Here is a 546,830-nt window from a genome sequence, read left to right as displayed (position 1 = left end):
GGAACCATCAAAGCAGGAAGTCAGTAAGGGAAAAAGGAAATGAAGCTGGACGACTGTTTGGTCAAAGTTAGATCACAGTGATTTTTCTGATTAGCCTATTCTCATCTCATCCTCTAAGCTGAGACACTACGGGCAAAAACATTTTTTTTATGCACTTGTCAATTTTAAGAGTTTGAGATATTTTGCTTCCATAACATGTCGTTATTCAGACTAGTGGAAAGAAAACGTCCAAAATACACACAAGGTATTCATTTTACTACACTTTGTGTATTTGCATCTGTAGATTTCTGTTGAATTCACGAAAAGTTAGAATTAGATAATGCATAATTTTCATATTTAAATATAACCTATCAGAAAACCAAGCATCCGTCTTACTGGCTGTGTGGTCGGCGATCATCTCAAAGTCTGCTGCACATAATCTAATCACCACGCTTCCTTCTCTGATGTTGATAAGCGTATCTCTGTCATATGCCATATGTGCTAATAAGAAGACGATAAGAGACAAAAAGACAACAATTAAAATAAAATATAGTGAAGTTCTGGGAGCTAACCGGCCGCTGCATCTACATGCGCCATCAGCATTAATAAGACATTGGCTCAAATGGTTATTTAAACATAACATTTCAGAAAACGAGTAATACAAAACATAATTGTCTTAATGTAAATAATCAACTGGGGATGTTTGATGGTGATATTGATTTGTTAAAATATTTACCCTATTCACCTGTAGTGTCTCCCCTTAAACATTTCATCCTATTGCAGGTTCAGTAACTGAAACTTAAAACCTCAAAATCTGAATTTGTTTTAATGGTGTCACCTTTTTGTTAACGTAATTGCATTAAAAATAATTGATTTCCTATTGTAACATATAAGGTGATACATTCTCATCCAGTTGAATCCGTTCTTGTCTGACCCACATGAGAGCTGAGATGGATTGTTGTCATCTCTTACATAACTGACCCACGCTCAGTTTCCAAAAATCTATTTAATCCTAAAATCATCATTGTCGCCTGGCCCACAAAAGAACAAAGACAATCTTGGAGCTGTATTAAGAAGCTTTTCGGGAAACTTGGCCTTGGATAAATGGCATCCTGTTTGTCCCGCAGAACGGTTAGCTGGGTCAGCACGCACAGAACAACAACAACGATCTCGGTCTGATGCTCTGATCTCTGTTGCAACTACAACTCTGCTACATTATGTGCTGCCTGTAACTCTTCGCTCACTTTAAAGTTATTTTACAAAGATTCAGGACAGTTAACCTAAATTGAAACTTTACTGTTTCTCCAATGGGAATCTTGTATGGTGGCTCGGATCCATTTAAAAAATACTGTATAAAACAAGTATCACTGTATAAAACAATTAACAGAGCTCGTAAAAAAATAGAAGGAAAAATGATGGGTTCACATCTGACTTTCTGCAAATGAGGGAAGTTTTATCATTCAAGATGTTTGCCAACTTGCTTCTGTTGTGTAAGTTCTGTATAAGTTGCATAGAAGTGCAGCATGCAGTCATGATACTGCATGAGAGATGTCCTGTACTGGTTCATATATAGATATACATACTATGAGGTTATGCATGGCACAAATAACTATGTATTATGTGGTACTTTATGAGATGTCAGAGTCATGGATGTGTTTTCTCAACGAGACAGGCCTTACAATTTAACACTGAAATTGCTGTTTTATTCAGACAATGAAACGGTGATGTGTCTTCATATGTGAGACGAGCCTCCTGACTGGCTCTGTAGAGCGGCTCGTTGATCAGAGGGCCACATTTACACCTGTACAGTCTGTAAAGCACACTGAGACAAATGTATAATTTGTGATATTGGGCTATACAAATAAATTTGATTTGATTTGATTTGATTTAACAAAATGTTATAGCTGCACACAAACACTTTGATTATGTATCAGTTACCAGGCCGAACTGGGCCACATTCACTCAACATGTTTGTTTTGTCATTGGTTTTAGAGCAAGATTTCTCAACGACTTAAATTAATGTGTGTGTACTAGTGTATATACATACTGTATATATATATCTTTTTTTTTGTATAGCACCTTTAAACAATGTGAGGTATCAAACTGGCGGGCATGAGGAGTTACAGGTTTTTAAAAAAGGGTTTTATTTACCCCAAAACTAAGCAACAAATTCAAACAAAAAAACTCAACATAAACTGACTTTACAAAGTATAATATATAATAGTACAATATCTGAACTTACAGTGTCACGGGGTGGTACAGGGGAGGACGCGTTCCACCCACTATTAGACCTTTATTCAGATAAAGCTTAAAATACAACAAAACAAGGTACAAAGTACTACTGACTTTGGTGATCACCTGAGATTGATCACTTGAAATGTTTTGGACAATTACTGGATTCATTCATTGAGCCATTTTATAATATAATATTTGGACATATACTGTGTGTATATATATATATATATATATATATATGTATGTATGTATATGTGTATATATATATATATATATATATATATATATATGTATATATATGTATATGTATATGTATATATATACATATATATATACATATATATATATATATATGTATATATATGTATATGTATATATATATATATATATATATGTATATATATATGTATATATATGTATATGTATATATATATGTATATATATGTATATGTATATATATGTATATATATGTATATGTATATATATATATGTATATATATGTATATGTATATACATATACATATATATATATTATATGTATTATATGTATACGTAATATATATATGTTATATATATGTATATGTATATACATATACATATATATATATATTATATATTATATGTATATACATATATATATATATAGATATATAATATATATGTATATAGATATGTATATGTATATACATATACAATATATATATATGTATATATGTATATGATATACATATACATAATATACATATATATATACATATACATAATATACATATATATATACATTATAGATATATGTATATGATATGTATATATATGTATATATAATGATATATATACATATACATATATATATATATATATATATGTATATATATGTATATGTATATAATCATATATATACAATACATATATATATATATGTATATGTATATATATATGTATATATATGTATAATATATATGTATGTATGTATATATATATATAATGTATATTTAGTATATGTATATATATGTATATGTATATATATGTATATGTATATATATATATATATATATATACATATACATATACATATATATACATATACATATATATACATATATATATATATATGTATATATATGTATATGTATATATATGTATATGTATATACATATATATATATATATATATATATATATATGTATATATATATATGTATATGTATATACATATATATGTATATATATGTATATGTATATATATATGTATACAGATGTGTGTATATGTGTATATATATATGTATGAATTGTGATCCTTTTGGTCATACCTTAACTTTTCATGCCAAAATTTTAATTTGTTCAATAGTTTGGTTTCTGACCAAATACCTGCAAATGATTGACATTTCCACCAGCTTCAGTTGTACTTGTGGGTAGTGCTACTCAGTAAATGTTGGCAAGCTTACACTCTAGTCAACATGGTCTAAAGTTCATAATGATTAAATTATTGTCTCATCAAGCGTCTTTGAGTTTCTAGAACAGCGCTATTCAAATCTAATATATTATTATTATTATTATTATTATTATTATTATTATTATTATTATCATCCAGACTTTTTCCATGTGTTTTGTGTGTTAATATAATGTAAATCTTCACTTTCTTCATTTATAAAAAAACATGCTTTTCTATATATTTAATTTTCCTAAATGTGTGCCGTTTTCCTTTAAGGCCCTGTCAAACATATCCGTATGACAGAAATGTATGCCGGCGCATGCGAAAATGTGTCAGAGTCCAAATACGTCCAACTTTTCATCGGATCGGAAAAGTGAACATATACAGATACGCATGTCTAACCTACTGTGTTACGCTGTGGTGCGTTGTTGAATGTTGATGTTTTGAGCATGTTCAAAATTACTGGACGTACCCAACGTGGTCGTCATAAGATATGCAGACGTTACGTTACGTTAGATATACGTGAATACGGAATACGTAGGTGAATATTTACCTACATACATACAGTACTACGTAAATATAGTACGTGAATACCTACGTGAATACCTACGTGACTACGTTAGAGGTACGTTAGATAGGCTACGTCGGCTGACGGTGAATCCTACAGCCAATGTATTGATAACGAGTGGATACCCTATTCCTATCCTATGTTAACATTATGCCTGACGACGGAGTAACTTATTAAATGTGTTTCTACAGTACAGCTAGCGTTCAGCATTCTAGCCGTTCTCCAGCATCAGAATGACGTGAACCAGATGGCACTTTTCCAGCTCCGTTGGCCAGACGCTCTGATACGTTTTAAATAGGTAATTGATAAACTATCAATGTTTGACATACGTATAATAATTTGTTATGTATGCGTCAGCTACAACACCGCTGTGGAAAAGTTGGACGTATTTGGACTCTGACACAGTTTTAGCTAATTTTCATATACGCCTGCATACGTTTCTGTCATACGGAACTGTGTGACAGGGCCTTTAGTCCATTGCTTATTCTTCACTGAGGTTATCCTAGCATGTTTATCACTGACGTTGACCACAGCCTTCATCTTCCCACAACTTCCACTGACCTTCCAGTAACAACTGAAGCTTTGGCTAGACAGCATTTTCTTTTCTTTTTCTTATCTGAGAGCTTAATCTGGGAGAAAAGCTCAAGAAGGAAAACACAAGTGGTTTAGGAAGGGAATGTAGTCGGTAAAGACAAAGGACAGAGGATGAGGGGGGAGACGAGGAAAGAGAGGGTAGCTTTCTTTCTCACCAAGCCATTATCATTCCAGCATCTACTAATAGTGGGGTGTTAACATCATAACATGAATCATTTCACTGAGACTCCCTCAGATCTTGTGGACCCCTGAAGCGTTGTCTCTGACGACTTGGGACTAAAGTCCAGCACTAACTGGACCAGTTGTTTCTGAAGGCTGCTGTGAAATGTGTAATAAAATACAATCATTTAGATTTTTTTTGTATTTATTCAAGAACAAAGGGACGTATTCTTCGGAAGTCTTTTTAGAAATTATGATTTCTGATTTTTCCTGAGGCCACACAAACTAATCTGATGATTGCTAACTGGTAGCATTCTGCCTTCAATTTCATTTCTGCCCACTGGAACACATTTATGATAGCATTATTATTGATCTGCAGGTAGCCACTGACAGTCAGGAACAATTCATTTGAGTCTTCAGGTCTTATATAAACGGTATGTTTTTAGGTGATTGTAATTTTTTTCAAGAAACTCCCTGAAGATTTTAATTCTAATTCTAATTCCAATTTTAAACCAAATACCAGAAATAGACTAATGGGTTACATTGTTCAACATCAGTGTTTATGGTCAGTATGGCAGTATCAGGGTGTGACTATAATGGTCTGGAAATATTTTGTTGTCTGACTGATTAAAGTGCTGAAAACAGGGGGCAACCAGACAACAATTGGTGATGCATAAATTACATGTCTGAGTCAAAACCTATCAGGAGCAAATGGTATTTGCGTAGGACATGAATCATTTATTTGAGTTTACTTCTAATGTGAAGGCAACAAGCAATAGAAATTCTTTGAATGGTTTTTCAGCTCGCTGTCTTGTGCTTTTGAACAAGGCACTTATTATAAAAACCTTGTATCTCTAAATATTGACTAAATGTGGACAAAAAAAAATCGTTATCCGCCAAGGCAGGCTGGATTCCTAACAAGGCAAAGCGGGCAGCTGCCTCACAGCCACAGATACAAAATATGTATTAAGGTGGGTCCTGCATTACCTGATGTGGCCAAGCGGCATCTCAGTCTGAAAAGTGTCTTGAACCTGCATCCTCTGTAATATGCAGCAGGGGGCGACTCTACTGGATGCAAAAAAATGTCCAATTGTATAGAAGTCTATGAGAAAATGACCCTACTTCTAACTTGATTTGTTACCTCAGTAAAATAAATCCTAATGTGTTTATGGTATCAATCGCTAGTTTAAAGTTTTCTTCAATACAACATGATGTTCATTTATTAAATTATGGTCCCATTGAGAGTAAAATAGACAATAAAGTAGGGTATGCTTTAGGGTGGGGCTACATGATTGATTTAGTGATTGACTCCACTAAAACACACTGATGGAGGAGACCACGAGAGAGCGTTCACATGTAAGAAAACGCCTAACATTACAATAATGAATGGAAACAACCAACATGACATGCAGGCCATGCAATCATTTCATGTATGCTTATTATCCAGCGGGCACAGATTTTCTTTTTTTTGTCAGATCATTTTATTTGGTGTTTGTTATCGTGATGTAAAGACAATTTCAGAAAATTTACCAAAAAATGCTTCTAAGTTAAATTGCCAACCCTAGCTTTAACACAATCTTTCTCTTACAAATGAAAAGTTTAAAAACACCTTTGCTCAGTAAACTTCAAACAGATATTGCATGTTTAAGTATGACTCTAATTTGATGTTACACTATGTTTCAGTCTGTTCTGCACACCCAGCATCTATTGCATGTCTGTCTGTCCTTAAAAAGGGATTCCTCCTGTTCCTTTGTAGGTTTTTTCCATTTTTCACCATTAAAAGTTTTTGGGAGGGGAAACCTTTTCTTAATGAATGTTGTATGCTTTACAGATTTTAAAGCGTCTATATTTTTGTTCAAATTATACCATAAATTAACTGACACACAGAAAACCTGGGACCAGGTAGTTTCACTCCACCACAGGTTGTACAGATTGTTTTCTAGTTCTCGGGGTATATAATGAAGCTGCCGTGTGTAATTTCCTGTTTACACCATACCTAATGGGAATTTAGAGGATATACACAGGGTGCATACATAATACACAGAAGGTGAGAACTGGGGTGTCAATAGCTCCAACAGCAAATCTTTGCACCAAGGCTATCTTACAGTCTAATTCTAAACTGTAATGTAATTTGCTATATTAGCTATACATCCCTATTTTTTAATGTATTTAAATCATTGATGAACATGTGTTTTTGGAATATTTATACTCAGTCTAATATAAAATACACTTCTAATGAAATAAAACAGTCTGGATAGAGTTGGAAAGGCATTAACATTTTTAAGATGGATCATCATATTATCTTGAGTGAAAAGAACTTGACTAAAGCAGCAAGTTAGGAGAGAGGGTCCACTGAGTGAGTAAGGGGGTAGTTTTTTTTCCTTCAAGGGAGTCAAATTTCCCAACTCTGTGGGTCTGAGAGTCACTCAGCTCAGAACTGAGAAAGCCTTTGTACAGAGAGAGAGAGAGAGAGAGAGAGAGAGAGAGAGAGAGAGAGAGAGAGAGAGAGAGAGAGAGAGAGAGAGAGAGAGAGAGAGAGAGAGAGAGAGAGAGAGAGAGAGAGAGAGAGAGAGAGAGAGAGAGAGAGAAGCAGCATTAGTGTGGCTTCAGGTCTGCACAGTGAAGCAGAGGGACCACAGAGTTTGCCGGAATTCCATCACACACATGCACTTGGAGTTCACTTCCAAACCTGGATTTTTATTCCTCTACTCGCAAAAATGTTTCAAGGGTAAGGCAATTAAATATTACTTCAACCTTTGTATGCGTGTAAATAAATCATCCTTTTCATATCTTCTCTTCAGTTACACTTCAGACCTGTGATGTAGAAACTTGCACAGCTTCACACATTTCACTCTTAACATAAGCTATTTTAAATTAATGTTATGACCGTTTAAAAACCTTTTTTTGTTTTCAAGTCTGCCTAAAACGCAACTTCATTATGTGACTACTGTGTCTCCTCAGGTGGTCTCTTGCCCTGCATCTCGTCCTGCTGTGCTGGCTGGCCACTGCCCTGCAGGTTATAGAAGGTAAAATTCATGCTGCTGCAGCACTTTCTCAACACTGTAACTGTAAAGACATATACAACTGTGGTGGATTCTTGCACCTTTTACAATGTGTTTTAAATTGTGTGTCACAAGGTTAGATTCCTTTGGGAAATTTGCTTGAATGCTATTTTAAGTCCAGATGTAAATTTTTCTTTAATGTTTACCAACCAACTCATGAAGCTAATGTTAGCGTGATTAGCTCGCTAGTCACAGTGGATAAAATCTGCTCGCACTGTTTCAGCGAACGGAGAAATAAGAATCCGGGTTTTGTTTACCTCTGCCTGAAATCTTGGACAAGTTTTTTCGATAATGTATTCAATGCAGTCTTGAACTCTTCTTGGTCTTTAAAACAAATAGAGAGTCATAGTGACAATCTCTTTTTGGTCGTATTTTGATACATTTGACTTAGTGGACTCAGATGACTACATGCATGTATAATGTGGAACTTAACTAAATTCATCTTGAATTATACAAAATGTTTTAGCACTAAAATCAAAATAAATGATCAGGTTTGAGGATAGACTGCTGAGCAGACCTTCAGCATGACATTTTTATGGGTGAATGGCCAAAGAGCTGCTCAGTATGGGCCGTGATACCTGGCCAAGTTTTAGAAGATCGACCAAAAGGATGCAGTGAAATACAACAAATAGCTAAGGTAAAAAGTTATCCAATTAACATTCTTTTATGACAATGGCTAGAGTCATCAGTCATCCACTCCTCGTTCACAGACCCATCACGAGACCCATAATATGGGGTCAGTCCCCTTCCATTTACATTTTCACACCTCTGTCTGCTGCTGTGGTTTTCATTTAGTTACTCCCTGCTGTGAGGCTCCTCTTATTCAGCTCTGTAGGAGAGGAATAGTTTGTTTGTTTGTCAACAAACCATGCTTCCTCTGCCCTCTTTATCCTGAAAGTGTGTGTTTGTGTGTGTACAAAGAGGTAGCTGGAAGTGGCAGACGAGTCAAACGCTGCACCAGGGTGAGAAATGAAGTGTTTAGTTTGTATGTTAATGGTGTTAGGGGTTTCATCTGTACTGCAGTTGCTGTGTGTGTGCTTGAGAACATCAGCGAGGACGGCGTGGGTTGGTTCACACAGAGCTCTGAAATGGGATGTTGAGCACACGCTTGTCCCTGGGCCAGATTAGTCAGCACATGGATGACAAAAAATTATTTTCTATTTCGAACGTTTACAGAAAGTCAAAAATAAAATCCATGATCCAGTGTTTCTGCAGGATTTAGAAGAACTATTATAATATAGACCTAACACAGATCATCACATTGTGGACTGCCACAGGCTTACCAGATAGAAAGATCATCTTGTGATTAGAAAATCATATGTTTCCCCAAACCAGCTTGGAATATCATGTTCCAAGTGTACCCTTTAGCAAAACACAATGTTATCTCTATGACTCCAACTATATCCATTTACATTGGCTGTTGGTGCTTGTTAGTTCAAACTATCTGTTTAGGCTTTGCATAAATCTAATCATTCAGTGCCAGTGCAGGAAGTAGTGTGTCCTATATGTAGCGATATAAAAATATGGGTGGAGTTTTGCTAAAAAAAACAAGTAATTGCTACAACTCAGCGTGTGACCACATTGGAAGTCAAAAGTGTTTCTAGATAATCATTCAAATATGGGCATAGCATCGTAAACTTCAAGACAAGCTTGAAGGCATTCACAGTGTTACACTACTTTGTATACTCTAAAAGTGTATTGTATTGTATTGTGTGGCATTATTTAGTTACCAAAGGTGTGGAGGCAGGGGGTTTCTGGCGCTTTTCGACCATCCGACAATAGTTTGTCTGAAGCATACTGATGGCTTAATCGAGTTAGTGATGGTGGATAGGCATGTTAGCAGAACACGTTTCATGCAGGAGACCTGAGCTGCTTCCTATAATGTTTGCCTTTGCAATAAGTAAATCACAATCTTTACCTAAACTTGAAAAAGTATTTTAGTTGCCTAACCCAACCACACCGTAACCATATTTTATTTGCCATTTCCACAATCTTTCCCTTACCTAAACCATACCATATGACATGTTAGGACATTGTATGATGTAAATAAATGTCACTACTTTAGAATTATCCAATATCGACTTTCTCATGTTGTGATAGGGTTGGTTTTAGTAGATAACTATCGGGGCTATTCTGGAAAAACGGTTGCTCTGAGCCCAGATGCAGAGTGACCCTCAGACTAAGTCCACTTTCTCTTTCGGTGCTCTATCCACATTAAGTCAGTGTTTTCAACACCTTTTCGGATATTAATCCGAAATCTCTGTCCTTGCATTTAACCATTTCCCCATTGTCTGAAATCTGAAAACACGCATAATTGTCACACATTTCAAACATATTTTTTAGATTCAGTTGCTTTAGTGTTTTCATTTTCAGAGAGCATAATTTGTTATTGTCTGCATTTCCAGACATGCAGAACAAATTTTATCATACTGTTTTCCACACTCCAGTCCAGACTTCACCCTGTCCCCCCAAAAACAGTCTTATTCCTGTTTTCAGGAACCTTCACTTTCCATTTACCATTGGTTGAGTTGCTCTGAAAGGATTCCATGTTTAGCCAATATAAATGATTGTGAGCTGAGCCCAGTAGGAGTCTGTTTTGGACGAGGACCACCTCCATACAGTAAAACTAGCTCACATTATTTTACTGTTGAGATCCACAATATAAGCCATATTTTGGTTCCTTCAGAATGTTTGCTCCACTAACCATATCCACCAATAGGAAACAAGTTTTCTGCTGTCAAAAACATACCCCCCCCCAAACACCCCACCTATAATCCCTTTGCTAGGTCCACTCTTGACCTTATTTGGTCTTTGATGTTACTGGAATACAACTCCCACCAAGCTCCATTTAGTGTTTTATGAGTCTTAAAGCCTGGCAAGGCAGAATGTCATAGAGCTGTATGAAAGAACCTCTACCTAAATGTCTTCAGTATATTAGAGAACTGAACGCCCTCACTGCAGCGGCGTCCTGTCTGGAATGTGCTCATTCAGCCAGAGTGACTTTGATTTGAACACAGTTGGGCACAATGGGCCAACTGTAAAAGGTGTCATTGCCGTATGTGTGTAAGGGTCAGCTCTATGGGATGGGAAAACATCAGTCACTGGAAACTTGAAAATAAGAATGGGTGTTTCTTTTAGGGTCTTATGACTTTCCTTAGGAAATGGTCTTGTGTTTTCCATGATGCGATGCTCACTCAGATGATGTAACTATTTAACATCGCTTCCCATTACCCTATAGAGGAAAATATGGTTTCAAAATGAGGAGAGAAAAAGCTGTTGTGTTTTTACAGAGGAAGTTAAACTAATAGAAGCATGTATTAGATTGACTTGATGATTTTTGATAAAGATTTTTGATGAAGATAAAAACTCTGATTTACAGCTCTTACTTTAATGGTTTTCAGAAAGGAGACTGTTGTTGTTGTTTGGGTAAACCGTTTCCTTAGTTACTGATGAAAAAGTGGACCATGAATCTATATCATTGTTCTCCGCTATCGATGCTTTGGGGCAAGAAACATACAAAGACAGTCTTTTTACTAAGCAAGAGAATCTAAGAAGTAATTTACTTCAGAAGAGTTAACTTTCTGTTGCACACTTTATGGCTGTTGTTTGAGACATTTACAGAACATTGCTACTTAGTAAAACTTGGTACATTTTAGGAATACATATGCGCTGTCAAATCAAATGAAACATTTGCGTGTTCCATCTAGGACCGCAACTAATTATTGTTTTAGTTCATAATCAGTTAATTTGTCGATTATTTTATCGATTAATGTCAGAATATAGTGAAAAATGCCAATCCCAGAGCCCAAGGTAATGCCTTTAAATGGCTTGTTTAGTCACAAAACCAAAGTTATTCAGCATATGTTTTAGATAAGACCAAGACTAGCAGCAAATCCTTCCATTTGAGAAACAAAATCCAGAAAATATTTGGTATTTTTGCTTGAAAGAAATCTAGAATTGAAATTGTTGTCAATCAATTTTCTGGCGATCAGTTAATCCGTTAATTAACCAACTGTTTCAACTCTACTCCAGGGGAGAGGTGTTATCGAAGGAAAGTTGAGTGTTGCTTATGTTGATGAATTTTGAAAAGTTAAATGTTTTATGCAGCCTGAAAATAACAAAGACCGCTTTTTTTCTGGTGCAAAATAGTATTTTTTACAACTTTTCTTGACTGCATAAAAAGTGTGTGTCTCTCACGAACACGTTTTATAAAATCCTTCTGACACACACATCTATACATATCATCAATGGTGACCTGTTACTTCTGCTGTCTGTCATGTGAGACTATTCACTCCTCAGTACACAACCATTAACATCATCTAGACTCTGTCAAAAGTAATAGTACATGAGCGCAGAAGGCCTCTGTACAGAGATGAAAGTGAGTTTAGCGAGCTAATGAGATGCTATCAGCCAGTAATTAGTTGGCTGACCGACAATAATAACCTGACATGCAATTAGTTTCATATTATGTAAGACAGTTATTTTACCTTTTTCGCTTTGTTCCCCTAATGTTTTCCTACCGGTCTAACTTACATATAGTCATAAAACAGAGCCAGGTTCTGAAAGAAACTGGATTTTGAGACCTTAATCTGTGAGTGGAAAAAGTCACAAATTCCCACAAAGACTATACCGTCTTTTATAAGTTTGTCATGCTGGTTACTTTAGTCACAATGTGACACGAGAACTGTATACCATCATGTTCACATTTTCAGGTATCTTTCAATAACTGGTTTTAAGAGAGAGGTTGAAAGTACACAGTCTTTCTGTGTGTGTTTATGTTCAGGTATGATTTTGCATATCTGGGTCTGTGGCTACTAAAATGCAGGCCTTTTTGCTGCTTGCAGATGGAGAGTGCTACACAAACACACACACCAACACTCTAGTACAAATCTATCTGTCACCACATTTCATCATATTGAATGTTGTGGCCTTTGCTTTGTCTTCTTTGTGAAGTTTAATGAAATTATACGTCAACACGCCATACATATTCTCAAATCCTGTGTAATCCAATTGGAGAATCAATTGGAAAAATTGTATTTGGCCGAACCGTGAACTTCTTAAGTTATTATTCGAATTCATAGAGAGGAGAACCTCAAGAACCTAATTAAAGCTGTCCTATAATGTTTTCCTGTAAACAAACAAAAGTTTGTGTTTATTTAAATAGAACACTGGAAGCTGGAAGACCGTTGAACCCATAATTGGGACACCTGCGCATGTGCGTTCTCGTACGTGTGCATGAGACAAACCTAATGGGGACCAACTCGTAAGAAAAACGGATCCATTGTGCAACTAAAGGTTTAAAAACTCTGCAGGGAACCTTTCAGTAGAAATTTAAGTGGAAGTGAAACTACTACACTACAATACTGAATAACGTGAAGTTAAGATTCATTTAATCTTAATTAAAATATTTTTGCAGTGACCCACCTCTTGCATGACTGAAGGGGGTTTAAATGGTTTACTGTATCATCATTTTTCCACAAACAAAAATCCTAAACTCCTTTTGTGATTGTATATAACAATTTTCCTTTCTCGAAAACTGATATGTTTTGATTTGGTTATATTTGATAAGCCCTCCACAGATTCTGTGTCTTGCCCTTTTATTATTTACCCTTGGATTAGACACGGCAGCTCCAATCCGTCTTCTTCACTTCCTTCCCTGAGGCTGTGTGGATGAGTTTATTCTTGTCAGTGCTCCTAACCAGCTACAGTATGTCTCAGCTGAGTCAGCTAAGCAAGAAAGATATTCAATAAAGATATTCAACAAAAGTCTCAGTGAAGTTCATGTATAACATTGAAAGTTTGAATCTAAAGCTTTTTACACAGGCTTCAAAATAAATGACCATTTACAACAATCCTAAACCTAGACTACTCACAAAGACTTGATCTCTGGTGCACACCACTTCTGTCTGTGGACTTTTACTTCTATATCTTTGAAGAAATGTGTTATTTTATATAAAACTATATTCCTTTGCTAAGTTTGAGGATTCTGTATATGTAACATTCCTAAGGGACTCCTTGTAGGGTAGGACAGTTCTGCAGCTTAAGAAAGTCACTGAAACATTTTTATCTTATGATTAAAAGAGGACAGAACGTGCTCAGGAAATTTAGGACTAATTTACCGCTTGATACAGTTCCCAGATCCCTTTTAAGGATTAGAGGGGAAATCTAAATTTGGAGCAGTTGTAAAAACTAAACTTTCATCCAGCAACATGTAAATGAATGACCTGACCCAGTGCCTGAACATGAATGATCAGGGGTTTTTCTGAAAGTTTACAAGAGGAGGGGATGATCTGAGTTGCTGTGCACCAGTACAATCACCTGCACTGGCCTTTAGGAAATTCCAAACAGAGACGCACATGGAAAAATGATCCCACTGCACAGCATTTTACTTCTTCAGCTCCAAACAATACTGAATGGTGTGTTGCGACTTCAGTGGGTGGATGTCAATAGATGGTACTCTGCCAGAGGGGCTGTGGAGCAAACATGAGATAATATTTTCCTGTCACATTTCTCTAAAAGTTGTCTTTCATTCCAAGCAGTTCACATCAAATGTGTGAAAGAATTCCCCCATTACTGTGCCTCCCATGTGTTTCATTAGCATTCGTATTGGAGGAGGAGATGAGTCCATGCGAGAAGCTCTGTGAGCTTGTTTGCTCTGAGAACAACACTTGCAGCTGAGCAAACACCCCCAACACCCCACATCCACAACACATACACACACACACACACACACACACACACACACACACACACACACACACACACACACACACACACACACACACACACACACACACTGAGGGTCTCACATTCAATGCCCTGTGTCCCATACATGCATAATCAGGTCATAAGCGGATGTAAATAGTCCCGCAACTTGTATCTATGATACCATATATTTGGAGAAATGGATTGACTGTCAAATGTCTGCCCTCAGTGTGAGAAAGCATGAATAGAAATTACTGTAATCACAAAGATTATTTTATAATACATGTAACAAGTATTAAAGTAGGCTTGTTTAAAGCCATTGGATGTATTGAACAAACTTCTCTGGAAATGTTTTTTTAATTGTAATGCAACTATCGACCAGAGTTTGTGAAAGCATCACAACTGTATCCCAGTGCTTCAAATACAATTACAATATTCTAAATATGGTGTTAATATTATAATAACCATAGCAAGTTTAAATACAATATGTCTTGATACAACAAATCTGTTTTGTTGTCATGTAAAAGACATTTGTTGTAGCTGGAAGAATCTGTCTCCAGTTTGTTTATGGCAACTTGAATTGAATTGAATATGGTATCAGTTTATTACCACAAAAGCAAAAGCATGATTAACAAAAGCAAATATTTATCAGAGGTTTGGAGCAAAATTAGATGAGGATTAAACAAAACAAAAACATTTAATGCTAAAACTAACACAAATGACAAAGAGAAAAGGGGTTTAGAGAGGGGACTGAGCACCAAATCAGACCAAATGTTGCCGCTTATTCTTCAATCTACCTGTCTAGCTCATCGCACTGTCCAGCTGCATCTCAGCAGGCACTAGCTCTTGGCGGAAAAAAACCCCATTGTTGAGCTGCACACTGGATGACCTTTTTCGTTTCGTCTATGATTGTGTATTTCACGGACTGAAGTGGGAGGATGGCAGGGGGTTGGGGGAGAGGGGGCAGGATGGGGTGAAAGCCAGGACACTTGATGTAATGGAAACTTTCCCTCTGCAGATGTCCAACTCTGATCTCCTGATGACTCCAAACAATACATTCTTTTATCTCAAACATGTTGTAGGCCGTACAGTGTGGCATTGAGCGAACTTGTGCGTGTCTGTAATGTATGTGCATGTGTGTGTCCAAAGTCAGAAGTTCATCTGTATCCGAGTCAAATGGTTATTGTCTTAATTACCTGTGGAACGGCAGGCAGCCTGTAAGCCATTAAACCAATCAGCTCCCATGTTGCAGAGCCCGTCCTGCAATCAAATCAATCAATTAAAAAGTAAACAGCCACCAAACCACTAACAGTTGACAGGATACTTTAATTGACCCTAAAGCTGCACTACTCTATATTACTATATTAAGAATGGATTCAATGACTACAGAAAAATACTGCTTCCAGCAGCAGCATGCTGTTTTCAGTGTAAAGGTTTCAATACACCTGTATACTATATGCTGCCTGACAAAGTTAGCAACAAGCTATTGAACACAACGGAGCATTTAGCTAGATATTTTGGCAGATGTTTTACCCAGGAGATGGTGGAGACCAAAACAGAGCTAATAGGCAAGTGGATATTGGACTATCATTTGCCAGATGGCCAGAAACACAACACAACAAATGTTGCTACATGTGTAAAGCAGGTGTTTGCAAGTAGCTGCTATCAATGCAGAGAGGATAATAGTGAAATGTTCTCTGAAATTGGATCTCCGGGGGATATGCACCACAAAGGAGACAAAGCAAGTGGGGTGCGTGTTGACTTTTATTCCACATGTGAGTCAAGCTGTAAACACAACATTAGCATATTACCACCCTGTAACGCTTTTATCTGAGAAGAGATATCTGTCTCATTAGCTCCTAAAATACTTCACAGAGTTCACCAGCTAGTTGCTAACTTTGTAAGTCTGCTGTTGTCTGCTGCTAATGTGTCAGGCCGAGTTGGGTGATAATTCTCTTTTGGTTTGTCACCATGAGCAATTCCTTGCTTTAAAGCTTGTCTGTGAATTTGATTCAATAATATGTTGATGTTATAGTGGCATAACATGACAATGTGCATGTATAATGAGGCCTGTGAAGAACCAAGTGCAATATTCTCTTTTTATAACTTTTGCAATAACACTTTCATGTGCAACTGTACTTATACTACTGCTACTGTATTTTATTCTATTTAATTGTGTACTCTCTTTGCTGTAACAATGTAAATTTCCCCGTCATGGGACAATTAAAGGATTTCTGATTCTGATTCTGAACCTTCTTCAAAGGGAGGTCAGAGGTCACATACTGGACAACACAGTTAGCTTGCAGGGATTTTTGCTAAAGGACACTTAAGCAGGGTAGATAGTTGACAACACAATGTAATGTTTGAGTCGTCTGTCCAATCAGTAACATTTAGACAATCTGTCAAAACATGTTAAGATAATGAGAGTTAGATAAACTGAATTTAGACCACATTCCTGACTTCTCTAGTTCGCTGTGTTTCTCTCTGAGGCTGTGTGACGCCCCATGACTTACCTAATGCAATTGGCTGATTTTAATTTGTTTACTTGATACGATCAAGCCAGCATACAGTACAACATGATTTGTCATTCAGCACAATGCAATCTAAATTCTACTTACACATGCTCCGTTGGCTTTAAATGAGTGCTCTGACTGACAGTGACTCACACACGTTTACGAATGTGTGGATAAGATTCGCGCACACACATTTGTATCCACACGACAAGATCCTGTTTAGAGAGAGTTTTGGTTTGCAGCATTAGTGTCTTTGGTTACTTTCTTTGTGTCTCGGTGTGTGTGGGTGTGTGTGTGTGTGTGTGAGTGTGTGGGTGTGTGTGGGCAGGTCAAATTGGGTTAATCCTACCCTCAGGTCAATCTCTCCTTCCGATAACCTCTTTGACTCCTAGTGTTCTCCTTTTATCTTCCTCTTATCTTTCCTCTTTTCTTTTCTTGTCATAAAGAAGTCCCGCTCGGCTTCTTTTTTCTCATGCTGTCCCTCCCTTCCTCTGCACATCCTCCCCCTCTCTTCCCATGCTTAAGGTTCATTTCCCACTCGGGCTGTCACAATATGAGATTTTGACTATCCTGGCCAAAATAATTCACAATAGCGATAGTATCCCAATATCTATAGAAAATGTGTAAAGAAAAATGCTGTCAAATTAATCTTTAACTTTGTTTATTGTGCGTTTTTGTCTTTTTTTTAGTGTAGTGAAGTAGAGAGAGAGTCTGTACAAAAGGGTATAACAAGAAAGAAACGGAAAGAATTCATCTTAACTAATTACATGATATTATCATATGGGTTTTATTAACATGATATCATTATTTCCCTTTTAATATATTACGGTAATTATCAATAGTGGTATATCGCAACCCCTAGTAGGCCTATTTAAAACTATGTGCCAGGGCTACAACTATTATTAATAAAATGACAGGGATGATAATGATGATGATTAACACTGCTCCTATTTCTCCTACTATTACCCCCACTGATTCTACTACGGATACTTAGTCAGCAGAGAACTAATGGAGACTGATAGATTGTAACTCACTCCCAGGCCGCACCGCCCCTTTGCCTGCAGGTCGTCCCTTTGTCTTCACTGAAGGTTGGAGGTTGAGCTAGAGGTTCAAAGAGTGTGTGACTGTGTGTGTGACTGTGTGTGTATATGTCTAACATCATCTCTGACATTCCAGGCATTCTTTTGTCTCCCACCTGCCGTCCTGGACACAAAAGGGGATTCGATCAGACAGACAGGTCCAGTCCCACTTATGCAATTACCACTGAACCTTAACTATGTGCAGAGCCGCAGCTAGAAAGTGCTGCCTCTCAGGGATGTAGCTGTAAAATACAAGCTACTATATGAACAAACCTTTATGTGACAATATCAAACATCAGATCTACTTTCATGAAAGTTATTCTGTAATTTGTTTTCCTAAGGCAACTTAGATAAGTCATAAGATATTTGACAATGAGTTAATTCATGAAATGGCCTCGATGATTTGTGTCAGTGTAAAGAGAACACTGTCCACTATATTCATGCTCGCCATTTTAGTTGTTGATGTCTTCCTTTTACCTTCTGTTTTTTTTTCATTAATTCCTTTCAACATCAGTCACAGATCACATCCATGTCACAGCCTGGTATTTGCTGTATTTTCCTGAAGCAGTTTGGTTAAAAAAAGCAACCGCCTCTAAAATGACTAAATGACTATATTCTGGTTTTGGCCGATATTTATTAGTCGTGTTATTGATGCACATCAGTGGACTCTTTGGCTGAATTTGACTAAATAATAATAATGACTCACCTCTCCACATGATGATAGTGTTTTATTTTAGTGGCTGAACAGCCTTTCTTGTCAGGCCTGTCCAATAAAAGCTTATAAATGCACTCTAACATTTCCTAACTGAACATGAATGGCCTAGAAATATGAAATGAAAACAAATCGTAGGAGGAGCGGAAGAGGGGGGAGAGGAAGGGAGGTAGGGGGGAGGGTGCAACACAGGCTTCATTGACTGCTTGCCTAGTGGCTACAGTGTGCATGTGCGTGAGTGTCTGAAAATGTGCATGTGTGGTATACCGTTACCTGAGAACAGGTCCTCTCTGTTGACCTGCGCAGCCCGCCCACCCACATTTCTGCTTCAGGGTTGGTTACGAGGATGTGTCAATCAAACTTACTGGAGAATAGTAAAATATATTACACAGTCACACAGAAAAACAACATATATAGCCCCTTCAATAGGTAGAAATTGTCTAAATATGTAGTCCAATTTACGAGCTTAGCTGAATATGATTAATTAGTTATTAAGAGTTAAAACTTTGCTCGCATCTGTGGTGCCAAATAAATGAGTTCCTGTGTTGTTCTGGCACAAAAACACTGGCCAGTGAGCTAGAACCTCTTTCGCTCTAATTGGCAGAATTTGTACACTCAAACACACACGTAGGACTTGTAAACACACAAAAACAGGAATGAACTAATTTTTACGCGACAGCTTTGACCATCATGAACATCTCAGCTAGTCAGACTGTTACAGAAATACTTTCTTGCAGATCTCCACCATTCATTTGGCACAGATGCCTTGAATGGGTCATTTTAACAAGTAAGTTTCAGGCTGTGGTTTCCAGTTTTTTGTCTGATGTTTCCCCACAGCCCTATGTTCATTTGAATGTATTTGAATGTATTTTTCGATTCCCACTATTACTTAACCTTGTTTTTAGAGTACAAAAATGTCTTAAAACTAATAACTAACTACATAGTTCTTAATTTTTAGAATTGTACTCAATGTCAATGTTGTCAAATACCATTTTCAATAGGTTTGGTCATCTATCCATCTTGAAAAGTTATATCATGTGCTGATAAGGTAAAGTTTTTTGTTACAATAATATACTAAAGAATAGCCTCACACCAATTTGTAATCCTATATTAGACTTCCTTTAAAGGGAATTAATTAGTTGCATAATTTCAACCAAATTTTGTTCAACATAAATGTTGAATTGAAAGCAATTATTCTGGCAAGATGTGCTGATCGTGTCTTTTAACTTACTTTGATTTTGTTGTTTTTTATTAAGGTAATATGACTGATATGGCATTTGGCTTAACTCAAGTCTGCATGTATTACTGTTTATGACCAGTAGGTGTTGCCAGAGTGCCAGTATGTGTCAAAAATGATGTGTCAAACTCATTTCAGTTCAGGGGCCACATGCAGCACAATTTGATCTTAAGTGGGCCGGACCAGTAAAATCAGAGCATAATAACCTATAAATAATAACAACTTCAAATTTTTCCCTTTGTTTTAGTGCCTCAGTTTATCATTTCCACATGTGCATTACAACCTACAGATCACAGTGTATCTACATTTTGTCACCGGTATCTGGAACAGTATTTTACTTTATGATTAAAATAACAAATTTTTACACTTTGCAAAGTCATCCCGCGGGCCAGAGTGGACCCTCTAGCGGGCCGGTTTTGGCCCACGGGCCGCATGTTTGACACCCCTGCCTTACAGGTTCTCTGTCCACTTCATTGTATCTCCTCTGTTTTGAAGTTACTGACAACATTAAGCTAATATGCAATTATATTTCTGAGTAAAGATCCTCACAATCATTATTGTACAACAGTATGACATCCATTGTAAGGGCTTAAAGTTACCATTAAGCCTGACTGTAGGACATATTTCTGATAATATATGTGATGTATTACATGGCCAAAGTATCTAACAACGGATAAGAATGATTAAGAATGCAGCATCTGCTGGTCCATGGGATTTCTTGTGTCTCCTGAAGGCCCTTAAATGTTTATTTATGTGAATAAATTCATAGGATCTCCGTGATTGGCTGTGACAGTAAACCAATTAGAGTTTATTGTTGGGGCAGTTGCTAGGTAGAGCGGGAACTGAGAGGGAGAGAGAGAGAGAGAGAGAGAGAGAGAGAGAGAGAGAGAGAGAGAGAGAGAGAGAGAGAGAGAGAGAGAGAGAGAGAGAGAGAGAGAGAGAGAGAGAGAGGTGAAGGGTGAGGGGTTACTCTTCCTGGAATCCAGAGGCCCTAAATTGGGTCACAATGTATAGAAAAAAAAGGGTCTGAAAATACTCACAAGAATGTGGCACCAGTTATGAAAGTGGATACTTTCTTTTTGTTATTTGTTGACGATCCCACATCCTTTCATTTATAAATGATTTACTTAAGGAAGCTGGTTAAAGCTGCAATAATCACAATGTTTATATTAACAATAGAACAAATAACTATGTGTAATGTGAAAGGGGTTCCTCATAGTGACCAACCCACATACAATTTGAACCTGCCTCTGCAGTTTCATTCAGTTCTACAGTTCGTTTTAGGGTTTTTTAGTTCATTGTTTTGCCAACTTTTCCATTTGCTTCACTATCACCACTCTCTGTCCAGCTGCACCAGGAACTGTTTAAAAAACAATGATAATGTTGCGCCATGTCAGGTGTGTTAGCAGGCAACTGTGTGCTAACAAACTTTATAAGGTTGTAATATGTTAATGTTATTATTACAGCTTGAACGCCGCCCCCAAGTAGTCAAAAAATGTATTGATTCTGCTTTAGATAGATATTTTGTCCTAAAAATAATCATGCGACGACCGCCGGGTCTGAAAAGTGAAGCCAATGTGAAAGCGCCTAAAACTTGTATTCTTTCAAATTGCCAGCAGAGGGCGCCTCCACTGGTTTCAGAAAGAAGTCAGATTGTAGAAAATGACCCTACTTCTCACTTTATTGTTTAGCTTAGTAAACATTGCCCTAATGAGTCTTAATCGCTAGTTTGAATATATATCATTTAGTAAAATTGGGTCACAGTCAGATAAAATGGGCAATTAAGCAGAGTATGCTGTAGGCCGTGGAAGCCATGTTATTGACAGGTCTCTGACACAGTGTTGTCCGGTCTGGGTATTGTGTTTGTTTTCGTTTTAGAACTTTAACCCTTTCACAGTGTACACAGCTGTACTTTGCAACACCCTCTTGACAAAAAACCAAGATGGCGATGCAACAGCCAAAATGCCAAGCTCAAGGCTTTAAAACAGTGAACCAATGGGTGATGTCACAGTGACTTTGTCCACTTCCTATGTATGGTTAAAATATGTCAATGCTAGGATTACATGTTTGTAATGCTGCCCCCAAGTGTACAAAAACATTGATTCTGCTATAAAGACATATTTCGTCTTTGGATATAACCTGTATAACCGCCAACCATTATAGTCAGAAAAGACCCCCTCAGAACACCTCATCTTAATAGGTTTAAGGTAACCCTAACCCCAGAGCAGGCCCCACCCCCCGTTTCTTCCTGACCCCCTCTAACCCATCCTCTCCCCATCTCATTCCACATCACCTTAACCCTGGCTAATCCATGACTAATCAAGCATCTCCCCCTGGGGGGTCTCCTCCCTCACCCTCTCTTTAAATCTTAAACCTATCATGTGCTCCGTTAGAGACCACCTCACCCGTTTCCTGTTTATGTATCAGTGTGTTCTGACAATCATGGCTTCCAGGGTCTCATCAAATTTATCAAGATAACACCTACAACTAACAACCCCCAGGTAAGGCTGATGAGAGAGGGAACAATGGGGTCGATGGTGATGTCACAGGGGTAAGGGTTAGTGTCAAACACACAAAAAAGTACATCAAACTATGTTTCCCACCCTAAAGAGCCTACATGTGTCACATGCACTGGTTATAAGCATCTCTGATATCCTTGATATGCCAAGATTTAATTCATGCAATTTGCAGTTATCATAGATTATGAACAACACACTCAACAAGTCCTGGTAATTCTCCATAGAGCTGAGCGACCAGCAAAACAAAAACAATGTGCAGTCAACAAGCTTTCAGCTGAGAAAAGTGGGCCATGACTGATCTTTTTGTTTTCAACAGCCAATCAGATTTCCTATTGCACACACTCTAAAAAATACCAACCCAATGACCAAGTTAATCGCAGTGTGAATAGTGTTATTATACATTCATTGCTCTGACTGCATCTCTGTGGTGGTTTTCTTTTGCTACAAGGGATTTGAAACAGTCAATCATTTTTGATGCTGTGTGGAATCGGCTGTCATGTTTAATTTTATTGAGTGACACGAACAATTAGCATTAATTTAAAGAAATGTTATCCATTAAGCATAGAGATTGATATATCCAATCTACCCAAACATTTGTTATCTATTATTTTCGTTAGTCTTTCAAATTTAATTTGTATAAAAATACAAACTTTGATGGCTAGATTTAGTTTCTTGTTCATCAATCGGGAAAAGGAAAACATTGGCAGTAAACGCTTTAACTGTCAGACATTAGCAATGATTGCCTGGTTGTTAAGAAGGTGGGCGAATTTACCTGAAAATACCTACAAACGACATTCCCAAAGTAAATTAAAAGCTGCTCTTCAACCATTTGCACCAGCTGCATGATTTTGTGCTCATTCAAAAGATAACTCTCTTATTGTTCTTGCAAAACAGTGAAGAATCACTCCAAGTGCTTCTGGCACTGAGTAATAGTGGTCTGAATATACTGAATTTGAAGAAAATACACTCCGCCAGAATTTCTTTGTTCAAAAAGATGTCTGAAGATGGGTATAGCTGGTAGTCCCTGAGCTGAAATACACAATAGAAACATAGAACAAAGTGTTATCAAGTTCACCACCAAACTTCAGATAAAAAGGATAAAAACTTAATTTATTAGACAGGTTTGTCTAAGAGTAACACCAGGCGTAACGCCAACTGTGCAATATGTACATGTACTGTACATATTATAATATTTATTAATAAATAGTAATATTATTACTATTATATACCCATATTCCCTGTTAGTAGTAATCACACAGAGTAAGTGAAGTATAAAGAATTTTTTTTCTAATATTTTTATGTTTTTTTTTGTATTTCTTTTCTGTACAATAAATAATAAATATTATTTTGGAAATACATTTTATTTTGAAAAAACAAACCAAGGGAAGCGACGCATCTAACGAAAGAGGCGCTCGTTTTCTATACGATGCGCACGCCACCAGGGCTGGTCCAGGGTCAGTCTGTAACAAAAGAAGTGGGTGGGCACTTTCTTATCAAGTTGACACTCATTGGCTCATGAAGGTTGTAAAAAACCCATCGAAGCTCCGATTAGCTCAAATGAAGTGTCAATCTAATGCTGAGAGCCCGCGCTAAAACCAGGACGTGTCTGAACCATGATGAGCGCACGAGATATTAAGTTATGACTGTTTATGATCACACAATGTAAAAATCGATCAGCTGATTTCACAGATTGCAACACCTGTTCATGGACTTTTATCAATGTGACGATGTTCACAGTGGATATCTTTTTACCGGAAACGAACGTGTGGACCTCTGGCAATGCCTTAGGAGCGTCTTTTTCAAAATATTGCTGAAAAGAGGATATTTATGAGGCTTTATAGGTGAGTGGGCTCAAATTTTTTATTTTGAGTGTACTTGCTAGTTTGAGGAGCTGATTGTACCGCTGTTGTGATTTTCATCTCCATATTAAAATAGACGAGATTCTAAGCTTTCCAAAAATATATATATATTTTTTTTTTTGCATAATTCAAAAATGTACTTGTACAGGCGCAATAAAACACCTGCTGGGCCCGCCGGCGGGCCCGCACACGGTAAGAGGTTTTAAGATCTAAATAGGAATACATATACTTGCTGTGCCAGACAGTGTGTTACCCAGTCGGAAGGGTTTAGGTTTTATATATATAAATATAATATATATTTTTAGATTTGCTCACTTCCCCAGCTAATCATTATTTTAATGTGGTTTGAAGTGAGCTTGTTTTAAGATGCATTTATCAATGTTGGCCACTAGGCGACAAACAAACAAACAAACAAAAAACAGAATTATTTACAGCCACCTTCCACCATATCCCTAACTTAAAAGTTGTTATGGCTAACACGTTAGCAATAAGTTCCCCGTGTACACATCGAGCAGACGCAAAGCAACATTCTTTCATTTGGATTCGTACTTCAAGTCACATGATGAATGTAAGTCCAGTAATACCCCTCTCCTGCTGTTTGCTACTGGGCATGTTGTCTACAAAAATATAATTACTGACTCTGAAGGACAATAAATCAGCAATGGCCAGGTTTCAATTAACATGTAACCAAATCTTAAAGTCATTTCCAGAAATCGGGTAAAAGAAAATGTGTATTAATGTTTTCATTCGTTAATCTACCATTATGTAAATAAAGAGGTACTAATGGTGGTAGCCTATTACGGTTGTGCTTGAAATAGCACCCTGACGTATTGCGTATTACATACTCCTGCCTACTAAAACGATGAAGTATGCCACTATCAGCTGACTGTTCACACTGAAGTGAACTCATGCAATATGTCTTCTCTGCTTCACATGACTGTATCAATCAGGACATTACTGGTCCGAGCTACCATTGAATGAAAACTGTTTATCCCAAATGAAAATCACATTATCGTATTTTACAGTATTATTTTTAATGGGACACAACTGGAGAAAAAACTTTTTATATTAAGTATGACTTAAAATTGAATATGATTGTACGTTCCACCTGCATAGTGTGTGGATTTTTTTTAACCCCAAACAGACTCATTGCTTCTTGCCACCGGATATCTCCTCAAGAAGTGTAGTATTAAAATGAAGTCCACCAAAACATGCTTAGTGTGACTACGCCCCTCAGCAGCCTGAACAAACACCTCCACCCAATGAGCCTCAGAAGCACTCCATCTCTCATCCTGGAGCTCACTAAACATTTAGAGAAGCACAATACGACAGAACAGGCATCTCTTTGTCATCACCAACATGGGGCCTCTCGCCCTCTGTAATTGATCAGTGAGCTGCAGCAGAGACAAAGTCCACACTTTATAAATGCTTCCATTCAACCGTTTGTATTTATTTTCATTTTTGATTTTAGTCAGGTGACTTTTGAATGTTAACCGTTAAGCCATTTTCTTTTATGCATCTTCCTTCAACAAGGTTAGGGGTTTAAGCGTTTCAATATAGATGTGTTCTAACTAAACAAATCTCCCGTTATAAATCCCTTTAATGCAGTAAAATACAGTTGAATTTGATTCATTTCAACCATCAGAGATTCGTTGTCAGACATCAAGCATTGTTGATAAAGTTTTTAGTCCATCCTTATTAATTAACATTGGTCAACATCATCAAACCCCAGTTTAACCATAATCACATTGATTTTAGAGATAGTTACTGTGGCTGTCAGTTGTTATCGTCACCATTTCTTAAGTACAGTGATTACTGATTGGCTTCTGTGTGAGTTGGTGAGAGTTGGAGGACAGTCATCCTCTTTCACACATAGATCCCGGAATAAACTTTCAGGCACCACTAGAGATTTTCACTACAGAAAGGAAAATTTTCCGCCTTTTCACAAATGCCATGGCATTGCCCAAATAAATGTGGCAAGGGAGAGTCCAGCAGGTAATGCAACACTTATGGATCCCAACCGCCCTGAAACTCAACAAAATGGGGCAAGGCCGGATGTACGCGTACACGCCCAAAGACGTCTCTTATTATTTTTTAAGGGACAAGCCGTTCGAGGAGCTGTTTTTGTCCGATGCAAATGTTTATATAATGTATTTAGTATTCAGCAAGTTTGCGTGACAAGTTCAATCACCCGCGAAAGAATTGGTGTAAATGCTAAGCCGTAAACAAGTCCCGGATTTAGGTACATCATCAGTGGAGTCTTGTGATTTGTTTGCTCGCTCCATGTAAAAGCATATTTACATTTAGCGTGCTTTTCCCTGCAACATTACTGCTGTCGTTCAATCCCAACACAGCTGTACTGGCATTTTTCTTAAAATATTCCTAGGTCTTGAGGTGGGAAATTGGCGGTACAGATTTCACTGAATATCGATCCCTATTCCCATTCACACACTTTCTTAACATTAAACTGCATGTGTGAAAGGGTCTCCAGTCGCTTCTTTAAACTGACAGAATAATAAAGGAAAGCTGCATACATAAACCTTTGTTTTTTAAAGAATGGATAGAGGCTTAGAAATTGTGAGAAATATAAATGCACAATTATGCATGATACTGTACATGTCAATCAGAGATAACCATGCAAACAAAAGTATTGATAGTATTGATATCAAAATCACGGAGAAGTAAATTATTTGGTTAAGACAAATGACTGACTTTCAAGTCTTTCTTAGTGTTTAATGTTATTTCTCTCCCACACGATTCTGAAAGCTCGGGAGGAATGCTTTGTGGTATGTGGTATCTTGTTATCTCGTCACAAGCCATATCGTTAATAGAGATGTCAAGATGTTGGCTCTTTTTAAATGAATCATGGTGTTTTCCTCAAGGTGCTTTAATTTTGACATTTCTGTTGTATTAGCTGTTATAGCAGCATTTGTGATTGATGCACCTTACCCTAAATCTTTGCGTCTATTAGACTTGACACGCTGTACATGTGGCCTGAGAGGTAGGCCGAGATACCACAAGTATGACCTAGAGAACACACACACACACACAGATGGGAAAGGAGGAGGAGGAGGAGGAGGAGGAGGAGGAGGAGGAGGAGGAGGAGGAGGAGGAAGAGGAGGAGGAGGGTGAACTAACTAACTCTCTAATCTGCCTGTCTGAGAGAAAAGCGGAGAGAAAATCAAGTCTGCTGTGTTGTGGAGTGCCAGAGGAGGGGGAGTTGGTAATTACACAGAGGGAGAGAGGAGGGGAGGGAGAGGGGGAAAAAGAGAGAGATGTCAGGGAGTTACAAACGGAGTAAGAGACAGAGACGGACGGAGAAAGGGAAGACAAAACGAGAGAATAAAAGGAGAGGGAGCACAGAGGATAGTAAGAAGCTGAAAGGTCGTTCCTTGAAAAGTTCTTGCACCACTGAACCTGCTGGACTGCTGAGCTTTACTTTTCCACACTACTGTGCATCCTCTCAAAGCTGGAAACTTAGCACTGTCTTGCCTGTATGCTTGTTTGCACGTGTGTAGCATTTCGTAGCTGCAGTTAACAGGACCGGCGTGTTTGTACATTCATGCAAGACGTAGTCAGAGGATGGGAGCCCTTCGCTTCTCTCTTGCTCTCTTCTTCCTCTTCTCCTCTCCCGCACAAGCCCAGTGGTGGACATTCATCTGGGCAAAGCCTAAAACCAGCACCAACTCTACTCCTACCTCAGTTCCTCCCTTCATCACCTTCTCCATCCATCACCTCCCTGGGCCCTTCTGACACCCCAGGGACGACAGGGTGGATGGTAAAGGGGGACAGGGTGACAGAGAACGCTCCGGAGGACAGCACTCTGACAGAGGGGTCTGTGCTGGCCCCCACACCCAGCCCAGTGTCAATCTTTGACCACAGCACTGAAGAACAAGGGACGTCACCTCCGGAGGATAACGCAGGTGGAGGCAGCAAACACAGAGTCCAATACAAACCACTAAAACACTGGAAGAGTGGTGAGTGTTACTGGGACATTGGAGAGAAGAGGCATTTAAAACCTAATAGTTTTCTTTCCCAAGCTCTCCCATTGGCAGAATTCTAGCCCAGAGTGGCTTTATATGTCGTATTAAAGATTAGAGACGTTACATTTCCATAGTGGTCAAACCAGTAGTTCCAAACTTTCTAGGCTTGTGTGACCCTTTAAAGAGAAGCAATGTCTACATGCCAACCTTACATGAAGCATGGCATGTAGATATTGCTTCTCTTTTCCCTTGATTTGCGCTCTTTAGCGATTAAATGTTCAACGTCCGGTTGCTAACATTGTGTCTGTCTGTCATTTGGTGCTGGGCAGGTAGTGCACAATGGGTTTAATTTAACTTTTTAATTAAAAACAACTGTCGGTTGCTGCTGGATACAAGGCTGATGAGAGTGAACTTAAACAGAAAAGTTGCAGGTCTTTAAAACATTGAACTATAAGACGCTCAAATGCTCTATAGAGCTGAGGGGAACTGTCAGGTGATCATTTCTAAATTGCTTTGTCACTACAACTTACCCCTTGAACAGTACATTTAGTGATTTAAATGACCAGTGTGGAGAATTTAGTGGCATCTAGCGGTGAGGTTGCAGATTGCATCAACTGAATACCCCCCTGCTCACCTCTGTTATTGTACACACAGTTGTAAGCTGATGTGCTCGTGTTGAATCTTTTAGAAATCTAGAGAGAAAGTGAGCCAAGCAAGCAGGGAGTTTTTGTGTGTGGGTTTAAAAGGTTGTACGTGGTAACGCAAGGGGGGTTGCTAATATTGGTTTTATAAGCTGATCAAGCATCCATGTGGCCAACATGGCGAGGATTAGGTTCATGATGAGAGAGTTAGAGTGGGAAAATGTGATGCAAAATGACTGAGAGGTAGACTGTTTTAATTTGATGACTGAAGACATGAATGGACTTAATGACGCCTGACCGACCACTTAACTGTCTTATTGGTAAAGAATAAGTCAATGAATAAAATATATACAGGCTGAGTGTTTGCACCTGTTCACAGGAGTTTCGAAACAATTTAATAATTAATTAATCATCAAAATATATAATCCGAAAGACATGTTCTGAAAAGACATTTCTGGGAAATCTTTTTTTATTACAATATAAATTATGTTGAAGTATCTGCTCTGAAATCCATATCACATGATGGTATTACGATGAGATTTGACCACTGGCCTTCCTGGTGTTACTCATTGGAATAGGTGTGTGTGTGTGTGTGTGTGTGTGTGTGTGTGTGTGTGTGTGTGTGTGTGTGTGTGTGTGTGTGTGTGTGTGTGTGTGTGTGTGTACCTGAAATTATGCATTTTAACATCTGTTGGTATTTACTTTACTTAAAGCTGCATCGCTCGATTTTTTGGCCACTATGGGGCAGTTGAACAAGCTGAAAATGCTACATTGTTGACACCATATAGTTGATACAGACTGTTAGCACGGACAAACATTAGCATGGTAGTATTAGCTTTGCTGGGAAAAGTAGGCCTACAATGGTTCCCTGAGCTGCTTAGTATTTGTTTTAACATGTAAATGTTCTTTATGCCAAGCAAATATTGCAAAGTTCTGCAGTGACTGAGTTTGGGTAAGGCCACAAGTATAGCATATAATATAGCACACGCATATTGTCTCCAAAATGGTGCTAAGAGATTCCTAGTTAATCTGCCCTTTCTCTCTCACAAACCTATATTTGACCCCCTTTTTTTTTGGCCAAAGTGGACCTTGAAAACTCTTCACAGGAGTAACAATGTGAAATGGCTGCCATCCAAGTCATGACTGGTAATCATCACCAGGTTGCTGCTGCCAAGTCAGTCTCTGACCAGATTCCAACAGTTATATTTCAGGAGGAATTTCAAATGTGTGTCTCACAGTCGGGAATGAAAAGTTAAACCTATGCAGGCATTGGCCACCGGACATCACGCTGGTTGTAACATGAGCTCTCTCAGAGCAGTCTGTTCCTTTCAGTCATTACAGGGCACTAATGACTTCACATCTGGACTGGAGGTGTGATGGCTTTGGTGTGTTTGTGTGTATTTTGTTTGCACATCTTGAATGCCCACCTGTTTGCAACAATAAACGTGTACATTTGCAGAGCTCTACTTGTAGTGGTGTGAGTGATGCACAGAAGCACGCTCACACACGCACACAGACACATACACACGCTTCTAAAACCCTCTAATCAGGTATGTTTCCAGTTGGTCAGCCTGATGAATTAGAGACCCCCAAATGTTGGCCTGTCTGGTCTGTGTGTGTGTGCGTATGTTCACGTGGGTGATATGTGTGTTTGATGTGTACACAATGTATGCAAATTAACTTATATCTGTGTTTATGTGTCTGTGTCTACCTATATATATATATATATATATATATATATAGATAGCAGGGGTGATCTCTGCTGGAATGCTGAGGTGAGAGTTAATCGCCACGGGAGACAGACTCCTTAGTGAGGGGCATCAAGGGAATGTGAAGCCATCTCTTCACATACACACTAAATACTCTAATTGCCATTCACTCTGTGTGCATTTCTGTTTCGGAGGATTATGTCCAGGCTGAGCAGTGAGGCGTGGGCAGAGTCTGGATCAAATTAAATCAAATTAAAGCCATGTCAAGATGATTTTGGGAGCTCTCTTCTTTCCTCCTAATGTGTTGCATGAACTAGTAACATACACAGACAAAGAAGACCAGTTTGAACTGGGGCTGAGACATCTGCCTGCATGTGCATCTCCTTCGTAAGGTTCTCTTATAGGTGGACGTTTCAGCCAAGTGATCGAACTGTCAAGAAAATACAAGATGACACCTGTTACTCCTTTGTTTCCACTTAAACATCTATACATTATCTCCTTATCTGTCAGAGCGAGGCTCAGGAGATCATCTGGACCTGACGGAGTTAATCGGGGTCCCCCTCCCTCCCTTCGTCTCCTTCACTCCTGGTCATGAGAGCTTTCCAGCCTACAACTTCGGGCCCGATGCCAACATCGGCCGGCTCACCAAGACTTTCGTGCCAGGCTCATTCTACAGGGACTTTGCCATCATCGTCACGGTAACACTAGAGAATGGAAGCCTTTCAACCTTTTAAACACCGGCGTCATTCAGTGGTCAAGAGACACCATCACATAGTACTGTTTACTATATAATACTGTAAAATACATACATTGCATGACTTTTATTCTATGCTAAAGAACAATCTTTATTGTCAGTAAAGTCATGTTATGTTGCCACCTTGTGGCTGTTTGATAATAAAGCAAGACTTCATGTCCGGGTGCTTTATTTTCTCTATCCTCAAGATTCTTTTCTTTTTCTTTCCTTTTCTTGCATGATAAAATACTATTAATGCTTTAGATCTGTAAATATATTCTATGACACCCATTCCATTTGTACTGGAACTTCTGTCGCTTTCAGTATTGTATATTTCTGTATTTATATGTCGTAAGGTTTGATTGTATTATTCATATGATGGGGGCAAGATGCCAAAGCAATAAGCTTTATTGACCCTATGTATTCTGCCTTGTGCTTACTTCAGGTCCGTCCAGCCACTCAGAGAGGAGGCGTGCTGTTTGCCATCACAGATGCTCTTCAGAAGGTGGTGGAGTTGGGTTTGGCCCTCACTCCAGTGCGTGGGGGCCTCCAGAGCATCTTACTGTACTACACTGACCGAGAGCAAGCTTCACACAGCCACAAAGCTGCTTCCTTTAGTGTCCCAGATATGACCGAGCAGTGGACACGATTCACGGTGAGCATCATGTGGTGTACAGTATGTTATATGACAAATGATAGTATCAGAGAGATGTATTGAGCTGAGGCCGACTTTAAATAAAGATGTTTATGCTCCATCTTGGCACCAAAACAGTAACAATTGCAATGAATGTATTTTTATTTTCATTTTATTGACAACAATGACAAATTCCTTGACGTAACACTCCATTAAATGGGTGTATTTGATTTGTCTATCAGCTGGTGGTGGAGCACGATGAGGTGCGTCTCTACATGGACTGTGGAGAAGCAGAGAGGACTACTTTCCATCGGAGTGCGGAAAGACTTAACTTCTCGCACAATTCAGGCATTTTCGTAGCTAATGCAGGAGGCACGGGGCTGGACAAGTTTGTGGTAAGTGAAGAAATCCTCTAAATGTAGGTGTGTCGGTGAGAGAGGACGAGGAATTCTTCTCTGCGACAAAGAGAAGGAGCGAAAAATGACAAAGAGAAGGAGAAAGAATGAGACAGGCAGTCTGTGTCAATATCAGTGTCTGTGTTGGCCTCAGAATTACGTGTGTGTGTGTGTGTGTGTGTGTGTGTGTGTGTGTGTGTGTGTGTGTGTGTGTAGGTGTGTGCTCTGGCCTTTCATTACTATGTAAAAGAGCTGAAATGTCAGGCTGTCACATCTGGAAGATTACCAGCACTCAACCTACTGAAACAATTTATGTTTCAACTTAATGCTTGCACAGGATATAGACTATTTTTGCTTTTTCCCTTAGTATCTTGTGTATGCGACATGCCAAAAAGAAGAATAAACCCTGTCCCTATTTGCAAGAACATGCTATTTAGGCCTTTAAACCAGGATTGACAGAGCTGTGGTTACTGAAATGCCGGAAGTACTGTACATTTACAGAAATTAATGATACATCAAAAATGTAATGATAAAATCACCCTAAAAACATTCGGAAATGGTCATGGACATTACTTTTGTTATCTCAATAAGCGGAAAGACATAACCTTTACAGACTAGACTAGGATGTCAATGTGGCAATGATGTAATTTAAGGCCAAACACACCTAGCTCATGACTTTGGTGGAAATAAAGGCACCACATATATATTCCTCTTCTTATACTTTCGTTTCCCTATTTTATTGACAGTGGAAAGGTTGACATAGTGCAAATAAACAGACAATCAGTTGAGTTTGGCACCTGAAGGCCGGACTAATCTGCAAACTATAGGGAGTGGTTTATCCTAATGATGATGGTGACATCTAAAATGCCTCACCTTGTCAAAGTAGATTCGAAATTAAACATGATTCTGCAACTGATGTACTATTTTAATCTCATATTTACACAGTTTAAGAAAAAACCATTGGTAACACTTTATATGGTGGCCATGTCTATAATGCATTATAAACATATCATTTGTTACAATCAGTTAAAATCACTAATACATATTCATAATGCTTTATAACAATAATCATTATAAAGCGTTTTACTGAGAACTGACAGAGCATGAGTGCGCTAAATGAAATTTGATAATCCATATCCAACTCAGTCTCCATCAGGACACAGCCCAGTGAACCGGGTCAAAATGTCATGACCACATCGAGGACTACTTCCTAAACTGTTGCATATTTTACTGGATAAAACTATGAAGATTACAGAGAGAGAGAGAGAGAGAGAGAGAGAGAGAGAGAGAGAGAGAGAGAGAGAGAGAGAGAGAGAGAGAGAGAGAGAGAGAGAGAGAGAGAGAGAGACAGACAGACAGACAGACAGACAGACAGACACAGACAGACAGACACAGACAGACAGACAGACACAGACACAGACAGACAGACAGACACAGACAGACAGACAGACACAGACAGACAGACAGACACAGACAGACAGACACAGACAGACAGACACAGACAGACACAGACAGACAGACACAGACAGACACAGACAGACAGACACAGACAGACACAGACAGACAGACACAGACACAGACAGACAGACACAGACAGACACAGACAGACAGACACAGACAGACAGACACAGACAGACAGACAGACACAGACAGACAGACACAGACAGACAGACACAGACAGACAGACAGACACAGACAGACACAGACAGACAGACACAGACAGACACAGACAGACACAGACAGACAGACAGACACAGACAGACAGACACAGACAGACACAGACAGACACAGACAGACAGACACAGACAGACAGACACAGACAGACAGACACAGACAGACACAGACAGACAGACACAGACAGACACAGACAGACAGACACAGACAGACACAGACAGACACAGACAGACAGACAGACAGACAGACAGACAGAGAGACAGAGAGGAAGTAAGAAGGGAGGAAAGAAAAGAGATGTTAAAGAAGGAAGGGAGATGGGTGAGTTACGGATGGGAGGAGAGGACGGGGGAGTAAGTCGATGGAAGATGAGGAAGTCGGAGACGTCAACAAGGCTTAGTTGTGGTCAGATCAAGGGCTTGACTCGGGCCTTTGAGTCTGCTGCCATGTCAAGTGTGGCGGTGTAGTAAGGTTAAACTTAAAGTCCTTTTTCCAGATAGTAAAAACTAAAAATGTGTTTTGAAAGTCTCCCAGTCAATAGGAATGACAACATGCTGTATATTAGAAACAGAGTAAAGACTCGGCCACTCTGACATTGTAATCGCTGTCTGACGCTCACAAAAGATGAACTCGAGCTGCTAGTCATTTGTTGCCATGGTGAGTGGACCGATTTATTCTGCTTTTGTTCAGTGTAGCCTGACTTATTGAACGGGTTATCTGAAGCATGACGACAAGATATGTGCGTGCTCAGCATCGGTCATAACCAATCGGAAATATCTGGGTCACTCTGTGTGTGTGTGTGTGTGTGTGTGTGTGTGTGTGTGTGAGAGTATTTGTCTTTCGTTTGTTGTTTTGGGCTTCAAAAGAGGTGGTGTCATGGCATGAGGCCGTTTAATTAGCATGTTTTTGTGTGTGTGAATGTTGTAAATGTCGGAATTGGCCAATCTCTCTCCATGTTCCCAAACCACCAACATTCTTCGCCCTGGTCATCCACTCTCTTAAATATAGTGTAGATTTAAACAGAGAAAGCCATTACTAAAGATAAAAACGTATCCTGGAGTATCCTTGTTATGTGTTTGCACATGTACACACCATATCCTGGTTTCAGAAACCTGTCATTGGGATAACCACGGGTAGAAAAAATCCAGGTTTCCACTAGTGAAAGAAGTATTCAGATCGTTTCTTTAAAGTAACAGTACAACAGTGTGGAAACACTTCATTACAAGTAAACGTCCGGCATCCAAAATCATAATCAAGTGAAAGTATTATCAGCAAAATGTAAAGTATCAAAAGTAAAAGTATTTACTATGCAAAACATTGGCCCCTTTTGTTAAAGATTAAATATCATAATACTATTAATCAATGTATTTATATATATATTTTGTGTGGTTTAATTTGTAATAATGCATCATATGTTATATACTGATCATACAGCTCATCATAGGGATCATCAGGGATCATAGATAAAGAAAAGTAACCTTAGACATCAAATAAGTATAGTGAAGATAAGTATTATGTAGCATAAAATGGAAATATTCTTTAAGTAAAGTACATATTATTATACAGTAAACATATTACTTAAGTTACACTTTCTGATCATTCTCTGCCATGTGTGGCAAAGATACAACTCAGTTATGTAGAAGTTAGTCAGTTAAACAAAAAATATGATAAAATGAAGACTGACATTCTGAAATAAAAGTTAATGTCTGACTTATGTAATGTAGATCATGAATTGTATTGGCGCTCTTGTTTTCTGGGACTGAGTTATTATACCTGTATAACTGAGTGAAGGTGTTTAGATGACAGTTTGACAGAGCGTTCCTAATCCTCTATCTCTCTCCAGGGATCCCTTCAGCAGCTGGTGATAAAAGATGATCCCAGAGCAGCTGAGGAGCAGTGTGAAGACGATGACCCTTATGTGAGAAGCCCACACACAAACACAGTAGAGGTGGTTGACACACAGGAGCTCACTGTTTTAATAGGACACAAACAGGAGTTTCTTGTTGTAATAGTTTAAAATGCTGTACAAATATCCTACACATGAATCAACATTACCCTCTAGTGGTCAAAGGACGTCACTGAAGAAAACAAAAGTTAGGTTCGTACCTAACTGAATGATTACATGAGTAAACCTTTGCTTTAATGGGACAACTTTTAGCTTTTTCCTGCCCTCTGTAAGTGCCATAGGAAGTATTGTGTACATTATATAATTAATCTAATTCCAACAGGATTTAAACAAAACTTTACACCATAAAAAGCAACTGGATCTTCAGAAGAGAAATGTTTTCAGTTGAATCTCCTTTCGTTCTTCTTGCCCTCCTTTGTTAGTTAAATCCTAAAATGTGAGACACTGCATCATCATTGGTTGATATATGTTATTGCTATGAGCTTGTTTCCCCAAACCAACACATTATGTGATGTTTCATAAAGGCCTCGGGGTACACCAGCGGAGATGATGCTCTGGATGACAGAGAGACAGAGGAGGAAATAATGAAGAACACACATGAGAGAAAGCATGGCACAGCACAGGTAGGTTTATTAGATGGAGTGCTGGATAGCAAGTACCTGAAAACATCTGGCAAGAGGTGCTGAAAGATGGTGTCGTGTTTTGTTTGGCTGCACCAGGAAGGGCTCAAAATGCAGGAATGGCCGTTGAATAAAAATGCTGATAGTGTTAGGGTTTGTGTGTGTGTGTGTGTGTGTGTGTGTGTGTGTGTGTGTGTGTGTGTGTGTGTGTGTGTGTGTGTGTGTTTGTGTTTGTGTGTGTGTGTGTGTGTGTGTGTGTGTGTGTGTGTTTCTTCTCTGTTCGGGTACCAACTTTCTATCCCCCCACAACCAGGAAGTCAGTCTGACCCCAAACATCCCATAATCAACATTGACTTTGAAGCTTCAAAAGGAAACTGTCCTTCAGTAGCTGAACAACTGTGACCAGATATTAAATGCCTTGTAGATGACATGATACAGACCTTCATCAGCAACACACAAATAGCACAGAATGTCACATAATTTGATTTGATTTGATTAGATCCTGTTCAATTAATTCAGCATTTTCAGTTTCACATGTGCAGTATGTGCTCCTTAACTATGTGGTGAAAACTAGTTCTAATTCAGAGTGTGCATACTGCAAGGAAGAACCTCTTTTTTTTGGTGACCTACTGATCTTCTTGATTTCTCTGAGGAGGAGGACAGTGTTCCAGTCAGAGCTCCACCCACTGAAGCTCCGGAGGTGGAGCTGGATGAGTATTCGGGTCACCAGACATCAACAGAGGCCACTGAAGAGATAAGAGGTCAGAATGGAATTCATCGTACTTTTTTTACTTTTTCCTGTCTGTATTTTACGAAAGCCCTGAGAAGCAAGTGAGAAAAAATAAAAAACACAGGAGTATGTAGTAGTTAATTTAACCATTAAGATTGTATCGATCTGGTCTACCTTTATAGTTAAAGTCCCTAGTGACTAATTTTACATTGTTTTAACAGTTTAACATTGTTTTTTCTTGGCTGTGTCCATTTCTGTAACATTTGATATTTCAGTAGGATTTTATACTTCATGATTAACATCAATGCAAAGAACAATACAGAAGATCTGTATCTAATATATCCATATTAGATACAGATTATATTATATACATTAGCTCTCCTTCTTTGCCTCTTCTGAGCAAGGCACATAACAGCTCCCATCTTCTCCAGCAATGCTACTAAAAGACCATTGCACTTTAGTATGTGTGAGGGAGGCTTAGCGTACATTAGTTAGATGAAGATAAAAGAACAGGGGCCTACAGTTGTAATTGTATCCATAATTTATTCTGATAGGACCAGATGAGAAAATGTGTTAAAGCAGCAAGACATGCAGCAAAATAAGCATGTAGATAAATATGTGGCAAGCTACAGTATGGGCAGTTTTACCTCGTAATAATCTGATTGGTCAAACCTGTTGATGATGTCATATGCTGTGTACAGGGCCACACATGACAGAGGAGCCAGGGGAGAGATCAGGAGATGTAAGTTCAGACGTGGACTTTCTCACCTCTCTTTCATTTTCTTATTACGCTGTCAATGACGACACATTTGTTTTTGTTTTTTATCTGCACAACAGCATCTTTTTTATTACAGTCTGTGCTCTTATTTGAATTCCCAGGGCCATGTCAGACATGGGTTAAAAGGAGAGCGTGGAGGTCCTGGACCCAGAGGCCCACCTGGCCCACCTGGTCACCCAGGCCCCACCCCTCTCCCCGGGCAAGCTCAGCCTGGACCGAGAGGGACTCAAGGGACTCCTGGAGCCTCTGGTTCCCCAGGACTGGCAGGGAGGGATGGACAGCAGGTGTGTGTGCCAACGAGATAGGGAGTGTGTGTGTGTGTGTGTGTGTGTGTGTGTGTGTGTGTGTGTGTGTGTGTGTGTGTGTGTGTGTGCGCCAACGAGATAGGGAGTTGCCATCATTTCATTCATTTCGAGATCGTAAGATTTCATACTGATCCTAAATCTTTCTCTCTCTTCACAGGGAAACAAGGGTGATAAAGGAGATGCAGTAAGTTATTTATCTCTTCAGTTCATCTTCTGTCTTATATGCTGTGCTGTATATCACATGTATTAACTCCACTGTGTTCTGACGTCCAGGGTCAGAGAGGATCTCAGGGATTTCCAGGTTTAGCTGGAGAAGCTGGAACTAAAGGAGAGAAGGTATGACTAAAGCACATTAGTTAATAACTTATTATGACTCTTAATTCAAAATCACTTTTACTGTATGTCAACAAATATACTGTAAAACAGTGTTTCTCAAATAGGGGCACTTTAGGAGTACTGCAGGGGATACTTCAATAAAAAATGTAAATAATAACAATAATAATAATAATAATAATAATAATAATAATAATAATAATAATAATAATAATAATAATAATAATAATAATAATAAATTGTATTTATAAAGCGCCTTTCAAAGCTAAAAGCAATCTCAAGGCACTAAAAAATAAAAAATTAATGTCCTATATAATTGTATTTCCAATGCAGTGGTTTACTGCTGTAAGAAGTTTGTCACAACAAACGCAATCTGTTTCTCCATTACAATTGTTTAATGTGACCGGGAAGCCAGTTTCAATTTGAATGACAGATGAAAATCAAGAAAATGCATTAGCAGTTGAAAAGTAGCAGCCATACAGCTGAAAGCACGGTGAAAGAAGTGTAAAAGAAGCCTACGTTCCTAATTAAATTGTAAGTGCAACTTATCAAAAAGACGCAGTTCAATGCAGCTACAATGCCGTGTTAGTGTTTCTGCGTGATGACAAAAAGATTTGCCATGAATTTAGTTATGGATTCTAAACATTTGAAATGTAGCATTTAAGTTTTTTCAGTTACACGTTTGTTGTTGTTTAGTAAATAAGACACTGATGGCGCAGCGCTCTACTGTACGTCTTTATAAAGGCTTTTCTTTTGTTCGGGGGTACTTGGCTGAAAATTATTTAAACGGGAGTGCATTATTGAAAAGAAGTTTGAGCAACACTGCTGTAAAAGACAGATCTGTTCCTACTATCCTCTTGCCTTTCCCTCCCTACAGGGAGACCAAGCAGTTGGTGTACCAGGCCCCCCCGGCCTCCCTGGGCCTCCTGGACCCCCCAGATCACGCAGTGTACCGGTGAGTATGACAGTTCATTGTTTTACTCTGTGTCTTTTTGTTTGTACACATAACACACATGCATTTATTTGTGGTGAGGGTCAAGCCTATAACCAACCTGAGTGAAGGACAAGATGTTTGTAGCGTTGTGTGTCAGACTCTGTGTTTCTCTGTGTTATAGTACGGAGCAGATGCCCTAGGTTCTGGCTTTGAAGATCTGGACAGCGACACTGAACTCATCAGGGTAAGAGAAAGAGATTGATGGTATAGTCTGATAGTTTAATTTGCTCAGTGAAAACAATACATTCTCTTTCCACCAGGGTCATCCTGGTCTACCAGGGCCTCCAGGACCCCCTGGTCCCCCTGGACCCCTGTCTGACTCAGATGAAGACCTCTCTACAGCTGGAGCACCTGGTACCCCTGGCAAAGACGGGCTCACAGGCAAACCTGGAATACCAGTAAGTTACATAGATACCGTATTCTAGTTAAATCTTGTTACAGATAAAAGTAAGAACTGCAGAGTATATTTTCGTTGAAAATAATTAGCCATGTCACAGTCCCAAAGTATTGTGTTATGAATTCATTCTTTATATAGAGCCATGCAGAGGCCGCTTGTAGGACATACAGACACATGTTTAATTCGTCAGAGTTTAAAGGTTTTCCAATGTTTTGTGTCTAAGTACAAACATTTTTCAAAAATGTCTTTACCTTTCTCTTGATCCAGCAGTCTGTTTGTTATTGTGTCTAACCAAGTCTCGCTGAAGGAGAGGTCTCGTTCTGAAATCAGCTATATTTTTGAAAACACTAAACTATGCTTTCTGTACCTTGTGTACCGGCAACAAGTCATATAGCACAATGACAAACAGGCCGTGTCAAGAGAAAGGTAAAGAGTTGTCAGACAGTTATTTGAGCATCTGTCAGTTGTCATGTTTCACTATTTACTAAACACTGAATTGACCTCACTAGGTCAAACATATATTGCACATTTTCCCAAATGTAAGAGCACCAAACCCTTCATGTCTAATCAGGCTGAATGAGACCATAAGAATTCAACACTATGCTACGATTACAATACAGATTGAAGACATGGAAAGCCATTGATCCATAAATAGAAGCTGTTTGAGTTGCATTTAGCATTGAATACTGTAAAATATGTTGCTGCATGCTTTGTAAGATTTGCTATCTCATCAATTACATTTTTAATATGCAAATGCTTTGCCTTTCCCTTTATGTTTTACTTGTGTTGTTGCAGTATTTCTGTCTGTATTATCATTGTGAATTGTCTGTCTTCCTTCTTAATATGTGTGTGTGTCTTGTTGTGTCTGTCTTTTATCCTCCCTCTCCCTTTATCTCCCTGTAATTATTCTCACCCTCCATTTCTTCTTCTTTCATCTCCACACCAATCTTTATTCCTCATTCTTCTTCTCCACCTTCTACTCCACTCCTGCAACCTCTTCCTCCTTTCCACTCTTGTTTCAGATGTTTGAGGATTGGTTTAGTGGCTCTGGGTCTGATGGTTCAGGTCTGAGCTCAGAGTTGTCCTCTGACCTCGGCTCTGGGTTCAGTTCTGGGTTCAGTTCTGGGTTCAGTTCTGGGTTCAGTTCTGGGTTCAGTTCTGAGCCCAGCTTTGCCTCGGGTTCTGGGCTTGACTTTGGGTCTGCTTGGGTTTCAGGCGAGGTATATTTTCCTGGTTTGCTGAGCAAACAATAAAAGGCAGAATTACAGTCAAAAGCCTGAGTATTGAGGAAGCATGAAGCATATACAATATGACTGCAAACTAATTTAAATGCCAATCTGAGGCAACCATCGTGCTTTATTTATATCAAGTGTGTTTTTACCCTGATAAAACAATGACATCCATGATACACACCGACTTTACCAGACTGCCTCAATGCTCAGGCCCAAGACTGTACATTATCTCCAACCATGTTGTGTTTATTGCTGGCTATACGGAAATTGTTTTCACCCAGCTGGCTGAAGTGCTCTGTGTGTGTGTGTGTGTGTGTGTGTGTGTGTGTGTGTGTGTGTGTGTGTGTGTGTGTGTGTGTGTGTGTGTGTGTGTGTGTGTGTGTGTGTGTGAGTGTGTGCGTGCGTGTGTGGGTGTGTGTGTGTTGCTTTTCCTTGCCCATTGATAATCTCCCTGGCAGCCACCACTTACACACTGTATGACCTGCTTGGGATTTTGTCAATTAGCTTCAGTTCATTTACTTTCAGTTCAAATGTTGTCATTACCACATGAAACATTTCAGCATTAAGTTTCTAGTGTCATGGTGAATGAACTGAAGGGAACTGACTTGCTGTACAACCTTCGCTTGAGCTGCCATTTGTTTTTCTTCCACCATGGTACAGGAGTAAATCTGCCTTTTCACTGATCTGTTTTGTTTTCTCTTTTTGTATATTGCTGTCTATTGGCTTTTCTCAGTCAATGCAAAGTACCAAGGTACACTGATGTGCTCAGATTTAGCTCAAAAAGTACTGTAGTTATCAAGATATGCTACATTGGAGGCAGACGGACCAATATCACCATTAGCCCCCACCAGTAGCTTGGTATAAGTATAGACTTTTAGTAGCCTGTAATCTAATGAGCCATGCATCAGCTGTCAATAAATCAGTGTGCCTTGGAATTTGGTGTTTTCCTGAAAAAGCCTGAGGCCTCTGGTACACTATGTTGTCAGTTTGTACACAAAAATGTACAGAAACATTGCTGTACTTTGGTCTGATGCTGCTTAGTTAACTGGAATACATTGAATTTCTAATCATTTCAACTTTCCTGTTAAGTGATGATCATCCTTGTCTCTAAAGTTACTGACTCCACTGCTTTCATTTGGTAACATAACATTTTAATAAAATAATATATGATACAACAGTAGAGTTGGTCTTACTTGACTGTGACGCTAGTAAATCAACAATCACTTAACACTGTCTGTACTACAGTGTGAGTATGATGTATTGAACCCTGTCTCCTAAAAATAAGTTCCCAAACAATTAAACTACTTTCTCAATTTCGTTTCGAGGGAAACGTATTTTCTCCCAGATTATCGTTGCAGTTTTAAACACGTGGTTAACGTTTTAAATTGAAACAAAACAACAGAAAAACACGACAAAACTACTTGGTTAGGTTTAAGAAAAGATTATGGTTTGGATTAAAATTAGATTTATTTAAATCAAAGTTGACTTTTGCTTTCAAAAGAGACAGGAACTGAAGTCTCTCGAAATGTAATTGACAAAGCAGTTACGTTTTACAGGAACGTACATTTTAGAAGATCAGGCTGATTGAGGTTGACAATCTTGTGGTGACTCAGAGTGAGACAAATGTTGGCTTGGATGATCTTATCGCTTAAGGAAACTGACCCAGTATTCCTTTAGACTGACAGACTGTCAGCTTTGGATTTGGTGTTGGTCCCTTTTGGAATGGCTAAAGGGTCAATGAACAGCTCCGCATCAAACTGCTCTTTTTTTTCTATACTAGCATACTTTCTGTGACTTATCACTGTTTTGTTTTTGTCTACCTCTACTTGTGTCTGTCTGTCTGTGTTTCTATGTTCCAGGGTCCAGCAGGAAAAGATGGGGGTCCAGGTCTACCAGGGGTTGTGGGAGAGAAGGTATGATCCTCAAGAGGAATTTTGTCCTGGGAGCTCAGTGGGCTATATCAAAGCCACGCAGTCGTCGTCTTCCCTTTCTTTTTCTTGTCATGGTTGAGTGCAGAGGGGATGCTGATATCCATAGCATAGAAAGAGAAACTAATTTACAACATTTGTGCACTACTGGACTAAGTCAAATAACCATGGTTTTGAGATTGAATAATGAAGCGGAAAATCTGTGATATAGAAGATGTACAATGAAGAGACAAGCAGTTGTCTGATAATATGCTATACTATTCACTCATCTAATCTCTAATATCCATATCCTATCATATGCTATCATGTCTAGGACTGCCTATACTAATAGTACTACTAATGCTCTTATATATGTCTCCATTTCTATCACTGCTAAATAGAAGCAGAGGTTCCCCAGAAGTAAAGCTTCTTTCTTTCTTATTTTTTACATCCTTAGGGCGAACAAGGGTTATCTGGGCCACTTGGACCAAAGGTAATATACTACTCAACATAGAGTAATCCAAAAAAAACTACTGCACACCATGTGCTAGTGTGATTGTCTTTGTTGTCCCCAAAATAAACAGATGTCTGGTTGTTAGTTACGCGGAAGGACAAATCAATGTTAACCAGGCAGACTTCTCTTTATCTCTGCAGGGTGAATGTGGGTCTCTGGGTACAGCAGGGTCCTCAGGGCCACCGGGGCCAAGTGGTCCACAAGGGAAAAGAGGCCCATCTGGTCCCCCAGGACCCCCTGGCCCTCCCGGAACAAAATTCTTTGTCGAGGTGACTCCATTTCATTCAAAACATCTACACACATACCACTGCTGTTGACTAATCCATACAGACCTACTTTAATTAATAAAGTCAAGGAGGAGGCAAAATATTTATTTAGGATGACATCTTGACATTTTTCTCTCCAGAAGGGGTCGATAAAGATTTCAGTTCAATGTGTAACAATCACACTGTGTTTTTGTTTTTAGGATATGGAGGGATCTGGGAAGAGTGACATGCTCATTGGAGCTGGAGTCAGAGGCCCACAGGTCAGTGAGAGAGTGAGTTTGTTTTTACAGGGTTCCTGCAGATCCTTAAAAAGTCTTAAAGAGCATTTCATTTAAGTACTATCAAGTACTTAATTGGTAATAGAATCTTCTTAGAGTCCTAAATCAATCTTTAAAAAGTCTTACAAATGTGAAGACATGGGAAGTAGGATTTTATGAATCTTTTTTCTGTTGTAAAATCTCAAAATAATTGTTAACATCTATTTTTAAAATAATTAAAAAGATCTGCATAGAGGTCAAATTGGCCTTAAATTTAAAGTGGCATTATAAATGTCTTGAAAAGTTTTAAAAATCTTAAACTTGCCTTTAATTTTAGGAGCCCTGTTGTATGTATATAAGACTGTGTATATTGTTTCATATACAGTAAGTCTTTTCTAATTTTTTTGCAGGGCCCCCCCGGTCTACCTGGTGCACAGGGACCTAAGGTAATCTATTTTGTGAAAATTAAATAATTGTACGCATTGTGCTTGCAGAAAGTGCTAGCATTCTATTTTTAACAGCAAACCATACTTTATGTATGATTCCTCTGTGAGTAGTGTTGGCCTTGCATACACTTGTTATAGCTCCTTCTGGCTCGATAGTTGAAGATGCTCTCTCATGTCTTCTGTAGGGTGAGGATGGAGCCACAGGAGCTCCTGCGCTCTCTGTCAAGGTAAGCTGATTCTGAAATGGCACCACTTCAGATTCTTGACATATAACATTCTGTCCTTTCTGTTATTATCAGGCATTACTGTTTATATTTTGTGCTCAGTCAAACAGTGAGGGATACCCTTTATGAAAGAATCAAGTATAAAGTATCTAAACGTTCTTTAAGTGTCACTGAGAAATAGAGTACATATTATATATGCAGCTCCAGTTAAACATGTAACAGTTAAATAATTGTGTCGCTGTGTAAACTTTGTGTTATTTCTGTCCATGCTGTGTGTGATTGCAGGGTGAGCCAGGGGACGCAGGACCAGAAGGTCTTCAGGGTCCCGCTGGACTACCAGGAGCTAGAGTAAGTAGCAGGTCCTCACACATCAAATGTGTTGATGATTTTACATTTGCAATTATAGAGTGCTGCAGGGATGACGTAGGCCTATTTTTGTAGACCAACCCCGAAGTTATCATCTCTACTGGTTTCCTCGACAAAAAGACAATGGATTAAAGAAAATAAGCTCTTTGGGAAACAGACGTTTGTTATACTGACAGATAATTTAGAAAGATAATCCTCACAAATGAACACCACTTTTATAATTTTTGAAGCGTTAAGGCAATCGGCAGAAGTAAAAAGCATTACCACTAAGCTAAAGGCAGACTTAAGTTAAGTAGTCTTATTTAGCCACTTGTAAAAGCTTTAAAATTCTCGTTGCATTTTACGATCAGCGGTTGTGGCACCTATAAAACTTGTAAAAATAGTAGGTCACTAAAGTGTGTTATTAAAAAAAATGTAAGTGGCTATTTTAGGGGATTATAATTACATAGTTACATAGATGTAGTTACAAATCCAAATAATGCTCTGTTAATCTGAAATTATGGGAAAATAAGCTTGTTTTGCTGTTTTAACAGTCCTTCTAGACATCAATTTAATTTCTGTAGCCTACATTCATATAACATGTAGGTCTACAGGGCGTGTTTGGCGTGTAGGGCACTGGTTCACAGCTAGCCTCCACCAAATGAGAAAAAAAGCAAACCGTTCAATAACTTATCTCGCCAAAGCCATATCTTCCTAACTTGCTAGCTAGTTAGACTGTGCGTCATAAAGTCTGTGAAACTGGATGGGACTACTTCATGCTGCAGTCACAGGGCGTAAAGTTAACATTAGCTGTTTATGGTCAGTAAGTTACTTAGCTTAGCATTGTGTAACTGCTTGTCAAACCACAGTGGAAAACAAGGACTTAAAGAAATTAGTAATAATGATGAATAATTACTGCTCCTGTTGAATAATTAGTAGCTTATGTTTTTAATTCAATTTCTTATATTTCCCAAGCAACTTGCCAAACACAACGCACACACTACTAGTAGTAGCCTACTAGTAGCCTACACTCAAACCACATTTGTCTTTAGCTAGAGTTAGCTGGGTCATTCCAGAATTGGAGGACATTTCATGTCCCACAAATAAGAGAGCTTTGCCTTCTGGTTCAGCTCTCTTTTCGTCACAATGGTGCGGTAAAGCGAATGCAATACCGCCCATGCTGTACCGATTCTCCGGCTGATCTCTCGCTTCATTGTCCCCTCACTCGCGAACAAGACCCTGAGGTACTTGAACTCCTTCACTTGGGGTAAGGGCTCATTCCCTACCCGGAGTAGGCAATCCACCGGTTTCCTGTTGAGAGCCATGGCCTCAGATTTCGAGGTGCTGATCCTCATCCCAACCGCTTCACACTCGACTGCGAACCGATCCAGTGACTGCTGAAGGTCACAGTCCGATGATGCCATCATCTGCAAAGAGCAGCGATGAGATCCTCAGGCCACCGAACTGCAACCCCTCTCCTTCACGACTACGCCTCAATATCCTGGCCATGAATATCATAAACAGGATTGGTGATAAAGCGTAGCCCTGGCGGAGGCCAACATTCACTGGGAACGAGTCCGACTTACTGCCGAGTATCCGGACACAACTCTCGCTTTGAGTGTACAGGGATTGGATGGCCCTCAGAAGTGACCCCCCCACCCCATATTCCCGCAGCACCTCCCACAGTATCATCCGTGGGACCCGGTCATACGCCTTCTCCAGATCCACAAAACACATGTAGACCGGTTGGACTCCAGGATCCTTGCGAGAGTGAAGAGTTGGTCCGTTGTTCCACGACCAATATGGAATCCGCATTGTTCCTCTTCAATCAGAGGTTCGACTATCGGCTGAACCCTCCTTTCCAGCACCTTGAAGTAGACTTTTCCAGGGAGGCTGAGAAGTGTGATACCCTGTAGTTGGCACACACTGTCTGGTCCCCCTTTTTGAATAGGGGAACCACCACCCCGGTTTGCCACCCCCTAGGCACTCTCCCAGACTTTCACGCAATGTTGGCGAGGCGTGTCTACCAAGACAACCGCTCCACACCCAAAGCCTTCAGCATTTCTGGACACATCTCATCAACCCCTAGGGCCTTTCCACTGTGGAGTTGTTTGACGACCTCATAGTCTGGTCCTTGAAGAGTAAAATTAGGTGCTACCCGGAAAAAAATGGTATAAAGCTGGTTTTGGTGTCAAACGAAGCAGTAGAACAACATATCCAAAATCCGCAAAAATCCCCTTTGGGGAATTTCTTTTATATGTATTTGAATATTATTATTTTTTCGGCATTAATACGTAACTGTGGGGCAGTGTTACTCATTGTGCGGCTCGCGAGTCTCTTGCGGCTCGCCAAGCTTTAATTGGTGGCTTGCATGGCAGTGGGCTAAATAAAGGGGTGATAGATATTATTATGGAGTCAATACAGATATTTCATAAAAACAAGCAGGGCTATTACATATAACCCATTAAAACACTGAAAGTGTCTGCTTTATTGGCCTACAAATAATACAAATAATTGATAATAACAATTGATAAAAGATGCAAATATAGACTAGAAACAAGATATTTAAACTTGCTCAGTGGAACACTGACTCATTGCGGAGTTGCCAGTTTTGGCGGTCTATCCAGCGCTAGTATGGCGAATGTGCTCTTGGACGGGTAGATACGTGGTGGGCTAGTATAGAAATAAATAAACTTAAGGTCATTAAAAATATGTAAACATAAGCATGCTTATGAATATGGACATTTGCTAAAAAATCATTTATATCGCTAAATTGGAACATTTAAATTGAAGGATACTATGACCAACCTGGCACTTCATACTCACGTTAGCTTGGCTCCAGTTGACTCGTTTCACCATTTCATGCTAGTTTGCATGTGTTTCTACAGACGTAAAATGGATCGATTTCTTATTAAAAAAAATAGTTGCACACCAAGTGGACAGAAACAAAGCGTGACAAACGAGGAAAATTAAGATTTGGCTTTGGATCATCAAACCACCGCAAATCGAGAGGAAGATGCTGGAGATGTGGTTTGTGGACAGACAACAGGCTGCTCCCATTAAAAAAAAGAAAGGTACGAGCCATACAAGACGAGCAAAGGAAATTTCAAGACAAGTGGACAGAGGAATTTGTATATGTCCTCCACGAGTCGAACCCTTTGTGCTTAATGTGCAAACAAACCCGCTCTGGTTTCAAGCGAAGTCATTTAGAGCGGCATTTCCAAACGACGCATCCAAAATTCAACGAAACTTACGCACCTGGAAGAGAAATTAGTAAATAAAAATAGAGCACCTTTCTTCTTCTCTTTCTGGAAAACAAAGGTTCATACACAGGACAACTAATACAGCTGAACGATTAACTGAGGCAACTTTTGAGATCGCATGGATTTTGGCTCGGGCAAAAAAAACCTTCTCAGACTCAAAAATTGTGAAACACTGCTTTTTGGCTTCAGCAGAAATATTGTTTGCAGAGTTTGACAACATCATCCCAATATTAAGATAATCCTGCTTTTAATGAATGCATTGGTTGGCTGCATTGCATATTGTATGTTCTCGGTGGGATGACAGATTAATAAACAGACGTGCTTTTTATGACTGGATGTAGCTTTTCATACTTTGCGGTAAAAGTGGCTCTCCTATTGACTTTGTCCTGTCAATGTGGCTCTCATGTAAAAATAGTGAAGACCATTGCTGTGGGGCATAAACATTTTCATCAATATAAGAGTACTTTTAATGAAAGATGTTTTGTGTCTGAGCGGATCTAAATTATTTTCCTACTTATTTAAAATAATCATTGAATACTCATTAAACGTAATGTAGGTATCGCTAGTCTTCGTCAACAAAACTACAATGGGCTGCCTGTGTTTTAGGTACAAAGGCCTGGTTATGAGTGCATATAAAAAAAAGGCGTCCCGTTCAAGTTCAAGTTCGATCTTTAGATCATCTGTATCCAGGAATCCAGGTTGAAAAACAGAAAGTTCATATCCACCTAAATCATCTGTTTTATCGCCTGCTAGCTATTGTACAGAGAGAGGAAGACATGGATCCATACTTTGGCTATGAGCTTACAACAATGCCAACTTCACTATTCAAGGACAATTTAATGCTTAAAACTATAAAGGCACAACTAGCAAAATCCCTAGGAAATGGTGTGCAACCCTGTGCGGAAAAGGTGCAAGCTATGCATGTTCTTGATGGAGGGGCCCTTATTCATAGAGTGAAATGGCAGAAGAAGGTGACATACAAAGACATAACGATACAATATGCCAACTATGTGCGTGCAAGGTATGGCGACTGTTGCATCGTGTTTGATGGCTACGAACAGGGTCCGTCAATCAAAGATCACGAGCACCAGCGAAGAGTTGGAAAAATATGTGCAGATATTCAGCTTAGTGAATCTACAAAGGCTCACGATGACCAGCAAACCTTTCTCTCAAATGAAAAAAACAAAAGTCAGTTCATGCTTGGAAGTTGGAAGTCGATGCTTGGAAGTTGATGGTCAGATCGTGCACAACAGTATTGGAGATGCTGACACAATGATAGTGGAATGTGCCTTTCAATTTGCAAGACAAGGAAGGGAAGTAAGTATAGTAGCAGATGACACAGATGTACTTGTCCTCTTGATGTACCACTGGAACCAGAATATGGCTGATATATACTTCCATTCAGAGGCAAAGAGATCAAAGAATGGTTTGAAGGTTGTTGAAAATTCAAGACCTTGTTAACAAAGCTGGAAGAGTAGTTACATCCCATCTCCTGTTCATCCATGCATGGAGTGGTTGCGACACCACCTCTGCAACATATGGGCATGGCAAAACCAGTCTTTTGAAGAAGATAAAGCAATCAGAAGAATTGCAGCAGATATCCTTCTTGATGATCAATCCTGAGGCGACAGTGGAACAGATTGGCAAAGCTGGTATCCGGTTATATGTTATTTATATGGAGGCAGAGCAGATGGTTCTTTGAACAGTCTAAGGTACAATAAATACATGACATTGTGTCGACAAGCAAAACACCAATTGATCCACAGAAGCTTCCACCTACAGAAAGAGCAGCATATTTTCACAGTTTGCGGATTCATTTGCAAGTCATACTTTGGTTGAAGCTCACAAGCAATGACCTGGATCCGATGCAATGGAGTTGGAAACTTGCTGATACCATACTAACACCAGTCCTGACAGACTTGGATGCAGCACCAGAGAGCTTACTGAAGTTTGTCAGATGTAAATGTAAACTTTCTGCCAGAAATCCATGTGCCATAACAGTTGCTCTTGTTGTAAACATGGACTGAAATGTGTGACAGCCTGTGGAGACTGCAGAGGAGAACGTTGTCAAAATGCAGAGGAGGTTACACTTGACGATGAAGACAATGTTGACACTAATGAAGAAATCGTGTTACAGTAGTTAATTAAAAGTAAACTTACACCTTTTTTTATTTCTATTTTTTTCCCTTAGCACACTTATACAATTTTGAGGGGACTCTGCCATTGCTGGGGGGTAGGGGTGGGGGGATTGTACTTATACCAGAGGTAATGCGGTAATGACTATTATAGTTCATAGGAAAGTAACAATTTTCAGCAACTAGACTTTGCATTTTCTACAATGAAGGTGAATGAACCGTCAAAAGTCGCCATAAAATCCTTACATTTTTCCCTTTTCCATACAAAAACATGCAAAAATGTTCAAAATATTCAAACAATCATAAAATATAATCCCCAAAGGGGATTTTTGCGGATTTTTGGATATGTTGTTCTATGACACATTTGGCGTATGTGGTGTAAAGATCATCTTTTTACCATTTTTTTCCGAGTCAAAATGCCCAAAGACCAGACTATCAGAGACCGCCGATGTTTTATATTTGTCCAGTGTATATTTGATTATATCCAGTTTGTTGTTGTGTTGACATGTTTGTTATGTATCATTGATACTCTTCCTGTTAATCCTTCATTGGAAAATATATATAGAACAACATTTCTGTGGTCCTGGGTATTTATTTGTCACACCAAAAGTAATGTAGCCATTCAACCCTGTTACTTTACGCAACCCTGTTACTCTAATTTCAACCCTGTTACTATATAATTTTCTGTTAAAATAACCTTAAATAATTTTCTCAGCTCACAAAAGTTTAAACTAATGTCCTTTTAATAGCTTGATTAATTATATGCATAATGTATTTGAGCGAATATTTCAAATTAAATACTGAAATTGGTAAAAAGAAACGTGTGACAAAGCTACTTAAATTAACATTAAACCAGTTTTATCCAAAATTACATGAGTATTTAATATAAATGTGACTTTCTTTACTTAATAGTGAAGAGTTTTATTGAAGAATGTTTTTAAAAATACCTTTTTCTGCTTAATTGCTTAATGAGTATGTGTCACAGGGTTGCACACAACAAATAAAACGTCTATTAAAAAGTGTACATTTGATGCCTTTGCTGGCCAAATCACTCTTTTTGATTGTTTATTATCTGTTTTTCCTAAATACATAACAAAAAAAATCATCAGAGTGGGATAAGAAGTCAAAATGATTTAATTGAACTTTCTTTTCAGATCACCCTTAAATATGATATGGTTTATAGCTGATGGTTTGCAAAACATAAATAACGTGTTTCTTCTCTTTACTCTATAAACAGGGGGCCAAAGGAGAAAAAGGCAATCTAGGACCCAAGGTAGGGTTGCTGAACAAAACATTAGGCCTATATCTCGATATTAAGTAATACCTGATATGGTCTAAGGCAGTCTGCACAGTTTGTTTCATCTTCTTGACTCTGTTTGATTCTGGAATTTTGGAGGATATCATTTATATTTTTAGAATAGCAATGTAGCCTACCGAATGAGGATGTAAAAACAATGTGATATAGAATTATCCCCTGAACCTGCAGCCTTTCTCTGTTTGTCTCCTGAAGGGTGATCAAGGTGTGGATGGACTCTGTATCCCAGGACCACCTGGACCTCCTGGGCCGATCATTAATCTGTCCGATGTACGCGCATACACAGACACAGACACATACACAAACACAAAATTACATTTAGTTGAATGGAGAATTTTCAGAAAGTGCCTCTGCACAGTGTTTTGCATTACCTTGCATTACGTTTTGTGTTCCCTCGCCATACTTTGGGTTGCCTCTCAAAATGTTTTGCATTCCCTCGATGGCGGTAATAGTAACAATACTACAGTGTAGGTATACTCTGTTAGAAGTAAAAGTCCTGTATTCAAAATTGTATTCAAGTAAAAGTACAAACAACAAACATGGCTATTGTAAGTACTCATAATTGTCAAGCTAGCAGCTTATGGAAAACTGGTGACCTGCAATGAGTGCACAGGCAGACAGTATTATTACAGTCCTGCGACCGTCGAGATACCAGATTTGTGTCTCTTTTTTATGTATCGGTTGCTGTTGGGATGTAAAGAGTGTTTTAACAAATAAAACAAGAATGATTCTAAAATACATTACCCACCCTTGCTTTAATGTAGTAGCAGGTAAAAGTGGAGCTAATTGTAACTCCTGCTGGGTGGTTTAATTTATAACAATATATGATAATTATATTTATTGATTATGTTTTGTATTTATAATAAAAATATACAAAATCAACGCAAAACTTAATGCGAGGGAACTAGTTATTTATACGCAAAAGTATTTCTGTAAAATAATTTCCACGTGACTCTTCGGGTCTAAAAAAATTAAAAATTAAAAAATTAATTCTCTACAATTTAAAGTTGGTAGTTTGGTCCCTCATAGAGAACCTATTGAATTAATTTTACAAATCTCTAAATATGTAGAACATGCTGACAGTGCCCACATTTACTCATTGCATGTTCTGTCTACAGCTACTGCTCAACGTTACAGATGGGATCTTCAACTTCACAGAGATAAGAGGACCACCCGGGTCTGTGGTGTGTAGCACTAAGCTATTAATGTCTTTTGAGATTTTACCTGCCTACTTCTGCACATTTTTTAATGCAAACATACAACAGCTGATAAATAAATAGATTACAATACAAGACACCACAATTTTACTGTAGCATCATTGATGCATTTTTGAAGTGCTTTGGCTGTTTTTGTGTTGGATGATACTTTGTACTGTATGAGCATGCCATTAACTACTGCTTTTGCTTGAATCTTTGTTTATGTCTGTGCACGCATGCATGTGTATGTGTGGTTGTGTGTTTTGTCTGCGTGTTGCAGGGCCCTGAAGGCTTGCCTGGCAGAGCTGGATTTCCTGTAAGAGCTTTTTGCAACACTAACTTATGCTGATCATTTGTATCAGCTGTTGACTGACTTCTGAATATTTTATAAAAGTGTGTACATGAGTGTTTTTGCAGTTTATGAACAATGATGCAACAATTATTTGAAAGAAAGGTAACATTTCGTTTTCCAATTTTGCTTTTGCTGTCTTTGGGCTAAACAGGGTATGTACCTGAAGTGTTACACATGTTATTGCCACAGATGGTGGTTTTGACTTTTAGGTCCCTGTAATAGCCCTTCATAAAGCCAGGACCTATGACATTTTTTATCTCAACTGTAGACTTTACAAAGCTCCACAGCCTTGTTTTTAAAATGCTGTCATCAACGCTAAATCTCCCCAACTCACTCACTACCGTTTCTTCCCTACCCAGGGCCCCAGGGGACCAAAGGGAGACTTAGGTCCTCCAGGTGTCCAGGGGCCAGCAGGGTTCAAGGTGAGAACAAGAGAGAATGTGGATTATAACAAATATCATGTCCCAAAATGTTCAGACATGTAATAGTTAATACTGTCTATGCAGAAAAATATAAATAACATTAAACTTCTGTTTTTATGCACTAACAGGGAGAGAAGGGAGAGCCAGGGGTGACCATTGCTGCTGATGGATCACTCTTATCATCGCCAAAAGGCCCCCAGGGGCCCAAAGGCATCAAGGTACCAGACAGGAGACCCCTTACCTCTATCTGACTCGACCTTATCGTACCCAGTAGCTTACCGTGGTCGATGACAATAAGATGATGCATCTAATAATGTAACCTGAAACCTTAATGGTAATTTTCATGCTTTAGTCCCTTCATGATAGACCCTCACCCTCATCCCTACACCACCTCCACCTCACTTTGGTCGAGGTCTACCTGCACAGTAGTATATCAACAGCAGTCAGTCAGCCAGCCAGTCAACAAACACGTCCGAGTCACTGGATGAGATAAGCACACAGGAGGAGAATTTGAACATTGGATATCAATATTGAATGCCAACTTTACTGTTTGTTGATACATTAGCAACGTTTATATGGTAGTTGTTCATTTATCTAAATTGAAATATTAAAACCCACTGTTACCCCTCCTGCCATGCAGAAGTCATGATCAAAATGATCAATTTTATTATCACTTGTAGTGTACCTCAATTACCTACGATGTTGTAGTTATTGCTAGAAAGTGCAAGTGCTGTAGATTGTAACAATAACAAGTGTGACACAACTCTCTTTAGATTCTAAGCCCTAATAAAAACAATGGAGCTCAGCTTTCTGGGGACTTGAGTCAGGAGCAACTCTGTGTTTTTGTGAAGATGGCAATAATAAATATAATAATACAAAATTAAAAATGATAATTCAAACATACAGGCAGAGAAACAAGCTGTCTTTGAAAACATGTGTATTACTGTCATTAATGTAAATCTAATGCAACACCCTCATCATATTCTCATGTCACATTTTGCTGTACCTTGTCATTTCATAGGGTGACCGTGGGTTCCCTGGATCTTCAGGACTTATGGTGAGTTCACATTTCATCACTACTTGGGAAAACTGCTTAGTGAAGAACTATAATTATTTTTTCTTTACATCACTGTGTTTTTGTTTGTTTAAGGGCCCGATAGGACCATCTGGACAAAAAGGAGAATATGGCTTCCCCGGTCGCCCAGTAAGTACCTTGTATTTATTGTATATTTGTCAGGAAATTAAGATTATATTTGTAGGTAGATAGTGTCAAGATGGATCCACAAACCAATGAGTGACATCACAGTGACAACATCCACATCTAATATACAGTACCAGAACCTCAGTAGATCTTGATTTTTTTGGAACCAGAAGTGACACGAGAGGAACTTTATCGTAATTATTTCTCTAAATCGGTCCATAATTTATTAAATGAACATATTGATGTATTAAAGAAGGCTTGAGACTAGCAATTGAGACCATAAACCCATTACAAAAATGTTTACAGAGGTAATAAATCAAGTGCGATGCAGCGTCATTTTCTCATAGACCTCTATACAATCAGACTTATTTTTGCACCCTGCTAGCCGGAAAGGCACTTCTGCATTGGCTTCACTTTTTGCTTGGCAAACATTATACAAGGCACCCCTTTTTTTGTGTTTCACAAATACTGATGGGTTTCATTCTTTCTCTTCCTGTAGGGCCGATCTGGTTTGCCTGGAAGGAAAGGTGACAAAGCAGATTCTGTCGGTCTACCGGTAAGAGGAAAAGAAAAGGAAGGAAAAAAATCTGTAATGCATTTGAACATTTAAGACGGATATGTGTATATGTACGTTGATGTAAACAGATCTATGACAGCCAGCATGTTTCAATCTTCAGTTTATAATTTTGGTGGCGGGGTGACCCTTTTGTTTACGTTATGATCAAGGATTGTCCCTTAACTTAGTTTTCACTTCACTTTGAAACTGCCCGCTCTCTGACTGAGATAGGATAGTGACACTGACGTGAAAAATATTCTCTCTCTCAGGGACCTCGAGGTCTTCCGGGCCCACCGGGAAATCCAGGAAAAATAATTGGGCTGAAAGGAGTAAGTTTCCATCTGTAGTTTTTTATTTCTCTAATTTGCCATTTTCAGTTGGTGAATTGGGACATGATGATACACAGCACAGATATATGTTAGGAATATCTTAAAGGACCAGTGTGTAGGATTTAGGGGGATTTATTGGCAGATATGGAATAAAATATTTGGAGATGCTATTTCTAGAGTTAAATGTATGTATGTATAAATTAGTCCAGTAACTGTGACTTTTGTTCTTCGGGTGAGCAAAACATTTAAAAGTTAGAATATGTTATTTTACTAGACACTACTAAGCGATGCTACGGTGAGTGCGTCAACTATTAACCTTTAAATTGACTTTAAGTTTAGACTTAGGCACTACAATAGTCATAACTATGTTTTCATTAGCGTATTATCACTTGAAATTGAGTTTTCGCTATTTTAGAATGAGCCCTTTTTGGGTCCTCTTTTACCTCTTTCGCCATTTTTCTACAGTAGCTCAGAATGGACAAATTGAAAACACTGTCTTTAGAGAAGGACATTCACATTTAGGTAGGGGTGAGCGGAAAGGTAGTTAGTTGGATGCATTCTGCAACCTCACCACTACATGCCACTAAATCTTAAAGACTTATAGTTCAAAACAAGTGCATTCAAATACATTTCAATGGCAGGAAACTTGTTTTTATTGATAATATGCAATATTATAACAGGTTTGGCTTCCAGAGAACATCGTTGAACCTCATGTATGCATGTGGATGTGTACTAGAATTTGAAAAGTTGGGACTTTGGCACCAGTTTTCACTGGGATCTATAATGTTTTTTCAAAAGCCAGTTTGTTTGTGTGTGTTTTTTGTCTTAATTCATTCACTCATCTTCAGTACAGTGTTTGACTCATTTAGTCTGATTATGCTGCTCTTCTTTGAATTTTAAAGACAGTGTTTCCCGTGCGCCCCAGACCGCACTGCAAAATGGGACGAGTAAGTCGGAGTGGGACCATCTGATTGGTCTGTTTCACTTTGAAATTGGACCATCCGCTGGTTCTGTTGGTGTGTGGGTGTAGCAGCATGGCAGCTCTCTGGTCTGGGCTATAAACAGCACCCCATTTCTCCCCCTCCCCCCCACCCCCCTCTTTTACCTCCCTTCATTTTCTCATCTCCTCTCCTCTTTTTGTCCTAATGTTCCTAAAAAAGGCTACATTATCTGTGGGTTTGGCCTTATTCCATCAGGTGTTAACATTCCTCTTAAATGCAGGTTGTATCTAGATATGTAATTCATGTAATGTATTTTACCTACATGACACATATTTGTGTTTGGATCTACACGCAATAAATATTGTAAGTAGTTGTAGATATAGAGTAAGAATGCATTAGCCACCTGTAAATGTGATTGGGCTGGTCTGATCTTTGGTGCATCTTAGGTTCATTTGCACCAAGATTTCATGTGTCTTGGTTAAATCCAGTCTGATCACACATAACGAATGTTAATGCCGGATGTTAAAAAGGGTCTATGTCTGAATCCTTCTTGCATCGTCTGTCCTTACCGTCCTCATCATCTCAGGGAAGAGGAAATTCGGTGAATGTCACTTTTTTATATTTTTGGTGTGGTGATGGGCTCCTCCATAAATGTATAAAAATGTATCTCTAAACTTTAACCTGATTGATGACTGTATGGGGAATCAGAATCTTGAAAATGATGATTCAATGTACAGTAGGTCACATCTAATCTGATTTTTATTTTATCTGAAAGAGCAGGTATTTACGGCCTACAGATTTGGCCTACGAGATACATTTTAAATCTCATTATGTCTATTAATTATTTAAACTCCAAAAACAACTGTCATGAATTCTCTCATTTCCTGTCACTGTCAAACCTCCTATGTAAACAGGGGAAGTAGTCAGAGAGTTTACAGTAAATTGGTTATGATTTTGTATTGATACTCTATTAGTGTATGTAATACAAATTTGAGATTTGTCTGTCTTTTGGAGACAACATCAAATGCATAATTTGTGATGTGTACAAATCCTCACAAGCTGACAGTTGAGTATAGTGATATGTAATACTGAGGAAGGGAGTGGAGGGCTATGTTTGACATTTTTCCTATGATTGTAGGCAGCAGATTGTATCTATTGCTTTTACACTCTTTAATATACCAATTTACTTTTGAGTTATTTGCAAGATGCTATAGATATCTATCAATGTGACGTAAGGACACGGTGGTCAAGTTACGGTGTGGCCTCCAGGAAGTCATTGACAATAACTTTCTGTAAAGCACATTCACCCATAAAAAAAACAGTAACAGTTTAAAATCAACATCATGTATTAATGCAGATCTGTTTTGTAAAAATACCTGTTTTAACTCTGTTCCCTAACCTTTTGTATTTTAACTGCCACAGCCAAGAGAGGGTTGGTTGTGCTGCTATCTCAAGCATGAATCCCTTGTTAATAACATGTGTTGTTGCAGTGCTGACAGCGATGTTTTAACTATTGACATTTGTGTCTTTATTTTGTTTTATTATAACCTACATTTTACCATTTTTAACATTCTTTACAGATGTTAAAAAATTAATTCAATCGATGTATTCAGCAGTCTGCACTTGCCTGCTGTCACAAACGTGAGAAAAAAAACATACATACTGGTATCCATGTCATTTTAATGAGTGTGTGTTTGTGTGTGTAGCAGTCAGGGACATGGGAAGAATCAGTTGGAGCTAAAGGAGACAAAGGAGATGAGGGAATACCTGGAGAGCCGGGCACACTTGGTAAGACCTTTACAACTCTCATTTACTGCCATTTACTTTCTTTCTTTTACCGAACATCTTGGTCCCCATTTGCATTTGCGTAAAAAGAAAATTACAATAAAAAAAAGAAATTAATGGTAAATGACTGCCAGAACTTGTATCTTTGATGTACCATACTTTTTCTTTTCAGCACCCGTGTTTCCAGAGGGATTTGTGGTGAGTACTGATTCATCATACACTATGGATGTAATGCTGACATGGTCAGAAAAAATGCCAAAGACATAGCATCAGCCCAGTCTTAAACTAAAGGCCTAAATTATCCAGCAGGATTCATGTAATGTTGAAGGTGCACTGATCAATATTTTATATGAACTGTGGATCAAATTACTATATGATATGTAAAGGGGGACACAAGCAGTGACAAACCCACAGAGAATTGTAACCTGACTTTGTAGTTCCCCTCAGCTCTATGGAGCATTTTAGCATGTCTCAGCTCTTTGTTTTGGTTTTATAGCTCTCATCTTTACTGTTTTGGTTAACTTTCACCGCTGTCATGAGCTTCATCACCAGCAGCAGGCAGCTACGTTCAGTTTTAAACCATTATACCAGGGGTCATATATGGCCATATATGGCTATTTCGATGACACCATATATGGGTTTTGCCATATATGGGCTTCGCCATATATGGGCTTCGCCATATATGGGCTTCGCTCCCAACACAAACACAGGAGTGCACACACCAGCAGTCAGAGACAGAGCGGAGGAGAGGAGAGGTGAACCCCCCCGCTCTCCCAGCCAAAAAGGTTCTCGACCCCTGCACAATACGCTGCTTGCCCAGTGCCCAGACATGAGTACAATAGCTGTTGCCATCTTGTTTTTTTTAAGCCAGAAGTGACCATATTTGGTTGCTTGGTTAGCAAGTTGCATCCGTAATTCACGTTAACTGTGATATTATTGCTTATATTGGCTAGCGGAAAAAACATGCTTAAAACAAAATGTACTTACCATCTATTGTATAAATTAACTTGATTCTCATCCACCCTTGCTAACCTGGGTGAGCTAGTTTCAGAGTGAACAAATCAAAGGAAGTAGTCGATATTGACAATGAAATAAGCTTCTAGATACTCCTCATCTTATCTTTAAATGGCACATGGTTGACCTTCAGTATGTTTGTATCTTTTTTTGTGGATCTCTCAGGGTGCTAGAGGTGATCAGGGATACCAAGGTCAGAAGGGAGAAAAGGGTGACGGCGGTCTGCCTGGTCCTCCAGGACTGCCTGGGAGGTCAGGACTTGTGGTGAGTTATAATAATAATGAGCTATATCCTGAAAATACTGTTCCAATTAGTTAGTAATTATTGAGGTATTGGAATGTTGGATCACGTGAAATTTGCTAATGTTGTGAGTTTATTGTTTATTGAGTTGAGCTAACACAATACAGTGAAGAATTAACATATGAATTTGTCCTTTTAAATGTTCCTGTAGGGTCCAAAAGGTGAGTCCATCGTGGGTCCTCAAGGACCTGTTGGTTCTGTGGGCCAGCCTGGAGCCCCTGGGTTCGGACGACCTGGTTCCCGAGGGTCCCCTGGCCCTGCTGGACCCCCAGGATATGCACCTGCATATGGCTCAGGTATGTGAAGGCGGGAGAAAGATAGAGACCTCAGCTTATATCCCTAAAAGTTATAGATCTCACGTATTACACGAGGCTGAATGGTGTCATGTATATTTATATATTTCTTACATGTCATCATCAGATGTCAATGTCCCCGGCCCTCCTGGTCCTCCTGGCCCAACAGGATCACCTGGATATGCCAACCCGGTAAGATACCTGCCATTGAGCAAGGCATTTTACCCCTGGTCTGCTGTATTTTCTCTTATCTATGGCTGTCTTGTACACTACAATACATATATTATAGATACTATCATTTAAAGGAGCTGTATGTAGGATTTAGTGGCATCTAGTGGTGAGGTTGCAGATTGCAATATTATAGTCCATTTCTGACAATAGATCCCCTTTAATCGTACACACAACTCCTTTAATCATGTTCTGAAGTTCTCAATTTGTTTTTTAGATGTTTTTGTGAATCTATTAACATTGTCTGCCTAATTCTACCATGATTTGTGTTATTATTAAGTAAATTGATCAAATTACTATTACCAGTAAATATTGCCAGTATAATACTGTGATGTTGTGTATATTCAGGTGACTACGTATAAGACGAGCCATGCTCTAAGCAGAGAGACTCAACGGGCTGCAGAGGGAACATTGGCCTACGTTTCTGAGAAAGGAGGAGAGCTGTACATCAGAGCACGCAATGGCTGGCGCAAGATCCAGGTGTGTATTTTGTGTGTGACACTTTTTCTAACATACAACATAGTATGACCTTTTTGACATACAATATCATGACTTTATGAACGTTTTTTGACATACTATACTGTTACTTTGTATTGACATTTTTATGAAATAATATCCTATGTCTTCCTATGACATTATTTGACATACTATACCAGGGGTGTCCAAACTACGTCCCGCGGGCCAAATGCGGCCCATGGTCCATTTTTAATTGGCCCACAGCAAATTCTAAAAGTATAATGGAATATGGCCCAGATAGAAACTTGCGCATGAATATATTGTACTTCTTAGTTCTAACAAAGAAACACAGTTTTGACTTGTCAGCTAACTTAAAACATCAAGTGTCAGATAAAGCTTGTGCTTTAGATTTGTACTCAATTGCATGTGATGAGAGCACAGATGCGACAGACACCGCACAGCTGTTCATTTCTTTTGCGAGGAGTTGACGATAACTTTTGCGTTACGGAAGAGCTGCTTGGTCTTAGGAGTCTAAAGGGCACAACATAATTCAAGCACGAGGACTTTACCACAGAGAATTTCAAGCTTTCCTGTCTGATGTCGATGCTGAATACGGGGACGTACTCTACAATTCTGATGTGCACTGGCTGAGTCATGGCTCCGTGCTGCTGTGGTTTTATTCCCTGAGATCAGAAATCGACCTGTTTTTGAAAGAGAGGGACCGATCTCTTCATGAGCTGAGTGGCCCTCCATGTTTGGCAGGCCTGGCATTTTTAGTTGATCTTACTGGTAATCTCAATACTGAACAAGAGCCTACTGCACACATGAAAGCATTCTGTGTGAAGCTCCGTCTCTTTGAGACACAACTACGCAACTTCAATGTTGCGCACTTCCCCATGCTGTCAAGGCCAACCTTTCTGATAAAAAGGGCAAATATGTGTCTGTGATCACATTTCTCATGACAGAATTCAGTCAGCACTATCAATATTTTTCTATCATTGAGAAAGAAATCGAGCTGGTCTCGACCCCCTGATGAATGCATCCATCCATCGTCGGGTCGCGGGGGCAGCAGCTCCAGTAAGGAACCCCAAACTTCCCTTCTCCGGGCCACATCCGCCAGCTCCAACTGGGGGATTCCGAGTCGAGGAGATATAATCTCTCCACCGAGTCCTGGGATGACCTGGATGACGGATGACCCGTGTGACAGCGCACCCACCCCAGTGGTTTTTTGCATGAGTGGTGGGCCCACAGGATGGATGGATGGGAGGCACCACGTAGCTTCTTCGGGCTGTGCCCGACCGGGCTCCGTGGCAAACCCGGCCACCAGTTGCTCGCTGTCGGGCCACCGACACCGGGGTGGTGGTTCCCCTATTTAAAAAGGGGGACCAGAGAGTGTGTGCCAACTACAGGGGTATCACACTTCTCAGCCTCCCTGGTAAAGTCTACTCCAAGGTACTGGAAAGGAGGGTTCGGCCGGTAGTCGAATCTCTGATTGAAGAGGAACAATGCGGATTCCGTCCTGGTCGTGGAACAATGTACTAACTCTTCACTCTCGTAAGGATCCTGGAGGGGGCCTGGGAGTATGCCCATCCGGTCTACATGTGTTTTGTGGATCTGGAGAAGGCGTATGACCGGGTCCCCCAGGTGATACTGTGGGAGGTGCTGCGGAAGTATGGGGTGAGGAGGTCACTTCTGAGGGCCATCCACTCCCTGTACAACCAAAGCGAGAGTTGTGTCCGGATACGCGGCAGTAAGTCGGACTCGTTCCCAGTGAATGTTGGGCTGCGCTTTATCACCAATCCTGTTCGTGATTTTCATGGGCAGGATATCGAGGCGTAGTCGTGGAGGAGTTGGAGTTCGGTGGCCTGAGGATCTTATCGCTCACAATGGAGCGAGAGATTAGCCGAAGAATCGGAGCAGCGGGGGTGCTACTGCAGTCGCTTTACCGCACCGTTGTGACGAAAAGAGAGCTGAGCCAGAAGGCAAAGCTCTCAATCTACCGGTCGATCTTCTATCCTGCCTCACCTATGGTCATGAAGGCTGGGTCATGACCAAAAGAACGAGATCACGGGTACAAGCGGCAAAAATGGGTTTTCTCAGATGGGTGGCTAGTGTTTCCCTTAGAGATAGGGTGAGAAGCTCAGCCATCCGTGAGAGACTCGGAGTAGAGCCGCTGCTCCTTTACGTTGAAAGGAGCCAGTTGAGGTGGTTTGGGCATCTAGTAAGGATGCCACCTGGGGGCCTCCCTTGGGAGGTGTTCCAGGCACGTCCAGCTGGGAGGAGACCCCGGGGAAGACCCAAGACTCGGTGGCGAGATTATATCTCCTCACTGGCCTGGAAATGCCTCGGGATCCACCAGTCGGAGCTGGAGGATGTGGCCCGGAGAAGGGAAGATTGGGGTTCCTTACTGGAGCTACTGCCCCCGCGACCCAACCCAGGATAAGCGGTAGACGATGGATGGATGGATGGACCACCACGGTTTGCCAAACCCTTAGGCACTGTCCCAGACTTCCACGCAATGTTGACGAGGCGTGTCAACTAAGACAGCCCCTCAACACCCAAAACCTTCAGCATTTCTGGACGGATCTCATCAACCCCTGCGGCTTTGCCACTGTGGAGTTGTTTGATTACCTCAGTGACTTTCATCAGGGAAATTGACGATGATCTCCCATCAGCTTCCAGCTCTGCCTCTACCATAGAAGGCGTGTCAGTCGGATTCAGGAGTTCCTCAAAGTGCTCCTTCCACCGCCCGATAACCTTCTCACCTTATCATTGTGAAAGAAATCGAACTGTTCTCGACTCCCTGATGAATGCAGAAGAAGTTTAAGAGAGTCTGCAATTAGAACTTATATATAATAATTATATAAGATAATTCCCTGAAGAATCAACATCAGCTTCTCTCCCTCCCCGACTTCTACTGGAGCTTGGAAAGGTTTCCTTTGATGAGACGTCACGCTCAAAGAACGATGAGTATGTTAGGCTCAACATTATGTGAGCAAACATTTTCTTTGTTAACAAAAGCAGATTGAGAACCAAAATGTGCGGCAGCATCTCTGTGATGTCCTTCGTATCTCAACCACCAAACTTACTCCTGACCTGCAGCATCCTTTAGTCCAAAGCGCAGTATCACTGCTCCCATTGAGTGCAACGCTGTTCCCATTATAGGCAAGTTAAAACATATATTACAAAGTATTCATGTTAATAAGCTCAATTTTTCAATAAATTCAGTCAATTAAAGTTGATAACATTTTCTAACTAACGTTAGTTGATGTGCTAACAAGCCCAATAACTTATTTGTTTAACAAGCTGGATATATATCCATCCCCTTCTCCCTCATTGTTCCCCCTTTATACAGGGCTGTGAAGGAGGATCACCATACTGACTAAGAAGCAATCTGATGCTTCTGTTTTGAGAATGAGCTGCAAACCCTTATTGTTACAACATAAATGAAACCTCATTAATATAAAGCTGTGATGGAGCATATTCAAGCATCAATAAAGCATAATTTACCTACATTTAATAGATATTTTTGTTTGGCAATATACCTCACCTCGAGTGAGTGGCCCAGCCCTTCGTATATCTTTCTGTATGTGGCCCTCAGTGAAAAAGGTTTGGACACCCCTGTACTATACTATGACTTTTTTATGACATAGTGGTCTCGGACCACTTGTTTTGCATTCACAACTTCCCAAACGATCATCACCAGAGTTAAATTAAAACTGAATAAATGTTCGCTTGTGAAAGCACCCTAAAGTGTCATTTAACTTAAAGTTAAATTAAAGTGTCCGAGGTTGTCATCCCCCCTCTCTCCCCTTTTCTGTCCTACCTGTATAATAAAGGCAAAAAGCCGAAAAATAATAATAGATTGATAATAAGTGGACTTGACAACATTGGATCATAGCTCTTAACCAGGCTCTGTATGTGTGTCCTCTTTCAGCTTGGAGAGTTGATCCATCCTGGACCTTCCTCCTCAGCGACATCTCAGTCCCTCAGCAGAACAGGAGAGTTGAGTCGACCACAAAGGATCCACAGCCAGGTACACACACACACACACACACACACACACACACACACACACACACACACACACACACACACACACACACACACACACAAACACACATACACACACACAAACACACACACTGTACATGCACTAACAGAAGAGCCACAGCAGGAAACTGTAATCGACTCCCGATACCAAATCTGATAAGACCAGCTCCAGTTGTGATCTAAAACTCTGTGTAGATTCTCTGTAGTAGAACCTTTTGAAGGAACTTAGAAAGATTATCCTGACAAAAACTTTTTCTTCACCTGTTCATGAGAGACAACTATTTAGATTTGATTTTTTCTCACTTGCCGTCAGGGCTTCTTTGGAAACACCTTTAAAAATATACTAGCATTTAGAACCTTAAAATTAAAAATCTTTAACTAATTCATGTTTCTGTTGAAAAGGAGCTTCAAGAGAGCAGCAGAGGATATCAACCCAGTTATAATGTATTACCACAGACCTTCAATGCTGTACCTGGGGTAAGTGTAACAAACACATGTACGTACTTACACACACATACATGCACACATACATCTGACCCAGCAAGCTAAAATCTCTTGGCCCAACAACAGCCGTACTCGCCTCACTCCTGCCAGATCTGGGATGAATAATGTTTCAGGATTTCAGATTAGGACCAAGTACATCTTCTCCTCACCTCTGTGTTTTTCTCTTTCCCAGCTCCATATGGTAGCACTGAACACCCCGCTGAAAGGGGACATGCGTGGCATCCGGGGGGCAGACTTCCAGTGCTACCAGCAGGCACGCTCCATGGGCCTAACAGCCACCTACAGGGCCTTCCTGTCCTCACACCTCCAGGACCTGGCAACCATCGTGAGGAAGGCGGACCGCACGGATATGCCTGTGGTTAACTTCAGGGTGAGGACAACGTTATATTTACATTTCCAGTTTTATATAAAGATAATACAGATTCATCCTAAGAAAAAAAGAAAAAATGGAAGCAGGTAATGTTTTTCTCATGTTAAAAGTTGTCTCATCACTTGGAGTTAAGGCATGTCACCCACTGTGTTCCTACAGGTTTAATGTTACACTCGGCAATCCTAAGAGATGATGTGTTTACTGTTGAGATTTATCCATCTCTCCTCTTCTCTCCTCTCAGGGTGAAGTGTTGTTCAGTAGTTGGATGTCCATCTTCTCTGGGAATGGAGGCACATTTAACCCGTCGACACCCATCTACTCTTTTGATGGACGCAATGTGATGACTGATTCAGCATGGTGAGTAAGAGAGAGAGAGTGTGTGTGTGTGTGTGCGTGCGTGTGCGTGTGTGTGTGTGTGTGTGTAAGGTAAAGTATTGTGTGGAGGCTAAGGAAATCATCAAAATCAATGATTTCATGAGACCAATGTGACTTATATTGTGCTTATAACTATAATTATTATTAATAATAATAATAATAATAATAATAATAATAATACATTTTGTTTGGGGCGCCTTTCAAGACACCCAAGAACACCTTACAAAATACAAGGGATAAAAAAAGCACAACAATGGAAGGGAGAGCAGACAAACAAAACCAGAGCAATCCATATGACACGTTTGATGATCTCCATGGTGGTGTAGAGGAGTCAAAACCAGTGTAATCCAGCAATTTTATAATCCAGATGATGTCGAGGAGGCTACGAGCAGATCATAACGCATTATGAGTATGTTTATAATGCAATATAGACATGTGCGTCATCATGGCAACTCATTTAGTTCTTTTACTTTCTCAGTTAGGGTTAGGGTCCGCTCCGGGTCTGGTGTGAGAAGCCAGGAGATTGTTTCATTTCAAATAATAAAAGATTTTTGGTTTTATTGTGTCGATGAAACAGCAGAATACTTTGAAAATCAATTTAGATGACTTTTAAAACGGATTTAGCACAGTGGCAGCCTATGTAATCTCCCTCCTCTCCCCTCTCCCCCCAGGCCGGAGAAGCTGGTATGGCACGGCTCCAACACAGTGGGCATCCGTCTGACCACGAACTACTGCGAGGCGTGGAGGACGGCGGACATTGCGGTGACGGGCCAAGCTGCGCTGCTGCAGACGGGACGACTCTTAGGACAGCACACACGCTCCTGCTCCAACCACTACATAGTGCTGTGCATAGAGAACACATATGTGGGGAACAAGCATCAAAAGAGGACCTGAGGAGCCAGAGCAAAACACACACACACACACACACACACACACACACACACACACACACACACACACACACACACACACACTCTCACACATGCAGGCGTGCTGAAAGTGCAGAGTAGAAAATGTGACACAGTGCACATGCATTTGAATTTGAATGGGAAACAGATGCAGGCCCACAGACATGATGACATATCGCTGCATGGAAATTACGCTCAACTACACAGACAAAAAAAGGCACTTTTTTTTCACACGTGCAGATAAAATACACACACGATGACATGCGGCAGAGAAAAATGAACACATGCACACACGTTTGAGTTCCTTTCACTTTGTTTAGTTTCATCTTTCGTGCCAATGCGTAACCCAACACTTGATAATGTTGCCACGCATCCGTCCCTAATTATTTGTAATCATTATGAACATGTAACAGCACAGCCGCATCACACAGGACATTGCGATTTACAGTGTTGTTGAAGTGAGGGATGACTCTGGATATCAGGTACTGACACAAGCTGATCTGAGTAGAACTGAAGAATTTAACCTTTCCAGTGCAAGTTTGACCCCCTTCGAGGAATACTTCACCCACAAAATGAACATTTGTATATCAATTACTCATCCTGTGTTACTTTGAAATCTTGAACAAAACTTTTCCTTTTCCTTTTAGCAGAAATGCATGTATTCGGGAAGCATTGAGCATACTGTGTTGTGTGTGAGTTTGTAAACGGCCCCTATTTACTTCAATTCATCAAGACTTTTATCCATTTCTTTTATTCTTTATTCACAGTTTTCTTCAAGAATCCAAAGTAACTCGAGGTTGATTTGATATACAAATGGTCATTTTATGGGTGAAGTATTCTTTTAACAACATATCTGTTATACTTTACATTTTTGTTGATCATTGTCCAATGTATGTCATAGTTTTATATTTTATTTGGTAGTATGCAGCCATTGGTTTCCATCCATTTGCTTACAGTATCAAGTCAACATTTTACATATATTTTTTCAGTGTTATGTTACTGTTGCATGGTGATGCCGTTTTTTCAAAGTGTGCATTGCATTACCTCACAACTACAACATAGTCTGACAAAAATAATGTAGACTTGGTGTTCACTGTGATGGATTAAACACAAATCTGCCAAATTATTTTCATATAAAGGAATGAAAACCACTGGCTGTTTAGAACAGTAAAACATACAATAAAAAGTCTTAAACACAACGGTAAAATGGTTAGCTGTGATGTAAAATATACAGCGTGATTTATGATTGTTAGTAAATGGCACCATGGAACAGAATTTTGGGTAAAAATGGTCCATTTCCTTTCTGAACATGACAGTTGTAGAAGTGTAGTTCAGAAGTGTTGTGTATCAATGTTATGAAAAGAAAGGCTGTAGAACAGACTTACAGTTTGCTATGCAAGGAATGAAATAATCAGGTGTGAGTCATTTAGGGTGATGATTTCTAGTTCAACATTCTTTATTTCTGATATTGTCAACAAACCCCATGAAAAGACAAAAAACAGCTGGTCACTGTAGTTTTTTAGAAAACGTTACTCAAACAGGAGGAAATAGTGCATTTGTTTGGGACTATTTTCAGTGGTGGATTAATACACTGTATTCACGGCAGCAGGACAGTAAGTGGGATTGAATCAAAATAAACTACAGTGTGTGTATTTATGGTAGTGAAGCAACATGTCACCGAGTGCAACAGAATGGCTCATTGTTGGGTTTTTAATTGTTTTTGGACAACAATGGAGCTCTATGGCACAGAGAAACAAGATATATGACAGGCGTTATATACACACACTATTTGTTAATAAGATTAATTAATTCTTGATTTTTGTCTTTAAGTTGGATTTGTTAACACAGAGAAATCTAGACTATCACCAGTCTTACATTTTAAGTATGATGAGCACAATGTGAAACATTTGGAAAACATACTGTACACATGTAATGAGATATTTTGTGAGTGACCCGCTAATGTCAGACATCAGTGTCCAACAGTGTTCCTGTCATATTTTAGATGTAAATTCACCATATGTAAAGGACTTCCTCTTAGCAAAGTCAACCAATCACAGCATCGCTTATGTTTCTTTCTTCTTCTTTTTTTTTCAGGCCAAAAAACACTGGCTGGATTTTACCAAAAACATTTTACCACTAAAATCGTCTCTCTAATTGTTAAAGCTACGGATATTAAAAATATATATGTTAAAGAGATTAGTACGGAAGCCCTGAGAGGCAAGTGAGAAAATAAGAACATCCTGGTGATCCATTTTCTAGGTCAAGTCTGATTTAAATAGTTTTCTCTTTAGGTTGGGAAAAAAGGATAATCTTAATCTTAAAAAAAGTTCCTTAATTTTGTTTTCATCTGTGACTCAAGTGGGGGAAAAAAAGTGAAAACAAGCAAAAAAAAAGTTTTACTGAATGTTTGCTGTTCATTTTGGCCACAAGAGGCTGAATTGCACAATGTTCTAAATTGGATTAAAATACATTTCTAGCCAAAAACAAAGCCTTGACGGTAATATTACAGCTTGTTAACACTAAATATATGTACCTTGTGGTTAGAGTGCATGGAGAAAATGAAAACTCACCTGGAAGAAAACATGAACGCTTTTAGTCCTATTTATTTCAAACATGAAGTAGTGGTGCACTTCAGCCTCTTGTGGCCAAAGTGAGTACTACAACAACAAATAAAACTTCACATGCCAAAACTACCCACTGTTTTTTAAGACATTTTTTGAAGAAGAAGAACTTAGAAAGATCATGCTAGCAAAACCTTTTCACCTGTTCTTAAGTCCTAAACACAGTAGAGAAAACTATTTAGATCAGACTTAGAAAATGGATCACCAGAAATGTATTTTCTCTTTTGCCTCTCAGGGTTTCCGTGGAATTAGTCGTGCAAGAAAAAGAAATGACTTAATCCATAAGACTTAAGACTTTATCACGAAGCTTAGCTTGCTTACAAATGTAGGAGACAGTACATAATATCAAAGGCTTAATTCGTGATCGCAGTATGGCGCCCCCTGTTGAAAACAAGTTGACTTACCAGCTTTGTTCACATTGTGTTGCCATTGTTTTTCATTTTAATGCATTACTATTTGGCATCCCATAATCCAATATTAAAGATTGATTGTCTTTACAAATTCAAGTCCAAAGCAGCTATTTGTTTCCTGTTTCCTACTGAACTTTAGACCTGCTGCTTGCAATATATGATTTGAACTAGTGTTAACATTATTAGTGCTTTAGTGTTAGTATTAGAGTCGAAATCACATTTTGTATTAATTTATACAGTAGCAGGACACAGTGTGAAAATCTAGGGAGTTGGAACATGTGTATATACAGTATATATATGTGTGTGTTGTTATTGTCCAAATGTTTTTGTTTTTTACTCTGTAGAGGTAGGTTTTGTATGACGCACACTAAACGGCTGAAGATGTTCTCTCACTAAGCGTTAAGTGAGAAGTAGTTCCAGTGTTCTGCCTGTAAAAACAAAAGTATTTGAAATGTTTAGATTTCGAATAAGTGGTAGTTTTCCTGATGTCTGATTATGATTTACTGTTCAAACTAAACTTGAGCTTCTGAGGAAAGAAAACATTTGTACTGACTGTACTGGTGCTCACTGAATAAATGTCTTATTTTGTGTTTTTTTTATGTGGTGACTCCTTTACTCTATCCATCAAAACCTAAAGATGTTAATCCCAAATGTTGTTTTAATTAGCAGTTAAAAAAACTCACGTTTGAATACAGCAGGCCGATATGAAGTGATCTTAAGTTTCTGCAGTAGGTCTAGTAATTCTGCCCTTTTAGCGATCACATGCAAAATGAGAAAAGATTTTAATGGAATTAGAAAACACATAAAACGTGAGGCTAACATTCAAATACTAATGACATCGGGGCCTTAAGCCGCGATCAGTGATCCATTATCTTGTTTCACTTTATTTGATTTATGATATTTGTCGTTTTATGTGCCTTTGTAACTTTCTGTGGCAACAAAAAGCCATTACAAAATATGCTACTAAATGTAAAAGTAGCAACATGAAGTCACTGAGCTACCTCAGTAATTTCATTTAAATGACAAGTTGTATCTAATGTCTCCAAACATTAGCCACCATAAACTACTGGTCATACCACACCAAAGACCTGCGTGGATAGAATTGTGTGTAAAGAATAAATAATTAAAGAATGTGGGGGAAAAAAAGAACTGGCAGAGAGCAGAAAGAAGCAGCCATGTTGTAACAAAACAAATGACTTTATTAAATGGATATGTACAGCACATTCCTGGATCAAAACAGCAAATCAATATCTCTTCATGTTGAGAATTCTGTACTTTAAAACAGCAACCACACCACAAACACACTGGAAGCCCGCGTGCCTCAAAACAAGGACAAAGTAAAAGACACTTCATTAGTCGCTACAGCTGCTCCCAGCACTGTAGCTGCACCACAAACATTGTGACATTTCATAGCTTGAAAAAGAAAAGATCAAAATGAAGAGATTTTGTGTGTGTGTAAATAAATCCAGATGCGTACAATAAAGCCCAGAATTTTAAATGGCCCGACAGCTTTGAAAACATTCCCAAAAGCATCTTAGAGACACTGGAATTAGTGGGGTAGTAATGTAAATATAAATGTGTTAGATATATCCGTATCCATCACATACGTGCTACAATGCTCTTTGGCTGCATTTACACAGATACAAAAACAATAAGAACAAAAACAATCAAATAGTCAGGATTTTAAAGATTGTGTGAAGATTTCCAATTGTTGGGTTTTATTACAATTTAAGATGTGAAAAGTACATTAAAAATAGTAATAAACAACGGCATGAGCACCCATATTCACAAGAAAAAATGTCTAATCTCAAAAATACATTAGTGGAAGCAAAAAAAAGAAAAATGTTTTCTTCCCTTTCTTTTTTGCAACTGTGTAAAATCAGCCACATCTTCTGCCAAAATCCAATCTCAGGGATTGTGGAATCTGTAGTCCAACAAAACAAATCTCACAGACGGTGACAGTACAAATTAAAAAGGACTTCTTCACAAAGTCCAGTTTATAAAAAATGAAACAGACAAATTAAAAACAAGCCCGTCAATCTCAACACTGGCTGGAATCTGGGTCTGGGTTATGCGCTGGCAATATAATCACATGTGGTGGGTTTTTTTTTATTCCAATTGTTTCTCATGTCATAGTTCTGCAGGCAGTGTGCATTCAACTTTTTACTTTAAATTTAAAAAAATAAAAGTATAAAAATGCAGCAAAGGCATCAAAAGGTCTGAAGGAAATTAAAGGCAAACTTGACGGGAAACGATCACAAAACAAAAAAGGGGAAACATTACATCAACGTTGGCCTGATTAACACCACTGATCCAAACCTGACAAAGTGGATGTGTTTTGATACAAATGGAAGTAATACTTCATAAACTGATCAGTATGTACAAGCATAGCTATGATAGAAGGCGTTTTTATGCATAATTAATACACCAATAACCCCCTTTAAAAAAACGAATCACGGGCAACACAGCATTATATGCAGTCAAACTAGTTTTCTAAAGACGAACATGTAAATAACTAAGTAGTCAGAAGGAAAAGCAGGAAGTAGTTGACACCGTTGTGCAAAACTGAGGCTTAAGTATGAAGAGTACACATTCCTGACAACCAAGGTCCATGGAGTGGGATTCATCTCAACATATCCGCACTGTGTGTTCTCAGTCAATGCTTCATGGAGCCCAATGTGCCGTCCAAAACTCAGACCCCAGCAGCAACTCAAGTCAGTGAAAACTCTCCAGCCTCTCAGCTGTAAACATCCAGAGCAACATACACAAGAGGTGTAGATGGACGGTGGTGGTGTCAAGACTAGAGGGGGTATGCTGAGAAAGAAATCTTGGAAATTCTGAGAATAAAGTGGAAAATTGGAGAGAGAAAAAAAAAAAAAAAAAGTTCTAAGATTTAAATCACAAATTTACGAGGAGAAAAGCTTGAATAGTTCTAATAATATGTTTTTCTCAGAAGTGTACGACTTTAATCTTGGGAATTCTGAGATTTTTCTCAGACTATCCCCATTCTCTTTCAAAACCTACAACGGTCCTTGTATCCCTCGTAATGCACAGACAGATTTGTTTAAGTTGCTGCATCGTCATCTTTTTGTACTTACAGTAAGGTTTTAGTTCCTGTTCTTTTAGTCTTCCTTCTGAGCTAATTATTTGGTTTTACGGAAATTACCATCCATTTCTTTTTGCCACTTGGATTTTCTCTAAAAATGCATATTTAATGAAGACGGTGCACTTTTAAGGCAGCGTTTCACTTCTCTAGATCCTCTCCAACACTAAGCACACTTAAGGTATGTACTTACTTTAATGCTCATGCAGTAAGAGGGAAAATACAGTTGTTGTTTTTTTACTTTAGTTTTTGCTCTGGGCAGCAATGTTGCCACATTCAGTTGTCTCAGCAATTACTTGGTAAGTGTATTGTAAACTTAGCTGATATAATAGACAGAGCTTTAAAAATAAAACGCAAGCTGTAATAAACGTAGTATTCCTTTAAGTATGCTGAATAGAGCACTAATGTTCGGATTCAAAGAAATAAAGACTTCAATGAATTCTGCTAAGAGGAGGAATCCGTCCGTGACATCAACCTCTTTTAGACCCAAAGAAGAAGAAACAAACAGCTGTGGATTGGCCACAAACAAGCTTAAGAAGGCGATGTCTCAGAGGGTACGTAGAACTACAATACCCAGGTTACACTGACAAAACTCCGTTATGAGATTTTTTTATGTTGTGTTGAATTAAAAGTGGGAATAATTTAGTTTGTGCACAACATAAGACATAAAGGTTGCACTTTCTATGATGCTCATGTCTATAATGTGATACACATTTATACAGTGCTGTATGCAAATTATAATGCATTATAATCTGCATATTGCACCGTATAGTTGTATTTATAAGCACTTAGAAATATTCAAGCATTTTATAATAACATAAAAGTTTATTTTAGTTATGTTTTATGAAAATAAAACAGCTTTTTTTCCAAGGATATATTATATTTTGCATTATGAATATTCATTAATTCTTATAAGTGTAATTATCAATTGCATTATAGACATGAGCACCTAGAAAGTGTTACCGACATAAAAATTGTTGAGTGAAAAAAACGTTCACAGTGATGAGGTTTTGATCAGAGATGCTGAGTCAGGCTTTAAAACAGCAGCTTAAAAACAGCAGACACACCCCTCTCCCACACACACACACACACACACACACACACACACACACACACACACAAGCTCATCACTCGGAGACTTTAGCCGCCTCGAAGTTGACAGCCAGCTTTCTGTGCTTTCTCTTGGAGGAGGAGCCGGGGGTGTGGCCTGTCGACGGGATGTTTTGTCGAGGGGGTGTGTGCGGTGCTGCTGTCGCCGCGGAAATGGCATCTACTAGACCAGGACTGGACGAGGAAGGGTGGCTGTTGGCAGCATATTGGTGCGGCTGGTCGGCTTTACCGCCCTGGGGTTCGCCATGAGCGAGTGAATCGCCAAAGGGCTGGTTCTGGACTCTTTGCGATTGGTTCCTGGACACAGTGTGGGCGGCGCTGTAAAACTCTCGCGTATCCTGGTTCTTCTTGTTGGCTGAGACTCGCTTCTTAGTCACCTGTTAAGGTCAAAGGACAAGCAGAAAGCTAGGTCAACATGACTCTAGTATTACTTTATCAGCATAAAAAACTAAATCAGAAGGAATACGGCACACATGAGCAAAAATACGGCAAAATATGTCAACAAATATCAATTTTGTTCACATGCGCGTGTCTACCTGTAGCGGAATAAACTGGTTGTGTGAGCCTATGGGCAGTGTTGTAGCCGGCTGGGGGCGGGGGGCACCAGGGAAGGTTCCTGGAGCTCCGAAGAAGGGCTGGTTTTGGAGGTGGTGAGGAGGCAGCGGCATCCCCCACATGGGGGCGGGGCCGTAACCCTGGGGAGGCAGCAGCATACCGCCTGGAGAGAATAACAGCACACAAAAAGCCTCAAATAATCAATAAATAATATTTTGATCGATTCATTTTTCATGCAAAAATAAAATCATATCAAATATGGACATTTCCTGCTTTTTTATGGTTTATATCATATTAAATATTATATCTTTGGGTTTTGGACTGACAACACAGATATTTAAAGACATCCCCTTGGACTTTAAGAAACTGAGATTCATGCGAAATAGGACAGAAACACACCTTGTTGGCTGAAGATGGGGGTCATGGCTCCTAAGGGTGGGGGTCGTATCTGACCCACTCCTGGGTATAGAGCAGGCGGGAGGGGGAAGCCTGAGCCCACTGAGTTCTACAGATGAGGACACAGACAGAGAAGCTTTAACTGTAAACCTGAACTACAATATCAACTTACGCACAATCATGCTCCCTTACAGTCTGGATAGCCAAGTGATTAGTTCACCAGCTGCAGGTAAGTATTATAAACTGTGCATTGTTTCTGGCTTCCGATAGCCTTCAATTCATTCATCTGTAACTAGAAATGGACATCCCGGATTCTGTGATTACTCTGAGCAGCATGCATGGAATGAATTCCGATAAAATATATTTGAATACATTTCTCGATTTTTTCCCAGATGGTCTCTGAATATGTTGCTACATTAGTCAGTGGTCACTTTTCTGAAATAAAGTCGCAAAGAGGGTCTGAAAAGTCCCTAAATCTAGTCGCCGAGTTGGCAACACAGCGTGCATGGCTGTGACAATAGTCGGTTACCGTCTGAAAGAAAGAGAGAAAGACTGCTCATTGGAGTGTTGGGATTGTAAAGTTAATGCAAGACAGTCTTTAGGGGGTTTTATGTGCAAGTATTATTTTGTGTGTTTTACCAGTCTTTGGAGGGCAAAGAAGGCAGCTTTCTCCTTGGCATCATTTTCTGATTGGCACTGAGGACCGTGAACCATCAACCCATTGGACAGCTTCACCTGACACACTACAGTCTGTGGAGATGGAGGACAACGTTACACAAACAGAGACACACATGCTGAGGCATCTGGCATTTATCTATTAGTGTTCGGCGGGGGAGAACATTTTCAAATCGGTTCGAGATTAAGCCAAACACCGGAGCGGACATGAAATACAGAATTGTACCACTGGGGGGTCACTAGTTGACTCAGCAGCCGCTCCTGAGTGGAACAATATGGGCCATTCTCATTTCTCCTTTTTGTGCCTCCTCGACTCCTCCATCCTCAGGCGTATGACCCGTGAAAATTTATCTCAGCGTTCCATCTGGAAGGACATCCCTTTGTATCCTTTGCGGAAGTGTTTTCGGCGTATAAAAGAGGTTTGGTTTAAGCTCGTACACCGGACCGGCAAAACCAGTAATCGACTCTAATATCAATGCCGGTAAAGCACTGCTCTGTTATACTGGGGAACGATTTGTGCAGAATGGTGATGGGTTATGGTATAGTATAGTTATCTATGGAAGGTGTGTGATATGCTGTAAACATGAAACCAAAAAATGTGTTGCGAAAGACAAACATGCATCGCACTGCGTTACCTGTCCGTTGCTTATGTAGCTGAAATCGGGTGGTGCCATTCCTAACCCCACACAGACACACGCCAACTCTGACACCTTACTGGTCAGCACGGCGTTGGAGAGGTTGGCAGTGCCGGCCAATGCAGGAGAAGCCATTACAGTTGCGTCACTGTGGGGGATGTTCATATTTGCTGCTGTAGGCAGTGAAAATGGAATGAAAGGGAGAAAAACAGGTGAGCGCCCTCCTCCGGAGATTGTACAACTGTGTTGCAGAACATTTGTCTGTGGCGTAGCGATCGGTTACGTACCGAGTTTCTTTGACGATCGTCTCCTGTTCTGCTGCTGGCCACCGGCTGCCTCCTGAGGAGAGGGACTTCCTGTTCCAGCGCCGTCAATCTTTAGCATCTCCTTCAGCATCAGGGTTCCCTTCTGCAACAACACACAGAGCCAGTTCAATTATCCTCAACTGTCCCACTGAACAGTGATGCAAGGACTGGATTGGAAACTAAATGATGCAAGTAAAAAGATTAAAAACCACTCGGGCTCATTTAAAAATCAAGACGGAGTAGAAAAAGAACACATGGCCACATACATTGTTTAAGAAATTAACATTATATTATTATAAATTATGATCAAACCAATTAGTCTGGCTGTAGTAAAACAAATAAGACCATGCTCATTAAGTGTCCAATGAAAATTCTGAACAATTATCGTTTTAATATCAAAATCACAATTTGAAAGATTGCGATTTCAAGTTACATGATTAGCAGTGTGTTAACAACTGGAGCAGGTGAAAGTCTAATCCAGCTCATGTCCATTTCTTTGCTATAGTTATAGCTGTAATGACGACTGCCACTAGTAAATGTACTAATCCACAGTTATCAAACATCAATTCTTTGACGTGTAAAATGTCTGGAGTTCTTCTTTGCATCCAACATCCGATTTGACATCCACATAAAAAAAAGTTGGCAAATTTTCGATTTGCAATACTCACCATGGCGAAGGACTGCGGAGACAGCGGGCCATCCGACTGGCTGACGGGTGCTTGTGGGGGAGCAGGAGGGGGTGGAGTCTGCTGGCTGCCCTTGGAGATCTGAAGACTGGCTATCAGGTCCTCGAACTCAGTCGTAGTCTGAGTGAGAGAAATATATGAGAAGACAGAGGTGTGGAGATATTAGTTTATGTGTTCACAGTGGACTCTCAACACGTCTGTGTGTGTGTTTATGTGTGTGTGTACCTTATTGGCTGTGTTCTGTGGGGGGAAAAGTGAGTTGGCGTCTTCATTTTTCTTCAACAGTCTGATGCCACCAACTGGGGCCTGTAAAGTACACACAGAAACATTATTCTAATCATATATTCACAACAAAGAAATAAAACATAAAGCAAAAGGTCTGCAGCCACATTTTTACAAAATACATAAACCATCTATGGATCCCTCCCTAGTCCAATAGCATTATTCTTTTATCATTACTATTATAATAATATATAATAATAATAATAATAATAAACTGCTATTAATCTGGGTCATGTGTGAAACTCTCAGCCTCATCCTCCAGCTGATGACCCGACATGTTACAGTGTTGTGCTGGGAGAGCCTGTGTGGTGTGAGCATGTGTGTACTTACAGCTTTGTTGGAGTGCTGGTTCTTCCCCTGTTGGGAAAGTCCTTCCTAGAGTTGGAAACACACAATGTTAATTGTTAATAACAAATTGTTTTAGCTTTAACACTCAGTAAAATCCTTATGAGTGTAGCCGGAAGAAGTTCCATACATTGTAAATGCCACAGAGACATTTCAAAATCATAACAGAAACGCTTTTCATGATTTGTATTGCCATTTATCAGCACCACGTGTGTAAGTGCAACACAGGGAAATGTGTTGATGTGAAGTCTTTCCCTGTGGCAGAGCGTCATAAATATCAACATTGAATGCAGCAGCATATTTATTATTATTATTATTAAAACATATTTTATTGTAGATGTGTGCTCAGCCCTTCCTTCTGCGAGGACCTGAACCACAACAAATATATAAACTAATACGGGAACTTTGAGTTAAAATAACTTGACGTTTAACAAGTTTCGGAGACGGCCAGCCCCATGGTCCCATATTAGTCTTTTCCCATTATTAATATTTTAAAAAGATCCCAAAGACACACACACACACACACACCCAGACGTACATTGTGCCAGTGAGCAGGAGGTTGGACAGGAGGACCAGAGTTCTGCAGAGTCTGCCACACATTGTTGTACTCCTGGAGAAGTAGTGAGACAGAAACAAAGTTGGAAAATGTATATTTGTGAGGTCACATTGTTAAAGGGGCTATAGCAGTGAGAAGGGTCTCCACATACAGGTGACCCTGTGCTTACCTTGGCCTGTTGTTTCTGCATTGGACCCTTAGAGGGAGAGTTCCTGCTGCCCTGGGAGGCTGCTTTCACCACACCGTGTTTATTGTTATGCTACAGGAGGGAAGAGTTGGAAGAGTGAAAGAAAGAGTTTGTGTGAAAGGGAAGAAGACAAAGAAAATAAACAATAATAATACATTTAGTCTCTCTTTGTTGAATCAGGAACAAAAAACTGTGTGTAGATGTGTGGGGCTCCACCCTTACCTGTGTGGGTATAAAGGGCGACCTCGGCGAGTGGTTCAAGCCGGACATCTGGCGGTGAGAGTTGAAGTTTGCTGCTGTGGCGGGCTGAGGTTTGACGATGGCGGTGAGTTTGTGAGAGGACTGATCCGCTCGCGCTCCGTGGGAAAAGTTAATGAGAGCGCAGGGAGGGAGGCGGTAACCACGAGGTGATGTGCATCTGAGGACAAAAGCCAATAACAGTCAACAGTCACATGTCTGCTCAGAAATCATTCTGGGAGGCGTTTACTTACATATCTATCTATCTATAATCTATCTCTCTATAAACTATAATCCATCAATCTATAATCCATCTATCTATCTATGTATCTATCTATCTATCTATCTATAATCTATCAATCTATAATCTATCAATCTATAATCTATCTATCTATAATCTATCTATCTATAATCTATCTATGTATCTATCTATCTATCTATAATCTAGCTATAATCTAGCTATAATCTATAATCTATCTATAATCTATCTATAATCTATCAATCTATTATCTATCTATCTATAATCTATCTATAATCTATAATCTATATATATCTATATATCTATAATCTATCAATGTATCTATAATCTATCTATGTATCTATCTATCTACATCTCTATATATTTATATCTATATCACTCTCTATAACGATATATAGATAGATTACATTTTACATATATAATTTATGCTAGAGTTTTGTTTTAGACATTATTTGCTGTTCTGTCAGAAATTACTTAACAAAAAGAGTTACTGCAGCAACAATAATCACGCTGCAGATTGACATCACTTTATTACCTGATGTTGAGACCTCCAGCGAATTCATCATCGAAAAGCACCTCGTAGAGAACCTCTGCCTCGCGCTCCGCTGAAGGCACAAAGACACAATATAAACTGTGAGAATTATGTGTTATATGCATATTCTCTCTTTTATATTATGGACATGCATGATGCCATAAAAAAGGTGCAATGTGTAAGATATGGCCAGAATGTTTTTAATGACTTAACATCATCAACAGAATGTGAAGCGGTTACAGTGTTGACCTTATGTCAAAGACGTCTATGCATTACTTTCCAGAGATATCTACTGAAACGAGCATGCTCAGCAGCTACACCGAGAGGCAGGATTTCACTTATCACAGGACGGGAGGAGAGTTGATGGCGGAGAATTTAACGTTAATGAGGCAATTTGTAAACCGTGTCTGATGAAGGTGGCCTGCATCGTGAGGCAACACCTCTAATCTACACACAAACACCTTCAAGTGCACCGCAGGAGTGATTGCATCAGACGTGGCGCGGCTCATTTATTTTGTAAAATGTGCAGTGTAATCAGTAACAGTAACGACTTTATTAACCTGTGGGGAAAATGTCCTCACCATTGCATCCCTACTGTGTACGTTTTGATCATTTGTTTATGGGATTAAATCAAATAAACCGTTCTATAGATTTTTCTGGTGGTGGGGGTGACGAAACAAAAATACGAGTTGTTTTCTCATTTTTTCACGGACCGTGCAGCAAAGTGCTTAGTAGCACAAACAAAGATGACCAACGTAAAGTATAAACCGACCCTGGAGAGGATTATGAAATAGCAGTTCTCTCAGAGTTTCAACAGTTTGGTTGAACTTTTTCATATTTTTGCCCTACTGTTGTTTAGTAGTTGGCTTTTTGTATTTTTAAAAAGCTGATGACTGTAAATGTAGATCGTTAGACCCGTTAGTAGAGGTGAAAAGCTTCCCCCTATTTCTTCGGAGCATGTGGCCAGGTATTACACGTTGCACCTTTTAAAAAAAGTGCTGACTTTGGTAGAATTCTTTGAACAGTGAGATACTAAACGATGTCCTCACCTCCTTTAATGCCGATGATCGTTCCTCTGAGTCCCAGTGGGACGGAGAAGCTCTCCCTGGTGTTGATGACTCTGTCAAACAGGCGATACTCTGAATCCGGGTCTGGAACCACACCCTGATGCTGCTCCAGGGGCTGCACACAAACATTCATATACACATGTTCAATACATGGTAAACATACAAGTAGGGCTCAACTAACACTTATTTTATTTTCTATTTATTTTTATATTATTATTATTATTATTATTATTAATATGCTAATTATCTTTTTCATTAAAAAAAATTGTTTGGACAATAATATGTAAAAAAGAAAATGCCTAAAAGCTCCAGATAACATCTTCAAAAGAATATATATTTTTTTCTAACTCTCCAAAAAACAGCAAACATCACTGTAAAACATTAAATTTACAATCACATAGGACAAAACAACTGAAAATCTTTACAGCTGAGAAAATTGAGTTTTTGGCTTTTGTGCTTGAAAACTTACTTGAATAATTAACCAAATGACCAAAGTAGCCGTCCAAAATAAGCACTCACCCTGAAGAGGAGATGAGGCTTCACTGTCACACGGACTTTCTTGGTGCTCTTCTTCACCTAAGAGAGATGGAGAGAGGGAGACAGGTGTGTTCACACAGAGAGAACTTCTGATATAGTAGCTGCAGGAAGTGTTTGAGCCCTTGTGTGTCAGAGTCACCTTGGTTTTCTCTACTGCCTCCTCGATCCTCTCCACGATGGCAGAGTCCAGCACCTGGAGGTCACAGGACGTCCTGCCGATGGAGCTCACTGGGTGACCTTTCAACCATGACGTGATTTCAGCAACCCTCTCCGCCCTGTTGGGGTGTCCATCAATATCAGAGATCATCAATGAAAACATCATCAATACATTTAATTCAGAAGATTTGGTCAAACTGTGTGTGCTGTAAAAGTTAAATAGAAGTACAGCCTGAGGAAATATTTTGATCTTATTTATGCTGCGATTCCTCAATTATTCCTCTCACAGGGCTGACAAACATTTAGGTTTTCCCTAAAGAGATTGAGAACTCTCTCTGTGCATGCGTGCGTGTTTGTTTTACCCATTCTGGTCCTCTCCAGGCCAGATGTCATCTTCATAGAAAACATCGTCATGACTGTTTCTGGACACTAAGTTGAATACCTCCGAAAACCTAGAAAAGCATTAAAAACATCATTAAAATGCTGAATTGGTGCATCTTTGAACAGTACGAGTGACTAAGCTTTTCACACGTATGCCTTTTTTTGACTGATCAAAATATTTGAACACATTGCAGTAGAGCCAGACATTCAGAGCTGCGACCTCAAACAACTGAAGAATGAAGGATTCACTTAATGGTAGATGACTAGAGAGGGGACCGTATTTAATGCGCTCACACAACTTTTATTTTACCTGTCCAGGTATTCGGCCAGCAATTCCTCCACAGCAGCAGAGTAGAGCCACTCCTTTTCAGTTCTCTTGGTGTATCCAGGGACCTCCTCATTCTTCTTGTTGAACTTCAGGTTCAGCCCAATGTTAGCTTTTTGCTCCCCACAGGGACTGAAAATAATGAAGCAAAAAAAACATTGGTGCACAGTAAGAGACCACAAAAGTAGGAAGAATAAAGCTCTGATCAGTAGAACAAAAAAAGAAAAAAGGAAAAACTTAGGTACACATGTTTTAATGGCCTGGGAGAGTGACGTAGAATGTAGAGTGGGCCGGTAGGATTTTATTCGTTGCAGATTTATAAAAGGCCATTAATATTTTTTCTTAATATTTGACATTATATTTATAAAAAAGATATATATATATATTTAAAGATTAAAAAAATAAAAAAATAAAATAAATATCGATGTCAGAATAGCAAAACAAACGTAAATACATTTGATACAGTATACAGATACTGCATCTTAGCTTTAACGACTTACTTCCTCTTAGAGCCTCTGCCAACAAAGATGCTTCCCGAGAAGCGGGAGACAAGGTAGCTGGTGATGCCGATGCGAGATGCCAGAAAGTATCCGGGACTGTACTTCACACAGTACTTCTGCAAAATACACAAACGTGTGCAGGAAAACAGTGCATACGTGAGGTGAGGCACATGGACAGTATTTTAACACCGTTTCTAAATCCAACTCCTTCATAAATGTGTGTCTGCGTCTCTTACATGCTGATTCTGGATTAAGGGCTCCAGCTGTGGTTCGTGCGGCACGTTGAAGACCACTCGTACCCGGCCTTCTTTAATGACATCACTCGAGTCTTGCACCTGTTAAGCAAGTGATTAAAGAGATGGGGATTCAAGATGAGACATTTCAAAAGAACACTTGTGAGTGCTAGATAAAAAGCATTATGGGCATTCATCACATGGCAATCGTGTCATTACAGGAGAGACAGAGAGACTCGCATTAACTATAGAAGTGTGTTTATCATACCCATTAATTAGTGAATACTACTAATGAAAGTTCATTTCATAATCTATTTTAGGATGAGTTTACAGGAGGACCCAATCTTCTCTCGCTTCCTGATGTCCAACCAGGACAGTAAAGATGTGTTCCCACCAAACGGCAAGCAAAATTTATCTCGCGGGCGGGAATGACGCATTGAAATCCACTCAACTTAGGCGAGAACGTTGCCTGACGCGAAAGCCTTTTCAGTCGTGAGATTCTCCTGATGTTGTTTAATCAGATCTTAAACGCCAGAGAGTTTCAATACTTCTGAAGTTACAGTGTGCAGATATCTACGTGTATAAACAATCCCGTCACTGCCGCGTTTATGCCCAATTTAGATACAGACCTGACATCTGGAGTTCAGATTTTTTACAAATCAGCATCATAATGAATAGATTTCCGCATCCTCTTGATCCGTTTATTGCAATTAAATCACAGGAATAACCAAAAGTTTTTAGTCAATTTTGTTTTACTTGCAGCACATATAACATACGACCATTTTCTTTCAATCCAGCATCATTTGCCTTTAAGAAAGTTTTAAAAGACCACGCTCACGAGTTCCTGTGTTTGACCGTCTACAATAACGTGATCCTGACTGAAGCAGGAAAGTGATCACATACCTCGCCCATGGCACCGTAGTACGGGTTCCCCACCATGAACACGTTGGTTGCTGGAGGGAAGAGCTCGTCTAAGCTCTTAAAGCAGGTCAGAAATGAGCAAAAGGCCTCGATGTCCTGAAAAGATGAAGACAAACGTGAGCAAGCGAGCGAGCGACACTCGGTGATGATTATCAGTTGACAAGAAGTCCATGTGTCTGCATCAGTGATGTTACAATACCAAAATGTCTACTATGTCTCTATAATAATAGAGGCGTTCGGGGCCTGGAGTTTGTGTGCCACATTTCACAAAACACTGCTCTCGTAATTAACAGACACATGTTTTTGGCATTTGCAAGTTTTATTTGAAAGGTTTAGAATGATTTGAGCTTGCTCTTCTGCTCAGGCAGTTTCTCTGCAGCCTCGCCTCCCTGCTGGAAAACACCACAGCTTAGCACAAAACCTAGAGCTGACTAGTGTTGCAAATCAGTGTGTCAGATGCAGAATGAGTAAGTTTACCATGTATGCAAGTGAATAAACCTCATGGAACCACGGGACTGTAACAACGGCTACAATCTTTTAAACATACTGCCTTCATGGAGGTGAAGTACTCACAGCTTTACCAGACTTTTATCCGTGTATTATGTTCTTGTATGTGTAAGCGTTGTACCTTAACCACGGTCTGGTAGGCGAAAGGGAGGACCTGCTTGGCCCACTGTTTCTCAAGTTCCACCACCCCGTTGGCTTTGGGGACGTATTTCCTTCCCGTCAGCGTCTGGCCGTACAAGACCACCGATGTCTCATTCACCATGATGCCTTTCCTCTTCAAGAAACTGCGGGAAAGAAAAATCACTTTAAGAAAGGAATCGTAAACATGGCCGATAAGAAAGAAGAGGTCACGCTTTATCATCATGAACACGTCTTTATGTTGTTGGAGGGTTTAATACCAAGACACTTAAAACGTTCCAGTTTGCAATGTTACACTTTGAAGGTATCTTAGCCCCTAAGGCTACGTTCAGACTGCAGGCAAATCCAATTGGTTTCTTATATCAGATCTTTGAGACAGACTGTCCGCACTGTTTGCAAGTGATCAGATTGGATTTGTGCTTCCAGACATCACCAACCAATCTGCCATGGGTTGCTGTGGCAACGACATAGTGGTCAGTAAATAAAAGGGATGACACGGCTTTCCAACGCAGAAGCATCTGGACAACAAGCAATCGCGCTGTCAAGTGATGGTGCACCGTTATACACGGCAACGTTAGGGGGAGGCAGCAGTAAGTGAAAGCAGACATGTTATTTCGGCGTCCGTCCAAAGATTCCTTCATGTTGTCCTCCAGCTGTTGTCCTTCTGCTCGTAGCAGCATAGATTCTGCTCAGCCCTTCCACACTATGTAATCCGATTTGCGCCTGCGGACTGAAACGCTGATCTGTGGAAATGGGCATGAAATCACATTTCGAAGCTCCTCCAATCTGGATCAGATTTGCATGCGTTTTGTTTTTTACGGTCCAGACTTTAAATCAATCTGGATTCAATCTGGAAACGGATTTGGGCCGACAGTCCGAACAAGGCCTAAGACACGAGAAAGGCAGCGATATGTTTTCTTAACAATATTACAATACAGTGGTTTAAAAACAGCTGTTTTCTCTATTGATTCATTAAACAAAATCTGTTGTTCTGGGTGCCTTACTATTCAGTGAGTCCCTGCACATCCTTCACCCAGTCCTTCTGCTCCTTGTCAGACAGGCAGTTGACTTTGGTGGGAGGAGGAGTGGAGGGCCTGTCATACAGTCTTTGGACACCCGGCGATTCCTCTAGACAAAACCTGCAAAACATGATGAAAGATTTCACTTGGCTTGACTTATGCTTTACATCAAAATAAAGACGGAGGTTTCTGCTTGCTTACAGGCGGCACGGCCCCAGTTTGGAGAAACAGGCAGGATAACAAGCACGGAGGCTAAGTAATGTAATACCGTGGACGGGGGCAGCAGTAAAACATATTTTAGCAATATCTATATCATTTCAAGTAACGCAGTGGAAATATTCTAAGTATAGTGCACACTTGATCTGATATTGATTTTATAGATGGCTAAAATATATTTTGCTCCTGAATTATTCCTTTAAAAACATTATGTGAAGGTAAAACACACCCCCATGATAACTCTGTGGATGCTGAAAAAGAGATCATTTTAGAAACTACTCCTAGGGGGCGCCACATTTTACACAAAGTGGCCTTAAAATATCAGATGGTGAAACCTCACCCGTGATGCATGTCAGTGTCAGTGTTTATTGCTTGATAAATAAGAACGAAACTCCATAAAAATCACAGGGATTCTAATAAAAAGGCATGTATTATGATATATATTGATAATTACTACATGGGTAAAATCTATCCACACTGAAAATCATGTGGAAAAAGAATTCGGACACATTCAGCACAACATTATTGGCCCAGTACTAATTCTTACTTGAGGTCTCCATCCGACACTGAAATGATGCGAGCTTCCTCTAGATGCGGCCAATTGACAAACACCGACTTCCCCAGTACTTTTGCAGCAACATCATCGCATACCTAAAGAGGCAGAGAAGCAGAAGGAAAAACAAACAGGGAGTAGATTTGAGTGGAAATTTAATAGTGTGTTAAAGAAAGTAGGATAAGTAAGCAATGATCATTTTGTATTGTCTGTATTATTGATGTAGAAGTTTCCTCACATTCAAAATGTAATAACTAGTACAACACAAAAAAACATCCCTAAATAATGTGATGAGGCGCCCAAATGATGTCGCTATTTTTTACTACATAATACAACTGCACATTTAAGATATAAGTAGATCAATATGAGAATTAGTCAAACTCATTTTATTTGTAGGCTTTTCTTCATCTAGAATTACTGCCGTGCAACATGTTGCAAATAACATCCATGTCTGTCCAAAATGTCATCATTAAAATTCTCATAATTAGCATGAATTTTTGAGTTATGGCCAAAAATGTGTTTTGTGAGGTCACAATGACCTTGAGGTTTAACCATCAAATTCTAATCAGTTCATCCTCGAGTTCAAGTGAACTTGTAATGCCAAACTTGAGGAAATTCCCAAAGGAAAGCTCACCGCGTCTCCTTCCTGGCTGGGGAGGATATCCAGCATCATGTTCTCCCCTCTGCTGCTCTGCTGGAACACAACCACTCCACTCTTCTTTTTGAAAAACTAAAAGTGAGCGAGCCCATGAACGAAAGAGAGCGGCAGACAAAAGACAGAGGGGTGAGAGGGACAAAGAAAGAGAGACCATGTTCGAATTATTCTACTTCCAAGTAGTCTACAATAAACAAACAAAAGCTATTAAGATCTACACACACACACACACACACCTTGTGTTTGATGTGTTGCAGTGTGGGGAAGCCACAGAAGTACAGAGCCGAGCGGTCGGTGCGTTTGCTGACGTGGTCCAATGGTACTTGCCAAGTATCCATCGGGATGTTTGCTTTCCTGCAACAAACAGACACAACGGAATCAACCTGCAGTGAACATCAGGCTGCATGTGCACTAAGAGTGTATACTGGCTGGTTTTCTTTGGTTGCGTTAGTGTGTAGAAGCATGCACATATAAAGCCATTTCCTGAACCTGCATTTTGACAGTAAAATGCATCAAAATTCCAAAACAATTCCGCACTAGCTTAGTCCTTATACATTACCAGACAGGCTTCTATATGTTAAGCTTTCTTAGAAAGAATATGACATCTTCATTCACTTCTCGTACTTCTTTCACTGCTTATTTGTTACCGGTCAGGGTGAAAACGTGTCTTTGTAGCCGTTCTTATTTCATAATAATCTGCAGAAATGCAATTGAACACTAGTCTTGGATGTTTTATAGTACTTCACGAGCCCTCAGCTCATCTACTGCTGGGTTTTTAAACACACACATTTATACGCACAAGAAAATAGGCAGCAGTGCTTTTTTAACTATGCTCCAAAATGATGGAGTACCCTACCATTTTATTGTCTGTATGCCCTTGTTTAAATGTGTTGCATTTTTGTTGTTGTTGAAACTGAAATTCATGTAGGAGTGTGTAACTACCTGACATAGCAGTGGATGATGTCGGGGAACAGCTGAGGCAGGCTCGAGATGAATGTGAAGTCTACTTGGTGGTCATATGAGTAGACTGCACACTCTGTGTGACGATTCCTGTCCTTCTCTTCTTTAGTCATCTTGTGGTTATAGGGATCCATCGCTGCCAGTAAGCACCTCTGTTCAATAAACACATACAAATGAGTATGGCTTTTTAACACAGGTTGTGTGTGTGTGTGTGTGTGTGTGTGTGTGTGTGTGTGTGTGTGTGTGTGTGTGTGTGTGTGTGTGTGTGTGTGTGTGTGTGTGTGTGTGTGTGTGTGTACCTCATCTATGAAGGGGATGAGAACCACAGCCTCCCATTCCTGCTGCTTGCCATTGAGGTCCGTTTTAAAGTCAAGTGGGTAGTACTCAATAATGGGCGAGTCTTCACTGGTCATCAGGTGCTGAAACATGAAAGACAATAAATGATCATCTTTATTATTTCATGTTTAGATCTTGCAGAAACCTTTATATTTACTCTCTCTATACATTGTATGTATTGTTTTTTTATTGAAGGTGTGCAGGAGTTGATATACTTCACATTTGCATAAATGTGAAGTTGTTTGTACTTGTAGAATAATAATAAAAATGGAAGACATTGAGAGAAAACATGTAATTGTTTAAAATGATGCTGCGCATACATATGGCTAATAAGTAACATCTCTATATTTTTAGGCTATGTGGTGATATTTGATATATCTCTATATTTTTTGATCATCTGATCATTCTCGTAAACTAATCTGAACTCTGAGGTGGTGTACTGTAATTTTGAAAAATTGGTCTTAGGAAATTAATTCTTCATTATTAAGTTTTTATTTACTTGTACCAAGTGATTCCCAAAAAATAGATAAAACATACCAACTGTATTATGTGTGTGTGAGAGTGTGTGCTTAGATGCGAGTGTGTTACCCTGTAACTCTCAGGCAGCAGATCCATGCTGGCAGCGGGCAGGACCGCCAACAGCTGCTGGAAGGGCATGAAGGGTTTCTCAAGGTCAAAGGTCAACTTTAACCCTGCAATTTTCCTGATGTCAGACAGGAAGGGAGCGTAGTGGTAGGGGTAGTACCTAGAGAAACACACACACCGTATTAAAAGGCTGATTAAAAAAATAGAACAAACTGAAGAGAGCCGATGTTAAGTTGAGGACATTAATAAGAGAAATGTTTTTCCCTTTTCTTGCCTTTCTTACATAAATGATTTTTTACATAATTTTCCATAACCTGGCTGCCTTCCTGTACAGAAATGTAGAACATTTCCTTTGAAGCTAGCCATTTGAGAAATTATCTGATACTCCCTTACTTCTCAATAGCATTCAAGACAGAATCAGAAGAAGAACAAGAAGAACAAGAAGAACAAGAAGAAGAAGAAGAAGAAGAAGAAGAACAACAACAACAACAACAACAACTCACCAGCTCCAGGACTGGACGCCGTGGTAATAGTAGTGGAGAATCCACTGGATACCTTCCACGTAACACTTGGCCTGCTTGGCTAGAAAATCACTGCAAATGACAGAATACAAACAAATTGTAAAACATATTCTAGGTTCACTTGCAAATTACAAATTGGTAAAAGTGGTATGTAATCTTTAGAGACACACGTGTTTGACATTAACATGTCCTATTGATTTATCATATACTCTTTTTCTGACCTGCTGAGGGAGAGTAAACTAGTAGAAGTACCTGCCAAGAACTGTTTTACCAACATTATAAACAGAAACGGTGTAACACTACCAATTTTAAATGCTTTTTTGGTGTATAAAATAAGGTATAGTGTTAACCATTACAAAAGAAAATGTGATGAGATACAGAATTTCAAGTCAATAAATACTCACTTCCTCACAGATGGACTGCTGTCTTTGTCTAGGAGGCATTTAGACCAACTAAACTAAATGCATTACATATTTTGTCATATAGTTAATTGCCAGTGAGGTGGGTGACACTTGGTGTGTGTTACTTTTGGACACCATGCAGGTAACCTCAAGGTGATCAATTTGCAGACTCTTCCAGTCAGCTCTTATGCATTTTTTTGTCCATAATTTGTTAGCTCTAGATATTATAAATTGTGGTATTAGGGAGCTCTGCCTCCTGTAGTAAGTCTCGTTTTACCATGCAATGCATGTGTGCATGTCTATACACTCACTCAGACACCACATCCACGCCCATCTTGGTCATATAGTAGGTGCGCTTGTACTGTCTGAACTCTGTTTCAAACATATCCTCTTCTTCCTCGTCGTCGCCAACTGCTCCTCTTCCATCTCTAAGTGATGAGGTAGAATCCTACACACACACACAGTATTACTTACAAGGATACTAGAGATAGATAGATATTATATATAATACATACATACATATAACACACATCTAGCTATACATATATACATATGAATTATGACAAAACACCAGACCTCATTCTTGTTGATGTCTTTGCTGGCAGCTTCCTCTTCTGCTGCCAATCCGGCCGCTTCATTCAGGTACTTGTTACCAACTTTACTCTCAAACCACTTCAAGTCCACAAAGACCTCACTAAAATGTTCGCGGTCGAACTAGAGGAAAGAAGGAAGAGAGGGGGGGGGGGGGGCAGATTAAAATAATTATCTATGATGGTTTCTGTCTATATCCCATCATGCACTGCATAGTTGGAAGATTCATTCATAGTGTTGACATTCAAATTCTAAATCAACATTCGAATGCTGCGCTGCTTTCTTCCCCTTCCTTTTCTTTTGCATGCAAGAGTCAAAAACATTTTCATCTCTTGCCACACACAAAGGGAAGCATGCACCGGTGTTAACGGGGCTAGCGGTAATCTAACAGCACCATGAATGTATACAACAACAATAACAAAAAACGAGTTTCTTTCCTATTTTTTAGGGTGATGACGTTATAAAATATGACAACAGACATTCAAAGCTGACAAACCTCTCTGCAGACTGAACTACTTAAACCAAATGCAATGACTTGTTCAGTACCGATTGTACATGCACTTAACATCTGGAAAGACCAATGACAATACTTTAAACATTTCAAGTTAGTTAGTTCTAACAGTATTTGACAGTTCTACATTTTAAAACATGAATCTTGTGCCTTTATTTATTTTAATAGTTGACCTCACATTCAGTAAACACATAATTCAGAACCAAACCAAATGAATATTAATTCTTCTATGAGGCTTATGACAGATTCTAGTAAAATGATATCAATAATTTACTTGCATACTGAGCATCCTAATAAATAGTGAATCATAGACAGTGTTGTCTCACCTCAGCAAGCTTCTCCATGTATTTTTCAAAGTTTCTGAGGTTCAGGTGGCCATTCTCATTCAGATAACCTGAGACAGAAGCAGAACATATTTATATATTGTAATGACTGAAATGAACAAACAATTTGACCAGCTGGAGCACAAACAACAACCCACCTCTGAAACACCACATCAAGACCATGAGAAACTCAACATCTTGCTTCATATTTACATGCTACAATATAACTCACTTAAAATAAATACAAGACGTTATAATGTTTATTTGAGTGTGTGTGTGTGTGTGTGTGTGTGTGTGTGTGTCTCTCACCCCCCATTGTGGGCAGAGCACTGATGTAGGTCTTGTACAGCAACGGCAGGGCATCATGACTGATGTGAAGATGAGGGAGGTGAGGGATGAAATCGTTTCCCACCAGGAAGCCCATTAGAATCCAGTCGTCTATTATCCGCTCCAAGTCATAATGAGAACCAATCTGATTCTGTAAAAAAAACACCCAGAAACATAATCAGAATACAGAGCACATATAATACAATAAAGTAACACAAAAACCTTCCGTGTGTGTGTGTGTGTGTCTCTCTCACCCTGAGCCCAGAGAACTCATAGTCTATGTACTCCCTCATCAGAGACAAGTGAAGTAAGTGAAAAGTTGTCTCCTCTGGAGCAGTTATCCTAGAAGAGAAGAAAAATAATAGGAATCAGAGAAGGAAAGTGGAGTATGACAGAATTGACACGTAAATAACACACCACTCGAAGAAAAAAAATGGAATAAAACAACTAGCAACAAACAAAAAATGAGAAGGAAGAGAACCTTTTCTGGTTTTTCTTTCCTCCAAAGCGGACCTCTTCTCTGAGCAGGGAGAAATTTGGCTCATGGCTGGTCAAACCCAACATGATCTACAACACAGAGAGCAAAAGAGTTTGAAGATCAAAAGGAGGGTTTGAGCAGTAAAGTACATCCTCATCTAAAGGGCACAGACACCTACCAGGTCAGCATCCAGGCCATATAGGCAGTGTCGGGTGTTGGGGTCATGATTTGGCTTGCGGTTCTCAGAGCGAATAAACTCCATGATCTTATGCTCTCCCTCCCCTGGAGTCTGTAAGGAGGAGGAAATGCAAACTTAGCACAAGCAATATTGAAGCATTAACAAAATCACAGTAACTGAACAATGGTCATTTTGTAAAAAAAACAGCGGTTAACACACCTCATGGCCAGACAGGTAGACGTTGACATTCTGCCATAGTTTGTCGGTGGATAGCTTGTTGTGGACAAAATACTTGAGCTGCTCCTGGAGTCTTGCCATGAAGTCAGTGCCTGTAAGAAGGAAGGAGTTGCTGTTAACGTCTCAGAACACATTCACAACTGATGTTAGCATGGGATGAAATATGTCTATCCTAAAAACAACAACATTTCATTGACAACAGTTGGAGTAAATAAGAAAAACACAGTTGCGCCAAAACTCAACAGAATAACTTCAATCCATACGGCCTTAATTTCACTGTAGAATCTGTGTCTAAATAGAGGAAACGTTGAGATGAACAGATGAACATTGACAAAATGACATTCTACAAGTAATTTACTATTACCACAATGACACTGACACCGTGTTAAGGTGCTTTCATCCCTAAACTTTTGATCGGTTCTTTGAAGCTGCTAACTTCAAAGTCTGTGGATAAACTTGAGAAACTGGGTTGATGATTTCTGGAAAATGTTTTATTTTAAAATATATTTTATGGCACTTTGAACACAAGAAGCGAATGGCCATCTAGTTCTATTATATTCAAGTAAAAGAGATATCTACAGTGGATATCTCCAACACTCGGCAACTCGCACTAAAACAATCTAGATTAATAGAAAGCAGTACAGGTAAGAGGAAAGATATGGTGTCCCTTTAAGTTCAGCAGAACTCGGAGACTTGTTAGGATTGACTGATGTGTTACTGCAACAACAAATTGTCCCATGTGGCAAAAGAAAATGTTTGTGTCAATTTGGTAAGGGCTTGCTGAAGTGTCGGATGGACAGTGAAAAGATGGAGAAGAAACCCTTTCACAATAAAAATGTTCCTACTAATGTAAACGGTTAAAAACAAAAGTATCTCCCTTCCCTGAAATGAAAAAGGTACATGTTCTGCGACAGCTCAATTTTAACGTGTGATGTTAATTTTGTGTAAAGCTCGAGAGCATGCCTACCAGGAGTGATACAGTTGGAGTCGAAGCGAGCCTCTGTGGGAAGCACCTCTCCTTTATCCAGAGCTTTTTTTATCTTGTCCTCTGCTTCTTTGGCGGACCTAGACACAGACACCAACCCCCGCACAGACATATAAAAGAGAGGAGGTCAAACTCACGGTCTCCGGCTGTTATACTGCCCTGTAGTCTGGTTTCTTCGATCTTTACCAAACAAAATGTTGTATTTTAGCTCTGCTTTGGCCTCGTTCTGCCTTATTAGGCTGTACCACAAACATCACTGCTGAACCACAGAATTATACCAGACATTGTATAAATACATTTGCAAATAAGAGTAGTCATCTTGATCGGGTAAGGAAAAGAGAATCTGCCATTATTTACACTTGAGGTGTGACATCATGGTGCAGACATGTTCATAAAATTCCATTTCTTTATTTGGTCATCGCAAGAAAAGCTACTGCGACAACCTAAATTTCACAATCATGTTAAATTGTCTTTGAGATTGAGATGAGAATCATTTATGGGTGAGACTTTCTATATTTCACTATGGGGTTAAAAATCATTCCTTAAATAAACCTGTGATAACCCTTTCATAACAGACATGACACCAACATTGAATTCAGGTCTGGAGCAAGGTCAGGTGACCCGAGTTGACCGATTCTGTGTGTCACCCTTTACACAAACAGGGGAAAGAGTTGCTCCATGTTTCTTTCATCCATGTCTACCTGAATCTCCGTCCTCTCTGCTGGTTCATCTTTGCCCTTGGTGCCACGCCATCCACCGCCATGAAGAACACCTTGCGAGGCTTGATGATCCTGAAGAGCACTTCCAGGTAATGGAAGATGTCAGCAAAAATCTTTTCCTCAGAAATGCGAAAGTGGACATCCTCGTCGTTCGGGTGGGAACACTGATGGATAATCCCATTCATGTCCAGATAAAGATTGTCAAATTCTGGAATCTGAAAAGAGAAAGACACAAAATAGAAGCAATGATTATGTATAATAAAATAGAACATACAATCGTATTATAGGAATAATAAAAATGTATTCCTGTAGTGACCAATTTGTAAAATTGGTTGATATTTCTTGACTGCCTGAAATACATCTCTCGGCAACAAAAATATTGCAGTTTGTTTTATCATTAATTGGTGTGTCTGCAAATGGGGTATCCTTCACATGACACATTTAAGTGAAAGGGTCAACTTCTCTTTGTCATTTAACAAAATAATTCTAGTGGGTTCCTCCAGCCAGATACAAAGAACCTAAAAACTCTTTCCCATCTAAGTTAACGTCTACTTAGGTTAAGCAACAGAGGGGCAAAATATCCTTTATGTTTTTGAAACAGTTACTGTGGAGTACCTTAGGGAAGGGAATACAACACATTTTCTAAATCCATCGTCATCCAATATAAAGCTGCTAGTAGTAAAATTATTTTTTATTGTCTTAACACACATATCAAAGCTGGCTTATGCAATGAGTGACACTGGGCAACGTCCAGCTGATGAAACTGCTGCTCAAGTACTGAAACACTATCTGCCCAACGACACAGGGAACTAGGCCACTAAAGTCAATTTGCAGCACCGATGAAGTAGTCTAAACAACAAAGTTATTAACTCTAAGTGTCTCCCTTAGTATTACCTACAGACTGACCATTTAATTATTGCATTATAAAACAACTTCATAGACACTGCAAGGTGGCTGTACACCAGCTGGCAACAATACTAACTAGCTGCAGCTTCTATACATCTCTTGTTAGCTTAAAGTTGGTTAGCGTAGCTGACTGTGAGGGGTTTATTTATATTCAGAATGTTCTAGCTCAACAAAGACCTAAACTGACCGGTGCGAACATGTTTACTAAGTTATATTCACGTTTTCCTGTTTAATGTTAAAATGTGTACACGTAGAAGATAGCAAAATAGCAAGGGAGGAAGTGTTGGAATTTGGTAAATAACGTCTAACAAATTAACGCTGTTCTGTGTGTAATAAATGTAACAGTCTATCAGAAGTCCCAGAGTAAAAACATTGGTAAGCTAACTTACGTGGAATAAAAGTTATACGGCCCGCTAACGTTATAATTAGCTCACTGATAGCCAACAGCTAGCTAAGCTAACGCTGCGGCTATGAGCAACAGTGGCTTGTGAAGCTAACGATATTCATTGGTTTCATACCTGATGTTCCTTGACAACTTCACTGAGGCAAGGATATCGCTCTGAAATCCATCGGTAAAATTTCGGTACTCCCATCTTCACCACGAAAGTCTCAGCCTCTGGGTGGAATTAGTAAACAGTCAAATCTGAAAGGATATGTTTAGCTATGTGGGTAACTAAATGCGGCCAAGGTTTCACTGGGTAACATGAGAACTTGCTTTGAGTGGAGTCCGGTTTTGTTTCTAACGGCAGCTAACAAGCTAGTTGTCCGTGGTCCGTCTGCTAAAACATTCCGCCGCTACTCTGAATACAGTCGTTCCCTTTTTTTGTTTCATCCTCTCCCTCGCTACAGTTGTTTCTATGGAAACAATTCCTGCCAGAAAATACATTAAAAATGTGAAGAAAAAAAAAAATCTAAATATTAACTTTTGAAACATAAAAACATAATTACTATATAGTAAATAATTAGTGACCTCAGACAGACCGCAGCATTTGACACGATCAACCATCCTAATTAATCATCTAGAAAAACTGGATGGTCTTTCTGACTGTGTATTAAACTGTTTCAGAACGTATATCAAAGGGAGAAAGTATTTTGTCAGGCTTGGAGATCATGTGTCAGAGAAGCATGATGCCCACTTTGGAGTTCCACAAGGGAGCTGCCTCGGTCCATTACTGTTCTCCCTATACATGCTACCACTGGGGGACATCATTAGAGAACACAATGTGTGCTTCCATAGCTACGTGGATGACACACAGCTGTACATCTCTGCTGAACCAAATGATACTACAGCTATTAACTCCATCACCACCTGTCTGTCAGCAATAAATAAATGGATGAGCAATAATTTCTTAAAATTAAATGAGAACAAAACTGAAATCTTACTAGTAGGTCCTGTAACAAAAAGAGAGATGATGCTGAATAACATGGGGAAACTTACTCCTTCAATTAAACCTGACGTTACAAGTCTTGGTGTTATCATAGACTCAGCTCTAAGCTTTAAATCCCACAAAAACAAGGTGACAAAAACATCATTCTTCCACCTTAGAAATATAGCTCAAATCAGACAATTTATAAATCAAAAGGATGCTGAAAAACTAATCCATGCTTTTATCTCAAGCCGACTCGATTACTGTAATGCACTCTTTACCGGCCTCCCAAAAAAAACAACGGAGAGACTTCAGCTCATCCAAAACTCTGCAGCGAGGCTGCTGACTAGAACCAAGAGGAGAGACCACATCAGTCCAGTGTTAGCCACTCTACACTGGCTTCCAGTAACTTTTAGAATTGATTTTAAAGTCCTCCTTCTTGTATACAAAGCCCTAAACTGAACCAGCACTAAGTTACACTGCCAACTCTCTAATCAACTACAGGACTGTCTCAGAAAATTAGAATATTGTGATAAAGTTCTTTATTTTCTGTAATGCAATTAAAAAAACAAAAATGTCATACATTCTGGATTCATTACAAATCAACTGAAATATTGCAAGCCTTTTATTATTTTAATATTGCTGATTATGGCATACAGCTTAAGAAAACTCAAATATCCTATCTCTAAATATTAGAATATCATGAAAAAGTATACTAGTAGGGTGTTCAACGAATCACTTGAATCGTCTAATTAACTCGAAACACCTGCAAGGGTTTCCTGAGCCTTGAAAAACACTCAGCTTGGTTCAGTAAACTAAATCACAAGTATGGGGAAGACTGCTGATCTGACTGCTGTCCAGAGGACCATCATTGACACCCTCCATCAGGAGGGTAAGACACAAAAAGAAATGTCTCAAAGAGCAAGCTGTTCACAGAGTGCAGTTTCAAAGCACATCCACAAAAAGTCTGTTAGAAGGGGGAAATGTGGCAGGAAACGTTGCACAACCAAGAGAGATGACCGCAGCCTTAACAGCATTGTGAAGAAGAGTCGCTTCCAGAATTTGGGGGAGCTTCAAAGACAGTGGATTGAAGCTGGAGTCCAGGTATCAAAAGCCACTGTTCACAGAAGTGTCCGGGAAATGGGCTACAATAGCCGTATTCCCATGGTCAAGCCACTTCTGAACTCAAGACAACGGAAGAAGCGTCTGACTTGGGCTATGGAAAAGAAGCACTGGACAGTTGCAGAGTGGTCCAAAGTCCTCTTTTCAGACGAAAGCAAGTTTTGTATTTCATTTGGAAGTCAAGGCGCCAGAGTCTGGAGAAAGGCTGGAGAGGAGCAAAATCCAAGTTGCTTGAAATCCAGTGTGAAGTTCCCACAGTCAGCGATGGTTTGGGGAGCCATGTCAGCTGCTGGTGTTGGTCCACTGTGTTTCATCAAGCCCAGAGTAAATGCAGCTGTGTACCAAGAGATTTTAGAGCACTACATGCTTCCGTCTGCTGAAAAGCTCTATGGAGATGAGGAATTCATTTTCCAGCATGATCTGGCACCTGCCCACAGTGCCAAAACCACCAGTAACTGGTGTACTGACCATGGCATTACTGTCCTCGATTGGCCTGCCAATTCCCCTGACCTGAACCCCATAGAGAATATGTGGGGTATTGTGAAGAAGAAGCTGAAAGACACCAGACCCAACAATGCTAATGAGCTAAAGGCCGCTATTGAAGCATCCTGGGCATCCATAACACCTCAGCAATGCCACAGGCTGATTGCCTCCATGCCACGCCGCATTGATGCAGTAATCCGTGCAAAAGGATTCCCAACCAAGTACTGAGTGCATTAATGGACATTTTCAAATGTTTGATTTTGTTTTGCTGTTATAAATCATTTTTTTTTACTTGGTCTGAGGAACTATTCTAATTTTTTGAGATAGGATTTTTGAGTTTTCTTAAGCTGTAAGCCATAATCAGCAATATTAAAATAATAAAAGGCTTGCAATATTTCAGTTGATTTGTAATGAATCCAGAATGCATGACATTTTAGTTTTTTTAATTGCATTACAGAAAATAAAGAACTTTATCACAATATTCTAATTTTCTGAGACAGTCCTGTATGTGCCCCCAAGAACATTGCGATCATCCGCTACGGGTTTATTAAATGTTCCCAGAAACATCCAAAAGAAAATCGGGGATGCAGCCTTTATCAATTATGCACCAAAGCTGTGCAACGCTTTACCTGCAGACATTAGGGAGGCAAGCTCTCTCAGTATTTTCAAAAGTAAGCTAAAAACATATCTCTTTACTTTAGCCTTTTAATGATGATATTTTATATCTCTTTGCTTTCCAATGTTATTTTACACTATTTTAATTCTGCTATTTTGTATTATTTTAATTATATTATTTTAATTCTGCTATTTTATAAAAGATTTATTACTATTATAATTCTGCTATTTTATACTATTTTAATTCTTCTATTTTATACTATTTTAATGCTACTTCAGACTCATTTACATCAACACTGTGATTATTGTACTGTAAATGCTCTTATTCTGTCTAATCTTGTACTATGTTCATGCTGTGAAGCACTTTGGGCTGCAATCCTTGTATGAAAGGTGCTATACAAATAAAGATTATTATTATTATTATTATTATTATTATTATTATTATTATTACTAAGCCAACAGGTTTACTTTATTAATACATCATAATTGTGGTATAGCTTTTATACATTGTATTGAACAAAGCAGCCTAACTTCTAAAATCATGATATTGACTTGATACATTTGTAATTATTAAGAGAGACAATCTTATGTTGACTTAACTCAAAATGACACTTGTTATAACATAATTGGGAGTTGATAAATTAAAATGGTGTTGTGCGTTAAGAGTTTTTAAGGTTGTCTCAGTTCAAGTAGCATGTAGCTGCATCAATACACAATATGCCATTTCGTTGTAGGTATCAGTGATCAAAATGTGTTATTTTTCAAGACATTTAAATGTGTCAGTTTTCCTACAGCTGCAACTAGATTACCAACCAACATTAATTAGGATTTGTCAATATCTACTAGCAAATATTTTCAAATAAATAAATAGTAGACTAGCCAGCACTTCAACATAACTTGCTTTTATAGTGGCTTTCATTGGTTGGGCTTTCATCAGGACATTAAATGCTGGATAAACCGGTTACAGCTTTGGTTTAAGCCTCTCATCCATGACATCACAGTGGTGATGGTGATGGTCTAGTGGTACGCTTTCCAAACACAACACTGGATGATAGTGAGTTGCCACCATTGAGCCCCTGAACAAGGTACTTAACCCTGAGTTGCTCCAGGGAGACTTTCCCTGTAGTTAGTTCACTGTAAGTCGCTCTGGATAAGAGGTTCTGTTAAATGACCTGTAATGTAATGTCCAACTCTAACCTGAGCAGAGGTCTAACTAGCCAAATGAATTGAAAACATCAGAGTGGTTGTGCATATTAATTATAATGCTGTTTTATTACAATGCACAGGTATTTTGTACAGTTTAAGGTATACACATAGCCTACATATTTAATAAAGGGTGATAACATTAACATTTGAAATTGCTTTGGCCCCAAAAGAAGTCTCTGCAGTGTTACATGATGGGTAAGAATACTTTTTGATTTTTAACTTTTCCAGTCCAGAAAAGCTTAAGTGACCTTTGATCATTAATAAACCACAGCGGTGCGGTCGGGATTTAAATATTTTGGGAAGCTGTTTTTGATTAGATTCAAGAGTTTTAAACTGTGATTGGTCAGTCCATAGTATGTTCAGCTGATATTCCTTGATCCAACTCCAATAGTGCTAACCCTAAACTAACCCATTTCCTTTGTAAAGTTTAAAGAATGCCTTTGCAACATGCCTGTTAATTCCAGCTTGTTATAGGCATTATTGTGCACTTGACACTGAGACATGAACATGAAGATTTAACGGATTATCATTTCACACAAGGTTCAAACACCACAACACATAACTCGGTCATACTCGTGTCAAGAGAACACAGGAAAAGCCAAAAATATGACCAAACGCGGCAAAATTGTTTCGAAATAATTTATTCAGTTATACAAAACACCTCTCTCACTCAGTTATCATAAAATAGGTAGGTCTTGGCGGTGTTTACCAAATCCTCTCGATGTCAACATGGATCACCCCTCAACAGAAACTGACAGCAGTTTGCGTGACGTTAAAAATGCAGATGTTCTAACCCTACAGTATGCGAAGAGTAATTCCATTGCTACTTTGTAGCAATGGAATTAAAACTAAAAATCGGATTCTGCAAGGTTCTCATTTTCAACAAGCAACAAACGGCTCACACAAGTGGGAAAATAATCCAGTTGGATGTAGCATTGCAGATGGATGCCTTTAGTTACATGAGAATCACTGCGATCACAGACAAACACCGGAGGAGTTTCTCAACGTTTCCATGATCAATTGGTCTTCCTTGACTTCCGCACACTACCTCACATTCTACACTCTTAAACCAGTAAAAGGAACCGACAATATGCTTGACAGAATGACATTCAAGTTATATTTATTAAAACTGGTTTCTCCCAATCTGAAAAACACAAAAACTACACGTAAAGGGGGGGAAAAAAACAGATGGTTGACAAACAATGTGGGGAGGGGGTTAAAAGCTTCACGTGAAGACATAATTCCTGCATGTCATTTTGTCTTGTGCTTTGGCCTTTTAAAAAAGAAAATGCATCACACTAGTAGCATTTGGCTGGATGTACCTTCGAGAGCAACAGCTTAATTAAAAAAAGGTACAAGTATTGATTTGACCTAAAAACCATAAAGAGGCGTTGTATTGTAGCCGATATAACTTTACTGAAAAGAAACAAAAATGCTTTCTGAAGTCTCTTGTTCCATTGTGTGCCCCAGCACGGTCCTTGTCTCTTTGCTGTAAAATGACAGCACATCTTCTCCTGCTATACTGATGTACTGGTCCAAAGTCTTTCTGCTGTAGCTCATTAAAATAGGACAGGTTCAGTTTATTTCAGCTCTCCCGGTGTTGTCGAGTATCCTAGTCCAGCGTTCAGCCTGGGCCCTGCATCAGACTGATCCTCTACCAAACAAAGAGAGGCTGATGGTAGTTCTATCACACGTGGAAGACATGCTGGGCCTTCAGACGAGCTCAAGTACCTGTGTGGAGAGAGAAGATACATCTGTTAAAGTGGTGAATTTACAAGAAAAATAGGAAAACATGTACGAGAAGAAAATATACTCTGACATTATAAAGTGTCAACTGGAACCAAATAAACAATTTCTGATTTTTGAAGAAGAAGAAGAAAAAAGTAGCTAGTTTTCTGTCAATTCACTGATTGATAGTGCTCTCACCAGGCTCTCATCATTGCCTGACAATAATCTGGCACCCGATGCAGCAGGGCTGTAGTTATAAGAATTATTTATGTACAATTTTCAAAAACACAAACCTTGATGGTTCCTTGACTGTTTGCAGCAATCAGTACATTTGACTCCTGAAAAACAAAAAGGATCATTAATAAATAAGTACATTAATAAAATGTGACGAGAAAGTACACAATCTATCTTTCTCATAACAAGAGATGGCGTGTATTAACATGATCTTTTCAGGAAGAGCGGACAGCAGTTGGTACGATCTTCCTTCTAGGACAGCATGTGTAAAATGAACAACAACAGAGTAATAATGAGGTGAACTCACTCCATCGGGCAGCGCTCTCCAGCAGACAGCACTGACAAACTCATTGGTGTCGTCTTCCTTCTTGTCCTTGTCCAGGACACTCTTCACCGTGTCGAACTTGAATGTTAACAGTGTCTTGGAAAGTCCTTTGTAGTATAGGTACAGGGAGTTGTTTTCACTGCCTGCACACACACACACACACACACACACACACACACACACACACACACACTGATCAGTTTTAGATTGGTGTTCGTCTAGTTACAGGGAGCTGGGTGCTGTAACTGCCGCGGGAAATAATTAAACACTTTCAGATTTTGTCCTAGAGTAGTGGTGTTCTTGCAGTGTTGCCCCTGCATGGCTGAGCATATATCAAGGAAATGCTGCATTACCGATTCATTTCAAACATGCTCACAATACGCTTGTTTTTCTTTTTAGACTCAATGCTTACCACAGGCAACATAGTCTCCATTGGAAGCCAGGCCTACAAAGTTCTTCTCGTTGATGTGACCCTTGAAGGAGCGCAGGCAGTGAGGTTTGTTGACGTTCCACAGCTTCAGCTGACTGTCTGTTGAACTGTCATGAGAAGGTTGTAAATACACGAGTCAACAACTGTCTTTGGGAAAAACAACAAAATGAGCCATCAATATGTCTCAGCATATGGATCTATTGTCAACCACTGCAACTAAAGCGGTCAGTAGATTACTGTTAATTCTGTCAGCAATTCTTTATTTAATCTTAGTCCTTGTTAATTCTTATCATATTTAGTCAACCTTTTATTCAAGTTTTTGTTGACAAAGTCTGGATATTTTTAGTCTAATCTTACTCAAAGAAAACAAGCTATTTTTGTAGTTTCAGTAAATGAAAACTAGTCTTTTATTAGTCAACAGAATATAAAGAACATTGTAGTCAATCTAGTCGAGCCAAAAATATCCCCTTGTTTCTTTCTCCCAAACCCTGCTGTTGTCATTGTTAACTTTAGCAAAGGAGGTCTTCAGCACTTGCAAGTAACTATTTCATACTTTTAACAATGCACAGAAACAGACATGTTTAAGCTTCTCCTCAGTGTTTCTGACATTGTTAATTGTTGACACGTTAACTTAAGTAAGTTACTCCTGAAGTCCAGTCGACTGTGCTCATTGTGTGCTGCCGCTGTAGTCCTGATATGGATAAATAAATAAAAACAGCCAATGATTGTCAACAACAATATTTAGTCTCGAAAATAAAGAGATTTTGGTAAAAAAAGAAAACTTAGTCTTGTTTTGTCTACAATATTGCATGTTGATAAAAGTCAGTGTTTAAGGACGTTGGTGCCGCCTCGTCATCGTATCGTCATAGTCAAGAAATATAAACGAGGAAATACAAAGATATATATAATAACTCTTTTGAACATACAAAAAAGAATACTGCTAAAAATAAGTCTGAACTGACTTACGCAGAAACAATTTCCTCTCCGTTGACAAACTTGGCGTAAGACACAGCCTTCCTGTGACCTTTGAATACCATGATTGGCTGTTTAGTGTTGCGTAGATCATAGTAGTGGACACAGTGGTCTGCGAGCAAAGAAAACAAAAAACAATAAGGTATGCAGATGGGAGGCATGAGAGAGAGAGGGGGGGGGGCCTGTTGTATGCGAGTCAGTGATATCCCCTAACCACCAAGGCAGGCAGCCACGGTGCTTTTGTTGACAGTTGCTCAAGTTTGTATTTCTTACAAGCTATGTGTTCCTGTTTTTGAATGAATGCTACACTATGCCTGCTCGCTTTTACTCCAATGCTTTACTAGAACGGTAAACCAACACCTTCAAGGTCAAGGAGAGGTTTTATTTTTCAAGGCTCAGTGGACTTGGACCTTAGAGACAGGGAATGAGGTAAATAAGCCAGTCAGAGTTTCTGTGTTGCTCTCTTTACCCAATGTTAGTTACTTGAAGTATTGTTTTTGGTGTACAAAAAAATACTTCAAACTCGTATTTCTCCCTTGGGGGAAATAACAGATGAAGTTTACAGAGAAGTTTGTCTGGACCACCAGCGTCATGACAAGGACAAACTGCAGTGGTTTGAGGTGCGTGCACCCCGTCATACTGCAACAATAATAATAAATTACAATGATGTATGTGAATGTTTTTGCCTGTGAAAAAGGGACAAATTCTCACAAATTGTCCAGACTTTAAACATCTGAAACAAACTGGACTCAACGGAAGTCCCGAGTCCGACCCTGAGCTGTGACCTGCTTGTACACTACGTATGCTATGGGATTTTAAAGTGTATTCGTATAAAACATGTAGGTAATTTGTAGGCTAAACGTTGCACTGAAATCTGTTACAATAATTACAAGACAAGAGAAACCAATCCTGATCTTACCCGCACAGCCAAAGGCCAGATGATACCTGGAGGTTGGACTGAACTTCACACAGCAGACATTGGCCTTGGCCTCGATGCTGGCCACTGAGTTGTCAAGATTGGTCGACCACAACTTCACTGAAACACGAAAAACAGACGTCAACATTTCCCCATGAGCTGGGAAGTTAGAAGAGGATTTATGTCGGAGAAACAAGTCAGAAAAAGCATTCCTCAGTTACCTTTAGCATCGTCAGAACCGGAGGCTAACAGCTTGGGGTCCATCAAGTTGAAATCAACACTCCAACACCTTTTTTCATGTTCCTGAAAAGAAAGCAGAGGGAACCTTAAAGAAAGGTGTCATGAAAAACATTATTGATAAATACATGGTTTTAACTAATAATCCATGTTGTCAAATGTGCAATTTACTTTGCATCGATCATTCAGATAAAGATAGGAAACTGACCCCTGATCACGGTGGTATAAGACCTAAGTATCATACCTGGTAGACTTTGGACCTCTGGCCGGTGAATCCATCCCACAGGATGACCGTACCCTCATAGTCACTGCTGGCTAGAAGGTTCTTGTGATAGCTGCTCCAGCTGATACAGCTTCAACAAACAAGGATCACGTTCACTTTTAGGTTTAAGTTCACAAATTTGTCACATTCTGTGCTTCACTCACCAGCTCGTTTGACTCGAGAATTAGGACGTTTGATTTCATTTGCAGCGGGGTTGTATGAGGTACAGCAACATTCAATGTGACATATTGTCATAGATTGAAGAAAACAGTCATTTTAACACTGGGTTTCCTGGTCTACTGCTGCCTCAATTGGGGTGTTTTATTTCCACGTTTTACAGTTTTAAAGGTTAGTTCAGATTCACCAAACAAACTCATGGATCGAGGCAGCGGTAGACCAGCAACTCCCGTATTCTGCGAGGTAAAATGACTTAGCTGTACATTGCTTAGCTTCCGTGCTGGTACTCTTGTCTGCTTCTCCAAACTTGGGGCGTGTTGACCGCCATCTACATACACTGACCTCATACAACCCCAATTCAAAAAGTCGGAACTATCCCTTTAAGTATGCATTTACAAATCTGAAGCATGCGTTTGATCTATACAGGCCTGCACAACACTACAACTAATGAGAGTGTATTTTAAAAATGATGAAATAAAAAAAGACTTTGCCCTCATGATCATACTTGTTGAATGTGTGTACAGCCAGAAACCCTCGACAACACAGCATTGTAGGATCTGAAAGCTGCCTGCACATCATTTCCCCTACCTGATTTTGGAATTGCAGGTCATTTCATTAACAGGGTAGTGGATGTCTACTGCATCCTGGATCACTGTGCCGTACTCAAACACCTTGATCTTCTTGGTCACACCAGCGATGGCAAAGTAGTCACAGTCACGGTCAAACTCAATACTGAAACACAGGTGAGAACACTGGATAGTGAGAGGGCTGATAAAGTTTATACTGCGAGAAAACTTGTTACAGTGGAGAAATAAAAAAAACGTAAAACCAGTCAATTATATTAAAAGTTAATAATCACAAAGAGAGACTTCACAGATCAGTACCACAGAAAGTACAGGACTAAAATACAACTATAATATTTTCCTTTTTGTACCTGGAGACAATACTGGAGCCGTTATAGAGGTCACTGGCGTATGAGAGGGTGGCGAGCGGCCGCACAGAGTTGTAGCGGGTGAACTTAGACAGACACTCCATGAAGTCATCCAGCTGGTTCAGGTTCCTGCCTTCATCTGAAAACAATAAGTATAAAAAACACTGTTCACAAACAACAATGGGGACATGAACTATATACTGTATGTTATGGAAATAAAATATAACCAAACTGAATGTTGGAGGAGATGTATGTCACTTTTATGAACCAAAGACAAAAGGTTTTTGTTGTACTGTGTGCCACCATGTCGGTTGTTTGCTTTGTGCCTTGCATCATGTGTCATTCTTCCAATGCAAAGATGTGAGGCTTTTCAAAAACACCCACAGCAAGCAGTCGAGTGTGTGGTTAATGTGGTCTTCATTTAAAAAGAAAAGAAAAAGAAGCAATAACTCATCAATAACACTGCGTCGAGGCAGACACTGACACTCATCCATCCAGCTCTAAGAACTGAAGCCTTAGTTGTGTCCTTCCTTCATTCAAATGCAGTCGAGTTTGTACAGAATCAGGACGTCAGATACTCATCTGCCTGCAGAGGTTTCAACACAAATTGCTGTTGTACTGTGAGAGAATGAAAGCATCATTCACTGCAGGATAAGTACCTGTGATGCGGGACATTTTGTTGGAGAAGTAGCACTGCTCCAGATCCTCAAAATGAGCAGTCAGCCTCTTCCTCCGTGACGCAAGGGTGCTGTTGTACCAGGTCTGTCTTTTGCCCTGGCATAAACAATTCCAAGTGTTTATGAGTACAGTCCAGTCAGTGCTAAACTCATACTGACATTTATTCTCATGAAACTCATTTATAGTTTTACAAATCCTTTTTTTGTTAGCATTAAAAACAAAAAAAACAATTTAAAAACACCTAGCCTTGACAGGCCCTTCCACTCTGACCACTACAGTGCATGTCAAAAACTTGTGAGAGCAATCCACAGTAGTTTGAATAAAGTGCAGAGAGGCTAGAAGTGAGTAAACCTATTTATGACCAAGTTGCATCCTTCTTTTACTTGCTTCCAAAACAAACAAATGCATGTGCTAGCTAGCTCAAGATCTTTACGACACAAGGCGGTGGGGCTCATGGGAAATACAGTCTTCATTCCGGGAAAACACTGCTTTTGTTCATAGGGGACGCCCAGCTTAACACAAAATAAAAAGTTCCTTGCCGTTTAAACAGATTCATTTAAATCCATCTAGAGGCGTAACAATCAAACGAGGGTAACAAGCGGATTTAAAAGCCATCAGCCAAACAGCGTTTCTCTAACTCACCTGGGTTGTTCCACCAAATCCTGGAGGCTGGCTGTAGTCTGGTGGCTCGATAATACTACTGCAGCTACTCCACAAACAAAAAATATACAGACATGTAAGGCCTCTATACGGTAATACAGTAGTCCATAACATCTCGACTATATGCACATGCTTAGCCATTAGCTAAGTAGCTCCTCCATAAAAGATAGAGTAGTTATTATAGAGCAAAAGGCAAAACATTTTCATAAGTAAGTACCATCTGTGCAGAGAATGGGTTTCTATTGCCGTCAACAAAGGAGCTGAATGTGTTCGGTTGCACTGTGATGCAGATGGACTAATTTGCCGGAGGAGATTGAATTTGTTAGAACACAGAGGTCAGCCGTACCTGGGTGCTGGTGATGGAGCCTCAACATTAGGCACCGTACACTCCGCCTCCATTATTGGACAGTACAGCCCGCTCATTTCCTGGGAAATTACAGAGAAATAACATGTTTTTCTATTTCAAGCTGGTATGATGAGTGGCTCCTGTTGTTGCCATTTCCCAATGTAACATGATTTCACAATCACGTGTACTGCTCCCCTCCACCTTTCCATTAACTGCGAATGACTGTTTGGCAACACATGCTGGAGGGTGATAGATTGTCCGTTTACCTCGACACGCTTGATGTCCTCTTCAAGAAAGTTGAGCTCTTTCTGTAGTTGCTCAAGTTGCTGTTGACAGAGCCAGAGACACAGATAAATACGTCTTCGTGTGGGCAGTTTTCAGGATCATTTCATGACATACAGCAGTAGAATAAAACTATGTGAATAAACACAACAGTACCTCTCTCTTGTTTCTCCTTGCTTCTTTGAGGAACTCCATCAGGATCTGTCTCTGAGCAGCTTGGGATTCCTAGTGGAGAGACAGACAACATACAGAATCTTGTATAACTACAAGTGATGCTGCAGAATACCTTAACTCATCCTCTAAAGTAATAATTAGATCCCACTAAAAACATCCTTTATTGCCAGTGGGAAAACCTGTTATGTTATTTTTGTTTCTAATATCTTTATAATGCAGTTACGTTTACTGCATTTTATCTGACCAACTATTAATCTAGTACAGGTACACGTATATTTTTACAAGTTTAAGTCATTTGACTTTTTCGGGAGTAAACTTTCTTTAAAGTCACGGTACTTTTACCAGAATAAAATATTCTAGTACTCTTTCCATCCCTGGTACTTCCACGCCAATGAAAGCATTGCACACTAAAGCTCTGCTGTGCAGAGAAGAATGAAGAAGGCACAGATTATTCCAAAACCCGGAGGTTTATGGTAGTTGGAAGATGCTTTTTCACAACTTTGGCTGGAAGTTTCTCATGCTTCGAATGTCTAGCATAACAAAATGAACCGAGAGCAGGAAGTCAAGTCATATTTTGGACTGCTGCTCTTATTTGGCCATTTCTTTATGCAGTCGAAACGAATAAAACAGTCCGGGTTAGTAAGTAAGGTACAACTTCCACTGCAGATATTTCCATCAAGGTTTGCTTAAAAAAGGCACAACAACCTTCAAGACACAGGATATGAACCTGTCATCGTCAATCACAAATTGAGTGGCAAGTTGTTTAACACCGTGACTAAAAGCAGACAAATAAAATGTAAGCCGTGTTGTAGGTTTTCTGGTGATCTTAAAGGTTTGTTTACATCAGCAATGACTTTAAATACATGAGTAACAAAAGGCCAATATTTCCAGTCATCCACACTACACAGACAAAAAGACATCTGGTAAACCACTTACATTCCCTTAGAAAGTGTGAATTTGATACAGCCAGTTTCTCAATGACCACAACATACAAGTCCTATCAGATAAAAACGGAGTATTATCTGTGAGATGGCTCATACGAGATCTGTAATCCTAAGGTTAGAAGAAACGAGGTGGATGAGGGGCCGAGTTAGTATTGTGTGGATCATTATAACATGGACATTTATAGTCAGGTGAATTAGCCGCAGCATGTCTAACTGATTCCTTTGTTAGTGAATGCCATGCATGACTTTGTCAAGACAATCCTGAACAACACATACTGTAGTTAGACATGAGTTCACAAGTTGATAGAAAAATAAACACAAGTGGAAGTTTTTGTGTTGGCTTAAAGATAATATAAATGTTCGAGCATTGCTGCAAGTCATTCATGAACCACTGTAGTATCAGCTGCAGAAAACATTTGAGTTGTGTCGCCAAAATAACGGCCTGAAAGAAGGAGAAAGCTAAAAGGATCTCAGGATTGTTGGTGGTTAACAGTTGGTTCCTACAGGGTAGGATGTTACCCTACAGATTGTGCTGTGCAATTATGCATTTAATTTGGGATTCTATGATTGTGAATTTATCACACATACATTTGGAATATCTATTTCAGTCTCAGATTTAGTCTACGTTCAACAACAATTTCATATGAGATAAGTCCTGTTATAGGCATGTTGTATGAGCAGATACAGCTTTTTATGTGTGTAGATACAGAGATACATAAATGTGCATGTTAGCCTAACCCGGTAAAACATAATGCCTTTATGTGAGCACATTTCTATAACAACTAAATGTCAAAAAATGTAGTACTGAATGTCTGATTCAAATGATTTCTCGAGTGTCTGTCTGGAGTCATCACAGACACAACACACTGGGATATTTCCGATTTCTTTTTTTCTTTAATTACGGCCCCTTTTCACCATCACTGTGCCTCATTATGTGCACTCAATCAACATTCGGACAGCAGCCAATTATGATGATATATTATATAATATTTTACACATCCAGCAACTATTCCTGTAATAATAGAGGACACTGACCCCATAAATATGTCGAAGTCAATCTGCGGTGTAAACAACGATGATTTAATCTCACTGCCTGGTGTTTTAACACCAATGACTCAGCCTCTTTGGAGACATGCGGGTTGCGAATTAAATGTGTCCGCTAAAAGTGTCTCCAGCCAAGCTGCTGGCGTAGTGCAGCTGACCAGGATGACTCCACTTAGAGAATAAGATAATTTTGGTGAACTTTGGATGTTACCATCCAAGAGAACACCAATCAATCATGTTGCCCAAGTAAACAACTCCAAAACAACAGCTGAAGAAATGTGATGCCTAAATTCTACAAGCAATATCATGGCTGACCATGCAGCCAGTGTCAGGGCTGCAACGATTAGTTGACTAATGACAGACAAATAAATAGCTGACTATTTTGATAAATCAATTGACTGTTAAAGTAATGTTTCATTCAAAAATGTCAGAAAATTCTGTTTTCAGACTTTCAAATGTGAAGATTTCCTGCTCTTTGTTTTGCACCATATTATGAATATGAATAACTGAATATCTTTGGTTTTGGGACTGAAAAGAACAGACATTTAGACTTACAGTAAGTCAACAGGATAGCTTGTGGCTCCTACTTCTCTTTTCCTGTAACTAGTTTTCATATCACACGGATTGTGAAGAAATAAGGGGATGTTCCAGGCTATTCTGAGAGAGTGATGTGCACCAGCTTTTACTGCATTTACTCAGTAAGTGTAATCCAGGACCACACATACCCTCTGTCGGAAGGACCATGTCAAGCATTAGTGAATAATACTATTCTTACTTTATACACAGCCTAAAGCATCTGCAGATATAATATGGTGCAACTGATGGAAGATGTAATTCCTAGATATGTCAGTCCTCGTGCTGTCCTCTCTCAAATACAAAACACATTCACATGACAAGCCCTCCGTCAAAAACGTTGCTCATTGGTCAGGCCGAAAATAAATAAATAATAAATGAAAATTCAAGACCGTTGAAAATGAAATTAATACGTTTTATGGCCAATTTCCCCTTTCATGACAACTGTAAAGTCTAGGACTGTAAATGATATTAAGGCTTAAAAGGTATGCATAAATAACCGCGTGGCAGCTTTGAGTGACAGGTCAGTGTTCAGTTGTACTGAAAAGACATTCTAAAGAGTTGGCTGTTATTTAAGCTTTATGAGTCATTTGTGACTCAAATAATCATCATTATACTTTTTATCATGGAGTATTTTCCAGCCCTATGTGAATCTAAGCAGCCAGGAGGCCGATGCAAAATGCAAGAAATTCTCAGTCTTAAAGAGTTACTTACCGCCTCCAGCTGCTTCTTCTTCTGGACCAGGAGCTCCAGCATCAGATTGACATTTGCCAGGTCCAAGTTCTCCTGGTCAGGACTCAACACATCCTGGAACACCTGCCACCGAGACCCATTCTGTGAGTCAGAGACACTGATCACTTACACGTAACAGACTTTTCTAAAAAACGTGAGTGAAAATCAGTGTGCGGGAGTTGAACAGGATTCACAGGTAGACGAAATGGTACAGTATGCATGAGCTGTACTTACAGGATGATCCAGTTTCAGTCTCTTCTCCTCTGACCTTTGTTTTTGTTTGAGGATCAGTTCATTTACTGGAAGATGGGGACATGGGGTGTAGTAGGTGGTAGGGAAGAGGTAAATGAAAAAGGTGGAAACGCTATGCAAGTATATGATATAAGAATAGCTGTATATACACTAGACAATATTCCAAACAAAGACAATCTAATGACATCATTCTAAGATCATTATGTTGTACAGTACAGTGGATATACTAACTGTGTCTTGACATGAAACTATGAATGTTCTGCAACAGCTTTACCATTTCAGAATTGTTTTCTGATCATCAGTGAAAACAGAAACAACCTAACCAACATCTTACACATAAGCAAGCCTCAACTTTTTGACTCAAAATACCTACCAAGAAAGTTTGGGTAAAGCTGATCCACGTTATCGACAATATAGTTACACTTGGGACATCTGTTGCTGTCCTCCAGACTCTGGCGGATACACTTGAAACTGCAGGAGGGAGACACAACTGAATAAAACTGTGGACAATACGGAAACCGTGCAAGGAAATGAGGACAAAAGAACACTTTTACAGTACGAGTTACTAGTATTTAAGTTAAGCCATACCTAAAATGTGCTAAAAGTGCTGAAATGCCAGCGTAAACCACCATGCCAAGCAGACAAGTTTGGCTTCTCTATTCTTATGTTGCTTTTGTACATGTTTTAGGAAATGCGTAATCAGTTTATGTTTAAATTCCTGTGTGATAACGGTAGTCACTCCATCGCCATGCACACATTCAGTCTTCTGCTCATTCATGCCAAATCTTCTGCCATATTAATCTAAGAATGTCTATTAAAACAAATGTGCAAAAGGCAAAACAATGACTTGTTGAAGTTGGAAACTATAAACCTGGTTTTAGGTGGCAGAGAGGAACGTTTGTCTTCACAACTTCACAATCATTTACACATTAAATGTATTTTTGTTGGCAAAGGTCTTTGACAAACACACATGTTTATTAATGACAAGCCCACTTTCTTTCTACATGTTGCTCTGCTGGGAAACAGCTCAACTGGTTTGTCAATATTCTCAAACAAACTTCAAATCCTTTGCTTGGAAACAGCTATCCCACTCTGTCTCAGCTACAACTGAACACTTACCAAAAACTGTGCCCACACTTTGTCATGTGTGCCTCTTCTATCATCTCGAAGCAAATGGGACTGTAAAAGTAGACAAAAAGCCATGTTAGCTGCATGTTAAAGTTTAGCTTTCTAACTTTTGAAACACTGACAGTTAGCTTTAAATACCCTGCAAATACAATATACAGAACATAACATTTTCCAAAAAGCAGAAGAGACAACTGACCAGACAAAATCGTTGCTTTTATCTTCGTATGAATTCAAGAGGCCATTGTAAAGGGGTGCTTGGTGGAGGGATTTCTTTCGGCTACCTGGGGTCGCAGTGGGTCTACTCAGAGAAGAAAAACCGCCCCGAGACGACGGTACGGCGGCCAAACTTGGCACCGACAAGCTACCGTCGCTGGCTCCTGCCAAGGTCCGGGAGGGCACAACATTTCCAGAATTGTTACCATTACTTGTGACGGCGCTGCTTCCACCGCTGCTGTTTGAGTTCCCAGTGCCTCCTGTACTACTGCTGCTACTCGTGCTGGGCACTGAACTCGCCCCACCGGCGCTTTGCTGTGGCCGGTTGCCTGACATCATGCGAGGCCGACTAGAAACTCTCCAAAATCCGCTGCGTTGCTGTTCAAAGCATCCGGGACAGTGCTGCTATTTGGCTACTTTAGCGGGTTGGCTAGCTAGCTAGCTGGCTTGCTTATATGCTAGCATCCTGGGAGAAAGCAACAGTGGCCAAACATCCAGCGTATTTCAACGTGACCGTCGGTGTGTGCCTCACTTTTTACACTGACGGCGTGTTAGAAACTCACTGATATATAAAGGATAACAGACATGGGCATTGAAACGGCCAATAAAACATCCACAACTGCGTTGTTCAGGAGATTAGCCGGCTAGCTAGTGTTTGCTACGGAGAGGACTCTGTTGAGTTTCCTCGATTACCCCAGGTACCCGGTGTGCGCCCGGCTTTCAGCTACCTCCCCCTAGCGTCAAGGAGTTTAACTGCGCTGATGCAAATATGCATAGCCTGCCCTACTGTACTTTGTTGGACAACTTCATTATTTAATTTAAGTAAATAAGCAAGTACTTCATGGCAAGTTGTGAGGCTGTGGTTTGTGGTGCTTTTGTACTGGGTTCTTTTTTAAATTATTTTTAGTGTTTTTTTCTTCTCATACATGTAACTGAACTGAATAATGAAATCTTGAGCAGGGTTGTTCACTCTTGACCTTAAAAACTTTGCGTGACAAAAGATTCTCACCTCAAAGATCCAGTTACTGTCTTTTTCTGTGCTTTCATTTACATCTGCATCCGATGCAGTGAAAAGCTCAGACGAATAGCTAAATAGACATTTTAGTTGAAAGTATTTTGCCACAGTTGAATCCAATACATGTAAATTAAGCAAACATGTAAAATAGTAGTCTCGACAAAATCATCAAAGTAGGAAGGCATTTAATGAAGACATTTTTGCATTGACATAGACTATTGTAATAGTTTTAGACTTAAACCAAATTTAGATGTTCAGTTTCTTGGTATTTGGCAACGTGCATGCTAAATAATTTCCTATCATTACACCAAAATTCCCAGTTCAAACTTGAGATAAGCAACAGCCAGTAAACAAACTGTATAGAGGTATACTTCTGTGTAATCTGATCAAAATGTTGCATCAAATAAAAACTAATTAAATAAATTCCCATATATATCATGTTGTATGTCGTAATCAATATCCTATATTTAATAAAAGGCCAATATATCAGCAAACTGAGAAGATTAACATGGAAGACCAGAATACTGGGAGAAAGTTGCTTCATAACTCCAAAGCTCTATTAGAAATACAATATGTTATGTTATATCAATGGAACATTTCTGCTCAACACAACCACTTCTAAAATGGTACAGCTCTTACGTTTTTTTAATCTAAATTGTATTGTATATTTCTAGTATTTTATTATTTTCATATTTTTATTTTCTTCTTTATTTATGTTTTATTGTACATATTATTTTATTTTATTTATGTTATGCACCAACACTTTAAAGCAAATTCCTTGTATGTGAAAACCTACTTGGCAATAAATCGGATTCTTATTCTCATGACCCCTCAGAGGCTAAAAATGACAAGTCCCTCTCAGAAGATTATTGGAACATTATAATTATACCTCAGGAGGTCAAATCCTTAAAGCACATTGAGCACAGACAGACACACAAGTTCCTTTTGGAATATTATAAAGATTTCAGTCTACCATAGAAATACAGAGTGTCTCCTCATGTTTGTCATTTGTTTTCCAGATAATATTGCCTTTACATGAAAAACAAGCAGGTAGGTCACATCCACAAAGCGTAGCCAGCACCCGAGCCAAGAAAAACAGTGTCATGTCATCCAAGCATCCACCTGCAGCTCTGCAAATAAAACCTAAGGAGCAGTAACGTATTCACGCTCACAGTTTATCCAGCCTGCTACTTGCTTTTCCATTTTTACCTCCACGTGGACAAATAAGGGATCCTCCATGTAGGCACGCACAACATGGATTTTCCCATATTTTTGTTTGTGGAAGAAGTTTATATGGATCATTAAGGAGCTCAGTTAGGATGTGTTTAAGTTTTTTAGCAAGGGGAAAATTACTGGATACACCGAAGAGTAAATTAATTTCCCTAAAAAGGACCACCGTGTATAGTAAGATGTCTTTCTCTCTGCTGCATAGGTCAATCATGCTGGGTTCAATTTAATATGTGACAAAAAAAAAGGTAAAGAAAGAAAGTTAGTGTGCTTACATCAGGAATATCTTTCAGTCTAATTATATAACATAACATATAACATATTAAAGCTACAACTTGGGAAATATGTTTTTTTTAGTGGTGGACAGTAACCAAGTACATTTACTCAAGTGCTATAATTAAGTACATTTTTGTACTTGTACTTTACTTTTCTATTTTCTGCTACTTTATTCTTCTACTCCACTACAATAGGGAAATATTGTACTTTTTACACCATTACTATTTATTTTATAACTTTAGTTACTTTGAAGATTCAGATTAATAATACAATATATAATCAACAAATAATTGATCATGTATTATAATAAATTAACATAATACTTTATTGATCAATTGGTGAAATGTACAAGCTATATATAGTAAAAAAGAAAAAGGGAAATAAATCTCCTCCTTTACCAGCTGCAACATTAAAGTGATAAACAAATGAATGCATCAATAATTATAATCCAATAGTAAAACATATATTAATCTGAAATGGAATTTATTTTAATGCTACAACGTTTGTACTTTTACTTAAGCTTTTAACTTGTAACAGAGTTTTTCTACACCGTAGTATTACTACTTTTACCTACACAAAAGATCTGAGTACTTTGTCTGTACTGGGTTTTTTACACATCTTTCCATATAATATTATTGTGTCAGATACAAATATCAGTTTTATCCAATGATTTGAACACTTTATAAATACTACATGCAACAACTGACTCTGAATAAGACCCTTTGAGCCAAACACCTGCAGTACTGTATCTACACCGTGTTGCATTTGTCCCCCTCAATCCCTCTCCCTCCCCTCTTTTTATTTTATACCAGTGGTGGTGAAAAGCTTGCCCCTTTTCTTCTTTCTTCCCCTCCTCATTTGTCCTGCACATCAGCCTGGCTTTTCTCCCATCGGGTCCCCCTCTTTTGCATGAGGAACCAGGTTGTGTGTGTGTGTGTGTGTTTGGGGAATGTGGCAGTGGTGGAGGGTCAGCAGTGTTGTTGCGTTGGAAGGTTAGTGAGCGGCAAAGACGTAAGAGAGAAAGAGTGAGTGACACGGAGAAAATAATGAGGGTGTGTGGAGTGAGTGAGTGAGTGAGTGGGGGAAAGTGTGTGTGTGAAAGAGAGAGAGCGAGAGAGAGAGAGGGGAAGACAGAGAGCGGGCCTCAGGGTCGGTGAGGTCAAGACCGACAAACTCAGATGAAGGATAATCTGTGGAGGTCCCTTACAGCGGGGGGTGAGGCCCCGGTGGAGCACGCTCATTCAGACTCTCTCACACACACTGCCCACCCCTCTGTTGCTCTCTTCCTCTCGTTCTCTTCTCCTTCATCCTCCCTTTCCCTCCCTTTTTTGTTGCTTTCTCTAAAAGCCACCCCTCCTATTTCTCTTGTTTCTTTTTTTCTTCTCTTCCAACACAGTTGCAGCTGGATTTCAAAGGGCACTTTGCCAGCAGAAAAAGCTGAATGTTTCGCAGGCAGATCCCTCTCAGTCAGTCAGGCTAGGATTGTGGAATTCCTGCCTCCCACTCTTTAGGAACCGTTTTTGCCCCTTCGGGGGCCCCTGCCATAACTGCCAGCAGCCTCCTCTTCCATCTCCATCTCCAGCCTCGAGCCAGGGCTCTGTTTTCAAATTGAGCCTGACAAAAATAGTGGGATCTGGGGGAGAAGAAGGGGCAACATTTCAGAAGGTGTGGAACAGCAACAGCCGTCTACGGTAGCCACTGTTATTTAAAAATGATCTCTTAGATGGTAAATAATGAGTGAATTCACCATGATTTAATACATGAATGTCATAAGCATCAATACAATTGCATTAGGATGGACACTTTAAAATATTACATTACATTACAGGTCATTTAGCAGACTTTCTTATCCAGTGAGACTTACATTGAACTAAGTACAGGGACAGTCCGCCTGGAGCAACTCAGTGTACCTTGCTCACGGGTACAATGGTGGCAGCCTGGCATTGAACTCCCGACCTTCTAGTGATTTGTTTGGAAGGTGTACCACTAGACCACTAGGCTATCACCAACACGTACCATATCCACAAGCTAAAATACAAATATCTACAAACAGCTGACAGTATATTGAAGCTATCAAGTTTTTAAGCACTTCCAAGATCAGTATAGAACTTCTTTGCCGTGTCTGGAAACATCTCAGTAAGTACACCTGTCTTTTGAGTTAGGAGGGCCTGCACAAGTTGCCAAAAGCTCTTTTTTTTGTCAACATATTACTCCATATACGTATGATGGGATACAAAAACACAGTTTCGCCCTGAAGAGAGAAACAGTGTGGACATTACTTTCATTCACTTACATTGTGCTCTGCAGAGTCACCTCTTTTGAGCCTTCTTTTTCCAATCAAATTCAAATTCAAAGAGCATGGTGCTATGTGACCCTGAGGGACATACAGACTGTTACTGACTGTGAGATCACAGAATGTTTAGAAACAGACAAACACTTCTTTAATAGAAAAATATTTAGACCTCGGAAATGTTAGTTTGCTATAAATAAAAACATAACTCAAGGTCCACTTATTTGCTTTTTTGGGAGCTTTCAACCACTTCGCCCAGTCGTCTACAGCGGGGGAGAACATATTGGTTGAAAGCTCTAGAAAACATAAAGACCTTTTGTCAAACAGTATAACAATCCTTTAAGAGAATGATATTGTAATTAATCTATGGTATGTGTTTGAATACTCAAACATATATTTATATATTATATATTATTGTTTTTGTATTTGTTTACAGCTAATAGAAGAATTACAAATCAGATTTCTTGTATTTTCACGTTTAATTTAGCCATTACTATATAATATCTCTCCATATAGTTCTCCTTATATCTCCCCTACTTTTATTCCCCCCACCCGAAGCTTCCTCTCTCTCTTTTGTCAGCCCCAGCTTGGGCCACGCGAGCAGAAGAGTTCGGCACAAAACAGGTAGCATATTTGGATGATGAAAAAGCTCAGAAAAAACCCTTTTCATGTGTAAGACAGATGTTGTGCCTGTCCGTATTGTAACACTGAAGGGTGCCAGAGCATGAGTGAGTGAGATAGTTAGATCAAGAGAAGCGGGAGGGAGTAAAAGGAAGAGAAAAAGAGAAACCGGGTGGAAGAGGGGAGAGGGAAGGAGGGTTACTTAAAATCTCAACCTGTGTGTGTGTGTGTGTGTGTGTGTGTGTGTGTGTGTGTGTGTGTGTGTGTGTGTGTGTGTGTGTGTGTGTGTGTGTCAGCCACCTCTACCATCATTCGTTCGTTGCCAGGTCTACAGTAAAGCCTCCCATTAAGAAGACGTGGTACAGTGGTGGAAAGTAACTTTTACTCGAGCACTGAACTGATTTTTATGTTTTTCCAAAAACTGTTTCGACCTATACGTCACCACATTTCAGTGGCAAATATTGTGCTTTTTACTTCACTTTATCTATTTCATATCTACTTTCTATATTCAGATTTTACACCTAAAACCAATGATGAACTATGATGCATTATTATAGATTTAACTACCAGAAAGTAACACCAACCAGATACTACAGGAAAATGCTGCTTACACATAAATCATTTAAAAATAAATAAAAAACAAACACTGACAGGGGCGATTTTCTGTAGTTTACTTTTACATTTGATACTAACATTACTTACAATATTATATGTACAATTCTGCTTTACAACATTTTGCCAGTGGTTGAAGTACTCAAATCTTTTATTTAAGTAAAAGTAGATAAACTCCTGCACTGAAAATGTCAATTAAGTAAAAGTACATCAAATGTACTTAAAGTATGAAAGTTAAAACATATAATATTTTTTGTATATTATTATACTAATACTGATGCACTGTGGTGGACTAAGTACATTTACTGAAGTAATGTACTTCGATACAATTTTGATGTACTTGTACTTTACATGAGTATTTCCATTTCTTGGTACTTTATACTTCTGTTTTACTACAATTCAGACGTAGCTGATGCATTCATGTATACATGGATTTTTTTATATATAGCTGTAGTGGGTTGAGGTGGAGCTCATTTTCTTTATTCTGTTTAGTGGGTACTTTAATCTATAGCAGTGCATATATTTTAACAAACTGCATCACATGTGTTGAATGTAAACTAAAGTAACATTTGATAAGTACATTTCAATATGTTTTTATACTCTTGTACTGCTACTTTTACTTAAGTAAACGATCTGAATTATTCTTCCACCGCTGGAGGTGGATGGATAGAGATGAGATGAGATCAGGACAAGAATAATATATATACAGTTTACAGCCTCTTTCCTGTGTTGCCCCTCTGCAACAGGGGGAAATACAGCACAGGACTGGGCAGGGGAGTGAGGAGAGGAGAGGATTTCCCTTGTAAAACATAAGTGTGAGCCCTCCCCCCCTCCCCCATTCCCTCCCTCCACCACCTCCACCGCACTTCCCCTACCGGTGATGTAAGGGCGGGCAGGGGCTCCCTGATAATAAAAAAAACCTTTGGACGAGAGAGAGAGAGAGAGAGAGAGAGAGAGAGAGAGAGAGAGAGAGAGAGAGAGAGAGATGGAGGAGGATATTACTACGACTGCATGGACCGGTGCAGAGGAGCAGCAAGTCACTCTCTGAAGCGCACACAGATGCACAACAAAACCGAGAGGAGCTGACGCGTAGACGCCGAACCACGATTTAATGGACTAATATTGTTGTCCCTTCTCTGAGAAATTATAGGAAAGCTTCTGCTCAACAAGTAGGATAGCTTCTTTTTTTTAAGGCTGGCACTTTGCATTGAGTTTGGAGTGACTTTGTCTTTCTTTTTTTCATTACTCTGATTCACCTTGCAGCCATATTTTGGATCAGGACGCACTAAATGATGCTGCAGTGGTCAGGTAAAAAAAGAGGCTTTGTGCAAAGTCAGTTTCGAGTGAAATGATCTGATTTCGCCTGATTTATTCGTGAAATTGAGATATGTCCTGCTAGGTAATACATTTTGTTTCTGTTGATTTCAAATTTCAAATCAGCCTGGGGACGTTTAAAAGTATTTTCTTTAACTCATAGGCTTACTGAAACACAGACAGAACTGGTTTGATTTTTTTCTACCTGTAAACAGAAAGTTAAGTGGCAGAGACTACAGATATTTTACCGAAGACACGAATGGAAAGGAGGCACATCTTCGACTCTAAAGGTCCGTGCAAAGTGCAGGAGTGTGTTGAAGCTGCAGGATTTAGAATAACTTTACTGAAGATTTGATTGTTTTCGGTGACTCTGTTAAACGTCTACTTTATTCAAAATTAATACCAAACATATACCAAGAACCACAATATGCAATAGGTCCAATAATGTGACATCCTCTTTATTAATTGATCCCTTTGGAATGCACTGATAGTTTATATATGATTATTCCCCTAATTTCTTTACCAACATAAATTAATTTTAATTCCCCGCCAATTACCTTCCCTAATCTGAGACAATGTTGTGGATCAGACTACTGGCTATCTTCCTCGTCCTCATCACTAACACATGGCTCCTCAGCCCGGTTCGCTCCGAAGCACTCAGCCGGTACAAACGCGCCATGGCCCGGCGGGCAGACCGTGAGCTCTCCAGGCTAGCAGGTGAACCCTGCACCGTCTCCGGCGTCTGGAGGTCCCTGCGGCAACCCCGCTCCCTCTCCCCATCCCAACACCGCCCTCCAGCGGCCCGTCCGATGACGCACACGAGCCGGAGAGAGCTGTACACTGTTAAGAGCGCTCCTGCGGTTTGTGCAGGAGGATGCAGGTTTGACACCGGGGTGCAGCGGGTCGTTCCGGCGGGGGAGGGTGTGGCGGTGGGAGCGGGGGACGGATATGTCACGGTTCCCGGGCGGCTCTTTGAGAAACGCTCCACAAACGACAAGAGAGAGACTTATGTCAGTGAAAACACCACACAGCAGCCCGGGAAGTCTTTGCTTAAAGACACCGGGCAGACCGTCTCCTCCGCGCAGTCGTCACGCAGCTCACGCTCAAGGTTCAAGCGCAGCGTCGACAGTACGTTTCCGTACGAGGAAGATGTCAATACCAGTTGGGAGAAAGTTTCACAGCCCGACAGCTCAACAGATTCCAGGGGGCTCCAGGTCCTCTCCAGGCTGCAGCAGGAAGATGACCAGCAGTCCTCGACCGGGACCCTGGAAGACAGTACCGAGGACTACTCGGGGGAGGTGGAGAAGGCGGAACAGCCTGCAAGACTGCCGGTCGGGAGCGCCTCTCCCTGGGGGAGTCCTGTGCCCACGGTGCCCCCTTCCTGGATGACTGCGCTGTACTTCAGCGGGCGTCGAGAGCAGCTGAAGGTGAAGCCGGATGCAGGGGTGGAGCTGCCGAGGGCCACATTCAGTCTGGAGCTGTGGGTGAATCCTGAGGGAGGGCAGAGCAACCCTGCGGTCATAGCAGGTGGGTGAAAAGTCATCATATCTGCATCATAAGCACTGATGTAGGCAGTGGTGGAATGTAGTAACTAAGTAGCCCACAGGTACTCAAATACTCATACTGTAGCCTACTTAAGTATCCTAAAAATTCAAGGTAGGCTACTTGTAGGCCTACTTTACTTTAGCATTTCCATTTTATGCAACGTTATACTTGCTCCCCTACATCAGAAGCAACTATATCTATGACAGTAATGGGGTGATATATTCATTCATTATTCTTTCTCTAATAACTCTGTCCCAGTCTGAGAACTTATTGGTCTCGAGCTCTAGATCTGACTCTCTGCCTGGTCATTCTGCTTGTGTATCTCTTTCAGGATACTTATATCATCCTCCTGTCAGTGTCCAACCTTTTTTCTGCTTCCTCCTTGTTTTCTCCCACTCTGTTTAAGTAGCCCAGATTTCAGTCCGACACATTATAGTGCTGAATGCCGTTAGCAAATAGCTTGTGACAGCTATACTATATCTAGTAACCCTATAGCATTTGGGTTTCCTTTTTTAACAGCAATCTCTTGCTCTGTGTGAAGTTTGTGTTACATGGTTTCCAAGAAGAAGTTACAGGTCTCAGGAGGCTGCTTTTCAAGACAAAGGTCAAACAGAGTTAATCCAGGGTTTACTCCTGGTTTCTACTGCAGACACGATGACAGTGGTGACAGAAATCACAGTGATCGGGAATACATGATGACGTTATGAGCGCTGAAACAACTAGATGATTAATCACTTAGTTAACTGACAGAAGATGAATCACCATTTTTGATCATTAATTAATCATGTAAGTAATTTATCATCCAACACTGCCAAACATTCTCTGGTTTTAGTCTCTCAAATGTGAGAATGTTCTCATTTTTATATGATTGTCAATTTATGTTTGGGTTTTGGACTGTACGGGGATAAATCAAGAGTTTTTAAGGTCACTTTGGGCTCTGGAAAACATTTCATGGTCCATTTTTGCTCAGGAGTACAGGAGAACTTCTGAGTTATAAATCAGCTGATATTACCTCATTGCAGATAAATCGGTATTAATGTATGTGTTGAGCATTAAGAAACAAGATAAATGGCCACTGAACAAAGAGCCAGGTGATAAATACAGGCGATCATGTATTAGAAGACTAAGCTAATAACTTCCACAATAATCTGTAGTGAGTTATCTGATGATAATAGCATTATTCTTCAAGGCAGTTTTTGACACAACACATTAAATTGTACTTTCATTCTTGACGCAGATTCTTAATAATTACCTGGTAATGTAACTGTAAAAATTCCCATTCAGTCTCTCTCAGCAGTGACTGCAGACACATTGATCATATGAAACCTTCATTTAACAATTTGTTTTTCCAACATCAAGAATGAATGCTACGTTTGAAAAGCTGCCCATTTGACAGGACAACACATACTATCAAACAAACTGAAGAGGATAAAAGTGCTACGGTTCAGCACTGCAGCTGTCCAGATAGTGAGGGAGACCACAAACTGTTATGTCCGCTCACATTTACTCTGATCAAAGATCTGAGTCCATTACTCAACTTTTTTCCCCTCATTGCTTCCTTATGTGAGGGCGGCATTTTGTGGCATGGGCCTTTCTCTTTGTAGTGTCCTGAAGAAATCTGACAAATACAGTGAAAAACAAACTCCCATTGTTTCTGCTAGACATGACATTGACAGTGGTTTGACTTCTAATGGTCAGTGAATATCTTACAAATGTATTTGTTGGTACATTGCATCCTTTATTTTCATGTTACTGCATGTGTTGTAAAATGTTGAGAGTCCGGAGTGCGCTCCTCGACAAATAATGTAACAATGACAGTAATTCTTAATTTCTTTAGCAGTAGGGTTTAATTATTGTACTGTATTTTGGCCAACATTTATACCAATGCTATTGTGTTAACTTATGGTATTGGTGTGTAATAATAACCAGTATTGGTCAATATATTGGCATGTTTCTACCAAATTTAACAAGAGTGCAATACATGGTTAATATTGAAAAAATTCATTAATAATTAATTATAAAAAAACAGTTCTAAAAAAACAAATGACTTTGATCTTAAAACCGGATTTGATTTTCAAATTTGGAAGATAGGTTAAAAAAGTTTGACATCCTGCCTTACTGTAGACCACCTCATATTTTTCTTCTCTGAGAATTCAAATCTGTTTTATGTATTAAAAACAGGCCTTGTCAAATATAACATCTTTGAGTCTTTAACTTTATAACTGCAGTGAATAGTTCACTAATTGATTAGTCAATCAACAGAAAAATAATCGCCAACTATTTGATAATCGATTAATCATTAAATAGATTTTCAGCCTCTCAAAGAGAAATATTTGCTGCTTTTCTCTATTTCCCTCAGGAGTTAGTGGAAACTGAAACAGAGCAAAAGGAAAGTGAATATTGGACTTGTATTGCAAGAAGCATGAGGCCAAGTGAATGCTAATGTTGCTCCCTGTCTGCTGAATGTGTAAATAGCAAGTTGTTTGCTAACACGTTCACCATTACAACTTTAGAAGGTGATGTTATGTCAATGTTGTGTTTTCGGCTAGTTCGGCTGCCCTGAAGTGGCCCCCCAAAAATGGAATGCCCCTTTAAAACATTAGTCCCTAATTGAGATCAGGGTGGAGATGAATGGTAAACTAATATTTGTGGTAGTGCAAATGTCTCACAACATAAAGACAATATTTCCCATAAACTCTGTTGTTTCCTTTTGCAAACACAATGTTGTCTGTTTTTGGCAGTACTTTTTCACCATGACCATCTGCTTTTGCATGAAACAGATACAACGTTTTTGGTTTGGTTCAAACCACACCCTCCTGTTGTGTGCCATTAAATACACATACAGCACACTGTATGCTGTAAGCAATTCAACATATTTCCCAGAAAAAATGAAATTGTGATACATATTTGGCAATGTAATGTATGTAAATGCTTTCAAATGGCTCTTATAATACAAGCAATATTTATTTTGACAATGCTTAACCTTATAGATTATATTGTGCTCAATTCTGACAGTTTTCTTACATTTATACTAGTCGACTAGTCAGGGAAATTTGTCATTAGGAAAATCTCTACAGTAAATATGCGTAGATTGATAAATATTGATGTATTTGTGTAATTACATTTGGTCGTACAGTATAATCTAATTCACGTGGCAAAGCTCCTGTATAGCCTCCTAATCATTGCTTTCTCTAACTGAATTTAATGCTTAAACATGCAACTAGCTCACCTCTGAAGGGGTATTTTTGCTACAGTTGCCAACTTTACACACTCACGCACCCATATACATGTAAACATATACACATGCACATACAGTACAGCGTTAAGGAGGGTGAAGGGGTTCCCTGACCCTTCGCTGTCCCAGTGTTACACATCTGGGGAGCAGATGTGGATCTGTGTGTGTCTGTTGCAACAGCAGATGGAAACATCAGGGCCTTTCCCTGGCTGAGTGAAATACCTCCGTCCTCTTTCTCTGTTCTCTCCCACTGTCTCTGGGTCTGTCTATGCTCTACTCTCTCTATCTGTGTGTCTCAGCCTCTCTTTCTCTGGTGTTCGGTGTCCCATGTCCCCTAGACTGCAATCACTTGGAAAGATTGCTTGTTTGTGTGTTTATTTATTTGAGGTCAATGTGCTTTTTGTAAATTTGCCACTTCTCCCATTCCCCCTTTGCCATAGGTGTATTTGACAACTGTTCCCATTCACTGAGTGAGAAGGGCTGGTCGGTAGGCGTTCGCACTGTGGAACCTGCCGGCGCTAAAGATGCACGGTTTTACTTCACTCTTCGCACAGACCGAGCCGTAAAATCCACCACTGTCTATAGCCACCAGCGGTACCGAGCCAATGCCTGGACTCACCTGATGGCCACTTACAACGGCCTCAACATGACCCTGTATGTTGATGGAGCTAAGGTGTGTGGTTTTAGTGCATGGTTTAACTTTGGTTGAGTTTGGTCATTTACCTGTTCACTTTCAACTCGTTGATCACTGAAATACAATGGTAGTATTTTGAAAAAACTATTCCAACTCAAGGTCCACTTACTAGCTTTCTCTGGTCTGGACCTTCCACCCATATTACATGGTCTTCATCTATTTCCAAGTTCAATAATGGTATTTCATGCTTAGCCTAAAAGCACCATTGGATGTAATCATCACAGCTACTGAGCTCGCGTGAGAACAGACCCATCTTCATGACAACTGAGCAAACACCATGTGATGAAGTCAGTGTGATATGGCTGAAAGCTTAGGAAAAACTAGTAAGTGGACCTTGAGTTGGGATTGTTTTGTCAAACTGTTTTCAATGACCATTGTTGTTTAGATGATACGGCATATTTTTCATCCAATTGTATTAATGCCAGTTGCAGACAAAGGTAGTAGGACAGAGTGAGAGCCTCTCCTAGTTTCTCATTGGGCCATCCTCGACCTATCAATAATTTTATTTTGAGTTACAAATCTGGTGTTTGAACCGTCCCATCAATGCATCATAATATTCACATGCAAGCAGTGTTTTTTTGGACAGGACATGTGCATGCTATTGTAGTGTCAGCCAATCAGAACATTTATGGAATAGAGTGAATATTTATGCCTTAACTATGTTGACAACCAGATGGAGAGCTTCTCAAGTGACATTGCCATAACAGCAGCTGTAAACCCTAAATGCTAATATGTCCTTTTTAAAAAGTCCAATAAAATGAGGAAATTGTCTTTGGATTATACCATAAATCATATATTATGTTCATAACACAATGAAATGGAGAGACATTTGTTTTCTTCCCTTTCTCTCCCCTTCGGCTGTCGTTTCTCCTCTGGTTTTCCTCTCAGGTTGGAGAGAGCAGTCTCCAGTCGGGGAATCTCTACAGTCCCTTTATGAAGACGTGCAGAACCCTCTTCCTCGGCAGTAGCCAATCGGATCAGGGACCCAGCTTCAGGGGCCATATAGGGGGTGTGGTCTTGTGGGGCTATGTCCGCTCTCATGAGGACCTGCTGAAGCGGCCACTTCAAATTGACAAAAGCGAGCCACTCATGGCGATGTGGGCTGACTTCACTAATGTAACTGACTATATTAAATTTCTAAACTTTCAGTTATTATACGGCATTACTTTGGTTTGGATATAGTACTAAAATGAATATATTTTGCTTTGTACTTTGAGGTGGAACAGCTATGGACTCCATACAAATTTGGCCACCATCCGGCCATCCTTACCACTCCTGTCCCTGAACAAGAACTTGTCTCCTCGTTCCTGCCGCCACCCTGTGGCCTGACAGCCTGCGACAACACCGACATCATCTTTGGCTACAACGACAACTGGCAGCTCCGTGCCACCAAGCAAGTTCGCTACCAGATCGTCAACCTCTGCAATGACGATGGTGGAAACCCCACTGTGTCGGAAGCCCAGATCCAGCTCCAGCACCAGGCTCTAACTGAGGCCTTTCACCCTTACAACATCACCCTGGATCTGAGTGTGCACACTGCCAGAAACTCCAGCTTCAGACAACGGTTTATCCTCAGCAACTGTCGAATTGGCAAGATTGGGAACCGCCAATGTGACCCTGAGTGCGACCACCCAAGGACAGGCCACGATGGAGGGGACTGCCTTAGAATGGGGCCCTGCTACAACTGGAAGAGACAGGATGGATATTGTAACATGGAGTGCAACAGTATACACTATGACTACGATGATGGAGACTGCTGTGACCCGGAGGTCACCGACGTCCTCAAGACCTGCTTCGATCCTGAGTCCCCTGACAGGTAAGATTCCAAAAGCTCAACATTTTTATTGAAACTTAACCATTCCTGCAGATTTCTCACATTCAGAGCCAATTAGGAGAGGAAGGGATTATGTGTTTGAGTTTCAGCAGCAGTACTTAGGTTAGCTGTGACTCCAAAAAAAATGGCATAATATTAACCTTTTTTGAATTAAAACAATATTTATGTTGGAGAAAAGAAACCCAGCAGAAGAGTGGTGGATGTGACATTACAATGCTGTTGTACTCACAGTATTAATGCTGTGGAATTTCCATTTTACTGAATTTAAAAAAAAGTTGACTTTGCATTTATCAAGAACGAGGGATATTAGGAATAAAGGCCTAGTTCTCTTTGCCCTTGATGTAAATATGGGAGCAAGCCTCTATTTGAGAATTTATGGTAATATAAATTGTAATTATTATTCTATTTAAAGAATTTCAGTATCAAAGGTGGAATTAAAATAGCAATAATCATCTTTGTCCATGAAGGGAGAAGACATATTAGTTGACAGGGTCTTATTATGTCGAATTTTACACTGCATGGTACGGCTCGGCTCGACTGACTCGTTTATGCTACTAGGCACTTTTCTCGGTTTTGTTTTACACTGCAGATAGTACCCCCTCAATGTAGGCTCAATCTGGGTAGAATGACTTAAAATATTGCGGTCTCTATTAATCATAGCTTAGCTTAAAATGGCAGATTTGTTTAGGATGTCCCCTGTCGCGCAATTGATGATTTGAGTTACAATTCTCTCTGACCAATCAGTAGTACTGTGTTAGAGCATTTTACGTTAATTGTTTTCAGGAAGAGTTTGTTGCTTGTCACAAACATTTGATTGAATATGCAGTGTAGTGATGAATGTATATTAAGCCAGGAGGAAAATGTAAAAGGTTATATTGTTAGAGACACATAATGGAGAAAGCACTGGGAGGATACATATTTCAGCCAGTGAGGACAACATGTTTTTCCAGAGGCAAGAAGTCTCTGAGCATAAATGGCCACTAATTTCTCCCCATGAGGTGAATATCTGCCTTAGCACGCTGGATTGTGCTTCAGCAGGGATGTCCAATGAACAGCTCAACAACAACAACAAATTGGTACTCTCACTTTCCCCAGTGGTTTTAGAGAGAGCTCTGTGAAGTGGGGATGGTGGGTGAAGAGGCCAAAGTACACACATATTTTTACTAAACAACTCGAGCGGCAGCCCGCTGCCTTCCATTTGGTCTGACAGACAGGCTCATGCAGAGTTCCAAATAGCTTGCATGAAGTCTCGCCATGGAGTCGTCGGCCCAGGCTCTTAAAGACCCCATCCTTAATCCAAATTGTAACCACAAGCTTTACACTAGGCCACTGGGAAACAGAACATGGGAACTGAAGCTATTTTTTAAAACGATTTAGTGCTTGATGTCCAGATTTGACAGAGTGTGACAGCTTAACACAAGGATGTAGTAATGTTTTTTAAACCAATAGAAAAGCAATTTTTTCCATTTATACTTTGGTCAAATGGACCACTTTCTACCAATTTACAGGATCTATTACAATCCAGCCATAATCCAAATCCTAACCTTCCAACTAAAGCAAAGATACAAAGTTTTCTATCTTCAATAAGAGACTCAATAGGTGTACATAATAATGTACTGTATCTCAAGGATTTCATGCTTATTAAAAAAGCCATTTTAATAATCTGCACAACATATGTAATACTTATAATTAACAACATATGCATGTCTTACTTTGTAACAAAGGCATAAAATAATGTAGAACATTAAGTTGACTTCCAATTGGTATAACAAAATCCAGTTTTTCATAGTTTCTGAAGCAAATACAACAGATGATTTAAAATGACAAACAAATGAAAACTTTGGCATTTAATTCCAGACTAACTTCTGATTCCTTTAGTTTCTAATCATGTTTATTATTAGCAAACAAAAGAAAGTGAAGGCAACATGGTGCTATGAGAGGCAGAAAACTGTTGTGTTGAAGTGATTCTGTTCACTTCATCACATTCTTTTAGAAATGACTGACCGTCGCTGAACTATGAATAAATGACACACAAAACTTTACACATGCTCACGCGTTACGATTGGCAGATGGCTTGACACATGGAAACATTTTATGTAAGATGAGGAAATGCCTACTGTCAAATTAATTATTGATCACTATACCAACAAATGCTTATTGATATTTTTGTTCTGACCAATCAGGAACTGGTACCAATGACCATGTCCAAGTTACAGTTTCAAATAAAAATGAGTATATAAATGACTGTTGGGTTATACAAACTTGAACTAGTTGAAATACAATTTGGCTATGTTGTTTGTGGCAGTGGGGAGTAGTGATGCTACTGATTTAACTACATTCCCAGAATCGTTTGGGTAGCGTAGCTCAAAATTACATCACAGTTCCAGCAGCACCCTATTTTCTTCTATTAAGTAGATGGTAGTACAACCAAATGCTACATTGCTATGTTTATTTTCTCCAGGAGAAAAAGATGAAATGAAGACGTAAGAGGGGCCCCAGTCACCTCCATTTCTTAGGATCCCTTTTATGGCTGTTTCTACCTTTCGCTGACGTAGTAGCAACATCCGAAAGGTTTTGACTAGAAGATCAACAGCTTAAATTCTTGAAGTAACCTTGATGATTTCCGTAGCTTTTTCACTTTCCTTAGCCACAACAAAAGGTGCATTTGAGCAAAGCACTTGACCTCCAACTGTTTCAATGGTTAACAGAAGAAGACAAGTTGAACTGGACAGCTCCAAAAGGCCAGCAGTAGGAGACTGTGCTTGTACTGTGTAGCTTCCAAGTGCGGGTTTGAGCAGCTGTGTTAATGCGGAAGAGGCTGTTGCTGGAAAAGAACCTGGTGCTTGGTTTGACTCTCTCTGGAGGACACAGGATTAAATTAGGTAAAAGTGAAATTACAAAGTTGGCTTGCATGTGTGTGGTCTCTAATTTATGCCTTATCTTGTCATGAGATTAGTGGGATAGACACCATGAGACAGACAGGAAGAAAATAGGTTTGGTACTTGTTATGGTCAGATGTTCCCTCTGCTCACCCTGAGATGGACACTAATGAAAAAAGTTGGACCGCAGACAGCACTCTGCTCTGTTGTTTTGCACAAACATGGGTCTGGTCGTTTTGGCCTCAATTATATAAAATGCTCCGTGATTTATTCTAGATTTAATTTGATGGTTATTGTAAAGAATATTCCGAAGAACAAATATAAATAATATATCCACCACACTTACCTTTGGGTAATAACTGGAATCCGTTTTAGTTTGATATATGACAGAGTTGGAGAGATCAATGTAATGTGTTGATTTTGATGTGAGAACGCTTTCATAAATCATGGCTCTGGATTTGATCTGGTTTTGTGTGCAATGTTTTTGCATGAGATACTTCCATAAATAAGGCCTCTGCTTTTCAGATTTTGAAAGCAAAGCTCAAAAGTCACAGTGTGTGTGTGTACTTCTACGCAGTGATGTAAGTCCTTCAGTGAATCTTGCCAGAGTTCCTGTCTATAAGCTCCTGACCCCCCCCCCCCCCCACTAAAAACAACATGAACAGCCAATACACAGGAGACCAGAGTGTAGTAAAACTGGGCTCAGTGGACTTACAGTAGTGTAGGTCTTCTGGAAAGGTCCTGACCCTAGCTTGTTGAAAATCCTTATGTGTGTGAATGCTTCGACATGCCTGCATGCATATGTGTGTCTGGATCCCAACTCGCCACTTTGACAGGCAGAGAGAAAATTAATGTCAGGATGACATTTTGCTGGCATTTGTAAAGCACTGAACCATTTTTATGTTTGGGATCTGGGTTTTTGATATCCCCCCCTTCTCTCTGAGCTCTTGGCCAGGTATTCCGATTGTGGGACCCTCTATGTGTGCAGCTGCTGCTGGCCAGTACAGGGCCAGAGGTTTTTCAAGCCAGCTGCTGTCACGACACAAATTTGTTGTTGAGAGCCAGTTCCAAAGCGATGGCCAGGTACACTGCATATTCTGGCATTACAATAAAGAAAAGGGAGCGGGAAGGGTAAAGATGGACAGAGAGAGAGAGAGAGAGAGAGAGAGAGAGAGAGAGAGAGAGAGAGAGAGAGAGAGAGAGAAGGGTGGAGATAGGGTGGGGATAGGGTGGGGATAGGGTGGTGGGGGAAATCATGTTCATTTATGCTGAGACACATGTCCAGGATTTGCTAACAGTTTATGGTTTGTAAATCCTGGACAGTGCACTTGTGTGCAAAGAGCTCCAGGCAACTCCCCTGAAAGAACAATCTCGTTCCAACTTTGTTTGATGCTTTACGTGAATGTGAATCCTAAGTTTTATTGTGGTCATGTTTTATTCATTAATGAAAACATAACTGCAATGTTTCCCAGAACAGTGAATGCAACTCTACTTCTGAATGATTGTTGATTCAAAATATATCACAATCGATCCATGGATGTTATAAGAACTGTATTTAACCTATTCAATCCAATGAGAATTGCTTTTTTTTTCTAGCCTCCGGGTTTACTTCCTTGTTATGCGGCCCACTGTATATGCATAGTAACTACTGCGCATATACAGTGGGCCACAAAGGAAATCGCCTTCCACCAGCTTCATATAAGTAGTTTCCAAGTGTTTATTGTAGCTACACATTTTCTTTTCTAGTTTCCAATAGATTCCACCTAAATCGTCATAACTTGTGGTGACTGTCAATTTTCCCTGTTGGGCATAGCGTAGCAAAGACAGTGACAGGTCAACCTGCACTTGACCCATGTGTACGCAGTTTGATTGACATGATGACATCAAACACAGCCCTGTGATGACAGCCTTCAGTGCTTTCTTCACAGCCTTTGGATAAAAGCCAGATTTTTGAAAAGCGTCCGTTGTTTGCCTTTTAAAAAACTGACGCTAATCAAAATGCGGGACATAATTTTAATATGCTAAACATGCTGTGTAGTGTGGGACACCTTGTTGTGGGTGACTGGTTCTCAGTATGTGCTAGTACGCGCCTGCAGCAAAGGACTTTGCGCTCATGCAATGAAAGTGACTGTTAATATATTACCCGTGAGGACTGGTATCTTCTCCAAGCACTGCATTCATCAAGCCCTTAGGACGAACTGTTTGGATTGTAGATACTTTATTGACTTTATTTCAGCATGTAACATTGCACAAAGTGAAGTGCATAGTAAAGTATATAATATATTAAAATGTTTGACTACCGTTGGTGTGATCATTTTAGAGTCAGTGTTCTGATTCTTGAAATACAATGGTATTTAAAGTGGAGGCGTATCTACAGTTTTACATTGTGACAGTGCTTATGTTGACTCTGCTGTTGCTTCAAAGAGTGTTTGAATGGTAATTTTGTTAAATCATAACCACGGTTTTCACTTAAATCATGTAAAACCATTTTATTTTTTTTGCCAGGTTGGCCTTAGACTTCCATTGAGGCATCCTGACTCTCAGAAGTTGAAGTGTCAACTCTTTAGTGGTCAACTCTCTGTCACTTGTAATTGCACAGCCTACGTTGATGGATACTGCGCACAGCCTCGGTTGAACTCAGCTTCAGTAATGTATTGAGAACAAAGTTTCCCTGAAGCATCTTAAATCTTAAACCTAATTTATTCAGGCAAAGTGCCAGAGATAATACATGTTTATTTACTGTACAACACATGCACTCATGGAGGGATTGGTTTAGGGGGAGGATTACAAACATGCTTGGCTGCAGAGGAACACCTTTGGACAAATTTAAAGACAAAGTGCCTCACGTAATTGAATATAGTGTATGGGAGAATGGGGATTACTGCTCTGTTTTTTTCATCCATCTAGATGTTTCCCAGCTCAAAGCTGAGATTCTGCCTGTCCTGACCTGCCTATCCTTTAGGCTGTTGGAACAATGTAAGCAGCACAGAGCCAAAGCTGAAGTATTTATAATGAGAAATTATATAAATGATATTTTTGAATAAAAAAACCTAATAACCAGCACTTTTTAATCTTCTAAGAGTAAAGTATATAAGTAATATTTATAAGTTTAGCCCTACAGCCTAGCGTGATCAAAAGTATAAACCTTAACTTATTTTTCAGAAATCAACATCCAATACACTTGAAGTGACTGAGGTAAAGATTAAAGTATGGCTTAGTAATTTTAACAAAGTTAGCCCCACAGCTGAACTTAATCAATTACATAAAAGCTTGAGAAATGCACGTTATAATAATTAAAAAACACTTAAATCCAAAGCTTTGCATGTGCGGTATGAAATAAAACAAGACTTCATAAACAACACTATGTATGATTCATACAGTTAAGAATATGTATTAAGTATGAACTGATGTGACCCAGCACTATACTCTTGGCACTGTTGACTTTTATTACCCTGTACATAAAACAGATGCAAAGAAGTGCTGCACACATATACACACATATCCCATACACAGCCAGATTTTATTTTTTTCATCAAGCAGTTGTAGTGCTCCAAAAACCATAGGAGGCTCTGCTAAAAGCCTTAAGTCTCTGGCATGTGTGCATTGGGCAGCCAGTGAGACCCCACTGCAAGGCTCTCAGACCAAGTAAGGCTTAACGGTGATGGGTGTAAAAGCTTTCCAGCTATGAAAGCAAAGGAGAAAAATGACATGTGACATCACCGCAGCCAGGGAAAAACAAAGTCGGCTTCACACATCAAAGTGCCTCCAGGGTAATTTATCACAGTCAGAGAGAGAAAGAGGTAGGGGGTGGGGGGCTGCAGGGGGGTAGTGGTTTGAAGTACCCTGACCAATTCAAACAATTATGATTTTGAAGCTACATACGGGGCAGAGAGAGATGTTGATGGATTGAAGCAAACTGTCGTCTGCTAAAGAGATGCCCTGCACCAAGAATACACGTTCCGAACTTCACTCTCACAATAATATGTGAGAGTGTAATATGTAATATGTTTCAATCATCTCCATGCTTAAAGGAATAAATATTTTGAAAAATATGCTTCTTTCATACTTTCTTACCTTCATTCTGTGGGATAAATGTGAAGATTTATTCTCTTTGAATTAGTTAGTTAAGCTTAGCATAAACGGTCTATCATGCATAGCCTACAGTGTCCTGAAAAGAGGTCTATTCAGGAAACATAAGTGAAAACACCTGTGTGAGTAAACCATGGCTGTGTGCCTGTACAAGAAGAAAACTGATGTCTGTGGGTAAGCTAACTGTGCGGAGTGGAGCGGAGTGACCGACAACCGCTAACTAAGTTACAGCAGCAACTGCAGGCAGCACCTCAGCTGTCCTATCGTGTTTGTGAAGTTGGTAGCTTTCCTAGCTAAATCTGAAGCAAAAACAGCTGTTATTTCTGGATGTATTAGTAGCTAGCTTGCTAGTTAACAAGATACATGTTAATAAGAGTTTTGGAGCTGTTAAAAAGCATTTTTTTCTCACCCCTCATATGCTAGCAATTTTCTCCGCTACCAGTGCTAAGCTAGGTTGAGTACATCCTAAATGCTCTTGAACCCTTCCAACTTCTGGTGTTATATTGAAGTGTGTGCCCCTGTCCAATGTTTTTGGAAATTGGTTTGTTGTTTCACTTATCTGTTTAGTAATAAGGACGCAAAACCTTTTAGAATAATGTTACGTTTTATGATTAATGACTGTAGGTAGCTAATTTTACTTTAAACGTAACTAGCAAAAGGCCTGTAGATACATATCTGGTCTGCAAGTTCTCACTGTCTAACAAGCCCACCATCTTTAGTTTAGCTCAAAAAAGTGTGTTTTAAAATTGTACACATGGTCACATCACTCAAAGTTTAGAGCTGCTACAAGGTTTTACTATTGCAGCGTGGAGCATCATAACCACAATTTACCACGGTTAATTTTTTCTGCTCGGTTTACAGTGCTTTTCTGAATGCTTATGGTATGATATTAGAATTCTATATCTTATATTTTTATGTTTTCTCTCTTAATTTCTGCAGGGCCTATATGAGTGTGAAAGAGTTAAAGGAGGAGCTACACCTGAGTGGCACTGACACACTCAATGTTTTCTTTGCCAGCAACTCAGTGCGTGAAGAGTTGGCAGGAGCTGCAACCTGGCCATGGGCAAAGGAGGCTCTTACTCACCAAGGTAAGTGAAATTATACATAAATGTCATATCTTCACATCATTTACTTTTGTCTTAATTCCCATTTGTATTTTAAACTGTTATCTATCTTTCCATAATTTTCTGTCTTCCTCTTTCTTCTCTCCTCTACCGGATTTGTAATAATTTTCTTTTTTCTTTTATCCTTTTTCTCTTTCTCAGTAAATTTCTTTTTTTATCCATCCCTTCATCTTTTCCCTTGCCCTTCATCCTTTTTTGCCTGCTTTGGCGATGTCAAAACGAGATTGGGAGAGCAATTGGCGCTGGCCGAGATTTTCCCGGCACATTGCCTCTTTCCTCTTCCAATCATTAGACCTCTTTCCACTGGAAAAGGCTAATCAACCCAACAACAACCAAACAAACAAATGTCAGTGTGGGCTAGTTCAAAGGGTTTGTTTTTGAGTGTTTTTCGAAAAGGACAGAGGGTGTCCTATGCTGTACAGATTGTAAAAGCCCCCTGAGCCACATTTGTGATATTGGGCTATATAAATAAGATTGACTTGACTTGACCAACGTAGGCTCTGTACACCCATGCCAACTAGCCAGCTGTTCTTCATTTATTTTTGCACTTTGTTTTTTTTTGTGTTAGCACAAACTAGTGAGTGGAATCAAAAGTAGGAGACACATGGGCTGGATATACCTCCACTGGAAGCATTTATCATTTTAAGAAAATGGCGAACTGGAAGAATTCACATGTTCCTGTAAAAAATAAATGTGTAAAATACAGTTGTCTTCCCAAGACATTTATGTCTAAAAACAAAGCATGCAACTTTACCAAAATGCTCACACAGCAAAACAACTGCACTATTAAACAAGGTTTTTTTTATATTTGCACCAGCATTTAGCATATTAATGAGTTGTCACCTTTAATTTAAAAAAATTGAAGCTTCTTTTGACGTCTTTGATGGAAAAGGGGAGAAATACAGCTCTTAACCAAACGTCGGTTGTTTACGGTCACATTTACAGATGTATTTGCTCGTGCCACCACCAGAGGAGTTGGATATCTCAGGCTAGGGGAGCGCACACATAACAGCTCCCTGTGAAAACAGGATGTCAACTATCATATTTAGACTTCACTGTGTTCTTTGTGCCCAGCTTTTGTTCTAAAAAGCTATACTTTCATTTTGAGGTAATAACATCCCTTGTTGTTTCTTCAGAATCAAAAATAACTGATAATTATAAAGGCCTAATTCAATATGTTGTTGTTCCGGGGATATATAGGCTTGAGATAGCTATTAATTTATATAGGTATACATTTGATGCCATCAGTTATATTGTCAGAGCAGTTAAACTGTTGAATTTGTTTCCCTACTAAATGTCTCCCACATGACATTGGTTTCAGTTGCTCACCATCTGTCCCTGTTTAAATTCGGTTATTGGATGACAAGTCGTCTCCGGAGGCCCTGTTGTTTAGTGTCTTCGTATTTAATGTCTTCATTGTTTAATGTCTTCACACACTGTTCCTAATTAGAAAACCAATAACTGTCATGTCTTTTCTTGATTATGCAATCATCAGCATGCTGCACAAAACCTGCATTTTCACTTATAGGCTTTTGTAAGAATTCACCAAAGCCCCAAAACCATCTTTTGAATACTTTGTTTATTTTATAGTATAAAATGTCTAGAATGTATGCATAAAATACTGAAAGAATTATTCTCTCATTAGCAAATATGTCCAAAATGCATGAGCTGGTTAACACGGCAGCATTCCTACAGCCGCTGCAACGGACTGCCAGAGTTCACAAGAATCAGTGATTCATTTGTTTGATAAAGAAATTATGGGATAGGCCTATAAACAAAATATCACAAATAATAAAGCAGGATCATATGGCAACTGCACTCTATACTCATAAAAGAAATGCTCAAACATCTTGTTCAGGCTTCAGAAAACATCAAAAACACACATTTAGGAAAGGTTTTGCACAGAAATGCTTGTAATTGTTATTTGAACAGAGTTATTTGCATTATAAAAGTCCAAGCGTAACCAAGCCATTTTTAATAAACCTGTGTCCAGATCCACACCAAAAAACAAACCCCTTGTTGTCAATGGTGCATGGACTAACATACTACCAAAATGCCATCGAGAGATAACTAAACCAACAAACAGGACTAAAAACATTACCACTCTACAACCTCTAAGCAAGCGGAAGAGGTGATGCAAAAATATCCAAGCATAAAGGAAATATTGCATATATATTCAAACATGTACTTTAGAGAAGAGTCATTATCACCATTAATAGAAAAGTGGAAATCATAAAGATGGTATTTTTCCACCGTATTCTTACAATCAGTCGTTCTGTCTGCTCGTCTGATTTTTCTTCTCTTATTATGATCTGTCTGTATGAATCCGGCCTACCTACCAACACTGACACTGTTTTAACTGTGGGTCATTTATAACTTCATAACTCACTACTTCATATGTAAATGGATTTATGATACCTATGAAACCTTTAAAGCACTTACACTTTGAACATTCAAGTTTTTATATTCAATGTTTATAATGTTGACGCACCTTTTCCCGTTGTTTTTCAGTGATTTGGTACTTTCTCTAATCATCTTCAGTGGCTGTGGTATTATTAGTATATTTTAGTGCATTTTCAGTCGTATGGGTTTGCTCCAAGGTCATAAAACTTTCTGTACGAGTAAGACAGTAGTGATAGGTGTCAGCTATTAGGGAAACAAGGCAAAACGGTTAAAACAAGGTTTCTGCACTGCAGGGCATTTTATCTATATTCAAAGCAGTCAAAAATGGCCTATATCCACCCTGAGCCACCTTACCCTATCCTGTTTCCTGTCTTTGGTTTAAAGTAGTAAAGTTTTACTTGATTCCTAATTGATTTTAAATGTCACAGTGCTTAGTTTCTTTTTACTATGGAGGTCTGTTTCTCTTTTGGAAATTCCGCGGCAGAGCGTAAAACTGGAGTTGAATAGCCACACAGCTCTGGACTTTCACAGAAATAACACATTTGTTTGTGATCAGTTGTTTAGTTGGGTGCTTCTTAAATCTTATTAAACAAAACAATCCTACATGGGTAATAGATGAAACATGGTTTCAAGTTTTTTTTAAGATAGTAGCTGAATTTGTATTGTCTTGCCAAAGAGCACTAAAACGTTTTACCTGTTGAAGGAATATTTTAGATTTGTAATTTTCTCACTTTTAAGTCTCTAGGACTATATTTACTGTGACTGATTGTCTTATGAAAAGTCAAAAATATCTAGATAGTCATAATATTATGACCCATACTGTGAATTTTATCTTTTGTCCTCAGGTGGGATGGTGCTGAACCCGTCCTACTTTGGTACCATAGGCCACCACAACACAATGATCCATGAGATGGGCCACATCTTTGGACTGTACCATGTCTTCAAGGGGGTGAGCGAGCGGGACTCCTGTGATGACCCATGTCAGGTAGGCCTGTAAAATCTTCTCCTCTTGATAATAGTTAATGTTTTGCATGACTGCATCTTGCACAGTTGCAACGCCATCGCGGTGACAAAATATATCCACAGACAGACAGAAATATAAACACCTGGTATACATATATAAACAAAGTACTGGTAAGATAAAATAATCTTTATTATCCCCGAGGTGCAATTTGTTACACAGCCAGCAGCGTCTGTGGAAGTTCCCGCTACAGTAGATGCCCCTCGTTCTGCCATGATGACACTCACACACACAAACTCACAATACCGTTCTCTCCTACATATCAAATAATAAATTATATACGTTAAGCAAAAAAGGGGTTCTCTGCTGTCTATAAAGTGTAGAGAGGATATATCTTTCTATCCTCTGTGATCATTTGCTACAAGTTCTGTCATATGCACTTGCAGGAGACCTCCCCATCCATGGAGACAGGAGATCTGTGTGCCGACACTGCACCAACACCCAAATCTAAAGCCTGCCATGATCCTGGAGCCGTCAATGATTCCTGTGGAGTCACCATGTACCACGACACACCTTATAGCAATTACATGAGTTACACAGGTACAGTGATAAAAACATTATTTTCTCTCCTTACTTGTGATTAACAGCAGGCGTGTTGAAAATAATCAATTATATTACTGTACAGAATTTCTTTTTGTGAAGACTCAGCTGGCTAACTTGAGATAATTTCAACATTATAATGTGCTCGTCATAAACAATAATATCCATAACAATAATAATAATAACAGTCATGATTTCACAGGGTGTCATCTGAACCTCATTTTCTTTTAAATGTCTGCGTTAAACCTAAATATTTGAGTGATTAGCACTGAAGTTAATGATAATTACCTGGGCTTGTTTTTCTTCCATTGCACCACATCAGATGACAACTGCACCGACCATTTCACCGCCAACCAAGTGGCCCGGATGCACTGTTATCTTGACTTGGTTTACCAGAAGTGGCTGACAGACCAGCAACCTGCCCCCATCCCTCTGGCCCCCATAGTGACGGACCAGAGTCCGGATTCTGTCTCTATATATTGGCTGCCACCTATGAGGGGACCACTTTATCAGAGGTACGATTGCATGGGTTCTTAATCTTAATTGTTTACCTCTTCAAGGAATAATACACCAAGTTTAGTTTTGTCTGCTGTCTCATAATTTGAATGATAATCATACTTGACCCAAACTATGGACAAATAAAGCACAACTATAGTGTTTAAATAATTAAAAAGAATAAGTTAAAACTAACCCTAACCAAAAGATCTTTGGAAAATATATCTGCTTTAGTGATAGAGGCATTTTTGTTCTCATGACCAAGAGAAGTATAAATGGTGTTTACAGCTATATATAACTATTAACTATAACTTTTTGTCCCAGCTCCTCCGTCCATGTGTCTGGTATTAACTGTGGAGACTGTGAGAAAGACGGTGTTTTCCACCAGTACGCCTCGGAAGCTACATCACCTCGCATCTGTGACACGTCAGGCTACTGGACACCCGAAGAGGCAGTCGGTCAGTCAAACGTGTGTGTGTGTGTGTGTGTGTGTGTGTGTGTGTGTGTGTGTGTGTGTGTGTGTGTGTGAGATTTATATATTTTTTTACTAACAAAAAACAAGTGTTCAGAATAGTAGAATAGTTCTTGTTGTCTCATTATTTTTGTTGGAGATTGTTAAAGCTGCATGTAAACCAAAAACTAAATGATCAACACTTGATCAAAATAGGTATGATTTTTGGAATTCATTCAAATAAATAATGGCCGGTGTTCGTAAGGAGGCCAATTGTTGATATCTCATCTTTCCTGCTCAAATCTACAGCAGACTAAGTTGAGTGCTTCGCCTGATAAACTCTTCTCCGTCAATATTTATTGACAGTGAGGAATGTGGCGGTTTCAGGGGTTTGAGTCCTTGAGTTCTACTTCTGTCTCTTGTTTCCACAAAGCAGATCAACCTCCTCCCCTCTCCAACACACACACACACACACACACACACACACACACACACACACACACACACACGCACACACACATACACACACACACACACACACACACACACACACACACACACACACACACACACACACACACGTCTCTTCACTGTAAATTTCAGGTGCGTGCAAGGCTAATGGCTCCTGGAAGAGGAAAAAGCAGAAAATCATTAAATGATAATTGCCCTCAGCTACAGACCTCTCTCTGTCTCTGTCTTGTTTTAGCCAAAGCGAGAACAAGGATTATTAGGCAACGTCTACTTTGGGTAATGTTTGGGTGCTGTTCAAACATTGAACCTCCGTCATAAACAAAAAAAGCGAAAATAAAAAAATAAAAGTGTATCTTGTAGAACTGTACTTTGAAACAGTACGCTTCATGTAAGCACATGGTCCTTGTTATTCCAATCATAATCTCTGCAGAAGCCCGGTTTCCTTTGGCATGACTTGTAGGGTGAGGGGGAAAGAAACAAGAAAGAAATGAGGAACACAAGGAAGCCAACAAGAAAGCAAAGAGAAAGAAAGAGATATACAGTAAGAAAGAACCAAATACCTTACGAACACTTTCCTTCACTTCTGTGGAAACTCTACCCAAATATGTGGAATCCTCTGCTGGAATTTATGCTTTGAAAACAAGCGGTGAGCAGAAACAGGGGGGATTACGGCTCCCTCTCTTTCGCTGTGGGATCATAATGATGATAAAGAGTCAATTACAGTCTTACTGTAAACAGTGGTATGCACACAGCTGAGGAGACAGCCAGTCTGCTGGCTTCCCTGGCTCCCTTTTCACTCTTTCCCACATGATGCGCGGGGGTCACTTTGTCAGCCAACGGAGATAGACCATATCACTTCAACGGGGAAAGAGAGAGGGGAAATTGGACAAATTCAATGCGGATATCATGGCTGGCAACACAAAAACACAAGTATAATTGTAAAACACTGTTGGCTAGAATTGTTGGCAAAACGTTTCTCTTACATTTCCTGAAAATGTTGCCACAATCTAGACTGGTCTGAGTTTTCAGGCTGAGGCCTACACTCCTGTTGAGATGGATTACATTAGATTACGTGCCGCATCAAGCATTAAATTAGTTTATAATTCAAAATGAGACAATTTAAAGTAGGTCTGTAATGTTGTTCACTGTACTGTAATTTGCAGAGTAGAGAGAGAGGATGAAAGGTAGAAAAGTCCACACCTGTAAATGTAATGTTACATTTCTGAGCTGACTAATGGATAAAGATGGAAAATCATGAAAGTATAAAGAGAACCGGATACAGCGTTGGAGGCGGGACCCCGTTCATTCCTATAAAAGTTGCTCAGTGGCACATGAAACCAAAAAAGTTGACTTCCGAGTATAAAATTACCCATGAGGCCCATTGAGCAAGCCCGCCAGCGTTTCCTCTAACCCCGCCTCCCAGACGCTCCGTCTTGGGCTCATTCACGCGAACGAATAAAGGAAAATAACTCTGGATTTGGCTTTTACTGCATTTGACAAGTTTTAAGATCTAATGATTTAAATAGGAGCTATTTAAGTGTTCATACTGGGAACTTGATTTACAGATGTTTCTTTCCCAAAGTCCATGGGAACCAATGGCAAGTTTTAAATCCACGGTCATAATACTTTCTGGTTTCTAATGATTTAGGAACACAAACATTTATCCATGTACTTGATCATCCATTGGTCATCTTAAAGCTGTATTAATACAATGTTTGGAGGTATGGGGGCCCTACAATGTTAACATATTATCTTCTATATTCGTCATGCTAACATGTTAGCAAACAGTTGCATCATCAGAGTGTTGTTTCAGACTCATGACCGTGGTTTAAACGCTTTATTTAAAAATCGAGCACATCAATCATCGTAAAAATGTAGGAAGCTGATAAAATGGAAACAGCCTTCAGAATTTACAGTTTACAGTTCTGGTCCATTTGAAAGCCTATTTAGGCTGAGACCAGCATCATTTACAGTACCTGGCACTGACACTTCAGCGATCCATTGTGCTTCCACAGATGGCTGATCACAGTGGGTGTGAAATATCTAACACCTCATTAACATCCTGATTTTAATGGACTTTGTGGGACACAGCTGAAAATAAAACTATCGTAATGTAATTCCATTGTGCTAATCACTAACACTGTAACAATTAACAAGTAATTTTGCCTGGTGTAATGGTGTTACTACTGCGTTTTTGAATGTGTGCCATGTTTTAAGTAAGGGGGCATGACCTTTACTTTTTCAACTGGAAACATTCTGCGCTCTGCTTTTACTACTGAGAATAAGTATGCTGGTAGTTGTAAAAAGCAATACTCAGACATTAGTTAAATCTGTCACTACTAAATACAAGCGGACAAGACATATTGAGGATAAGGCAAGACACCACAGAAACACATTTGAGAACAAATCTGTACCTGAGGTATTATTTATTATCTTCATCTGGACAGTGTTTGGCGATGTTCGAACAGATTTGATTGGCAGTGGTATTTCATCTGCACACTGCTGTGGGAAAACAATTCTCACAAATCACTTTAATCAAAATTACACAATAATCTCCACCATTATTCTGCAGAGAGAACTCTGTCCTGAGCTGTGTGCATTAATATTGTATTCTGGGGTAATGGAGCTTAAGAGAGAAAGACTCACAAATGTTACTTTAAATAGTTTTATACTTTTAAAATGTAAAATTTAACATGCAAAATGTGTTAATATGTATGTGTAAATAACTGCCAGATATTGAATGTACAAGATATTAAAGGGTTAAAGGTTAATCATAGTGAACTGAGTTTAAAGTCAGTATGTGCTTGTTATTATCAATTTAGACAATGTAATTGTGTAACGCAATTTCACCAGCAGTAGGGTTATGGAATGGAGGGAGTGATTAAGAACATATATACAAATGTGTGTGTCTGTGCGATGTCTTTGAATCGCAGGCCCGCCGGATGTGGAGCAGCCCTGTGATCCCAGCCTCCAGGCCTGGAGTCCTGAGCTCAGCCTTTATGACACTAATGTGACCTCACCGTGCCCCGACACCGAGGGCTGCACCCTGACACTAAAGTTCCTCCACCCTATCGTTCCGCACGTGCTCACCCTCTGGGTCACCTACATCTCCTCAAGTAAGTGCCACCCCGTAACAGCTTAATACCATGAGTGTGTCAGATATGTCAGATAGCACTACTCTAAATGCTATTGGTTCTACCAAGAACAGTGGCGATGTGTACGAAGACAGCAGAAACAAAACTAAAAAGGTGAGACAGCATCAGCCTCAAGACCTCCAGCTGCTGACACGAGGAGAAACACTTTGTCCATCATCTTAGAATAATAGATTTTTTTTTTTATCTCACTTCCTTAAGGGTGTAACCAGTTCCGATTTTGTGGACATAAAATACTTAAATGTGAAATTTGTCATTGATTATTATGAAAGCTGATGAATTTTTCAAGAAAGTTTAAGAATATGTTAAGCTTTTTTATTGGATGTTGCTTCTGGCAGATATGGTCCTTTGGACTCATACCTGTCAGTTCATCTGTACATAGTCTTGAACCTTACGGAGAAAAATCCTATAAAACATGAATACCACGTTAACTTCCAAAATCCTCCAGATATAACCCTTGCTACTCTGTTAAATGTACGACACAGTTGGACATTGAAGTTCAAAATGACAGAAATAAAAGCTGACATATTTAGTCCATCTATCTGTATTTCCCTGTCACAGACAACCCAGCCATAGCCAACATAGAGCTGATAACAGACACTGGGAAAAGCATTAACCTCGGACCTCAGCATGTCTTCTGCGACATGCCCCTCACGTTACGCCTCGACAGCCACAACGCTGCCGTCACCGCCATAAAGCTCTGCACCTTCGATGAGAAGATGGAAATCGACGCTGCCATGTTGTCTTCAGGTCCCGGCAGCCCCCTGTGCGCCGGCTGTCAGCCTGTGCTGTACAAGATTCATCGGCAACCACCCTTCGCCAAATCCCCCTCACCTCAGACCGAGCTGACGTTCACCGACAGGTAGGTGCCAAATGTTGTCAGGTGTTTGTCGAGGCAATATTAATTTATTTGCCATTTAGGTGTTATTTTGCAATAAAAGTTAATTTCATCCCTTTACACTCCGTAATCGCAATATGTAATTGGAATTGACAAAGTGTTTAAAATAGCCAGGACTCCCCCTGAGGCAAGTTCCCAAGTTTGGTTTTCTCTCAGGTGTAGATGACAATTTATAACATGGATGCTGTGCCAACTACTAATACTGGGTACACAAACACATGTAGACACTCACGCACGCACGCACGCACGCACGCACGCACGCACGCAAACACTGCCTTGTCAGACATCAGCAGCCTCAGAGGAAAATAACGTTATTTAGGGCCAACATGGAGGTTAAGTTTCACGTGTGTGTGTGTGTGTGTGTGTGTGTGTGTGTGTGTGTGTGTGTGTGTGTGTGTGTGTGTGTGTGTGTGTGTGTGTGTGTCCTCAGATCTGCTAATCCACAGTTATCTGTCTTTCAAAAGTGTTTGGGTCTGGTTTTGTTTGAAAAGCTCAGGACGCAAATGTTTCCATCGTGGATATGCCGAGCTGTGGCTACTGATCCAAATCTGTTGCAACAAGCATATACTCAATCAAAAGCATGCTGAGGTTTCGAGGCTAAGTTGAATAAGTTTGTACAATGTCTTGCGGGTTGTCCAAATGTTACCAGAATTCAATTGTAAAGCCACAAGCCTCTCTTTTTTTATTTGACCAAATAGCTGCCAGGATAGGACAGTCACATGATTTCAGATCATTTGGGGCTGATTTAAAATGTTGTGGCACTCTGAGTTTCTGAATAGCTGTTTCTATTTTACAGAGCAAGGTGGATGTTAGGTGGAGGCAGCTTCAAAAACAGTTTATTTTTCAGGGAACATGTCTCCTGTGTTACACAAACTGTGTCTAAGTGTAAAAAGATGTAAGAACCAGTGGGAATTGAGTTATGTGGGACTGAGGAGGGCAGAAGGGGTTGATGTGAGGAGAGCGTTTGAGAGCAACGGGTTTGGGAAACGAAGGCAATGGGATCAAGAGAGAGCGGGATAATAGAGGATGAAAAAAAGGAGAGAGGGGGGGAGGACAAAGCCAATTGGAAAAGATATCGATAAGCGTATGAGAGATACAAGAGAGCGGTGTGGGGGGAGAAGAGGTTTGAGGAAAAGAAATGAAACTTAAAGACCAAGATACTGTAGGTGAGGGAAGGAGAAGCAAGCGGGTGAGGAAGGGTAAGAGGGGACAACAGCACAGCATAGGTGAAGAGCAGTTTGAATATGAACAAAATGTGAGCAGCATAGGCCGTAACTCCAGTGTCCTGCTTGCATCAATTGTTTTTCCAACCCACTTTAGATGAAACCACGGCTACCTTTGTATGAAAAAAAGCCTTGAAGCAGCGTTGACGGCTTTGTTGCCATGAATATGACAGCTACAGTAGCACTTCTCACAGTCGGCCAATCACAGCTTGAAGTGGGTGTGATTGTCAGATTGTTGGTTCGGGAAAGCTGTAGAAATGGTTGGACACAGCCCCCCCCCCCCCCACACACGCCTTAATCTGATGGAAAGGTGTGGGGTAGGGGTTTCCGAAGGTATTCGATCATCTTGTCAAACTCCCTCGCCCACACCTTCCTCATCATTTTTGACAATTTCCGTGGTGAGAAAGTATGCAGGATTTAAACGTCTCTCTCCAGCTCTCTTTTCATTCTTCACTGTTTCAGTAACTTATAATTTACTGCCGGAATAATTATTGGACCTCTCTTTAACGACAAGCCCACCATCAAGAGTGAACGTTAAGAATGACCGTAAACACAAACCCTCAGACGTGGTGGCACAACACTTTGTTCAAACTACTTTTTTAATTAACCGTTTAATAATAACCTATGTTAAACGACTGGCATGGAGTGTTTTATCTAATGAATAATTGTCGCTATTTAGTTTACACACATTTTTTTGTACCAACGTGTAGATTTATAGGATGTTTCTTTGAAAGTATGCTGTTAGCTCATTCTAAAAAAAAAACTAAATTGCTCAAGGATTTTTGTTAATTAAGTTTAGTAGTTCAAGAGGGAATAAGGCATGTAGGGAGGAAGTGCAGAGTGCAACAAGAGAAAGGGGAAAAGATGACCTAACCTCACCATAATTATCATAAAGAGGCCTTTGAGAGCAGAGAGGAGGGAGAAGGTTGGAGGATATATCCTAATATATATATATATATATATATATATATATATATATATATATATATATATATATATATATATATATATACAGATTAATAGGGAAGGGGGGAGTTTTTTTAATTCTTAATTTCCTTCTTTCCATAATTAATAAAGGAATTTTGTAAAATCTGCAGAGACCTCAGATACTGAGCAATTTGCGCTTTCCTGGTTAACTTTTCGCTCCAGGCGGAAAACAGGGAGGGGGCTCTTTTTATAGATACAGCCCACCAAAACAGATCAATAGTCCCAACACTGGAGCCGAGGTATCATTACACACACTTCCTGCTGTGGGACTTAAAGGTTATGGGATACTGCAAGGTTACAGATAGAAGCCACTGCGAGTGCAAGTTCCACTTTTGTTGCAGCGATCCCATGAGCCAACCGTTGGCAGAATCCATTAGGATTAATGCAGAATTGATTTGTTGGGGGGCCTGGGACACACTGCAAATACAATGCTTCCCCTCTACATAGCACAAGGTAAGCAATAATACGAGATAATTAGGTCATGATGCACTACACTGGCACCAATAGCCACAGTAATCCTTTCTTATTAGTATTGAATTGGTCATTGGTATCGATCAAGCCTGTAAAGATTATGTGTACCACAGAGCAGTAAAACTGCTCCTCGAAAGAACATAACAAACTTTGGAATTCTATTTAATATTTTTATTACAATTTTAAGCATATCAAAACCATTTTCCTCTTCTCTTTTCTCTTTTCTCTTCCTCCCCTCCCATCTTCTGTTTTCTTTTCTTTTCTTCTCTTCCTCTACTCCTCTACTCTCTTCTCTTTTCTCCTCTTCTCTTCTCCTCTCCAGTTCTGTAAGCCAGGGAGTCAGGTACCACTACACAATCCAAGTGGAAGCAGAAAGTCTCCTCAGCGATACGTCCTCACCTCTCCTCTACACCCATGGGCAGTCCTACTGTGGAGATGGCCTCATGCAGGGGTCTGTGCACTTTAGTGGACATTTTAACATGACTTATTACACATTGAAAAATCTAGATGGCATGGTCAATGAAGGTGATGATGATGGTTCTGTCTCTGTAGGACAGAAGAGTGTGACGACAGTAATCTTTTGGATGGTGATGGCTGCTCTAAGAAATGCCACAAGGAGATGGGCTTCAACTGTAATGGTGAGTGAGTCCCGTTATCTGCACTGCAGAAAGAAACACGTCTGTGGTCCATCTTGGGTTCACACACAGATCCAGTTTCAAACCAAAGGAACAACACTTTTTTTTACTATCATACATCAAATTCACCAACCCATTTACATATGAAACATGAACACCATATAAACTTTTAGTGTGAAAGAGCACAAATCTCTCATTTGTACATGCAGCAGCAATAAGAACAATATTCAAGCCAATCAAATTTAATTTACAAGACATAAAGATTTCTGGCTTGAATTGTTTCCACAAACCATTAATGTAGCATCGCTGCAACATAAGAGAAAACAGATGAGCGGAGGGGTAAAAAGTAAGTTTTTGCTTTGATAAGTCTTGTTTAGAAATCTGAAACATTTTGACTTTAGGCTGGCAGGGAAAGACCAGAAAAACACTTTTCAGCAGTAACTGTTTAGTCTCAAAACATATGTTCGGCATGTTTCCTTTATTAAATAAGTTCTGGCCTTTATAAGATTGCAAGGAATCGATAACGGCTTGGGAATATTGATGAATGAAGTGTATTGATGTGCTTCACAGATCATGTTGTGGTTTTGGATTGGACACTCGGCATAAATCAGCTCACAATAACAAATGTGTTTTAGACATTGTTGCCATTTCATATGCTTTATTTAAAGCAAGTAATAGGTGTTTTTATTATCAAATCACATCTGAGACAGTTGGCCAGCTCTCCCCAGTGAGAGCGATCATAACCAGCTGTGAAAGCCTTTGCTTCTGACAACTGTTGTACAATGACCCCTTAGTGATTGGAGGCCACCTTGTATTTCTAACCACGAGAATCAAATCGTGCAGGGTTCATTATTTCTCGTGCTTTTTTACCCAACAAGAAGCTTAGAATTAGGAAAGAGCAACTGTGGTTACTGTTTAGGCAAGAATGCATGATTTGGCAAGAATGCATGATTTGTTCTTAGACTTAACAAAAAAATGATTTTTTGTAAGATAAAACATTAAGAAACAGATTTAGTTAAACAGATTCACCTGTTTAAACTCTGAGCCACAGGATCTATTTTAGGTTTTTGTTCTAGTTTATGTGCCATATACTGTATAGTATTAATGCTGATTCATTGCTGACACAGATTGGAGATCTTATAAGTGTGCAATAACTGCCATGCAAAATTCATGGGGGGGGGGGGGGGGGGCACGGTTTCTATTTAGTTCTCCCCTCTCCTTTCTTCCGCTCTGTAGGTGTGTGCGCACGTGTGTGTGTGTGTGTGTGTGTCCGCCCTTCGCAAAATGGAGTGAAGGAGAGAATGCGCAGTGAAGTAGACAGTACAAACTGAAACGTGCACATAAATTAGATCAATAGCATAAGCGTTTAGTTTATTTAATAAAAGAGACCTGTCAATGTGAAAAGTGAGTTGTGAATAAAAAAAATATATACATTTTTTTTTAATTCGAGAAAGAAAAAAAAACCTTGAATTTCAGGCAGGGTGCTGGGCTCCGTTTGTAACTTTGAGTTTTTCTTTTAAACGGGACACGAACAGCGGTGTCCTGGGTGACAGGCCTATGTTTGTTTGACCCAAAATCCACCCTACTTAAGACTTTTTGGTCTTTAAACTAAGTCTCAACACATTTCTGGAGCACTTGCTCTGAGCGTCTAATATTGTCGCGGATGGGTTGACATTGTAGTTAGTTGTAAGCCCGGTGCGTCTCATAAACACCATAGGGTTGCCTTGTGCATGTTTTCAGGCGTTGATATATTACACCCTGGGCTTGAGAACGTGCTGCAATCATATATACAGTTTTCAACCCTGAGACGACCGCCGAACGTTGCTCAGTCAACCATGGGCCAGGTGGTTAAAAAAAAGTACAGTAAAAAGTACCTGAAAACATGCAACATAACATGGCAAAAGACAAACAAAGAAGCCATAAAGAGTGCCCTCATCCTTTGTGATTCCACCACAGGACAACAAAACTTTGTGTCTGCACCCTCGCCCAGTCTGAATCATGCAGAGAGGCCACAGCAGAAGCCTCACAACACGACATAGAGGGGAGTTTAACAAAACAACCCAAAACACTCCATTGTAAGCATGCATGATTCCATTATATCACACAGTCATAATTAGCTGTTTACTAATTTTTACACACATTTACACATTCACTGACACACACTGAATTTTCCTAATAGCCTCGTACAAATCGCAGGCTTGTCACGTATAACACGTCAGAGTGTCTCCTAGTGTCTCTGTTTCTCGTGTTTCTCTAAGACTCGGGGCCAGATGACAGCAGGCGTTAGCCACAACGACACGAGAAATCATCTCTACTGTTGTGGTTTGTGTTGTTCCTCCACAGCTTTAAAGTTCATCCTCTGTATAACTGAATGTTCGCCTCAAACGCTCCTCAGTCGTCAGACGCTAGGTCGAATAAGTATTGCTTTTATAATATCCAACGTTTTGGCAATTTCATAAATTCAGTTCAGACTTATGTTAGTTACTTCCTTTTTAGGCCAGATATTGTTTCCACCAGCAGCTGGATGGTAGTTATTCATGTGTGGTGTAAGGAGAGCTTGTTACAGGGCTAAAAATCATCCAGTCAATTTATTTGTCAGGGGTTAGCCGTCCTCTCCCGCCAGGACTGGCCATATCGTGACTGGAGCTATTACATTACTTGTTTTACAATAAAAGACATCATGACTAGGAAGGAAAACAATTTTGGCAAAAACAGGTTTTCACAAATTGCAACACTTAAAACCAATTATTCAGTTGTACTTCTTCGTCATAGACAGAATATTTCTTGCCACATTTCCTTGACCCAGTTAACTCCAACAATGCCAACTTGTCTCGCTCTCGCTCTGCTGTGTTTTATAGAATTTACTATAGTTCTGCAGTAACCACACAAACTACTTTTATAGTCATCTCGTCACAGAAAAGACATGGACAAGCTGCATTTGTTGAAGAAGTTGTTTTTTTTATATGATACATTTTTTAACTGCCGGATTAAATAAAGGTTAAATTGCACAATATGATTACCGCATGCAGACCTTAAATAAAAAACAGATGGTCTTAATAGTTAAGTCAAAGATTGTCAAGTTGTCCTCTGTTGCGAGGTTTGATAAATACACAGACTTGGAATTATAAAGACTTCATCATTTTCGCAGGTGTTTTCAAAGCAGGGGTGGGGTGCTTCGTGCGTTCACTTAGTGCAGTATAGCCAAATGAATTTGGGGTGACAATACAGCATTGAATTGTGTCGGCTGCCTAGTTTGCCTTTTATCAGAAACATGTTTCCGTCGACTAATTGAAGCCATTTGTGCTGCACTGACTCTCCGTCAAAGCTCTGTCTGTGAACTCCTACAGCTGTCCAGATGTGGATGAGGCCAAACTTCTGAAGTGTATACATGTTTTCCGCCCTTTTTTATGAATAGCTGCTGCATTACAAGCTGTTGTTCATCTCATGCTTCCCGGTCTTTTTTTGTGACACACGGCTCTAGCACATTATGTCAGTTCCCTTACTCTATGGCATGTATAATCATTGCTCATAGCTCAGGTGCAACTCTGTTATGGGAAGTATAGCAGCCTCTATTTCTTTCCGCCTACTATAATTCAAATATCATTAATTACATCCTTAGAAGAGTCTAAAATTCCAATGCATTTTGGCTCAGAAACACTGCAGGACCTGCAGGCTAAAAAACACATCCCGTTAACTCTTATTGATCTTTACTGTCATGTGTTTTTCACTATGAAGTATTTTTCTCTATTTACCTTTTTACCAAAATCTTAAAGCATCTTTAAGCTTTTTCCACGGCACATGTATAACGAGTCAGACTGAGAACCATGTTGCTAAATAAGAAAATCAAGCCAAAAAAGTATGTGAAAAGTCAAGTTCATTCTTGACTTCTTGGGAAAAGTAAAAACAGAACAAAACAAATAGAAAAACCTTGGCTTAGTTCCAATCTGGACCCTGCACCCTCTCCACTCCATTTGCGCATTCGTGTGGAACCGCCATTTTGGAAGTGGGATAAAGGTTACATTATTTTTAGGATCAAATATACACTTGTCTGATCTAGAAAACAGTAGATGCATTGTTATATATATACAGGGATTGTTGCGAAAACCAAGTAGCTAAAAAACATCAGAGTTAAAAACGAGAAGATGTTCACAACAAAGAGAAATGCCACGAAAGAAGCCGAAAAATACTTATAACGAAACTATGCTTACGGAAACTTACGACAGTTCCAGTTCCAGAGGGAAGTTTGTGACGAAGCTTGCGGCTGTATTTATACCCTACACCTTAAAGCAGGCTGCTTCATTCAGCTGCAAGTGTGACTACAGAGGAAGTTCATGGAATGGGAGGGTGTAGGGATTTTGAATTAGGCTTTTGACTTTCAAACTGTCAAACTCTGCATCTTGCCGACCTGTCTCCATGAGCATCCTCCACTCATGAAGACCGTGAGATGTGGTTGAAATCTCTGGAAACCCATTGTCACCCTAACCATGAACAGCCTTAAAAGTTGTTCAATATTTTCTGTTGGAATGGCATTTTAACAATCATGTAATTCAGTGGAAACCCTCAAAAATGTATTGTTCCAATATTCTCTCTGCAGATGAATTGAGTCATGCAAAAACATCTCACAGCACATTTGTCCATCAACAGCCTAAAAATAAACTGGTTGACTAATTGACAGCCTTAGTTTTCTGTCAACTTCTTTCCTGTCCATTGTAAAACTGTCCGGTAATGACAAAATACCATAAAAAAACAAGTGTATCGTGTTGCATTAGATTAAGTCTTATTACTCTGGTGCTACTTTCCACCCCTGTGGACAGGTATTTATTGATGTTTTATTTCCCCCTTGCTTTATGCTATTACATTTTTGAGAGCTGATAAAAGTTGACTCAAAAACTTTTTTTATAAGCAGACACAACAAAATACCTGTCTGTATTTTTAGACTTGGAACCACTTTGGATCATTGCTTTGACAGTTTTTTGTAACACATACAGTAATGCTGCTGTTGATACTTGGCGATTTACAGATACCCATTGTCCATTGAGGTGCTTTTGGGATTAAACTAACTGGCCAAGTCACATTAGGTTCTCTTACTGCCTATTAACATTACAGAATTATTGTGATTTCCAATAATTAATTGAAGTCAAAGTTCATTTCTTACCATAATTTACAGTCTGTTGACAGCACAAGAAGTCAGATATGGTTGACTTGACGTGGCTAACATTAAAAGTGGCCAATGAAAATACAAAATAGATTTGCTCACATTTGGTTCACTGACAAATAGTTTTGGACGGGAGTCTAACAGCGGGGGATGAGTGTAGACCCTGCCAGATCCAGAAACCGGGCTTTATATCCTTTCATAAATCCTCCTGTCTCATTCTCCTCTCCATCTCCCAAGGTGAACCTAGTCAGTGTTATGTTTTTGACGGTGACGGTGTGTGTGAGGAGTTTGAGCGGGGCTCCAGCGTTCAGGACTGTGGTTACTTCACACCTTTGGGATACACAGACCAGTGGGCATCCACCGCCATTGCTTCTCACCAGGACGCCGACCACTGTTCCGCCACTGCTGCCACTGGGGAGCCATCACTTACCAAGGTATGAAGTAAGAACCGCAGGGCACATAAAAAAACAGATGACAATAAACTCCCCGTCAAGATCAATGTGGAACTCCTCAACTCCGGGAAACAATGTTAGCAACTGGCTGCATTTATAAACAACGGAAGATGTATCTCTGTAATAGTTTGGTGCGGGTTGTAAAGTATGCTTGACTTGCCATAGTCAGGGCCCAAGCTAAGTCCTCATAGAAAGCAATATCCAGAACCTGAAGAAAATGGACCGTTTAAAATATCTCTCTTCCTTATATTGCACTTTATTTTCTACCGACACAGCAAGTTACTTTGCGTGTGTGTGTGTGTGTGTGTGTGTGTGTGTGTGTGTGTGTGTGTGTGTGCGTGTGCGTGTGCGTGTGTGTGTGTGTGTGTGTGTGTTGCTGCAGAGCTTTTGGTAGGGCCATTCTATTACTGTTAATGTCATTGACCTGACTGGTTGCTCAAAAGAAGCATTTTTTTCAGGCATTTTGGTACCAATAAAACTGCTTATGTTTAGAATAAAACACACCAGACATGAAGAGAAGTTTTCTGCATCAGTTCCCGAGAATTCACTTACAAAAACAGAACTTTTAATGAAGTGCAGACACGGTAAACTCTATTCGAATCAATACAACCCATGTCAAATTAAAGATGGAGCATCATTTCCTCCTCACTTACTGATTGAAGTTTTGCTTAGCAGCCTTGATTTCAGTGCTTCCGCTGAAACAGTTTATGCTTTGAAATCAATATTTCTTCCAGCCTGTGGTTATACAACAGTTTTACGTTAGACCTCAGTAGTACAACTTAAAGCATCTACAAGGAACTGCACCACTGCCTTGTGTCGTTAAGATCTTGATCTGGCTTGATTAAGCATTAAGAATAAAAATATTACACCCTCAAGACAAACAAATGTAAAATATTAACAAAGGTCACAGTGACTTACATGACATAATTGAAATGTAAGCCAGTAATGAGTCAGTGCATCTTTAGTTATTTTTGAAAGTATTGCTGTTTAAGAGATGGAATCTGGGAAGCGACTGGGTAAGGACAAGCCTGAAAAAGAAGGGCAATGCACAAGACTTTGGATGACACTAGTCATCCTAGACACTAGTAGGTCACATACAAATGAAGCAGAAGCATAGAAGATGCAGGGTTACTGTAAGTAAGCTCCTCTGGGCAAAGAACATGATTTAAGCCACTTTTATCTTGGGAGGATTGTTGGTGTCAGACACACTGGGTCCAGCATTTCAGAACTGGCAAATCTCCCGGGATCTTTCATGCTACAGTGTCGGAATGAGGAAAGGTGCAATAAACAAAACAAATCAAAGTGTCAGGAAAAAAGTCAGCATGATATCAAATGCTTCACCACCAGAGAATTTGGGCTTCTTTCTTATGCACAAAATAGTCAGAACAGAATTGACTAAATTAGCACAAAACCGATAATTCTGATTATAAAAGCCTTCCATTGTTCCGCCATAACATGGAATATGTGACAAAGCCACTAATTAGACCATGTGCCAAAACAGCAAACAGGATAAACAGGTTTTACATGAAGTATTTGTCACATTAAAAGGTGAGCTAAGGTCAGGTTAACTTTTGGACAGTATTTAAAAATAAATTAAATGATGGTTAATATTATGCATTAAAAACAAGATTATCTTTCATGAATTATATATATATATATATATATAATGAATAATTAGCATTGTGTATTTCCTTTGTTCTGTGTGAAGCTTTGCAGGTACCAGCACCTGGAGGTGAGTGAGAAAGTGTCCTCAGACGCCTGGTTCCCTTGCACAGCCCAATCCGACAAACACAATGACCTGGAACATTCATTTTGGCTGAAGGTACGTTTGTGTGTGTGTGCGTGTGTGTGTGTGCGCACACTGTGCACATACTGTATCTGTTTCCCACTCCTCTGAATGACTGTGGGTGGATTCCAGCACTTTCCAATACTTTTTCAAATGGGGTTGAAGGGCCTCTCTCACAGTCTCCTGGCTTAAACCTCCACACACACACACACACACACACACACACACACACACACACACAGACACACAGACACACACACACACACACACACACACACACACACACACACTTTCCCAACTTTCAAACAATTACATGATTCATACAATGCATTTTTATTATTAATTGACAATTTTCCTGGACAACTTTGAATTATGAGTACTAATGATCTGTAGATGATTACCAATTCATGACTAACCCTCTATTTATATTTAAGCATTAAGCTATTTTTTCCCCAGTGGGTACTAATACAACTAAATAACATTCAATAATGATGATTACCAGTTAACTAATAATGAAAGACCAAATGTTATATAAATAACTCATCATTCATAATCAAATACTTAATAATACTACTAAAAATTATTACAATACTGGAATCTGAAGGAATAATAGTCATTTTGTAATCACAAATGGACCATTATGAATAAATAATGTATTATTATAGTTTATTTTGGCCCCAAAAAAGGCAGAGCAAAAATTATTCTCAAACATATCATTAACTAATAGTTTATTTGTGATTAAAAAGTAATGTTTAGAATTGATGACATTTGACGTTGGCAGAGAATTTCAGTAGCTGCCGCTGTCGCTAAGATGACTCGCATACCTAATGCTTATCTTTGCAGCACCTGTGCTTCACATAGACTTCCTGGTTTGTGTACTGCATTGTATTTGCACCTGGCTCTCCATTCCAGACTTGTGCCTGGTTCTCATATTTAGTATTAGTATTAGTTACTCTTTCCACAGCCACAGTTCCCAAAATCAACTCAGTAGGTGCAGACTAAGCGTAAACTAGCTGTTGATTTGCGTAATAGCTTCATAACCTTGTCTGCCGTGCTCTGGATTATAGGGTCCTTTACAGTCGTGAGTCTGCCTCTTTCCTTCCTTGCACATATTCATTCATTTTCTTTTTTATCACATCATTTCCACTTCTTTGTTGAATGACTCATCTTTCCATCCCTTACTTCTTTAATGGACGCCCTCTTCATCAGACGCATCTCTGCAACCTCTCTGGAAGGCCGCCTTCTCCCTAAAGACTTTTTCACCGTCTGAAAAGCCTTCATGATAACAGCCATATCTGCCAGCTGTCCATAAAACACCCTCTTTTTCCTTGAAGTGTTCTTTCTGTCTCTGAAAGGCCTCCCTCGCCTTAAATATATAGTCTCACTTTATCTGAAAAGCGTTCCTCAGCCATCCTATCATATCCCTCTCTGACAGTTCTCCAAAAGGCATCTATCTCATTTAAGAGTTGCACTTCCTCATTTACTAGAAGTGATACTCCAAAATCCATCTTTTGAGGGTGAAATACTGACAGTCTCTATGATAAGCAGGTGGCTGTGAGAAGCTGAAGCTCCATCATAGAAAACAGGGGCCAGGGTCAACTTGGAATATCGGCAGTTAAAAGATGTCTTTTCATAGCATCAGATCAATCTTGTTTTTGTTTTCTTTGTTTCTTTGAAATTATTGTTGCTTTTCTCATTGATCCAGGTGGGATTTGTCCATGCTGGAGTGGCAGCCTCGGTGATGGTGTACCTGGCTTCAGATGGGTTGTGGTCTGGGGAGCAGTGTCGGAGGACAGCCACCATCCTCCTGTCTGATACTACTGGCAATAACCACTCACTAGGTAATTTTTGACTTTCATTGATTTGTATGATTGTTTTTAAAGTGATGCTTTATGGTTAAGACGAACCAAAGATTGGTTAACCAAAAAAAAACAGTTGGTAAGGTTAGAAGCTAAAGGAATACTTGAAACTCTTCCATCTACCTAGGCACACATGACCTATCATGTCATCGGAACCCGTTGGTGGTGAATGTGACCCATGACCTCTCTCGACCCTTCTTCATCACGGCCTCTGTTATTCTACTCTTCTCCTCCCCCTTTGTGGCAGTGGGAGGCGTGGCGCTGAGGACCTCCTGCCACTTCAGCACCTTCGCCCTGACCGGGTGCGCATCTGAGGGTGGGCTCTCCCACAACTACCTACTTAACACACACGCATGCTTTCACACACGCACACGCACTGTCAGTAGTCGTGTTTCCATTTCAATTGTCAAGCAAATTTATTTTGCAAAGCTTGGAAAAGTGGAAATTAGGTGCGTTTCACCTGGTTTGGAACCCTAACCTTAGGCCATCGCTTTACGCATGGCTACGAGAGGTAGATGAAGAGTGGTGAAGAGCACATGTCATATTGAATGTTCTCATTTAAGAAAAGAAAACATTTGAATCTGAATTCAAACATAAACTTATATATATATAAATATTATGAAAGGAATATGTCAAGTGTTTGGGAGTTTGACACATTGGTTATGAAAAGATAAAAACTAAATTGTTCCTGGGTATCTTTTAGTATATTGTGTTCAGTAGTCCATTTTAAAACTTTAAAAGATAACTCCACCTATTTAGCATTGCACTCCTATAACATTGTCAGGGTCGCGTGGACAGTTTAAAAAAGAAGGATGAAAATCGATGCAGCAGAACCAGAGATGTTTTCTTTTTTATTCCACACAATGTTCTTCTTCTAACCTGGCAACTACATTACCCATAATTCAACTTGACCATTCAGTCAGAGATCTGGATGCTGCTAATCAAACTGCTATCCTCAAGCAGAGATGAGGAGCGGGCAACAGAGGGCTGGTACTCCGAACCTGCAGATTAGTTTTTTTTAATATTCAAACTTGTTGTCTTCAGTTACAACTGACGTGGACTCAAGTGACATCACTTGACACGATTGATGATATCAGACCCTTTAGAAGAAGAGAAGCACAATCTCAATTGAAAGAAGATCCTTTGCAGTTTCTTTAAACGTAATCATGTACAAAAGATAAATGTTAAGTCTTGGCATTTTTGTGCAAAGCATTTATATTGTGGCGTATTCCTTTGATTTCAATAACTGTGCTTGCTCTGAAAGAGTGATCCGTTTAGGCCTCCTAGTTGCTTGCTCTGTCTCTCCCTGCCTCTCATCCTTCTCCTTCTGCCATCATCCCCTGAAATAGCTGTTTGCGACAGCCGTGTCAGATGGACAGCTGCAGTCCTCCCCAGTTAGAGCACGCCTCTGTCAGGTAGGCCCTTTGCAATGAAACACTGAACAATCAGAGAGCTGAAACAACAAACAAAAGAACTATCTATATATCAGTGTGTCTCTGTAGGTGTACAGGAGGAGGGGAGTCCTCTCAATGCTCCGTACAGTGTCACCGTGGTTTCAGCATCACTGTCCTCAGCAGCAGAGGAACCCAACCCCACCAGGTAAACTGAATATTGTATTATGTGTTACACTGTTGAAATAACCTCACACAGTGTCCGTTTAATGTGACGTCATCCTCCACGTATACATTGATTCAAAGGTATATTATGCAAGAGAGATTTGGGTGGGTGTTGACATTTAACAGAGAGGGGGCAGCAGCAAGGTCTCATGAGAAAGACTTTGTTAGTGTAGAGTAGTGCCACAATCATTTGTTCCACTACTTGTAACATTTTGTTTTACTTTACTTAGTCAACATTTGAGGTTGCATCCTCTTTTGCTTCCATAAAACCAAGGTTACTCAATTGCACCTCCTACGAATGATTAGGGAAACCAAACAGATTGTATGTCTAATGTCACACATTAAACTCTATGTCAAAGGAGAAGCCCAAGGAGTTGTCTACATAATTCAAACACATTTCAGGAATCAAATATGTAAAGGTATAAACTCTATAAGTTGTGTAATAGGGCGCAAATCAACTAAATCTCCTCAAAAGATTACAAAGGGTTGAGGTTGAATATTAATCAGCAAGGATCTCCCGATACCTAATTAGATTCATCTTTAGATTTTTACATGTTTTATTATTTTGTGGTCACATTTTTAAAAGTTGATTGACACCTTCAGTGATATTCTGTATACTTAGTGAGATGTTTCAAAGGAAGGTTTTTCTGTCAGATGTTAAAAGTAATGTTTACAGTGTTTGTTGGCCATTTCTTCCCCATTTCTATTTGAATCCTTTCTGACAAGTTAGTTATTATGCGACGCTCCCTCTCTCTTTCTTTCTTTTTTTTTTCTTTCTTTCTTTCCTTCTTTTCCAGAGAGAAACAAATCTGGAGTGTTTCCATGGTTCATGGGATCGTGTAGTTAGCTGTCAGCCTGTAGAGTGCGGTCTGCCCGATCAGTCACATGTCTACCACGCCATATTCAGTTGCCCCTGGGGCACCACCTTTGGCAAACAATGCTCCTTCACCTGTGGATCACCAGCTATTCTACAAGGCAAGTCTATTCTATTAGTTCTAGTCACACTTCATAGCACCGCTGTCAGGCTAACCATGCAAAGACATATCTATTGTTCAAACATTTCAAAAAGACGTATTGCCCCTCAAGATTACGATACTATTATTACTTATTGGCTACTTTCTCCCAATGAAATAAATCCAAATTCAATGAGTTTCGAATTCAAAGAAACTCATTTGGTAAACATACTTTTGGAGGTTCTCCCAATTACTCACATTGCGGAATGATAAATGTCAACAATGTTGCCAACATTTCTCAATAAAATATACTTTTCAATCAAAAATGAATGTTCTCTGCTGCTGCGACCCACCTTCTGAGAGTTACAGCTCAGTCTCGTGAGCAGACAAACCACAGCAAGATGCTTCCACTAGTTGCAGTCCATAAAATGAAATGGACATTAAACCTTGATTTTTATGCAATTACGGATTAAAATTGGAGGCCTGTTTTTTTTTTACAGGGCGCATCCTGCTATAATTAAAGACAGTGTTTAAAACAAATTAGTTTGAAACACGGCTAAGATAAAGGGAACTAATCCACAGTGTTGCAATACAATCTCAGTGGAAATACCATTTACAAAATCACAACCATATCTGCGCTCTATGAAGCTTGCTCCTCACAGTGCTTCTCTTTACGGCTTGTTAAAGGTTAGTGTGGCTTGCAGTTGTTTAACTTCAGGTTGAACACTGATAGAAACATATAAATGGCATATTCCTCTTCCCTTTGCACACAGCACACTACTCACATCATAATGACTCAACAAATATTGCCCATTGCACAAATTCATAGAAACGCAAGTTACGCAATGTAGTGGGTGCTTCTTGAAGTGATTAGATGGATCAAGCGCGATGTCCACACACTTGTGTTCGTGGTCGGAAAGCCACAGTGAACGCTCAAATGTCGAAGTAGAGTCAGCAGTTCGTGTTTTCATGATCTAAATTCTGATTTTGGAGAAATAATTTGATTTGTGGCTTTTGGTCGACTGAAATATGTTTGAAGGCCATCATGCATCACTCAGCAGCGTAAAGCACACTGTGTAGTTCACGAGAATACATTCAGCACACACCGGTACAGCTGTAATGGATTTTGATCATCACCACACCAGCGCAATGTGAAGCCATGTTAAAGTTTCATTACATTTTACAGACCCAATAAAAATCGTGAAAGGTTTAGGGTGTTATGATTCTGCACACACACACACACCAACACTCATGCTTCATGTGAGGCCATACAGGCATAGAAAATATTAGCTTTGGGCAACGTTGAAGACATAGTCTCCTTTTCCTCATAACTGTACAAGACAGAGCAATGAAACAAAAGAAGAATGTTTAGTGGGACAGAAATCAATCCATGCTGTTGACCTACTTGTGCTTTACCCATGTACTTCTTTGTGTTTTACTTGTACAGTGCAGAACATATAACTCTTATAAATAGATGTGTAAGCAAGGCTATGAGGCTATGCAACTTTTGAAAGAAGAAATCAAATAAACCCTTGCTCAAATGAATACACACGGGGGTTTTGATGCTACAACATCACTTAGTCCGGTACAATCAGTAGCTAATAAGCCAATAGGCTAATGTTAGATAATGCTATAGATATTACTTTGTACTTTGTGTGTCTCCGCAGTTGCTTCATTGTTTCACGCGCCACCTGCCTGGAGAAAGTGTGACGGCCACATGCGTGTTGTAGTGTTGAAGTCACATCCTCTAATTTGTAATAATCATTAACCTCATCAGAAGTAGATTCTATGGAGGTCTTACAACCATTCTAATCAGATGAGCATAACAAAACATAAAAACTTCATGTACGATACAAAACAAAACAATACATTAACTAGAAGGGCACTTTGAGAGCGCAGACCTCTGCCAAGGACGTTTCCATGAGTGAGAAATAGTGGCCTGTGATTTGAATCTGCTCCAAAATGTAATGGGTTCTTCCCCGGCCCATGCTACACTCTTCCACCCAGTGTCAAGAAAATGGAGCCAACTGTTTTTCCGTAGTCCTGCTGACAGTAAGCCGTAAAAAAACAAACCTCTTTGGCGGAGGTAATTAAGTTTTATGCAGGTTTAGAATAATAGAGGTATAAATAGAAAAATAGAACATTGTTCACCAAGTGTATTTTTCTGAATTGCACCATTGTGTTCAGGCTCACTTTCCTTCCTCTGTCCAACTGTACTCTGAAATCCCTTCCTTCTCCCCTCCTCAGGTGACAGTGACAGGTTGGTGTGTTTGGAGGACGGTTTGTGGTCTTTCCCAGAGGCCTACTGCAAGATAGAGTGTCCAGAGGTTCCAAACATACCCGATGCCAAGCTGCTAACAGCAGACTGTCTGGCCTCAGGGCACGATGTTGGCTCTGCCTGTCGTTACAAATGCAACGCAGGCTTCTATGTACTAGGGAGCCTCAAAAGGAAAACGCAAAGGTAAGTGTTTTGGGACACTTGGCAGCTCAGTGGACAGAGAATAGTGATACAGCTGCCACGGTTTGGAGGGGCATTCTTACTAGACTCACTCGTATAATAAGATGTATGTATTAACAGAAGTATATGGCACCTTAAATCAGCTATTCTCAACCTGTGGGCCTCATATTGCCATATAGTGAGCTGTGGAGGTACAGCATAGTTAGATTACATTTAAATGTAAGTTTTTTGGTTACATTCATAGATAGTTATTTTTTACATCTCGTTTGAATATCATCAAGCCAATAATGACACGTCATCAGGTAGAGACAAACGCCAGTTAATCTGTGTAGACAGCAGACCAAAGCAAATGCATCGTTTCATCACGCATGCCTCCCTATGTAATGGAGGAAATTCCTTCTTTTCCTTTATTTTACAAGATTCTCATTACGCACTGCGTATATATTTGATTTAGATATTTTATTGTAATAATGCATGACATGAACATCCAAACCTCAAGAAAATAATCTTAAATATTGATGGTACAAAGCTTTTTTTTTGGTCAATCACCTGCAAAACTATGTTCCGTTTCGGAAACAAGCTCACATTAGGGTCCCATAAAATATGTACCGCTGCTAACTGGGCCTCGTCATTACTTAGCCAATTGTATTCATTAAATGGCTGCTCATTACTGAACAGAGTTCACATGTTAATGAGATGAGGGTTCTCTAATAGCCTCTGGGGTAAGTTTATATCCTGCTTTAGATGGAGTCTGCTATCTCTCTTCACACATTTCAGTCTGTATTAGTAGCAATCAAGTTGCTGAGTTCATGTACCATGAAATACAGTAATGCTACATTTTCCTCGCTGTCTTGAATTGTAGTTAAAATGCAGTATGTATCTAAAATCTTTCAAGCGTAACACCAGTAAAATATAATGTTTTTAGTGTTGTATACATTACATTTCCACTTAATACGGTAAAAAACTATCCTATGTAAAGCTCCATTTGCAGCTGTGTTTCTTTATGAGTTACACTTTCTCAAACATGCAGTATGCGTAAACATTTTAATAACCCTGATGCTTTATTAGTCCAACATGTTAAAGTGAACAGCAGCAGAGAAACAGGAGTTTTACTTTTACCTTTGACATATACCCACATCAATTTACATTGTAACACATACTGTTGCATTTATACACTACATGCACCATGCATGAGATCTTTTTTACTGTAGAATGAGCAGTGCTCTACACGCTGTATGTGTTGTGTTAATGAAACAGTAAAAGTGAAATGGGACAGTACAGTGCGTGTGGAGCGAGTTTGTTATAACAAACCTCAATACGGCCAACGTTTTTTAATAAATGTATCCACTTTGGTGCTCTGTATTACTGAATGATACAACACAATAGAGTTTCAGCCACTTCGCCATTTTTTTGTTCTAAACTCATGGTCCAAATGTACAGCAGTATGCTTAAAATGAAACTGGAATTACCGCCTCATGGTTGTATGCCTCTGCCAACACGTCAAGTTGCAGTTTACATCCATGTCTGTCCTAAAGTTTATCACTATATATTTTTATCCTCTTAGACATATGTGTGAAATTGTCATAATTAGCATATGTATTCTTGAGTTCATCCTTGAATCCAAGTGGATGTTTGTCCAACATTTGAAGAAATTCCCTCTAGGCGTTCCTGAGATGTCCTGGTCAGGAGAGCGGGACTTAAGTGGGGTCACAGTGACCTTTGATCGCCAAAATCTAATCAGTTCTTCCTTGAGTCCAAGGGAACGTTTGTGCCAAATTTGAAGAAATTCCCTCCTGGCGTTCCTTATATTTTGCATTCACGAGAATGGGACGAACAACCAGGAAACATAAAAACTACCAATTGACTAGAGATGTAGAACTACTTGAAGGAAAACCTTGTCACAGTACTGCCTACACACCGGCCGCATAACACAAGTTTTTTTCCATTATTGCTTGGAACTAAACACTTTTTTTAAACTCCTCGTATGTAATTTAAACCATGTGCCATGTGTTGCCTACAATTAAGTTCACTTAGAGATGTTTTCCTTTGCTCCTGTTGTCTCTAGGAAGTACTTCAAGTTGGAGTGCCTGGAGGGGGGGCAGTGGGAGAAAACTAACTGTGAGCCGATATCCTGCCCAGCCCTACCTGATGTATTCCAGGGCATGTATAACTGCACCAATGGCCTGCAATATGACACCCTCTGCACCCTGCGGTGCCCAGACGCCACAGAAAATGTAAGTACATTCAGAAAGTTTGTTCCGATTTTCTCATGTGTCTATGTGTGTCTGTATGGGAAACTTCATGTTAACTCGTGTAACTGCTCAACAATGTAAAACAATCGTTATGGTTGAACCTAAACTGACTGAATTAATGTTTTCCCAAACTGTTTCCCATGACCTGTGTGAAGACAGTGCAACACAAAAGTGTAGGCTGCACATAGGTCATTGAGTATTTTACTGTGTTTGTTTGTAGAGGGACATTCGCTGCACTAAGAATGGTCAATGGACTGCGGAGTTCACCATGTGCTCCAAGCTCCAGGGATCGTGCACTCCTCCTCTCGATCTCAACTCTGTGGAGTACAGCTGTGACCAGGGGATGGATGTCGGTGAGTGTAACCTTTCTGGGATGAGAGTGTAATCCATCCAAAAATCAACAGTCTCTGTCAAACACAATAAAGCCATGTGCAGTAGCATGCATGGTCTTTAGCTTGTCTGGTTACACACCAAGCGACTGAACAGGCGATAGGGCATCTTTTGGTCAATGCTTTTTCTCCTCATCTCACATTCATTCCTCCTTTTCTATTGATATTCTTTGGTTCAGATTTGAGTCAGTGACCAGCTCAAGCTATATATATGTGTAGATAGTGTGCAATAAAACAAAACAAAAAGTAATACTGAACATATTACAGCATCATTTTTATGATTTTATCTCAAACCAGCAGTCATAGTCTCATCTTTACAGCAACATCGGTCTTGGTTCATTACCTAAAGCACCAAATAGTCATTATTTAAAATAAAATAAAATAAGTAAATAGTCTTATTTACCCAGCCATGAAAACTAAACGTTTAAAAATATATATTGTTAATTAATAAAAAAAGTTATTTTTCTGCATACTTTTTGCCATCAGTATTTTATTGTATTTATTTTAATTTAAGTAATGTCTTGTCATTTCTTATTTTTATTATTATCAATTAATTAATTGATTAATTAATTATAGAAATGTTGTCATTTTGTTTGTTTTTTTGTCTTCTACAGTTGAAAGTCAATGAAAACTAGGGGCTGATCCTAGGCAAACCTGAGCCAGCCCTAACTATAAGCTTTATCAAAAAGGAAAGTCTTTAGCCTACTCTTAAATATGGAGAGGGTGTCTGCCTCCCGAACACAAACTGGAAGCTGGTTCCACTGGAGAGGAGCTTGATAGCTGAAGGCTCTGGCTCCCATTGTACTCTTAGAGACTCTAGGAACTACAAGTAACCCTGCAGTCTGGGAGCGCAATGCTCTAGTTTATGGTTTATAAAGTGGTTTATAAGGTACTATAAGATGTTTAAGATATACTAGAGCCTGACCATTAATTGCTTTGTAAGTCAGGAGAAGGATTTTGAATTCTATTCTGTATTTTACCGGGAGCCAGTGCAGAGCAGCTAATACAGGAGTAATAGGATCCCGTTTCCTTGTTCTTGTCAACACACGTGCCGCTGCATTTTGGATCAACTGAAGAGTCTTTAGCGACTTTTTGGCACAACCTGATAACAATGAGTTGCAGTAATCCAGCCTTGAAGTAACAAATGCATGGACTAGTTTTTCTGCATCATTTTGAGACAGGATGTGTCTTATTTTTGCAATGTTACATAGATGAAAGAAGGCAGTCCTTGAGATTTGTTTTATGTAGGAGTTAAAAGACAGATCCTGATCAAAGATGACGCCAAGATTCCTTACTGTGGTGCTGGAGGCCAAATTAATGCCATCCAGAGCTTCTATGTCATTAGAAAATGCGTTTTGGAGGCGTTTAGGGCCAAGTATAATAAGTTCAGTTTTGTCTGTGTTTAACATCAAAACGTTGCTAGACATCCAAGTTTTTATGTCCTTAAGGCATGCTTGAAGTTTAGCCAATAGATTGATTTCGTCTGGTTTAATTGATAGATATAAATGGGTATCATCCGCATAACAATGAAAGTTTATAGATTGGTTCCTTATAATATTGCCCAAAGGAAGCATATATAAGGTGAATAGAATCGGTCCAAGTACAGAACCCTGCGGAACTCCAAGACTGACTTTGGCTGTCATGGAGGATTTATCGTTAATACATACAAATTGAGATCGCTCAGATAAATAGGACTTGAACCAGCTTAGTGCGGTTCCTCTTATGCCAACACAATGTTCCAGTCTCTGTAGTAGAATGTCATGATCAACAGTGTCGAAAGCAGCACTGTGGTCTAACAAGACAAGAACAGAGACAAGTCCTTTGTCTGATGCCAATAGAAGGTCATTGGTAACTTTCACCAGTGCCGTCTCTGTGCTATGATGAACTCTAAATCCAGATTGAAAAACCTCAAATAAACTATTATTATGTAAAGAATCACATAACTGTTTTGCAACTGCTTTCTCAAGGATCTTAGCGAGAAAGGGAAGGTTAGATATCGGCCTATAGTTGGCTAAAACCTCTAGATCAAGACTAGGCTTTTTAAGAAGTGGTTTTATTACAGCTACTTTAAAGGATTGTGGTACGTAGCCAGATAATAGAGACAGGTTGATCATATTTAATAACGAGGTGTTAATTAAGGGTAAAACTTCTTTAAACAGTTTAGTTGGAATCTGGTCTAAAAGACAGGTTGATGGCTTAGACGATGAGATTGTTGAAGTTAGTTGGTTAAAGTTGATTGGAGTAAAACAGTCTAGATATATTTCAGGAGTTACAGATGTTTTTGAAATTCCGGAGGTTGAAGTTAAGTCATTACCAATTGAGGGCAGGAGGAGATTAATTTTGTCTCTAATAATTATAATTTTATCGTTAAAGAAGCTCATGAAGTCGTCACTACTGAGAGATATAGGAATAGAAGGCTCTGTAGAGCTGTGGCTCTCTGTCAGCCTGGCTACAGTGCTGAAAAGAAACCTGAGTAATTTGTAGAGAGGCTCTTTTAGGCATCTTACGGTACTGACCCAATGCAAATATTAGCACAAATATATAGTCTACTTACTAAATTTAGTTTTTTACTACTACAATTTTCTACATTTGAGTGCCAGTGTTGAATTAAATCACTACAGTGTATTAAACTTAAGCACTTTGCATTCATGCATTTAATGTTTGTTGGACAGCAAATTCTAGCTAGTCAACTGAAAAGTAAATCATGATATTACATACTGGCAAGCAGACAAAACATGCATTATGGAGAGTTGGTCAAGGTACATTGACATATTATGGTAGATAATTATTAAATGCTTTGTTACTTAATGCCAGAAAGAGATTCCTGAGGACTCCAACCAACATACATACTTGCGGCACACACACACACACACACACACACACACACACACACACACACACACACACAAACACAAACACAAACACAAACACAAACAGTAGAAGGCCTCTCATAGAGATGGTTGCCAAAGGTCCAGACCACAGATGACGGTGTGGTCTGAAGTTATGTGGTTTGTTTTTTTCCCTCAATGTTTGAACATGAATAAATTCAACAGATGCTAATGAGGGTTAGAGGTAAGTGTTGTTTGACTTGTGTTTTTTTTCTCTTCCTTTTCCTTGCAGGTGCTGTTTGCTACCCAACATGCGTTGTGGCTCTCGACATGGATCTGCGTGACCCGGTGGTTCTGCCCAATAGCACTACTGTTGACTCCTTAAAGCACTGGATGCTACCCACCACCGTCCAGGTGAGACGCTCGAGGAGGGGTGTCAAGTTACTTCAATTTGTTTTATTCTCCAATGATTCTATTTGAGTTCACTTAAGGTCACTTCAGCTCTATTCTCTTCTGTACCTTCACTAATGAAACACTAAAATAATTCAAAACAGTAACGTGCATCATCCCATAACCTATGCATAATTAATGTAATCGATGTATATGTATGTACAGTATATCTCAAAAGTGAGTACACCCTTTAGATTTTTGCAAATATTCTGTTATATCCTTTCAGGGGATAACATTATCCTACTGAAACTTTGATATAACTTAAAGTAGTCAGTGTGCTGCTTGAATAACAGTATAGATTTATTGTCCTTTGAAAATTACTCAGTACACAGCTGTTAATGTCTAAACAGCTGGCAACAAAAGTGAGTACACCCCATAGTGAACATGTCTAAATTGTGCCCAAAGTGTCAATATTTTGTGTGACCACCATTGTTATCTAGCACTGCTTTAACCCTCCTGGGCATGGAATTCACCAGAGCTGCACAGGTTGCTTCTGGAATCTTCTTCCACTCCTCCACGACGACATCACGGAGCGCACGGATGTTGGACACCTTGCACTCCTCCACCTTCCTCTTGAGGATGCCCCACATGTGCTCAATTGGGTTTAGGTCTGGAGACATACTTGGCCAGTCCATCACCTTAACCTTCAGCTTCTTCAGCAAGGCCGTTGTCATCTTGGAGGTGTGTTTAGGGTCATTATCATGTTGGAAAACTGCCCTACGGCCCAGTTTCCGAAGAGAGGGGATCATGCTCTGCTGCAGGATGTCACAGTATATATTGGAATTCATGTGTCCCTCAATGAAATGCAGCTCCCCAGTGCCGGCAGCACTCATGCAGCCCCAGACCATGATGCTGCCACCACCATGCTTGACTGTAGGCAAAACACATTTGTCTTGGTACTCCTCACCAGGGTGCCGCCACACACGCCGGACACCATCTGACCCAAACAGGTTTATTTTGGTCTCATCAGACCACAGGACATGGTTCCAGTAACTCATGTTCTTGGATTCATTGTCTTCAGCAAACTGTTTGCGGGCTTTCTTATGCATCGGTTTCAGAAGGGGCTTCTGTCTGGGGCGACGGCCATACAAACCGATTTGATGCAGTGTGCGGCGTATGGTCTGGGCACTGACAGGCTGACATCCCACTTCTGCAACCTCTGCAGCAATGCTGGAAGCACTCGCACGTCTATTTTTGGAAACCAACCTCTGGATATGACGCTGAGCACGTGGACTCAACTTCTTTGGTCGACCCTGGCGAGGCCTGTTCCGAGTGGAACCTGTCCTGGAAAACCGCTGTATGATCTTAGCCACTGTGCTGCAACTCATTTTCATGGTGTTGGCAATCTTCTTATAGCCAAGGCCATCTTTGTGAAGCGCAATAATCCTTTTTTTCAGCCGCTCAGAGAGTTCCTTGCCATGAGGTGCCATGTTGTCCAGCATTCAGAGAGAATTGTGCCCAAAACACCAAATTTAACAGCCCTGCTTATCATTTACACCTGAATCCTTGTAACACTAACGAGTCACATGACACCAGGGCGGGAAAACAACATCATTGGGCACAATTAGGACATGTTCACTATGGGGTGTACTCACTTTTGTTGCCAGCTGTTTAGACATTAACAGCTGTGTACTGAGTAATTTTCAAAGGACAATAAATCTATACTGTTATTCAAGCAGCACACTGACTACTTTAAGTTATATCAAAGTTTCAGTAGGATAATGTTATCCCCTGAAAGGATATAACAGAATATTTGCAAAAATCTAAAGGGTGTACTCACTTTTGAGATATACTGTATATATTCAGTTCAAATAAAACACATTTTGTAAGCTGATTTCAAGCAAAAACTAAACACTCCTAACAACAAATCTTCATTCCACAAATTGAAAAGTAAAAACATCAGCCAATCCAGGGGAATGCTTTATATTACAGTTACATGAATAACATTGCCACATATACACAATCATGGACAGGAGAGACGAACTGTAGCAACAGATCTTCTGGTCTCGTCACTGACTTTTGCTGACATACCATGAAAGTTTAGGCCTTTTGCAACAGCAAATTAAATGCTGTCCGTAAAACCTATGAGACCAGCCCCACCCTGCTCTGAAGGATCATACTGTTGTTTCAATTACTCAACATCGCTGTCAACCATTTACCAAACAATACCATACATTTAGATTCACCTGATCCATCCAAGACAACCACTGTTTTCTCTTAGTACCAAGGGGTAAGTTTGCAAACTTCCTTAAAGTTGGGACACTTGTGAGAGATGGGATGAAATTTTGGGATAAAATTCAAAGCTACAGAGGCCTAGGTATCAATTTAATCCATTGTGCTGATATTGTAAATCCTAAAATTTCACAATATCTACCATTGGCAGCTTAAGTGCAACTTTGCAATGCAGTTCGGAAAAATCCATATCTGTCAAACACTAGCTTCATTCACAAATTGATATTACATATAGAACTATACTTATATGCTTCAAACCAATGTCCATTTGATCCAGTTCAACTGAATACAGAGCTTTAATCGATCACAGATCACCTTACACCTGTTGCTGAGCCGTTTCAAATTGCATGAGGAGGCATGATGTGTGGTGAAAAACGAGATCGCATGATTGGTTTAAATAACCACAATTGAGCTAAGGGTTGTGGTTTTGCTACCATTAGCAAACTCATGGCAGGTTTTGTCAAACAGTTGTTGTTTTGCTTGCTGCCATGACAAACAGCGCTGAGATTTTATTACACAAAAACACCCATCAGAATGAATAATGCATCCAAACATCTGGTGGTCTGAACAACAGCTTGGAGTACACTGAGCTACTGTTCCAGACTAACTCGCTGAAGCAGAAAGCTAAAAGTTCATTGCAGTTTAAGACAAAGACGACTCATTTGGGGGTCAGCTGACGTACAAAAAAACATAGAGGATTTGCTGCCAAAATTTAAATCTCCTCTCTTTTTCAGTTACCTGTTACCTTCAGAATTAATATTTATATCTCTAGTCTCTTATGTCTTAACGGAGACATATTATGCACATTTTCAGGTTCATATTTGTATTTTGGGTTTCTATTAGGACATGTTTACATGCTTTAATGTTAAAAAAACACATTATTTTTCTCATACTGTTTGTCTGAATATACCTGTGTTCACCGTCTGTCTGAAACGCTCCGTTTTAGTGCCTGCCTCTTTTAAGCTCCCCTCCCGAAAAAAACCCAGTCCACTCCGATTGGCTTGCGAGAAAAATTGCAAAGGTAGTTTTCAAACCGTTGGTGGAGCTACTCAGATGGGGCCGGGATATTCTAGTGAGCCTGCATGTGACATAGGAACGAGAGCAAAATCTGAATGGCTTGTTGAATTCCATGTTTCTGACCCACGCAGCCCACAAAAAACCAACCGGGTCGTCTTATATCACAGCTTGTAGATTGGTAAGAACATGTTTAGTTTTAAAGAGAGCCAAAAAGGGCTACGCCAATGAAAAGTACGACACAAAAGGTTTGCGCTTTGTTAGTTTAGAGCCAATGGCGGGTAAAAAGGATGATGGAAGGAGATGATGATTTTTGACTAACAATTTAGCATAAATATAACATTAGTTTCCACTGCAACACGAGGCATCCCCACAGATTCTTTAATCATTTTTTAATAAAAAATGATCTCAAATGTCAAAAAGTCTCTCCTAATAACCAAGATTGCCTAAAAATGAATTCCTCTGTCAAATTGATTTTTGCATTCATCACAGTATGTGAAAATGTGTTTCATATCAGATGTTTGACAGAATCATTGGCAAGACAGTATCTCTTAAATTTTTAGGAAAACATTTTTAATTCCCAGCTGCGCCAGCTAATCACACACCAAAATCCATCTTGTGTGTATGTGAGTTTGCGTTTGCTATCATTCAAGTGCTATTGCATTACTGGAAATTACAGGCAGATAGCAAGAGTAAAGGTTCCAGTTGACGTCAAAGCCTTTTAGGAAATACACACATTTCTCACACACACAGTGTATACAAGTCGCATGAACAAACTCATAGGAATGTCAGATCTTGGGTCTGACTTAGAGCGCTGTTGTTTTTGCTTTAAAGGTGGGTCATGTTACCCAATATCATATCTCAGGAATCGCTTCTACGTTAATGCTGTCGCAAACACTGCTCCAGTTTCGGCTTATTTTTGGGTGGTCAGTCAGCCGGCCAGCTAGCCAGTTAATCCGCCCTTGCCAAGGTCAAATAGTTGGATGGAGGTCTGGTTACTTACGCCATATATCTGGCACTGCCTCGTGATTTCGAATCATTGTGCTATCTCAAATCTCAGAATCAGGTCTCCCTCGCTGGGTCAGGCTGCACAGGAAATCACAGGGGAGGATCCACTTTCTCTGTCCATATTTGTTAGTCAATCAGCTATCTGTTAACCACCTTGTAAATTCCCAGGGTCAAATAAAATGACAGAAGACCACAGCCTCGCCCAAATTTTACCACACAATTTTGAGTTTCCACTTAAGTTATGTAAAACAATTATTTTTCTTCACAAGGTTTTCATGGAAACAAACACTGCAAAAATGAAGCAAAAGTGTCAGTGTCAATCAGTGCAAGATGAAGTTAATATCAGAAAGAGAGAAAATATGTTTTATATATTGTCTTAATCATAGGGGAAAAAGAGACAGCAAAGGATTGGTGTGGTCCTTGATGTGGTTGGCATTATCCTCCATCTATGTCTACTCAACGGATGAAATCAAAAGATCTACTTGACCTAGTACTACTTTGGAGTCTCAAGCTTGCAAACTCCTACAAAAATGCAGATTGTGATATTGTTTTCTATGGCAAACACAGTGGTTATCCATGTCCTGTGACTGCGTTGCTCAATCGTTGTTACGTGCTTTGTTTTCCAGAGCATAGTCTGCACAGGGATGATGAAGTGGTACCCTGACCCTCAACACATCCATTGCATCCAATCGTGTGAGGTAAGAGTCCAAACAGCCAAGCATCAAATACGAGTATGTGCGAATACTTTCCATCCAGATATCAGTCTTTTCGATGTCTTCAAAACTGTTAATCAGTGAAATAACTATTTTAGTCTCGACTGATACTGTATCTGGCCAAGGGCTAGAAAATGATTTGCTGCAGCTGAGAATACCTGACTTCAGATTTCTTTCCCATATTCACTTAATTTCACATATTTGATGTTTTTAGTGTGGTGAGAAGGGAAACAAGTTCAAAGAAGGGAAAGTCTGCAAAGTGGTTATAGCTGCTAGTACCTTTTGTACCATAAATGTGGTGGTTTCCATGATACACAGTTGTCCTTTGGTGTCCATTCAAGCTGACAGCACACAAGTATCACTTAATGTAACGGAGCACCAAGGGGCTTGGGGAAGATAGTGTTTGATACCCCTGCCTAACCAACTGGCGCCTCTGTTCATAAAACATTAGATGGTTGTGTAATTCGGTTCTTACATACCACGTCTACTATGTGCTTATTTGTGCTTTCAAAGCCTCAAGGTCAGGAAGATCTCAATTTGGCTTACGTCCCGTTATTATCAAGTATATTTAATTAATGTCGAGATAGGGAATACTTAATCCTTAAAACAATTACACCATTTCTGGGAATAACCGCATTCAATTTACTACCCTAGCCAGACTTTTCCAATAATATTAAACATGAAGCAAAACATGCTGTATCCCTATTGTCATCACTACTCTCAAGATACCAGAGTCAGTGTGTAATGTGCTTCACTTTTCATGATGACAAATCCAAGGCAGAAATGTATATTCTCACACTTAAAACTTTACAAGAATCCTTTTCAAATCTGTCCAAAGAACCATTAACAGGATCTTGGAATTGCCAAATGTCGTTAGGCCTGCCAAATGTATTAATCACTTCATTTTGTTAGATTAAGATGAATTGTTTATGCTGACACAAAGCTTTTAAACCTGTCTGCCTAGTTCAAAAACAGTCTACACTAGTGAGTGCTGAAACTCTTACTGTTTTACAAAGGGATCCAGATAAAGTTCCCTGTTTATCAACAAAGTAACACAATCTCATTTCTTGTGAATTGACATGTATTTTCAAGAAAAATGAATGAGATTTGTATTGGAAACAACATCTAGATCCTTTTCGCAGTAACGTTAAAGTGGTTCGCTTGTTTGACTACATGTTTGACGTTGATGTCATATGTAAAAAGTGGTAGTATGTCAATACAAAACAAAAGATAAGTGTTGTTTAAAAGTTTAAAATTGAAGTTCAGCCCCCGAGCAAAGGGCAAACAAACAGAACAAATAAATACAGAAGAAAACCAAAGGTCTGCTAAATTTGATGCATTTCTTAATATACAACTAAATCTGTCACTCCAGTCTCAAGTTTTAGTTTTAGTTACCTTTATGACATTTCATTTTTGTCCTGCATGTCAGTCGGTCCATCCAACGCCTTGGTCCAAAACAAAATATCTTATCTACAATTACCAGCTAGATCATTTGGTATTATATATTTACAGCAGGATGATCTCTAATGAATCTGTTCACCACTGGCGAAGCACCACTGTTGGTTCAAAATGTCCCCTTTACAACATGCTTCATGAGAATAATTGGAAGACCAAGGCTGGGTTTATGGCCTTTTAACACCTTAAGAAGATCAGATGTTTTGTGTTTTTGTTACATTGTATACATTTAATTCCGTTAGTTTTGGTTTAACATTGCAATCGCAAGTGAGCCATCTCCACAATAACTGGCCAAAATGCATTCACTGATGAAGACTAACTTTATATAAAAAATTCTAGAAAAAAGATAGTAAGTGGACCTTGAGATATAATTATTTAATGTCACAAATTCTATTGTTTTAGTTGCCGCCATTATGCCGTTATCAGGCCAAATCTTCCACTCGTACTCAAGTAATGCTGCCTTCAAATGGAACTTGTGAGCTCGTCGTTACGATATGGGAAGTTGAGCACACAATATGTTTGCTGTTCAAGTGGTTAAGTCTTAAGAACACTGCTACGATGCCATGTCTACGCCTAGAAGCCGCCGCGGCTAACAATTTAACAAGATAGCGGGCTCGTAACGTAATCCAGCAAATGCCAAGGCCACAAGAGGGGAGAGTTCATTCTGACTCTTCTGGTGAACAAGGTAAACACAACCGCATTTGAAGGCATAATATCAAACATAATTGACAGATTGCCACAAATGTCCCTGAGCACTTTCAAGCCAATCGACGGCCCATTCAGCGTCTTCAAGAAAAACTCTCCATTACTCTGATCACATTACTGGTAGGAATAGCAAAATGGTCAGTATGTTGTTTGTTCGTCCAGCACCTTCATGTTGGGAAGTATAATTAACCTCTAGAGGCCGCTGTAGCACAATTTAAGCCTTTTTGGTTCAATTTCATCATATTTCGTGTGCCGTAGTTTGTATCATAAATAAAAGTTAGTTGGCGTTATTTAACGTTCATCTCTGCTCAGTAATACTAATGCAGAAACAGTAAATCAACTAAAATCCTAAACCCAGATATTTTTTATTTGGCATTCCTCCGTTGGGTTCAGAAAAGGCTGGAACTACCGATGGAACACATAAACTGTTGATGTCTCACGGTATTAAATATTCTCCCTACCTGCCAGCACTACATTTTCCCCTTCCACCTTCCCGTGAATGTTGCTAGGCAAAACAGTTGCTTATAACCCACTCCTCCATGACAACACTGTAAATTATACCAGACCACATGTGCTGCATATGTACTATGCCAGATCTCATCCAGATGACATTTCTCCCAATCTTTGTCTTACTCTGCCTCTCTTCCCATTCTTTCTTAACTGCCATTCTTTCTTAACTGCCAGCCGACACTGTTCTGTAATGGTCTCATCTACTTTATAGCCTTAAAAAAAAGCGCCATCAGTGAAAAAGTACCAGCTGTGTCTTACTAGAAGTGCCTTTCTTAGAAAGTTCTCAGCATGATTTAATGTTTGCTGGACCAATAAGGACAAAGAATTTGATAATAGTGTGTAACAGATAGCCAATTAAACGCATTGACTCATGCATCACTTAATATGAGGCATTTCAGCAAAGAGGACATAATCTATTTAGACCATCTGGTTGGTGGATGCTGTGTTAATCCCCTTGATCACATCATGAAACGCTGTATAGTTGCTTTCCAGTCTGAACCACGTAAGTAAGTTTCACATTAAGGATTAGGGATAGTTGTGTTTACATCACAATAGTTCTGCATGAGGCCGGATATGCACAAATATAACTTTTCTGATTCTAACCTCTGCCACCCATCTACCACATACAGTTCTCCACTGACTTGGACAGGCTGAATGTTTGCTGTTTGCTTTAGATGGGAGATCAGGGGTGAAAGGAATTGAAGACACTGTGGACCAACATTTAACTCAACAATCTATCAACACCTGTTGTTGTTACAGTTGCAAAACTTCAAGACTATTGCTAAAACAAACGTTTTTATACATATACTTTTTCTTCTAATTTATTCTGAAATACATGCTGCATTTGTTAAATTAGACAAACAACACCAAAGCTAATAAAACAAATGAGTCTCAGTAGAGTAAAGGTAGCCAGAAGAGTCGATATTGTTACTTCAGACACTTACAATAAGTGGAATTAAATTAGTCCAAAATGGAGTAAAAACTACAGGTTTCTCCACAGAGCAAATCATTTGGGAGAGACTTTCTTAGCTTTCCAAATACAAAGCTTGTTATCCCAGAAAGAGTCAAGGATTATTTATCAACTAAGATGTGTGACTGCAAGCACATATGACATCTTTAGATGTTGCCCCTTACCAATGCAAATGACCTCGCAAGTTTAATAACTATGTTCCTTCATATGACTGTTGTTTCCTCCCTGTATACTAAGTCAAATGTCCTGCTGTTTCTGTGCAGCACACATTTAAAATTACTCACCTTTGAGTGAATTCTTCCTCAGCTGAGCATCAAACCATTCTCAGTATGTTTTCTGGGTCCAATTTATGGTGGCAACAAGCTAAACAGAGTAGGCCAAATATGCGTTTTTTAGAGTAACCTCTACTTTCTATACTGCACATGTATGCAGTACATGTTAACCATAATACTTTCCTGCTTCAACCTTGTTCTCACAATGTATTTTTTTATATACTTCTATATAACAATAGCCAATAATTCACAAGGTAATATGGCTTATATCCTATAATGCCAGGCAAACTACGGTGGACTGTGTTTTACAATCCAGACAGACTTCCCTTGAACTTCCCGAACTGTCTTTCCTATCAAAAGGAAAAACACCCAGAGAAGAGGAAAGAGCAAATCTCACACTCCCCCCTCACACTTTTCAGAGAGCTTTGGGCAAGAGAGGCTAAGGAGGGGGAGATGATAAAATGTCTGCTATTAAAAGAATGATACAGATACTTAAGTAAGAAGTGATGAATAAATAAATTGCTGCTTGACATATCTGTCTTTTATAATGTTCTGATGAAGAGCTTTGCTTGTGCTGATGACAGCAAATTCTCCCTTAGAAAATGCCAATGCTCAGATGTGGAATATTTATGTTAGCAAGCTGTGGGGTTGACTGCTGCTGCTTTGGATGTCTCTTTTACACTTATTTGAAGGGAGTTACTGTATAATGGTAATACACAAAACAGTTGACCTTTTAATTATCCATGGGGGACTGAGGTGCGCAGCCAACTGGCTTAATACTCTTCATGGATCCTAGCATTTCTGTTAAGAGTAAGGTATAAGCTGCCTGGAAGGGAATGTATATAATAATTAACCTCAACATGAGCAGTGACCTCAAAATGTACCACATGTGGGAAAAGTTTTGGGCTAATTTTATCGGTCTTCAGACAAAAAAGCCATATATTTGAAATGAAGATCAAGTCCACATTTAAGGTGCAATGTGTAAGATATTGCCAGAGTTTTAGTTTAACAGCGAAGTCCCCCGTCGACAGGAGGACAAAACTAAAACACGAGTCATTACCTCATCTAAGCCACCGAGGACCAAAGCCAATAAACAAACTATCAAAGCGAACACGGACCGTACAGCCCCCGCTTAGTACCACAGTAAACACAAAGATAACTAAACTATAGTCCAACGCTACACGTTAACATTATAAGATAGTAGAGAGTATTTTTGACCGGCTCTTAGAGTTTCAGCAGTTTGGCTGCATTTTGCGTAGTAAGTAGTTGTTGTTGTTTTTTTACAACTGATGATTAAATTGTAATGAACAGTCCTACACAGTCCTATCTGAATTATTCCACCTCTTAATACCATCATTATGACGCCATGGCTCTAGAAACTATACATTTAGACAGAAACGCAGTATAACCGGGCGTTGCATCACCTTAACATAGTCAAGTACAACAGAGTTATATTAATATTTCCGAAGCATTTATAAGCAATAAATCCGCATTTCCCTATTTTTGTTCACCCTTTCGTTGTGGAGCTCCGTTTCCCTGCGCTCTTGTTCGTTGAGCTGTAGATCCACTCGGGTGTCCCAAAGGTTTTCAAAGCACTGTTGCTTGTAAGTGCCCAGCCGTGCTTTGGTGTCTCGTTGCTGCCTTGGTTAGACAACTCAAGTTTCCAAACCCAGTGTGGCTCCAAACACCAAATCGATAAGTTGTAAATAGCAGGCAGTGCAGTGCCTCTCGGAGGCTGTGAGCCGGGGGTACCGCTCGTAGTTAGTGATTTGAAAGTGGCGGACAAACCCTGTGATAGTCTCGCTAGCATCGGGGTTGGCCGTTCTCTTCTCACGATGTCTAGCTTTTCTTGAAAAGTTTGTCATGAAAACGGTATTGTTATTATATCTGCGACCAAATCGATCTCTTGTCCTCCTTCAGCCATTGTGGGTTGAAAAAAAACAGCTTGTAGAAATCTAAATTAGCTTGTTCAAGTTCAGTTTGCTAGCTCTGCATAGCTCTGCCTCTCAATAGTGCGTATCCAATCAAAAGACGTGCACGTGCTGACGTTATCGTACGCCTGCTAGCTGGCCCCAGTGTCCCCAACTCGAAATCTGATTGGTTAACGCCACAGTTTTGTCTCCGTTCACTTTAAGCGACAGGCGCCCGCACTGTTGATTCTGAAGGCCTAAGGGCAGATTTCATGGACCCTGGCAACACATTATGGCTGAAATATGATTGGATAAAAGCTCTAACATAAAGGCCAGACCTCCAAATCTCAATCTGAGGCTGGAAGCAGCGCAACCAAGAGGAAAGCTATGAAAGGAAGAGAATAGACTATGGGGAATAATTGAATACATATTTGTGGAGAAAATATATCAAAATTAAATTTATATTCTGATGATGTTTAGGCCAGCAGAGAAGGCCTTGCTGGCCTCTGACGGCCCGCCACTGCACATTGCATCTTTAAGGCTCAGGAATGGAAATATGTAAGATTCAAATAAAACTGACAGCAGGCTAAGCAAGTTTGCATTATGCATGACTGCCCTAGACTGTTAAGGTAATTTACGTACTAGTAGTGATTTGGGTGAGCCATCTGGTGCATTTGCTGGTAAAGTATTTACTCAGAAACAGAACGATTAAATAGAGTTATTTATGCCACGGCAGTTTAGTCGGGAAAGGCAAGGGGATTCGTCAAGTAGGGAGTTCTTTGAAGTGAAGAGAAAACTGCAGAAATCTTCTCAGCAGCTGCTCTCTCCCCCTTCGCAGGTTAGGTAGAACCCTTAGTCTTTGAAATGACTCCATCAGCTCGTCGGAGAAAGCCAAAAGTATTTTTGGCACTCAGCATTTATTTTCATATTGTTGGCACTTCAGGGAAGCCCTCAAGGCTTTGCCTAAAACATTAAAAAGTTTTTCATCATGACATGTTTGAGATTCTATGTAACTTAAATTCCACAAATTCAAGTGCCACTGCAGAGTTTCTCCAGAAGGACTCCCACACTGGCCAGAGCATTGCAAAAAAACAGTTTCTGTCAGGTAAAGCATACATTAACAGCCATCAAATAACATATGTCTGTCTATAGTATATAGTATAGGTCAGCTGAATGACAAAGTAAACCACTCGTGTTTAATTACATTGAATTAATTTGTTTTATCACATTGTTTATCCTGGAATCCCAGAAAGGAACAATTTTACCTCCATGTCCTCAAAAGTCTCCTAAAGTGTAAGCCATTTCTATTTGTGCAACAGGTCTTGTTTTTTGAATCATTATATTCAATATAACGTTTCAATCACCTGTGCTATAATGCAGGTTATAATTTAAACTAATGGAATGCCACCATCCAAATGACTACCTTAGCAAACATCACGCTTTAATAACTTTCAAGGAGGATGACTGAGGATACATCATCAGGTTTATCAGACTGAGTTAGCCCAACACTTCAAGTAGCCTCAGTAGTGTTGTCCAACTTCCTGTTCGCCCCCATGATATGCAAACAGCATGCAATTTTTTATAACAAAGCGAATGTGAAGGATAAATGGCTGATTTATCCAGAGAATGATGTGAGTTTAAACGGAACTTCACGTTGAACTATTTAAGGCCAAACAACTCAAACTTTCAACCAAATCAGCTAAAAAATCATCCTAAGCTATTTAGCACCTCAGATGGTTTACCTCATCTGCAACCACTCGTTAGCTTAGCCTGTAGTTCTCAGTACAGCATTAGCATTGTTGCTTCATATTGGTTGAACTTGTTTACCACTGAGTGTTTAGGCTTAGACATCTGCTAATATATCCATTTCAATAAAGTGCATTTAAACTCTTTGCTAAATAAATCACTGGCCTGAAGACCTGCCTCCATCTTGTTTAATAGACAGAAATCGGCCTCTCTTATTGACTGTTGCGTAAACTTCGTCAGAGCAGCTAATAACCACGCAACTGACTCTCTGGTATGACTGAACGAACAACTTGGACTGGATTTGGATTATGCTGCACGTTTATTTTCAGTTTCATGTACATTTGTTCTAAACAATTTATTTTTGCCTTCTCGGACTTCCATGCTGTGTGAGGTAAAAATGATCATTTTGGTTGGAACATTAACACTTTCTTGTTATTTGTGTCTAGCCTTTTGGAGGGGATGGCTGGTGTGACACAATCAACAACCGGGCCTACTGCCAGTATGATGGAGGAGACTGCTGCCCGTCCACACTCTCCACCAGAAAGGTACACAAACAGACATTTCCAGTGCTACACCTCCCGTCTGCCGTGTTTACATAGGAAGAGAAAGATTGATTTTCATCACTTTAACGCGTCTGTTTTTGTTTTAATAATACAAATATATTTGGGGGTAATCTTTAAACAGATATAACTTATAATTTCTGTCCGCTTTATTTAAAAGGTGGCAAAGTGTTGTTTTGGCTCACTACTGGCTTGCATCTTGCAATCAAGATGGAGCTTAAAAGCCGAAGCTGGATTCAAAGCCAGATTCTTCCTGTTTACAGTAGTAGAAATCCGTCTCTTTTGGCACCAGCGCTGTGCCACTACGCAGGAGACTTCCACTAAGCAAACAAACACAGATCCCTGCTACTTTCCCCTCTCTCCTGTTAACGACTGCGCCTATTTAGTCTCCCTCATCTGTACTTAAAACAACAGAGGAGACTTGTGCCCTTTACAACTTTTCCACTCAAATGGTAAATAAGCAGGTTTTCACCACCCCATGCTGCTATACACTTTGTCACCTTTCATATTAAGCTACTGCTCCACTGCAGAAGTCAGGGTTCAGGACGTAAGAACACACTTAACCCTGTTTGTACTGCTCTGCAGTGTGATGTGAGTGTGCATTTTCAAATAAACAACATTTAATGCAGACCTAATCAGTTTGACAAATATGTTAGGATATCTCTGTTTATCCATCCTAACACACTCTCCCTGGTGAGAGCCTGTTCGTGCTCGCTACAAATGCAAATGCATCACATTACACTAATTGCTCTAAATGATTGCTGTATATATTGGGTGGCTAAGAGGAATGGTATGATTAATAATGAGCAAGCCCAGGTCGGGGCCAGTGGTGGAAACCAGGCCGCTCATTCCCTCAACTGCTTCTACATAAACACGTCTTTTTTTCCCCCTATTTTCCTGTGCTTTCATGAGAACTTCTCTCCCATGTGGACATTTGGGAAGTAGCCCCCCTTCACCCCCCCCTGCCCTCACTATACCCTATTTGGCTACTGTACAGCCACATATTCATGACACTCATTCAGGGGGCCCTGCCTATTAATTCCTATGGCCTACAGTTGGCCGATGCTCGGCTGTCTCCTTCATGTCCGCAGCACGCCATGACTCACTGGCAGCTCCTTCCTAAATGGAGAAACAGTTCAGCGAGTCTGTAGCTGCCATCATAATAAATGAACTGCCAGACTGCCACTAACTAACTGCTCTTTCACTGGGGAATAGGGAGGTATGGTGGGGGGGGGGGGGGTGCAGCGAGGTGTCTGACGGTCTGCGGTTTAGTCGGCCACTGTAAAACAGTGACTCGGCAAGAAGCAGGAGTCGTTCCGAGGAAGTCAACTAAACCGCCTTGAGAGTCAGCAACCTGACTGCCACCGCGGCTATAGCGATAGAGCAGGGAAGGGGAGGAAGAGCGGTGGGTTTTCTATGCGGCTCGACTTGTGCAGGTGTAGGAAATGTTTTAACACAGTGTGACCCACATCACATATTATCTGCTGCCACACGAGAAAAAACCTTGAGAGGTGGAATATTTGCTACAGTTTCAATACACAAACAGGTGATGATGGGTTTGATTGTTACTGTATTCTGCAAGTAATATGGCTACTTCACAGGTTGCTCTGGCAGGATAAGTCATCCCGCATCTGAACTACATCAAATATTTCAATATTCATATCCAATTGTGTCTGTGCCAATCACACTGGGCCAGCTGCATCCATTTTATGGAGCTCAGGCAGTATTGGTTTTTATTTACACGAGCTGTTGCAGCGATGACAAGGGAGTAGGGATACACGTCAGATGATTCAGGTGGGATTCAGTCATTGGCCCACAAGGGAGAAAAGATCTGAGCTGCCATACCATCTATGGAAACACAAAATCTTCCTTTGATTTGTTAACTGGAGTCTGTGTTTTAGTCCAACAAAAAGGGCCAAAGAGCGAACAGAAGGAAGAAGAGGACTCCATCATTTAAAAACCATTTCTTGTCAAATGAATTCTATTCATGAATATGTTGCCGTAAACAGCAGGGAGGCAACAAACAGCCAGAAGACTTGGCTTTTGTTTCTGTTGGTGAGGCAAAACCAAGCCCTTTCTTTCTTTCTTTTCTTTCTTTCTTTCTTTCTTTAGAAGGCATCAAAAGGTGGAGTATTGCTTGGCTTGTTCTGCGTCTGCATCAATGAATCAAGATGAAGCTGTTAAGGAAACATGTAATGGCCGCTCCAATTTGTGTTAAATGGGACTGCTGGCATTTTAAGTGAAGCTTGGGCCTTCTACAGCTCATTGAGAGCCCTTGGTGAAACTATTACTCTTCCATCAACCCCGTCTGCAATCAGCAGCGAAGGTCGACAAGCTGCTACCTCCCACTCTCCTTCTCGCCTTGCTTGCAGTCATCCTTATTTTCTTTCTCTGCCTCCCACTCTCCTTTCCCCCTCTCCCTTTCTTTCTCTCAATCTTCCTCTCACTCCTTCTCTCCAGGAGCGAATGTTTACATTTCTTGCAACAGACTGCTTCGCGGGGCACCAGAGTTTATTTTGCAACCTGTGGTGATGGCTCGCTTCCTAGACAAGAGCTGGCAGCATCTTGTTGTTGATTTTTAACATGTGTTCATCCGTTCACCTCCACGGTGGTGCGTTCCTCCCTCCTCCCTCCTCCCTCCTCCCCCCAACCCCAAAGACCCTCAAGGTTTCTCGTCATTCAAAGGCCACGTTGAACCATTTGACATCATGCGCTTTATCGGCCTCCAAGGGGCCGTTGGAGTTCTCTTTGAAAACTGTGAGGAAATTCAACAAGTCTTCTAAGATCACTCTCGGGTTACTAAGCGGTACTCACCTTTCAGCACAAACACAGTGCAGGACTGGGGGTGAAGTTGTTCACTAGACGCGAGGCCAGTTTAAGCAAATGTATTTTTTATTGTCAGTTTTTGCCATTCAAAGTCTTGCAGCTTGCTCCAGTTGAACTGTAACAACCCTATTGGGAAGCCTCCTCAACTAGTGCATTTTTCAGTGAATGTTTTTACTAAAAGTCCTGATGTAATATTTCCTTTGACCCGGCTGCTTTTCATCCTTCTTTTACCTACTTACACTGGAATAATCCCTATATATCCACATGATTTGATCAGATTCTATCGAAGTGCATCTCAGGCAGTGTTATACAAGGCAACCAACCAAATGGAATGTGTGTTTTCTTGGTTTAGTCATCCATTAAAAAAAGACATCTGCACTAGATGGGCCTGAAAAGTCACATCTTGTGTTGCTTTTCGAATCCAGCCACAGATTGAAAGATGTACGATGGCTCCGGGAAGCCAAGCGCTGAATGTTGTGCTTGTTTACCGACAGGTCATTCAGTTTGGGGCGGACTGCAATATGAATGAGTGCACTTGCCGTGATCCGGACGCCGAAGAGAATAAGAGCAAAGCCAAGCACTCGGGACAAGGAGGCGGAAGTGGAGCCGGAGTCGGAGGAGGAATGCTATAAGATGGAGGGATGAAAGAGGCGGAACTTGTGTTAAACGGAGTCAAACCACATACTATAAAACACAACAAACCAACAAGAAATATTACATTTTTAACATTTGTAATGCAAGGAACGCAACTGAAGTCAGACTTCATACAAAGGCCTTTTTTTTTTTCATAAGTGATGTTGCTGTTAAAAATGTCATTCCTTCCTGCCAAACATCCACTCGTGAATATATTGTTTTCTTTTAAGTTAAGGGTCATCTTCACTGCTGAGATCTGTGTACGTTTTTTTATTCTATTAACATTTTTAAATTATATTTTATTTTCAAAATGAGACCCTAACTGAGAAAACACTGAGGTCCAGTTCAAATAGGGTTAGAAAGCAGTCTATCCACTCCTGTACAAATCAAGTCACCATAATTGGATCAAATCACTATTGTAAATGGATTCAAGTGCTTTTCTGGACTTGATTAGTGTTGGGATAAAGAATCAAAAAGAACTGGCTGTGCCTGAAAACTGTTTCAGTACACAGACCTTACAGTGAGGGCTACTGCTACTAACTGTGTTTACTGTATCAACGTTAGAGAACAAAACATCAGCATTCCATGGAATTAAAGCACCGTCTTTTAAATCATACTGAAAACAATTCAGATTTTTTTTACTTGTTTGATGGCTGTTGAAAAACCAAATGAGGACTAGTCAAATCAAAGTCAAGTGAGCGAAAGGAAAAGAGTTGCTGTTACACTACTTCCCTTCTGTCCTCATGGCAGAACAAACCAAATCCTCCCAAATCTCAAAATGAGTTTCAGTCTTCACCACCAGATCCTTTGGGAACATAAAAGGATACATATCTGTAAAGACTAACATGTAAAGACTAATATATTTGGATCCCCTAACATATCTAACAGATCTTGATTAGTCATACAAGTCAACACTATTTATGTCACAGATACATGCCATACAAATCATGTCAAATATTTGGAATTATAAACAATTACATCCACATCTGAATGGGAAAGTCAGATATTGACTGTAAACACTATGATATCACAATTATTGTTCTAAACATTATGGAATTCCACTGAAACCAATAAAAATCTTGAGGTTGGCAAAGTGGTGGATAAACGGAAAAGATAAGTCAAACATGTAAGATAAAAAAGACTTTTGGGAAGCCTGGGCATATCTTCAGCTCAAAACAGACTTCAACATTCTCTCCTGCTTGCATGTTAGGTTCTGGTATCCATTAGCCAGATGAAGAACCCCATATTGTATCTATTAAAAAGTGTAATCATGTTCTTTGTGATATTTTACAGTACTTTATACTCTATATGAAATAAATAGCAACTTTATATCGACCCTTATAATGTCTGTGTTGATTTGGTTTATGTTCATTCCCGTGTCTTCTGTGGCTTTCTGTACAAATTACATGTTCTAATGTTCTAATAAAACGTGGCTGACTCGACAGTACACACACACAAACACAGTTGTGTCTGTTTTTGGCCTGATGCCTTTTTATTCCAAAAGTGTTTTCAGATTTCATAACATGCCCGTTGCAAAACAGTTTAAAAGCATTTACTATCTTTTATATTTGTGTCTCCTGACATATGCAAAGATTAACACAGCTTTAGATGTGAAATAACAACATTTACTCTACTAAATGTGTTATTTGTTACCATTACTGTCATGGATTGCTGAATTGCTTAGAAAACCGGAACTTTCGGCTCTGCAGGAATTCAACAAAACTTTGAGGACTTCAATAGATACTAATGTCGTATGCCAGAGCAATAATTTCAGTGTGTGAAATACTAAAACATATATATAGTACAAACAGGAATGTTTACACCAGGGGCGTAGCTAGGTTTTCAAGTTTGGGTGGGCTTATCCCAGAGGTGAGGTGGAGCTGTGTGCACCTGCATGGTAGTACAGTTACCATTAAAGGAACTCAGATGGCATGATGATGGAGAAGGAAGTTTTGCACCGAGTAAAGCCGCTACACACCCATAGTGTTTTGTGCTGGTTGCGTCGTCAATATATTAGTCATGTTAACCAGGTCCATGTTACCTGGCCCGTGGTTCGACAGACCTGCTGCTATTTGCTGCAATGTCATTCCCCTTCTCTCTGTCCAATCTTAAACTGCACTATCATTTAAGTTTTTTTCCAGGCACTCTCTTCTCAATAACACGTAATAACATCAATCTTTATTTTTAAATAAAACATTATATTCAGTCTTATATGTGTGCTTCAAATAATTTTCAGGGCAAAAATACTTTAAATCCACTGCAGCCTTGCACTTCGCCAGTTTTACATTTATTGTCCACTTTATGGCGCAGTAGAGCAAATGAAGCACCATGAAGCTTCGGCCCATGAGCGAACCAATTGGATGGAAAGCTTCAATGCTTCATGAAGCTTCATCTCGCCATCACTAGCGTTAACCCCTTTTCACACAAAAAGGAGCATGAGACGTGAATGCCCTTTATTATTATTATTATTATTATTATTTTTTCATTTGGGTGAGCTTTAAAACATTTTAGGTGAGCTGAAGTAAATATGTGACGATTAAAAGAGGATTCAGAATCCTCCGTTTCCATCCAAGCTGTCTGATTACAGATCTGTATAAGGGGAAAATATTACTGTAATATTATAGCTTCACAGATATGATGTCTTGCAAGACTCACAAATGAATACACATAAAAGCTGTGACCTTCTCCCAAACAAATTTAAAGGGTCAGTTCACCAAAACTACAAAACAAGTGCAAATGTGCAAACACATGCACACATGCATCCATGCACTCCATAGATGTATATGAGAAGTGAACGTGGTCACCGTACAGTCACCCATTGGTTTGTGGACTACCGTCCAACCGGAACCAGAAGTTACCGAATGCTGAACAAGACATATTTAGGCGACCAAAATGTTACATTAACTTTCATTAAGTGAAAATACACCGTGAAAGGGTTACAGTTCAGGCAAACACACAGACAACTCCCAGTCCGGACAACACCCTGGTAAGCATACGCTGCTTTTTGATCCATTTTACTCTAAATGTGACCATAATCTAGAAAGAGCATCACTCTGTATCGACTGTAAGACTAGGTACTGACCATAAACTCGTTAGGAAATTGTTTACTGAGGTAATAAATCAAGTGAGAAATCGGGGCATTTTCTATACAATCAGACCTCTTTTTGCAACAACCTGTGACTTCAGTTCATACTGCTACAGACACTTGACATGACTTGTCATACTGAGGCCTTCCTCAATCTGCATTCTTGTCTACACTTGTGGTCTCGTGGACTCGTGAAACGTCCTCACTCGCAGCCCAAACTTTCCAATTCAAAGTCTGCATCTGAAGGCCCTGTCACACATATCCATATGGCAAAAACGTACAGTATATCTCAAAAGTGAGTACACCCTTTAGATTTTTGCAAATATTCTGTTATATCCTTTCAGGGGATAACATTATCCTACTGAAACTTTGATATAACTTAAAGTAGTCAGTGTGCTGCTTGAATAACAGTATAGATTTATTGTCCTTTGAAAATTACTCAGTACACAGCTGTTAATGTCTAAACAGCTGGCAACAAAAGTGAGTACACCCCATAGTGAACATGTCTAAATTGTGCCCAAAGTGTCAATATTTTGTGTGACCACCATTGTTATCTAGCACTGCTTTAACCCTCCTGGGCATGGAATTCACCAGAGCTGCACAGGTTGCTTCTGGAATCTTCTTCCACTCCTCCACGACGACATCACGGAGCGCACGGATGTTGGACACCTTGCACTCCTCCACCTTCCTCTTGAGGATGCCCCACATGTGCTCAATTGGGTTTAGGTCTGGAGACATACTTGGCCAGTCCATCACCTTAACCTTCAGCTTCTTCAGCAAGGCCGTTGTCATCTTGGAGGTGTGTTTAGGGTCATTATCATGTTGGAAAACTGCCCTACGGCCCAGTTTCCGAAGAGAGGGGATCATGCTCTGCTGCAGGATGTCACAGTATATATTGGAATTCATGTGTCCCTCAATGAAATGCAGCTCCCCAGTGCCGGCAGCACTCATGCAGCCCCAGACCATGATGCTGCCACCACCATGCTTGACTGTAGGCAAAACACATTTGTCTTGGTACTCCTCACCAGGGTGCCGCCACACACGCCGGACACCATCTGACCCAAACAGGTTTATTTTGGTCTCATCAGACCACAGGACATGGTTCCAGTAACTCATGTTCTTGGATTCATTGTCTTCAGCAAACTGTTTGCGGGCTTTCTTATGCATCGGTTTCAGAAGGGGCTTCTGTCTGGGGCGACGGCCATACAAACCGATTTGATGCAGTGTGCGGCGTATGGTCTGGGCACTGACAGGCTGACATCCCACTTCTGCAACCTCTGCAGCAATGCTGGAAGCACTCGCACGTCTATTTTTGGAAACCAACCTCTGGATATGACGCTGAGCACGTGGACTCAACTTCTTTGGTCGACCCTGGCGAGGCCTGTTCCGAGTGGAACCTGTCCTGGAAAACCGCTGTATGATCTTAGCCACTGTGCTGCAACTCATTTTCATGGTGTTGGCAATCTTCTTATAGCCAAGGCCATCTTTGTGAAGCGCAATAATCCTTTTTTTCAGCCGCTCAGAGAGTTCCTTGCCATGAGGTGCCATGTTGTCCAGCATTCAGAGAGAATTGTGCCCAAAACACCAAATTTAACAGCCCTGCTTATCATTTACACCTGAATCCTTGTAACACTAACGAGTCACATGACACCAGGGCGGGAAAACAACATCATTGGGCACAATTAGGACATGTTCACTATGGGGTGTACTCACTTTTGTTGCCAGCTGTTTAGACATTAACAGCTGTGTACTAAGTAATTTTCAAAGGACAATAAATCTATACTGTTATTCAAGCAGCACACTGACTACTTTAAGTTATATCAAAGTTTCAGTAGGATAATGTTATCCCCTGAAAGGATATAACAGAATATTTGCAAAAATCTAAAGGGTGTACTCACTTTTGAGATATACTGTATGCTGGCGTATATGAAAATTTGTCAGAGTCCAAATACGTCCAACTTTTCATCGGATCGGATCGGAAAAGTAAACGTATCACTTACTTATACAAAATGTATCAGATGAATACCCAACAAATGCATAACGTATACATATATCGGAAACACGCTGGTGTACGTAGATATAAGGTAAGGTATAAGTAATATTCGTTAAGAGCTCACTGTGTTACGCTGGGGTGCATTGTTGAACGCTGATGTTTTGAGCATGTTCAAAATTACCAGACGTACCCAACGTGTGCTTCATAAGATATGCAGATGTTACGTGACCTTAGACATACGTGAATACGGAATACATACGTGAATACTTACCTACTGTAAATATAGTACGTAAATACCTACGTAAATACGTTAGAAGTATGTTAGATATAGACTACGTCGGCTGATGGTGAATCCTACAGCCAATATATTGATAACGAGCAGATAACCTATTCCTACCCTATGTTAATATTATGCCTGACGACGGAGTAACTTATTAAATGTGTTTCTACAGTACAGCTAGCGTTTTGGGAGCTTATTGGGGTTTGAATATAGTATATAGGGTTCCTGTGAGTAGCTCATCCTCACTTCTTCACAGCACGTCTTGATGAACACATCAACTCATCATCAGAGAGCATGGAGGATGCTGAGAGGCTGCGACAAGAGTACATTCTAGCCGTTCTCCAGCAGCAGCATGACGTGAATCAAATGGCACTTTTCCAGAACCGTTGGCCAGACTCTCCGATACGTTTTGTATAAGTAAGTGATACGCTATCAATAGGTTTGACATACATTTAATAATTCGTTATGTATTTGTTATGTATACGTCAGCTACAACACTGCTGTAGAACAGTTGGACGTATTTGGACTCTGACAACTTTTGAGCTACTTTTCATATATGCCGGCATATGTTTCTGCCATACGGATATGTGCGACAGGGCCTGTGTGCCTGTGTTATTTATAAAAATAATTATTACAACTATGGGAATTATAATACTCTATGATCCTTGCAATACCAAAAATAATGTTTGTGAGTGCTAGTAATGATAACAGTACTATAATATAAGCACATTATAATGCATTATAAGTATGTTTATAATGCATTATAAGTATATTTATAATGCATTATAAGTATGTTTAAAATGCATTATAAGTATATTTATAATGCATTATAAAAATACATAATACATTATAATTTTGTTTATAATGCATTATAATTATGTTTAAAATACATTATAAGTATATTTATAATGTATTATAAGTATGTTTATGATGCATAATGAGTATGTTTTAAATGCATTATAAGTATATTTATAATGCATTATAAGTATGTTTATAATGCATTATGAGTATGTTTATAATTAATTATAAGTATGTTTATAATGCATTATAAGTATGTTTATAATGCATTATGAGTATGTTTATAATGCATTATGAGTATGTTTATAATGCATTATAAGTATGTTTAAAATGCATTATAAGTATATTTATAATGCATTATAAAAATACATAATACATTATAATTTTGTTTATAATGCATTATAATTATGTTTAAAATACATTATAAGTATATTTATAATGCATTATAAGTATGTTTAAAATGCATTATAAATATGTTTATAATGTATTATAAGTATGTTTATGATGCATAATGAGTATGTTTTAAATGCATTATAAGTATATTTATAATGCATTATAAGTATGTTTATAATGAATTATGAGTATGTTTATAATGCATTATGAGTATGTTTATAATGCATTATAAGTATGTTTATAATGCATTATAAGTATGTTTATAATGCATTATGAGTATGTTTATAATTAATTATAAGTATGTTTATAATGCATTATAAGTATGTTTATAATGCATTATGAGTATGTTTATAATGCATTATAAGTATGTTTATAATTAATTATAAGTATGTTTATAATGCATTATAAGTATGTTAAGTATGTTTATAATGCATTATAAGTATGTTTATAATGCATTATGAGTATGTTTATAATGCATTATAAGTATGTTTATAATGCATTATAAGTATGTTTATAATGCATTATGAGTATGTTTATAATTAATTATAAGTATGTTTATAATGCATTATAAGTATGTTAAGTATGTTTATAATGCATTATAAGTATGTTTATAATGCATTATGAGTATGTTTAAAATGCATAGAAAGTGCTACCAAGATTTCTTCTGACGGTTAAAGAATATATCTATACAGCCACTTTTCATAATATATTCTTTATTGTTCTTTGAAGTAGCAAAGATCAAAGTGAAAAAGTTTATTTTATGATGGCCACAGACAGTATACAGAATAAAATCATGCAGATAGTAGATAATTGGTTCACATTTTTCTCAAAGGTCAAGGTCTCTATCTTGTTGCCTTTACAGTCCACTTGATAAGTTTGTGATTTTGTACAACAAAATTATATCGTAGTTTTTTAATCAACCAATCACTTACAGTTCATGACAAAGGTCCAATGCAGTTTCAGATCGTGGTTAACAACTTTAGATGAAAGAAAGTAAAGCCGGCTGCTCTTTACATCACAACTGCAACCAAGTGGATTAACCCAATTGCTAGACTAAGCTACACAGCAGATATTACAATACTATATCGTATCTACTAAAGCACACGTAAAATGTTGTAAAATATCACCCGTTGTACATTTATATACAGAAGAAAAACACTGCACTGCGCTATAATATGATGCATTTATGAAATACTTTGCTGCCTATACAAAAATCTACAAGTGTTCATTTTAGTATTCACATATGAGATTTGTTAAAAATCAACAACTAATATACATTTGTATTTCTTTGACATCAATCTCCAACATGGCCACTGCACTATAACAAAAAAAACCCCAGAACAAATGGAGATCAAACTAAAGTGAAATATACTCACAATAAACACATTATTAGCATTAGTGGTGATGTCAGAGAAATCTCTCAACAATAAAAGAAAATACTGTCATAAAGTTTGGCAGGTTTTATTGAACATGTGGAGAAAATGAGCTGATTTATGTGCCTGTTATTTAGTAAAACTCCTTTATTACGGCTTCATTTGTAAATGCAAACTATCAATACTACATTCAGCAGGTTATATCGCTAAAACGTTATGATAATGCTATGTACAAGGTTTGTTTTGTCTATACTACTAAAATAACTCCCATCTGACCTCTCTTATCTTTCTTTTAGCTTTCTAGTAAAATCTCTTTATCTGCTTACACAAAGTTATCCATGTTTCAGAAACATGGATAACTTTGCTACGTGACATTCCCTTAAGTACGCCGCGTAAGGTTTGTAAGTAATAGTTCATGAGGCTGACTTCATTCGAAATATGTAAAAAATAGAAGTGATGGTTCAAAACTGTATAAGCAACTCCGCACAATACAGCAGCCAATACCAAATCACAGCTGAGATACATGATGGTGAAGTGTTCCCCTGCTGGGTGTGTTGCGGTTATTCATAATAAATGCGTACGACAAGCATCAAAAGCTGCAACATATGCAGCGAGGATTGCAATGTAACAGGGAAACTGAAGCTACAATACATTTTAGATCTTTACAAGAATCCTGCATCAATTTTTCATGTAACCTTTACGAGAAGAGGCGCAAGGAGCCGCTGTGTAATCCTTCATATCCAAGATCGGACCTTTTAATATCGGACTTCAAAAATAAAGAAGCCAAATAAAACTGCACTTTTCTATCTCGACTACTTTATTAAGATGTCAGATTTTTGGAAACAAAGGGTAAAAAAAACCCCGTCACCAACATGACCTCTTTTTGTATCAAAGTTTTAAAACGAAGATTGTTCCAACAAAGAAATAAAATGCAAGGTCTTACGTTAAGTCATTTGTTTTTCTTAGATAATTGCATTTAATGTCATAACTGAATACACAACAACATTTAAAATACTACTAAATACTTTTTTGTTTCAATTGCATTACATTTTATTGAGACATGGAATTTTTCATGCCATACTGCATTTAACTGATAAAGCTAAGAAATATTAGAGAACCTTGGAATGGCGTGCTGCAAAAAGTGCTTCGGTTATCAAAAACATTTCTGATCCATTTTGGTTTCCGATGGTTTGTAGGTCCGTCCATTCCTGCCTTGCAATATTTCACACTAAGACGGCAACTAAAAATATTCAAATGTAATCACATACCTTTAATCTAGCAAAAAGTTAACCTTGGTGTCTACTAAACATTTGTATCTTGTGCCCGCAGCTGCTTCACAGTAAACGGCTGCATTTATATTACACTTTTATGTGAAGAGCTTTGCAATTTTCTTCTCATTCAACCCTTTGACATTCACACCCACACACCGATGGAAGCTCCCATGTAAACCATCGGGACCAGTTTGGGGTTCGGTGTCTTGCCCGAGGACACTTCAATATGTAGAGTAAGTAAAGCTTTACTTCAGCTTTAAGATTACTTAAGATTTTGATGTATAAAAAAGAAAATAATTCTCATTATTATGCATCATACCGCACTGAAGAAGCAAAAAAAAGGGAGGAATGGACTTCAGCTTAAACAAAGCACAACAAAGATGCATGGATCAACAAAGCCACAGTTTATTAGATGATCATCTGCTACCTGGAAGCTCTGATTAGACTTTTGAATACATTTACCAATAATGTAGTAAAGCTAAATGGAGTACATAGCATTTCAAATCAGTTAGGATTTGCTTATGACACTATGAATGCATATAGCTTATGGGAACAAATGTGAAACCTGCATTTTATTAGTTTTCTTTGTTGGGTTTGACAAATCTCCCATATTCCTGTACACATCCAAACCTTTAATCATTTTACAGCTCCTTGGGCTCGCCGTAGTCATTATACATGACGGTGAGCGTCTGCTCGTCGCAGGCCTTGTGCACGTCCTGGCCCATGTGCGACCAGTTCAGCCCAAAGGCCTTGGTGTCAGTGTAACGGCAGGACAGGAACTTGAGGGACATCCTGCGGAGGCCGATCTTCGGCTCCTGAAGAAGCCCCTTGCACCACCGGGAGAGTTCGTCTAATTGGGAGAGGATGAGGCCGGCCTTCCTGTGGGAACAAAGGGAAGAAATGATTAATTACTTTAGCTTACAACACCTTAATAACATCCGTACACTTGTCAGAAGAGAGTAAGAGCAATTGTGTTTAAAAAACAAATAGAACTTAAATAACATACATGGTGAATGCAGTTCAGTATGCTGCTGTTTTGACTAGTTGACACTGTCGACCTGTCTATCGGGCTCAAGATCATCTTAGCTTTAAGATGCTTTCGGGACTCACGGCATTTGGTCCGATCAGCAGCAATGGTTTAAACTGAAGTTTTTCTTGACACAAAATTGCACTGCACCGCCACAGCTCCTCTCCATCTACTTAGTCACATAAGAAGCCATCCAAATACCCAATGGGAGCATGCGAGGAAAAACAAAACATTGCTCCCCCCCAGTAGAAATTGTCATTTCGACATCTACTTGTGCTTATAGTGTGGTGCGGAAGTTTGCTGCCATAATACATTTTTAATAGAATGCTACAGTATACAACGTGGTTAGGTTTAGGCAACAACACTCCTTGGTATGAGTTAGAAAAAAGATCATGGTTTGGGTTAAAATAAATAACGGACGTAACGTCTTTAGGCCGATGTCAAACTTTTGGTTTGACATGGGACATGAATGCCGGTCCCCTGGTAGAAATTCCTGTGTTTGACACCATCGCTCTCTTGGTAAACGTCCATTGCTTTGAGCATCTAATAATGATGTGCCTGTGTTTGTTGAAAGACCGGTGTGTCTCATACAGATGCTCCGTATTGGTATCAAGACACAGACGGCCACATTTCAAGCGTCGGCATTGGACGCCCTGGGAGTGAGACCGGGCCGCAGCATGAAGGTTTAGAAAGCCGTTGAAATGCAACAAACTGTGAGAAACACTTGTTGCCAAGCCTCTGCAAGAAGCTGAAATCTCAGTGTTGATGCACATCGGCCTTCAGATACATTAGACTGTCCACAGTTCATAAATCACACTGTGGCTTTGCTGTTGATTTAGAATGACATCACTGTATGACAGAACCTAAAACCTACCCATCTACCACTGCTTCCCGAAGTAACTCACAGGGTAAGGTGCACTGTTACTGACACATTCCAACTTTGACCCAAAGCACACAGCGGCTGCTGAAGATCTGTGTCGGTACAAAGTAAGTAAAAAACTGTGGAAAAATGAATGAATGAATGAAGAAATGAATGGCCGTGGCAGGTAAAAGAGCTGCAATCCTGTGGAGGAAAACAGGCAGTAATGCTGTGTAGAGGCAGAGGAGAGACTATGAAATGCTTGAACTTGTCTTTTGGCCAAACCAGGCCAGCTGAAAAACCTTCTCCATTAGTAACCTGATGCACAGAGGTCACGTAAATACATCTCATAGTGCAATAAATAATCATTAATCATCGTTTGGCCCTTGTAGTGAAAGCCTGTCAAGTGTTTGCCTATGGCAGCAGTAGAAGATTTCATTCATTCCACACACACTTTCTCCTCATTCTTCAGCCAAACCAGCGATTCTACAGCACAGTGTCGCCGTTCTGCCAAGCCACAAGTCTGCTGGACGCACCAGAGTCACCAGAGCCACAGCACATTATACTGATGAACTGATGACACATCGGAGCACCCAGGCTACACATTCAATATGCACCAGTTAGAGGAAATGAATGATCCTACTGATAGAATGAACAAAGAGCATTTATCTATTTTAAGTGTTTTTACCAAACTGTAGCTCTATTTCTCTTCACTATAATACGTTTAAAGTTGGTTAAACTTAGAAGTTTTTCCTGCTGCCTTAAAAACGTGACTAAATTCAACTTGAAGATATTGTTTCAACTCAAAAGGTTTAGTTATACAAGTTGTTTAACTAATGATCATTTGCTGTTACTCTGAGTCAAAACTACTAACTATCTATTCAAGAATACTTGCTTTATCAAAACATGTAATTCCACACTATTTAAATTCACAATTTCAACTATATTCATACCATTTGCCAATTCAAGCTAATTGGACTAATGTTTTTAAATAGTTTGTACTTAGATTAACTCTTGACTTCACAAAGCCCGCCTGCAGCTGTTGGGCTTGCCTCCCCTATGCTGACATGAAATCAGTTTGCAAGTGAAGAATGTGCAGGTGTAAGCAAACCACAGTGACTTCACATACAGTGTTCCACTGATCATCATGAGCACTCGCCTGGTCGTCAGTTCGGATGCTGATTGTCATGCAAATGAAGATGGAGAAGTGAAAATGACAAAAAGAAAACACTGAAAAGGGAGATGATGGCGGGGGAAGTAATGCGGTTGATGCAATCGTGATTCTCATTGGTGATCTCAAAAGGACTGATGATGGTTACGATGAATATAATGGTGGCGATAATGTCAGGGGCATGTATGTGTCAATGTGAGGGTGCGTTCATCCCAATTACACAAGGTCAAGAATTACGTTTGAAGGTCACGGTCCTTAAAGTGCAGTTGCAGTTCGCTTGTTTATGTATATTTTACTTTAACTTGTGTGTTCTCGTCTCTGTGGCAAACAAATATCCTTTTGACAAACACCCATTAACCCACGCGCCCTTTTTATTTTGTTTATAAGCTGCAATTCTTTAGTGTTTTGAACTTAAAGTTGGCATTGACCCCTGACTGTAGCAGCCACAGACCACACCGTGTGGTCTGTGGCTGCTACAGTATTTCATCTCCTGTCTTATACTGACTCCAAATCAACTGCTGCTCTGTAAACATATAGCACATCACCATATTTCCTGGTATGTGTTAATGTTATTTCTGGACAATGAATGCATTCTGTATGCCATCATAGGCCACAACTCATTTCAAATAGGCAAAGCACTTTTAGTCAAACATATTTCTGCGTTATTTTTGGCTTTCTTCTCTAATTTGCAAACCATTTTACATATGGAGATACAAGAGAAGCAATATCCCCTTTGCTAATAAAAGCACTTGTTATCGTTGTTGAATTGTTTTTGGAATCGGAGCGTATTTTGAATGTTACATGTTACATGGATGCTCAGCAGGACAACATCCCCTTTGCAAATGCATATCGACAGAGCCGTAGCAGCAAACTCAGTAACGTTTTCTGCTCTGGAAAGTGCAGAGAAAGAAATAACAATTCTAATGATGTCAGTCTTCTCGGTCAGCCTGTCTGCAGACAAGAACGCTTGTGTTGGTACTGGTGCTGTGCTGCCATACGGTCATTCATATCATTTTTCTGAAACCTCTTTATGTTCCCAATATTTTGACACAGATTTCAGTGGTTTGAGGAAATCGGGATATTTATTTGCTTTAAATAAAGAAAAGAAATGTGGTTTGTTATGCTTTCATTTTTTGGGAAAGCAGAGGAACGTTTCACAGGTTCCAAATAGCAACGGTTGTCACCATAAATCCTTGTGCATGTATAGAAGTGGAAAATGGTCTCCAAGATACAACGCGAGTGCTCATTAAGAAGACAGGCATGGAGATGTGCATGCTCATATGCAATACACATAGATATATACATAGAGATGTGCTCACACTTTAAGGCGCACATCAGCATGGCAAGTTGCATAAGCACCACACACACAAACACACATTTAAAGTTTCAATCAAAAAGAAAAAACCCACCCACCCAAAATTGTGAAAACAAAAAAGATCTGAGTAAAACCTGAGTATTATCAGACCAGATCCAAAACAGACAACTACAACTACAAACTGTATAAAAAGTGGACATAGTTATGTGACTGTCACCAATTGGCATGTGGACTACGATTTTGAAGCCTCGAGTTTGGCATTGTGGCTTTCGCCATCTTAGTTTTTGGCCATCGCTATCTTCTTTTTATTTGGAACCAGAAGTAACAACGAGAGGACGCGAGGACGGTGCTAAGTACAACCCAAGACATTTTTAGGAAACCAAAATGTTAAAATGAACTTTCATGAACTGATTAAACACTGAAAGGGTAAAAGTTGTAAGACAAAAACACGGACAACAACACACCGGACAACACCATGGTAGTGACATACAGATCACAAGGTAGCCATGCCCTAAATCACAGCCGGCTTTATGACATGGCTATAGCAAAACACTTTGGTTAAACCGGGCAGACTTTTTACAGATTACGCCCAATCTTAGCTTTAATTAATCGCACAAGAAATGTTTTAGAATTGGACCTAATTTCAGCAATGTTTACGGTTCTACGGTCCAATTTCCCCCATTTGTTTCTTCCAAAATATCTTTTATAAACTGTGATAAACTTGTATTTTACATGCAGTCGTTGCTCAGACTGCTCTGATATAAAACTTTGCTACAGACAGACCAGACAGTATATTATTATTATTATTATTATTATTATACAGTTATCATTATTATTATATATATTTTATCAAAAGGACAGCTCCATATTATTCTTTTCGCTTAGTGCATAGTAGAATTGCAGAGTAAACATTCTCTCCTTTTATATAACAAATAATAACGTTTTTCTTATTATTACAAAAACGTAATGCGTTTGCTGTTGAAAATAAGTAATGTAATTTCTAGGAGACATGGTTGCAATATAATAATTACAATATATATATATATATGTATATATATATATATATATACAGTATATATAATATAAGATAAAGAGCAAATGTACTTGATACGGATGTAAAAGACTTACCCTCATGTCTGCACTAAAAATATCTTTCTGATTTATAAACAACTAATTACTAATTACTAAAAACACTTTGTAATTGTTAAGTAAATCCATAACGATGTATACAGATATTAGATCAGAGTATGTATATATTTGCAGTTCACTATTCAGTATCACAGGAACTGATAAATCACTGCTGGACGAGCAGCTGAAAGACACTTCTTCTTTGACTTGTTGAGAGAAGGACAAAAATACACAAAGTAAAGAGTCTGCTGTGATTATGATTATGAATTTCTGAGAGATTTTCCAACAATAACAATATGTATTATCGCAAGAACTCCTCTGATTAGAGAGACTGTCATGTAAAAATAGAGAGAAAGTAGGAAAAAATGAAAGAACTTTTCAGTTCATCAAAGTGCACAGAGTGTAACCGAGGACACTGTCAGGACTGAAACGGCCAGGATGGAGGATTTTCTTTCAGCCAAGCCAAAACATCTAGCGTTTATAAGTCAACAGCCATGCAGCGTGCCTAAAATGATGGGTACTCTCCTGGTGATGACAAGGTCTGGCCCTCAGGAGAAGAAGTGTCAAGCCTTGAAGAGACAGCCTTTCGGTGAGTTTATGGTTTGAGTTAAAACGTCACGCAATGTTGCATGAAAAAGGCAACAAAAATGTCCTCCGCAGGATGCCAAAGGGTCTCGTCAGTGAGATTTGATATGTTTCTAAAAACAGCAGATCTGAATATCTGCCGCCACAAGAGAGATAAAGCTACATTTGTTCATTCATTTGTTTCCAGATATTGCTTACTTGGCTGATAGGAGTTTACATTGAGTCAGAGCCTGTGCAGAGTTCTTGTTATCTGTATTTTGACTCAGCTAATGAAAATCTTATTCAGGCCTCATTGTTTGTGACAGGGAAACTGAGGAATTCCCTTCATAAAACATTGAGCTGATTTGGGAAGATGAAACTGTGTGCGTGTCTGTACATCTACAGTATGTGGTGTATATGTGTGTGTGCTAGCCTGTCTGCTCTGTTGTTTACTGTCGGCGGTACCACAGATTGTTTGGGTGGAGAGGTATATTCCTTCTCAAGTGGCCAAAGGAATGATGATTTAAGACTAAACCACAAACAAAAGGGACTTAAAGGGATAGTTCAAATTCGTGGCAGGGGGTGTGTGGCAGAAATGTATTTTAGTTCACCCCTCTCCTTTCCTCCACTCTGTCTCTAACTGTAGGTGTGTGTCGCCGCCCTTCGCAAAGTACAGCAAAGGAGGGAATGTGAATGGCAAAGCAAAAAAATTGTAATAAAAAAAATAAAGAAAATAATTACCTACAAATCTACAAACAATTTCGCGATCCCCCTGCAGTACCTCCGCGGACCCCCTGTTGAAGACCTATGCTCTAAACAATAAAATACATCTTCTTTTTACCGTCTATCTCGTTTCCACATTACGACTTACAGCTCATGAACGCACCAAAGTCCGAAGAACGACTTCCCAATTTGAGACAATCTGAGGAGCGTGTAAATGCACAATTGGTCTTGGCGGGGAACTGCACCCTACTAGTGCCATTCTAGTTTGTTTGAAGTTGCAACTCCCGTATTCTGCGAGGTAAAATTACTGCTAACCCCCATCTACTGAAGGTTGACTGAAAAAAGAACCTCATATAACGGCGCTTCAAAAAAATCTGAACTAACACTTTGAAGAGGGGCTGTTATGGAGAACAAGTCTAGAACTGTCTCGTCTCATTTTCCTATGATGGATATCATTTAAAGGTTCTCTGTGGAGTTTCAGACTTCTAGTAGCACGATGGAGCTGTTTTTCTACGCTGATGACACGATACACAGGCCTACCAATGGTGTCATACTATTCCACTATTGCACAGGTGGCGGTAACATGCCAAGACATGTTCCAATACACCAACAAAGACATATTAATGAATAACAATAAAGTTACGACAAAAAAGGACCTGGCATGTTTACGGTTTGATTTGATTTGGTTTCTGAGCTAAAGAGACTGTACTTTTAGGTAACAATGTAGGAAACATGTAGGAAGAAGACTAACAAGACCAAGATGAAGACGTCTCACAACAGCAACAAGAACAAGACAGTTTCAGCACTGATATTTAGACCCCTAATGATTTGATGGGTGGAATAAACAGTAGTATCTCCACACATACCCAATGTTTACCAGCCAGACAACGCTGTGATACTTAGACCAACAAACCATTGGCTTGGAAAAATGTTTATGGATATAATCTTTATCCGAATATGAGCATAATATTTATTCATGCTAAGACACAAATACAAAGAGCAAATCTAGATCAGACCCCACTGTTAGAGTCAACTGAATGACAATGATCACAATGATCTTAGCTGCTTTTGCAACACTGGGCCAACACTAACACTGGATTCTTAAAAAGTCAGAAACTTCGTATGACCATTATTTTGGTTTACTAAAGAGGATCAGTAGTATTTTTATCCTGGCAACCATTTATCTGATGGATTTGTTTTTACCAACGGTCAAATAACGTCAGAGAAACAAAGTGTTTGACACCGCGGGCAAGTTGTCAGCACACTTAGACACACAGCAGTGTTGCTGTAAGTCCATTAACCTCCCTAAATGCCTGCTCAATTTGGTAACAAGAGACAGCATCCAGCTCCGTGTCAGGGAGAGTGTTTCCTCACACCAAACCAGATATATAGCAAGTCTAATGTTCATTTTATGACTTGGCCAAACAAAACATGTTTATACTTCCTTCCCCTGTTGCCAGGCCTCACCTTGAATGCACTTCTCTTCTGCTTTCCCAGCTCTGAGGAGCCTTTATTAACATTAATCACCCCTCCCTTTAACTAAATTGGGGGGCTGTTAATTTAAGTGTATTTTAATGGAACACTTCAGAAGCAACTCCCTCAATTACATCAACTCTTTCCAGCATGGTCCCTATTAAACACTGCAGTGGAACCAGCTTCCAGTTTGTGTTTGGGAGGCAGACACACTCTCCACATTTAAGAGTAGGCTAAAGACTTTCCTTTTTGATAAAGCTTATAGTTAGGGCTGGCTCAGGTTTGCCCTGGATCAGCCCCTAGTTATGCTGCTATAGGCTTAGACTGCCGGGGGACACCTCCCTGCTCTCTTCCTTCTCTTTCTCTCTCCTCCCCTCCCTCCCCTCTCTTTTTCTCCCTTCTTCTCCCTCTCTATCTGTATACATTTATGTAAATGTATGTTACTAACTCACCATCCGGGGTATTATCCCCGGAGTGTCTGTCTCTCATGTGGCAGGTTGCCACTGATAAAGTTTACGTCAGGATCATGAATCGTGACAGCGCCTGCTGACCTGGTCCTGCTGGACACCGGGATGCCTTATTGACATTTTCCTGGATTCATCCATACTTTCTCTTTTTTTTTCCAACACAACATAATTTCTGTCAAATGTTGTATTTGTACTATGTTGTTTATCCTGTACATGCGACATCTATTGCACGTCTGTCCGTCCTGGGAGAGGGATCCCTCCTCAGTTGCTCTCCCTGAGGTTTCTTCCATTTTTCCCCCTTTAATTATGGGGTTTCTTTTAGGAAGTTTTTCCTTGTGCGATGCGAGGGTCTAAGGATAGAGGGTGTCGTAACCTGTACAGTCTGTAAAGCACACTGAGACAAATGTATAATTTGTGATATTGGGCTATACAAATAAATTTGATTTGATTTGATTTGATTAAACACAACCTTCCATTTAGGGCGGGGAACCCACAGACAAAAACAAAAAGGAAACAGAGAATTAAGGGAGCCGTGGTTCATCAGTTTCACCTGCCAAAGTGAAAGCACGTACCAAAGGCTGCTGTTTATAAGTATATTTTACATTGGACACATGGCTCTGCTTATAAAACATTAAGCTAAAATTTGACATTATGGGTACTTATCCATAGTTTGGGGGGGAAGTTGTGGGCCCTCCCTGGTTGTGCGTTACTAAATGGCCTTGTGATGTCTCAGAGGTTCAGCTCACTGGGCTTCCCAGTCAGATTGAATTCATTTCCCCCGTAACTGTAATTCATACAAACAACTGCCTACAAACAAAGACAGCGCTTTGGATGCTGAGAGCAGAACATCTGCCCACCTTGGAGAATCCAAACAAAGAGTCGGACTCCGCTGAGCTTTGAATGGGCTGGTCCCATGGAGATTTGTCTGTGTGTGCAACTGTACCACGTCTTTGTAGTTATGAGTTTTGGAACAAATGACAGCTTTCTTTGAAAAATGTGTGAAAGATATGCTCTTCTCGATATAGGATTAGGATTGTTTTGGTTTTGTTTAGAGTGTTTTGGTTTTGAGAAGAAAGGCTGCCTCCTTTTCACGTCTTAGTACGCTCATGTTTGAGTTGTATACAAGAGGGGAACAGGTTAGTGTCATGAAGAGTGGAGCTGGTGGACCCAAACGCAGGAGACTGCAGGCAATAGGACCTTGAAGCTATAACAGGGCTAAACTGACAAAACAAAACCAAGGACCAAATAAAAACTAAGCTAAAAACCAGGACTCAAATACAAACTTAACTGACGAAGGGATGAAGTGCAGGTGGAGAATCTCAGGTGAGGAGAATGAGGTGATTTAAACAGGAAAAGGGGAGCATGGAAGAACTAACGAGGCGGATACAGAGAAGGTGCGTAGATCGGCAAAGGAGGGACAAGCAGCACAGGAACAAAAAACACAGCGAACAGAAAACTGAATCTACAACTCTGAGGGCAGCTGGACATAGAGCCAGACTGTGACAGTCATGTTTAGCTTAGTTTCACAGCTTTAAATCTTAAGAGGTTACTCAGACTGAAAGCGGCACAGTGCTGAAAGAACACACGGGGGGCTACATGGGTGTAGGCATTGTTGTTTCGGACTGCAAACTTGAAAATGGGAACCATTCCAAAAGCGTCATCTATTGTCACTGCTTATCCTTATTACTCTGTTTCGCCGCTATTTCTTTGTTCACCACTTCTCTCCTTCCCTCTGCTGAACATGACAAAGGCTGGCAGAACTGACCGCATTGGGTCGTGTTATTTTACATTGGTAGCACACATCAGTATCAGGCGCAGGGTTTACGCAATGTGGCATATGCCAGCATTTTGCCGGAATCACTTGTCCGATAGTTGAAATTATCTATGACCAAAATGTCTGTTGGGAAATATGCCAGAAAATAAATACATTCATTTATAGCATTTAAAATAACCTAATCGAATGCTCCACATTGCCTGTGAAACAGTCAACAGGGAATTCAGGGACACTTATCCCGACTGGGCAAAGTTGCCAGCACAATTCCTGTGTCAGAGCTTTTGTTCTGTTGCTCTGCCCAGATCTGACACCCACCCCCCTGCTCTCATCCCCAGCTCTCTGGAGGTCTCTGCGTCCCAGTTGCCTGGCAAAGGCAGCAGTGTCGGTGGCACTGTCGGTGGACAATAACCTTATATTTGTCCAGTGCAGTGCATGTGAGCGGAGTGGCGTGAGAATTTCTTTTGAATCTAGTGATTGAGACCATAAACTTATCAGGAAAATGTTAACTGAGGTAATAAATGAAGTGAAAAGTAGGGTCATTTTCCCATAGACTTCTATACAATCGGACAGGATATTAGAGAGAATGAAGGCACTGCCGCATTGGCTTCACTTTTCAGACCCGGAGGTTGACGCTTGGTCAACAGTGCATCTCATTGATGTGTTTTCAGTAGATGTTGTACAACAATGGAGCCCTATGGCATAGAGGAATAAAAGACATCAGACTTTAGTACATGCACACACATTCATTGTTGGTTTTGGTTGGTTAAGAGTTTCACATAACCAGTAATCACTAATGAAGCATATATAAAATTTTAGCCCACTCCAAATCTGCCATATGTTTATTTTTATGGACTGCAACAGCTAAACCAGTATCTGGGTTTCCCAATTGCTATGTAAAGCCAGACTCTTGTCCAGTTGCCACCTTTCTGGAGTCTTGCTACGCTGTATGGTTATTGTTCAAAGTCCAATACAACAGATTGCACTTTCTTGGTAGGAGGGCAATTCATAAATAGAGTAGGCACGCACGCACACGCACGCACACGCCGCACACCACACACACACGCGCACGCACACACGCACGCATGCACGCACGCACGTACGCAACACACACACACACACACACACACACACACACACACACACACACACACACACACACACACACACTTACACACACACTGTGTCTGTACAATTTCAGAGACTGTTAAAATGGCTCAGTCTTTTGGTATACTGTAAAAGTCTCAGAGCAGAGCTCCGGGGGTGTCCTGAGTCAGACTTGTATATTGTTGCGTCCTTCTGATAAATTGGCCGTGAAGTTGATGATCAATTTTACTAGAAGGAATGCATATTGTGTTTACATATCAGGGCACATCTGAAATTCAAACGGAATTCCAAACGTTTGACAGTCACCGTTTCTGTCATTTTCCTTCCTTATTTACTGCAGTAGCGATGCCAAAGGCTGCTTATAAGGTGATGTAATGTCCATCTTCTAAAAAGGAGACTTGCTTTAAAAACTCAGAGACTAGCATTATATTTTTAAGCCAGAAAGATCTTGAATAAAAGGGGTCAAATGATAACTGTACCTGGGTCCTAGCTCATCCTCACACCTCCAGGTGAATTCTCCAAAGCTCTCGTAGCGCTGGTTGTAGTGGTAGAGCACGCGGTGGAGCGTTGGAGCGCCCAGGTCCATCAGATTGTTGTAGGCCGTCTGCTGCTCCTTCCCACTGGTGTAACCGTTGAACAGGTTGTAGATTTTATCGGATATTTCTGGAAGGGCAAACACAGTCAACAACTATAAGCAATACTAGACGACTTCATATAGTATCATGGCAGCTACCAAGGTTGATTTGTGCTGCTTAAGGGAAGACAAGAGAAAAAGCTGTCAGACACTTAGGGCTGCAACTAAGAAACAGTTTCATTATCAATTAATTTGCCAATTACTTTCTCCATTAATCATATGGTCTATAAAATGTCAGAAAAAAGACACTGATTCAAATTTCACGAAAGCACAAGGTTATGTCTTCAAATGTCTTCCACAGTCCAAAATCCAAATACATTCAGATCACTATCACATAAAGATCACTTTAAGCTGGAACGAGAGAATTTTAAAGGATTAATTGATTATAAAAATAGTTGCTGATTGTTTTTCTATCGATTGAATTCATCTATCAGTCAAACAATCATTGCAGCTCTAGAGACACTAGGTGTGTTGGGACATCTTATCGGATCCAGCGTCACCGTAAACAGTTGAATCTCTAATCTGAATGATTTCAATCAGGTTAAAAACATGTCGTCCATGTAAACTGTTCGGGTTTGTTGTCCTACTGGAGGAGAGCTTTTACATCCGATAAATACTCCACCTTACCAGAATTTGTGTAGAACAATAGGGCACATCTATGGGATGTCTATTAGTAGAAATGTGATGCTTTCTCCTTTTTTTTCTCTTCTTCTACTGCTGCTCCACTTTGCATTTTAGATTAACAAGACACATGGATTCTACATGCATATCTTGAAATGAATAACATTTAAAAAAGAATAAATTCCAAATCCTTGATAAATAAGTGGTTGAATTTTATCTTCAAATGGGAAATCGTTTTTACCTCAGGTAAGTCATAACTTGTCCACTTGGTTAACAATGTCAATAAAATCTGTTGGTAACAGAGCCACAGAGTGGACCTATTGTATTCCACACCAGTCATTTATTTCCAGGCATTGAAATCAACAGCGTAAGCCAGTAGTATCACACTTCACTGGTTGGAGCCTTTTTGCAATGGCTGATTCAAAAAAGCAGCAGGATCCACAATAACGTCTTTGCTATAAATCTATCGCTTGTACAGAGAGTGGCAAAACATTTCAACTTCAACAATGTTTTTACAGTCAATATCCTCATGGAATTGTAGTTTACAGTGTCTATAAACAGTTCTACTCCAGAGAGGAAAACTATCTCTCTGTGACTTTATGACTCGCTCTATGAAGTGATCTTTAACATCTGTTTTGTGAGGCCTTGAAACATAACTGCAAACACAAAGAACAAATGTCTGTCTTTTGAGTGAACTATACTTATATTTGGTTACTAGAAAATTAAGAAACATGATCTCCTCTGTCAATTTTCCTTTAATACAATAAACACATTTAATCACACAAATCCTGTATACATAAATGAAGCAAACTCTAGACGATCACCTCAACTATATGTACAGTGTTAGATGAAAGTCATCTCTGTGAGCCACCTGTGGTCACTACTGAAAGATGATTCACCTCTCTGACTGCAGTGTATGTCTCTTTCCTCACCTTGTGCTTTGACAGTCATCCACAGTTGGACACGGAGTTTTGAGGGTGACCTCACTTGGACTGGAACGGCGTCCTGTGTTGTCTACTGCCCACAGCCGGAACCTGGACACATAAACACATGTGAAACGGATTATAAAACTGCTGCTGATTGTGAGCGAGAGCGAGACATTTTCTACAAAACCTACTCCAGTCATATAGATTTTTCAGCAGTGGAGTTAGATGAATCTGCTGTACCAACATCATATCATCATTTCATTGTTCATTCAATTAAAAAGCCTCCACTTGTTGAAGATAAGAGCCTGAATTTTCAATGCAGGACTTTCTCTAGTGCCAGACTGACAATAAGCACTTCTTTACAGGGCTAATAACCTGTCACCTCACTGAATGAATATCTCCACCTAGTGGGCAAACCACAAACTACATCCACCTGCAGCACCAAAGATTTACTATCGGTGGCAGAGAAAGAGGAATTAATAAAATAAAATTTGTTTCACATTTTTAACATCAGCTTTGAGGTATTTAGAGAGATTTTACTTAAATTGATGATTACAAATAAAACAGTTTAGTACAGATATGCATACTAAAAGAGAGACATGACACGTTTCCAGCAACAGACTTTAAACGTTTAAACATTTCCAACATGTCTTAACCATTGGACTTAACTTTTTATGCAGCTGCGCAGTATGTTTTCTGTGTCATGCTTACATAATGCGCATACTTCTCCCCACACAATACATTTTCTCCCTACAAGGCACCAATCCAAAGCTTTGTAAGTACTCTGCCTGTACAGAAAATATAAGGAGTGTGCAGCGCTCTGAAGGGAGAGACGTCGCCTCGGCTTGAAAGACGAATGAGCTGCCAGACAGGATGGAGAGAGCAGGAGTCCCGCTGATGCTGGGATTAAAAGTGCATGTGTAGTGTAGCTGCTTATCCAGGCCACATACATCCAAACTGTTTTTCTCACTCTTTTTCCTTTCTCTTCTACCCCAAACTTTGCCTCTGCTTCTCCATTTCTTTCTCTCCACCTTAATCTGCCTTTAGCCTCTCTATGAGGGGTGCGTGGCAGGCTGTCTGTGAGATAAGTGTCAGCATGTGCATGAGAGCATCTGGTGTGTGTATCTGTGTGTGTGCAACATCTTGGTTACTGCATCACATTGTTAAAATGTCTTTACTCAGGCATACACATACAGAACTAATTGAATGTAAGTAACATGGGAAAAAAAAATACTTTGATTTAATTGTCTTATAATTGTATCTAATATTATTGTATGGACTACAACATTTATTTCAAATATCAATTATTTTTTCAGCCCCAACCGTAACTTAAAATTACCCAAGTTATCCCAATTAAAATTCTACTTGCTGATACTGGACCAAAAGCGTACCTTAGATGGCACCCTTACTCTAATGCCTGGCTCTGAAATAACCCTGAGTTACGTTGGTCAGTAAGCATGTCACATCAAAAACTTTAGTTAGTGGATAGTACAGTATGTCAGGAAATACACTCACTCTTTTGATTGAGACCATAAACTCATTAGTAGTAGTAGTAAGGTCATTTTCTCATAGACTTCTATACAATCGAACATCTTTTTGCTGACCATTGGATTAAATTTTCCGGCCTGGGGGCTACATCTTCTATTATATCTTCTTCTACTTCTTATATACAGTCTATAGCTAATGTACATCAAAGGTACTATGTGTAGGATTTGAAATATTTGTCAACGCTTAGTGGAAGTAAAAACAGGACACTGTTTAAGACATTTTTTACAATGTACTTGATTCTAACCTATAGTGTAGCCTACTCCATTTCAGGGAAATTTTCTAATTTGCTATCTTTCCCAGAGTTTCATCAGAAGGTCAATATAATAATATAATATAAATATAATATAATAATATATAATTATTTCTCCTTTTTCTCAAGACATAGGCCTATAAGCCTATACCTAAGTGAGGTGTATAGCCTAGCTTAGTGCAGAGGGTATTGTTTTATGATAACTAGCTAAAACATTCCAAAAACAACGAACAAGAAATCCCCCTTGCCTTCTTTTATCTCCAAAACTATAATATTTTTGCCCAATGTCTAGCTGTCAAATCTGTGCAAATAACACAAGGCGAAACATTTGGTTCAAGTTCAAAGAGAACGCTGATAGACGGCTTTTGGTCAGTAAATAGCTCTAATTGTGGAAGCTAACTGCTTGTTAAACCACAAAGTCTCTTTTTCTCTTTTTATATGTGTAGCCTATAATAGACTAACTTGTAAATGTGCCACTTTGGAGATGTTGGAAGATACCTTTGATTGAGCTAAGCTAGCTACTGTATTTCTCACTCTTTTCTTTGTGCCAACTTTAGCTAGGCTAAACACATCAAATGTTGCTAGCTCCAGCTAATGTCTGTTAGTAGGCTATATCCTGTTTATGGCGAATAAACTTTTTCAGTTAAACAATTCCATACTAATTGTACATACTATATATAGGCTACTACTAATCCTATAGTATACTATCTTTGCCGTTAGTATAGAAGAAATCAGCATAGTTAACGGTTTCATTATGACAGGAAATGATGCAATGTGTACAATTTAAGATGTCAATCAAACTGCGACTTTGAATGACACTGACAATTAAAGAGAAAAGCAAATATTTTTCCTACGATGATTTCTTGTTTGTTCTTTCTAGAGCTGTCTCACCACATTTACAATTGCTCTAATCTTTTCCAGCTGTGAATAGCTCCTCCATTTCCAATGTGCAATGCATTGTGGGACAATAGTTTTGAGGAGAAGCAGACTCAAAAATGCAAATGTTTTTAGTATGCATTGTGGATTTTCTTTAGTAGGCCTACACCTAAATAAGTCACTTTTTAATTGTGAACACAATCCATACTCAAAACTTGCTTGCTTGGTACATTGGATAGAAATGGAACACCGTTTCTAAATGCAGTTAAATGTGTGTGAATAAAGGAAGGCAGAGATTTCCTTTATCTTCAATCCAAACACATCTGACAGGGCAGAAGCTTCTTTTAGAACTGATTTGGACAGAGAACTGGTTCTTCGGCCAATGTTCAGTTTGGAGAGTTATACTTAAACTTAAAAGAGAGTTATACTTACATGTATGTGGTGTCCGGCTCCAGGCAGCGAATGATCATGCTGATGGAGGAGGACAGGAGGTTGGGGATGTCCCCTAACATCACACATGGAGACCTGGCCCCAGACAAGATGTCATCCACAAAGCTCAAAAGGGTTTCTGCGGCAGGGAGAAAAAGACATTTATGTTGAGAAGTCATAATTCACACAAGGATTTTACTACAAAGTGATTCATGTACAGTTTGAGATGAGACTACTTTAAATGTAATGATTCATAGTTTTAGGGTTGTAATAGTGCATGCTTTAGTGAATTTAACCTTTTTTATTTAAGGTACTTTGAGGTAATGTAAAGGCACCTTAGCTGAACCTCCCACTGTCCAAATAAAGTATTTATAGTACAGGGATAACTCACTGCTGAACTGTAAACAGACATCTTAACTAAATGTAAAACAGATGCTTCGCTCTACCACAACACACACTTTAAGTACAGTATGTACCTGAAAGGCCTGTCCAAGAAAGTGAAAAGATTAGGTGCTGTTTTACAGAGCTCTGGCGCTGATTTTTTAGTTATTTTTTAAGGGCAGAGTCTGTCAACTATTAGTGAAAATTACACTGATGTCAACATGTGTGACAATGAGATTTTATTGACTGAATGATCAGATACAGGCATCACACCTGCTTAGAGAAAAAAAATAGCACTCTTGTACTCAGCCAATAACCAAAAACATGTGGTTATGTCTGGTGACATAATGATACATACATCCATTCACTCCAGTCAACTTTACTGTTATAGATGGATGTTCAGGGACACCTTGACAGTCAATGCTGTGAGACAAAAGAGTGTCACTTGTTCACTCTCTGCACCCATTATTATTCTGCCATAGGTGAAAAATGGCAATGGCTTGTTTGTATTTCTTTAAACCAATCCCAATCGTCTTGGGTGGCCTCAGCACAGGGTGCGGCGACGATGCCCTTGCAAAACCGCAAAAAGTGGAGGGGGAGAGGAGAATGCTACGTGAAATATGCGGCCAATGGCAGGCTCATACCCACAGTCTACATGCGATGAGTCAGTCTATTCCCCAGCAGATACAAAACACATATGATGGATTGGGCATGCGGTGGGGGGGCCTTCAACTGTGTAGAAACAAAAGTCGGAGCTAATGCCTCTAGTTCTATCCCCCCCACCTTTTGCTTACTCCATGTCTGCAACTGTCGTGACATCATCTACAAGGTTATAAAAACAACACACACCATCGCACACATTAATTAGGTGTCGAAACCTTAAAAAAACCCAATAAAGAAAAGGTGAAGTGAAACTCTTGTGTAAAACTTATTACAATAAACAAGTTTTTCAAACTTTAAGCATTATCTATCTATGAAAAAAAGCTTGTTAAAGAAATACAATTCAATAAAACTTGTTAGGGTTAGGGTCATATGTTTATAAACAATTAACAGATACAATCAAGGCAGAGATGTAGTGGTGCAGGTACAAGGTGCATACCCACCTCTGGGCAGGGGGGGATTTATCGTATCCCTAGGTAAAATATAATAATAATAATAATAATAATAATAATAATAATAATAATAATAATAATAATAATAATAATAATAATAATAATAATAATAATAATAATAATAATACAGATATACAAATCCCTGTCCATCTTGCAGATACAGGCTGCAGCCAGTCATGTTAATTTATGGCATCAACCTGACTTTCGCCTTTAAGGCATTCCCCTTGCTGGCAATAGGTGTACTTCCCTGTGGAGACGCGTCATCAGGAAAATCCACTCAGGGAACAAAAGTCCTTTCCCTTGCTGTTGTTCCAAACCTACAAGCTAGTGTCTCTAGCTAATTGTTCACATGCACAACTAAAAATATAAAGTGAGCATACCAGGCACTTTATTAAACTTCGTCAACAACAACAACACCAACACCAACGACAGCCGCAAGCTAACTAGAGGGAAAGGCATCACCACACAGAGATGATGACTCCGGCGTGATCTTTGTTTATACGTTACATCGGCAGCCAGGGCACCACAGGGCTTCACAAGTGTTGATCAACGCCATCCAGACCATTGTTAGCTCAATAGTTGTGCAACAATTTCATGCCCTTTTAACAAGCAATGCTGTCCTCTGTGATCTGTGGTCTGTAAACACACCTCTAGTACACAGCAGCACATTCACTCTAGTAGTGTAATCTACAATTGTAAGGCTCTTGTACTTCACAGTATTGCATAGGCTGTTTTATACTTCTTCTCCCATACATACATACAGTATATATCTTTTTTTAAACGCATCAGAAATTATATCTAATAATAAATAATAATATAACTTTATATTAACTTAACTGTTGGCTGTTCTTCTAAAAAGTACAATTTTGAATGCAGGACTTTTACATGTAATGGTATTATACTTAAATTGAAGGAGTGGAGGGTACAGCCACCTACCACTACACACCTGTATTCACCTGAGACTCTCACATGAGGGAGAAGCAACCCTTTGACCCCCACCACCTTCTCCTCCATCACCTCCTCTTCAGGGCTTCTTTCCTGCTGCCCAGGCTGGTGGTGACACATGCAGCTAGCTATGTTTTCCCAGCTGGCACTGCGTACGTCAAAAGGGCATTTGGCCACAAGGTGTGTGTTTCACCGTAAGAGGAAAAACCCTCTGCTTGGAATAGCCAAGTCTGTGTGTGTGTGTGTGTGTGTGTGTGTGTGTGTGTGTGTGTGTGTGTGTGTGTGTGTGTGAGAGTGTGTGTGTGTGTGAAGTGATGGGTGCTCTGAGGTGGTCATTTGTGACCCTCCGCTACACAAGCAGCAGCCTGTTTGTGTGTATTTATACACTATGTGTGTGAGTAGATGGACGCCCCGAGGTGGTCACCTGTCCCTTTCATCCACAAGAGTTTCCCCTCACCGTGTGCCTGCGCATGTGTCTAAATATGTGTATGTGTGAGTGATGGATGCTCTGCGGTGGTCACCAATGTCTTCCCTGTCAACCCTGGCCCGTGTCCCCAGCTGGTAAACAGCAGGCCAAGTGCCATGGAGTCATGGAGAGAGAGAGAGAGCTTGAGGATGAAAAAAGGTGTGCAGCAGCTGTCAGAGCGAGGTGTTTACCCAGCGTAGAGACTGACACACGAGTGAAAGATATAAACAGTGCTGGAGATGTAAATGAAAAGTGACATTGTGAGGCTTTGCACCACTTAGCATATTAATTGCAAAGCCGGTTGGAATGTCTGTCTAGCGTGTAAAGAGGCGTATAAAAAGGAAACAGTGTTCTGGAGAACGCTGTGTGGAAATATTTGGAGTAATTCTCTCAATATCTGATACGTTGAGCTCTAAATGGCAAATTGCGACTAACATCAATCTTCGTATACAGTTACGGTCTGTCTAAGCAACATAAACTATTCGGTTTGGATGTGTGAATATAGTAACTTCTGTATTTCGCACTGGCCATGATTACCACAGGCCTTTATGAGGCTAACTAAAACACACCTAAAACTCCAATAAAAACAGACTCTTACTCTCTTTCTCAACCATTATTGGAACAAATTCAATTTCTTTTGTGGATGAATAGAATTGGAGAAAAACAGCATGGAGCTGTTGATTGTTATTTTCCCTTTCAGAGAGCAAGAAAATCAGAGGAGAGAAAGGAGTTAAACAATTTCCTGTGTTTGCTTTTCTCACTGTGATTCTCGGGGTTGGATACATTCATATATTGGCTGCCTATTTATTTTAAGTCACCTCACGACCATTGCAGCAGAACAATGAAGTGCTATTTGAACAGGGCTTTAATGGGTGAGCTGGCTGTACTGTACTGTTTCTATATATTAAACCCAACAAATCTCCTAACTTCAATGACAAATTACATTTCAAAACGACCCATACAGTACAGCATGAGCACGTTTCAGATTATTGTTAGGGTGACATTGTTTGTCAGTGGCTTCCAAGACAGTCACAAAAATGAGCATTTTCTGGTGTGTGGGTGTAAAGGTTAAATTCTGTATTTTTAAAGTGTACTTTAATAAAATTTTCATAGATTTAGCCATCCTATCGATTGATAATAATAACATTGTACACTCACCAAGTTAATTGCTGAAAAGAGCAACATGGCTAAAGACAAATCTGATGGGACTAGACACATGAGCAGTCATGCTAGTAGACAGGTTGTAGGTAATCCCATATTAGCCAAATTTATTTGCTGAACAATCAAATTACAACTCAACAAAATCTGTTGTAAACGTCCGTCACAGTTCACCTTTTGGTTCAACTTTGACCTACTTGCCTTATGCCTTATTTCTTGCTCTTTCCGACTTCATTGTAGCAATGCTGGTGTGTTCCCAGATCTCAGAGTTTTGCCGAGTACAGAGTTAACCATAATGATCACCAAATCTAAAAACTTAAGACCCCATGTTGTGATACGCAGAAATTCTCCTGTCATGAAAATCCATTATATTGCTCTATTGAACCATATTTCACATTTGGCCTCACCACAATCACTGTTGTGAAGGAATGTATTTTGCCTCTGGCAGTGTCAAATGGCCCGTGATTAAAAAGTTGTTATCCAAGTACAGATGGGTGATCCATTCTCACATGATCACATCCGTGTCTGCTCTCACTCCCAAACCGCCTTACTCACATGTTGTAAAGTGTGCAGGAGGAGGAGGAGACTGACTCAGAACCGATTGTTCATGAACCCTTTAACAAGCCTTTGCTCAAACACAAAGTCATAAGCTCATTAAAACGCAGCGTTGGTGCAGATGTGGCTGTCAGAAAATACCTAGAGCTTTTCAATACCTAGATCACTTTCGACCGTGGTGAAATAAGTCTTATTACATTATTACTCTAGGGGGTTTAGGAGTTGCCATACACTCTGTATCTGTCCAATCTTTCCCATCAATCCCATCTTTCCTGCCACCTGAAGCAGCCGAACTGTCGTACCCAGACCAGGGAAAACAGTTTGAGAAACCCTGCTGTGCACCGTCAGGAGGGAAGGATGGGAGCAGTGCTTTATGTAGGTGGCCTGCTGGCCAGAAGAACAGAAAGCACACTAAACTTGACTAGAACATATTTCTCAGTCAAAGGATAGTCTGTGAACACTGTGTGCTGCCATGGTATTTATTGACATGACTCAACACCGGGGAAATAAGAACATACATATAAACGAAATGTTTCTGTAATGCGTTAATTGTTGAATTGATTCTGGAAGCAAATCAGAGAAAAGCTTCACTTTTGACGGCTGCTGAATTGGCCAGTTCGTGACAGGTATTTCTGAGAAAATAATTGTGAGGTCACTTAATTTACAGGCTTAATTCAACAGGGTAGGATAAAGACTTTTGGTTCTTTTTTCTCTTATGCAACTCAACTTTGAGTTTTAGCACTCACATTTGTATTCTCAATTGACAAAATCCAGAGTCCAACTAGAAATGAGAGGCCTGTTCATTTCCCTTCTGTGTAAAATACTAGTTTTTTCAAAAATTAAGAATGACTTTGAATGAAGTGAACCTGCCACTGCGGATGTGTCTGAAATCCCTCCCTATTTATACTGCACTCTATTTACTGTCATCCATTTTCATTTGAGTGCTCATATTCTGAGTGTGTAGATGTATCCACTATATAAAGTCCATGGCGTGTACACTACTTTCTGCTAACAATCCCACAAAGCAACACGCCTCATTTTACAGATGCGAAAATTACAGTTCCGTGACTCAACAGCTGTCTGTTATCACAGAACATAATGGTTAATGGTAAATGGAGTGCATTTATGTAGCACCTTTCTAGACTTCAGACCATTCAAAGCGCTTTCACACTACATGCCAACATTTACCCATTCACATTTACACTGATGGCAGGGCTGCCATACAAGGTGCCAAACTGCTCATCAGGATCTAATCTAATGCTCATTCACACACACACACACACACACACACACACACACACACACACACACACACACACACACACACAAACACACACACACACACACACACACACACACACACACACACACAAACACACACACACACACACACACACACACACACACACACACACACACACACACACACACACACACACACTCACCGATGGCTATGCCTTCGGCAGTGATTTGGGGTTCAGTATTGCCCACTTCGACATGCGGACTGGAGGAGCCTGGGATCGTTTACTTTATGACATTAAGAAAATGTCTGAAATATCAATTCACTGCTAACTATTGAGTAAACTATTGTGAATCCAATAAATAGGGAGTAGTGAACCAGGGAGTGACTTCGGACACAGCCTGTGTCCCTTACTATGTGTTACACTGACACAAAATACCAAACAACACCAAAGGTAACAGCAAACTAATTAATAGTCTGTTTAAAGATAATGGATTTGTGTCCCGTCTTCAATGGAAAGTCACGTTCTACGCAGAGCAATAAGATGACACACACCGTGGAGACCCAGTTTTAGAGGGGGCGAGCCACAACCCTGAGGAACTTGTCATTCAGCTGGAGTTGTTTACCCTTAGCATTCTTTAAGTATGATTTGTTGGAAAAATCAAGGATTGCCAGGAGACTGATGTGAGTTATGGGATGTCTCACCTTTTGAAGTCCTGCCTGCTGTCGTCAGTTCAGTTGTGCAGGCCTGGACCCTGAGTGTGTATATGCGTGTGTGTGTGTGTGTGTGTGTGTGTGTGTGTGTGTGTGTGTGTGTGTGTGTGCGTGTGAGTGTGTGTATAGACCGTTCCAGCCAATCCACTGCTGTTTTTCTCTTCTTAATGGAAAGGACAGGTGCTTTAAAGATGATAATGGATTTACTGTGGAAAATTAATGTCTATTACACATCAGATAGTCCTATATGGAAATGAAAAATAAATAGGCTAACACTTACATTAAATAATAGTGTCAATAAACTCACTCTTATATAAGTGTTGTCTTAACATGGCAAGAGGCTACAGCACTTCTAAAATAAGATTTTAAAAAACCCTTCTTTGGATTTTGACTTTCAATTCAATGATTAAATTGAAAAACACACTCATGCTAATAATGGAAACATGTTGTTCCCCTGAAACAGTGGGTTTGTTTCTCAGAAATGTAAAAACTAAATGTTGAACATGTTGGGACACTAATATGCTTTCTTTCTGAGTGAGATGAGAAGATTGATATCAATTTCATGTCAATACAGATAGTTGGAGACGAAGCATATTCAGTTTATCTTAGCATTAAGACTGAGGGCAGGGCCACAGCTAGCAGGCAAGCTCGCCTATATCTGTGAATGAAGAATGAACATGTTATATCTTGGTTTTTTTAACCCACTTTATCCGTCTGCCCAGTTAAGGTCATTGAGCAGAGGCTCCAGTTATCCTTTTTGTACTGGAACAGTGATACCAAATATAGCAACCTCACTCTGGGGTGTTACACTCTTTGTGTAACCCCCACACCCACATGACATGTATTATACAGTGTGCAGAGGAATACATCCTATGTATAGCAACTGAGTTGTATTTTACAATGAAATAATGTTAAGCCTACCCCAAATGTTTATGCAAACTGCATTCCCCCCCCCCTGCTATGATAGCACCACATTTCACAGTGAAAGCAGTCATCCACTTAAGCAGAAATCAGCTTTAGAGAGGCATCATGAACCTGATGAACCAAAAGGAGGGGGCAAAACAAGAGCGAGGCAAAGAGTGGGAGAGAGTGAATGGGGAGGGGCAAGCACACACAGACACACACACACACACACACACACACACACACACACACACACACACACACACACACACACACAAAAACACACACGCACATTCTTCTCTGTATATGTTGAGTGCTGAAGAAAGTTCTCATGTATTTAATATTATGGTACATGCACTTGATGAAAGATGCATGTTTACTTAATATTCCACATCATGCCTCTAGCCATGCTCTTATTCTAATTCTTCTCCTTAACTGCTTGATTATTTATAAATATCGATTGAGAAAGTCTCTTACTTATAACACACTTTAAAGATACCAAATGCAAACACACACACACACACACGCACACACACACACACACACACACACACACACACACACACACACACACACACACACAAGCTGCCTAAATGTTTTCCTCTCTTCGTCCTATAACAGGCTGCCTGGGAATTCATCCACTTCTGTTAAAGGAGACAGCTTCCTTGTAACTAGCTGTAATTGGCAGCTACACACACATGCACGCACGCACACACACACACACACACACACACACACACACACACACACACACACACACACACACACACACACACACACACGCATGCATGTACACAATTGGCAGTAGAAGCCTTAACAAATAACATCTGGACTTGGTTGTCTACCTTTCCATTGAATGAAAAGCAAAGAGACCAGCAACACAACAACATCACGACAAACCCTTCACTGTTGTTTCTTGGCACTTCAGCGCTGGTCACAACCACTACCAGACCATGATGATTGGCCACACGCAGGATTGGTTTTAACTTTTGAAGAACTACATCCCATTGGATTTAAAGGCGTAATTGTGGAGGGACAGAAGGATGAAGATAAGAGAAATGAGGATAAAGAGGATGGGATGGCCCAAAGGTCTCTCAAAAAACGGCCTTGCGTGAAAGAGAAAGAAACAGACCTGCAATGTCTGAGTGTTTTCTCCAAATTTGTGATTGATATAAGCGTTGCTGAGCTGCCATTTGCGTCACGGCAGCGTAATTCATAGAACATTACATCTTCAGAGAGGCGATAAATTGTTTTATAATTTGATAGAGGTGAGTCTGACCAAATTGATAGCAGTTGCTGTGAGAGCACTTTGCACGCCAACCGTGAATTTAGCCAAATGCGTCAATAACAGAATGAAACACCTTGCACAAAGGCAGATACAACACACATCTGCGGCTCTTAAGAAGGGAAAAGGCTGCATGCCCATAATTCCTTGTAAACTAGTTAAGTCATGTCAGTTCTATTTATACAGCCCAAAATCACAAAGTTGCCTCAGGGTCTTTAACATCTATACAACATATGACACCCTCTGTCCTAACTAAACAGTTACAAAACAGTAAAACTACACCTGCATGTGCACATATCAGTATATGTGGTTTATATAGGAAAGATTTAGGCTTTTCCCAACATTTCTGCGTCCTTTCTCTCCCCTCTCCTCTATTTCTTTATCTGCCTTTCCCCTCCATCTCAATTGAGCTTCCCTCTCTCTCTCTTATGAGCAATCCACACTGACAACATTTTTTAAGTGCGTCTGGAGTGTTCAGGCTGTCCGTCAGTCGTTCATCTCACGCAACCAACTTCTATTTCTACAAATGTGTCAGTTCACACCGACTTGAGTGAAGCACAATCCCCATAGGGAGTCATTCAATTTCCTTCACCTTCTATGAACTAAATCTACCACAATCCATCAAGGCCTAGAGTTTCACTGTGAACTTTTGCGGTTTCACTGAGGCTTCGAGAAACATTGGCTGTAAAAATTATTTTGGTCTTTTTGTGGTAATCCTTATATTAGACAATGAAAGTCCTGGTGAAGACAGTTTTAGTTAGCCGCTGTCCTTTCAGTACCAACGGAGCCATGCTGATAAAAGGACAATTACGTAGTTTTGTGTATAGTCGATGAGATTGGTGCAATGGTCACTTTGCTTCCGTAGTGATTATACAGCCTTCTTCTTTTTCCTTCTTCACTTGAAATTAGTTACAACTTGAGGACAACTTTAAACTCTTGGTTGAGATTCCAGATCCTCCTGGACCTGTTTCTAAGAATATCAATATACTATATTTTCTTTCTTTGGACCAGTAACCAGTGTGCACTGAAAGATGACTTGCTTCTCATGTAAAACAGCAAAGACACAGTGCATCTCTATCCAAATTAAAGTTCTCTCACATTATTTAAAGGGAACTCTCTTTTCTTTAAATGTTTGACTCCGCACCACAGTGGTGGAAAGCTTGACTGATCAACCGGCATTGCCATCCTGAGAGTTACATGCCATTTGTAGTTTTGTTCATTATTTTAATATTATATCCCCTTTTTGACCAGCTATCATATGGAACAATCTTTTCTTAGCTCAACAGACATGATTCATTTACCATTTATATTCATCTATGTATTTGACTATTGTCTGCATAAAATCCAACATTTACACTGTATGCTTAGTTTAAGTCTTCAGTAAAAATACTAAAATAAATTAAGAGGAATGCGCTTACAGTAGCACACCGTCCTTACTCAGTCACTCACTAACACATCTGCTTTGTATTGCAGCACTGGCTACAGCGAGTCCATCAATTCTAACAATTCAAAGTCCGGGATTAAGGTGTCATGGTGACCTTAACAAGACAATAACTCCAAAACAGTTAGGTTTTGGGTGCTTGAATCCTCTCGTACTGTTGCAACTTACTTTAAATGTAAAAGCAATGCAAAGGCCTTCCTTTTCAGAGCATTCAAGCACAGTGCACTCTGCTGTTCATTTGCATGCACTGTAAGAGCGGTTTACAGAGGGCAAGAGAGAAGATTCTGAGAGGTACTCCCAAGAATAGTAACAAATCCACATGGAGAATAATAAAAGCAGGGCTGGAGGTGATCAGACAGTACCGGAATGCTATTACTGAAATATTTTTGAGTAATTCCATCATTACATGCCAGAGAGATTGATTTACCAGCAAAGTTTAGCTTCTGACACATACTACATTAAACGTCTTTATGATGATGCCCAAAGAGGCCCTTAAGCTTTTCAATAAAGGCTTCAGCATAAGTACTGCTTTGTATTTTGGCAGTTCAAAGCCACTATCAGAAATAACACAGCTGATGTGATAAAATAATATGGCACAATTAAAATGAATTAGAATAAGAGCTGACTTGTGCTACTAAAACTATGAGCATGGTGCAATTTGTCACTACAGTTTAAATGAGTATTGATTTTGTATCTAATGAAGTATTTTAGCACTGCCCTGTTTCGATTAGAAGATGTGTCCCATCCGATGGACTTTTGGTTTGGCCTTTCAAGAGTGTGAATCTGATTAACCTGACATTGTCAGTGTTCAGCAGTAGAAACAGATACACAAAGGAGTCTATGTGCACATGTGTCTTTGTATGTATTAGGTCATTCCTTCATCCGGATGCCCAGGAGACAAAGTGAGACACTGGCAGGAAAGCATTCCTATAAGATGCGTTGTTGTTTATTTCACCACACAAGCAATTAAAAAAACACAGTTAAAGATCATTGATAAAATGCTTGAATCTGACATTTTTGGTATGAAAAGGTAGCATGACCTCATACGGCACCATGCGATATAGTTTAGCTAAAACTCTACCTACAGTATATGTATACTTGTCTATGGTTAAGCAAAGGGGTTTGACCCCTCTCTAAAGATGAAATCAAGCAAGCAAAAAAAGTAAGATGAACACAAAAGAGAGGCAAAAACAGTTGTGTCCATATTTGTAGCAATGGTATATCATAATGGATTGCATGAATTCATTATTATTAATATGATCTCAGTTCTTTGGGGAACAATACAGCAATGTTGGTTCACTATTAACCGTGCAAGTAAAGTCACTGAGCTGTTAAAGGCCTAAACAAAGCATGTGACGTATACAATAACTTACAGTACATGAAAATATGTGTCAAATTGAAGTCAGTTGAAGTCATTCGAGGCAATTCAAATCTTCCTGCAAAACCTTGTTGCCAGGGAGCCTCTGGTAGAGTCTCTCATGGCTAAAATACATTTCTAGGGATGGATCCTGACACAGGGCAGGGCTCGAGGTTGGACATGGGCATCTCATCCCTCTTTTGGGAAAGCATATACACATATAAACATACTGTTGAGCACTCCTGCAAGCACAGCACTGGTTCTGGACCCTAAATACTTAAAAGCACCGGGTGATCTGAGGATACCGATATAGTCCCTGGCTATATGATGTACTGATTTTTAACTTGGGGTATGATAGGGTCACCTCCAGCGATGAGAGAAAAAGCTCTGACTCCTATCTGTTCATGTACTGAACAGGATTTCAGAGAACCCAGTCTGCTTGGAAGCCCTGGGTGGGGTCCGAGAGAGGGCTTCAACTTGAGACTTCATAGGGAGACGCTTCATAGGGTTGGCAACGATGGAGAAACCTGGGATTTATCAAGTGGTATTTTGTTATCGAAACAGCGCTAATGATGGACTAACCAACACCATTTACAACCGTTATGTAATGTTGTACCTGGCAGCAGAGCACCAAGCCAAAGAGCGATGATGAACTTTACAGTCATAACATCAGATCTAAAGCGTTTGTCTTGGACACTCGAGTAAAGAGAAATGCAAAGCTGTCGACTGATGACCACCTGTGGTAAATTGGATCGGATGATTGGAGAAGCTGCCAGACTTGATGAACCAGTGAAGGTGAACTGGGCCCCTGTTCAGAGGATCCTCAAGTCCTATAAAGTTTACCCTGAAATGTAGGGGTGGTTCGGGGCAGTATTTGGGAGGGTCAGCACCTCCAAGGTTGAGGCCATGGACAACCTCTGGGTTGATAGTGAGTTGCTGCCCCAGAGAAATGGTTTTCCAATCTTGGGGTCCTGATAATGAATGATAGGGATGATGCTGGCAGAATATTCACTCTATGCGGATACAAGCATAACAAATATGTTTCTTTCGCAGAAACAAGCATAGAGCAGAACCACTCCACCTATGCAATGAAAAAAGCCAGCCGAGGTGGTCCAGGCTTATGATTCAGATAAATTATGTACAACTAAAGTATTTTGAGCGCATTCAAGTAGAAAGCGACCAAGGGGCAAACCCAGAACATGCTTGAGGGATTACATATCTTGTCTAGCCTAAGAATGCCTCGGGATTCCCCAGATGGAGCTACGATGTGGCGAGTTAAAGGGTCCTCTGGGCTGCTGCTTCTTACGCAATCAGGACTCAGAAAAGCTAGAGAAAATGGTTGGGGTTCAAGATTTCACCGATGTGTAGAAATGACAATTGTGCTATGCAGAAATTAAGGGACCGACTTTTGATTGCTCAAGATGAAGGGGCGCTCACTGCAGTAAAGAGAAAGCAGGTAGATAGGGTCGAGCAGTGGCAGCTTAGAGGAAGTGACTTGTGCTAAGAGAAAGCTCAGCCTGGTTTAGGTTTGGGGGTGAAAAACACATGTTCCCGTCAACCCTTGATGTCTGTGTGTGTGTGATGTAGATAGGTGAGTAATGTGTTTATTGATTGGAATCCGTGTTCCACTGACCCTTGAGCAAACCTTGCCCTCACTGGGTGATCAAAGTTGTTACATCATCGGATTGCTTACAGCTCTGGGGATGTTTGTTTTCACAGCGAAACTGGTCCAGCCAAGCGGTGCCCTGACTTAAAGTAGACTTCCTATTCATGAAGCGTCCTCACATCTGCCGGGGACCGTGCATATACGTGTGTGTATGTGTGCGCTTACACTATGATCTCACCTTGTGTGCCTGAAGATTGTTAAGGGAGAGATTACTGCACAAACAAGCTGTTGTCAGCTTCAGATCTAGATGATTCCTGGATGCTATAATCATCAGCTGTACTGTATGTATGTGGATTTATCTAACATTACATAACCATAAGCAAGATTACAAATACACAAATGCAACCGTCCACAAGTATATGATGTGCGTATAAAACAACACGGCTTTTAAGGATGTTTTGTAGAAAACAGGGGGATATTCCGACATCTGTTTCTCATGAACCTTTGGAGAAAAGAAAGGGCAGATATTATGTATTTTTTTTATTCTTTCACAGATGATCGGTAGTATCTGTTCAGATCTTTTCCCGTAAATGGATGCTCTGTTTTTACTGTCCTTCTGGAATTCATAATGCAAGCCATTTGGAGATTACTTTCTGGGAATAAATAATATTTCATATATTGAGGTAGCATCAAGCAGTTTCTGAGAGCAGAAGTGTGAAAACAAATGATTTACAGTGGGTTAGTGCGAACAATTGATGAAGACATTCTACTTTTATGTAGTGCTCTTATTTATCAATTTAACTCTCCGTACTACTCACCACCCACATCAGCTTGTGTGGGTGGTAGAGTAGAGAAAGATACATAGAGGTAAGAAGAAAAATGTAAGGGGAAAACAATGTTTAAGTTATACAATAATAAACTGAGGCTCATTATCATCAGCAGAACCATAGTAAGGTGACAAGACATTCATTCATCAAAATATCTTCTACTGATTTATGTCCACAATTGAAGAAAACAAGTCCACATATTCTCGTCCCTTGTAGCTTATTTAAGGTGGGGATTCCATTCCATCTATATTACCACATTACGCAGTTACAGAAATGCCCAATAAAGTATCGTTAAAAATGGTGCAGAGATACTGCAAATACTTCCATCATGTCAAGTTGTTATTATTAATCCTGTTAAACATTATGTTATGAATCCATGGAGCTGGGTTTTTTTTTATCATTCCTTTGTGATAAGGAGATTGTTATGACTTTAATGACCTTAAAGCTCCTCCTGAGCTCTATATAGTGCACTTTAAACAGATATGGTTGCCTGAAAAAGTTTTTGCTGTAGGCTGAGTGTTTATTGCATAGATTTTTCATCAAAATAAATGCAGTTTGACCCGTGTTATACCCCTGTGTTGATGCCTTTTGGAAAAAAGAAAAATCAATGATGAAGAGAAAGGAGAAAAGGAAAACAAGAATAATAAAGGAAAGAATGAACAATAAAATAAAATAAAGAGGAGGCCAGAGAAGGGGCAAACTGGATGGATAGAAAAGGTTGAGAAAAAAAAGAGGTGGTCAGAAAGGGATTAAAAGAAAGGAGATAAGAATTTTATGGGGAGAAAAGTGATGGAGAGGAGGAACGGGAGATGAGAGGAAAGATGAGGGAGTGGTGAAGGAAAAGCAAAGACAGGGCCAGAGAGGCGGCCAAGGAGAGATCTGAGGAGGATTATACATCAGGTCATGTGAGCCTGATAGTCCGAGATGACAGAAGACTGACATCTGAAATCAAAACCACATCGTACAGCCGGCTTTCCAGATCTTTCCATCTCTTTTAGTGACGCTCTGGTCTTTCTGTTTCCTTCTTTCTTTCCCTCGCTCCTCTTCTGTCCTCTGCGGTATTCCTCCCTCCAACTCAACATCCATGCCCAGCCACCTTTGCCTGTGTGTTCACATCAAGGTGTGGCCTCCAAAGTAATCAATCATCTGCATAGGTGAGAAGTTTTTCTATCTTCCTTTAATGCAGTAGGGGCATACTAGAGCTGGATAACTTCCACTCAATGTAATTAGAGCTGCGCCAGGCAATTTCGCACATCGGAGAGTCCAAATGGCACCAAGAGGGAGCTGTTAAAAGTTTTGACAACTTTAACACCCAGAAGTTTCGGAATGTGATCACAGTAAACTGTGTAACCCCGTGACCTATTGATTATCTTTTTGGTGTCTGCCACACGTAAAGGAGGTGAAGGGGTTCAAGTATATTTGTAAGTCTATATTTCTCTGGATGCTCCGCTCAGTCGTTGCCCTTTAGGAAAGTTTTGTGCTTGTATTTTAATGTGTCTTTACCAGTTTTTGAGAATGTGTTGATAGCCATCAGCAAACTTTTATTTGCATGAAGAGGGTCATATCATCATTCGTCTATATCTGGGAATCCTTTTCTTTTGCAGCTACACTTTGTGATTTAGGCCAAGCTGTATGCTTATCATGCACATTAGTGCTGGCCAAAAAAGTGAATGATTAATTTTTGGAGTTTGGTACTTAGCCGGTACATACTGCTTCCCAAGCACAGCCTTGAACTCTCTGACACTAACAAAACCTTCACCTTCTCTACAATGGACTACATAAGAGAATACTGTATGTAGTGACAAACCCATACTGTAGTTCCCTCAGCTGTACACAGCGTTTTAGCGGCTTTTAGCTCATTCGTTTAGTTTTACAGCCTTCAAATTAAGTTGATTGATTCCCGTGGCTCTCATCAGACATGTTTCCATCAGTAGCAAAACAGCTCTGATCAATCCACTGTGCAATGATCTGCCCAGCACCAAACTACACAAGGCTATTACCAATAGCCTAACATCAACCGATCATTAACCGTTAACCCACAAGATTAGTGCCTTGCCTGCAGGGGTGCTGAGGTTAATTGGTCAAATTTGTATTTGTCGGCTAACGGTTAAATGGTTAATTATCAACATCCCTAAACTACACTCAAACTAAGGTAAAACAATTAGTTGCTGCTGCTTTACCTGTGATACAAAATCATATGAGTACTGTGACAAAATGTGACTTTAAGCATTGTGGAAGGTGACTGACGCCTCAGGGTTACTGAATGCAGAGTTCAGGCAGTAATACCGCAAACCTGTAGGCCTTACTTGACGAGCGTGCTTCTTATACCAGTTCTAATACACACTACTTTGTACCGTCGAGACTCTCTGTACATGCTAAAATGCTACCTGTATATTTAAAAATACCAAAGACACCGCTCGGAGGCTTTCGGCAGCAATGCCACATTTTTTATCTATAGATTCTTTATATGAATACATATATAGAGGCCACAATATCACCATAATAAATATTTGGGAAAGATAACTAATCTTAAATTGCTGAACTTCAATATGTATGTTCAATACGTTTTAACACTCAATACCAACACAACATGTTAGCGAGCCCTGCACTGTTGTGATCTAAAAGGTGCACTTTGTCTATATCTTGAAAACCCCAACACATTAAAGTTCTATCCATTCAAAGGTTTTCACTTGTACCAAAGTAACATACAGTATGTTTGGTGCATCCCAGCACGAATGCAAATATTGCTTTACAGCTTTAAACTAGTTGTTTCGTGGCAGTTCTTTTAGTTGTTTCATAGTAGTTTTAAAGTCAATAGAAGTACTATTGATATAACAGAGGCAGACACTTTTTTCTTTTTAAAAAAGAAAAACCTTTTTGGGTTTTTTCCCAAAATAGTACCTCATATAAAACATTATTTCCCATTAGAGGAGCTTTGATGTAATTCAACTTCATCCAAAGTGAAGAAACTTGGATGCTGGATTCTCCTTACACTGCAACCAACAGCACAACAACCAATATCTCCCTATGGTCACAAAGTCAAAACAGCTGCCCTGCACTTTAAGCAGCCCTGAACTGATGTGGAGGTATTTTGCAATTCAGGGTGGACCTAATTCATCGCCAGTATCAATGTGCTTCAGCAGAAAGGTACAGGTCTTCTGTCTTTATTGGACCAGATGCTAATCTCTCACATACTGCTTCTAACCTCATCAGAAACAATACTCCGGGCATAGTGCAGTATCATAAAATAATAGAGAATGAGTATATCCAACAGTGTTATATAACACAGAACACGTAAATCCTTTGATGTTTGGTGGAAAACAACACAAAGATATTAGGTAAAAAGAGATTTAGAGGAGAGTTACTCAACTCAAAAGACTAAAACTTCTTCCTACATCAAATATACATGGTTACCTTATTTAAGAATGGTTCTGGCTAATATTTATATATATTATTTTAATTATACAGATGCAGATAGAGAGTATTTATTATAGAGCTTTGATCGGGACCAGAAGAATCAGCCCTGACCCCACATGAACCCACATAGTTTCTGTCCGAGCTAGACCCGAGCTGAACCACGGCAGCAGTTTTGGGCCTGAACCTGTCAAAAAAAGCAAAAAAATACAACTTAATAGGCTAAAAGTAGAAGCTAACTTCCTGAGGCAGACATTAAAGTGCATATTATATGTAAAAGGCATCTTCACACCAAAAGACTGCTCAAGTAGCACAACTAAAGTAGTTGTAAACTCAGCTTTTTTAACAGTGCACTGTCATGCATTTCTTATGGAGGAGAATGAACAAAATGGGGCTGGAGGCAACAAACAAGTAGAGTCTGATACATTCATCCTCTGCTTCAACTTAGCAGTGATGGATTACACTTCTCAGGCAAGTGGCGTGTCTGTGTGTCTTTGTTTTGAAGCAATTAATGAAGAGATCGGGGTCCACTTTCCAACGAGTATGTGATATAATGCCATCCTTTAATGACCGACAAAGAGCTAGTGATTAGCCAATGGAACTGGCCGGAACATTTTAAGAAATGATCCTTGTGTGGAGCTGAAGAGGTATTAAAGACCTTTGTGTAAGAAAGTAACCGCTATTAGTTTAATGAGGATGGTGCATGACACCATGGAAACACGCATTGTCTTATTGTGCAACAAAATCGGTAAACTGGAAAAGATCAGCACGACAGAAACAATCCACTGAGTGGAATATTCCTGCGCCACAGTTCCTGTGTTTCTTGCCCAGTACCAATGCTAATTTCCATGAAAACACTGCCATAAGTTCCATGGCAGTTACAGTATCTTGTTAGATACAAGACCTTTTGCTGAAAGACCTTTTGCTGCTCACTATATCTTCTATATCAACCGCAAAATGATAACTACAAAGAGACATCAGCAGGTTATTTTAGCCGTAATGACTAAATCTGTACTTGAGATTACAGAAGTTCCTGTTGCGTCACAAAGAAATTAAGTATATTTCAATATGTCTGATCACGATTAACTCTTTCCAAAAACTGTAAACTTTGATGTTGTACCAAAGTACTATTCATTCTGATGCCTGAAAGATTGTCTTAGTGGCTCGATAAGAACATTGTTTGAACTTTGTAAACATTATATCAAGTCACTGCAGCACTAAAATGTTCTCTAAACCACAGGAAGTCATGGCGGATCCAGCGAGCCTCAACTGTTTTCATCTTCTCTGTTTATCGCTCTGACAGCACAGATTAGGGGACGGGACAAACATTTGTTTTGTTAGGCTATAGAGCACAGTGGTTAGGGTGAGCTGACACAGATGATTTTTTCAAAGGGCACAGGAAGAAATTATGTTCCAAAATTCCAAAACAGAAACTGAAAGGTCATGTTTGCCATTAAAGTGATATTTCATTGTTGCTCTTCAAAATGCTCCCATGCATTTAAGTCACAGTCGCTATAGTTCCACTGATGAGGAAGTTTCCATTTCTTTACTCCAACATAAACTCATTGACAGTAAAGCTGGATTACCAACCTGGCAAAGTGGGTAACTGCCGCTGGGCCTCAATTCTCCAGGGGCCACGAAAGCCCCAGGTTTCATGCAGCAATTTGCCTGTTTGTTGTTTTAATTCTTTTGGGACACTTGAAACTGTGTACTACTAAAGCTCAGTACCAGCTGACTAACTGCCTGTAGGTATCATGAGACCCGGCCCTGAAGAGAGTGTGAAGAAGCTTTTACATTAATTTCTGTTTAATCAAATAACCACAGAGTTAACCTGCATATATATGTAATATTCCAGAATAAGAATACTGTTCACAATGAGCAGTGAGGGAGTTGTACATGGAGTTACCAGCATTATCTTTGCCCTGGGGCCCCTTCAAGAAGCTTAACCCAGCCATGCAGTGACGTAGTGCATGATGATTTAGAATAATAGGAATAAGAATAAAGAATCATTACTAATTTCTTTATTTGAAAACAGCTGGAACTGGATTAGTTGTATGTGCCTCATCATTGTAAAGCAGCACACACCTGAATACACACACATCCAGGCTTTCTATTTTAAAATAACTCCAAAGACAATATTATACAATAACTCCCAACAATGAGCAATAAGTTGCAATAAACACCAGACTCAGACTCAGATCTCAGACATCAAAGCTCATGTCTGTAATTGTTCCATTATGCATCACAAGTCAGGACTGCAGGAAAAATTGTAGATCTATAAAAGTGATATTGTTGAATGTTCAATATCAAATAAGGTATAAACAATGTCTTATTAACCCCTATGCTTTGCATTATGACTCATATTATGAAGGCAAATGTATGTTGACAACTAGTGCTCACACAACTTTTGGCTAATTCTGTGGTAACTCTTATAGGGTCTTACTGGGCCATACCGTGGGCTGCTACAACCACCAAACATTCTTCTGGGAAGGATTTCAAAAAGATTTCAGAACCTGACTGCAGGGCAGGGGTTCCACATATTATTTCGCCACGTAGCAGAAGCACTTAAATATTTCCCAACCACACCTTTGTGGCATCGACTTTAATGTATCATCATTAGGGCTCACTCACATTACACACAGCAGGCTGCATTCAGGTTCATGCGGGGTTATTCCACCGTGCACACTAAGCAGCACAGTAAACTTCATTTCAGATTTTTGACTGTTAAATATTCATTGTATTACCAAAAATGCAGGTAACATGTTGGGGAAACTAAATATATGTACAGTAGCCACACAGCCATAATGCCCGTTTTGTCCCTCCACCAGTAAAATATTCAAACAAGGTATGCGCCAATGCCGATAGAAACGTGCATCTCCGGAGCCGTCCTGCTGCAAAATACAGCTGCACGTTGGCGTCATCGAGTATGTTTTAAAATGCCTTCTGATCATGGTTTATGTGTTTATATGCCTTTGCATAACCAATCTATGAAATATATACTTTACTGCTTGCAATATGAGAGGGACATCTCCTCTACTTCCCTTATGTACAGAGTGTATACAGCTCCATTGACATGCCCTTCCTTATAGATACACATGAGAGGTACATGTATTTCATTGTGTTCTTTAATGATTGTGCAGCTGTAACTTTAAAAATACTGATTTAAATAAGTTATGTAATGTAACAAGTTCAAATATAAGAATATACAATCTCTCACAGCTAAATAAGAACATTACTGCTGAACCTATAGCTCATTTTCACTTTAGTAGCACTAATGGAGAAAATGCTCATCTGCTTTCCTCTCCCATCTGAATGTGCTGCAATGATTAATGATCCCCACTGTTCTGACTAATACAGTTTATTCTCTCATTAAGCTACAACAAACTTTGTACTCACAGGGAACTGTAACAGTCTCCATTATGGATTGGCTCATTACTGCTAAAATAAACTGCCCCTGTTTTGCCAGCTTCCACTTGTATAGGTCCAGCCAAATAAGCTGTGCGCTCTGTTATGGATGACACAGCTCCACACACTCTTGCTTCTCCTGTGGCTGCTTATATGATTTCCTCCTTTTAGTGAAAACATGAGGGAAAACATACCTAAGTAAGCAAATCAGGGAATTACTGGGAACAAAACCGAAAACGCTTTGAAAACACTTACATTAAGGGTTTGGAACAAAGTAAATAACTTTTAAATGGTATACTTATTTTGCAACACTAAAAGCAATTACAGTAGTACTTTAACAATGCATATATAAATACAGTTAATAGATGATTATTTTTATGAAATCAGTGTGGCACATTTCAGAATTAAGACAAATCGAATAACTACATATTGTAAATTAATTATTAATTTCTCCATTATTATTATTATTATTATTATTATTATTATTATTATTATTATTATTATTATTATTATTATTATTATAACTGGTGTACACCATCTTGTGGAGGCCTCAAAAACTACAACTGAATCAGGCCTATAACAAATGGAATGATGTGTGAACTTTATGTAAAGGTAGATGAAATGCACTCGTTTTAAATTGACCTCTGGTATTGTCGAGTTAGTTTATGGATCACTTTTGTCGTAGACATTTCCTAAATCCAAGGGCACATTTTTATGATAGAAACTTGAAATTGAAAACAGCAACCTAAGGGGTTCAATGTAGTGAGAGTAGTGTAGTCCTGCTGTATGAAGATATTCCTCCTTGTCACCTTTGGAACAGAGATTTCTTCCAGGTGGTAGACTAGATAAAACAAATTAGGCTGATGTGGCCACATGGTGCTGACAAATTGGCGGGTTTATAGTTTGAGCCAGCATAAATAATGAACACTGGCCAGCAGCTGCCCATAAAAAGCGAGACCAAGTGACTTACTCAATACCCATCTCAAAGTGGTACACATCCAAGACATCAACAGTCAGCAACGAGATGGACAACAATCAAGGGTCAAGTTCTGTATCTATAAACATAAACCAGGAGTCTAAAAAACATATATTTATGTTATGATTTTTTTAACTTACCACCAACCAAACTGGCATCACTGATTGCCTGGCGACATTACCCTTTTTCTTGTTTAGAATCAATGGCCAAACTCTTGATGTGGCCACTTCTGGACCGACGTACCTGTCTCAACTTTGGAGTGGTCTGTCCTCTCTGTCACCTTCTCCTGGCTAATGAGGTAATCAACAATCCGCACGCCGATTGGTGGCTCGGTGTGGTTCCACTCCATGATGACCAATGAGCTGCTGGGCTCGTAGATGTAAGACAGTTTCAGCCTGGCAACAGAATAACAGAGATGCAAAACCACACCACTGAGTGAAACGTTGTCAGAAAACTGGTCTCATTACTGTAATTGGCAGATAACATTTTCCCTTGTGTTCTGCAAAACTGCAACCCAATGAAAACACATTCTGCAATAGCACAAACACTTCCATCAACAGAAGATATAGCGATTTAACCCCTAACGTCTTGATCTGCAGCTGTGCAGCATTGAGACCCATGTGCACAGAGGTTTTCATGCCAACCAATCAATACAGCAGCTCATTTAATTGATTAGCACTCCCAAACCGGGCAGGAGAAATAAATCAAGGGCTGCTATAATCATGGAGACATTATAAGACAATGGACCCGTGGGAGCAGAACAGGTATCATGTCCCGCCCGTTCAGTAATCCATCCATAATATTAGGTCTTATTATAAATTCTGTGTGCACATGCATCCTGATGGCACATTACTAGAGACCATTACAGAGTTCTGCCAGTAAAATGATGGATGGTATGTGTTTGAAGAAAGGTAATAATATAAGTTACTAACTTAGGTTGAGGAAGTGGGGCGCAGGTGGGCAGTCCGTCTGTGCCAAAAGCGCTGGAATCGCAGCGACACCAATCATCGATAACATCACCTTTCCCCGAGCACCACAGCATGCTCATCATCGCCTCCTGAAGAGCCTACGGAAAGAGAGAGAGACAAAAAAGAAAAAGCGTGAAACCTAAATTCTTAACCTTAACCCTAGGCCATTGGATTTTGGAAATACTTTCATTCTTTAAAAAAAACGTGTCAGTTTATCAGAGAGGAATATATTCACGCCCGTAGTAATTATATACGTATATGGAAACTTGAAAGTATCAACATATGTCATAAATGTAACCTGTGCATCGTGTCTATCAGCTGCACAGCAACCTCCAAACAGCCTTTGTCCATAGCAGCGGCTTTATCTGTCTGCCTGAGCTTCAGGATGAAAGTCTGACCCCCCCAGGAGCGTGGACTGCACCGTATCGACCTTACTTCCTGCTGCAGGAGTATAAGCTGTAACGACGTACGATATCGATGGAGTCAAAAAAGTCACAGCACAGTCTGGCAGATTATGGCACAGCATGATGCCAGCAGGGTAAGGCATGATACTCCAAAAGCAAAGGACTTCTCGCTTTCTGTGACCCTCTTTTATATTGAGGCTGAGGTTTTTCGACCATAATGGATTACCCACATACACTTAGAAACACATGTTTTCATTGCAGGATACCATTTAATAGAATGACTGAGGTTTATTAATCACACACTCATACTAATGCCTGTCATTTTTACATTCTTATTTACTGCAAATAAGGTAGCTAAGATACAAAAATGGTCGAATGATATTGTAAAATAAATGCTTCCCTTAATCTTTCACAGTTCAGGAAGAGTCACGGACAAAATGATATATTGGATTCTGTAAGAAATTGGTGTTTTCAGACATTAGACAGAACCAGATAGTTAAGGAAACCACAGTACACACCTGGTAGGTCTCATTGTTGGACACCAGTTCATAGATGGGTGCGGACTTGGTGATCTGCAGCAGGACGGGCTCGGACTGCTGCCGCCCTTGCACCATCCTCGGGCTCATGTGGCAGATGTGACAGGAGCGCGGGCACTGGCCTTGGCTATTGCAGTCCATGCGGACGCCGGCTGCCATGCGCTTCGCACCAGTGTCCAGCAGACTGGCGATGTACGCTGGGTAGGTCAGCGTCCTCGGCTCCTTCTCGCGCTCCTCTGACTCCTCCGAAGGCGAGTTACCTGATAGACAAAAAGGAGGTTGTTTAAATAATAATATGTCTGCAACAGACTAGGTAAGGCTTGTTTTTAGCCTAGCTGATTTTACTACAGAAGCAGTTGATGACTGGATAGGAGGAGTGAGGAGTCAGCAATCAATGACGGTATAAAACAGTCAATAAAATAGTTCTTTCAAAAATTGTGAATCACCGAAACCACGAGAGGTCCTTGAGTCATAAATGAGCACAAAAGATACAAGTCTGATGTCCAGTAGTATGCGAGATTAGACGTGGACAGACACACACACACACACACACACACACGCGAACAAACACATTATCTCCCCACAGGCTTACGCCTCGCAGAGATAATTCAATGTATCAAAGGCAAATATCATGAAAGTGAATCATAAAATAAAAATAAATAAAACATGTCTAAAGCCTTGTGATATTGTTACTCACATATATATGAACTAGATAGATGACGAGCTCACATGTTCCTTGTAATGAGATCAGGGAGTAAGAGAATGGAAAAAACCCTCAACTGAGATATTCTCTATATCACAGGCAGAATACATGAGCCAGAATGTACATATTTGAGCCATAGCTACAAAGAGCTCAATGTTCCCTCTAGCAAAGAAGGTGTATGGGGAGGCCTCTGCTGAATAATGAATCGTTTACTATTGTTTTTATAGCATGTTATTGACCTTCATGAATTTTTCCCAGTTCAGTTTATGGGACTTGATTCAACTCCTCAAAAAACACAATCAGCTCTGATTTTACTAGGCGGCTGTGGCTCAGGGGGTAGAGTGGTCGTCCAGCATGTCGATGTTTCGATCCCCAGCCCCTGCACTCAGCATGTTGAAGTGTCCTTGGGCAAGATACTGAACCCCAAATTGCTCCTGATGGCCAACAGTGTGTGAGTGTGTGTGAATGGTTATCACTACTGACGAGCTGATGTGCACCTTGCATGGTAGCCTCTGACTCTGTATGAATGTGTGTGAATGCATGAATGCTGACATGTGTTGTAAAGCGCTTTGGGTGATCGCAAAGATTAGAAAAGCGCCGTGTAAACGCAGTCCATTTACTAGAGAAACAACATTTTGGTCAAGGACATTTGTCCATTTGTCCTTTTCCCGGATGCCACTTTTAATTGAGTGTAACTTTTGTATAATGTAAATATGTGAATAAATATGTTATTTTGGGGCATCCACTTGCAAGGGAGGCTAGAGAGCAGGAAGAGAAGGAAACAAGCTTGATGCAGCTTTGATGATATTTTTCTTTTTTTAAAAGGGGAATTTTTCCAATTACCATTTTGGGAGACCTCTTGGCTGTGAGAAAATACAGGCAATTTAATAGCTCAAGCACCAATTAGAGAATAGGCTTGTTGTGCGAGCTGCCTTTGATGGAATACAACTCAGGTTTATGAGCCATCGGCGAGCACACAAGCTCAGGGACCAAACATATGCACAAGAATGAAGGCAAAGGGGAGGCCATTTTTCTAAGAATATAAAATATGAATAATTGAATCTTTACTTTTTGTTTCACAACTCCTTTAAAGTGATCTTTTGCACTTTCCTTTCTTCTTTATTCTTCTTTATTCAATGTGACAGATGTATGTCTGTATTTGAAGTACGTTTCTGTGTTTACTTTGTGTGTTTTGAGCTGTATGCTTTGCAAGAAGAGGAGTCATCTCAATAAAGGTTATTCTGTTTATGTAAATTGGGATGAACACACACATCCTCACATTTAAAGGAAACTGCATTTCTCAAACACCCGCATTCACACCCCCACTCTTTTTAAGAACAAATAGTTTTGCACATCATTTCTTGCACTTAAGAATTTAGAAGAAACAACTTATCTGACTTTGATGATAAAAATACATCCAAGCAGACAAATACAAAAGCCAGAGAGAGACAGCGTTGGAATACCTTCATGGATTACCATAATGATTGTATTTGGAGGTGCACAGACAGCTGTGTATGTGTGTACCTGGGTGTGAGTAACTTGCCATTGAAAAGAGATTAAGAATTTAAGTGCCACATTAACAATATTCAGTGTTTACTTTTGCACGTTAGTAATTAAAGCCTTGTTGATTATACCTCATCTCCCACACGTCTCTGAAATACACACACTTTATTTTGTCTGACACCTGCTCATTTTTACAGGTTTTCCAAGAAATGTCATGATTAACTAATTACAGTTAAGTAATGGTTGATAAAGTTTCTGTACAGTCAAGAAAAAGAAACAAAATAACTCTTCAGACATTCTGATTACTTAGGTGAAAAAAGTCCTTGTGATGACCTCAACAAAGGTTTATTTTACAAGGTATTTCAGGAGTCAGGAGGTAGTAAGAAAAGTAAATATATATATTTCATTCTTTGTGTGTGTAAACCTAAACCAACACAATGTAAAAAGTAAAACAACTCAAAGCCACTATGTGATTTCAAAGGGATTATAATCAGAGCTGCAATGATTAGTCGACTAATCAATTGAGTGACAATTAATAACTTATTTGACCGATGAACCATTATAGTAAATTCTCAAATGTCTCTCAACTATAGTGATTTCTAGCTTTTCTCTGTTTTATATCATATTAAACTGAGTATATTTGGGTTTTGGACTGACCAAAACGAGACATTTAAGACATCACCTTGGTTTTTGAGGAACTTCTATGGACAATATTTACTCAATCAAACGATTGTGCCTAATTAAATAATCCAGAAGATAGTCACCAGATTGATCTATAACGAAAAATAATCATTACTGTCAGCTATCATTATAATAACTTTAGAATAGTTGCAATAGGGTAAGTTTGTGTTTGTTTGTAGTAAAGATTTGAATTCCTTGAATGAATTAATTCCATTCATATTAAAGCCCCTGGGTCAGATCTGTGGGATTTAATATTGGCGTGCGCACACATTGTCGCACTGCAACACTCCCCATAAATCACCAAAAGATACTAAAGAAATAACGGAAGTGAGGCCAAGAAAACAGAGCTACTCAAAGCACAGTTAAATGAGCAACACAAACCGCTGGTTCCTATCTAATGCTGCAGAGACAGAGAGACCACGGTGCACCTGGGCCCTTCATATAATTTGATAATCACAGCAGACCAAGTGCAGGTGAAAATACAATTCAAATAAATGCAAATAGGAGCAGGGGGAGCACATAACAACCCACAATTATCCAATATTCTAAACAACGATAAATGACACTCGACCTGGGAAATGTAAGTCAGGTGTAATGAATAGATGTCTCCTTTGATAACAGAGCGGCCTCCAGACGCAGTAGTGGACTGGAAACAAAAGAAATAGCTGTATTTGTGGGTGTATATGATTATATTTATCCCACAGAATCAGAACATTCCAGGTCTAATAATATAGTTTATTTGCAATTCCCTTGCTAGTCGAGGGTTTATTTGCATGCGGGTGCATGTTGTTCATGTCCTTGACGATGCAGTTCGAGGCCTCGTGATTGGGTCACTGAGACGAATCGACAGATAAGCCCTTACCAATCCGAGGAAGGTTTAAGTAAATGAGGTCTGATAGATGGGGCGCATCACACAGACAGAGGGAGAACAACACAAACTCTGGACGTTCGCACATCCTGACCCCTCGGCAGCATTGGTGCGTGCGTGTGCAAGCATTAAATGTCTAAGTGGAGGAACTCTGCAGGCCGCGACTCTACTTGAATAATCAAAGACAATAAAGAAGAAGCTTAGGCTTGTAGCGTGTGTGAGTAGAAGCAAATCAATGAGAAACAGAAAAAAACCTAGGAAGAAAGAAAGCCCATGTGGAACCCATGTGATCGTGTACGGATGCGCGAGCACAACATATTTCCATTCACAGACTTCCTCATCCGAATGTTGCCAAGGATGTCAATGTCCTTGCACTGCTGACCGGCCAGACTTTAATCTATCCCTGTCAAACTGGCTCTCTTCCCACTAATCAGCTCTCATCATTCTATCTTCACTTGCCACCGGCTGGCAGACGGAAATTAAATGTGGCAGTTATATTAGGACAGCTGGGTGCATTTTAGAGCAAATAAGACGGTCAATGATTAGTTCAGTTTAGATTTGGTTTAGTTCAGTGTCAGACCACGGGGGGGATATCAAAATGGACAAGCAGCCCGGGCTGAAGACACCTTATGGCCAAACATACACCATATATTATCACACTCTGAAATGTACTATTTAGGGGCCACATAGACATCATATGTAAGTACTCAAAGCAAGACTGTTATTATTCAAAGAAGAAAAGGCACATTAATTCAATAACAATATGGATATTGCTGTTTCACTGGGATCAAACTCAGTAAAATCCAAGCAGGTTTCATTTAAAATATTTGGGTGAACATACAACTTCTCTTATAATGAATATCACTGGGTCTGCCTGGTGAGTTAATGACTTTTCTCCACTTGTTTTACTACATGTTACTACACTACATGTTAGTATTCCCTATTAGTTTTTGTCACCTTTCTGCTCTCCACCAATGACTGCCAGAGTAAGTTTGCTGATGACTTGGTGATTGTCAGGCTCCTGAGGTGGGCCATGGTCCAGCCTTGGACGACTTCTTCGAATGGTGTGATGACTCTTACTTGCAACTCAACGCCTCTAAGATAAAATATATGCTTTCAAAACCCTCCTGTCATGGCACTGACTTTTATCAATGGTACGGCTTTTGAGACAGTAAACTGATACAGGTACTTTGGCACAATTACTTTTACGTAATTACTCCATCTGCTAAAAAGGCCATAGAAAGTTGAGGGGTTTCAACATTGTCAGATCGCTCGTGAATAACTTTCAATCATCTTTTACTGAGTCGTGATAACTTTTGCAATAATTTGTTGGTTTGGCAAGTCTAGCATAGTCAACAAAAATAGGCTGGGACAGATTGTTAAACTTTGCCAAAAGACCATTGGCACTAACTTGAAAGATCTTGGCCATGTTTATCAAATAAGAGCCACTCAGAGGGTAAAGGCCATCTTGGCAGACCATCAACATCATATTAATGAAGTTTCAACTCCCTCCATCTGGGAGGAGATACACTTCCCCTAGGAGGGCCAAATCACAGAGGTATCTACCATCACGTGTTCCCTCTGCTGTTGGGGTGTTAAACAAGCTGTAGGCCTAGTTGCTATTACACACTTTAACAAAGGGCTGATGGACTCTTTGTGCTTTTATAACTTGTATTGTATTATGATGACTGATGACATCTACTGTAGGTTGTATATGTCTCTATGTAGTGTTTATGTATTCTATGATGTGTATTGGTTGTGTCGACTGCTGTCTGTAAACCTATTTGTCCCTCAGGAACATTAACTATCCAATCCAATATCAGAGTTGACGCTGACACTGTACAGCAAGGCTTGCTTTAAAAACATAATTTCTTCTTATATTCTTAAAACCGCTGTGTTTTTATGGTTAATTTTTTAAGGTGAGGATCCCAGACAGGGCTATACGGATATTTGGTTTACAACATTGTCATTCTGAGGTCCTTGTCCTGATCTTGCTTTCTAATCTAGGATTTTTGTCCTAGTTTTCAATGAGGGGCTTACTGGGTTCTATTCTAATTCAAACATGGCACCATGTGTAACTTCAAAAGAAAGGATATAATTATATGTCATAGTGACTTGTTAACAGTACCTACTAATAAAACCCACATTACTACTTTTGCTTTTTAAATGAACACAACTGCTGTTGTTTTAGACATGACAACTGTTGTTCCAATGGCCTTCAAGAACATTCTGTGAAAAGCCTCTCTTGACCACTTAAAGAGCCACAGACACACATCAAGAGTCGATATAGACTCACCCAACCAGCTCCTCTGGTGGAGAGGTGGTGGAGTATCAAACTCCCGGGCTCGGTAACTGCTTTATTTCTTGACAGGCTCCTTTTACTGTGATAAAGCTTGTCACAGGAGATCACCAGATAAGAAGTGGCCTTTTAGATCCTAAATGGACTCTCCACAATCATATAAAGCATCCCAAAATAAAAATGCACATACATCTTGTTGTACATAAAAGTACAAAGATGGATGTGATGAGTTCAGGGACAAGGGTGCAGGATAATACTTTCCGTTGTGAATGAATGTCTCCATCCTCCCAAGGTGAACTACGGGTTGTTGCTGCGAGGTAAGAATGTTTTTCTCTCTAATACTCCTGCTGTATATTTTCTGTCACACAAAATAAAACGAGAGCACCATATTATTCTTTGAACTTTCGCTTAACATCTTGCTCCTTTTGTCATTCTCAGCTTTTCTTTGTCTCTTTTTACAGCATATCCTCTCTATGAGTCACTCACTATCTTACCCAGTAAAAAGCGCTATCACACATTTTTTCCGCAATTCAAATACATGTGTGGTAGTTGTGAGGAAGGAAAGCTGAAATATAACATTCCTTCTCTGCATCCCCAGCTAAATACAAGAAAACCAATCTCTTTTATCTCACTTTTCCCGACAGTTTCTCTGCTTTTGAATGTATTTTTCTCACGTCCCCCTTTTTTCTTCTGTCAGTCTTTGTCTCTTTTAAAGTCTACAAGGTGAATTTGCACATTTATCTAACCATCTAAACTGCTGTCAACTTCAACCGACACACACAAACACACTCTAATGACTAGAAGTATATCGCTTTGATGCAAATAAAACTCAACAAAAATGCACACACATACACCAAGTTCATAGAATGTAATCTGTGTTTGATAGAGTCAGACATCTCTCAAAAGTGAGTACAAGACAAAATGCAGAAAAACAACCTCCATATCCTCCTCGATTTCGTATTATTCCAAAAATACAATTCTGGTTCCAATATTTGCTGGACACCACGCAATTTGATCTATTTCTGACCCCTGGGGTTGAGCAGTACCTTTGTGAGCCCATGTGTGTGAGCATGTGATACTGTAAACATATTTCAGTTATAGAAGCGTTGAACGTGATTTAGGTCAGACTTTACTTCTTGTGCTTAGACCTTAGGTTTAGCACTGAAGCTAGCAAACAGTTGTTACTCAAAGTTTGGAACCCACCATTGCAGTTACACTCAGCTTTACGCAACTGTTTTATTTCATTTGGCTAATTCTTTTTTTATTTACGGCCCTCTAACTTCGTTCTCATCTACCATGTTTCCAACTGTAGTTACCGTGTTACTTTCACCGAACGGCAGATACACATAGTTAGCGACTAGAGGAGCTGCGTTAAGTATAATAAATAACCTCAAGTGATGTCACTTGAGTCAGCGTCACTTGAGTCGGAAGACAACAAGTTTGAAAATGAAAAATAAAAGATGTGGTTAGAAGAAAGGGAGTTTACCAGACCTCTGTACACTCCTCATCTCTGCTTGATATTGCGGCTCCAGGCTACATTAGCCGCTACTAGCATAACACAGCCAGATCTTTGACAGAACTGTCAGCGGTTAAGTTGCAGTGTGGGCTATATGGGCGCCAGGTTTTGACAATAAAAAAGAATGCGTTGTACAAAAAAAGACTATAGCCTATGTCTGCCGCATCAATTTGAATCATTTTTTGAAGTGAATTGGACAATTTTATAGGAGTTTGATACAAAATTGGTGGAGAACTTTTTCAACACTGCGGCAGCTGTGGCTCGGGAGGCAGAGCAGGTCGTCTACCAATCAGAAGATACTAATCCCCAAATTGCAATGGGTAAATGTTGGCATGAAGTGGAAAGGCACTTTAAGTGGTCAAAAGGCTAGAAAGGCGCTATCTAAGTACCATTTGCTGCAGTGGTGGTGGTGGGGGGGTTAACGTTTTAAGATATTCATCACAGCAGAATGCTTGGACATGGCCTGAAAACCAATCTTTCATACCAGCTGAGACCTAATAGGCTTCACTAAACTGTAGACACAGGACAGATGAATGGTGGGAAACTCGCAGCATGAGCATGTATTAGGATTTGTGTTAATCATTGGGTTTGTGTGTGTGTGTGTGTGTCGGTATGAATCTGGGGATTTGGTGCTGCTTTGACCCATGCTGCACCAAGTGGAATGACTCATCATCTCTATAGCACACAACAGATGGAGCTCAAAGCTTTTCAGATTTGTGTAATACCTCTCCATGTACCCATTCCACCCGCACTATATATAACTCCCGCTAACTGACTCAAGTCGGTCCTCCTGTTTACAAAAATATTCTTGTGTTTATGGGCAAGAGCGAGAAGAGAAAGCATGGGATGTCTGTGTTAAGTCTGTACAGCATTTTGGTGTGGCCTTCATTTCCTGTCTCTTGGAAGCCTGCAGATCATCACCATTATATCGCCTTTCATCATACTTCTCTGTGAAGCGATGACTCATTTAATCACCATTCATCTTTGTGATCAAAGTGCTATAATTTTTTTCTCCAACTGAGGCTTTTAAATTAAACGCTTCACTCCGTGCTCCTGCATTTCCCAGCATGAACCCATCCCTCCTCCATCCTGAGTAGAATACAACGGACTACATTAATTAAGGAGTGCTTGTGTTTAGCCACTAGATGGTGCTAGTGGATCACTGACATTGCAGCAAGTTTTGGGAACAGGAGTTATCAATGTACACACTGCACTGTTCAGCAGACAAAAGCAGGGCAAATCCTACCTAACCTTTTAAATGTGCTTGGCCGAGATGAACATTATATGGTTATGGAACGTAATCATGAGTTCTCGCTGTTCTGAGAATGTCGGAAATAAAAGCAGGCAGTTGTAAATGGAAAAGCAGTGGGATGGAAAACTGCATTAAAAAGGGAGAGATCACGCCTATTGTATGTAGAGGAGAAAAATGATAAACAGAATTAGAGGCAGCAAAGAGGAAAGTGAACGAGACGCAGATAAACAATACTCCGGGTGTGTTATGTGTCTGTCTGTGTGATATATTCAAGACTCCAAACCTGCCGAATGGAATACATCAGAGTGCTTAAACAAATCTGTGTGACAGGCAAATCTTCTTAGATGTGTTGTGCCGTTTTTCTCCGCGTGTGTGCACATATGTGCGTGCACATTTGAAGCATCGCCTTCCCATACAGCTTTGTACCTGATAATTCACAGCAGCAGGGCGATGCTCTGCTCGTATCCAGCTGAAGCAAATTGTGAATAAATAAGTGTGCATGTTTCCCTCGTCTGCAAAGCCACGTTGAGATTCGGTGTGATTGCTTCTGCGTGGAGGATATGAGCGACAAAGGCGAGGCAAAGGGAAGATATTTGTTTGTTATTGTGTTTGTGTGTGCAAAAGGAGGAAGTGGCAGGGCAGGGGTAGCGTGAATTATTATTATTTTTTTGTCCAAGTGAGAAACTGATAAGTTGAGATGAGTGACAGAGAGAGAAATGTGTGTGGGTAGTGTGGCAGCATAACATTAACATGTGCACGCTCCACACTTGAACTCCCTTGTGATTCCATGTCAGCAGCACAATCAGCCGCATTAACAAGACAATCAGCACCAACTCACAACCTACCAGGAAGCTGAATATATTATATACATGTATTAACTAATGTATGCAAACGTACGTCTGCAAAGTACCATTTTAATTCATCTCGTGAAGAGATGCTAACTGTGGTAAATATGCATGATTTGGGGATTAGACAGGTCATCATTTACTCGTAGACCTGAGTTTGATCAATACGTGGCCACGACTGTTGAAGCATACTTGAGCAAGACACTAAAACCCTGCTGCTAACTGGCTCGCCTGCACCTCAACCAGAGCGCAAAACACATTTTCCCATCGTATCAATTTACAAATTGCTAATTTACTGTTGGAGCAGCTAATTAACTTTGGATTTATCACTAACCTCACATTAAGGAGTCAGCAATGAGGAAAGAATGAAGCTGAGGAAAACATATTATAGTAATTTGCTTGATAATTTACTAGTAATTACTATTCTGTTTACTGCTAAGAAAGGCTACTTTGCATCAAATAGCAGTTATAATAACTCAATAGCTGTCTACAAATCTACAACTTTATTATTAAAAAAAACATTAAAATTAATAGGATGTTGTCTGTGTTACTTCCCTTTTAGAATGAATAAAATATATCTGAAAAATAAATTAAAATGCAGGCATATTTCAATGTTTAGACAACAAAGGGATTTATTACTACAGGGTATGTTGCACTACAACATCCCTTGTTCAGCTGCTGGGTGTTTTCAGTCGTTTTCACAAGGATGCGCTGCAGTTGGTCGAGGCTTTATGTGTGAATGGTGCTGACTGATGCGTCTCACACCATCAGGAGGTCCAGCGTGTTTGCTGCAGGCCAGATATGCTAAGCGATCTTCTGAGCTCAGTGCTGTGTCACCTGAACTGGTAGTGCAACGCTCAGAGTGAGAAATGATTCAACTGGCACTGCTTTATGTTTCACATACAAATACAATCACACATAAAACCTCACTGAGATTTTGAAAAAGGCCCGTGGAAACATATTTTTCCAATCAGCATCTGATTTCTGAAATAATTAGAATGATTTCACTTCATTTATATAAGAAATATCTCTATTTGTGTCATTTGGAAAAAGATGATACCATGAAATATGAGGTAAAAGCGGTGGGGTTGTTAGCCTATAATGTCCTATGTTGCAAATCTGATTAAACTTTGCGTGTTGGGCTGTGCTGCATGTTTTTCACCTCTCTAACTCCCCAGGTTTCCTGTCTGTATCTACACGATCACTCTCATAGAGGCAAAATGGCAAAAAATAAAACACACGCCCACACAGTCTTGATGAAGCAGAGGAGTATTTTTCCAAAACTTTAACTTGCTACTGATATTTTAATATGATGTATATAATATGATATGATGTCAATATTCATGAACATTTCATTTAAAAGAGAAAAACTAAGGTTTAAAATGTTCAGGGACTTTACGTGTAAATATTAAAGGAATGGATGATTTTTAGTTTTGTTTAATTTATTTGACAACATTCCAAATACAGCAGTAAAACACAAGCGTATTTGACATTGTCAGGGATAAAAAGACAAATTCCAGGACTTATCCTGGTCCCTGTTGTTCCATCAGTTGATCTTCACCACACATGACAGAGACAGCATTGCAACGACACACTTCACTCGCCCATAGCAAACCACATACCAACGCAACAATCCACTTATGAGATACTAATATATGTATACATATTTTTTGTGCAACTCCTTAATTGCAAGAGGCAGCGTATTCCACTCTGTAGCACCTGCATAGATAAAGGAAACCTTACCCATCATGCTTTTGAATCTATAAAAGCTTCAGGTTAGGTTCCCTAGCTTTGGTATTTTGGTTAAAGATATGTTTGTGTTTTTTAACTGGTCTGCAATATTGTTTCATAGGGGAAACTTCTGTTCATGCAGTCCAATAGGGAACCAAATGATACTGGTCAGGTGAGCTGAAATCGTCAACTCAACTCCCCTCCACATACTGCTGTATTAATTTGGTCGCTCTCATTAGTTTCCTACATGAGAGCTCTATTTTTGGAGCCACATGTCTGGCATTTGAGTGCAGAACAAACCATAAAAGGTATTTTGTGAATATGGCTTTTCAGATAGGCAAGTATTCAAATTCCCTTTTCCGATTTTACCATTTCATTCATACACTGTGGGGGCAAAGCAGCGACTATACGGTGCGATACTGTGATGTTAGTAGAATATTATATTGTATCGTTATCTGTCTGTGACGTGTCTCCACCCACCTGCTTTTAGGACTATTTTAATACCATGTATAGAAATGGCTAGAGTTCAAGAAAAAAACGAAACTTATTTTTCTCCGATTAGATAGAAAAGTTGTTATATTTATAAAAGGGAGGTGTGCTAAAGGCTGATGGAAAGTGTTAAGAGTGAGATTTCGAGATTCGTTGTGGCATCCATGATTGAATGGATCACAGAAAGAAATATATTCCCCTTACTCAGGCATGGATCAACGGATAAAGAAGATGGAAAAGGCCTGGTCTTACATCATAGCCCGGAAACTACACAACCTAAAGTTATCTTAAAGTTAAACATCACTTTAATGCAACGATACATCTGCAGCATTACCCTGCCCCCGTACCCTTTTTTACCTTTGCATGCTTTCACACTCAAGCCTAGCTGAGCAAGGCCCTTCAATCTACCTCATCCTGCCTCATCAAACCCACCTACATAACCAGCCACTCAAACACACACAGAGAAGTAATCTACAGCAGCAACAGCAGACAGGGCTCGCTAAACCTTGATGGAAGCTTTATGTTTAAAGCAGTATGTGGAGCATGGCGTGCTGTGAACAGACGCTGTTTGTCTAAGTGCTGATTAGGGCTACTGACCGCGGCCTGACGGGCCCATTAGTGACATCTCCTTCATTAACGCTGAAGGGCCCATAACGCTGTCTGTCAGAATGTTTCTCTACATGTTCATCAACTTCACTTTCCTAACCTTTCACTTTGTCTCCTCATCCTTCTTCATGCATGTCTGTATATTTTTCCTAGCACGGTGTACTTTACATGAATATCACCTTCCACTGACAACGAGGGCTAGCTATGTGCTATATACACAGAAATAAGGCACGCTGGATGTTAGGATATCTCCTAGACATGTTTTTATTGGTTTTCATTGTCTGTGCAAGCTGAATCTTATGGAAAATGATCAAGTTGGCATCAGCATTAGGCTTCTTGAGCTATTTATGGCATTCCTAACAGCCCGAGTGGTTAGAATAAAAAATCAAAATAGTCAAAGCGCCTAAGCTAAATAAATCATTATTAGGAGCAAGTCCAATAGTAATGTTGATATCCTACTAATTTGCAGCAGCAAATACGTTTTCTAACGTTTTTTAACAAGTTCCATTGCTGAAAAATGAAAACTATGCATAAGTGCCAAACAACTGCAGTTCCAGAAATGGCCACTTGAGGCTGGCTGTAAAAGGTTTCAATCCCCATAGACCCCCACAGCAGAAATACACATGTTATATGTTGTTACATGGTACAACGATGGTTTTGGTCTCTAGCCAGTTTCCTCATCCATGACAACTGTACTGGTCATATAACACACCCGTTTAAAATATATTAAGGCTTAAAGTTATGCATAATTAAGGGTGTGAATGCTTGGTGGGTGGCGTCACAGGTTGCTAGCCGCTAGCTGTCTGCTCTGCTGCTCCATTGAAGCTCCACCTTTGTGCCCATTTTTGTATAAGCCGGGAGTTAGGCGGAGTCTGCACTCCCAAGATGGCGACAGCTGGAACCATTCACTTTGGGCTTCACAACGGCTCTTCAGAAACCTATGAGTGATGTCACAGATGCTAAGTCCATGTTTTATACAGTCTATGGTTTAAAAAGAAAAAGATCATAACAAGGAAACGGTAATAAATGTACAAGCCATGTAGCAAAACATTGATTCTAAACAAATCTGCAAAGAATTGACAGAAAATTTATTTTATTTGGTTTCCCAAAAAAACACATTGTGATTGTGACACTTAGCTAAGTTTAGGAAAAGATTGCGGTCTTGGTTAAATATCGAAAAAGTCATCGTGGGACATGACTTGTTTACTTGATTAACATTTAATCAAACACCATTGTCACTCTTATTTTGAAATCCGCTCAAATCCAGTAGCTATGGACCCTTAAGTTTTCAGCCAGTACTTTTCAAAGGTTGCTGACAAAGTTGTCATTGAACAGCTAACTAGTCATCTAAACACAGGTTTACGTCGCATGCAGTTTGGCTTTAGAGCAAATCATTCCACCAAAATAGCCACTTTACACATAATAGAGCAAATAAATTCCGTACGGTAAGCCAGTATTCACGGAGATGTTTAATTTCTACCACTTGTTTCTCTGTCTTTGTCTCTAGTACCTCTCTTTCTACGCCCCCGCCCAGCTGCTGTTCAACCTATAGTACATCACGGTGGGCTTGTTGAGCGATCTCAGTCAAGAACGATTTATCACTTTTTCCCCCTACATGCTTCACAGTCAAACATTACACCACAGGCTCTTTTCCTTCACAGATGTGTGAATTGTTGCGGGCTATAATGCAGAGCGGTGTGAGCTCGCCTGAAGCTAAAAGCCAGAGTAATGTAGTGTAGCAAAATGTTTCTTAGCTGATGGTGGTCTCCAGTCTCTTTTGGTTGCATCCCTGTATGGGAGAAGCGCTTCGAGGCTTTAATGAACTTCGGATCCAGGAGAGAGACAACTGAATAAGGTTTAATGAAGTTAGAAACTGCTGGTGGTTGAGAAATAACATCAAGCATGACTGGAAAAAAGGCCTGGTTTGTATCAGTGAAATAGTGCACCCTAAGAAGTTTAAATGTCTGTCACTGACTAAAAAATAACTCCTCTTTGACTGATGACCTTTTTTTTGTGTTTGCTTTTATAAACAGGATGAAGAATTGTTTGTGATTTTCTTTTATTTTGAAAATGATATTGAAGCTTGTCAATTAAACTTCTATTTCTCCCTTAAAAAAAGGTCAGAAGTACAAACCCAATGTAAATTAAAACAATATGTACTTTTTAATGTATAGTATAAAGTATGAACAGTACATTTTCCATAATATGAAAATAAAATTTCACATTTCCATTCACTTGCAAATCCCAAATGCACATTTAATGGCAAGTGGAAATGGTAAACAAAAGAAGAAGACATGGCCTGTCAATTTAAATGTATATACACAGTAGCTATATACTGAGGAATTGAATTAGTGACATACAGTGAAGGGAAACATACATTATAGGACTTTATCAATCTTAAAATACATCCACGATACAAGGAAGAAATGTAGTGTTGAAAACCATTGTTATGAACAAATAATGATCACAGATTTTCATTGCCTCCCACTTATCGCTAACAAACTGAGAACACATGAAAGGTCACAGAGCTTTTGTGAAGATTGCTGCTGAAAGGTGGTGTGAAAAGGTCACGCTACATTAGAAAACTCAAATAACTTCTAAATAAAATGTTACAACGACAGCTACTGCTGTTATGTCACAAATGCAGCTCTAAAAGTGCACCAAAAGGAGAAAGAATAAAATAAACTATCTGGTAACAAAATCTCCATCGTAAAAAGAAAAGCAGAAGCTTTTTGACATTTGCAACTTTTGATGAGCACAAATGAAGAAATCTGAATCTTTTTCTTCGATATTATATCATCATGTGAGAAAACAGTTTTAGGCCCTTCTGCCAGAAGGTCTGCATCTAACTTTAAAGTCTCCAGTCTACTTTACTATCAAATAGATCCAGAATGTTGTATTCTCCCTTTACACAAACACACCACTGTAACAAGGTGCTGGTTGCCAGACTGTTCTACGAGTTTACAGGGAGACGGAACAAAAATCGATAAAATGCGACAAGCGAACGCTCAGTGATAGTGAAGCAGAGCATAACAGAGCGGTCATTTAAAGAGTGGCGTTTCCACAATGACTACATTCCTGATGGTCACTTAACACAGGTGGCTGATCTTTGCAGATTCTCTTAAAGGGACGATTTCCCTTCTCCACATGTAGGGGAGTATAGACAGACTCATCAAGTGATAAGAGAAAGACAATTAACTTGAGAGCCATCGCAGCTCCATTGGAAGAGAAGATATGATGGGGGGGGGACAACATTGATATATGGACAGGCAAGTTCACGAAGGTGTCAGTATAGTTTGTCTTTTAGAGAAAAGGCAGGATCTTTAAGATCACAACACGTGAAATAATTCTCCGTCCCACTCACCAGCAATCCACGAAAAAATGATGATCAATAGAAGTACATCTTCTTCTTCAAAAAGCCCACGGCAGTGACGACATATCTATGTTAATGACAGTATTTAGGAGGCAGATTGGTTCGATGCAACTCAGCAGAAAGTTCTGCCTTGAATTTCTATATAAGAAGAAGAAGAAAAAATTCCTGTCCAAGTAAACCTTGAGGGCTATCACCCTGGACATGCTTACTACAGTGACTGCTCCAGAAATTACTCTCCATCAGGTTTGTTGGTGTGTGCCTCCCGGATTTTCCACACACACACACACACACACACTCACAAGAGAAAAAAATTACCAATGAAAGGTGAGAACCATAAAGGTCGACGATGCCATGGGGGATTTCTTTTTTTTTCACACCGATAAAGATCAATTTGAGCGTCTGAGGCTGTTGGTAATAAGATATAAGATGGTTGTAGGGGGATTTGTCTGCCAGAAATCTATAGCAGGGGCTATCAATTTTACCCAGCCAACTGGGAGTTACAGTGAAGATTTGACAGCCAGCACACACACATTCACACGCACTCGATATAATAAAACGCTTTTACACCTGGTTCTTGTTTCCCTGGGATCTGCCAAAGTGGAGCTACGTGTTGGGATATTTTTAATCTGAAACGTTTTCCTCCATTTTTTATCATCTACATATTTATTCTCTCACTGTTATTCTGCTGTGGGCGACTATGCAGGTCCATTTGGGGCCAGGACCTTATCTCTCCAAATGAGACTGGCAGCTGGCATTTTCTTCACCCGGAGATTACAGAGAGGGCGAGGCAGGGAAAGTTTTCTTCGCACTACTTTTGGACACGGTGCTGACCTTCACAACGGGGTCTGACACCGGCCCAACCACGCCTCACCCAAACAAGCCAAGAGAGAAATTAAAAACGGAGGAAAAGAAAATTGCGTAAAAGGCATCTTTAGTCTCTTTTGCCCTATGGCGCCATCGCTAACTAAAACACCAGCATATAAACTCCCGCTAAGAGCCAGCATAACCGTTTGACAATTGGTACGCAATTAAAATGTCTGACTAAGTGAGATAATCATATATTTAGATGTAAAATCAAATCTGACTGATGTTTAGCTATAGAAGAGGCATGTCTGTTACAGATCATCCAGGATGCTTTAACAATTATTTCAGGAGGACACTGACAGAGCACGGACACACAAGAAAGAGCATAGTGATTATTAGTTGGCTTTTTAACATTAACTACAGTAGACAGAAATAGCCTTTGTGATCTTATTTTAGGATTTCTGTGGCTGGACATCCTAATTTATTTTAAGAAATCTTATCAGGTGAAAATCCCTTACAGCACTGACGCTTATTTCCGTTGTTTGCAGAGATATCTTGGAATGAGTGGCATTAGACGAATTGGCGGTGTGTGAAACGGGTTGGAAATATTGAATTATCGAGTGCGTCATGTCCTGGATTACAAAAAGAAAACCTGTGTAAAGTTCACAGCAGTAAGAGAGGAGAATCACTTTTATCCAGGGTGTGTTTCAATCACTTTTAATTACAGAGGCTCAGAAGTAGAGGCTTATTGAAGGCTGTTGACAAGCCATAGGGCTGAACATAAAATCTCTCGCTGTGTAGGTAGAATCAAAGCCAGGAGAAAACACATCTCCCTGGGGAGCCCACTTCTCCGGTAATTATCTTCCAACAGCTCATGTCACCTCGCATATTGTACAAATTTGGAATAACGGACTCACTGCCTGTCACTGGTAATTTGTGCATAGCTGCTTTGCATCACGTCAAATCAACTGTTATAGTTTTTCATACAGAAATGATATGTTTGAGCGTATGCTCCTATATGCTACTTGATCTCAGTATTTTAGTGCATGTAGAGATGATTATGTTCCTGGCCTCTCCTGTTCTTTTTCATTCATTTGGTGAGGCTGCATATAATGATGCTTTGGTCAAGTGTATAAGAACTCTGGAAAAGTCAATTAAATGTGTTTTTTCATACCAGTTTAGCCATTGATTCGGCACAAAGCAGCACAGTGTGATTTCTCAGGCGCTTTGGCGAGCAAGTCATTAAAAACAAACGCTTGATAGGAGGAAACATTTCTACATTTCATGGTATTTCTGTGCCTTTAGAATTGCAGAAAAGATTTGTGCCGTTTCTGAATTGCAGCTTTGTAATATTTAAAAGCAGAACCGTCTGTATCTGAGTCTCTCACATGAAAAAATGGCTGTATAGATCAACAGACAGCTGATCAAATAAAAGACAACTGGAATGAACGGGTGGAGAACCATTACAAAAAATGCAGGGCAAGAGTATGAAAATGATTCACAGCCACTTCCCAGCACTCTCCAACACCATCATCAAAACGCCTAACAGCAGAATATATTTTTAAATAATGGTGCCAGAAAGCTTATTAATACACTGTACGAGGATTTTTCCTGTCACTTTATCTGTATTTTCCGTATTTTTTATGGTTGACATGAAAGAACAAGAGAAAAAAAAAGAAGTTAAGTAAAGAAGGAGGGATTATACAGCACAGAGGTATTGATGAGAAATTGATTACAAGTTAAAGGATTTGAGAGGTTAAAAGGGGCAACAGAGGCTAAGTTGCCAGACCTCATTTTATCCCACACACACACACACACACACACACACACACACACACACACACACACACACACACACACACACCTCCTCCTCCCAGTATACCGTACTGTAGCTCCATTCTCTCACCTTCTTCTGCATTTCTGTTTCTCCTCTGTGTTCCACAAATTCTCCTTCTCTCTCCCCCATTCCACATCTGCCTCTCTCCACCACTTCTTAGTGATTATAAATAACCTATGGAAGATGTTTCAGGCAGTGCAGGCTTGCCGCAGGAGCTGTCCCAGCAAATGGAATATAATAACCCCCCCCTTCGCCTCACCATCACCACCACCCACCCTGCGTGCTGCAGGTCCAATTGGTGCAGCAGGGAATATCAGTAATTAGGCAGACAGAAAAGTCTCCCTGCAATTACTGCCCGGTATCCGAGAGATTTGTTAAGCTTGTTAGTGGAGACTGGTAGCTTCATTAGGAGAGGAGTGAACGGTGGCAACGGCTGTAAAGTTGATTTATACCCACAATGCTGGTGACCTTTGTTGCACGTCATCCTCCATCCTCTTATTTTCATCAAACACAATTTTATACAGGAACAATAATACCCTTCTTCACAGAAAGCAGAAGGAGGGTTACTAATATACTGATAGGAGCTGTCACGCTCCAGTCACATGATGTTGGATGTAGATGAATATGTGCCATGGCAATATGGTGTCATTGTCTCGTGACAACCATGTAGAAAAACAGCCTTGTTTTTAGCTGAAGACATGGGAGACACATGATGTTCATTTGACAGCACTGATATTGGAAGGCAATTTAAGAATTGGAAGAATCTATAATTGTTTACTTTGCTTTAAATATACCTCTAAAATAAAAGCTTTTCAGGAAGCACTAAATCCAACCTTGTTTTTAGCTTATTAGCTAATCGAAAAAGGTTTTGAATTTTTTTCGGAGCAACCCAGAAAGGGGCATACAATCATCATAAAAATGAACACAATTGTAAATGCTATGCTTTTAAATGACATCATGGCTGGATTAACCTATTACAGGGCTCACATTTGCTGTTTGTCAATTTTCAAGTTAAAATCTTCACACAAAATGCCATTTTCTCAAATGTTGGCCTCAAAAGTCTCACCCAGCACACAAGATGCTTTCATAATGCGTCATTATCAAATAAAGTGATCAAACCTTACACAATTCTCATCAAAAGAGAATCTGCAGAGGTCATTTCCTTTAAGATGATAGAAAAAGCAATGAGAAAAGTGTGTCAATTACGAAGAAGTTCGTATTTGAAATGATGAGCAAATTTAGCTCATTTGAATATGTTGTGTAACTCAAAATATAGATAATAAAGAAACATTACAATCATTAAAAGGAAAATACAGCATTTGTGTTAAAAGTTAAGAATTTAGTCAGTTTTGCTTTTGTGTTGAGAGTTTTGCACATTGAAACTTTGTTGAGAGAATTGAGCCAGAGCACAAAACATACTGTCATATGTGGAATTTATTTGAATAGATTTCAGATTCAGTACGTCTGCAAATGTTCTTGAGGAGTTGGAGAACTTTATTCAGCCATCAAACTCAAAACTACATTTTTTTCCTCCAGTGTTGACAAACCAGATGAAAATGCTTTCTAACAGGCTGAGATACCCTGCACGACTGTCACAGAAATATAGTCACTGCCAGTCCTGCTACTGATCTCAAACAGTCGATTCATGAGCAGAGGACGATGTGTATTCCAGGGGAGAAAAATCCCTCTGAAAATAAAAGCCAGTAGTGAATAGTGAAGGCACGTTGCCTTTTAAATGGCCATCGTTTGTGAGTTTTGATTAAGTCTTTAAAAGTGTTTCAAAGAAATGCAATAACAGAGTGCACAAATGATCATCTGTAAAAAAAAGAATCGAGGTGGTGACTTTTTCTTTTGTATATTGTTGTATATTGTCACAGGACACACTGCTTTCACTGTTTTAAGTAAAACAAATAATAAAAAAATAACATGGTAGATAAAGACAACAAATGCATTTCTTTTCCTTCTGCTGTGGTAATTCTCTGCAAACAAAGCTTTGCAGTGAAGATGAGCGGATGTGTATGCCCTGCTAGGCAACACACTTTAAAAGGTTATAAGCCTGCACCGGTACGACCCCTGTAAGTAGCATGATGCACAGGGTATTATCTAAGAAAGTACCATTTTTCCAAAACACAGCTTTAGATTCTCCATCTCTCTAAGAAATGCACTTTTTTTTCCAGTGATTGCAGCGGAAAGCACACACTGTTCCCAACTGTGCCGGGAACTCGGCTTGTTTATAACCCCACACCATTACATGTTGGAAGGTAATCATTTTTAAAACTGTGAAAAAGCATCAATCTTTCCTGAAGCAGCTGAACACTTACTTAAAGCAATACTTGCACACTGCCTTATCCACTATTACTTATAATGGCAGCTGAATAGTTAGATTGTTAACATTAAACCTCTTGAAATGACTTCCTGGTAAAGGCTGTAACCACAAATGAGAAAAAAGGCAACTTCAGAGCCAGGCTATGTCGTGATTCTTTTAGTTTTAAGAGAGCCGATCTCGCTTTACTTTCTGACTTTCGGTCACTGCGAGCAGCCTGCTGTTTCCTCTGTGTTCCAGCATTTTGTCAAACAGCAGCCCATGTACAGCGACTGCAACAAGGAGCAAACACTGTTTCCAAAGCTCAGATGACACCTCTCAAATATTTTGCAAGTAAACACTGCTGCAGTCCTCCGCATACAAATGTACAAACACAATATAGGCGCGCACACTTTCACATTGAGCCTGTCTCTTTGCTTGCTCTCTCTTAGACGACACATTTGTCTGTGATAATGTGCAGATAGTTAATATGCAGCGAGCCGAGGCCTTGGCGGCTCAATATACAATAGATCAATATACACAGACAAACGCAAGCAAATCTGTTGGTAAAGCATCAGTGACACTGGGATTGTAAAGTTGTAGTATAATGCGGAAGTCTAAGCAAATCAGCAGAGTGGTTAAAGATAGTTTGTATGAAGATTTATGATTGAAAGCTTCTTAAAATATGAATTTCCCTTTATTCCTATGACATCATTTGGTGAGGTGGTTGAAGGATGGCTTTGCTTTGAATTGGTCCAGAGTTTAAAGACCCTAAAAAACTGTATTCTCAAAGAGCTTCTTACTTTGGGTTATTGTGTCCTACATGAACACACTATTATCTGCCAAACTTTTAACTGTTTTGGTTATTTCACAACTTGGATGTTTTTCTCTGTCACTTATTCCCCAGCACCAATCAGAATCTAACAGTATTTGAATCAAAATCTGATGACAGGGTTCGGTTTGTTTGCTGGTCATCAAATCTGATCAAACCAAAGCTACACAGTCCTGATGAAGCAGATCAGCTGAGTTTTATGAACTGTTTTACCTTAAATAATAACCTAAGATGTCTTTTTCCAAACTTTAGCTTTCATTGTTGCTTATTAGCTCAACTACTTGAGAGTTTAAATCAAATATTAAGAGACGTGAAAGGATACCCACCACTGTAATCATTACATAAAGGTATCGGGACAATAGCCAAAGTTCTTTTTTGTGCAAAAAAGAAATGATCTCCCTGTGTTTTGACAGTATTTCCTTGATGAGCTGCAGTGGAAGGATAACCAAAAAGAGTGAAAGGGGGGTCTCCAAATGTTAGTTTCTTTACTAATTGTGTTTTTCATATTTTATTTATTCAGTTAACTGTTCAATTATATATATATATATATATATATATATATTCTAATGGTCTTAAAGTGCTTAAATTGAAAGATAAATTAATAATAATATTATTTATTAATATATATGCAACTTAATTACCGCCATGTTTTTAATAGGATGTTAAAACCACAAATTGAGCATTTAGCTGACTCTTTTGTCCAAAGCAACGCACAATAAGCAACCATGAGGATACAAACTCAGAACAGCACAAACTGTGCAAGTACATTAGCTTTAAACAGGTCAAACCAATTCATGTCATCAACCGTAGATACAGACATGGACTGATGTCTGCCCTTTCAACCAGTATTTACAGGTGAAATGTTTTTCTTCAGTCTAGTCTATAAATTCGACCAGAATGTCTTAAAAGTTTCTTTCACTGCAACATAATAATCTTAACCCTCACAGCTGTATCAACAGCAGTAATGGTTGCTTTGGACCCAATGAGTTCCACAGGTTATTATACCTCGATTTTCTGTCTTCTACAAACTTCCAAAGAGCTTTAATTGACACGATTCAAGTACAACCTTGGCTGACCTCACACAGTGGACTACTTGTACACCTTAAGAATTCTCACTATTTATATACATTTGAGCAATATGAGTGTGTTTGAAATATACATGACCTGTGTAAGACAACTGTGAGCTGCATACGGTGAAGGGGTAATATTTAATTATGTGATTCATTACACACAAAAGTGATGTGCACCATCTTAAAGAAGAAAAGATACATACACGTTAATGATACAAATGTTTCCAAAGGTTTTTGCAGAACATACTCAGACATCGCCTCTCTATACAAAGTTTGCAGACCCAGACATAAAGCCCAAAGTTAAAGACACATGTTTCTGCTTGGAGTCTTAATGCAGCAATTTGGGAAATGTGATGTGAATATTCACTGCACAGATGTTGGACTTATAAACTATCACCAAAATGACCACACAAAAAGTCACACATTTCTAAAAGTAGACATTCATTATCTTCTTGCTGCTCTTTTTGGAAGTGTCCAGTGTACTTGTAAATATATTCAGCCCCCATCTCTACAGACACATCATTAGCAGCTAGCACCCATGTGGGTGTTAACTACTAAGGTGTCAAATGACTACTTTGAAATAATGACAACAATCCATAATCACACTTTTTCAACCAACATCATGTGCATTTATCTCCAAATAAAAAATACCTTCATATTGCAGACCTATAAAAACTCATTTAAATGCAAATGTCAAAATGTGTTATTTAAGAATAATTATCCACTGGTTGAAATGATACATTTTGACTAGATTTGGCAGATAAAATAAGTATTAGTGGGTGGCTTCCTTTTCTGAGCTGAGGATTCCATTAACCTTTATCCACCAAAATGTTGCACCCAGAGTGGACATAGCTGATTTCATTACATTCAAAAATATGCCAAAAGGTCATATTTTCCCATTCCATAATATAAGTAGAACTGGGGTATCTATCCGGGTAAAGAAGGGAACCTTCTTGTCTGATTGTTGTTGACTCTATTTAGAGCAGACTTTATTTTCTAACATTTTATAATTAAACTTAGAAATTATAAAAAAATATTTCTTGTTGTTTCTGATGTAATCAACACTTCTTAAGTTTTATTTTTCTTCATTGTAGTTCACCAACCTCCCTTCCTCTTTCTTGTTTAAAGATAGATTGTGATTGTGTTGTGATTGTGATTTTTGTCTGTAACTATGCTGCTGCCTATCTTGGCCAGGACTCTCAATGAGACATATCCTGGTAAAATAAAGGTTATAAATAAATACACTAATTTGTAGAAAAAGAATAGAAACAGGTAGAAACATATGGATGTAATGGACGATTAATGTCCATGTATAAAATACAGTTATTAGGATTAAGTTATAAACAGATATGATGTGTCTTTATATAGCAACTAAGCAGTAGCAGTCACTTTAAGTCACAATCATCCCTCACTGGCTTCCCACCCACATTCAATTTCAGTTTGTTTTTTTACTGCTTTAACACAACCAAGCTGAGAGCAGCAGGAAGTAAACCAGAGAAAGATATTTAGACATTAACATGTGGCACCTGAGGCCTGTACTATGAAGCAGGATTTGGGGTTAGCGAGGCCACTCCTGGTTTAACGCTGGGATTTCATTGGTACTGCTGACCTAACCTGCTCCAGAGCGGGTTCAATTTCAAGATAACAGCACGTGTAAAAGCACCGCCTACTGACCAATAAAAACTTTATGCGCAGATTGTGAGAGAGTCTTAGGAGGGCAAGACTGTTCAGAGACCGGCAAAGCCTTTTGGCTTTACATGATGATTCTTTCATACGAGAGATTTAGATCCTCATTGGAGGGACTGATCTGATGGACTTCTCTGTTTTAGCTTCATGAACCATTTGTTACGACACGTCGGAATGCGCTTACAGTCCTGCACACTGTATGCATTGCCCTGCGTTACTTTGCTACGGGCACTTTTATGTTTGCTGTTGGAGATTATAAGATATGAATTTAAGCCTACTAACCGGTTTGAATTATGATTTAATATACTTTTTTTTATTTGCTCCTAGGTCTGTTTCACACGGCCGAAGATGCAGCTGAAAAATAAGACTAAAATGGTCTTACACGACGCTAGAATACATCGAAGCAACACATTAAATGTAATTATAGTCAAATCTACTTGTGCCCGAGATGGATCACTGATGTTTGTTGATATAAGTTTGTTAATTTAGACATTTGCATAACGTTTGTGATATGAGGCCAGAAACGTACCAAAGTTCTTGTTAGCATTTCTACACTAGAGTACCACCATGTTATTTTGAGGAAAATACAATATTTCACTTTTTTTTTCTGTTTATTCCTTATTTCTGTCCTGTTTTATGGTCTGTTTGACATGGTTAATGATGATGCTTCACTGGTGCAGGGGTCTAAATCGTCATTTGGTCAACAGCCCTATTCAAATGCTTTAATCAATCCTGTTACTGAACACTGTTAGCTCTGTCATTACCATTACACTACTTCAGTGTGTGTAGTGCAAGTGATTAACTGAGCTCTCTGATTCAATCGCAGTTACTTCTCAGTTCAAACAACATGATTTAGTGACTATAGTCAAATAATTTAAATTATGCAAAGCTCATTTTTCAGCTGTTTGGATTTTCAGAAATTTGTAGATTCCAGAATAAAATATTTAAGTTGCTCTGCAAGCCAGACACGTGTTGCAGCCTTCCTCCACAGTAAGACACCATCCGCAATACAGAACCAGTCTGACAGAGTCACGCACAAATTGGACAGTTACAGTTTTAGAAGCGTATCCACATAGACGACCAAGCAGAAATGTAAAAATAATGGTAGTAATGGCACACACATTTAGTTTTATAAATGTTAGAAATGAATGGAATCAAAAATAAATGCACCGAGGGCAAAGATAACTTTTTTGTCTTTTCTAAAAAAATGACTGAACTCGCTGCTATTGACAAGAATCATCGGGGGCTGTGTGGAACAAGTTCACACTACATACAAATAGTGAATTCAGCCATGGGCCATGCTGTACTGCTCAAAAAAGGTATGTAGCTATCAGAGGAACAGGAAGAAGGCCAAAATGGAATAAATGAGCAGTACTTTATCTGTGTGAGAAAAGAAGGTGGTGAAGTGTGACAGCCTTCTTCCCAATGTCCCTGCTGGTGTATAATATGTCACAGACCCAGATGCTTATATCTAAATATAGAAAAAAATCCATCTTTTCCGTATAAAACCTTTTGAACCATGCACATCTATCCTGGCAGAAGCCATTTGGTGCACTGTCACCGTGTTTTATTAACATACGCCCTCAGACACATCAATGTGAGTAAACTCATACAGACCAGTCATGCCTCCAACCACAGCTATGAACTCTAGCTACCTGCCGCATCATAGAAATAGAGCGCATAGAATGGGTAAGCGAGCCCAGAGGACCTTCACAGTGAGATTAACAAGATGTGAGAAGAGGGCAGGGCAGAAATTAGCTCCTATTAAAGGATATGCCAATCTTAAAACAACAGTCAGGTGCCCATATGAGCTTTGAAACAGTTTACACTTGCTGTAATAATTCTTCCTGGTCATATTGGCCATTAAGAGATCCCTTCCTAATATAATTTTGTGAACATAGAGTTTAATACCTTATTACCTCCATTCTCTGTATAGTTTTTGTTACACTGGAATATTACCTGGATCAGATATGCTGCCCTTTGGTCTTTAATCCCAACTGCTCCCAGTGGAGTTAATGGGCAGCTGCCAAGTGTGAATTTGATGAGAGGACCTTGACATCTGGCACAAGTTTATTGAGCATGAACACTCTGCATCGCCTGACTAGATATTCACCAGTGTACTTGTGGAGAACCTGCATCCATCATGCCACTTGTAAACACCGCAGAATGGTGGAAGTTGTTGGGCTTTCATTGCACAAATTAGGGCCTCTTGAGAAAAAACCAGAGCAAACACTGTGGTTGAAATGCCTCTCGAAGGTTTTCAGCTCTCCCTTCCACACGGCTGGGGATGCCCATGAATGGTTCCGTGAACATGACAGTCAAATCAGCTTATTTCTGTGGCCTCTCCAGTCACATGACATGAGTCCAACTGAGCATCTGTGAGATGAAATAGAAAAGATGTACTCCAAGTAGAGATGCACTAAAAGCCTGGCTGGCTGGAAGAGTGGTAACACCTGAATAAATATGGGCCAACATCCACGTTGAAGTACCCCAATTCACAAGAGCTGCCCTGCTAGCAAAACGTGATGAAACTCAATATTAGTCCGTTTGTGTGGGGCCTACATGTCTTCATATTTCATCACAATCTGTATTTCTTTTCCATATTTTTCCTGGACTAGCTGTCAAACCTTTATCAAATTTTATACGTTCTTCCCCACTGGACTATACTTATTACTTTTCAAGGTATCTACTTTTGTAATGCGTGAAATTTCCTTGCTATCGCTATCAGCTGTAAACCACTTTTGGCTGGGACAGGAGCAAGAGGCTCTGGGGTTATCTTGAGCATGCGCACACACGTGCACATACGTTCACACACACACACACGTTCACACACACACACACACACACACGTTCACACACACACACACACACACACACACACACACACACACACACACGGTTGGCAGCCGGGCCAGGAGTGAATGACTATAGCTGTTATCTCAGACACATCTCCAGACAGCGGTTATCCAAATCTGTGCACTCGCCTTGGCACAGCACACCACCCTGAGCCTTTTAGACACTCTAGTCTGGACAGATGGATAGGTTAGAGAGAGGCAGTGAAAGAGAGAGAAAGAAAGAGGGAGTTTAGATGCATTACCAAAGAGAGATGGATTGAACGAAGGCGGAGGGCGAGAAATTGTAAAGGAAAGGGGTGAGAGGGAACAAGAGTCGGACCATTCAGATGTGCCGCGATGGCGATTAAAAGAGAGCGCTAGGGCAAATGAAAGGAACATTCCTGATAGAGAGCAAGCAGAGAGGACCAGAGAGATGATGGCTTGTCTGTATTAAGCTGCTCTATGTCAGGACATTGGCCACCAACCTGATGATCCCTGACAAGCCATGAAACTATCTGTCACAACATCCACCTTAACAAGTCATTTAGTCGAGTGCTGAGTCGTAACCTTTTGATTTACTAAACACAAGTGAAAAAACCAATCTGAATTTAATGCTGCTATTTTTCCTCACTTGTTCTGGAGGTTTGCTGTCAGTGTGTTGAAGTAAGGAAGATGAATGCATTTTTGGAACAAGCTGATATGAATTAGAAAAAGGTATAGTTTTCTAAACATGTGTGTATAGCCTTATGCTCCTATATAAAGGAGAATAGGGCAGGTTGCTGCACTATAATCAAGTAAACTGACATTTGATCTTTATTTTTTGTTGGAAGCAGATTGAAATATTGTTTTACTGCACGCTCAGATTGTGTTCACTCTTATGTAAAATAAGTTCTCTATTTACAGAAAGACTTTAAAGGGAGATTTTTGCATATAAACCAATAGTTACACAAATCTAGATTTTGTCTCAAAAGACTCTCTAACACTGTTTCTGGCATTGTGACAACATACAGTATGTGATGTCAACACTACAAAAGGAAGTGATTTCTGTCTCGATTTATACGTTGACAGCAGAGCTGATGTGCTGTATATGGCACATGCAAAAAACATGAAGCAGGTGGCTGCGGTTGTGAAACATCAATGCAGACAGCTACAAACAGCTTGCTGTTGGCTGTTATATTTAACACGCTAGTCAATTGTAGCTAACTGTACGCTGCTGTAACGCTTGCTACAAATCTCAAACGTAACATCTAATACCTCGCACAGCCAAATGTGATTTCTAAAGGCCAGCACAACAGAATACAACACACCTGCCCAGGTGTATGCACACAATTTGTATAAATATAATGCATACTTTTTAAATGCACTGCAGCTGGAGAACACTCGCACTTCATTACACATGAATGGACTTCTAGCTTAAGCCAACAGACTGACATAGTTGGTGTGGACAAGATGTGAGAGGAGTGGGAGCAGAGACGGGCTGCTGATGTTGCTCTGTGGTGGCCCTGCAGACAGTTCTGTTGCCATAGCGCTGTGCAGTGTATGATTGGTTGCCGGAGGTGTCAATCTCCACATTTTAACAATTGGTTTGACTATAATCTATTTTTCTTTTGTTATTTTCTTTAAGCAACCAAGTTGCAGCACCACAGTTTCTGACAATGAAGTATCAATGTGTGGTATTCTATTTCTATTTCATCCGACACAATAACACACACAAACAGTCCTGTAATTGTACTATTACTGCTACTTCTGTCTACTTTATACATCTTTAAAAAAGAATTAAGGTCTTTATTTATACAAATTAAGGGTCTAAAGAGTGACCGGACATGATTATATGACAAGGTTTACAACATTTAGCAAATTGTGAAAACTCTCAACACAACCCCGAAGCCCTTCTCAGACCTAAAGGCTATCTTCTCTTCAGCTAGCTTCCCTTCAGCTTCAGGTGAGGCCTGAAGCTGAAGATTGTGCTCTGAACTCTCCAGTGCTCATGAAATTGTCAATTTAGGTCATTTTCAAGAGAGCTCAAAACCCTAACTGTCCCTAAAGTTCACCAAGTGGCATATCAGTCTGTCCTCCCAACAATAGAAATTCTTCTTCTCTTTTTCCATTCCAAAGCGTTTGTTATTTTCAAGAGAGCCAAACATCTTCACTGCCCTTTCAAAAGTCCACCAAGTGTAACGCATCCTGAGGAAATAAGGAGAAGATCGTGGTTTGGGTTAAAATAGCCTATGTTTGTAACGTAACTTACGTTTGTCGTTAGTACGTAAGTTAGGTAAAAAAAGTATTGTACAATAATTCAACGTTGACTTCAGGTTTCACGCAGGATACAAACAGTGGTCTCCTGGGGGAAAATCCTTTATTTGTTTTACACATCCATCAAACGCAACCTCCTTCCTATGGGGTCTTTGTTGCTCTTCATACTACATCATCTGACTTCCTTACAAGCAGCGCTGCAGTCCTGGCTCACGAGGGCTACATACAAATTGATTACATAGGTTATACACAAATAACAGTGCTTCAGTGAAAGATATCAGTCAATAGAAATATTTGTGTCTCAATATCCATTCAAAAGCATACGTTTTCAGCCACCATCTTTCTTCTTCTTCTTCTCCATCTAACCATCATCACAATCTCTCTCTCTCTCTCTCTCTCTCTCTCACTCACTCACTCACTCACTCTCTCACTCTCTCACTCTCTCACTCTCTCACTCACTCACTCACTCACACACTCACACACACACACACACACACACACACACACACACACACACACACACACACACACACACTCTGTCTCTCTCTCTTTCTCTCGCTCACACACAGTCTCACACACAGTCTCACTTGTGCAGACATAAAAGCCTGGAAGACAGAGATCTATAATACATCTGGAGGAGTTGGTCAGAAACTTTTCACTTTGTCATGGCGGAGCAGATGGATGCTGGCTTAGTAATGACTACACACACACATACACACACATACACACACCGACAATTCAGTGCCCGAACACACACAGGTGAGCAAAGCGCATTTCTTCAAGCCTTGGCACACACACACATATCCCATAGTAGTAATGATGCGGCTGTCATTGTGTTTCAGTATGGCAGGAGTAGAGCTATGCTGGTTGACAGACACTCTTCAGAGCCCTGCCAAAGATGGCTGGGCACCTGCAGACACCTGGAGGCTGAGAGTGTGTGTGTGTGTGTGTGTGTGTGTGTGTGTGTGTGTGTGTGTGTGTGTGTGTGTGTGTGTGTGAGAGAGACAGAATGACGGAAAGAGTGAGAAGAATAAACAAAACATTCCTGTGCATATGTGTACACTTGAATTCAGTATCTCTATGTTTACTTATGTATATGCACGTTGACTGACACGCTGCTTTCTTTCACCATACTGTCTCATGTCAGCACTTCTCCTTCCATTGTAAGAGTAGATAGACAATAGAGATGAGTCTCTCTTACACTTACACTACACACACACACACACACACACACACACACACACACACACACACATACACACGACAGAGACTAGAAGGTAGAGTACATGCTTGGACTTCTAAAATCCATTTTCTGTTTTCATCTTCTTCTCCTCTCCGTCATCTATCTATCCTGTCTATCCTGTCACCATCACTCACCGAAACGCCACTCACTGATTTACTCCACGGTCCCCATGGGGCTGAGCATGTGTGTGTGCCTATGACTGTATTTGAGGGTGAGAAATGGATTTCTGGGTGTGCGTGTAAGTTAGAGTTTGTGCATCTGCGGTGCCGACATGCTTTGCTATGCATATATGCACTAATCATCAAACTGTAGGCTGATGATTTTTTGATTACACATCTGTGTCTGTCCATGTTTTTCAAGGACTTCAGATGGAAGGCAAATATCACATGCAACCGGAGCTGCAAATGACAAGGGGCTGACATGGCGTAATTTCTCTCACTGTCAGATAGGTTGGGTGATGAGTGATGAATTCTGGGTAGTTTAAAGCTTTCTTTCTGAGCAGAGTGAGTCACAGCACAGTGTGCCGCTGACCCTCTAGGAGTGCAGACATGCACAAACACACACTACATTTAACATGTTTTTTATTATTATTGTTAAAACATATTGTTATTATTCACTTTTACTGATGGTGGTAAATGTACAATATGTCAAAAATATCTAAATCATTTTTAGATTATTTCTTTGTTTTATTATACCTTTATTTTTTATCATTTTTCTTTACCCAGTAGGGGGCACTCCTCTACCTGGTGACCTGACACGATGTGCTAACCAAACATGATGGGAGTGCAGAGTCGTCAAACAAACAATGCTCATCTGACTTATATTGTACACCCACTTCACCATTAGAGTTTTTTAACTGGAGAAACACAATAACTAATAATAATTGGACGAACTCAGAAACTTCATGTGCCTTTTGCCTGCAAGGAAAATCGGGCCATAGTGCCAGCCCCTCAAAAAGTGCCTGCTCCTGAATTACTTCCCCCCCAGCTTGACAGGATCAAGTTTGCAGTAGTGAATGTTGCTGACATCAGCGACTTAGCTAGATTTTATCTTCCTGGGGGCTTGAAGTCAAACGGATCGTTGGGCAAATCTAGCCTTATTAGCTATGATATAGAATTGTTTTTAACCATACGCTTTTACAAAAATAGATTATATCATATTTACTACAACCACACACTGCTCCATTTGAATTTTAATTACGCCTCCCTTTATGTGACCGAAGGTCTGCTATGTTTTTTGTGTGTTTTGAAACACTCTTGGAACATGCAGAATAAGCAGAAAAGTTCACTTCAATAAAGAAATGATACAGAATGTGAGACTAAATATAGAGGTATACACTGTTTTGATGCTGGCTGGGGGTGTCATATTTTAAAATAGCAAACCTGTTATTAAATAAAACCTGCAGCAAGGTGTCGATTCAAGTCTGCTATAAATTGTATCCCCTGAATGATTAAGCTGTGTGATCATCTGTGCCCACAGTAATGACATCTCAGTGGTAGTCTGGAACAGACAGAACCTCTGGGGCTCAGAGATAAGCCTCTGGGTGTATGACAGATCATCAGCCTCAAAGGTTAACCATGAGGGCGATAAAAGCGTTATTTGGGTCATGCAGGGAGGGCAACAACCACCAAAGTGCAGTCAGACAGAAAGCTGCGGCAGGCTAGAGAATAGCACAAGCACTCACAGGGTGTGACCAGACAGAAGAAGGACACCAGTTGTTTAACCGTTTCCCAATGGAGAGTGCTTTTTCTTTTTTCTTTCAACATTCTTCTACAATTACTATATGAGTATTCCATAACATGTGACCTGGCTGCTCATTGCATGTTTACAGCAACCAGGCTGTTATTCTCACCCACCCCCATGACATGTTGTTCTAACATCAGAGGAACCCAGGAGCTTCATGTTGATTTGGATTTGTTTGGGTTGAAGTGTATATTTTGGAGCTGTACTGAAGTTAATGGAGTGTAAATGTTTCATGCTCACCATTGGTCAGGTTAGTCAGGTGAGATAAAGCCTGTAAAGTGTGTGTTCCCTGTCTCTTTCACAATCAGCTTATTCCAGTTTAAATGTCTGACTGTTTGTGTTTCTTACCTCGTTGAATTTCCTTCGGCAGTATCTTTGTGTTCCCAGATCTAAGCCATTAGCTTAGTGTGCAGGATAACACATTTACTGAAATGATGGTCACAACTACAGGTTGTAATAATAGTTATCCTATTATGTATTCAATCCAGTCTTGTATTAAGGGTTTAGAGAAATGCACGCTGGTAAATTACATTGTATCATTGTAAGTGCTGTGTACTGTTGGCCAGATGTTTTATTTATAGAGTAGGACGATGGTAAGTGTTACTGCATGTATTAAATCACACATATATTTAAGTTAATATATGAAAATGGTTTTGCTTTAGATATGTGAGGTTTGATATGAGTGTTTTTCCCTCAGCATTTTTATAAAAGGGTTTATTAAATAAAATCTCAGTATTAAACACTGTGTATGTTTTTTCTTCTCTATCAGCTCTCCCTCTGTAACCAGTAAAGGTCACTGCCATGTAACCAGTTACCCTTGACAAAGATCCCCTATTTGCTGTGCAAATAACTGCATAATTAAAAGGTCCCTCATTTTCAACATATTAGAATTTACTTTGGGATAGACGAGACCATGGAAGGTTATCACCACAGCAACCCTGTCGTTTATCATACATGCCTTATTTGTAAATGCCAGATCTAACAGCTTTGACAAGGTAGTCTCCGGTATTTCCATCAGTGGGAGCGAGCCGGTCTCATTTAACCCCACGGTTTAGTTCCAGACCTTTTGAAGTGTGAAAATTGACTAATGCCTAACGGTGTCAAAAAGAATCCACATGCCGCCCACTCATGTACTAAATGCTGAGGGGATTTTGAAAGGACAGGATACTCTGGAACCTTTTATCTGCCCGGGGAAGTTTAACTGTGCAACCCCATTCACGCTTATTTAAAGGTTGGAGCTCACCATTACAGCCACCATCTTCTTCCATTGGACAAAGCCATTGGAGAGTAATTGTCTCACTCAAAGGAGCACCAGCGGTATTTCTATAGGGAAGGTCATTTTAGCAGCTCTACAATATCCTATTCATATTCCGTTCTCTAACTTCAGTAATGAAGAGTGGATTTAAAGTGGAGATCAAAAGCTCAAGACCTCAAAGATACAATTCCCCCCCCCCCCCCCCCCCCCCGACGTCCTGCCGTGTCAACCCTTGAAATGAAGTGGAGTATGTAGCAAGGGAGTGAATTATGGAACTTAAGGGATTTCTCAAAGCTTTAGAATAAGACTGAATGGTCAGTCACAGTTGTCCAATTGTGTCATTTGCCGCAGTACATTTACAGTGTAGCTATTTTAATAAAGCAGTTGAGTTCAGTCAGAGTAAAAGCTGATAGGGAGACTCTAAAGGTGAGAAGGTCTTCCATCAGACAGGGGAGACATCCAAACAGCTTCCTATCCTGATCCCACCCACTCATCTGTCCAAACAGTATTAGCAGCTGCAAAGTGTCTTCTGACACCTGTATGTCCTCCAGGAGGTCAGTTCTGTCCCTGGACAGCAAGACAGTTCACGAAGGGAAGGATTTGACTTTGGAACCCTCATCTGGCAATTACTGTTTTTTTGATCGGGAAAATCTGTTAAAGTCCAACATTTATCTCTTTGGTCATAAGTCATAATTTGTTCTCAGCACAATTTGTATTAGAATAGCATAAAATAAAATTTCCACTCATCCTTCTCTTCAAAAAATAGATTGGAAGATTATGGAATATGGACATTAATTATTGATTGTTGTCGGGATATAAAGAGTGTTTTAACAAATATAACAAAACCAAGTACACTACCCAACCTAGCTTTAAATATACTATGCACCAACAAAACTCTCCTCCAATCTTAACTAAATAAGTTTAGGATGTTTGTGTCACAGATTGAAGCCATGGTTAATAGTAAATGTTGACTGTCAGTGGTGAACAGGATGTTATTTCCATTGTTGACCCATCCACCTTACCCTTCTCCTTAAAACACCATTTACACTTTATGAGTCTTGCATCAGATCGCTTTCAGATACCAAAAAAGCCAAACGTAAATGCATCCAAGAAGAATTTAGTTCTCTTCATCCATGAGTTTCTTTTCTTAGTGCATGCAAAATATCAACAAAAGATAAGAAGAAGAAAGAAACAAAAAAACAAACTTAATAGCAAAATGAAAGCTGTAACGGTATAGAGAACAACACATGTGTGGGTGACTGGCTATGTCTCTCATTCCTTTCTTTTATTTTTTAAAATGACTGTTTTTGTCAACGGAGTCTGGTGGCTTTGATGAGAGAATAGATGGATATTAAAGCTTCAGTTCCTCATCGGACAGGGCTGACTGACAACAAGGTAAAGTGGTGAAAATATTCTAAATATAGTGTACACTTGATCTGATATTGTTTAGTTTTTTTAGTTGGCGGAAATACATTCAGCTGCTGCCCCCGTCCACAGCAGTACATTGCTTAACTTCCGTGCTGGTACTCATGTCTGCTTCTCGAAACTGGAGGCGTGCAGACCGCCATCTACTGTCGGTTAATACACTGACTACGGACAAGTACCTCATGCAACCACACTTCTTTTTTTTCCTTTAAAATCCCGGTGATGCATATTAAACTGTTGGGCAGAGAGTAAAAGGCCCACTGACAGATAAGGTTTGGTCCAAAGACACCTTAGTACCGCAAGATAAATTATTACACATGTCTAAGCTTAGTGCTATCGATTTACATGCCAGAGCAATGCACCTTAAAGAGAGCCTTAAAGTGTTAGAGTAGACACATCAAAGTAAGATCAGATAAAGCGAGTGCTCTTTATGTTATAAACTTCCATTTCCCCTCAGTCTGGGAAACAAGGTGCATAATTCACCGCAGGGCAAAGACAGAGAAGAAGCCTGCCGCCTTGTGGCTGTTCATTCCCTTCATGAAGGCTGCTTCGCGAGCCTAAAGATGTCAAGGGCAATAAATCAGCGATGGAAGAGGACGTAGCTGTGTTTTAATGTACATTTGGCTGTCAAGGCGGGATGAAGAACTACAGTGGGAAAGACCACTGGAATAACAAAGTAGGAAGGAAGGTGTGAGAGAGGGAGACAGTGAAATATGACAACAGAGAAGAAATGAGAGAAGCGAGAATTTGAAAGAAAGGGGAGTTAGAATGGAACGTGTGAAACAGAGGTGATGCATTGGAGGGAGGAAAGGTGAAAATGGGAATCACGGGCATGTTTCCATACTGGGGGGAAAAATGAGGAGGAAGCCACAAGTTAATGGGCAGAGGGAGGACGGGAGGTAGGGAGGGGAAGTGAGTGTCTCCCAAAAGCAGGCCAGTGTGTAAGTGAGGCAGACTTAGTTACCCCGGGGCTTCCTTTACTCTCATGCCTCCCCAGAGAAGCAATTAACAAAGAAATTATGGCAGAACAATTCACCCCAAAGGCTGTGGGTGTCTCCCGTGCCGTTTAAGTGTGCTAATCACTTTTTCCATTACAGTACAGAGAGAGAGAGAGAGAGAGAGAGAGAGAGAGAGAGAGAGAGAGAGAGAGAGAGAGAGAGAGAGAGAGAGGGGGGGGGGAGAGAGAGAGAGAGAGAGAGAGAGAGAGAGAGATAGGCGGTGTGTGACAAGAGAGAAGTTGACCAAATCTAAGATAAAGACCATGATGGAGGAGGACAGAGAACATGTACAGATTGTGTGTGCATGGTGCATTTATGGTGATTACATACAGACCTAATCAAACAGCACTTTGTCTAATGTTATCTTAGTTATCAGGGCACTATCATCCCTCCTCCTGCAGAATAAATTGTAGTAAATGTGGGCTCCATTGTATAATTATGAGTAATTCAGCTGATGGCTACTGCCTCAGGCCTATAGCCTGTAACTGCCAAAAAGTGCTCCTGATACACTAGTACCTAAATTTATGGAGTTATATTTAAGCATATTAGCAGGCCCCATTAGGTTTTAATGAGACATCTTGTAACATTGTATTAAAAATGTGATAACTGGTGTAATAAAATGTTAAGCTGTAAATGTGCTGTGAATTAAGACCCAAGCTGCAGGTGACATTGGTGTTTTTGAAGAGAAATGCAGGGAAATGGTTCTCACTCGTACAACTCGTTTGAGCACATTAGTCAACTTAATATATAATTTCAGGTCCTGTTCAATGGAACCAAGAATGTATCTGATGGTGTTTACGCTGACTGAAAAGTGACCTTAATTACCTCCACCAAGGAGCTTCTGTTCTCGGTTCAGTTTGTTGGTTTTTTTGTAAGTAGGATTACGTGAAAAACTACCCATGAAACTTGGTGGAAGAGTGTAGCATGGGCAGAACCCATTAAAAATTGGAGCAAATCCAAATCAAGGTGCGGATAAACACATTATTTTATTTACTAATGGAAATGTCTCTCTCAAGAGTTTCTAATGTCACACTATTATTTAAAATAATTCCCAATTATATTTTTCTGTCGTCAGCATTACGAGTTGTGACTTTATCAACGGGCATCTTAGTTTTAGAGCGATTCAACCACCAGTTTTTTTCTCAGTATAATAACTGCCAAGTCTGCTTCCTGTCCAGAGGCTCTCCAGATAACAGGGAAGAGATTTGCCAGTCACACTCCACCACGGCATTATCTGTCATTTACTAACAGTAACTTGGGGGGGGGGGGCGATGGTGTGTGGCAAAACTGAATTTCTTAAACACAAAATTAGAATATTGCAGATACAAAATGCCCCTTTTAGAACACCTGAAATATTGAAATCTATTCTTATTAGCTTGTAACTTAATTCATCATTCATTATGCCAGCTCTAGAAAGCATCATACAGGTACTGCAGTGATGTATTGTGATGATGTCAACGAGTAAATGTGTCGTGCAAAAATAGACTTACAAAGCTAACAAATAATGAATCAATGGCACACTGTAATGGTACTTATTTACACAAACATGGGAGTATAAAGTCCTATCTAAAATGGTAAGATCAATGAATGCAGTTTGGAGATTTCAACCAAAGTGAACTTCTTCTTATCAGCTACCTGCAGCTCAACAGAACGCTTAACTGATTTGTATAAATTGACTTGGTAGGCGTCTGCTTTAATAAGGATGCCTGTGCTCAGCTGAGAGCGCCGACTTGGATTTATCTCTGGCCTCTGGCAATGTCTGCTGTCAGAGAGAATGATTTGATATGCAATCTGGAAATGGACTTTTACCACAGTAAGTCTCACACAGACAAGCGAAAGACTCACTTATGTTACTCGCACTGAATATGGCTCACAAGCAGTGCCGGGGAGAGGAAATACAGCGGTGCACAACACGGTGACACAAATACCTCAAAGCTGCCGCCCCGGATTACAAGTGCACTGTACAACCAGAGGATGCAGCTCTCATCCCACCAACCCTTCTACTTCTCTAGAAAAAACGTTCACGTTCTAATTAAACCCAATCAAACCAATCACATCTAACGTTTACACTAAACGAAGCTCTATAAATAAAATGGATCTCTTCTAATTTAGGCATTCAGGCATGAAAGGCTTTGCAGCAGAGCCTGAACTCGTTTCCACCTTGCTGGAAGAAACAAACAAATTAGCCATCTTATATTAAAGCACGCCTGCTGTGCACGACAGGAAACTATTTTCAGGTTGAATTTTCGTCTCAGATCCGAAACTAGAGATGGCATCTCTCAAAGGAGTCATGCAGATTTTATTTGAGTTTTGGGGTGTGCTCACATAGGCCTCTGAAGAAGTTTGATTTCAAGGTAGGAAATTGGCTGTTGACTTTTTTGGATTCAGTCAGAGCTTAAAATATATGTTTTGTCAAAATGTTTGCATCATCATGCAGCTGTGGGTAAAACGTTATTCTAAATCTAGGATAATAATTACAAAGTAAGGATGGGAATCTTTCACTATCTCATGATTCAAATCAATTTCAATTCCAGATTCAAAATCGGTCGGAGATTTAGTAAATAGGTTCAGGATCTACTCCAGTCCACTGTGCGCTAATAAGGGCGTGGTGACAAATTATGGCATAAAAAGAAGAGTAATGATTATGGTTTTTATATTTGAGAAAGTAATATCAACTGATTGCAATAATGTAAACACAAAAAGGCAAACTTAAGACTAATGCTGACATTTTTTCATGTCAAACCTGCTCAAATTTTACTAAAAGTTTTTTTGTAATTCTCAATTCTCAGTGGCTTTAAGAACAACAAGTTGAAGTTATACTGAAAAATAAAAATGCTGCCTGTTACATAAATACAATTCCAAGTCAAGCTGCCTTTTCTTTTCTCAGAAACTTGCCAATTTAAAAAATAAATGGTACACAAAATAACACTGTAAAACTGGCCTCTAGTACAATAATAATAATGCTTGATACAACTCTGAAATTGGTGTGAAAGATTACTTTCCATCAGTAGAAACATCTGCGATTCTGTTTTTAAAAATTGATTGTTGGAAGTTGCAAATTGATTCACAATGTTAAAAGATAAGAATATAGATGTATATATGAATTGATTGTTTTTCCACCCCTGTTACAAAGGAGCAGCCAAAGGGAGCATTTATTCCATTTGGTACGAATTGTCATAGGATTGTGTGATGTTTATGGGTGGGTGGGCATTTCATTTTCTTTTGTTTGAATGTAAAACAATAAAAAGGAACAACATGGTCCATCATATCTTAGTGTGTGACTGACACATCGTTCACACAACAAAATCCCAGATTGTCACAGCATCTAGGATAAAATCTCAGTTCTTTTTTTGTGTGTATGCACAGAACATGTGTGGGAGGTTGTGTTTTCCCCCTTTACCCCCAGGAGACTTCTGGAGTGTGAAATGGTTGAACGCAGCTTGGCAGACACCTCCCCTAAGACAGATATGAATATGTAAACATGCACATTGACACATGCGCACCCAAACATTATCTTACCCTTTTGTTAAACACATGTGGTGGAATACCTTCGCAGAAGATTATATTTAAATGTCCTGCAATCACGTGTATGTGTAATGTTCAGGCGTCCATAAACCTTTGGCCATATTGTGTCACTTGATTGTGGATAGGATATTACTTTACAACACGTTGCTGCTAATGGAATTCTGGCTTCCATTGCTGCTTTATAAATACAGAGTAATCCAATAAACCTAATTGCAAGACCATAGACGGAAGCATTTATTTAGAATGATTAAAGAATAACTGCTTGGACTTGCTTTATTGGTTCATTTCTAAACTGATGCATCACAGCTGCTTTAGCTGTTGCTATGTGACATCATCTATCTAACTATTCTCCACAGTTCTGCTTGTGTCTGACATGTATATTTTAGAAATTAAGTTAGTTTCTTTAGAAGCCTCATACTTAATCTTATTTGGTCTCTGAAACAAGACACTGCATTTGATGTTTTGTTTGCTATTTTATATCCCCGGAATTGGAAAACTACTCGGCTACCTCAAGGGCACAGCACTCAGGAAACCCTTGAACGCAATTCCATTGTAAAAGTACAACACTTTTCAAACCTTAATTCTAGCTTCGGCTAGGGATTGAACAGTTAAATCACAAGTCTCTAAACCGTGGCGTCTTTTGATCGAAACGGTCGTTTCCAAATGAGAGCAGAGACCAGTTTTCCCTCCGTCCGCCTTGTCCATCCATCCTAGTTATAAAAAACCCTCTTGCCTCTTTGGCGACCCGCGCCTCAACACTACTCCACTCCTGAAACCAGCCGGTATTAAGACTGACTCTTCAATCCCAGACGATCGATGTCATCACTTACCAACCGAGTCACACCACTGATTACAGCGTCCCTCAATTTACAATGCTGTTGGTGGAAGGAGGGAAGGAAGGGAAGGGGGTGAGTGAACTGCTAGATGAGCTGGACTCCCTGCTGAGCAAGTCTGGGCATAATAAGGCTCAGCTGCATCCAGGTGTAAATGGTTGCAAGAAAATAACTTTATTGTTTACAGTAGCTGCTAAGAATGTATAATTAAATAAATAAGTTTAACCTGAAATGACTCCAGCAGGAAGGTTTCACACTCTGCTAATCTCTTGGAAACTGTGTGAGCTGGGGTTGTGCTGCAAGTGTCTCCTATTGGCTGATAATTAAACATGTGCTCTCATGCTGTGTACACTCAAGAGTCAAAACCAAAAAATACATAGTGTATATTTGAGTTATGAACTAAAAAGGCGACGTTTTGTTACCTCTGATAAGAAGACCCCCTGCAGATTCTCCAGGTCACGCATACAAACACGACTAGTTTCCTGCTGTCAAACAGCCATTTAAAGACAAATCGAAAACAAATTTCGCTGAGGATCAACACATTTCCTCTGATTCCACATAAAAAGGAGAAAGCCGGGAAAGTTTAGAGACAAAAGGGAGCCATTTCCTGACAGTTCTCATGTTGGATTAAAGAGCGGAGACAGTGCCAGAACAAAAAAAAAAAAAAAAACACAACGCGATTCTGTGCACTGCCTGACATGCCTCTGTGAAAACATGAAACACATGAGTGGGAAGACATTTAAATGAGAGTGTTTCATATATCTCACTTGTACACAGCCCTGTGTGATGTTCTACACAGATGACAACATATCTATCCATCTATCTATCTTTCTATCTTTCTTTGGCAATTTTAATGAGTTCCATTGGAACTCATTAAAATTGAGGCTGTGATTAAATTCCTGCTAATAAATTATTTGTGTTTTCTGCAGGTAGCATTCCTCGTGCTGGCCACCACTCATCGTGTGTAAGCGTCTTTTTGTGTGTTAATGAGTGCATTGGTGTATTTCCTAAGGATGGAGCAGAAGCTGAGTGAAAACATGCTTTAATGGCATTCTCACTGCCTAGATTATCGCTCTATGCAAATGTGTGTGCTTGTGAGTCTCAATGTGTGTGTGTGTGTGCGTGTGTGTGTGTGTGTGTGTGTGTGTGTGTGTGTGTGTGTGTGTGTGTGTGTGATTTGAATGCGTTATATATATATACTTGCTTCCTGCTGACAGATACATGACATCTGGTGTCTTCTCGGTGTTGATTATATGGGAGGAGCAGTGCTTGTTGGATGGCTTTTGGGGATAATAATAATCATAAAAAAAATACAGTGGCACCAGTTAGCTACTCCAAATGAATAATTTTCCCCTGGGACCACAACACAAATTATACAGCCCAGTATCCCTAGCAATCACATCCATGTTGGACAAATCCACACCTCACGTACATCCAGTGGCAACGCTCAGTGCTTATGCAGGAAGGAGGTCAGGGGGGTGAATGGGCGTTTCTTTCAAAAGAACTCAGCGAGTCAAACTTTCCTGTTAAACACCGTGCTGTATTAACTTCTTAGAGCTTCTTACCGAACCCGCTCCTGATACTTACTGAAATATGAAGTGTCGGGACAGTAGAAACACTAAAGATCAATAAACCTGTCGTCCCAGTGCATACTGAGAGGATCTCCATTAGCCCACCTCTCCCAGAACACAGCAGTATAAGCCACAGCCGCTCTGATAGGCCGTGGTTATAGTTAGAAGAAGCCAACACTGACTATTGGTAAGACACCAGATGAGAATTGCGGTCGCAGGTATCAAAGCCAGGCACAACCACAACCAAGTAGGAGTGTAAGAACATTTCGATACATTAGCAGACACTCTTATCCAGAGCGACTTACAGTGAACTAACTACAGGGACAGTCTCCCTGGAGCAACTCAGGGTTAAGTACCTTGCTCAGGGGCACAATGGTGGCAGCCCTGGTATTGAACTCACAACCGTACCACTAGACCATCACCACCCATACACTTGAGTATCGCGATATTATGTTTTTGATACTGTATCAATTCTCTAAAACACTTTATTGATTTATAAATAGGTGTTTACATGCAAAGAGTTGTGGAAGACAGAGGCTCGGATTGTACAACAAGTAGTGCAATGATGTTGGATGTTACAGGGACTGTAATACATGCAATGCAGACCCCACTGATTGCATACACAAAAAGCAACATTTTTTTACTCAGATTTTATGCATATGGCTGTGTGTTCTTTATACCACAGCCCTACCCCCAACAAGGTTTTACTGTATAACATCGTTACGCTACTTCTGTATCTGCTTCTGAGAAGGGACTAAAACGACAAAGCCTTGAAGGAAAAATGTAAAACTGTTTAATGTGCGTGATTCTTCACAACTTCAGTCAAAGTTAATTTGGCCTATATCTTTAAAGAGGATTTTGGAGCTCAGTCCACAAAGACACGATCACAATTAAAGCCCTGGCATGCGCCAAATGTTGCTTATCTTCCTACTTTCAAACAAACAAACAAAAAAACACACACAAGCACCACAAATAAGGCAAACCTGCTTCCTTCAAAACCTAAGGGAAAAACACCTTCCTAGAATAAATGTCATCATCATACTGAGGAAGTGAACATGAATGCAGCACTGGGACTGGGATGCTCAAGGCTGGGACCCTTTTTCATTCAAACATCAAAGAAACATAAAAGAATGAGAGAGTGACACACACACACACACACACACACACACACACACACACACACACACACACACACACACACTATCCTACAGAGTTGCTGAATCCCATCATACTTGACTCAACCTGAGAATACTTACTTAGCATACAATACCTCAAAATTCAACAGACATGACTCCTGCTTGGCGTGCACTTCTGCCTGTTTGAAGTAGTTACAAAGATGAGATTTAAAATGTCCACTACAAAATGGTCACTGACTAATATCAAAGGAAGTGAAAGGACGGGTATTAAGTAAGTGCAGAACTCCCCGGACACAGCAGGAGGGAGCCTTCAGATGGAAAACAGCACTATTGCAAAACAATATATAATGTAAGAGAATGTGGAGATGTCGCTATATGTAAAAGGGTGAAACACAGGAAGTCTACTTTGAATGCTCATCAGCGTGCACAGCAGCGTGTACCCTTTTAAGGCAAGACGCTCGTTGGACTAGCACAGGGGTCGGCAACCTTTACTATCAAAAGAGCCATTTTGCCTCCTCTTCCACCAAATAAAATGTGTCTGGAGCCGCAACACATATTTCATAACACAGCTTAAGTTGTATATATAGTTATACTATATTTGTTGCATTTATGAAATTACAGAAATACAAAGGAAACTGTTGAGATTGTATTGTTGTTTTTAATTGTTATTAGGACAACACCAAACTCTTTTAGCGGTATCAACTCAATGATTTCTTCCTGCACCACATCACAGTTCACACACCTGCATCACAGCGCTGTCCGTTCAACATCGTTCACATCACTTGACTCATCACAGGCGATTGAATATGCTTCAGCTGAATTGATGTCCTCAGTTTGCTGTCTGGTGATGTCTGTTGCCATTTTAATGGCCTTGTCCTTGACGGTCTTTGCAGAGAGAGACATATCTCAAATGTTCTGAACAATTTCATCTTTGTTTTTGAAGTCTGAAAATAGATGCTCTGATATCTTTAAGAGTGCTTCTTTCATGTGTTCTCCATCTGTGAGCGGCTTTCCACGCCGCACTATCTCCTCAGAGGCCACAAAACTAGCAGCAGTAGTTGAGTTTGAAGACTTATATTATTATATTTGCTCCGCTCCGCTTTCAGCAGAAGTTCAGAAATCGCTTTTTTTCGCGCATCTCCAGCTCGGTACTTTTCGGTAAATGCTCGTGTGTCTGTTCTTGAAACGTCTTTCGACATTACATTTTTTGTTGTTAGCTAATTTCTCGCCACATATCAAGCAGACAGGTGAAGCCAGCATCGTTGGCAGTAAAAGCAAATGCATCTGTCCACGCAGAATTAAACTCTCTTGTTTCCTCCGAGACTTTTCTTTTTTTAGTTGTATCCATTGTTAGCTTACCGAGTTAGCCGGGGGTCGGAAACTCAAGATTAGTCCCCTGCAGGGAAAGGCGCCACGCCCGTAGACGCAGGAGAATGTGACGCATGTTTTAGTGGACGAAATGTAAACATTAAATTAAAAGTATTTCAGTGTCACAATATCACCTCCAAGATAAGAGGTGTTCCGTTTGAAAGATTGTCCACTGTGCAACAAAGAAACATATAAAAATAATGTTATTTATTTCCATGTTTCTTTTGGTCCAAGCTTCAGGGAGCCACTGCAGAGGGGTTAAAGAGCCACATGTGGCTCCTGAGCCGCAGGTTGCCGACCCCTGGACTAGCACTACGCTACAAGGTATCCTTACCCCCAAACAGGAATGTCATGATATCAGATTTGACAGCGATATTATAACGATAACCATAGAACGACGGAAAATAGTAATGCTATTAGAAAAATTCATTTTTAACTATTTATGTAAATGTTTTGGCAAATGTATTAATAGGAGAGATTGTCTGCATCCATTACTGTACAAAAGCGTGAATTAAGAGGCCCTGCATTATTTACAATTTAGTATTATCATGTGTTTATTATTAACATGGTGTCAATATTTCATTTTATAAATATAAAATGTTTATATCGCAACACCTCTGCCCCCCAAACCCCGGAACAAAAGCATAAGCAACAATAAGCAAAAATGAAACTATTGTCAGCTTGAGCGGAATGCATTTCCAATTTCATCTCTTGTTACCATCGAGTTTGAATGCACTTATTGTATGTTGCTTTGAAAAATGTGTCTGCTGAGTGATTGTCTTTTGTCTGCAAAATGCTTCTCTGAAAATACAGATGGATGAATGGATCATGTTTTCTGGGATTGAGATTGAGACATCTTCAACGACATCGACTACGACAACCTAAAGGTCCGCATATACAGGCCTCTGCTGCACAGATTATAACCTTTCTTTTTGTAAATCCCTCTCTCGCATCCACATTAAACATACATTACATACATTGAAACATACTTTTAGGCAATTAGTTCATTGTCATATTACAATATCATTGCCATCAGGGAACACCAACTTTATAACTCAATAATATTTTGAATGTAAACATCTACCAGTTAGCTTTTACTGGTAAATAGATAAAGTTTTACTTTTATAATAATTCTGATACACTCAGTCTAAAAAGAAAAATGTTGGGATGAGCTTTCGGACATTGAGTTCTTTTTAATTTTGCAGAGTCCATCTCCTGGTTGAACATATGTCTTAATTAACTTACTTAACTTTACCTAATTTCCCTCCTGCTCAGCTACATCTCTACTGCAGACTGAAGTGGAAAGGAGGAGACCGAAGCTTTCAACTTGACATCCATTTCATGAGTCTTTGAAGAAGAGCAGGCGATCTTACTAGTGTGCACTGACAGAATAACGTCACTATCAAGCAAGAAGTTACATATCTAGCTGGAAGTATACGGCTGCTGGTGTGTTACTATGGAGAGGGCTGGTTTTGAAAGTGAATACATTAATGAAACGACTCCACTGTCGATTAGCCCAGATTCATATCTCTTGCTTCCAAAATCTCCAAGTATCCCTTGTGGTGATAAGCATACTGTATTCATGCACACATCCTCATTATCAATATTTAATACCTGCAGAGACCACTGCACAGCTGCTGAGGAATTCTGTAATGTGGCTCGGCAGGAGACGGCGTGAGTATATCTGTTCAGTGCACTCCTATTTATTTACATTAGTATGATAAGAATATTTAGGTTTTTTTTCATCATCTGTTTGCATTAGTTGATATATACACACACAAAAATGAAAGACGGTGCTGCATGGAATATGAACTGTGAGCCATGTTCATATCTGTGGTGTCGCCACAGCACAATGAGGCATATTCTCCTGAGCCGCCCAGATATCATTGTCAAGCTGCGATACCCATCCTGACTCACAGTATGCTGCGAGATGATATATAACTTCTTAATATAAAAGCTTCTGCGGTATCATTATCTGTACCATATTATGTGTATCTCTACTCTACTGTAATGAAGAAAGGTTTATTTGGGTTGTTTTGTTCACCCAATGCGGAGATATTGTAGCATAATATTGCTTTGAAACATTTTGCATTTATATTCTATGTTGTTTAGGTTGTTTACAAAATAAACATCATGTTGGATTGAAGAAGAAAAGGGAGAAGTAGGGTCATTTTCTCATAGACTTCTATACAACCGGACTTCTTTTTCCAACCGTTTGAGTCGCCCCCGGCTGGACATTACAGAGAATTGCAAGTTTAAACATTGGCTTCACTTTTCAGACCCGGAGGGCAGACTGCTTGGTTCTAAATAGACCTAAAAACATTCACGTTTTCTTCCAGGTGAGTTTTAATTTCTCTAGGCACTCCAAACACAAGATACATATATTGTCTGTTAGTAAGTAATGTAATCAATGTATGTATGTATGTATGTATCAAGAGAAATTATTAATTATTTAAATAAAACGACTACTCCAATTAGCAATAATTTCAAAATCACATATCTTCAAGTCTTGATGTTGATTAAGCTGATCACTCACAGAAATGTAAACGTGCTCTTACAGCTTTAAGTCCAAAAACAAACTTTTGATCAACGTATGCTTGTGCACGTACGTCGACGTGCACAAGCGCAGACTGGCGGTTTCTAAATTAGCTATCAAAATCATTAATCACGATGTGCTAATCAGGTCTGTTTGTATTTGTTTGTGTCTCCCTCTGAGAATCATGCTGTTTCTTTCAAATGAATCCCCCCAACGGTGTGTGTGTGTGTGTGTGTGTGTGTGTGTGTGCGTGCGCGTGTGTGTTTATAAACCAAATGGTCGGTGTTTTGCAAGGTGTTGCTCTGTGTGATTTTGCCACTCTTTTGAAATCTGAAAATATGTTGGTGTTTTGCTAATGATTGCTAATAGAAAGGCATACAAACAGAGCTCTGGTAATTACTGCCTTTTTATATGTCTCAAAATGCATCTCACTCACACAGTAAAAAAAGAAAAATGATGCTCATCGAAACTTGTTTCTTCGTGAGAGGCATCTGTTATCCTTCCAACAGAACAACGGATACTAATCCTAGAGCCTGCGTTATTTGATTGGACATGTAATGCATTTTGGAGATGTCAGATGCACATAAATAAAGCCTGGCAAGCATTATACGAAACACTGTGGGTGGGTGTATCTAAAAGCATATAACAGTTTGCAGAGGACAACAAAGCAGTCTGTATCAGTAAACATCTGAACAAGGAAAGACTCCAGAAACATAACTTTATCATTAGACCAACTAGTTTCAGCTTATGAGCCTCATCAGGGTCGTCCAAGGACACAAGTCTTGTGTTAGTCCGGTTGCTCTAACAATAAGTATGTACAGTATAATACAAATGTTGCTTTTTCCACTTCTCTATGCACTTTGGAAGTAGGAAATCCCTTTGAACACAGCTAATATGATCAAGTCATTAATATATATTACCCCACCCCAGGAAAAAAAAAAATCATATTTAGTAGAATACCACCGAATACATAAAAAAGGTCTGTCCTAAAGCAGTTATTACTTTCTGATGCTGGGAAAAAAGGAAAAACAGTCAAATTCCCCCAAACTACTCTCTTTAACCAAATCACACACACACATTCTAGGCTATGTGATCTTGTAATAACCAATGTAATATTTTTCACTTCCGTTCCCCCTGGGGAAGCCCACCTGCCACTTTCAAAACATCTGTTAAACAGTATCATTTAAATTCCAACAAACACGAAGGCAGTTAACCAGACAATTTATAGCTGTTGCTTCAAAACTCATGTTACACCGTGTCGTGATTTAAATCACAGAGGACTGTATGGAGTGCTGAGGTTACAGGGCAACCTATTAATGGTCATTTATATCTCCACATCCAGCGTCATGAAAGGAAGACCAACACCAGCTGGATACGCTCCTTTTCAAGTGGAATACAGACAGCTTGATACGTCCTCCTGAATGTTGAATGTTGTAATGGCTTAAATCGCTAAAAATGGACACTCAATGCTATGTAAATGTGTTTTATTAACATTAGTATTCCACACAGTATCATTTCATAGTTAGCAACGCATCATCAAAGATTATAACAAGTCTTCTAGCAATGCTGGCTGTCAGCTGTCACTCGGCTGATGTTATACTGTGTGGATCGCCACTCAGGCCTCAGTAGCTTGAGGCTTAGATACAATACTCCAAAAATGTTTTTTATCTTATTTTGCAAAATGGAAAAATATGCACAATAGCTGTAATATCATTATATCTTATATCTCCTTGAAGACAAAGTGAGAAAATGCAAGTTTAAATTAAATCATTCTCCAACACAATTGACCTGTTGTTTGATTGTCTGGAAGAAATGAAGTCCCCTCGGAGCCTTCATCCACTGCTTTCAAACATGCTGCTTATGATACCCATATATCATGTAATTGGTTTAATTTAATATGGCTGTAAGATAAATCATCTTATACAGTTCCTAGTAAATTTCAGCCTACTCTAAGGCATCTGATGTCATTTATTTTTGGAACTCGGGGGTGCTGGCAACTTCAGCGACTATGTGAGGGACTGGGTTTGGCATGATAACATGTCAGTTCTACTTTCTTGCAGATACAATCTGTGATATTTAGTTAGTATGTAGATTATTCCATCAGTCTATATTTACAGATGCATCATGGCAGCATTTGGAATGGTGTTATCTGATTAAAAGATTTACTGTCCACAAGTGTAATGCCACAAGTACAATAAATTCTGCATGTGTGTGTGTGCTCATGCACTTAATGTGGGTCTCCGAGCTGCAGGGCACACAGTTAAAAGGCAGACTTCCTGCTGATACTTTGCAGGATCAGGCTGAAGAGTTATAGTCATTGTTTGCAATGTTTTCAAGGTTAAAAAGGATCTATCATTCCCTCAATGATGCCGAGAGACACTCGATATGGAGATGAGAAAGATGAACAAGAAAGCCCTTACGTGGATACGAAGGTTTTTAGTGGCCAAATGACAGTTGCTATCTCAGTATTAGTAATAACATCTTATAGATATGTATTATAAGATAACTTTACATTAAGTAGTGTTTCGGTAAAGGATATATTTTTTAAAGGATGCTGTCGATGAATATCTTACTGACAGCAGACATCTCATATTTTAGCTTTAGGCAAATCTGCGTATTTAAGCCAAATAAGATCAGCCCTCCATTGCACTCCATTTGTATAATACATGACATTTGGGGGCATAATAAACTATGAAGTTAACATGAGATCAGGCTGAAACATTAGTCACCAGGGCTATTGTGTTACCCTGAGCAGAAGAAAGCAGAAGAGTTCACAGAGGTTTCTGTGTGTGCATATAGAGATGTCTGCTTATCTCAACATTCAGCAATGAACAATGTTTTTCTGATGAAGACATTCTGCAACAATTGTCTGTTTTGACTAAAGATTTGAATCACAAAAACTTTTTCATTTTGTATCATATCCCATGAAAAGATCAAAACCCACAATGAATGTATCCTCCGAACACGTATCGTGTGTCTGTGTATCCGAAGCCTGATATAACTTACTCCTCTGGGAGATAGAACTTCATTGTTGTCCAAAAACTATTAAAAACACATTGAGCCGCAATGTTGCACTGTAGTTTATTTCAATTCAAATCCACACACACTATCCCGCTGCTTTAAATACTCACTAGTGTGTATTAAACACACAATATTTGATTTCTGCAGCTAGGGGTCTCTCAATCCAAACAATAACAAAAGATGGATTTTGATAATAGCGTGAAATTGCGTGGCATCATGGGAATTGTTGTCTTCATTGTTAAACAGCCAACATTGCATTGCATTGCAAGATTCAAGGAGAAATCAAGTTCACGGACGAGGTAATGTGCTATTCACGTTACGTTTGGACACATTTGTTTCACGTGTAATCACGTTAAGTCACGTCATTAAGTCAATAAAGGTTAGCTAATGTAACACTAACTTGCTAACATACCATTAGATGTGGGGGCCACCGATACAGCTGCTGTGTTTAATGTTATGTGGCAAGTTCAAAAGTCAAAAAGTCTAAATAATCTTACTAAAAATAACTTTATGAGAGTGTTGAACGTTGTTCTATTGTTATAACGTCACGGTACGCATTGGCTCGGTGGCTGTCATGAGCCACTTGTCATAGTAGCACGTACTAAGCTGGATCAATATTGAAATACCATATTAATAAATTAGGTCTGTACTGGATAACTGTATGCACAATTGCTTGCAAATAATAACGTATCATCTGGTGTTTCCCTAGACGTTAGAGCAAGTAGAGGGGGTAAAGGGAATATGACGCCATTGACAGGCGACCAAATGGAACGCACTTCTACATTTGGGATAATGTAAGTACACAACTCAACAACATATACAACATAAGTCTCGTGGTTTTGAGACATTTTAATACGTAAATGTTACTTATTACCTATAAGACCCCAAGCACATTTTACAACTGCTTGAGTAGAGTATGTTAAAACATGATGACATCATCTGTCACATTACCGCTATGGTTAAGATTTGGTTAAGTGAGAAACCTACTTGGTTAGGGTTCGGGGACATTTGTTGTCAGGGTTATGTTTATTACCACCTAGTATAGGTTATTGAAGGGCTGTGGTCGTGGTAAATCAACGGTGAAAACGGAGTAGAAAACAGGAAAAGATTTGCACGATATAAATCTGAGACAGGGTAGGCAAGTATTGAGATATTAAATAACACATTGCTGGTTTCTGTCTTTTCCTGGGATTTGCTGATAATAATAAAAAAATATGTATAATGCCATTCTTATCTTTTTTTTGATTGTTCAAGGTTGTCACATGTGTTTTAACATAAAAACAATAAGAGTTTAATTCAACAATGTTTTTTTAAGTAGAGTAGAAAAATAGTGCTGCCAAGTTAATAACAGTTTATCAATGCTAATAGAGACCAAATGAGGCGTTCAGGGTCGCGACAAAAGCACATTTTCAGGATCTCCCTTTGAGGAGAACTATATCTGTTCTTATTATACAGGGGAGCTCTAGAGGTCATGGAAGCAAACTGGAATTTAACGGTTCAATTCAGAGCATGCCCTTCTGAGACAGAATGTTGAGAATCGAGTTATAATTACGCGAGATTGACAGCGTCTTTGAGGTAATTAAGCAGAAAAGGCTGATGAAATTCCCCCAGGTGGGCAGGGAGGGAGAGGTGGCGGGCAGGAAGCGCTTTCGAGTCTGGAATTAAAATGATTATTAGGGGATGATGAGTTAGAAGAGAGAGAGCGAGATAGAGAGAGAGAACGACATAGGGCCTGTAGGTTGTTCCTCCCTCACTTATTTGTCATGCCTATTTGCTCCCATGTTAGTGCTGCTTATGCGACCTCAGAGCAGCGCCACCCTCGTCAGCCCTGCGACTTTATGATGCTATAACAGTTAGCCATGACAATATGCATCCAATTAACAGGCTTTATGCGATTAGTCAGCCTATCCATTCATCTAATGTGATTCGCCTCATTACCGGATGACTTTATAGAGAAGATGATCTGTCTGCAGACACAAACACACACACACTCACACACAAGGAGGAAGGGTGTGTGGAGGGGATGATGAAAGCTCATTTAATCAGAGAGCCAATTCCATATGATGAGGGAACCAATGTTTCCTCATCTCACTGATAATGGTTCCAAAGGACAAAACCATCTAGTCTGATAATGCTGGGTGTACAAAAGCCCATTTTAATGTATAGATTATATGATATTGTCACTTCATGTAAGAAGGGACTGAAAAGACTGATACAGTAGAGAGTCTCCAAGCAGTAAAAGCCGCGACATGATCATTTATTTCAGCTTTTGACTAGCTTTTAGGATTGACGAGCTAAGGCAGCTGCAGCAATGGGATTAGATAACTGGGATTTTGATTGGAAGACTGAACCCCTAACCCTGTGGAGGAAAAAGTGAATGACTGCACTAAAGTTGCAAGATCGGTGATGCTTAACTTACAATTTCCTCAGAGATAAATGCGTATAGTATGTGAATTAAAGAAGAACTTGTATGCTCAGTCAGCATTGCCTTGATAAATGAAACGGAAGGCTATCGTGTATAAAAAAGCTTTCTACTGGCTATAGAAGTTTGGTAAACTGTATGTAGAAGCAAACCTGCCGGACAGAAGGCTGGATGATGTTAAATAACAGCATTTTATTTAAGCCACGATAGCAATGCGACTCTACACATAGAAGGTTGGACAGTCAGTCAGTCACTTGGTTGCTTGGTCTATTACTTCAGTCCTGAAAATAAAGTATGTAGTGTTACACAATTATGTAAACTTATTCCAGACAAATCCTTTGCCGATGCCCTGACTTTTTATTAATATAAGGGCCACTTGCAGGTTAACATTTTTGGTTGAGAGTGAAATGTCTTGACAAGTGCTTAATGGATTATCATGGAATTCGGTACACACATTCATGTCCCCCTAACTTCTCTGACTTTTCCTCTAATGCCACCATCACGTTAAATACTTTTTATGGTTTATGACTAAATACATGCAAAACTTTCCCAGACACACATTACCGTCGGCCTCAGATGCCCTTTGTGTTCAGTTCTGGAAAATGTTAGCATGCTAACACAAGCTAAACTACTGTAGGATGGTTAACACGGTTTACATTACCTGCTAAATGCTAACATCAGCATGTTAACATGCTCACATGCTGATGATAGCATTTGGCTCCAAGCACTGCACTGCCGAGGTACAGCCTGACAGAGATGCTAATGTGGCTCAGGCTGTGTTTGGAATGCATACTAACATACTGCATACTACACACTCAATCAGTGTGTACTGCCTACTAAATTAAGGATTAAATATGCCAGCAGAATGCTTATACTCGAGCGATATGTCTTTGCATCACATGACTATCAATGACTATTTTCCAGTATTATTTGAAGGCAAATTAAAATGATTCAATATTTTATTTATGTTATATACTTTTGTTTTCTACAGTACATTTATACATCACTCTGCATCATTTTGTATTTATTTTATTCAGTTAGTTATTAAAACTGTTTGCCTTGCAGTCCACCATTGGACAGCCTGAAGAGCATATAATGATGGAATGTGTTTTGGTATGTATGTTCAGTAAATTCACATCTCATACTCAGAAATGGTTGTTAATCTAGTATACCTTCAGGGATTTCTGCAGAAAATATGCATTTACTGTATATGAGATTGGCACTGCAGAATCATCCAATATCAAAGTTATTCCCACATCTCCTGGACTGTGTTGAACACACATGCTCCACCCGTACAGCTGGTTATGCAATAGGCCTTGGGAGAAAAAAGTTAAACGAACATGAGTCATGGACATTGACTTCTAGAACAGCTCCAGTTTAGTGTTCACACTACAGTACATGATGCAGTGTTATGGTTCAGTGGTAGCTATCCTGTATCTTTGCTGCATTCATCCTCCATTAGTACTGCAGCAGTTACAACCGCTTGCTTTGGGTCAAGTTCAAACTAATTGGTATATTGTTTCCACGAAGCTCAACCACATCAAACAACAGGTCTCCAGGTCATTTCTTATGATGTGAAAACAATCGGCATTTTTGAGAAAGATTGCCCTTAGAGAGTATAAAGTTTAACAGTGCAGCAGCAACAGCCTTTGTAAAAAAAGAAATAATGTTATTAATGTTTTGACATTGGCTGCGAGTTCAGTTGGTGCAGTTCATTGTGAGATGTATTGCAGTGCTAGAAAGAAAGATAATAAGAAAAAAGGTCAGTAATAATAGAGAATCAAAGAAATATGTTATTTTACCCACATGTAATCAACAGCCATCAACAGCCCAACATATTAGGCTGTTAGAGTTAATGAATAGACCAGGTGATTGTAGCATGATTTTTCTAATGGTGTACCAATGATGGCAATGATCAGTATCCAATTAGCCTTTACTAAATCTCCATAGTAGTTAATTTAATACTAGTTTTCCTAATACTAGTTCACTGACATGACTCTAAACATGCACACTTCCCAAATGATTTACACAAAGAAATGTATTGGACATTACTATTACTTTAACTCCTAAACACATAAAAAAAAAGACATGTAATGGTTATTTCTATTCTAATCTAAATGCACATCACATGAACAAAAAGATAAATATATATTTTGCCAGGTAATCAGAATTGGAATTAGTCTGTATAATGCTAATATGGACTACTTTAAATGGTATTTTCCTTTTATTTTGTTATTAAGAACGTAAAGATGAATTTCCTTCAATTTGCAGATTTGACCTTTACCATTATATATTATATATTCACTGACATATAAATATTATGCACAGCATAAATGCTGGGTTAGATATGGAATGCATTTTAGACTGGACAAATAAATATTACATTATAACATATATTTGACGGTAACCAAGATATACTCCATGGAGTATGTAGTATGTAGACTTTTGAATGAGCCGTTAAAATCTTGTGCATTCTCATTAGACAAATAATGTATTTCTTTACTTAAAATGAATAAATAACTTGGTCTTTTTTGCCTTTTTTTATTATTATGTAGAAAACTTGGACAAATCATGTTCAGTTTGCAGAATATGAATTTCAACTTTCAGTTGATAGAGCAGAGGTGCTGGAAACTGTGAGGTTGTAGGGGACAACACTATAGGGGATCAAGACAACATAAACCAATTTTGTGGAAAATAATAACTAAAAAGAAAAAAGAAATGCAGCATTTTACTGTAGCTGAAAAAAATAAGGCAAACACCACCGGCTACTGACTGTCACGACACAAATAGCAGGATAAGTTGAGATAAATGGCTCATTTTGAACTCCAGCGGGAGCATTTTTTGTTCATCCGGCCTAGGAAATACACATATTGTAATTATAATATAATACATTATTATGGGTCAAATATGTAAAGCAGACAGTGTCAGAGCGCCAACAGAGATAGGATACTGGTGTGTGTGCTGCCATACTCTGGTTCTATCCATCTATCTGCCATGTGCAGCTGAATCTTGCTAATTAATGCAAGAGCACACCCCAGGGATATCGCTGAAGAAAGAATACAACAAAACATCTCTGGGCAAGGTGAAAGTTATAAACACACACACATGCATGAACACTATGAGACATGGTGGGCAGTCAAGTAAGTTAGAGCCTATATCTATTTACCTAGCAGTATGACAGTGGCAGAGGCACAGCCTATGGAAGTATTAACAGAGCGCAGCCCTCAGCTCTTCCCTTCACTCTTTTCCCCGTCCTCTCTGGCCGTCTCTAACACTTTAGTCTTTTCCTCTCTGAGTCTCCGTCTCTTTGTACTTCTGGAGTTCTGTCCTGCTGTTTCGGTCTTCATCTCTTTTTCTCGCTGTCTTTCCACAGCCTTTGGGTGTGTCTATGTGCCAGCCATTGAAAGACACTTTCTGATAAATATTCATTCACCCCCACCACAGCCCCCAACCCCCGCAGCCTACTGTGTCTGTTTGAATGCTAATCAATTTCTCTGAAATTTCCACTGGCCTACTTATGGTTTCAGAGCCACTGCTCCCTCCTCTGGTATTCTTTTACGTGCTTCTCCTCATCTTTTTTTTTCTCTCCTGTCTCCTGTTGCTTATCTTTCCACTCATCATCTTTCCTTTCCTATCCTTCTATCTCATCTCCTTTTCTGTTCTTTCCTCTCCTCTCTTCTCCTCCCTCATCCTTCCCATTCTCTTGTCTTTTCTCTTCTTTTCACTTTTTCTCATGGCGCTTCTCTTTTCTCCACACTAATCCTTTTGTCTCCCTCTATTCATTTCTCATCTTCTCTCTTCTGTCTCACACATTCCTTAGTGAACCAGTGTAAACTAACTTGTACACACACACACACACACATACACACACACACACACACACACACACACACACAGACACACACATACACACACACACACACACACACACACACACACACACACACACACACACACAGGTGAGGGGAGACATAATCCTCTACCTTTCTCACACTCACTCTCTCATGCCCGTGGCATTCAGATGTAATCACTCAGTGGACAGGAGCATGTGGGAGTACAGCTAGTGTGTTGAGGTTGGAGCATCTCCGAAACCTTCAATGGGAGCTTAGGTAAAATGAAGAAAGGGAGGAAGGTGAGAGGATAGAAGAGTAATGCCTTTGGTGCAAATCAATAGAGTGGGATAGTTTTCCTTCCCACTGTGAGTAGGAACTGCTGAGCGTCTCATCTCTTCCAAGCTCCAAAAGACCCCTAGATATGGTCACTTGGGAAATGGCAGCATACAGTATGGATGACGGATACAAGAGTAGAGGAAAGGAAGTTACGTAATTCAGAGAGACGACGAGAAGGAGGTCAACAAAAAAAAACTCCAGGGGATGTATGGAAGGAAGGAAAGTCAGTTGGGGAACTGGTTTCTTGAAATATTAACAGTTAAACATAAAAGTGGACATACAGTTTAGCATCGGGGAAAAGGAGTGCAGCGATCAGATGAGCTAACACACCTGGGATATGCAAATGTGGAAAGAGAAGAGAGAAATGGAGGGAGGAAGGGAGGGGGATGGAGTGAATGGTGTAAGGAAGGATGCAGGTTGGAGAAAAGAATAAAAAACTATAGCCTTGGAGAGAATCAACGGCAGCAGGTTGTGTGTAGAGAAAATATCTCTGTGGGAGCTCCACAGCTGAAACTAATTATTTATGGTATATACGGTCAATGTGAGTAAAGTATATGCAAATGCATGGTGATGGGTAAAGAAGGTTGGAAGGAAGGATTGATAGGATGAGGAGGGAAAAAAAGACTTTCAGGAAACGAGCAGCATGGGATTAACGAGGGAATTCAATGACCTGACCTATGGAAGCGCTCAAATAGGTTTGCAGCGAGGCGGTGCCAACTGGTTTACGTAATAATGGCTACCAGCCATTTTTCAGGTGACTATAGTGGATAACTTTCCTAACCCATAATGTGATAAGAGTTTATTCAAAAATGACTTACAAAATTCAGAATGTCATCTTTGAGATTTTGGAGGACCCTTGGGCAATACAATTTTTACTTGCTCACCTATTCTAAGCTGCTCTGTGAACGGGTTGAACTTAAATGGTTATAAATGGCTAAAAGTAAGAATTACACGTAGCGAAAGGACAGAGGTGGATAAAGGTAAAGAAAAGTAGAAACCAATTGTACAGAGATTGGATCATAATAGTAAAAAGATAGTTATTAAGGCTTAAGGCTTATTAGCATCATTATATCATTAGAATTCATTTGTAGATGTTTCACTGGGTACCAACCAAGACAAATATTAAAGTATTTTTTAGGGGGTGTCGAGTGAGGATACATTTGGAAGACATGACCGTGATGTTGTGAAGGATTTATGCTGTATTAGCCTGAAAGTGTATTTTTATGGAAATCCATCCATCAATTATTTACTGTATACCTACAGTATTTTTCCTGTGCAGGGTTGTAGGATGCTAGATCCTATCTAAGCTCAATTTAGACAGCTTTCTAGTCTAGCACTGAGCCGAGGTTATTTAGAGACACAAATAACACCTAACCTCTGTTTCTTAGGATGGAAGACAACTGGAGCACCTGGAGGAAACACACGGAAAGGTTGCAGTCTGATTCTTGCTGTGAGGCAACTGTGCTAACCACTGTACCACCATGTTGCCACTTTTTAGAAACATGCATACTAAACTTAAGAACTAAACATTTGCAAATTCACAACAGCAGATGTGTCAGCTGACCCTCTTTCACGGCCCTTCTCCATCCAGGGTGGGACATCTGCCCGTCTTTGATGTACTGGCGTTGCTACCACCAGAAACGTAAATGATTTCAATGTTCAAACGTCATTTAACAGACTTACCAAGAGCGTGCGAGATGGGTAATCAAAAAGGAGGCAATATGTTTATCAAGCCCCAAGGAAGCGCCAAGCTGTAAACTAATTGAATTACTTTGGGAAAGAGACGTCTGTAAATAATTGTAAAACTTTTTTTGAGGTAAATCAACTTCACCGAGCAGCTTCTTACAGGGATAAACGGGGGCCCGCCTCCAACGCTGTATCCAGTTCTCTTAATACATCCATGGTTTATATGGAATTTTTTTCTGCTAATGTTGTGGTTCATCAATGTGTGGAGTCTCTAAGGAAACATTTGCTGCTGACCAATTGTGGCCAATGTGGCCACAAGTGGCAATTACAGGATAGTGGCACATAGATTCTCTTAAATAAGTTACTTTAAAGGCATTATTTGGTGAACTAACTGAGAGCGATGTGAATTAAATCTCAAGCTAAGACAGTGTCCTATTAGCATAAGGGAGAATAGTAATAAAGTCACCCAACTGACTCAGTCATACCAGTTAGCTACATCTGTAAAGTTTGCTAACAGCTAACATTAGCAACAAGCATCTACTGGTTGGACCAAAGCCTTTATTAAAGGCCTTAAAATGTAATGTGTTTTCTGGTATGCTCTTATCACTGGTTTGAAGATATCACACAAGGATTAAGCAACATTTAATATGTAATATTAGGGAGAAATCCTTTAGATTTGAAATCAAGTTTTCAAGGACTTTAAGATAATAAGGGATAATGGTATTTGAAAGACAACTATGATATGTTTTGTTTCATTGTTGGTTATATATTTCTTGATTGATTTACCATAGCCACTGTATTATATAAATGCTATGATACATTTACGTATGGTATGCCAGCCTGCTTTGTTTTATAGGTGTTTCTTAGGCTTTTTTTTGCAAATGTGGTATGTATTCTCCTGTACAAGCAATATTCAAAGAAACAAAAAGGATCACAAGGCTATCTGTAAGCCCTGACCTTGCAAAGAGAATTACATTCATTAGCCTTATTTCATGCATCATATGGAGATACATTACATATTAATACCCATATATTTACATACCTGATAGTGCAGCTTAATTATTCAACATTGAATGCCCTCCGACTTTATCTCACAGCAGTCTGTGTCGCCTACAGCCTCTTCATAGGTCATTACACACCAACTCTACACACTGTTTATTCATGCAAATTGCATCACAATGCACATAGTTTAATATCACACTGTGCCAGGTAAGAACAAAGGCAGAAGCGAAGGTTAATATGGGAGTCTGGGCTAGAATTTTAAGATATCATTCCAGTCTTGTATGATTTAACAAAATGAAAAAAAAAGGAGGTTGGCAATTGTAGATCTCAAGAAGCAAGATCATATTCACACAGGAAGAGCAGTAGGTGTAGTGTGAAACATAGGAAAGTGCGAGTAGGTGGATATTTGCTTACTTAAAAGGTCAAAAAAAAAAATAGGAGCAGTGTGTAGGATTAAAGGCTGCATTCACACTATATTAGGCGTTGCTGCAAAAATGCCAGTCCTCCCATATGTATATGTAAGTAGTGCGTTTGGGCTGCGGCAGTGGTGACCACAGGGGATGCCCAAAGTAAAACCGCATTGGCCTGTGGAAAAAGGTTGAGACAGGATCAACTTTTGGAGAAATGCAACCTAACGTCATGCTGTCAAATCAAATGGGTCAATCAAATAAGTGTGGGCCAACACATTTACTCACTTACCTTTAATGGGCCATTTATGTGAAACTCCCAAAACGCTGCACAACGCCTGATCTGGTGTGAATGGGGGATTTAATGGCAGAAATATAATATAATACTCTATATTATGTTTTCATTAGTGTACAACTAACTGAAACTAAGAATGGTTGTGTTTTCGTTAGCTTGGAATGAGCCATAGGGAGAGGGTCATCTTCACAGGGTTCTTGTCTAGATATTAACCCTCAATTTGCGAAACCTTAGCGAGTTAAGGTTAGGCGTTGACCTCGAGGATAGGTTATAGTGCAGCGAGTCTCGCAAGAGCCTTTGCACAGTTTTGCAATACAGAGTCTGCCATGTTTCTACAGTAGCCCAACACGGACAAACCAAACACTGGCTCTAGAGAGGTCATTCCAAGTTACCAAAAGGCCTCCATAGTTTCTCTACACACTCGGAATTTGAAGGTGCATTCAGTTGGTTGTAATCTGCAGCCTCACAGATACAGTAGATGCCACTCATTTCTACACACTGCACCTTTGACATAAATATCTACTCAGGCACCGACTTAACCAATCTTGTCTCCATGCACCAAACTACCAGGTAATTAACGCTCAAGCACATATATTACAAAATCACAGCTGAATTGGTATATAGCTGTTCGGGTGATCTTTTTTACAAGTCTAATTTTCATTTCCCTCATTAGGACAGTAGGTGGGTGTCAAAGGTAGCCAGTGCTTTGCTCATTAACATTCCCGTCTATCGTTTGTCCAATCTGTTGCTTTGTAGCTGTGATCTGATTTAGAGGCTGGCACAGGGGTGTTAGAAGGCGATTAATCACACTAGTTAATAGGCGAGATGTGGTGGATGAACACAAGGTGTAGGTCTCTGTGTTCCACAGACAGACTATTAGATAATTCAAGAGTTTGATGTACCAGCTTGTGGTCGGATGAGATTTGCATCTATGAGGCCCTGCTGCTGACTTTCTTGAAAGAACATTCAGTCCTGAACAGAGATATGTCTTATTTACCTGTACCTACATTTCTCAAAGATAATGAGTCTGCTCCTAACTTACAAGTTGCAATGAAAAAGAAGTAAAAAAAAAAAAGGTTTAATCAAAACGAAGACCGACAAATCAGCTCTGCTCCCAATTGCCTAGCAAAGTGTTCTCTGGAAAGTTTATTTTTGCAGTAATAAACAGTGACAACTTGTGCCTGAGCAACGAACAAGCTGCTAAGTTTTTCAGACAGTTTCCCTATAAAAAGAAGCGAGGTGCTTCTCAGCAGCCGATACTGGGTGAAGGGGCTGACAGCAACCGCAACTTCAAAGTCCACAACACGCGTACTATAGATTCATCAGAGTTTTAGTCAAATAAACTATTTTAATGAAACAGTCCCATAAGGTATTTCTAAATAAATGGCCGAATGGTTTTAAGAATAAGAATAATTTAGCAACGCAACATTTTTGCCAGTATCTTCTAGTTCAGGGTTTCGGCAAACCTTTAATATCAAAAGAGCCATTTTGTCCCCTCTTCCACAAAATAAGATTTGTCTGGAGCAGCAAAACATATTTGATAACTTAGCTTGTACATTTTACAATAAAGGAAACTGTTGAGATGGCATTGCTATTTTTACCTGTTTTAACAAAGGAAACACCAAACTCTTTAAAAGAGAAGGAACAAATATACTGGCATGTTTAGGCCTACTTTGAAATAAATGGAACACAGAACTATGGAGACCTATTTGAGTCCTCCCCATATTTGTTGAATAAAATAAAATAAAATGAATATACAAAACAATAAAAAATACAATGAATGTGGCTCCTGAGCCGCAGGTTGCAGACGCCTGTTCTAGTTGGTGTTGACCTCTGCCTTCAATACTGCAATGGCAACTGTATGAATAAGTTGGACTCTATAAGCTTTTGCTTGTATCCGCTCTACACGTACAATACATCAAAGAAGAGGACCCATGGGTTGGAGAGCTTCACAAATGCTCAAAAAGGGGTCAAATTGACAAAGTCTGTAGACATGTTGCATTGTGTCCAATACAATACAACAAGGTCTCCAAACATAACAGCACACAGTGACCAGCCCACTCACCAGCATATACAATAGTAGCTTATTCTTTAGCTTTCACAATGAGATATTGGAAAAAGAGTGGAGGGAACAGAGTCAGAGATGCAGCCTGAAACTTTTCAATGAATAAATAACTTCATGAATTAGAAATGTAGAGCAGGGGTATACTGTCGTTAACCCACTGATATGGCACAGCATGTATACAACTCAGCAATACTGATCATTAACAGTGGTAGGAGGTGGTAAAAAGGTAAAGGCGGGTTGAAAAAGACTGTAATAACTTCAGATTATCCAAAGGGTAAGAGAGGTTCATATCCAGATCAAAGGTCTACTGAAGGCTTCTGAAAGAATCTCACTACTGCCCCATGGGCTGACAACACCCACTGGTACTTGACGGTTGCAGCAAACCCTAGTTGTAGGGGGTGTTATTTCACTATTTTTATGGTTCTGGCACTGAAAGATTTCTAATTCTACCAACAAAGCTGTGATAGGCATGGTTGTGTTTCAAACCCGGGAAAAAAGCCATCAATGAGAACGTCATCAGACCTATTTGAATGGCTGAAACTAATTCTGGCAGCTATTCAGGGCTCTGAAAACAACAGATTGTTCACAGGGTTTCACAATGTTTACAGGTTTGTGTCCATTTCTGGAAGGCAACATTCTCCCATATTTATATTTAGCTCTTGCCACATGCTTCATCAACCAGACTGGTTAGACTGGGATTCAGATCAAGGCGTTGTGAATACCAACTGGTGTGACTCAGTTGTGCTGGCTGCCACAGTCCACTGCCACGCAAGACTGCGACTGGCAGTTCTAGACCTTTTACTCTTTTTTTAGCATTCACACTCCAACATGCACACCGTCTGGATGCTATGATGTAATGCAATTTCATTTTGGTTGGACCATTTGGTTATTGTACACCAAATTATCAGAAAAATACAGAGCAATTTAATCATGCTGTGTTTGTTTAACATTTTACAGCTACTATAGTTAATGTACCGGTATGTAACATTTGTACATGTCCTTCTTTGCTGTGGTACACAATACAGTATGAACATGTACCAACAACCCAAAGCAAGGATGTGGCGGAAAGACCTAAGAAGTAGTCAAGGTACACCAGAGATTATCAAACTGTGAGGTGGCATGGTGGCAGGGGACAGTGGACGGGACTGCGAGGAGGAAGAGACGTGAGTAACTGCATGAGGTGAAAAGGGACCTGCTCTCACGGTCACGCCTCCTGTCATTCCTTGTGTTTCTAACATTTTCCTTTTCCTCTATGTCACCTGCTTGTTTTTCTCTCTCTGAGTATGTGTCTGTGTTGTGGGCGTGTCACCCCCTTCACTCTCCCTTGATTGCAGTTCAGTCAACTCACCTGCTCCAAGCCTCACTCCTGCCATCCATTAACTCATCAACCCAGCAGTACATCAACCCCAGTCTTCTAGCCACTCGTTGCTAGATCGTCTACTCAGCTACAGTGGTAGTTTGCGTCTCTGGTTGCTTGAATTGTGTATTCAAGTACTTTTGCTTGTGTGTTTTTTTTTTTATTGACTCTTACTGTTTTTTGTGCTACAGGATCCCTGGCTTCCTGTCCACCTGCCTGCCTGCCTGCTACCCACTTCACCCTCTGCCTCCACGAGCCGGATATTCTCCGTCCTCCGTCCCCTTTCCCTGGAAACACCTTCAATAAGTCCTCCCACCTATTGCCTATTTTTTTATATTCACTTTCCGAGGATATCATTATCTCGGTGTATTCTCTATTGAGAATATATGTAAAAAAATAAATCATGGGTAAAAGATTCTCCAGTGTCAGCCTATGAACCCCCCCTGAGGTACACCATCTGGGATGTGCCAACTGTGATTAAGTTTCTGCTTTTCTCGAGTGCTAACGTGTGTCTAAGTTAGGCGATAGAAGAGTGCCATTTCTTCACACCGTGACGGGATATCTTGATGCCACTGGTGTGTGGGTTTACATAGAAAACAATAGGCGCAGATGTTTTGACGTTGAATGGGGAAAAAAGAAGAGTAAGGAACATATGAAGGGAAAAACAAACTAATCATTAATTGATATGCAAAGAAAAGCTGAACATGAACTCCAATCTTGTCACAACACTAGTCGTATATTCCAATTCAGCAATCCTGTTGTCGCCCACACGCATACAGCATCCAGCAGAAAGTTGCAGATGAAAGAACAGGTGAGTCCAGCTCGTGTTGCTTTTAATGCCCCTTTCACTCCAGTGCGATCCACATGTCTGAGTTTCTCTCGACTGCGTACACATGGAGAGGTTTGATCTTTATAGTGTAACAGAACCCTGTGGACTTCATCACAATTCAGGTGGCGGGAAGGAAAAGCATGAAATATGTATGCCTCAGTTGTTGATGTTGCACAGAAACCCTCTGAAATATCAAACAGCCAGAGTCCTACTGTCAAACAAATGTGTAGTGATATGGACCCATGCATCTGGAGGCACTGCTCACTGCTGGGTATATGCATCTTGTGTGATAAATTCAGTGTGCATGGTTAAATGCTGAAATTAGCACATTTCTGTACATAATGCATATTTTATACTGTGATTCTATTACCGCTATTGTTTCTCCTACCTAAATTATTCACTTGTTCCTGCTAACATTACATTATTTGTTACATACATCGGTTATAATCATTTTCCTGAATATATTTGTATATACTGCTGTATTGCACACTTCCTTAATGCTGTCATTAAAACATACATTTCAAGTATTTCTACTTAAAGGCACATGAACATTTTAAATGGTGAATTGCAACTAAATAAAGTAAGCATTAGTTGTATTGGTGGTCTTACCATCAGTTTTTAGACATGTCATAGATTTCTGCTACAACTTGCTTTTATGTTTGTTATTAAGGTTTTTACCATCTTTATTTTCTGGTTTAGAAGCTTGTTTTTTTTTTTTTTTACAACGTTGTTTCTCTGAAGGTAAAAAAAAAAAAAGGTCAGACAAGAGCGTTGTCTTTCATGCGTGATTGACAGTAATTAATCTAACAGGTACTGAAGTGTTGAAAAACGTAAGATCTTTCACAGGAGAAACTTTCTAAATCAGGACGGAAAAGGATTCTCGCAGCACAAATGTTTGCCAGTACAGAATACAAAATAAACAAGATTTATTGCACTATGGAGACTTTACAGTTCTGCACTAAAGTTAGAGGTTTTCTTCCCTAATTATTTGTGAAATGGCAGCATTTACACGTACCTACAAAGATTTTATTTTTACGTAACTGAACTGCAAATTCGGTGTGTTCTGCTTTAAATGTATCGCGGGGGCATTCACGTAAATTTTCACAGACTGGAACTAATTTTTCCAATGATTCCGACACCACATGAATACAGCACAGATGTTGACGAAAGTGAAACTTGGTATGTGTATCCACGATTCAAATCCACTGCACCCTTCCACAAAGTTAAATGAAAATATAGCGAGTCATTTTTCCGTACTACTGCTGACAGACAGAACTACACATTTGGCTTTCTTCTTTTAAAAAAAAAACAACTTTTGGATTGTAGATAAAAATAAGTTTCAGAGAAATACAAACATCATTATGTAAAAAGCCTTTGATGACTATGACAGTTCTCACGAGGACAGACGCAATCCTATTGACAAGAGGAATTTGATTTAGTCAATGCAGGTGCTTCTTTAATCACGCTAAAACTATAGACCTATTTGTTATAGTTGGCAGCAGTTTGTCTGCATGAAAAACATGTGATGCTCCACAGCACGATTCAGAACAAAATCTGTGTCTTGATAAATCAAATTATCTTCTCTCACTTTCTTTTGAAAAAAAACCAATATTCCTTTGTGTAAAAGTTTGGTTGTGACCAAATCCATCTGTCTGTTCAAACAGCTGCATGCAGAGGATTTGACTTCTTTCTTTTTTTGTATTATACCGATCGCTGCCACCGAGTGGGAATGGAAGTACCACCCCACAAGTTTGAGTCAATGACAAACTCCAAACTTAATCAAAACACATCTCACACTCAATCACACCCACCCGCCTATACCCCGACACACACACACACACACACACCAACATACATCTCAACTAGCATCTCTCAGCGTCAAAGTTTGAGTATTCTGTCCAAGGCCAGACAGCTTGTTGGGATTCAGAAAGGGGACTCTTATCTAAAAGAGATTGAAAGCATGCTGATAGACACCTTGGCTTAGGTAGAAAACATTTTAGATTGTCATAAATCGTGGGGGCCAGATACATACCAGGTGTGAAACTTATTTAGTTCGTGTTTACCTGACATAATAAAAGAAAATACGATTTTTTTTTTATCAGAGGGAATACTGTGAAACAAATACAATCAATTCAAAATATATTGTTATTGTTATTATATTGTCATATTTGTAGAATATACATACTGTATATTTGTACACTCAGCATATCAGCGGTTATGAGTTTATGTAATTCTTTGACATTTTGGTACACATGATTATGTGACCCAAACAGCCTCAAGATGTTGCATTTCTGTCACACTTCATGATATCTACATTATATACCATGCAGCAAGAATTACCATTAGGGACAGTTTTTAACACTAAAGCTTCTTTACTAGGCACACATTGTGAATAAAAACTTGAATTAAAATACCGTTTAAATATATAAGATATATATGCGTTTACTTCTCATATCAGCATTTGAATTTCAAATACAAAATGTGTCATGGGTGTACTATGAAATGATCACTCAGTGTCTGTGATGTTGGAAGTGGATTTCAGTAAAAAAAGAATAGCTATGTTTGAGAGCGTGTTTTTATACCTATCTGTTTGTGTTGGCTCAGTGAGGAAACCGTTGCATCAGATGGGCCGCTTTTAGCTATGCAGCATGTGGTGGAGATCCATCCTGAATGGCTCGGCTGCAGTTTTTAAAAAGTGGTAAATTGCAACAATCTCCTGAGATTGTTTGGGATACTGATTACTAAAATGTGCTTCCTTCAGACAGCTGTCAGACATACCACGGAGGGCAAAGTGCAGTGTCAGTGATTTGTGTCGTAACAGATGACTGTCTTTCATGTTGAGATGGATTTACACCGGCTGTTAAAGTAATTGAAAATATAACCTTGCTGTTAGAGGATGGCCACAGGAACCACGACACTACCTTTCTACTCAAAAGTAGTTATCTGTAGCAATACATAGCAACTATGCAGTGTAGGAGCATTACATAAGGACAAAGCAAGCAAGCACATTAATTAACGTAGGAATTCCTCATATGAAATGTACTTGCAGTGCAATAAATGTAGCTTTGCCACCGACAAAACAAACATGTGCCACAGCCAAGGATGCATTACATAAATGCATGGTTACCAGCCAGCTGTAGTGTAGAAGGAGAGGTGGATGTTAATTCATACACATTCAGGACTTCATCTGAATTAAGTAAGCCTTTGCTAGATATTCAAACTCTCCTAGTAAACTCCGAGCAATACTAGCTTATTGTAGAAGATAGCGTAAATATCGGTATATGAGTATATATCAGCTGATAAATTACAAGAAATTGAAGTAAATAAATAAATTAAGTAAGCTGTAAAACACCCTGCCCAGTACATTTAAGGGAACCAGTTTATTTATTGTATGAGATGTGTAAAGAAAATCAATATTGGCCGATATATCATCACATTTTTCAAGCTCTCAAATATCAACACCAGCATATGCCTCCAAAATCCTGTAACTGTTAGGCTGTAATTCCTAGTTCGCATTAATTAAGTATTAAGTGCTTTATTGGTGCAAACAAAGAACACAGCCAGGTTGCACAAATGGCAGTAGTTGTTGGTGGGAAGCCAGTGAGGGGCTTTTCTTCATTGCTAGCCAGGCAAACCGACCAACCAATTATCCTACAAATTAAATCAATATGCAACTGTTGTGCACTCAGTGGCAACATTTAGAGACAATGCAGGTAGTAGAGTAGTTGATACAGTGGAGTAGGGGGTGGAGTGATGTTTGAGACATACAGTTAACCACATTTCAACCATTCCTTAGATACTGCAACTAAATAGTTGTTTACCTTGTAAAAATATCACTTTAAATCTTCCCATTACTTTGTAGTATCATTGTACATTGTAGTATCGTTGGGTACTCTTGTTGGATTCAGGTCAATGTTTGTTGTCATGCCAGCTGCATTGGGTACAATATTATCCCAAGGTGCAGTGGGATTTTCCCACACATGTAGCGCACTGACATTTATCAAGACTAACTTAGTGTTACCCAATGATAATGGATTCCTACTAATTCCATCCTGCCTCCATATGCCCTCGAGGATGCAGCACAAGGAAAATACACCTGAAGTGCACCACCATTCCCTCTGTCACTGTACACATAACTGCACGGGCGTAAGTTGGTTTCAAAGCTGGGGACACACTCACACAGAAGGAAAGGAAATCATCCAGAGGTGGTGAAGAATTTTTTTTTCAGTCCTAAAGAGTGTCTGCAGGTCTTCAGTATCTATACAGCCTTAACAACCTTTAAGAATGAGTTAAGGCAGGCATATAGCCTGTGAGGAAAAACCCAGGGCAAAAGAACTCTGGGTAGCACTCGCAGCTGATTGTTAAAGCAGCCCTGTGGCAGTTTTTGTGTAAAAAATAACTTATACATATATTCAGTGTTACTCACCACAATGCTTTGTGTGTGCACTTGAGCTCTAACAAATGTGTTGGATGTATTTTATTTTTCATAAAACCTTTGCATGGCCGATTCCTTAAGTACATTAAATCCAGCATTTTCTACATCCCTTTTTACTAGCTTGCTTTTTTTTTTCGTGTTACTAGTATATTCATGTCATCCCTTCTCTCTCCCCAATAGTTTCTTTCCATTTGGTTAAGACTTTTCTCATGTATTTAAAAGCCACATATAGCCACGTATAATTTCAGATATATGAGGTTTCTGCATGACACGGAGACCATTCCATATTTCCTCCACCGAGAAGGTTATGTTTTCGGCTTCGTTTGTCCTGTGACTTTGTCCGTCAGAAGGATTATAGAAAAGATACTGGTCCGATTGTCATGAAACTTTGTGGAAGATTGTAGCATGGGCCAAGGAAGAACCCATACCATTTTGGGGCTGATCCGAATCACTGCGGGGGTTAATTGCGGGGGCAATTTATGTTTTGTCGGAAATAATTGAAAGAAATAAGTTACCGACTGAGAAAATTCAAGCGAAGACCCCTCAAGTCGAAACAAAAACTTGGAAACAGATATCAGTATATTGTTCGAACACTCTGAATAAATAAAATACAACACACACATCATCTTCTTTTTAGCGTCCATTTCATTTCCATATGCGACTTACAGCTCATGAACACAACGGAGTCAGAAGAATGACTGCCCTTGCCTTGGCGGAGGTCACTGCCGTTCTAGTTATCCAATAAAATTGATTCAGAAAAAAAGAAGAGAAAAATAATCAACCTGAGCCTGATTAAGACCGAGTGTGTGCTGCATGCAGAACAGAAAGCCCTGGGAAGTCAAATGCCCTCTTCTACAGACCAGTGTGTGCCCTCCCCTCCCCTTCCACATCTTCAGATGTAATTAAACAAAAGAATAGAATGGAGAGTCTCAGCTCTTATTGCATTCTGCAGGGATAATTAGACGCAAGAATAAACTCGGAGGACTAATACAGCTCAGTTAGCAAACAAAATGATGGAGGGAGGGTACAGGGAGGACTCAGGCTGCTCAATTTTGTATTTAAAATTCCATTGAAATGGATTTGGCCGAGGCCCCCCAGGTTACAGTACATTCAGTCACACTGCGGTGACTTACTCTCTTTCTTTTACTAAGGGTACTGTGATGGCTTTGGCCTGTAGGGGGCAATTTAGTAGCATGACACCATGCTTGTAGTGAAGAGGTATACTTTGTTGTGTGTGTGTGTGTGTGTGTGTGTGTGTGTGTGTGTGTGTGTGTATGTGTGTGTGTGTGGTTGTGTGTGTGTGGTTGTGTGTGTGTGTGGTTGTGTGTGTGATACTGGAAGTTTCTTTGTTCAACTCAAAATCAATTCAGTTTAAGTTGATTTCCTGCAAAATCCAGATACTGAGCGGCAATCGGCAGGAGGAGGTAGACACATCCAGCCTAACAAGAAATATATAAAGATGAATGCTTTTTCATCAACAAATTGCTGCTTCAATTCACATATGGAAGCGAAAGTTAATTCCCCGGTTTGTGTGTGTGTCTTTAATTGTCCTTTTCAATGGTGCCACGTGGTGAGGATTAGTGATGGTGGTCCTATTTAGTATTTTAAATTGAAAGGCCGGTGCAAAACTAAGTGATCTATATCCTAATCACACATACTTAACTCCAGGAAAAAGAATTCAGGGCTCCGTTAGTGACGGTTTTGCTTTGATGGAAAATAAATATGGAGGGTGGGAGTTACTGTACGGGAGTGCAGCATCTCAATGGCAATGCTGGCACAGCTGCAGCAACAAAGAAGCCATGATGAAATGTAACTGTAGTCAAGATTTTATCATCACACTTGCTTTATCCACTGAGGAGCTTTGGGATTTTTTTTTTTTTTCTTTACTCTCTTACTGCTTATGTGTGGTAAAAATGAACTAACATAATTACCTATAAAGCAAGCCCTAAGCGCACGACTTTGAGTCAGCTAAGATATGTTAATCAAGATGTTTGCTTCCACAATGCCGGCTGGATTAGCTTCCCTCCACAGAGTGCTGATAAGTGGAGAGAAATGATTTTCTACTGGTTTGAGCACAGTTATCTTCTATCTATCTATTTTTCTTTTTTAAATCATTATCTTTTGCCTCCATCTTTTTTCTTTACCTCACAATTATGTAAAACACTAAACAAACACGGAGGTAATTTCCCACTCCAACTCAATTCTTTCATGAATCTCGCAGCTCATTTGACAAGTTATGAAAAGTGGCAAACCGTGCCACTCACACGGTGGTGATTAGTCACAACAACAAACACAGAGACGAAACTGTAACGGCTCGCAGGTTGTAGAATCCCTTCCAGAATATTTATTTGGCTCTGAACACACGCTAAAGTTGGCAAAATATAATAACTGCAAAACTGAACAAAGTGGTTATTTGTTCATAGTTTATAATAACTCCCTGTGATTACTTGGAATTCTGTATACGAGAGCATTAGAAATAAATAAAGGCCTAACGAACCTTTTTAACAACATTATCAACATTAACAATGGCTCTATAACATTAAATGTCCAAGTAAGCCGCATCAGTAAGTGGGCATGCATGATACCAGAGCCCTGTCAGCTCAGGAAAGAGTTAACTTATAGATTTCACTATGAGTCCATTTGTCTGTATTTTCTACCATTTCTTTAGTTACAAGCTGTTTGTGTAGTTCACTGGCTCAAGTGTTCGACGAATCACCGTAGATTTATTTTACTCATGGTTCCTTTTGTACTGGGAGAGTACCTACTCCGAAATAAGAGCTTAAAAGTCCCTCAAATCAGCGTTCTAAGAACTACGATCATTCCTAGTTCTTGCTGTGCGGACACAATAAAAAGGGAGGTTCTTAGAACTATGAAAATGTTCATGTTACTAATTTCACATGTGTTTTTCCTGCTCAAAATGTGTGCCATGAAAATGTACTAAATGGTAAAAGGACTGCATGTTCCAATCATTTAAAGCACGTTACAACACATGTCAGCATTCACACACATGCAGAGTCAGTGGCTATGCCATCAGGAGTAATTTGGGGTTCAGTATCTTGCCCAAGGACTGACTGCACAGGCCGGGGATTGAACCGCCGACCCTCAGACCACTGGATGACTCAGCCACAGCCGTTACTAATGGAAGCTAGTAGCAATGAAACTGCTAATCGGGTCATTCAATAAGTTAGATTTTGCAAGTGGTAAAAGATTAGCTGACTCCTACACATTCATGGACTACAAATTGGCAACAGCAAAGAACAAGAAGGACAGAAGGGCTTCCTAACTCTCAAAACTGTTAACATAAATGGCATTCCCCTTGCATGCCAGCACAACATGCCACACATTTAACACATGCCAAAAACTCATGGATATTGGACAAACAATAAAACTCTGTCAATAAAGGATTTAACAAGTAAAATAAAAGTGTGTATCAGGCACAGGGGAACATGACAAGAGAATCATATGACTAATGGACATCTGTGATTATATTTCTCTGAACACTCACAAAAATGTTCCAAAATCATGAATCTGTCTCTTTTGGCTGCTGTCACTGAAACTTTAGATGGACCAAGAAAGCCCAGAGCATAACGCCTGACAAACTGTTCTCCTTTTCAAACCACTCAACTGTTTTATCTTAAGAATATGTTTTCCCACAGCAGTTTCTGGTGAGGAAAAACAGGGCAGTCAACATGGTATTAAAATCCAGAGATTTACGAGTCTTAGCTGTTCTTCACTTCTTCAGCAGCTTCAGACCTGTTGATAGAATATGATGACAAACTTTCCATATTTTGTACTTGGTGAAAATGCCAAGGCAGATTCCCTGTTGATGATACAAAGCAGCCATATGCTCTGCAATCATTTTATACTTTTACTTTTGGAAGGAATTTGCTTCCCTACTCACAAAACTTTGCCGTGAAACGTGGCTTTACATTATGAATACATTTGAATACATTTGTAGAATATGTGCGTTCAACATGAAACGTGAACCTCCTCTGTTCCATCTGGTACATAAGCACAAACCTGACACTCTCATCCTCGGCTTATCTTACAATGCAGCATGGGATAGGATGAAACCGTGTGTGTGTGTGTGTGTGAGCGGGCATGTGTGTGTGCTATGTGAAATAAGGTTCAAAAGTGTCACAATCATGCAGACACACGCATTTATGTATGTCACTTTGAGGGTTCTTTTCTGTGGCGCGCACACACACACACACACACACACACACACACACACACACACACACACACACACACCAGGGTAGGAAGCTAATCCTTCCCGTTTATTCAATAATGCAGGAGGAAGAGAGAGATTCTGTTCCTGATTTTGGAGTAACAGGACACCATCAACTTGCAGCAGTGACAAAAAGGGACAAAAGCAACTAGAATCCAGTTTGAGTAAAGTTTTATTTATCTCTTTACATAGGTTTCGCCACTGCCACGCCTTTTTAGGAGACTAGCGGCAGATCCTGAGTCTATTTACTCCAATGGGAGAAGTGAAGGTGAACACAGATTACGACCTGTTATTTCGGCTCGTAGTCACAAAAGTAAATACTGGACCCATTTTGTACAAGCCACATGTCTTCCCAACATTCTGAACCGATAATGCTATCGCAGCTGACAAACTCTAGCGAGATCTGAAAACAAGGAGAATTCAGTTAAACTGTATACAAATGTTAAGCTAACCTAATGTTAGCGATCGACTGCTAACTATATCTGTCAGTTGTGTAAATATCTAATGTTAGAAAAATAAATGATAAATTCATTAGACCGCGCCCACTTAGCGATAGGAAGTGTGTACCATTTCATACGTTTGGTGGCGCTTGTAATGTGTCATCTTTTGCTTTAGAACATCTTTGTTTGAACACATAGAAAGAGAGGAGAGACCTATGACTAAAGATGAACGAGGGAGGTGGGAATGGCCTCACACACACACACACCCACACCCACAAACTCACACATGGACAAAACCTCCCGAGCTGCTTTGTCATCACTCTTCATTTGCTCTGTGGGCCGCCAGAACCAGCTTAATGTACCACCGTACACACACACACACACACACAGACACACACACACACACACACAGACACACACACACACACACACAGACACACACAGACAGCTGCAGGCACACACATCATCATCATAATATACTATCTCATCGTATTTCCATGTGACTCATCCATTATACCGCGTTCTATAACTTCAGCAATTTTTCATCCGTGACCATCTCAATCTTCAGCAACAAAAACCTTGCTGGAGCGTGAAGCCTTCGCCATATGAGCGGTAATTAAAATACTTAAAGAGCCAATCTGCACTCCCGAACTAACTTAACACACGGGCAAAAAGGTTTTGTTCTCAGTTTAATTAGCAGGCCTCCTACAGCTCGAGTTATGACAGTTCAAAATCTTTTCATCTACTGTCAAGAATCTGTTAATATAATATAAGTCAAAATGAGCAGCAGCAGAACCAGAATTAGAGTTTTGGGCTGAGAAAATAAGAATTGGGAAGTTTAGTTTATTAATGCAGAAAGAGTGACATTTCACTTCATTTAAATGTATATATCTTAGAAATGAGGAATAGAGTAAACAGAGAGAGTTACACAGATCCAGAGACGGATTTATGCAAACAAGCATTTCATCCAATCCGTGCACCTGAAATGAACATCTGGTTTACCTGTGTGATTACACAACCTGTGGCTGGGAGTGTCAGTGACATCAGGAATCTACATGTGTCCCTGCCATGCTAGCAGCTCCGAGGCTTTAGTGGCCTGCTTTGTAAAGAGAACCAAACTGGAAGATGAGCACAAGTTGAGGATGAAAGTTTGCTCTATGATGGCACTGACTATACCGTAATGGTTGTCATGCTCACAAGTTCAGCAGGTAATATTCACTATGTTAGCTTAGTATGATTGCATACAGGCCTTTGATGACATGAATTCAACAGTACGTACAGCGGAGGTTGATGGGACTGTCAATAGTAGTTTTCAAAGCATCAGACGAATGGAAATTGTGACCCGACGATGCAGAAACATGAACATTTAGGCGATAAGTTAGTAGAATTCATCAGATCCCTGCCTTCGATAGAGCCACGCTTGTAGCATGGCTAATAGAAATACTCATTAGATAAAACATATTTACTAAGAAAAGCAGTGAGTAAACTCTATTAAGGTGTATATGTAAAAGTGCTAAGAAGTGGAAACGCTGCTCATTAGGGGTTCGTTAAACAACAAGTTCACGTTCAGGTTTAATGACCACACGGACAGAGCTCTCATCACCTTTTGTTTTGAACTCATCCTGCACACTTCCTCTGCACCACTTGTGTTTCTATTCAGCTAATTAAAGGTCCTTTCCCCCACCACAGCTTTCCTTCACTACACACATCTGCACATTGTAGTTTCAACACAACACTTTCTTTATTTTACTCTTCTCTTCTTGTTACTTCTTGCTATTTGTGCAATTCTTTCTTAAATGCACTAAATATCAGGTGTCTGTCAGGAATGGTCTGAAGTGTGCTTCAAATGCTATTAGAATCAACATCTTCGATCAACATCTTTGCTTCACTTTCACATATTTAAACAGACACACTTGATGAGTGCTTTCATCTAACCCAGTGTTTCTCAAACCTTTTCAGACCAAGGACCACTTAACCAATAAAAAACACTCACGGACAACCTAACTCCCCAAATATCCAAAAAACAATAGGCCTGCTTAACACTCCAACAATATATGACAAATGACAGCCTAATAATGGCATCTTTATGTGACCTTCTCTATATCGCTCGTTCACACATTAAATTAACAATACAAATACAACTACGGATTCTACAAGTTCATGCGTAATTTAAACGGTGAATGTTGATAGACTTTACACATCATATGAAACGTAGACTACATTTATTACTGAGTTTATGTCCGAGCGAACAGAGCCACAACTTACCCACAGCAAGATCGTTTGCTACTGAGAGATACGCAAAATACAAACTGTGAGGGCGCCTTCGTCATGTGTTTCTTAAATGTATCACGTTTTCTCTCAAACATTTCTAAAGGTTTCCCAACGTAATCCTTGTGTTTACTCTCAAAATGTCGCCTGAGTTTGGCGGGTTCCATAGCCTCGTTCGCCAACGACTCGTAGCGCAAAACACAGTGTGTATTGGGATCCTCTTCATCTCCAGTCCAAAACAATCCACATTTGATGTAGTCACTGTGATATGTTCCCTTCACTTCAGCGCTGGACTTTCCGCGTTCAAGCCGAGTTCCACAGCTTTCAGCTGGGTGGTGGTTAGACGGCGAAACTGCTCTCCTGGGACTCAGTAACGCACACAAAACCACTTGTTGTAGCTGCTGAATCACCTGCATCAGGACGATACCCCTTCACTGTCACGTCAGATCTTTGATTTAATTGTCTTTTAACTGACCTTGTGTACAGACTTCGATCCATCTTCAAATTGACCACGCAGATCATTTATGATGTAAGAACATAAAACAAACCTACGTAGCTACGCTACATCTATGCTACACTTCTAGTCTATACTAGTCATTTTTAAACAGTTTGAGAAACATTTATAATAAAACTTAGAATATATTCATTTCAAATGTGACATTTTACCAATATACTCACGGACCACCGGTGGTCGGTCCGCGGACCACTCTTTGAGAAAGACTGATCTAACCCAGGTCGAATACTCATAGTGCCTCTGATCTTAAAAAGGATGCAGGATGGAAGTCTGACACTTGCAACTAAAAACTGTGTTTGGAAAAACTGGAATAAAATGGTAGATAGGAGCTTGTGCAGAGGGCCCGGCTCGGATGCGCTGGACAGCAGGAATGACATTATTTTCAACTATGACACACACCAACTATGCCAATTATGAAAAGGGCTGCACAAATCTAATTATCCTATACTAAACAAATTGAAAAGCCTGTGAAACGATGTTGTAAAGTGTGACAGTTGATTAATCAGCCTAAAGGAAGGAAGTATTTATCTAATTGTCTTGTATTGTGGTTCTCTGGATGCAGCGCTTTTCTTGTCTTAGCGACCTCTCAAAGCGCTTTACGAAACAAGCCGGCATTCACTCATACACAAACACATTGGCACGTGTTGCTGGACACACGGAAAATGTGGAAACGCTTTCAATAAAATGTCATAGGAACCGTTGTAATGTTAGTTAAAGGAGCCTACTATCAAACTCCAGCCACTATTGGTTGCTGGGGGCTGAGATTTGCTTTTCTGGGACTTGATCTCGACATGGCACTTGAGGCAGGACTTACCAAGCATGACTGCAGACACCTTCTACCAGTTTTCTACCGTCTCTTTTCTTTCTCTTTCAGATATTCTTCTTTTTCTTGTTTATTACTAATCATCCCCACTGCTTATCGACCTTGTTCAAACCCATTTTGACAGCCGTGTTTACACACACTCAGTCCACAGGATTCAAACCAGAGAGAAGCAGGCTTCTCCTGGCAACCTTTTCTGTCAAGCAAAGCCTCCAATCTACATGCATAATGTGAAACACGGTCTAATTAATTCCAGTTGCCAATTTGTCTGCATTTCAGCACCTATGTGAGGTCTTCTGTTTAAGCACTGCCGGGTGTAAAGCACAAAGTGAGGAATGGGTCAAGTTGCTCATACATGCTTGCGTGCTGAGAGGGAAAAGAACGCTGAATGCTAAAAACTATATGACCTCAGCCTCATGCTGCAAAATCTCAAACGTGTTCAAATGAATCACTGGAGGCCGTAACAGTAACAGCCTCTTTTAATATTTACATAGATCAATTCTAAATGTGCCCGAGCTGTCGACAACACCGTGCAGAAAAGTAAGAAGGATGATTTTCTGTTATATGGCATTTTAAAAATAAATAAATCATACTGTATGTATTGCCTGTTGTAGTTGTGAGACATTTACATCGCTGCAGTGTAAACACAGATTATGTTCAATAATAAGTAATCAGATGAATTTCTACCTGGCTCCTGTGTTTATCTATGGGGGGGGGATCTTAATATCAAAGTGTTTGAGAAGCTTTCTGTGAGCTTCCATCTGTTGGCATTTATATGTATGATTTATTGTGAAGGGTTTCAAATGCTTTATGTGCTGTTTTTATATCTGTAGCAGTGGGTGAGCTTACTCTACTGTAGGTAAAGTCTTGTTTTTAAGGGTTCCTGTTTTTTTAAAAGAAAGCTGGACTTTACAGGTGATAGTAAACACTAGCAGTTTATCTCACCTTTGATAGCGAGGAAACTAAATGTTCCGAGTTCTTGAAAGCATAAGAACGCATCACTGTTGTTTGCCTTGCCGATATTAAATCTACACACTTATGAATTGCATACTGAGCATTTTACCTTTAGTTTGAAGTGAAAATGAAAGTATACTGGTGTCACAGTGTTTCCAAGCTATCTGCCTGCATGCTTTGAGAAATACACTTCCCGGTTAATTGTCACCTGGCATACGATTTTTAGGGACCAAGGGTATCAGAAGAAGAATTACTATATTAACCGCCTTGGGGAAATTAAATATTTTTCATTCAGCTCACACATAAGCTCAGAATACACACACATGCACACACAGTACATGCATTGATTGATGGGGAGAGATGTCAGAGTGACAGAGATACTGCCGCCCCCAAATATGTTATGAATAACACAGCACGTGTTATTGTATATATGTTGTGCATTTTTTAATCTGAAATCACGATTAGTCAAACATTTCTGCTGTTACAAAGCATGTCGATGTGATTAAAAATAATTACAAAAAAGCTCCTGAGCTTCTGTGTGGGCGTGCTTGTGTTTGATTGACAGGTGAACTTGCAGGGTGCACAGAGATACAGAAAGAACAGACTAAGTCTGCAAACTGACATCAGCAGTTTACTTTTTCAATTTTCTTTTTGTTTCGATTCCAGCCTTGGGACCTTTTTTTGCATCTCATACCCCTTTATCTCTTCCCTCCATTTCTACACTGTCCTCTGTCAAATAAAGGTGAACATGGCAACAACAAAAAAATACGATAAGGACACATTAGCTAGAAAGCTGATGTGGTAGGTAATGTCTGGATAGACATGTAGGCTGTATAGATAATTTGCCAGACAGCTAATGCAGTAGATAATATCGAGCTAACACATTAGCAAGAAATGTGATGTGGTGGTATGGCTTTTGGGTACTGATACTTTTTTAGTAAGTGTATTTTAAGATATGATTCAGACCAATTGCCCACACTTTTCAAAGTCCTTATTTTGTCTCCCTCACTTTTACAGTTTGAGGTTGACCCAGAGGTGAAAGGATGAGTTCATTAAAATATTGACACTCATCTGTAGTTATTACCGTGCGCTCAAAGCAATAAGCTTAATGATCAGCAGAGAGTGGTGTGCTGAGACCTTAGCTGACTCTACTTTGGCGCTGCTTTCGCCTCTCAGACTACATACCTGCAGACACCCCTCAGGGATGAAACCATGGCCCTGATGGCTTAGTTTTCCCAGTAAAATCTTTATCCAGGGTTAATATTCTCCTTAAAAGATGGCAGTCAAAGACCTCGGAGGAAGTATTTTTGAACTGAGGAAGTATTATTACAGTATTATATAACAGGAAGAATGTATCGTATAAAAGTTACATCGTGTTTTAATAATCCTTCTCTACTGAAAGGAGAACAGCATGTGAAGGTTTGCTTTTCAAAACTGATCATCATTACAATCAAAACTAAAAGAACCAATAATCACACACACACACACACACACACACACACACACACACACACACACACACACACACACACACACACACACAGCTCAGTAATGTGCCTTGATTGCAAATTAAAAAGGACTCAAGTCAGGAAGCAAAGGACTACAAAGCTGGCAAAGCTGCTGCTTTAAGACATTTGTGGAGACACTGGGGACGCTGATGGATTTACAACTAAAACGTCCCAGCTGACTTTAGAGATATTTCTCTAACTCTCCTTCATATCTCTCTCTCTTTCCCCCTCACTCTTTACTTCTTTTTTCTCTCTCTATGGGGAAAATATTTATGTCACACGTCCTCATTAAATCATAGAACAGCTAGACTCTGTCAGTTGAGGAAGTGTCTTCAAAGCACACACCAACACACACTATCGTAAATGAACGAGCGTGGTACCCGGCACAGTACACAGACCGGGCTTGCCTAATCCCCAGTTAATGAAAGCAAGAGAAAGGCTGGGTCCAATAAACTCTTGCAGTTTGCCAGCCTGTATAAATCCACTGTGAAATTAATGCTATTTATAGGAAATGCCAATTCAAAGATAAGAATGCCTCTCATCAAAATCCAAACACATTTACTATTTAACACTATGAAAGATGGAAAACGAACATCCATTCAGGTTGGAATGACCGGTTACCAACAGTGAAAACACCACAATGTTTGTTTTTCCTCTTCATATTCAGCAAACGGAATCTCCTTCTGTAAATATACACAGATACACATAAGCGCTGAGAGAAAGAGAGAGGGGTTTATAAATGGGAAAATAATACTGACGGGCCATGTTGCACAGGACAAATGGCCTGTTTCGCTCATCAGTGTCAACACACTGGATCGTCCTGGAGGAAGCTGGTGGTCGAGAAAACTGTGTTGACTGACAGGCTGGGGCGTGGTACAGTGAGGGTGGAGCAGAGCAACGTACAAAGGGTTTAATTCAGTGCTGTAAGTCCACACAGCATGGATTTAGTGTTTTATTATGCAGAAGACACTGGATTATTCTATGTAGATCTACTACATAGTGAAGTATATATTACCTGCAGCGTTGTTGACATTTCATTATCTGAGGCAGCGAGAGACTTTCCTCTTCATGCAGTCTGTGTCAGCACAACTCTGAAGAAGCTGCAACTATGTGACACCCTGGATCAATGTGGAACTCTGTGTCAAGGTTACCGTCACCGTCTCAAAGCATTTGGTCACGGACAACTTTAATGACCTGGGTTCAATTTTCAAGTCTGGATTTTTCATTTTGCACTGAGTTTGGAGACTAACCGTAATGTTTTACAACGTTCTGCAGTTTATAGGTTAGGGACAAATACAACATTTCTAAAATATTATTATAATAAAAACGGTATGTAATACCCCAAGCATAATTACACTTTGGTACTTAATGTTTCCGTAAAATGAACTGAACAATTGAATTGTGAAGAATCTAACGATGTGTAGTATAAATATTGACTTATTTATTTGTCAAAACCGGCACGTAAAAGGGAAACGGCGTTTGATTTAAGTTTCACGGTATACTACATAATTGTCTCTTGCGTGAGAAGATGCGCCACACAGGTGTTTCCACTTGTTGTCTGATTAGACTCTCTGCACTCTGAGGACGTGTACAGACTCTGCCTTATTGACCTCTCCCTCACTCCCCTGGGACAACTTACACCTTTAGCATATTTATTGGTGCATTGAATTTGGCGAGCTCACACATCGGCCAGCTTCTTTCCACTCGACTTAAACCTGAGGTGTATTTGATATAGGAGGCATGGCTCCTTGTAATAACAATTTAAACATAGTTCATTCCAATTATTTGAAGATGTGGGCTGTTGTTTTTCTTTCTTTTTATGAGGATGGTCTCATTTTATATGATTTAATGTGCAAGATATATATATATATATATATATATATATATTTATTTTATTTCATTTATGTCATTATATCATTCATTCATTCATGCATCAAATGTGTCATAGAAAGTTCAGTCTTCCAAAAACATTACCAAGACAGCTCAGGTGTAAACAGAAACAGCTTCCCCTGCATATCTGCTGTCTAATCTGTCATGAGTAACAGAGATGACAGAAAAATGCAGGAGTGCGAAGAATGCAAGAGTTAGAACATGTAACGGAGAATTCCCTGCAGGCAGGACTTAAAGACGGAGGGAAGAAAGATTAGAAAATGAAAAAGAAGCAAAAGAGGAAGTAACAAAAAGCTCAGTCCTTGGAAAAAGAAAAGAACGTAAACGGGTCAAAATGTTTTACTAGCAAAGAGTAAAAGCGAGAAATAATAAGAGCGAGAGAGAACGTGCTGAAAGGAGGGAGAGTGATGGTGATGCCAGGCCGGCCGCCTCTCCACTCCTCCTCCACTCCTCCTCCACGTGTTCCCGCCAAGGAGAATAAAATGTTTGAATTTCATCTGTGGGATGACCTTCACTGGCTGAGAGTGAAATTAAATTTATGTGGAGAAGAGTGGATGTTCGAGTGGCTAGACTAAAACAGATCATGTGGGACATGATTAGAAAACACCAAACAACACAAGGAGGGCTACAATACGAAATGAAGCTCAACTGGCTCTCCGCCTGAACTTCAGGGAGTAGTGTATTCTGGATAAGAGGTGAAGGTGAGTCGGCTTTTTCTCACTGGGTAATTCACTCGAGTTTAAGAAAAGCAAAGCGTGTGCTCTTATGCTCACAAACCCCAATTCACATAATGCATATAAACCAACAATATGAAATGCTGCTGGTTTCTAAACAGTCAGAACATTATTTTTTAATGTTCCCTAGAATTCAATTTAAGGCAAATTAAAAAAGAAGAGAACTAAATATTGAATCAATCAGTACGTTTCAGCCTTTCCGAGATATTCCCACTTTCCTCTTTGTATCCTCACTGCAACTCTGCAGCCAAATGTGCACAATTAATGATGAAAGTGCTCCTGACTGAACTGCATAATGTTTAAAAACATTATGTCCATTTTTACTGCTTTGCAATGTTGGCCAGTTATTGTCGGTGACTTCCAAACTCTATGGGAAAGATTCATTCGGCTCTGATGTGCCACCCCAAATTTAGGGCGCAGCGACTCCTTGCTAAGAGTTACATAAGAGTCCCTATGACATCACTACTTCTGCTAACACTTTATAATAACCATCAAGAATAAAATAGTAATTGCTGGTTAATTAAACTTTACTTAATATAGTTATTTTACTGTTGAAATGATAAATAAGAATGTTTTCTAATCATTAGCGATGCTATCATTGATCTTACTGTATCACTAGTTTGTGTAATATTAACACTTAAAAGACGATAACAATTAAATTCTGATTACATTATTTGACTATTTATTATGAGTTCATTATACACATTATAAAATTGTATATTAATCGTTTATAATTACAAAATGATTCGCAAATAAATTGATTGTAAAACCATAATTAAGCATTGACTAAGTATTAACTATCTATCAAAATAAAGTCTATAGATACTTTACAAAGTATTTATCAAGGTATTATAATCATCGTTGCAACTTTACAAATAATGTTTATAGTCGGTTTACAAACCAATTAACCATTAGTGTTTAAATATATGGTCCATACATTCTATTTATTGTTTTAAAAATAATTGGGTTATTATTAACACATACTGAATATATTTTATAAAATGTTATAATGTGTGCAACAATAAACTAAAATAAAGTTATAATTACTTAAATTATAGCTTCAATAATAATTAGTAAACATTATTAATCATTATTTCATTGTTTGCTAACAGTAAAATAACATTAAAAGTGTCATTAAAATATAAATGTACCATTTAATAATGATTTTTTTAATAAAGAGTTACTCTACTTTCACCTTACTAATAGTTCGTTTTGGTTGTTTCATTTTCACATCACAAAAAATTATTATCCATCCATCCATCGTCTACCGCTTATCCGGGATCGGGTCGCGGGGGCAGCAGCTCCAGTAAGGAACCCCAATCTTCCCTTCTCCGGGCCACATCCTCCAGCTCCAACTGGGGGATCCTGAGGCGTTCCTAGGCCAGTGAGGAGATATAATCTCTCCACCGAGTCCTGGGTCTTCCCCGGGGTCTCCTCCCAGCTGGACGTGCCTGGAACACCTCCCTAGGGAGGCGCCCAGGTGGCATCCTTACTAGATGCCCGAACCACCTCAACTGGCTCCTCTCAACGTAAAGGAGCAGCGGCTCTACTCCGAGTCTCTCACGGATGGCTGAGCTTCTCACCCTATCTCTAAGGGAGACGCCAGCCACCCGTCTGAGAAAACCCATTTCGGCCGCTTGTACCCGTGATCTCGTTCTTTCGGTCATGACCCAGCCTTCATGACCATAGGTGAGGGTAGGAACGAAGATCGACCGGTAGATTGAGAGCTTTGCCTTCTGGCTCAGCTCTCTTTTCGTCACAACGGTGCGGTAAAGTGACTGTAATACCGCCCCCGCTGCTCCGATTCTCCGGCCAATCTCTCGCTCCATTGTCCCCTCACTCGCGAACAAGACCCCGAGGTACTTGAACTCCTTCACTTGGGGTAATGGCTCATTCCCTACCCGGAGTAGGCAATCCACCGGTTTCCTGCTGAGAGCCATGGCCTCAGATTTGGAGGAAATTATTATATTCAACTGATTGCACAACCTATCGCTAACCTTGACCAAGTGCTGTGAGCTCCCAAACATAAGCATATAAAAGCTTAATAATGTTGTCGTCACGACGAGAGGACATCGCTTTGTAGGAAACAAATGAAAAAGGTTTGAGTGAACAATTAACTGAGATATTAACATGTTGTGACTTCCCATTACATTAAACAGCTTATTATGCTGATAATGATGGGTGTCATTACATTGGTGTTCGTCAGCATCATTTCTAGAAGGCAGGTCCTTGTAATAACAATCTAAACATAGTTCATTCAAATAGTTTTTAGATGTGGGCTCTTGTTTGTCTTTCTTTTTATGAGGATGGTCTCATTTGAAATGCTTTAATGTGCAAGATATACTGTAAGTAGTCCCATTACATATACATTACAGTTCAATATACAATATGTTTTGCAAGACTTGATTATAGTTTATATGGAGTTGAGAAAACAACATTTGTGGCCTTAAAATACTGCATTCACATAGCTAGTCCTTCCCCACCCCGATCCTTTCCCTCTAAACTTAAAACGCCCCAAGTTATGAAACACTAAGCTGACTCAGACGAACTATTCATTCCCTATGATATCTTTTAGGCTTCCACTTTTGATGAAATAAACCTGTCTAAAATGGCTGCTTTGCTGAGCAAGGTAAAATGACTCACAGCAGTCTGGCAGATAGCAGATTTAAGTCAGCCTGCCCTTCCTTTTTGTGTGTCTCTGGATGTGTTTGAATGTTCATGCACGTCTGTGTGTGAGCGCACAAGCATATGGGATAACTACCCATGCTTGTCCGCTCAACTGTAGGTGCCTGTGAATACCACATCTGCACCATGTGGATTTCACAATCTGACTGAAACATTTCATGAGGATCTTATGAAAGTTTGTGCTGCGAGTGTGACTCCAGACATTCATTTGATGGTTGGCGTACTCTCTTAAAAAGTGGAATTCACTACCTCCGGGCTGCAGAAAAACACAAAATAGTTTGTTGCACTCGTCTAAAAAAGTGAAGTACAAACCCAAACAAATGTTTTTTTAAGGATTCTGTCCAAGTCACATTTTCTGTCACTTTAGAGAATCCATTGCTTTGTGACATTACGTATATGTGCGCTCCTAATGAGTTGACTTTGAGGCATATTTATGTGCACTTCAGAAAATCACGTCTTGCTTGCCAGGTTACTGTAGCATCATCGTCATTACTGAAGATGCCAGTATGTATTACAAGTGTAGATGCAGTTGTGTATCATAAGCAGTAACAAACATGATTTTTTCCTAACTAAGTAGTTTTGTTGCGTCAACAGAAGTGACGCCAAAGGGAACCCAGTGCGTTCAAAAGTGACGGCGAGGGGTCCCGAACAAGCGTCCGTATGTGACGAGTTGGGAATGAGAATGGGTTTGGCTTTCACACCTAACCGGTTTGTTTTGGTTCAATCATACTCAGGTCCTTTTTACCTGGTTACGTTTCTTTCGGGCAGATGTAAAAGCAGTCACACGAAACCCGGTGCCGACCAAACAACCAAAATCCGGTGTACTCCGGTGTGGTTCGAACCAACTGTAGGGTTTTAATATAGCAGAGGTTTGATTTTTAGCATGATTTCAAAGCTTAGATACTAATAAATCCATCTGCTTATCGGGAAATCTGTTATTGTCCATGAAGAAGTGTGTGGCAGCGATGCCTCCGTAATAAGCCCCGAACCATTACTGTCTCCAGCTGTTGGGCATTATTCATTACATGTGCTCCATTTGCAGTCTCTTATTACTAATAATGCTCAAAATCACTTATTTCTTTGTGACACCAAAGAACATGAATATACACATCCATCCATCGGATAGAGTTATACACATGAGTAACCTAAAAGTGCTGCATGAACTTCTATCAGTCACTGAAATTGCCACAACTGTCCAATCAACAGTTACCTGTCAGTCTGTGTAATATCATGTGTCTACTCCTCTTGGTTCCTTTATGAAAACAAACCGGATCAGAACTAAAATGCAACAATGTATCTTTTTTTCTTTTCTTCCCATGGTCCGGACCAAATTAAGCAAACTACAGGATTGAAAGCGCCCCCACGATATGTGATGAGGGACTTGGTATTCTGTCCATTTTCATTTCCATGTGAACCTGTGGTAATGTCATTTTATTGTAACCCTGCTGCATGTAAACCCATACACTCTTGGCTCTGTCTGTTCTGGTGAAGTGAGCTGTCTGAGAATGTGCTGACGGGGCTCAATATCAACCAGTTTTGTTGCAGAGCAGACGGACAATCTGTTTCTCATCTCCGACTTCAACTTTCGCTGCTGGAGCATTTCCACACTTCGTTACACTTGATGAGTTGGATGAGACCCTTTTTCTATTTGTCTGCTGTAGAATCACACACACACACACACACACACACACACACACACACGCTCACACAAGCACGGACGCACACTTGTGCAGTCGATACACGCACACATAAACAAATGCACAAACAGATTCTCACGTGGAAGCGGAGACATTTGGGAATGCACATGGACACACATTTGCAGAAAAGACGTTTTATGAGTTAGTGGACATCTGCTCCATGTCTGTCTGTCTGTAATTATCTGGTGATCTGAGCAAGCAGAAGACATTTATCATTCCTCCCCCGCCTCAGAGAGGCAGATGACATCTCCTCCAACACCTCTACCCACACCTCCTTAGATCTTCTCGGCTGCCTCTGTAACACAGCTGCTCCGCTGTTCACCTCCTCCCCACAACATCTCTACTCTTCCTCCTCCTCCTCCTCCTTGTCAAACCCATTCTTTAATCTTTGTTTTAATTTGTTCCTCCCTCCTCCTACACTGTCAACTCTTCCTTCTTTTTTAACTCCCACTCATTTTTTTGGGGGGAAGTGTACACTTCTGTCCATCGTTTGTGTAATGACTTGATTCTTTCACCTTCTTCTCTGCCCTCCACACTCTCTCCTATTCCCCCCCCCCCCCCCCCCCCTGAAGGCCACACTGGACTCATACTTTACTGTCACTCCATGACCTCATCCGTCTCTCACAACTACAGTTAGGTTTGTCAGGAGAGAAAAAAAAGGAGGTCAGAAAGAAAAGAGGATATAAAAGCGCAGGCTCTCAAATGCTTCCACGGAACAAACACGACCCTGAATATTAACTCTGCGTAGGAGTCACGGCGGCTCTCCTGTCCGGCAGGTGGGATTGCTCATTGCTTTAATAACTACTTCTTTCTGCCTTTTTATTTTCTAATCTCATGTAGCCAGACCTCTTGTTACAGCTGACAGAGGTTGGGAGAAAACCTCATCATTAAAAAAAAAAAACGGAAAAAAAATCTTCAATACCCTGATGCAGCAATTTGAATGTTTGTGATTTAGAAAATGCTCGCCCCCAGCTAAAAAAAACTCCCTGCATCTCTGCCCTTTTATAACAAGCCATTTATCTAACCAATTTACTGCAGACCTTTGTGGCACCCGCCACTAAAAACTGTTTTTCCAGCCCAGTTATTCAAGGATCATTTATAGTCATTCTGCAACACAGAGGTTACACAACAAATGTACTCCGTTTATGCCACACAAGAAAAACAGAACAACAAACTAAAAATAAGTAGAGGAACAGCCTAATCAATGATTTTGATCATATTTTTCATAGTTTGCTAAACCTTATAACAACCTTTCCTAATAAAGTATGCAATAGATGAGCCAACACCCCCGCCCTCCTCTCCTCCTGTATCACACGCTGTGCCTCTCACTTGAACACAGAGTGCCGATGCTCTAAACTTCTGCTAAACTTATTGTGAATGGCTTTGGACAAAAGTGTAGCTATTGTAATGTCTGCATCACATTTATCATGTCAGGAGGACAAAGAGCTACACTGGCATTGATTGATTCCATAGTATAGCCGGCTATGAATACACAGTCTAGGGCTGCAACTTTTACGATTAATCTGCCAAATACTTTCTAGATTAATCGTCTATAAAATGTCAAAGAATAGTGAAAAATGTTCATCCCAGCTCATCAAAGTCCAAGGTGATGTCTCCATTTGTCAGTCCAAATCCCAAAGATATTCAATTTGATATCATATACACCAGAGCAAGAGTCTGAAAACAGCATTTTATGCTATTTTTGCATGAACAATTACTTTAAAGATGAATCTATTATCAAAATAGTTGCCAATTATTTTTCTGTCAACTAATCGTTGCAGCCCTAAAACAGATGTTAAACAATTAAATATAGATGTTTACAGCTTACTATTGAATACAAATAATAATAATAATGTGACTGAGTGTCTGTATCTACGTCTAATATGTTCCAATAGCATTCTGCTGCAGAGAGTTTAGCATTCATGTCTTGCCATTTATAATTTCATCAGTAACAATCTGATAAGGATTCTATTAAAACATCAGTGGACGAGTTGCTCCTGCAGATGAAATATCTTGTTATTGTATTCCGTGTTTTTTTAACTCATTATAGAAACATCACGTTTGTGTATTGAGACAAGTTTTCTGACCTTTTTTGTTATTGTATTAAGTGATAATTACAGTGACACTGGAATGTAAAGTCCCTAGTGTATATCTGCGATGGTTTAGTATTGTGGCAACCTGTCGACAGCAGCGATAACTAATAACATTAGAGTGTGAAAATACTGAACTTTCTTTAACCTCAGAAGCCTAAACAATGACTCATTTCTTTACAGTCCTCCCTGGTGAAGCTCTATATAGGGAGAATGTTGTTTTTTGGCTTCACTAAGTACAGAAAGTGGCTGTTTTTCCTTTGTTTACCCTCGGTATAAAATATATACACAAATATTCTATGAAAAGTCTATATATGGCGACTGGAGATCTACTCTGCAGAAAAGTGCAAGACTCTGACCGGCCAACCTTTGGAGACTGAGAGCGGGTTGTGAATGTGTACATTATTTATGACAGATTTCATAGCCTTAGGATAAAAGCTTACAATATGACATTTGGTCAGAAAACATTTCGCAGTGTTATTTCTGTGTTGACATGGGAACAGTGTGAGCATTTGAAGAGCAGTCAACAAACAGGCAGCGCACGAGAAGACTGCCGAACAGTGAGCAGTATCTGGTCTGTATATTCTGTTTCATAATCAGGGGGTGAGCTCCATATTAGTTTCTGGGGCACTAATGTCATCATAGTGTGTGTGTGTGTGTGTGTGTGTGTGTGTGTGTGTGTGTGTGTGTGTGTGTCAGTAAGACAGTTTTTGTCTTACTGATATTAATTCTTTCTAGGGATTGAAAATAAGTCAAATGGTAACACTTTACCTATTTAGCACTTATTGGCAGCAAATAAAGATTTAAAGGTAAAATATGTAACACTATACATGTAATAATCAATTCATTGTTATTATAAATGTTATTATTCTAATTATTATTAAAAATTACCATTCAATATTTAACAATATAACTGTTTTACTCAACTTTATACACCAACCTCCACTTGTGAGCGCCCACAGGAGGAGTTATAGTTATAAACGCATGTTATGAAACTGTCAGTACAGAATCTTTGACATGGATCTAGATGAATTGCTGCCTATATCTATGTTTTTTCAGCTACTCAAATAGGTCTGGTGGAGATGCAAAGGCAGTTTCTAGGTCAACTGAAAAATGACATCAAGGTAACGGACAGTCACTGATTGGTTCAGTCCAAACACGCTGTTAGTGAAACTAAAGTGCTAACATCTAAACTCCCATCTTTATCCATTTTTCTACAGGCGCTTTATGTCCCTCAATGTTCATGTCATATTCATTAACAATGTAACTTACTACTGTAAGCCCTGTGTTCTGTTTATATTTATTTCACTGTGTGTATCGAGCATCTGGAGCACAGACATTCTTTATCGCAATCAATAAAGTAAAATAAAGTATTATTTCATCTTAAATGGCAAATCAGTCTGATCAGGCTAATACTCTTTTACTGGTCATAATATAAATAATTCGTACAAACATAAGAGAGTACCCAGCAGAACAAAGTAAACGTCATGTATTAATGTATATATATAAAAAAAGAAAACGCTATTATTTTGTTAACCCATTTAACTGATACAGATTTTAGACTATAACACTCAACATCATGTAACACTCCCTAATATATATATATATATATATATATATATATATATATATATATATATATATATATATATATATATATATATATATATTAGGGAGTGTTACATGATTCACAGCTGGTAGTGCTACTCTGAGGTGTGTGTGTGTGCGTGTTGCGTGCAGGTGTAGAGGGGTCAGTGGGGTCATCGCTCTCCTCCTCCTCCTCCTCCTCCTCCTCCTCCTCCTCCTCCTCCTCCACTGCCTCAGAGCGAGACTTTCTCTGCTGCTTCTTTGTTAAAATGGCAGGACCTAATAGAATAAATAAGGCACCTATTTTTACCTGGCTGCTGGCAGGATGATCACACTTACACACATACTAGCACGCAACTCTGCGCTGGAGGTTGAAGAAGGAGGTCATGGTGATTTAATTGCGAGAGAAAGTAAGGAGGGTGGCTGGGGAGCCAGAGTTAGAGAGAAAACGCAGAGAGGTAGATAGAGAGAGAAAGAGATTAATGTCCTGCTGTCTGTTTACTGCAGACACACCTTTGTTGCTTGTTGTCTATATTTTCAATTTGATCTGGCATTTAACAATTTACCAAGCTCCATAATTTCACCTTTAGGTGTTTTTGAAGTATATTCACATTTTAATTGGTGTTGGAGGGTTTTGAAAGAACTCCAAAGCATCTAATTATTTTGGAGCTGTTTTCAAGCAAACTGGTCTTCACAAAATTTCCCGCGTGACAGTTCGCTAAGTGAACGGGAGATGAGGCGAGCTAAATGCGGCTAATCATATTCACATCCGCGCTGTGTATTTACTGACGACAGTTTGAGATGCCTTTGGTACTGTGGCCGTTTTAAGGAGTGTTTTAAAGAAGTTTGGAGGCAGTTCTTGAAGCATTTTTGAGCAGCCCACACAATATTTAATGACATCAATGAGACTATAAGTACAGAAAGATATAATCTTGAGAGATCGGTATGGTATTGCCTCCATTTTGAGTTTTTAAATACGTTCGGAGCCAGTTCTTGCAAAATAAACAACTATAACTACAGACACATGATTAAAACTACAGACAAATGGATCTAAAATGAAAGAAAATACCAACATAAATGTAGTGGATCCTCCTGAAACATCTTATCCGTTATATTTCTCCTTTAGTTCCCCTGTCTGTATATTCTATCCTCTTCTTTTGTTAATCCAGTTTGGACTGCTGCAGCTCTCAGAGAATCTTTAAAGCCTTTTAAAAACACTGAGTGGACATCGAGCTGTAGATCTAAATCACTTTATTGTACAGTACAATGGCATCAATTCCTTTTTTGGCCACCTGGGGGCAACATTGACATATTATCACATTATAATTGCTAACAATTTCCTATAACACACACAAACATAGTCATGTCTCTGTCCACATGATGAATGTAAGTCCAATATGTCCAATGTTCAACTACGTTCACTAGTAAGTCGTTTGCCTGCTGTTTGATGCTGGGCAGGTAGCTTAAGTTGATCAAACTCTGATGAGAGCTGTGGGAGTGAACCAAACATTAAAGTTGCCCGGTGGAAAACCAAAGCGAGCTGAGAGAAACTGCAAAGTTGGGTGATAATTCTCGGCGAGTTTGTCACAACGAACAGCACTTTTTGCATTACGTATAGACATTTGACTCATTGTCAGTATACAAATATCTTATATATTTGTGCAGCTTTAAACAATTTAATGCCATTCCATCATATTCGTCTGAAGGAAGAGCAGCACCTCAGTAGATATGGAGGCAGAGTTATGTGAAAAGCATTACTCTCTACAATCAAGTCAGAGATTACAACCATACTGTATTAACTGAATTTCCACATAGTAAATAAAGCTGCTGCTAACAGATTTTAAAAGGTCTTCCACGTTCCAAACTAGTGTAATAAAATGTCTCAACATGAACAGAGGCTTTCTCGCTGTTCGTGTCTGATCTCTGGCGTGGTAATTGAGGTCATTTGTCTGACAATAGGAAACTCATATCACAACCAGGAGCAAGGAAGGAAGTGCTATTAATCACCCTGACAAGGCATCATGGTCAAACACACACATACACACAGACTGACCACGGTTAATGAGCTACGGCCCTATCTCAACAAACATGACTGATACAGCCATGATAGTCAATGAATTGTGTATCTGTGTGTGTGTGTGTATGTGTGTGTGTATGTGTGTGTGTATGTGTGTGTGAGTGTGTGTGTGTGTGTGTGTGTGTGTGTGTGTGTGTGTGTGTGTCTCAGTGTTGCTTTAAAGTTATTGGGTCATTAGGAAACAACTGGTGTAAGTCTTCAATTAACTTTACAGACCGTGGCGTACTATGTACTTATTTTACCCACTGAGCTCGTCTGCTGAGTTATAATTCAATGGATTCACAACTGCCACAAAATATCACAGTTCCCGGGATGTGTTTTTTCTTATTCATTGTGTAAAGTGACAATCCACACTGAAAGGAGTGGTTGTTTTAGGTAACAGTGTTATCTTGTATCTATGAGAGTTCACAAAAGCAGCACACCCAGTATTTGATTTAGTGAATTAGATTTTTCTCATCATATAAACCAAATATCTACAATTCAAAGAGATGAAGAGCGTCGAGCTGCTGCGGTGACACAAACAAGGTGAATGCAACAGACTTCTCTATACCAGTAGACCTTCATTTCTTCATCAATGCAGCACAAAAATATCATCTGAAGTACTGAAATACATACACTATCCATATTTTTTCTTTAAATCTGTTTCTGTTTGATATATCATTATTAACTATATACATAAATAAGCCTTAACACTGCTGGCAGCAGCTGAGCCCCAGGCAGCTAAGATGCAGAAAATGATCAGCCCGGCTTCACACTGAATATGGAGGGAGTCGGGTACATCTTGTATTTGGAGCAAAGGGCGAGGACATGGATCATCAAACTCTCCTGTGAGCTCATTACTCCCTCCAAAAGGCCAAGACGTTTCCAAGAAGCCAGGAAAAGATTAAGAAAGATGACTCTGATTTTAAGTTTTTGCCAATGGAATCTATTCCCTCTTCTAGAAAACGGATGGTCCTGAGCCAGGCTCAAGCAGTTACCCACTTATATTGAATCATTTTAGATCTTCACAGCCCAACGTAATGACTGTGCTCTCTGTCTGTTTGACGGGAAAATAGATTCTAGATTTCGTACCAGTTCAGACGAACAGATCTCTGCTCCAACACGACCCAAATCCAATGTTTTTTTTATTGTTGCTTCAACAAAGAGACTGATAACAACAGGAATGCAGTCTGAGGAACATACCGCATGGCCTCCTGTTACTGTTACATCCATAGCCTGGTCTTTGGCAATATTGGAAGTGAATAGTAATGGTGCAGTAGAAATAGTTTATTTATTTATTTATAACCTTTGTTTTACCAGGATAGGTCTCATTGAGATTAAAAATCTCTTTTTCAAGAGAGTCCTGGCCAAGATAGGCAGCAGCATAGTTACAGACAAATCAAAAACAGTCACAATCACAACATTAATCAAAGCATTTACAGACACAGCGGTCTGCTTCAAAGTCGCTTTAAGTCTGTTTAGAGAGACCAGCTCTCTGAGTTGTAAATAAAGCTTAATTATAATGAAAATCCTGAGTAATCTTAATTAGGCGATGCTATATTTTGTATGTCCATAGTTTTCAAATAATTTCCTAGAAAATAAATACATACAACATTCTGAGCATTTATTTACGTTTAGTTAGCTGAATACACTTAAATCCAAGTATATATGCATTCATTATTCATTTATTGGCAACTTATTATTTGAATATATTAATTTGCATGCTTGCCTATACACAATTTTCACATGTTTGCATGTTCATCTGACTAGAAAAGGGTTACAGTAGCAAATCAATTAGAATTCACTATTGGAAGTATATCAACTGAACACAATCTCTATTCCCTTTAACATTATAGGAAGAAATTAGAAAACCCCTTTCCTAAAAACTTACAGTTCCTTTCCAAGAAATCCCAACAGGATATGTCAAAATAAATTGTCACTGGAAATTCATTATGATTTTAATTAATTTTCAAATCTGCTACACATGTTCCAATGATGCTAATTGATTTCTATGTAATTCATCGTATCAGAATGAAATAGTTTTATTTTTCTCCTCCTTTTGTTATAGATTGGACATTCATGTTAAAAGCTACATCAGAACCAGATCAACTGTAAAGTCATAGCATGAAACCATAACATTGATGATTTCAGCAAATATAATCCTGCAGTATTGTTTCAGAATAAGTTCATTGATGAGCCAACACGCTGTCCTATCATTTTCATGTCTAATAACCACCAATATATAAAAAACTTATATATCCATTTGAAGACTGCAGAGAAGTTGTTGGAAAGTGCAGTTTCCCTTACACCAATCCAAGCGAAGAAAACTTAAATTGAATTGATCTAGCATGAATTATGGAAGAAACAAAAAATGTCACTGTTTACAGCGAAGAATCTGAAGAGGAGCAGCGTGGCATTTTTTGATTGTGTTGAATCATTTAGCAGCGTGTGCAACTGGTGTGTCAAATGCGGTTGAAAATGAAGAGTAATGCACTTTCCATGAAAGAGGGGAAAACTCAGTCATCAAATGCCATCTGTCAACGCAGAGGTAACTGGGAGTGAACAGGGGCGCGCAGCATGGGTGTCCTTGGACAAGGGAAGGGAAGGGAAGGGAGGAAAACTGGCAGAGGCAAACAAAGGAGACGACTGCGGACAGTTCGGAGCCATTGAGTTGAAACGGCGGGGAGAGACGGGCGATTACTTACCCCTGCTGATAAAACAAGCACAGGTATCAGAAAAGACTGATGGCTGACATATGCTGGCATTTTGAGTAATAAAAGAAAGAGCAAATATGCTGCTTCTTTGATTGTTCACTTAACTAGAAGTGGTTCGAGTCCTTCTGGAGAGTGCTTGTGTAGTTTACTGTAATTGCTTGAGATAGAACAATGCTGATTATAGTGCAAAGCCGCACTGCGATCTACAACACACACTCTCCTGCAGTGAGAGTCTCAAACAGATGGTTGTGCCATTGTTTGAAATGTGTGTGACACACAAGGCACGGATGAAACATGCCAACATGATGGGATCTTTTTAAATGAAACAACTGGAGAAGACGTGTAGCTGTCTAGCATGGATGGATATAATCCATCTAATTACATTTAACATAACTGCTTTGCAATGATGTTAACAGTAACCTTCTCTAAACTGTGCAGCTGAGACATTAATAACACATTTGCTGTCCATTTAGTTTCACATGAACAAGAAATAGACTGTTAGCGACAGCTAGCAGCCTAGCTAGCGCTACTGTCCAAAGCAAGAAACAACCGTAAGAATCAGAAATTGAACTCGATACCCCCATCTTAGTGCTATTAAGGCAAAGTAAAACACCTGGTAGTATTGATAAGTAGGCTGGCTTTGTTACTTAATGATGTAGCTTATTAGAAAGAATGTTTTTTATCACTCTCCCTCTTCGCCTTCTTTGCTTCCTCCGCTAACGGGGCTCTTTTGCCAGGTAGAGTTTCTACAATTCATATTAGTCCCGTTGTTTCGCTAACTGGGGATAGCTACTGGAAGCTATTGTGTTGAATTGCCTCTTAGCGAAATGCTCTCTGGTAGGCAGTGATGCAGTGTGTATGTTGTCTAGGGCTTTTATTGTGAAAGGTAGATCGCGACCCGAAGGCTGATTTAATTGCATTGTAATGCAAGGCTTATTGCGAACAACTCTAAATGCTGATGGTGTCATTATTATACAGCCATCAAATTGTGCAATCAACATTTATTCCATAATGATAAGTTAAATTGTCTATTGCCACTTTAAAGTAGGCAGCTTAACTTTCAGTCTGTGAATGTACTAAAATTACAAGCATTTGTGATGAAGTCTAATGTCTCAGAATGTAAAAGTTTCAAAGTTTTTCTAAAAGCGATCCACTGGCGAGTAGGGCTGGGTGTTGTTTGGGAATTATTAATAATAATATTAATAATATGAATAACTTAAGTTATACGTTTTTTTTAGGATAACAATACTTTTTTACACAACACCATACTTTGAGAAATATAAACGTATTTCAGCAAAACTCTTTTTATTTATTTAACAAAAAGAAGATAAAGTTCACAAATGGTAAATGTTATCTAAACAGAATCAGCTGTGAATAAACTTTGACTAAATCAGCAGCTCCCGGAGGTGTATTGAGAATGGGCAACGGGTGACAATGTACCTATAAATTATTTGCAATTTCTTTCAAATGTAAAGACTGTATGGGCTGACTGTAGTTACTTAATGTTTGCATTTCATCACTACCCAACCCTGTAAAAGATCTGCCAAAGCAATCTGCGAGGGGCATTTCCATAAAGAGTACAGGAAAAAAGACGAATGGTTAAAACAAGGTTCCCAAGCACATTTCTGCAAGAGGGCCACCCTGGGAACCTATTACGTTTCTCTACAACATGGTACAACCACAAAGAAAGGGAACAAGATTAGAGCTTTGTTAAAAGAGGTCCCGTGCGAGCTTTAAGTATTTCTCCTGGCAAGCATTTACTCTGCAGCTGAAGTATGATCAAGAGTCCTGCCAATTCTAAATTTGTAACATAATAATCCAGTCCACCCCTTCACACACACACACACACACACACACACACACACACACACACACACACACACACACACACACACACACACACACACACACAGCATCTTGAGCCTCAATGTATTTTGTGGGGGTGACAGATTATGACTCTGTACGATCAATAAATATATAACTAACTGCAGGAATTAAACTGTGTTCCAAACACACATGCTCACTCACCGTTGATGCACAGGCTAATAATTACGGTTACTTTTTTCATTTATAAATATCATTCCTTGTGGGTGTCCTACCTTTGCTGATGTCCTGGTACTCCAGCCACAGCTGCCTCTGGACCTGTTTGTTGGGGTACCAGATGGTGCAGGACTCCTGGAAGCCGTACACCGCCTCCTGCACGTAGTGGTTCCCAAACTCCCTGAGGATGGAGACAAAGTCGCTCCGCTGCGTCGCCCCGTCCAGAGAATGGATGGCCGAGCTGAAGGCTGGGTAGATGGAGGAGGGGGGAAAATACAAAAACAAAAATGTCAATTTCAGTTAAAGAATGAGAAACAAGAAATAAAGAGGCGTTACAGTATAGGGGAAATATAGAAAATGCATTTTGTTTGCTCAGCCACTTCTAGTGCACTCTGAAAATGCATCTTTTTAAGAGTGTTTTTTATTCGTCTTACCATTAGAGCGTCTCAGGCTTTAATGGATCACAGATAAATGCAGGTGACGCCTTGGTACAAACTAAAGGGAACCACTACTACAACTACTCTACACCACAGAATAAGAATTCCAGCCATGGATTTCTGTATATTCACAACCTTCATATTCTTCAATTCAGATTTTAATTTTTAGTTTCTTGTCATTTTGGTGGCCTGCTACATTTTATTTAGGTTAAAACTCTCTCTCTCTCTATATATATATTCACATATACAAACATATATATATATATATATATATATATATATATATGTTAGCATTTTATTTTGTAACAGTTACCATAAACATTTCCAGGTTGAATTTAAACTCCAGGCGCATATTGTTTAGTTGAGTTATTGTTCATTGATTTAATCTTTAGTTTTCTTGTGTTATGTATCAGCAGACTCACTACACTCTCTTAGGAGTTAAAAGGCGACCAAACACTTCCTGCTTTCATGCTCTTGCTGACATCACAAACGATGACATGTGTATATATACAATCTATGGTTGTATGATGTTGATAAGTAATTGTGTGTCTTTTATATTGGTTGTAAAGAGTTTTTCTTTGCAAAATAAATGCATTTTGACAAGAAGAGCTCTACCTTGAACTACTGCATATTTCTTATTCTAAAATGTCTTTCAAACATTCAACAACCTGCCAAGTTTTTATCATCAAAAATGGGTAAGACTACCACTTGCATGTAGCCAATTTCTGACTGGATATGGCAACACCATCCTCTGCTGTGTTGCAGGGAGATGTCACAATGACTCAAAGTTGTGTTTCCCTCTTTATTTAGACCAGGATAAGTGGCAGTAAAATCCTCAGGGTTAAGGATTCTTTTATAGCTAATTTAGACAGGGAGGCTCCCCTGTGGGCAAGGACAGACCTAAGCTGGAATGACATGTTTTTAACTAGAATAGTGGAATAAAAGTACTCCAGTAACCAGTGCATATGACTCTGTGGACTCTTAGGGTAAGGTAATGGGGACATAATTGAAAACATAGATCACAAGATCCCGTCCCTTTAATGTTCTTTAAATTCAAATTAATTCAACTGTCTGGGCTGCAGAGCCGGAACATAAAGTGCAAGAGAAAGCAGGTTTGATACGATACATTGACCACACTATAACACAATGACCATGTGCTCACTGGGATTCTATCTTAGTAAATATTGGAAAAAGCAAAAAATAGTGCAACAGCAATTTATCATTATCATTTCCAGGAAAAGCAGTATTAATATCTCAGCAACCACGCTCCGCTCGTTCTTACTTCTCTCCGAAAATTAAATTAGGAGGCCACTGAAGTGAGAGACAAGAGAGCGTGGTGAGGATGAGCGATGGGGGCCTTGCTATCAGACATAGAAATCAGTGGCCTCACCCCTCTGGTGGCTGTTGAAATATGATGAGCTTAAGTGGTAAATGGGAGTAAAAATAAAAAAAGACGGAGTGAAAACAGAAACTGTATCCTCAGCAGACGTGGCAGCCACTTTCAAGCCACAGCAGCCCCATTGGAAACGTATTAGAGGTGTCATGGCTGTATTTACAGTAGGGTGGCGGCACTTATCAGAATGGAAACTATTTATGTCGGATCTATGAATAATGCATGCACTTGAAACATGATGAAAATCCAAATGATCAAATGACACTTCTTCCAGCCAGGCAGAATGAATGAATGTGATATTTTAACTGATTTTTACTTCACCCTGAAACACTGCCAACAGGACAATCCAAGTTATCTAGTGTGGCAAATAAAAAGAAAAAAAAGGGTGATATATTTTCATAGAATAAAACATTTAGTGCTGAGAAACCCGTCGGGAAATATTCAGTATAATCCTTGATGTGTCAGCAGCTAGGAGCAGCCTTCAGAAGCAGTATTGCTTGACTAAATACCTAGCCACAGTTATCTTATTCTGTGAAGTTTCCATGGCAGGCACTGTCAGAACCCCTTGGTCTTGCTATGGATACAAAGCTTTGTGATATATGACAGGCTATCAGAAAGACAGAGGAAAAAACAAGGGGAATGAAATGACATACATATTTCTTAATGCTGCTCTCTTTTCTTTCTATCCATCTTTATCTGCATCAATATCTCTGCATGCCACATACACCTTTTACCTGTACACACGGCCCTATAATATAAACCAACCCATACAATGTGAGATATTGAGTATGCCTGGTGCCTACATCACTGCTGTCACAATAATCCAATTCTATCATCTATCATACATTAATCATTAGATCTGTTCTGCTTAGGGACAAGCAAAAGGACACAGTGGGACACAGCTATACTTGAAACAAGGAAAACAAGATTCTTAGTGCGGACAGACTTTAAGAAATCTCCTCGGTAAATGATAGGGTGTTACAATGTTGTTTATGTGGTTTCCAGTTCAACTTTTTTTAAAGGACTCATGCTGTCTTACACTTGCATATTTAAAGTCTTCAATGCAGACATTTGTAAAGTGGGGCGGGGGGGATCCTGTACATATATGCATTACCAACCCCACTTAGAGGAGACATATTACGCTCATTTTCAGGTTCATACTTGTATTTTGTTTTTGTTTTCTAAAACGTGTTTACATGCTTTAATTATAAAAAGTTGTGTATCAGATCTAGATGTAAATACCTGGAAATAGAAGATGATCCTTTATTCTCATATTCATCTTTTGATGTCAAAGTCAATTGTTTTCAGTGTACAGCAAAAATAAGGGAATTGGCCTCGCTGTTCCAATAGTTTTGGAGGGGACTGTAAAGTTATATTTTTCTCCAGAACAATGCTCCTTCGACATGAATTTGTTTCTGGCATATTCCATCAGTCTTTAATCGTCAAACTCTGGCACTCTCCCATCTCTCCTTTCTGACATTATACAATATATTCATCTATTGTAGTTTTCTATTTCACGTTAGCTAAAGTGAATATCCATTTTTCCTTGGGCACTGACGGCTGTTTTCATTTGCTCTGAGAGGCAGCACCCCATTATGATGGCCTGGCTTTAGCCTCTTCCTGGAAAGCCCACCTTTTCAAATGGAGTGCTGAAAACCGTTTCTATCCAGAGCAGCTTTTCTGTCGTTGCTGAGAGAAAATTTATTTCTGTTTATTTTCCTTTCTTAATAAGCCCCCCAGGACTATGTGTGCTGCTGGATCTATAGGACATTAAAACTGTTATGAGTTATTATACAATTAACAAAAGAGTTTAGTTTGAGACTATAATGCTCACTGTGGGGGGAATGTGTGTTACAGCTCTGGGCCTCTTGTTTGGCTGTGCTTGTTGAGCATCTTTTTTTCGTTTGTGCCCTTTTGAAGTGACATTTCACTTATTTATGATTAAAGGGAACTTGACCCTGACCCATTTATTCCCTTTCAGGGTTCTCTCCAAGTACTGCAGCTGAGCAGCAGCACCACAATCAGTCCGTAATTGACTGTTTCAACAAGGATTTAATTTGATATAATGGACCCAACTTGAACCTTTTAGCACTACATTAAACAATTGCCAGCAATGCTCCCTTTGGTGGAGGTATTTATATGTTCAAGAACTGTATTTCCATAAAGCTGCTGCTGATAAGAACAGATTTAGAAAAGTGTGTTTTTCCGCAGACAACTTTTCTGCATACTATTACAGTTTATTTTCCAACAGTGCATGTACAGTGGATAGTAACCAAGTACACTTGAATATGTTTATTTTATACTACTTCTACTATACTACATCGAGATATAATTATTGTTTTGTTTTTTTCACTTCTACATTTATTTGATATCTTTCATTACTAGTTACTTTGCAGATTCAGATTAATAATAACAACTATAACTCATAAACACATTATGATGTAGCCCACATTTAGCAGCTTCAACATTGAAGAAATGTACATATTGATTTCAACAATATAATATATTCTTCTGAAATGGACTGTAATAAATACTTATTTTACTAAACGTATATTTTGGCTCTAATACTTAACATTTACATTTATTTATGTATTTATACATGTGGTATTGCCACTTTTACTTAAGTAGCCTACTTCCTACTTAAATTAAATCCCAGCCAACATTGAACACAATGCATCTCGTCCTTGTGCATAAATTACAACGCTAATGCTCCCGTGATGACGACGTCAAATAAAATAAACCGTCTAAAATAAGTTTGTCTTTGAAAGATGAGTAAAGATGTCACCACAGTAACTTAAAGCACAACACGGAACTACTCGCCAGCCGAATCCGAAGATGACAGCCTGCCTGTTAACCACATAACTGATCAAATGAAAATGAAAAAAAGTTCCCAAGCTGTTCTGATGAGCGGCTAACCTTGATGTGTCACATTAATTACAATTTGATAAATAATTGATAGCCGACGGCGCTGTTTTTCTCCATTGAGGACGTGAGAGTTTACACCACAGAGACCCGAGCGTGGTCTCCTCCAGCATAAATAAACAATCCAAAATATATATATACATAATGATTTACCTTGAGAGAGGACCCACTGATTGAGTTTGACGTGGTACAGCACAGAGCGAAGACTCCAGTGCTGAACGAGGGGGTAGCCAGACACCTCGCTGTAGTTCACCATACCTAGAATAAACACACAAAACACATTTATTAATATGTATGCAGTCCTTGGCGCTTGACTAAAGCATATAAAAAATGTCATTTTAATGTGTCATTTTCTCCTATAGCGGAGGAGATTGAAGTCCTCAGCGCTAGATCAAAGGCTGGCTCTACATCTCATTCTTGTTTACTTTACCTGGAGGATCGGGTAAAATATTTGAAGAATATTAAATATTATTTTAAATGACAGGAGAGAGAAGCAAGCTAAGTCTCCGCTGTTAGATCAAAGTGGAGCCTGATCTACAGAAAAGCACAGAGGAAATCATACATAACATTTACTCACAAATAATGATGTAGTAGACTGCAGGTTGAATTCTTCCATGTTTGATGAAAGCGAATGCCAATAACTTACTTTTATATTAAACATGAGTATTTTCATATCAGTGGCAGACACCGGTTACTTCCAACCTTTCCCTTTTAGAAAACTGTTTCAAACCTAAAACCACTTTTCATCAATTTCTGCAACGTTCTCTCTTTGAAACACAAAGTTCCTGAATGATACTGAAAATGGTCACAATAATGATGTACAAAACCATATAGAATAGTTTATTTATCAGTCTGAACCTGAGAAGTGTTGACACGTAATTGTCATTTATTGTGTCTAATAAAAACTATGAAAATACAGAGAAATGTACCCGTGATCCTCAGGAAGTGATCAAAAAACGAGAACGCTGTGAGACTGTATGATGGCATAATAACTTCTTAATATAGAAGTTATAACCACAACCACAAAAAGGGTAATATTCTGTAATTACTCACTTTTTATCACATGTAAAATGTCCCACTTTGATAATGAGAATGGTTAGATTAATTCATAATTATCAGAATAATTCAATTATAATCACAGCCTCGACTTAGACACAATCAAACAACAATTTCTGTTCATAGAAAGAAAAGCCGAAAAAGTCATCTAAGATCATATTAGTGCAGACTTTAGTGAATGTTTGTTATTTTTCCTTGATGAATGATGACTAACTCCAGCTGTTTTCACACACTGTACGTAGCTATACTTAACCAGTATTGATTTATTTGTCACGTAACTTCAAAACCTAAGTAATACCACCTCCATAACTCAAACCTCCATCTTTTCCTAAACCTAACCAAGACGGAAGTTTATTTTTTAACACTGTATGCATGTCCTGTAACGAGCGGAAATTGACACACGTTGCTGGATATTCGTAGGAAAACGCACACATCTTTCTTTTCATAAAATATCATACAATCTGTTGTATGGCGAGATCTGGTTCCAGATTAATGAAATACTCGCTGAGCTCCAAGGTACAGCGATCTCTCATCAAATCTCTCTTGATGTCAACACTGATCTCCAAGTTGAGCAGATATAATTAGCTATCAGCTGCAGCAAATTACCATTACAGAGCACCACTCTGTAACAACAACTTCTCCAGTTGAAAGGTTAAACTGCGTCGTCAGTCCTCCAGTATTCGGAGCAAGTAGCTTTATTGGACAATGACGGTGTAGCTAGTTTAAAACATAAGGTAGCACCAAGATGGCTACACTTCATCCCAAAGGGCAACATGAAGGATTGTACCACATTTCATGACATTCAACCAAACGAAACTGCATGTCAGCAAATCAGCCATCATCATCATCATCATCATCATCTGGGAACCATGAATGTCTCGACCAAATGCCGTGTCAATAAGTGTTGTAGATCATTTCACAGGATAAGTAAAAATGGAAGTGAAAGGATCACCAAAGTAATCAGTATTTCCCCTCAGGATCAAGTATGTTTGAACACAATTTCATGGCAATCCATCCAATAGTTGTTGGAATATTTCAGTCTGGACCAAAGTGTTGAACTGACAGACTGACAGACGGACATCGCCAGCCACTCGTAAGGCAATGCTAGCCTTGACAGCTGCGTGCGTGCGTGTGGAACATAAGTAGGAAATGCCTGTTATTATATGTCTGATACACATTTATGCTGCTCATCTCATACATCTACCAGTTGTGAACAATAATTAGGCTGCCACTCCAATATGTAATGTATCTGCCAACTCTACCAACAACTAGGCAGAGTACAGATATAAATTGAAGCTTTGAGTTGTATTTGTTTTCAACTTTATGTTCAAATAAAAACTGAAAAAAAACCTTTTATCAAGGTTTTGGATTAGATACTTGATTCAGGTTCGATAAAATGCCAAGGCAACTTTATTTATACAGCACGTTTCATACAGTAAACAAAGTGCTTTATATGTTGAAGCTGTCAGAGTTTTTTTGGGGAGAGCAAAAGAAAAAAAAGACTTTTATAGTATTCTAACGTTGTGGAAATTAAAGCATGGATTAGTTTTTCTAAGTCCTACCTAGACATTAATCCTCCCATCCTTGCTATGTTTTTAAAATAGTAGAATGCAGACTTTGTAATTGATTTGACACGGCTGTTTGAGGTTCATCTCCGAGTCCAACATTGTACCAAGATTCCAGACTGGTTTTCTGAGACGGCGGGTGGGGATGACTAACTTTCAGCTCTCAAGTTTTTGTCTGCAAACATAACTTTTTCAATTATTGTACCTACAAAAGGGAAGGTTTGATATTGGTCTGTGGTTGGTAATCACATATGTATACAGCATAGTCTTTTTATTATGAGAAGCTTGGTGCCTGCAGTTTTCAAGGCTTCGGGAAAAACACCTGATAAAAGAGCTATTCTGCAGAAAATATGTGGCCAAACAGCTAAAAACATTTTTTAAAGAAGCGTGTTGTGAAAGCATCAACACGACTTAAGATGCTTCACAATGTGTTCCAGAGGTTTGCACTCAATAGCATTACATCTTGCCACTATTACCAAATTCCTTCCATGTGATAGTAGATGGGAATTCATTCATTATTTTTTATTCATTCACTCAGCAGAGAAGTTCAAATGCAATTGGTGTGAAGGGATTGATCAGCCTATCTGTGGTAGCAACATAATAATAATAATAATAATAATAATAATAATAATAATAATAATAATAATAATAATAATAATATTAAACTTTATTTGTATATTGTATAATATTATTTGCACCTTTCATACAATAATTTCAGCCCAAAGTGCTTCACAGCAGAAACATAGTCATTTGTACAAGATTAGAGAAGGAATTTACAGTACAATAATCACAGTGTTGATGCAAATGAGTGTGAAGTACCATTACAAATAGTATAAAATAGCAGAATTAAAATATAAAATAGCAGAATTAAAATAGTATAAAATAGCAGAATTAAAATAGTATAAAATAGCAGAATTTCAATATAAAATGGCAGAATTAAAATAGGATAAAATAGCATAATTAAAATAGTATAAAATAGCATAATTAAAATATAAAATAGCATAATTAAAATAATATAAAATAGCAGAATTCAAATAGTATAAAATAGCAGAATTTTAATATAAAATAGCAGAATTAAAATAAGATAAAATAGCAGAATTAAAATAGTATAAAATAGCATAATTAAAATATAAAATAGCATAATTAAAATAGTATAAAATAGCAGAATTAAAATAGTATAAAATAGCAGAATTTAAATATAAAATAGCAGAATTAAAATAGTATAAAATAGCAGAATTAAAATAGTATAATATAGCAGAATTAAAATAGTATAATATAGCATTGGAAATCATGCCTAGTTTCCGTACATTGTTGACATTTTTGTTGATGATGATGTTAGATAATAACAATTGCCTCATCCTTCTCAGTTCTAAATTGTAAATTTCTCTTTAAAAATGTCAATTTGAAGTTTTGTTTTTCCACCATCTGCGCTCAGCTTCTCAGCATTCCATTTTTTCTGGATAATCACGGATTCTGCATTTCTCCGTAGCAAACCCTGGCAGGTGCAATGACGTCAATGACATTCTCAATTTTGTCATTTTAATTGTCTGATCATTCAAAAGATGGTAGTCAATTCAGAGATAGAGTAGCTGTGTTATTGACGGAGCAGTTCTTAATAGGTAAATGTAATTCACCTGTTTGTTTTGCCCACTTTCTCAATCCCTGCCGATCTGTGGGATTTACCACACTTACCGTTAGAGTAAAGGTAATACATATTGTAAGTATTCTTTCTTGCTGCTTTAACACATTGCTCCTTTAAAGCCCAGTAAATTGATTTATCTCCATTTACCCATCCTATCCCCTGCTTAAATCAATAATGCCCATCTCCTCTGCCTGGGGAAGTCACCCATGTACGAATGTTTTTCATTTTGATGCACTGCATAGTCTATCAAAAAGCGGGCATCTTGCTCCACCGACCAATGACCTGTCGTCTTATTCGCAGAAACAAATAGTCAGTGGCAGATAAAGCACAACATGCAAATGAGACTGCTATTCAAATGATGAAGAGGAAACATTCACCACGCACCGCACTAGCTGTTCTCAGAAGGCTAAGCATTAAAAGGACCAATCTGACAGATTAATTAAAGATAGAACATGGAGTGATAGAGCAAAGATTCTCAGTGAACATGACTTGGACTGAATAAATAAACTTCCCTTATCCTTTGGTTAAGACTGCAAACATACAATTACTTCATCACTACAAATCTCTTCATTTGTTCCAATTATTTGCAGGACCCTCGTTTTTGAATACAAATGGGGATTCAGGCCTTTAACATTAACACCACTTATATCCGGCCGTTAGCAGAGCTGCTAAAATATAAATCATCTAGTCTGCCATGGCAACTGACAGCCGTGTCATGCAGCAGCGGTGGGATTACAGCCATACATCACGATGACTGCCCCCGCCGGTTCACAAGCACATCCAGAAGGTATCTGGATAATGCTTGTGACTGAAACACGTCTCCTGCAACCACAGATGCGGAAGAGGGGAACGAGAGGGAAAGAGAGGGGGGATACAAAACTGTGTGCGTATGAGAGATTTTCCTGGGCATATAAGAGAAAGATAAATCGAGACATAAAAGTAAGAGAATAAAAAAGGTGAATGCAGCACGCTCTCACAGAACACATGTCACTGTATAAACAGGGTGAAAACACTGCTGTTACAAATTCAGACATGTTTCTTTTCCTTCTGATGGCAGTTAGTTGAATTAAAGTAATACACATGAAAATGGTTTCACTGTAAAAGTATTATAGCGCTACACATTCACATATTTATGGTACGCACTGAAAAGTGCAAAGTGCATTTACTTACTTCAGGTAGTTTGTGCCAACAAAACAAACCTTTTGCTATATAAAGCTGTAATCAGAAGGGGGGGGGGCGGAAATGAAAGGAAGATTTTTATCTCCTTAACTATTTAGAATTGGATCATGCATACTATTATGTACTTTACTGAAAATATTTTATTTTGCTTGTGCACTAGAGAAATCCATTTAAAATGTGGAACAAGGCACACATTCAATGTCTCTGTTTGTTGAACCTTGTGCTGCTCCAGCCTTTATGTTAATTGAAAGTGTCATTTATTTTTATAAATAAAGAATAATAACTATTACAGTCTGCAAAGCCATGGTGACCTTTTACTTTTACATCTGAACTTTAAAAAGAGATAAATACTAGTAAGGACACTTAAGGCACTTAAGGGTTAGATGTAGGTGGTCCAAGTTAATTAAGTTGGAACAATTGTGATAAATATATCCCTGTATTACCTATTTTGAGCATAAACATGGAGACACAAATTAAATGTGAAGCATGTTGAGTGTCTGTGCAAGGCCAGAAACAGTTCCTTTACAAGCGTGCTGGCACCACCTATGAACTTGATGAATAAGCCTCTAAAATGTGATGTTCCTGCATTGTCCTCACCTTCAGCTACATCCATTTATCCCCTCTTATGGGAAATGGCTCCCCGGAACGATAGATATATTCCCCTGCACACGAGAGAGCGAGAGCACACCACTACATAACCTCCCCCATCCCCCGCCTCTCTTAGTGAAAATTAATAACAAGCCCAAAACATATACAGTAGTGCAGCGTATTCTTCTTCTGCTGAAAGGCCTTGTCTCCCTTTTAGCCCTGGGGTGCTCTGCTCTCATTGTGTGACAGAATGATTAATTTGACTGAACTTCACTTTGCAAACATCCCAAGTTCACAGTCTCTCTCTCCATGCAGTTGGCACCGGAGCCTTTAAGAGAAGCAGCTTGGTCAGGGCTGCCATTGGTATTACAGTTTATTTCATTTGTGAAAAATAAAGGGCATAAACATATCTTTCATTGCAAAAAATAATTAGCTTGAAAGTAGTTAATGGTGGAGCAAATAAGGTATATATATATATATATATATATATATATATATATATATATATATATATATATATATATATATATATATATATATATAAATGTAATGCATCGTTTGACTATAAAGAGGAACTTTACACCCCCGTTTAGTATTTCAACAACTACTGCTCCTCTTGGTTGCATGCTCTCAATCTCCCCATGTCTATAGAATTTTCACAGATATTTTGGGCGTCAAAAGGACAGAATTGCCGTTTTTTTCTCTGGAAAATGAAAATAATTTGTGTTGTATGACTTCTGTAAATGTACTGGGCCCAGGATCAATTAATAGTGTAATAAGATTTAGGGTATGGATCAGGTAACAGGCTGACAGACGAAGAAGGAGGCAGAGACACTGTGTGTCAGAAGAAACAGAAATAAACAATATGTCCATGACTGCAAACATAATTTTACTAATTGAAAAATGTGGATTCAGTGTTAAGTTACTCTTTGAACTAACCAACAGTCTGTGGATACATCTGTATGATGCAATGTGATGCAATACAACTCAACTTATGAAGCTACTTTAACTGGTTGTGTGTTGACTTGTGGCTGTGCAATTGTGGTGGTGTTTTATTGGACTGCATTAAATTAAAAAGGTATTTCCGATATGGATAATTTGTCCATTATATAATATATACTGCTAAATTTGAAAATACTTTATAATATAATGCAATCCAATGCAGTAAAAGGGACCACAGAGGTGAATAAAAAATGTTTTGCACAGTGACGACAATTAAAAGAAGCATTATATAGGTAGGATTTAGTACAGCACCGTTGTATTGATTACAATACTATGTTCTTTGTAACTCGGTGTAGTTTTTTTATTATATACATTTTATATTCACTATTCACACCAGTTACAGATGGGAAATGACATGTTTGTCAAATGATTATTATTGGAATTATAGGTCTGTGTGTAACAAAAAGAGCTGTCAATCAGTTTGGGAGTGAGGCTTTAATGCAAACCTGAATTTTAATTTGAGTTCCAACCCTTTATGAAAACATTTGGGTCACAGATTGTGTCTCCAACCCTCTTTGAGAATTAGTTATTTATGAATTATAAGAAGTCTTATAATGCAGGGCTGTTTGTCTTTACAGTTTGGTGTTGCTGCATTTACCCAGTAAATAGTTTTTATTGGTTCATTCGCTCAGTGCCAACTGATGAGACTGATTGCTCTTTGTTCTGTAATAATTTCATTTTAACTCAAAATTGGTTCCGTTGAAAATTCTTCTTCTTCTGCATCGAATAATGATCATGAATGGTACTTATTTGGAAAAATCAATGCTGTTTTTCTGCTCTTGAGCTCAGAAAAAAAAACTTTTCTTCAGCTACATTGGTCACAGTCATACTAATGCAGATTAAATGCATGGTGGGGGGGAATCTAATAGGGATAACTGCAGTGGCGGGCCGTGCATTTCCCACCTAGGCCTTCAGTGATGTCCTACACAGTCCTACCTGAACTATTCCACCTCTTAATACCATCATTATGACGCCATGACTCTAGAAACTATACATTTAGACAGAAACGCAGTATAACCGGGCGTTGCATCACCTTAACATAGTCAAGTACAACAGAGTTATATTAATATTTCCGAAGCATTTATAATCAATAAATCCGCATTTCCCTATTTTTGTTCACCCTTTCGTTGTGGAGCTCCGTTTCCCTGTGCACTTGTTCGTTGAGCTGTAGATCCACTCGGGTGTCCCAAAGGTTTTCAAAGCACTGTTGCTTGTAAGTGCCCAGCCGTGCTTTGGTGTCTCGTTGCTGCCTTGGTTAGACAACTCAAGTTTCCAAACCCATGTGTGGCTCCAAACACCAAATCGATCAGTTGTAAATAGCAGGCATTCCCAGCAGTACAATGTGCAGTGCCTCTCGGAGGCTGTGAGCCGGGGGTACCGCTCGTAGTTAGTGATTTGAAAGTGGCGGACAAACTCTGTGATAGGATAGCTAGCGTCGGGGTTAGCTTCGATGTCTAGCTTTTCTTGAAAAGTTCGTCTTGAAAATGGTGTTGTAATTATATATGTGACCAAATCGATCTCTTGTCCTCCTTCAGCCATTGTGGGTTGAAAAAAACCAGCTTGTAGAAATCTAAATTAGCTTGTTCAAGTTCAGTTTGCTAGCTCTGCACAGCTCTGCCTCTCAATAGTGCGTATCCAATCAAAAGACGTGGACGTGCTGACGTTATCGTACGCCTTCTAGCTGGCCCCGGTGTCCCCAACTCGAAATCTGATTGGTTAACGCCACAGTTTTGTCTCCGTTCACTTTAAGCGACAGGCGCCCACACTGTTGATTCTGAAGGCCTAAGGGCAGATTTCGTGGACCCTGGCAACACATTATGGCTGAAATATGACATAACATAAAGGCCAGCCCTCCAAATCTCGATCTGAGGCTGGAAGCAGCGCAACCAAGAGGAAAGCTATGAAAGGAAGAGAATAGACTAATAACTTAATACATATTTGTGGAAAAAATATATAAAAATTAAATGTATATTCTGATGATGTTCAGGCCAGCAGAGAAGGACCTTGCTGGCCCTGACGGCCCGCCACTGGCTAACTGTGGCAATATTAAACGTAAAAACTCATAAAAGGCCACAGAACTGTGTTATACATAAGCGTTGAAAATGGATTTAAAAGCAGCTGTATTTCCTTCGGTGATTATATTGTCATAGAATAAAGCCAGAGCTGTCTACAAGCTTTATATTTTAAATTCGTATAAGCGGGACAATTCTGGACCTGCGGTGCATAGCAGTTACATAAATCAAAGCAAAATTGAATCAATATTCCAGCTCTTTGAGAGACTGTGAGAAGTAGTCTATTGGGATGTTAACTCTCTAGTCCTTCTATGAAATCCCCCGATGAAGAGCAGAGTTCAATTCACAACCATTGGAGTTTTTTGCTCAGTGATCCATCTCTGTTAGCCTGTCTTTGCTTTTTCATTGTCCAAATAGAAAGATAAAACACCCAAGTTAAACGGCATGAAGGTATGATAGTTTTTGTTCACCTCATTGTCTTCATGCACCTGAATATTAAAATGTTGCAGCAACTTGTCACACAGAATGACTTTGTTATACAATTGCATATTATTTCCCCAGGGTCAAGTCTTCACCACAAAATCTGTCTGAGAAGTTTGAATAAACTACTTTTTCCAAAATACACGTGCAGTTAATCCTGACATTAGCATTTCCAACATGTTTCATTTCGAGGGCCCGATGGTGATGCAAAGATTAGCAGAAGCTGCACTATTAGTTTATATGTTGGTACTTTTCCTGCCTGTGATTGTGTTTTGTGTGTATGTGTGTGTGTGTGTGTGTGTGTGTGTGTGTGTGTGTGTGTGTGTGTTTGTTATTTTGGGATATTTTGCGCCACATAAATGCAGAAGCACAAGTGAACGAGAGGTGCGTTCAAATGACAAGGTGTGAAAATCTGATCTTTGGCACTGTGCAGAAACCAAGGTCCGATAATTTGGTACAAGTAGCATATTTAATAGAAATGTACAGTTATGGAATAATGCTGAACAGAAAGCTAGTTTTGGAGTTCAGTCCAAGAAGAATTGCCCACATGAAAGGTCCTTGTATTACTCTTGGAACACACAAACACGGGCAGTCCTGACCGACTGTGGGGCACTGTGACACTGAAGGCTGCTAAAAATAAAGCAGAAATGGAGGAGAATTTGTGTGCAAATTATTTCAAAAGATGGCCAACACAACATCTCAGATGAAACACGAGAGGTTTAGGCATTACATTTATTAGCCAGTGATAGATTTGAGGTTCCATGTTGAGCAGAATCAGACATATGCAGTAAAGTGAGAGGAGCATTATACAAAACTTTTCCTATCAAACCCTGGTAATAGTATTATAGACATATACTGATATGTCTATAATACTATTACCAGGGTCTCTAACCAACTTACACCTGACCAGAGGTATAATCAGCCAGGGTAACTGAAAACACCTGTGTGGTGTGTAGATCATTTCAGTTGCAAAGTAACTAACTATCTGTAAACAAATGTAGAGGAGTAAAAAGTACAATATTTCAAAAGTGAATGTAGTGAATGATCACCTATTTAAATCCCACTGCACTAACCCGTGACCTAGAGCTAGGTTGTTGCCATTACGTTAGTGGCAGTGAGTGTGATAACGGTGGGAGTTCAGTGTCAGTCCAGTGGTCAGTCTGATCCCAGCCAATAACATGGTCATAGAGAAAGAGCCAGGGCATTGATTCATTTGTAAAAAAAAAAAAAAAAGAAGCAGACAACTCTGAGCTGCTAAATAGGCCAGATTATGAGTAGCACAGGTAATGAGACTTGGAATCCTCAAAACACACCGATCAATTTGAACAGCAGAGTTGTTGGATGTGAACCCAAATGTCAGCAAAAAAAGAACTCCATATCACTTGTGATTTCCGATGAGACAAAAGGAAGAATGAAAAAACTCCCACTGTCTTTGTTCCAGCTCCAATTAGGCTGCTTGGGGAATGTAAATCGAGTTCTCTTGTTAACATTTTGTGACTCTGTCCCGTCGGGGAAGCAGGGCAGACAATATCAGAGTGCAGGGCTTGCTGATGCTCGACACAGAGAGCTGATGGAAACAGCAGCCTGTCTCAACACCCAGCAGTCCTCTTTTAACTTTGCCATCCGGCTGGAAGTGGTTTGTTATTTTAGTCGCTTCTCTAAGGAAGATTCATAGGAATGAGCTCAGGTAGGAAAGTAATCTTATGGCTCATAGAACCTCATTAACTAGCCTGGCCTGTGCTCCATTTCACTCTCGGATAAGTCTGGGAATGAATGATTTAGTGGGAAAGAGAGGAGGAAGAGTGAGTGAGTGAGTGAGTGAGGAAGAAGTAAAGAATTTGAGGGTGGAACATTAGGGTTTATACAGCAGGCCCATTCTCTAATCTAATGGGAAACTAAATGTAATACACCACAGTCCAGATTTCTTCCCGAGACAGACAATTCTGTTAAGAAGAAAAATAATTCCTGGAACAAAATGTTTGCCCTAAGAAACGATGAGCAGCCACCACGGGGATACTTAGGTCAGAGCCTAGGCCTAAAGCTTTCCATAATTTATGGCAAAAGAAGATTACTGTGAAGAATTATCATAACACAGCCCTTCACCACTTGTGCTCATCACCTTTCAGGCAGGTACTGTCTGCAAAATGCTTACACTAATCCCAACATTACTGTTCCTATGGACAATTCTCATCCAGAAAATGTCCTTGGTGGCCTCTGAAGTAACATTTAGACCATGTCCAAAGCTAACACTAGAGTTGCTGTGAACTACTGTTAAGAAGAGGTTTCAGCTATGTTAAGTGAATCCTCTTATTCCTCCAGGCAGTGTGGTCCCCGTCACTCTTCCTGGCTTCTTTTCTCTGCCTATTCTTTATGTGGTTACTAGTCCACTCAAAAAGCATTTGTGTGATGATGGAGCTCACTACTTAATTGTAGCGTTTGTGTGATATTAACATACGTGTCCTGAGGGATGAGAATGTTACGCGTGTACGTCGGTCCACAACATTGAGTGAAATATCGCGACGGGTATGAGAAGGATTGCCGTAAATCTTTGTAACTAAGAAAGAAGCAAGTATAAACACTAGGGATTTAACTGGCATCCTAATTATTCATCCATCCCACCATGATGACTGTGTTTCCCAGAGCAGTGGTTCCTAACTTTCCCAAGATTGACTCACGTACCCCTTCATCGATTCCCAATGTACAGTATGTTCCAAATGTGACACTATTCATTATATAAAAGTGGATATTGTCCATTATTTCATACAATTGAACCGTCAACATTTAGATTGGTATGCTCTCATTACTACTGCTGCTACTACTGCTACTGCTACTACTACTACTGCTGCTACTACTACTGCTACTACTACTGCTACTGCTGCTACTACTACTGCTACTACTACTGCTACTGCTGCTACTACTACTGCTACTGCTGCTACTACTGCTACTACTACTACTACTACTACTGCCTGCTACTACTGCTACTACTATTGCTTTTACTACTACTACTGCTATTACTATGACTACTACTGCTACTACTACTACTACTGCTACTGCTACTACTGCTACTACTACTGCTACTACTACTACTACTACTACTACTACTACTACTACTACTGCTACTACTGCTACTACTGCTGCTACTACTGCTATTACTACTACTGCTATTACTACGATTACTACTGCTACTACTACCACTACAACTACTACTGCTACTACTACTACTGCTACTACTGCTGCTACTACTGCTATTACTACTACTACTACTGCTACTACTATTACTACTGCTATTACTACTACTACTACAATTATTACTACTACTTGGGAGTTAAGCTGACTTTTTCTACTAATTATTATTTACTTTTAGATACTTCTGTGCTCACTTGCTAACTAGTTTTCACACACTCTTACATAACTGCCACATATGTGGGTATAATAATTTATTCAAATCACAATTTTTATTTTCTTCTCATTTCTCTCCAATCTATCCATGTTCCCCCGGGCAAATGAATTGGTGCCTCGTGGACATGAATGAACATCAGCATGTTTCCATGCTGGCATTTTGCACAAAGCACCGTTAACTGAGCATTAAGTGATACTGTTGGTGTCTTTCGACCCAGCCCCATCTGGTCATTTTAATCATAGCACGTATGTAAGTAACAAAGACTGGTTACGGCGTGTGGCTGTGTCCATGAAGCTATTCTTTCTGACAAATACATCTAACAAACCCAACTACCAAACACGTTATCAATAAGCCTAAGCGCGTGGTAATTAGGTTGGCAGGTGTGGCTTGCGACAACTCAAGGTGACACGCTTTTCATTTCCGCTGCGCTGAAGGAAGGCTGAAGGGAGCCTTATTGCCAGCGACTCAAAATAAGATGCCAAAAAGGTCCAGCAGATACCTTTGTGCTTGTGTGGTCACAAGGCCATATGCTTAGACTTTAATTATGAGGGACTTGGGGAGGGAGGGACTCTGGGTTGAACTATGAATCACTGCCACACCGCCTGCCTCAAATTCCCCGTTCTACTGGGTTTAACACTGCCCACGCAAGTTTCCCTCTCTTTATAAATAAACCTAGTCCTGATGCGCATGTTAAATAAACAGCTGACATTCGAGTTTGCTTTCATTTACACCTCTTTCTGTGTCTAATTAAAATACGAAAATATACAACGTCTACTGGTATGAGTAAATGAAAAGAAAATGAATGTTGACTGTGCTCACAAAGATGTACTGAACCCAGCCAACCCCACATGAGCCAGAACCACTGAAGCGGTTCATGAGTGCAAACCCATTGGGAGTCTTGTTACTGAGGAAAGTGTACAAGAGCAAACATGGTTAAAGCAACAGTCATGAAATTTACACATACAACTACAATAGACGATAGTTTCACTTTAAGAAAAGCACTTACAAGTGAATTAACAATACTTTCCACTGTGTTTAATTCATGCTTTGATCCGTAAAATGTTAAATAAACTATTTTGTAACTAAACTATTAACTAAAAACATTGTTTGCTTTTTTCACATATACGTTCCCAGCATGCATAGCATTAATGTTAAAAAGTTTTTTCTGATATGGAAAAAGTTGAGAAAGTTGTGTCTCCTTTTATACATTTGTATTCAGAGGAGAACCATGATGAAGATGCAGCAGGTCTGCACTTCATACATGTGTCATGTCGGTTTTATTGAGGAACATTGTCTTTACATTGATTGTGACTGCAGTACATCTTTAACTGTCACAAGGGATTAAACTTGACATTATAATGTAAAGATAAACAAAAAGTAATCCACGATCATTTATAAGTTGGATATTTCTACTGAATTTAGAGTAAATATGTAAAATAGTAAAAGAAACAAAACTCTAACGTAAGTTCACTCAATTTAAGAATTTAGATTGCATCTTCTTACTTAATTTTATTGAAGTTAAAATTGCCTTGAAATTTTGAGTTCTCAACTTTTCCTTCTTACAGTGCAGCAGGTACTAAAACATTGTTGTCCAAGAGGTGCAGAATGGCTGCATACTGTACAGTAGCTTTATCCATATGATTTAAAGGCATAATGTGTAAAGTTGAGTTTGTTGAAGAAACTTAAAGTTTGGATCCATGTTTTATACATGTTTTGATGCCTATCTTTATTTTGCAGTATAATGATCCACACAATTTGCAGTTTCTGACTCTGTAGTCCCAGAAAATGTATACAAAAAATAAAAAGTACAAAGCATGTGCACACAACACGCTGTCACACTACAGTATTTTACACGCTCTGACATGCAGAAAAAAAGAAAACCCCACACAGATCCAGCCTGATGAAACCCCAAGAGAAGTGGAAAAACAAACATACAGATACACTGTACATAACGTTATGACCCCAGAGAAATTAGGCCTCTCTCGATCAGCTTCAGGCCTAGAATCAAAGCTTCAGCGGTGCGTGTGTGTGTGGTGTGAAGGGGGATAAAGACAAAACTGGTGTAAGTGATGGGCTCTAGATGCCCTTCACCTACCTCCTAAAGACAAACAACTCACACTCTCAAGCCTTTGACAGAGAGGCTTGCTCCACAGTGGATCACAGGGGTCATTATTTATCCGCCCAGCATTGTGCGGTCGCAGCACTTGAGTGGACACTGGAGCCCTTTTCAAATATTAAAAATGAGGTGTGAAAAGGAACATTCTGACACAAACCTGGAGTCTCATTAGGTCTAAAGCCTCCTGCTCACACCGGCTGCAGGTGGCTCCGAGGCAGGCAGGTCTATGTCACCGGGACCCCCAGTCTGAGCTCCCTCCCCTCCCCCCGGTCACACGCTGTGACCCCCAGCTGAATTAATTATCCCATCCAATGTTGTCAGCTAATTAACTGACGTTTAACACAGGAAATAGCTGGAGCAATTCCACGCAATTAATCAGCGTCGAGGAATAAATTAAAAACCCTTCCTGAACGTGATTACCATTGAGGGTCTGCATTGAAAATTGTATTTTAATTGAACTTCAGATATTACGGTAGAAAACAGACATGTCCGTAGGAACAGCTCAGCGTATTTACACTGCAAGCTATTTCTAATAGAATCCCTGCAAATGAAAAAGCCTCCTGACAGTAGATAAGAGCTTAACATTCAGACCAGTTGAGTTTATTAATAGAAAATGCAATAGACTTACGGTATAAAGGGAAGAAACAATAAAGACTGAACACGTTGAATTGGCTTTATGTGAAGGTTAGAAACATTAATAGCTCAATAACAAAGCAGGAAATTGTTCAGAAAATAGGCCCAGAAAAGTGTACAGCTTCATTCACAGAGTAAACCAGCGCCATTAAAATGAATATTAGCATGAGGGACATTTCTTTTAATGTATGTTTTCGGATAGAGAGAGAAAACATGTGCAAATGAGCTGATAGCATGAATGAACAAGCGAGAGAGAAGGCGAGCAGTGTTCTAAATGAGAGAAACTAAACTTAATTTGCTATTAAGTTTAAAGCAGAAGTAAATGACCAAAAGCACTCAGCAAATCCCCACCTTCTTTTCCACCTCTGCATTCTTTCATTGAATCCATTCAAGCATCAAAACCATTCCCCCGATCTTATCTCCTACAAATTACCTCCATACACGACTTACGTTTGTAACAGTGATTACATTTAGAGAGAAACAAAATGCCTCCTGGATTGTGTTTTTTTCTACAATATTAACTAAATCATTAAAATAAAGTGTTTGGTTCTGTTTAGGCACTAAGCACATTGTCATTTCAGCTTTGTTGTCCTTGTTTATAGCTGTTATTTATATTTTTGTGTAAGTACATTGAGAGCAATGTAAAACATTAAGTCTAATTCCTTGTTTGTGCCCACATACTATACATACAGACATGGTTGGTAAAAGTAACTTTTATTTCCAAGTTTACTTCCGTAGTAAAACTTCTGGAACAAGTCTGCCAAAAAAAAAGTCTCATATTACCCGAGAAAGTATGTGAATAATTAATTGACCATGCATGCCGTGCTTTCTTTTGTGAGAATATCAAAAGCCTGAATAAAAATACATGAATAAAGTACAATGACAAATGAGGGAAACGTCTTCAGCAGTTTACGAGGCAGTAAAACATAATTAGCATCTATTATATTTTCTCACATTAACACATCGCCTTGGAAAATATTATTAACATTATAAAGTCTATTTACAGGGAAAGTACAACTGTATACTTATATATATATATATATCAGTTTACTTTGTATATACTTTATTGGATTTATGAATATCTACTACAACAACAATGTCCACAGACTGAAAAAAGAGACCGACAGAGAGAGAGAGAGAGAGAGAGAGAGAGAGAGAGAGAGAGAGAGAGAGAGAGACTGAGATACTGAGAGAGAGAGTGAGAGAAAGAGAGGGAGCGAGCGACAGAGAGAGAGAGAGAGAGAGAGAGAGAGAGAGAGAGACTGAGATACTGAGAGAGAGAGTGAGAGAAAGAGAGGGAGCGAGCGACAGAGAGAGAGAGAGAGAGACAGAGAGTGAGACTGATTGAGAGAGAAAGAGTGAGAGACAGAGAGAGAGAGAGAGAGAGAGAGAGTGAGATACTGAGAGAGAGAGTGAGAGAAAGAGAGGGAGCGAGCGACAGAGAGAGAGAGAGAGAGAGAGAGAGAGAGAGAGAGAGAGAGACTGAGATACTGAGAGAGAGAGTGAGAGAAAGAGAGGGAGCGAGCGACAGAGAGAGAGAGAGAGAGACAGAGAGTGAGACTGATTGAGAGAGAAGAGTGAGAGACAGAGAGAGAGAGAGAGAGTGAAAGTGAGAAAGAGAAAGAGAGTGATAGAGAGAGGGAGAGAGAGAGACTGAGTGAGAGAGAGAGAGTGAGAGTGGGAGCACTTATGAAAATAGACCCCCACGGAGACTGACAAAGCACAAAACTAGTCCAGTATAAAGAGTGAAGTGACGGAGGAAGTGGTGCACTGTTGCAACCCCCTTGGCGGGGTGAAGTGCGGCTAAAGTGCAGTAACATCAGCGGGTCAAAGCACAGCACAGTTGAGGTGATGATGATGGCACAGCGGTTTGTAGCGATTCCGCATGTGTGCTTGTGTGTGAAGCCAAGTGTGCGTGTTCATGTCCGACTATACTGTGTGCATGTGAGGCAGATTGATTACACTGAAGAAACATACAAAAGGTATAGAGAAGCAGCTATGTCAGCATTAACTGTCTATCTTTTTTGTCCCCGCAGGGGGGGGAGGAAAGGGAGGTGATGACAAAGTTGGTGAAAGGATGGGCTGTAGATGCCCTTCACTAACCTCTGAAGATGAACAACTCGGACCAGGAGCTGTTGATAAAGAGACTTGTTCTGCACAGGATCCTACAGATATTTCATCGTTTATCCTCCATCTGCCCTGAATTAGTGCTGCAGATGTCACCGAAGAGGACTTCTTCCGTATAAATTCAATCTTAATTCCAAATCCATGTCTCTAAAAAAAGCCTTTAGAACAGAAGCATGCTGATCACTCAGATTGACTGCCAGGAAGAACGCTAATATTAGCTCTTACAAATATATTTATACGAGTGATACATCTGTGAACCCCATATTATTAAGGAAACATCCAGAATCCAACAATTCAGCCAACACTTAGTCAACAGTTTTCTAATGTTACAACCAGTTCCCAACTCGTCGCATACGGATGCTTGGTCCGCACCCTTTGGCGTTACTTTTAAACACACTGGGTATCCCTACGCGCCAAACTACGATGCGCCAAACTACGATACGATGCGCCAAACTACGATCGCAGTGAACCCGCGGTTTACGTTGTGAATTCAAACAAAGCGGCTTGGTAATGTTTAAGCAACACAATGACTTGGTTAGGTTAAGTAAAACCTCATGTTTATACATATGTTTGTTACATCACAAGCCTAAATAACTTAGAATAACACCACGTTGAGTGTTGGTTCCACACGGGACACAGACAGCGGTGTCCTGAGTGAAAGTCACCCTTCCTGTCCTCCCACCCGCCCTGAGCGGACCTTATTGGTCTCCTGACTTATGGAGAACTTTCTCAGCATCTAATCGTGCTGTGGATGTCTTACATTGTAGTTAGTTGAGATCCAGGTGCGTGTCATACAGACGCCAAAGGGTCCGTTGTGTGTCGTTATCAGACGCTGCGAGCCGTGAAAAATAACCTTGGTAGTTGTGGGAATGAGAACGGGCGGATTGTACTGCGCATACAATGGCATTGTGTCCTTTTAATATTAAAACAAAGGCATCAAATACAACTATAATGACATTGAAGTTTATAGTGAAATTTCACTGCACTAAAGGGAAAACTAGCCAACAATTTATGTTAGTACTGGATTCCATTCCCATGATTGAGAGCATATATTCAGGGAAGAATAAATGCAATCTTTTAAAGCTTTTCGTTTAGTACACAAGAGGGGATAATGTCTTCAAAACAATCATAGCAAAATCTACTATTCTGTCATAAAACTCTAAAATGGACCCAAGCTGTATTTTTCTACAGCCAACGAGCACAAATACTCCCAACACCCAGAACAAGATTCAAATATTTATTGGAATATTATAGACGAATAATTCTTTGTGTAGAAATTCATTGTAGTCGAGTAGTATCCACAGTCAAAACGAAAAGAACATCATTATCCTATATAATCATCTGATCAAACTGTCAGTCATCTAAGGTTTGTAGATTATTAATACACTCTATTAGAGCAAGTATCTCATATTTTATGTGTCTCAGTCTGGCTCTATGCTTGCTGCATCAAGAGTCGCCCAATTAGGATTTTAAAGTTTATTGGAACTGGAAGTTAACTGAAAATGGAACTGGCTGTGTATTTATTAATTTACAAATCTTCCTTTTATTAATAGAACATCAGGATGTCATTGTTCCAGTTTAATTAACATGCAACAATAAGCGTATTAGTGCCCAACAGTAATGAGTAAGAGCTTCAAATTAATCTGCATATATATGGCTGATTCTAGCGTATTGGTTTGATGGGATTATGTGAAAAAATCTCTAATTTGCAAAGATAATGAGACAAAAGATGAGTTAAGTACAAACAGATATTTAGAATGAAAGAGAGAGAGACAGATACAAAGAAAAGGAAGTTCACTTGATATAAACCAATAACATTATCAATTTCTTTCTGTTTTGAATTATACACTTTTATAACATCCTACAACTTTGGTAATATTGTTTCTTAAGATCAATGTCAATTTATTTTATTAAAGCAATTTTAGAATCAAGAGAGGAGATGGAAAAATGCACAAGCAGTGTTTGTTAAAAAAGAAAAAGTATAATAAGTGAATGAATAAAGTGGTTTTGAAAGCTGAAACAACTAAACAGCATCTGAAACACAAACAACAAAAAAGATCTCTACTGCTTTGCAATCACATCACCAGACTTGAAATAAAAATCTTTTTAAAAAGTGGCATCATTTGGAGGCCATATTTGTACAAAATAGTTATTTTAAACATTTCACATTTAATAACTTTTATCTCCTCATAACCGAAACAAATATTTTTTTGTGACACCAAATCAGCCCTTTGAGTCATGACTGCTGTCACGCTTAAGAACTTGCTCCGCAATGTGTCTCAGTGCTGAATAAATCATCGCCGCTGCATGTTTTTCAAAGTAAATACGTGCTGAATAATTTCTTCTCTCGAGCACAGGCTGCATCCCCACTCGCCTTAAAACACAGTTCTCACTGCCTTATCTGCCTCATTGTGTCCAATCCACATCTTGACTAGAGGGCTGTTGTTTGAGGATTTTGTCTCGAAAAACCATTGGGAGAAAGACGAGGGCCCCCCGAAGGCATGACCTTCCCTCACTGCCACCAATTATATCAAGGCCTTATAAAATATAGATTATGTGCCATCTTGGTGCTGACGTATCTAAAGGCTTGTAGAGCGGGGAGGCCGTGGCCAGAACTCCAGGGCAGGCCAGGTTGAATTAAACCAGACCAGGGGAATACAGTAACACAAAGGATGACCTTGGTGAGGAAAACTTGGCCTGCTCTTGCTAAAATAAAAAGGAAGAAAAATTGATTTTTTTACAGGATTGTGTGATCAATTCAAATCCAATCAAGGCTCTAAATATTCAAATGCACTGATTGCAATGATATGCATTACCCTATTTTGCAATCTGGACCAATAACCATGTATTATTAATGGCTAGGGGCTGAGTTTGGAACAATTGGCATTTAACTTTGTGTTGTAACCTTTCAGCATAAATGTCAAGTCAAATTCTAAATAGAAAAAGTTTGAAGTTCATCTAAGTGTGATTTCATACATTTCAGCTCGAGTGTGTTTCTGGGCCTACGTGTATTCAAACCCTCAAATGTGGTGTGAAAACCAATCAGAAATAAGATTTACAAATTTTCTTGGCAAGATTTCACATTTCATGGAGATGTACGATATAAAATCATGAAAGCTTCGCAAGTCATTGACAAATACACACACACACACACACACACACACACACACACACAAATACACTGTGAATCACAGGGATAAAAGATGTGCCAGTGGCAAGATGCTCCTGTGATGTAATCAGCAGCGATACAAGAAGAAAATCTTCTCAGTAAGAAAGGAGTCTTACTTCAAGGAAGTGAATTGTGCCTGATGCTTTTAATTGAATATGAGGATCTGTTGTCAACATGTAATCTTGTGTGGGGCTTCTACATCAAATCAAATCAAATCAAATTTATTTGTATAGCCCAATATCACAAATTATACATTTGTCTCAGTGTGCTTTACAGACTGTACAGGTTACGACACCCTCTGTCCTTAGACCCTCGCATCGCACAAGGAAAAACTTCCTAAAAGAAACCCCATAATTAAAGGGGGAAAAATGGAAGAAACCTCAGGGAGAGCAACTGAGGAGGGATCCCTCTCCCAGGACGGACAGACGTGCAATAGATGTCGCGTGTACAGGATAAACAACATACTACATGCTTTTGGGAGGAGGTCAGGGTTACAGTACAAAAGGACCCTTATCACATCACATGATGTCTACGAAATTGGATGAAGACTCTGAAACTACATAAAACAGGAGGATGGTGGAAGAATAAAGACATTATTTGAAGAAAAGAAATGAGAATACAGCTGGCGTAGTTTGAAAAATTGTAATTACTTTGTGAGGGAACATCTTAAATGACCTACTGTCGGCAAAAAAACATTTTTATTTAATAATCACCAGACAAGAATGATGCCATTGGGCAATTCTACTAAAACCAGAATATGTTTAATTACATTTTTATTTTATTGTTATTCTTTTTATTCTTTTAATGTTTTATTTGAACTGCTTTCTACAATACCTGTGTACAGCAACTACAGCAAGGTTAAGGGGAAGGGAATAAAAAGTGATCATGGCTAAAAAGGTATGGTTAAGTTTAGGAATGTTTGGCTAAGATTAAGGAAAGATTTAACCCAATTTGTGACAAGACACTAACTCCACTCTGCTTGTAAGTCAAACTCACTAGATCTATAATACTTATAATATCATTAGTTCTACCATTGAACACCCGACACCCAGGGGATGGGTGACAAAAATGCAAGACTTCATGTTTGCTCTCTCATTTGTTTGCTTTGTAATGTTTTTACAATTAAAATAATAATAATAATTTGCCCGGAGCCCCAGGAAACAACCAGTATTGTAAATATACCCTGACCCAGGTTTGCTGTTCGTCCATGTACCATACAAGCCTGATATCAATAGATATATTAAAGCTATTAAAAATAAATGTTGACAAGAGGACCCCTGTACAAGACAGGGCCTAATTAATAGGCACAAAAGCAGGAAACACCTCTCAACATTTCAGTTTATATTCTAATTGAGTGGTCTGTATTAGCACTCAAATGTTGCATTAATAACAGTGATTGCCAAACAAAAGAGAACCTGGGACCTGTTTCCCCCTTTGCCCATCATTTAATCCAATTTTAGATTCAGTATCACACCTTGAGCTACAACACATAAAATATGTCCTCCCCAAATGTATAAACTTCCAAAAAACATCCAGAGCAGCACTCTTTAAATCTGTCTCTCTCTCTTTTGAAACTTCTCTTCTCAGCACCTAAACTCTTGTGTCAGCCATTTCCCCAAACTACAAGCATAAATCCGTGGCTTTGATGACGAATGACAGGGGATCGGGCTGCAGAGCCGCGGTGACTGTCAGCGGCGGCCATTTCACCTTTGGCGTTCTCTGTTGTGTTACATCCGTCTGAACACACAGCCACGTGGACGCGCACTGAAAGACACAGATGCGACGTGTGTGTTGCAGATAGCACAGGCACTCATTATATGGCTGCTAGCGGAGGATGAGAACAGGTCGTGCTCCTCTGCTGATTTTTTAACCTTCAACGATGGATTCCCTCGTCCTGGATCTGCTCACGCTCTGCTTGGAGAGAGCAGAGACAGATGCCTGTCATTCAATCACTTGTTGAGTTCTCTCTTTAGATTTTTGTTCCTTGCTCTCTGTTTTCCATCCATTGTCTTTCCTTCCATCTTTCTTACTCTCTACTAACTCTCTTTTTCCTTTGTCTGTCTTCTCTCTTTCGCTCCGTTATCTCTCAAGCTCTATCTTAGGGGAAATCTGCTTAGCAGCCTTGAGCATACTTGCTTTCCAATTAAATCAAGATGTATTTGCCTTTCAAAAGCCTCCCTTTCCTCACTCGTTCTCCCAACGGAATAATTGATGGAGGTCTCTGGCCTCGTGATGAATGGCTTCCAAGCCCGGAGATGAATAGGAAGATGAATGATTTCACCCCTGCGAGGGCAGGAGAGAGCTGGAACAAGGAGTGCTGACATTGTGACAAATACCCTGACCATAGCAAGCGAACCTGGCCGAATCAGCAAGGGAGCGGGGGGTGGCATGCGCTCATCGCGGCTAAACAGACGTTCCTTTTGCCGCCGCATCTGCACGTCTCTCAAACCCATGGACAATTACCTGAGCCTCGCAATTAACTGCAGGCGCAACGATAATGCTGACGGCCTGCCAGCAGATGAGTGGAAGTGGCTGCGAGCCAGCTAACTGGGGTAGAAGAGCACAGCGTTGGACTGTGTGTGTGTGTGTGTGTGTGTGTGTGTGTGTGTGCACACTCAGTGGAAATGCGGAGGCCAAGAGAACAGGTGCAGTCAGATGAGAAGATGCCTCAGGTGAATTCATGTGGATGGTGCCACCACTTTCCCGGCCAAGTCTTCTAAGCTGAAACAAGTTTCTCTCCTCCGCCTACACTCAACTCGCCATCATTCAGCTGAGAGGTAGTAAATGTTTAGAAGATTACATTCAATGAGCGTATGACGGGCCATCTGTGTTAAAGGGCCAATAAGTAAGATTGTTACTGCCCTGTAGAATATAATGACCATGATATAGCCACGTACGGGGCGAAAGGATTGTTGGTCAGTTACAATGACTCAGTGATTATGTTGCCAGCTGGCTTTTCAAAAACTTCCTGGGGTTGTAACAGAAATCTGCTCTCTCCCAGTTCAGTTGGGCAGAGCACCACAAGTAAGCACATTTCTTAATCAGTTCTTAGGAGACATTTAGTTGGTCTTTAACACCATCTTCCAACCGTCAACCTTCATTTATTTTTGCATCTCTACGTAGCCAGCTGTCATTGTTGCAAATCCTAGTCTGTGTAAGAGACAGCATAACTCATAGACTATATTACTTAATATTTTTATTAAATGGACAAAAGAGAGAAGCCTAAAACAGTGGGAAAAGCAGGGAAAGATAAAAAAAGAATGAGCCAAACCTTGGAGTCTTTATATGAGCGGGGTCGGGCATCACTGACCTTAAACCTGCATCGACCTGACTTTGAGACCTTGGCATGCAGCTGGAGTTGTGTTTCTGTCCACCTGATGAATGCAAGTTATTCATTTTTTCTTTTAGCTCTTCTTTGCTCAAAGAGTAGACGAAATGATAGAAAAAAAGATATGAATGGATGTAGAGCTTATGTTGCCTTCAGCCTGTGTTGGTGAGGAACAACTTGTCATTACTTTGAGTTTTTTGAAATCATCACTGCATCACCAATCATCCTTCTTTTCCTTCTTTTGATACTTTTGTGAGAAAATAATGTGATTTAGTTGTGAAGGTTCTTTTATAACTGCGAGTTAGGGACGATAAACCGATATACCGCCCCCTGTTAATCATACGAGGCAGCTACAGTACACGTGTGAGTCATGTTGAACACTATCCCTGTGTGTCAGCTATAATAGAGATCTGACAACTTTTTAAGGAAGCACAAAGCAACTCTCAGGACCAAACAGGACAAAGTGTTGCACACACTTGGAAAGAGGTATGTTTAAAAGAATCATGACAATGTGCCAAACAGAAGAAGAAAGTGCAGCTGCAAAGATTAGCAGTGATAAAAGGACTTAACAACACAGACTGAAGGACACTTATGTACGGCTGTGGTATTTGACTGCATTATATTATAAGCTGCTTCTCTTATTTTGTTTACCCCACGATATAAGAATACGTGTACGGCCAAAATATGAACTCTACTATATAACACATTTGTTATGCCTGAAGCACTGCACTGAGTGAATGCTTGTCAGCTTTGATCAGGCATTTATGTGATACTTGCATCATTTCTGACAAGGCGGTGGGACGCTGTCAGTTTATTGAGAAACATCTTAAATAGGAAAGAGCTCGCGGGGAGTGTACTCTCCTTACGTAATCCAACACCGTAGACATAACACTGGGTCATGGAGCTATTGTCACAAATGGAAACCTTTATTTCAAACGTTGAAGACTCATTGGGTCTACAATGTATTCTTTTGCTGCTGCTGTAACAGAGTCCTTCGGAAGTCTTCAATTAGAGATTGTGTCGTTATGGAAAAGTGTCGCCACGTGGTTGTTAGAAACATGGAGAGCGACATTTCATTTGAGCATGATTCATTCTCTACCTTGAAAACTGTAGTTTGACCAAATTAATTCAACATCCACTTAGCGACTTTTTCCAGGGTTATCATCTGCGTGTCACAGTAGGTGGTAGGTCGCATGGCGACAACTCTCTAGGGCTGTCCTCCAATATAGAAATTCTAAGTCGACTAACACTCGTGGGATTTTGTCAACTAATCAATTAAAATTAAAATTGAATTTAGCCAGATCTTTAAAGCTGAGTTTCTCCACAAACAATCATGTAAACGCAGCACTTTAAATCTTGTGTTTACCAGAGATATGCTCATAGGTTTCCTGGTAATAAGCCCGTCAGCAGGAAGAAAGCATAAAAACATGACTCATCGACTAAAGTCTAACTCAAAGACCAAAATCAGCAACCTTGAATAAACAATCTTTTGACGTAACGTTCAGTTTCAAGGACCGCTTACAGCTTTAACACCTGGGGGATTTCACATATTGTTGTACATTCAATAGATCGGTTGAATTAATTTGCTTGTTATCATACTAACAATAGAAGTTGTGGGAAAGTGTGGGTTGCTGTTTAACGTGTTCACATTAACGGAAATGTTTTTGCTGTGTAGTTCTTGATGTTTGTTTTACAATACATTCAGAGGGCTGAAGACAGCGGATGAAACAGCAATAAAAGGAGAGTGAAGGTGGATATAAGGGAGAAATAATTACATTGTTTTATACTTGAACTGCCGCTCTTTATAAAAATCCATGTGAGCTGATTTAATACTCAGAAACACAAAGTGCACCACTGTGCTCCAGAGTACACTGTGTGCTTCTGTGGGACCCTGATGGATGCTTTGAAATAATATCGCAATTCATGACATTACTGTTCAATAAAAGCCCCGGGCTGCTGTAGCAAAGGCCCGACACGGACGCAGGAGAGGGGAAGTGCTGCTGCGTCGGCCTCTGTTCTGGGTCCGTGCGCACAGTGAGCCCAGGGGCGATGTAGGGATAAAAAGGTTTGAGCTGTGCACAGAGAAGGGGGACAGGGGCTCAGGGACGGGACAGCAGAAGTTCTATTTAGATTAGACGGATTTAATGTCCTCTGAAATCTCCAATAAAACTGCAGTTGGAACCGCTGCCGCTCGTCATTTGATTGTCCATCACCTCGGACGTAACCTCGAATGATGTGGTTTTGAATTTCTGCCCAGGCTGGCCTTGTATCTCTGCTGTTAAATCAACAACGAGCGATAAACCCGTTTTGCTATCTGCTGCTTTCCACACTGTAAGGCAATTGAGAGGCAGATACACTGGTACCTGGAATGAGCTTAGCCAGCAGACTGCCTGAATGAAGCATTTCCAAGAAATATGCTGAAATATAATTAATTCTACACTCTCTATTGTAGTTCTCTCTACTACACTCCAAACATGAAGCAAAAAGGTCATTAATTATGCAAGCAGAGCAGGGAAGGATATCCTCTCCATTACAGATGCATGCCATTTATAAAAGTGATGCAAGCACTACAATTTAAATGCCAACATTGGGAAATAATGAAATATTATTAATCTTCATGGAGTTTGTTTCTTCCTCTATCCAACAAGTCAAATCAAACACTTGTGTCTATGATTGCTCTGCATAATGAAACACATTTAGAGGCTAACACTGTAAAACTAAAAGCTAAACAAAGTGAGGTCAAACTCAGTAGATAATGAGGTGTCCAGATGGACGGATACAAATCTGTGGCTTTCTTGAACTCGCCTCATATATAGCGAGCCTCGCTGTCTCCGTGTTAATGGCAGCTGTTTCCTGCAGGACGGCTGTTCAAACACCGCTGCCATGTGCTGCACTGGTAATGAAGAGAACGGCGAGATGGCCTCTGATGCCACCGACTAATGAACAGCGGTGGAACAGCCCACCTCCACCCCCGCACACCCCCACCACCCTTCTCTCCTTCGCACGCACACTTCCCAGTTGAAACACAATGATAACATTTTACCTATTTTCTCCTCGCATTCATTATCGAGTTGGATGGTATGCAGAGGTCCCTGTGAGTCGCACTGCGAGAAACAGAGAGCGGATGTTCTTTGGAGAATATCGTCAATAGAAATCAGATGAGGCTGTGCATGTGAATGTAAATTGCTCTATAAGTCTATTATTCATTAATTCAGATGCTTAGGGCCAACAGTCAGCTTGATTTCTGACAAATATGTTTTAGGATATCTGACAATACTGCACTATGCTGACACGGTGCAATGAAGCACACACTCTGCAATGTGGGTCAACAATCCAAGGCTGCAAGTAAAAGATCTGAATGCAGTCCAAATCATGAGCATGAAGTTTCTGCTCTCTACACTTCTGACTCGCATGACCAGAAAAGAACAAAAATGTGAAAGTGCACATCTATGTGAAGCCACACTTTATAAACATGTTGCTAAGAAACAAAGTGTCCTGACTCGTAACACAACTTGATTGTACACACTTTATACGAAATGTGTGAACAGTGTAAGATAACCCAACGAGAAAGGCTCGACAATCTGGTTGTGAAATGTGTCTTCTCCTCTAGGAAAACAGATTAGCGGGAACCCTTCCCTAATGCAACATGCAAAAATACATTTTCCACAAAGAAAACGGGACTTTATCTAAAAAGGGACCAAATGATACCGATCTGAGTACTGTACTTTATTTTCTTTTTTTTTCGCACAGAATTTCTCGGAAAATGGCCGGGTGGATGATAACAAGTGCAGGACTTTTGTCACCAGAGAATGGGAATTAGATCCTGAGTCCCGCCTGCTTAGTTTTAGGCAACAGAAGCTCTTTGTTTAATGTTAGACAGAGACGGTAGTTTGTTGAATGATGATTAAAGTAAAACATGTACCGTGTTGGTCTTCAAATCACTGTTTTTAGAAATGTCTTAAAGCTTCAGAGTGTCGTAAGAGAGTTGAATCATGCTTTAGCTGCCAAAAGCAGATATTGATTTGCAAGAGGATATATTATAGATAACCAAATTAAAGTAGAAGCGGAAGATTTCCAGACGCGTATTAACAGTTTGTGACTTGCCAGATACGATAATTCACAACATTTCTTATTTAGGTTGATGCAGAACGTAATCTGGGCAGCGTTATGTTCATTCTTTTTAAAAAACGTATTTGCTGTTGCAAATTAGTGATGTATAAATCTAATTTGTAAGGAGGCAGGGCAGGGTTGCAAATTGAGTGATAGCTCCACAACACTGGCAGCAGCAGGGTGCTCCACTAATTATCAAGAACATTTGCCTCAACAAACAAATTCCTCGCGAGTCTTTCCTATAATGATCATAACACACCATGTGTTCCTGCGAGTCCACTTTGATCAACACACACACAGTAACACACAGACGTGCTGCAACAAAAATATAGATTTTATACAATGTGGACCCAGCTGGATTCGGGTCCGAGGTCAAGTCTCAGTGGGATATTTACACCCGGGGAAATGTGAATGAAGTTTGTGGCACAAGGTCATTTTCCGACACTCAGCCTAACCAAGGCTAAGTGCCCAGACATAGTAAATGACGGCTAACATGTCATGATATACAAGCAAACACCTTGAGCTACTCCACGTTGGTTGTCAAGGCCCGAAAGGTTGCCTTTTTTTTTTCAGTAATGAGGATTTCCAACAGGTCGGTGATGAAGCGCTGTCGCAACAGCTGTGTGCTAGCAGAGTGAACTATGAATTATGGTTTCATACCCATGAGGTATTCTGGGTCGGGAATAGGGTCCGACAGCTCCTCGTGGCACTGGACCTCCGTTGGCACCGATGCCACCACCATGCCATCTGGGAGCTGCTGCTCGATGCCTCGGGCAAAGTTCTTCTGCCTGGTGTTAAGAGAGAGAGAGGAGAACATGGGGAAGTCCCATTTAGAATCAGAGGCACTTAGTGATCCGGCATCGGGAGAGAAGGGAAAAAACAGACAGACGAAAAAAGGCAAGTGGGATGGATAAAAGGAAACAAGCAGGAACAATGGGAAAGGGAGGTACAATGTCATACAAGTATTGTTCGTGTCCTCTCTCTTAAATTGCGGGGCTCGTAGAGCAGGAACAAAACAAATACTACTGACATATTTGAAAGCTATGAACTCCTGCAGCACCAAGACTCACACAGTAGCTCGGATGTGACAAAGCATGCTTTTCCATAACATATTCTGGGCAGTGGTATGAATTCAAAATGATTTGTTTGTATTAGTTTGTCAACCTCAGGCCAGGTGTACCACAAGCATACATGAAATAAGATGAGAACAAATCTATAATAATAATCATAATAAGAAAATATATAGCCCAAGTTGTCATCCCATTTCACTGACTGCACACAGTATGGTGCATCATCGCCAATGAGGGTTTAACAATTGCCATTTTTTGACAATTAATCGATTATCAAAGTAGTTGGCGATTATTTTTCTGACTGTCGACTAATCGCTGCAGCTCTATATGTAGTGCCTGGTCTAAAGACTGGTGGAGAAGGCAGCTGGTTAAGGGGGTGGTTACATCCATGGTTCCAAGTGCACCAAGTTTCACAATGATTGAGGTTTATAAAAGACAGAATCACGCTTATGCATATAAAGTGTCTATATGCAATGTGGTTCATGCATCTGGCCCCTGGTTTCCAGACCACCAAAACAAAAGGAATGTGTAAAACAGGTTGCAAATTGTTCTAAATTATACAGTAGGACAACTTTGTGACCCATTTGTAAAAACGTAAGAACATGAAATATCAATATAACAAAGTGAATTCATCGTATTCTGGATCTAAGCTCTGAAAATCCCATGAATAGTGTAAGACTGCTATTTAAACCTTATACTAACATTGCACCATCGTTTTAAAATTATTTGTAGATTGAGAGATGAACAGTGCATTTTGACACTTTCCTAAAGCATTCTGTTTGACTGTACAGTAACTTTGGGAACGACAACCTTTATGTAGTGCTTTGGTGAATGTGAAGGAGTCCGATGAAAACAAATGAAAAGGTTGAATGAAGGCTGGAAAGACAGAGTAGATGTGTGGCAGATGGAAAAGGAATATGTTCTGGCGCAGCATTAAGGGGAAATCCTTACATAACAATTATTGCATGACTGTGCTGTGTATTGACGAGACAAAGTCTCACATAAAGCACGTCATTTTTCATCATGTTGCTTGTACTGCAACGTGACTCATCTGCAGTCTGAGAGATGATGTCCTCATTTGTCTGTTGCTGCGAGTGACTCTTGGTTGAACTCACTCATTTCGTCCACTCGATCATTCTTTGTCTCAATGCCAGTTAGGTTCACAACAAGGTTCTCCAACAGAATGGATTCAATAAATCAGTAAGTTAAGTAACTCAGTTGTCTCGGCACCAAAGCTCATGAGAGTATATCTTTATTTTCCTCCACTAAGGATCTATAGACATCCGTTTATTTTAACTCCACACTCATCATTTTTACAAGAAAACTTGTACATGTTTATTATAATTCCAGTCATATATGCATAGATTTGGTCATCATGTCCACCAGCACTGTTAATACTCACCAAAACAATTGCTGTCAGCACACCAACATAATGAAGGCAGATTATCAAAACGTTGAGAAATAAACCCTCATTGAATAGAAAGTCGGTCTGTAAACTGTGAAGGATGTTCATTCAATTTGTCAATACAATTCAATTTAGACTTATTAAGGGAAAAAAACTCAATTATGTTTACAACGGTCAGTTTGAGTAATCGTCTCAGCAATTAACTCTGTTATTGTTATTGATAGAATGAAGGCCAACATTAAAAATCCAAGACTCAGCTGGTGATAAACCAGAATTACCCTTTAACATAATCATTAAGCTGTAACTCAAGTGTTACAACCATGGCTGGTCTGTATGGTTCTGTATTCAGAAGTATACAAATGGTACAGGAGGAGAAGAAGAAAAATAAATAAACTCATCTCTGTAAGAATGACTCATTTCCTGCCGTATGCTGACAATATTTCCCACCATTAACTATATCTGACACCAGCTACTAAAAGATCGAAAGCGTCTCAGTTAGCCTAAATGGATTTTCAGAGAAGTGTATTTCTATTGTCAAGCTGGGATAAAAGCCTTTGCGCCTTTAAAACATACATAGCCGTGGCCATTAAACAAGCACAAAAAGCCATCTTGCTTCACACTGGGGACAGTTATCAATATACACCATGCATCATACACTATTTGATTTGTGCAGTTTGTTCTGCGCCTGAGCTGTGTAGATAAAAAAAAATATTAAAAGGATACATAATTATTAACAAATCACAAACTGTCGCTTTTGGGAAAGTCGCAGCTTGAGAACAGAAGCCGCTGGCTGGAGTACAAACAGCGTTGGAGCAGTTGTGTCAATCATTCAATTGACATTTTATTTATATCATGGCGTGGCCAGGGGTGTGAGGGTAATTAGAAGTAAAATCAGGCTGATAAAATGTAGCACAAAAGTTCAAAATCTCAAACATCACTATTTAACATCAGAAGGATGATCAATGATTTATTTATAGAGCTCCTCTCGAAACAGACTTCGCCATTCAGGATCAAATGTAACGTTTTTTAACTCTGAGATGATGTCTAGGATGGGAATAATGAAAAAATGCATCGCTGATAAATTATTTAACATAAAGTTCATGAGTGCGCCTCCAAGTAATATTTCGCTGTATAGTATAAAAGTTACAAAATAATAAACACCATCAGTGATATTGGCAATCAACTTCCAGTGAGCGTGAGAGGGTTTTACTGTAAAAGGTAACATCTCTCTGTTTATTGCATATCTATGTTTTCATATTACCCGCAGCTATCTCTAGAAAACAGTGTGTACGCCTGGGTCTGGTTATCGCACATTTTATTCTTTCATAAATACCAGTTTATTAGTTTTTTGTGTACACATCGTTTATACATCTGGCCTCCGGAGTACAATAATATTTTTTAAATATACAGTGTCATTGCTCTGTTACATATATACAGTACATCATCATCATGTTGAACCGAAACACAGTTAATTTCTCTGTTGCCGGTTTTGTTTTGCTGAAGGATGAAAAACAAGTTTGGTTGGGATTTTATTGACACTGGAGGCAAAGCAATTATGCATGTTCTCAGCTTTAAGTTTCCAAAAGCACACAGATTTGGAATGTAATAAGTGAATCTCTGTTGTTTTTCTGAATAGTTTTGTTTCTCCTTTAGATGCACATTATGTGAGATATGGGCTGAGCTCCTTTCGCTGTCAGACATTTTTCATAGTTGATTTTCTTGGATGATGACATGTAACATTTAACAACCATCTGGGGCTTTATGGATGTAATAATTCATTTTCTCTGAGTGAAATGTCCCTTAAAGTTCAAACCACATTTATTAAACTTACTAGAAAAAATACTTTTCTTTCCTTCTAGTAAGAGCGGAGGTGAAGGAGCCACCTGTTTTTATAACTCACTGAAATATGACAAAACACGAGGACACCCTTTGGCTATTTTTGTGTTTTCCTCACGGTGACCCCCCGTGACAATGTGACTCACAGCTTTCAATAAGAACCACCATCAGAGCCACCAACTCCCCGCCCCACCCTCTCAGACACATTTCATATTTTAATTAACTGAGTCAATGATGGCATTCCTCCTGAGGGGGGATTTTTTTTTTTTGGGGGGGGGGGGGTGGCACAGTAAATTGAGGTGAGCCAAAAAAAAAAAAAAGAGGAGAGCTGCCTGCACAAAGTAGTTTGGGTGTGAGGCTTGTCAGGTGGGAGCGTGGTCTTAATCATTGATCCCATGCAGCCACTGGAATGAGAACAAAGGGCACTAAAATATTCATTAAAAGCTGCTCTGAGCTTGTCGTGAGAGAGAGGAATAGAGAGGAGGAGACAGTGTTAGGAGTAATGAGAGGAGGTTAGCTTTTAACATATCATTACTGGAGTCCACTGGCTCCCACTGAGACAGGAAGACAAAGACCCCTGTCACTGAGCTCTGTAATATGAATCCACATCATATCGTGCCCAGTGCTCCCCTAGATGTCACAGTGATAGAACCGCCTTCCTGGGCACAGGAGATCGTATCTCACGTTGCTTTGTGACCAAAATCATCTCGTGCCCCCCCCACCAGTCTTCTGCCAATGACACAACAGGATTTTGACCCAGTAGGAGATCAAATAAATAAGCCGCGTGTGTTTCTTTTTTAAATAACAAGTCTGCGTGTGTGAAGCAGGAGGGGGCGGGGTGTGCTTCCCTGTCCAAGAAAAAAAAAACATGAGAAGCATTTCAGAGCTGCTGAGCTTGAAAGATTAACTGATGGAGCCATGCTGGGTGGAGAGAATCAAACCAGCTGAGTGTGTGCGTGACGATGCTCTCACGAGACGTAGCTAAAAAAAGGCTTGGCTGTCCAGCAGACGGAGAGTCCGCACACCGACTGCGGCCATGTGTGCGTGTGTAAAAGTGTGTTAGCATGCGTTTGCGTGTATACATGAGTGCCCTGTCGCTACGCGTGTGGGCACCGGCAAAAACCACTTGCTGCTTCCCTTTATTTTATTTTTCCTTTCTCTTTCTTTTATAGACAAAAGCTTGCAGGGGGCACAGAGAGGTTACCATTTGTTTTTGTGGACAAGGAGGGTTTTTGTGTGAGGTAGCGGGATGAGGAGAATACAGTAATAAGTAAAAGTAAAGTGTCTGTTCAGTTGTAGAATTTCTAAAAAGAAAAGATGATGGCAGAATTGGAGGAAGAGGAAACCACACACTTCCGCAGATGATTACATAAATTTGACTTTTCTTCGTCACTGAGTGATGGAGACAGATGCTTTGTGCCACTCCAGAGCAGTGGGGTAGGGGCTTTTGTAGAAGTGCCAGAGAACATCACATAAAGGTTTCCTTTCTCTCTCTCTCTCTCTCTCTCTCTCTCTCTCTCTCTCTCTCTCTCTCTCTCTCTCTCTCTCTCTCTCTCTCTCTCTCTCTCTCTCTCTCTCTCTCTCTCTCTCTCTCTCTCTCTCTCTCTCTCTCTCTCTCTCTCTCTCTCTCTCTCAAGGGCAAACAGTACATCTAAAAAGGATGTGGGAGGACATCGGCCACGGTGCCATTTCACTTTCACTTGCATATAGTTTATACCAGTGACTAAGTCAATGATTGTTGAAAGCTACATATTGCAACTTTGCCTCAAACCCTCAAACCTCAAAGAAATAACTGAAGTTTGAAAGCTTGTCTGACCAGAGGTCATTTAGCATAGTGTCGGTTTAACTGCACACTTCTTGGTCCTCCTCAGTGTTACTGTTTAGCAGGAGGTGGAGGGAGAGGGAGGGATTAAGAGATTTGGCCACTGAGTCCAGTGTTTATAACAAACTATTCAAGCCTCAGAGAGTTCTCAAAAGTAGAATTAATTTTGAGCCAATAAATCTACTGTACAGCATTTAAAAAGAGAAAGAAGACCCTTCCCTCCTGCTTTTCCTTTTTAGGTTTGAAGAGAGCTCTAACAAAAAACTGATTTTTACGAAGAAAGGTCAAAGTCGGTGTAGCAGTCCTGACTTTTCAGTCACTAGTAGGTTAAGCTCAAAAAGAGATGGATCCTACATTTCCCACAATTAGGGGCAGAGACCTGATAGCTGGTGCCATTTTGGGTCAAATTCAAATTTTACAAAATAGGCAGATTTTCGTGATTTCTGGCAGTTTTTAGTTTTTATGAGGAAAGAGTATAAAACTTTCAGGTAACGTTGGCACTGACAGTCGCTTCTGTTGTCTGGTCAATGGGCTGTCCAAAACATAGTATTTGAGGGAAAAGACTAATCGCTCTGCAACACCACTTGACGTGAGTGTTTTTGCATACCACAAAACCAAGAGAGTCATGAGTCAGTCCAACTAACATGATCTAGCCGATCGCATTGCATCAGTCACGGAAGTCTGTACCTCAAAGTTAAACTTTTCATACAGCTAATGTAACTTGAGAGAGAGAGAGAGAGAGAGAGAGAGAGGCAATGTTTCTGGCTCTGTGTCTATTTTGCGTTTATTTGTGGCAGAAAAGTGCTAGAGAGCGCAGCACCTGTTTGAAAAGTTTGAAAAAGTCAGAGGGTTCGGAAAGAAGACACTGGTGTTCGAAAAAAAAACGATCTGATGAAGAATTTGTATGAAAAAGTTGTGTTTGAGAGTGAATTTGATTGATTTGTATTTGTTTCCTTCGGGACAGATTTAACACTACGTACAAGACATGTACTGCCAGAAGCTGACTTTCCCATCACACAAACTGTTTCTACAGTTTCAGTTGCGTTTTTAGTTTTGAAATAACTCCCAGAGTGAGTGCTCACCTGACTTCGAACCCCTGAATGATCTTCGGAATTCAATCGAGATGCTCTCTTGCCGAAACCTTTGTTCATTTTGCATTCAAACGTTCATCTGGTCCAATTAGATTCAATTTCAGCAGACTGGCTCCTGGTGAGTATTAATTCATTTGCTTCCATCTCTTATAATTAGGCCTTGCATTAACCATGCCTCCCAAAAGAGTCTCCCCTCTTCAACCACCTCATCTGCACAGGAAGCATTTGGTGCTCTTCAAAGTCTGCCTCAGACCACGCTCTCCATTGAAAAGCACTTTCAAATGAGATCAGAGCATTTGAGGTTTAGATTCTTGATGACATTAACTGCCCAGCCTCACCAGCCCCTCCCTCTCTACGGCACAGTGGTGGATCCCTAAGTGGGGGAGTTGCCTCCGGGCGGCGGAATCCATGCACGGCCTAAATTAAATTCCTGGACTACAGATGACTTTGCTGACCTTTTGGCTTCCTGAGTTCAGCAGAAATGATTGCAGCATGCGGACAGGGATGATTAACCACCTTCAAAGTAGTCTTCCATGCACATCAAACCTCGTGCAAATCATGAAAGGAATACGGCATCTCTTTGGACCTGTGTGGCAGAATATCCATTGGCCTCTCCAAAGACGTTTTCTTTTTTTGTATGTTTTTCCCGAGATTAGGGGAAATGTCTCGTGTTTTATAGAGGACAAACCCTTGACAGCTGCAGGCTTTCCTATAACTAATCGTGTTTCATTGGGAAGGAATTGGTATAGAATCTCACTGAAACTCATTTCCTCATAATGAAATGACCTTTTAAATAAACAGATTTAATCGGATATGTTTTTTACAACCTGTGGAGACACATCTACCTGATTACGTATGCACTACAACTGTTTACTGTTTTACCATTGTGCTATTTAAACCATATCGACGTGAGAGAGTCGGAAAGGCTGAAATGCTGAGCACTTAGGAAAATAACACCCCTGTAAACAATAAGAGTAGCGTTGTATCGGAGGTTTGGGTACAACAACATGCAACGCAATGGTTTGAATAGGAGGGAAATTAAATATGAGACAGCAGAATACCTTTTGCTTTAGTGTTAGCTTTTCAATAAATATAGGATACATGATCCTAGAAAGGAAGTGTGTCATTTCCGCAGCCATTCTTGAAAGTACAATCTCTGTTTACGAAGCGAACGAAGCACATTACTGATATTGAACCGTTCTGCGCGGCTCTGTTTATGAAGTGAGGGTTGAATGTTTTGGTTTGCTTCCCGGGAATATATCGCTTGTTTGACAAGAAAAGCCACGGGAGTCATTTTTAAACACACAGCTGCAGATAATTAGTCATAAAACATAGTTTATTCATTGTCTTTATGTAACACGTTCACATCTGTTGGATTATGTGATTTATTTTTTAAGAACAACAAAAAAAAATAATCCAAAAGGGACCATATGACCTAGAATTATTCATTATAATGTCCATTTATTTGGTACTTCATAGCAGTAGATAACAATTCATAATCATATAATTACTTTAATTAACGCAACATGGATCAGGATAAGTGGCAGAAAATGAATGCATGGACTCAGTAATTCAGTTTAGACAAATTCGACATTTAAACATTATGAGACCATGAGCCTCCTGGCCACTGTAGGGGGCAGTAGTGACAGTACTTGGTACTTGGTTTGATGGTGCTGACTGAAAAACCACAAAAACAGCCTCCTACACACACAACCCACTGTCACAGCAATCCAACTTTAACTTTATAGGTGTATAAAAACTCAGCCTTTAAACAGATATAATAACATTTTATAACCAGTATTACTGCAGGAAGACAATAACAAAGACTAACATTAAATTAAAGGCTTTTTTTTAATTCTATCTAAGACCTTTTTGAGGAAACACAATTCAATGCTTTAAGACTTTAAGACTTTAAGACGTGCAGTCCTGTTAATCAGCATTCTTATTATCGTCGTCAGATCTCAATATACAAATGTAGTAGACGGGCTGGTGCACAATCATGTCCCAGGTCAAGGAAAGCAGCGCTGCTTCATTTGCTCGACTTGTTTTTCCCTGCCAAGGGATGGTCATCGGTAGCGTTTGCCTGGCTTGCAGGAGGCGAAGGTGTATTGTCTTCTCACGAAGGCGGCCAATACTGTACAGGTTGCATCTGGCAGAGGATTTGGTCACAATAGAGCCAGACCACCAGTCCAAGAGCATTTGGATTTCTGATGTGTTCTGTGTGAGCCACATACAGGTCCCTATGTTAATACTCACACAAATAGGAACGCACCGATACCGATATCGGGTCGATACGAACTCGAATAGTTGGATCTGGACAATTTAATTCTATGTATATATACAGTATACATTATATACTGAAATGTACACTTGAATTGTAATTCCTGTACATTTTTATGATCTTTTACCAATTTATTGTAAAATGTTGTATTTCTTTGTACTATTTATTATTTTAATAAAGAAAAATCACAATTCAGTTCATCTATGGATTATTTTACATTTTCTTTTTAAAAGTGAGAAAATAAATGTTTAAGTCAAGCCTGATGTTGCCTTACACATCAAGAATGATCCTCGTCTCTTGCACACAGCGAGGCGTACAGCTTATTATTTAAACACCGGTATTGGATCAATACCCCCCCCAAAGTCCAGGTCTCAGTCTTGGGAATGAAAAAGTCAGATGGGTGAATCCCTACTCAATTGTAACTCTTAATACAAATCCAACTTTAACTGTTGACACATGTAATTTACCTTATAAACGACATCTGCCACTTCAGACAAAGCACTTTAAAGAATGATGACAGAAACAGTTCTATCATCACCACAGTAGGAGCCAGAAGCTCAAACCCTGCCAAACGGTTTCCCTGCTGAGATACAAAAGGCAGAGCGATGTCCCACATGCTCCACTTCACAAACAGCTTGTGTGTTTACCTGAATGTGGCCTTGAGGATTTGTCCGGAGGTGCTCTCTTTGGTGTGGTTGTTGTATCCGTAGAAAAGGTCTCCGAACACAGTCTGGTTAGCGGGGATGTCCGCTGCCTCCCCGCAGTCTATTCCCTCAGTGCAAGCCTCGGACAGCGGCAGGCACGACCTCCCATCTGGACCGCGCTTGTAGTCCTCGATGCACCTAAAGGGGACAGGGGTCATTTAATGAGTTCATACATGTCCTTCTTGCAGAACCAAAGCTGGTGTGGCTGCTCACGTGATGCCTCCTGCAGACTCACTGTAATGTTACACTAGCTCATACAGCAACTATGTTCACACAAACGTGACTCAGCAGCAGTTTGTTATCGCCATAAATGGACAATTATTCAGCTGTTATCAATAGATATAATGGCACTTTTGAAGGTTAATGATTACAATAGAATGGCACTAATATTATGTCCTAGTAAAGTTGGACTAAAGTTATTTATTTCTATACTTTCAAAACGAAGCAAGATTATAAAGTAAAACATTTTTTTTTTTTTTTAAACCTGCAGGACATCAACAACAAGCAGCTGTATTAATATATTTTATCTTATTCATGTAAAACATTGATTTGTGATAATGCTTGGCTCCAACAAATAATTTTGATTTTAAAAGAAATATCACAATTTAAATCAAAAGTGCTTCAAGTGATGCATCATCCTCAAATAATTAAATGAATGTAAAGTTATGCTAAAGCTATTTTTAGCAACAACAAGCAGCTGAATTATTATATGTTATACTTATTTTTATTTGTGCTATAATACGTATCCTCTTTAACAGTTTGAAGTTTGAATTTGAAAAAAGAATTGCAATTTAAAACCCAACCTGAGAAGACTTGAAATGATTCTTATGTTATGAATATGGATAACGCTGGATAATGCCCCTCGCTCGCAGTAGGGCGGGGCACTTTTAATGGTGCAACTACTGTATAAACTAATTTACAAGCAGACCGTCAGCAGTCAGGAATATCGATGTAAACCTTGTTATCAAATAGTTATTCTGTGATATCGTCTACTTCACTGTCATCGGGTTTAAAGCATGCACATCTCGGTCCTCACAAGTCAACAGCGTGGGATCAGCAAAATCAATTCTACTCAACTGGCACAAAATCCTTCATCTCAAAAAAGGAGAGAAACACTGAGAGTCGTCTCAAGGCTCTTTCATATTGATGATGTTTTGACATCTCGCTGTACAATATACTCTCTGAAATGAATCAAAAGCAGACCAAGTAGAGGGGGAAAAATGGGGACGGGGGGTTAAAGAGAGAAAGATAATCTGTCAGGGATTTACACTGAGAGAAGCTCTCTCCTGGATGCCAAATGTCTCAAAGCTAATGCCACTCTCCAGTGGGAGCGGTAGGGGATTAGCCACATCTGCACATTGGAGAGTGACAACAAAATGCTGTTGTTGAGAATAAAATAAAACAGCAGATTGTGTGTATTCTGTGCCTGCAACATGACGCTAAATGTAACGATGAAGGCAGGAACAACAGCGAACGGCTGCTTCCGGGATCTGGTGATGTTTTTTTCACATCTCCTGTGCAACTTGAAAAATGTGGACCTTGACAGACACATCCACACAGCATTGTACATAATGCTGATAACACCACTGTATAGCTTGTAAGCAGTGGGAAATATGAACGGTTGCCTTGGACCACGTTTAGATTAAATCTCTGCACACCACACGGGCATTTTTTTGTTACTCTGGTTGATTTGAACTCTTCTGAGATTGAAGTTAGGGCGACCATCAGACTCCGATGATAACAGGCGCAACATCATTAACGGTGAGGAAGATGTCCGTACATGTCCACACAGTCCTGAGAAGAGGTCTAATGAGTCTAATAAGTGAAAAACCCTGAGGGGCTTTACCATGGCTGTTTACTGGCTTCAGATTATATCAGGCAGGTCTCCATATTTCAAATCTAATCATAAATCTAATGCCGTGTTTCCACTCCATGGTACGACTACGCTCGCCTCCAATAGATTTTGGTACCAAGTACTTTTCTGTATTTCAGACACTCGCTGAAACCTTTCATCAACAAACAACCAGAGGAATATCTGTACTGCACCAATTGTACGCAGTTGTGTAAATAGTTTAGTTTTTCAGGCTGCCATTTTTTAAAATGGCCACTATTGAAGGATGTCCCGTGTCAAGCAAGGGACTATTTTCTCAGACTGAGTAGTCTGCAATGTTTCACCTGCACCTTCTAGTATCGGCTCAGCTCTCTTGGAACCTCAACCAAGGTGGTGCTAATAAAGTACCCGGTACTATCCACAACTTTTGCCAATGGAAAACCAAAAAAGAGCGAGTCCAGTTGAGTAGAGCCATGCAGAGGAAATGCAACATAATGTAACCTTTTAACTGTAGTAATGGGCCTTTTTACTGAAGGCATGTTGACATGACAGTAGGAAAAACACAGGTTTGAATAATTCAAATAGATTCCTGCATAAAATGGATCAGCAACGAACGGCGAGAAAAATAACTGATCGTGTGCTTTTTTACATATTTTTTGAAGAAAAATATGTCAGTTGAGGAATCTCCACCAGTACTCAGTGCCCAAAAGCTTTTGCCCAAAACACTCTATTTAATATTCCTCTCAGGAGGGCAAAGAGCTTGGCATGTTTCTTATGGCAACCACATGTTGTTTGAAAACACCTTAAGCGTCAGTAATCACAGTTACATTATGTTATCTAGCTACAGTTTACTGGACTGAACTCCAGGAGTCTGTCTGACAGGATGATCACTGCCCAGACGTCAGTGGGACAACTCTTAACTCTAAAATACTAAAATGCATTTGCGTGTGATAGAAAAGCTCTAACCTGCTGTGAGTCATATCACTTTGTAGGATGAATTATAAAAGTACATAAATACATATTTAAAAAAATACAAAGTAAAAACTATTAACTAATGCTTTTTATTATGCCTGACTTTAAGGGGTACGGCAGCCCCCTCAGCTCCACTACTTCCTCCCTCCATGCCTGTCAGTTTCAACCAAGAAGACCAACCACCACAAAATTGCTCCGTCACTCTACCAACTCTACTAAGGGTTCTTTCTAACTAATAGTCTGTTTGCTTTGTTCAGACCGGTGTTACACTGATGCATTATTTGGTTCCAACAGGCAAGTTTCGGCTTGGCTCTGCCCTAACTAAGATATAAAATAGAAATGCATATATATATATATATATATAAAAATTATATTCACTATACTGGATGGAAGTAACATTGAAAAGTCTTAGTTATATCCCTCTGTGTTAAGAATGAATGAGGAATTCGATCGTTGATTTTCTTGATATATTGTATTTATAATGAAGCATATGTCATATTGTATCTATATGAATTGTTAATCAAGATGGCAAGAGAAAAGAAGTGACTTTAGAAGAGAGAACAAAGGGCACCCACGAGGCAGGGCTCACAGAATGGTTTGATGAGTATGAGAAAGATGTGCATCAGCTACTATTTACAGTCACCATTTAAACCCAGTTGAACACCTTAGTTCTTAAAAAGGTACACGAATGCTGTTGTTCAGAGACTTTTAAGTCGGTGGTGGAAGACAATGACACAAACAGTTTGTGTAACAAGCATGTCTCGTAGTGTCCCAAGATCCGCGTGGGGGAAGACTTCCCAGCATGCACTGAGGAAACAGATTTATGGACATAAATCTAATTTTTTGTGTGTTACTGCATTGTTAATTCCGTCAAAGAGGTTATGTTTTTTCGGTTAGGTTTTGATTTTCATGAAACATTGTGGAAGAGTGGAGCATTGGCTAAAGAAGAACTCATTACATTTTGGAGCGAATCTGCATCACAGGGCTGCTTATTATTATTTTTAACCTATGGAAACTGCCTTGGCAGAGGTCTGCGCTGTCCGAGTGCCCTCCTGGTTAGTTATTGTGTTCCACCATTCCTTGTTGTTATGCAATTTATTATTAAGAGTAACGCAGTTAGATCATGAGTGATTTCAGAACAATTGGCACATTGAAAGTCTGGGTTTAAGAGTGGATTGGCAATCAATCCCAGAGTTAGTGGTGATAACCCTGAATGTATTTTGTCCCGACCCCAGCACATATTACTGTGTCAAGAGTCAAATAGTCAAGAATACTTCATTTGAACAATTTTGTATTTAATCCATAAGTATTGATATAATGATAGGAGATGATATTTGTTTCTTTTACAATGAAAACATCGCAAACAGTCACATGTGCAGATGCCATGTGACTGATCAGACTCAACATAACTGGGTTAAGACATTTTTTTATTTTAGTAATTAAAAATATACATAGTGAATCTGTGAGTTCTTACCCACAAAACATCTGGATGTTGTACAGTGTTGGGTCATCCTCTAGAGGAGCCAGCTGCTGGAGACACAGCTGCTCACATCCTCCATTGAAACCATCCGAGCAGTCGATGCCGATGTGGTGGTCGTAGCACCCGGTCCCATCCTTCATAGGACTCAACCCTGGAGGGCACTGTGGGAAGAATAAGTGTTTTTAAATGACTGATGTTAGCAATTATACTACATTCTGAAATTTCTGTTCCCATTAGGACAGCATGTGTGAGCACTGAGCTTAGTCTGCAAAGCTGATGTAAAATTCTAATTGTATCAGCCTAAATAACAGCACAGGGCTGCAACTGAAGGAGCAATGGTGCAGGCTTTTATCACTGTTCAAACAAAGTGCACAAGAAGATTACTTCAAAAGGTTTACTACATTAATTAGTGAATTATCTAATAAGCCGATAAAGAGAATATTAATAAACAATAAATATGATAATCCATTAATCATTTAAGTCACGTATCAAGCAAGCAAGTCTGCATTAAAATGATTTTTAAAATATATTTATTATTGTACTGTAATTGTAAAGCTAATAGTATGCGATCTAGTTAGCGGAAGATGGACTCATATTAGGGAATATATAACACATATTTTGTTGTATTAGGACATGTGCAAGAATAGATAGAAGCCAGCACACACCCCCATGAGTAATGGTCACCTATTACAAGACAATAGTGGACACTTGTAGGATACGCAAGGAGCACCATCGTGGAGAGGAATCCAATGTCCACATCAAACGAAAGTTGGCGGCTACAATACCCACAAGACTTGCAGGTGGACAAAGCCTTGCATAATAATTATTGGAGCGTCAAAACTTGTAATCAGGGAAAGAAGTTCACAAGGGGCAGCAACCTCCACACGTCACATTTGCAACACGCAGTGCAAAGCTACTTACGTAAACTTGACATGTATAAACTTGACATGTGCTGTATAAGTCATGTATCATGTATAGCAGCGCTGTTAGGGCGTACTTAGGACGTAAGTAAGCTAGGTGAACTAAGTACAGATGAGACTGATGGGAAATACATTCATTTAGCAGGTATTGGCTAATAAAAATGTGTTATTAATTTGATAATAGATTAAAAAGGTCCAACATAAGTTAGTATCATTTGTGCTGTTGGGATAATGAATGCCAATTTCCATGGCAATCCATCTAAAATTTGTCGAGATGTGTCAATTTATCCTTTGTAGAGATAAAGGTCTCTACAAAATCCCATGGTAACCTATGCAAGTAAATTAGTATTGACCAACATGGTGGACTGACCATTGACCAACCTTGCCATACCTACAGCCATAAAACAAACAAGGTAAAAAAGAAGAAAAATCATGCAGTCTACGAGACAAAAATGGGCAGATAAGTATCAGAAAAGATCAACGTTATTACTGTTCCATGCATTGCGGTATCTTTGTCTTAATGCAGGAATAGTTCACTGCTACTGCCCCAGCTGAACTCATTACACATTCACCCACAGCAAGTACATTCTTGACTGCAAAATCAATACCCAGTTCTCACAAAGGAAGTTTTAACATTGTATCATGTATATGTTAGAAGGAAGATAGACTTTGCATAGCACTGCCACTTGATTATTTACTGTGGCACAGGGAATGAAAAGAACAGTGATGAAATGGAAGACAACCAGTGTCAACTATAATGAAACCCTTTAAACTGATGGAGATGAGGCAATACTAAAGGTTTGAATTTCAATTTCCATACAATCCAGAGAGGATTGTCTTCGTATTTAATGAGTAAAATTAAATGCTTTAGTTTGGAAATGTGTCAAACAGCAATGAGTGCCATAGATTAACTTCAAGAAATTAAGAGAAAAAGAATACATCCCAACATTCTTACAGAGCCATGGATAACTTCTTAATTTAAAGTCACTCTGTGCTGGAGTGACTTTACAAAAGAGCTGTGGGACCTGACTTCACCCCAGTTCCCCCCTTCTACAGTTTTGTTCAGTATTTCACAGGCAATTTCTTTCAGAGACCTGTCAGGTCAAATTCACATTATGTTTTCTGTCAGCTATTACTTCAAAGGAAACTTTGATGGAGTGCATTTTAACAAGGCAACACGCCGTCAGAACAGTGACTAGGCAGCTGGTTTCCTCTAAGCTCTGAGGGCAAATCAGCAACTGCTTATTATATTATTTAGGCCTACTGTATTCTTCAGAGGGTCTAGGTAGCTCATCTGGCTGGTAAAGCTTGCATGCCTGTTGAGGATTCCAGTATAATGTTGTTGTGCAGTATATGTTCCTTTCTGTTGGTGTTAGTCTAGTGCAGTGGTTCCCAAACGGTGTGCCGCGGCACACTGGTGTTCCGTGAGACAAATCCCGGTGTGCCGTTGGATTTTGAAACAATCCTCCGTTGGGAGAGGGGGGGCGCAGCGCAGGGAAGCACTGTACTTTATCGGTACTTTGTCCTACACACTTATTTCACAATATAGAAACAATAGGTCTTATATGCTTTGGCCTAAATATAAATAAAAACTGTCAAATCGAACCTGTTTTAGCCATTTGCGCATGGTGGGAAATATTAGAGTGTGACATATCAAAGCTAGTGTGAAGGAGAATAGCTTCTTACAAGGACTAGGCTAAATAAATGTTCACAGAGTGATAACAGTGATACGATGTGTTAGAGAGGGGATTTTGCCCGGATATGAACTCAGGTGTGCCTTGAGATTGTGGCTTGGTGTTTGGTGTGCCTTGGCCACAGACAGTTTGGGAACCACTGGTCTAGTGAATGCTATTCAAAAATGTAAAATACAAATATGTTTTCAGTGGCCTTTTATCTCTGCATTTTAGAATTTAACTTTGTGTGATCATAACTCGCTCGCTATTTATCCTTGATCATTCATATATATGGCATGGCACAGAAGTAGCACTTGCTTGAGTTGATTTGTATCAGTTGCTCCATTTATGAGTGCACGGTTATTTTGTAGGATATAAATGTATTGTGACCGTACCTTTACTCTGATGACACAATCATGCTGAAGCCATGACAGCTTGCAGTAAATAGTAAACCCTAACCCTAATATTTCCTTTACATACATGTCTCAGACTGAACCAGTGTTTCCCCTACCATTGTCTTGGATGGGTGCTTTTTTTTAAATTCACAACTCACTTTTCACATTGATAGGTGCTCTTTTATTAAATAAACTCAACGCTTATGTTATTGATCTAATTTATGTGCACGTTTCAGTTTGTACTGTCTACTTTGCGCAGTTCACATTCTCTCCTTCGCTCCGTTATGCGAAGGGCGGGGCTTCGCAGCTGACTAACACACTTGTACGCACACACCTACAGAGCGGAGGAAAGGTGAGCACCCTCCCAAAGCAGTAACCCTAGGGGAAACACTGGAAGCCAATACTCCATTTGTTTGACTGCATCAGGATTAGCTGAACATTACTCTTCAAGGTGAGTACAAAGAGTTTGCTAAACTCTGAATCTGATCCAGGGGTGGAAATCACTCATACTAATACAATTAATGTCCATCCTACACCTATATAAGATCTCCAACCCTTTTACAGTTAGAACTACTCAAAAAGTGTGAAATCTGTTGAGGATAGGTATTACTTTTTCTCCATCCATAACAGATGGCGCTGCATTTTCAATTTCCTCTCCTCGTATACTTTATAGGTTACATGAAGCTCATCAGTGATCTCCCAGAGGTCAAAAGTAATTGTGATAGCCTAAGTCTTTTAACTTTATAGATGGAGGAGAAAGGAACTCTGGAGGGCTATAAGATATCGATGATAGACCTGACAAAGTCAAGGGTGACGTATGGAATCCTTGACACTAATGCTACTGTAGCTAGTGAGCTCGATCAGCCATTGCAGTGTGCATGCGTTTCCTCATTTCAGGGAAATGCAGAGCAGGTTGAATTATATAGACCTTAGTAGAAACAATGGTCAAAAGGCTTATGTTTGGCAACAAGAAAGCAGTCCTACAAACAAAAGACAGGCACCAGATAGCAGGTTATCTTGGTAGGAAAGTCCGAAAAGCTATCGCAAGGAATCAGTCTGGCAGGGCACTAGGGCTAGAGAGCGGGAAATATATGCCTAAGGGGAGTAAATGAGGAGCAGGTGTGTACGGGTGGGTGTGGTGATCAGGTGACTGGGAAAGGCGGGAACACAGTAAGGATATCTGGTGGAGATATGGATAATGGCAGGTTCTGGTAAGTTCAAAGAAAATGCACGGCCAAAAGGAAAACATTGGTATTGAAGCTAAAGTGAACCGAAGGGAGACATGGCAGGGTCCCGATGACGTTGCTAGTCGGTTGATATCAGGGTGGATACACTGATCCTGACAAAACTAGAACAAAGTCAATCTTGCATAACAGGACTTAATTTGTGGTTTGGGGATACAAAATACTACTTATTTTATCGATTGTTGAGTTTTTGGCAGCTTGACGAACAGTATGTACATGGTGTCACATGACTTAGTAGGGCCTATCCCCATACTGTCTCTGTCATACCTTCACATTGGCTTCAGAGGGTTGTGAATTCTTACTTTGTAACAGTTGGTAAAACTTCTGAACTGCATAACAGTTATTTATGTATTTCTGCACAACAAGTAAAATGCACGACTTCTTCGTCAGTCATTTAAAGTTTAAAGTATACTGTTGTTCAATTATTGTATTCCACTTACACAAATCAATGTGATAAAAGTGCTGGGAGATGATTGGTCTAATGTATAACTGCTTTGATGTATCTACTTTAGAAAGTAAAGACCTCTGGACCAGTTATATATTTGGAGGTATAAGTGCAGAATGTTGAATGATTGGTCCATGTTCTTGCTCCCTTGGTAAACTGATATTGATTTTGTCCCTCTGTGAGAGACCATTGTGACAAATGATGTATTACCCGTAATGCAAAGAGCACACAAGGCATTGAATTTTCTAACACTTCTGTGGCACGGAGTCTTTAAATCACCGGCACTCACACTGTAGATATGTGGTGCAGACTGAGAGGAATTTGTATTGACGGGTCGCTGCAGTCTAGCTTGCCAACAACAGATAGCTCTAGATATTGACTGCCATAATAGGCTTCCGACATGCTGGAATAGTGATAACTGTGGGCCTTTTCCAGCTGTCCGTAGGATGATAATCATTAAGAATATGCGCCTGCCAGGGTCTTTGTCTGTGGATTGTTATCACTTGAAATTTCCACAAATCTGGTGTATAATCTTCGGTAAATCATTGATAATCCTCTGTATAAAACCACTCCCCAAGTGAACAGTCCCCAAATCCCTCAACATATATCTGATTAAAACCTTCTCCTGGTTGTTTTATTTGTAATGAGGCTGTGGTGGAATACTTAGCATGACTGACATAATGAGGAAATAATCAAGATCATCATAAAAATCATGAAAGCCATTGGTGCAGAAATTGAGCATCGGTGCTTTCTAAAATTCAGCAGAAAAAAACTGAACTTGGCCTTGAGGACATCATAAATTGTGGCACATATGGGATTCTTTTCAAACTGACAAACCTCTGTATTGTTTTCTGCTGAAGGTCAAAGTGTAGTTATATAGCACATTTCAAAAGGCTTTGAATGATCGCTATAGAGACTAGCAGACACTAGCAGAGACCTTCATACCTCTCAGTTGTTTACTTTCAACCTTTCAATCTCAGGTCAGGCATTCACATTATAAAGCCTTTTGAGCAACTGACAATTTTCCCAAAGGCAAGCTGGTGTAGCCACTTTTCACAACTGAATCAGGTACATAGATACCCTGTAATTTGTTGAGGCTTGCTACAGTTTTGGTCGACCCAAAGGTCAGAAAGACGGGTTAAGGAAATGATCAACATGTATCCCTTACTAGATAATTGATCGCTATGTCCTAGTTAATCTTATCAGAATCTGTAGTGAAAAGCGCGAGTGTGGCATTTACAGTGTATAAATGCATTTTTCATTTGCACAGGACACTAGATAATGACCATCCACTGACACTAGCAAAAGGGTTTCTGAAGGCAAAGTAATCACAATTGTTCCTAGACCATTTCATAACTGGACAGTGAGTGAGAGTACTGTCTGCTCTGCTGTAGAAGAAGCTAGTAGTACAAAGCCTGCACTGGAAAACCCCTTGAACCACCATGCCTTTTAATCCTGTTTCTTAATGGAGATAAATTCCTGCAGTGCTTTTGAGGCTTAAGGGAATCAGTACTGTGCCATTGCCAAACAGCAATAAATCCCTGTGGGAGCATTTGGATAAGCTATGCACTTTTCAAATTTGTCGGATAGGCAGATCAGGTGCAGAAAAACAATGACTGGCAATGCAAGGTAATGCATTCACTGGGAAAGTATTGATCATTCTTCAAAGGGTCCCGGTCAAGAAATTATAAAAGTTCTTGATTTGTTAAACTGTGTTATGGAAAATACCACTTAAATTTACATGATTTAATAAAAAATGTATGAGTGTGTTTCACCTACTGTGCAGCTACTTTAGAAACAATGATAATAATAATAATAATAATAATAATGATAATGATTTGCAATGTGAAGATACTCATGGATAGTCTGCAGTGGTTTTGAGAGTGGCAGGTAAACAAAATAAATAAAAAAAATGTTCAACATATTCAACTTGTATTGTAACATTTATACTGTACATGCATGGCATTTTAAATTATTTCAAATGACTTCTCTTGTTTGTGTATTGTATATGTGCAGCATAAAGGTCATATCAAAAGTAGTTTCAGGGTTTCAGCTGTAAAGCAGAGCTTCATTATGTTTGTATGTCTGTGCCTGTGCTAAGTCTGGCCTCACCAGAGATATTACAGCATTGCTTATTTGTTCAACTACATACAGCAACAACATAAATCATTATTGGTCCCCGCACACCACAGCACTCCATTAACATCAATACCCAAACAGTTGAAAAGGTTGACAGTTTTAAATACCTTGGAGTAACACCGGACAATAAACTTAGTTTCATCCAACACACCACCGATATCTCCACAAGGAGCCAACAAAGATTATCCGTCATCTGTAAACTTCCCCCCCCCTCTTCTCCTACGACTGTACCAGAGCATGTAGCAGCCCATCCTCATGTACTGCTCCTCCTGCCTTTTCAATATGCTCACTGTCATCACCCGGCCCAAAGTCACACGTATCGCCAACACCGCTGCCAGGATAATTGGACTCCCTACACCCAACCTCACAGTGCTAAACAACAGGGCCATCTCACGCATCGCAACCACAATAGAACAGGACATTACACACCCACTCAATCAGTACCTCGCCCCACTGCCATCCCGGCGCAGCTACAGAACTCTAAAATGTAAAAGGGCTCGCTTTGGTAAAAGCCTGATCCCCGCAGCCATCGCTGCCTTAAATAACAGGCCGCGCTGAGTGTGTGTGTGTGTACCTGTATACCTATCATGTGTGGTGCTATCGGTTTGTCTTCTGTGTTATTCATTGTATACATATTGTATGTATACTGTGTACATGTACAGTGCCGTGGAAATGAATTTCCCTCTGGGGACAATACATCTAATCCAATCAATTTAAGTTTACGTGGACCTCGTTGTTAAGCCTACGAATACTTTAAGCAAACTCGCCCGCAATGTGACGTACAACCACGTCTAAAGGCATAAAGCAATGAATGGCTACATACTGATGAGAGCTTCCTCCTCCTGCTCGCCCCATCGCTCTAAAAGTATTTTGCGCTTCTTTGTAGTTACGGCATACTGAATGGTACATATGGGGATACTACAGCACATATTTTCAGACAGTCTCTTTGAAGGCATTTATGGTGTTCAATTAGGTTCTACATGGGAAAAGTGACGAAAGAACGTGTGAGGAAGGAGGTTTCAGATGCCGTAAGATGATCTGACAAGCACTTTGATGCAAACAGAGGCCTTCACACCACCACCGAACCTCTTAAGAAGGGTGTATGCCTCAAACAAACTAGTTTGTACGTGTACTCTCCAACCATGTTAGAAGGCAAACAGTGTTTGTAGCTTCACTAGATTGGACAGTGTTTCTTGGAAGACATATGTTGTGGGAACTGGGGATGCACGGTCAATGTGTCTGACTTAGACATTTCCTGTCAAAATTGGTGTCTTTTAACAACAACCAGTGTTTCCGTAACCAATTATTTTAACTTGCCTAAATGTAATCTTACCTTAACCATACCTTTGGCAATATTTACATTTTTTTTATGATTTTTAGCTTGGATTATCTTTTGGCTTGATTGTTTGTTTGTCTATCAACAGGATTAAGAAAAAACCTAATGGCCCGATTTTTATAAAACTTGGTTGAAGGAAAGTTCACTAGGAAAGTTCACGTAAGCGGCCCCTAAAGTCAGAACAACTCGGAAGCATCCATCAACGTGTTGCTTAAACGCTCTGAGCAATGAAATTAATCAAATCTGCGTCCATGTTGTTTCCATCCTATGACTTAAAGCTCATGAACACACCAAAGTTGGATAAGAGACTTCCCAATTTGGGAAATTGGACCTTCCCGGGAGCATGTAAATGCATCATTAGCTTTGGCGGAGGTCTGCGTTCTCCGAGTGTCATTCTAGTCTGTAATGGTTTTGGATGGAATTGATAAACAATGTGGTCCTGCTGATAGGGGTGTCAGATCAGAAAACGCTCGTATCAGTCATTATGAAAGGCAAATAAAAATGACTATGTTAGTCATTAGTAATTTAGTTTGGAGGACTTTTATGTAGCAAGATTGAACATTGCAATGTGAAGATTTATAATCACAAAGACACTCTATGTGGGGGATATGGTTTTGATCACGCCTGTTTTAATTCATGTCAAATACTGGACAACAAGAATAAGAAAGGCTTTGTTTTAGGCATTACCTACTTATTGCAGGATAATTGTTGTTTTCAAAAAAGCTGTATTTTACACCAGAGACACTGCAGAGAAACCTTTCTATTCTGAAGAGGTCTGAGAAATCAAATTCTGTGGCCAAAAAACATTATTCCAACATTCCCATTCTTTTCATGTTACCTAATAGAGAAAGTTGTCTTAAGAGAGTTTTTCGCAGGCCAGTGTGATGAGAAAAGCAGTGCGTGTCAAAGGTCAGCTTATCCCAGAGCACTCGGCTTCTGGTCTTCTGTGAATGTTTTGGTGAGTAAGCTCAGCGCAGAAAGGCTTGGACATTAAGTAACCCCTCTCGCCTCTTCCACAGCAAAGTGCAAATAAAAACAACAGGGAGGGTTTTTGAGGTCAAATGGACCCGCTGCAACTGAAGACCCTTCTTAAAGAGAAAGATCTCCTTCTCTGACCCAAGTTCCTTTCATTTACTTGAACGCTGGAGCGGATAGTGTCAGATTTAGTGATACTGAACACTACACTTTCTGTGTAAAACTTTAGTAATGTACAAATCTGAGCTGAACTGAAGTCCACTGCTACCCATAAAGTATTTAAAAAAGTGAAAGTTATGATTGAACTTTGAGGAGTTTTGAGATTTTTACATTTCAGACAAGGTTCCCTGGAAAGTAGTAGTAAAAACTTTCTTTGCTAACTGATAAAAACATTGTTACTATGAGCAAAATTCATTACAAAAGGACGCTACATACTACTTTTAAAGAGACAAGCATTATTTATACTGTGTCAAAAGTGAATTCTGAAGTCTGAGTTTAAGTTTGAAGTTCCATGAACTAATGAGATGGTGTAGCTTTTTTTGTCGTTTCTAGACAGTCTTTGGTCTATGAGGAACTAGACTATTAAACAGGACTATCTGTGGTTACAGAGTTCAACACAGTACAGGGACTGCTACATTAGACACAAACCATCACACTGGTGTGCACTGACAAACAAGTCAGTAAATTAATCCCACAGCTGCTTACGGGTATATCTAGGCAACAACTGTAAATATTCTAGCTTTTTGATCATGTGAATGTTTTAAAACACTCTCAATCATGTTCACTTTTGGCTCCACAGTTTTACAGTTCAGTACATGAATGACTTAAAGACATTTGCGCAGACAATCTCCACTGTGGAATTTTATTATAGTTCATTTAAAGTTGTGTAAATACATTTTACTACAGAAAAGATGTGTTGAATGAAATAATACCTCTGGGTAAATTGCTATTTTCTACATTTATATACATTTCTGCACATTATGAGGACATTTCAAGAATAACGGAAGTATAACCAAACATTTTGCAATGCCAGGCCATGTATACTGCTGTATTATTAATGTGCCAACCCTTCTTAAAAATATGCTTTCCTTAGGGGACCTTATATGATTAATAATGTTACGGATGTCTTTACTACAACAAACACTGTATTTCACTGCCTTATCTTTGATGCTTTTCAAGTCTAGCGTCTTTTGAGAAAAATATTAACTGTAAATAAAACATAGATTAATTAGATTATAATTTTTTTAGTTGAACATTTACACAGGAGCTCAATGAGCTTTTTTCAGCCCAGATTAATGCAGAAAACAGCCTCCAGCAATGACAGAGGACAGGTACGGTAGGTTTTCAGAGTCTGAAAACAGTGTGGGCCTTTCCTGCCCTTGCATTGGCTATGCAGCTCGGTAAATATCCATGCTCTCATTCTATAATCAGTGGGACAGACAACAATAAATAACTCTCCAATGTCTCAAGAACAAAAACATAAACATGTCTCTTTTAATATCACGCAGTGTCTTTGTCTCTTCCTCAACCTTCCCCCAACCACTGTGTTGCCTGACTGACAAACACAAGGGGCGAAACATAGGCCAGAAATGTCACAATGCTGTTCCTAAAGTCGAATTGCTGTAAATAAATGGTAATAAATGAAGGTGGTGCAGATGAGCATTTTGACATTCCTACCACCTCCTCTCTTCTCTCATCTGGATTTGACCAGCTGGACAATCGGAACAGGAAAACAGGATTTTTATGAACTAAAACTGTGAATGTGGGCGATAAAAAAACAGGATTTAAAAAAATAAAGAGGACATGTTCCTGCCATCTCCAGTAGACTTTACACCCTTGGTAGTACATATACATAAGTGACATGTTTAATGTCTTTAATAGTATGAACTGAAAACAGAATATATGTGTTGATCCTAATGTACAGTATGTCTGTACCCATTACCCATTACAGTTACCCTCATACTCTCTGTCGCTTCATCTTGTGTTTCTCTTCTTTTTAACTAACTTGTTATATTAAATGAAAACTACTTTGTGAATACAGCATAAAAAATTAATTGTATTCAACAATTTCCCAATAAGTATGAACCCCTACAGTGCGTGATCTTCAGCGCATGCTTTTATCAACCCTTTGAGTGTGAACACACGCTCACATAAATCCAATGACCCGAGGAGAGAAAACATCAGTAGTGACAATGTAATGTGCTCCTATTCCTCTTTAGGGCCTAGGTCTAGCTGTATCTCTGCCAGGTATCGACTCCGCTCAACACTGCTTAGTGTCCCAAAATGTGATCCCAGTCAAGATTGTTTTTTGCTGCCTAAGGGGAAGTATGCCAATACAAAGTGGCGAGAAGAAGTGCTTTAGCTTGCAGCATATAGTAAGGTCCAGAATTATTATTAAAAAAAGGCTCCTGCTGTAGTGTTGTATGTCATGTGTACTTCAGATTCTGTAATGTGTCGGACTAACATCATGCCGATGGTCAATGTGGGCTTTGATGAAAGTTGACATGATCTAGTTTCAACTGGCTCTGCCGGGTGTACCGAGTGGTAGAAATAAACACTTATCGTTTGTTTGATGGGTAAGGCTCATTGTTTTTGTTTTCTACAGATTTCTTTCACTGAAGAGCACCAACAAGTACCTCTTCTTCGTGGTACTCTGTGTTATGGTTTGATACAACACAAACTACTCCAACATGTACGAAACAGCACTAATGATCTACACTGCTTGTTGTTATATATCAAACGCTACAAACACTGTACAAGCTGTTTGGATGGCGCCCAGCAATCTCGTCCTTCCATCCCAGTGGCAATCTGCTTTGTTAACAACATTCTTGTTTTGGACCATTTTGCAGAGGAGAAAAGTGACAAGACAAAGCTAATTAATCCAACAATCATCCCGTGATTATTATGCTCTCACTTCCACAGGCGCCGCACGCTGCCTCTCCCCAGGAGTGCAATACATCAGCGAGATGGAACGGGTCGGTCAGTGCAGACCGCCAGCATCAGTCCACAGAAAGATATTAAGCGCAGACGGGACAGCTACTGGCAGCGTGGACTCAGACAAGGTGTTAATTGATTAGGGTGGAATCAGAGCGCTGGGGCCCAGCCAGTTTACCGCCTTGATTAGACTGATGAGAAGCTCATTTATAAGCTCGACAGTCACGCGATAATTACTAAAACACACAGTAATGTATGCAAACGACAGCTGGGAGCGGCGCCGTGTGGTGATGGACAGGACTGGGGTGTGTGTGTATGTGTGGGTGCAGATCAATGACTTGCAATGATGCTCAGAGGTGGTTGTTAGACAAACAGCACAGTAATGAGACATCTCATTCAAACGGAATACCAATCAATTTAGGAACTGTGATAAGCTTTTCTTAAAGGATAAAAAGGTCATAATCAATTATATCAGCAAATATTCCATAAGTATGGCCATCTTTCGAAAATTTGGCTGCAGCCACACAAACCGCGTCGCACTCCTTAAAACTCACCTGCTTCTCCCAATCAACATCTCCTTTGTGATTGTTAAGTGTGTACATCCAGTGCCAGATCTACATAAATAAAAGGGCAAATGTGTGCTGCCAATTTCATTCAATTTTTGCTCACTGTCTGTGTGTAATTACCGCCTGATTCACTAAGGCAGCAGCAGCAGCTGCGTCTCGGACCGACTTCTAGGTACAATCAGCAAATGAAGGAGAGTTTGGAAGACGACAGTCGGGGGCTGGGATGAGATCACAGAGATTATAAAAGATGGTACGTAGAAATACTTAGGAAGGAATGGGATTTCAGTTCCTGACTGACAGACTGTCTAATGCTCAGTACATTTCAATACGGCCTAAACGTATAGGCTTATTTATACCATTAGTGGAATAGGAGTCATTAACCAGAAAATACAGAAAATGAGGAACAAAAACAGAAAATTTAAAAAAGCATAAGATGAAAAAAAGAAAATACATTTTTAAAACAAACCGAGAGAGAAGGAGGTGCAGTGGGACATAGCAGCCCAGCATACACTCAGAGTGCAGCAGGTGAAGATGGGATGTCTTTGATTGGTGTCTCTTTAGAATACCGAGGTAAAGGCAGCCAAATGCAACTGATGTCTTATCAAAAGAATGCAATTACTAGCCTGTTCATGCAGTTCGTAAACATGAAGTATAATGAGCCGTTGAGCAGAATACCAACTCCCTGCCCCCTCTGTTTGCTGGTATCCCTGCGCACTTTATATAACCAGATTTGATTTCTGTTGGTTTGTTTTGATAACCTTCTTTCAAGGAGAACTTCACCCACAAAATGATAATTTGATTATCAATTACTCATGTCGTGTTACCTTGAATTCTTAAAGAAAACTTTATTTTCCTTGCATGCCTCAACGGTGAACGAAGAATCCATTAACGGAGAAAAGTATTCATTAATTGTAAGTATATAACAGCGAAACTATATCAAAACATATCCAAGCAAATGCAATTTCGATTAAACAGTGTTGTAAGTTTTAAGTAAAAACACATGTGTTTGGGATGTGGTGAGCGTACGACTGGATAAATGAGACTTGGATTAAACTGCACGAGTTGTGAGAGTTTTTTTAAACTGATGTTTTGCTGTTAAATGCTGTCGTTACCCCCATTTACTTCAATTCATCAAGACTTTTCTCCGCTTTTTGATTATTCGTTCACCACGGCATGAGAGAAAAACAAGGTTTTCGAGATGTATGATTGATATACAAAAGGATATTTTGTGGGTGAAGTATTTCTTTAAATTCTGGCTTTCTAATTAATTTCATGTCCCCAGATACAGTATTTTGTGGTGCATAAAGTATATGCATGTTTTTCTTTTGCAGAGGCAGAAAATATTATGCAAAACTGATCTTAAAAAGTGCACACATTATACCTCACCCAATATTTGCAATATCATCCATTAATATCTGTATACGTAGTATTAAGTAAGAGCATCTTGCTGACTTGCAAATTGCGCTTCAGATAACAGGACTATTGGCAGACTGGTGAGACTGTTTGATATTCAAATCTAGATAGAAAAGTTATTTTAAAACAAGTTCATCCATTTTTTGTTAATTTCTAACATTTGCCTGATTCTGTTATGGCTATAGATCAGTGTGAGTGCATGTGTTGAACACCCAGCATGGCTTGTTGTGCTTATATACTGTGAATAGAATTAAATTCTGGGATTATTGGGATGAAATTCTAGTTTCTTTTGTGGTTAAGAGTGGAGCTTAGTGAATGTTTACATATGATGGGAAAACAGAAACATTAAAAGATAAGTACAGACACTTTGTTCTCTTTTCACAAATGGAAAAAATATCAGAGCATTCTCCGACATTCTCAAAGGGATGGAAATATAACATGACTATAAATAATTAATAAAATACAAAAGAAAAGTCTCATAAAACCTCAAAGGGCTGACAAGAAATCTCTTCAGTGTTTTGTTTTTTTTGGATCCATATTAGACTCATTTCAGGGAGAAGATATTCAATTTTGTTTTTCTTCCTGATGCTTTTGGGCAATGGTTTGCTACAAACTGCAACATAAAGAAGCCACCCATTAGATGCTGGTGAATACAAGCTCTTGTTCAAAAGCATCCAGTAGTTATGTGTAAAGGACAAATATCACAAAAAATATATTTTTCTCCTCCTTTCCCAGAGAGCGGGGTGATAAAGAATGTGTTAACTAAGTAACACATAATCAAATGCGACTTCAAAGCCCATCTCAAGTCATCTTTTGTTATGGAACGGGAAATTGGATTGATATTTTGGTCTTCGACTGGTGCACTATTGTTGCAACTCAGCGGACTTCTTTCATACTGTGTATGAAGCAATTTTTAGATAGTGGACAGTATTCACAGGGACCAATTTATACCTACTAACAAGTTACACTTACAAGTGAGATGTTTGTGATAGAACAGCCGGTGATTGGCCGGCGCTCTCGGAAAAGCAGTAATGCATTCGTTTTTGACATTTACAAGCCCACAGGAAATAAACAAGGTGGTTTACTGAGCATTTGTTTTGGGATAAACAGCACAGCTAAGCATTCAAAAAAAAAAGCTCAGGAGCTTAATTGCATTCGCTAAGTACCAACAGTTGATATTCAAGACACTTCTTTGTACCAAAGCTGTTCTGGATTCTACTTGAAGTAGAAACAGAATGACAAAAACACAAAATGAGTCTTCAAAGAGACAATCTGGTGGGGGCTGAATGTCACTGTTGACAGTTATGAAGCACTTTAATACACGCTCAAGTGTGGCTTAAGGGATGCTATAGGATGGATTGCCATGACATTTGGTACCAACGCCCACAGTCACCAGAGAATGAACGCTAATTACTTTGGTGGTCACCTGACTTTCATATCGCGGCATCATCAGGTCAACATTGCAATTGGTCCTATACTTTGTTTTATGAACAAACGCCAACAAAACTAATGACGTTTAAATTAGCCCCAGCTAGATTTTTAGTTTAGTTGTAATTAAGCAAAGCTAGCATGCTAACAGATACAAAATTAAGATGGTAAACATGGCAACATTACCTTCTAAAAATTTTAATTGTTAACACTGGTATTGTGAGCATGTTGCCATGCAGTTGTTAGCATTTAGCTGAAACTACTGACCATCAAATCAGGGAGAAAGTCCGAACTCTGCATCAAAACTGGGCTATCAGTACAACTGTTGTAAAGAAAATATAGTCCAAAGAACAACAATTCTAACTTTTTTAAACAACAGATGTAACTCTAGATGTAAAAAATGAATATATAATATAGCATGCTTTCTTTTCCCAACCTATTCCCTCCAAAATGTATCATGACCAGTTTAATGTAAAAATGTAAGATATATCCGTCAACACAGGTTGAATAACTACAGTAATCATCTTATGAGTTTTGGAAATGTAAAACTAACTAAGTTAAGTTAACTGAACTTGATAAAACCAGTTAAATATACTTATGATAGTAATTTGAACCCACAACTGATCAGTCACTTTGCACTGTTGTGCAATCATCACTGCCACGTGCAATATTCACTTTTTATAAACTACTCAACCACTTTGTACTCATATTATAATTATTAAAAACAATTATTATCATGTGCTCGCCACTTTACTTCATATGTTCTTTTGCTGTAACAATGTACATTTCCCCGTTGTGGGACTAATAAAGGATTTCTGACTCTGAAGCACCATCAGTCAAGCTGTAGTTTATCAAGAGCATCTATGAGACACTTAAAATTAATTGTAAGTCACATCTATAATCTTTTATGAAGGTTGATTTAGTGTATCAGAAAGCATAACTGTGTGTTTATGAGTGTAGTCATAAAGCTTTATAAATGCATTATAATTAGCTATGAATGCCGTCATAATGCACTACATATTTACATATAAAGTGTTTCCGTTCATTCTTTTAACTCAAAAGGCTTCAAGTCGGGAAATATTTGAAATGCACATATTTACATTGAGTTAATGGGATAAGATAAGTTGTTTTCCACTTAACCCTCTCGTTCTCCTCAAATGTACTTTACACCCTGTATGCTCTGGGGTCATTTTGACCACAGCAGTTTAAACTTCAAGAAAATGATCATAATCAAAATGTTTACCAAAATGTATGTTTCAGGTGCTTTAGGTTTCTTTGTTGACTACCTAAATAACCATTTGAATTAAAAATGACCCCCGCCCACCCCATTATACATCCAGAATTCCTATTATGTGATATATATATATCACCATACAATCTCTGATTGCCATAACATTTTATAGAAATAGTGGTTTGCTGTTGTTAAAGGATCTATATTATTTCTAAGCACAATGTTGCCATTTAAGAAAAACAATTTATATTACCAAGGACAGTTACATTTATTCTGTTTGCCCTGACCTGAATATATGGCTTGCTGTTGCTTCTCCTTTTGATTTGTACACTCCTGCCAAAATGAGAAACCTAATGTGGGTGAGCAAGTGAGTCCCATCCAACTCCTCCCAACTGTCCCCATACACACGCCTCCCTTCTAAATTTGTCATTTCAAGTATATCCTTTCTCTATTGATGGTGTTACGAAGAGCTCGAATGCTGACTTTATGTCTCGGTCATGGCTGACAGCGTATCTTGTGGGGCCTGGAATTGTCTTCATCACATTAGCAGCACCATTTTTTCTACGTCCCTTTCACGTTCAAAAAACTGACACAACTGTGATGCGTGATGATGTTTTACAGTGTATTTAACACTCATTTGTAGCCTCTAGTCAGAAAATTACTTATTAAAGTCAGATGATGATGAAAGAGCAAAGCAGTAAACACTAATTGTGCTTCATGTGTTTTACATTTACTTCGTGCTAGTGTTAACCATAACACCTACATAAATAATTTCTTGGAAAAACATGCATACGCTCTAATCTAGAAATGACACATTTTCCCATTAAAAGCATCTCGCAAGCTGTTTCACTGTCCTTAAGGAGCATTATAGGAGATCGGATGAAGCGTACTTATTGCATAAATAGCATCTCCCTTGCCCACCTGAAGGGCTCAACTCAAGTGCATCAAAGTACTTGAAAATAAATTAAATTGTTAGGAGGGCTGGTGTATGAGAGCTTAACAATAGAAAGGGGGGATTTAGGAGAAGCAAAACACTAGCAGACGGCGCTGAGATTCTGCAAATAATAACGATATTGCTGGAGTCCCCGACAGATGGAGAAGAAAACAAACCTGGCTGCAACATTTCCTGGTTGCTAAGCACCACCTGGATGTAATGAATGTGTTGCTGGCCTGAGAGGCATATAAGACAGGAGGCGAAGTCAAACTGTCTACTCAGACACATTTCAGAGTGCAGGTCTGCTGCTTGTCCTTGATATGGGTCATCTTGGCCTGCAGATATGCTCATGAATATTTATGCAGATGGACTTAAAAACTGATGGCCAAAACAGAAGAGACCTTCAACAGTAGGTGTTGTACCACAAGTGAAGAGACTCTATAAGTGGAAATGAAAGGATCTGTGGAAACTGTGCCGTATACTTTAGACACCTTTGAATCTGGTTTGTATAGAAATCTAAGGAAGAGGTCACGTTCTGCTGCTGTAGCTAATGTATGGCAGCTTCCAGCTAGAGTTCTATAAAAGAAAGATGACTCACCACGCATCCGGTGGAGTCCAGCTTTCGGTCGGATATGCAGCGGAAGTTGCGGCTGCAGCCCCCGTTGTCTTTGGTGCAGTCTCTGACGGGCCCAAACGAGTCCAGGAGGACCTCCAGAGAGTCGAAGGATGAACTGATCATCAACTCCTCTCTGTCCAAGAAGAAATGAGGGAGAAAAAGAGGATACTTGTTTATTCGTGTGCACCGGTGCTTGTGTTGTTGCTACGCAGGACTGATTTGAGTGGGTAGATGAGCGACTGTAAGCTGGCTGGTGTGGTCAGAGGTGTTACACCTATAACATCAGTGTCCTCTCCCATTTTCACCAATCAGGATGTTTGGACTATAAAAGAGCCCAGTCAGTCTATCTTCAGTCTGGTTCCGGGACATGCTCCGGTTTATCTCTGTTCTTTGAAGAATAAACTCCATTGCATCGGACTCTGATCGTCTCCGGGGAATTCTTTTGAACCTGCTAAGACTCCAATGGCTACTCAACTGTACTGAAGTGAAGGTGTTGGTGAGGAGGTGCAGCCTCTTGTTCTGGCCCAGACGTGGACCTCTTTCCTCAGACACTAGCACTACTGTTTTCAGATGAGGGTTAGTTCACACAGCAGTGCGTGGTCAGTACATCCCCAAGCATCTCCTATTTTACTGTTATTTTCTGCTCTAACTTAAACTGTTAGTTTTACTTCAGTCAGTCTCTGAGAGGATTTGTTTTGTACAGTCGTATGGACTGTGTTTGTGGTGTTATCTGTATGTATATACTGTATGTCTGCAACTCTGACCAAGTAAATCTCTTTTTAAACAGTTTTTGTACAATGTATTCGATGTAATTCATAGTATATGGCAGCAACTGAATTAAAAAGCCCCATCGCCACTTATTGAGATCTAATACCTTGATCCTGCTTTAATGAGATCCAGATATTAGTAAAGAAAGAAACTGTAGAAAGGGTTTGAAAAAAATAATTAGATTTTCTTGAGCACAACTCTTCCTTTACACCACACATGGTGTTCGTTATAACTCATATCACCTTCAAACAAGCTAATGATTCTGAGGGAAATTCAGTATTCAATTAGTTATGCCTCACTGTCAGCAATATATCATTTGCTTTCAATAAAATTGATTAAGATATTCCATTTCTTTAGATCATGTTTCATGTATCTGGGGGAAAAAAGAGGAACTGTCAAAGCGCCGCCTCAACATTCTGCTTTGAATGACATTATGTGACACGCTGCTCTCTATTTCACTTGATGAAGACATATCTATTTTCATGAATTACAAATACCTGCATGTTTAATTCATTCTGTGTAATCATTAGAAGAAAAGCTATGCCTTTTCCATGGCACAATTGCTATGCAAAGTATCGGAGCAGTCCCTTTGCGGTTCCGTGATTTTTGTATTCCCGTAAATCTTTTGCAAGGTCAATAAGCAGATCATCTAACAAAAGGACAACGGTAGAATTGTTTGGGATAGGTGGAGAGGAGAAACAAAGCAGAGAGGACCTCAGCGTATTCCTACAGAATCTGAATCACGGAGTTATTTCTGAGGACTAATAGTGCTGCTGATGATAAACAAGAACGCGTGTAATTGCATTGCCATGAACCTTGTCTTGGTAAATCAAATGATGACCTCTCAGACGCTCACATTCTCCCCCTCCCACACAACTCTCCGTACTTCCCTGCTTTCCCCGTGAGAAAAGACAGTGAGTTTCCTCCCTTTTCACAGTCAACTTGACGTTATCTTACAAACCAATTTTTCTTTTATAATTGCCCATTGCTTTGTTGTCATTTATTCAGAGGGGACCTATTGAACAGAGCCTCGGCAGATGATGAAACTCGCAGCAAGAGTGAATGCTAAATTATTTGGTAACTGCAATTACAGTCAAGACGCATCCAACGATTGTGTACAACACAATATAACAATAAAAATCCCACCCAACAACAAAAAAAGCCACGTTTGGCGACTCTTCTGTGAAACTACTACAACATTAATTACATCTGAAAATTAGGAAGTGCTGGAAGATTGGTCATGATACTGGCCATTTGCTTTCCTTAGAGCCGTACTTATATACTGTATATTAGGTTTGTCCTAAGTGTGGCGCTAAAGAAAACATCAAAATAGTTTATTTCTTTTCGAGCATGAATGGGCTAAGCACATTTCATTGTAATCTGCCAATCTTGTGGACGAAAGCGACATTTGGTTTAAGGGTGGCACATGAGAAAATAATATTTAGTGTCTAAAATGTGAGCGGTACATTCTCATGGGAGCATGTTTTTCTTGTGTAAAAGGTGAAACACTTTTCTTGATGGTGCCTCTCATAAAATGTTCAAGGAGTTAAGAAAAATATTTGGATTCAGAAGCAGGAGATGTTCATCACGTCCGACAGTAAACATAAAACATTTTGGGGGGGGGGCGTTTTATGACTTTGTTAGAGGATAACCAGTATAGACAAAATAGAAAATGAGGCGAGAGAGAGAGAGAGATGGAAACTTTGGACATAAACCTTGGAAATTGCAGTTCATGGTCAGACTATCCATCTTAAGCTGCTTTCACATGATCAGCAGTGAAACTGCTCTGCGCTGGCTGTGCAGTTGTTTTCCTATGGAGAATTTTCCACTGAGCGCTGCGCTCAAAGTTCAAATGATTTCAACTTTGTCTTCGCTCGCGGTGAGCGCAGAGAACATTTCCTATCATGTGAAGGCGCGTCACTATATTTATTGTGTATTGGGGTTGTGAGCAATGCAAAAGTACATCTGAGTGGGCAGCAACACTGAAAAGAACCAGACTCCTGTAGACACTGACGGAGGACTGAAGACGCTACACATATAGACTGTTCCAGATGCCAAGTGCTTAATGTCAGGTGTAAACAGGGTCAAAAGGTCAGGAAGTAACCAAAATAAATAGGAAACGTCCCACGGCCTAATCACAATATCAAAACAGCATCATTATGCAAAATGTGAAGAAAGGGTTGCTTAGTAAATGTGTGTAATATAGTCAATGCTTGAGTTACCCTGATTTCATGTGTTTTTTATGTTATAAAAACCTAAATCCTTAATGTTAATGTCGTGTTTCTCTGTAAATGTGCCAGGCTGAACACCCATGCGCCGTCCTCTTTGTTTACTTTACTTTTCTTATTTTCTTTTTACAACTCTGTGCTTTCACCGGTAACCCCGTGTTTAACGTCACATTCCTATGAATTGTGGGTAATTCCCTCAGGCAAAGTCTGAGGGAAAGTGAGCACAAATGCCTCAAAAGGGCTCAATTGTTTTTTTTGTCAAAACAGCTTCATTCAGCAAATATTAATGTTTCTGTGTACATTTAATATGCCAGGCTGAACATTTGTGCTGTCTGTTTTGTCTCTGGTGCATAAAGGTTTCATATGTCAGCCAGAGAGCCCTCAAGCAGTTGACGGTTGAGGGAAAGCTCTAAACTCTCACGGACGTTGCTTTGAGTATCTAAAATGTTGATGTCACATACTTCTGTGCAGCAAACAGGATGTAGCAATTTGAATTGGAAAATAATGACAGACGGTGTGTTGTTTGGCCACTGTCGATCTAATCTGATCAGACCACATCCACACGGCCTGATGAAGCTGATAAGTGCATTTTTTTTTAGGGTAAAAGTCTCATTATAAACTAATCATTGGCTGTGGCGTTGCATCCACATGTACTTATCTAATTAAAATGACAGACAATTAGCTTCTCAATCAGTGTACATGACCTAACTTATGCTACATTCAGTATCAGTGTATCCAATTGCATTATCAAATCATCTGAATTAACTAACTCATATTACTTTTTTTTACTGCCTTGAAAGGAATTATATCCACCCAACAGAAAAGTTCTATATGTTTGACACAAGTTTAACACATTAGGTTTAAAACAGAAAGAAAATAAATGAAACGTATAATTTTGACAACCTATGCATAGGGAACCCTTAAAATGAATGGGCACTTAGCAACTGCAATATATTTAACGTTTTGTCCGAGACAGCTGTCTGCAGCTGAAAATGGCACTCAGCCTCAATTATGGGCAACAGTAACATGAATGGCAAACAATGAGAAGGTTAGAAGTTAGCGTCCAAACATGCTGCATAAAGAACCATTCAATCAGCCCATTTGCCATTGAGAAGTACCACCAAAGGTTTAAACGCCTTGTTATACACCGAACTGAACCCTAACTAATGCAAGGAAATTGCAGAGAGAAGTGGAAATTAGTATCAACAAGGAACAGAAGAAATGCTGATTTACTGCAAAAGTATTTCTAAAGATTACTGCTTTGATGTGTTTGATACAAAGATTATAGGAGGTGTTTTTTTCCAATTATAAAGCAGAAGCAGAGGGTGAATGGAATATTGAGTTTTCAATAAATGCCTATTGTCTTGCAACTTAAAATATAAGAAAAATATAAATAATTCACAAGTTTGCTACAATCTGCTACAAAAGCACTAATAAACACACTGAGAAAAGAAAAACCGAGGCGGATTCTTCATTCAGACGAAACTGCCGTGAAGCCAGCTAATCAAGCGAAGGAAGATCAGGGCTCATCGCTATTTATCAATCTGCCGGGGAGCAAGACACGGTGACAAATGATCATCAAACATGGGGCAACGCAGCTCAAAAGCAGAGTAAAATCAGCAGCTTCAAGATTTGTTAGCAGTGTTTCCTTGTGGCCCCCGGGGAAAGCTGAAGAGAGCGTTCATCGGATCCTAGATCAGAGGGAAATTTGTTATTTACACAGCGTCTTGAAGAAAGCTGCCAAATGAAAATAAAATGTTGCAAAAGAAGGGGGAATTGCAATGTGTAAACACGGAGTAGGGGGGGATAGAACATTGCAAAACCATGCCCAAAACAGAAATAATTTACACTAAATATGATGCAGTGGTGCAGATGTACTACAGTATGGAACAAAGAGAACTGGTACTGGTAACAGAAGAAACCAAACCAAAGCAAAGATACTGCATCATTTCCAACAGCAGTATTTGTCAGATCAGTTCAGAGGGAGACAAACATGACGTGTTCTATACTTTTCTTCACGGTGTCAGTGATCGCCTTGCCCCAGTGTCCGATCTGAGAGATCACACGAGAGCTAAAGGAATAACATAGGACTAAATATTACAAAAACTGATGCTTACTTTCTCTAGTTTTTGTTTATTACTTTTATTTATGGATTCACGATATTTGATTTCTGCTGATATCTGATATGATGATATTTTCTAACTCATGTTGGCTGATTGCCGATGTCAATTACCGATGGTTTTATTGTGGGATAAATATGTTGAAATATATGAAATATGTTAAGATTATGTTTTAATATCTTCCCATTGTCCTTTTACCCAATCAAATGCAATCTAGCAGATGACCCACCAAGCCCCTCCTCAGTGAGCGTCTCCACTAATTCTACATTCGAAAAAAATCCCCTGTTGGCAATTTCATATCAGCATATTACCTATGGCTTCTGTCAGATATGAATGTGTCCTGAATGTGGTTCTGAGAACTCGAGTGGTTTACAGTAGTAGTTTTAATTTGAGTTGCACACAAAGATGAATTTCTTTTTCTTTTTCATCTTTCCCCCCCAAGTCATTAGCAGCAGCTGGTGATCAGGAACAGGAACACGTACTGTATATTTCCCCCTGACAATGTAGCCTTTTCTAGTTTATGTTTTGATGCTATATGCATTGACTTTTTTTTTTTTAATCATGTCTGAAAATTTATCGACGTCTGAAATAGTAGTCGAGGTTCATGGTCACCCTTTCAAATCCAGTCTTTGCAGACTCATACAAAAAAAAGACAACATCATGTGATATTCATTAACTTTGAATCTACATTTCACAAATTATCAGTCACAGTTGCTAAGAGACCTTGACTTCAAACCCACTTTTAATCAGGAAAGTCATGAAAGAAATGTGATTATTTTATTATCTTCATTCATCAGCTCAGGTGTCGTTTAGGGGGAATAGGGACTCCTCTGGCCCTCAATAATGCCAACAGTGAAATAGCCCCTTAAGAATCATCGAGGCTAACCCATTAATGAGAGAGGAGCTCTCTCCTGAGACAAATGATGCTTCCCACAAGTGTCTACTAGAAATGGTTAATACGTTATGAAAGAGGGTGTGACTTAAGGGGACGGGCTAACCCACACAAAATAAATAGAAACTCTCTGCTGAGTGCAATGATGCCTCCCCATGTGGGGGGAAAACTGGCCATTGAAAGGTGGGGAAACTTTAGCGGACCGACCGCCTGACAGAGTGATCTATAGAGCGTCTGGTCAAAGCTAATAATCTGTGTAATGTTCTAATGTAATGATACATAGAGGTGATTTATGTGTTACACTGTGTGATCCTGCTTAGTTATTTTTTATCGCTAGTTACGGTGAGCCCAATCATCACTGCTTACTCAATATTTAAATATAATAAGATTATTCATGTGATTAACCTGTAAATTGTGCCTTCGATCCTTGATCCTCCAATCAGTTTTATTTCATTGTGTACTTGTTGTAGGACTACTTCATATCTCAGTCATCCAAATAGCTTAAAAATAGCCACTGGAAGGGAAATAATCAACTCCTTGAGTGCCTACATGCTAATGAGAGGAAATGATAGAGATAGTCATTTGAGCGAGACTAATTTTACCTGACATCATTTTCACAGGGCAAATAACCAGCGGCGCATTAGGGCAGGATCTGACACGGTTGTGCACACTAACTTGTTGACAGGGCATGTTCCAGCATTCACTAAAAGACAAATCCCACTACTAATTACATTAGGGTACCTCTTCTCCCAAACTAATCCTGTTCACACTGACTTTATGCTACGGCATAATGCTGTCAAACCAGATGCAGTCACGTTAACTCTCTTGGTGATTCATAATGCTGTTGAGCACTGAGTAAAGTTGTTTCATAGCATATAGGTCTGTCCTTTGCAAGGTTATGAGCAGATAGTAGTATACCTAGTCACAGCTGGGTCATACAGAGAAAACACAGTTTACCAAGAAGTTGCCATCTTTACGCATACGTTCTACTAGAATCACATTAACGTTAAATTTGACATGATAATGTTGGGCTCTATCTAACTGTATTTAAAGAAATGAATAACTGTTGCCTAAGTGGTTGAGGCAGAAAAGAAGAAGCTATGAAAAAAAAGATAAAAGAAGTTGTAAAGGCCATAGTGACTGTTTTGAAGCCTCGAGTTTGTCATTTTGGCCGTCGCCATCTTGGGTTTGTGGAGCCAGGAGTGACAATTATTTGGACGAGAGGGTAAGCTGGAGTGGATATATTGCTACGCCTCTATCCAGATTGACAGGATGACCTGGTAATGACTTGTCAATCATAAGGTAGCCACGCCCCTAAGCATATTGTGCTTTATTTTCTATTTTACTCTAAATGGGATCATAATTTACTAAATTTATATCTTGCTGTATTGAAGAAGACTTGAAACTAGTGATTGAGACCATAAAAACATTAGGAAAATGTTTACAGAGGTAATAAGTGAGAAGTATGGTCATATTCTCATAGACTTCTATACAATCTGACTGCTTTTTGCAATGAGTGGAGTCGCCCCCTGCTGGCCATTTCAAGGCACTTCCGCATTGCCTTTACTTTTCAGACCCGAAGGCTACATCCACTTTTATTATGCAGTATATGGAGGAGATTTGAAATAAATATACTAAAAAGAATGTTTTAAAAATGAATTACTATCACAAGGTGGGCACCAAGGTGGCGTTACCAAAGTCAACAAAAAACAGTCTGATCCAAAGAGGCTCATTCCAAATATGCATATATATAGTTTAGTTGCCTAGGTATCAAGAATGTGGTGGTTGCACAGTAAAATAACAATATTCAGAGATAAATCAGTAAGAAATCAACCTTATATAGTCTTCTTATCCTTAGAGTATACTGTTTTTTCTAGATAGTAGTATACACAAAATAAACAGGCTGTCAATGTCTTTCCATTTTTCTTTCCAAAGGTATCAACAAATAGTTTTTATTTCTTCCAGCTAAGAGCAGCTCCTTCATTTCCTTTGTGAAATACATTGTGAGAGAGTAGTGCCATTAGGAACACGCTCAAAACTCAATCGTCATTTATTGGGCCCACTGATTGTATCGAGTGTACTTAATTTAGTCACTTTTCCTTTGTGAAAACCAGCTTAGAATTAGTAAGTATGCAGTTGGGGCACAGCATAAGAGTTCCACACTAGCAGCTTATAGAGGTAGCGTATATTAAATTGTCTCAGTAGATTCCTTTGACAATAATTTGATATTGTTGTGTAACTGAGTCAGAATTTTAGCCTCTTGGTAGCATTATGAATGAAAGTTGAGGGGGTCCCAAACAAAAACCAGGCTTTATCTACAGGAATATCCAGAGCAAATTTCATAGACATCCAATCATCAGTTTGTTAAATGATCTGGTCATGGACCAAAGTGTTGGTGGAGGAAATACTGTAGATACAAGACAAAAAGTTAGGGAGTGACAAACATGGAAAGGAACCCTGCATTTAATCCCTCATTCTTAACATGCATATCTTGTCATGACGATGTTTTGTTCTGGACCAAAGTTCTGGAGGGAGCAACATCCCCATCCCTAAGCCCCGCCTCTTTGCTAGCAAAGCAAAATGGCTAAATAATTCTGTTGAATCACCGCTGTCAGCTGAGTCAAGTTTAATACTGCAGCATTGTTTTGGCTCACGTACGGCTCTCTCTGCAGCCCAGACACAAACACAGCCATTGCACACAGAGCAGATTTTCTTTGGAGGAGTTATGAAGCATTTAACAATCTAAATGCTCTTTATTGCTTTGAATTTCAGAGTAATTCTTTCTTCTTATTCTTCTTTTTTACACTCTGGGTTTTCTGCGTTTTTGTAATTGATTTTGTGTTGAGTTTTATCACCCTCTGAATCATGACCACTAAGACCTCTGCACCAACCTCACATTGCTGCTTAACACTCACTGAAACAACTGTAAATCAAAACAGAATGATGATTAAGTGAGAATACAAATCAGTGAGACGGTCTGAGAGTAAACAGCTACAATCTTGGGGATGATGGATGAAAGAGATGGTTGTGAAGAATATTTATCAAAAAGCCAATATGTACTTTTTTTGTGTTGTGTAGATTCATCAGAAACAATACAATACAAAGTGCCAGAGACTCCTTTCAGTGCAGCAATATACAGCTCTAGTACCACTCAGTTTAGTGCAGCGGTCAGCAAAAACCTACCCTGCTTCACAGCCTTTTATTTTATTTAGTGGGGGCTTCTATCATCATGTCTCAGAAACATCACCAGAAGAAAGTAACTGTGTTAAGTGTTATCAGTAAATGTCATCTCACCGTACGTCCACCGCGTCCTCCATGACTGTCATGTCCGTCTTGCACTTGGCTGAGGGGTTGATGGCGAGCTCGGCGGGGGGGATGACAAAGCTTTTACTCAACGGCAGCCACATTCCTTCACCCAAGGTGTATGTGAATCTGCAGAGGACAATAAGGATTGATTAGACGGGTAAGGTCACAGGTTTTCAAATAAAAGAATACAAGAAGCATGGCTAAGTCAGTGGATTCCAGGTGAAAATAACAGAGGAAAAAAACGGTGTCAAGATGACACGACAAACTTGTGTTTTATGAAGCAATGAAATTAAAAACTGAAGGCTCATTTTGACTTAAACTACGGTAGACTAAATCGTCAAACCTTTTTTCAACTAGTTTATTAATCACTAAAAACAAAATGCATGTTGTTACGTTGAGTGACCAGAGTCAAATATTTCGATTAAAATAACGTATGGGCTTTTGATTTCAGGGCAATTTCGGGTTTTGGATCCACGACAAACAATAGGTTCTTCCTTGGCCCATGCTACACCCCTTACACCAAGTTTCATGAAAATCAGGCCAGTAGCTTTTTCCATAATCCTGTTGACAGACGGTCAAACGGACAAACAGAAAAATGTGCTGAAGACCTAACTACCTTGACGGAGGTAAAAGTAGTTGACAAAATAACACTGACTGATCTTTAAGTGTACAATTGGTGCAGTTCCTCTTTAAGTAAACGCTCCATCGAGGTCTAGTTTTCCTCTTGTGCACAAACAACCGCCATGTGGCGTCAAAATGTCTACTTGTTAAAGATAAATGTTCCCGCTTTAGAATGATGGCATCAAGTTGCTTAGAAGGAATATATATTACCTTTGAGCAAAGTTATCTTTTCTGCATAACTCTTTCTTAAGCAGAAGGACACTGTGTGCAAATGGACACAATGCATACCAAATGATAAACCTTGACTAAAAACAGCCAACAAGAGTTTCACCTGAGACAAAAGAGGCCTATAAATCTGTAAACAACAGATGTCTGGAACGAGAGCTTTGACCAATTCTTTAGTTGTGAGTCAATGAATATCATCAATCTTTAAACACTCCGCAGATACAATGCAATACTTCTGACATTAAGCCAAACAGATCACGCTGATTAACATCAAATGCATTATTAGCACTGATGAATTATGCATGAATACTTGTAGCACAAAAGAGAGGAACTTGTTGAATAAATGGTTAACAACCATTTTTTATGCAGACTAAACACATGTCCTCTTTTACAATTGTGGAATTGGCATTTAATGATTTGCTAACTTAGCATAAGGAAAAGGCAGTGGATTGTGGGAACTGCATGCATTATCGGTCACTTTAAACACAGACGGATTAAACCATTTTGGAAATGGAACACTAAACTACATCCACTCAAATACTCCCTTTGTTTCAAAGTCAAGTTTTCTGTGGATCATCTGTTCATTAATTTACTGTAAAACACTGGATTCTAGCATGTTATTAGAAGTCTATTAAAATGGTAATATTTCCGTGTTATTATTTTTATGGAGGCTGTTACCACCTCTCCCCTAAGTCATTCACGTATCTGTTTGGGACTGTGTACAGCGGGAGTAATGAAAGTCCCTGCGATGCAGAATGACTTATAAAGCTGACCACAGGACAAATTAGCGACCACTTAACAAGCACTACTTTATGATAGACAACTAGGGACTGATGTGCTGCTATGTGACTTATTTGGTTTACCCAAAGAGGAACTGGAGGTAGGACACACTAAGAGTTCCTGTGGGAAAACAATTGTCGAGTGAAAAACATGTTTGCAGTCCTCAGAGGAACTCCCCGCGGTTAATACTGTGCGAACGGCAAATGCTGTGTGTTTGAATTTATCTCCTCTGACACGGGACAATTTTGCATGCATCCTCGCTTCTCCTTTGTTTTCATTTTGTTCTCTATACCACTGTGATTCTAATTGCCTCATTTGCTCCTGCGTTTAATTGTAGTATCTGCTTTGGCAAACAAGATGATGACTGCGTGGCTCTCAGAGCGCTCGCTGATATTCAAGGTCTTTTTTCCCGGCGCCTGGAGCCAACAGGGATGCTCGGCGAAGTTCAAAGCTTGAGGCTGAACGATTTGTATTAAGATGGATGGCTGGGTGGGAGTAGTCTGAGGACAAAGACATTTTAAACTGCACGGCTGGACAGACTGAGAAGCAAAAAGGCTTTGTCCAAAAAACACATCATAGCAGGGAGGGAAATGTATCAAAGCACTTCCTGGAGATATTAACGCGATGCCAGCCTCCTCTGTCTGTTCCCAACATAAATACAATGCTAACAGCCGCCAGAGTGGTACATATGAACTCTATGGGTTTCCTTTTTATTGTCAGCAGTAGTGAAAACCGTGTGTTGTTTTTTTTGCTGAATGGAAGGACTTGCAATGAAGGTAGCAGCACCTTCTTTGTTAGATCTGCTCTTTCTCAATCCAGGGAACAAATCATTTAGGCAAGAAAAACAGTTGTTAGGAATCTCAGTCACAGACAAGTGCTCTACTGTATGTTTCTTTGGGAAATGGCTCCCAGTGAACATGGCAAAGGGGCATCCTGTCAACTCTATATGCTCTATTAAAGGCATATTTACTGTCATGAAACACTGGGCTAAACGCTACTGAGCATTTGAACATTACAGCAGTCTTTACAGGCGCGTTTAAGTGCTACAAGCGAGAAGACATTTTCGGTTTTCGACAAACACAAGTCCAAATGGATGCTAATGTTCTGTTTGATACAGCCGACACATTTTCCACAGCAACTGTGTAAGGGTGTCGTGTTTACAGCTTGTCACACTGCCTCCACGTAGTCAGAAAAAATGTGAATAAATGCTGCTTTAGAGATGCACATCTTTGGCAACCCAGTAGTTCACTTGGAAGCGGGGGTGCACATGTTCTAAGGCTGAATCCTTACTGCAGCAGGTTCAAATCCAACTTGTGGCCTTTTGCTGCATGTCTTCTCCTCCATCAACCCTAGTTTCCTGTCTATCTTTGGCTGTACCTTGTAGGTTTTGGCATTTCTTTCTTGTTGACAATAAAAAGAAAAATATAGAGTAATTCAAAACTTATCCTTGAGGAAATATAATATAAAGAAAGACATATATGACAAATGTACTGTCATCACACTGCAGAGGAAAACGAGACACTTTGTGAACACACTTTCACAAAAGTGTTATTGTCCAATAATTAATTTATGTCTTCCAATTTAATTCTCTTTTCCAATCAATTTCACAAACATGTTGCTCTAAAATTAATCAGAACTTAATGATTATTTAACCTGAGAGAAAATAAAGTGGCTCTGCTTTTCCTATTTGAACATTTTAATCTCCCACTCCATTACACCTTTAAAATTGACGGACGCAGCTACAGAAGGCATTCTACAGCCAGAGCTCACGATCTTCCCTTAATCATGAGGGAGAGAGAAAATCTAAAGCTAGCGTACCAGAATTATAACAAGTAGTTCAGCACCATGGAAGAATGTAGTCGGATAAATAAGAAAGGTTTTGTGAAGTTCATCCTTACCTGAAAATGCGATCAGAGGGCTGTTCTCCCATCACAAGATCAAAACCGCGCTGGAAGATGGTGTAAGGCCAGGGACTGGCATGGAAAAAAGAAGAGATCAGAGAAAGAGACAAAAAAGAAAAAGAGGAGAGAGAATGAAAACTGTGTGTTGAAATGAAAGAGAGAGAAGCGTTAATGTTTCAGTGCACCCATCCTTCTAATCTAAACCCCCTAAAATCACAAGCCATGTTTCAGTGTCTCACTTCAAGTCTTTCCCGCCTTCCAGAGCCCTCACAGATCAAAAGCAGCATTACGATGTGTGCTCTGTGTAAACATGCTGATTGAAAAATGTGTTCTGCAGCAGCTGACATGCAATGTGACTTTGGCTCATATCTATTTATCAGGGGAGGGGATAAGAGAGGATGACAGGATGAGACAGAATGGGAGAAAGAGACACAGAGAAGAGGGGTGGGTGGGGACAGAGGGTGATGGAAGGAGCAGACGACGAAAAAACAGAGACAAAGAGCGAGAGCGAGAGAGCGACATCGAGGGGAAGAGGCTGATGCCAAGAGGCAGAAGTGATAGAGGGAGAATGATGGAGATTAATGGGGAGTGGCAGCTCGGGGACTAAACAGTCTGCAAAGTGAGAGTGTAAGGAGGAGAAGTGACAGGGGCCCGATGCCATTCTGAGCAGACTCCTACACTACTGTAAGCAAAAAGAACATCGAGGGAGAGGGGGAGACGCTTCCATGCCACAGGCTGTGGTCATTAAACATTTAGGTCACCCCAGGGTGCCCACTCTGTCACACAGCGACAGGGCGACAAGGAGAGCACCAGGAAAATTAGATACAGAGGTGCACAGTTGGATGGGCAAACAGGGAAATTCAAATGTCTCAAACAAATGTAGACCAAATAAATTCCACATTTTGAACAACAAAAAAGGCATACTCTGGTAATGTTATAGACAATGATTTAGTTATCCTATCATAATTAAGCCACACCAATCATTTTCACTGCACAATTAAATGTTTTAAGGTGCTAGCAAAAAACACATTTTGCTGGTCATTTTGGCAGTTTTGCAATATGTGTTTAAAAATAATGTTATTACAGGATTATTTGCAACTTTTCATCTAAATTACAGTATGGTTCAATCATTTTTAATACTAATAATATAATAATAATAATAATAATAATAATAATAATAATAATAATAATAATAATAATAATAATAATATATGCTTTATTTGTATAGCAGCCCAAAGTGCTTCACAGCAAAAACATAGTACAAGATTAGACAGAGCATTTACAGTACAATAATCACAGTGTTGATGTAAATGAGTCTAAAGTAGCATTAATATAGTATAAAATAGCAGAATTAAAATAGTATAAAATAGCAGAATTAAAATAATATAAACTATATTCAACTGGTTTACTCCCTTTGCTACCCATTCTTGGCAGTCTTAAATCTATCGGTTAAAGCCAGTTTAATGACATGACAAAGAACTCTATAGCATCGGAAATGTGCCATTGAAATAATATATTATCATTTTACAGTGATCAAATAATAAACTAATTAATAATTGACAGTGTAATTTAAAATTGATTCATTGTGCATTTTAATTATTCATTTAATTTTAATTATGTTTCTGTTTGTCATATGCCATCTCACAATCAAACTGTCTCTGATTGGCCAGCTGTAATGCGTTGGCGGGAGTCATGTGTCGGAACCTACAGTGTATGTTGATCATTATTCTGGGGACACACTCCGGGCTCCATGTTTGGGTTTAGTTTATCGTCATTCGTCTTTTTACAGGTAATGTAAAAAACAAAAGAGGAACAAATTATAGTGCCCCCGGGTGCATAGTGCAATACACACAAAAAGGAATTAAAACAAAACAATAAAAACAAGCATAGGACGATAGATAACTTAGAAAGTACCCTTAAGATTAAAGTGTCCCAGTGCTAGAGTGCTGATGTGCATTATGTAATATAAATGAGTTATTATTTAAAATAATAGCAGTTACAAATATCCACATGATTTCATATTTTATTAACCTTTAATTAAACCTCAGATGATGAAAATGATGAACTCCCTCACTCCTTTTTACTCTTAGTTCATTTTGCTAAATTGGTTTGGAAAAGATTTACCTTTAACAAAGTTATGATATCAAATTTGTTAAAATTAAATTGTATTTTTTTCTGATTAAACATGTGGCGCATATTGGAAGAGCAACAGGTTTCATAATTTGTAAAAAAACAAAACAATTACAATTACTGAACCTTTTTGAACAACTTTATAATTGGCAACTATTTCTACTGCCCATTATTAAAAACAAATCTGAATACATTAGTTTTGATTATTTTATTGGCCTGTATTTTGTTCTCTCTACACAAACAGGAGTTCATAGCTTATTTTACTTTATATTATTACTGGGGACAAAGAAACTAGAGATTTTAACATGTACTGTTATCATTTCTGGACATATGAAGTGGTCTTTTTTGTTTTGTTGGGAAGGTTTGTTTTTGGCACTTATATATCTGACATATTGAGCTACTTCATCACAATAATAACAAATCACATAAAATCACATTGCTGTAAATTGATCACAATGGACTAATGTACTCATATCATTTTTAAAGGGATAGGCACCATGGTATTAACACCATGACACAATCTCTAATTAATAAATGTGTATATGTTCACAGTATTTGATCCCATGGTATGTTGGGTCACACTAGGACTGTCTTTTTTTGATGTGAGCAGAACTTTTTTGGAACAGTAGCACGCTGAGTGGTGACCCATGGGTTGGCACTGTGGCTGTGGTGTTAGCCAAATGTCAAGGACTTTTTAACAAGCAGATGTGAACCCAATTAAGCGTTTATATGACTTCCTGGGATGAGGTCTGAAACAGCATTTTTCAATGCCAAAAGGTATCAAGTCATCACTTGCATTTTTGTATTATAGAAGTGACCTTGCACCTGAAGAGATGAGCAAACCCGAAAGCATTATGAAGCACCCACACACTTTACTGACTTACTATCGGCCTAAAAGTGATTTATTGGTAGTGCTAACATTCATATAACTGTCTTTTTTGGCCCATGACGTAAAGTGTTTTTGGTTTAGAGGCACTCCACCAATTTTAGACATAAAGATGGAATTACTCTTCATGGGGAGTGCACTACTTCTCAGCCTATGAAAAGAAGTTTGGCTCTGAAGGAGCTTTGTCAGCAATAAATGACCGCTGATGATGTCATAGTGATGTCAACTGGGTTATCTTGCCTTTGGCTTAGAGACTACAAGTTTGCAACAAAAAAAATGTCATTACAAAGAAGTGGGAATTTTTAAAAACAATTAATTTAATGAAAATATGCTGTTGGTTGCATTATGGGAATTGCAGGATTCAAATAGTTTGAAGCTTCACCAATACTAATAGTAAGACTATCTCAGACTGCTGCTTCAATATTGAAAGAAAAAAAAATCTGTATCTTTTCAGTCCCCAAACTGTAAATTGCTGGATTACCCATTTAATTGTTCAAAAATAGATAAACTAAGCACAGCAATGTGGTCAGCCAGACAGTAAATAGGTTTGGTAATTACTTTCAAAGCTTTGCACCTTTAAGTCAATTAAAAGTAAGTCAAATGTATTTGTAGAGCACATTTAAAAACGTGTTGACCAAAAATGTTTTATGGAGTGTTTTAATTAGAACAGAACAGAATTAAGCAATGCTGTAGTTATATTCATTATTAAGGGGATTCAAATGGCATTGTTAAACGGTGGGTCTTTAGCTGGGATCTAAAATTGGCTGTAGATGGGTAAGATATGACAGTCTGGGAACAGCAATCAAAAAAGCTCAGTGACTGAACATTAAATGATGATGATCTGAGGGGCCGGAGCGTATGAGGATTTAAGATCGCAGAGATTTACACTGATGCTAGTCAATGCAATGTTTACAAAAAAAGATATAGAATCTTATAAAATAATTTCTGTATTTGACTTTTAAAGTAAAGGGAGACTGGATGAGAGGAGATTAGGTCTCTCTTCTTTGTAACAGTGAGGAGTATTGCAGCTGCATTTTGAACTAGCTGCAGGCGACGTATGGACGACTCCCACCTACGTAAATTAGACGAGTAATAATAGGCAAGATGTAAAAGCATGAAAGGTGGTCTCCAGATCCATAAAGGTTTTGTGTAAAAGGCTGCTAGTAATTACATTGTTTATTTATTTTTCAAATTTGAACTCAGAATCAAAAAAGCCATCCTGATTGTTAATTTATGTGTGCAACAATAAACTACTACTAACGTAATCAGAATGTAATTGTTGTCGTGTCTTATTAGCTATGATAAGCTATATCATTTATAAACAAATTATTTCACATTACACAAAATAATGATAAAATAACAAATGTTTGCATCGCTAAGAACTAGTTAACATTGCCAATCATTACTTTATCGTTTGTTAACATTAAAATAAGTTAATCCAGTCAGTTTACCATTATAAATGATGGTTAATATAAAGTGTTACAGCACTATCTACAGTAGATAACTCTTTTATGAATACAACTTACCAGTTTGTGTATAAATCTGTAGTTCCTGCAGTTTTGTCCCTGTGATTAATCTCTTCAACCAAATGATTGGTCTTGTTTAATGTGTAGGAGGATTCCCTTGTTGTGCAGTAAATGATTTTTCCACCATTCCCTCTGCCTGATAATGAGCAATCATAAACCATCATGAGGAAATTATTATAACTTACCCCTGATTGAGCCCCCACTCACTGCGGATGCAGAGGTGCTTGTGGACCGGGTCCTTCATGTAGCCGTCGAGGCAAAGGCATTGTCCTGCAAACAGAAAGGCAACGATTCAATCATGTGTTCATTAAAGTCAAGCCTTTTTAATTCATTGGAGAATCCCCTTTGCTCTTCTCCTTTAATTTTACTCCATGAAATATATCCCAAAGATTATCCTCCTCAGGCAGTTAGAGAACTCTTAATCATCTCTTCTTTTTTAATGATGTAGTCGTCGTTTTTCTTCTTTTATTTTTTTTATCAGCTATTTGAGCCATATTTTTGTCCAAATTTATTCAGCAAATTTATTTAGCTGCTCTAAAAATGTCAATTGATGGCCAATGGCAACTAATGAAAACGATGGTGCTCCCTGCATGCCAAAGGATGGTTTCCTGACAACTTTGATAAGGACACAATGTGTGAACACTGGCTCACTGCCACACTGTTAACATGGTTCTCATTCTGCATTAGAGGTTTTCTGACCCGAAAGCACAATTAGCCTGAAAGTAACTTTGAATAAACAAGGACTAGTTTGCTTCGTTTTGAATGATTTCGCAACAATGTAAACCAAAGAGCTCCTTATCCAATAAATACTCCCAGCCATAAACCTACTACAAGCACAACACATAACAACCTTCAGTACAGTCAGCTCACATTGTAGTTCAATCAACAGTACGGTGTTCATATGCTTCAATTCACTCACAATACTTAAACATATTGCGAAAAATACACTTAAAAGTTCTAATTCAGTCTGATGTAGACAAAGTGTTTTATATTTTTAGTGTCCGGTCAAACCAGCATTCAAGACTAGCTAGCTAATTTGCACTGTTAGCAAATGAGCTAGCTCACTCACCAAACGTCAGCTAGCAAGCCAGCTAATTTGTTGGGCTATTGAGGCTGATTGCCACTGGCACGTTCACGCCTAGCTAGAATGATAGTGGTTAGCTCCTCAGCTAGTTTACCAAAAAAATGCTTTGGGAGTTGCCGTGTCACCAAACCAATCAACTTTTAGTTCCTCTGCAATTCATTTTTCTTTAGCTTGCTCTTATAAATGTAGGCTTATAAATATTTTTTATTTTACTAACAGATCATTATCTCTACATAACTAATGCCTGAATAATGAGAATGTTCTCATGAACAAATGTATGAACTTTGTTGGACTAACTGTCCCCAAGCACTTTAGTGGTCCACGAATCATTCCAAAGCAAATGGGATGAATTATGTAATTCTGTTGCATTTTCCAACATGAAGCAACATTTAAAGACTTGTTTTTTTATTGCTTTCAGCCAAATGTCATATGCTGAAAAACTTCACTTTGTAAAGTGAAATTATTCTCTGACTTTGGAAAAAGCAACAGTTCTCTATTCCTAAATTGTATTGTAGCCGACATGGAGATCCTTTGTTAAGCCCCACAATGGCATCTTTTTTTTAATAATATAAATTGTAAAATAGTTTTCTACCTGCAACAGTAAATCACAAAAAAGCTGATTGTGTGATGTTGTTTCATCACACACAAAAACCATGTGGTCACTTTGCAATAGGTTGCCAATGTAATTTGCTTCATCTTTATAGTTCCTGAAGTGCAGTGGAAAGAAAAAAACAACTTTGGGTTTCTAGGTAACTTTTTACTTCCTCAGCTTAATTGCACAATTGAAAATACAACCAGATATCAAGATATACTTTGAATCCTTCCTCTAAATGTCTAGATTTAATAGACTCAGTTTTTCACAGTTATCTGACGGGTCGCGTTGACTGAATGGCATCCACTACCTAAATGGGAAGAGATTAGATCAATGATTATTCTAATGAATAGACACTTGGCACTGTCATTATTTTCTAAAGCATAGCATGTCTGGGACTGCTGTTTCACAAAAATCCACTTAGCACTCAAGCCTGAGGCAACATTTTGGGGCGATTGCTAATACGATCACATGCAACACTGCTCAACCGTAAGTGGCGACAAACAGAAGCACTGATCATTTAAAACTGTTTGTAAACCCCTGGTTGAGGACCCCAAGTGGGATTGTTTGATATGAAGACAGGGTTACTGAATATTTATAAGATTGATCGACTCATATCTGTTTGATAAATGAAAAAGAAACTTAGAAACTCTGAGCGAGAATGTCCAATACCTCATCAATGGGACTAGAATAACTGAGAGGGTTGAGAGATGTGAATTTGGTGCGTGCTCTGCAAAAAAGACTTATCAGAAGGACGCCAATGCAAAGTACAGCGAAGCATCAGCTTTTTGTTCTGCTGTCAGCACCCAGGAGAATTGCCAGCCTTGACTTTGCTCAGTATGAGTGATGGGGCCTCACCTTTGGTTTAGAGGGTTACTCAGGGGTAACATGTACAACATGCTCTGCTCATGCTCAATAGGAGGCAAGTGAAGGGCACAGACCCTGGGCTTATACACCACTGCTAATGGAAAAGGTCAACCGTCAGTACATGACAGGCTAAAGGAAATCATTTGCACTGATTTTCATGCTCATGTTACTTGAATAAAAAAATAAATGACATGATGATTTTTTCAACGGTGTTTGTATTTGATTGCACACCTCTATTCAAGAGAATCGTTGTGTGCTCTTCAGAATTTGTGTCTAGGACTAGATTGAATTAAGTTCAAGATCTTAAGTGGTTTAAATGAGAGACTAGAAAACAAAAGACAAAGACAAGAGGTAGTGAATACTTTTCAAATAAATAATGCTTCTCTAGTCTGAATGTTTGTAGGGCTTTTATAGTTGGATGTACAGTCAAACTATAGAAGCTCTACAAACATTCAACAACTGTGTTTGTGTGTCTTCAACAGGCAACAGGACGGGTTATTTATGTCCATACTTGTACCCATCATTTCTATCCATAATGATGACATCTTACTCAACAAAGCCATTGCTGAATCACAGAGCAACAAAGTCTAACGGGGCAAGAAATAGGGAAATTCCGATGACCAGCTTTTACTCAAGGCAACAGTTTAGCCAGATTATCTAAACCAGTAATTATAAAAGGCCGGGCCACGACAAAGTACTGGTCCATCCAGGCAGCTAGGCTGTAATCAAATTAAGTTTACCTCACATTATTCCATTATCCATGTTCCTTAACCATAGTTCATTAGACCGAATCTTGTCTCGTTTCAGATAAAAGCAGTCACGGTACGAGCCTGTGAGACTGGTCTACATTTGCTTGCATGTCCCCGCAGTCAAAAACAACGGGAGCCCACTTTATTTGAAGGTAAAATTGTAAGCAAGCACTCTAACATGTTGGTAATGCTCCCTACGATGGGTCAATGTAGCACCACGAAGCAGAAACTTTTCTAAACATTTATTGGATTTTGACAAGTTTTTTTTAGAACCGCACAGAACCTATTCAAACAAATGCTCTTCCTTTCAGCTTTATGCAAATATATATGTAAAATACAAAATGTTTTTTCTGAAAAATCACCTGAATGATACAGTATATTGTAGGAACTGAAAAGCGCCTCCCCGTAGCTTTGAATATAATTGCTGCTTTGTTAAATTGACACTAGAAATGCAATTTTACATGTTGAATAAAAGAAAATTATTGCTGGAGCTGTAGCATTTCATTATGATTTGTTGCATAGCTGCTGAACAATGCTAAACGCCTCGTCTTGCTTTAATTGCCGTTTCATCGCACTCGCAGGTCACGGCACTCAGCTCAAACTTGTTCTACACTTGCAAGGTGTTACATTCCCTAATTGCTAAATATGCAGGCACTGAGCCAGTTTCTAAGCTTCACACTTTATTTTTGATCACATGCCCCACCTAGCTTTTTGTCTTTTAACTCAACAATACAGAAGTGTAGTTAGAGCAACCAAATAGCCTGGAACGTTTGATCTGCTTGTGGGCAGCAGAGGCTGTACTGGAAGTATGTTTCTCTTCATGGACTGTTGTGCCACTTGTGTACAAAATTATTCAGCTCATCAGGCAAATATCCACACAAGGATCCATTCAGCTGTCACCTTAATGATGTTACGATGTGGGAACGTAAGTCTCCAGAGGCCCGACGTGTCCCTTTATGTTTGCTATAGCCCCACACACATTCAAGAGAGGGGAAAGAAGGTGGTGAAAAGGTTGTAAAACATCAGCACCGAAAGGGCCCAGGTTTAGGGCTCGGCAGGAAGGGAAGAACTACGCGTTAAAACATTTAATTAACGTTTAATGACGGGCAGGAGCAGCGGCGGTATTGTTGCAGCACATTTCGGTTTTCATCAGTATCTCCTCCAGCAGAAATGAGGGTTTGATTCAAGCTATCTATAGCACCTTTGCAATCTCCCACACACATTTTCACTCACTCTCACCGTCACACTGGCAAACACACACGCTTAAGCACACGTATGCAGAACGGTTTCATTACGAATGCATCATGTGAAAAATACAATACCATCACTGAAGCCTTCGCTGCCAATCCTGCTGGTCCATACATCATTCTAAGGAGTGGGCACAGTGTGGATTTGTGTGTGTGGGTGAGTCTCAGAAATTATTCCAGAAAAGGCAGGCATAGACACACTGGCTCAGCTTTTTGATTCATTTAAAAAGGTCTCAGAACTCACTCTGCATTGCCCAGGGGAGAGATGGGCTACTGAATAATGGATGCAAAACAAGGGAGACACTTCCTCCTCTTTAAATTTGAGACTTCTTTCTGCACTCAAAGTTTGAATGACAAACTGGCAGACTTTACAAGAAAGCAGGTAAAACTTATTCATTTTTTGTCTTGTCTCCATTCGAGATGCGTGAACAAATATGAATACATTTTTCTGAAATGAGCAATTAATATTTGTAATGTTCTAAGAGTCCTAAAATTAGTTTGGAAATCAGAGAAACTCTCCTTATAACTTCAGGCTGATTATTATTTTTAAGCAAACAACCCTGCCGATACTTATTTAAAGGCTTATCTGATTATGGCTTTCTTCATAAAGAAACTTATTTAAGGTTTTGTACATCTTAGCCTTTGTTATGTAGTGTTTTCTTCTTCAAGCCAGGACTATTTTTATATGTGAGCAGGCTGTTTTTGTGAGGCAGAAGTCTACGCCTCCACGGGGACCAAGAACGTGTCATAGCGGCTTGCTTCGAAAGCGTTTTCTGATCAAAACGTTAAAACTCATGTATGACAGGAAATCATTGAAATTATCGTTTTAATATCTTCTGAATGATTAGAAATGTGAACTACAGTCGCTTGAACAATATTAAAAGAGTTTCTTAATAATGACACCATGGCAGCTCACCTTAAAAATATATGCTGTTAAGTCTTGGTGACATCTATGGAGTGAGATCTGCTTGCAGACATAATGATTTTTAAAGGACTTGTTAAAACAACTAGATGTATTATATTATTCTGTTTTACAGGCTCCCACTTGCTGCATGGTGGATTTGGAGTGAGAGAAGATCAAAATGTATTCACTGGCAGTGAGAGTGATAAAGAGCTGGTTAAACAACACAATGTTCTACAATTCTGTTTTATCAGCACACTGTTCTCATAATTTGGACTTTGAGTTTGTAAAACATTATGTATAGTAGCTGCACATTTTCAATGTGTGCTCATGTATTTTCTGCACAATGTATTTCATATAATATTATACATAATTGTTTTAATTTTTGCGTCTCATGTTTGTTATCTCTACCAGGTGTAAGTCATGTGTGTGTGTGTATTTGTCTGTCCGCAGCTAGTCTTGCATATTACTGTACACATCAGACTCACATTCTTTGAGCTCATTTATGGCTGCATGCTGAAGGACCTCTCGTGGGTGTGGTGATTTATTATTTAAAAATTAGGGCTGTCGAATTAAAGCGTTCATTTCGATTAATTAATCACAGAAAAAATAATGCGACAAAAATATTAACGCAGATTAATCGCGCTCCTAGATGCCCCTGACTTTTGCTCCGACAGCAACTCGCACGGAGCTCCAACAGTTAGTTGTGTTCAGCTCCATACAAATACATACCAATGTCTTTTTCAATCACAGCAAGCAAAGAATATTAATATCTGCTTTAAATGGACATTTTGTCAGAGGTTTGTCTGATCTGGTTACACATCGATGATGTAAACTGCATACGCGCTGGACACAAAGCTCGCGCTGGACACAAAACTCGCTCTGCACCCCCCCCCCCCCCCCCAGACACACCCGGCAGAGTGAGCTTTTCTTGTTGTTTTTTGTTTTTGTTTTTGAAACGTACTCTGTACAAACATCTTGTTCAAATTGATTCTCTAGTACACTGAAGATTTGAGTTTTTACCCAGCATGCATCAAGTATCATCTATCAACCAGAGGCTGCCAGGTCAACCCATTACAGCCAAGTCGCCACTCTCAAGACTCCAGCTGCATTTTACTCTCTCGTTTAGGTATTCCGCTGACAGTCTGCAGTCGTGTGTCACATGATCACAGAGAGTCCAGTAAAGAGTCAATGCAAGAGTGCAACAATATTGTGCTAAGCTAGATTTACTTTGTACTCTGCACTTTTGCAATTTTCACTTTTTAGGTCACAAAGAAAAATGTATATAATGTAGCATCCATCAAAAGGTATTGATTTTTTCCCCCTCAACACGCCTCAAGTATAATCCATCAGTCATTTCAGGCACGCCATCAAGCTTACAGTACATCTATCCCTCCTTCCAACCCATCACTCATCCATCCACATTATAATGCTTCTTTAGAACACATTCTTGTGCTCAACAAAACAAAACTATAAAGCACAGTGAAATTGATTTTTGATATATATTTTCTGATTCTGATTGTCATTGTGTATGGGTTCAAATAAACATCAATAACATTATCAACAAAAATATCAACAGCAAGGTCACACAAAGGATGACAATGTTTACAGTTTAGTTCTTTACAACTTGGATTGTTTTTAGTAGCTCCATTTTTCCTACTTAAAGAAGGTAGTTAAGATTCTCTTTAAGTTTCAGGTGGTCATCTGTGATCTCAGCATTAACACAGATCAGTTCAGACAAGATGCACGCAGAACAGTGGAAATTAACCACAATTAATTGGAAGAATTACGTGCATTTATATGATACTGCATATTAATTTATAAAACTAAATTAAGAACTGATTTAACATCAAATTCATCATGTTTTTTGTGCCTATATAGCCCTTACCAAAATGTCACTTCAGTCACAATACAGAATATTCTAAGAGTGGTGAGCAGACAGAGCTGAGCAGACAGAGCTAAGCACATAGAGCTGAGCACATAGAGCTGAGCAGACAGAGCTGAGCAGACAGAGCTGAGCAGACAGAGCTGAGCAGACAGCTGAGCAGACAGAGCTGAACACATAGAGCTGAGCAGACAGAGCTGAGCAGACAGAGCTGAGCAGACAGAGCTGAGCAGACAGAGCTGAGCAGACAGAGCTGAGCGAGGCGCAGTACTAGAGGAGCCATGTTGGGTGTGCAAAGGCAACGAGATACAGGACGTACACTGGAACAGGCAGAGCTAAGGCTCTCTTACAATATTATTTTTAGCTCTTACAGTGAAACACTTACTCATAATTTTCTATTAAAACAAAACAGGCTTGAGTTGAACTGTAATTAAGTTATAATTCTGAAGCCTTAACTGAGTTTGTGCTGTTTGGACGTTACATCTATCAGACATGCTATTTCATTTTCTTCTGTGATTGTTTAGTTTTGTAAGTTCGCCAAGGAGGTTATGTTTTCGATTTGTTGGTTTCTTTTTCTGTTTGTCGGCAGGATTACGGATCAACTACTTGGTGGTAAGGTAGAGCATGGGCAAAGTAAAAACCCAGACAATTTTGGAGTGGATCCAAACCATGGGGAGGATACATATTGATATGTATTTAGTTTTAAAGTATTTAGTCTATTCTTGTTTTCCTGTCACTGAAACTGTTACTATGACGTCATTGTTGTTGTTGTTTTTTAATGTGAAATGTACTGGACTGTTAGTCCTAGAGTAAACAATTTGATGGCTTGGATTGAATTTTGTATTAATGTATTCAGGCAAAAACAATGATACAATGGATCACATTTTGTTTAATTATAAGTTGACCTTTAAATAAATCTTAAAACATTTTCCTGTTTGACACAAAAGCATTAGAGTTCATCTGCTATAATTAATTTAATAACTACTTCAGGCTAGGAAAGTGATTGCGTTGAGGTAGAAAAATATGTGGTAAATGGCGTCCTGCCCGTTTAGTCAGAGGGAAATCAGATAAACTGAAGAAAATATGGGACACTTTTTTATGCAATTCATGGAAAGCGAACACGCTGAAATCAAAAAGTATTGTCAGGGCAAAAAATTGCAAACTGCGTTGCAAAATGTATCACTCACAAGCCAAAGAAACAATCATAAACGAATGAGTGAAATTTGAACATTAACTAGCCATTTGGTCTGTGATTTTTTTTTTTATATTTGCACCATAAGTGAAATTCATTGATAACCCGACAAGCACTCATTATTATTATTAATATTATTTTGTTATACGTAGAAATATATATACATTTTATTTTGTGAGTCTTTGATGTAAAGGGTGGGAGAAGAGTTGTGCTTGCAAATGTCAATGTATGTATGACGGTATGTTAGTTCGATGGTAAAAACCAATAAATATAATGTTTGAAAACATATATTGTATACAGACTTCCTGCTGCTACCTAGAGTACAAATTGAGTTGACAGTGGAGACATGCAGACTAATTGATCAGCTCCGCCACAGCTCCCCTGGGTAAAGTCAGGTGGAATGCTGCAGGCAATCTATTTTTCCATTTCAGGCCCTGCGGTGCGATGGACCACAGCCATGGTCACACCTGTAGACAATTAAAGAGGCTCCTTCATGCAGCCACAGTGAGTAATAAACACTGCAAGTTCTGGAGGCCTTTTTACAGGACTGGGACTCACAGCAAGTGTGCAAGTCATTAACAATTAGTGAATAAGCAACACAAAGGTGAACAATAATGCCATCATCAAGCCAGCTTTGCACAAACAAATGCTCTCATAAAAAAATGTTGGGATGTAGAAAGTGAGTAATTCTTTGTCCCCAATTAAAATGAACATGTGCACACTCACTTTTTTTGTGAAAAACTGTCAAACAGAAAGATGTCTGCAACATTCTTTCTGTTTTCTGTTGTTCACCAAACCATACGAATAAAATGAATTGATTTCATATCAGTAATCATATTCAGTTCATATCAGTTGCTCTCCCTGAGGTTTCTTCCATTTCTCCCCCTTTAATTGTGGGGTTTCTTTTAGGAAGTTTTTCCTTGTGCGGTGCGAGGGTCTAAGGCAGGGGCGGGGAACCTCCGGCCTCCGGGCCGTATACGGCCCGCGAGACCATTTGATCTGGCCCTCGAGGTAATTCATAAACACACGCAAAAAAAAAATCCACTAGAAAAAATAACTATAAAATCTAGACAGCAATAGATGGCCGATTGACTGTTTTTCCCGGCCTAGGTCAGGGTCCTTGAACACAACACGAGTGGAACGTGTCATCATGTGGTCACGTCATGTCAAAGCACGTCAATATTAAACGAGACTGTCGTTGACATCAGTGAACGCAGCGTGGCGAGTGTAAAACAGAGAAAGGTGGATGCGGAATGTCGCACTTTCCAGGAGAAATGGACGAACGATTATTTCTTTGTGGAAGTAAAAGGTCAGTGTGTCTAGTTTGTGCGGACGCGTTTGCAGTGATGAAAAATAATCTTCAGCGTATTACAGTAGGAAACATGCCAAACTGCACAAGCTGAAAGGACGAGTGCGTTTGGATAAAGTTAACGCTCTTCGGCGGAGTTTGGCCCAACAAGCAGCTCTCTCCAGAGCGTAACATAACAACATGGAAAGATAGAGAGGTAGACCACCACACCAAGAACAAACTATTCCACCACTGCTGTGCAATTATCACTGCCATTTACAATACTCACTTTATTTTCTATCAACCACTTGGTACTTATATTATTTTTTATTCTATGTAATTATTGTGTACTGCCTTTTTACTTCATATGTTATTTTGCTGTGACAAGATACATTTCCCTGTTGTGGGACTAATAAAGGATTGTTGATTTCTGATAAAACAGAAAGATACATGGATAAAAAAGTTGCTTTTTTGCACAGCATAAAAGAAAAGTGAAATGTATGGGCTATGTCTTTAAAAATATTGCAGAGGTTATGAGTTCAATAATTAGTATGGTCCTCGAAGGATGTGTTAAAAAATAAAATGGCCCTTGATAGGAAAAATGTTCCCCAGCCCTGATCTAAGGACAGAGGGTGTCGTAACCTGTACAGTCTGTAAAGCCCACTGAGACAAATGTGTAATTTGTGATATTGGGCTATATAAATACATTTGATTTGATTTAATCAATTCTTAATTTCATATTAAGAGTTTCTCCTGCCTTTACTGTTAAAACGCTGGGAAAACAGTGCCCATGGACATCAAGTATTATGGCTAGAACACAATCCTTCACAATACAAATGAATACAGAAGAAAACATGTGCCAAGAGAAGTGGGGAGTTATTACTTGACGTTTGACAGTAAATTCTTTGCATATATTGCATACATGAATGTTTTGGTTCTGGTAATATATCAGACAAAAAGTTACCCCTGCAAAGTTCATTGAAAGCCCCTATGTATAGATTTGTAATTTTTGAAAAACCTAGAAGAGACTCTTTAGATGTAAAAAAAAAAAAAAATCAATTTATTGCATGTGTCACAAATGTCAAAAAGTGCACATTGGTGTCATAGAACCATTGCACCTTCTCCTTATTGGCCTTTGCCTGATAGCAGATTTAAGTTTAAAGATTTACACAGTTTTGGGCTGATTTTCTTTGTCACATGTTCTTAATATTTAACAAATAACCTAATTTATGTTTAGCATCTAAAAGCCTGTGCATTTCATCCTATACTTATTCAATATGATTATGACCTTTCTTTTATAGGTTTAAGGCCCCATCGCCTGCTGCATGTTGACTGGTTAAGTTCCACGCATAAACAGTAAGCCAACTGTAACTTATTCTCCAGGTGATGACGGCAGCTAGTCAAGCCAGAGAGGCAAGGCCTTGTTCTTCTCAACTAAAAATTAGCAAGGTTTCCATGGTAACAATCCCGGTACAATAAAGAACTGATCCCCTTTTATGTTGTGTTCTCGGCTCACCTGTCTCGGGGTCACACTGGTGCTCACAGGGGTCGAGGAGACGTCGTCCACACAGCTCGTTGACCCAGGGCCCGCTGGCGTTCTGCTGGTAGTACAACAAGATCTGAGCCGGGTTCAGCCAATCCGACGCATCCAACTGGCTCCCCTGAAGTAAGATGAATCTTGATCCTGAGGAGGACAGAGGGAGAAGGGATGAAGGATGGCAGAGTCAGAGGGAGGGAATGAGAGAGGGATAGAGGGTTGAAGAGTAGGAGGAATGGGAAAGGAAGCAAAAGGTAAATTAATACATGGTAGGTTAAGCATAAGAAAATATTACTGGAGTTGTTTTGTTTTTATACATTCATTAAAAGTACAGGGGAAAAAGGCCACTGTATATTTAAGACCCTGCAACTAAAATATCTTAAACTGATTTAAAGGCAGCAGGGAGAAAATGATTGCACTAAAGTGAAATGGGAAATTAGGTATCAAAACCATCAGTGTTAGAAAGATTACAAAATAAAATTGTGATAAAGTTAATAGAAGCTGAGGATATTGGCTCGACAAACATTGGAATAAAAGCCACAAGCAACCTTCTACTTCTACTACTGTAGCGACCGCTGTGATATTTGGAAAATAATTATTATAATTTATAATCATTAAAGTAGGAGGCGAGATCCAGCCAAGACAGCAAACCTTGACAGCTGCAACATTAAAATAGACAGACATTCAAACAGTGAAACGTTCTAATGAAACAATGCCTGTGATAGCTAGACTTTTGTTGGTTATTATCAGTAACCACAGGCAACCACTTTGTTGCTCTGCAGTCGCACAAATGCGCCAGGAGGAAAGCAACAGTGAAGAAAACAGAGGTTCAACGTTGTGTACACATTTCCCATGGTGTTTGGATAAATATTTGCAAGGATTAAAATGGTGAAGGTTCAGCAAAGTCATAAATAAATAAAATCACATATAAATGTAGTGACTTTGTTTGGCTGCAGGTTTACTGATAAAACATGGCTTTCTTTGTCCTTCCCACTGGTGCAGAGAGAAATTGTGTTATGGACTTCTCTCCCTTTTCATGTATTTCTTGCTGAGCCAATGACTTTACATACAATGTGTGTGTTTAATTTATTTATGTTTAGGGTGATGGCACACACAGATTAAATTGGCGACATGCCCCTGTGACTAACTGGGATAGTAACTTGGTTAAAGTCGAAGTGTCCGTGAGGAAATTTGCTCCTCAAGCTGTTGAGGCTCCTCTGCAGTTTTACTTGAAAGAAACCATGTCAACAATGTCACTAAATACTTTTGTAATAACTGTGAAATTAACAACTAATTAGCAGTTTCAGAGTTGTTTTCTCCTGAACTCCGTAGGAATACGCGCACAAACTGCACTCCCACGCCCTGATCTTTTCATGTGTATTATTAGTGGCACTTGTGACATAAATAAAGCAGCGTGATGGGATTAGTGTTGCATTACCGTGTAAGGTCAACACATCATCTGCATCTCCGAACAGCCTGTAAAGGCCCTGTAAAATTTATATTTTTATAATTTTAGCTGCCCATTGTTACTAGCCGATGTTTGTTTCTGCCACCATACAAGGTGATATGACAACATACGAATAAAATGACTTAGAGTCTTGATAAATGTTGGTAAGCTCCATCGTAGTGATTCATGTTTTTTTTTAATTTCTAATTCTGGTCATTTGAGGAGTTGAGGTTGGATTAATCTAAAATTGGTTCCAATTTAAAAGTTGATTTAGAATCGTTGCAGTGAATGCATTTGAAGTTTTCACAGTCTTGAATACTTTAATAAAAGCGGAGCCTGGTAGGTCGAGGTTAATCTGTGAGATATCTCCTTAAGGCAGTTTGCCACATATGTAATGTATGTAAAAGATTCAAATCACACCAGCCAAAAAGAAAAAAACAGAAGAAAAAAAAAGCAGCGGGGAGACAGAGCCACCTGGTTAGCTGACATGGCAGGTGTCACAATAATAGCAGGTACGGAGAGTGACCCGCTGTGCAATCTCTGTGAATTAGCAGCAACACTTGTTGACCGTCCGTTTGCAAACATGAGATGCACTGGGCATTTGCTAACCCAAGCATATTTAATGACTTCTTGGCAGGCTATGTATGCCATCCCCTTTGATCATTACTTTAAAAATAGAGCACACACAGCAAATGGCCAGACACATCTCTCTTTTTTTCCTTTTTTCTTTTTAAATGTGGAGACTCATAAAATTGGTCATAAAATACTTTTTAACTTAAGACACCAATCAGCAATGTTTGTTTTATGGCACACTTTGTCCTTTTTGATGTCTTTGGCAGTCGTGGATAGGCAATATTGTTGCTTTTGCACAATGAACTGGATTCTAATATTAACCATCAACCTTTTTGTGGCCTCTCTGGGAACCATCACCTTATCGTGGTGGAGAGGTTTGTGTGTCCCTATGAACCTGAGAGCTGTGTTGTCTGGAGCCTAGTGCTGCTGGTAGGGTCTCCCAAGGCAAATTGGTCTCAGGCGAGGGGCCAGACTAAGAATGGTTCAAAACGACTTCATGAAAAAAAGGGAAAGGAAAGGAGAGACCCTGCCCGGAGGAAGACCGGGGCCCCCGTCTGGAGCCAGGCCCAGAGGGAGGGCCCGACAGCGAGCGCCTGGTGGCCGGGTTTGCCGGGGAGCCCGGTCGGGCTATGCATCCTGTGGGCCCACCACTCATGGGAAAAACCGCTGGGGTCGGGTGCGCTGTCACACGGGTGGCAGTGATGGTCAGGGACCTCGACGGACCAGACCCGGGCAGCAGAGGCTGGCTCTGGGGACGTGGAACGTCACCTCTCTGTGGGGGAAGGAGCCGGAACTAGTGCGGGAGGTGGAGCGCTACCAGTTGGATCTGGTGGGGCTTACATCTACGCACAGTCTTGGACTCTGGAACCATACTCCTGGATAGGGGTTGGACTCTATTCTTCTCCGGAGTTGCTCAAGGTGTGAGGTGTCGGGCGGGTGTGGGGATACTCACAAGTCCCCGGCTGAGCGGCGCTACGTTGGAGTTCACCCCGGTGGACGAGAGGGTCGCCTCCCTACGTCTTCAGGTTATGTGGGGGAAAACTCTGACTGTTGTTTGTGCCTATGCCCCAAACCGCAGTTTGGAGTATTCGGCCTTTTGGAGACCCTGAATGGAGCCCTGCAGGGGGCTCCAGTAGAGGACTCCATAGTTTTGCTGGGAGACTTCAACGCACACGTGGGAAACGATGGAGACACCTGGAGAGGCGTGATTGGGAGGAACGGCCTTCCTGATCAAAACCCGAACGATCGTTTATTGTTGGACTTCTGTGCTAGTCATGAATGGCCATAACAAACACCATGTTCGAATATAAGGATGCTCATAAGTGCACGTGGTACCAGAGCACCCTAGGCCAAAGGTCAATGATCGATTTTGTAATCGTATCATCTGATCTGAGGCTGCATGTTTTGGACACTCGGGTGAAGAGAGGGGCAGAGCTGTCAACTGATCACCATCTGGTGGTGAGTTGGATCAAGGGGTGGGGGAAGACTCTGGACAGACCTGGTAAGCCCAAACGGGTAGTGCGGTTGAACTGGGAACGTCTGGAGGAAGCCCCTGTTCTGGAGATCTTCAACTCACACCTCCGGTGGAGCTTTTCAGACGTCCCTGTGGAGGTTGGGGGCATTGAACCTGAGTGGGCGATGTTCAAAACCTCTATTGCTGAAGCTGCGGTGATGAGCTGTGGTCTCAAGCTGTGGTCTCAGGTGCCTCAAGGGGCGGTAACCCTCGAACACCGTGGTGGACCCCAGTGGTCAGGGAAGCCGTCCGACTGAAGGAGTCCTTCCGGGTTATGTTATCCAGGAGGACTCCGGAAACAGTTGCAGGGTACCGTAGGACTAGAAGGGCAGCAGCCTCTGCTGTGTCAGAGGCAAAGCATCAGGGTGTGGGAGAAGTTCGGAGAAGCTATGGAGAAGGACTTTTGGTCGACACCAAGGTGCTTCTGGAGGGGGGGTAGCGGGGAACCATCCAAGCTGTGTACAGCAAGGGTGGGACCCTGCTGACGTTGACTGAGAAGGTTATCGAGCGGTGGAAGGAGCACTTTGAGGAACTCCTGAATCCGACAAACACGCCCTCTATGGTAGAGGCAGAGCTGGAAGCTGATGGGGGATCATCGTCAATTTCCCTGATGGAAGTCACTGAGGTAGTCAAACAACTCCACAGTGGCAAAGCCGCAGGGGTTGATGGGATCCGTCCTAAGGTGGAAAGGAGGGTTCGGCCGAACCTCTGATTGAAGAGGAACAATGCGGATTCCGTCCTGGTCGTGGAACAACGGACCAACTCTTCATTCTCGCAAGGATCCTGGAGGGGGCTTGGGAGTACGCCCATCCGATCTACATGTGTTTTGTGGATCTGGAGAAGGCGTATGACCGGGTCCCCCGGGTGATACTGTGGCAGGTGCTTCAGGAGTATGGGGTGAGGGGGTCACTTCTGAGGGCCATCCAATCCCTGTATGCCCAAAGCGAGAGTTGTGTCCGGATACTCTGCAGTAAGTCGGACTCGTTCCAAGTGAATGTTGGCCTCCGCCAGGGCTGCGCTTTATAACCAATCCTGTTTGTGATTTTCATGGACAGGATATCGAGGCGTAGTCGTGGAGGAGAGGGGTTGCAGTTCGGTGGCCTGAGGGTCTCATCGCTCATCTCTTTGCAGATAATGTGGTCCTTATGGCATCATCGGTCTGTGACCTTCAACAGTCACTGGATCGGTTCGCAGCCGAGTGTGAAGCGGTTGGGAGGATCAGCACCTCAAAATCTGAGGCCATGGCTCTCAGCATGAAACCGGTGGATTGCCTACTCCGGGTAGGGAATAAGCCCATACCCCAAGTGAAGGAGTTCAAGTACCTAGGGGTCTTGTTCGCGAGTGAGGCAACGATGGAGCGAGAGATTGGCCGGAGAATCGGAGCAGTCGCTTTACCGCACCGTTGTGATGAAAAGAGAGCTGAGCCAGAAGGTAAAGCTCTCAATCTACCGGTCGATCTTTGTTCCTACCCTCACCTATTGTCATGAAGGCTGGGTCATGACCGAAAGAACGAGATCACGGGTACAAGAGGCACAAAATGGGTTTTCTCAGACGGGTGGCTGGCGTCTCCCTTAGAGATAGGGTGAGAAGCTCAGCCATCCGTGAGAGACTCGGAGTAGAGCCGCTTTACGTTGAAAGGAGCCAGTTGAGGTGGTTCGGGCATCTAGTATGGATGCCACCTGGGCGCCTCTGTAGGGAGGTGTTCCAGGCACGTCCAGCTGGGAGGAGACCCGGTCGGAGCTTGACGATGTGGCCCGGAGAAGGGAAGATTAGGGTTCCTTACTGGAGCTGCTGCCCCCGCGACCCGACCCCAGATAAGCGGTAGACGATGGATGGATGTATCCAAAAACGACTGTAATAACTGACTTTTGAGACACAAGAAAAAAAAGAACATTTAAAAACATGAAATTGTCGCCAACTGGATTCAGATATTCGTCATCATCTCAAGTGTCTCAACTTATCCTTGAATGGACCTCCTGAGCTATAATAGGTGGAGTGGTGGAGTAGCGTATTCAAACACCACTGTACAGCACTTCAGTCTGAATATAGCTGTTATGCAGGAATTTAGCAATATCACATTTAAGACTAGACAATGTTTCATAAGCATAAAACTAAAACAATTGGAAAAAGGAGAAAGAAAAAACATTTAAGCATTAAGTTGCAGAAATAATGTTTTTTTTGTTTGTTTTTGTGCATTTTGTCAAGAGACACAGACAGATGTATCTGGTGATTTTTCAAAATAAAACCTATTTAAAAAAAAAAAAAAATATTCAATCTTTCTGCGCAGCCCGGTACCAAATGACTCACGGACCGGTACAGGTCCGCGGCCCGGTGGTTGGGGAACACTGCCTTAGACCACAGGGACACCCCTAGTGATAGTTTCAGATGTAATTTTGACAATTCTCAGACAAGACACAGATTGTAAAAGGATACTTATTTCCACAAAATACAATTTCAGATGATAAATCTTGGCCACATTTCTATTTTAGACTCCAGGTTATTCATATAAAAAACATTGTCCAGTCCTTTGTTATGTATTTTGAATAGCAGTAGATATTGTTATCCTGCGTGAACAGACAAACATCTCCAGATTGATTACTTTACCTGATGTGAAAGGCAAGGAGAAAGGTGTGATGCTGCTCTCCGTGCTTTTCTTCACAGAATTCGAAGGCAGACACATGCGCAGCTGTTGGCATTAATAGCTTCTTTCCCCAGTGGTAGAATCCAGATTCTCATGTGATTCACAATGACATCAAATTAAGTCTGATGAGATTGTGGAGACATTTATGGAAACATTCTAAATCGATCCCAGTTTTGTAATTCAACAGGCGAAATCGCCATCTTTCATCTCTCCTTTCAAAGTTCCCTCCTGGACACCTCCCTGGAATTTTAATATCTCCCTGGCAGGCCCATGTATACCATCGGAAAGCAGCTGCGCTCCGAATCAAATCAGACCTCTAGATGATAGATCGCTGAGCCTAGTCACAGTCTATATTATATCTGAACTGCCAGCTCACTCCTGTGACAGCTGAAAAATGCCAATGAGCCAGTGCTCGGCCCCTGCGGTGCTTTTTTTTCTTCTTCACGTGCTACATTGAAATTCATTAGCGAGGTGGTTCAACATATCCGAAAGTACAAGGGGAAGAGTGATGGAGGGTTTGCTGCGGGTGGTCACTGCAACCTGGCCTCAATGCGCTCTGATGCTTTGAGGGCACATCTGTTGTGTGGTCTCACATGGGAAACATGCGGAGGGGGTGGACGACCTGGCATTTACCTTTGTCTTTGAAAGAGAGCAAAGCAAAATTGGCCGCCTCGACTGCAAAACACATGCACTCCGTTTGAGAGGAAATAAACTCCTGGGAGAGCGGCAGAAAAATGCCACCTCAGCCCCCTGGAGCTTTGAGCGCCCAGAGAGATGTGTGTGTGGAAAGGCTCCAGTCACAATCTGAGGCGAGAGTAAGGAGAGCCTTACCGTCAGCGATGAGGTGCTCCGGCACATGTAGAACTACCCGGACTGAGATGCTGCAGGACATGTGAGAGGAGTAGACCAGGCCGATCACGCAGCTGATGACACTGATCAAAGTCAGGGTGGTCTTATTGAGGGGGCTCCGTGGGGAACCTGCTGCTGGAGACAAATGCAAGGGCAGGAAGTGGGGAATAGTGGGAACAACAAACAATAAAGATTTGTGAAGCAGTGGCCACTTTTTAAATCCCCCACATCCTCCCGATACCGTGAACAAACATGCACACCACCACACAAACATGTACACACACACAGTACATACGATTACACATGGAGTTATTTCACAAACAAGCCAAAAAATTGGCTTAGCACCCATGAAAAGGAAATTTGGATCAAAAACCTCAAGGGAGGTTTAGACTAGGCATATAGCTCGGTGGCCCAAAAATAAGGTTTACCTTTGAAGGGTTTTAACATCCACGTCGGTATGTGGTGGAAAAAAGAGACATGGTCCTAAATAAAAGTGGTTCAGAGATTGTTTTGCAACCTTCCCTCTTTCCTCCGCTCTGCTCTCCCTCTTTGCCAGAGCGAGAATGCGTCCCTTATCTCTTTTACTTCAGAGTGCAACACGGAAAGTGTTAAACATGACCCACAGGGGTATGCACAAACACACACATAAAATAAATCCCGGTAACCTTGAATAAAAGCCACTCACACTTTGTTTAAAGAGGTTATTTTTTCCATAGCAGAATACCTCTAGATTACATTGTCACTTTTACTCTGGCAGAAATTTCTCACCCAAAAGCTGCCGAAGGCGATCCTTTAAACAAAAGCCCACCTATCGTATTATGTATAAAGCTAGCTCACTAAATCAAGTAACTTACCCATATACTGGATGTGTGGCAGAATTTCACTTTAAGTTAATTTTCTTCTCTTTTTTATGACATTAGAACAATTACCTCCAGTACACATTTGGCTATTGCATTAAAAATAAAGAGGAATATTTCAATATTCTCATTCCCCTCGCTCATCATTCCTCTGACTTGAGGAAACACTTCTGTCACGCCTCATGAATCATTCCTTTCCTCTGGATGTAAACAACATAGTTAGGGCAGTGTTGTAACCAATTTATTCTATTCTTCTAATTAAGGGTTTTGGCTACACTTCTGGAGGCATCGCCATGTTTGTGACACCTGTGAACATGACGGAAGAGTAATTGGCTTCGAGGCGTTGTGAAGGCTTGTAACGCCTTCTGACAGCAGCTATTATTTTTAGGGCACTGTCTCTTTATTTTTGTATTTGTTTACCCCCCCCCTCCCCATGTCTCTCTTCCACACCCCATTACTGTACATCACAGCTGCAAGGACAATGGCATGCTGACAGATGAAGCATGCTACACCGCTTCACTTGGAGACACATTGGCACAGGCTCCTCCTTAGAAATAATATCTTTTTAAGTAATATTATTTAAGAATAAAGTCTTTTTTCCATATCGTGAGATGAAAATCGCTGTAATTATTCGGCACTGAACACCTCGGAAGTCGTTGTCTTCAGTCATGTAGATGCATTGAGATCAGTGTTGCATGCTCACAACCACTGGCAAGACACACACCTACGTACACACACAGCATACTGTATACACAAACTCCAGGTATTTCCTTTAGGAGTCAAAATCACGAAAACACTGGAGCCTTTCATCTGCTATAATATTATGCACTGTAAAGGTTACTTGTCATGCGTCATGGCGATGGCAATACCATCAGACGGCGGGATAAACTGACTGTAGGTGTGTGAGTCCTCCTTACCCCCTGAGCCCCACGCGCTGTTGGCGTTACCATTTCTCATACCTCGACTCCGGCGTCGACTGCGGTTTGGATCGGTGTAAAAGGCCAGCTGAGGCTCGCTGTCTGCCTCCGTTCCAGAGTCACCGTCTGGGTTCAAGAAAGTTGAACCCGCTGTTGGATTCACACATAAAAAATATGAAAAATACCACCTACGATGAGAAAATAAAAGTTCTCGACCATTGCTAGGGAGTTTTGTCCCCAAGTTGGCCTCGGAGAGATGCCAAGGAAAGGGCAGCCAGAAGCAAAGAGGAAGCCCCCGCAGGATTCAGTGTGGAAACAGATCGGAGCATAAAAGTTTTCTTCAATCAATAATTGAAATGTAGGCTAATGGAGATGGAAGCCAAGCAGAAAGTCATCCGTATCATATATTAAAGAAAAAGCTTTTTTTCCCCTCCCTTCAGCATACTGCTTTAACTTTTGATTTAGTTATTGCATTTAGTGAATCAACACAAGGACATTATCATAGATCCTTTGATGGACAAAAGGAAGAACTGCCATGACGCCTTTATAGTAAATGAACACAGACAAAACTTCCCAGCAGATGTAGATTCAGAAGTGTACACAAAGACATTTCTTGACCATGATCTGTGCTTTAAAACAAAATGGCCTTTTACTGAAGTCTGTGAGGGAATGTCATTTCAGTGAATTGTACTTCCTTGAGCAGTTTATTAAAAACCGGCACTGTTTACCTTGGAGAGTGAAGCTTTTGCAGTGGGTATTATAAATACACACAATGGAGGAGAACTGATATAATAAAGTAAAAAACTAATTGTGAGTTAGACCAAATTAAAAACCTTCCTCAGCGGAGGAAAGAAAAAACCATTAACTACGAGTGTACACAGACTGTGGCATTTATGAATCAGCAGTGACCTTTCTCCTTCAAGTACAAATCAGGACTTCTTTTTAGATTCCAGAACATGTTGTGCTGTTGCATAAATGGATTTTTCAAATTTCAATGCACACAATTCAAGTGTGAATCTACTTCCTCGTTATTTTAAGATAGTGCTGGGATGCTGGGGCTTCAATAGTTTGTGATAAGTTTGAGATGTAACTATTTGGTTAGGGAGGATTTTATCAATTTGAACAGCAAAGGTTTAGAACAAAAATGAATTAATTTCAGTGAAATGGACAAAATCAGTGATTCTGCTCATATGGGAAAAACCAAATGTACAAAAGTTCAACTTCCGAGACCTTTGACATGCAAATTCATAGTGTAACTTCTTGACAGAGCTGACATTGGAATGAGAACAACCCAACAACAATTGTTACATTGTGATGTGTACATTGTTATGTATGCGTCAGCTACAACACCGCTGTGGAAAAGTTGGACGTATTTGGACTCTGACACATTTTGAGCAAATTTTTATATACGCCGGCATGTTTCTGCCATACGGAACTGTGTATGTCTGGCATGTTCGGCGTAACGTCTGCGTCCTTCAAACGATCACAACCTACCCTTAATTTATATCAACCTATTGCCGATATTTCGTATGCGCCGGCATACGTTTCTGTCATACTTATATGTGTGACAGGGCCTTTATAATGACTGTTCCCATTGTTGGTTCAACTGCAGAAGAGCACTGACATCTAAATGGTAAATGTTCTGCACTTTATTTAACTTTTCTTGTCTTGGCGACCACTCAAAGTTTTCTGGAAAACTGTTTTCTTATAAACGTACTTGTTGCTTGTTCCCGTCTGACAAAAGGTTCACATGAAGTTTTACTGTAACTTTAAAGTAACACAAATCAGATTTATGATGTACTGCAGCACCCATGTTGAATAACACACACTGAAATTGTGCTGTCACAGATCAATAGCAATGCACTGTGAATCTGTAACGGTGGCGTATAAAGTGTTTGGTACTCGTCCCTGGAGTTTCCATGGAGACACTGGTCTTCCATCTCTTGATATAGAATTAAAAAAAATTGAAGTATATTGAATAATCTATATTTAAAAAGATGTAGGGTGTCAAGCTACTGTTAACAACCTTTTCTTTACACAAACATTTCTGAATATTTTATTAGACAGTATAAAAAAGACTTTAAATAGAAGTTCTGTCCGTTAGTTATTGTGTCATTGCAGCTTCATCAAAACGTTCTAACTTATTTCAACTTCCAACTTCTCCGTCTGATTTATTATCATATATTTATTTTGATCATGATGTAACTCAGCCTCTCGGTCTCTATATCTGGTGCAGCAACAATATGTCACTCCTAAAGTTTCTGCAGGATTAGGTTTGACACATGTAACATTTTCCTCTTTTACATTTGCAATACATATGGACAAACATACTGTATATAGACAGTGTTGTTTATGTCTAGTTTATTATTATTATTATTATTATTATTATTATTATTATTATTATTATTATTATTATTATTATAGCAGTAAACCCAAACTAAGAGCTACATTGTTGTAGTTGACAACTAAAATAGTTTTATCATTAACTACGTACTGTATACTTATTTTACTGACTGTATCAGGGCTGCAGTTTATAGTCATAAAAAAAAAGCAATTACAGATTCAACGTTAGTTATTAATTTTTTTTTTTAGTCTATAATATGTTAGAGAATAGTAAAAACTCCAAAGGGATGTCTTCATATTGCCTGTTCTGTCCGATCAACAACCAACATTGTCTGTTATTTCAAGATACATAATGATCTTAAGAATGAGGTACTAACACTGTTCTTACAATACACTATAATAAGTCTATGATGCATTTCAGCCGAGTGTGTTTTAGCAGAGGCATTAGCTATATTTAGAGGGCATGTATTGAAGCTTGTCTTACAAGTGTTAGCGGATTGCGGATCACAAAGTGAGGGGGAAAATCCTTCAAAGCAGCAAAGATTTGCTGCCTCAGCGGGATATATGTGAACTGAAACAAAATGCATGCTAACGTTGCTCAGAGACAAGAGCTTTAAAAATCCCCAACCAAGCATTTGATTAAACTAAAAGAATATCCCTTCATACAAAAAAAAAAAGAAAATGGGGGAATGAAAACACTGATGACAGCAATGTCAATGTGAGATGGGCTTTTTCATGACAGCAGCTTCATCAGCTTCTCATATTGTTGGTTTTGGAACAATATGCACTGAAGATATGAATGCTTAGTGTAAATAGTATTGGCAGCCATGACTATCTGACAGCACAGATGCTGCCGCTGCTTTACTTCACAAGTGGGAAGGCCTTTTTGATGACACCATTGTTTCAGCAGCATTTCACACGACTGATGTAGTAATGAAGTAATATTCACTGCACAATTTCTGCCCAGAAATGTTTACTGGCAGGGAACAAAGTCCTCTGGAACATTATTCAGCGTGCTATTAAAATGCTGCGGTGAAATGCAGACAAATAAAACCTCCATGCAGTGAATGTAAAGACAGACAGACTTCTTCAAACACACAATGTTCCAAAAACTACAAAATAATAACAAATAAGTAGAATTAAAAAAGGTAAATATCCATCATGCTGGGACATTTTGATTATATGTGACACAAAAACATCAAATTCAAGTACTATATTACATTCCCCTTTTGAAAAACCAATGCATTTCCTCTGAAATTATGTTGATTATGTTTTCATCATGTTTTATTTTGACTGGTTAGGTTGCTGCCACTCTCTCCAGTTGGAGAATAAGAGTGGAGGCCTCTCACAGATGCTCTGCTTTGCTATTGGGCCAGAATATGTTTATTTCCACCATGTATTGAGAGCATGTTTCTGAGGCAGAAATGGAAACCTGTACGAACTATGGTACATTTGTTGTATGCCAATGACAACACTATTGCTACGTATCAATTCAAGTGTCATTCACTTCAAATATTGCAGCGTTTGAAGATGTAGCCTTCAGGGGACAGACAGCTAGTAGGGTAAGGTTGCTGCTCTCCTGTAAATCAGACACTCTGGCTTTACAGGGAACAAATAATAATGTTGTTGCTGTTCAAGCTCGAAGGCTGAGAGGTTCTAAATTTACCACCATCAATTTGTCCTCAAATGGCCAACGAAATGGTGAAAATAAGAGCAAGGTGCAGCAAGCTCCACAGTACCTGTTTAAAATACAATTTGACCAATGCTAAATGGATTTGGTCCCATTCCCAAACTTAACTTGAATGGAGGATACTGTGGGTCCCATTTGAATGAGACTTTGGAATAGTATGGTCTGTTTGAATACAGTTAGGTCCATAAATATTTGGACATTGACACAATTTACATAATTTTGTCTTTGTACACCACCACAATGGACTTTAAATTAAACAATCAATATGTGCTTTAAGTGCAGACTTTCAGCTTTAATTTGAGGGTATTTGCATCCAAATCAGATGAATGGTGGAGGAATTACAACACATTTAATATGTGGTATCCCCTTTTTAAGGGACCAAAAGAAATTGGACAATTGGCTGTTCAGCTGTTCCATGGCCAGGTGTGTGTTGTTTCCTCATTAGTTAATTTACAAGGAGCAGATACAAGGTCTAGAGTTAATTTCAAGTGTGGTATTTGCTGTCGGAATTTGTTGAGGTCAACTCTCAATATGAAGTCTAAAGAGCTGTCACTATCAGTGAAGCAAGACAACATTAGGATGAAACATCAAAACAAACCCATCAGAGAAATAGCAAAAACATTAGGTGTGGCCAAATAAACTGTTTGGTACATTCTTAAAAAGAAAGAATGCACTGGTGAGCTCAGCAACACCAAAAGATCTTGAAGACCATGGAAGACAACTGTGGTGGATGACAGAAGAATTCTTCTCCTGGTGAAGAAAAAGCCCTTCACAACAGTTGGCCAGATCAAGAACACTCTCTAGGAGGTAGGTGTATCTGTGTCAAAGTCAACAATCAAGAGAATACTTCACCAGAGTAAATACAGAGGGTTCACCACACCATGTAAACCCTTGGTGAGCCTCAAAAACAGAAAGACAAGATTAGCTAAACGCATGTAAAAAAGCCTGTAAAGTTCTGGATCAACATCCTATGGACAGATGAGACAAAGATCAACTTGTACCAGAATGATGGGAAGAGAAGAGTATGGAGAAGGGAAGGAACTGCTCATGATCCAAAGCACACCACCTCATCAGTGAAGCATGGTGGTGGTAGTGTTATGGCGTGGGCATGTATGGCTGCCAATGGAACTGGTTCCCTTGTATTTATTGATGATGTGACTGCTGACAAAAGCAGCAGGATGAACTCTGAAGTGTTTCGGGCAATATTATCTGCTCATATTCAGCCAAATGCTTCAGAACTCATTGGACGGCGCTTCACAGTGCAGATGGAAAATGACCCAAAGCATACTGCGAAAGCAACCAAAGAGTTTTTTAAGGCACATAAGTGGAATGTTCTGCAATGGCCAAGTAATTCACCTGACCTGAATCCAATTTAGCATGCATTTCACTTGCTGAAGACAAAACTGAAGGGAAACTGCCCAGAGAACAAGCAGGAAGTGACGACAGCTGCAGTAGAGGCCTGGCAAAGCAGGAACAGGGACCAAACCCAGTGTCTGGTGATGTCTATGGGTTCCAGACTTCAGGCTGTCATTGACTGCAAAGGATTTGCAACCAAATATTAAAAGTGACAATTTGATTTATGATTATGTTACTTTGTCCAATTACTTTTGGTCCCTTAAAAAGGGGATACCATGTATTAAATGTGTTGTAATTCCTCCACCATTCATCTGATTTGGATGTAAATACCCTCAAATTAAAGCTGGAAGTCTGCACTTAAAGCACATATTGATTGTTTAATTTAAAGTCCATTGTGGTCGTGTACAGAGCCAAAATGATGAACATTGTGTCAATGTCCAAATATTTATGGACCTAACTGTATATTCAGTGATGAAATGCTTCATCAAATCAAATCAAATTTATACAAGGAAAAACGTCCTAAAAGAAACCCCATAATTAAAGGGGAAGAAACCTCAGGGAGAGCAACTGAGGAGGGATCCCTCTCCCAGGACGGACAGACGTACAATAGGTGTCGTATGCACAGGATAAACAACATAGTACAAATACAACATTTGACAGAAATTATGTTGTGTTGAAAAAAGAGAAAGTATGGATGAATCCAGGAAAATGTCAAAAAGGCTTCCCGGTGTCCAGCTGGACCAAGGAAGCAGGCGCAGCCACGATTCCTGATCCTGACGTAAACTTCATCAGTGGCAACCTGCCACATGAAAGACTCACTTCAAAGTAAGTGGCCTTAATCACATGTGAGAATGTGTCGCGCAAGACTGAGTGGGCCCAGTGAGAGTACAGACTCAGTGGAAGGAATTAAGGAAATTGGGATAGAATCAACTTTTGGAGAAACGCAACCCGACGTCACACTGAGGTGGCCAATCACGTAACCGGCAATCGATGGGCCAATCAAATCAAACAGGGTCAATCAAATGGGCCATTTAAATCCTACCAACATATTTAACATACAAGGACTACAGACTGATCCAAAGAATAAACTCCTGTAAGAAACAACCATCATAGTGAAAATGTTAATTTCTTTCTCAAAACATATGAGATATAGACATATAGACATATAACATATGTAATTATTGTCATCTGAAGAATAAAAATAAACATTTTTTTTTATAATTTTAGTCTGCTGCATCTGTCTCCTTTAAAATGACATGGCAAACATTTTTATCCATCTATTCTATTCTATATATTAAAACTGTATAGGCTGCAATTGGGTGGGGTTTTGACTGGGGTGCCCTTAATTTATTGGTATTTTTAAAAGGCACTAATCAAGACAGAAACCGAAAACAATGATATGAAGTCATGAGGAACAAATTGATTGACAAATACATGAAAAATTGGATTGATAGAATAAAGCAGTGAGATATGAGAAAAAGTATACCCCAGCTGGTAGGATGAGGGTTAAGTGACACGCCCACACTGCTGCCTCGCCTTGTGCTAAATCGCTGCAACACCCAATTTGGTGTGAATGCAGCCTTAAGCATGTTGATTCAGAACTGCATGTCAGATGGTTTACCAGCTCCTTCTCAGCGCTGTTCCTGTCACTTTTCATGTGTACGGCCGAGTGCAGCACATGATATTGCCTCCCTAGCTAGCTCCGTTTAAACACAACTCGACTCTTTTATCAATTATCAATTATCAGAATTGCTGCTACAAATGTCAATTAATTCATAATTTCAGCACTAATGAAAAGTTAACCTAGAGAGCCCAGAATCACAAAACGCTGATTGTTGATGGATATCACTTACTTGCCCTTTCCCACCCCAGACATTATGTACAGAAATATTATCTGAGATTTCTTTTATGAGACAGATTTTTATTTGTAAAAAAAAAAAGCTTCTGAAAATCACCTTGTGTCATTTTCAGCCTCTTTATTTCAGGGTCAGTGAGAAAAAAAATCGAATCTAAAAATAAGTTATCGTTTGTTCTCGGTACTAATAAACTTAAACGCAAAAACCTGCAACTTCAACTCTAATGATGAGATCAACCCAAGTAAACCACCGGTTTCTTGTAAGATATCTTATTAGAATGTTCAAGTTCACAACTTGAAGCTTTTAAGTGGCTCTATAAACATCAGAATAGAGAGTCTGTCAAGGACAGCTTTGCGTCTGAACGAGTTGATGAGAGGAGAACAAAAAAAACAAAAAGAATAGAACTGTTGGCTACAATTTAAAAGTACTACACTTGAATAACTTAAAGTGGTTCAAAGTGAAACAGCATGTATTCTCTCCGTGATGTAAAAGAGGAAAATTGTTTTTGGTGGCAGTGAAGAGAAAATGTCCCTGACAGCGTCTGAGTGCAAGATAACTTATTACATCTGCAGAGATCTGCAGCGGGAATTTACTAAAATAACATTTCTATCAAAAAGTAAAAAAGACTTCAAATGTTCCAATTAGTGGGAAGCTAGATGCTAGATGCACAGAGACGGCACTGGTGAAAGTTACCAATGACCTTCTATTGGCATCAGACAAAGGACTTCTCGTCTCTGTTCTTGTCTTGTTAGACCTCAGTGCTGCTTTCGACACTGTTGATCATGACATTCTACTACAGAGACTGGAACATAAGCTGGTTCAAGTCCTATTTATCTGAGCGATCTCAATTTGTACTTGTTAACGATAAATCCTCCATGACAGCCAAAGTCAGTCTTGGAGTTCCGCAGGGTTCTGTACTTGGACCGATTCTATTCACCTTATATATGCTTCCTTTGGGCAATATTATAAGGAACCACTCTATAAACTTTCATTGTTATGCGGATGATACCCAATTATATCTATCAATTAAACCATATGAAACCAATCAATTGGCTAAACTTCAAGCATGCCTTAAGGACATAAAAACTTGGATGTCTAGCAACTTTTTGATGTTAAACACAGACAAAATTGAAGTTATTATACTTGGCCCTAAACGCCTCCGAAACGCATTTTCTAATGACATAGAAGCTCTGGATGGCATTAACTTGGCCTCCAGCACCACTGTAAGGAATCTTGGCGTCATCTTTGATCAAGATCTGTCGTTTAACTCCCACATAAAACAAATCTCAAGGACTGCCTTCTTTCATCTACGTAACACTGCAACTCATTGTTATCAGGTTGTCCCAAAAAGTCGCTTAAGACTCTTCAGTTGATCCAAAACGCAGCGGCACGTGTATTGACAAGAACAAGGAAACGGGATCATATTACTCCTCTATTAGCTGCACTGCACTGGCTCCCGGTAAAATACAGAATAGAATTCAAAATCCTTCTCCTGACTTACAAATCAATTAATGGTCAGGCTCCAGCATATCTTAAAGATCTCATAGTACCTTATAAACCAACTAGAGCATTACGCTCCCAGACTGCAGGGTTACTTGTGGTTCCTAGAGTCTCTAAGAGTACAATGGGAGCCAGAGCCTTCAGCTATCAAGCTCCTCTCCAGTGGAACCAGCTTCCAGTTTGTGTTCGGGAGGCAGACACACTCTCCACATTTAAGAGTAGGCTAAAGACTTTCCTTTTTGATAAAGCTTATAGTTAGGGCTGGCTCAGGTTTGCCCTGGATCAGCCCCTAGTTATGCTGCTATAGGCTTAGACTGCCGGGGGACACCTCCCTGCTCTCTTCCTTCTCTTCCTCTCTCCTCCCCTCCCTCTCTTCTTCTCCCTCTCTATCTGTATGCATTTATGTAAATGTTGTTACTAACTCACCATCCGGGGTATCATCCCCGGAGTGTCTGTCTCTCATGTGGCAGGTTGCCACTGATAAAGTTTACGTCAGGATCATGAATCGTGACAGCGCCTGCTGACCTGGTCCTGCTAGACACCGGGAAGCCTTATTGACATTTTCCTGGATTCATCCATACTTTCTATTTCTTTTTTTCCAACACAACATAATTTCTGTCAAATGTTGTATTTGTACTATGTTGTTTATCCTGTACACACGACATCTATTGCACGTCTGACCGTCCTGGGAGAGGGATCCCTCCTCAGTTGCTCTCCCTGAGGTTTCTTCCATTTTTCCCCCTTTAATTTTGGGGTTTCTTTTAGGAAGTTTTTCCTTGTGCGATGCGAGGGTCTAAGGACAGAGGATGTCGTAACCTGTACAGTCTGTAAAGCACACTGAGACAAATGTATAATTTGTGATATTTGGCTATACAAATAAATTTGATTTGATTTGATTTGATTTACCATGATATCACAGGACTCACAGGTTCAACTTAGTGCCTACATGTAGTAAAGTTTCACCATAGCAACATTTCTAACAGAATGGAACTTGAAATATAATGCTGTGTCTCTGCCCGGCTTACAGAGGAGAATAAAAAAGTGCCTCCTGAGGAATTAAGACTAAATCTCACACAGCAGGTGTTCGTCCTCTTTCACTATGAAAGTGGAGCCAAAAGTTGCTGCGCTCACTGCTTCTATAAAAACAAGACGGGCCCCTTTAAGTATTCTCTACATGATGTTCACCCGCAACTCAGCATGCACAGCAGGCACAAGTACCTCTTATGAACCAAAAAAAAGAAAGTTATTATGTCCAAGGCTCCACATTTCTATAAATATCGAAGGATGTTAGAGCCGAGTGAGAGAAAGGGCGATGAAACCAGAATGACAATCAATTCTGACAGGAAGTGGACACAATTCTACAGCATGGGGATGTCACAGCAACATGAACAATAAAAGTAATGATATCAAGAATAGCACATGAATACAACACAGTTGTAACAGAAATACAACCGTTACCAACAATAGTAATTAACAAAGAAGTATGAAAAATAAAATAAAATAAAAAGATGAAAATAAAAAAAATAAAAAAATACATCCAATATATATATATGTATATATATATATATATATATATGTATATATATATATATATGTATATATATATGTATATATATATATGTATGTATATATATATATATATATATATATATATATTAAAGGAAATAAAGAGGATAAATACCAAAGACTTGATCAAGTATACTTGATTTGATTGCCATTCTTAAGCAAGTATTTCAGTTGCTGCATTACAGGCTTCACATTTAAATCCACACATGTAATGTATTCAAGATTGGAAAAAGCATGGGTCAACAGCAAAACATCCCCATTGTTATCTATGGAAAAAAAATACATTTTGAATCGTTATAGCAGGAAAACCACAATTAAATATTCACTGTGCTGGTACCTTAACCCTCAAGAATTTATAGGAAATGGCCAATAGGACAAGAAAAAGCCCAAAAAGAAAGCCAAAAGCCACATAGGAGTGCACAAGAGAGTTGAAGAGGAGGGGTGGAGTGAGAGACACGAAGCAAAGGTACTGTGTGAGGTGAATTTTAATCTAAATCTAAATCCCTTTCGGAATCACTTAGTCAAAAGTTGTCAAGAAGAGTGAAAATGGTAGACCTAAACGCAGGAGACTGCAGGCAACAGGAACTTGGAGAAATAACTTTAATTCAAGGTTTCGTGCAGGCAAGGCAAGACTGAACATCCCAGAACAAAACCAAGGATCCAACAAACACTGAACTGATCTTACAAGAGGATCAAGTGCAGGTGGAGAGATGTGGGGAGAAGCCCAGGTGAGGGGAATGAGGTGATTAGGCAGTAGAAAATCCTTAGAAACAGAAAAGGAGCTGATTGGCTGAAAGAACTAACAAGGCTGATTCAGAGCAGGTGTGTAGATTTGCAGAACTCTGGGAGCAGGGAAAGAGCTGATTGGCTGGGAAGGACTAATGAGGCTGATTCAGAGCAGGTGTGTAGATGGGCAAAGGCAGTACAGTAACACAAGAGGAAAAACACAGCACATAAAACATCTCAGTCCAAGTCTACAAAAAGTCCGAGGGTATCATGGACACAGAGCCAGAATCTTACAAATGTTGAGAAACAGAAATGAAACACATGCTGACATCCTTCAATGTGACCTACATTTCTTGAGAGTATCATAAACTCTGATGTCCAATGCAATTAAACATGCATAAATTAGTTAAGAAATAATAGAAAAAGAGACCATCACAAATATTAACTACTCTTTGGTATCAAAGTACACTGAAAACAAGAACTGCTATTAGCCAAGTCAGCATACTATTAAGGGTGGACCAAAAGAACTGAGGCTCTAAATAGAAGAGGAAATCAGTAGCTGGCATTACAACAATAACAGCCCATTTGATGAGCTTTTATGGGGTCTTGCTCTTCTGATGGCTTTCATTTATTCCTTCATATTGGTTCCCAAATAGGCCCATATGTCGGTGTTAGCATTTTTCCATGTATCACATTAGCAAAAACATTTTTGACTTAATTTTCACACAAAAGTCAAATTTTACATTAATCTGTGATAAAAAGGAAGAAGCTTTTCACTAGAAGGGCAGGATTTAAATTACAGGAGGATCAGCAATTCCACAGAAACACAGTAGTAATTGCGACTGTAATTATTACTGGGATAGAGGTGAATTATTACCCACATATTAAAATCTCTGAACAGCGTAGATGATGTTAAAATCACCCCACCTTACCCTGAGAATTAAATCCTGTCCCAATGCGGTTCAGACAAAAAAAAGAAAATTAGTCAAGGCAACTTTTGTCATCTATGCAGAAGTACAAAAACTACAACATAATATTAACCTTTTCCTCTAATTTGGAAATCATTATCATCATTAGGTTGTATGGGCCACAACTAATGAGGAATAAATTATACACTTGCTCAGCAATAATAATCGTGAAATACTGATATGGGCCTGCAGGCCTGCGGCCTATCCCTTCATTCCCTCCGACATTGCTTTCCCACATTTGGCAACTTGGTACTTTTTGTTGCTTTAGAAGTAACATTGGAGTCCATTAAATTTGCTGACGTATGGAGTGAAGAGAGGCACTTGGGCATCTTCAGCAAAAAAGGTCATTACCATACCAAGCTGATATATAATACTGTCGTACCGCAAAAGACAGGATTTTTAGCATTATTTGGTGGAAGATCACAGAATACTTCCACCCGTGTGACCAAATTGGTCTGAACTTGGCCATTGTGTAGGTCCAACAATCGATGGATGGGTAACAAATGTGTACAAGACTACCAGACCCCTGGTTCATTTTTACTTTTCAAATAAACATATACTCTTGGCTGCAGTAGCATCCCCTCCACATTGGAGGCCCCCTGTCACACCAGGAAGCAGCACAGAGAAATGCATGTGGTAACCCTAACCCTACGAAATAGATTTAGCTAGAAGCTTTAATATTACATTGAGACTTACTTACAAATTAGCGTATTGAAATGGGCAAAAAAAAGGTTAAATTGATCAAGTCAAACAGGTTACGTTGGAGTGGGTGTGTTGCTAAAGGGGAGAAAGTGAAATACAATCCAGGAAGTAGTTTGAATAATACATCCATGAGTTGTAAGACTTAGTAGATAGTAAACAAAAAACAAAATTGCACATCAATAAAATCCCCCAACCTTAACGATAGAACTGGTTCCAAAACAATTCTTCGGAGCATTCACTGATTTGGCAGACCTATTAGTAGGACAACAGTGTGTGTCAGTCTCTTTATGACAATAAGTTTATTGTTTGGTTGGGCTTAGGAAACTAAAACTACTGTAAAATAAACTAATGTTGACTGTTAGCATATGACAGGATGTGAACATCAGGTGGATGCTTTTGATACCCAACCATCCATTCGACCTCCTGCATGAGAGGATTACAAGACTATAACAACATACTTATTTTGAAAAACTTGTGTTCAAGAAAATCACAAATGTTAATGTCATTAAAATTATGAGGCAGAATTTTAAAGTATTGAAAGTATAATGGCAGGGTAACCAGTAGAATTACGCCATTCACATTCCAAAGTAATAACTATGGGTACTTTTAAAAACTTGATTGGCAATGTCATCTTGCAACTTCCTGCATTGGCCAGACTTTTTTTGTGAGAACCCCTGCTGTGCCAACACAGCTATTCTCATTAAAATGAATGAGGGCTTTTTTTTGGACGCAGCATTAATGTCTGAACATGGCCTTTGACCTTTTGATAGTTTCATCACTTTGGTATAAAGCCTCCCAGACCAGCTGGCAAGGTAAACATCGCTGTGTTATTTGCAGTTCACTAAAACAGTGTTAAGAATTTCTGGGCAGTGAAGTTTTTAAAATATTCCTAAACCGCCATTTGGAGCTGCCAACAGTGCCGAGAGCCGCTTTCTGTTGGGTGTTTGGGGCATTCACTCTTTGTTCTCACCCTCTATTATTGATAAAAGGGCCTGCTTGAATGTTGTTTTCCTCCTCTCTGTTGCTATGATTTTACCTCTCAGAGCTGGAAAGCCAGTGTGGCTGCAGGTGTGCACTAAAAAACTCAAGGTCAGACAGGAAGAGAAAAAAAAGAAAATCTGCCTTCTCCAAATAAATAAAAACCAAAATGTCCCAAGAGCCATGTTGGGTTTCCACAAGTGATCAGTGAAACGTAATTGAAATGGATGATTTCTCTAACAAATTACCGCAGGCGGCTATGACACACAGATGAATACTTTGCGTGTGCTCCTGTGTTGCAGCTTAACGATTACAGTTTGGAGAAGACCTTTGAATTACTGTACACTAGGTACTCTTTCTTTTTTTGTTGCGAGAGATAAAGTTTATTTCTGGAGTTTCTCCACAGTGACTAACACCACAGACTTGTTTTTAATTGGGCTGAGAATAAAGCATCAGTGCAGCCATGTGTGGAGGAAAGTGAATTATGGTCTGAGGTCAACTGAAAATTTCCAAAATGACATTTTGAAAATGTCGCTGCCTTCTCTTTCTCTTGTTTATCATAATGGGATAATGTATCTCCGTTTCATCAACTGAAACATCTCTCTCTTTTAATTTCCTGTATTTTTCAATCTGTTGTATAGTACATCTCCTCCGGTTTCACAGCTTGGGTAGGCAACGTTAAACACAAGGAGAGATGGGACTTTGTGATGATGACAGTGGTGAGTGCAAATTAATGACACACAAAAAGTACTTAAGATTGATATCAATGGCAATATGGAAATAAATATAGTTTCATTTGTGTTTGTAAAATGACCACAATGAACAATGAGATGTATATGTTTGAGGCGTCACATTCACACTAAACATTTGTATTGATTCAGTGTTCAAAGGGTGTTCGTCTCCCAGGATAACATGTTCCTGCAAATAACTTATGTATCATGTTTTTCTTTTATTGTTTGACTGTATTATGGATAACTTTTGTCCAATGATTTGAAAATGTCTCAGGGACCTTGGGAGTTTTCCAAAGGGCATTCATGATGTTGTCAATGATTAAACCTGTGTGGTGGCATTCAGTGACTCACCGTGATTTCTTGCCTGCTATGGAGCTGTGACAGATAAACATTTATAGATAAAAGATATGTGCAGCTGAGCATTGATCTCAATGCTGCTGCGAGTTTAACACCCAATACCTTCACTTCATGCCTCATTTTTATTAAAATATGATCACACCAGCAACAATTCATTCTTGAGCGTGCCATGACCGTTAAGTGGATTTTCAATCATGCTAGGCAAATACATTTTATCTATGAATTAGACATGAGGGTTTTCATGAGGGAGCAGCCTATGTACCTACAAGTAAAACTGAAATTAAAATAAGCATATATCACCATATTGTGGTGTTCTCCCTTCGGTGTGAATTTCTGGAACTGACAATTGGAACAATATCTGTGTGCACAAGAAAATATTTCTTGTATTATTTCAATTTGAAACAGCCAAACAGGCGGTTTTGTACAGAATTGGTGGCCAATGTTGTTACCCATTGCTTCGTTCCATCTGTGATTTCAGCACTCCTGTAGTTACTCTGTGACACTGTATGTTAATTTGTGATTTGAATCATAGCGTAACGTAAAAAGATCCAAGTTTGCAGGACTACCACTTTGAGAATCTTGGTAATGGAATTTGAATATCTTTGATCAAATCAAATGGTTTAAAAAGAAGCGCTAAATCGTTGAATTTAAGGTAAAACATGAAACTCATCAAATCTAAAGTCCAAAGGCTTTCACCTGACAGCCAGTGTCGAGATGTTAAAATACAGCAATGTTCTTCTGTGCTGCCAGTAGTGGATATGTTCGTGGAGCGATGGTGTCAAATGTGATCTATTTTACTTTGATTCTATGTCAATGGGGAGATCTATGGGAGGGAATGACTCACCACGGGTATTGCTGGAGAGACGTTTGCGTTGGCTGGTGGAGGTGTTGTGCGGAAGCAAGGTGTTCTGCTGGTGGTTGCTGTCGATGGGACTTGTGGCGATGATGTTGTCCTTATATTTGTTCATCAGGGCAAGCTTGGTGTTGTCACTCACTGTAGAGAAGTGAGATATATTTACAAAACAAGGCAGAGACACAAACTAAAAGAAATGAGATAGCAGCCACATGGAAAAACAAAACCTGTTGTTCTTGGCTGGATGTATGTTGTTAACTGGGGGAGAAGTCAAACTGCCAAAATTAAAGAGTGAGAAAAGCTGCCATGAAATTAAAACTCATACAAAATGCATTTAGGTCCCAGAAGATGAAATTATCTTATTTGGTAAATATTAAGAATGAAGTTCCAGAGAAATAATAATAAATTAAAGCTGCAAGCAGCAATGAACGGGTCCTCGCACATCCAAACGCATCAGGGGGACTGGGGGGACACAGGTTGATGCTGCAGTGCATTGTTGGAAACCGGGCGCACTTGTGTACATTATGTATTGCATGGAGTGTGATATGCTGGAAATGACAGACATACCTGAGATTCTTGCACCAATTGCTGTGTCCACTACATGGTGCTAGAGAATATGCGCTTAAAAAACATTGTATTGCTCTATATCATGTGTAGACGCAACGTAATTTTCAGGTAAAATCGGATGATGTTTGCCACATCAAACTTCCTGCTGCTAGCTACCAGGTGGCGCTATGACTGTGAGTCAATATTTGCATGTAGATGTCTTCAGGCTCTTATCAAGCATAACAAGTATGCTGAAGTTACAACAACTTCCTCTTTTACAGCAAATTGCTCAAAATGCTCAAAATGCTCAAGATGTCATGGCACGCGCGTTTGGTGAAAATTCACGATTTTGATAACTTTTCATTGGTAAGGTCGTAAGATGATACTAACAAAAGTCGATTAAATGAAATATTTAGGAGTTTGTTAAAGTACAGCGCACTCAAATATAAAAAAAAAAAAGAAATGGCGTAAAATTCAAAATGGCCTGTTGGGTTTACGATATACCTCCAATAGACTTTTTTGTAACCCTCCACATGTTACATATACGTACCAACTTTCATAAATGTAGGTAAAATGCAATGGTGCATGAAATCTTTGTTGTTTTTTTAGTCCAAATATACATTGCCATTTTATGAGTGACCTCTGCAGTTGCTTATATTGTTCAATATTCTATGCATGGCCTGCAGCCTGCATTTTCCATTTCTCTAGTCCCTCTCCTTAACCATCTCGCATAATGCACAGGATTAATCCATCACCTCAGGGGTGGGGCTGTTTGGATTTTATTAGAACACCGTGTGCCGTCACCATAACGGATCTCTTGATGAATCAGAGCGGTGAATGTGCTGCTAATTGAAATTCATAGGGTTTACCTTCATCAAACCTGCTTCTTCCAGTAATTCCCATGGGAGTGATGCTCAACTCCAAGGTCCACTGATTATGAAAAATAGATTTTCTAGAACAAATTCTTGGCATGCACATAAGCCCTTTTAATTATTTCAAGTGTGAGGAAAAAACTCTTTGAAAGAATACCTGCAGTTTGATATTTGCATGTGGTGTACTCTGCATCAGTCACACTACTAATGTTCTTACACTGATTTTGAAAACTGCTGAACAAACGGCTCATTTCTATTTGCTGTCGCTTTTTTTTTTTAAGTGTTTTATATTGTGAAACTCAAATTCTATGTCTATCTATGTCCTACATTAATTTAGATGATTACTATATGAGAAAATAAGACGATAGGTTACTTAATTAAAAATTCAATTACTTCTTTGTTTTCACACTGATTATCTAAATTATTGCAACTGTGTTAATGTGATTATAATGTTCACTGCTTAGAAAACAATACACATATCCATATGTCCTCCTCAATACTAGCAAATGTAACCAATTTTGACATACCATCTAATTACTTTTATTACGTTTTTATAAAAAAATAAATGTATGGCTGTGCAGGAGGAAAATAAGTAAGACAAGGGAAAGCTTGTTCCACATAATCTCATTAGTGTGTCATTTAAAATGATTCGAAAAGTTTTATAGGCACAAAAAGAAGAAGCACTTAACTGCCCTGGTCTCACATCCTAGTACAATAATTATATAAACTTTATGCTGACGATGCATTATTTAGCAATATTTCTATGTCAGCATAGCTCAGATGAATAACAGTTGGTTAAAACAAGAAGAAAAAAACAAACCTTTGTCACAAACGGAATTATTTTGTTGTGCACTCGCAAGTTGTGGATACAGGATTGGCATAGCCTCTCAACCTGATTATAATTGACCATATTAACCTTGATTATGACACACACCCCTTTTTCCAAAACTCCTTTTTTGGAAATGTTTTTTTGAAGATCAAATCTTGATGAGACCAGAATGCACCAGTATAGAAAAAATAAACCAGGAAAAAAAAACAGGAAACTGATATAAATCTTGAAAACTTATTCGAAGAGGATAACAATTCAACATTATTAACCACCTTAAAGTTAAAAATAAAGCCGTCAGTGTCACGTTTCACCCCAACTACGATGACTTGGTCTGGTCCCCTGACAAACTCAGTAATTCCAGTATTAACTCTCCCTTTAGCTCTAGTTTACTCTCCAACAACCTTTGAGGGAAAGATGTGGAGATCGGAATTCACCAGCTAGTTAATTTTGTCTGTCTGCTGCTGGGCAGGTGGTTTCCAGTGGGTTTATTATAGTGAGCTTTTTCAATGAAAACAGGTGGTACTCCTTGATTTTGTGATGAGGAAAAGTTATATCTAGTCTACCTGATGTATTGTTGACATTACAAGTTGATTAGTGGAGCTTAAAGGCAGTTTGCTGCTTTTTTTCTTACCTTGCAGTTTTTGCTTCACTCAACTTACCAGGTGTGAGGTCCATATTATTCTTGTCATTACAGCCCTGCAGGGAGTCAAGGGTTCGGGTGACTTGGCTGGCAAATTCCTCGCCACCGTTCATACACTCCCGCTGCAGATGGTGACGCAGGTCGGTAATGTCGTACTCATACCTGGGGATGAGGTAGAGGTTGCGTTACGTCGTGACTCAAAGTGTGACAGGATGTATCGATGAGATGAGGATCATTTTATAATCGTAAGCCTCATAACTCAATCCAGGCTACTACACTTAGAATAATAAGTAATAACTTATAATATAAAACATAACTATCCTAACCTCATGTTGCCAGTGTAAAATGTAGAATAACAAACCATATTTACGTATTATTCGTCTCACTAAGCTAATCTGTTTACATTCAGCTACTGCAGGCACAGAGTTAGACAGTTTCAGAAGAAATAATTTTCATCCCCTTCCACCCGAACCCTACTTGTACCCATCCAAAATTGGCGTCTCCCGGATGCTGAGGGTACCGCTGGAGTTTGGCCCCTGACCCCGGGAGTTCCTCAAGCTCTCCCTGGCCTGGCCTCCCATCAGCACGGAGGGGATGTAGTGGATCTCATTAGCCGCCTCAGCGCTGGCACTCTTCTGGGGCTGAGGGATGCGACGGCGTTTACACCAGCGCCTGCGGGTGTAGAGGATCAGGACCAGGCACAGAATGGACAGCAGAAGGGCGATCATCCCGCCCTGAGGGGAGAAGGTTGGCATTTGGAGTGGAGACAGAAAAAAAAGGGGGAGAAGAGAAAAGAGAGTCAAAGGGGAGAACAGATCAACAGAAATTTGCCAAGTCGAATACGGATCAAAGTCAAAGCCGTCATGCCAACAGCACAATTTAAAAAAAGGTCACAGATGCAATTTAGTGAATAAAACCTACAGTATTTTTAAAATCACAGCAGCTACTGTGCGGTAATTTCACCTCGAAACAAAGTACAGGAAAGATACGCGGATGTTGACTGATTCCTAATAATTTAAGACCATGCGGAATATGAGCCCGGGGTCAGCAGCTATAAACTACAATACCCAGGCAGTTAAAGGTATAGATCCCTTCATTTGTCAAGGAACAATTTGACAAATTGGGAATTACACGCATTTACTTTCTTGCTGAAAGTTAGATACTGTGCCAGCTGCCGAGTAGCCGTACAAAAACTGTGTAAAAGTTACAAGCTGTGGTTTTATGGGGGGTTATGTTCTGAACTTTTTCTTGGACAGGTGCAGTAACTTTCTGGACTCTCCACTGGTTTGCCTGACAAGGTGTGGTGCATGGAGAGATCAAAGAGAGCTCAGCCCGTAGGTCTTTCTACAATAACATTTGACTTTTTCTTTGTCTGGTTTCCCAGCTCACACTGATAAAATGTTGAGATATTATATATATATATATATATATTGATTGTAAAAGCAGACAATGGCAGATATTCATGTCCCACAAGTGGCCTTAACCTGTCCGTAGAGTCAGATGTTAGTTATATTTGTTTGGCTCAGTATCTCAAATATACATCATCAACATCTCTTAAGCTAAAACATAATATCTAATAATAATCTAAAACACTATATTTTAGGGTAAAACTGAAATGTCAGTAATAATCCCTCATTTTAGAGGATAACTGTACTTTTGAACTACATTAAGTCTATGTTGAACCAGTAAATCGGTCTGTAATCTCTGATTGATCATTACAATGAACAGTTTGAGTGGTCATTTTATACTTTTTGTTCTTCCAAATAAGTCTGACTAACCTGGGAGTTTGTTTAAAACTGTGTGATTGACTGCTTGTCTTTATGGCTTAAGGAACAAGTCAAAAAGGAAGACAGCTCTGCTCGCAGCCTGTGAAAATATGGGAGAAAGAAGTCTATTGTGACTTTAAATATCAGCTCCGACACAAACTCCAGGACGCACTGATACCAGATGACTGGGTCAGGTCACACGGCCACGTTCATTTTACTCATTTTCTCTCTGATTTAAATGACTTATGAGCCAGTTTGCGGTGTTGATTGATGCTGGAACATGCACACTAGCACCTGCGGGTGTTGAGGATTGGGCGCGGTCACAAGATGGACAGATGAAGGGCACAGAGCCTGCCCTGAGGACAGGTTAGCAGGGGGGACAGAGACAGAATCAGACAGAAACCAGAGAGAAAATGAGACAGCGAGAGGGAGAGAGTCAAAGAGGGAGCGGAAAAAGGCGAGAACGGTGTCAGAGAATCTTGCCAAGAAGCAGGATATGGATCAAAGTCAAGGCAAGTTTAAAGCACACAGCCTGTGGAAACACAGGGGAGAGACAGCGATTGTCAGTTTGAATATGAGACCATATCTCTGCCATGAATAAAGGGAATCAGAGCGGATATCTTGGCAGTTTCATTCAACTGATTTTATTTTAATCTAATCCCATTATTTGCATTTTTTAGGTAACTCAAAGGGATATTTGAGAGAAAGTGACTGGAAAGATGAGATAACATGCATGCATGATTTTAATTTGGACACACAATGTTACATGTATAGTATGTGCAATTTACTACTTTGTCATTACTAATCTGATGCTCCCAAGCTGAGAACTCAAAATCAGATACGTTGTGCAATTTTGAAAATGTCAAAAAGAGTTATGAAAATGTCACGGTGACAGCACAAAGAGAGAAAGACGGCAGCAATTTGCCACTGGAGAAGGATTTAAAAGAGAGACTGAGTCTCTCTCAGTCAGAAAATCACACAGCCATTTAAAATGAGAAAAACTGAATTGTGCAAGTATTTCTGTCTTTTCTGCCTGTACCGTACTTCTTTACCCTTTTAAATGTGATTTGAGAGATACAAAGCAAAATTATAATTAAAAAAAAGACATCACCAATTGATGCTTAGCAATAGTCTGGCCAAAATAACAGTATTATAATAAGGATGAAGTGAAAACTGATTTGAAAAGACTGAAAGAAAAAACTCACTTAGACTGCATCAGTTCAGTCAAACAAGCACCGTTATAGAAACATAAGCAAACATATTTAAATTAAAATGGATTTTAATCAGTCATTTACATAAAAAAAAAAAAAAAGAACTCACTTTTCAAACATATTGGAAATTCTAAGGCTGAATAAAAAAAGGGGGGCTCAGTTGCTCATATTATTTTAAATTGGCAAAAGTAGAGGCATATTTGCATAAATAGTTTGCTTAATCTGCATAGTCAAGGACATTAACAAATGACACCATGGTACGGCCCAGTTCTGCAGTTAATCTGCATGCACAGTGGTCAAAAAGGAGACCAGAGTAATTTGGTTTGGAAAGATTACAATTCCAGCACTTTGAAAGTCACTGAGGAAGTCCCCTATTCAAATGAAACAGTCACTGTACACTAATCACAACAGCAGGTTACCGACAGTAAAGGACAGCACCTTTTCCAGATGAAAACTGAATTTGGGGAGTATACATTCATATGGTCTTCAATCATCTTGTAAGATGCAATAAAACATTATGAAGCCGAGCTTAATCATTAACGCACCTAATGCTTAAGCTGCAGTAATTAATATGTTTGTTCTAACAATGGGTCAAATGACTAAGCTTGTAGTGACACTTTTCACCTCACTCTACACAGCGTTTTTTTGTCTTTAAGCTCATAGTATTGTTTGTTTGTTTGGTTCAGCCTCACAAGGCTGCAATGAACCCACTGCATGCTATCTGCCTAGCTCCAAAAGACAGACAGACAAAGTTAGCTAACTAGTTAATATAGTAAAGTTAAACATTACGAAGCTGAAGAGACAGATATTTCCCTTCTGAGGACCGAAACAGAGCTAGAAGGAGAAATCAAACTGGAGAGGAACGCAGAGACGCAACAAATGAAAGCTAATGTTGTTCCATGTCTGCTTAACTGCAGTCAATAGTTTGCTTACATGTTAGCAACATAATGCCCATAAAGCAGGGGTGTCCAAACTTTTGTTTACTGAGGGCCACATACTGATAAATATACGAAGGGCTGGGCCACTCAAACTTTTGACGTATATTGCCTATAAAAAAAAATAAAAAATCAAGGGGGGGGGGATGTACAGGGACAGTCTCCCTGGAGCAACTTAGTGTTAAGTACCTTGCTCAGGGGTACAATGGTGGCAGCCTGGTATTGAACTCCCAACCTTCTAGTGTTTTGTTTGGAAGACATACAACTAGACCACTAGGCGATCACCACCCCAAATAAGTTATTCTTATAAGTTAGAACATTTTATCAACTTTAATTGACTGCATTTATTGAAAAATTGAGCTTATTAGCATGAATACTGTGTAATATATGTTTTAACTCTCCTATAGTGGTAACAGCGTTACACTCAGTGGGAGCAGTGATGCTGCGCTTTGGACTGAAGGATGCTGCAGGTCAGGAGTAAGTTTGGTGGTTGAGATACGAAGGACATCACAGAGATGCTGTCGCTCATTTTGGTTCTCAACCTGCTTTTGTTCAGAGTTAACAGAAAATGTTTGCTCAGATATTTGAGTGGGGAAGTGCGCTTGTGTCTCAAAGAGACGGAGCTTCACACAGAATGCTTTCATGTGCGCAGTAGGCTCTTGTTCAGTGTTGAAAGAGTAAGATCAACTAAACAGGTCTGCCAACCATGGAGGGTCCCTCAGCTCATGAAGAGGTCGCTCCTTCTCTTTCAAAAACAGATTGATTTCTGATCTCAGGGAATAAAAACGCTGCAGCACGGAGCCGCGACTCAGCCAGCGCACATCAGAACGGTGGAGTACGTCCCCGTATTCAGCATCGACATCAGACAGGAAAGCTTTACATTCTCTGTGGTAAAGTCCTCATGCTCGAATTATGTTGTGCCCTTTAGACTCCTAAGACCAAGCAGCTCTTCCGTAACGCAAAAGTTATCGTCAACTCCCCGCAAAAAACAATGAACAGCTGTGCGGTGACTGTCGCATCTGTGCTCTCATCACATGCAATCAGTACAAATCTAAAGCACAAACTTTATCTGACACTTGATGTTTTAAAGTTAGCTGACAAGTCAAAACTGTGTTTCTGTGTTAGAACTAAGAAGTACAAAACATTCAAGCGCAAGTTTCTATCTGGGCCATATTCCATTATACTTTTAGAATTTGCTGCGGGCTAATTAAAAATGGACGAGGGCCGCAGTTGGCCGTAGTTTGGACACCCCTGCCCTAAAGTATAAGAAATGGTCAAACTCACTACAAACTAGGCAACAACCTATTCAAGCAAATAGTTTGAAAAAAATGGAAATCCAGGTATTTTTGTCATCTGAAATGTATAGTTGTCATTGTAACCCCCGTGTTCAGTTGTAATTTGACGAGAGATTCAAAGCATGCAGCCAACAGTAGCTGGGTCGCAGTTACATTGAGTGAAACACAATGCTCCCTGTGTAGACATCCGTATTGATTAAAAGTGAAACAAAGGATTAAGAAATGTGTCTGAAAAGCATCCGTTTCAGAGGGAACGAGAGAGAGAGAGAGAGAGAGAGAGAGAGAGAGAGAGAGAGACGCTGGAGCAATGATCTGTCAGGGCTATGTGGGGAGAGGGGGGGCTGTCTTGATTAAAATGCATTTTTAAATCAGTGGTTAACTTCTTAATGTTTCTCTTAAACAGGTATGACTTCCTGTTTGTGCTTTTTCTTATTTGACATTTTTCCACCAAGTTCATGGGTCACTTCTTAATATATACTGTATATATAATACGTTTGTTGTTGGAGAAGAGGTATAATTTGGTTCTTGTTGTTACTAATCTGGTCAAATAAAGAGTGAAATAATTGTTCTAATTTCATATCTGAGCATAACTATTAAAGTGTATATTTAATGTAGAAGCACCATTGTTTCATTCATCCCTGAGCAAACTAGAACAAGATGTCAAAAGTCAAGTACTTCAAATGGTTCTCAATCAAATCTACCTCAGTGACAAATGTGATTCAAACCCATCAACCTGCATTAGCGCTGATGCGTAGAGGGGGCTAATACAGACCAAATGGAAAAAACAGTTTAATGTCAGGCATTACTTGGAATCAAAGTGAGGACTAAGTGGACTGTGTCCTCTTATAGAGCCAATAAAACCAAACCACACATCAGAGCATGCCAGCGCTGCAGCGCCATAATCCACTTACTAACGGATGAGGATGATGTTATAATGGCACTAGTGCTCCTTATGACTTACACTCCTGTCATGTAAGTCCAGAACGGAAGAGAGAAGACATGGCCTTTCTCAATCGGACAGAGCGGGCATGGTATTAGAGCTGAGCTATCAATCTGTCACTTAGTCTCTGGATGCGAGGCATTAAGACGCAGGAAGGCGGAAAGATCGAGACTATCTGACAGCTACACGATAGCAGGAGGAAGTTTCTTGCTTGGAATATAATAATCTTTATCGTAGCCTGAGGGTCGATGATTGGATTTGATAGCGAGTAACAATATTAATGATGGAAATTGACCATTTTCATAATACGCCATCCTCTCATGCATTTGTTATCACGCTAACTCCTGAAGCCAGGGTCAATGTTGTCAAAGTCTAATATTTAATACTTGCACTGAAATGAAATGAAACTTGAGTTATGAGGATTATTAGCAATAGGGTTTATGATCCGGTGCCGATTTTGACATTGGACAGATGTGAAAGTCACAACCCCATTTCACAGACGTCACACAAGGGTTTCTCCGCTGGAAAATGAGTATTAATGACAGAAATGGGTTGAATCATTTGATTCAATTTAGGTGCATTTCATAAAAGCTAATATAGCATGAAGCCATGATAGTGTTTGAGTCTTTGTGGTGAGAATACATTAATGTAAAACCATGTCAATATGTATTCTCTTGGAATTAAATGCAGTCACAAGAGATGGATAGTTAAAGAGCGCAAAAGACATTCAATTAGTTACGAGTTTTTCCGAATGTAGTTCATCATCAGACGTTGTGCTGCCTTTGAAGCTCTTATATGTAGAAATGTTTTATCAGATTATATTTAAGCAGCTTTCATTTTTTTCGGATGGCATACATTATCGCTTGTTAAAACATTTAACATTCCAGGAAAAAATGCTGCAGTCTATGTGAAGTCATGTCCCCTCGAAGCTAGAACAAGCTTCTACTTCGGCACTTAAGCGAGGATGCATGGGTGAAGTTCAGGGACGTTAACGTCCTGGAGGAATGGTAATGTCAGTTGGTTTTCCTAACCATAACACTCTTATTCGCATAGATCCACAGAGACATTTAAATCTATATTTCCAGAAGTATAATTTCTGCATCAGTGTACCCTGGTTGGGACTTTCGTGGGTGGAAAGGGAAGATGTGTGTAATTCTGTCTGCCACCATGTCTTTTTTGATTCTTTCTCTGGGGGGCACAAAAGTTAGAAACTTTCAAACTCTGCACTTTAATCTAAATAGTCTTCTAGATGATAAGTTTAACATTAGATTAGTTCAGTTTTAACAAATGAAATGCCGGAGCTGCGGGTTCCCCGTAAGCTACAACAACAACAACGGAGAGAGAGAGTTGTGTAGAAGACGAGGATAGTGTGTCGGCGCGGCTCCACCATCGTAGGTTATGTGGATAGAAACGCACATTCAACCAACTTGCATTTTGTATTTTGCATCTGATAGCATAAGAGATTATTGTCAGTTGTATGGCCTATTGGGACATGTTTGTACAGTGTAATACAGAAGTGTTTGAATGTATCCTTATTTTTATAATGAAAACAGTTTTCCAAAGTTGCCAGTGGGCAAAATACTACTGCAAGAGGATGTTTTTCCATCTTTGACATTTGCACTTCGGTCTGTTCAAAATAAATGTAAAAGAAACCCATTAGTGACTCATGAAAAACAACCATTTAAGAACCAAACCTTGACTTCTGTGTACCATTACACCCCTAACAGTTACACATAACCACAGTCCACATAAAATACAGCTATGATGTCACAGACTGGTAGATATACCTTTGTTGCACCAGGCGGTTCATACGGCTGCTACTCACAGCCTTTCTAGTTCAAATGGAAATGTGAAGCGCGAACATTTACATGCATAGAGTGACCCAGCTATTGGCCGACTGACATTAAGGACTTAAAAGGAACTGATGAAGTGACACAATGAGATTGAGTATCCTGGGTGTAATGAATAGACCAGTTAACAGACTTTTTTCTGTTAACCTGGAAGAAAGTGTTCACAGCTTGAACCTTTACTGAAAAGGTTTGTCCCCCGGCTGCTTTCTGCCTCTTTCAACGGCCAACAGAAGGCTGATTCTACAGGGGAAGCAAATAATGATCCAGTTGTAATAGTGAGACTTCAAAATGTACCTATAACACTGCTGGAGTGTTGAAGGTCAAACGTAGGAAGATTTCTCCGTAATGTTTTTAATATTAAAGCAGGCCACGCATCTCAGCCAGGTTATTGATACGGAGTACATTATTATTATAATTATAATAATCTCCCCCCCTTAAGTTAATTGGCAACAATAGCAAAAAATGAAAAGGATAGAAAAGTAAAACTGGTAACGAGGTGCGAAGTGGGCCGAATGACAAAAATCTAAATCAGTAGATAAATTACACAGCAAAAATAACACTATGTAATAATATGTAGCATTACATTACAAATAAGCACTTAGGTTTACTAAGCACCAGGCTCCTTAAACACAGCTGTAGAAAACAAAACATTTTTCATTGCATAACAAAAGAAAAAATATGATCAGAACACTTAATGCGTTTCCTCTGACGTGTGTGTGTGTGTGTGTGTGTGTGTGTGTGTGTGTGTGTGTGTGTGTGTGTGTGTGTGTGTGTGTGTGTGTGTGTGTGTGTGTGAAGGGGATTGATCTCTTAAAAAACAGCTTGAAGACCCCAAGGAGGCCTGCTTGAAAATGATAACATATGGTAAGCAGTCCTACTGCCAGCCAAGTACGCAAAACATTAAAAGATTGGGATAGTTCATTCGTTCGTTATGTTTGTATATGTAAATGTAGGGAAGAAAATAAATGTGTGGATCAATCATCAATAATGTATTCTCTGTTTCTGCAACTTTGGGATTAAATGGAGGCAAACTACATTTTTACGTAGTATAATCTTTGAAAACTATGACCTTTGAAATGACATGTATGTTATAAGCCTAATTATTAAAACAACTGTGCAAAAGTATCCAATATACTTTTTCCAGGAATAAATATATATATATTTATATAAATATATTTCTATAAATTATATATTTCTATAAATTATATATATATAAATTATATATATACATATATTTATATAAATTATATATTTATATAAATTATATATATATATAAATATATTTATATAAATTATATTTATTTATATAAATTGTATTTATATATAAATATATATATAAATATATTTATATAAATTATATTTATTTATATAAATTATATTTATATATAAATATATATATATATATATATATATATATATATATATATATATTTAAATAATATAACTCAAGAATATTTAGAGGACTTTGCAGAACACATTTCTATTTGAATGTACACTGGACAATGGCTACAGTAGGTAGAAGTCATGAATGCTGCTGCACCTCAACTCCAGGTGGCTCCAATTTATTTATGTTGTTTCTAGAAAAAAAAAAAAGATCTGATAAATTACCCACCTCATCCGCAGTATCTTTTGTTTTATTCATCACAAGCAGCGCTCAAGTTTTTCAGATAGTTTCTAATAATATTTGTATAGTGTCCTACATTATCTTGTCTTTATTGATTTGTTACAGCAGGCAGCTTTAAACCAGAAAAAGCCTCTCCGGCATGAAATAATGTTCACATCAGCAAAAGGTCCACTTTTGTCATGAGTGGCGTCTTCGTGCTGTCATTGTAATTATCTTTATGACAAAGTGTTACAAGTATCCCCATAATGCTCCTTTCCTGAGATTAAATATGTATACGTTTGTCTAATCATGTTTTTTTTCTAATTGCTTGATTGAGTATTGAATTCAGCTCCATAAACTATAGCATCAACATGTGATTTACATGATGTTAACACCAATTATGTTTATGTTTTTTATGTGATCGTCTCTTTCGTGTTGAATTACGCTTCATCGCACCATTAATGTATGCTGTATTTAATATGTGCCTGGTTTCTGCATATGTATGTGTTTAATTCATCATGTTCTGAATCTCACTTGGCACAAATGTTTAACCCGTTCGAGCGGATATCGTTCCCAAAGTATCATCTGCACAAATCCAAAACTCATTTCTGCACTTGTTCAGGTGTGACTAATGTATTTGTGGCAGAGCATGAGAGGTGGCAATTTACCACGTTTCTAGAAATACTGTGAACATTTTAAATATGAGTGAGAATGCGAGGGAAATAATAGCTTAGGTGTGTTAGGTGCATAAAACCTTTTTTTCCTCATATTCAATTGCAGTTAGTGTAGGGAATTGTGATAATGACTGAGTCACTGGGTTCATATAAAACGGAACATATTGTCCCGAGGAACATAATAATGCCATGCATATTTGAAAAAGACACTTGGCTTGTATGTTACGTATAGAACCATTCTATAGCGACTCCTAATTATGTTATCTGAACCGGCAGAATTGGAAAAGCAGAACCAAGTCAGACAAAAGAAAAATGTCAAAAGAAAGATTCCCTTTGTATTCTATTGTACGAGTGGCCATGAAGAAAAACATTAATCAGGCACCTATGGCAGTAGCTGGAAAATGAAAAAAAAATATTGTGAAAAGCAACATTTGTACTGACAGCCAAAGTTGCCTCTGCATTTCGTGTCATTTTTTAGTCAGGGGTGTTTGTAAAATAAATACATTTGAAGCTGAACGTCTTTCAAAGTGGTTAGTTTTCCTTTTAGTATGAAGCCAGTGCAATGTCCTGTACATTTGCAAAGGGGAAAATAAACTATCCGAGCAGCATGTAAACATTTCTGCTCCCGTGTACGTCTGATTTATTGAAAGCATGCAGTCTGCTTAAAAAAAAAAAAAAAAGACAATGCCCCTCGCTTAAATCCCAACACAGAGGAAATGATTTGATGCTGACGCCATAGTAAGTCCGACCGCCTTTCCCTCCGGGCTCACTGAGACACAGTTGATGCACAACCAACACAGACACGAAAGCAAAAAAAAAAAAGTGGTATATCACAGAAATCATGGCTTAGTTGTTTGGTCCTGTGACCTCGCTGTTCATTTTCAGAAGACTATGTTTGTCTAATTTGAGCTCCATTACTGTATACATCTAGAAATAGATGAAAGATGGGAGTGCTGTGAGAACAGTGCACTTCAGTCAGCTCGGCTAAAAAGGGAAGCTTCAGTTCTTGATCTGGGGAAAGAAAAGGAAACCGGAGCATCTAAGTTCAAAATACTCCCGAGTGAACATTACTCTGGGGCTGCGAACGAGCTGAAAGCGGTCATATTATCACCTTATAGTTATTTAAAGGTGAACTTTTTAGAGAACTAATGCTTATTTAGACATCCAGCAGCAAACACAGAGAGACATTAGGACACAAAGTCATGTTTCTGGCCAGATACAAAAATAAAGTATGAGAAAAATGTTCGGCTCTTTAGATGCGAAATATTCCACTTTGTTCAGCAGCTACTGGCTAACTGTGTCTCTGCTGTTTGGTGCAGAGGACTGTAGGTTGTGTACAGTGGGTTCATCCGAGTGGTTTTGCTGGAAACAGCTGCCTGCTGCTCTTGGAACCAAGGTTGAAGACAATGGAATTTGGGGGCCAAAACAATGATCGAGAACAGTAGTCGGGAACCAATGGCTCGCAGACAATTTTGAGCTGACATTTTTTATCATAATTAACAAGTAATAAATAGTTATATTGTGCCATTTTAAAGTAGCAGAGGATTTTATTTTAGTTCTCCCCTCTCCTTTCCTCCGCTCTCTCCGTCTCTGGCTGTAGGTTAAGGTGTGTTCATACGTGTGTGTCGGCAGCGGAGCCCCGCCCTTCGCGAAACTGCACAAAGCAAGCAGTAGACCGGGGGGGTCAAACTCAATCACAGAGAGGACCAACATTAAAAACTGGGACTACGTCGAGGGCCAAACACGGTCCACATTTATTGAACAGGATACACATATTGGATAAAGTGCAAAAAGATATGAAACATATTTAAGTCAACTGCAAACGGATTGCTGAGCAGTTCAATTTAAATATCTGAGCAGCAAATGGTCTCAGTTGATCAGCAGAATGCTGTCGGGAACACAGAGGTGGAGATGTTTGTCAGTGTTTGGAAACACGTAGTGACCAAAGTTTCCTTCTGCATCCGAGTCTCCCACAGGCAGCTCGGCTTGGAAAGCTCTCACTGCATCACACATGTCTGTGATCACACGGCCCTGAAGCTGCAGGTTTAACAGTGAGATGCTTCAGTTATGTCGCACAAACAGTCCAGCTCACATAGTCCCAGAGGATCTGTGGTGTGTTTCCCTTTGCTTCCAAAAACGGCCAGATTTCCTCACGCAACTCGAAAAATCTATTCAGCACTTTCCCTCGACTGAGCCATCGCACCGCCATGTTCAGAATGTATCTCCTCAGGAAAAGACTTACATTGACTCTTATAAAGTTTCCTGTCTGTGTTACGGTGCTTATTACATGTTCCATCTCCAGAGCTTTACAACACAGCGCTTCCTGGTGTGTGATGCGGTGATACACCGTCAGCTCACCTGCACAGTTCTCCTGCTGCATCTTCTCCCGCATCCTCCCCACTAATCCGCTCTTTTCATCAAATTGCAGGCGCTCCACCTGTCGTCAGTCCCGTCAGTTTGTCCCAGGGCACTTTCATTTCATTCACACATTTAGATACTTCCTCAAATGTATTTTCCCGTGGTTGTGCCATGCATTGCTTTAATTACCAAAACCGGCGAGCCAGTTATGACAGACATATGATATTTTCTCACGGGCCGGATATATTGCCTTGAGTTTGACACCCGTGCAGTACACACTGAAACTTGCACATAAATGAGATAAATAACATAAGCGTTTAGTTTATTTAATAAAAGAGCACATGTTCAATGAAAAACTGATACCGCTTTTAGTACTCGGAGACGTGTTATTCTTAAAAAATGAGCGCATAAAGTTGCATTCAAATGAATAAATATATGGCTCTCAAGGAAATACATAAAAAGATATTTGGCTTTTATGTCTCTCCCACCCAAAAAGGTTCCCGACCCCTGAGCTAGAAGATGCTAATATTGCCCATAGAGCTAAGAGGAAAGTCAGAGTTGCTGCTGACCACATCTATTTGTTCAGCAATTCAAATAGGTCTGCTGTTATGCCCATTGAAAGCTATTTAAGACAGTTGAAAAAAGTAGGTTAGGTTTTCTTTAAATGTCAGGAAAATGTATCCCAAGTTTTAAGGAATGGGTGCTTCCCCGTAGCGACCTACCTAGCTACATCTATGAAAACTTGCAACAGAAAAATTACACATTGTAATTACAAGATTGATACAAAAGGTATTAACATAAAACAACATAGTCATTTGATGCAATGTTAATAGAGAAATATGTATTAGTGCAGCTTTAATGAAATAAAGTGTATTTTCTTCTTTGCTAAAACTGATTTTTCATTCTATTGTTTTATTTTTTGTTGAAAGACCTCGCCATGTTAATCTGTTGTCTGCATCAGAGATTCAGCAGCACTACAAAAGGTTCCAGGAACTTGGGCTGTGTGCCTCTTGCAAAGCCCATAGGGAAGCTATGGATTGGTTTGTCTCACTCTGCAAGGCTTTTGAAAAACAAGCCATGTTGTGATGCTCACAGAGCGGCTCTGGAGGCTGGGATTCAGCCGGGGCTGCTGCTTTACAAGTGGTCAGGGCCGCATTGATTTTCGGTTTATATGATCAATGCCATCAACACGGGTTTTAGGAGAGTCACCACATGCATGTCAATATCCCACGAGCCATGCTGTGTCACAATGACCATCTCCCCCGTAACCTGTGTGTGTGTGTGTGTGTGTGTGTGTGTGTGTGTGTGTGTGTGTGTGTGTGTGTGTGTGTGTGTGTGTGTGTGTGTTCTTCAATGCTATCATTTTATTTTAGTCCCAGCCGTGGGGCGGGGTACAAATGTATATATTTTATTTTAACAGAATAAATGTAAAGTTTTTTTTGTTATGAAAAAAATTAATCCTTTTTTGGCCTCTTGTCAATTTTTCATAGGACGAGTAGGGTTGCATCAGATGGCCTTGAGACAATTTAACATCCTGCCTACTACCCCCGTATCCTTTCCATAGTTGTGTACATCCATAAGATCAAAAAGACCCTGATGACATCTTTCAAATTGTACTTTTAATGAACAAAATATATATATGGGGTTTTCCTCTAAATGTAATGCTCTGAGACATCTGACATGCGAATCTGGGAGCTATAACTTAATAAAACAGAAAGGCACTGGAAGGCCCAGAGGAAGCATGTCATAACATAAACCCTGTTGGTTCCAGTCATGTTATACTGCAGAGCTGACTTTCATTTCTTGCTTCATCTGTCATCAAAGCATTAGAGCACTTGTGCTGGAACCATCCTTCTTTTTGGTGCGGCTCACGCGGTGGAGACGAGGTTGTCTGGCTCAGGTCCTAGCAGTTTGACGAAAACTGCTTGACATCTTCCCAGATCCATATACTTTATAATATACTTTATTTGTCTCCCCCTGCAGTGCCCAGGAGGTGAACTGGCATCCCTCCAGCTGCCAGTTCACACTCTGTACTTGGTCCGTGCGGGGACTTGAACCGGCTACCCTCCAGCTGCCCAAGCCAAGTCCCTGCAGACTGCCAAATTCAATGTATAATTCTGTCATTGTCTATACTGTCATTTCTTTTTTTTACCGGTATGTTGGTTATTCTGTACACAACATCTATTGCATGTATATCTCTTCAGGGAGAGGGATCCCTGCTCAGTTGCTCTTCCTGAAGTTTCTCACATGTCTTTCCCTGATAAAAGTTTTTTTCCAAAGAGGGTCCAAGGACAGAGGGTGTAGTATGTTGTACAGATTGTAAAATCCCTTTGGATATTGGGCTGTATAAATAAAATGGACTTGGACTCGCTTTAAAGCACGTATGAAAATGTTTAATTAAATCCATATTCCATCTTTGCACAATGGAAAATGTACAATGTAGAGCTGTTAATCTTCCCAAAAAAAAGCTCTCATTTCTTGGAACAAAAAGAAGTCACATTCAGCTAACCGCCATTTTACATTTAGTTCTGTAAATTATACAACTTAACATCTAAGTGCTATTCCGAACATTTTCCTCACTGCAAGGAATTCCTGAATCTTTCATACACCTATATATATTTTATATGTATTCAAATAGTAAAGACATGATCTCCACATCCTTAATGGTAAGTACTTTAAAACCAGGGTTAAATATCATGTCAGCGTTTGTAGTTTTCAGATTTGTTTGTGAGATGTCCTCATGATTTTGATACAGAGCTCAGCCTAAACCAGTATTCAGTATGTCTCTTTCAAAACACATGTGCCATTGCAAATTAGCAAAAGTTTTTAGTGATAAACATATTTTTTAGGAGACAGAATTGCACGTACAAATGTCTAAAAAGGAATATGGTCCTAAATCTTAAGCAACTTAAAGGCCCTGTCACACAAACCGTATGGCGGAAATGTGTATGAAAAATAGCTCACAATTTGTCAGAGTCCGAATACGTCCAACTTTTCATCGGATCGGAAAAGTGAACATATACAGATACGCATGTCTAATCTATTGATAGCTACAACACCGCTGTGGAAAATTTGGACGTATTTGGACTCTGAGCTAATTTTCATATACGGCGGCATACGTTTCTGCCATACGGATATGTGCGACAGGGCCTTTACATCTAGAACATAGAACTGTACTTATATATGTTAATCTTTTGTTGTAATGTCTCCTCCGGCCAGTAGCAGCTCTCGTCTTCTTTTTGCCTTTTGTACTTGAAAGCAGAGAATCGATTTTTTAGTAAAGAATTTGTGTATTTTCTCTTTTGCAATGAACACTATGAAATGGGACCAGGATCAATAAAGTGTGTAATAAAGTGACAGTACATATCATTTACTAACTCAGAAAATGTAGTTCCTCCCTAATTGACATTACGTCGGAGGTTTCTTTTTCAGGAAGTACAAAGCAGACACGATACGGCTCTGAAGGACTCAACTGCTCACCTTTTGGGTCTGTTCACCATTCAGCACAATGGATAATGTGAATAGTTATTTGGGTGATTTAATCTCTTCATTTGTTAACTTTTTGTCGTTGGATGTCAACATTTTTGTTTGGTTTGAGTTTCACTATGATGCATGTAGAAACTAAAAGTTGCTTGATGAATCACAAAATATCCAATCAAACCCCGAAGCTTGAAAAACCATATTAATCTTTCATATGATGTAATTGACTTTTGGTTTGGATACCTCGGTACTGTAAGTGAAGATTGAATTGATCCATTGAGGCCCTGTGGCAAAACCGCAGCTGATTGGAAATTAAAACGGGGAGAATTGTGCATAGCAATGACACACTGGAGCTTAAGAGTCTCAATAGATAATCATTGAATATTTGATGTCGTTTTAAATGTATGGTGGTTACGTATAGATTTGGCCTCGAGTGTTGGGATTTACTTTGTGGTCGCCTCTGCCTGTAGTGTTCACGCTGAAGTTGAGGATATGCTTTTGAACTGCCAGTGCCTCACCGGGTAATGGTACACTTACACAAGGTGAGCCATCTATTATGGATGACCATCCGCGGCCAGTGGAGGACACTGTGGTCACCTTGTTGGATAGGAATGCACAGGGAGAAGCTTTGAACCCTCCATGAAGGAAACTCCACCTTTAGAATAGTGTCTTAAAAACTAAAGTATAACTGTTGAATATTGCTCACTTCTTGGTTCAAATTTTCTTCAATACTTCCTTTGAAAAAATTGATTAAAAAGAAATTTCAATTCTCAGGTAAGATTATAGCCTGGCTGGAGGACCAGGCGCTTTTCTGGCCTCAGACCCCAACTGTGGTGCAGTTCATTGAACCTGATTCCCTTTTAGGATTAGGCCCATAATAAGTCTGGCTTGCCTTCAAGCCTAAAAATGCTGGAGTCCCAACTCATCCATAAGGCATAAACAGTCTCATGGTGGGTACGGTGGCCAGGCAATGAACTGTGGCAGATTAGACGTTATGCTTCCTGGCTGAGCCGACCTGGCTGGGATGTGTCCATTCCATGTGTCCGATAAAAAACATGTGTAAAAATACAATTCTTGAGATAAATGGGAGCCATTTTTTATAATAAAACTGATTAAATGCCTCTGCTCTCATAACCATTTGTCAATTTACATGGTAGCGCTAGTATTTATTGCCAAACCTGACATCCTCAAAATTAAATTATACAGTGTGACATGCAACTACGATTTTATTAGACTCATCTCACACAGCGTGACATGCAATACATTTGAAAGTGTTGATAAAAAGGCAACTTCAGACAGGTTGGTGCCTTGCTGTTGCGATTTCGCCAGATCTCAGCAATTACTATGGCGGGTACAATGTTAAAATTAAACTCAATTAGAAACTGGAATTACCCTAAATTTCCTCCCTGCCGCTTATTGGATAGGCATACAGTATACCAGAAAGGTTTTGAGAGACGTTGGCCAGACCTCAAGCAATTGAGACATTCACAGCTGTATCCCAGACTCCTACCTGTGATGCCTGCTGCTGTCCTGCAGTCTCCCAAGACACACAATGGAAAGAGGTCCGATGACAGGTGTGAGCTTGAGCTAAAAAAGCCCGTAAAGCAGCCTTCACAGGACCCTTTTTTGTATCCACACGGAGCTGAACAAGTGACACGGCTTTGGATTTATAGGTCGGGGCCTCCAGCAGGGTGGCAAGCTGCAGCGGGGCCTGGGCAGCGCAGCGGCAACACTGCTTCCATCTGTTGTCACGGTCTGCTCATATCTGCATGCTAATCCTTCTCTACCCACACCTTCATGAAAACACCCTTGTGGCAGCGCTACTGCCCCAGCTCTTTCAGGATGAGGAGTTAACAAAGCAGGGAGCACAAACACACAGACCTGTGGTTGATGGGATGTGCAATGCAGAGAGAGCGGGGGGTAGAAATGTGAAATATCAAAGTAGTAGGTAGCAGAACCTCAGCACTAGCTATCTGACTTCCGCATACAAATGTTGTCACGGCCAGTAGATCGGCTTGATGTTTGCTAATAAAACTAAAAACTTGAAGCGAGTAGTCAAGGACAGTTACTTCTTTCAAGGTCTCAAGGTCGGTGACATTCAGCGCGGCTCCCTACCTCCGTTCAGCAGATGTAGCTTCTGGCAAAAGTCTTCTCAAGCTGACTAATCATTTGTGTATGCAGCTATAATATGCTTTCAATGTCTGAAAATACATATCATCCATCAAAGCACGGCGGTTGTAATGTCTTTGGGCTGGGAAAGGGCACTGGGAGTAGGTGTGGCATATCTAAGATCTAATAAATATACATTTCCTCAGGCAAGAAGAGAAAGCTGCGAGATCTAAGGATTCATTTCCTTCTCTGCCGACATAGCAGATAAGGTTTGATACAGTGCAGGCATGCAAATATCTACATTCTGCAATCGAAATGTAGAACTTTATAAATGTATGTTCCACACAGAAGTACAGAATGTTTCTCTACCTGCAGTCTGTACAATGTCTCAGTGACATAAAAAGGGTAAAAGTATACGTATAGTTTTGTTTTATGAACTAGGAAGCCTACTGCTACACAGGTGGAACGTTTCCGTGCCGTTAACTCCAGATGTGTCTATTTGAAAGAAATCTGCCAGTTGAGTGACAGTCAAAACTTATAAAAAAAAAAAGCTCTGCCACTAAGATATTATGTATTCATATTTGGACAATGAAGAGTTTATATACCAGTGAGACGTGTAAGACAGACTTTTTGTAAATGAAGCATTTTTGCAGCCATTGAACCATGACAAACATCAGCAGGATTTATCTGCTTCCTGAAGCCTTTACACTGAAAAGATTGAAGTGCACAGTCAGCTGTTTCACATGGAATACACAGGGAATCAAAAACAAGAGCAAGGGGTTTATCCTATCTCAAAGATAATATCTCTGACCAAGTTTCAGCTTCAGGGAAAATAACGTAACACTAAAATAAAATAAAAATAGTTCTATATTTAAAATCCATATCCATCCCAATGAAACATTAAGAGAAAAAAGCAATGTCTTTCTTTTATCATTTTAATTTTGCAAATGAAAGATTTTGGCCAATTAAAAAAGTTACTTTGGCTGCATGTCAAAATAAAAGATATTGGAATATTAGACTTCAGAACAGTTTTAATTTTAGCGGCTTTGTGAACTGTCAGCCCCAGAGCAGAATGTTTTACCATGACAGAGATGTGCAGGATGCGGAGCTCCTCCTTCGCAGAATCATTGGCCGGGTCTTTAGTCGGCTCCGGGAGGTTCAGGCTGCCGTCCTGGTGGTGGATGTGGAAGAGCAAAGTGCCGTTCTCCAGCCACTGCTGCCTCCAGCGCACCAGAGGGATGTCCTCTGAATTCCCAGAGATCTCTGCCAGAGACAACAGATAAACAAAAGGGGACAAAATGAGGCCGTCTGCTGACAACATCACAAAAGAAGATCCACTGGAATTTGAGAAATTTACGAGAAAAGGTGGTAAATGGACAGCAGTTATATAGCACTTTTCCAATCTTGACAATTTTGCCAAACACATGTCAGCATTCACCCATTCACACACATTCATACAGAGTCAGAGGCCCCATACAAGGTGCACATCAGCTCGTCAGTAGTGATAAACCTTCATACACACACACACCGTTTGCCATCGGGAGCAATTTGGGGTTCAGTATCTTGCCCAAGGATACTTCGACATGTTGACTGCAGGGGACGGCGATCGGTTTGATCTTAATAAATAACAGTTACCATTTGAAATGTGAGACAATCAAGTTTGTGCTGTTAATTTTAACAATTTATTCCAAATTGCAGACTGTTCTGAAGAAATGTCATTGTAACTTTCGTCCAGACTCAACAGCTGGATTAACCCACAATTTTGTACTGACATTCATGTTTTTCTGAGGACAAATCCTCAGGATTTTGGTGATCCCTGATATCTCCTCTAGTGCCATCAAAATGTTGACATTTTTGGTTTTCATTAAAATACATAAACAACTATGGATTGCCTTGACATTTGGTAAAGATAACCATGTTCCCTTGATGATGAATCAGGGCTCTAGACCCTAAATGGTTGCATGTCCCCCTCCATCCCCGCCTCCAAAGATTCAAAAGACTTAAAAGTCAGTGTTCAGCAGTCGCGAGCTACTAGGTAAGTTAGTCTGGAGCCCTGTGAATCTTATAGACTTTGACAATCCCTTGACTTTTAAAATGGTGCCATCTGCATGTCAAAGCCTTCACTTATCCAGTACTATACATCAACATCGACTGGAAGAATTGGCATAAATGCTCTACAGACATTCACGGTTCCCAGACGATGCATCGTAATGACTTTGGTGATCCTCCGACTTTTCAACTAGCATCACCACTGAGGTTTTGCTACAAGGTCAGCTGTACTCTATTGTGTTAGCAGACTAACACTTGGTAATCAGAACTGAAAACAAACATAGATTGTAAGAAGGGTTTCCATCATATCTGCTGAAAATGTTAACATTGACTTTTGGGGCATGCCAGTATGCTGATCTTATCATTTAACCTCAAAGTTATGTTTTCTGTTATTGTCAGCAGTCATTGAAACAGAACAGTCCAATGATTATGATACAAGTTTCTTAGGTTTAGGGGCTGGCTGGGGGGGTAAAAATAAATGGTGTTTGCATTTCATGGGTAGTCATTGCCAGCCATTCCCTGCCCTTACATGAAACCGCTTTATCAGCTGCAAGAGCGTCTATCCATGTTAGGAGGAACACAAATCCCAGGAAATAATTAATCTCAAAAGATAAAAATGATTAAACAGTGATTTATGGAAACAGTGGAGCATAAAATACATTGTGCTTCGTGTCATAGTTCAGTTCCTCAGACACTGCACTTCTTGCTGTTTGAAATATTAGTGATGAACGTCAGAACACACAGTGCAGAAATGGAAAAAACATTATAAAAAGGCATGAGAGAGCTTTATGGGTGATTCTCTGTTATGCAAGTCTGAAGAGTAGCAAAGATGCACCAGGCTTATAAGTCATGAGGTAAGAGCGCTGACTGGAAGAAGAGATAAATAGAAACAGAGATCACAGAAAGTGCAACCGGAAATCTAGACTGAATCCTGTCTCCAACTCTACACACAGGCCGCTCCAATAGGCTGCTGCTGGAAACGGAATACATGTTCTTGGCCAGGTTTTGTGGTTTAGCTGGACTTACCCAGCAAGCAATGATGTAGTTATTTGTTGGTCAAAAGTTGTTTGGATAACTAGGTTAAAACGGGGATAAATTTGGGTCATGTATAACACCTTAAGTCACTATATTTCAATGTAATTAGGACTTAACGCTACATTAAAATGTAGTAATCGAAATGCTGTTGAAACAATGGTTATATGAAGCATAGGAATACATTTTCAAACAAATGTGGTCTACAATCAACACTAACTATTCTAATTGCTAAAATGGGTATCAAAAGTATTTCAACCAAGGCTATAACGTTCATAATGGTGTGTATGTTTTCTCAGTTTTGCATACAAAGTTTTGTACCCGGAACGCCGTTAGTCTCAAACCCTTAGCCTCGCTACCTGCAGTACTGTAGAAAAACAACACATGACAGCCCTACTACACAGTGTGTACATAACAAACTACTAGTAAATATGTTAAATAGATCTTAAGAGCTCTCATTCAACACTGGACTTCCTTGGGTCCTCAGGAATGCGCCCGCCAAGTGTGACGTCTATCGGAAGGATAAGGGAGCGGTTGTTGAGAAATCGAAGGACAGACAGAGACTCCTATTAGATAGCTATTCTGTGTATTGAATTTTATTTTATTACTGGTGTATGGTTTTCATTGTTGGTAGCTGAGGCCCTCCTTCCTTTTCACGTTTCTAATTAGGAAGTAGCATATCAGATCAGGTCGTCTTTAATGCACATCCGTACACCGTTTATGGATTACTTTGGACTCTCTGCCATGAAATAGACTTTTACACTAATTGCTAGCATGACCCAATGTTGTACACAAATCTATCACCCACATATATTGTAACAGCTCTACCGGAATACAAGCTATCAAATAATTTAGGGCATTTTACACACAGATGTCACAATGAACTGAATAGAGAAGCTGTGCAAGCACAATGCAGAGCAGAAAGGGATGGTGGGGGTGCATTGAAAGGACAGTCCTTTAGCGAATAGTCCATTATTGATCAAAGTCCATACTTGCTGGTTTATTCGTGCTGTGGCGCAGCGATGGTTGCAGGGAGAAATCAAGGCCTGTAAATAATAATGAGGATTAGGCCTGATCAAAGGGAAAAGCCTAGAACTGAGTGAATCCTGCAGTAAGTTAAGGCACTTGTGTCAGCATGGGAGAGGAAAATTAGGATGGGAACAACAAGGACTGGAAAGCAGCGTAGAGGTGAAGCATGAAATGCTCAAAACATCCAGCTCTCACTGCACAACACCTACTTATGACTGCAAGGTCTTGCGTAGATATCTATATATAAAACACAGTATAACCCCATGCGCCCCAAGACCATTAGACTGATTACTGCCTGAGATATAGTCGCATGCAAGAATTTACTGCTGATCGCAGGCTTTTACACAGTGTGCAAAGCTTCAGGAACATGTATCGAGTTACACCACCTTTGCACCTGCACAACGTGGGTCTCTATTGATTCAAAGTTTTCAATTATTATTCTGCAAAGACTAGGCCGGGAGGTCTAAGAAAAAAAATGTATTACATGTATTAACAGCGTTTTTTGAGGTTGTCGCGATATCTTGTCCTTTGCTGAATAACTTTGACCAGTTTAAAAAATCTGTTTCTCGTTAGTCCCCAACTGTGGCAATACTATATCACTGGAGTAGCCCTTTTATTTCATATTTTCATATTACGCCAAATATTTAACTCATCCCACAGACTTATTAAACAATTATATTCCACACATATTTGAAGCTAAATGAAGACATCGATCATGACACATTATATGTCTAGCGACATCATTTCATATAATTTATTCATATACACAATTTAAAAACTGTATACAATAGATACAACTGTATCTTTGAAGGTTTGGTATAAATGTAGAGAAATCAAGTGTGTTAAGCCAAGCTAGAGACGTGGTTCTAGGGAGAGCAATGTTGGTCTGTCCACCACTTTGGAGAATAAAATATGTGTACATCTATTGGATGGATTGTGATACAATTTGTCACTGACATGTTTGGTTTCTAGAGGAATGCATTCTGTTGACTTTGGGGTTCCTCTGACCTTTCCTCCTGCACCATCATGAGCCTGACAGCTTGGGCACAGAGTCAAGTGTCTCAATGACAGTAGGATGAATTGCCATGTTATTAGATACAGACACACATGTTCACCTCAAGATGAACGGTCATCATTTTTGTGATACCCTGACTTTCCATCTAGCCCCACTAGATCAAAATGTGTCTAATAATTTGGTTTACAAAGCAAATATCTGCAAAACTAATGACTTTCCTCATTTACCTTAGATGATATTGCAGTAGTTAGCACTCATTAGCACTGAATAACTCATGCTTACACTTAGATGGGGACGAGGATGAGCATTATTTCTGCTTAACACAGCATTCTGTCATTAAGCTAGCATGCTAAAATTAGAATCTAGCTCAGAGCCATTGAGACCAATGGTGTGACTCAGTGTAGCTGTCAACTTTCAGACTTACTACCCTGATAAGAGTGTTTTTCTCATCTCCTAGGCTTTCTTAAAGTTGCTAGCAAACTAACGTTTCATATATAAATGGCCAACTCACTCTATGTGCACCATCTATGTAAGCATTTGCCTGGATTAAAGTATTCAGGGTAAGAGCAGGCATAATGAATATTTTGTGCGCACAGTACACACATGAGATTACAATGCAGTCCCGGCCAGCACTTCACTGTGTGAGTGCACACCACCGTCTTTGTCAGACAGCCCATTACACTGATCACTGGCAAAGGAAACACTTGCATGCTGGATAATAGCCATAACCCTTACAGGGTATATAACCTGTTTACAAACCAAAACACTTAATGCGTTTCCTGTGACGTGGTGTGTGTGTGTGTGTGTGTGTGTGTGTGTGTGTGTGTGTGTGTGTGTGTGTGATCGGGAGAGTATAATAAGATTTGGCCTGACAATAACTGATGGCCTCATGCCGCAGTGAATAGGGAGTTCCCTCTGCCCAAAGATAAGATTTAAGAGCACCGACTAGTTTTAACCTAAATGCAAATGATGTGCCAGAGTGTGACAGGGCACTTTTTTTAAAAAGTGTACTCTCTCTCTCTTTCTCTCTCTCCCTGGAGACTAGTTTGCCATGAGAGCGGGATTAATGAGACCGCCACCTTACTGCACGGGACGATGTGCAGTACCACCCAGCAGGGTGGCAGAAAGACAGAAAGAGGTGGGATGAAGATAAAAAGGCAGAGGCGATGAAGGAAATGGTGAAGAGGGAGAGACAGAAAAGAGAAAGTGGCCACCCACCAGCATTAAAATTGATCAAAGTAATCTGATTAAGCCGCATTATTGATGTACCTCTTCTGAATACAGATCGCTGAACCATTTAGTTTAAAAGGAGTTTCAATTCCTTTAGAATTAAATTGACATAGCATCTTTCTTAAGCATTCTGAAAGCCTAATCTTTAATCCAAGCATAAACGAATGGGCAGTACCACCACAGAGAATCCCAGCACAAAGCATTTTTCCATTCCCCTAATTGATTGACAGAGCACTTGCACTGCCAGAATGCGATAGCTTACCGAAAATTCTGAATGTTTTGTAGCTGTCACAGGTCTGCATGCATGTATATAGATTGCACTTTGCATGAAAATGAGACAGAAATACGAGAAGACCTCTGCTTATCCAAGCACAACTGATATAATTAGAAAATCCTCACCGGGGGTTTAAGAATTAAAAAAAGAATTTGATACTTCCTGTGGCAAGATTAATGCAACATGATAGAAATAAACTAATTAAAGTAGAGTAGTCCGTCTGGTGCAGTTTTAGGGACACGCCGGGCACATTTTTTTGGAGGATTCCACAATATAACGCTGTCAGATTTTAGCACCCAGCGGCGAGGTTTTGTTCTGTTCCAGGCAATAACATCACAGTGAAGTGTCAGAGGTAGAATAAAATCATTCATCTTATTGGAGAGTGCTTGTGGATAAGATAGGGATATGGGGGGGGGGGGGCTCAGTGTTAAACTTGAGATGCTACAGATTCATACCTCTGGGACTCTGAGGTAGCAGCTTGGTGCTAACAATATCACCTTGCTCGTTTTGTGCCCGCTTTCACTACAATAATATATTAACTGGTCAGTTCATCCATATTACAAAGTAACTTTTAGTGGTATCTATCCACGCAGATAGTTTGGATTCTATTTGTCCAGGTTATGAGATTTCTGTCTCTGAGTTTTCTGCTGACACAGAGGTGAATTGAATAGAGGCCGAAGTCTCCTAAAGACACCTCTGGGCTCGTTTCCACTCGCTGCTGCAACTCAGTGAAATCTCTCAGAAGGCTTTTTTAATTGGCCTCTCCGATAATGTGAAGCCTGTTCCTTAGGGTTAAATGTCCACATTCTTCGATAACCGAGTAGCCTTATACTTCTACATCGACTGCTACCGGAGTTTCACCTAACTGATTTCAACAAAGTACCACCACAATTAATGTATTAGTATTCAAACGACCTACAGCTCCTATGAAATATGTCCAGAGTGGGTGGAATAATTTACATTAATGCATCAGAAAAGATTTACTTTGTGTACTTATGCATGCAGACATTGAATTTGGTTCTCCTAGTTCAGAAGCAGGAAGTTTCAGTTTCACTTGGGCTCTCCATTTCATGAAAAGTTCAACAAAAAAAAGTTCAACAGCACCGTCTCCTTCCGGGAATAATCGTTACTCTGGATAACCCAGACACCTTGCTGTCATCGGTTTTTAAACCGAGGCTTTTTCTTTAGTATGTAGATTTTTCTCAAGCAAACCTTAATGAACTAATACATAAACAATAATTAAAATGGCAAAAAGTCCTAAATCTTACCACAAAATGCAGCTTGTGTGTGAGTGAGTTTCCTCTAACAGAGGTTGTAATGCCACAAGTGTATTCTCTCTCTCTCTCTCTCTCTGTACACTCTGTCCCACCGAGACAACGATAACAATCGTGACATTGTGCGGTCACCAGAGGGCATGGCGATAAGCAGAAATTACTTTGGTTGTTGTTGATTCTGAATTCCCCAAACTTAGCAGTAATAAACGACTATTAAAGAGAACACGGGCGGCCGAGAATGGAAGAGGAAGGAAGGAGAGACTAATTTCCAGATCATTATTCCAACGTGAACACATGAAGGTTGTCCTTCAAACCTGTCCTCTGACTACACCAAAGTGAGGCTGATTTCTGAGGGCGCTGTGAAGTATCCATTTCACACAGTAAACATAGCCTTTTAGCCGTGACAGTAGGTTAGGGGACGACTTTCACATATTAAAACCTTTATGTTTTATATCTTTAGTGGATACATGATGATCTGAATATGCTTTGAGAGTTGTTTCCACAGGGCTGTTGAAGCAAACACCGTTAGAAATGGAGTTACACAGGAGCCGAGATGTGACCCGGGACTTATTTGCAAAAAACTTTTTACAAATCTTAAATCCCTCTCCTGCATATGTCATTTCAATATCACCATGGAAACCAAGCTTGAATGGCTCATGAAAACCATCACTCAAAAAGGGTAAGACACAATATAGCACATATTGTAATATCTCAGCTTTTATATTCGATATTCTTCTGAACGGGATATGAGATTTTTTCGGAGTATGATAACGTACGTAAATGTACTGAATATTAAAAAGGGAAGAATGTTGAGCGGGTGAACTGCAGCTGTGTCCTTCGCCATATACCACACACACTGTACAGTTTACGCTGTGAGTTTATATTTTGTGTTTGTTCTATTTTAAATTGTCTCGTAACTTCCAGATCCCATCGTCAGCTGGTAAACACAAGACAAATAGTGCTAATCGGTTCAATTAACCTGCTGTAAAATTCTCTCACACGCCCACATAATTCATGAGGAAGCGGTCACGTGAAAATCCTCAATTTTGAACAGCACTCAGACATTCTCTGTTATATTTCGTCCAGACGTGCTCCCCTACAAAAATGTTCTTCCGTCTGTGCAAGAAGCTTATTACGACCAGTATTTATGACTTTAGGAATATTTCGACATGTTGGCAAATATGCTTACAATTTACTTTCAGGTAAGATGATAAAGATTGCTATAAATCTCATATTTGTTTGCCAAGTACAAAGCAGTAGTGTTAGCATGCTTAGCCTAGCAGCTGGAGACAGCTAGCCTGGCTCTGTCCAAAAGTAACACCTCTAAAGACCTATTATTAATATTTTACTTACACTTATTATTATGTTGCATCTCTTTTGTTTGTAAAGGGTCAAAACCTCTTGGACCATAATGTGTTGTTTATTTCCCTTATTTGTGTAATGATTATATATAAATAAGATACAACATGCTAGCCAGCTGTTAGCTACTTGTATCTCCCATTATGCTAAGATATAACTAAACTAAACATGAAACAAATTCAAATTGTTTAACTATCCCTTTAATCATTTTGCTTTTCAAACCCTGCATATAATTAGTATGTAGCAGTGTTACTCATTGTGCGGCTCGCAAGCCTCCTGCGGCTCGCCAAGCTTTAGTTGGTGGCTCGCATGGCAGTAGGCTAAATAAAGGGGTGATAGATATGATTATGCAGTCAAAACAGATTTTTAAAAGACACTAAAAACAAGCAGACCCATTAAAACACTGAAAGTGTCTGCTCTATTAGCCTACAAATAATAAAAAAATATATAATAATAATTGATAAAAGATGCAAATATAGACTAGAAACAAGATATTTAAACTTGCTCGGCTGACACTGACTCACTGCAGAGTTGCCAGTTTTGGCGGTCTATCAGCACTACAATGGCGAATGTGCTCTTGGACGGGTAGATACACGGTGGGCTAGTATAGAAAATAATAAACTTACGGTCATTAAAAATGTGTTATCATAAGCATGCTTATGAATATGGACATTTGCTAAAAAATAATTTATATCACTAAAATGGAGCATTTAAATTGGAGGATACTACGACCAACCTGGCACTTCATACTCGCGTTAGTTTGGCTACTCCCGTTAAAAAAAGAAAGGTACAAGCCATACAAGACGAGCACAGGAAAATTCAAAGTCAGACAGAGGAATTTTTATTTGTCCTCCACGGGTCGAACCCTTCGTTCGCATACGAGTGGATTTTAGGAGTTACTTTTTAACAGTTTGATTTCACCTTAAAACATATTTCAGCATGTACCGATTCTCCGCGAACACATAGGGCAGACACGTGCAGTGATTTATATGGCTCAGGGAGTTTTATCTTATGCCGAGTCATTACTCAACCCAGCATAGAAACCAGTTTTCCCCGAATCTGACAACATGCTGGTCGGGCTATGATTCACTATGCTGTGAATTTTAATTTGGCTCCATCTGTAATCAGCATGCAGTCTGTTCTGCTGCTTTCAAAAAGATAAACAAATATAGTGAAAGTTAAAAGAGTTTTAAGGGCCTTGAGTAACTTACTGAAGTCTTGATATTGATTTTCACAGCCGACTTCACAAATACACAACAAAAACACAAGTGAACTCCAGAACAGCTGAAGACGGCAGAATAAAGAGCAACGGTTATCCCTTGGTTCTCCCTTATTTTATTCTTGTAAAATACTCCACTTATACACATCTTGCTAAAAAATATTATTATGTGTATTGTACAGTATATAAAAGAAACATGAAAAAAAACAACCTTTCCATGCCCATCTTCACAGTATGCAGATGATTGTTGCTTCTTTGAAAATTGCAACAATGTGAAAAATATATTTTTTCTTATTATTTTTATGAATCAGAGAGAAACACAATAAGTAGATACAAGGTCCAATTATGTCCCAATTAAAAGTTTGATGACACCAGAACAGGGCTCATTATTAGATTTTTTGGCAAATAATCAACATATACATATGTGGTATTTTATGAATGTGCTGCCTTGGATTTGCCTCCTCTAGAATCATGTAAACATGCAATGAACTCCATGGTTTATTAACACGTCCCTCTATGATAGTGTTAAATGAGTCATATAATGCTAATTTCTATGTTCATACTTGCATTTGGCTTCGTCCTAGAACATGTTTGCATGTTATAATGTTTTAAACACATTTGTCTCATACCGTCTCTTTGAATATACCTGTATTCACCCTCTGTCTGTAATACTCCGTGTTTGCGCCTGTCTCTTTAAGCACTCGAAAAGCCCAGTCCACATCTGTGCTCTCAACACAGTCATGCTCCTCTCCAGAAGCACTTTCTACGAATATAAAGTAAAGTTGTGACATCACAACATTAAGGAAATCCTGATGGCTCGTTTAAAAAAGAGTCTGAATACAGGCTATGTGCATTTTAATACTTTCACAGTATTTATGCAGCACCTAGACCTGCTTTATATTAAATTAAATAAGAAAATAGAAATCTCACTTTTTACAATATAGCCATCTACTCTCTCTTGTATGTAAATACAAGTGTTTGGCAGATGTCAAACAAATATGTCATCGAGTACTCACATCTTTCTAGAAATCAATTTATTAAAGCATATCTACGTAATATTTCCTCCTACAAAAATAAAGGTTAAGTTATTAGCAATAAAACACACCGTTTCTTAATTCATTACACTCGGGGGTGTTTGCTACAGAGCCTGACTTTGTCTGGTATGACTATATGTTTAAGGTAGCTGATATTAACTAATGACAGCAAAGTTTATATTGCCGTGTAACAGACATTAGACTCTTCAATACTTGGGCTTATATGTCACTACCCTTTGGCTCAACATTTCAATGCAAACTGAAAAGATAAGGTTGATGTTGATCCGTATTGTTGACACTGTCAGCTATTATCATGAATAGAACATAAAGGGAGAAAGGCAATTATCTGGCTGTCTATCGGTATTTTAAATTATGTGATGTAGTGTCTATTTCCCTTATGAAAAAGAAACATGTCACCCTCTGCCTCTATGGCTCAAATGAATAACATATATCAGGCTTTGGATTGACAGACAAAACTTGTTAGGATCCAATAATATTTGTTTTCAGTTTTAGTCTCAGTCTGTCTATCTCCAGCTTTATGCTTTAACAGTTTGAAGAAATTCACACTTAGTATTGCCATCCTGAGGTCTGCAAAAATGAAAACCAAAGAATTGAAGAGGAGAAGCTAAAGGCCTGATTATTCTTTAGTCGGGCTTTCTCAGCAGTGCTCACTTACTGCTGTTTTCACTCTTACATCTCCATTTGTAACTTCCTGTGAGGGGATAAGTGCTAATACCCAACCAGAATGAAATTCAGACTTAAGAGCATGCTCTTCTCTGGTCCTCCCTACTTTGTCATTGCAAGACGGATCAATTTTTACAAAACGGTGTAGAACACAAGAGGCAAAAAACTATAGGGTGCGCATCTAATTTAAATCTTACAATGTGCAAATGGCTTTAGAGAGTGTAATGCGATGATATCGACAGATGCTTTCAGAAGTAATGACACAAGCAAACAGATTTGTTTAAGGGTGATCAGCAGCTGAACGACAGACTCAGAGAAATGCTGTTTTCCAAGGCATGTTTGCCCAGTGGGAGAGGGAGAGGGGGGGGAGGAGACCATATGGCTGTGGAGCTGTGTGCTTGTACTGGGATTTAACAGCAGCAGAGAGAAATGTGTGACTTAAGTGTGCGTGTGTGCGTGTGTGTGGTGTGTGTGTGTGTGTGTGTGTGTGTGTGTGTGTGTGAGTGTGTGTGTGTGTGGTGGTGGTAAGAGGGGTGAAGCTATTCTGCTCACATCCTCATGCGGTGTCAGGGGAAGCTGCCCTCTCCTACCTCTCCTATCTCAGTCATAGCTTCTGGTTAGAGAGAGGAGGGAAAAGGAAGATAGTAAAAAGGGTCAGGCGGGTGGGCATTAAAATTGAAGCTGGTGTAATGGGATTAGTAAACGTGGAGGACGGAGGAGTACAAGGTGGATTGGATGAAGAGACTGAGAGAAAGAAAAACATTAAAAAGATACTAAATTTGGATTTTGATCCGAGGTCAAATCTAAATTCACACTTCAGGGTACGAACTCTTGACTGCTGGTACAAGCCCCCCAATACACACACACACACACACACACACACACACACAAGTTCCCAATCTGTAAACCACACAGACATGTATAAGCAGCAGCCCCAAACATGTCTAGAATTCTTATCAAAGACCTCCCCCCACCACAGCCAATAGAAAAACCCTGCACGCACAAGTGGAAAAACTTCTATTGCAACTTCTCCAGCATGAGGACTCCGAGGACATTTCCTGAAAACCAGCGAGTAAACAGCATGATTGGAGAGAAACCTTGATGTCGTAGCTCCAACGATCCTGAGGTTCATTAATAAAACACTTTAGCTGGTGAAACAAAAGAAGCCTGAAGAAAGCTTTTGAAAGAGTAAACAGGTGCTCTTCCAATTTAGCTGGCACTGACAGAGCCGGATCGCTGCGTCTTCCGTTTCAACGTCTGAGCACCCCTGCCACTGTGTGTAAGGAACGGAACATTTCAAAACCAAAAAGGTGCGAGTTGAACAAAAGCTGTAGAAGTAATTCACAGAGGCACATAAACACTCCCTTATCCCTGTTGAACGCTTCTGGGCTCATTTTAAAAAAGGTGCCAATTTTCTACATGAATGAGAGTAGGAAACAGTGCAATCAATCAAAGTCGGTCCCATTCCTAACCAGCTATCCAGCGCAGGACTCGTCGTATTAACCAAGACAGCGGGCAAATGGTATTGTGTGGTAGCTTGAGAAGTTCTTTTTAAAAATTTCATGTTGGATGATTATGTATGGGACACTGTGCATAGAGGACGAGGGAATAGTCCACTTCAAGGTGAGCCCGAGATCACAGGAAGTTCTGCCAGCAAGCTCCTCTAAAATACATGGGGCGCTCAGTTTGACGAGATTCAACAAGACTGCCCCTACTTGATTAGAAATTTCAGTCGTGCAAAGTCACATATCCTGCAGAGTTTCTGCGAATGTGATCACACAGATGAATTCCATTTAATAGCGAAGCAGAGCAGATGGATTGTAGTCTTGTCAAGATTGGAAGTTTCAAAAATGGTTTGGACAGGTTGCTAAGCTGTTTAAATGGAAGGCGCCGGGGCGTAATGTTTGTGGAGGCAAACAAAATAAAAGCTAGGACCGCTAAAGATAAGGAAAAGCTAGGACAGCTATAGATTCTTTTTGATTCCTATACGCTTTAGATACAGAGTGGAATAAGTAGTTACTCGTCACTACTAAGACCCGTCACCCACTGATGTACACAGGTAGAATTACAAATGCTCGTTTTGAGAAAACTAGCTTATACAACCAATCTGTTCTGATATTTAAAGCAAATCCAGCACCAGGGGCACCTTTTCTGGAATATTTCAATCAAGTGAACATGAATACATACACATATTGTGAGAACCACCCCTTTGAGTCACTATGGCAAAATGAAAACACATTTTCTCATGCACACAGTCCCTTAATAGGACAATTCTGCTACATTATATAGCGATAAATGAGACTCTAAATGTCCAAAGAAAAATACCCCCTCCCCCAAAAAAAATGGTGAACCGATAAGGAGCTCTTCTTCAAAGAACAAAGACCCAATGCGTCAACCTGTAGCATGAATTCAGGCATTTAGAATGAGATTAACGAAGCAGCCATTCAAACAGGCCCGCCGCTCGACTATAATGCAGTCGTCTCACCTCAATGTTGACTTAATTCAACATGCACGTCCGTCCTCGCAAAGAAGGCACGCATGGTGCAACCAACCAAACAAACACCAAAGCCATTTGCTATCCTGAGACGAATAGCAATTACGATTTCTGTTACGTCTCATTGGTTAACCCATTTGTTTCTTCTGCGGCGCCACGCATATGGAAAACAGCTTAATCTCCATGTGTAAGAGATGAAGAAATGTGTGTTGGTGGTAAAAACAATCTTAATCCCCATTGCACTCACATCGTTGTTTGATGAGCTTTTATATGTCGTTCATGCAACGTGTTGTCCTGTATTTCTTTTTTTTCACTGGCTTGCTTACAAATGTATTATGGTAACAAGTTGTGTGAGATAATGTTTACACCAGATGTCAAGTCCTGAGTCTTTCTCCTTGTATTCTAAATGAACAATACTTAATGCTTCCCTTACTTCCTAATACCAAACAATTCCACATGTTCCATTAGCTCACCACACCACGTTCCCTGTCTGACTTAAGAAAAAGGTTTAATGGCTGAGAGAAAACAGTTAAGGTGACCCTGCTACTTAAGTCCAATTGACTACTTAAGCCTGATGTTCCATGGGGATTGCTTGGTACTCCCAAAAGGTATTTTAGCATGTCTGCCAAGTAGCACAAGTACCTCAGCACTGCCTGAATAACTAGTTGCTCACTTGCAGAGTATATACAGTGTTATCTGGACAGGATATCTTATCTGGCTTAACTAACCCCAACAATTGTGATCCCACCAAGCGTTCCTACGAAGGTGGTCAACTCGGTAAATCAACCCAGGGCTTCCCAATGTAGCCATGAGTGTGTTCACATTAATGGATTAGACCAGGGGTCTCTAACAGGCGGACCGCGGTCCGAGTCCGGACCCAGACTGCCGACCTATAAGGACCCGGACTTTTAACGGCGCATTTTATTAAAAAAATTTAGCTTTGCGCATTCACATTCGCTCCGCTCTGTATCTCAAAGGGCGGCGCTTCGCACACACCTACACACACAAACAGAGGGGAGGAAAGGAGAGGAGTGAACTAGAGAATCACCGCACTCGTTTTTAAGGCACTCGTTTTTAAGGCACTGGTTTAGCGGTTCAGGAAACTCACAGACCAATTACATGCAAGTTAAGCCATCCCACGTGATGCTAAGCAGCCAATCAAATCTGTGCATTCCAACTGGCAAACATTGCGACTCTGAATACAGACAGATGAGAAGCGAGAAGCGAGAGGCGAGAGGCGAGAGGCGAGAGACAGACGGAAAGACGAGTTAGCGATACAGGGAGAGAAGACGGAGAAAGGGAGAGAAACACTGACGAAGACACGAGTGAGCGGCAGACAGGGAGAGAAAAACATCTACTCATGGCGCTCTCCAAGTAGAGAAAAGTCAACAGAGCTTTCAACCCAGAATGGACAGACTCATTCATGTTCATCCTTCCCACTGGGAGCACAACATCTGTGTCTCATCTGCTCAGAGACCGTGGTGCTCATTAAAAGTGGTGATGTGAAACGCCACTATGAGACAAAGCACAACGTTTTTGACCAAACATATCCACTCAAGTCTGAACTGAGGGCACAGAAAATAAGCACTCAGAGCCCAATGTGATTTTGATTAGTGACAAAATAAAGCAAATAGGCCACCTGTCAGCATTATCAGCCACAGAGAACAGTTTAACTCAGGATGTGCTAGCCTGGGTTAAACTGTTCAATCGTTAAGATGTGTTGAGACTGATTTATTCTAACATTGGTTGAGAGTTAAATCAAGATGTGAAACCATTAAAGAAAAAGGGAAACTCAAGCTGCTGCTACACTTTATTTTATTTCTCTAAGATTAAGCACTTTATTCTAAGATGCACAATTTTTCAAAAGCTATTTTATTTATTTTCTCAATTTTATTTTTAAATGCAGCCCGAGAAGAACATTATACATATCTACAGTAATATATATATATCTGCATAGTTCAATGTTAAGTCACAATAAATATTGTCTAAATGTTTTAAATTGAACTTTCTTTATTAGATTTGACAGTCAGTTGTTGATGACGTGCAGACGTTGATCCAGCTACTAGGCTGCTTCAATATATATCACACTAATTCATAACGCAAGTTAGACATTATGATGCTCCGGACCTTTGCTTGCGGACATTTTCTCTAACTGGACCTCTTAGAATTTTAGTTGAATACCCCTGGATTAGACCATAGGTCAGGGGTCGGGAACCTATGGCTCTTTCAATGACGCGATATGGCTCGCAGACAATTTTGAGCTGACATTTTTTTAACATGATTAACAAGTAATAAATAATTATACTGTGTCATTTTAAAGTAAAACATTTAGCAGCGGATTTTGTTTTAGTTCTCTCCTCTCCTTTCCTCCACTCTGTCTCTGACTGTAACTGTGTGCGCACGTGTGTTTGTGGGGGGTAGGAGCCCTGCCCTTCGCGAAACAGCTGAGGAGAAACTGTGCAAAGCAAGCAGTAGACCAGGGGTGTCAAACTCAATCACAGAGAGGGCCAACATTAAGGCATCGTTTCGGGGGTGAAGCTTGGAAATTGCAGCGCCAGAGTCATACTTTGCCTTGAGTGTGTCGTTACACTGGAGGTCAATCAGCTCCATTTGGATGTTCACATGTGCTGTTTCCACGTCAACTGCAAACGGATTGCTGAGCAGTTCATGTGCAGTCGGGAACACAGCGAGGGGAGATGTTTGTCATTGTTTGGAAACACGTAGTGACCAAAGTTTTCTGCTGCATCCGAGTCTCCCACAGGCAGCTTGGCTTAGAACGCTGTCACTGCATCATACATGTCCGTGATCACACGGCCCTGAAGCTGCAGGTTTAACAGTGAGATGCTTTGTTATGTCGCACAAACAGTCCAGCTCACATCGTCCCAGAGATCTGTGGTGTGTTTCCCTTTGCTTCCAAAAACAGCCAGATTTCCTCACGCAACTCGAAAAATCTATTCAGCACTTTCCCTCGACTGAGCCATCGCACCGCCATGTTCAGAATGTATCTCCTCAGGAAAAGACTTACATTGACTCTTATAAAGTTTCCTGTCTGTGTTACGGTGCTTATTACATGTTCCATCTCCAGAGCTTTACAACACAGCGCTTCCTGGTGTGTGATGCGGCGATACACCGTCAGCTCACCTGCACAGTTCTCGCGCTGCATCTTCTCCCGCATCCTGCCCACTAATCCGCTCTTTTCATCACATCGCAGGCTCCACCTGTCGTCAGTCCCGTCAGTTTGTCCCGGGACAGTTTCATTTCATTCACACATTTAGATACTTCCTCAAATATGTATTTTCCCGTGGTTGTGCCATGCATTGATTTAATTACCAAAATCGGCGGGCCAGTTATGAATGATAGATATGAAATGATATAATTGTGGCCTTGAGTTTGACACCCGTGCAGTAGACACAGAAACGTGCACATAAATGAGATAAATAACATAAGCGGTTAGTTTATTTAATAAAAGAGCACCTGTTCAATGTGAAAAGTGAGTTGTGAATATTACATTTAAAAAATCAGAGAGGGGCGCGGGGTTCTGTTCGGGGGGGGGGGCATAGACAATGGTAGGGGAAACACTGATAGCGCTTTTAGTACTCGGAGACGTGATATACTTAAAACTCAATTTTATTAAATATATGGCTCTCAAGGAAATACATTTAAAAATATTTGGCTTTTATGGCTCTCCCAGCCAAAAGGTTCCCGACCCCTGCCATAGGTCTTCAACAGCCCCAACCCCCCCCTCGTCGCACGGACCTCTTCAAGCCTCTTCTATACAATATATACAACAGGGGGTCCCTGCTCCACGCTACACCAGTTCGGGGGTCTTTGGCCTGAAAAAAGTTGAAGACCCCTGGATTAGAGTACTGTCAGCAAAGCGTCATATTTTACAAATTAAGAGAAAACTAGACAAATACGAAGTTAAACACATTATCCAAGTTAAAACACATTATTTAGGTTAAAAGTAAGCTTAAACGGCCAAATGCAAGAAGGACAGCTGGCCAAAAATCTCTGTGAATGTGTAAATTAATAGATATTTGTTATCACTGGCCTATATAGGGCACGAGTACATCCCCCTATAATTACATTGGTGTGGCTTAGATGTATTCTTATAAAATATATGATACTTTATTTATCCTTTTGGGGATAATTATGACGTGTGTGATAATACTTTAATCTTATTCTTTCCGCTGCAACCCCGACGGTGTAAAGCAGACTTTGGAGCACATAAAAAATAATATAAAAACATAATTCAAAGTGGTAAGCAGACTTGCTTTCATACATTGATAATCACACATGGCAAAGGCTTACATTACAGTCTGTGTGACTGTAAGCACACAACTCGTTTCACACGGCAACACGCGGCTCAAGAAGTTGACACCGAGCTGTGATTGGTCAGCAGGCTGTCCTTTACACAAGTTGACCTCTTATCTTATCTGTTCCAGACTGGTGCCGGGTGAAAGTGTGTTCAGGTGATAATAAAACGTTCAGCTTGGTGTTTGGCATACAGTGGTGCTTGCTTACTCTTCTGATTTTGCAGTGAGTTTTTTCCAATTTTTAACCTCCCAACATTTTCTTTAATCTTCCTGATATTGCAACATGATCGGTTACCGGATTACAGTCTAGACAAATTGCCTCACTCACTAAAAGGTGTCATTTGGTGATTTACATAAAGTAGAGGGACACACAAAAGGAAAGAAAAAAGGAAAGGAAAATTAATTAATTCATTCATTCATTAATACAATTGAATGACCAAAAGCAACGAATCAGAAGCGGAAATATCCCAATTTCTATTCCTCTCTTCATTTCAAGCTCAAAAAACTCAATAACCTTTTTGAGTGACCCTACCTGGTAAAGGATCACATTTTTAAAACTGCAGTTTTTAAGCTTTACGTTTGCAGTCTCCAAGCCCAAGCCAACATTCTCAGACTTGACAAAGCTCCTCCAGAGGCACTGAACACATTATACAGATGTTTTCACAGCCAATGTACTACTCTCGATGACAAGTAAACTTATCTTGATGTATAAAATTGGTGCGGTCCTCTTTAAATATATTACCTCCGTGGTGTGATATAGCACCACTGCTGTTTTCCCTGAATACTAATGGTGGCCCGCCTCCACTCAGGATTATAGTTAGGATTTTAGAAACACTGAAGTCATGAATCATGAATGAGGATTTTATAGAAGAGTCTTGTATTGCCTGGCTTGTTTGAAAAGAATGACTACCAGGATCCTTCCACTTGTACTATTGTATCATCAAACACACACACAAGACCGTGACTGTCTGACTTCCAGCAGGGCAGAAAGATACTCCCCAGTAATATCTAGTGCACCTGCTGAGGCTAGAAGATCCAATACAGATTGAACAGTGTGTTAAACCGAGACAGGAATGTTATTTTTACACTGGAGCTGAGCGATATGGTTAAAAGCATTGCACAAATATTTAAAGGATTAACATTTGAAATCATACAATCGTAGTCAAAATGATTCTATAGTTCTAATATAGTTAATTCTTCTCCTCATTAAGTTTGACTTTGACGTTTTTTGTTTCATACATCATACTCAGTTTGTTTAGCGATGTCAGCAGTTCATTGGTTTCTATTTGTACAACACAAATGTAGTTAAGTTCTTTTTGAGTTACCAGTAGTGATGGCAGTGTGATACTGAAGCTTCCCTACGTGCTTCAAACCCAGAACTACAATTCCATATATCCACTGCTTCGAAGCTTGCTTCAAATCACGTGACATATGACGTCCGAAGCAGTAACTGCTTCATTGCCTGAATGAATCACTGGACTGGTTCGCGGTCCAATCAGGTGATTTGCTGGCACTGCCTCGTCTCGATTCTGATAGGTTGAGACAGTTTTGAATTTGAGCGCTTTATAACCACAAATGTGTGGGTTGTTGTCGTAGTATGCGTTGTTGCTGTTGAGTTGTTGGTATTGCGTTTGTATTGGATCATTATGCAGCCAGCCAACTAGAGAAACAATTTGTATGCACGCCAGCATCATCTGTTCCTTGTGAGCAAGTAAAGAAAGCAAATCTAGGTCCCAAATTTTCTCGTAGAGCAGGCATCCCTCATTCAATGGCTTCCCACAGCGGCGCGGGGTTCAAATCCGACCCGTGGCCATTTGCTGCATGTCATTCCCCTTCTATCTATCCAATCTTAAACTTAAGGCTTAAAAAAGTCCAACATTTGTTCCCAGCACTCTCTTCTCAATAACAAGTACACATAATTATAAATCTTTATATTTAAATAGTACATGATATTCAGTTTTGGATGTGTGCGTCAAAGGATTTTCAAGGCAAAGATACTTTAAATCCAATTACTAAAATAGTTATTCTGATAAACAATTTTCCCAGTTTTGTCTGTGTGGAGTTTAGTTGGTTACATTTGTCTTTGTTACCCCTTTGTTTTAAAAATGGTCTAAACAGCAATTATAGATGTTCCCTCTTGTGTTCACTTTGTTAGGACTGTTTGATTAAATTTAAATAACTTTATTTTACATAAGAAACTTAATTCTTTAAGCAGACAAATCACAATCACAGACAGTCATAGCACAGGCATGGCCATGACAACCTAATTAGTTGATTCAGTTAATGTTGATTTAGCATAGCCCGAGTCAAATTCTGTTTGGTTGACCTCTTTAATGGCCCCAGAACTTTATTATATATTTTGTAAATTGGCTGCTTAATGTTTTGGTAAATAACCCCCTTTTTTTTGTTTATCCATCTGTGACTCCTCCTGCCTGCCAACTCGGCCCCTCACACTGAAAGTCATTAAATGATAATACTGAACGATCACCCATCTCTCCTTTATACCATATATGGAACTTTATAATGTGTTGTTGATGTTTTACCAAAAAGTTACCAAGCTTTAACATAAGACATGCGATATATTGAAGATAAACAGCACATTTATAACCTGGTCATGTGGGAGATGAGAATTTGACAATAAGCAAGCTAACACCATGCTGCACCGATGGAGAGAAAACAGAATCTCTAACCCTTGTACTGAAGCATTGTTCTTTACATCCTGTGTTATCCCCCTTCAGTAAAAAGCTATGAGAAAAGCATAGCGATTTGTATAATCCATGACCCTGGAGTCAGTTGAGCCTCCTTGCTGCAGTTAGGCATGGCCATCCACTGGAAGGCTGGTTCAGACAAAACATCAATGCTGTATGGATCGAATAACAATGTAAGCTGTTGAGTGTGGTGGTCAACACACTCAAAAATAAACGCCTGACATTCCTAATACCATGAAACAAAAAGCAATGCAGGCTTTAACATATTGATTGCATTGTATAAAAGGAGGAGGTAGTATAATGCATTCACAGTCAAAGGTTTGCACCTTTTTCACAGAAAGTGCAAAGCTATATTTTCTTAAATCTATTTATTCTGGAAAAGTTGAGTTTAGAAACTTGCAAGAGACAAATAATAAAATAAAAAAGTCAAAATCAATCAGATATCCTGACCCTATTTACACCTGTTAATTACATGGAATCTGGACAACTTATCAATTAGCTTCATGTAGTAGCAGTAGCGAGCCTCACAAAAAGTGATTTATAAATGGATGACACCCATCTTTGTCATTGGTTTCTTTGACCTGGGTACGAGCCATGAATTTTTGACTGCCAGCCCTGCCCAACCAACATTCGTATTATATCATATTTCAATGCAATAACAAGAACGCTTATTAACACCAGGTCTAAATGCAAAGTTCCACAGATCAAATGCCATTATCCAAATAATGTTACGGTGCCTGTGGAGTTTTCTTCAAAAGTCAATTAATAGATTAGTCAACCGATAGAAACAGCAACAACCTAATTGATTAAATGAGAACATGATTGAGAGAGTAATTATATATAATTGAAATACAAACAAAAAACATACAAATCCCACATGTGAAAATATTACTTGGTGCTACTAGTGGTCAAGGATTCTAAAGTGTACCTTTAAATATCAAGCATAAATGGGGCCTTAGTCCCTAAAATGAAAAGCTATGATCCTACATTTCCTTTAATCCAACTTAATAGCATCCTTCCTGAATCCCTCCATGTCATGTTTTTCTAAACTCCATGCCCCCAGCTTGTAATGCAGGCTTTTAGTATACATTTATAGTCTCTAATATCAAGCAGAGATAACCCACATGACATCAACAGAGTTATTTTCGCAGACTTTAAAAAGCTTCTCAAGAGCTTCAACAACAGCTGTTGGGGAAAGGATTTGTCATCCACTTTCTAGCTGCTAGTGTTCCGGATATATAAAGTTGTTTTAACGGGGTATGTAAACACAAGTTGGACTTTTTATATTGGAGTTTAAATACAGTGTGTAGTCAATGTCTTTTGAGAATCCAAACAGCATGTGTTAAATGTGGCAAACGTGTTTGCGTGTGTAATCAGGCTGGTAAATTAGCACTAAACACCCTGAGAGGTGGGAATGACAATCTGTCAGAACGCTGCAGTCCGACCAGCCGTAACCGGCTTACACTGGGCCTGCCGCTGCCGCTGTTGTGGCTGCTGCTGCGGCGAACTCCCGACGTGCTGGGGCTTATCTGGGGTACGCAGGAGGCACAACAATGAACTTATCACCATCCAGCCACTTGGCAGGATGTAGCTGCAACCCCGCCGCGCTGCTCTGACCGCGAGCCGGCTCCGGTTCATTGATCATACACACCAGCAGAACCTAATCTAGGGACAGTGAGCCTTTCAAACTGCAGGCTCCGGCTTTGGACAGAGAAAGGGTGGAGAAAAAGAGAGTAGTTTCGCCAGGTAATATAAAAAAGCTGCTGGTGAAAAAAAAGAAAAAAAGAGAAAGAAGTTCAATAACTTTGCAGGAACCTCCACACCCTGCATGTCAACTAGCTTCCAGGATTTTGATTGAAGCTCTGCACAAGCCCACAGCAGGGCTTTTCTATTCCTTCTCTTTTCTTTGTTGGAGAATCGGTTACAGTGCCACAAGAATACATAAAAGTTTTAGTAGGAGGGTTCCATCGAGGGGTCCGAAAAAAGACATTTCTTTTTGGGACGAAACTCTAATCCAAACAAAGATGGCTCGCTGGCTGTGAAACTTAAGAAGCAGCAAAAAAGATGAGGTGTCAGACTGAAAATGAAGAAGCACTATCCCATAGAGGCAATTTCTAAAAGCATGCAATGTGATTCTACGTGCAGAATAACAAAACGGAGGGTTACCTTAACACCCAGACAGATGCAATACACTCTGACACAGTTACTGTCACTGATATTAGATATTTCACGGCCACAGCAGAAGAGCACAGAGAAATCATTCAGGCTGTATATGAGAAACATCAGAGCCTTTTAAACCTGATGTGATTTTTGGGCACAATAGCCTCCCCGTCTGCATTTCTGCAATCAATTAGGGAGCAGTCTGAGTTTTTATGCATGGCATGTATACTAGCATTCATACACCTCCAGTCATGTTCTATTTTCAAAGGTAGCCCTTTATCTCAGCCTTTTGTACTTTTAACACCGACTGATTTTGCAGATCTCCCCCCCCCCATTGGGCCTGACTCCGTCCGTCCTGTCTAGAGGAAGGATCGGAGTGATCGTCATATCAAACGGAACACAGCGACTTGCCCCTCGCAATCTCGATATCTGGAGCAAATTGAAGGTGATTTTCAATAACTGCGCTGACGAGCGGCAATAGGCGGATCAGAGTAATTCTCTCCATCTGACAGGCTGTAATAAGAGAGACGATCTGACGTTCCCTTTGTTTCAAGTGGATCATAGCTCGGTTTACGATGCCTGCTTGAAGAGCCTTTTCACCTGCCTCGATGTGATGGATATGGGCCGCATGTGTGAAAGATATTCTGATAGGAGTCTTATGATAGCAGCCTTATTTGCATTTAAAGTCATATTCATTTTTGAATTCTTGTGAAATTGGACTGAAGTCGAGGTAAAAGAAGAAATGTGTTACTTTTACCCTTCATAAACTAAAGACTTTAAGTTATTTATCATATTTATTTGAACTCAAACACAAGTGACTTCCAATATAGCATCGGCCGTGATGAACAACATATTATCTGAAGCAATATTCATAATTCGGCGTTGCTTATCTCCAAATGCACTTGTGATTGAATGACACACCACATGTTTGCATTCCTCAGGGAGGAAAATGAGGAATGACAAGAATACAGCGTGGCAGTGATTTAATTAGCAATTGCTTTATAAGCATCACTGTTGTCTGCACTTCTCAATGGTAATACATTCCTCTTTCCTCCTTTTCTTTTTGCTACTGTGTCTTAATTTCACCCCTATGTATATGGTTGGATGCCACCTGTTGTTATGTTCATTTCAGTTAGCGAGACTTTCACACAGAAATTGCCCATTTATTGCAAATGAATATACAGTTAGAATTTGCAAAAAAAGGCCTTACTGTTTAAGCGAGCTCATAAAGAACAGTAGTAATAAAACTTGAAGAACTCTCCCCCAGCGTTGTTGTGACCTATAAGCAGCATTACAGTGAGACGTGTCAGGTAACAATGGCTGCCCTCGACACCTGCATGAAGATGATGCGATGTTATTCGTCAGCTGGTATCCGAACACAGCTATTGAAGGAGCCATTGATTGTGAAGAAGCAATGAAGCAGCTGAATTAAGGTTAAAGGTATTCTATAGTTTTGTTATTGTCTAAGTCCTGTTAAAAGACCAAAACCTAAAAAAAAACTACACCCTGCCTGTGACACTCAGCCACGAGCCCATTTATTCCTATTGAACTAATCGGTCACAAATTATTATATATGTTTTCTTTAAACAGAAATGTCCTAAATCAGAGTACTGTTTAGCACTGTTGTTTATTAGGGTTGTTAACGTAGCAAACAGAGCATTTGTGTATCTATTTTCAGCTGCATATTAATACGCATTTGGTGCTCTAGTAAGTATTTAGAGCAGTAGGGTGGTGTTTGTGGGATTGAGTCAAAATAAACTACAGTGTGTGTATGGTTCATGGTAATGAAGGAACATGTCACCCAGTGCAACAGTGTGGATCATTGACGTGTTTTCGGATTACATTTCTTTGTTTATTGACACCAACGGCGCTCTATGGCACAGAGGAATAGTATATTGTGCTCTGGATGCACATGCTATGTCTCAATCATTACTTTCTAAAAGCCTTTTATTCTCATTAACACATCTCAGGTCTGTCATGCAGACAACTAAACATCCCTCCTGTCTTAACCTCCAATGAAAACTTAAATGTCGTGTTTTTACACAGTAAAACAATCCTGAGCCGCCAGTGTGAATGAAGCCTTCGGGATACTCGGAACTGTATTTTTCTCCCGGAAAATAGTGTTTCACGTTCCCCTGCAGACCGTCTCACAGGGAGAAAACTGCTTTATGGCAGGCGGTGGAGAAATGTACTCCCAAATCTCCCAAAATGACACCAGGGCTAAACAACATTGGCTCTGAAACAATCTTGGCTTGATCAGGAATAGAGGGGGGGATACTTTGGCTCCGACATCGTCATCATCCGACTCTTCTACCCTGTGCTCTGCTACCTCTAAAGCCATCCCTGGGCCTAATCTAAATGAAAACATTGTGCAGAACTAATCAGCGGTCTCCATAATAATCTCAGCTGCGGCTCACATTCAGTATGGACCCACCATGTCTAAACATATTAAGCAAACAACTAAATCACATGCAAAGCTCCATGCCCACGACAAATTGCCAACAAGCTTGTATTTGGCGTTTGTCTTCTGTTTCGCTCAATTGGTGTTGGCCAGAAGCATGGTAGTAACAAAGGCTGCATGGTGGGATACCGGTACAGTAATACCTGACACTCAGATACCACCCACTGTGTCAAAGTCACACACTAAACACGCTTTGTTGTGATTGTTTAAGCATCTTTGAGCACCTGGAAAAGTGCTATGTATATTAAATGTATTATTATTATTAGAAAGCAAAGAAAAAGCGTGTGGCTCTCTCAGGAGATCTGATAAATCAATTAGATTAAATGAATATATTATAATCTTCTGTTGCATGTGGTTAATTTACAATTGCATTGAAAAGGTTTGAATAACATTTTAATAGTAAAAATGTGAAATATTTGGAGATTGCTCCTCTTAGAAGGTGGGCGAAATTTACCTGAAAATACCTACAAACGATGTATGGATGATGGATATCTTTTTACCGCAAACGAACGTATGGACCTCTGGCAATGCCTTAGGAGCGTCTTTTTCAAAATATTGCTGAAAAGAGGATATTTATGAGGCTTTATAGGTAAGTGGGCTCAAAGTTATGATTTTAATTTTGAGTGTACTTGCTAGTTTGAGGAGCTGATTGTACCGCTGTTGTGATTTTCATCTCCATATTAAAATAAACGATTCATTCAAAAATGTACATGTACAGGCGCAATAAAACTCCTGCTGGGCCTGCACACTCTAATTATTAATTAATTAAAATATTGTGATTTTAAAGGGTTATTCCACTAATTTTAGAAGATGTCTGCCTGACCCTATAGCACAATTGAAAGTGTGTGTGTGTGTGTGTGTGTGTGTGTGTGTGTGTGTGTGTGTGTGTGTGTGTGTGTGCATTTTCACCTACAATAACAATCTTCCCTATTTAGATAAGATATTCAGATAAACATTAGAAGGTACATCTAGATGTAAATAGGATGTACAAGTCCTAGTTGTGGTTTCTCATTTGATTTGTATTATTCTTTTCTTAATCTGTCTCTCAACAGTCCCTCAACTTAATTGCAAAACTAAATCACTGGACAGTTCACTCGTACTGCAATAACAAAATCCCGTCCACAAATACTGTAAACTGATCTCGGTACTTGTACTACTATGTTAAGTTAATGTGCAGCAGATAGAGATCTGTTTTATCATGTAAATACACTCATACACATTCTACTGTTTACAGTTAGACAGATTTACTTGTAACCAATGATTACCTTAATCCATCCACAAAACCAGCTGCTGATGAATTATGCAAATACTACATCTGTTTTCACACAAATTAATCTCTGTGAAAAAATAGCACTGTCGCCACAATTTAAGATCCATCCTCTTTTGTCACCACGCTGAAACAAACTGTGTGATGCATTCGATGAGCTCTCGTAGGATGGTGGAGCGCCCGTAAATAATAAGTCGGGCCCCTCTACCTCAAACTGTCAGTGTCAATAAAAGATGGTGGAATTGAGGACTGTACGACTGTACTGTAGTATGGAGCTATTGTCCCACACGTGAATAGTTGAATTTGCTATGATCCCATTTTGGGAAAAGGGAAAAATTGTATTAGAACAAATTTAAATGTGTTCTGCAATTATATCGCAAATATATTAAATTATCAAAAACATTAAAAGGTATTTTCAAGCAAAACTTTTGCTAGTGACGAAAGGGAAAGACATTTACCCACCAGGGTGTATACAATGCTGTATCCAACATTTTAGAAATACCAAATATAATGAGTCTCCCACTCCCTTGAACAAAAACGTTTTACTAGCCAGCAAAGAAAAATAAATGTTGCACTATTTGTTTCATTGATTTAACCTTTTCACTACCTAATGCTTGGAAATAACTGGAAATACTACATTATATTATATTGTAATCGGCCTGTTATGTTGAGAATTTTAGTCATTTCCTTTTCAAACACCCACACCACTTAGACCACCTCCCTATGACTGTGTGGTACAAAGATCATAGCACTTTCTTCACTGGAAGCAAGAGAGTGCACAAAAGACAGCCATTACATTTACCTTTCAGTAAATTGGGTTTGATTGTGTATAAATCAAATTGTATTATAAGAATGTCTTTGACGTGCTCACACAGCTGAGAACCTTTCAGAAAAAAAGGTTTCATCCTCGGGCGAACGTACACCTTTTAATCCTCAGTGCGTGTTCCAATCAGCTACATGCATGCTGACATCTATTTTCTGGACTGACCCTGTGTTTTATACATCCCTGACATTAATATTCCTTTGAACTAAATGTCAAGTTCATCTGTACGGGCCCCGACCCTCACCAAGGGGCCAAGGTGAATGTTAATTATTATGGCAGCAAATTGGCTTTCAAGTTCAAAGGTTGTATTAATTATGGAAAATGCAAGTTGACGTTACATAAGCATAAACTGCCCTAAGCACCACCCTGTGGCTCCGAGCACTTGTCCGCAAGTGAGAGCACAACCCCGACTGAAACAAGGTTGCAGAAAGAAATTCCAGTAAAATCCTTTTTTTTTTTATTTGTCTAATCTCGGTGGATACTATGGTTCAAGGATTAAAAGTGTAGACCTTTGAGATGATAAATGAGAGTTCATGGTAATGCAACAGTCTGTACTGGGCTTGGAATAAGAGGTGTCAAAGAGCGCTCTCACTGTCAGAACTTAGGCCTCAAAAACTCATTTCATGTTAATCACGCTTGTGGCACGGCTCTAAGGATGCCGATACTGTCTGTCGGTCGATTGGTCCATACTGAAATATCTAAACGCTCCTGGATGGTCAAACTTTACAAAAAAAATGAAAGACGTGGCAAATAGACGTGCTCTTGCAGAGATTCCACGGCTTGTACATGCAGTACAATACATACAGTATATTAACATATAAGTGATCAGCATTCATTGTTATAATGAACATTTATATTAACAATGTGATTTGGTCAGTGCTCAAAAAGCAGGAACAGGAACCATGCTGATCAAGTGAAAAGAGGGTCCCTTTAGTCCAGAGTCCATCACAAGGCATTTAAGCAACCTAAATTCCTGCAAGAGTGGAAGTGGGTGATTAAAATGTGCTCTAAAGTACTGCTCGCACTTATCCCTGCAGGGATTTAACCTTTTATAAGCAGCAGTGTGACATGTGAAGGTGGAGAGTTGTGAACAATTATAGATCTTAAGAGTTTATCACAGTCCTGGTTGGATATTCAAATGTATGATCACACTGTGCTTCAATAAATCACTGCTGTTGTTTTATGGCTTCTTATCACATCTTCCACCAGCCTTGCATTGGCAAAATGTTTTCTTTCATTTTTTTTTATACAATTCCATGTCATTTCTTATTCTATTACTTTTATTGATTAGATTTTTGCTGTGGTATTGGACAGTATCGGTGTCAGAGTCATCATTTTCTTTATTGTGTGTGTCCTTTAGTCTTTGCTGTGAATGTTTTAGGAGTTCCAGCCTATAAACGTGTCTGTTGAAGAGCACGCTCTACCCAGACGACACCCCTCGCCTGAACCAGATTAAGTATTTCCGTTAAGTGAGAACTGTGTGCTACGTGTGAGAGGGAAACTCCGGTTATTGTCCACACCTGATTCCCCAGACATCGGAGTTCATATAAGATATGAATATTTCACAAACTATTCCATTAACAAAGATTTGGCTTATTCTAAAGCAGACAAGTCAAACTCAAGGCCAACAATTACATCCGGCCCCCGCGATAATATGAATATTATCCAGTATGTCTATCCTGTTCAATAAATGTTGACCCTGTTTGGCCCTCGACGTAGTCATTTTGACACCCCTGTTCTAAAAGCATATTTTTCCCATATTTCATGCACGTATTTTACATTGTAATTGGTTGTACTGCATAATTTACTTTTTCTTTATTTTTTACAAATGTGAAATTCAATTCATTATTTTTTTTTTAAAGAGGAACAACATCCCTGCTCCTCGATATTTTGGGACTCTTTCCTCCCCTAGACTTAGATGCTGACGAGGTAGGCCCGGTTTGAAGATATTGCTGTGTTCACTCACAGTTAGGAAACAGATCCATGCAACCTGTCCCCTGCATAGTGACAGTAAATCCTCCGAGCAGCGAAACCTGTTTCCCCGGCAGCACGCTGATACTTCTGCTGTGGGAGAGTCATCAAAGAGGAGTGAGTAATAAAAGAGAAACACTAAAGCACCTTGCTGAAGCAGCACTGCTATAGATAGAGGTGGAATTCACACAGGGGCCACCCAAACTAAAATGAATGCACTCAGAACTGTCCAACTTAGTTTGAGAAATATGTCTACTGATTGCAATATTCCATCCACATCCGTGCAAACTGTACTGGCTGTATTCCAACATTGATTTCATTTTAATGAATGTTTTCAGCAAAGATTTGATGTTTAAATAAATTACGCATTCTTCCCATAATTCTTGTACCAAAGGAACGGAAATTGTCGGCGCTCACACGCCCTGGTGTAAACCGTGCAGGAAGTCACTCAGAAAGTCTTCAATGACAGACCTTCCACTCGTTTCTAATCGAATCAAGCACTTCGAACTTCTAATTGATGCAATGCACTGCTTTATTGCTTTTTGGACAGCAGTTGTATCACTGTCTGAAGACCCTCGCTGACTCACAACATCCCAACAAACCTGATGAAACAAACAAAAAATTAAAGGAAGGGAATTTCAAACCGACTTAGGTAATTAGTTAACGGCTAATATCTATGAAAGTAACACATTGTATGATAACTTCAAGGGTCAGGTCTGATTTGTGAGGACAGGATGTGTCATGTTCTTACACTGCATTGTGTGGGAGTGGTAAGTATGGAGGAGATAGGATCTAATGCTTCAATTCTGTCATTCTCCAAACAGAAGCTGCAGATATCTCAAAGGTAATTTTATGCCTGTAGCACATTACAGTGTGAGCACACGTTCAATCATGGTACATCTGCAAACGCTAATTGCAGATTGGTCAACAGTGCTAATCAGCAAAGTCATTATGATAAACAATACAGCAGATGAGTGAGATACTATAAGGGGGACTTTCTGACTGAAAAAACAAAAACTGTTTTAAAGTGAAAATCAGGTTGTTGTTTTTTTCGGAACTTTTGGCTACATTCTAACCCGTACAGCAACAGATAGTTATCTAATTCTTCAGTTTTACTTTCACTAAACTGAATTTCACAGCCTTGCTGGAGGCTACATCTTGGTTGTGCTACACCTGAATGTGAATGTTCCACATTGAATCTGATTCTGCGGTTTAATAAGTCATTACTATGGCAAGGTGAAGTGGGCACTCATGGGGAGCCTTGCTGTAGGTTTGTCCATCGATGAATAAGAATGTTCAACCTTCCATATATATATATATATATATATATATACTATTGACCCTTTTTAGACTGTTCATTCAGTCAGAAAAATGTGGAGCTAAATTCATTTTCTTTTTTTCTCCCCTTTCTCAAAATTAACAGAAACCTATGACCTGCCTCAAATGGCATGCTATGAAAACGTTCGATTAGATTTCTGTCAGACATTCAACCTTCTATTTGAGACAAGACTTGAATATGTTGTAGCCTTGCAGTGGAAGAGCCGTAAGCATCGCCACATGAAAAAAATTAATAAAAGCTTCAACGAGTCAGTCAAGGACAATCAGAATCTATCTTAAGTGCAATTAACACCATTATGGTCTGTGCACATTTTACAATAAAATATAACTTGCACTAAAGTCTGAATACAGACAGAGCATGTATGTTATAGCAAAACAAATAATGGGAATCAAGAACCAAAACGTTAAAATACAGATACAGATTGGTTTGCTTTGATCCAGAAGAAAACTTAAAAAACGTGATCATTCTCGGGCAAGCTCGGGCGTTCTTGAGCGTCCTTTTGCTGTGATTTGCTGTGATTTGATCTGAGATAATGATCATTTTGGAAGGTGGAAGTCACATTGAATTGAAAAATACGTGTTTTGTGTTTGTGTATAAGTTTGGAGGCAATCAGGCAAAGCATTTTCAGGTACCTTAATAACGTCCATGAGCCGCCACAGCAACTGTAGTCGCTCTAACTGCTGACTGTGTTGATAAGCGGGCAAAATCAGCCGTTGTTTTTAGAACATTGACATACACCGGCACCTTTCACCTCACACAACATCTGTGTTATCTCATTTCCATGTGGTGGTCAAAATTCCCGCTGCAAGTTGGACACTCGTGGTGTGTGGCGGGACATAGGGGTTCTATAGTTAGAAGTTGTGAAGGCAATTAGTTTAGTGCTCATCAAGTGTTGTAAACATAAGATTTAACCATCTGTTGTTCAGAGGGAATAAAATAAACCATTTCCAAAACACTGCACTTAAAGTTTTGAAGTTAGCGTTTCTTGACCGACTGAAGCACATTTACTGATTTAAATAGAAAGTCAAGGCTAGCAGGGAAACATTCAAGTCATGGCAGAACACTGTTTGGCCACAATAGGCAACTTGGCAAAAATGTGTGATGTCTCTCATAAATGATGGATTCCCATTAAGTCAAAGCCCAAAGCCCTAATTTACCTTTCTGTTCTCAAAGTGAAGGAGAGAGACAAAATAACAACCCTCAGGGTGACGAAATGTCAAAACCAATTATGAATCTGATAAATGAGCCGGGAGCCATCTGCTTTAATCGAATTAAACATCTTTCAGTCTTTCAAGCAATGTGCGGAGGACCCTTTTTATTTCACCTGATTTTCTTAATTGTTAAAATGCAATTATCTGATCTCTATTAATAGCCTTAATTTGAAAAAGCACAGTAAAAGTCCCATATATTTTGGCTTCCTGTAGAATTATGTATTACCTACAATGTCATCAGTCCTCTGTCGTTGCCACTTATCAGCGCTTTGGCATCTAGTTGGCTGAATGACAGGTTTGAGAGGGATGGAGCAGATATTAGTGTGATTGCTAGATGCCAGACGCCAGACATAAACTTAAATGTACTGGCTATTTAAAAAATCTGTGTCATGTCTAAAAAAAAGTTTTTCTTTTTTTATATAAGCCCCTCTGGCAATCTGCCTACTGGGAGTCGTGTTACAAAACTGCAACTTTCACATCATGGCTCCAACTCGGGGTGAAGTCAGTTTCAATCTTAATAGTCTGTAGGAAAGCAGGGCCAAGTGAGGTCAAATTACTGGCCCTTACACTTAGTTCCAGAGTGAAACTTTACCCAACACAACATTTTCACTAGCTGCCAAAAAACAATCTGTAAAACAAAATATTATAACTAAATTATTTTAATTTTATATATCCATTTAGGTGTTAAATGTCTAGATGCTGTTTCAAAATGTCTCTGATATAGCAATAATATAATTCTGTTGTTGAAAAAAAAATCACTTTCTTATCTTAGTGGCTTAAGGCCCTGTCACATATCCGTATGACAGAAACATATGCCGGCGCATACGGAAATTTGTCAGAGTCCAAATACGTTCACATGCGATAGTTCCTCCTGGAACACCATTAGCATCACATGGTGAGTTTAGCACAACAAGCTGATTGCCGTGAGTCGGTCACGCTATGACGAACGCAAATGAAACGTGGGAGCTGGAAGACCCGCCTGCAGGTTCCCGCTCAGGGTCTGTGAAAGACATCATCACCCCGAGGTGCCATTCACTGGGATGATAAATGTTTGGGTGGCGGGCGCAAATGAATCGTGGGAAATGTATGGGTGGCTATTTTCAGTTTCATAACATAAGAGTTGCTTTTTATATATATACAGGGGAAAATAAACTACAATTCTGTGCGACAGCATCACACTTTAAAAAACAAAAAACAAATACGTCCAACTTTTCATCGGATCGGAAAAGTGAACATATACAGATACGCATGTCTAACCTATTGATAGCGCATCACTTCCTAATACAAAATGTATCAGACGAATGCCCAACGAATGCATAAGATATACAAAAATATGATGCATACAAAATATCTGCAACATGCTGGTTTACGTAGATATAAGGTAAGGTATAAGTAGTATTCGTTAAGAGCTCGCTGTGTTACACTGGGGTGCGTTGTTGAACGCTGATGTTTTGAGCATGTTCAAAATTACCGGACGTACCCAACGTGTGCTTCATAAGATATGCAGACGTTACCTTACGTTAGACATACGTGAATACAGAATACGTAGGTGAATATTTACCTAAGTAAATACAGTACGTGCATACTTACGTGAATACCTATGCGACTACATTAGAGGAACGTTAGATATCGACTGCGTCGGCTGACGGTGAACCCTACAGCCAATTTATTGATAACGAGTGGATACCCTATTCCTACCCTATGTTAAGATTATGCCTGACGACGGAGTAACTTATAAAACGTGTTTCTACAGTACAGCTAGCGTTCAGCATGTTAGCCGTTCTCCAGCATCAGCATGACGTGAACCAGGTGGCACTTTTCCAGCTCCGTTGGCCAGACGCTCTGATACGTTTTGTATAAGTAAGTGATAAGCTATCAATGTTTGACATACGTATAATAATTTGTTATGTATTTGTTATGTATATGTCAGCTACAACACCGCTGTGGAAAAGTTGGACGTATTTGGACTCTGACACATTTTGAGCTAATTTTCATATACAGAACTGTGTATGTATGGCTTGTTTGGCGTATCGTCTGCGTCTTTCAAACGATCACAACTTACCCTTAATTTATATCAACCTATTACCGATATTTCGTATGCGTCGGCATACGTTTCTGTCATACTTATATGTGTGACAGAGCCTTTAACAAGGATCACATTTACTTAAACTCACTCTTATTAACATCAGAATCAGATTTACCGTAGAATACCGTTCTACTGTCGTAAAAATAAAAACATTGAAATAAATAATATATAATTAAAAGGACTCCTTCAGTCACGATGAAAATCTTAAGGACTGTAAATTATTAGCAGAATTATATATCGTTGTGTATTTACATCAAATATTTAGCTCAAGCTGACTGCAATATGGCGTGTCAAGTGTAATGAAGTCACATTACTAAACTGTGTTGGGAGCATCTTGACTCCACAGTGTGTCCCTGAATTGTTTTGTTTTTTTTACTTCCTGCTTCCTCACCAGTTCACGTGTCCTCGCCTCTGCTGACTGACAGGAAGCAAAGCTCGACTCCTCTCGGCAACACAACCCAGTCTCCCCTCATCTTGTTGAATTAACGGAAAGCTAATCTTAATTGATGCTAATGGAAGTCAATGAAGACCATGAGAAACAAGTGCTAATGTGCTTGAGCAATTAACCTAATATTTACTGGCTGCGCTGCGACTCTCGGGAGGTGCTAGTTTATGTCTGTCTACTCGCTTCCTCCGCTCTGACATGATGTGCGACTGCTGTCACTGAGACAGAAAAAACAAAAGACTATCAGAAAACATTTTGAAGCAGGGTGCTCAACGTGAATCAATGAGAGAGGGGAAATAATAAATGACCAAACTCTTTAAGACAAAGTGATGCTGATGGTACATCTGCAAAAACATTCAGGACTGAAAACTGAATGATAACATTTGAAATACTAAAACTATTGCATTAGACTGAAATCCTTGAAATATTCAAGAACACATATCTCTATTATTCACTTCCCTGAGAAACTTTACAGCTCTTCAGTAAAGTGGGATAACATTTTCTGATTGATGAGGACACTTCTCATTCTTTCTTAAATGTATGCAACCTTGGTTTTCACGTCTGACAACACAAACTGGCTGCACACTCTCTTGAAACAGATAGTTGATAGCAGCAGTGCTATGGTTAAAAATGATTAATACACAAAAGCAAAAGCATCAAAAAAAAAAAAAAAAGTTGCAACCCTCTTTAATCTCAGTTATGAACGTCTTTGATAAGACATATCTGGGAACGCACAATGCTGACATGGGTTCAACAGACCTTGCTGCCACTGAGTAATGAAAAATAACGATTTGGAACAACACAATAAGAGAAAAATAACTTTTGAGAAGCAAGTCAAAGCAAAGTCGAACAAAGACAGAGGCTAAATTAATCACTTGAGCACAGCAAACTATTATAATTTGCATTACAAATGAATGTTTCCATTCTTTCAAAACTCTCTTTACTTAGTGTTAAATTAGGCAAAGTGGTGGTTGATTCTCATGTTTTACAGGTAGGGCTGAAATGCATACGGTGTAGTTTGGGGGCCACGATCTGGTGCACGCAGAATACCCGCTATGTAGGTTGATGCAAGTAATGGAGAAGTTCACATGCGATAGTTCCTCCTGGAACACCATTAGCATCACATGGTGAGTTTAGCACAACAAGCTGATTGCCGTGAGTCGGTCACGCTATGACGAGCGCAAATGAAACGTGGGAGCTGGAAGACCCGCCTGCAGGTTCCCGCTCAGGGTCTATGAAAGACATCATCACCCCGAGGTGCCATTCACTGGGATGATAAATGTTTGGGTGGCGGGCGCAAATGAATCGTGGGAAATGTATGGGTGGCTATTTTCAGTTTCATAACATAACAGTTGCTTTTTATATATATACAGGGGAAAATAAACTACAATTCTGTGCGACAGCATCACACTTTAAAAAACAAAAACCTGAGGAAAAACTTTTGCCCTCGCTTGAGTAAACATCTATGCTTCCAGGTAATAGCATTAGTGACAAAGACAAACAGTAGATTTGCACTAAATCCAAACAACACAGCGCCGGCACATTAATTGTCAGTTGAGACTAAACCCAGCAAGTGACTTTCATTACATGCATGAGGGAATTATGACACTGTTCATTTAAAATGTCCTTTCAATAAGTTGCTCGGAACAGGTAGAACACCAATAGCACCTTTTTCTCCAGTACATACACAATGTATAAACTGCAATATAGAGATCTCACAGGAAAGAGTGGCAGCACTTAGACTAATACAGGTCAAAAGTATTCCCACGCCCTATTGGCTACCATTATGATATTATCCATGTGCCATAGGTTTTTATTTCTTCCTTTTAGATACGGCAACAAAGAATTGAATTTCTATTCAACTTAAGCTCCCAACAGTGGGATTAGAATTCAACACCATGACCACACTGACACTTTGTTTCCCACCTCCTCCTTTTGAGCCATAACTGTTTGTGTTGCTCATCAAGCCTCCAGGCTTCAACTGCAGTGATGTTTGTTTTTAATGGAGGCCTGTTTATCTGCAATCGGCAGAAACCACTCAGTAAACAGTTAACGTGTTTTTCTGCATCATGTACGTCAAACGCTCATTTGTAAGACTTTTCCTATTTCGGCCCAGCGTCGGGAAACGTGCATTTGCTGACCGAGGGATTTATTTTGAGGCGGCTGAAGCCGGCGGGAATAGTTTCAGCAATACTGAGATCACTCAAATAATATATATGCCTTTGGAAGATTTCAATCTGCCTAATTGGTTGACATACTAATGACTTGAGAACATTTACACATATATTGTCTCAGACCACCCAATTCAATTTTAATTCACTTAGCTTTTATCAAATACCACTTCTCATATCAGTGCTAGTTATTTATTCATTAAAGAAGAGTTAATTATGCAAACAGTGCGCCTTCTGCATTATATGACAATGATGACAAATAATAAGCATTGATAATAGCCTATTTAAATATTAAATATAGTATAAAGCATTAGCCCTGATGCAGCACTTCAGTGCGGTGAAACAAATGTTTGATGCATCAGTTAGAACCAACTCTTAAGGGTTTAAGTTCTACTTTGGTGAACTGTGAGAAATTTAATTATGTATGAAATGTTTTTTTTTCTTTCACTAAATGTGCAAGTCATCTGTGTGTCATGTGATATGTAATATAGCCAATGTACTGCGTTAGCATTGGACGATATAAGCAGAAACAGAACCTCGGCAGTATAGAGAGAAAGGAACATGAAAAATACAAATATCTGTACAATATAATACGATTCACATGGTTCAGTTTTTTACTCAGTTATATGGTCACTTTTGACTAAGTACTTTATTGTGGTAGTGTTGTAGTGGGCTGTATAATATTAACAGTTATTTTGTTCACCTCACAAATGAGTCATAAAATCATCATTGAATCTGATCTGACGCCGTATAAATGAAAATCATAATATTAACCATATCGCTAAATATTATCATTACATTACATTGTTGCATTAACATCAAACGTAGAAATGATTATGAATCAAATCGTTGTTGTCTTGTGACGTGAGACGTGGGCTGGTCAGTGTTAAACATCCCGCACTGATTTATTTTCTACATGTTGTGCTACTTTATGCAACAGTGAAGTAATAAACATTGTACCTTTTACTCCAACACATTTATGTGACAGCGAGAGTAAGTAGTTGCTTTGCAGGATGAAATTTAATGTTATAACAAACACATGACTAGCATGTAAATATCCCCGCACTGTTGTACAACAAACTATCAGAATGTACGTTTTCAATTTGTTAAAATTAGCTTCTCTGTGACAAGCTAAAATATTCAAATGAGTGCCTCCTTAATCAGCAATAACAATCCAATATTGTAATTACACTCTGAAAATACGGGCCATTTTGTATAACGCGTGATGAGGTATTGAATGCAAGACTTTCACTTCTCTCAAATCATTTTTACAATATGTTTTTGCTCTTTTACTTGAGGTCTGAATACTTCCTCCACCACTGTAGATGACAGTAAGTAAAACTTTTATTAGCTTGGATCTGAATCACTCTCTGGTAGCAAGAGTTTCTATCTCAATAAGTCCCTGTCACTCTTATTTGTACTGTACGCGATTGAATTGATTTCCACTCAAAATCTGCCTTCCACCAGTTTTGCTCACTGACCTTAATATTTCACTGACCTCATCAGGGAAGCTGTTCTTCCCGCAGTGAGGTCCTGCAAGCAAGAATGTCATTATTTCAGGCAATTATAGTTGTTCCAAACAGGATCAGTATGACTAATGTGTTCGTAAATAATTTGAATTCAGACAGGCTGCTGGCGTCCTCTTTGCTCATTAGGGAGGAATGACACAGACAACCGAGATCAACTGCTTTATTCTAAAAAGGACTCTTGAATTAGAACAAAATCCCTCCTCATTTATTAAGTACATTAAAGTGGCTTTGTGGAAAAGTGAAAAACAATGTGCAGTATGTCCACCTCACAACGGGGAAATTCCAATGTCAAATATCCAAACTGTGCATTTGTTTATTATTAAAGACTCATAAATGTCACTTCCTGGAACACAGTGAATCTTTCCTAGTGACCTCATCCCGCATTAGAAAATTAAAACTATTTCTCTCCCCTTAACTGAGACCAGAAAATGGCAGAGCAGGATTAATCTGAGTCTCCACACAAAATAGTTGTTGCTGGTGGCAAAATGGCAGATGTTGTCGACAAGCTACAATGGATTGCAAACTAATAGGTAACATGCTAGCAATAGCCTGCCAGCCAAGGTTGATATTTGCCAATTAGGAAGCTAGCTAATGTAGCAGCTCAAATGCTGTCTCACAGCGAGCAATTTAAATTGGCTGGACAGTTAGATCAAATTGGGCAGCGCCACACAGCCAGTCTGAAAGTTTACTTTTCTCTTTATTACTATTTTCTGTAAGGGCAGCACTGCCAAACAGTGATGGAAGAAGTACTCAGATGTTTTACTTAAGTACAAATATCAATACTATAGAGTAGAAATATAATTTTAATTGGTATTTAAGTAAAAGTACAAAATCATTTACTTAAAGTTCCAAAAAGTAATAAAAGTACTCATTATGAAGATTAATGTGTATTATAGTATTGTATTATTGATGTATTAATGTGCAAATCACTTGGTGGGGCTCATTTGAAAGTTTTATCTTGACCTATAATAGAATATAATTATTGTTTGCATTATACATTATTAATTTGAATCTGTAAGGTAACTAGAAACTAAAGTTAGGAAATAAATATAGTGGTGTGAAAAGTACAATATTTCCTTCTAATTGTAATTAAATACAGTACTTTATTTTACATCACCGCTGCCAAGTTGGATTGAAATTAGTTAATGGTGCAAATTCACAAAGCTCACCAAAGTTGAACTCTGCGGAGCTGCTGATCGCAGCCATTCTATTGAAACAAAGTGATCTTGTTCGGATGTTCCGCTGCTTGAAGAGCAGAACATCCTCCGGCCCCGGGACTGAAAGTGGATGTTAACTTTCTGTTGCCGGCCTCAATAAGTGATCAGGAGAGAATGACATAGTATGTCTTATTGTAAACCTCTATGTATGTTCCATTGTAAACATGGTGATCATATTAATGCCATGACCTACATGAAATTAATCCCTAGCCCTTAAATGCATGGACAGCAGAGCCTTTATTGAGATGTTTCATTTCCTGACATGTCGGTTAAGCACCATAGAAAATGTACCACAATGACTCAGTACAGACATTTGCTGCAATTCTGAAACTCCAGTCATTATAGAGCCATACATTCACATATAATGACTCACAATTACTGTTTGGCAGAGCTGAGAGACAACAGTGGCACAGTGCCTCAAGCAATCAGCCTCCTTTTCAATTGTGTTTGTGATTTCCAACATGCACTGCGGGCTTGAGTTTACAAAAGAAGAAATGTGTCTTTGCATTTTTTTCCATTTTTTGTTTGCATCACGGTGCACCGAGTTATGACTGCCCTCATGAAGAAACTAAAAAAAGCCTGTTTTGTTTGCTTATTTACACACAAATAGTTCATCTGCTTCGTGGCTCAGAGTTTGTAGAAATGCTATCCTAGGGGCCAAAACATGACTCAAAATGATGATTACCAGCTTTCTCCTTTGCGGGAATGCTTGTTGTACTGTGACAGCCCAAGCCAAACTAAGACCACATCCATCTTAATTATGTATGTCTGCTATTTGTCATATTGCACATATAAATTCCCATTTGTCTAGAGGCCCCGGCTGTCCTAATCGCCACATACGCAGCAGTGCCGGTGCCACATGATACGAATCATAGCATATGATGCTTCATTGTTAGTTTAGATATGTTACATTTTCAAAACAGCAATAAAAGGAGAACAAAAGTGGCAATACTCTCTGTGGTGCAGATAACATTTATCAAGATCATATTGTTGTCATGCTTTATTAGAGAAAATAAAGCTGAAGTTATAGCTGTTAGATCTAAAGATAAATATGTAAATGAAGTTACATATCTTCTGTTTGAATTTCTCCTTGAAAAATAAATATATTTTAGTGTCTGTTCAGTGCATCTCGCTAAGCTTTAATCAAATGTCATTTTCAGAGCACTTGGCCTTGTTGCTCACTTGCTTTTTGTTTCGCAGCTGATTTCTAATTTTACTCCAGTCCTGCTGGATTACCTTCATCTATTTAATGGCTTCCTGATTGCGTGTCGAGTTCTTCTGTTAGCTTTATTAAAATTTAATTTCTGCAGTAATTAAGCAAAGCAGCACTTCTTTTCTTGAGGGGTGCTTGGGCTGCTGAATTGTAGGCACATTAATTAAATGTGATGGTCTTGTAAATAAAGCAAGCTGTGGTTTAATTGCAATGTTGGCATATTGTCCGGAAAGAATGCTGGGAGATTGTGGCATATTAATAGAGCTCCGCAGAGACGTAGAGGAGTGCTTTCTTATGTTTGTTGATAATTTGATCCATAAAAAATTATTCTGTCCTAGCTGCCTAGAGCAGCATTCGAGTTGACAATGTGTGGCGAGCTGTGCTTTCTGTATACTTCAGAAATGAAGGCGTATCTCTTCAGTTAAGACCTTCAGCCAACAGTCGGCTTACCTCAACTGTCTCAAACTCAAATGTCTCTTCCCTCCCTTAATACAAGCCTCCTGACAGTCAGGGAGAGTAAGCGTGTTACTTTGTATGCAGCTGGAGTGAAAAGTGTGGTACAGAATGCAAATTGGAGTGCTGCTCCACCACCAAAAAAACCAACAACAACACAATTTCTCAGCTTCAGTTGTGAAGACAGGTCGTCTGTCTTCCTCCTCTGGGCCAAGACGATAACATCTGTTAGCACATATGGCAGATCAGAAAATAGTAGGTTTGTAAATCTGAATCAGAAACAATGACAACAAGGATGCTGAATGGAGGACAGAAATCGATCGGAAGCAGGCCTATACATCTTTGCTCTGTCACTGTGCATGTGGGTATGCATACATACATACATACATACATACATACATACATACATACATACATACATACATACATACATACATACATACATACATACATACATACATACATACATACATACATACATACATACATGTGTGTTTAACGTCTTCTCCAAAAGCAGCTTTTTTTTATATCAGATAATAATTCCTATTGAATTAAAGATGTCTTGCCTTCTGTTTGATTTGACATTCACGTGTGAAAATGATGAAGGTGAATCTATCAGTTAAGGCGAGATTAGAATCCGGAGGTAGACTCACAGGGACTCTAAAACCAATCTATGTGGAAACAGCCATGCCTTGTCAGGACTGCTCTTTCCAGCCCTTTTTTATTAATTCTGTGAACAGGTTATGTTATGAGGTCCTGTTAGATAAATAGCGATGGCCTCCACCCTCTTCTGCACTGGCATTCAAACAGCCTAATGGCCATATGTTTTGAGACCAGCAGGTGCTCACTTAACCTTCTACCAATGAGCCACAAATTCCATCACAGACAGAGACCTCATGTTCAGGGATACACTTTAATCCCACCACAAGGTGTTCTGTCTCTTATAGAAGGACAAAGGTACAACAGAGAAATATTTTGTACATTTAAAATAACACTACTTATGTCATTTCTCCCAAAGTTATATGAAGCAGTGCCTCTGTTTTCTGAACTACATCCACAGAAACCCAACAGGACATGTTTACTTTCTTCTCTGCCTGCTGATATATTTCCCACAGTCTGAAGCTATCGTAATACAATGTTGCTTCCCAATATCTCACACACACAGCTGTTGCACTGGACACTGTAATCCATCACTTCAAATATAATGTATATTTTAAACCCAACTTATTAACATTCTATAGTATACTGAGGCCATTGATCATCCATGTCCCTCAAGCATTGGGCATCAGAAACAACTTTGCATCCCCAGACCATTGTGTGTCCCCAGATAATATTAGGCATCCCTATTCCACTCTGTAACTGCAATATTGTGGTGTTCTAATGTGACGTTAGTTATAACATACTCTAAGGAGAGTTTTGGAAAACCTCTGGATTCATGACCATTGTTCATCCCCAGACTCCCAGCCATTGTGCATCCCTAAAAACCCTCTACATCCACAGACCCCAGATCACTGTGTGTTCCCAAAGACTATTGTGCATCCCATTCTACTCTTAATAACTACATTATTGTTTTTATGATGTATGATGTATCATAACAGTCAGTATAGCTAGCAACAAACGAACGCAGACTGGCCAATTATAGCGTAGCACCAGGCAGCTCCAACCGTACGACTCTGCTCTATAAACTCTGATGCAATCGTTTTGGCTTTTCTTCATTTTCAGGCTGGTTTTGTGGATTTCAAGCTAGTCATGGTTAACCATTGTGCCTGAGGTACTAGTGATACCCGTTACCCGGAAAGGTTGGAAGAAGATATACATTTCTATGTAAAAACATGTGGAGCGAACTACTAATTACTTAGCACTTCTGTTCTACGCTAGCTACTAAAGGTATACTGACCCTATACACATGCTGCTTTGGCTTTTTAATGATTGTAACAGTGAATAAAGACCTACCATGCTTTACATGAACAATGGGTTGCTCCTATATTTAATTTGAAGACCTCGTTCTTCACTTTTTCACTGTGATCTGCAGGCTTTGGCTTCTATCTTTATATTTCTAACCTGTTTTCGCTGCTGAGTCAGTTTGACATCCTGGATATATCCTTCAAACGCTTATTGTAGACCCTTCTGTCTGCTTCTCTTTGAAAACGCTAGCTACGACACTGACAGCTTGACAGTTTAGATAACAACAAAGGGACGGGGCTACACAAATGGTCAATTGTGGCAAATGTTGTGTATTGGTGGGTTTGGAATTCCATGAGCATTAATGGGGATAGGAAAATTAACTGCAGTAGTATAAACCTTTAGGCTCAGTTTGGATTAAAGCAAGTTCAGCCTGGTTCACCCCACGCCCTGAAGAATGGGGGAGACAATGTGAGTGTGTGAGAGTGTGCATGTGTGAAAAGAAAAGAAGCTAAAGGTGGCAAGATAATCTTGTTGTTATTTCTATTTTCTCATCTTCTAGTGTTGCTATGTCTTTTGTTTCCCAACATATCATTTCACAAAATTTCTGCTCGTGCATGATACAGTGGAGAATTGTGATCTGAGCCTGACTCTGATACCAGCATAGTAAAACTATGTTTATGTTTGTTTCTTGTGAGTAGAAAGATAATTAAAGAATGTCTATGTTTTGTTAAAAAGACTCCTGTGGATTGTCACTTATTTCCTGTCATAACAAAAGGTGTAACGCAGGGGTGTCCAAACTTTTTTCACTGAGGGCCACATACAGAAAAATATACGAAGGGCTGGGACACTCATACTTTTGAGGTATATTCCCTAAAAAACAAAACAATCAAAGGTAGGTAAATTAAGCTTGATAATTGAATATGCTTAAAGGGGGGGGGGGCAGCCTCCATCACAGCTTTCTATTAATGAGGTTTCATTTAATTTGTAACAATAAGGGTTTGCAGCTCATTCTCAAAACAGAAGCCTCAGGGGGGGTGGGATGAGGGGAAAAGGGGATGGATATATCTCAAGCTTGTTAAACAAATAAGTTATTGGGCTTGTTAACACATCAACTAACATTAGTTAGAAAATGTTATCAACTTTAATTGACTGAATTTATTGAAAAATTGAGCTTATTAACATGAATACTGTGTAATATATGTTTTAACTCTCCTATAGTGGGAACAGTGTTGCACTCAGTGGGAGCAGTGATGCTGCACTTTGGACTGAAGGATGCTGCAGGTCAAGAGTAAGTTTGGTGTTTGAGATACGAAGGACATCACAGAGATGCTGTCGCTCATTTTGGTTCTCAATCTGCTTTTGTTAACAGAGAAAATGTACTGTTGTACGTAAAAGTTATCGTTAACTCTCCGCAAAAAACAATGAACAGCTGTGCGGTGACTGTCGCATCTGTGCTCTCATCACATGCAATCAGTACAAATCGAAAGCACAAACTTTATCTGACACTTGATGTTTTAAGTTAGCTGACAAGTCAAAACTGTGTTTCTGTGTTAGAACTAAGAAGTGCAAAACATTCAAGCGCAAGTTTCTATCTGGGCCATATTCCATTATACTTTTAGAATTTGCTGCAGGCCAATTACCGCGTAGTTTGGACATCCCTGGTGTAAAGCATTTGATTTGTATCAGATCAGTGGCTGAGTGAAAGAAAACAGACGGGAGGTATTGGTGTACATAAAATGTCTTATTCTGAGTTTGAAGATGCAGTTTGACCAGGGTGCTCTGTCTGTTTTACTGCCATTATGAAAGCTCAGGACATCAATTCACTGCTGTTGACAGGTATCATCCTGGCTGAAGGTCTGCTGCATTCTTTACCTGCTACAAATAACGATACAGTGTTTTACAATATATTGACTCCCGCTCTATTGAAAAAATCCCATCAGATTACAAATAATATTCTTGGAAATCAATGAAATCATTTCTCTTTTCCTCACATATTGACCTATAATGTGATTGGAAGTGCGAAGGTGTATTTTGGTTTTACATTGCATGTACAGCTTTATGGCTACGTAAAGTTCTTACAGAGACACTCGTTCTCGTATCGTTATACACAAAAACATTGTCCTACATGACTTTTCATATTGATACTGATCATACATTCCTTTTCATGCTTGGAAATGAGTAACTTCCACTTTGTTGAGTTAGTATATTAAAGTGGCTGGACATTTAATTTACTACTATCGATCATGATATATGTTATATGTATGTATATATATATATATATATATATATATATATGTTACCCATGTTATAGGGTTTATCGCAACAGAAGTTAGTTTTTCCAGAGACAATTCACTTCCCACTGTCCAAGCTAACATAGAAGCTTATACATTATTGAACTTTTGCTAAATCACAGAGTAAAAGTGTGTTAAAAAATATAATCTTGGGTAAAATCTGAAATGTTACTCTTTGTGGTTTAGTGTTTAAAAAACAGGCCTATTGCCATATTCAGAGTTCCCCTTATAAAATGTTTTTGAAAGATTGCAATGGAACGGATAACATAACCAAAATAAAGATGTGAACAAGCGGTTTATTGCCTCTGTATGTGTTAAAATTGTTTCAATGTCATGTTTATGGCTTTACCACTTGCGCCTAATGTAATAGATATGCCATCATGTTAATTAGATTTGTAACCTCAAGTATGGCCTCTGTGTGCAAAATAAAAACTATTTACAGTTGCAATGAAAATACGACACTGTCAGCTCATTTAGTTAGAATAATCTGCTATTTCACATAGTGGAAGTAGAACTGAAACACATTACAGGGCTCCATCAGTCGTAAGGAAAGTGTGTGAAGGTGACACACACACTGCATTAGGTCCGCTGCAGTGAGTTCACTGCTGCTGAACTGTGGATTGTAGAACTCAAAAAACATTAACACATCTGAGCATCCTGATGGCACAAAACACATGATTTGAGTTTGTTTAAAGGGTCGGTTCCCCCAAGTTACACCACTGAACTAATTTCTACCAAAGAAATAAAACATGGATTTCAAGACATCATCCAGAGCAAAGATAGGGTTTTGAGAGTATTTACTAACGACAAAAAAAACATTAAAATAGTTATGTAATTCATCAATGATTGCATGAGTTTGTTTTTATTAATCTGTCCACCCTTTTTATCTGTTATCTATCTTCGCAGGATCATCTTTTTTGATGAAACCATAGGAACCAAGGGAGATGATTAATATTCAAATTATGTTTTCACACAGGCTACTGTGGCCAGAAGAGGTGGGGGAAAAAAATTAAGTGTGAGTGAGTCAAAAAGTATACCAGCTCTTGGCTGCTGACTGGTGCAAACTTCCCATTGCGAAGGGAAAGATGCCCACTCTTGGTCAGCCAGCGAAGGCCTGGGGAACACAAAGAAAAAGACACTCGGGAGGTTTCCAGAAAGCATAAGAAGAGCAGGCGGCTTTGCTAAGAATGAAATAGAAATGTGCCCAGGTCCACCGCAAACCTCGGAAGTCCTCCAGCCTCTGACACCTGGAGAAATGTATCGTTCCTTTTTTTTTTACCAATAGAGTTCCCACGCGTGAAAAATAAGTTATTATTTAGCTTCTAGGCTCTGTGAACAGTAGACCCTTCTAATGCAGCATGATTAAATGCGGTGCTCCATTGTGTATTTTGAGGATACTGCCATGATCTCCTAAGCCAGGGATGGGCAAAGTGATGGGAGTCAATTTCCAGAAATCAATCTGTCGGAGTTCCGCAAGCCTGGCGCATTCACATTCCCTCCTCCCCTCTGTTTCGCTCCCACACACACACACGTGCAGAGCGGAGGAAAGGAGAGGAGAGAACTACGCAGTGGACAGCGAGCCTCAGACACAGCGGACTGCGGACACCCCCCGCCGCAACAAAAAATTTATTTATAATCGAAGTGGCCCTCTGGTAGTGAGGACACATTTTTTGTGGCCCTCACTAACCTCAAAGTTGCCCATCTCTGTCCTAAGCCATCCCTCTAAGTTGCCATGCTCTGCCTCTGCCCTGCCCCTAGACAATCTACCTGGGAATCTTGCTCCGCTCCTGTCCAGCTACCCCTTTCTTGGTTCCCTGGCCATTTTGCCTCTAATTTCGTTAGCCTGCTCCCTCAGTTTTGTTTTATACCATTGTGTAGTATTCAGCTTTGTTTATTAAAGCTCGCTTTTTGTTTGCAACCTGCCAGTTATGTGTACTACGCTTGGGTCCTCCTTTTACCCACACCGTGACACAGTAATTAACTTTTCTTTGAAGGTCAGCACTATCTTTTGATACAAGATAGTGTGTGTGCGTGTGTGTGTGTGTGTGTGTGTGTGTGTGTGTGTGTGTGTGTGTGTGTGTGTGTGTGTGTGTGTGTGTGTGCGGTGCAATAAACCAGCTAAGACGTTGTTGAAATGCTTCAGTCAAATGTCCTATTACAAAGAGCAAGAGGCCTGAATTCACGCATTTCCTCTCCAGACAGCTGCTTAATGCTTTGGTTTGGTGTTCCTGCTCATGGACGTGGCAGTAAATAAGACATGTTTCGGCATTTGGATATTGACAATGTATGTATCTTAAACCAATTACATTTACGCGGAGCAAACAAAGCAAAGCTTTATCAGCAGCAGCAGCTCTCGGGCCCAGGCTCGCTGACAATTACTGCCACTTATCTAATAGATCTACTGGCTCATCTCTTACTCCGTCTGTTTGTCTCCTCCCAACGCAAATGTTTCCTCCCTCCCTAACTTGCTGGCCTCTCTCGCATTGACCTTGTCTGTCTTTCACAATCTTTTCCTGTCTCCTCGTTCTCCTTCCCTGTCGCCCTTTTTACTTTCTCTCACGTCAGCTGTCTCCTTCTACCTTGCTCGGTTGTCTTTTGCTTCCCTCACCTGTCACCCTCGAGGGGTTTAATCATCAGCTTAATGTCACTCCCTATATAAGGAATGCCAGAAAACACACACACACCTCCAGCTACTTTTTTTTGCAAGTAGTAAGCAACTTGAAAAGCATGCTCGACAAGACTGAGCCCTCCCACACGCAGACTGCCGAGTTCTGTTTGCATATGTTATATCCTTGATATAGTATGTGATAAATATGTCTTTGGGTACACAGCCACTTGGGCTAAGATGAATGGCAGACAGATGTGAAGCTGATGCTTAACGTATTTTAAAACAACAGAGGCAGAAAGCTCTGGCATTGATTAGCACAGGGACTGACAGGTAGAATGAATGGGGATAAGAGGGTGGCTCAAAGGAGGACACAGGTAAAAGGTGTAGTCATACAATCATTTCTCAAAGGCCTTGAAGGTTGGAAAAAAAAAAGGAGCAAAAGAAACATAGATTTAAAAGGACAAAGTATCTTAATGGAATGCTTAGATGGCATGTGTCGAAACACTTAGTAAACATTGTGTAGTTATGATTTGAGTTTACCACTTGCTTTAATCTTGGCACTTACTGGAGACTAAAAACAAGTATGTGAACTTTTAGCCACCATAAGCTACTGGCCGTACCAAACCAAATGAGCCTGTAACACATGTGGGTTCATAGAATTGAGCAAGGGTATGTTTTATAGCTTATAAATGACACTTTTGAAAAAAATGTTGAATTTTTTACAATGTTTATCAAAAATGTAACCAAGACTCTTGAATACGTAACATTAATTATTCATCCATCCATCCATCCATCCATCGTCTAACGTCATCCATCGTCTAACGTCATCGTCAGGTCGTGGGGGGCAGCAGCTCCAGTAAGGAACCCAAATCTTCCCTTCTCCGAACCACCTCAACTGGCTCCTTTCAACGTAAAGGAGCAGCGGCTCTACTCCGAGTCTCTCACGGATGGCTGAGCTTCTCACCCTATCTCTAAGGGAGACACCAGCCACCCGTCTGAGAAAACCCATTTTGGCCGCTTGTACCCGTGATCTCGTTCTTTCGGTCATGACCCAGCCTTCATGACCATAGTCGAGGGTAGGAACGAAGATAAACCGGTAGATTGAGAGCTTTGCCTTCTGGCTCAGCTCTCTTTTCGTCACAACGGTAAAGGGACTGCAGTACCGCCCCCGCTGCTCCGATTCTCCGGCCACCCGGAGTAGGCAATCCACCGGTTTCCTGCTGAGAGCCATGGCCTCAGATTTTGAGGTGCTGATCCTCATCCCAACCACTTCACACTCGGCTGTGAACCGATCCAGTGACTGTTGAAGGTCACAGACCGATGATGCCATAAGGATCACATCATCTGCAAAGAGCAGCGATGAGATCCTCAGGCAGGGATTGGATAGCCCTCAGAAGTGACCCCCTCACCCCATACTCCCGCAGCACCTCCCACAGTATCACCCGGGGGACGCGGTCATACGCCTTCTCCAGATCCACAAAACACATGTAGACCGGATGGACGTACTCCCAGGCCCTCTTCAGGATCCTTGGGAGAGTGAAGAGTTGGTCCGTTGTTCCACGACCAGGACGGAATCCGCAATGTTCCTCTTCAATCAGAGGTTCGACTACCGGCCGAACCTTCCTTTCCAGTACCTTGGAGTAGACTTTACCAGGGAGGCTGAGAAGTGTGATACCCCTGTAGTTGGCACACACTCTCTGGTCCCCCTTTTTAAATAGGGGAACCACCACCCCAGTCTGCCAACCTCTAGGCACTGTCCCAGACTTCCACGCAATGTTGACGAGGCCTGTCAACCAAGACAGCCCCTCAACACCCAAAGCCTTCAGCATTTCTGGACGGATCTCATCAACCCCTGCGGCTTTGCCACTGTGGAGTTGTTTGACTACCTCAGTGACTTCCATCAGGGAAATTGACGATGATCCCCCATCAGCTTCCAGCTCTGCCTCAACCATAGAGGGCGTGTTAGTCGGATTCAGGAGTTCCTCTAAGTGCTCCTTCCACTGCCGGATAACCTTCTCAGTCAAAGTCAGCAGGGTCCCACCCTTGCTGTACACAGCTTGGATGGTTCCCCGCTTCCCCCTCCTCAGGTGCCGGATGGTTTACCAGAAGCACCTTGGTGCCGACCGAAAGTCCTTCTCCATAGCTTCTCTGAACTTCTCCCACACCCACTGCTTTGCCTCTGACAAGGCAGAGGCTGCCGCCCTTGTAGTCCTTCGGTACCCTGCAACTATTTCCGGAGTCCTCCCGGATAACATAACCCGGAAGGACTCCTTCAGTCGGACGGCTTCCCTGACCACCGGGGTCCACCACGGTGTTCAAGGGTTACCGCCCCTTGAGGCACCTAAGACCAACCTCCACAGGGATGTCTGAAAAGCTCCGCCGGAGGTGTGAGTTGAAGATCTCCAGGACATGGGCTTCCTCCAGACGTTCCCAGTTCACCCGCACTACCCGTTTGGGCTTACCAGGTCAGTCCAGAGTCTTCCCCTACCCCTTGATCCAACTCAACACCAGATGGTGATCAGTTGACAGCTCCGCCCCTCTCTTCACCCGAGTGTCCAAAACATGCGGCCTCAGATCAGATGATATGATTACAAAATCGATCATTGACCTTTGGCCTAGGGTGCTCTGGTACCACGTACACTTATGAGCATCCTTATGTTCGAACATGGTGTTTGTTATTAATTATTGAGACTAATTTATTTTTCTTGATAGATTTAGATTTTAGGATTGTTTGAAATTAATCCTATGCCTAAAGACACCCTGCGTTACTTTTGTCCCCTGGTAGCGCTATGGAGCAATGAGTGGTTCTTCATGTTGCTTGTATTATGTATGCAAACGTGCAATGTGACACACAATGCTGTTGTTGCTTTCACGCTATTCAGCAGCACACGATTGGACCTACATTTATCCATGGCAATTGAAACGGTGGAAAAAATTGAATAATAAAAAAAACATTTTTGGATTCATTGATTATAGTCATTTAATCTATGAAATTTTAGTTTAAAAAAAACTGCAAAAACATGCCATTCAGAATTTTCACAATCGTGTCTTTAGTTTGCTTGTTTTGCTTGATCAACACCTAAATCCAAAGATATTCAATTTATTGTCATGTATGAAGGAAAAGCAGCAAATACTGCTGAAGCTGAAAGGAGAGAATGTTTGACATGTTTGCTTTAAAAGATTACTAAAACAATTAATTGATTATCAAAACAGCTATAATATAATATTTCTGTCGATCAACTGTTCGATTAATCAACCAATCGTTGCAGCTCTATTAAATACCTAGGTACAGTTGAAACCCAGGTCATCTTACAACTGCTTGATACAGAGTATTATCACTGTTTAATTATTTGCTGGTACCAATCTCTTACTAATCTGAATAAGAACGTCTCACACAATGTTGTCAGTGCATGTTCCAAGATCTCCCTGTGGCCACCATGTACAAACAACGCACTCTTCAGAAGGCTACTTAAATCCTCTGTGACCCCGCACATCTGACTCCAGGCCTTCAAGTGGCTCCTCTGTTAGATACGTGTGACCCCCAAGTTTAATAAAAGGGTAGTCTCATACCTGAGGCCATTTGTCTATTGAACTCGTTTGCCCTGCTGGGGATGGTTAACGTCCTTTAAAATTAAATACCATTTAATTCCTCTGATTAACAGTTGCAAATGTTTTGACATTTGGTAATCCTACTGAGAAACTCCACAGAGCACCTTTTTAATTGGCATTACAATACATTATTACTGCCTCCTGTTCTGTGCCAAGAGAGGACATCTGCGTATGCCAAAGGTTTTTAGTATTTGATCTTGAATAAGAGTTACTAGCTCAAATCTATTTGCACCAGCATCAGTTGGAACAATGTTCTTGTAAGAGTAGGAATTCTTACATTTTTGCACGTATTCTTTTGCTTTTGAAGTCTGAAAAGTCACAAATCGTGATAAAGTGGCCACAGTAAGATATGATAATAATTTTGTCTCAGTTACTTTGACAGTAGTGCATTCATATGTATTTAAAAATGTACCTCATGACAGTGCTTCAGCAAGGCCTTGTTAAACTTCTGTCCCTCTTTATCCCCAAAGTCCTGTGCCTTTGTCCATTTTATAATAAATGGACTCTATTTTTACATCCTCCATGGTTTATAGGTGATAAGCTCCCTAAGGGAGCAATAACTGACAAATTTAAAATTCATGACCATGTAAATATTTCACTAACATGGCACGGCTGGCATGCATGCCACATTCACAACCATCGTGCCAGCCTCGGGCTCGTCTTGACATCGTGCAAAAAATAATTTCCCCATTAATCCACGTGGTTTAAATTTCCAGATGCTACATCACCTTTTGACACGGTCGACCAAGTGACTTCCAGAGACATCTCACTGGAAATATAGCGCTGCTGCGCTCGACAGAATGAAAAAAGGTGAGGAAGAAATGTGAGACATTCCCCTATTGCACACTTCTTTTGTTAGCTCCTCGCAGCAGCTCAAATGGATCGAAGTGGTGAGAAAGAAGCTTCCTGTGAGAAGTACAGAGCACTACCTGTCAGATACCTAGTGCAGTATCAAAGTAAGAGGAAGGGTATTGTAAGAAATTGAATCACATCTTTGGTTGTGCCTCACTCAGTAAAATAAAGCCCTCTAAGAATATTCCAAAACTTTTACCCTTTTCTGTTGCCAACTTTTCCATCAACATTTATACGAGGTAATACATTCACTCCACTCACACATTAAGGGTTTAACGAGGATTATCATCTCTTAACTGCAACGGATAAAATTGTACGACGGCACTATGGCAATTACGTCTCCAAATATTGGGTTATAAAGAACGACATGTCGGAACTTGATCGTATTTTACTATTTGACCAATCAGCTGTTGATCAACGGCGAGTGTTTAATCTTATTATTTGGGAGCAGAAGGGAGACAGCTCCTTTATCAGAACATTTCTCATGCATGGCTGATAATGTGGTAATTCATTAACGCTGAATGTGTATGATAATGTGATGCCCGTCATAATCTGTGTCATTTAGTTGACAATTAGGCAGCCGCCCCAATCAATGCTATGAGGGATGATAATGTACAACGTGTCACTCCTCAGGATGCAGTCACAAGGCTCAATCTAAAAACTGTCAAATATAAAATACAACTCATCTTTTTGAGAGATGAATTTTAGTTTTTGCAGTTTCATTCAAAGCGGTGTAACTGCTGTAACAGGTTGTGGCTATGTGTCTGAAAGAAAATTACGGCTATATAAATAATATAAATATAATATGTAAAATTGTCTTGCTAAAAACTATTCTCATATAGCTCAGTTCAACATAGTTCAACTTCCACTTCAGTCAAAGATTATGCCAGGCTTGACAGATCAAGGCCACAGCGAAAACCAAAGGGGGGAAATGTTCGTCTCTCACCCCTCACCCGGAATCCAATAAGCATATGTTTTTAACTGGGTTGAGAGCCAACAGGAGAAAGTCTGTGCCCTATTTTGAGTTCTGACTGATTGATCTTAAGCAACCAGATTTCCCCCGGTTCAGACTAAGAGACTGACATAACAAGGTCAGGAGATGCCAAGGGGAGACTGAGATGTGCCAGTAGGTAGCTACAAATATCAAGCAAGTAAACTACACACAAAATAAAAGAACTCTAAAATGTCATTACTTGCTGATCCTGTGATATATAACTGAGACACCTGAGATGATCAACAGTGTTACATTGTAGAGTCTAAAAAAGTACAAGTGATATACTTGGACTAACAGGGTAAAATGTATGTCCCTGTGTGGTCCTCAATGAAGACAGTGACATGCACCTGATGATGACAGAGGGTGTCGTAACCTGTACAGTCTGTAAAGCACACTGAGACAAATGTGTAATTTGTGATATTTAATCCATGGATGTATTATAAGAGCCCAGAGCGAGTGAGCCAAAAAAGGTTTTTGGGACAATTGTTTTTTGCTTCTGCGTTGTGCAATTACTGGTTCTATATGTTTGAAAATTGTTGGAAACATTCACGATAATGTAAGTGCTCAACTCAACAAAATATATATCATAGGTCTAGTTGCTTTTGGACATTTTTATGTAGAAATGTTACACATTATAACATTTCATCCTGAGAATCAAAACTACTAGCTATATGGAGATCAATCAAACCTGGAACTAACCGGCCCTCGGAAAAAAAACGGATGTCGTATTGCCTTTGAACCAATGTCCTTCTTGAGTGTAACACCTTTCCCCGAGGTTGAGAAAGTGACAGATCGAGGCCAGCCTGTGATGACAGTAGCAAATTAAGATGTATTGCTTCTACCGGGGTGATGAAATCAGGACATCACAAGAGGAAACCGAGAAAACCATTCTGCAGCTCTCCCCACAAGATCTTTCCCGCATGCTTCCTTTAACGAAAGCTAATCTGAGAACCTCTGGGGAATCTGTTTTCCATTATTTTTGTAGTGCGTGCACATAATAACAAGATTCCTCAATCTTTTATTTTATTTGCTCTAAGAACTCTCGAAGGCGGCCTGTTCATGGGTCGCCATAAATTACTACATCCTAATCTAAAAACAAAGATGAAAAGTATTTCTTGCCCGTGCCTGACTGTTTGTCCAGCTCCAAACCCTCTCCCACAGGACTCTGTAAGCCTGCATACAGATTACAGTTTCTTTCTCCCTTGATCTCCACATAGCCAGACAGCCTAATAAAACACATGTGGGCAGCAGTACCATTTTTGAAAACTATATCAACAAGCTGCAAGGAAGCTAGCAAAAATAGATATGTATTTCAATTTGACTTTCTGCTGTTGTCGTGTGCTGATTTCTTTTTTTCCTTGTGTTATTTCCCCAAAAAACAGACTTTCTAGGGAATGAGATTAATTTAACATTTCAAAGGTTTGTTGTTAAAATAAAGCAAAAAGTATTGTTTTGGTATCGGTGCTGAAACTCAGATATCGTATAAGCACAAGCTCCAAAACACTTGGAATAAAGCCCAACGTATGTGTCCTCATTCAGTTAAACATACGAGTGGGTGCCGATACGATACCTGAGTTTTAGTATCGATTCCTAAGGTTGGGCTCTGCTAGCCTGGTTTATTTTGGATCAGGTGTTTAGATCCATCTCTAACAAGTCTCTTATCAAACATTTTAGCAACCTCCAATTACCAGCAATGTGGAAAACATTTTATTGGCAGGCATATTTTTAGATGGTGCCGACCATTGCTTTTGCCAGTTAAAATGTCAGTAGTGGCAGATTACATCAGCTGTATCTTATTATATCTGTAACGGTTGAATTGGAACTTTTATTGTTGTCTCATTTACATGATCTTGTAAAACCATAATCGGACTGTTTTATTCAACCAGCCCAACAGAGTGACACTAAACGTGCTCTATAGAGAAATTATCAACTGCATCATCTCATATCGATGTTAGGAGTCAGCCAGTTAACATTTCATGAATGTCGTATTGATATTTTCTGTGTTAAAATGATGTAAAATCGAGTAATCCACACCGGGTATAACACATTTAATCAACATTTCATACCATATGTTGTTTGACATGGTCTTCAGGTTGTAGCGACAAATTGTGAACATTAATTAGGCTGCCACTCAAAACTGTTTCTGCCTTTCCAACTGCCAGAGGGTGACCAAAGATCTTTGGATTTTAGTGATTTATAACTTTTGGTACATGTAAATGTTAAAAGCTAAATCTAATTGGAAAACCTAATTCACTGAGGGCTTCAATAAATTCGTCATCGAATTTCAATCCATTTTTTTCTCAAACACTTTCTCTTAACTTGACAAAAGAAGCCAGAATGTTCAAAATATAAATGTATAACCACAAGCAACAGTAAAAGTACTTTGAATAAATCAAATATAGTCTAAAATTAGAATTATGATGTAAATACCGACCAAATCTCACCAATTGCCAGTTTCTGGTACTTGAAATATTTCGGTCAATGTCAAATAAGTATATCATAATGCTCATGGTAATACAACAATAATAATAAAAATAATAATAATAATAATAATAATAATAATAATAATAATAATAATAATAATAATAATAATAATAATAATAATAAAAACAGGAGAACCAACACAAAAAATAATAATCAAAACAATTAGCAATTAGGCTCCTTGTGCATGCGACGTGTTCTGCAGCAGGTTTTCTGTTTTGTTCTCTTCTAAGGCACTGTCGGCTTGATTGTGTCATTACCAAACCAGAAACCAGAGAAAGGAATGAGGGTGAGAAGCTGTAAGTGAGACTAAGTTGTCACTGAGCTGAACAATATTTGATACCTCTGTGTTCTTTTATGATAATCACTACTCAGATAGTACATGGAATTAAAAACGCCACCTTTCTTCAAAAACTCCCATCTAAGTGCACGGTCATGTTGCCATGGAAACCATTCACGAGCGGCTATGTGCCTTACAGTCTCTCTCTTAATATCCCTCTCTCTATCTGCATCTCCATACTCTCCCTTTGTCTAATTCCTGCTGCTGCGCTCTCCTCCACAGTCCGCTCTCCTTGCTTCGCATGAACACCAAAACAACCCTTGACCTCCGCTTGATGGTATTAGCAGATTTATCCCCACCAAAGACAGAGCAGGGGCAATAAGGGAAGTGAGGATTCTGTCGTGGTGAATCAAGGCACGTACCTGCAGATTGTTACGTTTTGGGCAAGATGAAGTGCTGTGGTGAAGCACAAAGGTGGCAGAGTCCTAAAAGGGAAGCCTTCAGAGATATAGTGTTGAAAGAAATCGTACACAGAACTGCTAGAACAGGGCTGTATTTAAAGTTATATCCACCGACATTTATTACTTTATCTTTAAAAAAAACAAAAAAAAAACAGGCATAACTCAAATGACTCATAGAAATCCAGTCCTGAGGGAGATTACGGATGTGAAGAGGGAAGAGAAAACTCCACTGTGTATTCCACCATGTATCCATAGGAAGTTACCATCTGTATTTGTATGCCTGTGGTGATTTACAAACTTGGAAACTGTGTAGAGCAGCTTTACTGAATTTCAGCCAAAAAGTTCTGATTTTACAAGAGAAATGAGAGAATGACAAAGAATATATGTTGAAGATTATTTTTGTACTGTAGTGTGGATGGATACAAGGTCCAACAATGCAATACAGGACAAAAGAAAAGAAAGAGCTATTCAGGTCCTGCTGAGAAAAGAATTAAAAAAATAAAGCCTGAGATTTCTTTGAGAATCCGTTTTGGTTTTTAAATTAAATCATTCTGAAGCCTCAGTTTGAGTAATGTCAACCAGTACAGCAAATATATCATTTATATTGAATTAATATAGTCAATATGTCATTACAGCTGAGTATGTGTGTATGGTATGGAACAAGTGGACGCACACTTTCACATTATTGCCTTGATGTGCATATAAATTCATACTTGAGGAATGTAGGCCAACATTAAAGAGGCAATAATAACACACATAAAGATGTATGTGTATAGTATGTATGGAAGTGCACCAACTGAGACATGAAAATAGTCTGAAACAGCAGACAGGCCGCACCTCTTCTGCTTCACACACCTTGCATTGTCGCCCTACATGACAACTAGAAGTCACTTGTTTTAAAAACTGTTAAAACCAACTAAAAGCAGCTTCAAACAAACAAAGCCTGTGTTCTGTGGTGATATTTCATTAGTCACAGAGAGTACGATAAAAGGCTGGAAACACCTGAAGCAGCAGTTTATTCTTGAGCCGGCTAATTAGCACTTTTAATGACCGGGCTAAAAGTCACTGACTTTCAACTACCAACTGTTCAAATCCACAACGTGCAACCCTTTATATCAGAACATTACAGAATGTGCTGACCTGTCAGTAATATACTGCAAACAACCTTTGTGCTCTACTGTCATGCAAAAAGCTGAAAAGTTCTGAAAAGTTAAACTTACACATTTGAAGTGCAAAAACGGTGAAACTTCATACTAAAGGCCCTGTCACACATCCGTATGACAGAAACGTATGCCGGCGCATACGAAATATCGGCAATAGGTTGATATAAATTAAGGGTAAGTTGTTGATCGTTTGAAGGACGCAGATGTTCCGCCGAACACGCCAGACATACGGCCCTGTCACACAGTTCCGTATGGCAGAAACATATATGTACATATACGGCGTATATGAAAATTAGCTCAAAATGTGTCAGAGTCCAAATACGTCCAACTTTTCCACAGCGGTGTTGTAGCTGACGCATACATAACAAATTATTATACATATGTCAAACATTGATAGCGTATCACATACTTATTTAAAAAACGTATCAGAGCGTCTGGCCAACGGAGCTGGAAAAGTGCCATCTGGTTCACGTCATGCTGATGCTGGAGAACGGCTAACATGCTGAACGCTAGCTGTACTGTAGAAACACGTTTAATAAGTTACTCCGTCGTCAGGCATCATCTTAACATAGGGTAGGAATAGGTTATCCACTCGTTATCAATAAATTGGCTGTAGGATTCACCGTCAGCCGACATAGCCTATATCTAACGTTCCTCTAACGTAGTCACGTAGGTATTCACGTAAGTATTTATGTACTATATTTACATAGGCAAGTACTCACGTACTGTAGTTACGTAGGTAAATATTCACGTACGTATTCACGTATGTCTAACGTAACGTCTGCATATCTTATGAAGCACACGTTGGGTACATCCGGTAATTTTGAACATGTTCAAAACATCAGCGTTCAACAACGCACCCCAGCGTAACACAGTGAGCTGTTAACGAATACTACTTATACCTTACCTTATATCTACGTAAACCAGCGTGTTGCCGATATTTTGTATACGCCATATTTTTGTATATCTTATGCATTCGTTGGGCATTCGTTAAGATTAAACCACAAACCAGCGGAAATTTGCAAAAGCTGCGATCACGTATGTTCATGCATTCACACACATCACACATTCTCACACACACACATACACACACACACACACACACCCTCACAAACACTTGACCTCCATGTTAAATTTCAGCGTCCAAGAGCAAAAACTGTGGCCATACGTATACAATTATACAAAATGAAACTTTTTCATTTGTAGAGGCCTGAATAGGTTAAATTATCCAGTACTGGAAAAACAGCAGAGGTCAGAGGAAAGTCTAAGAATAATCAACATATTTTTGTGTAGAAGAAATATTAATATATTCTGTCACAACCCATTAGATTTTCCTTGCGAGTACTTGTGGGGGTCCCGACCCCTCGGCTGGAAACCACTGTTCTACAATACAATCTATACCTAATTCCACCAGGTTCAATTTTGGTTGATGTATTCAAAATTTGAACTTTGGTTTGAACGTAGAAAGAAATTCAATATTCAAACTGTAATTACCTGTTTATATTCAAATTTCTGTTAAGCGCAGCCAAGCGTCTGAAGTAGTCTTGTGGTCTTAAAAAATCCGCTGGACCTATGGCATGCCCTATTGACCTATCAGTAAACAAAGCTAATCTAATTGTGCCGTGCTCACAACAGGGAAGCATCTAAGAAGCAGGACAACCTCGTCTGACTGCCTACTTTTCGCCCCACTCATCCTAAGGACGGTCGCCAGAAGCTTGTAAAAACTGGAACCACGATACAAAATTCCAAGTTGCACTACAATCTCAAGACAAATGGTTAAGTTGTATGAAACCACATGGGAAAATATAAAGACTACACTGAAGGTTAAGATAATCTCTCTGACTACCTGACGGATGGACATCACTGGAAGGGGGGTGCGTTACGTGATATGGGTTAAATCGAACAAAATACATGTTTGTTCAAATGTGTTTAAACTTGACAGCTCTAGCATGCTGAAAACATCATACTTTTTGCTTTAAGTTTGCTTTTAACATATTAGATGTTTATAACAACACATTTCAACATTTTGGACATCACATCAAATTTTACACATTTCCTACGATGCATTTTTTTTATATAAAAAATCTCATTAACGACCTATAAATGACACCTGCTCAAGCATGTATTGGGTCGATGTGTCGCAGCCATGGCTGTGCCTCCAGTTTCCTTGTTTGTCTTGTGTGTTCCCCTTCCCTTGTGTCTTCTGTGTTCCACTGTCACCTTGTCGCCGACCTGTCCTGCTCTGCTCTGCCTGCTTGCCTGCCTGTCTGCTGAACCCAGAGCCGTTTCAAGGCAGCCAAATCCATACCATTCTCATTTCCACCCCCTGAACTTTGGAATAAACCCTTTACACTAAATCCCTCCTGTCTGAGTCCGTGCTTGGGTCCGACCTCACTGATCGTGACACAATGTTCTGAATGGTTGACAGTAAAGGGAGTGTAATTAAAGGGAAGTCACATGTAGGTGCAAAGCCATTGGAAAAAGCCAGCCACAGGAAATATAATGTTTCCATGGATTCAGTGCTGTGGGCCATGTCCCTAGCCCTAACAAATACAAAGTATGGCAATTAACTATTAGCAGTTGCACTGGACCCATAGATATACAGACAGCTATCACTGGACTACTTTGATACTGAAGAAAAATTAAAAACATGATCAGGCAAGTTGTAAGGAGCGTGTTTTTTTGTATTTTTTTTTTGTATTTTTGTCTGTATTGATAGTACAGAAGACTGGACCAGCTGAGCTTACAGGGCGCCCTTTTAGTATGATCTATAATCGTTTGTTATCGTTTATTCGCGATATATATCGGATATACCCAGGAGTGTTATTCCCGGACAAAAGATTGAAGCAATCAGGTGTTTTAAAGTAGCCTTAATAACCTCAATGAGCTGTGGGTCACTGCCGCTGCTGCACCTCAAACTGCTGACTGTGTTAATATACTGGCCAAATCAGCAGCCAAACTACATGTTTTCTTTTTAGAACACCAGCATTCACCTTTCCCTTTCACCTCATGCAGTATATTTGCCTCACGTCTCTCCCTCTACACCTCCTCTCAAACTTTACCACGCCCACCTGCTCAGGCACCAGGCACGCACCTCCAACAACTGACAAACTGTCCAAAACACCAAAGACAAACACAGTGCCCTGGACATAAAAGGAAAATTCCGTTTTTTTACAACAAGGGTCCTATTTTGAAGTTTTTCCTGGTTATGATTTTTTTTTTATTGTCTTTTTGCAAAATGTCTGAGCATCTCATCCCCTCCGTTCACTGACGTTCAATGTTGCCACATCCCTTAGATCTGAGCAAGAAACTTGGTGACCAACATATTACTGTATTATAACCACGAGGAAACTTTGACCAGTTTTAGTTCTAGTTGTTCATAGGCTGGCATTATGTAACTCACCTATGCTGATAAAAAGCCTTTTCGTCATCGCAGATATACAATTAATAAATTAGTTGCGTGCTCACGAAGCTTAGCAAAGTGTGGCTGGCACCCTACATGTACAGTAATTAGAATTCTCTGTAACATATTCATTATGACGGGAGTATATTAAGGCCTTTTTAATTGCTCAGGGGAATGCAGCTGTAGCCTAATCCTTTCTTAAAGAAGGAAACACTCCTCTGTATCATTTTGATATTTAAAAAGGATAGAGTGTGAACTGTCTTAAAGTTTTCAAAAAACCCAAAAGCATAGTGGGTAGTACTCTAGATAAACAATCAAGAAGATCACCTCATGTCATTTTCCAAGAGGGTAGCTTGCAGCTAGTTACCTATGGTAGTTGCCCATGGATTAACTGACTGGCAGAAAGTGAAAAGGCTTAGAGATATGAAAATGATGGCCTTTTTCTCAAGTTTCTGACATTTTATAAACCGAATTGATCGAGAACTTGTAGCTTCTAGATGTTTAAATATCAGTTTTAAGAAACTGCACTCAGGACTCAAAGGTGACATGTGAAGTACAAGCGCCAGTGGGGTTTAATTCCATTTACACGGGCAACAATGTAATGTCTATGGACTGGATCGGAATTGTACCAGCCAAATTATTGTCCCAGAGAGCTGATTTGAATGGGAGGCAGTTATGGGCTGACTACCTTCCAAGACTCCGGCTCAGATGTGCAAATCACTGCCAGAGCAAATACAGCTCGAGTCTGTCCCAGAGGGCGACTTTATTACCTCACCTCCCGCACAATATATGGCACAACACCAAAAGGGTAAATTTCTAATAACGTAGCTGGGCTTCTCTGACACTAACGAGTGGCTGCAGTCGTGCAGTTAAAGTTTACTGTCAGTCACAGAATCTCCCCTTTTCAAATTGCTTCTTGGATGCTTCACAGAGAAGCAATTTGGCGAGAAAAATGTGAGCCACTGTATAAGTTGGAGAAAATGTGGAATTTAAATTGCACCCAACCCACAAGCGCATTTAAAACCAGATACACTTTTTAAATGATGTTACTTCAAAGCGGTTGATGGGCTAAGGAAAAATAAAACAATCTCAGCATGCCTCAGAACAGGATTCCTTTTTTTTCTCTTACCAAAGTGAGGCATACAGCTTCATGATTGTGCCTTTAACTAGAACATTGAGACCATCCCTTAAAAAGTCTGATCTCTGTCTCTCTGAGGTTTTCAAACGCTCAAATAATGACTGGGGGTTAGCTGAGAATGAGGTGTCCTGATCAGACATGGATGAGGATGGGGGACTCACTGCTGCTGGTAAGAGGGGTACTGTGTGATAAGCCACAGTACCGTATATTAAACCGATTGAAGTGGTTCGGGTCTTAAGGCTGAATTTCTGTCAGTTACAGAAGAAAGTATTAAAATGTCCACAGAAACTTCTGAAACCAATCCTGAAGCTTAATATTCTCCACTTTCCACACATATTCTCCCTACTATATGTTCCATACAATGATATTTTTCAAGATTTTGACTGAATACACTCGTTGCAGAAAGCAGTAAACAGGATATTTCCGTAGCGTATTTAGGCTGCGTGTACTAAACATATGGTTGGACGATGAAGCGAATATCGCTGCAGGAATGTTTTGAAAGCGTTCTATACATTTTGCCACCTGTTACAATTGCAATGGAAACAAGAAAACAAAATACAATATGCAAGTGCTGTTCCAAAATAACTACAACACTATGTGCACGTGAAGGAACATTATAGTAGTGATGAAGCAGTGAGCGTATTGTTTTTATATTCTGTGTTTGAATCGACTGATAAACACTGAATTGAAAGAAGGCCAAGAGGGCTTTAAACTAATGCTATTATAATCACATGACTATACCGTAATAATTGTGTTTGTAGGGCGTTCCTTAAACCTAAGTAATGTCTTGCCAGTTTACCTCATGAAGCGGCAAGCAGATACAGTAAAGTGCTCCAAAATCTAATCCTCTGCATTGCTCATAAGAAAACTGTGCAGCTGTCATAATTTGTCATTTTTTCTGCTGTTGATTGCCTACACTGTGTGTTACACTCAGACACGCAGATGCCAGCACCTGACATAATGTCCCACACACCTTGTATACTGGTGAAGGGACACACACGTATGGTGGGAGGAACCATGTACAACATTAATCATAACGAGGCTATGGCAGACTCAAACAGCCATGGAGCCGGCTAGTGTGCATACTTAACTAGAAAGAGTTTAGTGCTTACACAAACAGAAATGCAGCAGGCATCTTATCGCAGTGCTGCTGAAACACTGGTTTAAATGTAATTACTGCTTGTTATCAATACCGCCGCACAATGTTAACGTGAATTGATTTTGTTTTATTTCCTGAGAAGACATATGTACAAGTGAAAGTTCTGGTTTGTAATTCAAAGCGCGCACCCCTTGTTCCACAAAAGAGGTTTTGTTAGACAGCAAAGGAAATCAAGCAAGTATCAAAAGAAAAGTAAACAAATAAATAAATAAAAAGCTGCAGCTGCTTCAGTGTTTATACTTGGGTAGCAGCGATGCTACTCTCACCACGAATACGGGATTGTGTCGGACTCCCTAGTGTAAAGTTTCATTAAAAGTTTTCTGTCCTGTTTGTAGGATGTTACGTAAGGAAATGTTAGATACAAATGCACACTCATTAATATGCAACACTAGACCTGAGAGATCTGTTGTGTTGTTCATTTGCCTTCGCTTATTTCCCTCTACCCCATAATGAATTAACTGTTGTCTAAAGTAGGCCTTTAAATTAACTATTCAAACTATTCAAAGAGTCAACACAGTCTCGTGGCTTAAACACTCAATAATACTGAAAATAACATTAGGGACAATCATAGGACTATTCCCAAAATCCATATGTCTGTTAATTAAAACAGACACAGAAATTATATTAAACTGTATATATTCGGGCTATCTCCTGAAAGTAGATGAGTTGGATCATTCGCCGCAGAGGCAATGCAGCTTGTGCTTCTCCAATGTCTACTCCTGGATTTCCAATAACACAAAAACACTGATTATACCAGCACCTTCTCTGTTGTCCCTGCCTTCTTTACTTACCCGGACAGTTTCTACTGTCTGGGACTGGGTTTGGATCCTCTATGTCAACATGTTTTAAAAGGTCATCTGTCAAACAAAAAGACCAACACTTTGCTGCTTACAGCATATAAAATGTGAGGATTTGCTGCTTTTCTCTGTTTTATATGATTGGCATAAAATAAGCGATCTGAATATCTCATCTTGGGATATTAGAGACTGTGATAGGCATTTTTCACTATTTTCTCACATTTTAGAGTCTAAGCAATTAATAGATTAATCGAGAAAAAACTAAACATTGACTGATTAAATGATAACAAAAAGTAATTAGGAAAGTCCCAAGCCGATCCTAAAGATCAGTACTGGGCTGATTGGGGCATTTTTTTTATAAATCTGTATTAGCTCAAATAAAATCGGATTAGGATCCTTTCATCATTGTATCCAACTGAGTTTTGTCCTCAGCCTGCTAGTGTTGCAGCTCAGTGTAAGCATTGCACTGCATATGAGAGTGAAAATTAGAGTGTGTGAACGATGATATGGGTGTACTACTGAGTTCAGACACTGAACTTGGCAAACGGATTGGCTGAACTCAGACGCTACCAAATCTGGTTCTCTCTTCTCTCTCCTTTCATTAGCAAACACCAGTGTAGAAAAATGTTTAAGTGACAAATGTCGCTGGCAGCAGGTCATTACCAATTACAATTACCATTACTAATTGAGTAACCTCAAAACTAAGGTAGCCTATCCAAAAACATATTTGCTTTGATGTAGGTGCAAACACAGGAAACCTATTGGATACAGAAAACTGTCAAACGATACCCTGTCCTAAAAATGCTTCATAATAATATTCAAAACACTTCAGATGGCGTGAGGAATTGTCAACCACAACTAGCTGCCCTGACAACCCATAATCATATATCCTAGCTGAGTGTTCGTTTGGAAATAAACCCAGAAGTAATACTGCAGTTGGCATCATCGCATGTGTTGTTGTAGCTGGTGAGGTTGGATAAAACGCTGGATGCGGTTGATTTTAGGCTAAGAGGGTTAGAAATTAAATTTTCATAATTCTTAATACTATATGCCTTTATTTGCTGAAAAGTCAAAGGCATGATTGTAATTAGTTCAAATCCTGCCTGAAACTCTTCTTTTGCACATCATCCCCCGTTGTCCCCCTTTGAAACAGACAACTACACAGTATCCATGTGATACAGGATGAAAAGCCAATTCAAATAGGAAAAATAACAACAAAGAGACATGGACGAATGAAACAGCTCAGTAGTAGCCAAATGCCAACACACACAATTAACATACCTGAGGTGCTTTATGTATCCTGTTGATTGCTGACATAGGCCAATATAATACTAAATACCACCAGTAACAACTCACAAACATACAAATACACAAAGTTGAGAAAACTGAGTGTATAAATGTTATAATGCACTCAGTGTGCCTCAGTGCTCACATCGCAGCAGCAAGTCAGCACCATGGACAGCAGCCAGCTAACTTCCACAATGCAAACAAACTCACTGTTGTTAAAACACAGCTTACTGTCCAGTTAAAGTGAACTTGGTTTGTTCTAAACTTGGATAAAGTTGCTTTTATAAAGTCTGAAAACTAACCGGAAAGTAGCGTTTTAATCAATTACAAACCATATACGACACTGCCAGCACAAAGTGACTACATAACAACAGAAAAAGATAAACGTAAGCGTTGTACTAAAGTGAGAGTAGTTTGGCTGTATACTTGCTACTTTGTTAGCAAGTACTTCCCTACATATGTAGCTAACCAAGCACGTGTGTAAGCTAACATTAGGGAGAATATACAGTACAATGCATGAAATGGATGCACCCCTACACATGTATACATTGCTGGTTATTTTGAAAGGGGGATATAATACAATGTTGTTAGCTATAGGATGCTATGTGGCCTATTATTGCAATAAGAAATGCTAAGTGTTGAGTTAGCCCACCAGTGTTATCAATAACAGGTGCGAAACTAATTACCAACAATTGACTGGCTGAATATGACATATAAACGCAGTTAATCGCGTTAGACATCCATTATGGTTGTTTTATAGCCCATAGTGTTTTACAAAGCAGTGCAAACATGGTACAGAGCCAGGGCTAAGCTAATAGACAGTGTAATAATAAAAAGTGGAAGGGTTTTAATCTGCTCAATTGGCGGCTAATGAACCGCGGAGACCTCCGTTTTTTCAAAACTCACCTAAGACGAAAAAAGGGAGCTCGGTGTTTTCCAGGTCGTCCACCACCACGACGTCTCCGGGAAAATCGTTCCGAACGGAGAACAGCAGCTTTTGCTCGGAGGCCGATGGACTGTGCATGATACTCAGGTCGTTTTCCCTCAAAAACGGCAGCGCCGACACGGTGACGCTCTTCATCTTGCACTCGGTGTCCTGGTTCTGGTCAATGTCGCTGTTTAGACATCGGACATTAGGCGTTATGATGGTCATAAGGACCCACGCGAGCCCCAGCAGCAGCAGCGGTCTCGGCCCCATGTTGATGCTCGCCATCTCCGTCGCTCCGTTTCCTCTCTTCCCTCCTCGCTGTTTTTCTCGCAGGCTGCTTCGGTCTCTCAGTCTGGCGGATGAGAGAGTGGCACAGTGAGCGAGGGGGAGTGTGATACACCGACGGGTTCTCCCAGTGTGGAAAATAAACGCTCCTTGTTTCTCACATATGACCAATCACATGGTTTTTGTAGATACAACACTGAGCGGTGTGTGTGGTTGTAGTGCGTTTTAATGCTTGTTGACCCCATTTACTGTATTGATCGATAAACTGTCCAAATGGTTCTGTAATGGCAAAACATAGATTACCAACTGGACATGCACCCAGAATGCCCTGTGGGTCCCATTTCTAAAAGCATCATCATTTCTAATTTAATTGGACATGTGCTCCCTCTTAGACATTTGCATATCATCTCCAAAACACCACTAAGCATCTTTAGTAGTTTGCATGACCTCTGTGATTGGGTGGACACTCGACTGGATGCATGCATAATTGCATAATTGATGGGGTAGATGCACAAGCTGAATGTAAAAACTGGCTGTGTGCATCTGCAGTGCCACCAAAGCAGATAGAAAGGGCAAATTTTGAATTGGAACTGAAACATTGTAAAAGGTATGTGGAAATAACTGAAGGAGAGAGTCCATACAAAAAAGATGGATTTTGTTTTTATTTCAAGTATTTGACACAGAGGCTTAAACTTAATCCCCACGATTTTCAACAAAAGCCATTTAAAACTGAAAAAAAGCAATCAGCAGCTACATCTGCAAGCTGTCAACATTACTCTTTAGTCCATTGTTTGGCCTTTTACTACCTTCTCACCTACTGCAACAGCCTATCATATGCTTATGTAAGCACAGGCTGAGCCAGACAGACCAAATGTTGAAAGAATACACAATAAAATAAAAATAAATCACTCTCAGTAATCATATCTCACTGCAGTTCAATAACCGTATGCAACACAAATTAAAAAAGCTGGTTCTTAACCAAAACAATTAAATGTATAATAGTATTATGACAACTTTGAAACTAAATGAATTATATGAAGTCAATTGAAAGGTCAATTTATATCACCATGCATTCATTGATCAAATAAACAATTTCATTTAGTTCATTCACATTCAACAATTATATTTGAGTTCATGCTTCATCTTTATTTATTAAATGACATGGTTGGCCATGTATTCTCGTTCTTTTGATCTACTTCAAGGAACAAATATAAGATTTTAGTTCTCACAATGACAAACTTAAAAGTCCCAGCACACACGGAGACAGGTGTTTTCCGTTATTCTGCCTGATTAGACTTCCCTCAGGTCTTAAGGAGCGCGGTGCTGTGCCAATTATGTGAGGTCACCTTACTCTGTGTAAGAGCACTGTCACACATGCCACAAATCAACATCGGGGAATATCCATCTTGTTTCAAAGCAAATATGCATCTTTACATCATCTGGAGTTCACCTTTGGTAAACTTTGAATGGCTCCCCTGCATTTCCGCATATGTGACTGTGCCCTAATAATAACAATGATAAAGATGGGAGTAAGGGAGATATTGATTGAGTGCAACTGTTTTAACCTTAGTTTCTGTGAGTTTTTAATCATTTTTTTGTTTTAAAATGTGGTTAAATTATACTAACTTTCTATATAGGTACTGTAAAATTACTCTGTTTCAATAAAAGTAAGCTAAAAACAAAGAAACAATTATGAAGCTAAGTCTTTACACTTGGGCTATTTTGTTACCGATTCAACCATAGCCATGCACCCCGGATGAGTCTTTTGAGTTCAGAGAAATATTTGGCCCTCCTCCAGGATAGAAGAGGGTTTAAAATGTAATAACAATTTATGACAGAAAGTCTTTGGCGTTTAGAGAGATTTGTAATCGAGGGGTGTCTGCCCGAGCAGCAAGATAAATCCCCCCGTGGGGTCCAGACACCGGTGGCTGATGATTCTGCTGCGACCGGTAGGCTGATGAAATAATGAAGCTGATGAATCTGCAAAGACTGGAGCGGTGCTGAGGAGGTGGAGGGGCAATGGTGAAAGCATGCTGCTGCACTAAAAGCAGAGAGAAAGTCATATTTAAAAAGAGACAGCAGCAAGATTATAGGTTATTGTAGGTGTGCCACTGTGCCAGTGTATATTACGATTGACGGCCCCAGATAATGACAGCAAGGAAATTAAGAGTGAACATGCGTGACAGGAGTGAATGGCAGGATATATGATTGACAAACCATAGACCTAAGCATGCAAAAGAATGGTCATGACTGAACTTACACTTAGAGCTTCATTTATAGCAGCTGAGCAAGACATGACAGGATTAGCTCTGTTGATGATATGCTAGGCCTGTCTTCTTATTTTATTAAATACATTATGTAAATGAACAGAGACAGAACATACATTTGAACTATAGCAACATAAACGTTCTTGTGTTGAAGAACCCAGTATGCAGAGTTTTCTCTCCATGAACGAGCAACACTGGGTATCATGGCCATGCATCTTGGTGTAAATAATGAATAAAGTTAGTTTTCATGCATCAATACTGTCATAAGTTTTATATGTAGTCAGGATTGATGGTGGCGGAATGGAATATTCAATCATCTACACTGTATTAAAAGAGCTGAATGGGATTGCTGTGGATGAAGTCAAGTCACATATGGTTGGATATAAAGCTGAGCTTTGCAGCATTGTTTACTGCCCAACCTAGTGGCTCCGGGTGTCCCTGTTATGACTCATGTTCTGATTGGTTTGAGCATTTATAAGCCCTGCAGTAACTCCCAAAGCTGAAATCATGCGATGTTCATGTTCATATATGGAAAATGTTCACACTTGTAATTTACCATACCTGTCAGCTTTCAATTTGTAAATGCTAATCCTGACCTTGAAATGTTGCTTTATACACCCAGACATGGCAATAAATATGGTTGAATCTTTTCAACCAATCATCTGAAAAAAGAAAAAAGCCTACTCTAATCTTGTCTACCAAGTCAAGTAGAACATTTAGATTTAAGGACACAAAGAATCACCTATTTGTATATATTTTTATTTTTTTTATTTTTTTTTATTTAGGACCAAATGCATTGTAAATGTGGATAATATTATTTGTTACCTTTATAATAATCTGTGTCTTTAGGGAGGTTGGTTGGTATAACCCCATGTTGGGCTGAAGGCTACTGCAACGTTAGATGATAATTCTCTTTGGGTATGTGATTAAGAGCGTCCTCTTTCCCATCACACTTACTCATTTGATTCATTTTTAATATAAAAATATTGATTGGTGCAGCTTTTAGAACTTCAGTCAAACCGCACTTTGAATGTCGACTTGATTTTTTTTGCAGTGTATTTCTTTCACAATGACAACAACAAGAAAAAATGGATAACAAACAAATACAGAGCGGAACTCCATTGAATTGCACTAAAATTTGCTGAGTGCTTTCAGACTCTAAATCCCTTGACTGTTTTGTTGACCAGACAATTGTCATTTGGATTTGGATGCAAAGGCGTAGGAAAAGAAGATTGTGTTTTCTGTGCCAACACTGTCCATCCATTTAATATTTAAGCAGCTCTGAGGTCTCCTATTAACTGCCATTTATCTATCTTTCTGTCCTCATCAGAAACAGTTTTAAAGTCCAAAATAGGTCAATGTTTGGGATCCAAGCGAAAAAAGAACGGGCAGGGAAGTCGATTGGCCTAAGCCACCCGCAGTGAAATATTTAAAAAGTTAACAGTGATTGAAGAGAATAAGTGGAGCAAACACTGCCCAGACTGTCTCCCATTCATTATTGATGGTGGTTCCATTGGTGAAGGAAAATTCATCAGCATTCAAATAAGATCAAGTGTTCTTATAAAGTTTTTGCCTCTGGATGTGTGTGCCCTTTTTTTTACTTTCAGGCTTTTCTGCTGTTGGACAGTCCAGAAGAAATAAAGTAATGGCAAAGATAAGGACGGAGAATAACTTTTCTGCAACATTGCCTTTAGGCCCCAGAGAAACTTTTAAATGATCATTTGGAATATTTTAACACACTGTGTCAGCATCAACTGAAATGTTATTCCTCTTTACAGTTTAGAAGATAAGGGTGGCGATATTCTATATTTTTCTTCATGTCAAAATATCCTATGCTACTAGCCGTTGTTTAGCTAAAGTTACATCTTGTTGAGAATCCATCCTCTTACTGCTGGCAAGATGAAAGCACACAAAAGGTTTATTTTCGGTTTGTGCATTCAATTACACAACAGCGATCTGGCATTTCCGTTAACAGTGTGGTAAAAGCTGAGCTGTCTTTGTAGGGCAGTGAAATGCTGCTTTGTTTTCCCCTCCAGGCGTGTTCCCCAAGGACTGTGATGTTACGCGGAAACTGGGAATAGGGTTGTTTCTAATCAGGAAGTGACGAATCATCCTGGGTCTCACTGGTTTCTGCTGTTCTCACTAGGAACAAATGGTCCTGGGACTGTCACAGTATGTGTTGGAAAGTCAGAAAGCATTGAGATAGTGGGCAACTCATTGTTGGTTTTGGTCCCTCAGAAAAATACTGCCACACTTTAATTTATGTATTCATAACAGGCAGTAAGGTGTCTTTGCTTTTGAACAAACTGTCCTTCAACCAAAGGGCTCAGGTTAAAGCTGCGGTGTCGCCAAGCATCCACCCTTCAGCAGTGTCCTTGAATCTTTACCTGCACTATTCTGTACCTCTGATCTCTCTGTCAGAGTGCATGCTGCAGAGAAGGTCCCTGTAGGGATCCCAGTAGGGATCACAGTCTTTCTCTAATTATTTTACAGCTATTTAGCACTAATTTAGTCTTAAAACTGCATTTAACAACTCACCTGAAACGTCCTCAATTCAGTGAGAAGGATTGTGGTGTCAATTCTTGCTGTGGGATACAAAAAAAGTGTCTCCACTATGTATTATACAGTGATAAACACAGAAAATGAGTGAGCAGCTTGACTCTAGTCTGGATTATGCAGAGTTATAGTGTTTATGATTAAAGGGAAGAGGGAAAGACTTGAAGAGAGAATGGCAAAATAGGTTTCTGTAAATGTATGTGTGTGTGTGTGTGTGTGTGTGTGTGTGTGTGTGTGTGTGTGTGTGTGTGTGTGTGTGTGTGTGGGTGCGCGCGCACAGAGAGACCAGATGAATGTATGCGCGAAGAGATTGTGAGACAGTGTGCACATGTGAAAGTGATTGCAAGCAAGGCAGAGATGAAATTCCGATAGATTCGCTCGCATGAATTCTGGGTCGCTGCCGATAATCAAAAGCGGTGAAAAGGGAAGATGGGGTAGAAGCGGGAGGGAAGGTAGAAGAAAGACAGTCAGTGAAAGTTGAGACACGAAGCGAGAGAGAGAAAGAGAGGGAGGCAAAGAAGAGCGCACATACATCAGTGGCAGCGACTAGCAGGTGCAGCGATGGCGGGGAGGGCAGACTGAGGGCCTGATCAAGAGAAAGATCTCACTGTTTAATCTTGAGACTCTCCCCGTTGCCAAACTAGCAAGGCTTCGGCCCGCTGTATGGCTTGTTCTGTGATCAGGAGCAAACAGATTCATCTTTTCCTCTGCGTGGGCTGCAAAGTTGATTACAGCCTAGAAAAGGCCTTTGTCATCATGCTTTTGGAGCCCCAATAAGTGGTTCAAATCATCCTGCAGCGGTTACAGTTACAGCCTACAAATGCTCAGAGCCTGATATAAACATGCCACTTCAGACAAACCGGTTGAGATTATGCAAAGCCTTTTAACCCACTGCTGGAGGATTGTAAAGGGCTGAAATGGCTGGTTGCATGATCCTGTGCATGCAAGTACTGTATACGTGTATACCCATGTTTGTGTGTGGGAGAGGGAGAGGATGCAGTGATTGGATGAAAGCAATGGGTTCCTTGAACTGCGTAGTAGCAGGCAGGTTTTTTACCATCAATTGATGTGCAAATCTGTTAAAAATATTATGAATGAAACATATATTTTTTTGTTAGCACAAAAAACTAAATCTGAAGTTTACCTTTCTCCACAATCCAATGCAGTCACGTGGAGCAATTTCTCAAAGTTGCCTTTATCATAAAAACTGTGATTAGAAATGTTGG

General features: G+C 39.5%; 5 protein-coding genes across 14 annotated transcripts; 2 read left to right on the top strand and 3 right to left on the bottom strand.

Annotated features, from left to right (window-relative positions):
• Positions 1-7,576: 7,576 nt before the first annotated feature.
• col15a1b (collagen, type XV, alpha 1b) lies at positions 7,577-71,293 on the top strand. 7 transcript variants are annotated; one of them, XM_029453598.1, is made up of 44 exons: positions 7,577-7,694; positions 7,928-7,992; positions 31,496-31,683; positions 32,164-32,373; positions 32,595-32,747; positions 36,262-36,336; positions 36,849-36,947; positions 37,597-37,705; positions 38,376-38,416; positions 38,554-38,736; positions 38,915-38,941; positions 39,031-39,093; positions 39,968-40,045; positions 40,206-40,268; positions 40,345-40,482; positions 43,573-43,626; positions 44,078-44,113; positions 44,275-44,403; positions 44,601-44,660; positions 45,068-45,103; positions 45,289-45,330; positions 45,613-45,675; positions 52,308-52,343; positions 52,581-52,655; positions 53,504-53,569; positions 53,862-53,897; positions 54,293-54,355; positions 54,484-54,573; positions 55,377-55,412; positions 55,506-55,559; positions 56,056-56,112; positions 56,382-56,441; positions 57,344-57,388; positions 59,089-59,170; positions 59,340-59,365; positions 60,347-60,445; positions 60,633-60,777; positions 60,902-60,966; positions 61,351-61,482; positions 65,396-65,494; positions 65,914-65,988; positions 66,188-66,385; positions 66,627-66,742; positions 67,432-71,293. In XM_029453598.1, the coding sequence occupies exons 1-44, from the start codon at positions 7,684-7,686 to the stop codon at positions 67,652-67,654; spliced, it is 3,801 nt and encodes a 1,266-aa protein (XP_029309458.1). In that variant the 5' UTR covers positions 7,577-7,683; the 3' UTR covers positions 67,655-71,293. The 7 variants fall into 7 exon arrangements, with proteins under 7 accessions (XP_029309458.1, XP_029309453.1, XP_029309454.1 ...); XM_029453593.1 differs by lacking the exons at positions 7,577-7,694; positions 7,928-7,992 and adding an exon at positions 28,315-28,629 and having other exon boundaries at positions 37,600-37,705; XM_029453594.1 differs by lacking the exons at positions 7,577-7,694; positions 7,928-7,992 and adding an exon at positions 28,315-28,629 and having other exon boundaries at positions 59,092-59,170.
• Positions 71,294-71,877: 584 nt separating this feature from the next.
• xrn1 (5'-3' exoribonuclease 1) lies at positions 71,878-96,612 on the bottom strand. Of its 3 annotated transcripts, XM_029453483.1 has the most exons (41): positions 96,347-96,421; positions 94,905-95,137; positions 94,186-94,283; positions 93,201-93,310; positions 92,982-93,092; positions 92,807-92,892; positions 92,580-92,667; positions 92,308-92,476; positions 92,002-92,069; positions 91,150-91,287; positions 90,885-91,021; positions 90,155-90,244; positions 89,655-89,811; positions 89,030-89,149; positions 88,713-88,882; positions 88,007-88,124; positions 87,750-87,845; positions 87,110-87,213; positions 86,332-86,466; positions 85,311-85,473; positions 84,665-84,778; positions 83,765-83,863; positions 83,529-83,644; positions 83,014-83,160; positions 82,685-82,774; positions 82,306-82,441; positions 82,149-82,205; positions 81,612-81,744; positions 80,566-80,635; positions 79,757-79,952; positions 79,517-79,606; positions 79,330-79,401; positions 78,777-78,821; positions 78,390-78,470; positions 78,147-78,284; positions 77,461-77,581; positions 77,174-77,346; positions 76,503-76,613; positions 75,867-75,972; positions 75,449-75,630; positions 71,878-75,289 (listed from the first exon to the last, which is right to left on the bottom strand). In XM_029453483.1, the coding sequence occupies exons 1-41, from the start codon at positions 96,419-96,421 to the stop codon at positions 74,930-74,932; spliced, it is 5,103 nt and encodes a 1,700-aa protein (XP_029309343.1). In that variant the 3' UTR covers positions 71,878-74,929. The 3 variants fall into 3 exon arrangements, with proteins under 3 accessions (XP_029309343.1, XP_029309344.1, XP_029309345.1); XM_029453484.1 differs by lacking the exon at positions 79,330-79,401; XM_029453485.1 differs by lacking the exons at positions 71,878-75,289; positions 75,449-75,630; positions 75,867-75,972; ... (17 more) ...; positions 84,665-84,778; positions 85,311-85,473 and adding an exon at positions 85,516-86,213 and having other exon boundaries at positions 96,347-96,612.
• A 5,079-nt stretch (positions 96,613-101,691) lies between these two features.
• On the bottom strand, positions 101,692-114,576 carry cop1 (COP1 E3 ubiquitin ligase). Of its 2 annotated transcripts, none has more exons than XM_029454051.1 (20): positions 113,843-114,576; positions 113,638-113,697; positions 112,892-112,989; positions 112,501-112,565; positions 112,249-112,368; positions 108,956-109,024; positions 108,784-108,843; positions 108,518-108,597; positions 108,154-108,217; positions 107,493-107,607; positions 106,837-106,972; positions 106,491-106,634; positions 105,708-105,816; positions 105,448-105,529; positions 105,230-105,346; positions 104,305-104,422; positions 103,321-103,445; positions 102,891-103,051; positions 102,643-102,687; positions 101,692-102,352 (listed from the first exon to the last, which is right to left on the bottom strand). In XM_029454051.1, the coding sequence occupies exons 1-20, from the start codon at positions 114,196-114,198 to the stop codon at positions 102,335-102,337; spliced, it is 2,142 nt and encodes a 713-aa protein (XP_029309911.1). In that variant the 5' UTR covers positions 114,199-114,576; the 3' UTR covers positions 101,692-102,334. The 2 variants fall into 2 exon arrangements, with proteins under 2 accessions (XP_029309911.1, XP_029309912.1); XM_029454052.1 differs by having other exon boundaries at positions 112,249-112,350.
• Positions 114,577-121,789: 7,213 nt separating this feature from the next.
• pappa2 (pappalysin 2) lies at positions 121,790-187,564 on the top strand. The gene is made up of 27 exons (XM_029454132.1): positions 121,790-122,741; positions 126,435-126,667; positions 127,577-127,804; positions 127,906-128,504; positions 136,430-136,578; positions 139,863-140,002; positions 140,425-140,578; positions 140,901-141,093; positions 141,398-141,531; positions 144,929-145,111; positions 145,709-146,009; positions 149,049-149,177; positions 149,279-149,364; positions 154,754-154,950; positions 156,677-156,790; positions 158,460-158,595; positions 158,741-158,915; positions 159,963-160,028; positions 160,116-160,212; positions 161,027-161,204; positions 163,430-163,643; positions 165,706-165,874; positions 166,113-166,245; positions 169,402-169,523; positions 174,440-174,511; positions 182,541-182,639; positions 185,975-187,564. Exons 1-27 carry the CDS (start codon positions 121,790-121,792, stop codon positions 186,110-186,112), a joined length of 5,391 nt encoding a protein of 1,796 aa, XP_029309992.1. The 3' UTR covers positions 186,113-187,564.
• Positions 187,565-195,689: 8,125 nt separating this feature from the next.
• Positions 195,690-540,839, bottom strand: astn1 (astrotactin 1). Its single transcript, XM_029453477.1, is given in 25 exon segments — positions 195,690-196,185; positions 207,391-207,574; positions 209,099-209,111; positions 209,113-209,200; positions 212,199-212,334; positions 234,224-234,375; positions 234,913-235,046; positions 235,871-236,148; positions 332,981-333,169; positions 337,827-337,931; positions 366,741-366,868; positions 376,233-376,427; positions 380,567-380,733; positions 398,804-398,954; positions 408,124-408,261; positions 411,660-411,734; positions 416,390-416,474; positions 427,526-427,693; positions 434,552-434,701; positions 436,386-436,493; positions 451,961-452,110; positions 454,876-455,018; positions 455,340-455,590; positions 474,159-474,340; positions 540,475-540,839. Coding segments are annotated over 25 exon segments (3,915 nt in total). The 5' UTR covers positions 540,782-540,839; the 3' UTR covers positions 195,690-195,947.
• Positions 540,840-546,830: the final 5,991 nt, after the last annotated feature.

Source organism: Cottoperca gobio, chromosome 17 (assembly GCF_900634415.1).
Source record: "Cottoperca gobio chromosome 17, fCotGob3.1, whole genome shotgun sequence".
In the NCBI taxonomy this organism is placed as follows: Eukaryota; Metazoa; Chordata; class Actinopteri; order Perciformes; family Bovichtidae; genus Cottoperca; species Cottoperca gobio.
This window is presented reverse-complemented; position numbering and strand designations above follow the sequence as displayed.

Excerpts from the sequence above, each read along its gene's own strand:
- col15a1b (XM_029453592.1), top strand. The coding sequence starts at position 28,428 with ATGGTAAAGGGGGACAGGGTGACAGAGAACGCTCCGGAGGACAGCACT. Across the intron at positions 32,748-36,261 it reads CGGGGCTGGACAAGTTTGTG|GGATCCCTTCAGCAGCTGGT; the intron begins GTAAGTGAAGAA and ends ATCTCTCTCCAG. Across the intron at positions 40,483-43,572 it reads CAGGCAAACCTGGAATACCA|GGTCCAGCAGGAAAAGATGG; the intron begins GTAAGTTACATA and ends TCTATGTTCCAG.
- xrn1 (XM_029453483.1), bottom strand. The coding sequence starts at position 96,421 with ATGGGAGTACCGAAATTTTACCGATGGATTTCAGAGCGATATCCTTGC. Across the intron at positions 83,864-84,664 it reads ACTACGGTGCCATGGGCGAG|GTGCAAGACTCGAGTGATGT; the intron begins GTATGTGATCAC and ends CTTGCTTAACAG. Across the intron at positions 78,822-79,329 it reads CTCCTGCTCACTGGCACAAT|GAAGGACTTTCCCAACAGGG; the intron begins GTACGTCTGGGT and ends TTCCAACTCTAG.
- cop1 (XM_029454051.1), bottom strand. The coding sequence starts at position 114,198 with ATGATGTCAGGCAACCGGCCACAGCAAAGCGCCGGTGGGGCGAGTTCA. Across the intron at positions 108,598-108,783 it reads AGGACATCAAGCGTGTCGAG|GAAATGAGCGGGCTGTACTG; the intron begins GTAAACGGACAA and ends GTAATTTCCCAG. Across the intron at positions 104,423-105,229 it reads TCTGGCCTTTGGCTGTGCGG|ACCACTGTGTCCACTACTAT; the intron begins GTAAGATCAGGA and ends CTTTGCTCGCAG.
- pappa2 (XM_029454132.1), top strand. The coding sequence starts at position 121,790 with ATGTTGTGGATCAGACTACTGGCTATCTTCCTCGTCCTCATCACTAAC. Across the intron at positions 149,178-149,278 it reads GGAGATGGCCTCATGCAGGG|GACAGAAGAGTGTGACGACA; the intron begins GTCTGTGCACTT and ends CTGTCTCTGTAG. Across the intron at positions 156,791-158,459 it reads AACATTCATTTTGGCTGAAG|GTGGGATTTGTCCATGCTGG; the intron begins GTACGTTTGTGT and ends TCATTGATCCAG.